The 473,801-nt window shown below is 39.5% G+C and overlaps 1 protein-coding gene, 2 long non-coding RNA genes and 1 pseudogene across 8 annotated transcripts; 1 reads left to right on the forward strand and 3 right to left on the reverse strand.

The window, feature by feature from the left end:
• Positions 1 to 48,501: 48,501 nt before the first annotated feature.
• On the reverse strand, positions 48,502 to 157,452 carry LOC114682934. Of its 4 annotated transcripts, none has more exons than XR_003733104.1 (7): positions 157,344 to 157,452; positions 153,438 to 154,453; positions 151,163 to 151,506; positions 147,866 to 147,969; positions 143,115 to 143,167; positions 142,763 to 142,895; positions 48,502 to 50,339 (listed from the first exon to the last, which is right to left on the reverse strand). It is a non-coding gene; the product is annotated as an uncharacterized LOC114682934 (long non-coding RNA). The 4 variants fall into 4 exon arrangements; XR_003733105.1 differs by lacking the exon at positions 157,344 to 157,452 and having other exon boundaries at positions 153,438 to 153,539; positions 154,341 to 154,964; XR_003733106.1 differs by lacking the exon at positions 157,344 to 157,452 and having other exon boundaries at positions 143,115 to 143,163; positions 153,438 to 154,964.
• A 24,518-nt stretch (positions 157,453 to 181,970) lies between these two features.
• On the reverse strand, positions 181,971 to 407,357 carry Pid1 (phosphotyrosine interaction domain containing 1). Of its 3 annotated transcripts, XM_028857057.2 has the most exons (4): positions 407,075 to 407,355; positions 403,734 to 403,832; positions 295,796 to 295,942; positions 181,971 to 184,524 (listed from the first exon to the last, which is right to left on the reverse strand). In XM_028857057.2, the coding sequence occupies exons 3-4, from the start codon at positions 295,928 to 295,930 to the stop codon at positions 184,048 to 184,050; spliced, it is 612 nt and encodes a 203-aa protein (XP_028712890.1). In that variant the 5' UTR covers positions 295,931 to 295,942; positions 403,734 to 403,832; positions 407,075 to 407,355; the 3' UTR covers positions 181,971 to 184,047. The 3 variants fall into 3 exon arrangements, with proteins under 3 accessions (XP_028712890.1, XP_028712888.1, XP_028712892.1); XM_028857055.2 differs by lacking the exon at positions 403,734 to 403,832; XM_028857059.2 differs by lacking the exons at positions 295,796 to 295,942; positions 403,734 to 403,832 and having other exon boundaries at positions 407,075 to 407,357.
• Positions 407,358 to 407,949: 592 nt separating this feature from the next.
• Positions 407,950 to 426,891, forward strand: LOC114682929 (annotated as a pseudogene).
• A 27,126-nt stretch (positions 426,892 to 454,017) lies between these two features.
• Positions 454,018 to 455,412, reverse strand: LOC114682935. The gene is made up of 2 exons (XR_003733109.1): positions 455,374 to 455,412; positions 454,018 to 454,175 (listed from the first exon to the last, which is right to left on the reverse strand). It is a non-coding gene; the product is annotated as an uncharacterized LOC114682935 (long non-coding RNA).
• Positions 455,413 to 473,801: the final 18,389 nt, after the last annotated feature.

Raw genomic sequence — 473,801 nt, forward strand, 5'->3', positions numbered from 1 at the left:
GAAATAATTTGCACAAGGAATAAACTATCAAGATGCTGTAATTGGCAGAATATCTCAAGCAGCACCAACCTGCCAGAGGCAGAGCTATTAGTGTGAAAGATTGTTAATATGCTTATCATTCCATTCATATTAGATGCACTTTAAAGCGTAACTGGCTTGAATAGCTTCTAGAACAAAGCTATTATGTTTGGGATTGGAAATGGCCCCCAGAGACTCATGCTTTGAACACTTTGTCCACAATTTGCAATGCTAAGGAACCTCTGAAAAGTGGGGTCTGCCTGGAGGAAATGAGTCACTTGAGGTGGGCCTTTATAGTTTATTCTTATCCCTGTTTCCATTCTAGCTCTTTCTTTCTGCTTGCTGGAACACTGCCATATGGATAATTTGCTATGTGCTCTTGCCACTACTGATCTTACCCTTCATGTTGCACTCCCTGCCATGATGGGCTATGTCCCTCTCAAATCATGACCCCAAATAACTCTTTCCTCCCATAAATAACTTTGGTCAATTATTTTGCCACATTGATAATAAAAGTAAATAATAGTATTTATGAGTCCACAGAGGTTAGCCTAGAGTTATTAAATTAAGAAACATTCAAAGCCACTATTCTTCCCTTTGAAATAATTTTACCCAATTTGCATTTTTCCAAAGCTGAACAGCCTTGCATCAAAAAATAGCTGAGCATTCATCCTCAAATTCTAAGAAGAAATTGTCACCTCCTGTTGTATTTTTCCACTATTGCTGTCATTGATTGTTAGTGAGCCCTGGCATAAAAAAGGACTAAGAATTGTTCTGCAGATGGGTTTGGAAACTCATCTGTCTACTGGATTCTAAATGAAAATGAGTCAGATGAGGTAAAGGAGGAGGAAAGAGAAAGAAGAAATCAACTGCTCCATTACCTGTTGTTTCTTTAACCCAAGTTGGTCAGTGCATTTGCATGCATTAGTGATTCAAATATTCCTGATCTTATTTTCATTACATAGCACATCAAGGTTATTGGGCATCCTATAGTACTGCTCTGTGCACTTATATAGAGAACTTGCCAATCCTATTTGACAAAGAAAGGCTACGTGTTTGTACAGCAGACAGATGTACACAAAGCCATTGTTCTTAAAACCTCTGATGGTCAGTCTTTATTGTCAACTTCACTAAATTTGATATCACCTAAGGAGACACACCTCTACTCATGTATTTGAAAGCATTTGCAGTGATAATTAACTGAGGAGAGAAGGCCCACTCTGAATGTGGATGCCACCATTCAATAGGTTGAGCTCCTGCAGTGAATGAAACTGATGATCTCCTTTCTTGGCATCCTCATTGCTGCCACAGGAGGAGTCACCCCCACTACCATGCATCCCTCACCATGATGGACTGCCTTCTTCTGTATTGTGAGCCTTTCTTCCCTTGAGTGGCTTTAAGTCAGGTATTTGATCACAAGTGATGAGAAAGCAATGCACATGCTGTTATAATCATCACAGGCTTTTATAAAAAAATCTTAGACTGGGTGGCTTAAACAATAAACATGGATTTTTTCCACAGTTCTGGGGATGGAGCTACAAGATTATAGTCAGTTTCTTGGTGGATACTTTCCTCCTGATTTACAGAAAACAAGTGTACAGATCTCTTCTCATACAGACAGTAGCTCTATTGCTCTATTAATTAAACCATTAATGAGGTCTACGTGCATGACTCAATTACCTGTCTTAGGCATCATCTACTAACAGTATTCTATTGAAGCTTAGAGCTTCAGCAGAAAAATTTTGGAACAGGAGAAACACAAGCATAATAAGGCCAATTTAAAAGACTAGCTTTCAAGCACTTTTGCCTCCCCCCAACTTCCATCACCAGATGGAAGGTTACCTCTGGACAACAAAAAGCTGACGAGATTTAGGAAGCTCATGAAATTTACAAGTGCTGCAAGGTTCCTCCCAAAGGGAATGAAAGAGTAAACAATTGCTAGGGGTTGGGAAAGGAAATGTTGGTAGAGTTGCTGCCTGTAAATTAGGCAGGTAACTAGAAGCTTTCATTTGTCCTTGACTATGCAAGAGGTGCTTTTTGGCAATGCAGCTGCCTGAATTATCCATGGTCCTTTAAGTAACTTTTCATATATTCTCTTGCAGAAGACTCAAATGCATTTCCTTGATACTCTAAACCCAGTGTACTAGTCATTGATCATTGCCAAAACTGTATGTGACCCATAAGGGGGAAGGATGTTTTAAATTTTATATATTTTAAAAGGTATAGAATTCTTAGCATTTCATATGATATATTTTAGCCAACAAAAAAATTATCATCATAGTTCAGACTATGTTTGGATTCCTTGTTTATGAAGTGATAAAGTGATCCACCAGAACAAGCAGTTCTCAACCTGTGGGTCAAAACCCCTTTGAGGGGTCGAAGGACCCTTTCACAGGAGTCACATATCAGATATTTACATTACAATTCATAACAGTAGCAAAATTACAGTTATGAAGAAGCAATGGAATAATCTTATGGTTGGGATCACCACAACATGAGGAACTGCACTAAAGGGTTATAGCATTAGGAAGGTTGAGAAGCGCTGACTGGAATGCACATCGCCCTAATGTTTACCAACAAAGATATCTGAGGGTCATATATTAAAGGGTTAAAAAGCCAAGAAACATTTGGAGATGTGATATAGTTTTCAAATATGGAGTAAATATGTGCCAGGATTTTAGTAAGGAAGTTTGAGAGAAGTAATAAGTATATTTTTTTTTCTAAATTTAAAATAGGAAAAGCTAAGGCTGAAAGATTTGTTTTTGACTCCTGAGTAAATTATAACAAATAAAACTTCTCTGATGAAAAATCTACTAATACTTTATCACATGTGTGATTTCTATTAAAGAAAACTTCAATCATGGCACCTATGAAGCGGCTGTCCATCAGAGCTTCTGAAGGACATTGCGCTCAGAGAGTCAGAGAGGGTAAAACTTCAATATCACACAAAAGGAATTGGCTGCTATTTTCACAAAACAACAGCTACCTGAAGCCTGAAGAGAGGGAAGTTGTTCTTTTCACAGAAATAGAGTTGACATTAGTCAGCTTATGTCCACATGTGGAGTGAAGATAGTATCATATTGAAGCCAGATGTGACCACTGACCTTGCGAAGAACAACAATGGGAGCTGGATGGGAGGGAGGCAAGTGTCTGGGAGATGTTCAAGACATGGCTGAAGGAGTTTAGCTCCCTGAACAACTTTTCAAGTCCCTGAATATTTGTCCCAAGAATAATCATTCAGTTCTTTGAATAGAAGAATTTGAAACAATACTAACAGGAGATGTGAATGATTAACCCTGATAAAGCAACTTTCCTTGAAAAAAGCCTTGGTGTCTTCATTAAAGGAATAGTTTCAATATTCTGAGAAAACAAGAATATGAAGGTCACATTAGGCTCAGGCCTAATGTCCAACTTCTTTAACCACTTGTATTATTACTAAACAAAAGTTTTTGGACACTTGTTATTATGGTTAAGGAAGACTTTATTTATGACTTTGTGTCAAGACTCCAGTGAGATTGGAAGAAGATTCTTCTCAACCCTGAACACAAAAACAAATGGAAACCCACAGCTGAGGAGGAAGTGGAGGCAAAATAAGGGCATTTTAGCTAGAAAGTCATGAAGGGGAAACATTAAGGGCTAAACAGATTTTTGCTAAGTTTACATCAACATTGTAAGATATCAATTATCAGGGGCATCCCCTCTATCTGACAGGCTTCTTGTCAAGCCTGGATCCTACAAGAGCTGATGCCAAAACTCATCATTAAGCTCTAGCTAAAAAGAGGCCCTAGGAGGCTGACTCACTGGCTCATGGAGAATCTTTGACATGATGCATCATGACACTATTTTGCCAGTCTCACAACACTGGAGTGGCAGATGCCATCTATGAGCGTAGCCTATAATCTGTTGAGTCCTATTCCCTCATGAATAGATTCTATGGTCAGATATTGCCCTTGAGGTCTAGTTCATGTTTTTTGAGAGCTCATTCTACATGGCTGGAATCCTAGGATATTATATAACACAGATTCCTTCAGAATGCATGGAGATGAAAACTTTTGGCTCCCAGTCAGAAGCTGAATGGAACAAGGCATGGTGCAAGCCACTCCCTACCCCATTTCTTAGCCCTCTGCTTTGTCTTGGGTGTCTACTACATTTATTATCCAAATTATCCAAAGACATTTCTGAAAATATCAATACTCTATCCCTGTTAGCACCTTGGATGTACTTCAGCAGATTCCAAAGCACAGAAATGAAATCAGCTTTAACAATTAAGATACTTTCGGGTTGGAGATTTAGCTCAGTGGTAGAGCACTTGCCTAGCAAGTGCAAGGCCCTGGGTTCAGTCCTCAGCTCTGAAAAAAAAGTCAAAATAACAGTTAAGATACTTTCTACCACTGACAGAAAGCAGGAGACAAATTATCTTAAGCAATAATGAAACTACTTAGGGTATATCAGATGAAGCGTGGTGGTTGTCTGTCTAGGCATACTCTAAAAGTTTGCAGAATTATGTGCTTTTAGTTGCTTTTCTCCTCCCTGAAGCCAAAACACCAGACAGGAGCAACCTCAGACAGAAAGCGTTTTGGTTAGGAAGTTCAGAGGATTCAATCTGCTTGTCATTATACACTTTGGAGGAACAAAATAGCTGTTGGAGATGTGTGGCTTAAGAGAGCTCTTATTTCATAGAAGTCATGAAGTGAGAAGAAAAAGGAATTCTGGGGGGTTGGTGGCTGGAGAGATCCTTTCTCCTTTTAATTCTGTCTAGAACCCCTGCTCACAGGATGGTGCTGACCATATGCAGGAAGAGTCTTCCTTCTAATCCTTTCTAGAAAGACCACACTGAAAGAAAGAAATATGGCCCCTCCTTTGCCAAAGTTATAAATTTAGTCAAGTTGGTATACATCATCTAAAAATAATATTTTGCCTGTATTGTTACTGTTTTTCTCTTAATGTTTACATCAGCCTGATCTCTTCATGGTTTCAAAGCAGATTCCAGTGAAAATGCAAGTTGTGTATTTCCATTCACACTGGGAATCAGAGACATCAAAATATGTGATCTATCCAGAAACTCTACAGCTATAAACTACATGTTTTAAATCACTATAACACTCACCGTCATTATTAGGATGTCATGACAACCAAGTCTACCTCTGACTGGAACAATGAATGGTGTAAGTAAACTGCAAAAGCTCTGGGTTTGGTGTCCCGGGTTTCAGCACCAAAATGTTAGTCAATTGATGGCTGAAACTGCAAGGAAACAGTTCAGCCCTAGAGGGCGAGGTATCCCGGACACCTCGAGCTACTTAGAACAAGAGCTCTGCTGTTTAGCACAGTTTTGATGGCTGGGACTGTAAAGAAACAGCCTAACCATGGAAAGGGAGGTTTCCTGACTTCTCGGGAGAGTCAGGCCTGGAACTGCTTCAGCAAGGAAGGGTATCCTGACTCTTCAGGAAAGTCAGGATATACCTGGTGTGATGGGGGATGGTCTCCCCTCAGGACATAGCAATCCTGCTCCTCTCCTGGAGAGCCACAATCTCTGGTTCAGTGTTACCAGCTCTTTTTCGTTCAGTCCACTATGGGACATCCCATCAAGATTCTTCTGTTCAGCTCCCCCTTGCTCAGTCCACTATGGGAGTCCCAGCAAGGTTCTTCTGTTTAACAGTAAATGAAGGACTTCACCCAATACTCTTGAGAAAGAGGTTTATTTGGGAAGGAGGAGTCCAGGAGAATAGCTGCATCTACCAGGGTGGAGAGAACAGCTCACAACTGACCCGGCAGGGCAGTTTATATAGGATGTCTAGGGGGCGGAGTCAACTGTCATTGGTTAGTGTATCTTCTGCCCAGGGATTGGCCAGTTTTGTGAGCAAGGGGCAGAGATGGCCCTAATTTCAGGGCCAAACTGTGTTTCTTTCACTGGCCTTTCTTGGCTTTTTGACACTACCTCTAAGGCCAGGGCACATTTCTTTCACTGACTCTGATTCTAGAGGCCAAAAGTGTTATTTTGGTACTAGTTTCAGAGTCAGGGCATATTTCCTGGGTTCTGGGCTTGGGGATAAAGTGTTCATTTCTCTGGCTCAGGTCCCAAACACAGGCTGTGTTTCTTTCCCTGGTCCTGGGCCCTAGGGCCTGGATTCTACTGTCCTGCTCTGTGATTGGTTGATTTCACAAGTCAGTTGGACAGGGGCAGAGATGCCTCTGATCTGAGCTAAACTGTGTTTCTCTCACTGGCTTTATCTGAGCCATCCTTCCCTAATTCTGGGCACCAGGGTCAGGGTGGGTTTCTCTAGCCAGCCCCTTTTCCCTACAAATGGGGTAGATTTTGATGACAGTTAGGGCTCGGTTGTGCAGGAAGGAATAAGATAACGCAAAAAAAAAAAAAAAAAAAAAAAAAAAAAAGATAGTAGGTAGAATCCTTGCCTCTCAAACTTCCCTCCAGAATCAAAAAGCCAAAACCATGTATTCACAGTTGCAGTTTTGAAGAATCACTTGCTAAGGATACTAGTACAAATTCTTTCAAAAGAATGATTATAGCGGTTTAACGCCCACGTTACCAATACCTGTTCACCATGTCCGAGCAAGGCGCTGCAGATTAAAAAATAGAGACAAGAGACAGCAAGTCATTTGCCACGGTTGAAATGCGGAATGCCAAATGCCGTTTATTGAAAGAGGGAGGAAACCTTAAATACAGGCTTACAGCACAATAGAGGATCCCTGGAGGGCAGAAGTTTGCTACCGAATGTTCTACATTCTTGCATCTAAGTTGTTTACACCAAATGCAGGATACAGGAACAAAGAACCTCTGGTGATCTCTCTGGTGATCTTAGGTGAGAAGGAAACCACCAGCAGGGAATCTGAATAGGGAAGACATCTGGTCAAGGTCGGCAAGCAAGGCAGCAGCCACTCACAGTCGGGGGCCGGGGCTCACAAATGATGATTCATCCACTATGGAAGACAAAAGAAAATAGAGGAATATAGACTGACATGACTGGCCAATTACAGTCATAAGAAGTTCAATGAGGGGTTAGGGGAGATGGCTTAGTCAGGAGAGTGTTTGCCATTCAAGCATGAGAACCTTCAGTTTATGCCAAGCACCCACACAGAAATTGCCCCAGCATGCCTGGGTTCTAGTATTCTCAGTGCTAGGGAGGCAGAGACAGACGGATCCTTGAAGTTTGCTGACTATCCAAGTCTAGCTGCATCAGTGAGTTCCAGGTTCATTGAGAAACCCTGTCTTGAAAAGTAAGATGGAGAGGAAGAAAAGAAAACACTTGCTGTTAACCTCTGGACTACACAGACACATGTACATCTATGTATGTGTACCTCCCATATACATGTGAACACCCCCAATTCTACCCACACACACATTGGTGCCTTCCACATACTCTGGGAATTATCTACATGAGCAGATAGCATAGTGACCATCACTTCCTAAATATTAAAGCTGATTTGCTTAAACTTTCCTTCCCAAACCCTTCCATTCATTCTCCAAACATCTCTTTTTAATGCTAAATTAACACACCATATGTGTATATGTGTGTGTACATATGTGTGTGTAGAATATTATCCATTTTCATGACCCCTAACTCAATACAAACTAAGCATGTACTATGCCCAGGACAATAAAGACACTAAGGCAAACAGTGCTAGGTGACTCCCAAGAAGGTCTTCCAGGAAGGAAAGTATTATTTCCAGGATGTTTTTTACCCTCTTTCAAAATCTCTTTCAGATCAGTTTTAGTGCATGGCTATTTTGTCAACATTCATTTATTAATCAAGGAGATACATCTGTATATACAACAGAAATCTTATATTTGATGGCTGAAAGTAATTCATCACAGGATATTTATATTTTGGAACATTATGAGAACCACACAAAGTCTATTTACTAAGATTCTTCACACATAAATGTTTAAGAGTAGAAAAAGAAAAATGTGTTTAAAAATGAAATATGATATTGTCTATGGAAATAAAGATAAAGTTAAATAATGTCCAACGACGTCCAAAGAAAAGTGAATGGGTCTACCTGATGGTTACTGATAGGCTTGGGAGTTAATCAGAACTATCAGATTTATTATTTGGCAAAATATAACAAGCATCTTAAAAATGTTTGTACTTTTTGACTCAGTAATTTGAATTCTGGGATCTATCCTCAGAAAATAAGTCCAATTTTAAGCAGCCATATGCTTTGGATATATCTAGCATGGTGTTTATTATCATACTCCAAAATTATAAAAACAAAATGTTCAGCTACAAACAACTTAAGTTAAAAAAATTTTTAACTGACTCTATCAACTCAATACTTGTTGAAACTATAGTTATAAATATTAGTAATCAGAATGTTTACCTTATTCTTATAAATACAAAATAGTCAATAAAATTTAAGTGCAGAATTTAATTATAGCCATATAAACTATTAGAGATTAGCAGATTCAGTTCACGGCATAAGTTAACTTCTTGAGTTGCTCATAAGTACCTGCTCGTGCACTCACAGACTAGAGAAACAGATCCCCTATGTCTTACTCTACTGATAAGGGCATACACCTTATCTGATTAAGGCACCTACATTACGATCCCATTAACTATCTGCTTATGGTTTTATCATTGACAAAGCCAATGACACATGTTTTACCTATGCACTGGAAGGCATTGCTGAGGAGTTCATAGCAACATTCATAGACCAAAACAGAGCATCCATCACCTCTTACCAATCCTTGTCCCTCCAGGATATCACTCTACCAGACTGCGTGTCTCTATCCAGACAATTTTAGTTATTCTTTATAACACCTGAAAAGCATTTAACATACAGCAACCTCTACAGAAAGAGGGACAGAGCTTAACATTTTCATTGCAAAAGGGGAAAATTTTCACTCACCTAGGAAATGAGAAGAATACATTTTAGCTGCTGCTTTCCACATTTTACTATTGGATTTCTAATTTATATATTTCCTTTGTATTTTTATTATTGAGCTACTTCCTGTAATCATAGAACATTACCTAGGTCCTGACACACATCTAGTTTTTACCCTATTAACTCATACTAATTAAGCAATAGATGTGCATTAGTGTAACTTCTAAAACCTTTTACTTCTCCAGACTCTCCAGACTCCAGAGAGATCTGACAATGTTGAGATGTTACTGTTAACTTATAATGCCAGACAAAAATGTGATTGTGCCCAAAACCCTAGAATATAACTGGATGATGCAATGAAAACTTAAGAGCTGAATGATGTTCAGTAAGTACATCTATAGCAAATAAATATCCACAGGAGGAGGGATATGGTATATATACTATATACAACGTTCAATTAAGTTATATTTAGACTTTTCAGATAATAATACACATAAAATATAATGCATTGATAAAAAACATATCTTTGTCACTTTGAATTGGGTGAAGATTCCTTAACCAGTAAATTAAAAATAAAATGATCACGTGGACTTCTCAAAGAGGGTTGCTTAGGTAAGAACTGGTTTTAGGGGCAAATGTCACTTCCACTCTTATTCCATTGAGCCAATTAAACCACTTGACCTGCGTTGAACTGAATGAGGTGGATTATTTGAATTTTCTGAAGACAGGATCACACATAGAAAGGATAGGGGGTATTTGCCAAGGGAAATATGATTTTCAAAGTGAACATCAGAGCAATAAGAGAGGATAGTGATACTGTTCTATAGCTCCTGTGAACTATTTACCTGAAACAAGATCTGCTGGGAAATAGAGCAAAGGAGTTTAGAAATAGAAAGAGCGCCTTTCTGATGAGATTATCCTCAGTGAAAAATCTGAGTAAACTGGAAAGCCAGCTGGGAGAATTTTCAGGAAATAAAAGTTGTTCTAAACCATTCCTTCAAGCTAAACACTGAAATCTAGGGAAGATGGGATTTGAAGAGAAAAGCATTCTTTGTGCTTTGTTTATTTGCTAGTTTGGAAACAAGCTCACCAAAATCATCTTCTCTTAGCAATAAAGGCTCCACACACAGAACAACTGGGTTCTCAGTTCATGTTGAAATGAGGACTTGGATGATCACAGAGCAGATGTCATTTCTCAAGACACAAGCATCCTGGGACAAGGATGTCCTTTTTTCGCATGCTCACCACCTTGTCATAATTTTCTTTCATTAAAACTAACTATGTAAAAACTGTATGATTTATAGGTAGGTGACTACTAAAAGCCTTGGATAATCTGCTCACTATTGTTCCTGTGGAGGACTGATCCTGGGTCATGTCATTCTTCCCTCATAATTATGCCTGCCAGCTGAACTGGGTTTGATACTGAATGACAGTATCAAGCATTATTTTAACTGTAAACTGATAAACGGCAACCATCACATCACTCACTGGCTGATACATCAATTGTTTTCTTAATCCATGCTGAAGGAAACTAATTTTATTTTCCTTTTCAGCCAACCTTACTATTTCTTTACATGTATTGTGATTTGTATGATATAGAAAAGTTGCTGTGCCTGGTCAGCAATAAAATGTTGGACCAAGGGGAATGAGCAGCTGCAGCAGTGGCTTCCCCCTCCCTGGGGAGCTGAATCTGGTAAGCCCACACTCCCTCAACACACTGCCTCTGGCTTCTAGGCTTAGGTGGGAGAATTCCATCTGATCACATAGGGTTCGTTTTGTTGACCTCCGTCTTCATGCACAAAACCAGATTCAGAAGTGGATATTGCAAGGGCAACCTGTTCTATAAATAGTAAGAGGAAAGAAAACGCTGCAAGGGAATTTTTAGTGGAAAACTTGGGTGGTGTGAACAGGCTTGTATAGAAAATATTTACTGTTTTCCTGGTAATGATCTGTGAGCAATTATGAAATCAAATATTTTATTTTCTTACATTTGAGTCCATATGCCATATTAATATTCATGAAATTGTTAATTACCCACTTATTTTAATTGAGTATTGAACTTCTGACAAGTTATATTAAAATAATGAGGTCTCACAAGAGTAGAGATTACGTAGGAACTATGGAAAAGACACATTCTTATAGACAAGGCTAAGTGTCAGTGCTAAGGTGATAAATGAGCACAGAGCCTGAACATAAATCAATAAACTGTTTCTCTGAGAGCATTCTTGTTAGCACACATTCCATATTTCTCTATCTAGTGGTGTTTCAGGAGTGGATGCTTATGTACAACATCACTTTGTATAAAACCACTCCCCTGCTCCAAACTCTCCTTTGCTTTTCCTTCTCTACTAATTGACTCAGCAACTCCATCAGCCATTGTTCCTCCCTTGCTTCTCTTCACAGTCACTCTGAGCTCTGCAATGTCCTTTAAACACACCCAGCTCATTCCTGATTAATGGCCTTTGAGCTTCTTTCTCCTGTCCTTGGAATGCATTTTACCATGGTAGCCAACTACTGACTAACTTCCCACAGTCCTATGAAGAAGTCCTATTTTATCTGAAAGCCGTCCTTGATGTTTGAGTATGCATGTGTGTACATGCTATGGCCTGGATTCCTGTGCTTCCTTAAAACCCACATGTTGAAATCCTAATCCCCACTGTTACTGTATTTGGAGGTGGAGCTTTCTTCAAGGTAATTAGGTTTTGATGAGTTCATGAGAATAGGACCTTGGTCAGTTGAGATTAACACCCTCACAGGAAGAGAACCTTCTGTGTGTCATAAGATGACACAGTGAGAAAGGCCATGAACATTCTGCCTTCATTAGAATCCAATCCTACTGGCACCCAGATCCCAAATTCTAGCCCCCAGATGTGGTAAATAAATGGATATTGTTCTCTCTGTGTGTCTCTGTGTCTGTCTGTCTCTGTCTCTGTGTTGTTAGTGTTTCCTTGATTGTTTTGTGTTTCCATTTTACATTTCTTTATGTCTCTCCTTACCATTATCCTTACAATATACACTAGGGTACACTTGCTAACTTGTTATTATGTCTTCTTTCTCTGTGGGATGTGAGCATCAGGAGAGGAAAGCTGTTTCCTCTTTATTGATATACATGGAACAGTAATGCCTGCCACTAACTAATTGCTGGAAAAATGTGTGTTAAGTAAAACAATCACTGATAAATTAGCTCCCCTGCTGAGCACAGGGCTTGGTGTATGGTGAGAGTCAATTTCATGGTCAATCATATCAAAACTTCACAATGCTTATACAATGCTATTCAAAGCTCCAAATTGGTTATAAGAAACATATATGTCTTACATGAGCAAAACCACATGCTTTTAACAGTGTCCTTGTGGCCTCATGGACTTATGGATGCTGCTCTCTCATTTCTTGGATAAACACACACAGACATACATACAAAAATGCTGGGCTCAGGAGGGCTGTGATCTCTCTAATGAAGTGGTACTGGTTATGCAACAACCCTGAACCTCAGTGTGTTCATTATATGTATCAGGAGGAGCAGGACTTAGCTAGTCTCAGTGGGTGGTCTCCATAACAGAGTAGTCTCCAACTGCAGTCTGCTCAGGTTATTTCTGCTTCAAAACTCATGGGCTCTGGACAAGCACAGGCATCCATCAAACACAGATTGTACTGGATGACACTGAAGCATTAGGTCCGAACTAAGTGTAACCTAAACCTTGGAACACAGGCTATGGAGTCTGTTGTTCCTGACAGGAACTGGATTTGAAAAGTTATGAGTAATAAAACCAAGAAGAAATGAAGTGGGAATCCCAGAGCTGTCCTTGCACGTAAGAACAAAGTAATAGTTCTTTCTTCTGGTGTTCGCTTCACATCTATTGTTGCTCTGCTGAGGAGATGCTCATGTGATCCAATTCTTAGTTTCAGTGAAGAGAAAACATCTGGTTATAAGACAAGGGGCCAGGACTCACATTTCCAACCATTCTTCTTTCATAAGATCTTTGTTATACAGACTATTGATTCAGTTCAGTGCTCCAGGGGAAGCAAAGGGCACTATTGAGCATGAGGCAAATGGGATTTGGTTAATATGTTTATAAACTGAATTGTAGTTGTGTCACCTCTCATTGGGAACTTGCCTGGACTTTTGATTGATTGGTTAATTAAACATTTTATTATCTTAGTTTGCTTTCTATTCCTGAGATAAAACACCACGACCAAAAGCAACGTGAAAATGAAAGGATTTATTTCACCTTACAATTTATAGTCTATCATGAAGGGAAGTCAGGGTAGGAACTTAAGGCAGTAACCTGGAAGCAGAAACTGAAGCAGAAGCCATGGAAGAATGCTACTTAAAGGCTTGCTCTCTATTGCTTGTTAAACTGCTTTCTTAATCATCCCAGGACCACCTACTCATGAGTGGCACCATCCACAGTGCACTGCTCTCTCCCATATCAATCATCAGTCAAGAAAAGGTCCCCACAGATTTGCCCACTGGCGAAGCTGAAGAAGACATTTTCTCAATTGATGTTCCCTCTTCATAGACGACTTCAGCTTGTGCTGAGTTGACAAAAAAAAAATTAACTAGCATATCATGTCACAGAAATAACCCAAGAGGTTGCCAGTTCCATCCCTGGATGACCTTGTACTACATAATTGAAAATGGCTGGTCTCCTGAGCACACAGTCTTCAGACTGTGCAAGCTTTGATTTTATTAACAACAACAAAAAAAATGGGCAAAAGATCCTGTGTTTTAAATCTTCTGGGAGAACTTATTTTATATATCATTCTATTCTGAGTGATTATTCACCCTGTACTGAGCTTCACTGAGTGATTAGAAAGTGTAGGCCATTGGAAATGTAAAAACTGGCATAGATAAAAGCATGTCAGCACTATGATTGCTCTACTAAGAGCATTGTCATGAATTCTCAATGAAACACTAGCAATGCTAGTCACATGAAAATACATTTGCATTCAAGTGCTGTTTCAAAACATGAGCACTCATTGCTGCACATTTCACTGCCTTCATCAAGTATTTTAACCTTATCATGCCTCAGTTTACCTATGTATGAAACAGGGACTAATGATCAGTATGAATGAATCCACACTTTCTGGAGCTGATGTGTGAGGCAAATGAAATAATAAAATAATTCTCAGAATCTTAATAACAGAGCTCATTTTGACTATGCAAGCCCACTAAAGAATAGACATTATCACAATAAAAGACGTAACTCATATGCTTCCCCCCCCCCAAAAAAAAAAAAAAAAAAAAAAAAACGATCAGGGCAGATGTGGCAACTGTGGGGAGCTGAAAAAGCCTTGGGGAATTTGTAAGGAAGTTCTGAATGAGTGTATGTTATTAAGAAGGACCAATGCATTGGACCAATGGGAACTGGCAAAGACTTCCTGTGGTCCAAGAATGAGTGTACAAAAGCTAGCTGCTAGAGTATTCTCTTTCTGGATGACTGCAACCCGAGACTTCTCCCCTACAGAGACCACTACTGAGACTAGCTAACCCCGCCTTCTCCTGATGTATATAATGAACACAGTGGGGTTGTGTAGGTGGTGCCACTCCATTAGAGAGATTGCACCCCATCCGATCCCAGCCTTTCTGTATACATGTGTGTGTGCCTGTCCTTTCATTCCCCATCCTAGTCAGGTTTCCAGGAGTAAGCCATGCAGGAAGAAGCAGATTAACATTGGTGACTTTTAAGCATATCATTGCTTGAATTCTGCAAAGAGGATCCAAACACCACATGAGGCATTTAACTGCTGACTTTGTAGATTTGATAAACCAATTATTTTTCACCTATTATTTATACTTCGTACCCTCTTCGGATGGTGTTTTGATTTCATTTTCTTCTGAGAATGAATACAATGTAGCAACCAACGTAACTTGAAATCTTTGCTCAAATGCTCTAGACTATGGACCAAACTCTTGTGATGTGCTCACACCTAGAACTGGGAAACACTTCTTTCCTGCCAACCTATATCAACTCACTTATAATTGACAGTTTTCTTTACATGTAAATACTCATATGTGAAGCCCTGTTTTCCTTTTTTTCACAGATCTAGAACTGAGTTTCTACTCTCACCAATTTCCATGTATGTTTGCTCACTTCCAGGCAAGAGTAGCTCAGGTAAGCAATGGCAACCATACTGCTTGTTCAACCAACTTACCCAGCAAAGGAGTACACATGATTTATCATGAACTCTAAAACTTCTTGCAATATAAAGCACAAAATAAAATCACACTCCTTGGGCACTAATTATACTTAGACATGAAAAAGGCCCTCATTTTAAAAATACAAAATGTTTATGCTTTTATTTAATTAAATTTGTATACCTTTGGAAAGAATTCACACATGCACGCGCGCGCGCGCGCGCACACACACACACACACACACACACACACACAGAGAGAGAGAGAGAGAGAGAGAGGGGGGACTAGAAATGTTTCGCTTCCAGTCCATGATGAGTTCCAGTTGTATGGACCTAGTTGGTGGTATGAGTATAGGTCTTTTCTCCCATAAATTTAATCCATAGAATTGAGAATTAGTGAACTTAATATTGTCACAAGAAATTTTGCTTAAGACAAAAGTAAATAGTCTGAATTAAATTAGTATATCCATCTGTTATTACATCACTAAGGGAGTCAAGAAATGAAGCTTGAAGGTTAAGGCTGAGGGGAAACCAATACCATGGGGTGTTTGGTTCAGCTGGAAGATGTTTAATTCAGCTGGAGAAATATCCTTCTTGAATTTGATTCAGCTAGATAAATTCTCTGATCTGGACTTGGATGTTTACTACAATTTATTTTCCTTAAGCAGCACTTGTCAAAAGTAATTCTAGATTTCTGTTATTCTGTTCTCTTCTACTTCTCTGTAACTCTACTTCCCCAGGCCCCTTGCTGCCCCTGCACTTTGGGAGTTAGGCTGTGTCTGCTATCTCGTTAGATGTCAGCAGATTTAAAGGCTGATTTTCCAATCAGCACTTGGAAAAGCCAGGGGCTGAAAAGACAGTGCTTTGGATACTAATCAAAGGAATGGATCATAGTTGTATCCCTGGCCTAGGATAAGAACATGAGCTCTAAATTTCCCCAAATTCTTAAGATTACTATCTAGCAGGAGGCCTTCTGGTAAAGAACAAAGACATGCCATGATCTCTTCCCTTAAGAGTTACACCAGATGAACCTGTCAATCAACTAGACAAGAAAATGCCCTCAGAAAAATGCTTCCAGTGACTTTAAGAGACAGTATAAAGCCTACCTAAAAATGTGAGCTGTCACAATGGTCTCTCTGGCTGTCGTCACCCTTATCCCTGAGAACATTTCTCCACAGTGGTCACTCTGTCATCCACTCTTACTCCTTCAGGGCACATCACTTTATTTTGTTTGTTTGTTTGTTTGTTTGTTTTTGTTTTTGTTTTTTGAGGCAGGGTTTCTCTGTGTAGCTTTGCGCCTTTCCTGGAACTCGCTTTGGAGACCAGGCTGGCCTCAAACTCACAGAGATCCACCTGCCTCTGCCTCCTGAGATTAAATGTGTGTGCCACCATTGCCCGGCTAGGGCACACCACTTTAAAATAAACCCTGTCTTCTACACTGCACTCTGTGTTCTCCTTTGGCTTCCCTGGATGTAATATGGAGGACTAAAGAGCCTAAATAAGGACTGAATGTGCTCTCCATGATAGCAGGATCATAGAATTGGTTAAGAAGCTTCTGTCCCTTCCAGAAAATATTGCTAGCGGCTCACATTCTAACTCCCTTCCCCAATGCATGCAACCCTGATGATTCATGTTGAGAACGTGGTGTAAAGAAACACACAGAGGAGCACCTCCAACTACTCCCAAAGAGCAGACAGACAACATGAATGAATAGATAAAAACTTTAGCCACTGAGAAATGGGTTTGTTTGTTACTTGTCTGTGCTGATTGATTCAGGGCTGTCAGTATAGCATAACCAAGTAAATAGATTATAGCAAGTGATGACCATCAGTGTGTGATTACACAATCAGGTACTTTACCAAACTTAAATATTCCAGGATTTTATTTCCTTGGAAACTTTGAAAAGTCAAAAACCTAGTGGATGAATCAAATATAAGTTTATGATGTGTTTCATTCTGTTATTTATTGTACTATATGAATTAAACTATGGATATTTTAAGGATAAAGAACAAAATATCTTTATTGGTATCTTAATGTTGACTATAGAACTTTAGAAGCAGCTGCTGCTAGTTTAACATGATAGCACAAGCCTTTAACCAGCACTTGAAAGACAAAAGCAAGCAGGCAGATCTCTGTGAGTTCATGACCACCCTTGTCTATATAATGAAACCCTGTCTCAAAATTAATTAATTGATTAATTAATTAAAAAGCAGTTACTGAACAATTATTGGATCAAAATTCTTCATTCAAGCTACTCCTTCAGATAGAAAATTCCATCTGTCAGTATAAATTTTACCTTAACTTGATACTTTTTTTGGTTTGATTCATAGACTTTTCAGCCAAGAACACTAGATTAGTCTGGCAATGCTGTTCTTCCCATAAGGAAGACTGGGCAATCTGTCTACTTTCTATGATCACATGTCAGTATCATCTAACCCAGTTGTTCCTCAGACCCCACTGACTCAGGACTGCTATACACTTAAAAAAAAAACTATTGAGAATCACTGTAATGCAAATGCATGTACACATATACAGCACCCTCAAAGAATAAATAGTATTATTCATTGAGGGACTAGAGAGATGGCTCAACAGTTAATAATGCTCACTGCTGTTGCAATGTCCCCAGCACCCATGTCAGGTAGTATGCTATGTCTGTACCTCCAGTTCAGGGATCTGGTGCCCTCTTATGGCTCTCCTGGGATACCCACAGGCATTTGAATATAAGCTCACACAAGCACACCTACATACACATAAATAAAAACAAATAAATTTTTTTAATTATTGAGACCCCAAAAGAAGTTTTTGTTTACATGGCTTGTAGCTATCTATTAAAATGATATTTTAAAGTAGTTACTAATTAATTTTAAACAGAAAAAATAAATACAATTAATGTAAGCAACAGACTTTTGTTTCAAACACTGTATTTTCCAAATGCAAAATACTTTTACTAAGAAAGCATTGCTTTACATTTCCATAAATCTTTTTTAAGGTTTGGCTTAAAGGAGCACAGCTGGACTCTCTTATCTGATTCTGCATTCAATTTGTTACAATATTCCACATTGCTGGTCTTCTGGAAACCCCTTCCTAATGTTTTGAAAGTGTAAGTGCAAAGACGATAACTAAGTGCTGTCCTTATTACTATGGAAAAAGTTTTGCATCTGTGTACTTCCTGCAGGGATCTTCAGGACTCCCAGGGTTTCTCTTTCTCCACTGAGACACTCTGGGGTCAGAAAACCCTATGACAGAGTTCACCACTTGACCATTCTCCAAACATCTTATGTATGCTAACAATGACCCTCAACCTATGGAAAATACTAAATAGGATGAGAGTAGTGACAGTGAATACTCACGAAGCACAGAGGAAGGTAAAGGTTGCAAGAAGGAGTGACCATGGAGACCTGACATAATTACAATCTTATTTTAACAATCAATACACACTTAGTCAACTATTGTGTACCTGCATGTGTATGTGTATACATGTGGAGGACAAAAGGTGACGTTGGGTGTTCTTCTCAACCACTTGCCACCTTAGTTTCTGAGACCGAGTCTCTCACAGAACCTGGAGTTCACTAATTTGGCTCACACGGCTGTCTAGTAAGCTCCAGGGATCTCCCTCACCTCAGCTTCCACAGTTATTGGTTTATAGTTACCAGACACTGCATCTGGCCTTTGGGTGGGTGTAGGAGTTCTGGGCTCTGATCTTCATGCTTTTGTGGCAATCCTTTTACTAGCAAAGCCATCTCCCCAGTCTCAGACTGTTCAATTTAACCTCATTTACTTACTTACTTCCTAGTGATGGACAATCACACTGTTGTCAAGTCATCATTATCTATAAATGATACTCCAATAGGTACCCTATTTGGGTGTCCTCAGTCATTGTTATAATAATGGCTCTACATTAAAAATTTTACATAGGTTATCTGAGACTCTATACATGTGTGGTTATCTGTTTTCACAGAGGCAGTCTCTAACCTTTTTGCACAAGTTAGTAATTCCACGATCAGAGCATGGAAGGGTTTTCTCCTGCTCACCGTATGAAGATATTGCTCTTGTTTTATTGTGTACTTCTGAGCCCAGCAGTGGTAAATACTTATCTGCAGTGACTGCTGCCTGAGCTTGTGCACATGGACTCACTTTGTGAGCATAAACACATTGCCTCTTTCCTAGTCTATGTGACATGAAGTAGAGCAGGCTTTCTCTCAAGGAGGCAGAGTATAATAAGATAAACCCGGAAGCTCCTTTTGGTTTGCTTCATTCCAAGAATCACATTGCATTCTGCATCCTTAAAGAACAGTAGCTCTACCTCATTTGATGGTCCACATCTTTTGCCTCCAAGACAGAAATCTCATCTTTGAGGTCATCATGACCATGGCACTGAAACAAGTGCAGCTGAAACGCTTCATCTTTGATAGAAACTGCCAGAAATCCCCTTGTGCACATTTTACTGTGGGATGCATAGCTATGCAGTGAGGGACTGATGCCTGCAATCAATTATGCTGCTGCGAGGCTGATGTAATTGCTTCAAGACCCTACAAATTACCAGATGTCCACAGCGTACTCAAATGTGTTTCCCTCTTCCTATAACATGAGGGGAAAATTTAAAGCTGGGAAGAGAGTAGTGGCTCTAAGAAAGTGTGAAGATAGTACTGTTTTAACTCAGCTGCTTTAAACACATAGGATAGACTGAGCTCACCAACAAACACACACACACACACACACACACACACACACACACACACACACTTGTTAAATGACATACACTAGGTATTTATTAGGTAAACATGGGCACATGTACATTTTAATGTCTTTGTTTAGGTAAGTTAAAGCTTAAATTTGCAATAAAACAATACAGGCCCATTAGAAAATGTTAGTACAATCACTTAACATGAATTTCATTATATCTGATGGAAGAACCTAGGTATGAACCATGGAAGTGGACAGTTCTGTGCACAGGCCAGAACCCACTGCACTGCCCTATTATAAGCCTTGAGTTTCTCCAATATCCATGATCATAGATTGTGTTGGTGCTTATTCCTCCCACATGCTAGCCATGTGCATCATTCCTGTACTTCTTGAGTGATCTTAACATTCACAGAACTGGTAAGCTGACTCAATGGTTTGCCTATGTCAGCAGTTTCTGATGCTGTTCAGGATCCCATCTCTACTTCCCCTACACATGCAGATACAAGTCCATAGATGCAAACCATCTCTATCCTTCAGTGATGCCTTAAGTCTCCCTTGACATTTGTTTCTTTCAAGTTTGATGTTTTTCTTTCCTCCATGCTAGAAGTGAGTGTTTACTCAACTGCCTTCTCTCTAGACTTACTGAAAAATCTACTAGGTTTTAAAAACCACAAAACACAATTTCTATCAAGAATGGCATCCCAAACCAGTGAGACAATAGTATAATTAAATAATTGACCATTCTTGCCCTAAAGATGATGTCTTTTCAGAAATAAGTAAGTCTGGGATGGCTCCACAGTTAAGTTTCTTACAATACACAAGAGTACTTTTGCATCACAGATGGATATTAGCAAAATGTTTTAAAATTAAATATTTTTCCTTTTGGAGCAGGAATAGGGAGGAGCCAAGCACTGTCTTCTGATCTACACAAGTTCTTGTTTTGTTGTAGGGATAGATAGCAATCTGCCTTTTTCCAGATACACAGCTCAAAGATAGATAATGTGAATCGATAACATAAAAACACTGGGAAGTTAGAGTACGTGCCTAAACTGGAGAACTTGTTCCTAGACAACAAATTAACTTCATTAAGCAAAAGAAAAGAAAAAGAAAAGAAAAGAAAAGAAAAGAAAAGAGAAGTGAAAGGCTTAAATATAACCTCAAGCTGGGAAAAATCATCTTGAGCTCCCAGATGTTTATTTGACATTATCTTTCCAAAAATAATGGAGCAAAACTCATCACATTCTTTTTCCTTCTCATCCTTCAGTTCAGACAAACCAGATGCAGAAAGCCTGTCTGACCCTGCCATTCCTGTTGAACAGCAAAGGGTTGTAGAATGAAAAGGAAAGGAACTATCAAATTATCAGAACTCTCTGAGTTCCTGGAGTTCTGAATTTCAGTCACTTTCAACTGTGTATCCTGAAAGCAGCCATGGCTTGTGAAGTCCCCTGTGCTCTTTGAAAGCTTCACACTGTGGTTCTGTGGCTGATGGACAGCAGAGCAGCCCTGTAAGGAAGGACATGCATCTGCCCTTTCTACTCACTTCAATGGAACATTTGTTTGAAATAGATTGTGCCTTTTCCAGGACCACTTCCCACTAAGAAGTGTTCACAGGTTGTGAAGTAGGTGTCCTCAAGTCCATCATAGTTGTAGTTAAAGTCATGAAGACATTGTCCAATTAGCCTTTCTTTACTCTGTGCTACAAACTGATCAGAAGCTCTAACCACATTTACTCTCTTCTTCTTTATAGTAATGTTTTGATGGAACTATGACTTTAATCTTCAATTTTAAAGGAAAGAAACTGTGGAGCTGGTGGAGAGATGGCTTAGTAGGTAAAGATGTTTGTCAAAAGCCTGAGGACCCATGTTCAAACCCCAGAACTGACATGGTGCAAGGAGAAAAATGATTTCAGCAAGTTATTCTCTGCCTTCCACTCATTCACTATAGCCACTATAACATGGTGCACGCGCGCGTGTGTGTGCACACACACAAATATAATTTAAGAAACTTAAAAATGAAAACAAGTCACAGAATTTAAGTAACTTCATATAAAATAAGAGGTTGTTTTATTTATGTGTGTGTGAGTGTGTGTGTGTGTGTGTGTGTGTGTGTGTGTGTGTGTGTGTGTGTGTGTGTGTATTTTAATCTCTGGGGACACTTTGCTCTAGATAGAATATGTTTAGCTAACTGTCCTGTTCTGTTTACTTTGATCTTGGCAAAGTGATTGTATTTGCCTCATGAGACATGAGTGGAAATTTAAATGCCATGTTCAAGTAGAGGCTTTAAATGGGGTCAAGCAGCGTGGCACTAGACTTCTGTGTCCTTCTTCACCCTACAGGAACAGAGAGTCTTACTCAGATAAGGGCTGCTGCTTTGTTCTAGCACCACAAGAGAAGGCACAGGGAGCCTAAACAAGCAGGTGCCATCAAGCAGAATAGCTGCTGACCCACACCCTCAAGCACTATGGCCAGGAAATAAACTCACATTGTGAGCCACTGAGTTAATGTGGTTGGTTGGTCCCAACAGCTAAAAGAGAGTCCAACAGAGGGGAAAATGCTGCAAAATCTAGCAAACAGAGCTAAAGACGGGCCATTTGAGGATAAGGAGAATAAAGAATTTCTGGAGGATGGAAAGTTTTGGAAAAGAGTTTACTGGAATAGTTTAAGACAGACAGGCTTGAAAAGCATGAGAGAAAACTACACTTGCCTTTCATGAGTTGACTGATTTATGAACTAGACTCACAGACATTAGGGAGCTCAAATACTACAAAGAAGTAATTAACTTCACCTTCCAGTTCTGACCTAAGCAAATCTCAGAGGTAAAGTGTTGCGGTAACGCCGCGTTACCGATAACCGTTCACCTTGCCCTGAGCGAAGGGCTGCGGATTTAAAAAATAGAACAAAAGACAGCGGGTCATCCGTACGATTGGATGTCGAATGCCGTTTATTGAAAGAGGGAAGAAACCTTAAATACATACAGGCTTACAGCACAAATGGAGGTAACCCCCGGAGGGCAGAATGTTCGCTGTCAATGGTCTACATTTCAGACCCAATGTTCTACATTCTTGCATCTAAGTAGTTAACGCCCAAAATGCAGGATACACAAACAAGGAACTTCCCTTAAGCATTCAGAAGGGTGGATACCGGCAGGGAATCTGAATAGGGAGGACACAAGGAACTTCCCTTAAGCATTAAGAAGGGTGGATACCGGTAGGGAATCTGAATAGGGAGGACACAAGGAACTTCCCTTAAGCATTCAGAAGGGTGGATACCGGTAGGGAATCTGAATAGGGAGGACATCTGATCAAGGTCAAGCAGAGCAGGCTGCAGCCACTCCCAGTGGGGCCAGGGCATGGCGCCCACAGTAAAGGAATCTTACTTAGACTAAAGGAACCTCGTGTAGACTATAGACTATAGTACTATGGTTTCCTACTTCCCCATTCTTGGCTACCAAGAGATGCTAGCCATTTAAGTAAAGCCTACACACACTCACATGCACACAACACACACAGACACACACACACAACCAGAACTTTCATAAATAACACACGTTTGTAAAGAAATGTTATTATTCACACAGAGGAAATTTAAAATAATTTTAATTATCATTTTAAAAGGTATTTGAGAAGATACTGTATTTATAAAGAACAAAAGAAAAACAAAATATTGAAGAGTTATCAGAAATGAGAAAAGATGCTTTCTTTGACATTTCAAGTATGAGTTGTGTATGATGCTAGCTTTAATGATCAGATGATGAGCATTATACATTGTTATTATTAAGAAGCTACGGCTTCTTGGAGGCAATTAAGAGTGAATTCATGAGCTGCTGCTTTGGGGCTATTACAATTCTCATCCCACAATCATTCAATCCATAGTACAAGCAGCCATGGAGAATCCTTGGATGAATTTAGTTATTATATTAAAAATAATAAATGATGTTTGCCAAGTCATCCCCGATTTTACTTCTCTGTTGGTCCTTTAACCATTCAGGTAACACAAATGACTCAAAGATGTATAGAGAAATGTATGAATTTTATTCAATATATTGTTATCATCATTATCAGTTTTGTTTAGAAAGTCTAATTATCCTAATTTTTGCTTTTGAAAGCCCCTGCAAGTTGGTCCCTTGAGTTGAAGAGAAATATAGCCAGAAAAATACCAAAGCCTGGGTATGGTATTGTGACACAAGGAACCTCCAAAGAAGAGAGTCAAGGAACTTCCAGATGAACAACAAAATCAGTGAACATGGTAAACACAAACACAAAACAACACACACACAACACACACACAAAATTATTTTTTATCAGTAATATGTGAAGAATTTTTTCAAGAGGAAATTATTTCCAATTATAAGTCTGTTTATATGAATGAAGGAAAAATAGAAATATATCCAAGGCACAGAGATGCCAAAATTTATCCTGAGAACACAGTTTTGTTGGGAGGCTTTATGAGATTGTGTCAGTGTGATTATATAGGAAATAGACAGAAGGCAGGACTTAGGAAGTGGGTGGTACTTATCCTTCAGGAGAGCAAACACTAATAACCATGGCATTTGTGTCACAGACTGAGAGAATGTGTTCAGCATGGAATTATGGGTTAGAGCCTTCGAGAGAAAGAGTCCACCCAGCTGCTCAGCCTGCCATCATAAAATACAACCAGGCCAGGAGGTCAAATGCTTGAAACTTACTCTTTCATGAGTCTAGAGACCAGAAGGCCATGATCAAGTGACAGTTCCATGATGAGTAGCTTCCATGTGGCCAAAATAATAATGAAAATATGGTATGAAATGTCAAGTTTTGAAATCAAGCTATCGATAACATAGAAAGTTTGGAAGATGCTCAAAGAAGAAGATGTAGCATTGATCTCCCTTACTTGTTTAAAAGTAAAATAGGGAAGACAGATTGTGTGGGGGAGAGGCTGTTAGACTTTAAGAGACAGGCGGGATGATGGCTGTCACAGTATGAAGTGAACCATTCAAAGAGGACATCTAACCTGGCCACATTACTGATTTCTTCCTGCTGTAATAAAACACAGATGCAATGTAGGATAGAAAGTGATTACTTGGGCTTAGGGTCACAGAGGGAGAGTCCATATGAGAGTAGATAGGGCTGCAGACAGCCTAAGCAGGAGACTTAGAGATCATATCTTCAATGGAAACAACTAAGCAATGAGTGTACTAGAAATGGGATAAGGCTATAAAATCTCAATGGTCATCCCTAGTGACCTGCTTCTTCCAACAAAGCTACACCCACACCCCAAAGGTTACACACACTCCCAAAGCACCATCAACTGGGGACTAAGTGTTCAAATGCCTGTGGGGAAAATCTCTTATTTAAACCACATAGTTAGTGTTATAGAAAATAAAAATATAATCACTATTTGAGTTTCAGTTGATCCCTAACCAAAATATATGTTGTAGTCCTAATTCTTAGAACCTCAAAGTGTAATAAGAAACACAGAGCCAAATACAGAGTTAACAGCCAAGAGGTCAGAGCAATAGCTAAGAGCTGAGACTAAAAACCTCCTTACCCTTCCTGCCGCTGCTGTCCTTCCCTCAGCCAGAGACCTACTTCCTGTGTGTCTGTCCTTTTTATTGACTTTCTCTTCTGCCTTCTCATTGGTTGTAAAGCCAACCACATGACCTCATCACTGCCTGTCTGTACATACCTCCAGGTTTTCTATGGTTGGTATTGAGATTAAAGGCGTGTGTCTCCATGCTGGCTGTATTCTTGAACACACGGAGATGCACCTAGCTCTGCCTCCTAAGTGCTGTGCCACCACTGCCCAGCTTCTGCTATGGCTTGCTATTAGCTCTGACCCCCCAGGCAACTTTATTTATTAACATACAAATAAAATCACATTTCAGTACAAATAAAATATCACTATTGGTAATTCTAGATAGTCTTTATAAAGATAACTAAGTTAAAAGGGGCCATTATGTTGGATCTTATTGAAATATAACTGGTATCTTTATAAAAAGTAGAGACTGGGAGGAGTTTGTCTATAGAGGCAAAGTGGTATGAAAAAGCCAAGGAGAAAGACAACTGTCTATATACCCAGCAAGAGGACCTGGGCAAAATTCCCATCTCACAGCCTTTAGAAGAAGCCAGCCTTTCTCACACCCTGGATCTTGGACTTTCAGTTCCAGAACTCTCAGGTAATACATACCTGCTGCTTAAACCACACAAGGTGTGACACCATACTCCAACAGCCCTAATGGAACTATGCAGCCTTGCTGCTCACAGTCACAGAACATGGAAATTGGTGACATTGCTATGTGGGGCAAAGGAACAACAACATTTGTGCTCTTCTCCTTTACCAAGACAAACAGCCAGCAGCTATCGCAACAACTAATAAAGCAGGACTTTTAACTTTTCATTGTTCTTTTCTTTCTCTTTGCAAGACAGGGTTTCTTTGTGTAGCCCTGGTTGTCCTAGAACTTGCCTCCAACTCAGAAATCTACCTGCCTCTGCTTCCCGTGTGCTGGGATTAAAGGTGTGTGTCACCGTGCCCAGCTAAAGCAGGACTTTTAAACCCATTCTTAGAGAAATGGAATTATTATTAACAAAATTGCTTTGGATACAAGAATGGAAGTGGAAAGAATGAGGTAGGGAATGGATTTTTTCTTACATTTCCTCTTATTAACAGTGTTTCTGTTTATTTTTCTGATAACAAATACTGAAATTTATTCTTTGGAAAATATCAATTTACCATTAACTAAAAAATGAAATTGTCAGTTTTTATATAAAGGATTAAATTTTGGTTGAGTACTGTAGAACAAAGCACTGTCAACATTTTCCAGAGCTGAATAGTACTTTTATAATTATCAGCACTGAGAATGCCGATTAGCATAAATGATAGTATAAAATGATAAAAAGAAGGGTTTAGAGCCATTTCAGAAATTTTTACATTTTGTCCCAATCCCAAGTAAAAATTCATTTTTGGTTTATTTTATGAAACATGAGCCAGCAACTTTAAATTTTTGTTTTGTTTAAATATATTTTAATTTAAAAATTAAAACATAATTATATAATTTTTCTCTTCTTTCCTCAAACTTCTTCATGTACTTCCCCTTGCTCCCTCTTAAAGTCATTACGTTAACCATTTATTTGTTATTATTACTATTTTCTTTAACTGTTATTGTTACATATATCTATAAATATGTAAATATTTACAACCTGCTGAGACTTCCAATGTTATTTCCTGTCCTTCTGTATTGACCTCTTTCTACCTTCCCCAGTTAAACCCTCCTCCATGTTTTTGCCATTTTTCCCTTTCATATCAAGCTGCATCCTGTTATTGTCCTCTCTCATGCTCTCCCAACACATCCCTTATAGTTCCCTTTTACTTTCCTGGTTTCTGAACATGCATGGCCTTCACCCTGTCATCTGGCTCTTACAGTTTTTTCAGCCCCATCTTCTATAATATTCCCTGAGCATTGGGGTGAAGAATTGTCACAGATATCCCGTCTACAGCTCAGCACTCACAATCACTTCTTCTCAGTAGTTTGAATAATTATGAGTATTGGTAAGAACAGGTCTTTAAATTATGATAATATATTATTTGGTCACCATTTAAAGTTGATTAAAAACAATAATCGGTAGACAGGCCTGGCGGCGGAGACAAGCAGACACAGGTAGGCCTGTGGCAGCGCCCACAGAGGTAGACGGGCCCAGCGGCGACAGCCGGCAGACATACAGGCCCAGAGGCGGCCCACAGAAGTAGACGGGCCCAGCGGCAGCCTGCAGAGGTAGAAGGGCCTGGCAGCGGCCGACAGAAAAATTCAGGCCTGGTGACAACCGGCAAAAACATACAGACCCAGCAGCAGCCCACAGAGGTAGACAGGCCCGGCAGCGGCGGCCAACAGGGACATTCAGGCCCGGCGGCAGCCAGCAGAGACATACAGTCCCGGTGGCTGCCGCAGAGGTAGACGGCGCCGTTGGCAGTGACAAGCAGAGGTAGGTATGCCCGCAGCGGCAGCCGGAGCGGCAGAGACATACAGGCCCAGCGGCAGCTGGCAGAGACATACAGGCCCTGCGGCGGACCGCAGAGGTAGACAGGCCCACGACGGAGACAAGCAGACAGCAGCATGGAACAGGGACGCCTCTAACCCCAACACCTGGGAAGAAGCTATCTCCGTGGGACGAACGAGAACGAATCTGAAACTCCTCTGAGGACAACCCAGGGCCCAGCTGCTGATCCTGTGAAACCCAACAACTTGGAGGTGTTGGTGAGACTACCGCTCAGCTGAAACCCATCTGGGAGAGATTCAGATGCCTACAGTTTGAAGTCTGAAGAAAAAGATCAGCTGAGGAGTTGACGAATGAACAAAACGTGACCTGGGAACACAGAAGAAGGCACTGCCCAGCCACCAAACCAGATCACCAGAATCATAAGTATATACTTCACCGACTGAGATCAGCTGCCCTGAAGAAATAGCCCAATAGCACCAATTTAACCAAGAACCCTACTAAACCAAGACTAAAAATTAGAACAAGAGAGGCACTCTCAGACACAGACACCACTGCACCACACAGAGGAAGAGATGAGTAGACGCCAGTGCAAAAATACAGGCAACAACATAAAGACCTATATGGCAACATCAGAACTAGTGATTCTACACCTGCAAGACCTGAACATACCAAGACAGAAGAAACAGAAGAAATCAACCCTAAAAATGACTTTAAGAAGATGATAGAGGCCTTAAAGAAGAAATAAAACATTCCCTTAAAGAGGAAATAAAAACTTCCTTAAAGAGGAAATGAAAAACTCCATTAAAGAGGAAATAAAAAACTCCCTTAAAGAAATGGAAGAAAAAACGAACAAAAAATGGGAAGAAATCAAATCAAGCCAAGAAAAAGCAATTAAACAGATGAAAGAAACATTCCAAGATCTGAAAAATGAATTTGAGACAATAAAGAAAACACATGCTGAGGGAATGCTGGAAATAGAAATCCTGACTAAACGAACAGGAACTACAGAAACAAGCATAACCAACCGATTGCAAGAGATGGAACAGAGAATCTCTGACACTGAAGACACATAGAGAAAACAGATTCGTCAGTCAAAGAAAACACTAAAGACAAAAAAGTCGTAACACAAAACGTCCAGGAAATTTGGGACACCATGAAAAGACCAAACCTAAGAATAATAGGGATAGAAGAAGGAGAAGAATACCAACTCAAAGGCACAGAAAATATATTCAACAAAATCATAGAAGAAAACTTTCCTAACCTAAAGAAAGAAATACCTATGAAGATACAAGAAGCTTACAGAACACCAATAGCTGGATCCAAAAAAAAAGTCCCTTGCCACATAATAATCAAAACACTAAACACACAGAACAAAGAAAAAATATTAAGAGCCGCAAAGGAAAAAGACCAGTAACATATAAAGGCAAACCCATCAGAATAACACCAGACTACTCAATAGAGACTATGAAAGCTAGAAGATCATGGACAAATCTATGCAGACACTAAGAGACCAGATAGCCAACGCCAGACTATAACTACCCAGCAAAACTCTCAATCACCATAGGCGAGTAAAACAAAATATTCCAGGAAAAACCAGATTTAATCAATTACCTGTCCACAACCCAGCCCTACAGAAAGCACTAGAAGGGAAAATCCAACCCAAAGAAGCTAAACACATCCATGAAAAATCAAGCAATAGATAATCCCACACCAACATACACCAAGAAGGACAACACAACACAACCACAAAAATAACAGAATTAACAATCACTGGTCATTAATATCCATCAATATCAATAGTCTCAACTCAACCTATAAAAAGACACAGGCTAACAGAATGATAAGAAAACAGGACCATCCATCTGCTGCATACAAGAAACACACCTTAACTTCAAAGACAGACACTACCTCCGAGTAAAGGCTGCGAGAAAAGGCTTCCAAGCAAAATGGACCTAAGAAACAAGCTGGTGTAGCTATCCTAATATCTAATAAAATAGACTTCAAACTAAAATCAATCAAAAGAGATCAGGATGGACATTACATATTTATCATGTAAAAATCACAAGATGAAGTCTCGATTCTAAACATTTATGCTCCAAATACAAAAGCACCCACATTCATAAAAGAAACACTACTAAAGTTTAAAACGCACATCAAACCCCACACATTAGTAGTGGGAGATTTTAACACACCACTCTCACCAAAAGACAGATCTACAGACTGAAACTTAACAAAGAAATAAAGGACCTAACAGATGTTATGACTCAAATGGACCTAATAGTATTCTACAGAACATTCCATCCTAACACAAAAGAATATACCTTCTTCTCAGCACCCATGAACCTTCTCAAAAATTGACCACATGCTTGGCACAAAACAAATCTCAACAGATACAAAAAAATTGAATAACTCCTTATCTATCAGACCACCATGCCTTAAGTTAGACCTCAACAACAACAAAAATATAGAAAACCCACAACTCATGGAAACTGAATAATGCCCACCTGAAACATCAATGGGTCAAGAAGAATAAAGAAAGAAATTAAAGATTTCCTAGAATTCAATGAAAATGAAAGTACAACATACCCAAACTTATGGGACACTATGAAGCAGTGCTAAGAGGAAAATTCATAGCTCTAAATGCACACATAAAGAAGATGGAGCAATCCCATACCAATGAATTAACAGCACAACTGAAAGCTCTAGAACAAAAAGAAACAAACTCACCCAGGAGAAATAGACGCCAGGAAATAATCAAATTGAGGGCTGAAATCAACGAAATAGAAAACAAGAGAACAATACAAAAAAATCAATGAAACAAAGAGTTGGTTCTTTGAAAAAATCAACAAGATAGACAAACCCCTAGCCAAATTAACCAAAAGGCAAAGAGAGAGCACCAAATTCACAAAAATCAGAAATGAAAAGGGAGACATAACAACAGACAATCGAGGAAATCCAGAGAATCATCAGATCATACTTCAAAAACTGTACTCCACAAAAATGGAAAACCAGGAAGAAATGGACAATTTTCGTGATAAATACCACATACCAAAATTAAATCAAGACCAGATAAACCATTTAAATAGACCAATAACCCTAAAGAAATAGAAACAGTCATCAAAAAGTCTCCCACCAAAAAAAGCCCAGGACCAGATGTTTCAGTGCAGAATTCTACAAGACTCTTCAAAAAGAACTAATACCAATACCTCTTCAAAGTGTTCCACACAATAGAAACAGAAGGAACACTACCAAACTTCTTTTTATGAGGCTACAATTACCCTGATACCCAAACCACACAAAGATGCAACAAAGAAAGAGAACTACAAACCATCTCCCTCATGAACATTGATGGAAAAATACTCAACAAAATATTGGCAAACCGAATCCAAGAATACATCAAAACAATCATCCATCACGACAAGTAGGATTCATCCAGGGATGCAAGGATGGTTCAACATACTGAAAATCAGTCAATGTAATACACATATAAACAAACTGAAAGAAAAAAAAACACATGATCATCTCCTTAGATGCTGAAAAAGCTTTGACAAAAATCCAACACCCTTCCATGAATAAAGGTCTTAGAAAGATCAGGAATACAAGGAACATTTCTAAACATAATAAAAGCAATTTATAGCAAGCCAACAGCAAACATCAAATTAAATGGAGAGAAACTCAAAGCGATACACTAAATTCAGGAACAAGACAAGGCTGTCCACTCTCCCCATATTTATTCAATATAGTAACTAGAAGTTCTAGCTAGAGCAATAAGACAACAAAAGGAGATCAAAGGGATACAAATTGGGCAAGGAAGAAGTCAAACTTTCACTATTTGCAGATGATATGATAGTAATACATAAGTGACCCCAAAAACTCTACCAGGGAACTCCTACAGCTGATAAACTCCTTCAGTAAAGTGGCAGGATACAAGATCAACTCAAAAAAATCAGTAGCCCTCCTATACACAAATGATAAAAGGGCTGAGAAAGAAGTCAGAGAAACATCACCCTTTACAATAGCCACAAATAATATAAAATACCTTGGGAATAACACTAACTAAAACAAGTGAAGGACTTTTTGGATAAGAACTTTAAATCTCTAAAGAAAGAAATTGGAAGAAGATATCAGAAAATGGAAGGATCTCCCATGCTCATGGATAGGTAGGATTAACATAGTAAAAATGGCAATACTTACCAAAAGCAATCTACAGATTCAATGCAATCCCCATCAAAATCCAACACAATTCTTCACAGACTTGGAAAGAAAAATACTCAACTTTATATGGAAAACAAAAGACCAGGATAGCTAAAAGAATCCTATACTGATAAAGCAACCTTGGAGGCATCACCATCCCTGACCTCAAACTCTACTATAGAGCTATAGTAATAAAAACAGCTTGGTACTGGTATAAAAACCGACATACGGACCAATGGAATCGAATTGAAGACCCTGACATTAATCCATGCACATATGAACACCTGGTTTTTGACAAAGGAGCCAAAACTATACAATGGAAAAAGAAAGTATCTTCAACAAATGGTGCTGGCATAACTGGATGTCAATATGTAAAAGATTACAAATAGATCCATATCTGTCACCATGCACAAAACTCAAGTCCAAGCCGGGCGGTGGTGGCGCAAGCCTTTAATCCCAGCACTCGGAGGCAGAGTCAGGCGGATCTCTATGAGTTCGAGGCCAGCCTGGGCTACCAAGTGAGTTCCAGGAAAGGCACAAAGCTACACAGAGAAACCCTGTCTCGAAAAAACCAAAAAAAAAAAAAAAAAAAACTCAAGTCCAAGTGGATCAAAGACCTAAACATAAATCCAGTTACACTAAACTTAATAGAAAGAAAGTAGGAAACACTCTTGAACGCATTGGCCCGGAGACCATTTCCTAAATAAAACACCAACAGCACAGACCCTGAGCACAACAATTAATAAATGGGACCTCTCGAAACTGAGAAGCTTTTGCAGAGCAAAAGACACAGTCAATAAGACAAAAAGACAGCCAACAGAATGGGAAAAGATCTTCACCAACCCCACATCTGACAGAGGATTGATCTCCACAGTATATAAAGAACTCAAGAAACTAGACATTGAAGCACTGAACAGTCCAACTAAAAAATGGCTAGAGCTAAACAGAGAATTCACAAAAAGAACTACAAATGGCTGAAAGACATTTAAAGAAATGCTCAACATCCTTAATCATCAGAGAAATGCAAATCAAAATGACTCTGAGATACCACTTACACCTGTTAGAATGGCTACAATCAAAAACACCAATGACAGCCAATGTTGGAGAGGATGTGGAGCAAAGGGAACACTCCTCCACTGTTGGTGGGAATATAAACTTGTACAACACTGTGGAAATCAGTATGGCAGTTTCTCAGAAAATTAGGAATCGAACTACCTCAAGACCCAGCCATCCCACTCTTGGGCATATACCCAAGGAATGCTGATTCATACCATAAAGATACATGCTCAGCTATGTTCATAGCAGCACTATTTGTAATAGCCAGAACCTGGAAACAACCTAGATGCCAATCAATGGAAGAATGGATGGAAAAAATGTGTTACATATACACAATGGTACTACTCAGCAGAGAAAAACAATGAAAGCATGAAATTTGCAGGCAAATGGATAGAACTAGAAAAATCATCCTGAGTGAGGTAACCCAAACCCAGAAAGACAGTCATGGTATGTACTCACTCATAGGTGGATTCTAGATATAAAATAAAGAACAATCAGACCACAACCCATAGAACCATAGAGGCTATATATATAGTATGGAGGTCCCTAGGACGACTGTGGCTTATAATAAATTTCAGTTTTACTCAATTATTGAAAAAAATAGCCAAATGAATGGAAACACATGAACTATGAACCAACGGCTGAGGGGCCCCAGCTGGATCAGGCCTCTGAATAGGTGAGACAGTTGATTGGCTTGCTCAGTTTGGAGGCAACTAGGCAGTGGGACCAAGTCCTGTGGCTCATTGCAGGAGTTGGCTGTTTGAAACATGGAGCTTATGCAGGGACACTTGGCTCATTCTGGAGGAAGGGCTGGACCTGCCTGGACTGAGTCTACCAGGTACCAGGTTGATTGCAGTCCTCGAAGGAGGATTTGCCCTGGAGGAGGTGGAAATGGGGGCTAGGCTGGGGGTAAGGGGAGGGTGTGGAGGGGGAGAATAGGGGAACCCGTGGCTGATATGTAGAACTGAATGGTATTGTAAAATAAAATAAAATAAAAATAAAATAAAAATAAAAATAAATAATAATAATAAATAAATATAATAAATCTGAAACTTTAAAAAAAAAGCAATAATCAAACTTCTGGTATGGAGCCAACATTTTTATTAAGTCTTGTGTAACCTAAGGTCAGCTCTATAAAATAGACTTGTGTACCATGTGTGAAAACAGATCATAGTTCCTAGTTTATCCAGCTGACGCTTCTCAAGAATATACTCATGCTTTCCCCAGGCAGGGTTCCTCCCACATACAAGAGAAGGGAGCTCTCATTATCTTAAAATTCTTTAAATGAATAGTTACTGATATCATTGTGTGTTCAGAATGTATTAGATCCTTGTAAATTCGGAAATAATACAGTACCAAGATAATCTGACATTACTCAGACATTAGAGAATCAAATTTTCTTAAATGGCCTGCACCAAATATTGTGTGAATTGTTATACATGTAGTGAAGGGGAACAGTTGCATTTTACTTCATTTTATAATTTAATTATATGCAATTCAGCTTCCCACCCATAATAGAAATTCATCAGAAGGATTTATAGGGCTCTGTTTAAAGATTAATGGAGTCGTGCCAAAAGGACACAGGAGCTGGCTTCCAGGGACTCCCACTGGCAAAGCAGGGGGCTATAACAGTATCAAGCAGAATGACAGTGATGTATTACAACACACAAAATTTTTAAAGCCCTGTGCATGCATTGCTATAATGAGGTAGGGGGTGGTAGAGAAAGGGAGAAAAGCATTATTTCCAGAATAATATGAGCTTTTTCTCTAGCTCTTAAATAGAAGACTAGAGAAAGGCTTGTCTAGCTGTCAGTAGAATTGTTGCATAGAGAAATGTCTGCTTTTCAAATAACCATTTATTGTGGTCTGTGAGGAGAAATGTCATTAAATAGACATAACTATGTGGTTTCATAAAGATTTAGCATTATGGCCCTAATTTTTATCTAGAAAGATAATCTGATAAGAAGAACATGATGAATTCTAAATGATGAGAGAGAAATATATAATTTTAACCCTTTTAAATGAGTTAGAAATCTCTATTAAAATTTGGATAAGTTTTGCAGGATTACCCTGATTGTAATAAACAGTGAGTATACCATACATGTTCTGTTGTGTTGGGGTATTCAATGAGGGATACTGGGAGAATACCTAGTACTTGGTGTTGCTAACAGGAATAAGAGGAGGCCGAATTTATCACATTTCTTACTTCCAAGTAAACTACAAATCACTCTAAACTTTAAACATTAGAAGTCAGGTCTACAAGCTTTAAAAAAATCAAGGGAGGAATATTCTAAAGAGTTTAGATAACCATACTGGTCAGGGCAGTTATTTGTCAATCAAAATGACAATGACAACGAAATAGAAACTGGCCACAAAGGCTTGGAAAACCACTGTAGCTGGAGTTTTCTCCAGTCCTGCCTAGTCCACGCTCAGGACAAAGCTCTCTCACCTGCAGTCCTGCAGCCTCTTAGAGCCAACTAAGTAAACACACAGAAACTTATATTGTTTACAAACTGTATGGCCGTGGCAGGCTTCTTGTTATCTAGTTCTTATATATATCTTAAATTAACCCATTTCTATTAATCTAAAAGTTGTCAACGTGGTTTGTGGCTTATAGGTATCTTTAACATCGTCTCATGACGGCAGCTGGCAGAGTCTCTCTGCCTCAGTCTTCCACCTCTCAGAACTCTACTCCTCCTTGTCCCACCTACTCTATCCTTCCTGTCTGGCTACTGGCCAATCATAGTTTTATTTATCAATCAATCATCTTCCTTTTTCTGTTTTTCAAAAGGAAATGTTTTAACTTTAACATAGTAAAATTACATATAACAAAACAATTATCAAGCAAGAATTACAGTTACAATATTAAAGAAGATATCATATCTATCCTACATTTGTGGGTCTAAGGTTTCATATCTAACTTATCTTTATCATAACTGAGGAAATATAAACTATCTAGTCTTCAACTACATCAAAAACCTCAGAAGGATATATATTACCTGAGAAATGGGAGAAGGATGCAAGCAACTTTCGGGAGTCTTGTGAGAGTAGACAGAAATGCTGCCAGCCTCCACCATGAGGAGATGTTAAGATACCGGTAAGCCATGAGCCACGAGGCAACTTTTAGATTAATAGAAATGGGTTAATTTAAGATACAAGAACTAGATAACAAGAAGCTGACACAGTCATACAGTTTGTAAGCAATATAAGTCTCTGTGTGTTTACTTGTTTGGGTCTGAGCAGCTATGGGACTGGTGAGTGAGAGAGATTTGTCCTGACCATGGGCCAGGCAGGACTGGAGGACACTCCAGCTACAAACCAGCAAGAAGAAAGGAAGGTGGGGCAAACTGTAGCTATGTTCACTCCACAAAGCCAGCCTGTGGGACCCTATGCTCCCAATAGGAGGGTGAGGAGTTTGTATCCTTTCTGCAAGGCCCGGGCTTGGATCTCCCAGGAGCATGTCACCGATGACCTCAGGCTAAGAATGCTGTTTCCCTGGTGTGTATGCTTCCTCCACTGGTGATGATGCTAAGTCTGCTGAAAGATGGGAGAGGCCAAACACAGGCTGTACAGCACCAGCCCTGTGCAAACTATAAAATCAAACCTTTCAACTTTCAGGTTAAAAAGACAGCTTGGAGCTCTACCTGCAGACATAATTTATGATCTGAAATTACCAATGTAAGTAAGCAGTTCAGAATCTGAGTAGCCTAGAGCATAAATACCAATATAAGATGTAAGTGCACAATAATAGCCATACCAAAAAAGAATATTTCAACATTATTTAAAGTTGCAGAGCTAAAGAAATAAAATTAAAACTTAAAAAGGGGTAGATACAAGAGAGCTAACACAAACATTAACATAATATTTATTTAGTGTAGTCCAAACAGAAGTCCTAAAACTATGTGTGTGTGTGTGTGTGTGTGTGTGTGTGTGTATATATATATATATATATATATATATATATACATTCAAATACTTGCCCCTAGCTAACAACTGGACAAACTATACAAAGATACAGTTCAGAAAAAAGTAGATGCAGATAAATGATTGAAATAAAAGAAAAAGGGCTGAGTCTTTCAATTCAAGAAATGGTGGTTAAAATTAAATTCATGTACAGTCTTTGGTTTTCATGTAGAAAAAGATTTTGATTTTGGATTTTTTTTAATTTTGTAAAGAAATGTAAATGAAATAAAACACAAGGAACTGTTTCTCTACCTAGCAATCACTTACAATAGATTTGCTTGTTCCATGGCTAGTTTATATTGCTGACCTGATACAATGTAAAATCATTTGAGAACAGTCTCAATAGGGATTGCATAGATAATGTTGGCCTTCCATAGTATCTGCAGTGATTATCTTGATTAGATTAATTAATGTGGGAAGATTTAACCCAGAAGTCAGCAAGACCATCCCTTGGGCTTAGGTCATAAGCTGTATAAAAATGGAGAAATCAAGCTGAGTAGAAGTACACATGCACTCCTCTCTCTCATTGTTCTTGTACATCTTGTAGACCTAACTAGCTGCTGAAAGTTCCTACCTTGACGTCCCTACAGTGATAAATTATAACCTAAAATTGTAAGCCAAATAAGCTCTTTCTCCCTTAAGTTAATGTTGTCATACAAACAGCAAGGAAACTAGGATAATGTGCTCTGTAAATAATCTCTCCGTGAAGTTATCCTTTGTAAACTTAATAAGTCTACATTCCTTTCTCATTTCACTCTTCAACCTACTCCTTCTCCAGGATCAATGATGTTCATAGAAAACTGGCTCCCTCCTAACCCTCCAATCTCATGCAAACTATTTTCTCTTTGATCAACTTAAATTCCTTCACACTTGTCCTTTCCTTCTACTGTAAATGCATGAGATTATTTCTGCACTTTGGTTTAGAATGTTTGTTAGCAATAAAATACAGGATGTTTTGCCAAAATTTGAACAGAATATGCATATGTCAGTAATGGTGATGGTAAGAATCCCTTCTGCTTCTGGTTAAACTATTGGTGATAAAGCTGGGTCACCCCTTTCTGAAACACTATTTGCTATATGCTTGCTATAAAACAAGAGTAGAGAGAAGATACTTAAGGAAGAGAAGTATGTTGGCTTTTGTGCAATCCTTGAAAGAAATTATCAAAATACCTTTCCCTCAAATTTCCTTGAAATCCAAGAAAGCTTCCTTTAAGAAATGGCAACATCAGAGCCAGCATTAAGGTTAATAGTCTCTTGACTCACTAATTCATGCATCTACTGAGACAGTGTCCCTGCTCTATTATAAAAGACATTCCAGCAGAGGATAACAGATGTAAAACTAGAAACATATAATGAGAGTGTAATGAAAATGCATGGTGAGAGCTACAAAGGTACAGAGGAGAGAGGGGGAATCATTAACTCTAGTGAAAAGGAGGGGCTGGTTAGGGTCAAGATGAGGTTTAATCTTCTCAATTAGAGAATACATTAATATGCTTGACCATAATGGGTAGTCATGCATAGTTCAAAGGAAAAGGTCATCCCATGCATATGAAATGCATGGGCAAAAATACGGTGTGCTGAAGAAAAAGGAAGAGATAAGAGCCATGGTAAGGGGAAATAAAAGAATAAGAGAATTGGCATGCCTCCAGAGATATGTAAAAAGTGATTTGAGTTGAGCTATAGCAGGGAATAACTCAGCCTCCAGAGAAGCTATTGCCAGTTACAGCATGCCTGAGGAACATGTGGCCACATTGTTAAATGCACTTTTATGGGGTCCTCTTATGAACCCAGAGAAATCTGGTGGCATCTGAGAAACTGAATTTCTCAAGAGAGGTTGATGTGGCTTATACACGACCATCGAGAACATTGATCTACATTCAAAGTTCTCTATAATATTTTTTTCTAGCTAGTGAGTAAGACTTTCTAGTGACAGGTTGGGTGAAGCATATAATTGCATAGTAAGTGATTAGTCTGAAAATTCTTGTCAATGATCCATATAAAAGATGGTTATGATATCTGTTTCATTCTATTTATTTCATTTGATTCAAACAGACCTGCATTGGACCCATGTAACAAGGACTATGTTTTTGATACATGTAGGAAGGTATAAAGAGGAATAAGCTGTAGTGATCATATGGACAGGAAAATGGAAGAAGGGGTAAAGATTATTTAAAGCATTAGAAATAGAAATTGAAAGATAGAAAGAAAATGATGGTGATAGGCAGATAATAGAAGTTAGATATATGATATATTAATTAGATATAAAAGAGATGACTACATAGGTAGGTAGATATATAGGTAATATACACAGAGATATGGATAGATAAACAGATAGATGGTAGTTTGTGAACTCTGAATAGGTGAACAATGAACAAACACTATATATAATGGAAATAAAAGTAAATAAAGAATGTAGTTGTATATAAGTTGAGTGGTTTGATTATGGAACCTGTAGATTAATCTTCATGTGACTATGAATCATGCCACTCCATCTATCTCGGATTTGGATATCAAATGACCAATTATGAATTATGTATGCTGTAAAAGTACAATGATCAATCTATAAAGTGCTGTCTGAGTTAGATAATTGGAATAATTCATATACTCATCTCTACTTTATTCATGGAATACAGTTTTCATCACCTCTGGTGAGCTAGAACACAGCCTTGAAATCTCCTCAAGTCTACCTCTCTGAAGCTTCCTTTGTTTAGAGCTGATAAATAAGTTAAAAATAATTTTCTATAGAAACAGTCATCAAAAGTCTCCCAAACAAAAAAGCCCAGGACCAGATGGTTTCAGTGCAGAATTCTACAAGACTTTCAAAGAAGAACCAATACTCTTCAAAGTGTTCCACACAATAGAAACAGAAGGAACACTACCAAACTCTTTTTATGAGGCTACAATTACCCTGATACCCAAACCACACAAAGATGCAACAAAGAAAGAGAACTACAGACCATTCTCCCTCATGAACATTGATGCAAAAATACTCAACAAAATATTGGCAAACCGAATCCAAGAATACATCAAAACAATCATCCATCACAACCAAGTAGGATTCATCCCAGGGATGCAAGGATGGTTCAACATACGAAAATCAGTCAATGTAATACACCATATAAACAAACTGAAAGAAAAAAACCACATGATCATCTCCTTAGATGCTGAAAAAGCCTTTGACAAAATCCAACACCCCTTCATGATAAGGTCTTAGAAAGATCAGGAACACAAGGAACATTTCTAAACATAATAAAAGCAATTTATAGCAAGCCAACAGCAAACATCAAATTAAGTGGAGAGAAACTCAAGCGTTACCACTAAACTCAGGAACAAGACAAGGCTGTCCACTCTCCCCATATTTATTCAATATAGTACTAGAAGTTCTAGCTAGAACAATAAGACAACAAAAGGACATCAAAGGGATACAAATTGGCAAGGAAGAAGTCAAACTTTCACTATTTGCAGATGATATGATAGTATACATAAGTGACCCCAAAAACTCTACCAGGGAGCTCCAACAGCTGATAAACTCCTTCAGTAAAGTGGCAGGATACAAGATCAACTCAAAAAAATCAGTAGCCCTCCTATACACAAATGATAAAAGGGCTGAAAAGGAAGTCAGAGAAACATCACCCTTTACAATAGCCACAAATAATGTAAAATACCTTGAGATAACACTAACTAAACAAGTGAAGGACCTTTTGGACAAGAACTTTAAATCTCTAAAGAAAGAAATTGAAGAAGATATCAGAAAATGGAAGGATCTCCCATGCTCATGGATAGGTAGGACTAACATAGTAAAAATGGCAATCTTACCAAAAGCAATCTACAGATTCAATGCAATCCCCATCAAAATCCCAACACAATTCTTCACAGACTTGGAAAGAAAAATACTCAACTTTATATGGAAAAACAAAAGACCCAGGATAGCTAAAAGAATCCTATATGATAAAGCAACCTTGGAGGCATCACCATCCCTGACCTCAAACTCTACTATAGAGCTATAGTAATAAAAAACAGCTTGGTACTGGTATAAAAACCGACATACAGACCAATAGAATAGAATTGAAGACCCTGACATTAATCCATGCACATATGAACACCTGGTTTTTGACAAAGGAGCCCAAACTATACAATGGAAAAAAGAAAGTATCTTCAACAAATGGTGCTGGCATAACTGGATGTCAGTATGTAAAAGATTACAAATAGATCCATATCTGTCACCATGCACAAAACTCAAGTCCAAGTGGATCAAAGACCTGAACATAAATCCAGTTACACTAAACTTAATAGAAAAGAAAGTAGGAAGCACTCTTGAACGCATTGGCACCGGAGACCATTTCCTAAATAAAACACCAACAGCACAGACCCTGAGCACAACAATTAATAAATGGGACCTCTCGAAATTGAGAAGCTTTTGCAGGGCAAAAGACACAGTCAATAAGACAAAAAGACAGTCAACAGAATGGGAAAAGATCTTCACCAACCCCACATCTGACAGAGGATTGATCTCCACAGTATATAAAGAACTCAAGAAACTAGACATTGAAGTACTGAACAGTCCAATTAAAAAATGGGCTAAAGAGCTAAACAGAGAATTCACAAAACAAGAACTACAAATGGCTGAAAGACATTTAAAGAAATGCTCAACATCCTTAATCATCAGAGAAATGCAAATCAAAACGACTCTGAGATACCACTTTACACCTGTTAGAATGGCTACGATCAAAAACACCAATGACAGCCAATGTTGGAGAGGATGTGGAGCAAAGGGAACACTCCTCCACTGTTGGTGGGAATGTAAACTTGTACAACCACTGTGGAAATCAGTATGGCAGTTTCTCAGAAAATTAGGAATCGAACTACCTCAAGACCCAGCCATACCACTCTTGGGCATATACCCAAGGAATGCTGATTCATACCATAAAGATACATGCTCAGCTATGTTCATAGCAGCACTATTTGTGAAAAAACCTGGATGCCCATCAACGGAAGAATGAATGAAAAAAATGTGGTACATATACACAATGGAGTACTACTAAGCAGAGAAAAACAATGAAAGCATGAAATTTGCAGGCAAATGGATGGAACTAGAAAAAATCATCCTGAGTGAGGTAACCCAAACCCAGAAAGACAGTCATGGTATGTACTCACTCATAGGTGGATTCTAGATATAAAATAAAGAACAATCAGACCACAACCCATAGAACCATAGAGGCTATATATATAGCATGGAGGTCCCTAGGACAACTGTGGCTTATAATAAATATCAGTTTTACTCAATTATTGAAAAATATAGCCAAATGAATGGAAACACATGAACTATGAACCAACGGCTGAGGGGCCCCCAGCTGGATCAGGCCCTCTGAATAGGTGAGACAGTTGATTGGCTTGCTCAGTTTGGGAGGCAACTAGGCAGTGGGACCAAGTCCTGTGCTCATTGCATGAGTTGGCTGTTTGAAACATGGAGCTTATGCAGGGACACTTGGCTCAGTCTGGGAGGAAGGGGCTGGATCTGCCTGGACTGAGTCTACCAGGTTGATCGCAGTCCTCTGGGGAGGACTTGTCCTGGAGGAGGGGAATGGGGGGTAAGGGGAGGGTGTGGGAGGGGGAGAATAGGGGAACCCGTGGGTGATATGTAGAACTGAATGGTATTGTAAAATAAAATATATATAAATAATAATAATAATAATAATAATAATAATAATAATTTTCTAGCTTTGACCTTCAGCTAAACTCCATTTTTTTCCGTGAAATTATCCTCTGAATAGAGTCTTCAAGTAATTTTGCTACCCAATTGAGGACATTATAAAAATGAAAAATTGACACTTAAGTGATATGGGATGTTCTGTATGGCAAATGTGTTGATCTGATTGGTCAATAAATAAAACACTGATTGGCCAGTGGCTAGGCAGGAAGTATAGGTGGGACTAACAGAGAGGAGAAAAGAAAGAACAGGAAGGCAGAAGGAGTCACTTCCAGCTCCCGCCAGGACAAGTAGAATGTGAAGATGCCGGTAAGCCACAAGCCACATGGCAAGGTATAGATATATGGAAATGGGTTAATTTAAGCTATAAGAACAGTTAGCAAGAAGCCTGCCATGGCCATACAGTTTGTAAGCCATATAAGTCTCTGTGTTTACTTGGTTGGGTCTGAGCAGCTGTGGGACTGGCGGGTGACAAAGATTTGTCCTGACTGTGGGCAAGACAGGAAAACTCTAGCTACACTTAAGAATTTACTGGAGCAAGAAGAATAAATTAGGTCTCTACCAGGATAATCATAACACAAGGGCACTAAAAATGATTACAGTTCAGGTGATTATGAGAAATGTCCAACTGTGAGGTCCCTTTTTTGAATCATGTATTACAGATTGGTCCTTTCCCTCCACCCTTCAATTTATCACCACACACAGCTCTACAATGATTGTGGCACATAACCTATACATACATAGATTGCTTTAAAAAATTAACAGTTATGAAAAAAGCACTATATTTAATAGAAACATGCCCACAAAGAATGAGTTCTCTTACTACTGACCATTTGCTCATAAAGCACTTCAAAAGACACCTAGGCAAATGAGTGAAAGAGGAGAGTCTCATACTTTTCCATGTTGGTAATAGGATTGTGGGGAGGCAACATAGGGGTATTCGCATCATCTTCTGGGTGACACTGGACATAAGAGACTTAAGATCACCTCAGGAATTAAGATGGCAGAGTATCTAGACATCTAACCACAGACAACTGATAATAAGTACAAACAAACAATGGAAACTTGTGTAGAAAGGAGAAAAGGGTGATCTGATCCCAGTTGCCAAAGAGCTAGGTCTGTCATGGTTCCTACAGACATCTGAACTGGTTGTGGGTAAAGGGTTCAGTTGGAAGTTGATTATAATCCTAGACCATTTCACAGCTATGCAGAAAACCTTGAGAAATCATCTTTTTAAGGGTGAGATGCAGGAGTGATTGGTCCTGTGAGGTATCACCCACAGGGGAGGCTAGTAGAAGTCTTGCTATATTCCAGAAGATCTGTATACCACACACATGTGAAAATCAAACTTTTCCTACATCAAGCCAGAACATCTAAAGTAGGCTGAGCTATGGCAGACTCTAGAGAACTTGGGATGGACATGAGAGTGAAAGAGATACACAGGGAAAAAAATCAGTACTTGTAATGTTTACCTGAGGTTATGCTCTAGAACACTTTCACATAGAGCAGTGGTTCTCAACCTTCCTAATGCTGTGAACCTTTAATACAGTTCTGCATGTTTTGGTGACCCCTAGCCATTTTCATTGCAACTCTAAACTGTAATTTTGCTACTGTAAACATAATGTAAATATCTTTTAGAGATAGAGATTTGTTGAGGGGACCGTGACCCGCAGATTGAGAACCACTGTCATAGAGTACTAACTAATTGTCCATAAAAGAACTGAGTCCTTAGAATCCTACCACATCTGACATCTGGCTCTGCAGTAGCATGACTTTCTGTCCTTCCCATTTGACCTTTTTGCTACTACTTCCTGCTGGAATCATTGTCACTTTTCCTCCTGAAAACATGACACTATACCTTTCTCATCTCTGGTACCCACTGCAAATGTCTTCCCTGTATGAAGTTTTATTCAGTACTGTGTATTGAACCCAGGGCCTTCCTTGCCTCAGGCTAGCAAAGCATGTACTTCAGCACTGAGTTACATTCTCAATGCCTTTAGTTTGTTCTTGACATATTAAACAAACCAAATGCATGAGAGGAAGATGAACAAGAGTAGAAAACCTCTGAAGCACATTTGTACATGAGTTGATTCCAACATCAGGATCCAGGCTCTATGCAGGCCAGGATTGATTTGACTGGTTGAGCTACATGGTGGATCTTTGTCTTTCTTCCTTGTTATATTCTTTATATATAAATGGGAGTGGGAAGAAAAGAAAGAAGAAAGGAGCAATGGAATCTTCCCAGCTGAAAATCATACCTCAGTTGGAGAAGTCATAAGTGGACTCATCTCATTGCTAGATCCTCTGAACACTACGACATCTTGAGAACAAATATAATTTGGAGTTAGGATGAATCTTCTACATAAAGTACAGTTAAATTGGAACCTACTCAGATATTACAAGTTTGATTCTTTAGGACTATTAAGAAATACCCAAAGTGCCTATTACAATGACCATAAATGAATGCCTTCTCTGTAATCTGTGAATGAATCAAAATCACATCTTCATGATTCCCCAGCCAGATGACTCTTGCTGCAAGCCAAATGGCCTTAATAAAAGATGATTATAATTTAGTAAAAACATCTGATAATCTAAACAATCTAAACAGCACCAGAAAGCACATGAGACCCAAGCACATGGTCCTTTTTCTTTTTCCAAAACATCAGATTGAAAAAATGATAAATATAAAAAAACACAACACAAAACACTTCCTCATGTAGCTCACAGATGTGTATCATACAACCCACATTTACTAATAGTCCACAGAAAACATTCTCTGCATTCTGGATTATTTAGAATGGTTTCAAAAAATAGATGAGAAAGGAATTCCAAACAGAGTCCAAATACCAATAGAATCCAGCTGTTCTCATTCTGATGGCTGGATCAGCAATGATGAATTTCAGAAGTTACATGTAGAGTTGTGAGTTTGTATTCGGGTTGTGGGTCAGGCCTTCCATGGACTTAGACCATCAATGGGGAGGAGTTAGTCTCTTATTGTGAATTTTCTTTTTTTAAACAAATTTATTTATTTTACATCATGGCTGCAGGTTCCCTCCCTCCTCTCCTCCCAGTCCCTCCCCCGAGTTCCCTTCTGCCAACCCCCCACCCACTCCTCCTCTATTTCTATTCAGGAAAGGCAGGCCTCCCATGGATATCAACACAACATGGCATATCAAGTTGCAGTAAAACTAAGCACCACCCCATGTATTAACTGGACAAGGCAACCCATTATGAAGATTAGGATCCCAAATGCAAGTAAAAGAGTCAGAGACAGCCCCCACTCTCACAGTTAAGAGTCCCACCAGAAGAGCAAGCTACACAACTGTCACATATATGCAGAGTGCCTTGATCAGTCATGCAGGATCCCTGGTTGTCGGTTCAGTCATTGTGAGCCCCTATGAGCCCAGGTTAGTTGATTCTGTGAGTTTTCTTGTGGTGTCCTATAATGGCTCCTATAATGTGAATTTTCTTATTATTTCAGTATTTTTATCAGCATCTTGTCAATATTGAGATTACAAGGTCGCCTTTGAAAGCCCTGGAGACAAACCTTTATTCCTGTCTTTTTATTGAGTCTTTCACATACAGCTTTCAGTGGACATTTGTATCTAATAAATCTTGGATTGTTATAACAGGAAGAATGTTGATAGATAAGAGAATGCAGGGCATGTGTGTCATAGATTGTATTTGTAATTCTCACACTCAAAGCAAGCAGGATATTGATCACATACTCCAGGGCCAGAGACTTTAGTGAGCTCATGGTTCAGGTCTTTAGTGATCTCAAAAGGCTCATGTGCTGAAGTCTTGATCTTGGTCAACAGCTTGTTACCCTGTTTGAGGCAGCAGAACTTTAGGAGGTGGAACTCAGTGGAAGGAAGTAGTGCCCTTGCCGAAGACAATAAAACCTTCAAGTTTTTTTCCCCCTATCAGTCTCTTTGCTTCCAGCTTCCATGAAATTAAGTACTTTCATTCCACAATGTGCTTTCTGCCTTGATGTTCCACAGGGTCAAAAGCAACATTGCCAAGCAACTGTTGCTGGACACTCTGAAACCATGAGCCAGAACGGATATTTATTCCTCCTGTAATGTGATTATTTCAGGTATTTTGCCATAGCAACAGAGAAATCAGGAATACAGACCCTAAATGGGAAACCTGGTTTCCCAACACTTAGGAACCCATTTTCTTTTAATAAATCCTATGCCTCTTTGGATTGTCAGAGGATATATCCGAACTAATATTGGGACTCTTTTTACATGTGTAGATGATGATGTTTATAAAGTCAGTTAGCGAATTAAGTCAAGATGAAACAAACACCTATTTTTTTATCATTTATTATGCTAGAATCTTAGGTAATTCAAGCTTACTTAACTTTGGTTTTTTTCCCTAAATACATCATATTTTTAGAAAGTAGCAATTAATATGTGTTTAGCATTGTGGAATTATGTATGTCAAAATAAAACATGAAATCAATATGACAGAAGGCTAATCAGTCTCTGTTTTTTATCCTATGCTACATTTGTTATTTTCTCTCCTTCTCTACACCATCATCTCTTCCCACCTCTGCTGTGGATATCGTTCTATATAAATAAAACACTGATGGCCAGTGACCAGGCAGGAAGTATAGGCGGGACAAAGAGAGAGGAGAATTGGGGAAACAGGAAGAAGGAGGGAGAGACACTGCAGCCACTGCCAGGAGAAGCAGCATGTAAAGATGCCGGTAAGCCACCAGCCACGTGGCAAGGTATAGATTTATAAAAATGGGTTAATTTAAGATATAAGAATAGTTAGCAAGAAGCCTGCCACAGCCATACAGTTTATAAGTGATATAAGTGTCTGAGTATAAGTGTCTGAGTGATTATTTTATATGTGGATTGTGGGACTGCAGGGTTTGGTGGGACCTGGAGAGAAGCCCTCCAGCAACACACCTCCATGACCGTATTACTCATTTTTTTTAATCATTACTGTAAACCTAAGAGAACAATTTAAAAGGTACATTACTACTCTGACTCTTAGTTTGGAATGTTCCCATCTACGGTGACAGTAGGGGTGAGTCACAGTCATCCATATCACAGTAGCAAATAAATCACAAGTAAAATGGAATACAGAAAGGGGCCAGGGAAAGTATAACTCTCTAGGACTTGCCCTCTAATGACTTACTTTCTTCATACAGGCCTTACTTTAATCTATCACTGCTTCCCAATGGTGTCATCATGTTTTGAACCTTTGACATTTACCATGTCAGCATCCTCATGACCTGTCTCTTGAAATGCTATGCACACAGCTAGAAGTATGTTCTAACATTCTCCTAGACAATTTTTGGTCAATCAAGTTGACAACCAAGATCAGCCCATCACAATGACTTGTCAACGTTTTTATTAAAATCTTTACCATCAATCAGACTCCACAGATGACACAAACGCTCACTTAATAGCTGGTTTCCCATCAAATATCTGCTACATCCTATAATTTGTACCCCAGAATTGTCTTTCATGACCATCCCATTAATTCAATATTAGTTACTTTTGAGTTAACAATCAGGTTCGGGGGGGGGGGCAAGAACTTGGATCAAGAGGTCCCATCGGAACAAACAGATGTGAATCAGCAGCCAGGGGGCAATCCAAGGAAGACTGTACAGGTAGAACAATGGACTCAAAGTGAAGGGATCAAGAAGACCCATGGGAATCCAGAGAGGGAGCTTAAAGTAAATGTAGATGGCCTCCATAATGAGGAAAAAGCCACAGCAGATCAAACTGAAAGATCTCTGAAGGTCAGAATGTAAGCACTACTTAATTTACTGCACTCATGAGCATGGTAGCCTTCCTCCTCCTAGTCTTTCACATGATTTAGGAAGCTCTAAAAATGATGGTGAAGAAGCATAAATCAGCAGACATCCTTTTTTTTGTAACTTTAATATATTTATTTAAGGCCTGCTGATAATCTCTTTATGCATGTCATGATTGTCAGAAAAGAGGATCCTGTCTGTGGACATGTCAAAAGTCCTGTCAATAGAGATGGGACTCCAGGTGGGGTGTGTGGTGAAAACTACTACAGAGAAACTTCTGAAGCCTACAACAATACAGACAAACCTAAGCAGACCTTTCCTATTTCGAGGATACAGCCCCTGCTCTGTTGATGTGAGAAATCTCTGTGCTTCTGTCCTTCTTTCTTTGTCATTAAGAACAAAGGGATAAAAACAAACAGAATGTTGAACTCTTTTTTTTGGAATGACTCTATGCCTGTGTTGTTAAAGTCTAGACACCCATGACTTCCTCTCTTATTAAAGACCATTTGTTTCACCAGACTGCATGGCATAGATCCCCTCCTAGCCCTAGATCCATGGGCCTTCCATCTCATAAAAAGCAGCTGACCCTCATATTACTGATAGTCTAAGAATACCTCATTTTGCAATGAGCTCATGCACATCCAAACATCTAAAGTGTTTGCTTCATTCTTTGTCTATCACTAGTTAATGCCTGCTCTCCAGAGTCGAGGTTGGCAGTCACAGCCTGCTTCACAGCCTCTCACCAGAAGAAAATTGCAGAAAAACTCAGCTAAGTTATAAACCAAGTACACCTCCTGCTGATAATACAGATAACTGCTGACCAGTTTGGAGATATTGTTTTACATTTATATATAATCAAGTCACAACTTTATGCATGCTACATTTAATTCTCCAAAGAAACTTAGCTTTGATTATTTCATATGATTGTTCTGATATGTTTTTCAATGAACAATGAAAAGTGGCACTTGCCAGTGTGTCCTATTTAAATAATTTCCAATAAGATGGCATCTATCTTCTTTTCGGAATAAATAAGTCTTGGACTCTCCTTGTTCTGACTTTCCCATTTGATCACTGGCTATATGGAAGAGGTAAAACTAAGGTTACATGAGGTAGTGAGGAGACAGGTGGAAATGGACCTTGCCCCTCCTGCTCTTCTCTGAATCTTCAATGGTGGGTGCTACAGAACAGCTGATGTAATTGGTTCTCTGGAACTTTGAGAAACTGATCATAGCTAGTCTTGTATAACTTTATGTGTGGGGGATCATGAGCACCCCATAGTATGTATGTCTCACCTTCTACCTTGAGGAAGACAGAGTCTCTCTTCCTGTTCCACACTGCACAGGCCAGGGCAGCTGGCCTATAAGCTTCTAAGATTCTCCTTTCTCTGCCTCCTTTCATATCCTGATGGGAGCTAGGATTCTAACTACAAGTGCTGCTGTGTTCAGCTTTTATGTGATTCTAGGGACCAGAATTCATGTCTTCATGCTTGCATGGCAAGTGCTTTACTCTATCAGCCATCTTGGTTAGCTATTGAGATTGTTTAGATACCCAATGGCAAATTCTGCAGTCCTGATCAACTTGTTTTCCATCTCTACCCACTGGGCTATTCTCTCTCTAACTCTGCATCTTCCCACTAGCACTTAGTAAATGTCAAGTCCACAATTTCCCTGAATAGAACATGGAGAAGTCAGTTGACTACCTCTTGACACTAATCATGAAATAGTGTTGATCCTAGGAGGTGTTTATACCCTGCTTCTGTCCCTCTTCATACAGTCCTCACCACCACCCTCTATTTAGCCTATCTCAATTTGTTTTCTGTCTGATGGGCATTTCTACAGTAGACAGCATACAGAGCAGAGAATCACATGTCGCTGGGGAGCATTTTAAGTATTTTAAGTTCAAATTGAAACCATACCACAGCACGTTTCTTCCCCAGGCCTCCTTTGACATCTGTTACAATGGACTCCACTTCTGAAATTCACTGAGCAGATGATCTGGACACACATTTTGAGACAATCAGTTAACAGTTCTGTTATAAGGAATACTGGTTTTTTTTGGGGGGGTTTTCAAGACAGGGTTTCTCTGTGTAGCTTTGTGCCTTTCCTGGAACTCGCTTTGGAGACCAGGCTGGCCTCAAACTCACAGAGATTCACCTGCCTCTGCCTCCCAAGTGCTGGGATTAAAGGCGTGCACCACCACCGCCCGGCATAAGGAATACTTTCTTATTTGCTTTAACTCAACCACAACAAGGATATATCAACAATGTTAATTCTAACTAAGACACAACATAGAAAGCATGCTTGATCACACATGTGTGATCCCAGCATTTAGGAAGCTGAATCAGGAGGATCTGAGACCAGCTTGGGCTTCATAGAGAAACATTGTATTAACTAGAACACAAAACCATCGAACTGATCATGATCTTTAAATGTCACCCTTAATTTAATGTAGAACATGATCTTGGGTAGCATAAAATACAAGAAAAGTTTAGGAAGAAAAGATCTGATTACCTATTTCCTTTCCAGAAAAAAAAGGAAGGAAGGAAGGAAGGAAGGAAGGAAGGAAGGAAGGAAGGAAGGAAGGAAGGAAGGAAGGAAAGGAAGGAAGGAAGGAAGGAAGGGAAGGAAGGAAGGAAGGAAGGAAGGAAGGAAGGAAGGAAGGAAGGAAGGAAGGAAGGAAGGAAGGAAGAAAAGGAAGGAAGGAAGGAAAGGATGGAAGGAAGGAAGGAAGGAAGGAAGGAAGGAAGGAAGGAAGGAAGGAAGGAAGGAAGGAAGGAAGGAAGGAATATAAAATGTCTAAAAGTGTGTCATAAGACAGCAAACCAGTATAATCGAAGATAAAAATGGTCACAGGTTAAACATCCATATTCCAAGACTTGTGATAGGAACTCGAACATCCCAATTGCTATGATTAAGGGCATTGCTGCAGCCAGTCACAGGCTAGGCATAAAAGTGTTTAAGCTGATATATACCATCTAACTACCATTAATTAGATGTATTCAATAATGAAGTTTCCAAGGAAAGTTCTGTGTCTGCAGCTCTATAGACAGTTCTAACTCTGCTAACCCAACTCTGAAAGACCTTTAATATACCCCCAGAGTTTTGATTATGTGTTAATTTCAAATACAACTGGCCCTCAAATAACTATCGACCTCCTGCTTTTAAACTCAGTTTGAGCCCCTGATACTGTATTTCTCTCCCCACACCCCCCATACACACAAAATTAATCTTTTAAAACATGTTTTTAAAGATTTTATTTTTTAACTATGTGTATATGTATGCCTGTATGTACATGAGTGCAGGTGCCTGTGGAGGCCAGAAGAGGTGTCGGGTCCTCTGGAGCTGGAATTACAGGCAGATGTTAGCTGCCCTAAGCAAGTGCTGGAACCAAACTCACATCTTCGAAAACAGCAAGCACTCTTCACCACTGAGCTATCTCTCTAGCCCAGAATTTATCTTTCTTAAGAACCGTACTTTAATCTTCTTTTTTTAGTTTTCTCTAATAACTCTTTTTATCATTCCTTATTGTCATATTTTTATTTTTTACATAGTTTAATTTGCTCTTCTTTATCTAGCTACATGTATTAGAAACTCAGCTAATTACGTTTATAATACATGCACCCAAAGTCATAACCTTCCATTAAGAATTGATGTAATTATAACTAAAGAAAGAGCTTTAATGCATTTTTGTTTTCATCTGCTTAGAATATTATCTAATTTCTCTAAACATTTTTCCTTCAACCCATAAATTATTTAGATTTGTTCAGTTCCTATCATTTTGGGTTTTTTCACTTACAGTTTTGTTACTGGTTTTTATTTTAATTAATGGTGTCCCAGAATGCAAACAGGTATGGTTTCAATTCTTTTTAAAAAAAATACTCTAATATTCTATCTTACTTTGATGAATGAAGATATTGTGTTTTTGAGTGTGAAGTATTCATTCATATCAATTAGATCCATTTACTTAAAGATATTGTTCCAAGAATGGAAGCACATACCTATAATCCCTGCCCAAAGTAAAAAGAGTCAAAAGGATCCCAAGTTTAAGACCACAATGGATTATGTACAGAGAACCAATACAAAACAGTGTTCAAGCCTGATCACTTGGTACTGGATAGCCAGTTAGGTCAATTCACCCTACGGAGGACTAATTTGATTAATTCTACCTCTCTTGGGTGTTGTTAGTTATCAATAATTCTGTGATTCTTTCTTTCTTTTTTTATTATTTTTCAATAATAAATGTTTCTCTGTGTAGCCCTGGCTGTCCTAGAACTCAGAAAACCACCTGCCTCAGCCTCCCAAGTGCTGGGACTAAAGGAGTGCACCACAGCTGCCACCATGCCCAGTGCCTGTTTTTCTTTGTCTAGACATTACAGTGGTCAGCCCTGAAATCATATGTAACGGTAAATGGACTCAACAGGCGCTCTCTCTCTCTCTCTCTCTCTCTCTCTCTCTCTCTCTCTCTCTCTCTCTCTCTCTCTCTCTCTCCCTCGCCCTCTCCCTCTCCCTCTCCTTCTCCCTCTCCCCCTCCTTCTCCCTGCCCCCCCCCACACACAGAAACAGGCTATAAATTTGTGAGGGAGTAAGAGGGTCATGGAAAGGGTTGAAGGGAGAAGTGAAAGTGGAAATGATGTAATTGTCTTTTTATTAAAACAAAAATGTGGGGGCTAGAGAGATGGCTCAGAAGTTAAGAGCACTGACTGCTCTTCCAGAGGTCTTGAGTTCAATTCCCAGCAACCGCATGGTGGCTCACAACCATCTGTAATGAGATCTGGTGCCCTCTTCTGGCCTGCAGTCATACATGCTGTATACATAATAAATAAATAAATAAATAAATAAATAAATAAATAAATAAATAAATAAATATTTTTTAAAAATGTATTAAGGAAATGTTTAAATTTTTAAGTGTCTTTTCCTATCAACTACTAGTGTAAAATTATTTCAAGCAGGTCTATGGATCTAAGCATTTCTCCTTCAGTTCGCTCAAGTATTGATTAACATTTTGTAAACATGTACTATTAGGGACATATGCATTAAAAATCTTATCACATGCCTAAGAGATGTCTCAGCAATTAAAACACTTGCTGCTCTTCCAGAGGACCTGAAGAACTCAGTTCCTAGCACCCATATGGCATCTAGCAACCATCTGTAACTCCAGTTCCAGAGCATTTGATGCCCTCTTTAGGCACCACACATACATGGTGGATAGACATGCATGAAGGTAAAACACCCATTTGCAATTGATGCCTGTTGGGAAATAGAAAATCAGTTTTCTCCGATGGAGTGTCACTGTGTATATCAGCCACACTTCAGAACAGGCCCCATACCCAGGAATAGTTGACCAATACAAAACATATTCTGTGTGTGTATGTGTGTGTGTGTGTGTGTGTGTGTGTGTGTGTGTGCGTGTGTGTGTGTGTGTGTGTGTGCGTGCACACTTACATTTTTTGTTTTGGTATGTTTTGTCATGTTTCTTTCCTTTTTATTGATTTACTTTGATAATTATTTTTAAGAAAGAGAAAGGGAGAATAACATGAAGTTGGGTGGGAGGGAGTCAGGGAGAGTCTTGGATTTGGAGGACAGGAAAAGATATGATCAAAATACATTGTATGTAAAAAAAATTTTAATAAAATGCATCAAAAAATTTAAAGAATCTTGGTACATTTTATTGAATTATTATGAAAATTATATATTGAATTTCTAGGAAGCTGAATGACCCAGTACCTGACAATTTAAATACTTCTGGGTATATTTGTTTCCTATAAACAAGGACATTCACTATCATCAAAATCAGGAAATTAATATCCAGAAATAATTTCATTCAAGTTAAACTAATGTTCTCAGCAAACCCTTTGACGGTGAATGAGCCTTGTCCAGAGTAAGACTTCTGCATATCACTGTCATGAATCTGTAATAGTCCCTGACTTTTTCCTTATTTTTATGTCCTTGACATATCCATTGACTTTGTACAATTTTCTACAGTGTCTTTTACTTTGAGTTCATCTGGTACTTTATTGATACTAGAGTCAGTTTACACATCTCAGGCAATAGTGTTCTTTGTAGAATAAAGCAGAAAAAAATGGTGTTCTTTTTTTTTTCTTGTTTCATCTTGTTCCTACTTCTACTGATGCTAATGCACATGAAAAAATATTTTCCCCTCTTGAAATTTCCATGAGAACTACATTTTTTAAACTATGAAGGCAAGACAAATGGATTAGAGAGATAAGCACAGCTTCAGCTAGAGCTGCGACCATGTTCGGTATCTGATTTTTTAGATCCATGTAAACCCAATTCCCAACCAGCAAGGGAAAGCTGAGGATAGGGCTGCTATACACAGATGCCCTCAGCCTATGAGCACATGAGCAGCACTAATTTGATTCAGTAGGTTATCAATAACAATAAAAGGAGGGCACAGAGTTGGGAGGGAGATGGGATGGGGCACTAGGGGATGTTGGAGAGAGGTAATGGTGGATGAATATGATTGATATACATTGTATAAGTGTATGGAACTTTCAAATAATGAGAATGCTATTCTTTTTTAAAAAGTTAATTTCATGTTTAAAGAGATAAAGGTGATATAAGGTGGGGTGATCCTTATTGCTGTAGATGATGGTTAATGTAGTTTTATAACCTTTCAAAGTTTTAAGAATAAATGACCATGAGTGCTTAGCCATAGAGAGGACAACTGTACCAACCCCCATCCCCAAGGCTCAGAAAACATTGCAGAAGAGGGGGTCAGAAAATTCGTAAGAACTAAAGGATGGGGAGGAGAGCTATGAAATGCTGTCTTCTAGGTAGGAAATGGGTGTTGCCCACATGAACTCACAGTAGCTGTAGTTACCAGCATAAGATTAAACCCATTTTAAAAATACCCAGCATAGATGGGAGAAGGGGTCCTGAGTCACCCCTAGCTGAGGAGTGACTGGCAGTTGATAGTTGCAGTGGGGAGAATCATTTTTCTTTAGGTGTAACTATTATTAAGTTGCCTATACCCTCCTGGGTAATTCCACACTAGTCAATATACTCATAGGCAGCACCATTTAGACTAAATGGCTTATAAATAAAAAAAAAATAAATAAATAAAACAAAATAAAAATAAAAAAGAGGGCATGAAATTTGGAGGGAAACGTGTTTAGTAGGGGTCCAAATGGAAGCTGAAGAGAAGAGTTAAGGGATGAATGTGATCAAGATATGTACATGTACAACATTTTCAAAGAAATTTTTTAAAGAATAGAATGAAATAAAACAGGACATTTAGAGAAGTTGAAATTAATCTTAGCAATTGAAAACATGATAGTGGAACATTTCAAAGCCATGGACAGACACATCTGAAAATAAAATCACCCAGAATACATACCAAAAGAGAAAAAGGGAAGAGAAAGAGAATATATAGGAAAAGGAGGGTGACATGATCAAAACATGTTGTAGTAAATTATCAAAGAATTAATAAGAAACTACTGGATTAAATAAGTAAATAAATAGGTAAACTCTGTGATATGTCCAGATAAATTTGCTTTTAATACAAATATAAATAAATAAACAAGAAGATTAAAGAAACAATCCAGGAGAGCCAGTACCAAAATAACAGATTTCTAAGTAGAAAGGAAGATGTATACAAGAAAATAAAGGTGATGCTATGACCAGGAGAAAGCATAAACATTTATGAAAATATACCATGCTAGGACTTGACATATCCAATGAAAATTATATAGAATGAAATTTATTCAACAGAGCATAAATGTGAAACTTGAGGTAGATAAATGTTGCAGTAGCGCCCACGCTACCGCCACCCACTCACCATGTCCGAGCGAGGGGCTGTAAATTAAAAAATAAGAGACAAAAGACAGCGAGTCATTTGCCACAGCAGAATGCCAAATGCCTTTTATTGAAAGAGGGAAGAAACCTTAAATCCAGGCTTACAGCACAATGGAGGATCCCTGGAGGGCAGAAGTTTGCTACCTAATGTTCTACATTCTTGCATCTAAGCTCTTTACACCAAATGCAGGATACACAAAGAACCTCTGGTGAGCATTCAGGAAGAAGGAAACCAGCAGGGAATCTGCATAGGGAGGACATCTGGTCAAGGTCAGCAAGCAGGCAACAGTTTACTCAATATTGGTAGGCCAGGGCCATACAGATAAAGACAAAGGGCTCTGAAGTCTTCTAGATGTCAACATAAGAAGTTTCTATAAAGAATCATAAATCTCTGGAAGTATGGGCTCCTTGGCAGTAACAATGGTTAAGAAAATAATGTAAATACATCTGCACAATTCAGAAGAGAAGTTCACTGCAACTTTTCTCTGGCTTCTAGGGATAAATTTTTCCGCAAAAACTTTCCCTTCCAATGCATTTTTTAGATAATGGCTTCTGCCTGAAAAGGGAAGTATCCAAGAAGGGATGATCAGTTTCAGACTGGAGGAGACTCCACACAGAAGGAATGTGATGATACTCTCTAAATTGATATGGATGGAGACCCCAGGCAGACACGCCTCAGACAGAAGCATTCCCAGGAGTCTGAGGCAGGAAGCAAGCATGGGAGAGCCAGTCAGCCACATGTGATCAAAGATGCACCACCCAAATCCAGATCAAGTTACTGAAGCATATGCTCCCATCAGAATAAATAGGAAAGTATGACATATAAACCAGGAAATCCAAGTTGAGATTTAAAAAAAAAACCAAGGGTGTTGTTCAGAAAGGTCCTTGGATGCCAGTGTGTCATAGACCTAGAGTGAAACCAGACCAAGAAAGAGCTGATAAGTGAGAAGAAATAAATCTTGACAAATGGACTAGCCTTACTGACCTCGTGGGAAACTGTCCTGGGAAAATCTTAGGAGGTGCAAGGAATTAAAGGACAGAACAAGAATAATGTCATAAAAGAGAAAAGAAGATGAGCTTGATTTCAAGAAAAACAAGAAACAAAGATGAAATCGCTATTTTCACTCACTAAAATAGTTAACTGCTCATAATATTTGTAAATGGGAAATGGAGGCACAAGTTTCTAGAGGCAGATGAAGGGGCCCCTCAATTCTCCCTAGGATATGGGGAGGTACTGTATGTTATTAAAATATGGTTAAAACTCTAAATGGGACTGAAGAGATGATCTCACAAAATTTAGATCACAGCTCAAAATGGGCTTGCATGTACTTACTCATAATGATCCAGGAGAATAAATCATTCACTGTAAAAACCCAATTTAAAATATCACACATTAGGTACACAAAAAAACGGATGCTCTTTAAAACATCCCAGAAATCAACCTTCTTACTAAAAACCCATCCACCTTTGAAACTGGTGCTAATGCTTTCTTTAATTATAGATTCTGATTCTGGAGGTAATTAGAATATCAAATATTTTTATATATCATTAAAACTTGCTTTAAATCACAGAGGAAAAATAGTCACCCATCAACATAATCACTACCTAAAAAATCCTGCTGCAGCACAGATGCCTGTGAATAAACAGAAAAACCACCATTTTAAAAATGGGCCAAGATGTTGTAAACACAGGCATTCATTTACAATAATGAGATCTGTAGAGAAAAATCTCCAGAGCTCCTCCTTTATGCGTAACTAATCATATAGCTTCTTCAGTAATTTTCATCATTTTGTCAAACCTGACTCATATATTCCCCCTCACCATACCAAACCTACAGCCCAGGAATATTTAGAAGAACAATGTTATCTTATTGTTCAATTGAAAATGTTCTAGAAGCTCTCTGTAAAAAGATAAAGAACATTAATGTGGTGTCATATTTTTCACCTAAAACTACTACATATAAGCTCATAACTTCCTCAAAAATCCCATCTGTTTCAAATACCTCACAAAAAGCCTATAAGTATTGTCTATACTCTCTCTCTTTCTTTTTAAATTTGGATCTGATTCAAAAGTGCCACCCATGGTATTTGGTTACTAAGTCTCAAAAGTCTCTTCAAACGTTCCATTCACTATTCTTTTTCCTATTTGTAATTTAGTTGCTAAGAAAATATGTGTTTCCTGTGTTTGTTTCTTCTGAGAAATCTATGTGATGGTATTTGACTATTTGATTCCATGTTGTATCTTTAAAAATGTATCTTCAGCCCTCATGTTACTCTGAGCCTGTAGTAGGATACTGTGCCCAAGCAAGTCAGATTGTATTTTCATATCTAGCCTTTTTCAGTATTAGGATTGACCCATGGATCAAGGTCGTATCATCTTGTTCGTCCATTATAAAAATTCCCGCCGCTTTTGCACCTAATGATTTTGGCAGCTACTGCTGATCCATTGCCCCAGTAGAGAGAACAAAATGAGGGCATCCTAATTCTGTTATTGCTTCTTCATTGGCTAGCTATGACTTTTCCTCATGATGGCTGTCCCAAAGACAGTTAATGGTAGAGCACAAATGTCTGATTCTCTAGTTTTCAGATTGAACATGATTTCTCTCTTCTTCCAGTGACTGTCCTGGAAAGCACTATGCTTTAACAGTGTGGTAAACTTATATATAGTTCAGGACAGTTATTGTGTTTCGAGCTTCTGCAGCTACCTGTATCTGTGACTCTACACTGTCCCATATTTTGTTAGGTATACCTGTTCTCAACTGTCTTGATAATGGTGTCCTCTTTTTCTGACATGAAGAGATATTCCATATTTTGCTAGGTATACCTGTTCTCAACTGTCTTGATAATGGTGCCCTCTTTTTCTGACATGAAGAGATATTCCTGGAGCATCTTGCTTGCTTCTTTTCACCAACCATTCCTGGAACCAACCATTTCTCCCAGGGGCTCTGACTTCAGAAGAAAATGATGCTTGCTGAGCACAAGTCTACCAGACACTTAATATTACAGATTCATGTTTACTTTTGTGCTTTTCAGTGGACAAAACTAAAACAATTCATAAAATATAGCTAAAACATAACCTGAGTTCATACTGCTATTTTCAATTCCTCTTTAGTACTAACTGCTATTAACTTGCTTTGTTGATCCTAGAGTACTTCTTGTTTGCATTGAATATTGTTCCAGATTGTTCTCTGTTTCTGTCATAAATCACAGACCAAAAGCAAATTGAGGAGGAAAGAGTTTGCTTAATTTTATGTTACAGTCCACCATCAAGGAGAGTCAAAGCAAGAACTCAAGGCAAGAGCTTAAAGCAGCAACTGTGGAGGAATTCTGCTTTTTAAGAGGCCAGCTCCCACCTTTTACAGGATTCCTACAAGGAAGAAAGAGGCATGAGGAATTTGTAGATAGAAAGATAGTGGAGATGAGACAGACAGAAACACAGGATAGCTTTGGGGGGACCTGGATCAAAATCCACTGGTCCCTTGTGTCTCTTCAAAGGGGCTTTTTACAATAATGCCAAGGGGTGGGGCAAAAGATCTCTCTTTTGTTAGAACAAAGCATACCACACAGCCAAGTGCAGACCCTTATAAACACCTGGCAACCACTCAGTCAATTCATGCCCTTATGTAGCCCTGTTGAGTAAAGTAAGCTCAGATCTCACCAGGAAACCTCTGTGGGCTCCCACATTGTTTACTGTCAGGCTGCTCAAGGAGGAACTTCTTAGCTCCCTTTCTTATGTAATCCAGGACCACTTGCCCAGGGGAGACACTAGGATAATGGGATAGGCCCTCCTACATCAACCATCAATCAAGAAAATGACCCATTGACATGGTTTTAGACCAATCTGAATGGAAGCAATTCCTTCATTGAGGTTCCTCTTCTCAGCTGACTATCAAGTTGGTATCAAGTTGGCAAAAACTAAAGAACGCAAATATCCTAGTTCCAAATACAATTAACACATTTACTTGCTTTATCTCATATGTGTGCTTCAAATTGTTTTCAGGGTAAATTTATGCAGAAAATTTCCATGTCTTACTTTATAGAGATTCCAGATAAGGGGCAGAAACTTCCCACAGAGAAGACACTTTATAGAAATCCTGTCAGTGCTATGAAAAAATGAAGAGCAGAATATTAAACCACATCAAAGAGTTAGGTCTGTCTATCCAGATTCCCAGCTAGATAATTAAGATGGTTGTTTCTAGATCAGAGAAAGAAGCAACATGATCATAGACTATGCTGAGAAGTTCTGAACTAGATGGAGTAACAGAATGTGAGAATCAAAAAGAGAAAAGCTGACATTCTCATATTTATTTGTAATATAACTTACAGGATTTTATCATTTCTGGTGGGGGATGGAGAAGCAAAAGGTGGCAGGAGAGAAGGAAACCAAGGAAGTGGAAATCTAGAGTTGTTGGCTGGTTTTACACAAGTGTCTTCAAAATAGGCTGTGACCATTTCAGGACTATATTGTAATGAGGAAGTAAATCATCACAGTTTTCATTGACGGCTATTAACATCCTTCAAGTATGCCTTTCCAGGCCATGTCTTACATTGTGTCATTGAGTAAAGTCAACATTCTTGGAAGGGATTGACTCAATAAATAAGCATTCTATTAAAGACTGGAATTGGCTGCTCCCTCCTCTCATCTTTACAGTGATTAAATCAGACTCCTGGGCACACCCATGGAACTCACATAGTTGGACCCTGCTCTTATGTAGAACATTAACTTGGTTCCAGTTTTTACAACTGTAAAAATGTTAATCACTCTCCTGTATTATTCTGGGTATTTAGTCTATTAGAATTAGTTCCTAGAAATGGTGGGTCAAAAGCTACACATTTCAAAAGCATAATAGCTAAATTGGGACATTTAATCTAGAATGCAATAGTTGTTGCCAAAATATCACCAGAAGTGCTAATTGGTTTTATTTTATTTTTTTGTCATCAAAGTTCTTACTGAATCATAAAGAAAAGTAATTAACACAGGAAGTACAGTGAAAGGAAGTTTGTTAGCACAAACACAGATGAGCCATGTTTAAGGAACCCTATAGTAATGTATTGTTTTCTTAGTTTTAATTTTTAGTGGAATCTATATTTTTCCAGTATTTTCTTTGACTTTGGAGGCTTAAACCAGTTTTAGTGGCTCTATTAAATGACTAGTTTGTTTCTCAAGAAGTCTGAGTCGGTAAGAGGCACACAAACTTTCCTTCCCAACCTTCCTTTCTAGGCTTTGTGGAGCAAAGAGGAGATAAGCAAAAAAACAAAAGAAAACAAAACAAACAAACAAAAAACACCAGGCAAAACTTGTCTAATTCAAAGAAAGGAATAAAAGTAACCCCAGTTACTTCAACTATTTTATTTAAACTATTTCACTATTTATTAATAGTACTGCTTGATCATAGTCTATGTAATTTGATTTCAATTTATTCCTTCACTTTCTATACTAGGAAAAATCCAGAAGAAAATTTAACTGAGGAATGAATAATCAATGACACTCAACTTTAACATCAAGATGCTTCCAACTAATCATTAGAGATGGTATTTCCATGGAGAAACTATTCCACTAGCCCATGTACCAGTGTAATGGTATGTTCCTGTTTCCATAGTTAATTGGCATGCTCTCTTCTTCCAGACTGACAGTAAGCAAAGGAAATGACAGAAAACTGATCACACAAATAACACTGCCATGATTGTTAAGGCATATTGACTACAACATGGAATTTCTGTGGTTAATATCATAAATGGTGCTGAGAAAAGATTGATAATTGGTGTTTTGACAGAATGGAGTCCTTCAGCTCTACATAGTGCCCCAATATTTTGTTCTGTTTTCGTTTTTTGTTTTGTTTTGTTTTGTTTTAATTATTAGTAGTTTCATTCCTTTTCTTGTAATCTCATGAGGTTCTCCCTTCTCCCATGGAATTATCTTGGCTGGTGTCTCATCAGATGACATTTCCTCTAATTAGATTTCTTGGCTGTTATAAGTGATTAGGCAAGAAAACCTAATAAAGGGTATTAGAGTCCAGCCTCTAATAGTCTTCTTCCCAGGGTTTCCAGAAGAGATGCTACCAATAGTGAGAATAATCTGAGGGAATGAATCTAAGTACACCAAGCTCTTTAGTCCATTCACTTTATGCTCCTAAGACAAAATTCTATCTACACAGCTTCAATTCTGTTCTCATACTTAGCTCCTCTCTGTCCCATCTCCTCCTGTCCTCTCATAGTTCTAGCTAAGTTCTTTCTATCTCATTCTCATCTTTGTCTTCATTCCCATCTCCATCTTTGTTCCTTCCTCTCCTCTTCCAGTGACCCATCTTCCTACACCTACAATCAGCCATACTCTGGCCCTGCCACTTTTTGGGCAGGTAGGGTCAGTCTGCTTGGAGCTAGGAAACCTGCCTCATACCTCAACTGCACCTGATATGTAAAAACCCTTTTGTACTTAGTTAACTGCTGGAGGGGAAAAGTGGGGGTGCTACGAAGGCTGTGTAAGAAAGGAAGGTCTGAGCTTAATTTGCACAGGAAACAAGGCCAGCCATGTACCTAACAGTTAATCTGGCCTAGGCAATGTCTCCATATGGTTATTTACTTTAATTCAAGAGACCAACAAGTGGTGAACTGGAATGCTCTTTCTGTCTGTCATTTGTCCTTGGATGTTGAAGGGTTCACAACGTGGTTCCATTTACTGGGCGGACACTTCCGCCTAGCCATTTCTGCATCAAAAGCATCCCGTAGCTAGGATACCACAACGCGGTTCCATTTACTGGGCGGACACTTCCGCCTAGCCATTTCCGCATCAAGAGCGTCTTTTCGTAGCTAGGATACCCGGTGGGCCCGGATATCTCCATCTAGCAAGTTCCGGGCCAAGGGGTCTCGCGTGATCAGAGTCCCGTGGCGTTGCATGGTGATGTAAGCGCGCAACATGACCATGTGTTCTACGCACACGCGTAGGGTAGTGACGTGACCTGGCCACACCCCCAGCCGGTTTTAAAAGTCCGGCGCGATATTCCCCTTCCCTTCTCCACGCACGTGTCTCTCCCACAGGCCTGCGCACTTTCTGTCCTTTGTTTCTAATAAACTCTATAAGCGGATTCTGTCGTGTTTCGTGACGTTCCTTGCAGGGTAAGAACACAACGCAGACAGAAAACTAACAGATGTAGCTAAGGGAAATATCTGATCCTAATGCTAAAAAAAGCCTAGAAGCAGGAAGCCTTGCCTGTGTGGCTGTTATCCAAATACCTTGATGATATGTGCCCAAAGAATGATCAATCCACACTGTTTAGTTCTTAGGAGAAGAATTAATTGGGAAAGCTGCCATAGTGCACAAGAAAATCATTGCAGGAACCACCTAATATTCAAAAGCTAATATCACCAAGACTCCTTGACCCTTGGGATTTACCTCTGGAAGACCCTTGGCTTCTTCCAGGTATTAGCTTATCATAATCAGCTGAATTCCTACTTCAATATTTCTGCAGCCTGCAGCGAAAACCCACAGTTCATCCTCCCAGCCCTCTTGTCTGTTACTTCTGGCCCATACCTGTGTTTTTATTTATGCAAAATGTGAGCCAGATGTTATATTATAAGTGAACTGATTTTCTTCAAGGAACCATTCACTGGGGCAGATGCAGACCCTCACAGTTTCTGGAAATTCCTGACATTCTTTTCTTATGCACTTCCCCTTCATTGTAAGTATTAAATTCTAGACGATTCGTTTGAAAGAAATAGTATTTAAAGTATATGATATCATCTATTTCACATGAATGCTAGTAGAGATTACAAATTTTCACAACTATATTTTCAATTTATGCCAAGAACTAGAAACAAAACATTTTGTTGTCATTTCTATTACTTGAGACCGTCTTTCTCTATGCAGCATAGTCTAGCCTTAAAATTACAATTCTCCTGCCTCCACTTGAAGAAACATATTTTTCATGTCTGTAGATAATACATTACAATTGACATGTATAAGCTTTTAACAAACAATTCAGGTAGAATAGAGATGCTTTATCAAAGTGTGTCTCCCAATAAAGTTGTTACTGGTTATTTGAGATACAATTAGATGACAATTAAAATCCATGATATTTAAACAAAGAAATATAATTTTAAAATACCACTTCAAACACATGCATTTCCTTCTTGGGGTGGGTGGCATGAGTAGAGCCCAGAGGCAGCTTGAGGTAGTCAGTTCTTGCCTTTTAACACGTGAATTCTATAGATTGAACTCAGGTCTTTAGGCTTAGAAGCAAACACCTTTACCTCCTATGCAAATTACCAGCTCAGCTTTATATATTTTTAGATTAATACTTCTATGGGGGAATAAAGATTTTTTTAATGTAGTGAAATTCATTTTTATTCTAAAAATAAGTTTCTAAATCAGGCATGAAAACCTTAAGCTATAAAACATCACTCAAAACTATTGGAAATACATGTTAAAAAATACCCAGAAAGCTTATTTCTCTGCCCTCCTTTCTCACTGGTTTGGTTCTGTAGCTTAAGTCAACTGATCACCTGGAAGAGGTCAACACAAGGAACCTTCAGTGCTGGGGGCCAAAGCAGTGTTCCTTCTTTTCAATGTCACCTTGACTTTCATTTATGTTGCTTGTGCCAGTCATTCTCAACTGTGACAACATAGTTGATGTATGCAGTTTAAGGCGGGATTTCTTCTGCCTCACAGAATATAGTCCACTAGGGCAGGGGAAGCATGGTGACAAAATCATGAGGCAGCCAATGACGTCGAGGCCAAAGTCAAGAAGTAGAGAAAGTTGAATGCTTGCATTTCTCTTTTTTTTAGTTAGTCCATGGTGCTGGTCCATGGAATGGTGCCAACCATATTTAGGGTGGGACTTTCCTGCCAGGGACCAGCCTCAGCAGTTTTGGGGTCTGAAGCATGGGATACCTGGAAGGTGCAATAATGACTCAGAAACAATGTTCGTGTAAGCTGACAGGTCACTTCAGGCTTCTGGAGTTGCTAAGTTTCTTTTTCTTCCCTGGCTTCTCTTAGCTTTAGCTTCTGCTTTTGACCTGGTAACCTCAGTCTTTTATTATTATAAGAAAAGGGGGAACAGAAAAAAAGGGAAATCACCCAATACAAAATGTTCTCATGATTCCAAAGGTTATTCTTAGAAAATCACCAATGTATTCTTCATCATCTTTTACTAAACTTAGGAACTATCCCAGACTTAACACCAAAGCAAACATAATCTATTTTTATTATTAATGATTATCCAATCTTTTGAGCACTTGACCCAAAGGGTAGCAACATGCAATTTCACAAAGAAAGGTAAAAATAAGAACAGTTGTCAGTGTACCAGACAGTCATTTCCCTCTCACACAGTCTGCTCCAACCTCAAGACCCCTGTGCCACCTAAGTTCTTCCTCAGCCCTCTGCAAACACTAAGCCCCATGACTGGTGGGCTACAATGACCTCAGACAAGAAATCTGTCCCTACTAGTCAGCAATTTCTGTCCTTCTATATCCAACAATTCCAAGGAAGACCTAATCTCCTTTTTTAGAGCTCCTATGAAAGGAAGCTAACCTTTTCTGGCAGCTCTTTTTAATCTAGGAACCCAATAAAGCTTGTAGCAATCACTCCATCAATTGTCACATTATCTCCACACTCCTTCAGGAGGAATAAAAAGTATCTGAATTAAAGTTGCCATCTCCCTTTCTTGTTTGAGGCCACTGTTTTCCTCCTATTCTAGGTACCCACACTTTTAGTTTGTCATCCCATCTATGTGTTACTCCATCTATAGTCTTCAGCCAATACCCCTTAGGATCTCAAGTTTTACACAATGTCCTTGGAATATCCTTAGAAACTGAATTATTCATTGTGGCCAATTTAAGTCCAGTGTGTTAATACACATCATACCATATGCTATAGTTGACCATACATTTGGTACATTTTATCCAAGCCTAAAAAGCTTCTCCAGGCTTCAGATTCTTTTCCATGAACTGCATAACTGCCTTAACCCCAGCCTGAGTGATCATCTCTGTATAATTTCCTGTGAAATTTACTTCACTCCTTTCCTGCATCACAAAAATCACCATTGGTCTAAGAACACAGAACATGAAGATCAGATAGAAGAAAAAGACTAGTATTACAAGAAATATTTATATGGAGGAGGACATGACGTGCATGCCATAAAGCATGACCTTGGGACCTGTAGACATTTCTGCCTTGGCCCTCTAGAGGCATGCTAAGCAGAAGATCCAGAGGGTCCACGATCTCAGGTCCCCTTTTCTCCACTCTCTGCTGGCAGCACGTCAGCCATCTTATATGCCTCAATTAACCCAGTCTAGAAACTCCCACGCAGACATACCCAGAGATTTGTTCTAGGTTATTCTAGGTCTTGTCATTTTGACAAGTAATACTTGTTGTTCAAATGAAAATGTACTGGCAGCCCTAGGTACCACTGTTCTTCCCTACTACACAATGACTGGAAGCTGATAAATCTCATCTTTGACTTCATTAAGCTAGTTCTAGTGGTAACCATTTGTCTGTGGCACCACAAAGTCCTCGACACAGAACAAGCACCCTATTTTAAGAATGATCTGAGCCTCAGACATAGGGTGTGATCCCCAAAGAAGTAACCAAAGACTCAGAGAGTCCTGTATGGCTGAATAATCTTAATAAACAGAAAAAGATGCTTGTGCTTGGAGCAACAATGATCACATGTAATAATAATAATTTATTCAATTTTAGTCATATGAAATGCAAAGAAATTTACAAATTGGTATATTGCTAAACACTTCACTATGTACTGGCAGGTATTTTCTAAACTGGGACATTTTAGAATGTACTTCTTTCAAGGAATGGACAACTGACAGTTTTTATAAAAAACAAAACTAAACTAAAAAACCAAGAGTTCAGCATCTTAAAAAAATATAAGAATTACATGAAACCTAGATGTTATTCAAGGAGTTAAAGATGCCATAGAGAACTCAGGATCACTTTCTTCCTCTGCACAATACTGCCAGCAAGGAATGCTCCCACCGGCTTTGGTGCATGCTGACTAGCCACCTAAAGTAGACTTCCATCAATATCTACATAACTTGCTTGTCACCACCATACATCCCTGCTTTATTTCCCCATCATCTTTGTCATCCTGTGACACATCAGATTATGTATTTATTCCATTTCTTTTTTCTTTACCACCAACCCAAACTATAACTCGAACTGTATAAAGGCAGAAAATACCATCTGAAGTGGTTACTTTTATATTTAAATCCCTTAAAACAGCACCTGACATGCATCCAATGAGCAAATGTTAAGTGAATATCAACTAGTCCCTCTACTCATCAACATTATGAGTCAATCTATTAGGAAACACACAATGAAAACTTGAGTTTGTGTTCAGTGTGTAGTGTTTAGTACATAGCAGGCAAAAATAAGAAAATTAGTCGGGCGGTGGTGGCGCACGCCTTTAATCCCAGCACTTGGGAGGCAGAGCCAGGCGGATTTCTGTGAGTTCGAGGCCAGCCTGGGCTACCAAGTGAGTTCCAGGAAAGGCGCAAAGCTACACAGAGAAACCCTGTCTCAAAAAACCAAAAAAAAAGAAAATTACATTTCAGTTGTAGAATTTAAGAAGTATTTAAAACACAAATAACTAAATACAACACAGAAGGGTGATAAATAAAATAGAAATCACATTTATATATGTCACTGCCTTATTTCTGAGACAAAATAGAAAAAAAAATTGCTTTGAAATCCATTTTTTAAGAAGTAAAATCCCAGGACTTCATTCTGTGGAAAATGCTATGGTAACAGACAGACTAAAATAAAAATAAATGTTCATTCAAATACTCGTTTAAAAATATGTATGATAGGCATCATAGCTTGGGCTACTAAAATAAAACACTACAGACTGGATTACTTATAAACAACAGAAGCTCATTTCTCACAGTGATGGAAACAGGAAGCATAAGATCAGGGTCCTAATATGACCAGGAAAGGATAAGGACCTTCCTCCTAACTGCAGAATGCTACCTTCTTGTTGTGTTCTTCTTAACCCCAATCATAAGGACTCATAAACAAACCACTTCCTAATGGTCTCACTGCCTGATGCCATAGGAGTTGGGATTTTAACAGACACTTGTGGGAGAACATAGTCATACATTATATGATAATTCACCTCTCCTATCCCTAGACCACCTCAAGGCTATAGAACCTGAATGTCCAGGTCTCTTGGGCTTAGAAATTCCATCATAGATTTTGATTTTGACTGAGAGGATGATAGAAATTGCAAGTTCTTAATTTGTGATTTTATACTGGAGAAACATGGTTTCTCTATTATCTGGAGTTACATTCAAAACATATGTTTTCAGACGTTTTAGTTCCATCAGAAAAAGGTCTGCAGGAATAGGAAAACCAGACAGCAGGCATTTGTGTGTTTTTTATGAGAGTAAATTATTAATTTAATTAAATTTTATGAAAATTAAATATGTATATCCCAAATAATCTAGAGAGTTCACATGAAAACAATCACACAATATCTTATGAGTGGTTGTTCATAGTAATTGTTAGTATACTCCAAACCCTAGAAGCAATCCAATACCTAGCAACAGTTCAATGGATAAACAACTTGACTGGATCTTAAAATTGTTAGGTTACATGGAAAAAATATAGACACAAAAATGAACTGTTGGGTACAAGGATGTAGTTGTATAGGAGAAATGCATTCCAAGGTTTCCCAGTGCCATTGAGCACTGACAACAAGAATTTGCATATTTCAGAGTAGTTAACAAAAGATTTATATGTATGATTAGTATATCAATTAAAATTACTTAAAGTTACTTAAGAAAGAAAATTAATTTTAGACTTTCAGCTATATAATTTCTAGAAAATATAAACCAGTTCCTTAGAAACGAACTGTAGCTGGGCAGTGGTGGCACATGTCTTTAATCCCAGCACTCGGAAAGAAGAAGCAGGTGAACCTCTGTGAGTTCAAGGCCAGCCTGGTCTACAGAACTAGTTCCAGGACAGCTAGGGCTGTTACACAGAGAAACCCTGTCTTAAAACAACAACAAACAAACAAGCAAAAAACAACCATAACCAGACTGTAGACCAGTCACTATAAAGAAACACCAGTGGGAAGAAAGGATAGATTTTAAAAGGAGGCCAAGGGAATCATTTTAGAGTGCTGGGTGTATTTCTTATGCTTGTTGTGATGATGTTTTATAGTAGTATAAAATATATAAATATATGAAATATAAAGTATAGTAATAATAAAATATAACTTTCATATGTAGTTTATTGTACAAAAGATTGTACTTCAATAAAGTTGTTTAAAAAAGAAGAGAAAATAAATGCTACATCTCACATTCATCAAAAGATAATTTTGAGGGGTTGGAGAGATGACTGAGCAGTTGAGAGTGCTTGCTGCTCCTCTAGAGGACACAATTCTCAGCCTTCACAGCAGGCAGCTCACAACTCCAACTGCAAGAGATCTGATACTCTATTTTGGCTTTTACAGGTCCCTGTATTGAAGCACGTGCGCGCGCGCACACACACACACACACACACACACACACACACACACACACACACACCATACACACAAATAAAATGAAAACAAATCTTTTAAAAAGAGAGAGAATTTTGATGCCTGACCTATCCTCATGAAAACTCACTGGCACAAGGGTTAGAATATATTAGGTACCAAATGTATCCATGCCATTTTATGTGTTCACTTATAAATAATAAGCACATACACAATGCTTGCCATAAACAAATGTCATATGTTAATTTATTTAGTTCATTTTTAAAACCCCGAGGGGGTCACATTTTATCAAACATTTAAAAAATAAGAAAACAAAGCCAGACAAATACCCTCTTCTCTAGGTTAAGATATTGAGGCATAGAGAAGCAAAGACTAAAGCTACTCATAGGATTGAAGTTTCTGTATAAGCATTGTGTCTGGGGAAAGAGCTCCAATACACAACCATATGGAAGGAGAGACTTTGGAAATTCAGAAAAGGCAGCCTGGGTTGTGTGCCTGGCAGTTAGAGATGTCTTTAGAAAAGAACAGGATGTTTGCTGAGCTTTGAAGGATAGAACACTTTGAAACTGAGGGAAGGTGCAGTGTTTCTCAGACAAAGATGACTGTCAGCATGACAAAGCCCAAGAAGGTATTACTCAGTCTTTGGTGAAATTCCTAAAAGGGTGAGTTAAACCAAAACCCACTGACACTTTGTCTAATAAATATTGCAGGCAGGATATAAATAGCTGATCCCTGGGGGGAAAGGATGAGGGAACTGTCTCCTCTGGCAGGCACCCATCTACAGGAAGTCCTTGTGGACCTAGAGCTGACTATTTAATGATTAATGAGGCAGTTCTTTTATTCAGTGTATCATACAACTGGGGAAACTGTTGGGACTTGGCAGCTTGAACTGATAGAGAAAAGGAAATACTGCTTTTACATGTGTCAGTGGCCAATGTTAAAACATAAAACCAGATCCCAGAATTACTAATTAGTACAACAAATACATTGCTTTCATGATTTTTCCTTGGTGGTGAAGGTGACATAACCAGACATCGAGGAGTCAAAACTAATACTTCCTAAACTCACATATAAAGGAAAGAAGACATTCTTCCTACTAAAGAGCGAAACAAAGAGAGGGCATTCAGAGCTTGGAGATTCATATGGGGATACAGGATGAAGTCCAAGAAGCATCACATGCCGATACAGGAAGCTTATAAAGCAACAGCAAAAATTCCCAGCTTGCAATATTGCAAATAGGAGGGCAGATTTGTGATGGAAGTCACCCTGAACCTCTGCTGACTCAAAGATAAAAGTAAAATGGGTAAGAGACAGGACATTGCTGGGCCAGCTGAAAGAAGCAGCCTGAAATAATGTGGAAGACTAGCACCTTGAATTACTTATGCAATTTTGCCACTGCAGATGTGGGAAATTGGGACGCACAGTAGTAGGATCCATTCATTCTTCATATATATAACTGAACATGAAAGAAAATATCTGTTTGCATAAAAGGAGATACCCTATAATAATTCTAGAGAGGAAATAAGTTATTCAAATACATACACTGTCTGAAAGGATGTCTTGCCCCCATTTTAAAAGTACAGATGTCTTCACTCAGATGAAAACAAGAAATAAAAACAAGTGGCACACTATATATATAATACGGAATCAAAGATGGGTTGAATCAAAATTGTGAAGCTGTAAAGATTTGATTAATGTCACAACCCAAAAGATGGCTTAAGTAAGAGTTTAGTGGGAAAAAAATCAGCTCAGAAATAAAGCCTACAAGAAGCAGCGGAAGAAAAATACCACAAAACACCCATGAAAAAAGTTCAGTAAGCAAAGTAGTGAGTAGAGTGAACACAGATGAAAGTGAAGGGGAAGATGATATGTGTGGAAACAGCACAACAATAGTCAGATAACTGTCATTACTAAAGAAAACTTGCCAGGTGGCCATGGCACACACTTTTGATTCCAGCACTTGGGAGGCAGAGCTAGGTGGATCTCTGTGAGTTCAAGTCCAGCCTGGTCTACAGAGTTAGATCCAGGACAGGTACCAAAACACACAGAGAAACCCTGTCTCAAAAAACCAAAAAAAAAAGAAAGAAAGAAAAAAGAAAAAGAAAACAACAACAAAAAGAGAGTATAGAAATTAAAAAAAAAAAACAATACCTCTATTAAACTTCAAAAACAAAAAAATTTGAGGAAATTAAGGCTAAATGACCAATAACTCTATGATTACATATAGTAGACACTGACTTAAATTTTTCCACAACAGTGTGAAGTCCAGTGAGGCACGAAGGATAGTCACAAAATCCTCCAAGACTTAGGACTGGCCAAGCCATGGGTCACGTGTGAAAACAAAACAAAACTGGTAATTTTAGACATAAAATAAGAAGTGTGGTTTGCAAAAGTCCTTAGAATGGTACTAAAGATGTATTTTTAAGTAACCAAACTGTAAATGGAATAACATCGAACCCATTTAGCTCTATGAGCTAAGAAATGTAAGGACTATAAATAACAATAAAGTAATAATTAGAAGCTAATATCCATTAGCTAGGTAGGTCAGCCACTATTATAAATCCATATAACATTACTATGAAATGTGTATTATTGTTCTCATTATCCACCATTCATCTATGTGTCTTTCATCTATCAACTAGCTACACTTAGAAGTTAATTAACAAATTACAAATCTTACCACCTGAAAATACAGAGATAAGATAACTGAAAGAAATGAGGATAAAAATCTAAGAGGTTGTTCATGTTCTCATCTTCTGTACTGAGAGGACTGGCATAGCAGCAACTTAATTAAAATGACTATGTCTGAATTAAAGGCATAAAAGTAATCACTAAGGTAAAGAACATAGTTCGATGACATGTATAAGTTGAGAGAGATGGAGATTAGAAATATAATTATTTGAATCACCAATTATAATAAAACATGACTTAGTTTCTCAAATTAAAATTTGAAAATTAAAAGATTAAATAAGCTAGAAAAATTACTGCATATTCAACAATAAAATGATCATAGATATATATTCAATACTATATCATTTGCAAGAAGCAAACTGACAGAAAATTACAACAAAATGATGAAGGTACTGAAAACAACTCCTGGAAATAAAGTGGAGGAGGCAGTTTCCAGTTCAGGGAAGATAAAATTTAGGAAAAAAGAAATTAATTCATTGAAGATGATACTCCATATTATGAATCTAATAATCTTGATTATTTGCCCCTCAAATAATATATAAGCAACATTAGAAAACAAAGATACTAAGAAATGCAAAAAGTAATTAGACTTTATAATCCATCCTTATTATTGCTTAAAAAAATTGTCAGTGAAGAAACATGAGGGCATAGCAGATGCAAATAAAAAGCAAATAATATACATCAAGCTAATTGTATATGTAACACACGCAAAAAATACAGTGCTTTCAAGAGAGTTAGAACATGCCAAATGTATTAGTCACAAAAAAAGTGACAAGTAGAAGTTATGTTAACAATAAACACATTAAATAGAAGAAAATATCAATCCAAGGAAGTAATGAGCGTCATAGGACTCCTTCCAAATTAAGTTAACTAGTCCTTATTCCAGTTAAATTATTCCACAGTAGGAGTCTGCAATTTTTTCTGCAAGGTTCAGACACTAAACACCTTTGACTTCACAGGCTTCCTGGTTTCTACTCAATCTATTTGACTCTGTCCATAGAATGCTAATGGCTGAAATGAGTAAACGAATAGTCATGGTTAACTGCATTCTATAAAATTTTATTTACAAAACTGAGCTGACAACACAACAGATTGCAAAGCATGTTTTAGAACACAGTTGTTAATCCTTTTTTATAAAATAGTAAAAACATTGATAATACATTCCCTACAGCATAACCATGATATTAGCTCTTACAAATAGCCATGCAAAATTGTTCAGCAAAATATCAGCAAGTAAAATTCAACAGCACACTGAGGGAATGCAAAATAATCTGGTGGACTCTATTCAGCAATGTAAATATGGTTCAGGATTCTAGTAGTTCAAAAATAAAATTTCTAATACCTGTTGCTCATGAGGAAAATACCTCTTACAACGGCTTTGGGAAGACAATTCCTTTCCAAGATAAGTTTTCACTAATCTAAAGGCCAGAAGCATACTCATGAGAGCGTGGAAGATTTCCCTTTGAACATTAAGATGACAGCTGGGTGTGATGGCTCACAGCTTTAGTCCCAGCATTTGGGAAGCAGAGGCAGGCTGATCTCTGTGAGTTTGAGTCCTGCCTGGTCTACAGAGTGAGTTCCAAGACAGTAAGAGCTACACAGTGATTTGTTGTCTAAAAGACTGGTGATGAGAAAGGGAAAATATAAAACTACAGAGGATTAGGAAGCAACCATTATTGATAGTTTCTATCATTTACCTAAACATCTCGAGACTCACTACAAATAATAATCAGAAAAGTGGCTCAGTATATGTATCCATCTTTTTGTGTCTGAATATGTATGTGCTTAAACATACAATAATAAATATAATAAAAATCAAATTTTAAAAACCACAAATTAATAAATCACTCATGTCAAATCTTATTCAAAAACAAATAAGCAAACAACCCCCAAAATTCCAGACTAAACCCCACCATGGAGAGGGGATCTGGGCACAGGATCTCACCTCTAGCCATGGAGCAAATGGGAATTGTTAGCTGTTGGGAGAAGGATAGACAGTTTGCTTTAAAAGTGTCACCCGTTAAGTCAGCCACATTCCAGTGGGAGACCACACATCCAAAAACACTTGGGCAACACAAGATGCTCTTGAAGGATTGAAAATGAAGGAGACAAAGTTGGGTGGGTAGGACAGACAGGCTGGACTTAGGAAGAGCTGGAGTAGTAAATATGATCACAATCTGTTGTGTGAAACTCTCGAAGAATTAATAACAAAAAAGAAAATTACAACAATAAAGATTATACATATGAACAGATACACATGTATACACTAAATTCAGAATGTTGTAGCTTGCTTCTCTGTTCCTGTGATAAAACTATGACAAAAAGCAACTTAGGCAAGGAAAGTCAAGGCAGGAGATCAAGGCATGAACCTGGAAAAAGGAACTGAAGCAGAGACCATGGAGGAACACTGGTTACCAAAGGTTCAGCTACCATTTTAATATAAACCAGGCCTTCCTGGCCAGGGATGGTACTGCCCACGGTGGGCTGGGCCCTCCTACATTAATTAGCAACTAAGAAAATGTCTCAGCCGGGTGGTGGTGGCGGCGGCGGCGGCAGCGCACGCCTTTAATCCCAGCACTTGGGAGGCAGAGCCAGGCGGATCTCTGTGAGTTCGAGGCCAGCCTGGGCTACCAAGTGAGCTCCAGGAAAGGCGCAAAGCTACACAGAGAAACCCTGTCTCAAAAAAACAAAAAAAAAAAAAAGAAAATGTCTCACAGGCTTGCCCACAGACCATGCTGATCCTGGCCATTCTTCAGGGGAGGTTTCCTCTTTCCAGGTGCCTCTAGATTTGTACTAACTTGACAGCTGAAGCTGGCTATGACGCATAGCAACAAACACTGGCAGTGCCAGGTCCTTCTCTATTCCTCTCTGGTTCCCTTGAGACAAGTTCTGTCACTGAACCTGGAGTTCACTGCTTTTCAGCTAGCTGCCTGGTTACCTAGTCCCAGCCCTCCCCCTTAGTGCTGGATTTCAGCCATGGTACTGGGCTTTTTATGTGGGTTCTGGGCATCCTAAATCAGATCATTGTGGTTTCTATGCTTACTCACTCAGACATCCCCCCAGACCCAGAAAAACTTTTAACATTCAAGCATTAGTAAGACACCCAAAAAAACCAGTTCTATAGAAAGCACATCTAATATCTAACGTACCTAATCTCAGCTAAGACTCAGTGTCATAAGTTATTAACTCTTCTTCCATTTCTCAAGACTCATGGCCTTCTAAAGAAAATAACTACAAATCTAAAGACAGCAGCAACCAACAAGCAAAACAGATCAGTGCTTGAGAGGAGGTTAGTGAGCTGAAACTAGTTCTATTATAAACCTAATTATTTTTTGCAGTGTCTCACTAAGCATGAATAGATAGATCAATGAGTAACTATGTAAATAGATCTATAAACATATGGGATTTTAGTTTAGTTATTCCTATCAATGGGAACAGTCTGGATTATTCAGTAAATGTTAATGAGGCAATTCGGTAGCCATTTCAAGAAAGCCACTCCATTACCTCGCCATACGTTCTACAGCAACATTCAGATGCAGCTTCAAACAACACCATGGAATTTCCAGGGTATGTTCAGTGCAGGGCAAGTCTTCTCGAATTGAACACAAAGTACAGAAGGGCTAAACACCATTACTATATAAACAACAAAATGTACTCAGGGACAAAAATTATCACAAATAAAGCCAAACGGTTTTTCAAAGACAAATTATGGACTTCAGTATTTAAAGGAAACCATCACAAATCAAAAAGGAACTGTAAAAATGTCTAAGTGATGGCTGGAGAGATGACCCAGTGGTTGAAAGTGCTTGCTGCACAAGGCTGATCTGGTTTCCAATTCCCAGAACCTCCCTAAAAGCCAGGTATAGCTGCATTACATCTGTAAACTCCAGCCTGCCTATGGGAAGATGGCAGGGGCAGGACTGGGAAGTGGGGGCAGACAATCTACAGAAGCTCCTGGGCCAGCTAGCCTGGCTTATGCAATGACTTGTCTCAAAACTAGGTGGAGAGGCCAAGACTGCCTCCTGAGGTTGTGTTCTAACCTACACACATGCCCTATGGTGCATGTTCACTTGCACCAATGTACATGAGCATGCACACTAACCCACCACACACACACACATACACACATACACACACACACACACACACACACACACACACACAGATACACACGCATCCCATATATATATATATATATATATATATATATATATTTAATTTTAACTTAAAGTTTGCCATTTCTTTTCCATTTCTTCAGTTATTGTGCTTGGGCTTCTTTTTTTCCTCTATGTTGAGCTCAGTTTTCTTCTGGCATCTAGAGGTAGATATTACCCTATTGATTTTGGACTTTTCTTACTGTCAAATGTAAACATTGAAATTGGCAAAGTTCCTTTTAGATATGTCTAGAAATCCTTTTACTTGCTATATTTCTATTATCTATCACCCAAAATATTTTAGCTATCTGTATAATATCTTATCTGACTCATGGGTTTTAAAGCTGTGTCTTACATAATTCTAAATATCTGGAGATGTCACATCTCTCACTGGTATTGCTTTCTACTATATAATATATCAATCTTTCACATTTTATTGATTTATGGCTCTGGAAAATAGTCACCTTGATAATGTAGTGTGTGCATCGAGATTTGTGTTATATAAATATCCCCAGGATTAAGTTGATTAGGAAGGCCATTAATATTGCTTGTGTACTTGTTGTTTGGCAAGGCTGCTTTATTATGTCACTTCTTAACAAGTTGCTGCAATCTTCAGCTATAGTGGCACATTTGAGCAAAGGTGCACAGGGTTTGTATTTTATCTGTATTAATTTTATATACCATAGATGCTGCAGACATTGAAACTCTTACTGGACACATTCATGATTGTCGTGTATTTCTGATGACCACATTTTAGCACAAAATATCCAATTTTGTTTCTTACTCAACTTTTCATTAGTAGTCTACTTTATTTATCATGAATATAGGCATTCTATTGTTCTTGTTATAAAGGTTTATAATCTAGATAACTATATTTACTAATAATTACAGTCTGTACATAACTACTTTTGCTTATGCACAAAGTATACTTGTAAGTATGTTTTCTGTTTTGAATGTTATGACATGTCATGTATTACCTCTTGAAAAAAATAAATTAAGTCCTTCTTCTAAAGTAATGCACATTTAAGCATTTTAATCCTATAAGAAGGATAATGAGTTTGAGGCCATCTTATACTGTATAGTAAGACCCTGCCTCTAAACAAAACAGAAAATTAAAATTAAAATACACAATTTAATATTTTGTGCAGTGTGGTTCAGTAAATTCTTTCTTTTGAATGGACATGTTTATAAAGAGTGAATTGGTCAGCTCTTTACAGGCAGAGAGAAATCTTCAGCCATAAGACTGTTAGCATCACCTTCTCTTCCCAAGCAATACAAGGTCATACAGAATTTGTCTATACTATGCATGAGCGCTGGTTTCTGAGTACCATGAAGCTTGGTGTCCAGTTGCAAGCTGGCCACATATGTGACTTAATCTTCAGTTACATATTGAGACTTTTCCCTTGATCTTCTCTGTCTGCCTCTGTAATATGCAGTTAATGCTAGTTATTAGCACCAAATCATACTGAAGAAGGAGATAGAATATTGCCACATTCAAGTATGTATATATCCCCATATACAAATACGTATTTCAAATGCTTCTATACCAAAGTACTGCCACAAAATGGAAAGAGATAATTTACTGCTCACAGAGCTCTACATTCAGACTAGCTATTCAAATTTGTGAAGTCGTTCTCATTGAGTAATTTGAAATTTGCATTTTTAACAATTCATTTTGTGTCCAGAATGTGTGAAATATTGGAACCTTCCTTTCCTTGCATGTGAATGCTCACCTAAATAGTCAACCAGTGTATTCCTTAAGGTTTCAGGGGGATATGGGAATTACTTTCTAAAAACATAACAAAACATACCAAGATCCTCTCTTCTACATGGGACTCCTACACATAGGCCTGAATGACATGCTATCTCAGACTACCAAATTATGTCTTTTGTCATGGAATCACACCTAACAAAGTAGGAGTTATAAGCCAGTTTGGGGGCTTTGATGTGAGTGAAACTAATGGTACTTGTTTATGGCCCTCAGAGACTGTTTCACTGAGGCTGAAATTTATCAAGTAATTACTTGGTGGAAGGGGGAGCCTGAGCCATGTTTTATGTTCTAATGTCTCCAGTCAATTATAACTTCTCTAAACTACTCCCATTAACCTCTGTTAATTGTAGCATATATCTCCATGACAGAAAGGAAGCTAGTCATCTATGTATACTGCAGTTTTTAATCTCAAACATAAAATATTCTGCTTTGACTAATAGTAAGTACCCCTCCATTCAGGATATGAATGAGAAAGCTGTGGATGTCACTTTGATCTTCTTGTATCTTAACCAGATAAATAGAATGAAAATAACAAACACAAATTATTGTTATAAGATTTACATTCAAGCTGCCCAACCAACTCTCTGAAATCATTCACTGATAATGGCCCCTGGTTTGAATTCTCACAAAAGAATGAGAAATGAAGTGTTACTACAGATTTAGCTGCTTCCTGAGTAGGACAGGAGTATTTCCATGAGAACAGACATCAACAACAAATAGATGTAATTTCTACTAATCTTTGCAATATCAGTCATCATCAGAAATTTACCTTCTTCCCACTGGAAAGGAGTTATTCCAAAAAACCAAACCTGTGTTTTCTAAAAATAAATTAGATTAAGGCCTGGGAGAGCCTAGCACTGTGCCTGACTTCTGGTGAGCCCTGGGGAAATAGAATCAATGTTAGCCAAAAGGTATGAATAAGAGAGAAAAACTATTATAATTTCTCTGTATGTTGGTTAATTGGGTTCTGTGCATTTTTTGATTGGTAAGTTGGTGTGTTTTGATGACAAAAAATGTTGATGAAAAATTAAGATTTATTTATTTCAGTCTCTGATACAGGTCTCTAGAATGGCAGCCTGGGCAGCAGTCCTGCATGAGCTGCCTCTAAAGTACACACACACACACACACACACACACACACACACACACACACACTCTTTCTACTCAAGAGTTGGCCATTTTGCATGGTTTCTCATCTGTACTTTTTTTTTGCCACCTTGTGAATCCATCAGAATATTCAGCCACACTTTCTCAGTAAAATCAGATGCTCTCCATTTCGCCATCATTCTCCACTCTGATAACTTTGTGATAACATTCATCAATCTGATCTGGAATTTTCTCTCTCCAAATCTACCTTCTTAATGGATCATATTCTTTCAGGGAACAAACTTGAGCAGTAACAAACATTTTGATCTTATTTATGGTTTTTATTGTTAATCCTTACCAGAGTGTCTGATACATAAGTATCCAAATGATTTAATGCACAAATGTATAAGTAAACCACACATTCACTAGCAACTTACACTAGAGCACCAGGGGAAATTTTGTTGGTATGCTGATGTCTATCTGCTTGAAAGGAAAAGCTGTATAATTTGCTCCTGAAAGTGTGTACCTAAACACTGAATATTTTGTATGTCTATTTTTTTTCTTAAAAATATCATGACCTTAGCCGGGCATTGGTGGCGTACGCCTTTAATCCCAGCACTCGGGAAGCAGAGCCAGGCGGATCTCTATGAGTTCGAGGCCAGCCTGGGCTACCAAGTGAGCTCCAGGAAAGGCGCAAAGCTACACAGAGAAACCCTGTCTCGAAAAACCAAAAAAAAAAAAAAAAAAAAAAAAAAAATATCATGACCTCTTCCTCAAATATAAAGATGAATACTTATTCCTTTTAAATCCGAGAAAGTGCACTTTAAGTAACACTTCCCTTTCAAATATAGTCAACTAAAACTAAACAAAAATCAGGTGCCCAACAATTTTCAAGAAAGATTAATTCTCCTCAACTCCAGAATTTATCTAATTGTCTAGATGGTCTATACATTTTCTAAAATCATAGCAATGATAAGCTTCTTGAATCTAAGACTATCTTTCATTGGATCTAAGAATTTCTCTTATATTCTAACTCTTATAGATACCGTAATTTATTCCTAAAGACTCCATTGCCATGTTTGATTCCATTTTTTTTTATCTGCACAACTCACTGTCTCATATATGAAATGGGGACAAAGGTCACAGAAGGGTAATGGCGTCTTATAGCCAGGCAGTGGTGATGTACACCTTTAATCCAAGCATGCAGGAGGCAGAGGCAGGTGGATCTCTGAGTTCGAGGCCAGCCTAGGCTACAGAGAGAGTTCAGGAAAGGCGTCAACGTTACATACAGAAACCCTGTCTTGAAAAACCAAAAAAAAAAAAAAAAAAAAAAAAATCACTTGTAAGTCAGCATGGTGGCATATATCTGTAATTCCAGTACTTAAGTGACTGAGGCAGATAGATCGTAAGTTCAGGTCAATCTTAACTATATCAAGTGACTGCATCTCAGAAAATCGAGAGGCAGAGAGACAGAGACAGTGACAGGGAGACAGAGAGGAAACCACTGTGATGGTCCATCTTCTCTTCATGGTGGGATTGATTGGAATACAAAATGCCTAGGACATTAGTGTGTCACATCTTAATCTGTGTCTGTGAGGACATTTCCACAGAGGATCAACTGGAGAGAGAAGAACCAGCTTGAAGGGGGTGGCACAGCCAATGCATTGAAGGCAATACTGAATAAAAGGGAAAGTAAAGAAAACCAGATGAGTGGTGGTGTTCCTATTATTCTGTCTCCCAGTGTGGAGATGTGAACATAAAGAACTGTAGCTTCTAGACCAGTGGTTCTCAACCTGTAGGTTTCAAATGACCCTTTCATAGGTGTTGCCTAAGACCATCAGAAAATACGGATATTTATATTGCGATTCACAGCAGTAGCAAAAGTACAGCTATAAAATAGCAATGAAAATAATTTTATGGTTGGGGGGGTCACCACAATATGAGGAATTGTATTAAAGGGTTGCAGCATTAGAAAGGTTGAGAACTATTGCTATAGACTAGTCAAAAGTTTCCTCCATCCTGTCTGGTCCTGCAGCCACTCATACTGTGTGACTGTGGGGCCAAGTGGGACAAAAGAAAATTTTTGACTACATTTGGCACTCACTATTGGGCATTGATCCACATAGACCTAAGAAAGCTTAAAAATTCTGAATGCACAGAAACGGAGCCACACTAGGCTTCCTAGTCTCACAATCTCATGCCAGTAGCAGTGCAGAGACTCATCAACCAACAGCTGCCTGTGAGATAGAGGTGGCCACCAACCACCATAATCTAAGCAGTAGTGTAAAAATGTACCAAGGCTTGGAAGAGAAAGGAAAAAGAGGATAGGTAGTTATATAAAGAAATGGTTTAAAAAAATAAAGTCTTTAAAGAGATAATAAAAGTAATATAAAAAAATAAGCCATGTAAAGATGGAAATCACACAGAGAGTCTGGATTATATTGTCTTTGGGATTTTTAACCGCAGAAAGACATTTGATTATAAAGACTGCTGAGTTATATATATATATATATATATATATATATATATATATATATATATTAAAGATATCTTGACTTCAAAGTTTGTATCTAAGGATATCTTTGGAAAAGAGGTTCTGCTTTTGTTTCCACAGAAGATGAGAACCTGTGGATTGCTTCTAGGCTAATATGGTTTGATCAGCCAAGACCCCCTGACAGGTCTCTGATGACACCATGGCCCAGATGATCCAACATCCAGAACAACTTCAAGGCAACTGGCTCACAAACGATTCCAGTTGGGACTTGACCATAAAATTCTTAATTTTCTCAGGATCCCCATAAGATTGCCAGCGCCTCATCCAGTAGGAAGTAGAATGAGAAGCTATGCCCAAATTTCCAAAACATTGTTTATAAGAGTTTATTTTTATTTAAAGGGGTTGCATATAATTGCAATCTCTTTCTAAAAAAGAAAGGGGGATACGATACAGAAATGATAGGATAAAAGGATAGCTTATTGAAGCTACTTTTAAAGAGCAACAACTTGTTTAAAACATTTTATATTGCTGTGGATTTTAGTTTATTGATACAATTTTAAAGTTAATTTTGTTATACTGTAAGTATATTTTTACTCTTGTTTAAGATATTGTGTTTATACAACTCATTTAATATTGTAGTGTATCATAAAGAAATACAGATTAGTAGTTGATCATTTATGATAATCAAACTTGTAGTCATATTAGGTAAGTTTTCTAGGTATACATAGATCTATTTCAATTAGGTGTAATCTTCAAACACTTCAAAGACCTACAGAATATGGTATTTAAAATGTTTTAAGAACTTTGACTTTCTGGACATTAAGACATGTCTGCTCCTGGCAGCACCAATCTACTTCAGAGAAGATAATGTGCATTGAAGAAACTCATTGTGGAGTTTGCTTTCTTTGTGGCAAAAGTTAGCCACTGGGGGGGGGGGGGGGGAGTGCCCTTGCATCGACTGCTTGACAGTATGTTGTATAAAATGGACATGCAGGACCCATAGGAAGATGATCACTGAACTTTGCAAGACAAGATGGTTCTTCAGGTTCCTGCTTCACAGAGGAGACTGCCAGATATTCTGCAGAACACAAGGAGAAATGACTGAAAATCTCTAGGCCTATAGGCTGAAGAAGGATGCCCTAGCATGGCAGAGGAACTCTGGGTGACTATACAGGCAGCCAGCTGTCTTTCATTCTAGATTTTTGGAAGTTGCTTATAATATACTTCCTGTTTACTTAGGTAATATTTAATAATAATAATAATATAATATATAATAATTATATAATAATAATAATAATAATATAATCTTATAATAATAAGATCCTTCTGGGGTCTTTGATATAGTTGAAGACTAGATAATTATAATTTTCCTGGGTTATGATAAAAGATAAATTAGATATGAGACCTTAGACTCACAAATATAGGATAGATAGAATATTTTCTTTAATTTTGCCAAATACAAATAGACTAGATGTTGTGACTATAATTCTTGCTTGATAACTGCTTTGTTGTATATAGTTTTATTATGTTAAAGTTAAAACCTTCTTTTTTGATTAGACAGAAAAGGGGAAGTACTGTGGGATGTCTTTCTATATGATGTGTGAATATGTGCTAATAAATAAAACTGTTTTGGCCTATGGCAAGGCAGCTTAGAGGCAGGTGGGAAATCCAAGGGGAGAGACAGGAAGAGAAAGGCAGAACGGAGGAGATGCCAGCCAGCCGCCCAAAGAACAAGATGCCAGCAGACTGGTAAAGCCATGGAACACATGGCAAAACATAGATTAATAGTGATGGGTTAATTTAAGTTAAAAGAGCTAGCTAGCAAGAAGCCTGAGCATTAGGCCATATGGTATATAAGTAATATAAGCCTCTGTGTGTTTACTTGGGTCTTAGCAGCTGCAGGGCCAGGTGGGACAGAGCAAAGCTTTTGACTACACTAGACCATAGCCCAAATCAACCTTTCTTTTTCTCATGAGGATAGAATGGTATAGTGGAGATCGAAGCTATGGAGATGAGGAGTTGACCAAATGTGTGTATGAAAATATCCTCAGTAAACCCACTACTTTGTGTTCTAATTTAAATAAATAAAAATTAAAGGATTAAAAAAAAAACCTGGATTTGTTTCTTTTTAGCTGTTTTGTCATAGAGATGAGAAAAGTGACTTTAAAAAGTAATGTTGACTGAAATGTTGACTAGTAATGTAGTACTAGACTTTAAAAAGTAATGTTGACTGAAAGTCTAGTACCATCATTCCCGTAGTGTCTCCTTTTGTCTTCTGTCACATTACTACCATACCTGGTTACTTAGAAGTCAAACCTCAAACAATCAGGACACAATGAAACGCTGTAGCCTGAACCCTTAACATGTTATTGCTCCATGGTATGCCCTCGCCATCTGCTCCTTCCTCATCTACCCACCTTTCCCTGTGCCCAGCTAAACTGATCCAATATCTCTATCTGCTACCTTGATAAAGAAGATTCAGAGCCTCATACCCAAATACAAAATTTGCTACACCATTCCTCAATCTCAGCAGGACTCTGCCTGTTCCCAAGTATTTCCCACCTTGAAATGAAAGATGAACTACATGCCTGCAGCACTCTTTTATAACTCTGCCATCATCCTGGAGAAAAGTGTAAATAGGGCAGAGAAAAAGCTTAAGGGGTGATGAGAATCCCATGTTCAGGCTCAGCATGCTGTCCATAAGGATGTAACTGTTTGGTTCAAAAATTATCTTTGTCCCCCCAGGAGAAAAAAGGACCCTCTGGTCTTCCAGGATAAAGAATTTTATTCTCAGGTATTTTCTCCATGTTATTATACTAGACCAGACATTTATTTTTTTTTATATGTATTTCTTGGCTTTTGTAGCAGACCTGGATGGTCTAGGATGACTACACATTCATCTATACAGTGTGAGGTTGAAATTAGCAGACAAGTGAAAATTGTTTTCCAGGGAAGCTGACCTTAAGAGAAAATGTCTCTTCACCTAAAATTTTCAGAGGTGACAGGTATCTACTTTACTCTCAAGACTTAAATCCTTTTTGAATCCATCACAACTGGCTATCGAGGATTTGTGCCACTCCATTTACAATGAAGTAACAGGGTCTCAGTGGAGGCAGTTTTCTCCAGACTGACCAAAACAGAGAAATGCACCAAGTGATCATAAAACAGAACTCTGTATATAGATGATATTGTATCTATAGGGTTGTAGTACACCACGAACAGCACTGAAGCAAGGATGCTGTGCCAGCTACCTTTCTGGTCACCATGACAAAATATTTGAAAGAAGCCACGTGAAGGAGAAGAGGTTTATTGTGGTTTAGAAGTGAGAGGAAATGACCCATCATTGTGGGGATGGCATGTAAGCTAAGGCAGCTGGCTGAGCTTGAAGCAGCAACTTGCTCACATATTGGCAGATCCTGAAGTAGAGAGCCAGACAGGAAGCAGAGCTGACCACACCATGCAAAATCTTTTTTTCCTCACATCTGTTAGGTCAGCCCTGTGTCCAAAAGTTCTATAACCACCCAAAATAGTGCAGCTAACCTAGAATCAAGTGTTCAAAAGCATAAGCATGTGAGGGTCATTTCACATTCAAAGTTTATCTCCACCCATCAAGAAAAGTGCTATTTCATATAGTTTTGCTACAATGTAGGAAAATGTTTCCCAGGGACATGCCTGTTGGTTACGTATAACATCATAGTTTCTCCTCAAAGAGTGATACACCTTGTCAACAATACTTTGCATACTTTCTTTCCTGGCTGCTTTTCTCACTCCTGTTACTACATGCACAAACAGTAATATTTCTGTTCAGCTCCGAAGAGAAAGAGGGAAGAAAGGACATCAGCACAAGTGTGCAAAAAAAAAAAAAAAAAAAAAAAAAAAAAAAAACAAGCATTGCTTCTGCATAGCATTCTACTCATTCATCAGACATGAGAGAGCCACCTAGCCATGAGTGATGATAGGTGTTGATTTACGGCAAAGAAAAAGATAGAAGTCCTGCTTCATAAAATACCCATGTATCAGCAAAGAGAAAACAGATAATAAACAAACCCAGACATTATAAGTTTTTATGACATGGTTTTTCATACAGTATACTAAAGCTGTGAGGGAAAAAGATGGAGTGGTGATTCAGGTGAGATGGAATGGGACTGGAGAGGCGTCCAGAGTTAGGATAAACTTTGAAATTCATACTGAAATACCATTTTAGCTAAGCCATGAAAGTGAAGGATCCAAATGTAAGAGCTCTAAGCACAGAGTGTCCTAGATGGAAGGGGCAGCAAGTGAAAAGCAGGCAAGAACTGCCTTGGCTATGGTGTCTGAACCAGAACAAGCTGGAAAGTAGAGAGTAGGGTGGTGGAGTTGAGTGTGCGAGTCAGCCAAACTACATAGCCCCAGGGAAGGACATGGCCATTCCTTTCCCTATGGTGAGGGGTAGGAGAGATAAGCATGTGTGAACAATAAACATCCAGAGGGTGAAGGGAGTCTGTGATTCCAAGGGAAAATGAGGTCATAGGACTTGGCTGCCATTTTGAGTCCATCTCAATGAATAGGGCATCGTTGCTTAGAGCAAAGCCATTTTTCAAATCTGAAGCCCTCTAACCTATGCAGATGACAGTCCCTCAGAGCACTGGGGTGATAGCAAGACAAGCTAATCAAATATAGCTGGTAAATAGTACATTCATTGGGGTTTTACTAAGTGAAAACACCCATGTAGAAAGTAAGGCACAGCTAAAATGAACAAAGGGAAATATTTCATTCCGGTGGTAAGAAGATGAAATGCTTAGTTTTCTTCTTTGATGATTTTTTTAAAATAATATTTTCATTGTAAAGAAAATTCATTTTAGGCCTTTAAGTTACACAAGCATACTTTTGCAAGCAGGCAGAAAAAAATTGTTTCCACCTTGAAAAGCTAAAGATTAACTTTGCATTTATTCAAAGTGTTGCATTCAATTTGAGAAATACAAAGCACCATGAGATATAATGCTCTCAAGTGGAATTAATAGGTATCATTTTACAGACATTGAAGGGATGCCAAGGGGAGCAGCAGTAAATGATGACCCAGCTGTTCAAGAGTTAATTGAGTTTCCTAAACTATTCAAGAAGAGTTTGATGCTGTTTAAAAGGCTCTCTGTATGGATGAGTCACAAGCAAATAACACAGGTCTATACACTGTGAACTGGAGCTCAGCATGTGTTCCAGCTGATTTTCAGTCCTTAGGGAATAAATTATTATTCAAATAATTAACAGTTACATCTTTTAATCTTTTCATGCAATCTAGACTAATGATAAGGCAAGGGGAATGGACAAAGTGTCCGATGGCCTGCAGATATGAACATTTCCCAAGTGACTTGCTGTCTTGCTATCAAGAGTGGTTTAAATTGTGCTTAACTTGTAAGTTTTGGTATATCTGTATCTGAATGAAGAGTTTAATTGTTTAAGTGTTTTAGTCAATAGTAGCTTGTTACAAGTTTACATCTTTGTATATATCACTTCAAAAGCATAAGCAACAAAAGAAAAAGAGAGACACATTAGACTTCATCAAAATCATTCATGTATCAAAGGACACCATCAAGGGCATGAGAAGAAAAATCTACAGTCTAGAAGAAATTCAAGTATTAGACATGATACAGACTTGCAGCTGGACTACATAAAGCACTTTTCCAATTTGATAACACAAAGACACACAACTTAATTTAAAATTGGGTGGAGAGTGTGACTAGATATGACTCTGATGAATATATGCAAATGACTAAAAACCAAAGGAGAACAAGCTCAACATCATCAGCCACCAAGGAAGTGCAAATCAGCACCACAAGACAGCACTTCATATTCATTGGAATGGCTATCTCCAAAACATTGGTCATAACAAGTGCTTATCAATATAACAGTATATTGAGAATTTTCAACTATCATAAGCTGCTAACTAGAAATTAAAATGGGAAGCTATTTTTTGGAAAACACCCCCAGCATCCTTAAAAAGTCAAACAAAGATATAATGAGTGTTGACAATTCATTCCTAGGTATTTACCTCAGAGAAATAAACATATGTATAAGCATGCCTCTGTATATCCACAGCAGGATGATTTATGATAGTCAACAACTGAACGAAATCCAATGTCCCTCCATGGACCAAAAGGATAAAGTAATATATATATATATATATATATATATATTATATATATTATTAATATATATATGAATGAATACTACGAATGTAATCTATAAATACCACAAATGTGATTAATATCCTGAGTGTAATTTAAAAAATAAATAAATAAATTTTAAAAAAGGATAAAGTAATAATATATACATATGATAGAATATTGCTTGGATATAAAAGGAATAAACTACAGGAAAAATGTTAAAACATCCCTAAACCTTAAAAGCATTAGAGAAAGTCAAAGAAGTCAGTCACTGCATGATTTCATGTATGTGAAATGTGTGGAATGGGCAAAACCATAATCTCAGGAAGTAGATACGTGGTTACCTAGAAGTTGGGAGAACTAAGGGGAGATGAGAAGTAATCTCATTGGTACAGGGTTTCTTTATGGGGATGATGGAATATTGCCAAATTCTTGTGAAGATTACGCAATCCTGTGAATACACTTGATGCTATTAAATGATTTACTTTACAAAGATAAATTGTAAAATTTAAGTAGTGTGTGGATTATATATCAATAGGGATGTTACTTTTAAAAAGTGTAAGTTCTTAGTAGAACCTAACTGATAATTACGTTCACATGTTTCTTCTCCAAATGGGAGGGTTCTAAAACTCTAGGGAATGGGAACATCTAACTTATCTTTCATTGGTTGGTACACACCTTCAGCATGAAGGTGGATATTAGAGGGACTGAAAAGGAAGGAGTTTCCTAATATATTCACAGAAGAAAAATAAAATTTACTCGTATCAACTTAATTGCTATGTTTATGAAGACTGCAGAATTTTGCCTAAGAAGGCAACTAAATAGCCACTTAGTCCAACATCTACATTGTAAAATAGGTTACTAGAGGGACAAAAGCCTAACCATCTTGTTCCTCACCTGTTCATAAAGTAAGTGATAGAGTAAACAAAGTACAAAAGTGGTGTTCAGGTTTCTACAGCCCCACATTGAAATGGCAAAATGTTGTTGGTTGTTTTTGCTCTTTTGCGAGGCCCACCACCCAGCTCCCAAATAAATCACACATGAAGTCTTACTACTTATGAATGCCCAGCCTTAGCTTGGCTTGTTGCTAACCAGCTTTTCTTAACTTTAAATTATCCTGTCTATCTTTTGCCTCTGGGCTTTTACCTTTCTCTCTTTTTGTATACATTTTTCTTTCCTTCTTACTCTGTGTCTGGCAGTGTAGCTGGGTGGTTTTCTTGCTCTTTCTCCCAGATTTTTCCTTCTATTTATTCTCTCTGCCTGCCAGCCCTGCCTATCCTTTCTCCTGCCTCACTAATGGCCATTCAGCTCTTTATTAGATTGTCAGGTGTTTTAGACAGGCAAGGTCTTCACAGAGGTAAACAAATGCAACATAAAAGAATACAACACATCTTTGCATCATTAAACAAATGTTCCACAGCTTAAACAAATGTAACATACCTTAAAATAATATTCTACAACACAAAAACCTGCATTTCTGTTGAGAAAAAAACTAAGTAGATAAATTTGTTTCTATAATGATCTATAAGTTTCTATAATTTGTTTATTTGAGGATATTAAACAACAGATTCGGCCATCTGTAACACCAATCTTAAAAGGTCTTTTTTTTTTTTCATTTTTCTTTATTAAGAAATTTTCTACTCACTATATATATATATCCACATATATATCCACAGATCCCCCCTAAAGGTCTTATTAATAAAAACAAACCTAGGGCCAGGTATTGAATGCTGAGAAATCAGAGAAACAGAATCAGCCACAGCTAACCTCACCTCACCAATTCCTCAGCTGATCTCCTTTCCTCAAACTGGAAGCCTCTGTGTCCTAGTCCGAATGGATCTCAGCTGAACTGCTGCTAAAAGCCAAAAGTTTAACAGGGCTCTGGTTCCTGGTCCTCACACCTTATATACCTTTCTGCTTCCTGCCATCACTTCCTGGGATTAAAGGCATGTGTCACCATGCCTGGCTGTTTCTAGTGTGGCTTTGAACTCATAGAGATCCAGATAGGTCTCTGCCTCCAGAATGCTAGGATTAAAGGTGTATGTGCCACCATTTTCTGGCCTCTATATCTAGTGGCTGTTCTGTTCTCTGACCCCAGATAAGTTTATTAGGGTGCACAATATATTGGGGAACACAATATCACCACAGCCATCAGTTTTATTTTTTTATTTTTACTCTGTTTTATGTGAATGAATGTTTTGAATGCATTTATGCCTTATGCAACACATGCTTGCAGTGCCCAAGGAGACTAGAGAAGGGCATTGGATCCCATGGCACTGGAATTACAGACAGTTGTGTGTCAGTATGTGTGTACCCAGGTCCTCTAGAAGAGAAACCAGTGCTCTGTACTGCTGAGCCATGGCTCCAGACCTTGGCCATTAGCTCTTATTAAAAGACATGACTCCTTTGGGGCCTTATATTAATGATAAATACTCAATTTAATCCAGCCCATATATTAATCTGTTTGATATTTGAGATTCAACCCGAAGACAAATCTTATGTCCCCAGATACATGTAAAAGGCACATTCTAGATTCTTTTTACTAAATAATAAACAAGCAGGCTCTGAGAATCCCCAGGAAGGTTTCTTTCAGATCTAGGACAAACACCACTTGTGATTTTCTTGTGCTACCCTGTCCCTCCATCCTAGATCCTCTTGAGACCTCAAAACAGTGCCAAGCATAAAAAAAGGGTCATAGAAAGGAAAGGCATAGAGGAAGGAAAGGGTTGATGAGCTATCTCTAGTGCCACATACCTGTAATCCTGGCACTTGGAAGATAGAGGCAAAAAGATCAGGAGTTCAATGTGAACTTTGACTATAATCATTAGTTCAAGCCCAAGCTACTTTAATTTGGGACAAGGCTAAGGAAGATGGTTACAGGTGAACTCAAGTTCTCCCCTCCCGTTCTTCTAGGTTGCTCTTCAAAGTAAAGGGGAGTGTTGTGGGATATATGTACACTGTGTAAAGGTGTAGTGCTGTAATTGGTGTAATAAAAAGCTGAAAGACCAATAGCTAGAAAGAGGTTAGGTGGGACTTCCAAGGACAACGAGGACTCTGGGAAGAAGAAGAGTGGAGACACCAGGAAACTCAGAATAAGCAGGATGTGTAGAAGGAGAGGTAACAGTCATGAGCCTTGTAGCAGAATGTAGATTAATATAAATGGGTTAATTTAACTCATAAGAACTAGTTAGAAATAAGTCTAAACTATACGCTCAGCTTTCAAAATTAATAAGTCTCCGTGTTGTTATTTGCGGGCTGGTAGTCCTGATGAAAATGTATGCTAATAGCTGAGTATTACGTTATTAGAAACACAGACTTCAGTTCCTCCTCACTCCAACACAAACAACATCTGCATCCAAAAGATGTCAAGTGATTACAACTTGAACTGTGCAGATATTTCCATCAGTTGTTTCTTCAAAGCAGCAATTGGTTGTCTGCTTCTTTGGAACCCAGAAACACAAGGAGGCTAAAACAATTAGCCAACACCACTATATCCATGAAGGACTCTTGTTTGAGAGGTATAGAAATGTTCATTTTGGTTCCTGTTAAAAGGACATTATGTTGGAAGTGTCAAAGCAGACGGCTGCATCATTAAACCATCTCCTAGCCCCAAATCTTTTTCAAGCACTTTCCCTCACTATAAGCTGGTTAGAAATTCCTAAATCTCTGCTCATGCCTTCATGGTACATGTCTGTGTTTTCAGCCATGCAAAATAAAGAATGAATATCTTATCTCCTGTCAAACTCTCTATTTCACAAGTTCAAACTAATTACGGCCGCAGATGGTACTATTAAATAGAGCTCTGTATTATGACACAAACCAAATCAGTATTCCCAATAGAGAGTCTGTCTGCTGCTAGAACCTCATTGCTGAAGATTAGCTGAGATTTTTAATTTATATTAAGAAATTCTTTAGCACAATTTTATTACAGAGAAGGACTGCTATGGAAACTCATATGTGGGCTTCAAAATATTGGTTTTCTTCATCTGAACAGTAGAAAAAAATCTTGTCATGTGAGCATTTAAATACTACCTGGCTTAGATAGAGGAGTAAAATCATAAGTGGACTGTTCCCACATGCACAGTCAGTTTCCCTATCCACAGATGATTTAGAACACTTTGCAAATACTGTCAGCAAAGGCCATCTTCACAAGAGGGTAAGGCGCTCAAGGCAGGGGAAGAAATCCCCCCTTGCCCCAGCCAGCGGGGTCTTCAATGGGGACCTAAAGGGAGGGCCGGCAAATGAGAGAGACAAGAGACACAAAGAATGAGAGCAAGACAGGACATCTGATCAAGCTCCTTTATTTTTCTCTCAAGGCTATATAAGTAGGCAAAGGGGGTTGCAAGCAGCAAGGGACTTAATTATGGGGGTTGCAAGTAGGAAGGGACTTAGTAATGGGGGTTGCAAGCAGGAAGGGACTTAATTATGGGCTGTTTGGCCAGCAGGAAATGTTGCTCTTAAGGTTATCTATCTACCCTTGTCTAACTGCCTAATTGCTTAACTGCAGCTCATTCACCTGATATTTGAGAAGGGGTTCTGGTATCTGTGAGAAGAGGTTCTGGTGCTATGGAGACTTAAGCAAGGCCTAGATCTAAGAGGAGAGAAACCCAAATATGTCAGTATGTGTGTTAAGGGTCACTTAGGCTTATGGCTCCCGTCACCCCCTTTTATTATTATTTCTATTTTTCAAAAAATAAATAGCTACGGTTCTGTGGTGGTTAATTTTGATTATAAAACTTAGAAGAATCACCATAGAAAATAAGCATCTGGACAGACCTGTGAGGGATTTTCTAGATTGGGTTAACTGAGATGGGGTAAATCACACTAATGTGCACTATACTGCTCTGTGGTCTGTGATCCCAGACTTTTAAAAAAAAATCAGGAGAAATTGAGCTAAGAACCAGCTTTGATCTCTCATCTTTCTCTGCTTTCTGACTGCAAATACCTGCTGACACCTTCCTCAAACAGCAGGAGCTGTATCCTCAAACTCTACATCCAAATCAACTCTCCTCTCCTTCAGTTGCTTCTCTTAGATATTTTATTGCAACAACAAGAAAATTAAATAAGGACTAAAATGTATCTTTGGGTGGGAAAACATTCCCAAATGATTTCTTGCTTCTTATTGTCACCTAATGTCATAAAGAATTTTTTTCTGTGACTCAAAAATACAATGTTATCCATGATCCCAAACTGAGTTACGTTACATAAGACAGTAGGGATTTTATTTTGGGTTTGGTTTTATATTTTAGTTGCATGTCAAGGGAAGGGAAACTCTGCCCCATCTGAGTTCTGCTGTTGCCCTATAATAGGGCTTTGCACATGTTCCCTAAATTCCCTGAAAACTAAGTTATCCTTACTTAAAGAGTTATTGACAGTATTAACTAATACTATTGTTAAAGAATAGACTTGTTTTCATCAAACTGATGTGGAAATTAATACAAGACAATGCATATCAAACCTCCTAAGCAAACTAGCTCCTCAGCAAACAAGATTGATTGGTCTTTAGAAGAAATAGAAAATAACTGTAGCGCTACAGAGAAGAGTTCCCCTTTTTTTTGGTCATCTGTTCGTGGAAATGACCTAGCAAAGATCAGGATTTTGAAGCACTAACTATCATTAGTACTTTGCATGAGGACATTTGCAGCCAAAAGAGATCCACCAATGATCCCCAGATGACATACAGTGCAAGCCTGAACAAAGGGTTCAGTCTTTCTCAGAATAAAAATAGCTCTATAGTCAACAGTGATATATACAGAAAAAGAATACTTTAAAACCAAAAGGAATAGGTCAGTATGCTGCCAACAAATGGGAATTTTAATATTCAAAATAAAGTATTAAATAACTACAAAAAATGCTTTCAGCTTTGACAGTGTATTTAGAGAGACAGAAAACCATGGCCAACTTTGATATTACCCAGGAAATTGTGAAAAAGGCTCATGAATATATTTTTAGCAAATTAATTTTTTAACATTTGAAAAATGAAATAGGACTGGTCCATTAAAACCTATTGTTAGAAAAAAACAGCTGCTGACAATTTGATAAATTATTCATCCAAGACTTTCAATAATCTAAAACAACTTCTCCCACATATGTTGACAGGAGGAGAACTATCTACCAAAAATGATGAAACAGAATAATTTTAGAATATTTCTAAAATGATTAGAAAACCCATTCTTCTTCTTGAGTCCTGTTAGCTCTTAATTTTCAACTAAAATTATTGGGTAGTTCTGATGAGATTGATATAGCTTTTTAAAAATAAAATTTGTTAGGCACACACACACAAAAATTCCATCTTAACAGAGCTGAAATTGACTTATATTAATGTGGCCTTTGTAACAAAAATAGAAAATCTGGACTAAATAACAATGTAATTATGGCATTACCTAAATTAAGATTTTGAAGAAAAAAAGAAAAGAGATGTGATGGACAGCACAGATCCTCTGCAGGGAAGGCTTCCTGTTGAAGCCCACAAAGAATCTCCACCAGAGAACCACTAAACCCAGGACATTATTTTTATATAATGGACCATCTCCAATGAATGGCTGATGGACAGTCTGAGATTTCAGCTAAACAGGAGAGGACCCTAACCATTTGGGATCCAGAGTTCTGTGCAGAGTTAACAGAGATGTTACTGGGCAGGGGGCAGGGGGTGGATAAAATACAGCTGAACAATTGCTAATCCTACCTCACATCCTCTTCCTATCTCCCAAAGACATCCTCACGCACACGTTGTGTACTTAAACCCTCATCTCCTATAACTTGTCCCAAGAAGTCAACACTAAGGAGCAAATGGCTAAAGTCATCCATCAACTTTGTTATCACTTTATCATTCAGGAGTTCAATGATCAATTGAGTAGCAGTCACATTGCAAGTTAGATTCCAATATTTCTCAAGGAAAGAGTGGAAACTTCATTTTTAAGAACTTCCCAATCTAATGGGGAAGAGGGTTCATTGAGATGAGACCCGTGAAGTGCCACAAAATAAGGTGAGCATTATAAAGTAGATATGAAAAGAACTCCAAAGAATTACAAAGAAGGAATCCAATGTTTTGGTCCAGAAGTCAGGCAAAAATGAAAACAAAATAGAGATATGGTGTCTGGTTCGTTAAGGGTTTAATCTTAAACTCAGGAAATGGTAGTCATCTCTATTCACATCCTGAAATGACCATGGAGTATTTGTGTAAGGATCTGGTTACCACCTCCCATCCATATGAAAGTGCATCCTGGGGATCCCTAGTGTATAGTGTGGGAAAGCATCTCCCTGACTTGCTATTGAAAGTTCAATCCTTTTAATTTCAGCAGAAGGTCTGGTACGTTGTGAGTTAGTACAGGACAGTGGTTGGACAGGGGATACTTCTACACAGAACAAAAGAATTTCTACATCTGGGTTTTGGCTCCTGGAAACAAGTCGTTGTGTGGCCAGTACAAATGAGCATAGTTTCATTTCTAGGTGTTTTAGTTGGATGCTACATTTCTTGGTTAGAAAACTGGAAGGCAGGCAAGTCTTCTGACATTTATTCAAGAAGGTCATGTGAAAAATCCGTCTGCTGAATCAATTTGCACAAAGGAATCCACAGTATAATGGAAGGAACAGAATCTACATTCCAAACATTTGCTATTAAGAACTGAGGATCAAACAATATGATGAAGCAAACAAAATTATTCCAACTAATACAACAGAACAAAGACAGGGCCCTTGCTGTCTCAGTAAGGAGAAGGAATAGTGAGGGTTTAGCCATCTGATCCAGGATATAAAAAGGATTGGAGATTGATGGGAGGGTAGTTTTGGAATAGCATGCTACTCATAACTCGATGCTCACTAGATGCAGGCCCTCAAACATCTCTCCATCATGCAAGAAGATACTGCACACCCAAGAGTGAAGTGAATAAAACAGAGTTCAGTTCAGAGATTGGCAGGGAAGGGATGAAATCATTTTCCCCTTAGAAACCACAACAGACACATCTCACAGCATGAGTCCAGACAAAACCATTCCTCATTGCTGCTATAATGAGAAAGAATCTCTTGGTCAGGTACTGAGCCAAAGCAAGGCCATGGCAGAGTGAAAGCACCACACCTCGGGATGCACTTCATTTGAATGTGGTGATTGGAATGGAATCCCATGCAGCCAGACACCCTGTGAAAGTAACTAAAAATGGAAGGGGCAGCTTGGATGGAAAATGCTGAACTGGATGAGTAAATATCATTTTGAAACGCAGCCCCAAAGCACAACAACCCAAATACCTACAAAAAGAAACTGTCTAGGCAATGGGATAATTCAATAATAAAAATTAACCAACTACAGGTAAAGGCAGGAAATGGATAAGCTAGTAAAACATTTTGCAAAGTAAAAGAGTCGTGGTACAAAATATCATACAGCATGTGATCTGCTCATTGGAAACACGTAGCAAAAATCTAAAGACAGAAAAAGTAAATCAGTGGTTGCTGAGGGCCAAAATAAGAACTGGGATTGATGTCAAATGGGATGTAGGGCAGGGTAGAGATGTTCCAGATTGTAGGGGTGTGTAGACGAATTTCTACCACAGGGGTGGGCACACCACTCTGAAAATTTGCTAAGACCCATTGCTGTTTCATGGTAAATTGGGCTAACTTCATGGTCTGTGAACTATATAAAGGTGCTAAAAATAAACTGTATTGTTGTTATTTTTTTCATTTAATGCCATGTTAGATAAGTTATTAATGATTTCAGTCCCTTCACTATAGTCCTCAATGTTAACAGATGAAAAAAATTATTTCTTTCAGAAAATGATATGATATAGTTATGGTCTGGGACATGTGACTAGAAAAGCAGCAAGAATTATTAATTAAATATAAAAAGATCCCTTACTGGGCTGGAGAGATGGCTCAGTGGTTAAGAACATTGACTGTTCTTCCAGAGGTCCTGAGTTCAATTCCCAGCAACCACATGGTGGCTCACAACCATCTGTAATGAGATCTGGTGCCCTCTTCTGGCCTGCAGGTATACATGAAGATAGAATACTGTATACATAATAAATAAATAAATCTTTAAAAAAAAAAAAAAGATTCCTTACCTTAAAACTGAGTGTGTCATTTATAGACAGATAATTCTTGATTAGCAGAAAAGACAGCCTTAATTTAGCCCTAGATATAAAATGGCCATGCTGTCTCCACAGATTAGTTCTTGAACAGAAACGATTATTTGCTCATTAATTTCATCTGCATTTCTCCCAGCATCTCATTTAAGACCTATCAATATGAAGGTGCTGTCCTCCCCATGAGAAGGCTTTAAAAGGGAAAACTAAACCTGAAGTATTAATTCACACCATTGGTGATTATTTAGGACTGCCTGTCTGCTTGTAATTTTAAATCCAATGTTAGCTCAATGACAAAACCTTCCTTTGCATTTAGTTATCAGTCATATTGTTATTAGACTTATAAATAACTTAAAGAAAATGATGAGGTATTTCATTATATCAGAATAGAAGCATTTAGCCCACCTCCAGTATTGTTTCCTCTGAGTCATTTTCTCTCTCTTTCTATTTCAAATATTACTAAAAAATTAGCATTCTGTAGGCATCATGGTTAGCTATAATTATCAACTTGACACAGTTTAGAGTCACCTGGGAGGAGACACTTCAATGAAAAGTAACCTAGATCAAGATGGTCTATGGGAATGTCAGTCTTGATTATTAATTAATGCAGCGGGCTTAGCCGACTATGGGTGGTACCATCCTTATGCAGGTGGTCCTAGGGCCTATATGAAAGCTAGTTAAGCATGAGGCCAGTGAGCCCATGAGTAGTATTCCTTTATGGTTTCTATTAAGCCCCTGCCTTGGGTTCCTGTCCTGACTTTCCTTGATGATAGATTATGGCCAGAAGTGTAAGTTAAATAAACTCTTTTTCCCCCAGTTGCATTTGGTCAGAAATTTATCATAACAACAGAAGAACAAATTAAAATGATAGACTAACATTGCTATATTAATTTATTTCAAAATGTACTTGAACTCCACTACTTAAAAGATATTGTCCCAGTATTTTAATACTGAAAATAAGATGTTACCTCTTACTTCCAGAAGTTCTCAACTTACGACTTTTTTGTCTTTAGTGTTTTCTTTGACTGATAAATCTATTTTCTCTATCGTCTTCAGTGTCAGAGATTCTCTGTTCCATCTCTTGCAATCGGTTGGTTATGCTTGTTTCTGTAGTTCCTATTCGTTTAGTCAGGATTTCTATTTCCAGCATTCCCTCAGCATGTGTTTTCTTTATTGTCTCAAATTCATTTTTCAGATCTTGGAATGTTTCTTTCATCTGTTTAATTGCTTTTTCTTGGCTTGATTTGATTTCTTCCCATTTTTTGTTCGTTTTTTCTTCCATTTCTTTAAGGGAGTTTTTTATTTCCTCTTTAATGGAGTTTTTCATTTCCTCTTTAAGGGAAGTTTTTATTTCCTCTTTAAGGGAGTTTTTCATTTCCTCTTTAAGGAAAGTTTTTATTTCCTCTTTAAGGTAGTTTTTCATTTCCTCTTTAAGGAAAGTTTTTATTTCCTCTTTGAGGAATGTTTTATTTCTTCTGTAAGGCCTCTATCATCTTCTTAAAGTCATTTTTAGGGTTGATTGTGTTCTGTTTCTTCTGTCATGGTATGTTAGGTCTTGCAGGTGTAGAATCACTAGGTTCTGATGTTGCCATATAGGTCTTTATGTTGTTGCCTGTATTTTTGCACTGGCGTCTACTCATCTCTTCCTCTATGCGGTGCAGGTGGTGTCTATGTCTGAGAGTGCCTCTCTTGTTCTAATTTTTAGTCTTGGTTTAGTAGGGGTTCTTGGTTAAATTGGTGCTATTGGGCTGTTTATTCAGGGGCAGCTGATTTCAGTCGGTGAATTATATACTTATGATTCTGGTGATCTGGTTTGGTGGCTGGGTAGCGCCTTCTTCTGTGTTCCCAGGTCACGTTGGTTTTGTTCATTTGTCAACTCCTCAGCTGATCTGTTTCTTCAGACTTCAAACTGTAGGCATCTGAATCCTCTCCCAGATGGGTTTTCAGCTGAGCGGGGTAGTCTCACCAACACCTCCAAGTTGTTGGGTTTCACAGGATCAGCAGTTGGGCCCTGGGTTTTCCTCAGACGGAGTGTTCAGACTCGCTCTGGCTCCGACCCACAGAGACAGCCTCCTCCCCAGGCGCTGGGGCTAGGAGCATCCCTGCTCCAAGCTGCGTCTGCCTGTCTCTGTCCCCGGGTCCGTCCACCTCTGTGGTCTGCTGCCACAGGCCTACCTGCGTCTGCTTGTCTCCACCGCCAGACCTGTATGTCCCTGTCAGCTACCGTCTGGGTCTGTTTGCCTTTGCGGGCCGCCAACCGGCCCGTATGTCTCCGCCGGCTGCCGCTGGGCCTGGATGTCCCCGTCGGCCGCCGCCACCGGGCCCGTCCACCTCTGCAGACCGCCGCCGCGGACCCACCTGCGTCTGCTTGTCTCTGCCAAGAAGTTCTCAACTTAGTGATTTAGTTCTGTTAAGATTTATTGTAATTATTTACCTGTGTCTTGTACATATGTGCATGCATGTACAAGTGCCCACAGAGGATTGCAGAGAGCTTTGGCCCTCTTAGAACTGGAGTTGCAGGTGTTTGTAAGCTTCCTGAAATGTTAGCTGGTTTCCAGATTCCTGTCCTCTGCAAGAATAGCAAGCACTCATAACCAGCAAGCCACATCTCCATTCCCTTAATGATTGGATTTTAAACCCAGCTTTTCTTATGTGAATACAAATATGTGAGATCAATTTAGAAAGCATTTCTATTGGAATGTTAGTGTGTGTGTGTGTGTGTGTGTGTTGTGTGTGTGTGTGAAATGAGGTCTCATGCATCCCAGACTAACATTAAACTTTCTATTAGCCAATAACAATGTTTATGGTGATATTTTATTTGTATTCAAATGTTATTTGTATGTTAATAAATAAAGTTGCCCGGGGGTCAGAGCTATTAGCAAGCCATAGGAAAGCAGGGCAGTGATGGCGTACGTTTGTAATCCCAGCACTTGGTAGGCAGAGCTAGGTAAGTCTCTGTGTGTTCAGGGATACAGCCAGTATTGGATACACATGCCTTTAATCTCAATACCAATCATAGAAAACCTGGAGGTCTATACAGACAGGCCGTGATGAGGCGGTCATGTGGTTAGGTTTACAACCAATGAGAAGGCACAACAGAAACACTATAAAAAGACAGACACACAGGAAGTAGCTCTGGTTCGGAGAGGTAGGACCACCACAAGAAGAAGGGTAAGGTTTTAGCTCTTAGCTCTGACCTCTTGGCTTCTTCTTTGCATTGGTTCTGTGTTTCTTATTTAATAAGACGGTTAGTTACATCTACAAATGTTGAACTTTTTTTATGTAGTGCTTGAGGTCAAATCCAGAGCTTTGTGCATGCTAGGCATGACTGAGCTACATCCTCAGTTCTATTAATATGTTATATAAAAGTATGTCTTCTTGTTAAATGGCTTTTAGGAAGAAAAAAATGTTATGCATACCCATGACTATCCTCTTTAGAAGGTATTTAGATTTTACTTTACACAGATTTTTACCATTAATGACATCTGACATCCCAACATTTTTATAATAGTTTTCAACTTGTAAGGGCATTTCCTATCAGTAATTTTGCACAAAGCATTATTATTTAACTGCATCTTCCAGATAACGAATTGAGGTACTAAAGATGGAATCTAAGCCTGTGCCCTCTAGCACCCGTCTTGCCTGCCTCTGTTACATATGTTCTCTCTGCCACCCTCACCCTCTGCTGATGACATGGAAAATATAAGCAATCACTTAAGCAATCTGGAAAGAATGTTAATAGATCCTACTTTGACATCTGCATAGTTTTCAGCATCCACACACATAAGCTCATTACTCTTCTGTTCTTGGTGGCATGCTATCTATCCCCCAACCTAAAGCATACCCTCCACATGTGCACTGAATTCCATTCATCTTGTCATCCCAAGGGCACTGTTCCCAAAATGCTCCATCACTTCTCTGCATGATCTTCTCAACCGAATTACTCCCATAAGAACACAAACATGCTACCATTACCAATTACCATCATTGAAAATATAACTCCCATCTGATATCTCCCATTGCCCCATCTCTCTGCTTCCTGCTGCAGCAAAAATTGCCTCCAAATTGCTATCCTGGAGTCTTTAACTTATTACTCAAATTTTGTCTTAAACTAACAAAAGGTGCTTCCTCCAGCATTCCACCAAAATCCATTTTTGTCAAAATGACCACTTACTTTATATTTCTAGAAAGTCCAACAGTTAATTCTTGGATCACATTCTAATTGATTTTCCCCACATTATGTGGTTGATAAACAGTTCTTTAAACCACTTCATTTACTGGGAAGTTGGGATTCTATCAGATTTCCCCTGTGTATCCTTCCTTTGTTCCTGTTCTCTCTCTCTTGACAGAGTGTGTCAGACTTTAGACATGACCCTCCTGCTTGTGAAAACACTCAGAGTGAAATCTTTGATGAAATCTAAGTCATTGCTGCTTTTTTAAGGACCCCACATTGGCTTTTTATTTATGTGGAAGACAAACATCAGACGTCCCGTTAGTCTACAGGCACGCTTCTGCCTCAGAGTCATTATGATGTAGTTACTCGATGTTTCTGCAGCATCTGTCTCAATTGTTTGATGGCTTTGTGAAATTCCACTGTTGTGAAATGAATTGGTACCCCCTCTATGCTCCAATTGCTAGAACCTTAGAATGTGACTTGAAAATAAGAGTTTTTAGGTAGGTAATTAAGTTAAAGTGAAGTCATTGGGATGGGTTTTAATCCAATATGACTAGTATAATTTTTTAAAAAGGAAAATGCAGATGGTGTGGTGGTATTGTGTTCCCCAAAATATTGTGTACTTTAATAAACTTATCTGGGGTCAGAGAACAGAAAAGCCACTAGTTAGGCAGTGATAGCACACGCCTTTAATCCTAGCATTCCAGAGGCAGAAATCCATCTGGATCTCTGTGAGTTCAAGCCACATTGGAAACAGCCAGGCATGATGACTCATGCCTTTAATCCCAGGAAGCAAGTCTTTAATCCTAGGGAGTGATGTAGAAAGCAGAAAGGTATATAAGGTGTGAGCATTTTGGCTGGTTAAGCATTTGGCTGGTTAAGCTTCAGGCTTTCGAGCAGCAGTTCAGCTGAGAGCCATTGGGATGAGGACACAGAAGCTTCCAGTCTGAGGAAACAAGACCAGCTGAGAAGTTGACCAGGTGAGGTTAGCTGTGGCTTGTTCTCTGATCTTCCAGTTCACCCCAATACCTGGCTCCGGGTTTGATTTTATCAATAAGAACTTTTAAGATTCCTGCTACAGATGGGATGCTGCATCCTGAGAGGACAATGAATAAACATAAAAATGGCTGTGTATAAATCAACAAGAGAAGCCTAGCTAGACCCTCCCTCACAAGAAGGAGCTGATCTGACTAATACTTGAGACAGGACTTTCAGCCTCCAGAACTATTAGGCAATTCACTGCCTTTTAACCATTAAATACACAGAAGGACTTTGCTACAGCAGCCCTGGTGAACTAATGCATCTGTTCACAAAGGTAAATGGGATCAGGTCATCAAATAAGCCTCTATCTAGTTCTTGGGTTCAGGAATGTACCAAGGACTATCAAGGGAAAAACAGAAGACACTCACATATATTAAAGTGAGAGACTTATGAAGACCAGTCTTGTTGACACTTTGCCCCTAGATCCCTAGACTTAGAATTTTGGGAAAAGTGATTTTGTTAAGCTCAACAGTCTGGATATTGGCTCTAGCAAGCTAACAAGGTTACCCTCTCCATGAGACTACTTCTTACTCTTTACATAAAATTTCCAGTGTACCCCAAGACTATCTACCATGCTCATTTTTGTTTGCCTGCTTATAACTAAAAACCTTATAGTCCTTCCCCTTCTTTAGTTCAGGAAATGCCATAGTACATAACACAGAAAGACAATACTAAGGAAAATACAAAATAATTTTATTGGCCCATATGAAATATTCCAAAGCAATGTTTCCAGCCCAAGGGCAGCTTTTCTTCACATAGTGATTCAGTGAGTGGCTTCTAAGGCTCTCTCGTCCCATAGGGCTCTATGATGCATTCTACTCAGCAGAACACAAGAAACAGGAAGACATGAAGATAGTACTGGCCAGGAAATGGCACCAACCACTTCCAATCACATCACCAAGGATTTGGTCCAATGGGCACATCGAATTCAAGGGAACCTGGAAATGTTTAAGCTTTCTGCCAAGAAATACAGGAATTGAATAGCTAGGAACTTCTGTTATAATAGCTTTCTAATCCTTATGTTGATTATTAAGTTGGTAATTAAATTCCAGTCTCTATGAGCACAGGAGATTTTATTAATTTTTTTTCTGTGAACTGAGAGTAGAGCCAGGAACACAGTAAACACTAAAAAAATACTCTTTTTCCTAAAAAGTGAATAGACACTACATGCTACATTCAGAAGTAACAAAATCAAAAGAAATATCAAGATGGCTCAATAGGTAAAGGTGTCTGCAGCCTGACTACAGGTTCCATCTGGGAGACACTTTGTAGAAGTAGAGAATTGACTCCCTGCAACTTGTCTGCTAACCTACATACATGTTAAGATTTTCCACTCTCAAAAGAAATTAATAAATTATACTTTCCCTTTTTTATTATTATTTTTCTTTTGTTTGCGTTTTTTTTTTTAAGATTTATTTATTTTGTATATAGCACGTATGACCAGAAGAGGGCACCACATCTCAATACAGATGGTTGTGAGCCACCATGTGGTTGCTGGAATTGAACGCAGGACCTCTGGAAGAGCAGTCAGTGCTCTTAACCTCTGAGCCATCTCTCCAGCCCCAATTTCCCCTTTTTTAAAGAAGGAAAAAAGAATTATTCAAATGTTTGGAAAATATATATAATGTATAATAAAAAGTGTAAAACCTTTTAATTGAGATGTGCATTCGAACACACTTTGTGCACAGTACTGAGAGACTCCATTGCAAAAGGAAAGAACCAGCTTTGATTTGGAGCTGAGAAGTATGTTGGATTTAAACTAGCTGAGACTTGCCGGGCGGTGGTGGCGCACGCCTTTAATCCCAGCACTCGGGAGGCAGAGGCAGGCGGATCTCTGTGAGTTCGAGGCCAGCCTGGGCTACCAAGTGAGTTCCAGGAAAGGCGCAAAGCTACACAGAGAAACCCTGTCTCGAAAAAACAAAAAAAAAAAAAAAAAACTAGCTGAGACTCACAAATACCATCCTGTGATTTAAAATTTGAAAAACTCCAGAGTTCCTAGGAAATATTTCAACAATTCTAAAAATAATGAAACATTTCCATAAAATCCTATTTTAAAAGCTTCTCCTTGAGTGCCAAGCAAGGAACAATGATTAATGGTTTATGTATAGTGCATCACTGAGTTCTTCCAGTTACCCTACAAAATAGGTCTGTTTGTTTTCCTTCTACCTAGAAATGTGAGGAGGTAGGACTTCTAGTCTAGCAATTAGATTCTATAATTTTTCCATGAATATTTCAAGAGACTTATTACTAACTACTTCACTGCTCTTATGAATTATATCTTTTATAATTTAGCTATATTTTTAAGTTCATAAACCCTTTAAGCCAGTTCATATATTATATGAATTTGATGATATATTTTTCTAAAGCTTCTATGAAAATAATCCACAAAAAAGTCTCTGGCAAATCTTGCATTTCACTTGAAGTTCTTTCCACGTCAAGGGATTTGGTAAAGACATCCATTTATATATAAGTAGAGAGAGTTGGTACCCTTGATTGGCTCTTGAATATAAAGAAATTACCTTAGGGTCTAGGGATAGAATCTTTATCAAACTAGTTTAATTTCAATTTCTTGTTACAAGGGATTTTCATTGTTGATTTTACTCAGCCCTAGAGTTTTCAATTGCTTTTGCTGTAACTATGTAAATGGTTTCATATTCTCCTTTTTAAAAATATTTATTTCATTTTAATTATATGTCTTTGGATGTTTTTGTCTCCATGTATTTATGGGCACCATTTGTGCAGTACTTATGAAGGCCAGAAAAGGGTGGGTGATGCCCTATGTCTTAGTGTTCTATTGATATGAAGAAACATCATGACCATAACAACTCTTACAAGAAAATATTTGATTGGGGCTGGCTTATAATTTCAGAGGTTTAGTCTGCTATCATTTATGGTGGAAGCATGGCAACACACAGGCAGACATGGTGCTGAAGAAAGAACTGAAAGTTCTACAGCCAGATCAGCAAGCAAAAGGAAAGAGAGACACTGGACCTGGATTAACTTATAAAACTTCAAAGCCCACCCACAGTGACACACTTCCTCCAACAAGGCCGTGCCTCCTGATAGTGCCACTCTCTGTGAGCCTATGGGAGCCATTTTCATCCAAACCACCACACCTTGGAACTGAAGTTAAAGGCAGTTGTGAGCTGGCATGTGGTTCCTGGAAAATGACCCTCAGTCCTCTGGAAAAGCAGGCAGTGCTTTTAACCACTGAGCCATCTCTCCAGCCCATATATTCTCTCTTTATATATGAATACTGCAGTTGTTTCCTGATCCATTATTTCAGATCTACCTCACTAGAAGAAAACAAGAAATTTTGTTCAGACATAGAGGTTATGTAGTTTGTGGAACCTGATTACTCCACAGTCCCAAAGATTATTTTGATTAGTTTGAATATACCATAGCAGTTCTATTATTTCTGTCAGTGACTTCTTTGAATATGGATAAGTGACATGACCTTAGCCAAGGAGGCATAAGTCATTTACTGCTTAGGGGTTCTGGAAAAAAGACATGGTAGGGAGGCATCTGAGTTTTTTCCTCCGGATGTATTAGGTATTTGCTATTAACATCTTGCAACTGTGCAAGGAACCATCCATAAGCTAAACACTACAGAGAGAAGATAAATGAAACTGCATCCTTGGTAATGGAGCTCTGAGCTTGAATTAACCCTGAATTGTCCAACTTCTTCTAAGTGCCTGTTTTCACAACATAGTACATGTTACTGTTAGTTTCCATCTCCCTTGAACATGAAGTGAATTAAGAAATGTTAAGCCATTTTCATGTTATGGAACAGACCCTACATGATCCTAACATACTACTTATTTTATATTGTCCAGGATTCACATTACTTGAGTTTTATTTAGACACTTATAGCCACATTCCACAGTGAAATACCTTGACAATGTCTCCTTTTATATTTGTAATAATTCAAAATCATAATATTGTTATAAAAATGAGATAAGACAATATCTTGCTTTTTAAGTTCTCTCAAGAATCTATATCAAATTTGCATATTTTTTGAACATCTGCTATAATTTGGCTTCCAATCTGCAGCTGGCTTTTCTTTTGTTTAGTCATGTGACTCTCTGTGAATGCTTGTAGATATATATTTATTAAAGGATACTTGATTCTAGTTACTAGTTTGAGACTTTGGGGGCTGATTCTGGGGAAAGGAACAAGTCAGGCACTCTACTGCTGAGCTACACTCCCATGTCTGATGTGATTTTAAATGGCTTTAGGCTATTAGACTTTTAGAGTTCTCTTGAGTCACTTATGAATACATTTGTCTTTACAAAGATACATAAAAGCTTCTGTATGGGGCTGGAGCGTGGCTCAGAGGTTAAGAGCACTGACTGCTCTTCCAGAGGTCCTGCGTTCAATTCCCAGCAACCACATGGTGGCTCACAACCATCTGTAATGAGATCTGGTGCCCTCTTCTGGCCTGCAGTCATACATCCTGTATACATAATAAATAAATAAATCTTTTAAAAAATTCTTGTTTTAAAAAAATGCATCTGTATATTAATCTACTTTGTCCAGATTCCAAATAGATCTGCAAAAAATTCCTTTTTACACATTCATAATATGTCTACATGGACCTTTAATATGCCCCTCACATTTCTCAATACTTCTTTTCTCCAGACACATCATGTATGAAATGCAAACTTGATTCATATTCTTAACACACTTTAAGCTTCGTTTTCTTCTCCATTGCTTCCTTGTTTCCATTGTATGAATTTTTACTTTTATCTATATTAATATCTTTTTCTTCTTTCCATAGTTTTATTCTGTTAATTTTTGCCTATATCTTGAGACCATTAATTTTAATATTTTCAGCATGCAAATTACAGACTAGACTTCATATTGAAGCATTTTAGTTATATGTCTATTTGATAAGTACTATGTATGTTTTTACTCGTTTATTCTTAAGTTCCAACTTCTTTTATAGCATCTACCTTTGCTGATTAATTATTAAGATGTTGAGTTTGCATTCATGCTTCTATTAATGTTGAAGTGAGTTGAGAAATACAGTCATCACCATTTGGATCCATGTTTCCAGACTGCATAGCTGCATTCCTGGTCACTAGCCTACATTTCCTCTTCATCTTCCTCAGTTTACCCTCCCTTTCCATCTATGGACTGTCAGAGTCTCCATTTATTTCCTTAAAATTAAACTTATATGCATTTTTGCTGTAATTTATCCATCATTTCTATAGGTGTATTTCAGGCAAATCTCCATGTACTGGTAAATATTTTCCAACTTAGACTTGCTATACTAGGTTTTCTATGGCTAACAATGGACTTAACTGCCAAAGACTGTTAAAATTCTCTGATGCTTTTGTTATAAGATAAATGAAAATGAGTCACACACCCAGTAGATTTTCTATAGAAATCTTAAAGTCCTAGAAGAGTAGAATGATTGATTCCAAGTGTTCTAAGCAAACACTGCCAATGAAAAATACTATATCTGAAAAAAAGATAGTATGAAAATAAAAATGCGATAAACACGTTCCTGTGTCAATAAAGGCTGGAGGCAGCATGACCCCTGGATTCACCTTAGAGGAAGGACTAGAGGGAATATTTCAAGTCAAGACCAATGGATGCTAAATGCAATACAGAAGAATGTGCACCCTATGCTCACTACAACCTTATTCACAGTGGCCAAGATCTGAAAGCAACCTAATTATATGTTCATGTCATTATTAATAAAATATATTCCATATATTATTTATAATATTTAATTAGTTGCTGCATGTGATATATAAATAATAATACATATGTATTTATTTTTCAGCTTTAAGAAATCAGGCAATCGTGCTATTTGTGACAACACTGACAAAAACAAAGAGCATTAAGCTAAGTGAGACAAGCCACAGAACAAGTGCTATGTGACACTGTTTATATGATGAATCTAAAAGATACAAGTTCATAATACACACAATGGTTGTCAGCAGCAGAGATGTGTAGAGGAAAATAGGAATGTGTTAATTAAAGGGTACAAAGTTTCAATGATATCAGATGAGTGAGTTCTGAGAATTAAGTGTGCATCCCAGAATCTGCAGTTAACAGTACAGTGCATATATAAAGTTACTGAGAGGAAATCTTATGTCAAGAGCCCTCATTACAGAATAACAATAACTATGGTGGATGAAAACTATGGTGGATGTCAGATTTAAAGTGTACATTTTTAATTCACAATTATATACTTATCTCCAGACTTCCAATATTTTATACATTAAACTCACACAGCTCTTGTACATTAATAAAAACTGTATAACTTGTTTTTTTTTTTTTAAGGAAAGCCTAGATACCTTTACATAAACTGCACACCAGCTCTGCAGGTCCAATAGAATTCACTAGTTCTTCTATATTTTGAAAATATTTATAGAATTGATTTCAGGCAAACATTCCTTTTCAGTAGGAAGTGAAAATCACATGCACAGACCATCTCTTTTCCCTTACATGTTATTCTGTAAGGAGTCACTGTAAGGCACTTTCCTTGCTGTGTTTTTAGGCATACTGAAATCTACTCTGAGGCCAAATCATTGAAGAACAATCCAAGATGCTCTGGAAAACACAGCTCAATGAACAAGAACTATCCCTTAAATGTTGAAATGTACTTAAGCAGCTGAAATATTTCTGGAGCAAAATTTGCTCTGCTTGCTCTGAACACGTAGATCAGTGGTAAGCAGTCACAGAGCATGTGCAAAACTCTGGGTTTGATCATAGGACTGCAAACAACAAAACAACTTTTATTGCCTTCTTTCTTTAAGATTATATTAGGGCAGAGCTAGGAAAGTATATGATCTTTTCCATCCTTGTCTGATCCATGGATTTATGTGATAGTTTTTAAATAGCACTACTGGTGGTATCACAGATAGAACCTGGAATATTGGAAACATATGTGTGTATGCATGCATGCATACATACATACATGCATATGTATATAATATGTGTGCATGTAGTTACTTGATGTTTTTGCTGTAAGAATAATACATTGCTCAGAAATAAGGTGGAGAACAATTTCATAACTTAGACAAGAAACAGAAGAAAGGCTAAAAACCATTTTGAAGAAATTTGATTAAAACTTTGATAAATAAGAAAGTTCACCCTGCTATTTCTTCCTTCCTATAGACCAGAAAAAAATTATGGATAGCTTTAAGATACTATATACATGTATAATTGTATGGAAAATGCCCTAGTTTGCTTCTCTGGTGCACAGTTATAAAACACTGATCAAAAGCAACTTGCAGGAGAGGGGAGTTTGTTTGAGTTATGGGCTACAGTCATCCTCTAGGGAAGTCAAGGCAGGAAGTCAAGGCAGGAACTGAAATAATGACCATTGAGGAGTGCTGCTTACTGGGTTGTCCCCTCTAGCTTTTTCAATTACCTTTTTTATGTTGCCAAGGCCCATCTGCCTAGGGATGGTACTGTCCACAGTGGGCTAGGCACACCTACATCAATTACCAATCAAGAATATGCTGCACAGACATGGCAACAGGCCAATCTGATCTGGGTAATTTCTCAATTGAGGTTCTCAGCAATATACATGCTAATTATGCATAGTTCTTTTCCCCTTAACAAAATATATTAGTTTATTTTTAGATTTACTTTATCTGATTTTTTTATATGACCATTTTGCCTGCATGGGTATTTATGTGCATTACGTTTATTTCCTGTGCCCTCAGAGGTCAACAGAGGGAATTGGTTCCCTTATAACTAGAATGGCTGGTGGTTGGAAATATATACATGCATGCATGTGTGTGCTGGGAAACAAACCTGGGTCTCCTGCAAGAACAAGTGCTCTAGCTGTCGAGCCATCTCTCTGGCTCATGTATTCTTTCATAACCATGAGAATTTGAATCTATCTATCTAGAAGTAAATACTTCTCAGTGCTTTGTTGTCTTATGATTGTAAACTGGTTGCAAGCTCATAAGTGAATAGTTTTAATCGACATTCTTACTTAAAAGCCACCCAGTTCTTTAAGGAAATCAGCACTTGCTAATTTCTTTTTGTAACTAAACAACTCATTATGAGAACACCGAGGAAAATTAGGGCATTACCCTCCTTTAGCTTGCTCACTATCCATTTTGCAGAGTTCAGAATCAATACCTAATTAGATCCAGTCAAGCTGGTGAAAGAGCAAGTGCCATTTTCTTCCTACCTGTACCAGACTGTCTGAATCCTCAGAAGGAAAAGAGGCATTATTTTCTCCGTTAAATTAAGGATGGGGTCCCTAAAAATCAAAGGTATATTGCTAAATACTTTATACCATTTATCTAGAATGTGTAAATACACTTAAAATGAGATCTAAATGTTTGCACTATGCATGTGTCTGCTAAATTTCTCATTACTTCTCTCTCACAGATATCTGAGTTTTCAAAAGAACTACTTATAAAGAATGATTTGAAAAATATGAACCATGAGTGCTTTTTGGAGAATTCTATGAACCACATGTCTGCTAGGAATGAATGGTGATATTTTATGAGATGGGAAAAATCACAGAGCCTTTTGTGTTAGTATAGTGTATGGATGTATATGGGTCAGGCTAGGTGATGAAGGATAAAATGAGTATGATTGTTACCTGAGGAATGATCCTTATAATTTAAATTTTCTCTGAGAATTACTATATTACAATGTGGTAGAATTAGGCTATTCACTATTAGTAATATGCATGTATTAGTCAAAAACAATAATATTTTATACCTTTAGACTCTCCTTCAGGAATCAGAGAAGAATTAGAGGGCAAATTTATTGCTCTGTTTAGCACACTTACTAGGAGGCCATATATGAGATGATGGAAGGAAAAACCCAAAGGTTGTTGGGTATATCACTTTGTGTTCTAATCAGTTGTTTGACTATTATACTTGCCCTAACATTTTTTTAATGAGATGATTGTACTCTTAGTAAATTTCCCTCCTTTCAAATTATTCTTCTTATTAACCCCGTTTGTATTGGGTGTGTAACCCCATTGCTGTGAAGGAAGCCTGTAACTGTGTACCATCCACAGATGGCATTGCAAAATGAGGGGGTGGAAAGAATCAAAATTAAATCTCTCATCTTGCTGAACTGAAGACTGCAATTTTCTGAAAAATGCATATGCCATTGTGCAGTTGGGGTGATCTGACATTTTTGGCATGGTGATTGTCTTGGGTAGGTTAAGTTATATAACAGTGTGAAGGAGAGGAATGAGAGAACAAAGATTATTTTTTATTCCATGTATCAAAACCCAGAAGTTGCTACATTTCATGTTTGTTCTCAGAATTGGCAGAATCAGCTCTGAATTATGACATGAACTACTGTGTGCACAACATGACAGAATGGAGGGAAAGTGTGTGCTTTAGAACCTAGTGACTCACGCACTGGGGGAAAAATAGAAATGGAAAAATCTAGAACAATACATTAGCCCATGACTTTCAGTCTCAGCAACAGCATGCGTGGTGTTTTGCATCATAAAAATGGAAACAGAAATTGTGAAGAAATTACATAAAGCAATGTCAAAGAGGAGATTAAGAGACATGGAAGTAAATTCAGTGTTTTTGATTGACTACTTCAGGGTGAAAGCTGCCTGAGCCTGCAAGGACAAGAAATCATTAATATCAAGGAGTGGCCATCACTGAGCATTTATGATGATAGGGAAGATAATGCCTCTTTTCCTTCTGAGGATTCAGACAGTCTGGTACAGGTAGAAAATGGCATTTGCTCTTTCACCAGCTTGACTGGATCTAATTAGGTATTGATTCTGAACTCTGCAAAATGGATAGTGAGCAAGCTAAAGGAGGGTAATGCCCTAATTTTCCTCGGTGTTCTCATAATGAGTTGTTTAGTTACAAAAAGAAATTAGCAAGTGCTGATTTCTTTAAAGAACTGGGTGGCTTTTAAGTAAGAATGTCGATTAAAACTATTCACTTATGAGCTTGCAGCCAGTTTACAACCATAAGACAATAAAGCACTGAGAAGTATTTACTTCTAGATAGAACCATCAATTAGATCCAGATTCCCATGGTTCTGAAAGAATATATAAGCTGGAGAGATGGCTCAACAGCTAAGAGCATTTGCTCTTGCAGAGGACCCAGGTTTGTTTCCCAGTGGCTCACAACCATCGACCACTCCAGTTCCAAGGGAGCCAATGCCCTTTTCTGACCTCTGAGGGCACCATCAATAGTGTGCAGGAGCTAAAGACCTTAAGCACATGAGGTAGATGCAGAACCTAGATATGAGCAATGGAGTGATTCCAGACATAAACTGTGGGGCAGATCCCAGACACATGCAGCTGGACAGAGCTTAAACAAGTGCAGTGGGGCAGACCCCAAACATGTGTACTGGGGAGGACCCCAGATATGTGCAACAGGACAGATCTGAGATATGTGCAGTGATAAGGCCCAAGACATGTGCATTGGAGTAGACCCCAGATGTATTCAGTGGACTCAGATGACCTGTAATCCTAGCATTTCAGAAGCAGAGACAAGATATTATCTAGGGCAGGCTAATTAGCTAGACTAACCAGAACTGACCCGTTCTTATTCAGTGAGAGTCCCTGCTTTAATCAGTAAAATGGAATAAAGAAATCCAATATCAAGTAGAGGCCTCCACCCAGGTGGATGCACATGTATGCACACCTACATACACACATGCCCATACACATGTGATCATGCAGTCAGGGAAATATTGTCACTTTTGTTCTCTTGACTAAGAACCCACCAGGTTAATTGTAACAATTTTAAGATATGGACCACATATATGCCAAACTCTATGGTAGGTATTTGATTTGGGAACATAACCCTTGTAATGACTGTTTAAGTATTTTCATTGTTCTATATTATAAATGAGGAAACTGATGGTCATAGAATGTCAATGATAATTTTCCATAGTCAGTTTCAATGTGTCAGAGCCAGGCCTGAAGGCAAGCAGATGTATCTAAACACCAGCACTCTACAGTCCTCTATGCTGCTCACGTCTCTGAGCAAGGAAAACACTAGAAAAGTTGAAGAAAATGTCTGTTCCACCCGTATGAAGAGAGGTAGGCTGGATTCAAGCTCAAGTACCCAACCCCAGAACTCACAGTGCCTCCTGACTATTGTTCTTTCTAGTTCTCAATCATCACTTTGATATCCTATCAACCCTTCCGTGCTTCAGCACAGCTATGAATGCACTACCTTTTGGAGCTGGACAATGTGAGATGATACCTACAGATGAAGTTTGCAAAAGCCTGGGACTAGGAAGGTTATGGACAAACATTTAATTCAAACGATCTGGTAAGATTTCAAGGTTTTACTCATACTCACACAATGTCATGTCTGAATAGTCATTTGCAAGTAACTGTATCTTACAAGCACCCATTATTAGTTTTTTTGTAAATGGAATTTATGCCTTGAATATGACATGGTAATCAACTCACAGCATTTTCTTCTCAAACAGGGCTAATGGAGCACAAAAGAGGATGAGAAAAATATCAGTCCAGGGAGATAAAAATCTATTCATTCAAGTAGTTATTTTAGTCCTGGATTAAGAACACAGGAACTTTAAGTAGATGTATTTAGTGAGCTACAGAAAAACAGCATTTCTGACTTTTAAGGATCTGGGACAGGATGTTCATTTGGAATGATCTGCTAAAGAGCAGGGAAGAGCAGGGGTACAGTTTCTTCAAGAAATTGCTTAATGTGAGAATTGGCTCAAAAGCATGAAAACTGTGGCTCTTTTTTTTTAAGCCAGCAAATACAGCTCATAATCTCAGTATCAGCTTCTCAAACACATGTGGTTTCATCTTGCTTTACCAGACACCATCTGGTCCTTATTGGTATAAGGTATGTCAAGATGCTACTGTTAACTATTCTAGCATTATAAAAGTGGAGGAATACAAGCCTAACAAGAAAGGATTCTGCTCAAATTTTAAAAAGTGATACACTAATTCCTGGGACATCACCAAGCCAAGCCAAAAGCTTTAGAATGCTTCCCAACCAGATGTTAACAACTTAAAGTGGCTCCCCATGGCAGACAACTATCATTACTTCATCTTGTCCAAGTTAGATGATGTCTCTTCCTTTGATAAGCTGTAGTGTCAAGTATCGAAGTCCAGCAGATCAAATTTCATTATTAATCCATCAATTGAGATAAAGATGAACAAGACTATGATTCAGATTTATAAAGCTTTGATGTATGTGAGCACTACTGAAGCATACAGTCGAGATGTCACATTATATATGGTAAGCCAAGACAAGCTTGCAGCTAGTGAATATGACCTCTTGTCAAGAATAATCCACCTTTCAATGTGGAACTTACCCCAGTTACTCCTATAATGCTGTGGGAAGCTGGCAGCAGCAGAAAGGGGGGAAGTACATGCTGCTCACACACATTCTATATAAGTTATACTTTGTACAAACAGATCCTTCCACATTCCAAGACGGGGTATATAAACTGGCTTCAATTTTCTCATTTTGGAAAAATACAAAATCTGGTTCTACATTAAGGATTAATATTCCATCATTCCTAATTACTGTTGGATAGAATTCTATTGTAACTAGTTGATAATTCAAAACAGAATTTCTCTTCAGACCACGTCAGGAGTTGGCATCAATAAGAAAGAATTCAGTTATTATCTATGTGATGGTGATCCGCCCAAATTGGATAGGTTAGGAAAATTGACTGCTTTCCATGTCAGAGTCCAGGGCCATATGTGTCAAATGTCATTAGCATCAAGGCATCATCATTCACCTCTCTCCCATCTTATGGAGATTTAGGCAGCACTAAGTCCCAGAAATACATTGAGATAAAGATTAGACACCAGTTTTTCTTCTTGTGTGGTCCTATCTTTAAGACAATCTCAAATCTAAGAGAACAAATGTTAACAATTGCCATGGATATATCATTCTCAAGGCTAGGCCTTCCCTTATCCAGTGTGTTGACACATGCAGGGTCCAATCTGGATCACTGGAGGGTGAAAAAACTGGAAATACTGCAATGCTACCCACCCCATCAATTGTAATATAGCCAGATAGAACTATAAGCAAGACCTATGAGCAAAATCCAGAATTCTTAAAAACATACCTGTACCTACTTCTGCAATAGTGGCACTATTATTATAGAGATAACCAACTATTCTCTGATTCTATTTGAGACCTGTTTCACAGGAGAGGAAGGCAAAGAGAAAAAATAGCCTATTTTACAGAATTTCTATACAGATTTCTCATTTAAGGGAGACTCCCTTTGCTAATACCCTCACTTTGTATGTAGGCTTTATACTGGTTACAAGAAAAGTTTGTAGATTCAGCATGATGGAAAATTCTTAACATTTAGTTTAAAGACTTGTTCTCAAGGTTTAACCAGTAGGTCAGGAATAGGGTCCTTGGACAAACCTACAAATCTCACTTTGCTTCCATTTGCCATCCTTCAATGGCAAATGAAGTTCAGGACATCCTGGGATCCAGAGTGGGACACTGACTCAAAAGACAATGCAACAAAGAGAAAGAGAGGAGGATGAAAGGGGGGAAGGATGAAGAGTAAGGATGAGAAGAAGCTAGAAAGTATGTTGAGGCAGACACAACAGGACCTCAAAGACTGTGTGCAGCACTCTCTACCACCAAGGAACAATGGGAAGCCACTATGATGCCTTATGCTGCTGAGAGATGAATCAAGATATGTTTTACATGTATTGAAACCTAATTTTGTAGGCAGAGGAGACAAATAAATGAATATCATAAGAAAGAAGAGAACATGCAGGAGAAATAGAATTTCCTGTACCAAGATGGCAGTGAAAGAGGCAGCACGAACTGGCTGAAATGAGAGAGAGTTTAGCTATATGACTGGCAGGACTTGGCAGGAGTGAGAACAAAGATGGTGACTTAAGAGTTTTCTAACTTCTGGGTTTTATTAAAGTAGATTTGTCAGTTCTTAAAAGTATCAAATTGTATTAGAACTATACATGCTCATTTGAATATCTTGAGGTCAAGAAATGTATACTATTGGTGTATTTTTTTAAAAACAACTTTAAAATCAAATGAGTTGATATACACTCCTTAAATTATTAAAATAAACTCCTCTCCATTTTTTATTAGCCATGTAGACTCTATACTTATAGAGCACAAAATTTTTATCTGGAGAAGTTGTCTGTTGAAGTGGAATTTAATAAATACTGATGCCATTTGTGACATATGCAAATGACTCTCCTGAAGCCATCATCATTCACCAGAACAGGAGAGTATTTGGAAATTCTCTGCTCTCAAGCCATTGGTTACTACTTCTGCCAGAGCCATAGAGCAGATTTTATTCCTGAGATTAGAGAGAGAGAAAGAAAGGGGAAGGACAGATGTTAATTTCAGTAAATCAGTCTCAATTTGTCAAGTCAAACCAACAACATACTCAACAGCTGGCTCTTTCTAGCCCTTTTTGCTGGTTATAGATTACTCAGTGAATAGAAAAATGTTCTAATATAAGAGCAGTCATCAGATAATTTCTGTGAAAGATCAGGTAACAAACACTTTGTGTCTTTGAAGCCAAATGGCCCTGGCCACAAATCAACTATATTATTGTAGAGGAAAACATCCATAGGCAGAACCTAGATAGAGATAGCTATTTTATAATTGAATGTTACTTACAAAATCAAGCAGAGGGTCAGATTTATTACAATTTGCGAATGACTAACATGGAGCATTTGTGTGTGATGCACTCAGATACTTCCACAAGTACTTCATACATATACATACATATAGAAGAGCTAGTCTGCTAAGGACCTAGCCTGTCATTGCAAGATGAAGCTCATTCACATGGTTATGTGGTGGTTTGTTGCTGTGGGACAGTCTGTATGTCAAATTGCTCTGATTGGTCAATAAATAAAACACTGGTTGGCCAGTGGCCAGGCAGGAAGTAGGTGGGACAAGGAGAGAGGAGAATTCTGGGAAGTGGAAGGCTGACGCAGAGAGACTCTGCAGCCGCCACCATGACCAGCAGCTTGTGAAGACGCCGGTAAGCCACCAGCCACGTGGCAAGGTATAGATTTATGGAAATGGATTAATTTAAGCTATAAGAACAGTTAGCAAGAAGCCTGCCACAGCCATACAGTTTGTATGCCATATAAGTCTCTGTGTTTACTTGGTTGGGTCTGAGCAGCTGTGGGGCTGGCGGGTGAGAGAGATTTGTCCTGACTGTGGGCAAAGCAGGAAAACTCTAGCTACAGTTTGTTTCTGTCATTATGTGGAGAAAGTCTCTGAGTTTGTGTTTGAGAAACCACTCTCACTCATTATGTGTACCCTACTGTGGCTCTTTCTCATCCTTTCCCTGAAATGACATCAGTGTGACCCACACAAGCCAGACACAAACAAAATAGCTCATGGATGGAACAGAGTGACAGAGATCTGATTATGCATATTGAGAGAGATAAGCCTGTCCTGAACTGCCAGGCCACAAAGATGATGTAACCTGGGACTCTTTAAAGTCATCTTCTGAGGACATATGGAATGAAGTCATCTGCCACATCGGTAAATGAAACTGATGAAATGAGATCAAAGAAAGAACCAAAAGAACTTTGTGATAGCAGAATGTGAGAGCAGGGATCAAGATTCCATTTATAAAAGTGAAAATGAACTCCCCTTTACATATCTCCTTCAGGTGAAGAGAATTTTCAATGCTTGCAACCAAACAGGTTTGGAAAAATAAAATTTCTCTATAAATACAACCAAATACCAATATAAGTAAATAATTTCAAACATGACAAGATGCCACCATTATAGTAGCCTCAGACTTGTTTAAGATGGGAGGAATAAGTCATTAAAAACACAGTCATTAAAAAAGTCATTAAAAATGTCAATGTGTCATGATATGGCATCTGAGTTCATATGTTAAAACTGGACTGCTTTGTAGACAGTTTCCCCAGTGGAGTGTAATGGCATGGTGTGTATGTGGGGGGAGATCTCAAGATATTTTGGAAGTACATAATTTTATTTATTTATTTATTTATTTATTTATTTATTTATTTATTTACCTCTTTAGTGTGTGTGTGTGTGTGTGTGTGTGTGTGTGTGTGTATGTGTCCACATGCACACATGTATAGAGGTATGGATATATACAGATATGTACCATGATATCTTGGGGACAAAGGAGAAACAAAAGATTCTAGTTGAATAGTCATGTATTTGTGTGTCACAGTAACAAAGAGGAAATTTTGTTACTATTTGGGGCCAACTCGACCCAGCACACAGTAATCTAGGAAGAGGAAGTTCATGAAAATGCTTCCAACAGATTGACCTGAAGGCAAGTCTGTAGGACATTTTCTTGATTAATGATTGATAGGGGCAGGCCTAGCTCACAATGGCAGTGCCACTCTTGAGTAGGTGGTCCTGAACTGTATAAGAAAGCAGACTGAGCAAGTCATAATAAGCATGCCCATAAGCAGTGCTCCTCTATGGCTTCTGCTTCAGTTCATGCCTCCAGGTTCCTGCCCTCCTTGAGTTCCTACCCTGACTTCCCTCAGTGATGGACTGTTGCCTTTAAGTGTAAGATAAAATAAACCCTTTTCTTTCTAAATTGCTTTGGTCAAGGTGTCCTATCATACATAGTAATAGAAACCTTTACACCCTACATATAATAGACATCAGTGGAACCTGGTTGACTTCAATGACATGTCTAAAAGAAGTTTTCTTGTTCAGGGGAAGATTTTGAGCCATAAAAGCAAAACAAATAGGAGTCACAGGAGTGGCGGTGGTGTGGGCTAGAAAAGTGTTAACAGTAATAGTAATAGAAACACCCAAAATGAAAAGTGTAAACATATAGAATTTTGCACTAAGCATTACCTAAAGAGACTTTCTCTGGCATTTTGGAAAGCCAAAATATGTAGACACAGTGGAAAGACAAGAAATCCCCAAATCTAAACAAGTTTGTCTATATTTGCCTTTTATAAATGTTGTTCCCAGATTGTTACCCCCAGAGAGACCACCGAGGATGAGCGTACCAGAATGCAAAAGCAAGGTTTATTTCTGCTACAAGTCACAACAGGGAACTCATCTCAAGCACTCACTGGCTGCAGCACAGTGAGGCAAGGAGGAGTTACTCTTTCTTGGGGAAGTTAGTTTTTATAGGCAAAACCCATAAAATTTCTTAGAGGGGAGGGGGTTAGTACGGGTCCATCCTTAATTGGTCCAGTTTTTCCCGGGCCTGGACTTTGTCTTATTTTAGCTTATCTGTTTGCCCTGTCAGGAGTTTTACGACCCATCTCCCGGGTCCGGTCATGTTATCTCCCAAGAGGGGCATCTCATGGTTAATGAACACCATCAGACATCCTGACTTTGTTCTTTTGAAAACACCTTGACTTTACCCTCTCGAGGAAGGGGGAACTGACTCAGTTCTGTTTATTTTAAGATATCTCTTTCCTCAGCTCTTCTGGGTTTTGGGAGGAACTGTGTCTGGGCCTTTTGTTGGGGGCCTTTCAGTAAACACAGTATTTACTATATTATCATCTGCTTACTCATTATTTCCCAACTTAGTGTTTTCATTGAACATGCAAGATGAGTCCTGAGTTAAAGTGCTGAGGTCTGATGGTTCTCTTAAACCTAGAGTTCCAGCATATCTAAAGGGGAAGAATTGATCCAAACCTCCAGTCTCAGCTCCACCCTCTGAGGAATAACATCTGACTTCCAATTCTCTTTCCTGGGTCCCTTGGTCCAAGTGCCTACCTGTGAGTATTCTCTGTTAGCTCTCCTACAGAATCAGCCTGCTCCATTCCTCATGCTGAGAAGGTGATGATGTAGATTAGAATGAAACCACAGTCAAAGGGGAATTTGGCTACTAAAACTCAAAACTGCTTGTTTCTCTCAGATATTTACTTCTGGAACTAGAATTCCAAATACCCTTGCCATAACACTCCATTGGAGTTATCCCACTCCCCAACCCAACCCAACCCCTGCTGAGCACTGCAAGCCTGAGATTACAAAAGGATTTTTGTTTTATCCCCCTGCCAAAACTGAAGTACTTACAAACAAGCCTAACAAGGGATTCTAGACAAACATCCTAGCTGTTTGTAAGTGCAAAGAGCATTTCAGCACTAACATACCAGAAAGAGATGCTTAAGGATACATTACAATCCAAACAACCATCTAATATTCTTCCTTATAAATGCATGTTGTAGATCAAAATCAGTCTTACCAATAAGCCAACTTAAATGATCTGTTTTCTGCTAGGAAACTAGGAAATGTTTCTATCCTAGAAGTATCATTGCATATTTTCTTAAGAAAATGATCTTTGTGTTCCTAAGATGCTTTTTGTCATTTTTATGATGTGAGTGTCCTTGTAGGAGTACTATTGCTCGCTGGAGTAGATATTATTGGAAAGAAAAGGTAGTAAAGAATATACTAAAATCCATAGCACAGTAGGAGAGCCAGACCACCTGATGCTGCATGCTTAAAGCCATATAGATATAAAGACTGTATGAGCAATATTTTTTTCACAGCTAATTTAGGAGTACTGTGTTCCCAGCTCCATTTCTATTTTAGCATTTATTAGAAAATAGTTCTGAATGTATATTTTCATTGTATCCATAAAAGTCCTTACCTACAAGTTAGAAATAATATCACATGCCCATTAGTCCTGGCATAGTAACAATGGAAATAAAACGTGCTTGTCAATCTAAAAGACTTCTTATGAAGGCAAGGATTTTTTTAAAAATTGAGCCTTGAGATAGATACCAGGAACTCTTTAAAAATGGATCTTTTGAAAGGCCAGGGTAAATTAATGAATTAGTAAACTACTTGCAAATGAACTACTAAGACAGTTTAACAGGTTTAGACACCACTTCAAAGACTTCTTGCCTCCTCTGTGCCCATCTTGCCATCCAACTGGGAATAGAGAGCAGCTCTGCCATCATGCTGTCTACCCCTGAATGGGAGAGTATTCAGTACAGAGGCCCATATGCTTCATGTCAACTGTCCTTTTCAGGGGAAATAGAGCCAATGGCAGCCCAGCACACTGACTTGGTAAGCCTGATTCCTGGCGCTATTATCTGTTGTGCTGTTTATCCTTCAAGGATACCATTGTATCCTTCTGCAAAGAAACAATAGGAACTGGCCCAAGGACTATCAATTCGACCAATACAGGTCCCTGGGAATTATTTTATGGAAATCTAAGAGTCTATCTGTGTGTTTGGGCTTTTGTTTGTTTGTTTGGGTTTTTGTTTTTGCTTGTTTTTTTTGTTTTTTTTTTTAATCTTTGAGTATAGTTAATCCCAGGCAGTTACATTTTGAAATGCACAATACTGTGTTGTTTATAAACTAGGTAATAAGTAGAATTTGGCATTTAAATCCTTGAAATTTTGTTTGTCTATAAGTGGTAATGTAATACATTATTTTAAGTCACAACAGTAAAAGAAACTTCAAAATACATTTAAAAATGGGAAGCTTGTGATTGCAGTTAGTTGGTCACTAGGTGACCAGATGGTCTTTGTAGTTTGCCTAAATGAACAGGGCATCATGACCTCATCAGCTGCAAATCACCAGATCAGCCATACACATCCTCATGCAAAAGCAAGTGCAAGCATGTCTGTCAAAGACGGGCATCAACCAACACCATCCCTAGAAAACTGTTAATCAGGTTGCTGGCCCCAGACCTTGCATTGCCTCTGTGCATCTATGGTAAGTCTGCCACAACTAGGGGCTGTGGTCACAGGGTGAGATGAAAGCAGACAAGTTCATCAGCTGCCTGTGAAATCTTGTTTAATATCATGATCAGTCTTTTCTCCCATCTAGACTTCCATCTGCCCTGCAGGAGTTTGTCCCTCCACCACTGCCCCCCACTCACCGCTGTGAGATCACATTCCACCAAGACCAACCCAAGTTGTCTTTCCTACTCTCATACTCTGATACCACAGAGGAGCCTGTGGTTGTGTGGTAAGTTTAATGGTGTCTTCACCTATATATTTTGGTGATACATACATACATACACACACACACACACACACACACACACACACACACACACACACACATATATATATATGTTTTGACTCTCACAAGTCAAAATTTGATGGGAGCAATAAGCCTAAGCGACCCTTGACACACATACAGACATATTTAGGTTTCTCCCCTCTTTTCTTAGATCTAGGCCTTGCTTAAGTCTCCATAGCACCAGAACCTCTTCTTACAAATACCAGAACCTCTTCTCAGATATCAGGTGAACGAACTGCAGTTAAGCAATTAGGCAGTCAGACAAGAGTAGATAGATAACCCTCAGAGCAACATTTCCTGCTGGCCAAACGGTCCATAATTAAGTCCCTTCTTGCCTGCAACCCCCATAATTAAGTCCCTTCCTGCTTGCAACCCCCATAATTAAGTCCCTTCCTGTTTGCAACCCCCTTTGCCTACTTATGTATGCCTTGAGAGAAAAATAAAATTTTGGAGCTTGATCAGACGTCCTGTCTTGCTCTCATTCTTTTTGTCTCTTGTCCCTCTCATTTGCTGGCCCTCCCTTTAGGTCCCCATTGAAGACTCCACTGGCTGGGGCAAAAATTCTTGTCTTCATGTCTTTCCTTCTTCTTTTGCCAGCATGTGCTTACTAAAATACAAATTTTACTTTATCATTTATTGTAAATCTTTTAAGTGCTCCCCATGGCTGCAGGATGAAATCTTGATATGTTAGTTTGGCCAGATTCTGTCTACCTCTTTGGAATAACCTTTCCTGGTATAAGATTTGAAAGGGGGGAGATTTTGAAAACTGACAGTTTTCTGTCATCTAGAACATTCTGAATTCAAGAGTCAACAGGAAATGACATTTTGTCATAAAACTAGCTGTGCTATCTCTGCTGGGAGACCTTATGAACACCCCTAAGCTATTGTTGTACAGTTGAGTACTCCTCTCTCCGACCATCCAATGGTAGCTGCCCTGGCAAGTCAGAGATTTGTGATCCATTTTGTGTTCCAGAGGATGTTTATATATAATGAAATACCTAAAAGAAAGGCACTAAGGAAAGAAGAAGCAGAGTCATCTAATGGACCTGTCCCATGTGAACTGAAATAGTAATCCAACTCTTGGATTGCTATGAGGTGGTGGTTCCAAATGTCACTTTAAGGAACATGTGCTTGTAGCTGAGGTCTAGGTATTGTTGGTCAGGTGAGATTCTCATTATATTATATTGACTGTGCTCAGAATTGGCTTGTGTTGTGTGTGAATAGGAGCCTTGGGTTATTGGAATTGCTTGACAAAAACATGTTGGCTATTGACTGATCAAATCAAGTAACTGGGAAATGCTTTATCCTCAAATTTTTTCATGTTGGGTAACATATAAAGAACATCTGAAGACATTTATCACATATTGAGTACTAAATCCAGTTACAAAAAATAAAAACCTGTTGGTGAGAGGCTCTCTCTTGTGTGTTATAGACGCCAGCTACCTGATTCTAATGTACTAGCTTCATCTAGCTGCAGTCCTCACTTTGAGGGTTTCCTTTTCACTGTCCCTGTGGTGGTACTACCCAACAAGCAGCATATCACCAGCCTTCTTCGTTAGAATGATAGTTCTAGAACTCACATCAGTTCTTTTCTGAAGACCTTCTGCTAGGGCAACTGGAAAATGCCTGGTCATTTATACCTGGGGCCATATGTAGAAAGTCTGCCTAAGACTAATGGAGAGTAAGTAGATGGAGAAAGATGCTGGTAGCTTGAGCTAATCCCTAGCCTCAAGCCTTATCTGAAACTTGAGCAACATTTTTATTTCCCTTAAACAAGCTTGAATACAACATGAATCACTTGCAATCCTCAGTAGATATACCATAAAAAATATTCACTTTAAACCATATTCATTGTCATTCTTTATACTCTGTTGTGACATAAAATGGCTTGATGTAGAACAGGTATGAACTTAAGTATTTAATGTATCAACTAGTCATTAAAATATGGAGTGTATACAACTATGGCTGTCATCATTTCCTCACACAGTGAGATTTACTGAGCTGTGCAATCTCACACAATTAGCCATTCTCAGAGCTAGAATCCCTTCTTGCTCTTCCACCATTATGCAAATTTTCCTTGTAGAGACCCCTCCAAATACTGGGCTCTTTCCAGAAGTTCACAGCCAGAGATCAGTAGTAAGAACTTAAATTTTCTCACACACAAATTCCATAAAGCTTTCCTATGGTGTTTGTAGGAATGTAAGAGAATGGACATGCTAACTGTAGCCTTTCTTAGGGACAGGTTGGGATCCAGACTTTATCCTTTGTAAACTGCATTACCTGAAAGCACAACACACTTTTCTTTTTTGAAAAAAAAAATTTGTTGTAAGATTACTGTGCAGCTCAAAGGGCGGTTGAGGGCCAGGTGAGGTAATGCACATGAAGCATAGACGGGAACACATTACAGCAAGTATCAGCCAGTGCTGCGGTCAACCCCACCATTGTTTTCAGTGCCTGTTCAGATCACTGCTCCAGAGGAGTCCATGGATCCTGGTCCTACCTCCCAGGGGCTGCCAACAATTATTGGAGACAAGTACAAGATCAGCCCTACTGAATCCCTCCTTCTGATCCATCTTTCTCATCCCCATTTCCAGTCACTGTGTGCTGGAAAAATGGCACAGATGACAGGATATCATACTCCCCATTGCCAGTAAGGAAATTCTCAGAGATGTTAATCCACCTTCAAGTAATTAATGTGATTCCTCATCTCATTATCAATTTCTTTTCTGTCTGTTTGTTGTTGCTGTAACTGACAACAGGCTTGCTAATTTCCGAAGAAAATAAATTTATTTTGCTCATGGTTCTGCTTGTCACCTAATGAGGGCCTCCCTTCTGAGTCATGACTGGATGGAGCAAGAGATCAAGGTCTATTTTAAAACAAAGTCACTCCTGAGAAAAGCCATTAATTTACCACAACATGAATTTCTGCATGAAGTAATTAACCCATGAGGGCAGAATCTTCATCTCCCAAAGGTCCTGACTCGTCCCACCTCCTCATACAAGGGGATCAAATTCAACATGAATCTTAATGGGAACATTTAAACTTTAATATCATTCAAGTTTTTGCTTCTGTTTCCATTTTTCCAAACCCTTCACTCTGTAGGCCATGCAATCTTTCCAGTGATACACAGGCTACACAGTCTCTGAAATCTGCTTTTAAGCACAGGACATTAATGAAAGCATAAAGTTACAGAATAAATTGATGTAACCCCAGATTGAAATACAAGGAAGGGATAGCACATGTCAGTCATCTTCTGTAACTATTTTCATCCCTCATGACATACAAGATGGCTCTTCTGCTTCTACAGGAGTTATTTACAGTTTAGTCATTAGCCATTTAGTTATGCCTTTTGATTAATCTTTTTCTGAGAACTTAAGACCTGAGTGCTTTTATAGTGAATACCCTCTGGGACTGTGTTGTACAAATCTCATTCTATCCTGCACTAGAAAATTCTGGAATTGATTACCCACTTCTCTTGGCTTTTATTTGGTTGCTAAAGACCACCCTGCTTCTGTGTTGAGTGAGGCTCAGCAGAGACCATGTCATTTCTTTCTGTGTGTTCCAGTATACAGTAATGCCCTGTGGGCTTGAAGAATCTAATTTGTATTAAATCTGGGTGGATTTGGACTAAGAGTAAAAGGTCTGGGTTTACAAACATATAACATTCATTTTGTTATATTAAAATTATTGACTACTATGTAGTTATATATTTATATAATAATGGTATATAATTATGAATGAATGAGTAAATTTATGCTGCTGGGATAAGCAAATGCACTGAGACAGTATCATCTCTATAGCATCCTATGCTCTATGCCACATTTTCAATAGATACTATGTCAATGTTCCTTACATTTTTCTCTATGGAAATTGAACCCATTTCAGGTTACTTGTAGGATGCCATTTGGCTAGAAAATGAGGTTTGCCCAAAATACTTATTTGAATAAAAAAAAAAAACCAAAAAAACCAAAAAACTCCTCTTCTACCAATCAAATGACAGGCCCATTTACACCAACATAAAGTGAATGTGTGTTCCTAGAGGCACCAGAAAAAGAGCCCAAGGCAGCAATGATTGGGCAAGTTCACTGAAAATCTTCTATCTTACTTAAAAGTCCATGACATTTTTGCTTTGTAGGATTCCAAAATATAATTACATTTTTATGGTTGTGTATCATGTGGCTCTGTGGTTGTGACTTTTCTCCCCTCTAGATATTCTGATAAAGTCTAGTAAGAAGAGCCATATTTACTCTGTGGCTTCAGCCTATCTCCATCATAAACTCAAGGCACATTCCAGGTCAGGAAGCATTTGCTGCATTTGACATTTTCATTGTGGGTCATAGAACAGAGGCATTTCCTAGGAGTCAACAGCCCCAGTGTGATAGTGCATTTAAGATCCCTGGATCTCCAAGACAGCCCAAGAAAGTAAATATCCTTAAAAAGAAAAGAAAAGAAAAGTGGTCTCATATATAGGTAAAAAGAGCTGCTATAAAATACAGACTGTAGAACATTTCTATTTCATTGATTTTGTTTGTTTGTTTGTTCTTTGGGGAGTTAATGGAAGTGGCTGGCAGGGATCTCTTCCTCCAAATGCCTGAGAGTATTACCACGCAGATGGGACTCTGCTGTAGACCAAGCCCATCTTATTCCTTCCCCAGATTGGGAAAACTTACAGGAGGAGGATAAGAGGAAAACCTCTTTTTTTTCAGTGTGTTCCTCAGAGCTACCTGTGCAGAAGCAGGAGTGCTCCACCTTACTCTGAAACATTATCCTGACATCAACCATGACTCCCAGTTCTCCCATGCCCAGGTACTTCTGCTTCTTTGATTCCACTTGAGAAACAACCAAGCTTGTGTCACATTCTCCAAAATCAGCATAACTGGAAATTAAGATGGCATTTGGTCTCTCATACAGTTCAGAGACCAGGTGAAAAGAAAGAGCTCTTGGTTGGATCTCTCTCAAATCTGACCTTTTACATCCAGAGCAGAGCCTTGATGTGGAAGTGGAATTTGGACCAAAACAATACTTGGAGACATGTAGGGAAACATGAGATTCATGATTTTCAGTAATTCTGAACCTGCTGTATTTGAACAAACCCTGGACTTTTCAGGGACCCATGATGTCAGAGGAAACCTGAGTTGTTAACTGACCTCTGACACCTAGTAAGGTGAGTTAGATTGATTTGTATGTCACTGGGAATTCTTGGGTTGTAAAGTTACTGCAATTGGTGGTGTCTGTGTCCACAGACAAATGACTGCTTCAAGAGTTAGGGTAGGGCTTACATGCATTCGACCAGGCAGCCTCTAAAGTAGAGTACAGGATTTGTAAGAGCTATATGCAGCTTGTATTTGTAGTTTGTTAAAGTCAGTAGAGGCACAGGCCTCGGTAGTCTGGGCTACAAAGATTAGCTTTTGCAAAGACTAGCCTAAGGACTGATTGAAAGATACACAATTCTTCTTTTAAGCTTTTCCCAGGATGACACACCTTAGACAGAAACTATTACCAGGCAAGGGATACTTTTTCATATACTTAATTTATTCATTGGTGAACAGAAAAATACACACACCCTTCAGAAGGGAAGGTCATCAACTTCATAATCTGTGAAGCGTTATCATGGCTCAAGCTCATATTTATAGCTCTGGGCCTAAGAAGTTAGTGTTCTATCATGTTCTCCAAATCCCATTCTGCTTTTAGAGCCAGAGAAAAAGTTATTACATTACCAACTTTAGATTTATGGTGCTTCTGCACAGACCCAGGAGTTGAAAAAGAACTCCAATCAAAGAAAAGATTTAAGAGGAGAAATGGTCACTCCAGCTAAGAACACCTGTGCTGGAGAAGATGGAAGTCTGCTCTGGCACACAAGCTTAGCTGTTGTCATTTCATCTGGGCATTTAAAGACAATGTGGAAAGGTAGGCTTTAAAGGGGCACAGCCCACTTCTGCTCAAGAAGCACATGAAAAGGCACATGTGGGCTCTTAGGAAGCATAGGTCCCATTGGGCTTAGAGCCTCAGAAACATCAAGAGCAGTTTGCATTTAAAAATCAGGAAACAACTACAGATTACAAAGACAAGCAGAACCAAGTGCCTTGTCCCTCAAATAACCCTTCCTATTCTCACTATACTTGCCAAATAAAGGGGACAATGAAAATGATTGAGACCAGTGGCACCTTTCCTTGTATATAGGGAAGGCTACTGTTGTCTAGAGAACCTGGCTATGGTGATATTTTATTTGTACTGAAATGTGATTTTATTTGTATGTTAATAAATAAAGTTGCCTGGGGGTCAGAGCTAATAGCAGGCTATAGCAGAGCCAGGTGTTAGTGGTGCACGCCTTTAATCCCAGCTCTTGGGAGGCAGAACTAGGTGGATCTCTGTGTGTTCAAGGATACAGCCAGCATGGAGACAAATACCTTTAATCTCAATACCAACCATAGAAGACCTGGAGGTCTGTACAGACAGGCAGTGACAAGGAGGTCATGTGGTTGAGTTTACAACCAATGAGAAGGCAGAATAGAAAGTCAATTAAAAGCACAAACACACACAAAGTAGGTCTCTTTTGGAGAGGTAGGACAACAGCGACAGTGAAGGATAAGGTTTTTAGCTCTTAGCTATTGCTCTAACTTCTTGGCTTTCATCTCTGTATTGGCTCTGTGTTTCTTATTTAATAAGACGGTTACATCTACACCTGGCCACAAGCAAGGTCAGCTACTCCTTGGAATGTTGGTCATAAAAGGACAAAGGAAAAAAGCAAAAGATGGTACTCCTTATATAGTATAAGCCTTAAGATATATCTCCCAGTGGGAAACATAATCATAATGGAGCCAAGTAGAGAGGCCAAGGACTCCACCACCATCCTACCCACTCTACCTGAACCCTTCTTGTTATTGATGCCGCCACTGGCTATTTGACTGTCATTACATTTGTGTCACCTGTTAACTTATTCTCTATTGATAAGTTTCAATAAGCCTTATGTCGCCTGGGCTGCCTTTGAGTGGTTTCCTTCTATTTCTGAGCAACTCATTTTCACTGCCTTGGTGCAGCAGATCAGGCTAGGGTATCTGACCATTCCCATTGGAAGCATTTGTAGATGTGAGAACTTTTTCTGGGAGATGCTCTCTTTCATACATCACACGAGAACCTAAAATGAAAGCTGCTAACTGCATTTAGGCTGAATTCTATCCTTCCCTGGAATTCACTGGCTGAGACTCTAAGGTCCAGCACCTCAGAACATGACTTTATTTGAAGATAAGATTCTTAAGGTGCTGATAGTCTTTGGACGGGCTTTATCCCAATATGACTGGTACCATAGCAAATGGAGGAATTTGGAGACTGGAAAGCATACAGGAAAGGATCAAAGAGTGTGAGTATTGTTATTCAGAAGCCAAAGGAAAATGCCTGGAACCGATTCTCCCTTTACCTTCTTCAGAAATAATTAGCCTTGTCAATACTGTTTTAGAACTTGCAACTTTCAGGACAATACAATCCTTTTCTGTTGTCACAACACCCAAGTAGAGATAGTTGTTAAGCATCCCAGAGAATTAATGAGACCCCCAACAATGGGGTTGGGGTCTTTAGGCTGCTGGATTGAGTTCATTCTCTGTACAGTCCTTGGGGACATGGAGTAGTCAACTTTTTATAGCAATGTTATCAAAGGTTGGGATTAAGAAAACATTCCAAATACCCCTCATGTCTGAGTTCTTTCCATTGCAAAATTCAGCTTTTAAGAAAAGGTGACAGTTTCCAATGTTGCCCTTAGGGTGTTACATAGGCAGATTTCCACTTATATGCAGTGAATGCAGAGTTCTCAGAGTCACCTCTGCTGGAAAATTCTCTCAATTCCATTCAATGTCACAGGTAAAATATCCTGTCTGGTCCTCGGCTGCGACTAAACAATACCACTAAAAAGCAAAAACGAAGAAATTAAAGGTTTTCTACTTCTCTTTTGTACATTACCCAGTATTATTATTCCTAACTTTACCAGTAATGTAAGTTATGATTTGCAGGGAAAATTAATAACAGACAGGTATTTATAATTCAAGTTTTGGACACCTAATGTTGATATTTTGATGTTAGAAAATTCTCACATCCCATGGTAATCTTGGAAAGGCTAATTTATAGGTGACTAGATGTGATTTGGGATCACAAGTATTACAGAGAGTTACGTTTTAGCCTTAGGTAAGAAGTACCCACCCAGAGCTTGGCAGAGTGGTGCACACCTGTAGTCCCAGCACTTGGAAAGTGGAGACAAGAGGATCAGGAGTTCGAGGTCATCTTCAGCTGCATGAGAGCCTGTCTGAAGAAGGGGGAGTGGGAGGGCGGGAGAAGAGAAGAGGACATGGAATTTGGTTTTAATAATGTACCATTCTGACCTACTCCCAAATATTCTGTAGCAATGTACACACCCTCTAGCATCCCACAGGGAAACAATGGAAGGTCCTGAAAAGTGAATGCCCAGAATACTATCACTATTTAGACATCACAGCAACATGACAAGCCACTCTCTAGATTACCCAGAGGGCACCATTTAAAAATCCAAGAAGGAATCTGCTAGCTAGCCTATTTGAAGTGACTATGTTACTGGGAGAAAATTAGATTATACATGCTTCTCTAATCTTCTCCATGAACAGTGATAACACTCTTCCCGGAAGCCAAATTGACTCTGTCACCCTCCTGCACATGCGGCAGCTGTTGAAATTCACAGCCAATCTTTGAGAAAGAGTTATAAGTCATTCAGAATTGCCTGTGATCAATAAAAGTGGAGATGTACCCCATCTCTGGAATTGCTGTGTCCAAATTGAAGTACATCTTAGGAAACATCCATGACCTCATTTTCTGCAAGTCAAGTGCTGCTCCTATCAACTGGACACATTTTATTCTGGTTGCAAATGTTCCCCTCAAGGACCCAGATGGAGGTCTGCAGGAGTTGGCTGGCTAAAGGTGAAGAGTTCTCTTTCTGCACCAGCTGACAAAAAAAACCATCCACCTGAAGTAAATTAGCAAGTGACACAGAACTGTCCCCATATGGAGGTTTGCCCTGTGCTGCCCAGCTGAGCTGTCAAGTACCTGGTTGAAACGCTCATAAAACCTGGCTCTCCCTGGAAGGAAATGGCCAAAGCTGAACAGCCATGAACTTCACCCCCATCATTTCCCAGAGCAGGTCAGAAATAGAAGCCAACCCATGTTTGAGAAACACCCATCAGGCCCTCTGGATAAATGAGACAGTTGATTTGCTTGAACTATCTAGGAGGCCCCCAGGCAGTGGGACAGGGACCTGTCCTTAGTGCATGAGCTGGCTTCTTGGAACCTAGGGCCTGTGCTGAGATATTTTTCTCAGCCTTGGTGTAGGGAGGAAGGGACTGGACTTGCCTCAACTGAATCTACCAGACTGAGCTGCATCCCCAGGGGAGATCTTGTCTTGGAAGAGGTGGGAATGGGGGATAGATTGGGAGGGGGAAGGCTGGGAGGTGGGAGGAGGGAGGAAAGGGGAATCCGTGGCAGATAGGTAAAATTAAATTAATTATAAAATTAAATAATAAAAAAGGAGAAATACCCAGTGTGAAAGCTTTGTGTCTGAACATTCAAGAACATTCAGCAGGATTGAATGCAAATGTAAAGAAAGGGAATGATACAGAGTATGGCTTCTATCTTCCAGTGTGGCCAGTGCAAACTCTTCTAAGAATGAAGGCAAAAATCATATGAGAATAAGAAAATGGAGAAAACATACTTTTAAAATGATTCAATGGCTGTGTGGTGACACACATCTGTAACCCTAGCATCTGAGGCCTAAGGCTGTAGAGTGGAGAGTTCCAGATGATCTTAGACTACCAGGTATGGAGGCAGACGCTTGTAATCCTAACACTTGAGAGGTTAAAGCAAGAGGATTGCCAGTGTAAGGTCAGATCTGGTATGCGCTGGGACAGCCTTGAACTCCTCACAAAGCTGAGGATGATTTTGAATTATCGCACCTTGTTATTCTGATGATCTTGTAGATTTGTGCTGGGTCTCAAAACTGGGCTTCACAAGTGCTAGGCAAGCACTCCACTAGCTGAGTTATAGCTCTTATTTTAATCCCAGAAACACTGAAATAATGTGTTTTGTGAGCACATAATTCCTTTAAAATGTCAGTATTTTAAATTTCGTCTTTGATATTAAATTTCTCCTTATTTGTTAGAACCTTTTCTGAAGTTTTCAGGACTAGTGGAAATTATTGAATATTAGCTAACTAGGTCCTTTTGGAGTTTTATAGCTTAATAAACAAATTTTACAAAGATTGCTTAGATACTGGTGTGTCTGTGTGTTTATGTACCAATCCAATAAATTAATCAGAAAAACTCCAAATGATGTCATTTATATTTAATCAACTACATTTTCAACTATTTTATGTGACATAATAAAAATTTACCTTGCTGGGCAGTGGTGGCACACACCTTTAATCCTCAGCATTCAGGAAGCAGAGTCAGGTGGAGCTCTGTGAGTTTGAGGCCGGCCTGGTCTACAAAGTGAGTTCCAGGACAGCCAGGACTACACAGAGAAACCCTGAATCAAAAAGTCAAAAAAAACAAAAAAAATAAAACTTGAAAAAGGAGATAGAGACTGCAGAAATGTTTTCTATGACCCCTGTGATCTTTATATTTTCTTATAAATCTTTGGTAAGTAACTTCCTACTTAATTTTAATATTCAGTTAAAATTAAATTTTAATGTCCACTCTCAAAAAAATTAAATTTGGAAAACATTCTACTTCATATGTAATATCATAGATGATAGTAAGATAATAAGGTATTTTTATTTTGTTTGGGGTGTTGTTTGGTATTTTCTAGAAATGGGATCTTATGTAGCCCAGATGGCCTTGAATTCCTATGTAACCACATATGTCCTTACACTGTCAATCCACCTTCATCTCTCTCCCAAGTACTGTGATGGCAGGCATGAGCCACCACACTCAGTTTAAAACATTAAGTTTTGGCATCCATCCATTCATAACTACAGCATTTGATATTTGTGACAGCTGTTTATATAATTTTATATCTTTTGAAATAAATAGTTTCTAGCAAATGTGAAAGCTTCTGATTTTACTTTTAGCTGCTGTGGTGTGATCATCCTATGATGCTCATGCTTGCCTAAAAGTTCTTACGTTTTTACACATGTACTTTAAATACTTCCTAATGAAAATACATTGACCTAGTATGGGGCAGGGGTTGGCCTTCAAATGAAACCAACTTGAACATGGGATTATAATTGTAGGAGCTAAGGGAGGAACATGAGGAAATCCAGTGTAGAGTTTTGAAATTATCACTTTAACAACATTTTAAGCATAAATGCATATGGAATAGTTTAATAAGCAGTTCCTGTCTGATAGGACTTCCACATTTCTTCAAGTCAGAGAATGGACAAGTGCCCATCTTTACATAGTCTTTATCAGGAGCTGCTCTGGGGAGAATAATTTTCAGAGAAGCTGAATATAAAGCTCATGAAAGCTGGTCGTGAAAATGTGACTATCATCCTCATTTGCCTGGGTGTTCCTGAATTCAGGGAATTTTTATACAGATATGTGGCTTAGCTGGATGAAATCCTTGGAATGTCATAGAAATCATTTCTGACTTACAGAGAATCAAGCCCATTTCAGCTCTACTGACAGCTATTCTAAACTATGCAGAACAGTGTGGGACTTACTGAGTCAAGTCCTTTGTCTGAGTATCACTGAAGGAGTTGTAAGAGGGCATTTATTTCTGTTACTATCATATGCTACTGCGGTTGCTATACTGAAGCTGCTTGATATATCCCCTTTCATCTAACTGACTTTCTTCCGTAGCCCAATAGGCCTCAGTTTTTCAGTTGACTGAACCCATACACGGTGCACAGTGCTATGAGAAACAAGGGCAGAAGATATTTCTTCATTATCTCACCCAAAAAAATCTTAAATTTATAGTTCTGTTTTTCTCACAGTCCTACTATTAATTTTGATTTTAAGAAATATTACAAGCATTTCTTAACAGAAAATAGTAAAATTTTGTGTGTATATTGTTAATGTGATCAGTAAGAATGTAATTACAAAACTTGTTGAGTTGCACTACATTGCAGCCTTCATCAAGCCACTTAATGCCAATAAGTTTCAGTGCATTGCACAGTCTGGGCAATGTCCTGAGACTACAAATTCTTGCAGGTTGCAAGATTATATTATAGAGATTCAGCTGTGTATTAAAGCTATACTTTGACTGGCCAAGTGTCTGTCAAAAGGCAAGCCATTTATTATGGAATATTTAGTGTTATCCAGCTTTTAATATTTCAGCTGTCTTCTGCTATGAAATTCTTGCGAGCCTAAATACTACAGACCTTTTGGCAAACAGCTAAGCTTCTCAAATGCTGAATCTCTAGGTAATTAACTCCCCTGCTGAGCCTAGGTGACAAGCAGGCTGGAGATGCATAGCTTTGCTTCTTGTGCAAATGAAGCCCTTCCTCCATGCCTAGCGGCAAAGCAGAGAGTTTGACTGAGGACAATAGGGCTTTTTGTCCAGAGGAGACACAGAACCTTTTGGCCAGAGAGAAGAGAGGAAGATAGAGGTTCTGTAGAGGGTAAAGCAGATCTCTTGCAGGGGTAAGGAAGTATATAGATGGGGGACAAAGGAACAGAGGACCGTGACTATCAGGTCAAAAGCATAAGAGCTTATTAAGACTATGAGGACAGGAAAACTGGGCACAGAGAGGAGCTGAATGTAAGGACAAAACTGAAACTGTGTACATAAAATTGACTTAGAAGAATAAAGTGAATGGAGTAAAGAACTCAGTGTGTTTAGATTCATTTTATATCCCTCAGATTAGTATCCTTAGCTGCTTGTAGAATCTGTTCTGGACTCTGGTAGAGATATCCCAAGGCAGGCACTTGGAGGGAATTCATTAACAAATAACCTCGATCTCTACCTGGCAGTGTAAACGGATAAACCCCTGAATCTCTCACACATGCACATGTGACATAACTTTAACTCAGAGGGTAATTCAGGCCACTTCAGCTCAGACAAACTCAGCCCTCTCTGCAGCTCCCTGCTTATATAAGTAAATTCCAGACTTCTTAAGTACTTTAGCAAGAGTTTGTGTGCCCACTTGATGCTTTATACTCTCTTGTTGGGGGCCCATGTATAGATTTCTTCAAAGTTTAGCCACAGAGTTCTAATAGTCCATGCTATTCAAAGAGTTGAGGATCATTGTCTTGCTAGTCTGTGAATAAAGATGACTCACAAATGTTGACATTTCAATTCATCTTAGTCATTTCATGGGGGAATTCCCTAGGACTTTTGATGTCTTATAGTAACTAAACACAAGATCCATCTAGAATGAAAGTTTGAAGAAAGAGCTTTACAATCAGTACTTTCTTGACTTGGCTCATTTTCCTCTGAGATCTACAATTACTTTTTATAACTATTGATACCCACAGAATGGGTAAGAAATTATGCCTCTGAACTTTTTATTTGATATGATCACAGTCTAGATTTAGTGTTATAGTCCAGTAAGACAAGTTACAGGCATTTCATTTTTCTTTTTATGCTTAATGCACATGTTTGTTTAATATTTATTGAACTTAAAACCTTCAGATAAGGTTGGCATTGTCCAATTCCTTTGTTCCCAAATATTTAACAGAAACAAATGTCTCCTTAAAATGATTACTAAATATATGTCTCAAACATTAAATTGTGTATGATTCCTTCTGAGGATCTTGGTTTTGGGCAGGTTAATTTTTAAGAATTATGAATTTAACGTAAACTTTAGAACTGAAGAGATGGCTCAAGCCTGTGCATGTGTGAGGACCAAATAAAAGCTATGTATACTGTCATGCTCATGTGGGGGAAAAGGATCCCCAGCCATAGCCGGGTGGATAGACTAACTGAACTGGCCAGCTCCAGCTTCAGTGAGAGATTCTGTTTATAAAATAGAGAATGATCCAGAAAGATCATACCCTGTTTCAGTAGCTGGTCTTCATATGCATGTACCAACAAATATGTGCACCACTCACATGCAATACACACACACACACATACACACACACACACACACACACACACACACACACACACACACACGTACACGACCTGCATTTTGTGCTCTTCTGCACCACATTTGGTGTGTCTGTTACTTGCTACTCTTCAGCTTGTGCCAATCCTTGAGCTTGCCCTGTTTTTTACTTTTTCTCCTTGCCTACTTGGGATTCTCTCACTTACTCTCAGGAACACTCCTGAGTAAATATCTATACTTTTATACATAAAAAGCTGTATAGTCTCAATACTACAAAATATGTAAGCTATAGTATACAAATATAGAAATGTTGATACATAAACAAGATGCTTTGTCAACAACACCTTTCTGATATGAAATGTACACATTAGTTCAGAAATCCTGGCTTTGAGCCCTAAAGGCATCTTTTAGACAGTGTTATATTTATATAAATGAAATTCACAGTGCATAATTAAGAAAAAATTAATTATCATCTGCTCAATATTGGGTTACCCCCAAAGCATAAAATAATATCCACATATCTATACAAATGTATAATAAATGGTGGCATATGAGAAGATGAGATAAGTCTATATGTGATTCCAAATAATTTATATAAATAGTGGATCCTCAGGAAGGTGAAGTTAAGCGTGTGTTCTGCATTGTGACTTCCTTCCAAAAAGGACAGTGTGGGAAGGGGAGGGAGTATGAACATTGTGTTACAATGGAGAAGCCTAAGGACCACTCCCTTAGATGGATGATTGAAGTCAGCATCAACAGTGATTGGTCATGCATCCTTGTTATGATGTGAAAAGGTGGCATTTTCTTATGAGAGTGGTTAAGAGTGTTCACTGATCTCCGAAAGCACCCAAGTTCAGTTCTCTGCATCCACATCTAGTGGCTCACAACTGTGTGTAACTCCAGATACAGGAGATCTGATGCCCTTTTTAGTCTCCATACATGCTTCCACTGATGTATGTATATCTACACACAAACATAAACACAAAAATAAAATTTTGAGACCCCCCCCTTTTAATTCTCATAACCCTAGCCTAAACATGATAAAGGCATCAAACTGCAGCTGAAATTATTTTTGTAAGTACCCAATGAATATTGATCATAACTATAGAAGTCACCAAAATTAATCAACTCTCACATCAAAGAGAAACCCAAGAATGTGTGCTGTGTAAATACTGTGAGATCCTGGATGGGAATCTAGAAAAGAAAGGGGACAAAAATGTCCTTAGGTAAAAACCAAGTAAATTAGAAACAAGCATAGACTTTAGTTGATAGTAATCCATCAATATGACTGAACTCATCAACTATGATGTGTGCATCATACCACTATAAAAGGAGTTGTTAATAGCAAATTCCTTATGCTAACCAAGAATCGTTCTTACAAAGAGAAACTAAGTTAAAGACACAGGAGATCCCTTTGTACTAAAGTTGAAATATTTCTTTAAAACTAGGGTGATTCCAAAATATAAGGATTATTTTTCAAGATATCATCTTCCAAAATAGTTTTTATTTGTTTATTTTTGTGGTTGTATTTTTTTTAAAGATTTATTCATTTATTTTATGAATGAGTGCTCAATCTGCATGTACACCTTTATGCCAGAAGAGGGCATCAGATCCCACTAGAGATGGTTGTGAGCCACCATGTGGTTACTAGGAATTGAACTCAGGACCTCTAGAAGAACAGCCTGTGCTCTTAATTGATGAGCCATCTCTCCAGCCCCTTGAGGTTGTATTTTAATTACATTTCTCCCTTCATTTTCTCCTTCTGAACCCTCTTCCCCACTCTTCTTCAAATTCATAGCCTCTTTTTTACACTGATTTTTATTGCATGCATATATGTATTTGTATATACACATTTATACCCAAATATAACCTGTTGAGTCCATAGTAAATAGTCTTGATAAACATAGTATAAAGCAGGGATTTGGCTCACATACAGTCAGAACTCCTTTCAACCTCTTGATCTCATCAATATCCTTCTACATGAATCACCAAGGCTTTAAACTTGCCATTAGTATCACCTTTCTATACTACTTCTTCTTCAGTATCAAGTCATTGCTTATTTTGTCTTTTTAATTGTAGACAAAAATTATTATAATGCTTATAGCATACTTCACTTTGTATGCAGTTCTAACATCTTTCCAAGTAGAAGGCCACACAGCAAATTCATGACCATGCTTATCAACCCTAAGTTAGGTACTGTTGCCCATTCATCCAACTCTGTGTGAATCTACCCATCATCTCCTTACCCCAGCACTGTTGGAAGTTTCTGTCGTGTCCGTGATTTGTCAATTGTGTTCATAGTCATGAAACAAGGACACTCATGGAACAGCAAGAAAGCCCTCAGGTATCAGCAATACTGGCATTTATGCAAATTACATGATCTCTAAATAATTTTTCCAGAAGGGATAGAGCAGGTGATCATCAAAAGAAGCCTCATGAGGAAGCATTAAGAGATTACAATTGAATGTGACAGCCAGAATTTCCTAGTGGGACTTTCTCCATGCTTCCTTAGAAAGATTTTTTTTTATTTATAATAAGAATATTATCTTATAAAGAGCTACATGATTGTAGAGAAAGCAATGCTGAAAGGCAACTGCACAGCAAGTTAGCTTACTAGTATTTTATATTACTTATCAAATTATATAAGTAACCTTAAACATAGTACTAAAGCCTCCATAGTCTATGACCAGATCCCATGGAAAACAAAGGTTTGGGTTTGGGGTTTTCACCCCTTATTCTAGAGATAACACATTCTGGTTTTGTTTGTTTGTTTTTGTTCATTGTATTTTGTTTTAAGATAGGGTCTCTGGTATCCCAGGCTAGCCCCAAACATGCTATGTAGCAGAGGATTGCTGTGGAACAATCTTTGTATACTATGTATTACCTTCATTGGTTAATAAAGAACTGACTGGCCTATAACTGGGCAGGAAGAGATTGGGCTGGAGAGCCAGACTAGGACTCTAGGAAGAAGGGTGGATTCTGGGCAAGGAAGTGAGTGTGGAAAGAGTGGGTGTGGGTGGAATTATAAGAGGAAGGTAAATATGATCAATATCTATTATGTGGAATTATCAAAGAATAATTAAACTATTATTAAAAATTAAAGTGAAGGGTGATTGAGAAAGACACCTAGTGTCAACCTCTGGCCTCTACAAACAGGAACACACAGCTGCACATGTGTTTTCATACATAAAGAACACATAAAGATACAATTAGTTTGGGAATTTAGAGAATTTGACCAGATAATACAAAATTGAGCTGGAAATTAGATTAAACACAAATCACATCAAGTCTTATAGCTTTCCTTTATTCAATATTTCTAAAATGAGTTTGGCCAAAAGTCCACCTTTATCAAATTATCAAAGTCTATAAAGCTAAATAATAAGAACAAGTGAGAGTTTATAGATGACAAGTTGTAAGAATCGAAAATTCTAAGCTCTTCATAGCACTCCTTATGAATATAAACATGAATAGTTTTGCAAGAATAACAATTCTTTGACTATTCTTGGCAAACTTCAAGTATGCAGCTATCTACCCTAGGAGAACATTTCTATTTTATTAGTCATTCAAAGAAAAGTAAGTGCATCCATGCTTCTTCACCCTTGTTTGCTTTTTTGAAAACCTAATACCATGCTGTATTGGGCAGACTTCCATTTTTTTAAATTTTCATTTATTCTTTGAGATTTTTTTTACATGTACAGTGTGCTTCAATTACTTGCAGGCTTTCCAGTCACTCCAACTCCTCCCAGCTTCTCCTCCAAATTCCTCCTCCCTCCTAAAGATCATGCTCTCCTTAAAAACACACACACACACACACACACACAGCCTTACCCTTTGAGCATCTGAACATATCTCTATGATTAGCTGTGAGTAGGCTTAGTGTAGACCACTGTACTCATTTGCATTATTCTTCTTTGGCCTCAAGTTCTGATTATATGATTCTCTGTTCTGTCCTCAATGCCATTCCTTCATCAAATTCATCTTGCATTTTTCTCTTCTGGGGAAAATTGCTTTTGGCTTTAATATAACTATGTTGTTTGTTTGTTTGTTTGCTTGCTTGCTTGTTTTATTAATTTTGAGCCACTTCAAGCCCTTTGAGCGAAAATAGCTTAAGTGAACCTCCTTTGTATATAAGTAAACTGCTGCAAGCAGTGAAGAAGAAAGATTATTTGGAGTTTATAACAATCTTTCATGTAAGCAAGTCTAGCCTCTCCTTTAATTTATTATAGACTCTAGTAACTCCGTGTGAAGTGCAAATTCGTTGTTATATAATTTAATATGAGAAAACCAAACTTTTAAAAATGGAACTATCATTCAAATGTATTAGGGACACTGAAAAGTTGAAGGAGGAGGTAGGAGAGACTTACATATTAATCATCCCTCCCTTAAAACACAGCCTGTGGTTTCAGATATTTGCAGAGGATAAGATGAAGCTAACAAAGCTCTCATCAGGGATTTGAGTTCCTGGGGATAGAAGGCAATTCTCTCCAAATGGGGCACAACAAACTGGTTATCCCAAGATCCCCTAGTCCCTTCTTTCTCTAGCAAATAGAATCTCCTGACTTAGACAAAGGCACAAATTATCCCAAAGGAAACTCTGCTTCCCACCCTTTCTCATGGCTAAATGTGGCTGTATATCTATATTTCCAAAAATCAAATGCAAGAAATAGCTACTTTGAAAAAAAAAAAAAAAAGTCCCTTGCCCTATCTCACCATCTTGCACTTTCCAGAGAGGGGAACGGATCTAGCTTCAGATGTGAAGACAGGAAAACTAACCTGAGAATGGAAAACAGCAGCATACAAGAATCTATCTGCTCTATGCCTGAGGTTGCAGTACAGAATTGCCAATGACTCTGAATTATTAAAAAATCTCAACCATTCATAGCAGAAATGCAATGAATTTGTGAGATTCTTTTTCCTTCAGAATCTTAGTGTGCACTTTACACATTTTAATAATTACAAATATGATAAGTTGTTTGGAATGATACTAGTGGTTCAGCAAATGATTAGTAACATTCAAAACTACTCCTGTTATAGGAGGCAGAGGGGTCAAGGACACTACAAGAAAACCCACAGAATAACTAACCTAGACTCATAGGGGCTCACAGAGACTGAACTAACAACCAGGGAGCGTGCATGGGACTGACCTAGACCCTCTGCATATATGTGACCATTGTGTAGGTTGGTCTTTGTCTTAGAGTTTCTATTGCTTTAAAGAGACATCATGGTCATGGCAAATCTTATAAAGGAAAACATTTAATTGGGGTGACTTACAGTTTTAGAGGCTCAGGCCATTATCATTATGGCAGGGAGCATGGCAGTGTGCAAGCAGACAAGGTGTTGGTTATATCTTGATCAGAAGGCAACAGGAAATGATTTCTGACCCGAGGCGAGGAGTAGCTTGAGCATAGGAGATCTCCAAACCCATGCCAACAATGACATACTTTCTCCAACAAGGCCACACCTACTTCAACAATGCCACACTCCTAATAGTGCTGCTCCCTTTGGGAACAATTTTCTTTAAACCCATCACAGTTGTTTTGTGGGACTCCTAAAAGTGGGAGCAGGGGCTGTCTCTGACTCTGTTGCCTTCTTTTGCGACCCTTTCCTCCTACCAGGTTGCCTCACGCAACCTCAATAGGAGAGGAGGTGCCTAGTCTCACTGCAAGTTAATACACCATGACTGGTTGATATGCATGGCTATCCTGCCCTTTTCTGAAGAGAAATGGAAGAGAAGTAGTGGATGGGGGGAGGGCCTAGGAAGAGAGGACGGATGGAAAACTGTTGTCAGGATATAAAAACAAACGGATAGATAGATAGATAGATAGATAGATAGATAGATAGATAGATAGATAGATAGATATGGAGGGATGGATAGATAGATAGATAGATAGATAGATAGATAGATAGATAGATATGGAGGGATGGATAGACAGACAGACAGACAGACAGATAGATAGAGGTAGGGGGGTAGGGGTCGAGAGAGACAGAGAGAGAGAGAGAGAGAGAGAGAGAGAGAGAGAGAGAGAGAGAGAGAGAGAGAGAGAACTACTTCTGGAAAATAATTAGTAGTCATAATCCCACAGCCTTCCATGACTATGCCTCTGAATGCTGGATTGTGCAGTGGCCAACATCAAACATTCCTTCAGTATTACATGCATTGACATCCTTCTGCATTTCAAAGCTTAGGAGATGGGTAGGAAAATGACAAATTCTGTCACAAACTACCTTCAAACATGGACTAAACCTATTCATTCTTCCTTTCATCCATTCTTTATTACACACACACACACACACACACACACACACACACACACACACACATATATATATGAGAGAGAGAGAGAGGAGATACATATATAAAATGGTAGGTGGTTTGAGAAGGGATCTCATAATGTAGCTCTAGCTGACTTCAAGCTGTGATCCTCCTACCTCAGCCTTCTAAGTGCTAATACCTGACACCACTCTACTTGGCTTCCCATTCTTAAATTTTAGAAAATAATACCCCCACCCCACTCCCCACACAGTAAATTTCAGACATAGCACTTCTAAATGGAAATACAATCATCTCACCTGGCCCAGGGTGGATGCTTATCACGTTTTGAGTTACTGTAAGCCATGCAAAGTGTAGCATCTTCTGCTTCTGAATCATGCCTATGCTTATGTCAGGCACTTGGAACAAAGCACCAGTGTTGTTCAATGCATCCTGTAGTTAACAGTTAGGCAGGAATAGAGACAAAAGGGAAACCAATTAAAATACATATGTGCATACCTGACATAGGTAATTCAGGAGATACAGGTAGATGCTAAGAACACAGTCAATTATAACAATACTAATTTCCAATACCCCGTCCACATTCCCATGGACTTAAAACAACATTCCTACTGGTTCAGATGTTAGAACAGGACAAAGCACATGGCTTACACAACTTAAAGGAAAGGCAGCCATTCATATTGCTCCCCTGGGATCTCTTCTTCCTCAAAGAGAAAAACAATTACCAATCAGTAGCTATATGACAGGTCGCAGGGCTCCACTGATCTTTCCTTTTAAGTATGAACGACATATATGTAACAACAGTTTTAATTAACACCATCCCTGATTAAACTTTCAGTTATCCATGGGTTATGCAAAGCCAATTTATCTTCTCTGGTGGCAAAAGTGGTAAGTGAATGGACTGGGTTGTAATTACCACCCAGGAACATTTCAGGACTTGTATTGTGTGGATTCCTTTGTCATTACAAGCTATTTTTCCCTACAGCAGTAATTTGGAGGGTCTCTATTTTAACACTTCTTTAAACTCACATAGAAGTTGAAATAATAGTGCAAAAGCATTGATACCCTTCAGTCAGAGACCTTTTAGCCTTCTCTTTTTCCACTTCCTCCTCTACTTCCCCATCCCTCCTCTCTCTCTTCCTCTCCTTCTTCCTCTTTCTCTCTTTCCCTAATCACTTGAGAGCAAGTTATATGTTTCTTTACCCTAAATGTAGTATTTCTTCAGAGATAGAATTTATAGTAAAATTATAATATCAGAGAATTAATATGATTGATACATATTCTAATTCCACAGAGCTCATTCAGATATAGTGAGCTTTAGAACATCAACCAAAAAGCCCAACATAATTTGTTGCATCCACTTATTTTATCTTTTTAATCATATTTGATTTGCAATGGTTCAAGAGGGGTTTTGTTTTCTTTGTATTTTCATAGCATTAAATATTAAAAAATTCAGATGAGCAATTTTATAGCCTGTCTGTCACTCTGTGTTTACAGGATGGTTCCTTGTGGTTAAATTCCAGTCAGATCTGGTTGGCAAAAACAAAAATGGGACCAGATTTCCAGGACATAGTGTCCAGAGGCCACTGTTAAATGACCATTTGAGAAAAAAAAAGAAAAGAAAAAACTTTTTTCTCTCCACCATTCCTTTATTTTGTATTTTAAGGTTTTATTGTTCACTTTGTTTTTTGAAATATGCCATGTTATTATTACCCAGGCTAGTCTGAATCTCCTAGACCCCAATAATTCACTTGCCTCACCCTATGAAGCAGAGGAAGCTATGAGTATTTATCACCTGTTGTAACTAAGGAAGTTTGCTTTTTCATACAAATAATAATTTGTACCTATCACTTTTTATTATTCTTACTCTCGTTCCTTTTCTCAATGTTCATATTCTCCTTTGTTAGCTGTTAATGGTACTCATAATGGGTTACTTATAAAACAGTAGTTTTATTAAATTCACTTTTCCTCTAGATTTTTCCTCTCCATTTCTGTATCTTCGTTCCTTTATGCAACGCAACATAAAATATGAAGCATGTGAAGAAGCATGTATCATGTAGTGTGTGCTTGTCTTCACTTTGAGTCTCTTTTCAGTAGCTCTTTGACTGTGGCTGTTTTCAAAGCCTTCTCTTGTGCAATTGAAATACATCCTACAGTAGATTCTTAAAGATGGAATCATGAGTATAAAATGCCTTGATCTCTGAATGTTCAGAACCACTTTTCTACAGAGCTGATGCTTGAAAGATGACATCACCAAATTTGCCATTCTTGGTTCCATTTTCAACTCTTGAAGTCCTGGGAACTGCTCTGCTGTTATCAGCTAGACTGGATGTTGTTTTTGAGACACCTGATAAGAATCTCGGTTTTTCACTTTGAAGTTATTTTGCAGTTTCTCCATAGGGGTCTTAAAGCATTTTCTTTATTCTTTATAATCTTTAATCATTCCTCCAAGAAATGGCTTCAAATTGATCATTTTGTTTGGTTTTCCTAGTAATAAGTAGACACCTTTGAAATATACATTCTGGTCTTCTTTTCTGAAAGTAATATTGGATAATAGTTCTCTCTCAGCACATAAAAGATGCTTCTCTTTCCAGCTCCATCATTGCTGAGACGTCACCTTTTATTTGATCTATCATGTAATTTTATGTAATTTGTTCTTTTTCTTGATAGGGCTAGGTTCCTTCTTTGTGTTGGCCTGTCTGAGAGCTGGTATTTCAAACCCATAAGTACATATCTTTCATCATAATCCTGAAAGTTCTAACCCTTATAATCTATTTGTTATTTATATTATTTTGCTTCTATTGTGTTCAAATGTATTCCTTTTGTTCATTTATCTTATCACAGGGCTTCTCTTCTGTTCCCTCCATTCTGTTGTCTTGGAAACTATTTGTTTCAGTGAGTTTCTTATGAGTTTTATTCAGATCCACTGCCATTCCTCTCCAACCAAGTTCACCTCTTCCCTCCTCCACACTGCTTTTCCATCCCAACTTCATGTGCTCTTTTTATTAAACCTATTGAGTGCTCTTAAGTGCAACTTGTTCATGTGGGTATTAAATGACCTACTGGTATATAGGTTGCCTATCACTAGCTGTATCCACAAAACAGACTCTCTATCCAAGAAAACATCTTTTTCCAACATCCCCTACAGTGGAGAGACTGTGGGCCTCTCCTCCACATATGCTGGAACTTTGGCCAACCTGCTCCTGTGCAGGCCTTTGTACATGCAGTCACACCTCCTGTGAGCAAAGGTGTACAGTGGCCCTGTCTGCTTGGAAAAAGCTGTTTTGATACAGATAAGTCACTACCTCTGGCTTTTAGAATCTTCTGTCCCTTCTTCTTCTTAAATCAATCTGGAACTTCATGGAAAAGGGTTATATTTTGATCGTACAGTTATTCTAGGCTCTTGTCTGCTAGTTTTACCAGGCACTTACCTTGCTTGGTTAGACTGGTTCTACTCAGTTCAAATTTCAAATGAGAATAGTTTATGGGCTAATCTGTGCTGATAAGACTACAGCCACTTGTGGGTAAAATGCCACTTGGAAATGTCAGTCAACAGTCTTTCTCTGGCTTTTTACTTACCTAGGAAGATTATTTCCCTAGTAATGATCATTCTCCCAACCATAACTCCCTGGTTGTTCTAACCAAAACCACTGCCATTTTCCCACCAATATGTCTACACATGAGGCTTTCTCAGGCTGAAAGAACAAAGCAGGTAGTTTATATTAAACACTCTTGCTTCCAAACCTGAACTCCATTACAACCAGTGTGCTTCTGCCATCACTATAGTAATTGCTTCGTGTGTGTGTGTGTGTGTGTGTGTGTGTGTGTTTAGAGTTGTGGTTGTTAGCTGCTTAACACTTTATCTGATTGGACCATCCTTAGACATTTCCAAAGGCAGAAATGACACATTATGCTTTTAAATACTGTTTCTGTTTCATTGGGAATTTTTTAAAATATGACTTGGGACTCAAATTATACACATAAATATACTTTTGACTTGTCTTTAATTTCAACCACTTCTTTCAGATACTTTTTACTGTTTTATTCATATTTTATTTTTGCATTATTTTCTAAATTTTCTCTTTTCCTCAAACTTTATTTTCTCAGTTACACTTACTATTCTTTAGGTAAATTATAATTCAGTCTTTATTTCTAACATTATTTGGTCTTCTTCAGTTTCTTAATGCAGTCAACTGTATTTCATTTGAAGAATAATTCTTAACTGAAATTGTTTGAGTTTGAATTCTATAGGATTTTAAAGTTCTTATATGAAAATAGACAGAGAAATGGTAATTTTGGCATCTGTATTCCATAGAAAATGCTAGCAATTTAGGGTAGTTCTATTGCTTCTACTACTCATAATTGTATATTTACTAACTGACAAACAGATACCCCTAAAGACTTGCACATTCGTGCTTAGTTGCTATAGAAATAGCTGTAGAGTGGTGTTAGAGATGAGTCTATTGTGAAGTCAACTCAGGTCAAATTTTCAATTTTCTTGGATCATTTGTCCTTTAAACATAAGTAAAGTTTATTTCCTGATGCTCTCTGAGACTGGATTACCCAACCTCTAAAGCTGTCAGCATGACCTTATTCAATAGCTGCAAGTCATGTAAAAGAAGACCCAGTGAGGAGTCATATTTACACCATGTGTAGTTGCCAGTAGGCTCTGCCTTATGAGCACCCATGCCTCCACTTTACCCTACCTAGCATTAGATCTGTGAGCTGACTCACACTTGGGAATTTGATAAAGAGCTGTTCCAGGCAAGAAGACCTAAGTCACTCCCCACTACACACACACAAACACACACACACACACACACACACACACACACACACACACACACACATATATATTAAGTTGTACAAACCTAACAACTATTTTAGTAACCTTCTGTCTGCTTTTGTTCCTGGTACCCTGTGATAAACAAATCACAGTCACAGTCATTCTGTGTCAGGATGGTTGCTTTCCCATCTTGATCCTAAAATATGGTTACCTTTCTACTACATTTCTGGGATCACAGGATCTTTGTGGATGTCTAACACCATACATACTTCAATAGCCTCAAAATCAGAAAGTCCACTTAAACTTCATCTATTTCAGGCAACAGCAGTCCTCAACATTCAGAAGACACCATGGAAATACTGTTTAGACTAATGGTTTCACCACAGCAGGTTTCTAAGACCTTACAAAGAACATGTTTCTGTCTAGTCATACAATCTATAGGAGAATGAAGAATTAATTACACACCATAAATTCACCCTTCCCCTCTCTTTGTTATATAAAAGAATATATCCATCCAAAATTCATTTAGCATGTACCATTAAACAGACTAAGCAAACAATGAAAACCACCCCTGCTGCTGTGGAATACTGAATCTAGATTCTCTCACATTTCTTACCTTTTAAAATAAATTACTTTGATCAATGTTTATATTCTTCCACATTTGTTCTAGCATTCTTGGAATCTATTCCCACACATAGTGCTCTGGTCTTTATTTTGTCTCTGAAAATAAAAATGAAGAACTCTGTGTTCTTTGTGAGGGAGATTAATTTTTAGACACTTTAGCCACTCTGCAGTCTTCCTTCACCTATGGGTCTTGTTCTAGTTTTGTGTCTGCTGCCATGTTAAAACACTGACCAAAAGCTACTTGGGAAGGAGGGTTTATATTTCCACATCACAGCCTAAGGGAAATCAGAGAAGATACTCAAGAAGGCAACTGGAGGTAAGAAATGAAGCAGAAATCATAGAGGGCTACTGCTTATTGGCTTGCTCCCAGGCTCTTATTCAACTACCTTTCCTATACAGCATAGGCACAACTTCCCAGGAAGGTTATTACCCACAGAGCATTGGGTACCCTTGCATCAGCTGACAATCAGGAAAATGTCCCACAGGCATGCCCTAGGTGAATCTGATTGAGGCAATTCTTTAATTGAGGTTCCCTCTTTCTGGGTATGTCAAGTTGATAACAAATTAACCAGGACATTTCATATCTTGTCTAATTTGACACAGAAATACATTGCCTTAAATCATAATCATAACCTATCATTTCTTGTTTGTTTCCAATATGCCATATTAATAACACAATATAAAAATACAGTACAACTTTTCAAAACCCCCAGTCTTTACAACATTCCAAAGACTTAAAACACAAAGTTCTACTTTAAAACACAAAATATCTTAACTGTGGGTCCCTGTAAATTGAAAAATACATTAAATACTTTCTTACTCCAAAGGGGAAGAATCTGGACATGAAACAATCACACTTAAGCAAAACCAAAGAATGGAGGTTTAACTCAATGCTTGACATCTGGGACTCACTTGTGATCTTCTGAGTTTCAAAGGGCTTAGACAGTTCTACTTCTGGCTCTACCACACACAGCACACATCCTATCAGGCCTATTTCATTCCATATTTGCTGCTGTTATTAGTAGGTGTCACATGGTTCTAGAACCTCAATATCCTGTCACCTCTACTGCTACTAAGGCTGCACTTTCACCAGTGTCCTCTTCCAGGGTCTCACAGTACCAAGTCTCAGGTGTTCACATGGCCCTTTCAATCATGCAGCTTCATGATACCAAACCGGGACTATGTGGGGATTGGAGGCCTTATGCATGATCAAGTCTGGCTGCCAGCTTGAGGTGCAGACTTGGTTCCCACTGTATCACAGCTTCAGTGTGCAAACCCAGATTTTACCTCATGATATTGATCTCTTGTTAATCACAGTGGATTCTTCAGACCCAGCTAATCAACGTCAGTTGTCCCAGTAAAGCAAGGTTTCACTTTCACAGATTCCAATCCAAAATTTGCCATGAACAGACCTCACAGTCTTTAGTTCCTTCTGTAACTTCGTACTCCAGGCCTCCATTGTCTGTACCTCTCTCAATATTTCTAGTTGCTATATTCTCATCCTTTACACTAGAAAATACTATATTTTTTATTGTAGTTCTTTAATTTTGAACCAGGTGGCAATCTAAGATTCCCCCTAACTCCAGAAGAAAAGATAATTCTCTGTCTTAAAAATCTCATAACCATAAATTGAAGATCTCTGTTAGAATAAATAGGAGAAACACTGACTTGAATACCAAAAAATCCTTTAATAGAAAAGACACTGAAAAACCCATGTGTGATCAATCCATTGTTCTGGTCTCTTCTATTCATCTCTTCTGATGAATGTGAACATAGTTATTATAGTATCCACTTGCTGTGTCTTTACAGTTCCTTCTTTAGAGGCAGTTGAGTTAGCCGTGTGGTTTTCATAGGCCAAGCAGATGTCATAAAGTGTGTACAGGCCAAAATGAGACAGTTGCTCAGCTTGGCTTGCCTTCATGCATCCTCATTATTTACCACCAGAATTACCTGCTTCCAAACAGTTTCAGGTCAAGGAAGAGAATATCTAGAGTTTGTGGAACCTCAGCTCAACCATAATTGGAAGCCAAGCCTTGTCAGGTCTAGCCTAGAAAAACTGATTACCTGTCAACTGTTTTCATTGGCATTTGAAATATGCTTCAGCTGAACACCATTGAGCTTTGTTTATATTGTGAAAGGATTGCCATGTAAGATTTTCATAGGTAAAATATTTGGAGAACCAAGTTTTCAAATGCACACACACACACACACACACACTGGCTACTGTCCTACCATGCTCTATGCATAACTCCCAAATCTACACATAGCCCACTATGGCTCCCTTCCTGTCACAGTCCCAGGAAACAATCTCTAGAGGCTTCTGCCGTCATTTACCCAAACTCATTTAATCAGTTTGAATTTCCCAATTTCCACTTCAACTGCCAAAAAGTTGGGGGAAAGAATATCTTTGTTCATGTGTCTTGTGTAACTCGTATGATTCCTGCCAAACACAGAACATGTTTAAATTATGGGTAGCCACAAAATGACAAATGTCTGTTATGCATCCTTTTTTCCTGATGAGTAGCTATGATACAATGACATATAAAGTCCTGTTGTCAAGCTAGACCACAGATAAACAATACAGCAGTAAGAGTGATAGATGACATGTAGTAACTATGTGCTAAACAGTGGGCATTAGTTATTTTCCTCATTGCTACAACAGGATGTATTATGAAAGCAATTTAGAGAACTCATAGTTTGAAGGTATTGTCCAACTTTTCTGGACACACCTTCACAGGCACACTCAGAGTCCTGTCTCCTAGATGATTCTCAATCCATTCCTATTGACTAGGGCATAATAGATCCCTTTATGTGACTATTATGGTCCCTGAGCAGAAATGCTTAAAGTGTGCCTTGGCAAGGTTGGGTAAGCTGATCCTATTTATGAGGTCCCATGAATGTGGCAAAGCCAGGAGACAAACCAGGGCATATTTGTAGAGTAGATGTTACTGATGCAATGCACTCTTCCTGAAGCATAAAGGACATTTCCAAGAAGTAATGAGTCCAACATTTTAGTGTGAGGATTTGTGACTTCATAAGTACCATGTCTAATCTACCATAGGTCTTAGTTCCACAAACAGTTTTTAAAAAAGACTTTTTAAATTTATTCTTTAACAATTTCAGGCATGTATACAATGTCTTCTAACCATATTCACCTCCATTTCCTTCTCTCATCTCCCTCTCATTCCTTCTGGAAGTCCCCTTCTTCTCAACACCTCCTCCTATTTTCATGTCTGCTTATACTCCCGGAAAAAAAAAATGACTCCCCTCCTCCAGCATTCAATAATACCTCAGCTAGGAGTGGGGCTTCGTGTGTCCTTTTCCTTCCATCCTGGAATGCTGGTGGGCTCAGTTTTGGACAGTTCTTGTGCTTATAACTTCAGCTCTAGTGAGTTCATGAGTGCAACATCCAGATTATGTGTAGATGACACCATCTCACAGCAATCATCCTCAACTTCAGGTTCTTACAGTTGTCCCCTGAGCTTTATAATAGAGGAGTATATAGATGTCCCATGTAGGGCTGAGCACTCAGCAGTCACCTATTTTTACATGTTGATCAATTGTGAGTCTCTGCATAAACCACTGCCCACTTCAAACAAAGTTTCTCTGGTCAAGGTTGAGAGCAACACTAATCTAAGAGAATAAACACAAATATTTAGAAGGTATTTTGACAGCATATTTGTTCAGCAAAGCAGCAGTAACAGATTCCCTGTAGGACCTACAACTTCCTAAGCCATAGGCATATTTATGGTACCATTTGTGAATTCCCTCCTGAGGAATGGGCCTCAAAACCAATCAGAAATATGGTGATTATCCTTATAAAAGTCATACTACTTTTGTACCCATGGGTACCTCAAGCTTGGAAGGCTGGCACTGTAGCATGCAGGGTCTACTTCTGGATAAGACCTTGACGTCTTTTGTCCTCCAGCAACCCACACTACACTTCCAGTGCTGTGAAAGCTGGCCAGCAGAGAAGAAATTTCCAGTTTGACTCTAGCTTGATTTCTCTACATCTACAATCAAAGCATGCTGTGTCTTCTGCAATAGTGTCTTACCATCTAGTTCTCATGGGCAGCCAAGAGCAGAGGAAACAGCCTACATTGTTTAGTGGAACTCTGGAGACTCCACAACCAACAATCCTTAGGGTTGTATTTTTGACACTGGTATTTTTGTGTAATAGCTCATAACTCACATCTTGTGGAAGCACCATTGCCCACCTATGAAGGTTACTATTTAAACTCCTTTTTAAATTATAGTCTTTATTATCTTAACAAGTAGTAGATTGTCACAAGACTTTCCATGCATCTTTAGTTTGGGCGAACATTTCCTGCTTTCCACCACTCTCCTTACCCTATCACTTCTTATACCTTTCCATCCCTAGCATTTCTGCCCTCTATCTTCATATAATGCATACTCTACTATTGCCATATATTATTAAATCCTACTTGTCAATCATTGACTTTACTTCCTGAGTATTCAGACTCCTATTCAAAAAATTTTTACCTATGTTTATGTCTTTTAAAATTTCTTTTTAATTAATTAATTATATGCATAAGTATTTTTTCTGCATATACATATGTATACCACATATATCCTACAGAGATATAAGAGGTTGTCAGATCCCCTGGAACTGGAGTTACAAATGGATTGTGAGTCTCCCCATAGGTACTGGGAACTGAACCCATATCCTCTGGAAGAGTGTCTAGCCCAGCACTCCTAACCACTGAGACATCTCTCCAGGCTCTGTGCCTCTATCTTGAAATAGACTCCTTACTTTTTCCTCTAGCAATTTCAAGGTACCAGGTCTTACATTGAGGTCATTGATCCATTTGGAATTGATATTTGTGAAGGGTAAGAGATTAGGATCAAGTTCCATCCTTTTCATGCAGTTGAGCTGCTGCTGAAGAACAATTTTCCTGAATCATTAAAGCATTGTTTAGTGAAATCATTGCCATGGTGGCCATAACAATTAGCTTAGTAATGTGTGTATTGCATAACTTGTTCATTATGTAATGATTCTTGCATAATCAATAAATAATTGAGTTATTTAAAACCATTAGCACCCCACCTAGTACTTACTGAAAGCCAACTATAGAAATAAACTGTTTCTTGTCATATTCTAGCTACCTATCTTCCTTCTTTTTCCTATGCTTACAAAAGAACTTTGTTTTGAGGAATTCTTTACAATGTAAACACTGAGCCCTAACTCAGCCTTAACTCAGAGAAACTAGAAATGAGTGTAAAATGCTTGGGCTAGAGATGTTGAGAGGAACCCAGGTATGAACATGTTGGCTGGAACCATTTTCATAAATATTAATTTTTTTTTTTGTTCAGCATCTAAAGCCTAAAACATATGGCATCTCCAGGGCTTGAAGTCAGGGTATTTCTAGCAACCTTATAAATGATCTTTCAAACAACTCATCTTATTAAATAATGGAAATACTGAGTGTGTAAGGAGACAGCTGGCTTAAAGCACTTCAGAGTTGGAGAACATCATGCCACATCATAGCAGTACAGGAAGTTAACTTCATGCAAGGTTGCATTTTCTCTCTTCCACATATTACCTTACACCTCGACTGCCAATTCTCAAAGAGGCAGGGAATTACTGATGTCAGTACGGAGAACTGGAAACTGATTTTCCTTTGAATTGTGTGACTCCTTCTCAGCTGTGAAAGCAGGAAGTGAGATCATTCACATTTATTGGAGATAGACAAGAGAACATGTCATAGACAGGAAGAAACATATCATGGCCTGCTTAAACTCAGAAAGGTTACTTGCCACCTTAAGCCTTCTTAGAAGTGCAAAAGATAGTATTCTTAATATTATCAGAAATGGAGAATATGAGGTGCCAGAGATAGTAATAAGTAAATAACATCAAAGTATTACATGAGGAATGGCATAAAGACAAAAAGAAAAGTTGAATTTATATTAAAATAAACTAATGAGTTGAAAGACTCTAGAGATTACCTAGGGTCAACCAGATGGCTCAGTGAGTAAAGCTCTACCCATGTATGCTCACATGAGTCAAGGTAGAAAGAGAGAGTTATCCTTTTACCTGTACATATACCTGTGTCCCTCACATACAACTATTACTAATAAACATTCATTTTAAAAAAGATGATCCAGATTAATCTGCTTAGAACCCCAAATAAACAAAGACAGAACTGACAGTAAACAATGCTAATTTTTTCTTAAATAGCATTTTCACTTTGACTGTATTTTTATTTTTACTTTTTATTTAATATAATAGATAGCAGAAGAGATACTCTCAGACCCCATTTGTTTATTTTCTTTTATACTATAAGTACAAAGCTAAATGTATGTACCAAACAAAAGTGTTTTTTTTTTTTCTCCAACATACATTCTTTCTATTCAGCAGCTGGGAAACATTTGCAGTCACATTTCATGATCCCCTGATGAATGAATTGATATGATGGTAAAAGAAAAGTTTTAAAATGCGTTCTTACCTTCTTTCCTGGGAGGCTGCTTCTATAATCGGTCAAATACTTCAAAATACTTCAAAAGAGCATTCTTGGTTTTTATTCAGTGCATTTACTTCCATTTCTTTGGTACCAACTTCCTAGAAAGCAATATAAATACTTCAACCAGCAGCTAAACTGTATTCCCATCTCTTGATAACTTAACCCATTCTACTATGACCATAAAAACTCAAGTGTACCATTAAATACAAAACAAGGAAGTCTCTATAGAAGTCCCCATACTTGTTCATCATGGGACAGTTTCAACAGGATGGTCTTCAACCATTAGTCATCCTTGGTTATAATCATATCAGTATTGTTGGAGAAAAATATTGACAACTTTTTGGTAAAATTCTGTCTGAAATCTAGTAAGCCTCTCTATTTTTTTCTTTTCATCCTAAAATACTATTCCTGACCTGGTGGTGGTAGCTCATGCCTTAATCCCAGCACTTGGAGCCAGAGGCAAGAGGATCTCCGTGAGTTTGAGGCCAGCCTGGTATACAGAGAGAGTTCCATAACAGTCAGGGGCTGTTGTTACACGAAGAAATCCTGTCTCCAAAAACAAACAAAAACAAAATGCTATTCTAGGAATTCAGAAAAAAAGGGGCACTAATTATTCCCCATTATTTCATATTTTTATTTTATTTATACTTTAAAAAAACTGTATTATTTATACCAAGAAACCCATCCAGGAATGATCTCACATATCTCATATTCTCTAGGACAATCAGAACTCCAAAGCTTCAAAGTTGCTTTCTCTTTGGGGATCTCTGATGGACAGGCTCTTGTTTAGCTTATGCTGTGGAATGATCTTTCATTAAACTCAATCTGAATATTGATCAACAGAAGATTGTGTATAGGATTTATAATACAAAAGAAGGAAAAGCACATTGAAGACATTGCTACTAGAATCACACCTAGCTGAAGTATTCTGTGAAAAGAATTCTGCTGAGTACACGCCTCCTGATATTTCTATACCTAGGTTGCACAATAATCTCTACTCAAAATGTGATCATGTAGAAGGATGTATTTTAAATGTAATTCACAAAACATACTACCATGTATTCTGAGACAGGTCAATAGAAGTCCCTAGCTTGCCAAAAAAAAAAAAAAAAGTCTGGATAATGAAAGAAGATGGAGAACCTCTACTTTGAAGCTACAGGAAATGCTATGATGTGCAATTCTCCTTGGGAAGAAAATGGAAGAGCCATTGGTATCAAAGATATATCAAGAGCAGTCACTGTGATCCCCCAAATTTCTTTGTTCAAAAGCAAGGTATCTTATTTTTGATATTAATGTTCTCAATTCACCATCTTAAAATTTGTCACAATTTCATCTTAGAATTTTAGTTTTATAGATGAAATCTACTAAATAAAGATCAAAGTGTGTTTGATCTCTTTCCTTTCATTCATACTTGGACTCATTTCTTTTATTCATGTTTAGTTTTTTTTCCTTTCATTCACCATTTGGTCTGTTTTTTCTCATTCATGTTTAGTTTCTTTCCTCTTATTCCTGTTTAGTCACTTTTCTCTCATTCATCATTTGGTCTCTTTCCTCTCATTCATGTTTGGTATCTTTCCTCTCATTCATGTTTTATCTCATTCCTCTCATTCATGTTTAGTCTCTTTCCTCTCATTCATGTTTGGACTCTTTCCTATCACCTTATACAGCTTCCTGCCTGCCTGAGACAGGCCTGTAGCCATCAACCTTGCACAAAAGTTCTTCCTCCATTCCATAGTTAGGGCTTAAGTGTGTATTCAGGGGTGAGGTGGACATGGGTACATGATAAAGGGTGATTATGGTCCTCTGATACTTCAAAAAGATGCCAAGCTCAAAAAAGAAGAATATTGAAATAGCAAATAAAATATCAACAAGCTAAGAAAGAGGAGAGAGAGAAAGAGAGTCTGCAGACTGCAATATAAAGTGTTTTCTTGCTTCTTAAGCAAGGAAAACTGCAATTCTAAAATAATTTTATATTAGCAGAAAAAGTGTGAAGATAGTACAAAGGCTTCACACACCCAACACCTATTAAATTAGTGGTAGAATTGGGATTTTCACCCAGATTTATAGGATCATAGATGTTGATGGAACTACCATTACATTTCTGGGGTAGGGGTATTACAAAAGCAAACTTCATGACATCAAAATCCTTATCAAGGTGTCCACCTAATGTCTTTTAGTATCACTGCCCTTTCTTTCTCTGTCTCCTGCTTTTGGAACTTTTCTGTCCCTGCCCTAGCACCTTTATGGCATCACAAGAATGTGACACATGCAGTAGCCAAGCTGCTAAATATTAGCAGATCTTAAATTTAAGGACTGTGCTGGGAAAGTACCTCCATGGTACAGGACTTACCTAGCATTCGTGAGGCCCTTGGTTCAATCCCCAGCACCACAAAATAAATAGATAAAGAGGAAAATATAAAAGCAAAAGACTAACCTTCCTGTTTTGATTATGCAAAGGTTCATTCTTCTACCTGTAGCAAGGGCATGCACTTGCCATTCTAGTTTCTTTGCTATGCAGGAGGCTGAGTCAAGCGGACCTTAAGTTCAAGACCATTTTGGCCAAAATGGCCAGATTCAACTCATTTTTAAAAGACTTTTCAAAATAATAAAATAACTCAGCTTTGCCTAGCACCCCATCAGAGAAAGAGTGTGCCTTTGAAGCAGGGAAAACAAATGTTCTAGCTCTGGATGGGTCCTTAGAGAGCAATAACCTAGAAGGTTCCTTCCAGCCTCTAAATTGATTTTCTGTAGCCAAAAACTATTTTTTGTCCATCTCTCATCAATGTCGTCACTATTGTTTGAACACCTTCAGCCACAGACTTGATCATCTTCAATCTGTGTGCATTTATCTGTTCAAGTTTAATAAACCAAATCCAGATTCATCTTAGTGGAAAACTCCATCTTCATTTCTACCAGTCATTAGAATCAAGTATTGTGAACAAAGATGATCATAGAAGTCCACAGCTGGAACTACCCCCCTCCTCACACCTGAAAGCTCTCTCCAAAGTGTTGATGTCACATGAGGGAGGCAGTGATTCCATGGCAGGATAGAAAGACAGCTCAGCACGCACTCTCAATGCAGTCCAGAAGAATCTAAAATCACAGTGCTCCAGCTCTAAATTTCTTGAAAGGGAAAAGGAAATCCACCTGAAACCCAACAGTGGACAGCGCTCAATTCCGCTGACTCTCTAGTTCACACCTGTTTCCTGATTGATCTCTCTCATGGTTAGATAAACAGCCAAGATGTGAAATGGAGTGTTTCCTTGTGGGGGGAGAGAGGACAGGGGGGGGGTGTTGCTTTGAAGTTTTCCTCACATTTCATTACCTTCCTGGGCTCTATATCTTGTGTTTCTTGAGGATGTACTGAATCTGAATGTGGAATCCATTACCTTTATTTTTTATGGAAAATCATTTTAAAACAGGTAGTATTCAAAATTAAAACCATGTTTGCTCAGGCTGAGGCAGCAGAGCAAAGCTGAGTCATATAGACTCAAGGGAAAGTATTCTGCTTAAGTAGCCTTGAAAACTCATCCATTTTTTCCTTTCACTTTTAAATGTTTCCAAGACATTTCTTCTCCTTCATACATATCTTGTGGTGTGTGTGTGTGTGTGTGTGTGTGTGTGTGTGTGTGTGTGTGTGTGTCATTGAGATGTGGCGGCTGAGGTCAGGTGAAAGGTTTGATTCCTGGGAAAGAAAAGGAGACATATAATATGGGACTCACATTTGGTGATATTGGAATTGAGGAGCAGGAAAACTTCCTCAAAGCAAATTCTTTGAAGGAAATGTTTGCTATGCCTTTCTGTTTCCACAGCATATGTATGACCATACTGGGGCACAGTGAGTTAAGCTAAAAACAATTGAGGTCTTCCAGAACCCTCATGTTATTGAGAGCACAGCATCAAGCCACAAACGTAATTTAACAATAAAGGAAAAAATGTCAAACACTATTCTGTTTTCTTTTGGCAACTTGAAAGCAGATAATTCTAACATGAAAATGACATATTGGCTGAGGAGAAAGCCTTAATGGTAGAATGTTGCTTAGCAATTGTAAGATGCAAGGTTCAACCCTTAGTACAAAAAAAAGGCACACAGATTTTGTCAATGTTATAATAGATATCTTATGTGTGGATTAATGGTTCATTTTCTTCCTGAAATTGTCTCCAACAGAAAAGCAATACGGTCAATACTAAGGTGAAATTCAAAAAATCTGTCACCAGTAAAATTAGATAGAATGGGTCATTCTAAAACATAAGGGCTTTTAGGCTCAGAACTCTTTTATTATCTAATTATTGAGAATGACCCAAGGCTTTTGCTTCTATGCGTTGTATCTATTGATATTTAACAAACAAATCACACAAAAGGTTATAAAAAGTTTATTAATACAGTTAAAAATCAATAATAATCTTACTAAATTTAATGAATAGTGTGGTGGTTTGAATGAAAATGGCCCTCATAGGCTCAAAGAGAATGGCACTATTAGGAGGTGAGGTCTTGTTGGAAGAAATGTGCCACTGAGGCAGGGAGGTGGTAGTGGTGCAGGGGGCACACAGCTTGAGGTTTCAAATGCTCAAGCCAGGCCCTCTGTTTCACTTTCTTCCTGCTGTCTGCTGATTCTGATGTAGAACACTCAGCTGCCTCCCCAGCACCCTGTCTGTCTGCATGCCACCATGCTCCGTGCCATGATGATGATGGACTAAACCTCTGACACTGTAAGTCAGCCCCCAATTAAATGTTTTCCTTTATAAGAGTTACAATGGTCATAGTGTCTCTTCACAACAATAGAAATCCTGACTAAGATAAACAGTAAAATGGGAATATTTTATATTTTACTGTTTTGCAAACAAAAAATGCAGTGATAAGAATGGCTCTGTTATATGTCTTCTAAATCTTTTTATGCTCATGTGACATGAAAAAAATGTTGGACTTATGATGTGTTCCTGCATTTAATCAGCTGAGACACGTTGTTTTGCCTGAAGTATATGAAGGGACTTTGGTGTCATCAGCCCTCAGTTTGTAGGTTTCAAATGGACGAAAGGTTTGGAGAACAAAGTAGTTGTGTTTGTATGACACGAATGGTCATTTCTTCCTAAACGTCATTATGTTGGGTATTACAAGTAATCTGGAGATAAGTATTATATGATACAGGGAAATACCTGTGGTCATGTGTAAATACTACAACCACTTTATATTTAACACTAGGATAACAGTGATATGGACTGTGAGTCTTAGAACCAATCTCTGTCAAATACCAAAGGAGCACTATAGATCTTTCCAAAAAATTATCCATATTCTTCTTAATCTTATAAAACTGCAAGAAAAACTGTTGTTTCCTTCAGGTTGGTTGTAGTGTGGAATATGAAAACACAGAAATGAACTTTGTACCTCTGGTGCACTAAAATCCATCAGCCTAACATACTGTGCCTGATTCTTCTCCATGTGTGACTCTGTAGCATCTTGCATCGGTCATCTGGTTCACTGACTGATGAAGATCTTTCAAATACTAACATATTGTGTTGTGTGATACTGAGAAATCATATTATTTACATAACACTTAACTCATCAGACATGACAATAGGTATTGGAATGGTGTTATGCTCACAATAGTGAATAAATTTTTCCAAAATTATCATTTGTATTAATTATTTCAATATTATCTTTGACAACAAATATCATGAAATATCTTTCTTGATATGGCAGGCTCAAAATTCATTTCTAAGAAACCATTTCTCAGATGTTGAAACCTCAATAACCCCTTTCTTCTGTCAACTATTTTCCCATGCAAAGATACTTTATAAATATGAAGTTCACATCTGTATATTCATCAAAAGTGCTTCACATTTTCTTCTTATTTCTTTGATAGGGTATTAAAAGGATATATACTCAAAGAACACACAAAAGTTAATACTAACTAGCCATGATTTCTTCTTTATTATGAATATTCTCACTAACAAGGAGAGATCTTTGTGAATCTATGACAGTGAAGACTACAGTGTATTGCTCTCATTCAGACTACAATGCCAGTAGTTTCACCCAGCATTGCTTTTTTTATTTTCAGTACAAATGTCAAACAGTTAAATACAGATGTTTTAGCAATTTTTACCTTGTAGATTTCCTATAATATTTTCAAGAAATACTAGGATTCTTCAAGTTATACCTTACAAGTTACAGAAACACATAATATTACTTACAGTGTTAAAAATAAGCAGGCATATATATGTATACACAAACACATTACAAAAGGAGGAAACTGAACATCATGGATGGAGTGTTTGTGCCTTTTCTGGATCCATACACTGAAGGTCTAAGCCACATAGCATTTGGATATGGGCCTTTTGGAGGCAATTTACCTTAGGAGAGATTCTAAGGAGGAGAAACTCATAATGGAATTTGTATCTTACAGGCAGAGACATTAGGAAGCTTTTCCTTATCTTCATTTATACTCATCCCTCTTCTTTCCCCCTCACATAATTTACTCCTTCCCTTTATTGACCTTCTCTTCAACATGCACAGTAAGAAGGCAATGATATACAAAATAAGAGATAAAGCCCTCATTTGAACCTGACCATGCAGACACCTTCATTCAAGACCTCCAACCTTCAAACTTGTGACACTGTGACAAAATGCATTTCTGTCATTGAAGCCATCCTCTCATGTCACTCAAGACATAATTCATTCAGAGCAACTTTCCTTCCATTGTAAATCTTCTATAGCAGATTTCCAAAATAAATAAGTTGCTATGACAGGCACAGACTAGATAATCATATTCCAGACTGGAACAATCAGAAGACACGAACAGGTAATGGATGTCAAGCAAACCTAAATGCTAAAGACAAACTCCATTAGATCTTAACTTGAGAATAATGCTCTGTGACCTTTTGGTTCCACCAGAAGATCTTCTGGTACCAAACACTGCTCTAGTTAGCTCAAATGCCTCAACTAAATATTCTGAACTAAGTAAATTTTATAGCACTCAAAAAATTCATGGTTCTGGGAACTAGGAAGTCCCAAGAAAGTTACCAGCCAACTTGATTCCTAGTGTGGGATCTCTTTCTGGCTTCAAAGAGCTTTCTTCTTGTAGCCTCATCTGACAGAAAGAAAAGAGAACCAAGATCTCCACTGTCTGTTTATGATGCTAATCCCACAAGAAGGGCTCTATCCTCACAAGCTCCAAAACTTAAATATCTCCCAAGACTCCATCCTTGCAGACTTTTTATTTAGTATGTGGAGTCTTACATGTCAGAACTGGTCCAAGAATGGGTCACACAAGGGGGATTCTGAATGCTTGTGAGAAAACACCAAGAAAACCAGACAAGGTGTACTGGATAGGAGCGAGTTTACTTCAGACTATGAATTATAATTAGCTATTGTTATTTGTTTATATGCCTTTATGGAAAAATATGGTTTGCCACATGCAACTTCCCCACCACATCAGAGTTGCCTCCTGCATGCAGCTTATCCTTGTGATTGGACACTTTACTTACATGACTCTTAACCCTCATAGTATAAACTGTCTGATGCTCTGAATAAAGTTGGCTATTGCATAAGACTTTAGTCTGCCTCATTTTAGGCTCTAGTCTCCCAAGTTCACACCATCAGCTAGAGTGGTAAACAATCCTGGAATAGGATTGGCCTCTCATTCAACATGACTGGTATACTTATACAAAAAAGAAATGTGGACAAGTCACACACACACAGGATAAACTTTCCTAGAATCTCAGATTCACAGTCAGTTGTGGCTACAGTAGCGTTCACATGTATAGCTAGCCTTCTCATTCCAGTGTTACTCCAATCAGGCCCCAGGCCCTTGGATGTCATCTGCATTCAGGGTGGGTCTTTTTCAGTTACTGTTCCACATGACAGCTATCTCTGCAAACACCTTGACAACCATGCACAGAAGCATGCTTTACTAATGTCCTAAGTGTGTCTTAATCCAATCAACTTCACAATCAGCATTGATCATCTTTGAACTTACCAAAACATGCTATACATTTAATTATGAGATTATTTAGTTAATCTATCAGGTCCCATGAGGAAATAGTAAAATTTTGTTTATGACATTACCAGTCACTGAGTTGGATAGAAGAAGGGATCTTTATACTCTTGGTTAATATAGAAAGGAATGTTTAACTGTAGGGATGAGCATGAGGACAGTTGCCCTTGGGGAGCATATGCATCCTGCATGTGGATTGGAAAGGTTGTGTGATACTGAACTCCAGGAGATTTCACACCAGAGAGAGTGACCTTGACCATGACCATGACTATGGCCGTGACCATGTTAGGCTGCAGATTCAAATAACTTGTAGTTTATTCTTAAGGATAAGGACGGGGGTAGCATGAAGTGACATAATCAGAAGTGATGCTCTGACTTCAGAGGAGTTTGTGAGGGCACATGGGCACTTCTGAAAATTTGCAGATAAGATACTTGCATTATGAATGTCAGGCATGTCCCAAAAATTGAAAATGCACTACAGATAGCTTCAGAGAGTCAACTGTCTTGCCAAGGACAAAAGAAGGCTGAGATCATAACTGGCCACGTTCCCTAGTATGTGGTCATGTTCCCCAATATGGCTGAATACTTGTGATTACAAAGAAGAATAGAAAGAGAAGATGCTGTAGAAGACCATGTGATCTTGTGAAATTACTGAAATAATATTTTAATAGTAAGAATAAAATTGAGTTCTGTGTCTTAAAGTTTAGAGGAATACCTATTGTGACTAATCATTTTTGTCTTATTTCTTTTAACTTCTTAGTACAGCAAAAGTCATTCTTCTATCTTAGAGAATAATTTCTGCAGAGCACACAAAATGTTTTATTTTCTTAATTTTGTATCAGATGGATGAGGTTTCTAGGTGGTTTGATTCTTTCCCCTTCTTCCTTCTTTTTCTCTTCCAACTCCTTCCCTCATTTTCTCCCTCCCTCTTTCTCATATCTCCTCCTTTCCTTCCTCCTTTTATTTACTTACTTACTTACTTATTCCTTTCTATCATTCTATATTTCTGTTTAATCTCCCCCACCTTTTTCATCCTCCTTCCCTCCAATATCTCCATTCACTATCGGAGCACTCAGAACATCTTAAGTGCATCTTTAGTAAAATAATTAATTTAGTAAAATAAAATTAAGTGCATCTTTAGTAAAATAGTCATGAGAATTTCCATATTGACGTTATCCAGTTATATACCCCCCTTTATTACTTTTATACTTCATACATTTTGTAAATGATATAGTGATTTTATTAGTGAGGCATTTCAAATCTCTTTTGGAAAAGAAACAACTTATTAACAAATAAACAAAAAACCCAAGTTCACCTGGTGTAGAAAATTGTCTCTAAACCAAGTTAGCATGAACTCTGACAGGATGTCTAGGTTCAAATCCTGACCAGCTCACTTAGTTTCTAGGAGATTTGGGGCACATTTTCTAAGTGTCAGACTTCCCATATGTGAAAAGAAATTAATAACAATGCCACACCTAAAGTCTTTGGGATTAAATTTCTTGCTGTCTCTAATTCAGAACTTTGACTAACATGTAATAAGATATCTATCAGTACCACCCATTATTAATGCTGATTTTTCCATATCAAACTATGTATTGGAAGGTTTGGACTTAGAAATGATGTCCAGGAAATCACATAGGCTGGGAATTATAAAGGATTACTTGTGAATATGAATAATTCAGGATCCAAAGGAAATTTAAACATTATCCAGGATAGCCTTACTTTACAAATAGGAAAGAAAATCCTGAGGTCCTGAAAGGTTGGGAGGTTAGCTTGGGTCACCTGCTCCTCAGTCATCTATTCCTAGGAAGTGGCAATCATTTTTCTAAGAAGCAGGGGCCAAACCCAAAGACTATAGGTTAAAAAAAAAAAAAAACACCAAGCTATTTTCCAAGGCCTTTTCTACTTCCCACAATTTGTAATTCTGATCATTATAATTCTCTTTGGGCATAGGGTTGGTGCTAAATTAGAACCATATGTGATGTTGTAGATAGATAGCTAAATTCAGAACAACTTGTACACTGTTTCCTACATCCAGGCTTTGACTCTTGTCAATGCTCCTTTCTAACCTTTGCAAGGTAGAAATATCTTTGAAGGCACTCTGATGCTATTGGCTAAAGAATCAGTCATGCTATCTTTGATCCCCAACACAGTTCAGGACACATTCAGGCAAATACAATCTCTATTCTACAGTCACCATTTGTGCTTGAATCCAGCCAGAAAACAATGACACACACTAGCAAAGTCACTGCCAGTTTATGGAAGCCAGCAATAAACAAAGGATGATGGTCCAAGACCAGTTATCACCATTCCAAATCCAAGTCATTAATTCACCCAGAAGAGCTGAATGGGTCTCCCCTAATAACAAACATGGGGTAGGTAATCAAGGAATTCAGGCTAGGTATTTCTCATTGTGGTGGTTTGAGTGAAAATGGAACCCACAGGCTCATATGTTTGACTACTCGGTGCCCAATTGGTGGACTGTTTGGGTAGAATTAAGAGGTGTGGCCTTCACCATTCCCAGTTATCTCTATCCCTCTACCTCCAACCTGTGAATAAGATGTGAGCTCCCAGCTACTGCTGAGAGCTGCCATTCTTCCCATCATGATAATCATGAACTCACCCTGAAACTATAAGCCCCCATTAAATGTTGTCTTGTATAAGTTACCTTCGTCATTGTGTTTTATCATAGCAGTAGATAATCATGAAGCAGTTACTCATAGTCATGCCCCCAAAACACAATGACAGCTATGGTAAGTGCAGAAACAAAAATTTGTTGTACATTCAAGCTGGGTGTAATATAAGATTTTTGTCACCTCAAAAGGCTGAAGAATCATTACTTATGGCATTGGGTTGAGTGTAAGACTGAGAAACTGGAGCCAGAGAGTTGGGACTGCTCAGGCTCAGAAGACAACATGTGAAACTTAGATGTGTGTGAGTTCAAAATAGATGGGAGATGACCTGGATAGTGAGACACAGAGCACTACAGAACTTGGATAGAACTCATCACAGCTCTGTGTATAGCAAACATAAGGAGCAGATTTTTGAGTCATATCAACATGCAAGCTCCACACACACACCCCAACTCACTGCATTTCCTGCATATTCTCTAGCACATGGGGAAAACTCCACAGGCTTGGTTTAGTCCCTCTTAGTTTCAAATACACAAATCTTAACCTGAAGCTATCAATAATGTCTCTTCCCAAATGATGCTCCATTTCCTATTAGAAAACAACTTAGACAATGCAGTTACCATTATTATTAACCTCAGATAACACAGTCACAATGATACATATTCCCACAAACTGTTTCTTGCCAGATGGCATATTTTTTAATAGAAATGGCTTCATAGATTTCCTGCTGTTAGTATGTACCTCATAGCATATTGTGTCTTCTGAAGATAATTTTCACTAGGGAAGCTAACAATGTGATTCTTTTTCTTTTCTTCTTTTTTTTTTTCCAAAAGTGAAAGAGCAACTGAAGTAACTTTTTAAGTGTGCATACATAAATATAGGCAGATAAGTATAGAAGCAGATAACCTCAGCTGTCCTTCCTTTGGATGCCATCTACCTTCTTTGAGAAGTGGTCGCTCACTGGCCTGGATGCTGCCCAATAGGTTAGGCTGGCTGACTGTCCAGCAAGCTACGGGATCTGCCTGTCTCTGCCTGTTTCTGCCTCCCCACCCAGCTTTGGGGTTGCGAGCCATCTACCACCAACTCTATTTTTTGATTGTTCGTTTCGTTTAGTTGTTAATGTGGATTTGGGGCATGGAACTCAGATCCTCATGCTTACAAGGAGAGCCCTTCATTAACTGAATCCTCTCTGCAACACCCGGAAGGAAGTAACTTTTAAATGAATTCTAGATATTCATACATGCACTTTAAATAATTTTCATTTATAATCTCATAAGGTATAATAACATACTCATTAGCAAATGGGGAAATTTTTGGAACACACAACACTCATTTCTTAGTCACACCAGCACTGGAAGAGTGACCCTAACAAAAGCCCTGGGCCTACCCCTTTCTTTCCTCTATTCTGAACAATTCCCATAGACTTTGAAATAAAACTGCAGAAGAGAATACCACACAACAGAGCTGTCAGGTTTCTCCCTGGAGTAACAATTGGATTGTAAATTTTAACATCTGTTCTTAAAGTTAAGAAGGCATAGTTAAACACATGGAAAGGAGACGATCCAAACAAACAAGAGTACATTCTCTGGGTGACTTGCACAAAAGAATTGATGACAGCTATTAGAGATCCTGGAAATCACAAAGTTTAACTGATCAGTAAATTACAGCCAACATCTTACTAACATTATAAAAGTTATCACAATGCCATTCAAAGTTAGTTGGAGTAGATGCAACATTTGATTAGGTGGCATTATGTGAAACAGCATAATTTGTTGCAATAAAGGGGTCTCAAAAACAAAGATTCATGAGTTCAGATTCAGCTATATGTTTTATACCTTCAGTATTTTTTCTGTGTTCTAAATCTATAGACAGCAGTAGTATGCCAAACATCTCCCTACCCCTACAGTCCTTAATTCCCAATGTAGTCTGCATTTTTACCACTGAATACACAAGCTGAAAAAAATAACAAAAACTAAAAGAATAGTGTTATGAGATGCTCACATTCCAAGTAATGAAAAGATAACCCTGCCCTGGCTTCCAGGACCCACCATACTAAAAATGAGTACTGTCTGAATCTCAGTCTTGCTTTGCATAAAGTGAAAGAAATCAATCACTCTGCCTTCAATATTTTTATCTGATAAACATTTCTATTACCATGTTATTAAAATTAAAATACATAAAGAAGCCTGAGATATTATTTAGTTTTCTGGTTCTTTCCTCTCCTCTCCACCCACCCCCTGCCCCGGAATAGCTTCCTTCCTGTCACCATGATCAAACGTTCTGACCAAAAGCAACTCAGGGGAGGAAAGGGTTAACTTGACTTACACTTTTAGGTCACAATCCATTGTTGAGGAAATTCAGGGCAGGAACCTGGATGCATGAACACTGCTTATCAGATCACTCCAGCTAACTCACTGGCTCATGCTCAGATGGCTTTCTTATATCATCCAAGACCTAGAAATGGTACCACTCACGGTGGGCTGGGCACTCCCATATCAATCACCAATCAAGATAATCACTCACGGGGTGGACACAGGCCAATCTAATTTTGCAATCCCTCCATTGAGACTCCATCAGATAAATCTACAACTGTGTCAAGGTGACAGGTAAAGCTAATTAGGATACTCTCCTTCTTTCAATAATGAAGGCTTTGGTGTGGACTCCAAGTTGTAATTTAACCAAGAAGAAAGGTACTGCTGGGATGGGTATGCTCTAGAAGAGAGCCAGATCAGAAACATCTTCCTCACAACTCTAGACTAGTGTGCACTATGTGCCCTATGCAATGGCTTTTCCTAGCAGCTAGATACAATGTCAGGGTTTTTCCTTAACCTAGCAGTTAGATATAATGTCAGGCTTGGAGGTCAGACCAACTCTGAAGGATGACCTTTTAGTAAAGTGTCACCTAGCTCTCCCTCAATACAAATAAAGATAAGGATAATTGCTCTGCATCTGACTTTTGTGAGGCATAGAATTAGAACATGACATAAGAAAGCATAGTCTGGGGCTGGAGAGATGGCTCAGAGGTTAAGAGCACTGGCTGCTCTTCCAGAGGTCCTGAGTTCAATTCCCAGCAACCACATGGTGGTTTACAACCATCCATAATGAGATCTGCTGCCCTCTTCTGACCTGCAGGTGTATATGCAGACAGAACACTGTATACATAATAAATAAATAAATCTTTAAAAAAAGAAAGAAAGAAAGAACGAAAGAACGAAAGAAAGAAAGAAAGAAAGAAAGAAAGAAAGAAAGAAAGAAAGAAAGAAAGAAAGAAAGAAAGAAAGAAAGAAAGAAAGAAGTCATAGTCTGGTGTGGTGGCGCATGCCTTTAATCCTAGCATAGGGGAGGCAGAAGCAGGCAGATCTCCATGAGTTCGAGGCGAGCTTTTTTTTTTTTGGTTTTTCGGGACAGAGTTTCTCTGTGTAGCTTTGCGCCTTTCCTGGGACTCACTTGGTAGCCCAGGTGACCTCGAACTCACAGAATTGCCTGCCTCTGCTCCGAGTCTGATAAAAGCCGCACAAGCAAATAAAAAAGCAAGTTTAATGTTGGGTATATGATATGCTTTCAGTTATTCATTTCTATTTTTATCTTATTTAAATATTAACATAATCCCGATTTAACACTTAGATTTCTGATTGATGTAATGGAGAAGTTTAGAAACTAAGTTCTAAGAAATGGTCCAGAGGACACATCGTTGACATTCTGAAGAATTCAAATGAGAATGGACCACTCTGGGTTGTCATTCCAGCTCAAAAGTTAAGACTGGCAGTGGTCACAACAGTTAGTACAGCAATAGCTGGCCTGATGATGAGTTCTGTATTCTCTAATTTGAGCTGAAACCTAATCTGCTGGAAAATGGAAGTGTCACCTAGGAGAAACCAAGAGGGCAAACTGGAAGATGCCAGAGTCTTTGTGAAGCTTGTAAATGAATGTCATGCTGTGGATCAGAGTGTCCTAGTCTCAGTTACATTTATCCTCTGGTCTTTGTAGATGATGTTGCGTTTCCTTAAACTTTGCAGCACCAACTTTTCATCCATAGTAACCGAATGATAGCTTACCAACAGGGTTCTCCCTGGATTCAGTGACGTCACGCTTGTATTATTTTGACTCTGATAGGAAGATGGATGCAACTGGAGAACATTCTATTAAGCAAATTAGCCAAACTCCAAAAGACAAATACCACAGTTTATTTCATTTGTGGATCCAAGTTTATATATAGGTATGGAGAACCATGTATGTACTATAGAATGTGAAAGTAGAAATGAAGCTGTCTGGAGGAAGGAATGGAAATAACAGGAGAAAGCGCCAGTAAGGGGAGGGTGGGGTCTCAATATGGACAAAGTACATGGTATACTTGCATGAGATTGCCTTTATGAAATCTACCAATTCATATAATGAATATATGCCAATAGAAATATATATTGAATAAAGCCAACCTTCTCTGATTGATCATTAGCCCAGCTATTGCCTCTGGTCTATAGTGTCCCATAGCCCAGAGAGGTCACTGCATCGAGTATTAATGAAATGACCTATCCATCACCATCTTGCTCCTAACTCTGCCATAGGAATATATCCAGAGAGGGCCCACAGAAATGGCCTTTTGAGGTCTTATTCTTTAGCCTTTAAACAAAAGCTTTAGGAAGCCCTTAAAGGAAGGCAGGCTACCTCAAGTCCCATATCTTTAAACCCTCCTCTTAAACATCCACCTCTAGAGACGCTACAACTCAGCATCACTTGGGTTCCTCTAAGAGAGACCAGCATTAGCATGTCCAAAATTATTAAGCTGAAATGAATTGCAAGGCTCATTAAATTTTCAGAGGGGAAAAAAGAAAACTGTTCCCAAGTCTCTGACAGGAGCCCATATTAGGAAGGAAAGAGTGCAACTCATTAAAAAATGGAAACTTTAGTCTGATCTTTAACAGAAGGAATTAAATAACCAGCCTGGAAAAGCAGTCTACAGGAATAAATTTTCCCAGCTCCGCAGCAGCTAATGGTGCTGGCTAATTCAGTGCTGGTCTGAGTTTATCAGAACAGAGTGCCGTTGGAGCAAATACTGGCAAAAGACTCTCTTCCTTGTGAGGCAAAGGAATCTAATTCTTCAGTGTGGTGAAGAATAGGCCTACCCATGTGACCTCAGGCTGCAGATGCAGCAATGTCATACAACCCCAACATCATTGGCAAATCCCAAGTTCTGGCCTTCAAAAGATTCTTCCCTGTGTGATGTGGGGATTTTAGTTGGATCATATGGAGATGCTTGGAAATACCAGTTCCCTCTAAAATAACAAGGATCACCACAAGGGAATTTTCTGGGCATTGGCTTAGAGTAGGGTTGGCTTTGGCCTGGGAAACATGGCTTTAAAAAGTTGGCTAGTGGAGAGATAGCTCAGCGGTTAAGAGCACTGGCTGTTCTTCCAGAGGTCCTGAGTTCAATTCCCAGCAACCACATGGTGGCTCACAACCATCTGTAATGAGATCTGGTGCCCTTTTCTGTGTACAACATAAATAAATAAATCTTTATTTAAAAAAAAAAAGTTGGCTAATGTTGTCACATAGAAAGGGGCCATTGAATTGTATATCTGAAATCCTCCAACTACTTTCCCTTCAATGTTACATTTCCATCAACCAACAATTGAAAACAACAATGGCTAAACAGACAAAAAAAAAAAAAAAAAGAAAGAAAGAAATTCAGATTGGCTAGAACTCTCTATGTAGCCTAGGCTAGCCTCAAATTCATAAAGCCTACCATATACTGGGATTATCAGAGTATGCCACTATAACTATGTCACAGAAATACTTGTTTTATTCATTTTATTCATTTCTGTGGGTGTGAGAGTGATATATGTTTATGTGGGTATGTGAAGGTGTCATGCGTGCACATAGTGTAGATACCAAAGATCTATATCACATGTCTCCCACAGTTACTTTCCACATTAATTTTGGAGACAGTTTCTCATTAAACCTGGAGCTTATAGATTGGCCAAGCTGTCTGGCCATTAAACTCCAGGAATCTACCTTACTGGATCCTGCCATGCCCAGCTTTTATGTGGGTGCTAGGGATCTGAACTCAGGTTCTTAGCTATGCAGCAGATACTTGACACCTAGAACCATGCCCTCAGCCCTGGGAGTCATTTAACTAAAGTATGCTACAAAGGCATCTTTAGTTGTTCTTAACAATTCAAGCTCTTGATGGCCAGGATGAATAAGCCCAGACAATGAAAAGTCCCTGAAAGGCAGCAAAGGAAAATATGTCAAATTTGGAATTAAAAGGTCTGAAATGGAGCCCTGTCTCTCTAAGACATAATCCCAGGGACAAGAGTCAACATTAATAGTAAGTTTATCATAGGCTGACTTGGGTTTCCCCCTTCTCATTAATCCACAGTATCTGAGAATTGGTCTCAGTTCCAAAAAGAATCTTATAAATCCTATAGAGATATGAAAAGTATATTTACCCCAGATGGGGCACCAATGACAGGTCAAAGAAAGGATTCTACCTACATCTAACTTGGCAAATCATATGAGTTTATTGTCATTGCTTACAGGAGCAAGAATGGCTCAATCTTTATCACCACAAAGCCCATCCTGCCACAGCAATGACTCATGGAAGCTACATTCCTGGAGCATTTACACATATCTACATTCAGCATCCCACCCTCTGCTAGATTGTAAGCCATTCCACTGAAGAGAAAGTCTTCCCCTGCCAGCTTAGTTCACTGCCTTTGTAACTATGGGGAGGGACCTTGAAGAGCTTGTAATGTTCTTTTCCTCACTTCCTGAGCTTCCTAAAACCTATGAGCTTCCAGAACCTAGTAAATTCCCTCAGCTTCCTGAATCTTACAATCCTCCCTCCTCTCTACAGAAGTATTTCCTACTCAGTTGAGAGGAAATAATTACACAGCAAGACTCTAATCTGATGGCTAATGTCCTTATAAAAGGATGAAATTGGATACATAATACACACACACACACACACACACACACACACACACACACACACACACCAAGGCAGGAAACTCTAGAATGGTACAACGGAAGCTAAGTACTCCCTGCTTGCCAACATGAGACAAGAAGCCAGGAGAGAGGCGGGAAGCAGAGGCTTCCTCAAAGTCTTAGAAGAAATTAACCTTGAGACTATGTGATCTCAATCATCCAGTCTCCAGATTTATGAGGCAATACATTTCTCTGTGTTATGCCACCATATCTGTGCTACTTCATCATGTAGTCCCAGACAATGAGCCCATGGCCATACCTGCAGTGGTTTCTCATGATCAATATTACTCACTGACAAGATATAAGTTCCTTCTTCTGGTCAGCCACTAGGATGGGTTCTGTGTATGGAAGACCAAGCTGTGTTCTCACCCTCGTGATCTGTGCAATAAAGCATGGTGACTACTAATCACACAACCAATGCAAAACAAAATGTAATACATGTGCAAGATTTTAAAGGCCACATAAGAATCAAACATCTATTTAATAGATGTTATATTTTATGTTGAGATTACGATACTGTTGATATATTGAGGTAGAGTGTGTAACTAAAAAAATGGACTTCACTTATTTCTTTTTGAAGTGTTTAATTTGCCTGTTGGAAATTTTTAAATTATATGGGAAGCAGATAACATGGGTTTCCTGGACAGCATTGCCTGGAAGCTCACAAGCCAGGAGTGGAGTTGATTTCGAAGTATTAACAGTGTTAAGCAAACACAACTGTGGAAGTATCTTCTCCTATTTTTTGGAGTTTAAAAGCAACCATAAGCACAGAGGGTGGTGGTGGCATGAAATGACATCAAATGAGGGGTGTGCCAAAGCCAAGCTAGACCCTCCTGAGAATTTCAAAGAGTTGTTTATATTATCTAACATTTCTCTACAAAGAAGAGGAAAATAGGAAACCACCAAAAAAAAAAAAAATGCTTTGTAAGTGAACATCTGAAATACATGGATCCCAGGCTGCATTCTTGCTGCATGGCTGCTCACTGCATCTCAATCAAGCATCCATCATTCCCACATTACAAATGAAAAAGCTGAGACCAGAGACAATAAGTTCTTCACTCAGAACAATACTGACTCAGGGTTTGAACATAACCGTGGTGTGCTAAGTGAGCACCAGCTTGAAAGGGAGCTTAGATATTACACTAAAATGTAAAATTAAGGAAGGAGGGCAGGAAGGCAGACGTGAAGGTGCTGACTAGCAGTGTCTCCTGAAGACACTGACGGGGCATGAAGGATTTTAAATAAAAGTCTGGGCAAATCAAATTTCAGCTAGGGATCTACAGAAGCTCTGTGGGGCAAGGAGTGGTGGGGTTGGGAGCATGTTCAGAGTCCCACCCTGAGGAGCTTCCTGTATGTCCTTTGGCATTCCAAAATTAAATGATCAGTATCTGGTGTCCAGAAGTGATTAGGGCTGGTTCTATTGATAAAGCATGGCTTTCTGCTTTCTCCTTCACAACTTTCGATGCCTCTCATGAGATGAGCCCCTCCCTACTGCAGTCCTACAGGACTGGTGACAAGGGCAAGATTAACGTAGAATAAGGAAAATAGAGAATTGTGCCTTAGAGTTTAGACTCCTGGAGGAAGAGTGCTGACGGGTTTTTATCTCCTGGTTCTAGCTCATTCTGTCATAGGCCTTACAAACTTCATTCCTGGGGTCCTGGGAATGAATTAATTCTTCCTAAATTTTGTGTTATTTCTAACATATGGGCTGTATCACACCTTTTTCTCTAGAGTGACAGGGAAGAAATATCACTAAGGAAACAATGATTCTATTCTTAAAAAACATGTTTTCATACCATGGCTCCTAAGATGCTAAGGTGGCTCTCATCCAGACAGATGATCTCAGTCACTGGTGGTCCTTCCCTTGGCTGTCAAAGCTTGTGGTGGAGTAAAGTGTCCTGTGTTTGACATTCAGTGCATCTGATCTTGAATCCTGATTGAACTTTTTTCAACCAGAGGAGGCATATTCCTACATAAATGTCCCTTGAGGTAGTGCCTGTAGGCACAGCTTGTGTGTTTAAAATGTCACCTTCATTTCTTTCCCCAACTCTTTAAGAAGTGGTTGTGGGGGTTAATGATAGGCAATAAGAAGAAGAAAAATCAAGTGATTGCTCTCAAGGAGAATAGCTCCCTCCATTATCCCTCCTCGCGCTCAATTTACTCATGTAGATCTGATCTAGTTCTCCTTTTCTTGGCTATCCATGCACCCTTCCTAGGGTCCCCCTGCTGGCTAGCCTCCCTGGAGCTGCAGGTTGCAGTATGGTTATCCTTTGCTTTACATCTAGTATCCACTTATGAGTGAGTAGATACCATGTTTGTCCTTTTGAGTCTGGATTACCTCACTCAGGATGATATTTTCTAGTTCCATCCATTTGCCTGCAAATTTCATGATGTCATTGTTCTTCTCTGCTGAACAGTACTCCATTGTGTATATGTACCACATTTTCTTAATCTATTCTTCAGTTGAGGGGCATCTAGGGTTGTTTCCAGGTTCTGGCTATTATGAATAATGCTGCGATGAACATAGTTGAGCCTGTGTCCTTGTGGCATGATTGACCATTCCTTGGGTATATGCCCAAGAATGGTATAGCTGGGTCTTGAGGAAGATTGATCCCCACTTTTCTGAGAAACTGCCATACTGATTTCCTGGGGGATGATAACATAGGGAAATGGGAGGTTCGAGCTAGAACAGAGACAGAGTGGGAGAGCAAGGAAAGAGATAGCATGATAAATGAAGACATCATGGAAATAGGGGAAACAGAGTGCTAGGGAAGTTCCCAGGAATCCACAAGGATAATCCCACCTTAGACTACTGGCAATAGTTGAGAGGGTGCCTGAACTGGCCTATTCCAGTGATCAGATGGGTGAATATCCTAACTGTTATCATAGAGCCCTCATCCAGTGACTGATGGAAGCAGATGCAGAGATTCATGGCTGGGCGCCAGGCCAAGCTCCAGGAGACCAATTGATGAGAGAGAGGAAGGATTCTATGAGCAAGGGACATTGAGATCATGATGGGGAAATGTAGAGAGACAGCCAGCCAAACTAGTGGAAACACATGAACTATGGACCAATAGCTGAGGAGCCCCCATGGTACTGGACTAGGCCCTTTGGATAGGTGAGAAAGTTGTGTTTAGGGGTCCCCCAGGCAGTGGGATCAGGACCTGTCTATAGGCGGGACAAGGAGAGAGGAGAACTGAGGAAGAAGGAAGGAAGAAGGGACTGCCTGGAGCCCCCGCCAGGACAAGGAAGATGTAAAGTACCGGTAAGCCACGAGCCACGTGCAAAGTAAAGACTAATAGAAATGGGCTGAATATAAGAGTAAGAGCTAGACAATGGTAGGCCTGAGCTAATGGCCAAGCAGTTTAAATAATGTAAGAGTCTGTGTGTTTATTTTATAAGTGGGCTCCAGGACTGGTGGAAGCTGGAGAGAAATTCTCCAGCAACAAATGGCGCCCAATGTAGGGCAAGAGTTTCCACCTAAAACCTGAGAAAAGATTCTAAAACGGAGCTAAAAACAGCTTCCTAATTGTCTCTCTCAAATGAGCAGCAGTTTGCCGGTTTGAGCTATTGGTGCGTTCCTAGCATATGCGCTCAACCTGCAGAGTGCAGTGGATAGGGAAGCAGCCCTTCATTGACAACACACGTCCCTGATGCATGAGCCAGCTTTTTGGAGCCCAGTGTCTATGGTGGGACACTTTGCACAACCTTGATGCAGGGAGGAGGGGCTTGGACCTGCCTCAACTGAATGTACCAGGCTCTGCTGACTCCCCATGGGAGACCTTGCCTTGGAGGAGGTGGGTTCAGGGGAAAGGCTGGGGGACAGGGGGAGGGAGGAGAGGGGAATCTATGGTTGATATGTAAAATTAATAGAAATCTCTTAATAATAATAATAATAATAATAATAATAATAATAAGAAATATATAAAAGCCCTATTATAAACAAACAAATAAACAAATAAATAATGTATATAAAAAAAAAAGAATAGCCCCACTATCAACCACCTCCCCTCCCCAGAACCAGGATACAGGTAGCATTCAAAGGTGCTATTTTAAAGACGAATTGTGAAAAAGTGCACCCAATGGGTAGAAGGCACCCTTTCCATGCTAGTGAATGAAAAATGGCTCCCCCATCTCTAAACTGCCACCTCCTCTAGCACCATCCCTGGATACTTCAGCCGTTTTAACGTACCTACTTGGCTCCATTTACTAAAGACTCCTACACAGGACACAGGCTAGGTGGAGTCAACGCTAGAATGCCGGTGCCATTGAAATAGAGCTGATTGTTTAAATTGACATTGGGCTGATGTAACCACAGCTCATACTAACTTGAAAAAGTCCACAATATTGATCTTGAAATATGAACCACACCACTGATGATGATTGTCACATCTACTACACATATGTTGTCAATAAGTTGTCGACATAAAATTCTATACATTGACTTAGTGTCTTGATAGTTGAAGGGGAAAATAGCCTATTAGCAAAGAAAAGACTTCAAAGATTATTGAGCAGAAAAAAATAGGTATTCGTTATTTCGACAGCTGCCTTTATATCTGTGAGAAATGGGGTGGGGGCTATTTTTAGTGTTTGTTTTGTGTTTTGCAAACAGATTTTCTGAATTCCATTTTCTGAGCATATGAGTAGCTTCTAATAGTATCCTCCAAGTAAAGCCAGGGAAGATTTAGGCAGAATATGAGAATGTTTGAAAACCAAAATTTCAAGCAAAATTTGTTCATATTCTTGTTGAAGACTCAGTCTTGATGAAGTATACAAAATCCCAGATGATTTTGTTGGGAAACTCCAAAATAAACAGCCCCAAATCTCTTTGTAAACATCAGCTTTGCTCAAAAGGTCCAAGACCAGGTCTTGAATTCATTTTCAACAAATATGTTTTATTTTTAACTGTCCATATTGAGATGGTTTAGATTTTTGTCCCTGGGCCGTTGGCTTGTGTCCTTTCAATTGTTTTTATTATTAAGGCTGGTATTCTACACCACACAAATCCTCTTGGGAGACTATTATCACTTGACAACTCTCAATAAAAGAAAAGAATACTTGTTTTTACTGAACGATATATTCCATGAAGTTGTTCTAAGAGTCAAACCTTGGTATCTCACAGAAATTGTTGAAGAATAATAAGAATTTTGGAGTTGCCTCATGGCTACAGGTTCTTCATCTTCACTGAAAATTAGTTTAGGGTCTTCAGGGAGATGGGAAAAGCACACTTTGGGAATCCTTAAGAAATATTAAGTTGTGCATGATGAAAGCACCATCATGTCCCATCTGACTACAACCTTAAATAAGAGAAACTAGAGATCATCTGCAATGTTGTGGTTTGAATGAGAAATGTCCTCCATAGACTTGTGTATTTAAATGCTTGGTCCCTGGTTGGCGAAACTGATTAGGGAAGTAATGAAACCTTGAGGAGGTGGAGCCTTCCTGGGACGGGGGTGTATTTCACTTGGAGTTTCTTGCCCCACCCTGCTCTTTCACTCTGCTTCTTGAGTGTTGCCTTCTCTTACCCCCATGTTCCTCCTGCCATGCCTTCCCTGACACGATGGACTCTATCCATCTGGAACCATAGGAAAAATAAACTATTTTTCTTGCCCAAGTTGCTTTTGTTGGAGTGTTTATCACAGTATATTAGTTTGCCTTGTTTTGGCTGTGATAAAATATTCTTCCCAAGAGAACTTGATAAGGAAAGGGTTTATTTAGCTATGTTTCCATCTCATAGCCCATCTTTGAGGGAAGTCAGAGCAAGAAGTCAAGGCAGAAACTGAAGCAGAAGCCATGGAAGAACACTGCTTACTGGTTTAATTTCTATGGCTTGCTCAGTCTGCTTCCTTCTACAACTCATTCCCACCTGCTCAGGGATGTACAGCTCATTGTGGGCTTGGCGAACCCATATTAACCATTAATCAAGAAAATGTCCCCCACAGAATTGCATACAGGCCAATCTGATGGAGGCATTTGCTCAATTGAGGTTGTCTGTTCCCAGATAATCCTAGTGAACTTGTGTCAGGGTGACAAAAAGCTCACGGGTGCACACCACAACAGAAAGTAACTAATGCATGTGGTTTCCTACAATAGTGTCAAACTTTGCATTACTGGATCATGAACTACAGCATGTGTGGTCTCAGATTCGGAGTGCATATCTCTTCCCTCTTAAAATATGAAGAAGCCCGAGATGTAAAATATAGACAGTTAAGGCAGAAAGGAAGAAGATGGGAAGAAGGGGGTAAAGATGACAGAAGAAGGAAATAAAAGAGAAAAAATAAGGGATAGAAGGAAATAAAATGTTTCTATATGTTCTTGTGAGCCACCTGAATCTTTATGTGTCATACTGTGAGAATGAAAACATGTCCTCCTTCAACATCCCAATTATAAAAACAACAGAAATAAGCAGAAACCACTACATGACCAGTGTTCTGTAATCTGCTAAGCACAAGTACCATGCTTGTGTGTTTCCTTAGTCATGCACATTATATTTCAGCTGTATGGTTCATCTAACTTTGTTTTTCTCCCCATCAATACATACATTCCCAATTTATTTTTGTAAGTAGGTAAGGGCCAATGCTTAACTTCAGTAAAAAGCTATTTGCACATCTTTGAGGAAAGTGGGAAACCTCTGGGAGCCTTCCATAATTCCAGGATTTTATCCTCAAACCTATGAATCCAAGACATAGTGATTCTTCCCTCCACCTATGCATCCTTCCATCCATTCAGTAGCACTCTAACAGAAACTTAATTAGTTCCTCCTGGTACCTGCCACAGAAGCTGGAGACAAAACATGAACAATAACAACAGCAAAGACAATTTCTACTATTTTAAAGACAACTTAACACCCAAGAGATTTAAATAGACATTGCTTAATTATATAAATAAAAAATGTAGTTGGAAACCATGGGGAAATAACATAAAACTAGAGAATCCTGAAGCAAAAAGTCTTGATTTAGAGAGTTTGGGGTTTTGTTGTTATTGTTCAGGTTTTTAAATTATTTTATGTGCATTTAGTGCCTGTAGAAGCCACAACAGGGCATCAGATCTCATGCAACTTCACTTACATGTGTTTGTGACCCAGCTGATGTGGGGGCTAGGAAGGAAACCTGGTCCTTTGCAAGATCAATAATCATTCTTAACTGCTGAGTCATCTCCTTAGTTTTTCATTTAGTTTTAGCATGTCCAGAAAACAGACTCAAAGGGACATCTTGATTTAGGATAACCAGGGGATTTTGTCCATTGCCCATAGCCAGGAAAAGAACTTGATCAAAACTTTGTTATTTGTGATCCACCAAAATCTCTTGGAAACTTGGCTTTTAAAATTCTGTCCTGTCAAACACTTAAAAAACAAATATTTTTTTAAAGTCTATTTAGAATGTTTTAGTATTTTAATGTAAAATAAGCTAGGTTTGGAGAGGAAATGAAAATCTAAAAAAAATGAATCTTTTTTTTTCCTTTTATTTTATTTTACAATACCATTCAGTTCTACATATCAGCCACAGATATCCTTGTTCTCCCCACTCCTGCCCCCTCCCCTTCCCCCAGCCCACCCCCTATTCTCACTTCCTTCAGGGCAAAGCCTCCCCCGAGGACTGAGATCAACCTGGTAGACTCAGTCTAGGCAGGTCCAGTCCCCTCCTCCCAGGTTGAGCCAAGCATCCCTGCATAAATTCCAGGTTTCAAAACAGCCAACTCATGCAATGGGCACAGGACCAGGTAACACTGCCTAGATGCCTCCCAACAGATCAAGCCAATCAACTGTCTCACCTATTCAGAAGGCCTGATCCAGTTGGGGGCCCCTCAGCCTTTGGTTCATAGTTCATGTGTTTCCATTCGTTTGGCTATTTGTCCCTGTGCTTTATCCAACCTTGGTTTCAACAATTCTTGCTCATATAAACCCTCCTCTTTCTCACTAATTAGACTGCTGGCGCTCCACCCGGGGCCTAGCCGTGGATCTCTGCATCCAGATTCCTCAGTCCTTGGATGGGGTTTCTGGCATGACTATTAGGGTGTTTGGCCATCCCATTATCAGAGTAGGTCAGTTCAGGTTGTCTCTCAACCATTGCCAGCAGTCTATTGTGAGGGTATCTTTGTGGATTTCTGTGGGCCTCTTTAGCACTTTGTTTCTTCCTTTTCTCATGTGGTCTTCATTTACCATGGTCTCCTATTCCTTGTTTCCCTCTCTGTTCTTGATCCAGCTGGGATCTCCCACTCCCACAGGCTCTCTTTCCCTCGACCCTCAGCCTTCATTACTCCCAATCATGTCCAGGTTGTTCATGTAGATCACTTCCTAAATATAACACCAGTAGCACAGACACTGAGAGAAACAATCAATCAATGGGACCTTTTGAAACTGAGAAGCTTTTGTAGAGCAAAGGATACGGTCAACAAGGCAAAGCAACAGCCTACAGAATGGGAAAAGGTCTTCACCAACCCCACATCTGACAGAGGACTGATATCCAGAATATATAAGAAACTCAAGAAAATTAGACATCAAAACGACCAACAGTCCAATTAAGAAATGGGCTATAGAACTAAACAGAGAATTCTCAACAGAGGAAACTCAAATGGCTGAAAGACATTTAAGGAATTGCTCAATATCCCTAATCATCAGGGAAATGCAAATCAAAACAACTCTGAGATACCACCTTACGCCTGTCAGAATGGCTAAGATCAAAAACACTGAAGACACCTTATGCTGGAGAGGATGTGGAACTAGGGGAACTCTCCTCCACTGCTGGTAGGAATGCAAGCTTGTACAACCACTTTGGAAATCAATATGGCACTTCCTTAGAAAATTGGGAATCAATCTCCCCCAAGATCCAGCTATACCACTCCTGGGCATATACCCAAGAAATACTCAATCATACCACAAGAGCACTTGCTCAGCTATGTTCATATCAGCATTGTTTGTAATAGCCAAAACCTGGAAACAACCTAGATGCCCTTCAACTGAAGAATGGATAAATAAATTGTGGCACATATACACAATGGAATACTACTTAGCAGAGAAAAACAATGAGGTTTGCAGGCAAATGGATGGATCTAGAAAAAATCATCTTGAGTGAGGTAACCCAGACTCAGAAAGACAAATATGGTATGTACTCACTCATAGGAAGGATACTAGAGGTGGAACAAGGATGACTGGACTGCTACTCACATCACCAGGGAGGCTACCTAGAAAACAGGACCCAAGAAAGACACAAGGATCACCCAATGATGGAGAAATGGCTAAGAAAATGGATCTTGCCTTAACACAGCAACAATCTTGCAACACCCTCAGAGGGATCTCAGTACAAGGCCTGGCTGAGCCCTGGGTGAGTCCCTCAATTCTAAAGTAATCCCCATATTACCAGTGGGTCTGTTTGACTTGCGTTGGAGTTAATGATCACAAAAGCAGAGCCTGTGGCCACTAACAGAGACTGTAGTACAGAAGGACACTGGACACACTTAAAACAGGATGAAAGGCAGGTCCTCCCTTTTAGAGGAGTGACAACTGGCTGTCTAGAAGACTTCCAAAGTTTATTCAAAGAAAACATTACAAATTTATCTTTCAATTACTTACACATTACTTACACAACTAGAATCCTCAAGCTGATATTAGCCAAGCTAGTCACAGAGCATGCCATTCTTTGTCCTCAAAACAGATTTCTAGCAAAAATCTTTTGTATAAATAACCTGGTACACATCCGAGCGAGGAAGGCGACATCATTCTGAGATGTGATGGCTCGGTTCTTTCCTTCCTATTCTTACTCTCCTGCCCACTTTACTTCCTTTTTCCTTTCACCCTTTCTCTACTGTCTCCCCTTCCTCCCCTTCTTCATTCTTTTGTTTCTTTTAAATTCAAGGACAAGAGTGTGAACCTGAAATCGGGAGAACTTCAACTCCAGAGAAGTGTCATTTCAGTCAGAATTAGGGAGTAACCAACACTTGAGTCTGTCTGTTCAGCAGGCACCCACATTATCTCCTTCAAAGCCTTTCTGTTCATTACTGATTCCAAGAAGGACAGTTTATTTATTATTTATTTATTTCTTCACAGCCAGTTTATTAATATGTGGCCATTCTAAGAGATCATGGCCTGGAGAGACATTTTTATCTATTCTCCAAAGGAATCATTCTAGGCTTACCTTTCAGGATTTCAGGATGGGCTCTACAAAAGATGAACAGAGGGTTTTAAACAGCAATTATTTGCAAAATGTTTGGAAACATTCTTCTCTGAAATAAGTCCATCACATTAAGCAAGGTCAACACAATATTAGTAACATTATTGTCTCAATTAAGGGGCAGTCATCTATGAAAAACAAATTGAAAAAGATCTCAAAACACAAGGAATGTCCTATGTATGATCAATTAAAAAACAAGATAAAATTGCCCTGTTTACCAAGTTTTATTTATTTTACATGTCAAATTTCCATTCCTTAAAAAAGGGAAATTCATATAAAGTATGAAACATCCTGGCTTCATTAACACAAACATATTTTTATTAAAGAGTGAATGCATTTATCTAAAGAATAGTTTACAATTGTCATAAAGCAACAAGCATATCTTCAGGAGGTGAGTCCTCACCAAACGACTCCATGCTTATTGTACATGCCTTGAAACTGGACCCACACAGGGGACATACACACACACAAACACATACATGGACACATGGGTACACAGACTAAAATACCAACACCATTGCTGTCTGGATTATATTAGCTTTCACTTAAGGCTTCTAAGGTGCCCTGTTGCCCTTAGCATCACCTGAAATAAAACACACCCTTTAAAAGAGCAATATCACTTGAAAAGGTGGCTCATGTGCCCTCTTAATGTGTCTATTCATCTTAAATGTGTATATTTTAACAAATACTTTCCATGATTATGATATGCAAAGATCTTGAAATTGAGAGATCTCAAGCTATCAATGATAATTTCTCTTCAGAACTGATAGTCAAAGGGGTTATTCTGACTCTAAGATATTACTGACTTCAGGACAACAAGGTCACATTTCCCTTTAGGTTTCCAGATAGACATGGGCAAACTGATTTGATTTCACTCATTCCCTACATGAGTTCAAGGTTGAAGGATGGAGCAAGACTTCCCAGGCAATGTCATGTCAGAGTTTAAACTTCCCATGAAGGAGTCATCCAATGGGACTTAACCAAGTAAGTTACTATATATCAGGACTTAATAAGGACAACCTCTATAGACTTGGGCCACCCATTCTCCTTTTGTTCTAGGGTTTCTGATGTCTGAGACTTCCGGTAGGTCTGCTGACGGTTTATTGAATTAATTTGTTATTTTTCTTCCCTGTTGGAGTCCTGCAATGTGTTGAGCTTCCATCCCTTTTGGGGAGGCTGGAAGAAGAAAGAACATGGTGGGGCAGAAGGAGGAGCATGATCGTTAGTTGCAAGGATTCTAAGAAAATAGATGAAGTAAATACAATAGGAGGTTACTACTTGATATGCTCACGTAAATCAAAGCATTAGCTTTAACTGCAAATTAACTGCCATCTAGCGTGCTGTTAGTTGTAAAGCTCAATCCAAGCTCTGCTGATTCACCAGTACTGAGGAGAGTGTCTGCAAACATGCCAAGAGAGAGGAGCAATCAGTCAGTCACCTGGGCTGGACATGTCCCTTCCATCCTGCGACCTCCACACCAGCATCACCTCCTCATACCACCCACCAGCCTAGGGATCACAGATATGCCTCTAACATTCCTGTTGGATTTCATAAGGCAGATTAGAACAGTCCATCAGACTATAGCCCGAGAGCATTTGCCTGAGAATGGTGAAAATAGTCGTGGAGATCTCCCACCAGGAAGTGTTGGAATAGGAGAAAAAAACCGAGCAGACAGTCTGGAACCTTCCTCCCCACCCATACACCCACTCTCCTCATGGTCACAGCAGCAGCAGATTTCAATGTCACATAATTAATGATACATTTCTTTAGATTTAGAATTGCTCTTCTGAATTTAAAAAGCATGGTCAGCCAATAGTTTTGGCAGTCTTTTCATACCAAATTTGAATCATTGCAAATGCATCTATCTTCTGAAATTCCTTGCCCATTTGCTGCCTTCCCTGGAACATCTTAAATTCCTTCAGCCATCATCAGATTCTAATTCCTGGGAAGCCTCTTCAGAGGAGCTGCTCCTATGGATCCGCCCATCACTCTTCATACTGTGGAAAGTCTTCCTGAAGGCCTCCATCATGGCATGTGCCAGCTTCTTGGCCTCCAGCTTGCTCTCACATTGCACAGCGTGGCAGTCCATCTGGTAAGACAGGTCATCATTGATCTCTCTGTACACCCAGGCGAAGATGTTGGGGCTCACGTTGTGGTCAGCTGTGCAGTAGGCAATGCGAGCTACCTGGAAGGTATCCATGTGCACCGTTGCCTCGCCCTTGTGGTCAAGGTGATGAAGCCACACTTGGAATGGACGGATCTCTAGGAGGGCGTTGGCTGGAAAAACGTCTTCTCGGGCCAGTGTGTGTTTCTTCCAGAGCTCAATGACTGGCTTTTCGGTGCAGCCAGATAAAAACTGCATGCCTGTGGTGGAGACTTTCCCCAGATAGGTGACCTGCAGATGAGAGATAGGAAGCAAAGGGGGAGGTCAGAACGGCACTCATTCTGATAGGCTGAGAGACAAGAGCCATGATACACACTAAAGTGGCAGGGCACCAGGGAGGTGTGCATACTCCTTGACCCAGAGAAGCAGGATTTCTTCCTTTCCTTCCTAGTAAGTTTCCTCTGGGGCAAATGCATCAAAACTCTTTAAACAGAGTTGGATTTTTAAAATCTAATACCAGGAGAACTCCTTCATTCTTTCAAACCCCTTTTAAATTAAAAGTGACCAATGATGATGATCTTTAATTTGGCATTTCTTTGAAATCATAGGTCACTAGAAGTTTACTTTCAATCAAATTGGAAATGTGAGTGCTCAAGGACAACAGGAAATCAGGAAGCCAGTACATCAGCAAAACAAAACCTTTATGAAGCTTATCTCTCCACTGGATCCTTTCCCCAAATCCTTCCATTTCTGATTTCCCTTATGCTGCTTGCTTCCAGCAAATACCAAAGAGACAAAAGAGTGTTCTGTCCAAATTACAGCCTGAAGCATCATTTCCCCCTTCCAATGAGAAGTTTTGAAAGTAAGATAATGCCTAGCTATTTTTCAACCTAAATAGTTTGTGAAATGATAGGCATCTGGTTATGAGACTGTAGCTGAGAGATTAGGGGAGACTAATGCAAGGTTATCAAATAGCTAGATAGGCATTATTAAAAGGAGGAAAAATAATTCCAAAGGATTCAGATACTGTCTTTTTTAAAAACCTTGGGGAAGGCAAAGGGTTTTAGCTCATAAAGGCACTTTCGACCAAGCCTGAAGACTAGTTCAGTCCCTGAACCTACATGATGGCAGGAGAGAACTGACTTCCCCTAGTTGTCCTCTGATCTCATGTGCCTTTGTTCATAATCTCCCAAGAGGTATATAGTATGGTTTTTCTCATCAGAATGGGTAGAACTGTTGCCACTGCAATGTAGACATTAAAAGAATGAAACTAAGTGGTTTGTTGTGGAATAGTAAAGATGTTTTATATTCCTTTATGCTGTGGAATATTTGTTTAATGATGCAAAGATGTGTTGTATTCTTCTATGTTACATTTGTTTAACTCTGTGAAGCTGTGTTGCTTTGCCTATCTAAAACACATGATTGGTCTAATAAAGAGCTGAACGGCCAATAACTAGGCAGGAGAGAGAAACAGGTAGGGCTGGCAGGCAGAGAGAATAAAGAGGCAGAGAGAAGAGGAAGAAAAGAGAGAAAGGGAAGAAGAGAGGAGGACACCAGGGATGAGCCACCAAGCCATGCAACCAGTCCCAGAGTAAGAAGGAAAGAGAGGTATATAGAATAGAGAAAGATAAAAGCCCAGAGGCAAAAGGTAGATGGGATAATTTAAGTTAAGAAAAGCTGGCTGGAAATAAGCCAAGCTAAGGCAGGCATTCATAAGTAAGAATAAAGTCTCCGTGTATTTATTTGGAAGCTGAGTGGCAGGCCCCCAAAGAGTTAACACACACACACACACACATACACACACACACACACAAAACTACAGTGGTTAGTTAACAGTGCAAAATTGTGTGAAATTGGATTTAAATTTAGACATGGAGATCTAAACATGATGAATGTGAGAAAGGGGATCCTAGAAAAAGATTCATTGAAAGGGGATAGAACTGAGAGCTGACATTTGGCACAACAGCTCCAAGTCAATGGCTATGCTAGTGGGACCACAGGGACTATATACAAAAACTTTAGAACACAAAAATGGGATTCTAGTGCAACCTTTTGTGTACTGGTTCTCTCTGAAACAAGCATTTGCCTTTTAAAAAGTAGTCTTGCTGGGCCTGGCAGTGCACATCTTCAATCCCAGCACTTAGGAGACTAAGACACAGAACTTTCACAAACTTTTGAATGCAGAAGATGGACACATGTCCACTAGCATGTGAAAAGATGTTCAGCATTGCTAACTGTTGGTTTTTCATCAACTTGACACAAGCTATAGTCTAAGAAAAGTGAACCTCATTTGAGAAATTAATGCCCCTATTAAATTAGCTTGCTGGGCATTTTTTGACTGATAATACATGTGGAAGCTCCCAGCCCTTTGTCTCACTCCCAGACAAATGGTCCAAGAGGGTATAAGAAAACAAAACCAGCAAGCCAGGAAGAGCAAGCTAGTAAGTAGCATTCCTCCATGGCCTCAACTTCAGTTCTTGCCTCAAGGTTTTTGCCCTGAGTTCTCACCTTGAGTTCCTTACATGTCCTTAGGATATGTAAGCCAAATAAATTCTTTCATTCTCGTTACTTTTGGTCATGGACTTCTATTACAGCAATTGAAACTTAACTTGGACACTAATTATTTGAGAAATATAATCAGAATTGCAAGGAGATACTATTAATACTTCAAATACATTACTATGACTGTCACCAAAGGAATGGATGACTACAGGTGTTGGCAAGAAAAGAAATAGTCCTTATGCCATTTTGGAGGATTTAAAACAGTACTGAAACTAATGCCTTTGGCAGTTTTTCATCAGGAAGTAAAATACCTGTGTCAACTTGACACAGTCCAGAGTCACCTGAGAGAGGTCTCAATTGGTGGATTGCCTGAATTAGTTTGGCTTATGGGCATGTTTGGGGGTTATTTTGATTATTAATTGATATAGAAGGGCCCAGGTCACTCTGGGCTGAGTCTGTTCCCTGAACAGGCAGTCCCAAGTCTATAGATATCTGTATAAGCATAAGCCAGCAAATGAACCAGCAAACAGAATTCCTCCATGGCTTCTGCTTTAAATTGTTGCTTGAGCTCCTGCCTTGATGTTCCTCAATGATGCACTGTGACCTGGAATTGTAAGCCAATAAATCTTTTCCTACCCTAAGTTGTTTTTGGTCAGAGTGTTTCATCCCATCAGAAAGGAAACAAGGGAGGATGGGCCCAGCCTACTTACGCATAAAGGAGGTTGCCCTAGCCCAAAGTTTGGGAGTTTAAAGTACAAAATGTTGATACAGGGTGGGGATAGGGGCAGGGGAGCATTGATTGGCCTCTGGTAAGGGCAACTGATAGGCATATCTGGGCAGAGTATCATATAAAAAAGGAAGTGTTGTGGAATATTTCTCTATACACTGTGAAGATGTGTCATCCTGATTGGTTTAATAAAAGGTTGAATGGCCAATAGCTAGGCAGGATTTTCAGGAACATAGGATGCCGGGAAGAAGAAGGCAAGGAGTCACCAGCCAGACACAGAAAAAGCAACATGGGCAGTATATAGATGAGGTAAATGAGCCTTGGGGCAGCACATAGATTAATAGAAATGGCTTAATTTAAGTTATAAGAGCTAACTAAAGACAAGCTCAAGTTATCAACTGAGATTTTATAATTAATAATAATTCTCCATGTCATTACTGGGGAGCCAGCAGTCCCAACGAAAAAGTCCAACTACAATGAAGAGGTCAGATGCTGATCAGGAGCAGAAAAGACAAGGGGGGTAGAAACAGTTAAGGTTGAGCCTTTTACAACCTTCTCTCAAGAACTATAAAAATGCTCACATGAGAAATATCTCACGTCCCTACTAATTCCCACCTTCTCCAAAGTACAGTCATGTCCAACAGAGCCAACCAGAGGACTGGCCTTTAATCATTAATATATTCAACCTCTATCAAACACTATGGAGGTTCATCAAAAAGTTAACACATATTTTGATTCATATGACTCATTCATTCTTCTTTTCAAAAAAGCAAATAGGATTTTAATGAGATTATTTGTATGCTCATGATCAAAGAACCCATTCTGCCTTAGAGATAAAATATGGAAAGAGCCATTCAAGTGAATACATACACACAACGGAATAGTATTTAGTCCCAAGGAAAGAAGTTCTTACATACGCTACCACATGGATAAACTCTGAGAATGTTAGTGTTCAATAGAACAAACCAGTCTTAAAATAGATAAACACTGTGATTTATCTTATATTAAAACAGTGAAAATCACAGAGATAGAACGAAAGTGGTGGGAGACGGGGTTGTGCAACACAGCAATGGGCTGCTCTTGCTTGAGAGGTCCTGAGCTTTTTGTCTGACAAGCCTGGGGAGTTACATTGCTCAGTGGCGGTGAAGGTGCTAGAACATTTGCCTGAATTAATACTACTGACGTGTGTACTCACAACATGCTTAAGATCCATCGAAGGGAACTCTTAAAAATTGTGATAAGGATGCTGAAGTCGAGCTCTCCACAACTGATGGTTTCTTGTGGGGATGGGGATCAGGAAGGACTCAGTTTTCTTTAAGAGACTAGCCACTGAGAGTTTGACTTCCATGAATATATGGACAATACAAATCAGACTTGGCTTTTTGTTGTTTTATTTGTTTTTTGTTTCTTCTTCTTCCTTTTATGGGGGAGTGTAGCGGGTGTTATTTATTCCTCAGCACTGCCCCTAGTGGCTGGTCGCCACCGGCAGCGACCATGACCATGCCAGCGGAGCAGCTTGCTGATTAAAAGAATTATAGCCATGGTTACCTTTTTTAGAGCTTTACTGGGGGGGGGGGAGAGGGAGAGAGGGAGAGAGAGAGAGAGAGAGAGAGAGAAGAGAGAGAGAGAGAGAGAGAGAGAGAGAACAGAGACAGAGAGACACAAAAGAGGGGAGGGAGGGGAGGAAGGAGCGGAGAGGAGAGGGACAGAGAGCCCACAAAGGGCTCACCCTCTTTTTAGGCTGGGAAGCCAGCGAAGGTTGATGACGTAATTAAGGATCAAATCCTTACAGCGGGGTGGGTGTGTGTGTGTGTGTGTGTGTGTGTGTGTGTGTGTGTGTGTGTCCGTGTCCAAAAAGGTAGGAGCAGACCTGGAGGACTGGGAAGTGAGTGTGTTTGAGGTGCATGATGTGAAATTCCCAAATAATCGATAAAAATATTATAAAACAATGGTTTAAGATGGTCATTTTCATGTTGTATGTATTTTAAAAAAAACAATTAGTTTGGGTGCCTAAAGAGAAAATACATTCATCCTATTCACTGAAACTAGAAATAATCATTTTACATTTGATGAAAGAAAGATAGTCTGGAGGAAGGAGAATTCTTTTGATCTGCTTTCAGTTTGCTATCATTTATACACACACACACACACACACACACACACACACACACCTTTCTAAAAGTTATACAGAGAATCCAACTGCGAGAAAATTAAAAGGTACATTTTCAAAAACTTCATTAAAAGCTGTAGATGACTCACTGAAATCAAAAGCAGTTTCCTAGTAGTAAAATTCTGACAGCCAGCTAAGAAAAAATGCAACTCTCCTTATGTTTATTATTCATAAGGTAAAGATTTTTAAGGAAAATACTTTATTTTAGAAGTGTATTTAGAGAAGAATGAATCAGAGATTAGAAACTCAAAGGTTTTGATGAGATAATATAAAAGCTACTTGGGGCTAGAGAGATGGCTCAGGGGTTAAAAGCACTAGCTGCTCTTCCAGAGGTCCTGAGTTCAATTCCCAGCAATCACATGGTGGCTGATGATCATCTATAATAGGATCTGAGGCCTTCTTTTGGCATACAGAGCATGTATACATGCAGAGCACTCATACATAGAATATAAATAAGTAAAATAAAAAAACTTCACCTAATAAAAGCTACTTAATTATCTATAGATAAAAGGGAATTTTAAAGCATTGAGATGACATATAGGTAGAATCTATTCAGGTTAAACTATTGTCTACTCTCACCAGTGACAAAAAAGGAGCCACTAAATAGTATGTGTTAAAGGTCTTAAGTCATCACTTACATATATATCCACAGCAAAATCAAAACCCAAGTGAACTAAAGAGTTACAAAGGATGTTTGTATCACATGTAACGGTAAAAGCAACAAATTTATCAAATTCATTGACAACTCCGTGGGCTAGGATGGGATTTTTCTTTTCAACAGGGTCTCAATATGTAGTTCCAGAGTGCCTTGAACTTGCTAGGTAGACCAGACTGGCCTTGAATTCAAAGAGACGTACCTACCTCTACATTCCCAGTGCTGGGATTGAGGATGTGCCATCACACCTGCTTTTGGATGTTGATTTGGGATATTATTATTACTAACTCTGTTTAACGTGCAGAACTTAGATACAGACAGGAGATGTACCCAGAATAATTCAGATAGTAGTCCTAGGAACACACATTGTACATAAAATCTGTGGGGTGTGAGCAACATCTTAGTGATCCGTGAAGAACTGGACATAGAAGAGTCTGATTTTCCATTGATCATTTTACTATCAGATGACTGACATCCCCATTTGTTGGTGCTGTCCCTCCATGTTTTCATTATCTCTGTCCTGAAATGGTCACTGGCATCTAAGATGACATCAGCCTTTCCAAATGACTAACAGGATTCAATTGTCAGGCACTTTTGTAAAGGAACTCTTGTCTAGATTCATATACATCCAGGCATTTTAAAAATAAAGATGGTATTCTTATTTTTGCAACTCTCATAAACGGCAAGAATGTAGAATCTTAAAAGGCCAAAATTACAGAAATAGAGAGCAGGATAATCACAAGCAGAAGCTTGGAGAATTGCAGGGGCCTGGTTAAAGTGTCCAAAGTGACAGCCAGATAGAATAAATTAAATATTCCATATACTACTATATAGAGGAGTGACTGCAGTCAAATGCATTGTATCAGATAGCCCAAAATAGCTAAAAGATAAGATTTTGAATATTCTTATTATGAAGAAATGATAAATGTTAAATAGCTAGAATATTTATAAATATCTGATAGTTACTCAATGTAGAAATGTACAAAACATTCCTCCTGGACCCTGTGAAGATGTACAGTCTGTTAATTTAAAGAATTAAAAAATAAACTCATTTTCTCAAAGTGGCCAAAATTCAATGACACTGTGAGGAACCTGCTTGACACCATTTTAAAGCAGGGCCATTATGTGTATTATAAAAAAGTAAGTTTTGATTTACTGTAAGGCTGAGTTCTCTGTTTCCTGGAACCTGGCCTTTCCCAAACCATGACCTTGACCTGTTTTTGAGAATACCCTGGCCCTCCCTGACCCTCCCAGACCCTCTCTGAACCCTTCTTAATCACATGTTGACTTGTCTTTTGAGATTTTTTTTTCTGCATTTCCTTATTGCCCCATTGTCTGTCTTCTGTAAACCTGCTTTGCAACTACTAGTGATTTTACTCCTTAAAGGGAGCCAAAGAGATGGATTTTGGGCTGCTCTCGCTTTTTATTGGGGGGGGGGCGAACCCAGGCCTTGTGCTTGCTAGGCAAGCACTCTACACTGAGCTAAATCTCCAACCCCAGAGCTGCTCTCTTTAACCTGACTTAGGAGACAGTCACTAGCCAGCTCTTGGGTGCACCCTAACAAAAACCAAACTTGTTTCAAATTTGGCTCCAATTGTGGTAGTGGTCTTATTCTCTCCACTGGGGCTAACAAGTGTGTATATAGCCACATGCCCTGTGTATACTGGGTCAAGAAGTAGCTAGGTATTGGCAAACAGAAACCCTAGAGCATGGAGTATTGCAGGTGTATACATCTACATCAGCAGTGTCACAGGGGCTTGCTCTAAATCTATAGAGAGAGAACATTCCATGCCCTAGATACCTTCCATGGGAGGCTTTCCATTCTCTCTGCTACATGGCATTGAGAACACAAAGCTTAGTGTGCTACTGCACGATTTCTACCACCAACACAGCTGTAAACAGTGTCGGATGCAGGTGATGAGAGAGAGGTGATGTATGAAAGAGATGAATGTTTCCTTGATGAATGGGTTCCTTCTCAGCCCTGTCAATGAGACAATCTTCTGGGGCCATTGAGTTACAAAAAATTCCAACTTTCAAAACTGGTCACTAAATCTGTCCAAACTTGTATACAGACTTTTTCTTTTTAGTTCTTTACCTTCCAGGGGAGATAAATAAAGAGACTTGTAAGATGACAAGAACAGCAGCCTTCCTGAGGATTAAAAGCTAGCCTCAGTCCATAAACACTGGAATCTCTTCTGTGGTCACAGAGACAGGCATAGGGTAAAAAACCAAGTGTAAATGAATCATTCTAAGAGCAATAAACAAATGGCAGCGAAAGGAAAACTTGTCCTCATGTGTCACTTAATGGCATAAACTCACACCTCAAATGGTATCTGCAGAGAGTGTCAGCAAGCTTTGTACAACCCAACTGAAAAGACTATCTGAGGACATTCACAACACGTGACAGTACACAGGCACTGTGTGTGAGGGACCCAAAGAGTGTCTGTAGTGCTGACAGCGTCTCCACAGAGCCCTTGTCCTTGAAACCTCTCCTTCCCAAGAATGAGCTGTCCAACCCGCCCACCAGCTCTCCATTCATGAATAACCATTCTTGCTCAGCTATGGTTAAACAAGCCCTGGTTCCTGAGGTCTGTCCTCATTTCAGCCAACACCATTCCTCCTTCCTGGAGGCCAGTCCATACCTCATGCTGCTGAGAACCTGTCCCACTTCTCTCTAGAAGGGACAAGCTATGAACAGTAGTGACCTTAGCCCCTAACAAGGATGCAAGATGGATGGATAACACTGTTAGAATTCACACAGCCTGGCAACCAAGGAATTTTCAGCCTTCCAAACTGTATGAGTCCTATACATGAATATTATAACGTGGGCATAAGTCCAGTGTACTTCTGGAGTTCTTAAAAAAGAAATGGCCCATCAAGAACAAAAGCTCCCTAGAAGCTTCCCTTGGGATATGAAAGATCTTGCTCTTCTTTTGTGCTCTATAGGAGACTGCCTTTCTCTGGCTAATATAAAATAGCTATAAAATAGCATGGTAGGAACAGAAGGCAGAGAAAACATAGCTGGATAGCCTCATTGCCTTTGGGTTACAAGACAGAAGATAAGAAAAACAAGAGCCACTGTTAACCGTGGGTCAAAGGCCACAGTGAAACTCCTTTGCTCTCACATTGATTTCCACTAGCATACTTCAGAGAATGGAGAATGAGAAAACATAGGGATTATTTATGAACTCAGCTTGAATCTTCTCTTTTTTTGCTGGTCAAAGAGGAGCAGAACTCCACTGTACGCTGTGAGGATTGTCATCCTCAAGCCAATCATTTTACAGCCCAAACGGCAAACAGATCTGCTAGTGATGGACATGTATCATGTGCTCTAATTTATAAAGGCAGAATTAAATGATAATGACATTCATAGTGAAAACTATGAAATTTTTGTCTACAAAATAACAAGTATGGAAGATTCTAGAAGAATGATGAGTGAAGACCATTCTTGTAATTCCTGAATCCTGAGACCCCAAAGTAGCCACAGCAATTGGAATTGGAGTAGTGACAGTTACCCAGGGCTTCCTTTATACAAGGTGCTTGGTGAAATGTTCATACAGATCATGACTCTGCATTATGTAAGGAATATTATGACATTGTTTTTATAGACTAGGGGACTTCAGAGAAATGAAGCAATTTGTCCAAACTTGATGGGGGCCAGGAGTTAAGTTTAGACAGTAAGATTCAAAACTCTTGCCGCTATCAGCTGCATTCCATCTGTCCTCACAAGGATGATCCCTTCAGACAGCAGGTCAACCTACCAATAGGCACCCACCCAGCAGGCTCCCAGCAACCCTCTCTGGAGTGCCTTGACTGGTTTAGGAATCTAACCCTCCTAAGAGTTGAGGAACTTCCATTTAGTCTTTCTGAATCCCAGAGTAACTCGGCAAAATAGTGAAGGGAATAATCAACCTCTTAATTATTTTTAATGTTCCAAAAAGTCTTTTAAAAAGTGCTTGCTGACAGTATCTTTCCTGTGACATGCCTATATATAATTTAGCAAATAATAAATTTCATTTACATGTTGAGGCTTGAGGGGCAAGGAAACAGTTCAAAGCATAGGATATATGGTAGAAAATGTATATCTGTCAGTGAATATGGTGAAAACTACTGATCTAAACTAAATCACCCATTTCCAATGAGAAGTCAACAGATGCTTCAGGGTCCACCAGTGAACAGAAGTAGCACTTGGGTCTGTCTCCCAACTTGCAGAAGAATGTCCCCTGTAACTCAGCATGTGATCTAATTTCTATGAGTCATTCTGAAATGGTGGAGAGTCTATATATAGAGTTTGACTGCACTATAGTGGCCAGTTATTTAGTTAAGCATTAGGTTGCTGTGTGGGTATTTTTTGATTGTGACTAGCATCTAAGTCAGTAATGCTTAAGTGAAGCAAAACAATATTCATAAGAAAGGTAGGCCTGGTACTATTCCTTAAGGTAGCTGTCTACTTAGTCAGGAAACTGTTTTTAAAAGTACCAACAATGCTAACAGCAATAAATTTTCTCAAGTGCATATTTATCTATAGCATATTTATGATCAAGCCCTTGTTAAGTAATATTTCAGTAATTTTTCCAAAGGTCACTCACAAATTTTGAGCAATATTTTATAGCTTCAACATTTCCATGGGTTCCACTGACAAAAACCTAAAAACAGATTCATGGGATCTTTACTGAGAGATATAGTATCTTTGCAAAATGTATACTATAGGGGCAGCAAATAAATAAATGAGACTTGATATCCAGGAATAATTAAGTTCTATTTTAACTACAATGAAGTGTGTGTGTGTGTGTGTGTGTGTGTGTGTGTGTGTGTGTGTGTGTGTGTGAAGTTCTTCTGTTAACCACAGCATGTGCCTCACAATTACATGTTTAAGTGACAAATTTGCTTATTCTATCTATATCCTATTAACTTGTTTCAGTAAGGCAGATAGATGAGATTTTTACATCCTATCTTGCACTTACCACGCAATTCTAATGTGCAATTTGTCCTGTCATTTGGATCTTGGATATGTGAAGCTTGGAAATATTGTCACTGTCACTGTCAAAGACAGAAGCAATTTATCTAAAAGGCACTGAAGTATGCCCCTGAAGACAAAGACACTTAATAAAAATGACACCACACTGAAACCCACATTCCCTCATCGGGTCCCATCTAGAGAGCTGACCTCAGGTTGGTCAGAACCAGAGCTGATCCACCCAGTGGTACCAGAAGGATTTATCTCATGACAAGGCTGTTATCTCTCCCTCTGCTTCCTCATCAGTGGGGTATATTGAAAGTGGGACAGAAGTTCAGAAGCCTGCTGTAGGCCCTCAAAGGGACATATTTTCTTAATGATAAATCAATTATCAAGCACACTGCTTGAGAGTCACCCTGAGGAATGGTTTCAGGGGACAGGCTCTGTGATAGGGGGAAAATGTTCCCAGTATCAGACCTTGGAATATTTTCTATTCATTTCCCTTGGCATACAGCTTATCAGAAAGAGACCACATAAGGCACTCAATTCTTGAAAAGACATTGGTACAATATTGGGTAAGAAGTGATAAATACACAAAGCAATCGGCTATAAGGTCCATAGCTCTTAATTGTTGTCCTGTGGAGGTAGACATCAAAAAGGAGAGGTACCGATAGTAAACAATCATGAATTGCCATGTATTCCAGAGCAGTAAAGGCAAGTTCAAATGAAAACTTGACAAAAAATTTCACTGAAGTTTTGTTAAAACTTGATTTTTTTTTTATTCACTTTTTTCCAAGCTAGGTCTGTTCCTGAGAGGAGAAGCTACTACTGTCACTATCCTAAATCAACATAATTTTGCAATGCTTATCTTTATGCCCACAGATAAGTACGTATAGCTCCCAATCCTTCTCTCCAAGAAGCCCCCATTTTCAATGATAAAGACTATTAGAGAGATCCACATTTATCAAAAGAATAAGGAACTGTGGGGTCCCCAACCTCAACAGATAGATCTACAATATAACTCTTATATGTAAACCTCACAGAAAATCACAGAAGATGGAGCAGAAATATTGTAAAAGCCACACTTGGTTTGGTCTTCTGTTTTTTACTACCTTTCTTGTTTTAATCTTTCAAAGAATTGTTTTTTGTTTTTTTTTAATTTTGGGGGTATAGTTCCATCATGTTTCCTCTCCCTTTTCTCCTTTCAAATCCTCCAATATACTGCTCCTTGCTCGCTTTCTTGATGTCAAGAATAGGAGGAAGAGGTCACTCTCATTTTTGGGTGATTGGATTGCAAATGATTGATGATTGGCATGACACTTTAGAATGGAATTGTTCATGTGCAATTCCCTTCTGCCTTCTTCCTTAGCAATGCTACAGCTAGGGATTTGCCAGAGACAAAGGAATGCGCCGTCATGACTTTATCCATTACATCATCACTTATGATTATAAAACACATAAAAACCTTCATGCTCATATAAAACAAAGCTTTTCGATAAATTACACTACATTCATCTAAGATGCTATTACAAAAAATATATTATATGTACTATAGTATACTATGAGAAGGAATTTATTCATAGAGAATGACTTATGGGCTATATTATAATGTTAATCAAAGCAAACCAAAAAGTTACTGCTCTGTATAAACAAGAAGAGAAGTAAAGGCACATATTTTTATGAATTTGCTCAGTTAGAAAGAAGGAAACCCAAAAAGAACCGGACTGGTTTCCAACAGGGGGTGGCTGGCAATGGATTTAAATCTCACAGTGATGTGAAAACAGAGCAAACACTTAGGGAAATGCCAGCTTTTAGAATCAGGGGAAACTGAAATTAATATAGGCAACAGGAATGGGGAGAAAGAGTTCAAAGTGGGATAAAAATAAGCAGAGATCTGCAGCTGGCACCAGGCAAGCTCCAGGAGTCCAATTGATGAGAGAGAGGAGGGATTCTGTAAGCAAGGGACATCAAGATCATGATGGAAAAAAGTACAGAGACAGCCAGCCAAACTAGTGGAAACCCATGAACTGTGGACCAATAGCTAAGGAACCCCCATGATACTGGACTAGGCCCTCTAAATAGGTTTAGCTTGAACTGTTTGGGGATCATCATCAAAAGCATGAGCCAGCTTTTTGGAGCCCAGTGCCTTAGGTGTGACACCTTGCGCAACCTTTGTGCAGCGGGCAGGGCTTGGACCTGCCTCACCTGAATGTACCAGGTTCTGCTGACTCTCCATGGGGGACCTTGACTTGAAGGAGGGTTGGGGGTAAGGCTGGGAGACAGGAAGAGGGAGGAGGGGAGTATCTGTGGTTGGTATGTAAAATGAATAGAAAATTTCTTAATAAGAAAAACAAAAACAAAACCGGGAGAGTCTCACTGATTGCAAAAGAAACAAGAAACCAAAGTGAAGGGGCCAAAAAAACAAAACAACAACAACAAAAAAAAAAACAATGTTTCACTCAGATATCCTGTCCTCAGGCTTATGCAAGAAAAACTACAGGGCAGAGGAAATTTTATTTGCTGTTTTCTTTTTAAAGCGGTGAAGACATGAGGTCCTGTACCTACTTTGTGCTTGCTTAGAGCGGCAAGTTAAAATAGCAAATGAAGAGCTAAGTTTCTCCCTGTTGGAAGCCAATGTGGAAGGCAAAATCCTGGAGGGTCTGAGGAATTAAAATAAATCCATGGCTTTCAATGTATGTAGACAGATGGATACTGGTATCAACACACAGGTAGGCTTTGTGCACATGGGTGCACCACACACACATGTACACATGTTTCTTAGCTGTGTCCAGTACCCTGTGAACAGTGGCATGCCTGCAGCAAAAAGGCCTGCCTGGTTCCAGGACTAACAGTAAAAACTGAGACCATTCCAGAACATTGCACTGTGCCAGAAAGTAGGAAGATAGAATGACTATGGTGTGTCTAAAGGACAGCGGCAGCATGAAGGATCTCTTGACCAAACAAGGGCTGTCTGGCTACCAATATTTATGATGATGACGGCAATTACACACAATGAGAATCAAGGTCAGTTCTTATTTTCATAAATGAGTGAACAACTGGAAGGAAAAGTGAAGTTCTCATGATATTAAGAAAGGTAATAGAGGTGATGAAACTACAAAGTCGCAAGGCGGCAGCCACCTTTCAGTTAAAAAAAATCAATAGATGTTAAAACTAGGGATGGCTGCTTGATGAGGAGATAAATATTCACAAAGGCACAAGGCACTTTGTCAAGAGATTCTTAGTAATTTAGTAATTATGAATGGAGAGATACATTTACAGGGGACAATCTGACACCAACCAAATGGTACAGTAACAGATGCCGCAAAGATGTGCTAGCTGCCTGTCAGTCACCCAAACTTTATCAAGGAAAAGCAGGACAAACTCAAATGGGGATGGTGAGTGTGCTATACTTTGAAGCTGCAATGTCCCCCAAAGGCTCAGGTTTTGAATGTTAGTTCCCGAGCTCATGGCACTATTTTGAAGACTGCGGAGACTTTAGATCAGAACTTTGAAATACACCCCTAAATTCAGGTCTAGCTGTCTATACTCCCTGTCTCCTGCCTGATCAAGAGCCATCAAAGCACTCCTGGCACCATAAACCAAACTGTGCCACAACACTATGCTCTTCCTGATACAAAGGGCTGAAACAAGGGAGACAAAACAGACATTTTATTCATCAAGTTGTCCCATCGGTATTCTGTCTCAACAATGAGAAAGTAGTTACCCCAAGGGCATTGCTTAAACTTTAAAAATATAAAGGAAAGGAAAGAATGAAGATCTTCAGGTTAAAGACATCCATGAGACTCATCCCACTGTAGACTGGATCCTGACAATCATTTTTCCTTTTCTATCGGTATGAGGTATGTTAGTGTGTGGTTACATATACCTTGCTTACAATTAAGAGGCAGAGGTAGCAAGACCAGGAGTTTAAGATCACAAACTACATAAGAGTTCCCCGCTATCCTGGACTACTTAAGCTACCTGTCTCAACATTTTTAAAGTAAATAAATTTTTTAAAAAAGGAATACAATACATTTGGACAGAATTTTACTTATGGAATCTATTAAATATGGAGTTACACAGATTTGAGCTTTATGGATCTCTTCCAATTGTCACAGTAATTCACGTGCTATGAGTAATTACCATTTTGCTGGAGTTTGCCAATCCCTATACAGTGTAAGAGATTAAATGCAGATTTGGTTGCATCACATGCTTATATCTTTCCAAGAGAGGATTCAGTGGTTTCATTAGATTTTCAAAGTGTTTAGCAATGCAAAGAGAGACGCCTATGGCAAATTCCTAGGAGCAGTTTTGCTGTAGCAACCGACATGAAAATGTTTAAGAATTTGATATGTATATTTAATTGCCCTTCTGGGATATCTAATCCATGCCATATCCCATAATTACATATGACAGTCTTTCCAGGTATCAGATACTTTTCAAGAAGGGCAGTTGTCATTGTTACCACCTTCACTAAATTGACAAATGAAAAGTGTTGTCCTATTAGTGTTTTAGTTGCCTATAAGATGGTGTACTTTTGTGTGCTTTTTGGTGACCCATATGGCTTCCTTCACAAATGACCCATTTAATTTCTCTGACTCTTGTTTCCATGAAGACTGTTTATATGTTCTTTCCAATGTTTGTATTTCATTTTGTTTTACATCTCTCTTGATTGCCCAGAATGTCCAGAATGATGATGAATAAAACCGATGATAATGGCAGTCCTGGTCAGAAGCCTGAATTTATTTGAATTGCAAGGCAAAACTAGCAAAAGAACAGAAACACGCCATAAAAGAATCATTCTCCCAAATGGATTCTGACAACCTAGTAGCTGAGTGTTAGGGGACCAGGTAGCCAGGAATTTACTATTGTGTGCAAGACATATTGTAATTTCTTTTATAAGTTTAACCGATTGGAAGTCTTGGGCCTGGTTTCACTTCATTCAGATCACAAAAGCCTTTTACCATCTTTATACTATTTTTAATTCAGAGGGGGAAATCACACAAAGCCATATACACAGAACACATATAACTCTGAAAACATTTGCTGCACCACCACAGGGGCATGGTGTTAAACCATGTTTTCCTGGAAGCACCAAGTATCCTAAGAACTACTTTACTTCATTATCACCTTGGGGTCATCTATCATCTATCTATCTATCTATCTATCTATCTAGATATAGATATATAGATAAACACACATATACTGTATTTAGATTAACATTTATATCTGCATGCATCTCATATGTATAATGAACTCCATGGAGTCAAAGCCCTATACATATTGATTGCAGAAAGAAACTATGGAAACATGCCCAAACAGTAAAGCCATTTGTCTATAAAACTTCCTCTGATGTAAGAGATCCCAGTTTTCAGGTTATCTGCTATTGTGTCTCTTCACAGAAGTGTGGTCCCTGAAGCATTATCAGAAGAGGCTGTAAGACTCCAGGCAGACAAACAACAGTGCATCATCCCTGTCGGTGAATTCCCCATTAGAACACACATCTCCCTCCCACATCACAATGCTGAACAAGGGCTATGACAGAAGAAAGCCCTGGAGAATTCTCTGGTTGCCAAAATGGATAGATAGGCTTCTCCAGCAGGGATCTGATGCTATCCTGGTCCTATGATGCATGCAGAAGGTTCAAGATTGCTGTCCCTGCAAGATCCTTATTAGGAGTTCATATAGATTGTACGTATTCAGAGATGTTCTTGGGTTCTGCTGAACTGCATTATGGATCCTTATCAACATTGCCTTTTTGTAGCTGCCAAATAGTGGTGTATTCGGAAAGCTCCTATGAAGCTATGGTCCCTATACATAAACACTGCACCTGAACATAGTGTGTACATGTGTTCATGTATGCTGGCATAGCTACACAGTATACCTATACACAGGTCACCACAGAGACAAAAAAAAAAAATGTGCCCATTAGGAATCTTAGAATAGAATGTCCCATCTCAAGACTCTATGGACTTTACTCTCAGTGACTATTTAGGTGTGAAACTCTTTGCTTTTCTTCTTCCTACTGCATTAGGAAGTAAGATCTCCCTAAATTTTGATGAAGACAAAAGTAACAAAAAGTTAATAGAACAAATTTAGCTCATTAAAACTGAAAAACATGCAGAATAAAGAGAGCTGATAACAGTACCTTTAGGGCACTGAAGTTTCTGACTGCTTGTTATTATCTGAATCATAGAATATATGTATGTGTGCATGTATGTATGTATGTATGTACACATGTACATGTGAGGGTCTATGTGTGGATCCTAGTGGTTGATGTCAAGTATCTTCCTCAATTACTCTTCTTTGAGAAGCTTCTCTTGCTTTATCTGTAGTTACTGATTAGGCTAGGCTGGCTGGCTGGCTAGCAGACCCCAGGGACCCTCTCATCTCTTCCTCACCAATACTGAGACTACATACAGGTTTAATGAAATCATTTATAAAAGAGTTCATGTCATATATACATACACAATTTTACCTGTCTGTGTGAAATTTAGCAACTACAAATGGTAGGAAAATGAGATGTTGGTCTTTCCTAGACTGGATTATTTTACTTAACAGAATTCTCCAGTTGCATCTATTTTCCTGCAAACATTAGTCAGTTCTTTATGGACAAAAAAGTTCTATTGTATGCATGTGAGTATGTGTGTGCATACATGTGTGTGTGTGTGTGTGTGTGTGTGTGTGTGTGCTCATGTGCATGTGTGTGTGTTTGTGTGTGTATGATGGATATGTATATACATAGATATGGATATGCATATATACACCACATTTTCCTCATCTTTCCTCTGTCACAAACTGGTGTAGGCCAGACTTATAGACCAATGTAGATTTTTCAGGAGTCCTCAATTCTCTTCCTTTCTACCATGTATTGCATTTAACAATGTTTTTGCAATCCTTTTGCAACATGACCTCAGTTGATTTACTCACTATCTAAGACCGTGTCTTGACCAGGGATCTTCCTTCAGAAAAGTCCTAGTTGCCTAGTTGGCTAGAACATACTTTATTACTCAAGTTCAGCTGAGAGACAGGGCACCAAGGGCTCAGAGTCCCACAAGTTTTTACTTCTCTTTGTCATCCTATCCAAGGACATTGGGAAGTGCCCACCCTCCTCATCCTTCCTCCAAATGTTGCTGATGTGTTTAAACAACATCATAATGCCCAATTAATTCCTCAACAAAAGGAGTAAACACAGTTCATGCATTTAGTGATTGTACATATATGTGGACTAAGAATAACAACTTCTCAGAGGGGTGTTCAAAATCAGCTTCTTGTGGGTCCTAGAAAAATGCACATAGATATATGAATGAATTAATTAATATAATATATTAACAAATTAATAATATATATTAATCAAAAAATTTCAGATCTTTATAGAAATGGATATAGAAGAAAACTCTTCAATTAAGTATTCTATTTTGAAGAGTCCCCTTTTAGCCAATTAGCTAGCAGTAAGATCTTGTAACAGATCCTGCTTCTCCCAGGAGCTGATTGACCAGCTATTCTGCTACCAGGGACCTTCCCATCTAATTGCTGTCAGACGGACCTTAGCTTGGAGAGAAAAAAAACAAATGGAGATGGATAAAGCCCATGTTGCTTTTAAAGCAGATTTTCATGTTAGTCCATTTTCTCCCCCGAAGCCTTCATCCATGAATTAAATTTACTTGGTAATTTATCGTCTAATTTTACCTGGAAGTAGAGCTCATTTTCGGGAGGGAGATAAACCTGGTCTGAGAATTACCTAGAGGCTCCCTGGTTTTGAGTTAATGTGAAAAGAAATGGTGTTCAATTAAAATTGCAGCAGTTGGCTCCCTGCAAATGTTGATAGTGGGCTCAGAATAACGAAAGCAACCCAAACTTTAGTGTGGAGCCATTTGAGAGTTTTCTTTATAAGTAACAATAGTGTTCAATAGATGGTTGTAGTGCTAAAACATAGCTTTGTTTTTATGCTGTCCAGTATTCCAAATATAACTGCTGTGAAACAGAATAAATTATTTAAAGTGGTGCTTTAGTTATCAATGGCTTCTAGCAGCAGAAGCCTGTGCCACACGAATCTAGCAGAGTATTTGTAAACCTAAAGGTATAGAACTACATATGGATGGAAGGCAGATTTCTGTCAATTAAAACAAGGCAGGAAAAACACATATATAAATTTATAATATGCATACAAGTAAGACTGAAATTATATTAAGTTCTCTTGTTTCCTGAGTGGATCTTTCTCAGATAGCTTCATTTCTTGCCTGAGATTTTACATCTATTAGGAGAAGTAGTTGACTTTGAATTCTATAAAATGACAGTCTCAAAATCTGTGAATTCCGAAAACATAAATATACCAGGTGGTCACAGAAAGCAAAATAAGCCTTTGCCCATCTGAAAGCAAACACTTGGCGGGCACTGAAACCACAGCAGACTGTTGTTTGCATATTGGAGACAGTTCTCTGCCTTCATGAGAAAAACATCCCATCTCCTTTACTATAGTTACAAACCAGAGCCAAGAGCTCCTGGAAGCTTGTGTTGTCTTATCAGCCTTCCAGGTTATCTCTACAGGAGGGATGACCAGCCTCAGGAACACCCCCTGTCCAACAGAAGTTCACACTTACTTTCCAAATAAGAATGCTGCTTGTAGCTCTATATTATATGCTATATATAATTTATCTTGACTAGTGCTATGACCACAACTATAAATGAATGCCAAAATGAAAGAAAACTACAGACTGGGGGCTGAGCTCAGTAGTAGAGCATATGCTTAGACAAACAAGGTTCTTGGTTCAAGCCCTGCCCTCCTCCAAACAAGAAAATTTGATAAAGGCATTCTTTAAATTATTTATATGTATATAGGTTGATATACAAAATATATCATTTGATAAATTGATGATGATCCTGCCCTTAACTGAGAAAAATTATAAATATATCACCTGATTCTGTTCTAAACAGTCTGAGAATATAGCCACAGACTTGGATTTTGAACTTTCACAGCCACACAGCCTCATTGTTTTAAAAAGTTAGCCAACATTTCCATGTTTGGCATTCAACTAGGACCTAATCTTATAAGTCATGTGTCTGTTGTTCATGTTAGAAGCAAGGCTCTGAGACTGGGCCACTTTTCTAATTGGAAACTACTGGTTGGGTAGAGCTAGACTGCAAACCCAGAAAACCTAGAATTTCAGCTAAAAATTAATCCATCAAAGGCAGTGATAGCTGTATACAATCATGTTGAGTGACCTACTTTGTCTTTTCACAGACACTTTTCTTCTGTGGCTAATATCAGTAATCTTATTCAAAGTATCGTAAGCCAAACTAGTTAAACAATGAGAGTGCTGTGAGACAGCCTTGAAGGTCTAACTCTGGAACGACTAACTGACCCATGCACCCAGATAATCTCCAAATACCTTATCATTTATATACATAATAGCAATACATAGCAAGCTAGTGAGATTGGGGTGATTTGTTATACAGCAGTATCATGGCCATAGATGACAGATATATACTACCTCTTAATGGACACACTACCTACCTATCATCTGAACATATTTCTCTTCAAAGAACAATCTATATGACTAAGTGGTCTATCTTTAGGAAATGCAAAATCTAGCAAACACATCAATAAAGCCTCAATATAATATAGCATAAATGAGTCTCCTCTTAAAAAAAATGAAAGCAATTTCTCTGATTATAGCCAAGAACCAAATTAATCTTTCTGCCTGATGTGCCTCTCTTTTGCCTCTTCCCAATATAGCTAGCAAGCAATCAGGTAATCGAGGTGTTCACACATTTCTTGCTAAAATCAATTTCCGGTTTGACAAAGTGTCCAGCCAGTGTGATTAAAATAATTTTACCTCAATATCTCTAATGGTCTATACTCTGATATACTTTAATATTAGAGATCTGTTTTCCTGATATTTCATTCCCAAAGGTAAAGAAAAGAGATGCAGAATTATCTGCTCTTTGTATGCCTTGAGGAAGCAAAGTTATTTATTTCAAGATGGAATTATCAACTTTTTTCTAACAGCATTTATCTAAGTTTTTTCCAAGTATAAAGCAATAGACACCACTTTATCAAAACACAGAAATGATTATATTTTTGCTGACCTTGAGATAAGCTGAATGATGCTGTAGCAACACCAGAAACAGACAAAATCTTCAATCCAGCACAATGCAAAAGTTAATAAAAGCATTCATTTTTCATCTTTGCTCTGTCCAGTGCATCTTCCCTTATAAACAAGCCTTTGTCTTTTTGCTTCATTGAATTACAGGTGCACAATGAAAACACCATTCAATCACACAGAGGGAATGCCCTGTTCTGTGGTGGCTACAATTATCTAGGAAAAAGTCAATCTTGCAAGTAAAACACCTAAAGATTATATTAGAAATAACACTAGAAAATTGAAATCTAGCTCAAATGATATTGTAGATTCTACCCAATGGTAAAATTCTCTCCCTCTGCTTCCCCCACCTCCAAGTTTTTGTTTCAATTCTCCAGAGAGATGTTGAAAAGGTATTTGAGATCACACACATAAGAAAAAATGCTCTAAATTGTGGCAGTACAGAGAATGCACTGAATTTTCCACTCCCTCTCACAGAAAGCCAAAGAGGAGAAGAGGAAAGTTAAGATCGGTATGCAATAAGCCACAGAAATGGGACAAAGATTTCCTGCAAAGAATCTTTCTTCACAAAGATTTTTTTGTGTTTACAAAAGAATTCAAGGGCAATTAGCAATGCAAAGTTCTATCTTCCTCTGAATTAAGGTACAATTAGCAAGGCCAACTGTGCTGAGGTGGATGGTTGTGGGTCCCTTAGTAGGAGAGTGACCAGAATACTCACAATTCCCCTGGCTTGCAAAAAGCTGTCTATGAAGACCCAAAATACTAGAGAACTGGTTTCCAGTAGTACTTTGTATGGCATCACCTCAGGGTGCATATATAATGGAATATTGTTGGAAATCAGCTTAGAAAATTTAAAAAAAGCATAATCTAAAATCAAAATCTAAACTGAACAGTTTTCATAAGTTCTGTTTCTTTAATAGAAAATACCATATTCTCAAAAGGAGAGATGAGGTCATGACAGCAGTTCTTTGATGGTGTCTCTTCTGCTGTTTGGGAAGCCTTGCGACAGCTATGTTCCTCAGCATTAGCAACCTATGGTCCATTACTGGATACAACTCAGGTAAGTGTCAATGTAGAGAAGATGATGCTCTCACACTAAACAGACATTCAGAGCAAGCTGGCTGTATTTCAAAGATGCCCATATGACAGACACCTCTCAGGTGACTCTCCTGGTGTCTCACTCAATTTTAGTGCTATGGATTTTTCTGTCCTGGAGCCTGTAGGGACACCTGATAAGGATGCCAGGTCAGTGGAGAAGCCTTAACTGCATTCAGTAGGCCACTCACATGGGGAGATAAAAGCTGAAGAATAAAAAGTGGGCTGCTTGAAGAAGGAAATGGAGTTTTCCTGCCACTGATTATTATATTGTGTTCATAAGATCCATTTGTTGACCAGAAAGTATGTCTACAAAGGGGAAAAAAAACCTCCAAACCCTCCATAACCACAGCTTACAGTCTGAAAGCCTTAGAAATCCATGAAAAGTAACACAGCCAAGGGGGAAACTTGCTAGCACTTCAAATGGAAGACAGCTGTAAAATTACGTGTTATAAATATAATTCAAAACTATTTCAAGATCCTTTAATGCAAAACAACACAAAAACCAGACAAACAACAAGGATAGCAGCAACTAACCATAAAAATAAAAACTACCTTGGAGTCAGACTTACCCATTTCCTTGACCATTTTCAGTAGGATAAGATACAAAAGGAAGTGGCAAAGAAAAGGCAGGAGGATAGGAGAGGTACTGGGGTGGTGGTGAGTTGATTGAACCCAACCATATTATATATCTTTGTATTAATGTTAAATTAAATATCTTTAAAGATACAAAAGGAGGAACAGGTGAGAAATTAGGAAGTGGATAAGAAACAGTAGAACTGATAGAAGTAAGTGAACACATGTGGGTGTGGGTGGGGGAAGAGGGAGGGAGAGAGAGGATGAAACAGGGAAGGAAGGGGAGGGGAAAGGGGAAAAGGGATGCTGATGATGAAAAAACAGAGGGAGGGATGCCAAGTCATTCTGGTTGTGGTTAGTTTTCAGAGAAGAATGAAGACACTAAGATGAATTGTTCAATCATATCCCCTACAATGGCTTGAATTTTTGAAAAAGATAATTGAAAAGCCTTGAGCAAGATTAAATGCCAGTTTTTACAACTCTCATGCATTGTCATCCAGAAAATCAAACACCTACTATGTTCTATGCACTATGGTAGGTAGTTTCACATACAACTTCCTGTATACATTTCAAGGTCATTATCACTCTGTTGATCGATGGCAGATTCTGAGTCTCAGAGAGGCAACTCAATTTGACTAGCTCCAAAGTCCAAAGGACACTGCATAGGCTTACACTCCAGTTTCCTTTTTCCCCATCCACGATAAAGCACTTAGGAACTGAGGACTCCATCAACCAGTGCCAGCTAAGAAGTTAGCCCAGGGACCATGTCTCCGCTTCATATGAGGTTCCAGGAAGTATCATTTGAAACCAACTCTAAAGTCTATTAAAGACTTCTCCTGTCTCTTCATTATGTTCTTCCAAAGTAAATTTTTCTTCAGAGGACACATATTTACTGAGAATAATGAGCTAGCATTATTCAAGGCATAGGAATATAACAAGGAACAGGTTTTATGTAGCTGATATGGAGCGAACAAGACAGTGACACAAGTATCATATACAACCCATGTGTCAGGTCCAATGTTGGGGAGTCATGGGTACCATGGGCTCAGAGCAGGATTCCAAAGCCAGGTTCAGGATTAGGTTAACATCTCCTAGGAAAGGATTCAAGATTGGGTCCTGAAGAACCAAGGTATAGGAAGAAATGCTGAGGCTGGAGAAGAAATGAGTGTGTCGGTGATGTGTAGAACTGTGTGACTGATCTAAAACTCACTTTGAAAACCACTGCAGAGCTTCTGGTCAGCAGAGAACATGCTGTCTAACTGCAGAAGGATCTTTCTGTTTGTATCAAGCAAATGGACTGGGGCATTGAGGCAGGAGGGGGACGAGGCTGCCACAAGAGTGAAAGGATGCCTTGTTCACAATCAATAAGACACAAAGCCTGACCCCTCACCAACCAGATATATATGATCACGGGGGGGGGGGGGGATGACAAGACTAGGTCAGATGTCCTCTAGGAAGCTTGACACTTGACACTTGACATAGGGAGTGGATAGTAACTCATAGCAGAAAAAAATATGAGAATAATAATGAGTTGAATTATGGAGAAGCTGAATTCGACTAGCCTGAGCTACATGTAAACTATAGCTTTCAAGGAACTTTCTTTAAAAGAAGAGTTGAACTTTCCACTTCACTAGAATGTGAGTATTCTCAAGATTAAGTCTTTACATTGAAATTCTCCAATTTTTGACGAAATTGTTATGTTGTGAAGGTTTCCAGGATGGGAAGTTTGTTATATGTGAGGAGTCACATCCTAACTGCCAGCTACCATGGATGACCTAAAATGATTTAGAGTATGGCTGCTCTCTTTTTTTGTGAGCAGGAATATTGGAAGGCTGTTGAACAGGACCATACTAGAATCTTCTAAATGAAGGCTTTGGAGTAAAAACACAATTAAAGAATAATAAAATTGACTTTCCTGTACGCTAATTCTGAGGAGAGCCTGTATAATGTAGAATTTATAAAGTGCTTAGTGGAAAATGTGCTAGAGTCCTGGAATGGTATGGTAATTCCTTGTAATGAACAGATGGTGGCTATGAAAACTGTGAAATTTAATGGGCCTAGAGTAGCCTTGTGAAGCATGAAGGCCCAAGAGAGTGATAACTAGGTACCAGTCATCGGCCCATATTGATAGTTTGATTTTCAGTATAACAACTTGCAAGATGAGCATGAACAGTCTCTGGGAGCTTAGCAAGAAGGACCTTGGCTGAGGGGCAACTACTAGGGCTGTCAGACTTTGCTTTTAACTTAACTACTCATTTGTATACCTGACCAGGACACTTCTTTGGATCAGCATCAAGAATCCAGGATTCTAGAGTTGCCTTTCTATGATTAACAAGTCATGTGACTAGCCCAGTTCTTAGATGGGGAAGGAAACACCATTCTCACTGAGCAAAGCTGGTGTCTAAGCTTCTTGTTGTGATCAATTAGATTCTGCATGAAAATATGATAAAAAGTAGAACCTGCTGGGTGTATAGCATGTGAAAGTATCGATTAGGCAGAATACTAATTCTAGTGGATTACATCTCCTTAAATCTTTGTTTTATACCCATGTCCAAGTAGCATAAATATACAAACACACACAGACATATATGTGCATACATATATGAATGAAAAGAAGCTGGTGGCTGAATAATCAGAGACTGAGTCAGGAGAATGCAAGTCAAATGCAGGCCCCTGTCCTCCAGTTCTACCTGCTATCTTCCTCTTCATCTAAACCTGAGCCTGCATGCCAGGCCTCCTTCATACATGCACAGTGGCACACAGACACATGATGGCTGTGGCCCCTTTTACATCTATAATTTATTGTCACATGGACAGATTACTTTCACCACAGCTGAGATATATCGTGTGTAAAGAAATTGTGTATTTTATTTACACTTGTAACCCAAGTCAATCCCCATGATTCACAATCTTACTGCCTCTAATACCATTGCAGTTGAGTGAAAACAATCACCTAACCAAAGCTGTAAACCACACAAATAATTGAAAAATAAACCAATCAACTAAACAGAACTATAGGAGCTGGCATATGGTAGAACCCAAGACTCTATGTATTCATCTACTGTCAAATGCCCAACCTTAGACTGTTTCAGGTGGTGGAATTACAAAAACAAACAAACAACAGTTTCTGATTTCAAAGATGGGGGTGTGAGTTGAGGATTACCACACAACTGGCCAGGAAACACACAGAAAGCATTCAGTGGGGTTTGAGGGGTCCAAAGAAGCTGGTCAGAATAGCTACATCTGCAGGATGTGCAGGAGACAGCCAAGAACTTAAAGCCATTCGCATTTTTATGTATATGAAAACAGCCTAAATCATTCACAAAGTAATAGTGGCTTTAGTAACCCCACTGAAGTCTGAAGAACCAAGATCTACTTTGTTAAGCTGCACCATTTTACCAAGCATGGTGCTATTAGAAGTGGACTTGAACAACCTGATCCCCTGGCTTCTCAGACACAGATATCTGAAAAAGAACAAGTTTACACTTAGGGGAGCTAGCACAGCAGCCAAGCCTAAGACTCCTTTCTGAGTGTCACTTTGTAACCCTTCCCCATCAGAACACTAGATGCCAGAGGTCTCATCACAGCAAGCCAGCAGAACAATCACTAGCAACACCAAGTATGGGTTTGGTCAATCCATTAGTATTAGACTCATTAAGACCTACAAATATCTTTATAGGTTTCCTTTTAGCTCTCTTTCAGTAGTTCTCAACCTGTGGGTCATGACCCCTTAGCGATAAAATGACACTTTTACAGGGTCAACAGAGCAGATATCCTGCATATCACAATTCATAACAGCAGCAAAATTATAGCTCTGTAGCAACAAAAATAATCTTATGGTTGGGAATCACCACAACATAAGGAGTTGTATTAAGGATCACAGCATTAGGGAGGATGAGAACCACTGCTCTATATGATCTGATTCTACTCAACTTATTAAGTATATGCCATGATTACCTTTCAACAATTCTTTCTTTGGTTTAAAGTTATTACAGGCTTGGTGATCATTAATCAGATAAATTTATAATAAACACAGTTGAAAACTTTTTTTAAAATCTTTTCAAGAGAGAAATATGCTTTAGGGTTGATTTGAACTTAGTGAGGCAGAGAGCTGCAGGTATCAATATGATGTCTATGGCCAAGGACTTGTTACAGTTTTAGAACTTACTACTGGTGAGAGCTGAAATATCTATGAGTTCAAGTTTTAGCCATGGGGATCCAGGATGATTATCTCTGAACTGACCTTGGGAGAGTCACAATTTCCACATACCACAATGCCTCTTACTACCTTCTGATCCCCAATGCAACAGGAGTTTAAGTGGCTCTACATTACACCTGTTTCATGTGCTGGCATTGTGAAGGTGATGTAATAGCTTCAGCTTGTTGAGCACATTCGTGAGGCACCAGGCCCTCTGCTAAGGATTCTATGTATTACATCAACAATAGTCATGTAATCCAGGTCCTGAGATCAGCCCATTTACTGATAAAGAAGCAGGACAAATGGAGTCCAGTTGGCCATTCTATAGCATTTTCTAGATACATATGTTTTGACTTTATCATCTTTCTATGCATAAACTTATAGGCATGTAAAGTTCTATTTGAGGCTACTAAACCTCAGGAGGAAATTGTAACTGCAAGATTGAAACAGAATGTCTGGAAAATAAGAGTCTATTGAAGAGGAGAAAACTCTTCGGCATTTCCTATTTTATAATCATAACCAACTTGGTAACTGTAGGATGAGGATACGGGGAAGAATAAAGAACAGCCTATTGCATCTGCTCTGACTCCTACCAAATAGGAGTCTCTGCTTAGCTTTGAAAGATCTCTACACTGAGAGAAAACATTTTTCACATCATCCTTCTAAAAGTAATTTAATGTCTGTCACTGCCATAATACTGACGTTTTCTTATTTGACACTCTCATAAGGACTCAATATGACTCTTTACAATTTTAGATACCCAGAGAATCATACATGAATCCACAAAAATAATAAATTCATTCACCTCTTGTCAATAGAACCTACATTTTCAAAACATAATAGGGGTGTGTGCATCCTATTGGAAATCAAATAACACAACTCATCAGTGCATTGTGAACAAAATGTCCTTGATTTTACAGGTTCATAAACAATAATAGGTCAACAAAGAACAAAAATGCTATATATCTTCTACTGAAATGGAGCTCATTAAAAAAATCTCAACATTTTAACAATTGTAATTCTAATGTGTAGATGTCTACTAACTCCATAAGGCTATGAATAGTTTCCCCAAGCCCAGTTAAAGAATTTAGCTGCACTGGAAGTCTTGGCTATAGTTTCCATTAAGGGCGATCTATCAATATGAGGTTTTCTAAATTACTCAGAAAACCCTAATCTTTTCTTTTCTTTGGACCTCTTTCCTAAGAATGTTTTCTAACATGGTGGGCTTCACACTTTCTCTAAAGCTTCCTTTCCTGTCCCATGGCTGCCTGGGACCATGTGGCTCGACTCTATGATGGTTTAACTCAATGGCATAGCATTTTTTTTCCTGTTCTTTTCTGGCCTCCTCCAGGCAGCTGATAGGATTTACAGCTTGCTAGACCTGAGATTTTTCTTTTAAACTCCAATAAAATTGTTCTAGAGGTTAAGGAAGAGAGGGAAGGAGGGAGGGAAGGAGGGAGGGAGGGAAGTATTTTTACAGATGTAGCAGTTTTGTGTCTACTATTCTCAAAGCCAAGGTGTTCATCAAACTTGATACATGCTTTACACATAATTGTTAACAGATATGTGAGCAGTTTAATCAGGGAAAAAGGCTCATAATCAGGTGCAAAAAGAACGTCTGGGATGCAAGGAGCTACCACAGTATCACAGTACACAAACTGGAATTGAAGCTTAAAAGATCGATCCATTATCTCTGTGGTATAGACATAACTACTCAACAATGTAGATTAAACTGAATTACAGGGCCTACAATGCAGTTATCTTTACAAACTGGGCAATTGCTGCCATCTTTAAGCTATAATCTGGGCAAAGAGCCATAGGTCATGACTTTAAAAAGACAATTTATTGCCAAAACTAAGCTTCATTAAAAGGCAGCTGATTCTGTTGTGGCCCATGCATCATGCTAGCGATATTTAGAATGGACAAGTCTCTCACAGATCATTCCTCTCCAGTCCTGAGTACAGCTACCACTGCCTACCCAGAGGGAAGAGAAGATGTATGCTGTCCTAACATAAATATTCAGTGAACAGCCTAGATATCATGAAGTCCAACACAGCTGGAACCGCCCTTTCTCAACATCAGCATGCAAATCCAAAATTCATTACTAATATCAAACCTTTGGATTTAACCAAAATAGGAATGAAATCAACTCACCTGAGTTGATAAACATTTGTCATATGAAATAATTTTGTAAGAAGCTAGAATATTTCAGAATCTATTAAAGTCATTGGCTCTTGTTTTCTGAGAGAAAACAAGCTTTTAACAAGATAAACCTTACTTTTTTAGGGGCTAGAAAATGATCCATGGAAGTAGAATATGTACAAATACACACACACACACACACACACACACACACACACACACACACACACATACGCACAATCATTCCCACACTACTGGGAGAAATTCATGCATGTTCTCCAATCCTATGGCCGTACTTAGCACCCCACATCATCTAAATTAAATGTAGAGCTGTTAAGTCTCCTTCAAAAGAGAAATGATTGAAGCATGAATCAATGGCTTGCAGACTGACAAACTGTCAGATTTACAGCTTGGTTTTATAGGGCCTATAAAACAGCAAGTCAGATGGTAAAACCTGCATATAATGATGGCAAAAGAATCTTCCAGAGCATTACAATCTGTTCGGGTAACAGTGTTTAAGATATCTGATTTCTCCTTTAGGTTTTCTCAGAAAAGGACCCATATCTGAAAAAACCAAAGCAAAACATCCCTCAATGGAAGAAAGAGTCGTTAGAAGACAAATCACAAAGATGTGACAGTTAAAATGCAGATTCATGAAAATGGGGTTAAAAGAAGAAAAGAGAGGGAAAGAGAATGAGAAGTGAACCTAAGAAATCCAAATTCCATGGGAGCTTTTAATAATATTTTAGAAACACACTTTGGCTCACTGGTAAAATCTAATATACATTTATGCATTGAAATACTTAGGAGATGACAATAGCTTTTTCTTCCTTAACTGTCATCTCATGATTCTCCATAAACTCTTCATGTAGGTATGCCTATAAAGATGCCAAGTGTGGGAAGACATTTACCTGTTATAGAAATGGAGAAAAAAACAAGTGACATCTCTTTTTCCTTTAAGAGGTCAAAAGCTTGTTAGAAGATGCCAAAATATACACTGAGATTTCAGTCTTTTACACTTATTGATGGAAAAACTCTTAAAAATAATGTTTGACAAACTAGTTCAAACATTAATATGTTTTTTTCTGTTCATGTAGCTAAATGTGTAAAATTTATAGTTAAATAAGATATATACATTGTAATATTTGTCTACATCGGTATTTTAGGAAAATGTATCACTATGATTTTTCATTGCTTTCACATTTTTCATCAAAGTTTGTATATATATATATATATATTTTTTTATATATTATATATATATATATATAGGTAAATATGGACTGGCTGCTTTCAGTGAACAACTCCATAATCTTAAATATATGAATTTTGATATTTAATCCCATAAATCCAAGGAAACTCTAAAAAAAAGTAACTAGACTCGTGCTGTATTGATGATAGTCACATAAGTATGCAATATGCAACAAAGGAAGCCTGTTATATAAAGAATAAATTCAGAAAGACACCACTTGCTGAACATTTCATTAGTCTCTGCCACTCACTGTCACTCACAGAAAACCAACGCAACTCCTAAGTTCTTTTCTCTTGAGAAGTGTTTTAAGGGTACAGGATTGCACATGTCTCTGTCTTCCTGGTAATAATTTGGGTTAACTCAGAACCACTCCCTGATAGATAGCTAGATTTCCACTCCTACCCTTTATATACCCTTCTACCTCCAGAAGTTTTAGGATACACCAGCTGTTTCTGGCATAGCATTTCTCAACAAGAGGTCTTCAGATCACCCACTATTCAGTATCAGGCAAAGTGAATTCCATAGATGGCTCTCCTCACATACATTAGACCTTCTCAATCAGTTTCTTTGTAGGACACAGTAGCCCATATGTTTAAAAAGACGAGTTCTGAGTAGATTTTTGAGAATCACAGCTCTCTTTCTCCAACACCCAATACCTTCTTAATTGCCTAGGGGTAACTTCTGTTCTGAAAATCCCCAACTATTCTCCCTGATCTCCAATAACATGCCCATTGTTGATTCCAAGTCTTAGTTCTTCATTCCCTCTCTTGAATCAACCTCTGTCTTTCATGAGTTTTCTCACACTCTTGGTTCCACAGATGGTACCACCTCATTTCCCCAGCTTGCCACACTTTTGCCTCCTGCCTCACCTTGCCTCACAGGTATTCTCTCTCAAGTAATTCATTCTTGGACTTCTACGGTCTTCACGTTGACAGTCCACAAATATGTATCTTCCAGTCTTCTCCCATACTTCATAGATATGGATGCCAAAGGTTATATCTGATTTTTTTTGTTCCCACCTATTATGCCAAAAATACATTGTGATCCTGGGGTAGTAATTTTGGTGTGTCAACTTTTCTAAATAAAACAAACACACAGAACAAGGTCTTTGAAGTGATCTATATTTAGAAGGTTGTGGGAGAAAGGGTCAGTTTTCTTTGAGAATGTAGTCTCTGAGATCTATCAGTGCTCCAGTAGACAGCCTCACACACAAGCACATGCTAGCAGCATTAAGTGAACTTGGGGGTAGAGGTGGAGACAGAGAAATATAGAGACAGAGAGAATTTATGAAATTGTGAGGGAATAAGAGGTATTCTGTGAACCACAAAGGTATTATCTTTAGAGGAAAAACAGATATCTAATCTAAGAGTTCATAGTCTTGTTGCATAAGAGTAAATATTGTAGTATTAAATCTATATATTCCAGTGGGTCTTAAAAAATGTTTTTTCAGAAAGTCAAAACTTTAAAAAATTCATCTTATTTTCTGGTTAGCAGATTAAACGTGCACTGCTTCCAGATTATTAATTAATTATTTTGGTTTTTTGAGACAGGGTTTCTCTGTGTAGCTTTGTGCCTTTCCTGGAACTCACTTTGTAGACCAGGCTGGTCTTGAACTCACAGAGATCTGCCTGCCTCTGCCTCCCAAGTGCTGAGATTAAAGGTATGCACCACCACCACCTGGCATAATTTAATTTTTTTTAAGACAGGGTCTCACTACATAATCCAGTTCAGCCCAGAACTCACTATGTAGAGTCATACTGAACTCACAGAGCTGTTCTTGCCTCTGCCTCCCATTGCTAGATTAATGATGTATGTTACTATGCACAGTGATTATAATTAGTTTTTATTCTTGTTCTTCAATATCATTATAGAGTAGAAAAGTTGATTTTCAGAGAATAATTAGAAAAACAGACAAAAATAATGAAGTGTAGTTTAAGTAAAATCATTTTATAATATTTGTTTAAACAAAACAAGCCACGTTACTTTCCAAGACTTGTTTAACAATATCAAGAGCCTGTGAGAATACTAATTTAAATTATAAAAAGGAATAAAGTAAGCTGAAAATGTTTAAAATGTTTGTTTGAGAATTTCACACATGTATATAATGTGTTTTGATCAAGTCCACCCTCAGTCCTTCACACTATTCCCTCTCAATTCCATGTGTACATTTATTTATTGGTTTGTTTGTTTATTTTTCCTCACTGAGTTCAGTTAGTGCTGCCAGCATGTGCCTGGGTGTGAGTCCATCTGCTGGAGCTTGGGGATAGACTCAAAGAAATCTCTCTCTCTCTCTCTCTCTCTCTCTCTCTCTCTCTCTCTCTCTCTCTCTCCACCTTTCCCTCTCTCTCATCTTCATCTCATATCCCCACACTCCCTCTCAGCAGCCATTATTCAAAAGACCTTGTTCCATTTGTTTTTCAAGTCATTGTTTATCCAAACCCAGATTAAATTTATAAATCACATCCTAGGATGAGCATAAACCTAAATAGATGGGCAAAGGGTTAGTCTCTGGATTACAGTTTAATCCCAGAAAAGCCTTTTTGAGACATAGACATAGCTTATTCATACACTTGTTTTACACAAAGCGTTCCCTCAGCGACTCAATCTCTAACACTCAGAACTCTTCCAACGAAGTAAAGGCATTTCCCTAATAAAAACAAATATCCCTATTAAATAATTTTTTAACTTTGGACTTTTCCTAAGGAACAAAAAAGGACAGTTCTGAAAAGTCTCATAAAAAAATCCCTCTATGGATTCCCTTTCCTTCTGTGCGCTCCATCTTTTGGTTTAAATTAGCCCTGCTTGGTTTCTTTGGTGCATTTCCCTAGTGTTTCACTCAGGCACAGGTCTTTACTGAGTGTTGAGCCTAGAGACAATCTAGCCAAGGTTAAGTAATGGATACTTCTAGCCTTCTAAGAACAAGATTTTCAGTATCTTACATCATTTCATTTGAGAAGATTAATAAAAGCATGGAGAGAAATACAATGAGTCAAAATTTTATGAGCTTTTAAAAATCAATATATCCAAAGTTAAAAGAACATTGGGCTTTTAACTTGGGTTCATTGACCAGGTATATTCAGTATCTATTGTATAGTAGGGACTGAACTGTGTGTGGGGGGGGGTGGGGGGGTCAGACACAAACATTCATGAATATTCCAGAGTAAGTTTGAAGCTACAGGAAGCAAAAAAGGAAAGTGTTGGATGAGAATCCTTGACATGGAAGATATGATGTAGATCCAGGGACATGAGCCAGGATTGTGCTGGCCAGAGGAGGTATCTGTGCAGCCCTTCAAAAAGGAAGGCACAGGACAAAGTTAGGGTCTTTCTTTCCTACCCTTCCTCCAGTCTGCCCTCTACAACTTAGGAACACCAGAGACATGAATTAGGAACACCACAGAGCTCATGGCTACACCATTCACCTGACCAAGAGCAGACTCAAGCAAATTCTCAGCTTTCAGGGCTCATGTGAAAGAACAAATAAAAGCAAGATCTGGAATCTTATCTTGTTCCTTCCTTAAATTCCTGCAATACTTGTTCACTGTCTCCTGGAAGAAGTTCAAGGCACTTGAGGTTTTTATTACATAATTTCTCCCTCTCTTTGCAGCTGCATTTGTGTCCTGGTCTTTAGGGTCAAATAAATTCAATGCATTGCCCTGAGCACTTCCCTTATATACTTCTGTGCTTGTATACATCGTGTCTGCTCTTCCCCCCTGGAGTGGCAGCCCAGCCCCATCCTAGCTGCTGGACTCATTGTGTGAATGCAGTGTTTTCTGCATTCAAAAGCAACACAAACATCATCTCTAAGGTACCAGATGAAATCAAGCCGTCTGTGTACAATTCTTCATCCTCATCAACACTAAAATTAGAGATATTACAGGATTATCCAATGCATGTCCTCTTCTAAGAGCCCAGGATCATCTCTATGGCAGGTGCCACTATCTAGTCTTGCTTCTTGTAGCTATTAGCAAAGCACAAGAAGAAAATAAGGATGTAATAAACACTGAATGAATGAATGCATGAATATTGAAAAGTTGACAGATTCATTCAAATTGACTTAAACACTATTTCCTTAGTGCTTACTAGATAGCAAACTTTTGTAAGACACTGAAGAAATGAAGGGAGTTGAGACATATTAGTATGCTTAAGAAGTTTCATGCCATGCAGGGAAAGCCAAATACAAAAAGATGCAATTATAATGCCACACAAAATGTGCAGTGCTAAGGTGTGTAAATGGCTCAGAAGTAAGACTTGAGAGAAAATATTGAGACAGAATCTGGCTATAGCAAAGGCTTTAATCTAGGGAGCAAGGGAAAATAAATTTGGTCAGGAGGCTTCAGACTGATTTAGCAGCCACTGGAGAGCCACTGACAAGCTTAGGAGAGGAATGGCCTATTGATGCAAGTGACATTTTAGAGCACTATTTGGCAGCCTGTTGAATTCACTAGGGCATTGAGACGGTGTCATGTATGAGATGACCTGAACTTCCTTGTCCTGAATTATAAAATGAGGCTTTCTGCCTTATAAAAATATGTTGTTACATAGCACTAATGGTATTTATCTCATTAAGAGAAGGTAAGAAACCATGCTGCCAAAAGTTAAGCCTTGGACAAAAAAAGGTGATGTTATGTGCAGGAGAGAGTTTATGTGCATGTGCCTGTTTTCATCTACTGCATGGTGCAGCTGAGAGAGAATTGCTCACGACCTTGGGAAAATATCTCAGAGTACTCAACATCAAGGGAGTCTGGGAAAAGCAAAGAGCATCAAGGGGCATTTTCTGTCTAGTAGGTCCAGCTGGCTTCTCAAAGTATTTAATCTGTCAAATGATGGCAATATAGAATTATAGGTTTAACCCAACAGAAAAATGTGAATGAAATTTCAATAGTCTCTGTGCTGGATAGTTTATGGTAACTTGACACAGGCTAAAGTCATCTGAGAGAATGGGACTTCAATTAAGAAAATACCTCCATAAGATCAGCTTGTAGGCCAGCCTGTAGGGCATTGTCTTAATTAGTAATTGATGTGGGAGGGCCCAGTCCATTGTGGGTAGCTGGTTCTGGGTTCTATAAGAAAGCAGGCTGAGAAAATCATAGGGAGCAAGCCAGTAAGCAGCACCCCTTCATAGCCTCTGCATCAGATCCTGCCTCCAGGTTCCTGCCTTGATCGAGTTCCAGTCCTGGCTTCCTTTGGTGATGGACTACAATGTGGAAATGTAAGCCAAACAAACTGTTTCCCCCCCAACTTTCTTTTTGGTCATAGTGTTTCATTGTAGCAATAGAAACCTTAATTTGGCAGTCTCCAAATGATATTTCTACATCTGGAGCTGCCATGGAATCCATCAAGACAAGGGATGTCTTGGGCAGTCCCAACACTCAGAACTGCTTTTGTAGAACAGAAGGGGTGTGATTGTGGTGGGATGCATTCCTTCCCCAACTGGTCACAAGCAAGTATACAGGCATTACTTTCTCCAGCGTCCTCTGCTCTGAGCACTCTGAATCCTGAGATGGATCACCTGACCATCACTTGTGTTACCCTAGTAAGCTCATTAGATGTCTTGGCAGAAGAGTGGCATCAAGAGACTCATCACAGACTTTAAGAAAGGTACACTGTCCACATTGCACACAAGGGTCTAATCACATTAGCAAACCTATTAGGCAAAGAACTTTATGGCAGAGGGGTAGGAGGGCTGGAGAGTCTCCAGCAGCACTATTAATTCAAAGGTGGTGCAGGGCATGTGACAAGGAATGTAGGTAGTCTCCTGGAGTGGAGCGACACCGTGGCTGACAGCCACTCAGGAAATAAGTAGTCAGTCCTACACCCAAAGGAGCTGGACTCTGCCCACAGTGTGAACATCCTTAAACTGGACTCTTCATATCTACAATTTGGAACCCAGTTCACCTGTCATTAATTTCAGGTTTTGAGGACCATAGCAATGCACTTGACCCAGACCATTATAACTCCTGACTCACAAAAGCTGTGAGATAATAATTGGGATCCCTCTAAGCTGCCAAACTTGCAGTAACTTGTAATAGCAGCAAAAGCCACTGGGTTCACCTTGGAATTTATTAAATAATACATATCAATTGCTATCCATGCAAGATGTTAAACAAAATATATATTCCATTCTATGTGATTTCACAAAGCAAGTGAGTAGATCAGACAATGAAAACTATGGGTTATAAAAGAGTATCCAAGAGTAACAGGTTTTGAAAAGGTACCCTGGAGGAAAGGCGACCCTGTAGGTATAATCTTGACCCACTGTTCAGAAAAACCTACCTGGTCCAATGAATGTCTTACTTTGTAAGAGCAAATATTGTGAATCTATCTATTCAAACAAACTTTCAATCAATCAAACGATTGATCAACCCAGTGCTCACTAGAGTGGCTGAGCATACTTAGCAATGGATTGCCTATCACACCCACACCAAAGGAACAAGGTCAGGATGACCAGTTAGCTATGCTACAATTTTACTGCTGGCCATCTGAAGGAAAGAGAAGATGGACCCAATATTACCAATAAAAAGGAAATGAAATTAGACCTGGAAAACAGCTTATGGCCAAAAATCAAACTAATGTCAGCCAGAAACGTTACTGTTAGGCCAAAGAGCTTGAGGTGAATGTCATTGAGGAACATATATCAATTATTTAGAAGGTAAGAAAAAGTATGATTATACAGGACAAATATTTGATTCAGACCATCTCTTCACTAAGATAGTCAAAATCTGTGTGTATTATCCTTTGCAATTATTACAAGCTATTCTATGATTTAGCTTTTTTGTGGTTCCATGAGAATGAAGCTGACCCAAGGGTACTCATGGGGACTCACCTGTCTAGAAGTGGAATGTTTATCCTAAGTAGAGTATCTGCTTTTAATCCCAGACAAACCATCAAACCATTTCAATTAGATCATTCATAGTCACACGTGTTAGCTAGATATAGTGGTTTAAACAAGAATATCCCCCACAGGCTCAGATAATGTTTGACTACTAGGTCCCAAGTTGGTGATGCTGTTTGGGTAGGTTTGGCAGGTATGGCCTTGCTGCAGGACGTATGTCACTAAGGAGGAAGACTTTGAGAGCCTAAAGCTTCACCCTACTCCCAGTTTGCTCTCTCTATTTTGTGCTGTGATTCAAGGTGTACACCCTCAGCTTCCTGTTCCAGCTGCCCTGCCTGCCCCCGTGTCTGCCATTTCTCTGTTCAAGCTGGCTTTATATCAACTTGACAAAAGCTATTGTCATCAGAGAGTCATCACTGAGAAAAATTCCTCTATAACTTTGTTTCACAACCTGAGGGTCACAACCCCTTTGGGGAGTCAAATGACCCTTTCACAGCAGTCGCCTAAGACCATCCAGAAAATACAGATATTTACGTGACAGTTCATAACAGGATCAAAATTACAGTTATGAAGTAGCAATGAAAATAATTTTATGATTGGGGGTCACCAACAACATAATGAATGTATTAAAGGGTCAGAACATTAAGAAGGTGGAGAAACAATGCTCTATAAGACCAGGATATAGACAAGCCTGTAGAGCATTTTCTTAATTAGTGATTGATGGGTGGAGAGCCCAACCCATTGTTGTTGGTGGCATCCTAGGCTGGTGGTCCTGGGTTCTATAAGAAAGCAGGCTGAGCAAGCCATGGAGAGCAAGCCAGTAAACAGTACCCCTCCAAGGCCTCTGCACCAGCTCCTGCCTCCAGATTCCTGCCCTGTTTGAGTTCTTGCCTTGAATTCATTCCGTGGTGAAGAGAGATGTGGAAGTGTAAGCCAAATAAACCCTTAACTCCCCAAGTTGCCTCTGGTCATGGTGTTTCATCGCAGCAATAACCCTAAGATATCTTCCATAATGGATTGTTATCACTTTGGAATCATAAACCCAAATGAACGCTTCTTTCTATAAGCTGCTTTGGCTACAGTGTTTAATCATAGCAACAGAAAGCTAACGATTTCACTAAAATTGTCAGTGTCACAAGGGACCTGTCATTGTAACAAACTTTACAGCAGAGTGATGGGAAGGGTTAACTGGACAGTGACATAGTAGCCAGGGAGCTCAACAGATGTCGGCTGTTTACATTATTCACACCATTCTACCCAGGCAGAGATGTTGAGAAACCTACCACATGAAGTCTGCAAGTGAGGAAACATTTACTTTACTGAATGGTTTGAGAAAGGAGGCTTTTGAAATAACTCACTGGTCAGTCTATTGACTGACCAGACAGTGTTTATTACTGTCAGTGTAGAATCTTAAGTCCAAAAATAGAACTATACACAAGGAGGTTTCCCTGATCTTCCTTGTCCAAGCCACTAGCCCTAACAAAGAGAAAAAAAAATATGACAAGGACAGAATGTAGGCCAAAGAATACACATGTTCCTGCTAACAGCTGTCTCCTCATTATTCATTGTTCTAAGCATCATCTAGCCAATACTTTTGTGGCTACTGTAGCGTGCAAAGTGAAAAGTCTCTTGGCGAATCTTAGGACATGTTAATTGTTTCCAATACCAGTAAATGGGTGGGGGATCCCTCTTTTTTGTAGCTGGAAATGGTGTTGACATTTCTCAGTGTCTCCAGGTTAACCTAACATGATGAAGCCTGCAGTAATGATTTGACTCAGCTGGTTGGCTTACAGGCATGCAAACTGGTCCTATCTCATCCCAACCTGCCATGAGAAATTTTATCTTTTCCTTGCTCCACATAGAATCATGTTCCTGATTAACAACAAATGTGGACACTCAGACCATGAAGCAAAAATAAGCCAACCAATCTTCAACCACCACAGCAATTTTATGACTATTTTAGAAAAGAACTCTCCAAACACAGAGCCAAGATAGGAAAACTTCCAAAAGCAAAGGGAGAACAGGGTCTTCTCAGCACACTCTTAACTGAATGTTAAGTCAGGCAGGAAACAGTATTAACCCTCGAGTCATTGGAGCAAAGCATGCTTTGTCTCATATATTAAAATGACACCATTCACAATGAGCAAGCAGCTCGGTTTTCCAGTAGGATATGGCCCAAGACAAATATTACTTTATTTTCCTTAGTAGTTCAAAGGAGATGGTTTGTGTTAGTAGGAAATAGAATCACTTATTTTTAAAAGATGTTTTCTTCTCATTTCTTTATGCATTTTCATTTCTAGAATAGATACAAAAGAAACTTAAATCAAAACTTCCCAAAGCTTAAGTTTCAAAGCTGAACTACAAAATCTCCCAAGCAGTGACCTGAAATACGACACACTATGTTTTCTCTATAAACTCTGAAAATGGCAGTGCCTATTGCAATTATGTTAACAGCACAGACAGCTTTAAGAGCACAGCTGCATACATCTCTGCTACCCTCCTCCACTACAAATCCTTGTGAGACTAAGAGAGAACAAGTGTTATCTTCATGAGGGAAACTTAATGACACAATTTGATATAACTTTGTGGTTCTTCAGGAAGTTCATGAAGAAAACTTAGGGAATGAGTCCAGATTCCTGTCTCCATGGGAGAATCAATCTTCAAAAATATCTCATCTGTCCTTCATTCTCACAAATTCTATACCAGATATTTAAATGGTATTCAACAGATGTTTATTGTACTGAACTGGATAATAAGAGAGCTAGCCAGTCACAGTGCTCAGGTTCACATGGTGGCTACAGATCCATAAAAGCATGGCTTACGTACACCTGATCTGCATTTGTAACAAATAAGGACATAAGTAACCTATGACAGATGGAAAAGAAGCTCTTATCAGTTGCATATGTCCCCTTGTCCTTCCTCTGTTCAACTGGCCCATCAGACTACAGAACTAAATTCACTTGCATAAATTGGACAACCCTGAAATTATTTAGTGCATGAGGAAACAGTTTCTAGAAAATAAATTTAGAAGAAATTTGTCTTTTATTTAAAATACATACATAAATTTTTAAATTAACAACATTGAAAATGGCAATGGATTTCCTTACATGTGAACATTTTGGAGATCTGATAATCCATATCCTGTTTTATACTATTTACTTATATTACATTCTGGACTAGTCAAAACTATGATGGGCATATATCAAATAATATATTTCCAGCTTTAAACGTTTAGTTTTGGACGGTTTCTCCTTTGAATTTCCAATTGCATTTATTTATTTATCTTTAAGAAGTTTCTGTACCCCAGGCTAGCCTCAGACTCACAGCATCACTGTGTCTCACTTCACCCCCACTCCCACTGCAAGATCTGTGATTACAGACACAAATCACATCCATCCAGAAAATTTCTGTTGTTTGGAAAGTTTTGTACAAGTAAAATGAAAAGAATTTTACATTGTACAAATAAAATGCCAACAGCCTGCAGCTATGACTTGAATGAACTCCCAATGCGCAATATTTAATGTTGTCTGAAAATACAAACTTTGAAAAAGCACTGGATATGGAATGTCTTGTTCCTGAGAGTTACATGTTGTCCTCAGTCACATAGATCTCTTGGGTTTGTTTGATCTCTTCTGAGATGCTGTATCAGCCTTGTGTAGACTGGGCTCCTTTAGAGGCAAAAGGTAATAAGCCAGGCTTTGGAATAACCTTCATCTCTAGTTCCAGTGTTTCCCTGGTGAGGGATTCTTATTGTCACACTAATTAAGTGAAAACATAAAAAGCTTCCCCAGCGCTTTACACGAAGAAACTCTTCTTGCTAATTTCATTGTATGAAATCTTCGAAATGCTAGGAGGCATATTAATTAACAGCGGAAACAAGGCTGAATATCTATGGAATGCTTAATTAATTATACCAAGGCGATACACTTAATGCTTGACTACTAAAGTGCTAACTCTTGGTGATTTGTTGAGGAAAGGTTCCTTTGTTTCTAAGGTTTGAGACTGCAGTGGTGAGTTCTGTTTTGCCAGCTGAAATAGTTATCAGGTCACAGAAGGTATATTTCTGTGTATATAACAGTGAAGTGTCCCACAGCAAGTAGATGAAAGCAGAGGGTAGAAAGGAGAATGAATGAGTGAGAAGATCAAAATTGTGATGGGTTGTGGCCCCTGGTTCTCTAAGTAAGTAAAGAACCTCACTGACTGAAAGAATTTTGCACACCAAATAAAAAACATATGTGAGCAGTTTTCATTGCTATTTCCTGGTCAAAAGCTGCTCATTTATCTCCGCCAGATCTGATCACAAAGGTAATTACTGTGCAGGGCCTGAGTGCAATTCAGACCCTACTTTCAGATCTCCCACAATAAAGATCTCAAACTTTAGCTGGTGCTGAATGTCAGTCACTTCATAGGATGGCAATCTGCCCCGTTATGTCATGTCTAATCAAGTAAGTTAATCAACTTAGAAATAACTGAACAGACTCTATACAACACAGTACAAGGAGGAGGAAGCTGCAGTCGGTCAAGTAATAGGTTGATCTGATTAAATTCACTTTAATTGCCTTATTCATTTAATATTTGAATTTGAGATTTAGGTCCTGCTACTTGTTATTCTCTCCGACATGGGGGAAGGAGTTGGATGTCAGTTCTGGCTGCTTTGGCTGTATCTCCCTGCCAATTCATGAAGGCAGGCAGCTGCTGCAGTACAGGTGTAAAGCTGGTGGCTTGCAGCTTTCCTGACCCCAAGACCAGAGCATTCTCATGCAGTACAAAAAAGTCCCACCTTTTCAACTCCTCTAGTAACCTTAAACTATCCACCTTCCTGCCTAATACACTTAGCACTTTTGGTTTTCTGCAGCTAATTCTCCTGGGTGCTCTAAATCAGAAAGCCAGAGCTTAAGCAAAGAAATGAGAGATGAGTCAGCTGATGAGCTAACATCATTCATTCATGGATGCATAGATGCAATATATTCATTACATAACTTACCCATGGAAGTACTTATTGAGCAAGTACTGTGTGGCAGACACAGTAGAACTGCTAAATAATTTTGACCTTTAAGAGAGCAGGATAGTGAGAGTGAAATAGAGAACTATTTTTAGTCCCTCTGGATCACACCCTTCTAAATTGAACCACATTTGAACTCTCTCACTGGACAGCCTGCCTACATGTCTTTTACCCATTCTCTCTGTTGTCTAGTACAAGATTTCCTACATGGGGGCAAGTTCAAAGAGGTAATTCTCTCCCAAGCTATCTGTAAATACTAGTGCTATAATATGAAAATAAACACAAAACAGTTTACAAACAATGAACATAACACTGTTGTTCATTGGATTAAAATAGTTTCTGTCATCCTGGAGAATGGGGATTAAATTGCCTTCCAGAAGCAAGTGTACTAAAGTTCATAGGGTTAAAACACAGAAGCCAGGTGGTCATGGAACTTGCCTTTAATCCCAGCACTTGGGAGATAAAGGCAGGCAGATCTCTGCAGGTTTGAGAGGAGCCTAATCTACAGAGTGAGTTCCAGGACAGCCAGGGCTACACAGAGAAACCCTGTCTCAGGAAAAAAAAAAAAAAAAAAAAAAAAAAAAACAGAAGAATTTGTAAAAGAAGAACCACAAAGGAATGTGGGAATGTGCACTGAAATTCCCTCTAGGGGAGAAAAAAACAAACAACAACAACAAAAAAAAAAAAAAAAAAAACGATGAGTAGCTCCATTTTTAGAAAACACCATCAAACCTGGATGCCGATGGTCCTCCCAAATCCCTATGTTGAAATGTGACCTCCCAAAATGGTGGTTTTATAAGGTGCTGCCATTGAGAGAAGATTAGGTCATGATGGTGAAGCCTTCACAAACAGGATCAGTGCCCTTATAAAAGAGGCCATAGAGAGATGCTTAACACCTCTGCCTTGTGAGATTATAGGGGGGTAAAGATGGCCTTCTGGGAAGCAGTCCCTCGTTGGCACTTGGATCTTCAAATTCCCAGCTCCATTATGGTAAGAAATAAATCCCCATGTTTTTAAGCTGAAATGTCTAAGGTTAAGCGGCCCCAATTTTTTTAGTTGTATTTATCAGGTGATATAAGAATCAGCCATATTACACAGTAAACTGCAGTGGGAGCCTTCACCTTGACTGACAGCATGACTGATTGAGAAGGGTCAGGGAGATTAGTAAAATACTTCTCTGGGTGTGCCAGTGAGGAAAATTCCAGAAAGGACTGAGGAGAAAAGACCAGCACTGAGTGTGGGTGTGGGTAGTACTGTAGTAAAAAGAAGAAAAGGAAGAGTCCAAAAGGCACAGACATATTCACATATTCATTCATTCATTCATTCATTCATTCAATCAATCATTCATTTATTTTCTCTCTTTCTCTGTTCTTTCTGTCTCTCTGTCTCTGTCTCTGTCTCTCCCTCTCTCCCTCCTTCCTTCCTGTCTACCATGCTAGGACTGTTTTTCTTTATCATACCACCCCACCATGATGGGCTGAAACTATGAACAAAAATAATTTTTTTCCCTTAAGTTGTTTAGCTCCGGCATCTCGTCACATAGCCAAGAAGTCTGATGAACACAGCACCTATTAGTATCAGGTTCCTGTCTCACAGGAATTATTTGTATCCTCAGATTAACATGCTACTCTCACTGCAGACATATACTGAGGATATATCATATCTCACTGCACATTCAGCTAAGTTATTTGAAAGCCCATTAGCTCTTTTTGAAGTTGATGCCAACTGCCCTGGCCTGTGTATAGGTCCTGTCTTGACAAATGCCTATTGCATCCACAGACAGGACTAACAAGTTCAAGCAGTAAAGTATTTCTTAACTTACCTCAAATATGGATTTATAACCCTCAAGCTAACACTTTAGTTCAGCTCAGTATTTAAGCAGCTGTTTAGTGCCATGGTATTGAAGGGTCTCTTCTTTAAGGGCAGAAGACATAACTATGATTCTAAGAAATGTGCAGTCAGATGAGGGTTTCAGATGGTCCAACACAGAGGGAAAAAATTGAAATTAGTGAGGGAGAGCTTTTGGCAATTCTACTAATTAAACTGACTACCTGATCTTTGTATCCATCTTGCAAAGGAGAATACAGCAATGCTGGGAAACCAGCCCAAGGGATCCCCAGTGGCTGATGGGCCCTCTTGAGGAATATTTCTTACATTTTCTCTCTGGTTTCTGAGAGAAGGTGTCCACCTCAAAAATCATTCCAATAAAGAAGTAACAGGTATAGTTTCCCACTCAGCTAAACAATAAGGGCTATGAGGCGTGGGTAGGATCTAAGAGTCCCATTAATAGTCAATAGTCTTTCAGCTCTCCCCTCAGGGCTCACTAGGAAGGCTCCTGAAGGTTCCTGTACTCACCTCACTGTCTGGAACTCACACAGATCTCAAGGGCACAACTAAATATGTGCAGAAAGTCAAATCATTTAGACTCAGTCTTAAATATGTTCTCTCACAAAATAAAAAATGAATACATTAGCTGGGCGGTGGTGGTGCATGCCTTTAATCCCCACTTGGGAGGCAGAGCCAGGCGGATCTCTGTGAGTTCGAGGCCAGCCTGGGATACCAAGTGAGTTCCAGGAAAGGTGCAAAGCTACGCAGAGAAACCCTGTCTGGAAAAACAAAACAAAAAAAAAATTGAATACATTACATGTGAAAATTATTTTACTAACAGACCTTTGCATACCTTTCTCAATCCATTTCTTCCTTCCAAAAGGGGTGAGCACAGTCTATAAATCTAGATGAAAGTTCAGGATGTGCTCACTCTCATCTAACTTGACATCTATTCACATGAGCACTCAACTCTGCTCTCCATTTCCTATCAAGGCTAAAAGTGATGTTGGGGTAACACACTGTGGGGCCTCTCTTCACCATCAACACACCTACCCTGCAGCAGTTTGTGCTATTTTCTCTCTTCCTAGTTCTCCTTTAAAAATCTCGATTCTATCTCTCCTTCTCTGGTTTTTCTTATCTAGCTACCCTTCTTCAGCTAATTGTTGCTGTGTAACAAAAATGTCAGTGGTCCACAGAAACATTCATTTCTCAGGTACCTGCAGAATTCAGCTGGGCAGGTGGGGTCCCAGTCAGACTTGCGTCAGGCTCTGATATTTGTGGAGTTTGACAGGCAAACCTCCCCTAGGCAGCTTGTGTTTTATGTCTCTCCTCCTAGACTAGAGAGTTAGCTTTCTATATCTCATTAGCTGCAATGGTAATGAAGAGTAAAGAGAGATACAAGCAGCCACTTTTAGACCTAGGATCTGTCATCAACTCCACCACACAGATGGAAATGAGAAAGTGATAGGATGAACTTAGAATCATATATGAGTAGTCAACTTTGGTTCTTTATAAAAAAGAAAAATTGTAGACTACATCATATAGTTCCTCCTTTCCTGGTGTAGGAAGGTGCTCTGCAGGATGCCGGGAGAAGCAAGGACATTAGTGGTCTGACCCTGTGATGGAGCCTTCATATTATATATAATACCAATCTGCCAGGTAGGCGTGCCCGCTGGTGCAGTAATGTTACGACCATGATGGGTATAACCAACTGCGTTCCAGAGAGGAAGGGATTGTCTGGATTACTTTAATACAGGTAGGAGAGGACCTGCTTGCTGTGGGTGGCACCATCCCCTGGCTGGGATCCTGGGTTGTGTAAGCAGAGAGAGGGCTGAGAAGCAGCAATGCACTCATTGCTCCTCTCCTTTTGACTGTACACTTAGCATCACCAGCTAGCTGCTTTAGCTCTTGCTTCTTTGATTTCCCCACCACAATGTACCGTGAACTGTGGGCTAAAATAAACCCTTTCTTCCTTAAACTGCTTTATCAACAGCAGCAGGGAACCTCAGATGCTGTCTGATGACATTCTCAACCTCTGTATTGGTGGAAGCTCGAGGCCTGTTAGTTAGTTATTCTGGAAGGATTAACCTAATAGTCACAAGGATATTATGTCACACACAGAGGTAGGCAGTAAACAGTTACTTTAGGGTGCTAACAGTAGCCTTAGATAATGTGTCTCTGGACCTGTGACTCCTCTTGGGAATCTGGTGTTCTGATCATCAGCCAGCCTTGTAGAATGTACATGGTTTATCCTCATGATTCTGGTGATGGAAAACATGATTCTCTCCCACCCCAAAGTGCAGCAAAGCTGCACTTCCTGGTCTTCTCTATTCACTTAAACCCTGGAAAACACTGGTTTCTTTGCTGAGAGACACAAAACTCAGCAATCAGCATTTAGAATGATTAACCTAGCAAAAGTTTGGCCCTTTGTTTCATACTTGGGCTTCTGCATCTCAAAGTCCAAAGAAAAGAAAAAAGTGCCCCACAAAATGGGGTTGTATTCTCCAATGGGAGAACTTAAAGCACCCCTGAGATTTACATGTCACAATAAATAAGCCTCCTTCAAGTGATATTTAGGTGGAAATAGTCATTTTGCATTTGGGGACAAAAGTACCATAGCCTCTTTTTTTTTTTTTTTTTTTTTAACTGTACAAATTTGAAGTCATTTTTGATTAACAAGTTACTTTAAAATTACTTTCTATGCTTGTTCCTTTAGATGCCCAATTACATTTCATTTGGGGGAGGCATGAATTAGAAAGTGAAAAGACGTTTACATAAAATTAGCATCCCAATGGCTTTCCTTGCATTGATAAGCAAATTTCTTTTCATATCAGAAACCATTCATACAGAGATGTTCATTATAGACACTGGGACCTGTCAGCTCATTGTGCACAACACACCCTAGTCATGCTGCACCCAACTCCCCCAACTTCAAATAGACTCATCAGCCCTTGCTGGATGGCCACAGACTAAAAACACTTATAGATAAAGGCAGGGTCCTAAAACATCTTTGATTTGTAGCCATAAAGCTACTGTTCACTCTTAGGTGTGTGATAATGACTCATTTCTCTGGTCATTCCTTCCTGGATTTGGCTCTATCCAATTTGCTTTGCACATTTTCAGGTAAGGAAAACAAACCCATGTTTGCAACAAGCCAATGTAAGATAAAGTAAACCATAATAGCTTCTTGCATTTCACTCTGAATTCTCTGGAAACATCTAGAAGCCTGTCAGATAATTCTGAAGAATAGTCCCAGAAGTAACTCAGAGAGAAACATCTGCATATAAATCAGCCAATTCAAAGATCAAAACTGTCCAATTGCCTATAAGCAAAACCTGTGTAATAGAATTACAGTTGGAGGGGCTGAAGAGATGGCTCTGCAGTTAAGAGCACTGGCTGCTCTTCCAGAGGTCCTGATTTCAATTCCCAGAAACCACATGGTGGCTCACAACCATCGATAGTGGGATCTGATGCCCTCTTCTGGCATAAAGGAATGATACAGATAGAGCACTCATACATAAAATAAATATATCTTTTAAAAAAAAGAATTTATACAGACATTTGCTTCAAGATTGGAGCTAAGGAAATGGCAGCCATTCACCTCTTTTACTTTGGAAAACATAAATTAAGGAAGGGAATTATAATGTCAGCATTTGCAAATATTCTCATTTTACTAAGTAAAAGGGTATGCCGCTTTGTGGACAGTGTCAGCACTGATCTAAATAATTTGTTTAGGAGGCAATATTCTTGCTAAATAAAGTGAAGATAATTTCCAGTCTCCATACAGAAGGCTCTCTATTCAGCAATTTTCTCTTAATGTGTCATCAGTAAAGATGGCTTAATCTCCAACAGTTGACATCTAAGTCCTGGAGCGATCACTAAGTGTGCCACCGAGTACAGAGAAGACAATGTGAGGAGTTCAGCCCTGATTGAAGCTTCACCTTCTTTATCTTTCCCACCTAGTAGTTCAGCTGAAGATGATCAAGTAAGGCTTTCCAGGGATGATCACACGGGTCATACTGAAAGCACCAGAACCCTAAATACTCAAAGCTCTCAGAGATTCAGGTCTGGATTATATTGCCATGGAAGAAAAAACATCATGCCTCTGCTTATCAGAAAAGAAAACAATTTCTGTTGTGTCTCTTTACCCCTGGCATGTGTCCTTATCCTAACAACTCCACAGTTGGATCTCAAGACAAGGGTCTTGCTTAGAAGGCATTTGGATGTGTTAGGAAAGCTAAATAAGTCAGAAGAAAAGACCAAAGTAGGAACATATGAAAGACACCATAAATCCCTGGCAATAAGATCTCAGCTGTGAAAATAGCCTGTCCAAGTCACCCTGAGTTTGATTAAAAAAGAAAACATTTCTACCCAAACAGCCATGTTTGAAGTTCACCACTGTAGCAAGACAAAATGAAGGCTTCAAGGATTTTGCAATGGGAAAAAGCATGGAGTGTAAGTGAAAATGCAGTTCATTTGACCTCTTTGAGGAGACTCACATTACACTGGTATGTGGCTGCCTTCTTGGAAACCTCCCTTGGAGAAGTCTGACTTGGTGTGACTGGGCCTCAGAAGAAACAGATACCTTGTGCTTACCCATCATCTGTTGTCTCTGTCACAAAAGAGAATGCTACACTTAGAACACTCTGAGGGAACATACTCCATCTAACTCAAGGTCTGAAACTATTGGATTAAAAGCTTGAGCATATGGGTTGCTGTAGCTAAGAGAACTGTCTTGGGTTGTATGTCTGTGAGGTTTCTTGGCTTAATTTATGGGTGCTGTAATAAAATACACTGACAGGCTGGGCGGTGGTGGCGCATGCCTTTAATCCCAGCACTCGGGAGGCAGAGGCAGGCGGATCTCTGTGAGTTCGAGGCCAGCCTGGGCTACCAAGTGAGTTCCAGGAAAGGCGCAAAGCTACACAAGAGAAACCCTGTCTTGGAAAAAAATAAAATAAAATAAAATAAAATAACAAAATAAAATACACTGACAATAGCAACAGAAAGGATAATGACTTTATTTTAGCTCATAGTTCCAGGTTAAAGCCTATCATAGCAGCTGGGCAGTGGTGGCGCACACCTTTAATCCTAGCACTCAGGAGGCAGAGCCAGGGGGATCTCTGTGAGTTCGAGGCCAGCCTGGGCTACAGAGTGAGTTCCAGGAAAGGCTCCAAAGCTACAGAGAGAAACACTGGCTCAAAAAAACCAAAAATAAAAAATAAATTTAAAAAAGTCTATCACAGCAGGAAAATCATAGCTGCAGGTCCCTGAGGGAATTGGTCATATCACATCTATAATAATGAATCCATCCATGCTGGCGCTCAGCTTGCTATCTCCAATCATACACAGTTCAGAATCCCTTTCCTAGGAAATGTTACCACCCACAGTGGCAGTTTTCCCACCTATAATAACAATATCAATAGATAATCCCTCATAGACATGGCCTCAAGTCAATCTTGTAACCTAGAAGATCCCCCGTTGAAACACCCTTCTCAGGTGATACTAGATTGTGTCAAGGTGAAAACTAAACTAGTCATCACACCAGAGAAACTCATACCTTAAATTAGATGTGGCTCCTCCAAAACAATAAGCATCAGATATTGTGAAACCTATAGTGTTTATGTGTAAAAGAACTCATTTAATTGACAATGTCAAACAGAAAAAGTGTATAATTTACAGTGAAGTGTCACTGAACATATGGCAAGGAATGGCTCCTATATTCCTTAGGTTAATTGTAATATCTAAAACTGACCACCATTTTCTTTGGTAAACAACATTTATAAATTCTTCTTTCATTTATTAACATGATTAAAGATTCTTTTTTGAGCTTTACCAAAGATGTAAAGGACAGGACTGCTTTGAGATATCATCTGTCTGATTCCACTGAGAAGATGGGTAAAAGGAAGGAAGCCCTTGGAAACCTTGCTCTCAATAGTCAAACTTGGAGGTAAGTGAGATGGAGTAGAGAGTTTATCTGAATCAATCAGAGACAAAATTCTGGAAGGTCAGGCTTATATTGTCAAGGTTTTTCTTAGAACATGCAATGGTGTGAATCCAAGAAGTCTTGTTCAGTGCAGAGTCATCATTGAGCCACCATAGCCTGAGTCTGCTACGTAGTGGTAAAGGGCTGGGCCTCTAAGACAGTGATTCTCAACCTGTAGGTCACAACCCCTTGGCTGGAAAAACAACCCTTTCACAGGGGTTGCCTAAGACAATCAGAAAACACAGATATTTACATCACAGTTCATAAAAGTAGCAAAATTACAGTTATGAAGTAGCAACAAAAATACTTTTATTGTTGGGATCACCACAACACGAGGAACTTTATTAAAGGGTTGCAGCATTAGGAAGGTTGAGAACCACTGGTCTAAGAGGCTAACAGCTGACAGCAGGTGTGGGGTGTGTGCAAAACACAGGTTCTAGTCTCAGTCTAAAATCCCAAAAGGAAGGCTCTTTGACATTGTTTTTGGCTCCTTTCCCCAACTGTAAACTGAATGAGATAGACAATTCCTTCAGAATTCTTTTCACTAATGAGTACCTACCTGTATAACATGAAAGAGAATAGCAGCAGACAGGAGTATCCTATATTTTAATAAACATTAAAACTCTTGTGAAAGAGAATAGTCTCTTTATAACAAGACTTCTCAGGACCTAGGAATAAAGCCCCTTTGTCCAATGTTCAGATATTGAAAGCATGTGAAAATATTCCTCAATAGCTGTAAAGTAAGTGACCACTAAGTGCCTATAACTTTCTATTTGTCTCTGAAGAAACTTATTTCTTGTGGTTCAAATAGTAGTTACTCTTTTGTGGAGTTTGGGAAAATATTTTATTCCAACAGACATTTATGGTGCACTTACATAAACTTACAATTTTGTCTACAAGCCAAATGGTCCAATCATCTATATATGAGGTAGCCATATATTACATTCCAATTACCCTTCTGGACTTAAGCAGATGGTTGTTTCAAAACCAGAGAGAAGGATACACCTTGCCCTTTTCTTATTCTACTTTAGAAAAAAATGTGATTAATTTGAACTGAGGAAGCACGATTATGCCAGCATTTATTCATTTATTTATTTTATTTGCAGATTACTCAGTAAAGTGGAACTTGCTTTTGGTACACTTTACTCCCTAAGCAAAACCCTTTCTCAATCTGCTGCCTATTCCTGTGGCTACCTCCAGAACTACATACAAACCTCTCCTCTTCTTGATCTCTTTCACTTTCTGGAAACTTGCTCCCACATTCCTTCTGAGCATCTCTCCCCCACAGTGTACCATGAGTTCACATTTGGAGCTAGTAAGGTAATAATGGGCTCTGTGCTTTGGCAGTACAGAGTGATTTGCCCTACCAAATCCATTCTTTTTCCAGACTGCTTTCTTCTTTTCCTGAATGACACTCCATCATTATTCTTTGACTTTATGCACCACCACATTTCTCTGATGCTAAAGAGATTCTAAAGACTTTTCTGTTCTTCTGCCTGTAAGCTTGGTCAGACAGGCCTCAACCAACACCCTGGGGCCTCACTACGGGAACTGGCTTGTACCTGAAAACATCCAAGAACCAGAATTCTTATTCCTTTCCAATAATGCTTTGCATCTTTGTACCATTGACATTTGAAGTGGAAACATTTAATTTAATATTTTTGTTTGGTTGGGGTTCTTTTTGGAGAAGGTATCTTATGTAACTTAGGCTGACCTTGACCAGGCTATACAGACAAGGGTAATATTGAACTTCTGATCCTCCCACCTCTGGGATTACAGGCATGCACCACCGGTAACTCAGTTTATACAGCACTGGAGACTGAACAGAGGGCTTTGCCCATGCTAGATGACTACTTTACCAACTAGTTAAATTAGTGCTGCCTAGTTTTTATGTCAACTTGATACAAACTAGGGTCATCTAGAAAGAAGATGTCTTAACCATTAGCTTTAACCATTAGCTTAAAACACGTTTCAGATTCCTTGTTCCCAATCATGAACTCTTGAATCAGTAAGTTAGTGATCATAGAAAATGTTTCTAGAAAATGTGTTTATAAAAGAAGAAAAAAATGTGATTTTAAATGCAAAAGGGAAAAAAAGATAGAATCTGCAGAAGAGCAGCAAAAATAAAGAGTAGAAATAACACAACCACCACAGCTTGTGAAGATAGCAGATTTGGGGGCAGCACATATGGGTTTATTAACAACTTGCACAGGAAAATTTTCACTTACTGTCTCTGACAGAGGCCATTTTGAGGAAGGAAACAACACCAAAAAACATGGCACTAATGTAAGCTTTGCTTATTGCTGAAGAAAGTATAGGAGGGTGGGCCACAAGATGGCTAAGTGGACAGAGGCACTGGAAACCAAACCTAAGGTCAAGCACTAGAACCTACATAATAGAAAGAGAGAAGTGACTCCCACACGTTGTTTCCGACCACATATGTTATGACAGGCATGGTACACACACACACACACACACACACACACACACACAAATAAATAAATAATGTTAAGCTGTATTAGAAATGTATAAAAGAAATTGTACCTATTTAGTTGTAAACATGGAGCAGACACAATGGAGAGTTTAAGCCCACTGTTAAGTGGTACTGTGAGTTGAAATTCAACAAGAGAAGAGACTCCTAGAAGCACTTAAAAGTTCAGATTCCTGCCTGGTAGACTTGCCACATAGTTTAAAAAAAAAAAAAAAAAAAAAAAAAAAAAAAAAACTTCTCCTGACTACAAGGATCAAACTGAAAAAGAAAAAAGGATTAAAACCGACTCCTTCAACACTTAAGAGTAGAGATTATCCCTTCGGCTTTTCATAGAAGTTTCTCTCCTTATAACGTTAAGGCGAGACACCTTACTCTGGTCTACAGGGAAGGTTTCCCTTCTCCAAAATTCATTATGTAACTCGAATGTGATGACATCAGGGTGAGACTTTCAGAGGCAAAGAGGTCATGAGGGATGAGCCCTCACAATGGGGTTAGTGCCCTTCTAAGTATAGCACTAGGTAGGCAGCGTGCTTCTCCTCATTCTCTGATCCATGCTATTCGAGGACACAAGACACTTAGCCACCCACAAACAAGGAAGAGGCCCTCGACAGACAAGAGAATCTGTAGCACCCTGATCTCAGACACCCCAACTTTCAAACTAGGAGAAGTAAGTTCTGGTGTTGAAACCACAAATCTGTAGAATTTGTTACAGCAGCTCCAGATGACTAACACTTTCTTATATTTATTTTATGCTCCAAAATAAAAAGTATAATAAGTCATAGTAAGATCATATAGGTTAACATTTTTTAACTCCACATGCTTACTTACAATTTTTAATTAAATTAATTTGGGGTGCATGTGGGGAGGGTACACATGTATCACAGCAAACATAAAAAGATCAGATGACAACTTTTCAGGATTCCATCCTTTGCTTCAATCTTGTGTCAAGGCAAGATGTCTCCCACGGTTTCTGTTGCCAACTTGCATTATTGTCGGCAAGCTTGCTCTTCAGGGTAATTCTCCTGCCTCTGTCTCCCATCTCCCTGTAGAAGTGCTGGGATTACAGATGTAAACAACTGCCCCCAGCTTTTTAAGGGTGTTGTGAGGATCCAACTCAGGTCATCAGGCTTGTGTGGCAAGCACCTTTATCTCATGAGTCATCTCCCTCTCCCAGTGCTGACAATCTAGAGTCAGTCAGTTCTTTAAAAAAAAATCAAATCAAATATATTTCCAAAAAAATCAAAATAGAAAATGCACAAAGGAAGTAATGATTTCTAAAGGACCACATGCATGTGTTCACAGAGGTTAAAGCCCCTCAGGCTACTCACATACAACAAGAGTATAGGTGTATAATATGAACAATGTAGAATTGGTTTGTTCTTGCTTCTGATACAGGCAATAAATAAATAATATGTAAAAATACATGCATCCCAGATTCTCTTGTCTTCCACCTGCTTGTACAGAATGTACAGAACCCAACCCCCAACCTCACTCATATAGATGCAGATCTGAGATTATCTAGATTTCTAAATGTTTCTTCCATTAAAAGGCTCAGTGCACAGATGGAATTCATCCTAGGTCTGCTTTGGTAATAGAGATACATTGAAATTGAAGCAGATTCTGGTTTGTCTGCTATCAATGATTGATAGTAAAAGAGTCCAAGGCAGAAACTCTTCCCCATGCTTACCTGCTCCTTGGCAACCCAGGTGTTCAGGAAGCCTGGCATCACAGCATCAGGTCTGGCAAACTAGACAGCTCTTGTTCATTTAAATAGCACCGTCCACATCTCAGAAATAGAGCTGCTCTGTCCACACTCAATAAATCCTCAGTGATCTCTTACCCAAAACATACACTGTGCTTTGCAGAGTCCCAAGTAATTGATAAAATTGACCAGCAAGGGCTTCCTCTCCACAGAGAACTTGAGGAGGATGGAAGAGAGCTCTCGCCTTGAAGCAGACACAGTATCCCTGGGTATTCATCATGGAAACACTGACATTCAGGCTCATCACAGGATGGAAAATGTAAATAAGGACGTACTAATGCTTCTAAATATCTTATAAGCAACTAACAAACAACTCTACCTGCACCTAGACAATGCCAAACCCAACACAGGCACATGCAGAAAATGATCTGTATAGCACACCACTATGTCCTGGGTGTTCAGCAACAATAATCCAGTAAATATCAACAGCTGACTATGCCAAATAGTATGTGAAAGGGGTGTGTATGTACCATGTAATTTAAATTAAGCATCATTTATGAGCAGTCTCACAATTATGTCTATTACATAATGCAAAGGACAGCTGCCCAAGGTCACAAAAGTATTTGAGATGCCATTTGATTTATGATAGTACTATATCCCAGCAAACACATTGTATGGATCCTTCAGTCAAAAATGCAATCAATATGCCTAACCTACTAAGCAATACAGCTTAACAACAGAGTACTTGTGGAGTGTCAGTTGTCTAGCCTCCTGGCTGTGTGCTGGCTGAAAGCGGCAGCTTGCTGACGCCCGTGCAACACTGCAAGAGAGTATCAAGTATCATACCACATGCTTCTAAGCTCCATAAGTGGCCACATACCAGGGGGATATATGTGGCCTCTAGAAGCTGGAAAAGGCAAACACGTGTCTTCTCTTTCAATCCCTCAGGAAGGATTGTAAGTGTGCTGACCCCTGAATCTGAGCTAATGTGAGAGCCACAGCAGATGTCAGATCTGAAGAAATTCACACTATTCAGTTTGTGATTTATATATGATGCCATATACAAATATTCTAAAGTTAAATTTAAAAAATAAATAAAATTTGTGGATTTATAAAAAAGAAATGCATAAATAAGATTGTGTTTTAAGCTATTTACTTTGTTTTGATTTGTGACATAGCCAGAGGAAATTAAAAGTACAATGTTTTGGGTTGTGGTGCACAAAGGAGGAAGGAGCAGGTGGGGCCAGAGGTGAGGAGCAAGGGTGAGGAGCAAGGGAGCCGGCTGCAGAGCTGCTGCCTCCCAAACCAGTTTAGACCAGACAGCTTTCTTCTGCAAAATAAGCCAAACTGTTCCATGAGAAGTGCCAGGCATGGTTTCTGGTGCTTTGCAATGTGCTGCTCTCACCATGGTGTGGGGAAACTTTCATGTTCAGAAAACTCAACTGTTTGTCATCTTAATGGAATCCACAGGAAAAGACCTCCCCACCTCTAGGTCCTGTTCTATACGGTATTTGTTCCAGAAGGCCTCAGTTTAGCAGAAAGACTCAAAAGTAGGCAAAAATATCACATACAGGGGACCTGGAGAGATCCAGGCCGGTAAACTTATTTCCATCCACACAGTACACTGTCCAAGGCAGCATTCCTTGAGGCTTTGGGGAAAAAATATACCACCTCTGAGAGACAGGAGGTCTTCCAGGCAGAGAGAATCAACATTGCCTAGCAGATACCAAATTTCAAAGGAACTAAGTCTCTCCAGTGCTATAATTTCTTTTTTCACATTTATTTATTTGTGGGGTGTGTGTGTGTGTGTGTGATTGCGTGATTGCCTGTGTCCATGTCAGTCAATATATTTATATGTAGGTCAAAGGAGAACCAGTGGGAATAGATAGTTCTCTCTTTGCAACATAAGAATTACACGAATCAAGTTCATGTTGTGAGGCTTGGCTGCAAATGCCTTTATTCACAGAGCCAGATACCCAGCGTGATAATACTTCTTAAAGTGATGCTTGCGGAACATTGATCCCAAGCAATAGCACTTGCTCTCTAGATCACAGGTTTTGATAATATTAAGTCTCTAGGTGTGAAAGATATGTCCAGTATCCATTAACATCTGAGGCTGGGATAGTCTGCTATAGGATAGTCCTCAGTCCCTGCAGTAACATGGATCACATGACAGTCACATGTCAATGCAACAACAGAAGCACTGATATGAGCCACTTGTAGTGAAGGGACTTGATCTCTTCTGTCTCTCTTCCACTATCGCCAAGTGCAAATGATTCAGGGGAAGAAGCCAGAGTTCTGAGTCACACCAAATCACTGCCTGGATGGCAGGAGCTGGGGCCCTGTACCCTGGAGAAGAACTCTCCATTGACAGCTACACTAGCCTTGGCTGCATGTAGGAAATGGCCCACATTCTGAACCAGGCGTGTTTGGCCACTAGTTATGAAAACAAGCCCAGAACAAATATGCTGAAGTTACATATGGACTTTGCCAAGAATGATGGTGATTTGGCAAGCAACTCCCAGAACCTGTCATTACCTCACCAGGAACAAGATGATCTCTAACACTAGCCAGCTTCTTACTGGGCATTTTAATTCTGTGTACAAGCAACTGCACCTGAATTGGTTACTTATCTTTTCTATGAGAGCCTAGGTTTCTGGAAGCAAGTAGCTAATTCCTCCACTACCTCCTCAGAAATAAAGTTATCAAATGTGTTGTCCTTAATCATAAATGAATGAATGACGGAGATTTGAGTCACCTGCCACAGATGACCTTCTGTTCCAGACAACCACAACCAGTCTACTAAATTACCTGGGAAGTGCTGCACAGCCCCCTGTGGAGTAGTCTTTGATTAGCTTCACAAAAGAATAATGTGAATGTAAAGACTTCTCAGAAATGTCCAATGAAGACAGCATGCAAGACACAAGTAAGATACAAACACAAGCAAGAATGTTAACACTGAGTCATGGAATATTACAGTGTTCGGCTAGTCTTGAATAACCAACCAGATATGTTTTAATTTTCAACATCCAAATTTATTGGACACAAGTTTATCCCAAGACAGTGTAGAAACTATTGACTGTGTGGTTCTTTAGGAATGGACCACATACCTATCATCCTATCTATGTTTCCATTTTCTCTGAACTCCTGGGCCATTGCTAAAGGTTACAGTAAGCTTGCAACTTGTAGACTCACTAGCAGGGGTCATTCAGGAATGCCCATAGAGGTTTTCAGGTTCTCATGCTGTCCTTTTCCCCCCTTAATTGCTAGTATACTTTTTTCATGTTCCTTATTTTTAATTAATTGCTTTTAGATTTATTTTCTTATTTTTATGTGTGTGTGTGTGTGTGTGTGTGTGTGTGTGTGTGTGTGTGTGTGTATGTGCACTTGCCATGTGTGTGCAGGTTCCCTCAGAAGCCAGAAGAGGGTATCAGATGTCCTGAAGCTAGAGTTATAGGCAACAGTGAGCTATGTGATACAGATGCAACACCATAATGTTCATGTTATATCTCTGTTGGGTAGGGCAGCTTCAGGGCAAGTCTGGGTTCATAACTCGACACATATTTCCTACTTAGCCACCCAACTAACCCAATGACATGGAAACTCTAATTGGTCCTATTTCGTGGATGAGAACATTGAAGCACAAAGAAAAGAGTGCTTTTTCCAAATTCACATACTAGTGAGAAGCAGAGGCCAGATCCGCTCTAAACACAGATATCATTTTACTTCTACCATACTATATCCACCATTTTCTGTGCACTATAATGCACATAAGTAAAAATATGTAGAGAAATATCTGAAGAAAGAAGTCTTCCTAAATTATTCCTGCTAAAGGATTTGCTACTTACCCGTAAATTCAAGTTCAGATGCCAGGACCAAATAGTTGGAAAAATCAAAGTAGAATGTTTTCCCGTAGTGATGTTATATTTCATTATTAATAAGTCTGGCATAAGATACATAGTCTCATCTTTAAAGGGGGCAGTTTGGAGTCAGTGGATTCTGGTTTAGCTTTCAATGTCCACCAAGGAGTAAATTGAATATGCCTTTCTGGGGATACAGTTACAGTGTGGGAAGCTTGCCTATGCAATGACTTTTATCTTTGGAAAAAGTGGTTTCAACCTATACCAGAGCCCAAAAACAAAGCCCCAAATAAAGATCAATGCTGTGGAATGGCTCAGGGTGGGCTGTGGAACCAGATTTGTAAAGAAATACTGTCACCCCCAGAACTCCATGCATTTCCCAGTAGCTGCTTGTGCTAACCAGACAGTACTGTGGACAGTAAGAACAGAGTCTCCAGCTAGAGGCAAACAACATCAGAACACTCAGGCAAAGTGGTACAATGAAGAGGGTTTGGTTTTTTATTTGTTTTGGTTTTTTGTTTGTTTGTTCATTTGTTTTGCCATTTGCTATCTTGTTCTCTGCAAATAACCTAGCCAAGGAAGCAGGTGTGTTAAAAATGGAACTTGAGGCTGGCAACATGGCTCAGCAGTTAAGAGTACTGGTTGTTCTTCCAAGGGACTCAGATTCAGTTCCCAGCACCCATATGGTGGCTTATAATTGGCTGTAACTCTAGGTCTAGTTGATCTTACATGCTCTTTTGACCCCCAAGGACATCAGGCATGCATGTGGTACATAGTGTAGGCAAAATACCCCTACACATAAAAATAACATGTAAAATTTTAAATGGAACTTAATTTGTGCCTTCTGCTACCAAGTAACCACTGATAAGTGGATTTCAGATCCATAAAGTGACTTTTTCCAGTTTACCTCCACATGGGAAGAGGCAATCATCTGAATTCTTCCACATCTAAGTAGCACATGAACAATAAAACAAGGCTTTCCATGTACTATAATCCATATTCTTGAAAAACCTTTAGAACTTTCTAGAATGAGATGAAGTACAAAGGTGTATATAGCACAATGGCATGGACATTTGGAAGCTAGAAAAGTGGGGGAGGTAGAAAAACATATATAAAGCCAGCTATAGACTTAAAGGAATAGATTAAAAGAGGAATAGGAAGAATTGAATGAATAAACAAAGAAAAAATAAACTCTGTAGGAAATGTCTCACACACAAGAGTCAGTCACCAGTGACAGTGTCAGGCATCTCATAGCAGAAAGATTAAACAACAGCTTCAAGGAAGTCTTTTGTGTGGACTCTGTTTGATCCAGTGACTGAAGGGCTGGGATAGACCTCGGTTGTATGATGCTGAATAGTTACTTAGCACATGGACATGAAATTCTCAGCATTACAAAAAGAAAATGCAGCAACAGTTCACTGTTGTTCCCTTGTGCCAATTCCCTCATGAGGAGCAAGGACTATGACACAGGTTCCTGCCTCATCTCATCTCCTTAGATACACAGGCATGAAAACATCTGAGCTCTGCATAGAACAGAATGCACAAATTACTCTCACACCCATTGCTATAATCTGAGTGGTAGGTCTCCTCAATATTCAAGTGTTGGAATGTAGTCACCAATATAATAGTAACAAAAGGTGGGGCATCTTGGAGATGATTAGGTCATGAGGCCCTCCCATGTCACTGTGCTTGTCACTGTGACAAAGTATCTGCCAAAATCAATATAGAGAAAGAAGGATTCATTTCAGATCACAGCTTGAGGATACAGACTATCATGACAGCAACAGTTCGCAGCTATGGTGGAAGCAGAGGAAGGCTTCTTGCTCACATCTTCATAGAGTAGAAACAGAGAAGGGACAGAAAGCAAGTCCAGACTATAACTCTCAAAGTGCACATACCAGGGTCCCATTTCCTCCAACTGTGCCCTGCCTTCTAAAGATTACACAGACTCACCATAGAGTACCACCATGTGGAAATTAAAGTTAAACACATGAGTCTGTAGGGCAGGGATGGGGTACACCTCACACTCAAACCATAGTGATCTCCCTCAAGAAAAAGTCCCAAGGAGTTTACTTGTCCTTTCTATGTGAGAGGACACAGACAGTGCCTTCCATGAGGCAAAGAACAAGTCTTCAGAGACACTGAATCTGCTGCCCCCTTAGGCTTGGATTTCTCAGCCCCTAGAACTGTCTAATTGAATTTCTGTATATGGGATTTTTGTTACAGCAGCACATACTTAATGGGACACCAATCTTGATATTCTGCATCCATGATAGCTTCAGAGATCTAGAGTATAGCAGATTAAATATCCAAAGTGATGTTTGTTAAATCCAAACCCCTAGGACATATGCATGAGTACTTATTTGAAAATTGGGTCTTTGAAGATGTAATTGAGTTCAAGATAAAGATTTAAGATCATTCTAGATTTTAGATGGCATCCCAATCCACTGACTGGTACCCTAATTAGAGACCGAAGGAGATTCAAAAGTCAAGGACATACAAGGAGGAAGAATACTTAGGGACCGAGCTACAGATGCTACCACAAGCTAAAGACACCTGAACACACCACAAGCTAGAAGAAAGGAGTCTTCTTCAGAGCCCTCATCAAGAACATGGCACATGGTCCTGCCAATGCCTTGATCCTAGTTTCTGACTTCCAGAACCGTTAGAGTATACATATCTACAGTGTAGATGTAACAGTCTTTTTTTAAAGATTTATTTATTTATTTATTTATTTATTTATTTATTTATTTATTTATTTATTTATTTATTTATTTTGTATACAGCATGTATGACTACAGGTCAGAAGAGGACACCAGATCTCAGTACAGGTGGTTGTGAGCCACCATGTGGTTGCTGGGAATTGAACTCAGGACCTCTGGAAGAATAGTCAGTGCTCTTAACCTCTGAGCCATCTCTCCAGCCCCAACAGTCTTATTTAATAAGAAACACAGAACCAAAAGCAGAGTTAAAAGTCCAGGAGGTCAGAGCAGTAGCTAAGAGCTAATACTAAAAAACCTTTCTTACCCTTCACTCCTGCAGTTGTCCTTCCCCTCAGAAAGAGACCTGTGTTTCTGTCTTTTTATTGACTTTCTGTTCTGCCCTCTCATTGGTTGTAAACCCAACCACATGACCTCCTCATCACTGCCTGTCTATACAGACCTCCAGGTCTTCTATGATTGGTATTGAGATTAAAGGCATGTGTCTCCATGCTGGCTGTATCCTTGAACACACAGAGATCTGCCTGTCATCTGATTGGGATTAAAGGTGTACACCACCACCACCCGGCTTCTGCTATGGCTTGCTATTAGCTCTGACCCCCTTGGCAACTTTATTTATTAACATACAAATAAAATCACATTTCAGTACAAATGAAATATCACCATACTACAGTGTTAAACCATCAAATAAGATGCACTTCACTGCAGTAGACCTATGCATTGATCAGACTTTCCAACACTGGGACAAACACCTGAGAAAAGAACTTAAAGCAAGAAGGATTTGTTTCAGAACTCAGCTTCAAGGGTTCCAGCCCATGGTGGGCTAGATTCATCACTGTGATGCTGAGATGAAGCAGAAAGCATGGCAACAGAAGCATGTAGCAAAATCTGCTACGTTGTGGTATCCAGGAGCCAGAGGAGAATACCTGCCAGCACTGTGGGCTCTCTCATCTCTCCTGTTTGCTGTTTCACCAGGACTCCAAACCTATGGCCACCCACATATACAGTGTATCTTTCTGGGTTGGATTTCCTAATTCTCTGAGGCATTCGTTGATACAATCAAATTGACAACCAACATTAACCCAACATGTTAATTCATAGAAGGTGGTTTTTGGAATCACTGAGATTTCCTAGCCTCTGGATACAATGATAGATATTCCCCTAAAAGGGTATTCTCTTTCTCTTCTTCACCAAGTCGAAGGAAGGTAATATAATATATATATATATATATATATATATATCATAAATTCATTATAATATATATATCATAAATTCAAACAGACCCCAAAAAATGTTCTGCATGAGATGAGACGATGACTATCCATTTGACACTAGTTTCCCATAGTCAAGTTGAGTAGTTCCTTTATGTTAGCATTTGAAGCAGAAGAAAACAGGTTTGCACTTAAGTCTCATCTATTGGAAATAATGAGACACACCACATGACTGCTAATGCTGCCTAGTCTCGGTGTGCTCTATGGCCTGTAGCACTGACTTCCCCTGGAAGCTGGTAAGAAAATGCAGACTCGCAGGACACTTGCCAGAGCAACTAAGCTAGAATCTACATTTTGACAGAAGTCCCAGGTGTCTTGTGGAAACATTAAAGTTGAAAAGCTCTCCTCTCAAGCATTTACTATTTGACTATTTCAGCAGACGTACAGTTATATCATCTTAAAAGAAAATGTCCAGAAATCCACAAACTACACACACACACACACACACACACACACACTCACAGCCTCACATACTCACACATCCATAAACACACTTCCTGCCCCCCCACTCTAACATGTCACACAAATGCTTTACCCTGCTTAACTTTCTTTACCTTAACAAGGAAGAACTATACATTTTCTTGAAATTAAAATAGAAAGGCAAGTGATAACAAAGACTGTTTTATGTCTCACTATAGTAACTGAATAGAAACTTTCCTAAGTGGACTATACTCCCATGTAGTATTAGTGTTTAATCTCAGAAATCCAAAGGACCAGAGGCAGAGCTTTGTAGAGTGCCTTTTCCAGCTGTGGCTTTGCTGTATCATTAACTGTTTACTAGTGCTCCCATATAACTCATCAGGTGGCCACCACACACCCTGCTACCTTGGTGCACACGACACTGAGAGACAGATGACATCAGTGCACTGGTTAGCAAATGGGAGCCCACCACTGCTTGCATAGTTTGCAAACAGCACAGCATGTTTTGGCATAGCAAGGAAAGATCTGGAATAGAGGGAGTCCCTGGTTCCAAGAGAGCCAGTTTAGCTCTACTTTGAAAGAGTAGGCCATGCTTCCTGAGGAAATGGGTCTTTCCAGAGACCTGAAGGATGATGTCCATGAGACTTGGTAAAAAAGGATCCACACAAGCGAAAGTGTGGAGGTGAAGGGACACTGGAGTTCTAAGGACTGTGAAATGTGCAATGAGAATGAAGGATGATAAAATGGAAGCTGGAGGGGCAGTAGCAGGTGTTAACACTGTCCATGCTAAAAGTTCTGGACACTGTTGTGCGAGTGATAAGCAGGCTATTGTCCTTCTGGCAGTAGGAAGAAAGACAACCTTGAATTCTCCAGAGTATGCCACGCATTGGGCTCAATATTAAAAAAAGGAAACTGTATTTTTAATATAATATTAGCAAAATCTGGACATTCCTGTGATGGTTAACCTTGTCAGCTTAATTGGATCAAGAGAAATCTAAGAGCCTTGTAAAACAGAGGACCAGAATGCCAATAGGAATGCAGAGACAGGGCTGTGTTCCTTAGTTTCAGTTGTGAATAAAGACCGAGCAAATTGTTTCTAGGATTGGTGTCACTATGTTCCCTTGCGAGAACCCAGTTACTTGTGGAGCTTGTGGCAGACTTTGGTGTCATCCACAATGTACTGGTGTGGCAGGAACGCTGGAAGCAAGGATTATGCAGTCATGGAGCTATCTACCCAGATTTCTTATGAAAATCCAGGAAGCCATGTAGTATATAACAAGGTCAGAATCCCAGTGAGGTCAATGTGTGAAACAGCAAATAACACCAATGATGTTACTTAGGAAGTTTGAAGGTCATGGTTCATTGACCAAGGAAGCTGAAGGCAGTGAAGAAAGCTGCCCAAGGAGAATTGTGTGGGCCTCAGCTGTCAAAGCCATTGGGTAGGAGTTGTTAAAGCCCTTAGGAACCTGTGTTATACCACCATTGGACCTAGATACTGGACACGATGCTTCAGGATTTAGTGTTTGTTTTGCTAGGTTTCATCTTGCTTTGGTTCAAACCTTCCCTTGTTCTTCTTCTAGTCCTTCCTTTTGGAGTGGAAATATTTAATCTGTGGCACGGTGTATTGGAAGAATATAACTTTTATTTCTTTTCATACTTTCTTATTATTTTTTTTAACACAAAGACAGAGCTAAGAGTTTTCCTGAAGGAGACTTTGGAAACTGGTTAAACTTTCAACCACTACTAGAACCATTGAGACTTCAAGGACGCAATTTAGAATGTGTAAAATACTTCAGACAGTTACATCTTATTAGATGGGATCAGGATCTTTTGTTTTCTTTATTTGAAGATTAATCATGGTTTAGAAATTGTTTGGTAGGAAGTTGTAGACAGAATGGTCTCATGATAGTTAATTTTCATTGACAATTTGCCTAGACTGAGAGATGCCTAGCAGATCACATAGCCCTCCTCCAGGTGTGTCTTTTGGAGAGGACATTAACCTATGAAGGCTCTGACAAAACCAATGACTTGATCCAGCCACGGATTCTAATTTTTAATAAATGACGGAGAGGCAGTGGAATGTGCAAGAAGGGCATATGTGAGTTGCTATGGGTGTATGTCCTTGAAGGATAAATCTTGGCTTTGGACACTTCTTGTTATTACTTTCTTCTTCTTGGCTTCTGTTGGGGGTGGGTATCTTGCCTCTACTGTGTCTTCTTATCTTGTTCTGCCTTATCACAGGCCCAGAAACACATAATCAGCTGACCTCAAATCAAAACCTCTAAGCCTACAAGCTAAAACAAATAAAAGTCCTCCTTTTATGTTGTGTTCCTGGTGTGATAGTTAGTTTTTAATTGTCAACTTCCTACAACCTAGAACTACCTGAGAACAGAGTCTCAACTGAAGAATTATTCAGACCAGGTTGACCCATGGGCATGTCTATGTAGAATTATCTTGTTAATTGAGGTGGGAAGACACAATGCAGTATAGGCAGCAGTATTCCCTAGGCACAGAGGACCAAACTATGTAAGATGGGAGAAGGCTAGATGAAAGCAAGTAAGCACAGACCTCTGTGTCTATTTTCTCTCTCCCTCTGCTCTTAACTGTGGATGCAAGGCTTTGACTGCTCCACAACACTGAACTGGAATCTGGAATTGTAAACTAAAATAAATCCTTTCTTGTCAAAGCTGTTTGTTTCAGGCTGTTTGTCACAGCAACAGATATGAAACTAGAGCAACTGACTAGCTTTGCAGTAATAAAAACTGACTAACATGTTTTTTAAAAAGCAAAATATAGCTTATCAATTAGATGCTATGACGCTATAGTAGAAACTGTAAGAAATGTTTAGGGTACATCACATGGTCATGGCAGTGCAGTGACAGCTCTGGTAATGAAATGTCACAAGGATGTTTAGTTTAGGTAGTTACTAATACCTAAACTTGTCGGTCTTAGTAACTGTACAGTGATAAAAACAGACAACAGACTTAAGTCTTTAAACTTTTTTGGTTAAAACATTAAAATAAAAGTCTGCCAAGTGGGTTTGACTAATGTCTGTGATCCAGAACTTGGGAAGTTGAGGCAAATAGAATGTTATGGTTTGAGCCAGCCTTGTCTGTATTGGGAATTACAGGCCACTCTGGATGGACTACAGAGTGAGACTCTGCCTCAAAAAACAAAATAGTGAAAAAGAACAGAGGTAAACATTACAGTGAAAGCCATCATGTCAATTTGACAGCCAAATCATCTACTTGAGCAAATCCTTTGAAATATCGCAGGATATTTGAGATATGTGTGAACTCAGATCTTTAGGCTACAGAAGTTCCTGAGTTCTTTCTCATACACTGTGTATTTATGTGTTCATGGCATGGAATCAGAAAAACAACATGAAATTTTCCAGGCAATTAGAGAAGAAAAAAAGCCCTTGTGTGTCAGCAGCACACTTGTGAATGCAGTGAAGGATATGGTACTGATTCCGATGTGGGCCAGTCCTAGACACAAGCTGCATCATTACCTCCCACCCACTTGCCTGCTGGTGTGTACCTGCTGTCACAGAAGGTACTGGGTGAGAAGAGATGGATGGCTCAGAACCACTCTCAATAGCAACCCTAAATCACTGAGTATGGAGAGGCATAGTAGAAACATACTTCAACAGAAAGCTGATGACTTGATATCTGTTTTCCATTTTTTTGCCATAATTGTATTTTATATCTTTAATTAGAGCACATACATTCAAAAGAAACAGATGTGACTCCTGGAGTGGACTCCTCTTTGGCCAGGCCTGGCCTCCTGGGTTGGTGGAGGGCAGGAAAAGCCAACCCAGCAGATCTGAATATGCTGAACAAACAGCAGCTGCAGGGCTGGTCTGGCCAGGGTTGTTGGCCTCAGCATGGTGTAGACCCAGCCATCATCGCAGCTGTCTGCATTACAAACCACACATCTCCCTTTCAATAAGCCTCCTGTTTGAGCTTTTCCTGCAGAATGTGCAAAGGAGCCCTTTCATTAGTTGCTTGGTAACCTAAGGTATCACCTCTAGTTGTTTTATTGCTGGGATAGAGAGGGTCTTTGAGAGTGCACTCCTCATCCATTGGGCAATGGCCTGGCCTTTCACTCTACAAGGCAACCTCAGACCCCAATCAGTGCCTCTGAATTTGGCAGCACTCTTAGGCTGAAAAGGCTTAGTTAACCCATCAGGAAGGCCCTGAAGTCTTACACACATTTTCCTAGTCTTATCATATGCACCACAGTATTTATGACCTGCAAACCTTCCTGGCCATTGATGCTGAATCAAGCCAAACCAGACAGATTTGGGAATATTTGCATATGCAGTTGGGAATATTTGCATATGCATAATGATTTATCTTGAAGGAGAAGGGCCCCAGTCTAAAGACGGAATTTATTTATATTCCACATAATTATATTCACTTATCATAAAGGTAATGTGATGTAAAACCTTTAGTTCATCTACATTTTAACTATGACCCATTACAGGATATCCTGTGTAGACTTTTTCACATGAGGCATTATAAGGACACTCAGAAAGTACTGGATTCTAGGGCATTTCAGATTGTCATTTTTCCATTAAGAAGTACTCAGCCTGTAGTGATTTGTTCTGGCCAAGAAATTTGAAGTTAAAATGTTGCATGTTTGTTTAAAATCTTTTTTGCAGAAAACACAAGCATGGGAGAAAGAAATCAATACAGACAAAGGAATTCAAACAATACCACTTTTTGCTCTATGCTGGTTGGTTTCTCATCAACTTGATGCAATCTAGTCATTTGGGAAGAGGGAGCCTCAACTGAGAAAATGCCTGTAGGCAAGACTCTGGAGTGTTTTTTGATTAATGATGAAGGTGGAAGGTCCAGTAGATTGTGTCACCCCTGGGCAGGTGGTCCTGGGGTGTACAAAAAAGCAGCAAGCCAGGGAAAGCAAAATCCTGCCTTCAGTTTCTACCTCTAGATTCCTCCTTGAGTTCCCGCACTGATTTCTCTCAATGGTAGATTGTGACCTGGATGTGTAAGCCAAACCCTTTCCTCCCCAAGCTGTTTTTGATCATGGTGTTTATCATTACAATAAAAAGCAAACTACAACAGACTCCCCATACTTCAATTTAACTCACAGGAAATGAGTGTCTTTCTAGTCTTTCTTTATCTGTACAAATTGAATATTTCATGTTGCTGAAACAATGAAAACAACCTTCTAAAATGAGAAGTCAGAATTTTAATGGATGTACTTTAAATCCCTTTTAAGTCTTCTAATAAAAATATATTGATTAAGAAGTAAAGTAGACTTAAAGCCTCAGTCCAAGGGCAGCAGTGAGCCCTTCTGTCCTAATCATATGAATAGTTAAATGACATCAAATGTCAATGAAAGTGATTTAAACTAATTTGGAAATAATCTTGAAAATTGGCTCAAAATGTCAGAGACTAAAATTCTAGTGGAACTCTGCAAAAAAAAGGAGTAAAAAGCTGACCAAATTCACCTTAGATGAATATCACATTTCAACTGCTGTGATTGCAGTAAAAGATGAGTATCTGATGTCATAAAATGCCTAAAACTGTCTGCAGTAGATCAGAAAGTTATAATGGATGCAGGAATCTCTACTGGCTGTAGCAGGAACTTCTTGGATCTCAATGCTAGAACTATTTCACCTGCAGAAAGCTCTTGGTTTTCATTGACTCACATATACCCATTATCATCACCACTGCAGTTACTTCATCTTATGCAAAACAAAAACTAAGTGAAGCCCTGCTCCAGGCAGACAGGACATTTTAACAAATAAGTTTAGATTTTTTGGCCGTTGCTCCCCAGTTAACAGGAAAATGTCTCAAGGGACTGGAGACATGGGTAGAAGACAAGTCGGTAGAGGACTTGTCACAAAAGCATGGTGACATGAATTTGGTTCTCAGCACTTGAATGAAAAGTCAGAGGGTAGGAAAGAACATTCACATGTCACACCAGCCTAGAGAAGCCAGGGGTAGGATCCCTAGGGCTCACTAGCCAGCCAGTCTAGCTTAATCACTAAACTGCAGCTTCAATGAGAGACCCTGCCTCAAAAAATAAAGTGGAGAGGGGATTGAGAAAAACACTGATGTCAGCATCTGGGCTCTACATACAGATGGACACGGACACACACACACACACACACACACACACACACACACACACACACACACACGCCAGCATCCCTCCAAAAAAGAAAGAAAAGAAAATGCTTCTGATGACTTGCAAAGTAATTTCCCCTCATGTTCCAGTTCATGATGAAAACATCTGACCTTTGTTAGCAATATACTCAACTGGATCAATACTCTTCACATCTAAAAATGCTTCTGTTAAGTGGAAGGGATAAAGTGTTTCTAAAGTGGAATTTCTTGGAGAAAAAAAATGAGCCTTCTGTCTTCTGCTTATCTCACACCTGAAGGGGAAATATGAACCCCTATACTCAGCCATAGATGTTAGTATGTCTCAAAAACTGTCCTTCTACATAATCCACCAATCCAGCCTTGTACCACAAGCAATATGTTATAAAGGAGCAATTTTATAGCATGAGAAATACTTCAAAGTATGAAACAATATGACCCCCTTCACCAGTCTCTGTATAGGTGAACTACATACCCAAAACTGAGCTGCATGTGCTAAGATCTGATTTCACATCAGGCCCCACATAAGATTTCTTTCCAGGCATTTTAAGTCAAAATATGACATAAGTTATGAGAAATAATTTAGTGCATTGAAGAAATGTGCCTGTTGCATAGTGTTGTATCCTGACACAAGAATGATACAATCTGATTGTGTGACTTGAATCAGTCACCCAAACTTAACCTTCTGCATATCCTATGACTGTACTGGGTTAACAAAGATATCCCATAGATTCAAATTTTAGATTCTTAAATTATGCAGTATTTTCTTAACTCTTTTTCAATGGGAGAATAAGTGTATCCTGGCTCTGAACTGGAACAGACCCATGTTCCATAGTCTAGTATCATCATTCCATCCACAAAGAAACCAGGAGGGACTCAGGTATTAACAATACACTGTGTTAGGTCACTTAGGACTTTAACCATAAACACACACACACACACACACACACACATACACACACACACACGCACACGCACACGCACACGCATGCATGCACACACACACATACACCACACACATCATTTTACAAATGAGGAGAGCAAAACACAGAAAGACTATTGTTATTTGTGTAAAATACATGGGCAATGGGAGGCTAGGATTCAAATCCAACCACTGGAGAGAGCCTCAGAGTTTGAAGTCTGATTTCTAGTCAGCTCATACAAGCCAACCAAACATAAACAAGTAAAGGTGATGGCTAATTTTATGGATAAATTTGGCTACGCCATAGCACTTAGCTATATTGTTTAGTATTACTCTAGACACTCATGTGAAGGTATTTTTCCGGGTGGTATTATCATTTACGTCAGTAGATTGACAGTAGAGCACATGATTCTCCCTAATATGAGTGGGCCTTACTCCATAAGTTGGAAGCTTGAAGAGCCCATAACTGACTGTCTCAAGAAGATGGGAGAATTCTGCTAATAGGTAAGCTTTGAACTGAAACAGCAACCAGCACCCATTCCCTGGGTAATCCTGCTGCAGCCCCAACCCCATTAATTTGGGACTCCACAACCACAAAACACAGTTCATTTAAATCTCTTCTCAGAATAAGCATACAGAAAGGAAGAGGGAGAGAGGAAGGGGGGAGGATAGGAGAGGAGAAGTGGAAACTGGGGGAGGGGTAGAGAAAGGAGATGGAGGGAGCCACACACATACACACATGCTATTGGTTCAGTTTCTCTGAACCCGGGGATTTTCTCATTCTTCACAGGTGGTTCTGTTTGGAGGGTGCAACTATATTTCCACCAGTTAATTTCTCATCTACCTCCTCTGGACCATTCTCCTAGTCTCTCTGCCTACAGCCCTGCTTCCCACACTCATTAGAGCCAGAGATCTCCCAAGATGCATAACTACCGGGAGGGGGGTCCTTCCATAGCCCCTTGGTTTGCAGCACAGTCTCCACCAATTTTACAAATCAATTCATGACACTTTACAATCTTCACTTTCATGTGAGTGCCAGATGACCCCTCCCTATACCACTAATGTAACAGCTGGCATGACTTAGTTCACACCATCATATCCTCTCCCCTAAAAGCCTCTATCCCATGCCTGAGCTTCTAGAACACATGCATCTTGCTAACAGAGACAGAAATCACCTTGTTTGTAGTTACCTGTCTTGTCTTCCTGTTCTCACTGTGAACCCTCTGATGCAAGGTCTGCATCTCAGCAATCTCTAGAAGAGTACACACTGGTCTTTCCACACCTTTTAGTGAGATCTACGTAGTCTGCCACTCTCAGTCAATCAGGGATAGACCTAATTTAACTTTGGTGGTAGAGATGTTCTTGCACCTGTTATTTTTCATTATGATAGTATGAGAGAAAGCTTAAATTTGTAAACTTCTTTTTTTTTCACATAATAGCCTATGTAGTGCTCACACCCGACTGAGACTTCAGTTTTCTTGTCGTCCTGCTCCTTTGTGTGACCAGTTCTACCAATTCAGCAAAGCCCGCAGCTGCTTTCCTCGGTAGGAATCCTAAACAATAATTACCAGGTTCCATAGGTTTGTCTTAAATTACAGGTTTCAGTGAAGAACTTAAAGAGAGGAAATGCATGGTTTTGGATCCTTCAATGGTATTATTTCCCAATCTGCGTCTCTGAAATCTTTCACCTAAGTCTTATTCTTTAGATATTGCCCTATTCATACCTAAGACTCAAAAAGTCTGTCAGGAAACTATGGGAACACTGGTTACAGCAGCAGGACACCAGACATACCCTGTTTCACCTAGATGTGCTGGAAAAAAATCTATTTTGAATATTTTATTTCATTAACTCCCTAAACTCAGCAAGCTGGAAGCAGCCTTTCCTTTACCATATTTTGCCCCGCCTGCAGAGTTACAACGGGTTCTCAACCACCCTAAGGAGGGAATGTAGGGACAGGAGATACAAAGGAAAATACACCAAGTCTAGATTCTGATCAAGGTGCAACTTTATTTCCTTCCACAAGGGTTTATATAGTTCCTACAGGGTGGGGGGAGCAAGAAGCTGTCATCTGCATAAGGTGGGGAAAGCTAACAGGATGTTTGTATAGGATGTTTACAGGGTGAGAGGGTCAAGGGCTCTGACTCAATGTCCTGTTGCTAGACAACCTGACTGTAAGCTGATCTAGTTCCCTGTCTTATTGGGGGTCTGTATTTTTCCACTAACTAGAGATTCTGTCCTTGTCCCTGACAATATTTGATGGGCTTTCTATTGGTCCCAAATCCAGATGAGAATTTTCCATGCTCAATATTTCATCATTTCTCCTTTGCAACTAGCTTTCCAGTGACTTTTTTAAAAGTCATTTTAACACCTGAAAATATTCAGTAGAGGAATTCTATACAGTTTAATAATGAGCCATCAGATGAACAAAATCCAATCCCCACACTTTGGCTGTGGTGTTTTTCCAGGGTTGAGCTGGGGAATCTATTATTTTGATGGCACCAACCCCTGTCCCTGCCTTCAAAGGCATCCATAAACATTTGACTTTGCATTCCTCCATTACACCCTCTTGGCTTTTGACTTTTGCCCTGTTGCCCTTTTCCAGTGTGTGATGGGAGGTGTTCCTTCTGAATCCTAGGCATTACCTTCTTTCAGCCTTGTTGCCCCCACTGTGATCCTTCCCAGATGTGTTTTCCCATAATTCACATCCCAATGGGTTAGTCAACTAAGTCCAGCTCTCTTCTCAATTGCATTACCCCTAGATGACATCATCTACCTGCTTGACTACAACCTATGTTATGTTAGGGTGTATGTTTGGGTAAAAAGTACCCAAAGACTCATGTATTGTAGTGCTCTGTCACTTTGGTTACAATTTGTAGAAGGTGTGGGACATTTATGCAAGTATGGTTTAGTTATCTGTGGTGAGTCACTAGGGCCATGCCTCAAGGCAATATTCATTTCTGCTTCTGGCCTTAGCTCTCTGCTTCCTGATCCACCAAGACATGAGGAGCCTCTAGCATGAGCTGTAGCTAGCCACTCTGAACTGTACTGGGCCTTCCCAACTACAGGACTGATACAGTGGGCAAAATCAACCTGCCCTCCCTAAGTTGCTTCTGTCAGGTATTTAGTCAGAGTGATAAGAAGAGTCTAAAGCTCCCCTAAGTGGATAGCTCTGATGTGTACACACGGGTTTCCTGGTATACTCCTGCTTCCCTTCCATTGGCCTGTTTGTCAATTTCAGGCAAGCCCTTCATTCCGAGCTCTGAATCAACACAGTAAAGACTTACTGATTTTCACAGGACACATACAAACTCAGCAAGCAAAGGATTGCTCTTCCACTATTGTTCTCTCTGTCACAAATGAACAAAGCTTTGTTTCCTCTAGTTATCAAGTCACTCGCCAATCCCTCACACCAAAATTTGGACAGTTTTATAGTCTTCTTTTCCTTCAATCCCATGCCCACTTAGGTCTGTCTTCATAGTCCAGCTGAAACATTTCATGTCCCTCTTGCCAGCTCTCTCCACATCAAAGGCAACATTACCATCGGCCTTGATTATCATCATGATCTCCTAATGGGTCTCTGATATAGCCCTGCCTGTCTCTATCTTTCATTTTTCTGTAGATAACTTGATGTTACTGCCATCTGCTTAGAACTTTTAATAACTTCCATGTTAGATGACATGTTAGATGACATGTTTTAATAACTTCCATGTTAGATGATAAAAATCTTCTGTATGATCTCCAAAGTCAACTATACAGATTATCAATGATAACTGCCAATCATCACTGTGTCCTAGCACTCACACTGTCTTATTTTATATATTTGTTTCTCAAACATGTCTAGACCTTTTCTGACTTTGGATCTTTGCACATCCTCTTCCTTGGCCTAGGTTATTTCCTTGTTCCCTACCACCAAGCTTCCAGAACCTTCCATGCTTGCATATTTCTGGTCTTAGCTAAAAGGTTTATTTCCAGGAACCTCCTAGAGATCCATGCCTTAAAGTGATGTCCTGCCACCCAGTCTTTTCTTCAAGCATTTATTCTCCTTGCAATTATAGTAATCTGTGGTTTCTTCTATACCACTCCATTCTTTTTTTCCATTGGAAGCTTCATAAGCCAGAATAATTCCTACTTTCTTTGTATCTGTATCTTCAAAGACTAAATAAGAACATAGCATAGAGTAAGTAGCCTATATATACTAGATGAGATAAATCTGTAAATAGATGAACTAATAGATGAAAAGAAGATGTGGTTTGTTCATTTATCATTATTTAGGGCCTTCTTCATGCAAATCATTTATCACTTTAATTTTCCCTGTGTACACACAGAGAAAGCAACATGGTAATATCTTTTTCGGGATGTCTCTCTTACTAAGGATTGGCAAGAATAAATAATATTATTTGAAAGCAGCACTAGATTGGTGTTCTTTGCTCTCTATGCTTAACAAAGGAGTCTCCTTTCCATATCTACATGATTAGACATCAGAGGAATGACAAGGCCATACCCTTAGCACTATGAGGGATAAAAGATCTTGATTCTGTCACTAACTGGCTCTGAAACTAAGACTATGGCATTTAATAACATGTTGTCCCAATATTTCTTTAACGAAGGTGACAAGCAACCCTCTGCATCCTGTGTTTTGAGATTCAACAGTTTTTATAAGAACAAAAGGAATGGTTAATATCTTCAACAGAGAATTTGTTAACCACACAGCACACATGAAAGCAGAATCAAAAACTACATGTGTGCCCACTAGCCATTCAAATAATTCTACCATGTTGTTCTTGGGACAAAGTCTTCAATATAAAAGGATATGCAGACAGGAAATTACCTCAATCCTGCAGAGAAGGGCGTGATCTTTTCTAAGGAAGTGCTATCTTTTTGAATAAGAAAGAAAAAAAAAAAGAGCTCCCAAGATTTTGAGTAATGAAATGATTGAAAGAAATCAGGTCTATATCAGGAGCAAGAGTCCTCAACACACATATCTTCAGCCAATGTTATGAAACAACCTTTACCTGCTCAAATCAGTTCCAGCTGGGCAAACTACTTTTCAGGCTGTCTTCAAAGTCATTACACATAATTTATCTTCTTTACCTGAACTGTTTTTTTGAAATACCAGAGTGAATATTATTTTCAGGGCTTTACCTACCCAAGAACACCACTGGATATGAAGCTGGGAGAGGTCATGCAGCTAGTTTCTAAGGAAACAAATTCACTCTCAAAATGAGTGCTGTGGCCATAGTGATTTTATTTGCATGTAGCCTTCTATAACAAAGCTCTCTTACATGTACCATTTCGTTTACCATCTTGATACCTGCAAGACACTGGGTTTTCTCTTTTATAGCAATAATATAAGAAAAAGATGATTCGGAGGGTGGAGGCAGGAGGATAGTGAATTCAGAACAGCTTGGACTGCAACTTAAGACCCTGGAGTGGGGGTGGGAAGATCTATGGTTTAAATAAATCAACTTACTTGTCTGAACTTGCATCATCAGTATGGTGTCAAGGCAGAGTGTCTCCTACTGCTCTGCCTTCTTCCGAACAGGAGCAATAACCAAAGAGTTTAAATAAATTAAGTTAGTTCGCAGTCAGTGGGTAAGATAACATCAGTGCTTATGCTCACAATATCCATTCCTTATTTAAAGCCATCACAGATGACAGCCACTCTTGCTGTCTAAGGAATGGTGGAAGTTCTCTTTAAGCTGAATGAAATCTTCCCATGAGACCACTTGAAAATGGCAAGGTGGCAAAGGAACTGCACAAAGAGAGTCAATGATCTTGAGCTTATTGGGAAAAAGTAGAATTTGACAGTTCATTTTTCTACATCCACTTAACTGACACTTGATTGAAGATAGTTGTGTGTGAGAGAGAGAAATTAGCTCATGGATGGGTGGATGGAGTGATTCCCTCCCCTGTATGGGTAGACCACAGTCAGTCTCTTGGGAAACTTAATACAACAAAAAGTGGGAAGAAACCTACATTCTGATCCCCTGTGCATGAGTCTTGGGCTGAGATAGGAGCAGTTCTCTGTTTTCAGCTCTTCAGAATCTCAGGTTTTCAGACTTACAGTGACAGCTACACCTTCATCAACTTTCCAGCCTGCACATTATAAGCTACATCACCAATTTCTTTCCTTTCCACCTTTCAGACAGCAGGCCCTAGGACTCTCAACAGCCAAACTTCTCTCATTTAACATAATATTTTCAAGGTTCATGAGTTCTATAACAAGGACTCGTCTTCCATGTCTTCCAATTGCCAAACAGTATTCCATTTGATGGTTATACCACTTTTTACCTACTTATCAATGATGGCTATCTATAAAGACCAAATAGGGGCTGGAGAGATGGCTCAGCAGTTAAGAGCACTGACTACTCTTCCAGAGGCCTGAGTTCAGTTCTCAGAACACACATGGCAGCTAACAACGGTCTGTAACTCTACCTTCAGGGGATCTAACACACCTTCTCACAGACAGTCATGTAGATAAAATGCCAATGCACATTAAACAAAAATAAATAAAATATTATAAAGACAAAATAAAAGTAGATTTGCCAAAAACTTTAACATGGAATACTACATGAATAATCATATTTGGTATGCACATTATGTGGGCATTTTTCCACATGTGTGGCATGCCATGGGAGTTGGGTTCCACAAAGCTAGTGGGTTGACCACTAAAAGCCTTCTCTGAGGGAAAATCACAAGCAGACTGTACCCAGGGGAAAAGCCTCTGCTTGGATTCTGCAGTAGCTATGGTTCCACAATCCTTGGTGCAACTGAGGGAGCAACAGAGGATAAACCACTGGAAATGTGTTTACCAGCTTGATTCTCTGCATAGTTATAAGGCCTAATTTCTCCCTACAACTTTCCACAATGACCTTAAAACATGACCATAGCATGCGTTTGAACTGCACAGAGAGAACCACATTCACCAGAGGTGACAGAACAGGTTTCAAAAAACACTTTACAAAATGAAAACCTCTAAGATGTTCCAGCCCCAAATTCCTATGAAATAAGAATGATACAGCCTCAAAAGGAGGTAGGCTTTGGGGCAGGAGAAATGAAAGAGGAACGTATTCAAAGCTAAAGCTCTGGGGTTTTCCCATTGTGCTACAAGAGAAAGATGGGTCTGGAGGCAATTTAACAAGTTAAATTACAACCAGGAAAGTAATAAGCATTGCCTCCTGAGATGCCCAACTAATTGGGAATAGTCTAAAATCCTATGTATTCCACTTTTTTCACCCAACTAAATCCCTTGTAGCACTTAACATTTAGGCAATAATATGTGGATTCATGAATCTTCAAGCAAGGCGACGGAACCTGAAATTACTAAAATGACAGTCTGAGCTGTAAAAGCATTCCTCTATCATGTTTATCACTGATGAAAGGGTTCAATGTATACTTCAATCTTTCAACAGGATTCAGATGAAAGGGTGTGCAAATAAGATGTGAGCATATTCAAAGACACCAATTTTGTAAAGGTATTGACTGTTGCACACTTGATTGAGTGGATTTCTGCGCATAGCCAAAGACATCCACAAGCCATACCCCTAGTGCCTGTCTTAGTAGTCAGGGTGAGAAAGCTTCTTTAGCCATTACCTGACAATTTAGTATCTTAATACAAGGAATTTTTAATTTTCATTTCTTCATTCCACATACAGAGCTAAGCTTACTGGCAGCATTCCCTTATCAACTCAGAATTGGGGATGCTCTTAGCTTATGGCTCCATCCTCTACCAGAGCCCTTCTTATTAGGATGTCATGGGGGAAAAAGAATGCAAAACAGCCCACACATTTAATAGGCCATGTGGACAAGGAATGCACCACCTCTGCCCACATTTCATTGGTTGTGTGCAGATTTATAGAACACTCTACTACCCAGGACTAGGAAATGCTACCTAGCTCAGAGTTGGGAGAGGGTGGGAAAGGATTTTGTTACTTTTCACTTTGACTACTAGGATCTGACATTTCTGCTTTTTGCTCTGTAGAATGAACACAGGAATTGTAACTAAGCGTTATTACTCCTACTCCATGTTTCCCAAACCCCAAAGCTGAGCAATGCACAGGTTGCTGAAAATCACAGAGGTTCCTAGTTTATGTCCAAAGAATGAAATAGAACATCCACCAGCATACAAAACATTCTTTGCTTGATATAGTCAAAAATACTAACAAAATCATCAGAAGACAGTATTGGTATTATGAGTACAGTGGTCAGGGAGAAAAGATATGGCACAGCCTGAAGGTTACTTTTTCCTATCCCAGTGACTGGAGCTTCTCAGCCATGGCACTGTAGACATCTGGGGCCAAATCATCCCTTCTTGCAGCATTCCTGGGCTCTACCCACCAGATGTCTTTAGTACTTCCTCAAGTGAAAGAACCAACAATGTCTTCCGAAAGTGTCAAATGTCCCCTGGTGGACTAACAAGCACCCCCAACTCTATATCCTGAGAACCATTGCTCTACATCATGAAAAAGTATAACACACTGTTACAGCCCACAATTTGGTTGGGGAAAACCTACGTGCCAGAAACAATGTCTGCCTCTAGGTCAATCTATCTTCATCTCTACCTAAGTCAGTCTACCTATCTTTCTATCTGTCTGCCTTTCTCTTCCATCTCTCCCTTTGCCTCTGTCTCTTCTGTTTCTCAGAAAGCGCTGGCAAGACCCACCAGCCTTATTCTTTGGTTCCGTCATCCAGCCTCCTTGATGCTCCTATGGCAGCATGCAAACTTCCCTCAGGTGTGCTGATCTGTTCAGGTAGTTTTACATCTTTCATAGACAGTGACATGTAGGGCTTGGTCTGCATCCCTGCTTCCCCCAGGATGTCATTATTATAGAATGTTTATAGCAGATAAGTTTCTAAACAATCTCTTAACAAAAGGCACATAGATTGGGAGTTCTACTTCAAAGTCCCCCAAATTTAAAATCCTCTTCACAGTTGAAGGTGAAGACAGTAAGAAGATCTGACCTTTGCAGCCTCATTCCACAATACTGCCGCCAAATGTAACTTCCCTTTAAAATCCATTGGCTAGAAAATATTTCTCAGCCTTGATCCAAATACTAGTCTCCCTTTAAATAGCTGTTGCATTTTAGTCATATAATTACACCAGATTACAAGTGTTTCAAGCTGAGATGCACAGAAGGATTTATTTATTACTCTCATTGTTAAATGGGGAGTTTTCAACAAGAAAACTGTTCAAAATCCAACAGTTTTTTTGTATGAATAGAGTGAATTTACCCCTAGAGAGCAGCACCTAGATCACCCAAGCCTCAGAAGGGCATCAAACAAACAACACAGTGAGGGCTGAAAGGCTTCTTCTGATATAAGTTTAATCTAAAGTTTTAGTAAACCTAGAAAATAAATGAGAATAAAACTACATATCTGCTATTGTGCCTTGGGCCATTAATGTTAGTGATAGCTAATTTTTGCAAACATCCTGCAAAATGGGTGTTTATGTCATAATTATAAGGATGAAGCCCCTGGGGTTGAGGGTAATGAGTGATTTTTGCAATACAGTTTTATGGCTATAGAGCCAGATTTGAATCGGAACCCTCTTTATTCTGAAGCCCAGCAGCTTTTGCTGTCTTCCCTCCAGGCTATACATGGCTCTATAGAAAATTCATTGACTTCAAATTCAATCTTGGCAATCACAGGTACTTCTCCACACCCAAACTGAAAGGTCACTATGGTAATAAGAACTTTAATTTCATTTCACTGCCTGGCAGCTCTCCTCAACTTCATAACATATTGGGTTCTAGGTAATAAAACTGAACCAAACTCTTAGCTATTTAGTGGGCTTTTATTTATTAGTATTTTGGTGTAGTGAATATCTATAGGAAAGTATTATTTACAAAACACATTCTTAACAATAACATTACTGGTCTCTGTTCATCAGTTAGTTGGTGCCTTCACTTAAAAAGAGTAGAACTAACCAAATGAAAGGTTTCTCTTGTGAGGTGGGTGACTGCCTGGGCTAATGAGGAAGGCAGCTGCCTTGAAGAGCAGCACACCCATGGCTGCTGCTGTGGTGTTCATTTTCATTACAATGAAAATCTACCCTGTTGCCCAGCGAGTTCAGGGAACCATGGCAACCTGCCAGCAACATCGCTGGCACAAATTAGAGCAAAGGAGCTCTAACTGGTTCCAACCACAACCTGAAGAAAAGGAAACCTTTCTCAAGGACATTTTGTTTTGATCCTAAGTAGCCTCTGCTAGTGCTGTATCTATTCGGGGTCATTGACAGACTCAAGCAGTTTTCTTACTGATGGCTTTTAAAAGGAGTTAAAGGTAATATGTTTGAGCCTTAGTTACAACTAAACTGGAGAGTCACAGCTCTAAGTGATTCTGAGAGTCACACAAGTCTTGATAAGGAGTCATTTGGATGACTCCTTGCTGGCCACTCAGCCTAGCTGCATCAGTGAGTGAATGGCCTGCCCTAAAATTGAAGTGGACAGTTCCTAAGGAACAACATGGTGGGATGATCTCGGACCTCCACACTCACATGCATGCTCAAACACGTATACATACATAACACATACACAAAAGAGTCATTGTGGTATATGTCTGGGCAAGAAACCTGTGTGTCCTACAGGCAATTTCATGGGTTTATTTGAAGTTGGTGACTAGGAAGTTGGAAGGACATTGCATTGGTTATGTCTTACATTGTTGTGGCAAAAGGACCTGACAAAAGCAACTGTGGTTCACAGTTTGAGGAGATGCTGTCCACCAGAACCAAGAAGGTAGGGCAGCAGGAGCATGAGGTGACTGGTCACATTGCATCTACAACCAGGAGGAGAGTCTTATGTTCAGTTCACTTTCTCCTTTTTATTCAATTTTAAACCCCAGCCCATGGGATGGTGCCATCCACAGTCAGTGTTGGTTTTCTCACTTCAATTAACCCAATCGAAACACTCCCTCACAGACAACCTCACAGGTTATCTCCTAGGCAACCCGAGATCCTGTAAAGTTGATAAGATCAATCATCTCAGACATCAAGCTTCCTAACCCATGTCTGTCCTACTAGACTGTTTCTGGGAGATTGAACTTGCTTTGTGTCATTGGCACCTAGACCAGCTTCTAGGTGCCTCATGGTGTTAGCAGAACTCAACCAGAAATACAAGTCCATTGTAGCTGATGAAGGTAACACTTCTTAAGTGTGACAAAATGAATCATATTATGATCTCATAATTCAAGAGGCTAGATATCCATATATCTAAGTCCAAGGTGTTCTCAAGCCAGACAGTGGAAAATTAGACTCAGGCCTAGATTCTAGCAGTCCTCGGTGTAATTCTATCCCATGTGTGCATGTCTGTCCAACACCTGGCCTCCTCCCTATATTTGTGTGCCCAACTCTTTTTTTTTTTTTTTTTTTCCGAGACAGGGTTTCTCTGTATAGCTTTGCGCCTTTCCTGGAGCTCACTTGGTAGCCCAGGCTGGCCTCGAACTCACAGAGATCCGCCTGGCTCTGCCTCCCGAGTGCTGGGATTAAAGGCGTGCGCCACCAACGCCCAGCCCAACTCTTTTTTTATACAGACTAATCTTATTTAATAAGGGGCTCTTTCCACTACAAAATGACCCCTGTTACTCATGACAATGGCTACAACCTTACCTCTAAATAAGGCTACAATTCTGAGGCAATGGAAGTTGGTACTTCAACACGCTAATTTTGAGACATCACAATTCAGCCCATAACATCTGAACACAGTGCTTTAATTTAAATACTGATTTTTTTAAGGTAAAATCATGTAAAATGAGTATCTTCACACATGATAAAGTTATCATTCTAGCTAGACTTTGGAATAATTTAATATACCAGGCAAAATGTCCATTCTCTCAAAAGTCACTATAAAAATGTTCTTATCTGACTTAGATTTCACTAATCAACCTTTCTTAGTGATTAAAAGCCATGATCTCAAGAACTGATATAGTTTTAAGTTTGACATATGACAAAGTTTTAACCAGGCAACATGCTATTATTAAAAGAGTTTAGTGGGGCTAGAGAGATGGCTCAGTGGTTAAGAACACTTGCTGCTCTTGTAGGAAACCTGGGTTTGGTTTCCAGCACCCACACGATGGCTCTGAACCAACTATGACTTCAGTTCCAATGCCCTCTTCTGGCTCCACCTGGTACACACACACACACACACACACACACACACACACACACACACACACACACCACACTACACACATACACATAAAATTAAAATTTATGTTTTAAAAGGAAATAATATTTTCTTTTTTAAAAAAGGAGGATGGTGTTTTACTCAAGGAGCAAATAAATACTAATGTTTATCTGTCTCAAAATTATTCGTTGTTAAGGTACACTGACAAGAAGGCTAGTTCTCTAAGGTACAGCAGGAGCATCCTCACATCCAGGAACACATACCCTCCAATGGAGTCTCAAGCCATCTTATAAGAAGGCCAGAAGACCCTGATCATCTTTCTAATCCTAGGACCCAATTTCCTTTATATTTAGCTTCTTTCTTTTTGGAGACATGGTGACCTGATTCATTTATTTAATAGCTCTTGGTGGGACCAATTCCTTTTGAAGGCATACTGAGGGTCAGATGGCTCAAAATCAATTAGAAGAATGCAAGGCTATGTAAGGACATATTCTTAATCCAAGGGCAAAGAGCTAAGACACAGATATGGCAGTTTCTGTTTTCTAAACATCATAACCATAATGAACTTCAAAGACCCCAGTTCTCTCTTCTCCAGGTGTGACAGCAGGAAAGCCAATCATCTTAAAAATATGGCCCACTTGGGATTAGTCCTGGTTTCATTGCCAGGGGACCCACAAACACATTAAGCCATGCAACTTTCACCCACATTCAGAGGGCCTAGTTTGGTCCCATGTGGGCTCCCTAGCTGTCAGTCCAGAATCCATGAGCTCCCATTAGCTTGGGTCAGCTATTTCTGTGGTTTTTTTCCCACCATGATTCTGACCCCCCTTGTTCTTACAATCCTTCCTCCCTCTCTTCAACTGAACTCCAGGATCTTGACCAAGTGCTTAGCTGTGGGTTTCTGCATCTGCTTCCATTAGCCACTGGATGTAGGTTCTGTGATGACAATTAGGTTAGACACCAATCTGACTGCAGGGGAAGGCTAGTTCTAGACACCCTCTCCATCATTGTTATGAGTCTTAGCTGGGGACAATTTTGTGAATTCCTGGAGTTTTCCCTAGCTGCAGATTTCTCCCCATCCCCTTAATGGTATACTGTCAAGACATCTCTTTCATTGCTCTCCCTCCAAATCTCTCTCCATGTTCCCACCTCCCCCCCCACTGGCTTTTTAGACCCCCATTCCCTAAGGTGCAATGCCTTACTCCGCCTTGATGCAGGAGGGAGGGCTAGGTCTGACCCCAACATGGTATAACAGCTTGTGTTGACTACCCAAGGGAGGCCTTACTCTCTATGAGGAGGGGATGGGGGTGGGATGGGATATGGGGGAGCAGGAGAAGAGGAGTGAGAGGGAACAAGGGTTGGTATGTAAAAGGAAAAAATCTTTTTTTAATGGAAAACTATATTAAAAATAAATAAATAAATAAATAAATAAATAAATAAATAAAGTTCATGTGACAGGGAAAATAAAGTGAATGGTTCACATTACAAAACTGTCCTTTGAGTTGTACAATTCATTACAAATAAATAAATATGGAAAAAAAAAACCAGTATTTGCTTTTGCTGTGTGTTCTTGGGTCCCTTGTCTGAGAACTCACGAGTGCTAAGGTTCAGATCCCCCCACCTCATGCGGAGGATTGAACCCAGGGCTTCACGCATATGAACACTGTATCACTGAGCTACAACCCAAGCCCATCGTGTTTATTAATACACAGAGTAACAAAACTTTAAAAAAGTTTCCAATTAGAAATTCTTAATTTGACTCTAATATATACTATTCTGAATTTATGTGAATTAGATTTTGGATTCAGGTTAGAAATTAATCGAGGCCTCATTATGTAATTAAATGTTTAATTGGAAGCATGAATTAACATATTAAATAGAGGCATATAATTTTGAGACAAACCCTTTAATCTCAATAAGGAATTTCACCATGGCAACAAATTGTCTGACCCATCTAATTAAGTAAGTAGTTGAAAATGATTTTTTTAAATTACTGAAAACCACAACCATAATTTATGTATTGCACAGCTGAAATTTTTGAAAAGGACTAAAGCCCCCCCCTCAAAAAAAGCCTACACATAAAGGGAATATAAAATGTCTTTTTAAAAACACAGAGGAGAAAGATCAAAGCTGATATCTCAAAGGATAAAGTGTGAATGCTTTTATTGTAGCCCAGGCTATCTATGTGCTTTAATATTTTTGTCCTTGGTAACACCAGGAAATGATACAGTGAATTTTTAACTGTTTCTGGGAGTTGTGGTAAAATGGGTCTGTTTCACAGCATTCTACTCAAAAGAAACCTCCAGGTACCATCTGTATAAATAAGTATCTTTAGGGTCTGTCCAGCTAGTGACCTCAGAAGCTAGACTGGTGTGGAATTCTTCATAGCTGTTTCTAATTGCACATGTCACTGATAACAAGTACTCTTTACTACTAAGTTTTCTTTAAAGTTCTAGGAGGAACACCTAATGGTAACTCTCGATGTCCCAGTTCAATAACCGGAAATTAACACTTCAAGCATAAGCCAGCATAAATTAGAACCAGAGAAAGCACAAGCATGATTCAGTAGGTGGCACTCTTCCCTAGGCCAATATGCTACCAGTTCTGTGAGACTTGAATGCTCTCTATCTGGCAATTACCTGTATTAATTTCTTCCATAGAATGCTGTGAGCTAATTTACCATCAACTGCCCAACCTCAAATAAATCACCTGGCTTCTTTCTGAGCTACACATTGCAGGTTGAACATCAGTGTTCAAGGTGATGTGTAAGAGCACACAGCAATTTGACTTCACTCCGGATTCATACAGATTTAGGTAAAGGTAGTATTTCAGGTGATGTGAAGGGAAATTAATTCTCCATACCTGTTAAAGATGATCCAATTGATTTGCCCTCTTCCATGGCTGTCGACATTATTCAATGAACTAATTTAAAATACTTTTAAGTAGCAAATTAGTGGGATCCTCATCCTTGGCACTTTTCATATTGAAGACTGTGGGGAAGCATGGTATATGAATTCAACATGTTTAGCATTATCTCTGGCCTCCACCTACTCAATGACAGTAACACCTACCTAGTGTGACAAGCGAAAATACATCCAGACACTACCAGACATCACAAGGAAGTGGATAAGCAAAACATCACACTGAGGACATAGTACACAAGTGATCTTTCTATATAACAAAGATTCCTGCTTTTGTTATTGAGGACTGAGCTATGCTATTAGTGTACTTTCAATAACAGAGTTACTTCCTATCAGAATCTTGAAGTCAGTGCATGCACATTACAGAAAAGTTTGAAGCTAATGAAAGCACAATAAAAAATAAAATTAGGACCCAAGAAAGACACGGGGATCACCCAAAGACAGAGAAATGGATGAGATCTACATGAACAGCCTGGACATGAGTAGGGGTAATGAAGGGCAAGGGTTGAGGGAAAGAGAGCTTGGGGAGCAGGAGATTCCAGCTGGATCAAGAACAGAAAGGGAGAACAAGGAATAGGAGACCATGGTAAATGAAGACCACATGAGAATAGGAAGAAGCAAAGTGCTAGAGAGGCCCACAGAAATCCACAAAGATACCCCACAATAGACTGCTGGCAATAGTTGAGAGACAGCCCAAACTGACCTACTCTGGTGATGGGATGGCCAAACACCCTAATTGTCGTGCTAGAAACCCCATCCAATGACTGAGGGATCTGAATGCAGAGATCCATGGCTAGGCCCCGAGTGGAGCTCCGGGAGTCTAATTAGCGAGAAAGAGGACGGTTTATATGAGCGAGAATTGTTGAAACCAAGGTTGGATAAAGCACAGGGACAAATAGCCAAACAAATGGAAACACATGAACTATGAACCAATGGCTGAGGGCCCCCAACTGAATCAGGCCCTCTGAATGGGTGAGACAGTTGATTGGCTTGATCTATATAGGAAGCATCCAGGCAGTGGGACCGGGTCCTGTGCTCATTGCATGAGTTGGCTGTTTGAAACCTGGGGCTTATGCAGGGTCGCTTGGCTCGGCCTGGGAGGAGGGGACTGGACCTGCCTAGACTGAGTCTACCAGGTTGATCTCAGTCCTCCTCGGGGGAGGCTTTGCTCTGGAGAAGGTGGGAATGGGGAGTGGGCTGGGAGGAAGGGGAGGGGGGCGGGAGGGGGAAGAACAAGGAAATCCGTGGCTGATATGTAGAACTGAATTGTATTGTAAAATAAAATAAAATAAAAAACAAACAAAAAACAAAAAAATTAAAAAAAAAATAAAAATAAACAAGCAATAAAAAAAATGAAATAAAATTAACCCACCGTAATTTTTATTGTACCACCTTAAATTTTTTTTCTGCATAAGAATGTGTCTAGGGTTTTGTAATACTATCTGACTTATTAACATCTTAGACATGGAGTACTAGCTTGTGAAAGGATCCTTTCAGTTCTAAATATATCCTGTGTTATTACTTTATCAAGCATAATTTAATGATTTTATAGTATTCTTTCAAGTGACACATCATGCATTTTAAAAACCAATTTCTTATGTCAAGATTTTTAATGCACGTGACTTTTACTCTGCTGTTGGAATAAACCCCCACAAGAGGGAATTTCAAGCACTAAACCATTTTGTATGTGCTTCTCTACAAAGGGCACAGAGAGAAAGGAAGAAACAAAGGAGAAAGACAAAGGAAGAATGAAGAAAGGGGAGGAGAACACAGAGGCAGAAACTAGAAGCTGGAAAAAGAAGAGAGAGAGGAGGGAAGGAGGGAGATGGAGGGGAGGGAAGGGGAGGGCTTTGCTCAGTGGAAGCTGGCCTTGACTGGCACCTCCCTGGTTTCCTTTCCTCGAAGGCTTTGTTGGCTCCTGTGTCTCCTCTTCCCACAAAGATAATCTTGCCCTTACCCACCATTCTGAGAGCATGCACTTCAAATTATTTTCTCCTGTTCAATTCTTCCTGTGACTAACACACATTAGTGAAACGGTTACATAAAACAAAAACAATCAAGACACCTTGAAAGCATTATGCTCAGAGAAAGAAACCAAACACAAAAGACCATGTATTTGCACAATTCTTTTTTATGGAACATCCAGAATAGGCAAATTCATGGAGACAGAAAGTAGATTAGTGGTTGCCAGGGGCTGGGGGCAGAGTAGATGGAAAAAGACTGCTCGGTTGCAATGAGGTTTCCTTGTAAGGTGATGATTAGGATGAGGAGAGGGTGGTGAAAGTGTGGCACAGTGATGAGTGTACTAAATGCCACTGGGCAGTATTCTCTACACTGGTTAAAGTGGTGAATTTTATAGAATGTATGAAAGAGTTCAGGAGTGAAAAACAGTAACACAAACATGTGGTGATATTTTGTGTGTACTCTTAACAAATAAAGTTTGCCTGAAGAACAGAGGACAAAGAGAGCCACTAGATTAAACATACAGCTCAGGCAGTGGTGTCACACACCTTTAATCCCAGCACTAGAGAGGTTGAGACAGGAAATGTTATGACTGTGTAGAGAAAGGAATATAAGGCGGCAGGAGACAGGAGTTCGTCCTTTCGGCTGAGGACTCAGGGGCATTCAGTCTCAGGATTTGTGGCAACAGGATCTTCCCTTTTCAGCTGAGGAATCGGAGAGGTGAGAAGTGGCTGTGGTTTGTTTCCTCTGATCTTTCAGCATTTACCCCAATATCTGGCTCTGGGTTTTTACTGTAAGATGAATTAGGATTCATGCTACAGAAACATTTTAGTATTTGAGTTGAAAGAATTTAAAGCAAATCAAAATAAGAGTGGGAAACATAGAGCCACTACTTTACTGAATAGTCACTATCTTGTCAGGTGACTATTCCTCCCACTCTCCAGATGTTGTGAGACAGACCCAGGTGGTGAGGTTCAAGGATAGGCAACTCCTGAAAGCTAGAAATAGAATTTGCTTCTGGTTCCAAAAGTCTGGATTGGGGATGGACTCCAGGTTAACTAGATGGATGGACCCTGTGATTGTTGCCTCGGGATATATTAGCCTCCTATGTTATCAAGACAGGCAGTCTACAGAGGTATAAAGAAGAGAAAAGTCCCTATATTACCTGCCTAGAGGAGATTTCTCATCTCAACAAAGGCTAAATTATTTAGAAAATACATCCTCCAGTCCCGATGATGATGATAATGATTGCTCTACTTACAGAAAGACCAAGGTAAAGTATCACTAGAAAGTAAAAGCTATGTGAGATACAAATTTATACCCAAAGAGACTGCCTTCTTTCAAAGGTGTCAGCCCTTTCAAAGTGCTACCTGAAGCAAAGCACTATACAAAATTGCTGGCAGGTAAGCTTTCATTTGTGATCCCTGTCCAGCCAACAGCTAACAGCTAACACAAGAGACCCTGGAGCAGAGGCTGGCAGCTAAACACTATACTCATTACAGCAATCCCAGGGCTATAGTGAGATCAATCTCCAGTATTTCCAGAAATCCAAAGCAATGTTGACTTGGAGGTACAGGTGTGTATAGGGGGGACTGTTGTGATGTGTGGATTCATCTCACTAAGTCAGGAAGGATGCTCAAAAGAGTGTGTAAGGCCTGAAGCAGAATGGACTATGTTTCAAGAAAGAAGGGTAGGTGAGTGAAATGCAGAACTAAAAATTATTAGCAACAGGTTTGCTTTCTTCTTGTTGCTTGGTGAATAGACTGCCATCACAAAGACTAGTCAGTATTGTAGCATGCAGTTTCTAAGGTAGCACTCAATAGCTTCACCTCCCAAAACCTTTGGTCTATAGTCTCCCCTCGAGTATGGGCTGAACATGGCTGTGACTTGCTTTCAGTAGCTTACTCCCAAGTTCTAGTTCCACACAAAGAGTCTCTTTTCTGTCAGTCTGTTCCTCTATTGTTTTTTCACTCAATTGCTAGAATGGAAGCCAGTTATAATGCTGTGCCAAACCTCAGGAAGACACTCCTGTAGCAAGGAACCGAGAACAGCCCTGGCTCATGGCCAACAAGAAACAGAAATTATCAGGCCACCAACCTCGAGAAAAGCCAATCCTGCCAATAATCCTTAGTGTACTTGGCAGGAGACTTGCTGTCAGGTGAACTTGCAGTAGAGACCACTCTCCCGTCAACAGCTCTTGGCAACTTCAAGAACAACCCTGAGGAAGAGACTGCCAGCTTGGCCACACCAGATTTCTGAACCTCAGAAGCTATGGCAGCCTGTTTGTTTGCTCTTTGATGTCACTGACTCTAGTATAACTTTTCATAACAATAGGCAACATATGACACTTTACCTTGGTCTATACAGCTATGTTTGTTGATACCTTGTTGGTTATTAAATAAAAATAAAGAGAAGAATTGTAGAATTGCAATACTCTTCCCTCCTAGACTTAGCCACATAATCATGCCCCCAAGTAAATCATCCACTTATGAAAACAGCTTCTTCAGTCTTTCTATGTGAGTTTAGGACAATAGATAATGGACTGTTTACCCCCCATTAAAAAAATCTATTAAAGACTGGCACTTTCTCCCTTTGATTTAGATCTACTGGCTGGTTATCCAGAGCCTCGGGGACACACATTAACAAAAGAAGCTATTAGGGCTATTTGATTTCCTGAGGAAACTCAGCAAATAATTCCCTCAAAATTCTTCACTCTCCTTTAACCCAAAACTCTATGCAGCAGCAATGGAGAAAAGCAGTGATGGGCATGGAGGAAATGGGGAAACAACAGTAAGGGGACCATTAAGCTGCAGGTTCATATGCCTCACAGCAACATCCATTACACACCCTCATAGTAAACAGTAGACATGTTTCTAGTGAAGAAATGAAGCATGGACTAGAGCCTATGCAGCAGGAATCTTCAGCTCCCTCAAAACAAATGGGGATTTTCTACATTGCTTTACTTCACCCATTACAGAGAGGAGAATACAAGAAAAGGGCAAGTCCCTTTTTTACATTTTTATGCATTTAAGAGCTTTATTAAATTAAGTTCATGATCCTTTCCCTTCCATCACAAAATCTCTGTGTAAGTCATCAATTTCAAGGAAAATAAGATGTGCAAGGCGATGCCCTTTTCTGATTCATCCTAAGTAACTGCTCCATTTAATACATTTGAGAGAATGCCAGGAACAAAGGAGCAGAGGGAATAGAGCGATCGCTATCAAATACGCTATGCATATTTGTGTGACTAAATAGCTTAATTGGGACTAGTGTGCTTCAATAAAAAGAACCTGAGGTCCTGTCTTGGAAAACAAAGTGTCTTCACTTATGCTTTTATCATCCCTTGCCATAAAAACATAGCTAATTCCTTGCAATAAAGATGACATTTACCTCTTACCAGAGGACTAATATTTAATACCAACTAGATTTCAAATCAAGGACACCAAGTCCTGCCCGATGTTTCCAATGAATTATTGATGGTTTAAACAAAATATTTCCTGAATCAAGACAGAGAAATGAACAAATAATAGGACGTATACAATATCCCAGAAAAGAAATCTATCCTGTCACACTGACAGTCTCAATAATAATAATAATAATAATAATAATAATAATAATAATAATAAACAACTAAGTAACATTAAAGGTAGTCTGGCTGCACTATGTAGGAGCAGACAGGGTAAGTGGACTTAGGGCAAATGTATCTGCCTTAATTATGCAGGTAATTTAAGCTCCATAAACCAATGCCAAGAGTTATGTTTTCCGTAGCAAAGCACTTTTTTTGGCTGATTAACAAATATAGACACATCAAGATGATTGAAAGATGTACTAGATGAACTTCCCATTGTTCAGCTTGAGAAACTAGAAGAGATTTTTCTGGGACCCGAGTATCCCCATCAACTTCTCTACCTAGAACAGACAAAGCCTCTGCCTTCTACAGGTGTGTGAAGAGGGTTAGACAAAAGCAGAGGGTGTAGTTTCTCCATACACTGAGAAAAGGAGAAAAAGACGACAGGGGGACTCCCGAGACTAAATGACAGTAAAAGGTCCCTGTTTCATCTCAGAACTCTGAAGAAGGAGGGGAGAAACAGTGACATGTGCCAGGTGGAAAGGCTAGGGGAGTGCCCTGGGTGTGTTCTAAAATCCCCGCGTTTATCCACTCAAACAGCCTGAACTTTAGTTCACGGAATTTGTCTCCTCTATCTGCTTATCACTAAGAGATGACTGAGACCCTTTGTTCTTCAACACAGATCCCAAGAACTGCTTGCAGAATTCTCCACACAGCCTCTTAGCACTCACTAGAGCAGTCAGATGACTCAGGTCAGCATTCAACCAAGACTGCAAGAGACACCAGACACAGTGCTGCTGCTGATCTGATGGTCTCATGGTCACTGAGTGTGACATATATGCAGACTTCATTCTCATCTGTTATTTGAGCAGACAATGTCACTGTTTCCCAGGGTCTACTCTCTCCCGCTGCTTCCTTAGAATATCTGATTACCTTTCAATTTTGGGGTGACTAGCAGCCCTGATGCTAGGCCCAGCTTCACCACATCTCAGTTGAGACTGTTCCTCCCTCCAGGCCAAAATGATTCACTCTGATCTAGGTGAGGGGTATGATTGGATAGTAGGACCCAACATTGGGTGCTTTTGTTGGACATTTGAGAGACAGAATACAGGAAGAAGTAAGAAAGGGGCAAAGGAAGGTGTTGGAAATGGTAAAAAAAAAAAAAAAAAAAAAAAAAAAAAAAAAAAAAAGTAAGAGAAGAAAGACACCAAAGAAGAAAAATAAGTTTAAACTAGAAAGGAGGGGCAACAGAAAAGAAAAAAAGCTTTCTTCAACCAAGCATTCTGACTGACTGAGTGCATGATAGACAGATTTTTATCTATATGTATGTGAGACATTCTCTCTCTCTCTCTCTCTCTCTCTCTCTCTCTCTCGTGTGTGTGTGTGTGTGTGTGTGTGTGTGTGTGTGTGTGTAGGTGTGTGTGTCTGTGTGTAGGTGTATAGGTGTGCCTGTGTGTAGGTGTGTGTGTGTCTGTGTGTAGGTGTGTGTATCTGTGTGTAGGTGTATAGGTGTGTCTGTGTGTTTAGGGATGAGTGCTCATGAAGGAACCACAGGTTAACACTTTAGTTTTATTCTACACTGTCTCTACCTTGGTCTTTGAGGCCCAGTCTCTTATTGAAGCTAGAGATGACAAATTCAGCTAGACTGGCTAGCCAGCAAGCTCCCAGGACCCCGTTGTCTCTACCTTCCCAGCACAGAGATTACAGCCCGACACCACCATGATCCCCAGCTTTTACACAGGTGCTGGGAATGCAAACTCCGGTTTTCACGTTTTATTCCCCAGAACTTCACCCACTCAGTCATCTCCCCAACCTTGATACATGTATTCTTTATCTTGCATTATTATCACTGTCAAAGCACTCAGCCATGTTTATAAAAAGGAGAAAAGAAACAGTGTCCCCAATGACACTTTCTTTACAATGATGCCAGAATCTTTAGTGAATCTAATGCTAATGGTAAAAATAAATGCTACAGATTAATTAACTAAATGAATAATCTAGTCTATAACTACAGTGAAAATGCATTTTCTTACTTAAACACAATCTATAGATTTCCATATTTTAGAGATGACACAATTTAGCATCTTTCTCTTTCAGGAACATATATTATTTTATAAATAACTATAAAAATTTTTTGTTTTAAGCTCCCCACACCATGAGAAGATTGTTCCTAAAAAAAAAAAAAAACCAAGGATCTTATCTTCAAATATAGAATTGATGACCCATCGTGGCTACAGAAACTGGTTCCCACTTGCCAATGAATCTTAGAGTGTAGCTAAAGCTACACAAGCCACATTTCCTTTTAAGTCCTCCATATCCATACAATTCATTCTGATACAGTAGAGAGGACGAGTGTCACTGAAGCATTAGTCCAGACACCAAGAGGGCTCAATGCCAGTGCTGCTTTAACACCCATTTGTTAATGTCATTGAGTCTCACCCACGATCTGGGATTCAGGAGAGGTCTTTGTTCTAGATCCAACTATCTGACATGGCATGTTACTATTTCCTAAAGCAACAGCAGGTAATTATGAATGAGCTTAGCATGTTCTTGTACAAAAACAAAAGGCATCTTTCCTCTTCCTCAGCCAGAACTCTTGGGCTATCATCTCCAAGATACACACCATATACTCAGTAGGTGCATAACAAAATCACGTGTTTGAGAAGAAAACATGCATTTCTATCAGTAGTTATGTTATCTTCAGACATATAATACAAGCTCGGTGTTTCTAATGTTTACTATACAGGTAGACACAACTGCCTTGGCCAATCCACCTGCTAGATGGACATCGTCACACACAAATGGTTAAAGGTGCCCTAAGATCTACAGTGGAGTAGAGGGGTCACCTAAGCCACATGACCACTCAGTTCACATCTGCCTACAGCAAAATCTACTATTTTCTGATAGAAGAAATCCATATTTCTGTATGATACAGTCTACTTTTAACAAATCCCAGATGAGATTCCTGCAACTGAATGATAAATTTGAGATTATTTTTATGTGTATGAGTGGTTTGCCTGCAGGTACATATGTGTACCCTTTGCATGCCTGGTACCTGTGGAGACAAGAAGAGGGTATCAGATCCCCTGGAACTAGAGCTAAAAGGATTATGATCTGCCATGTGAATGTTGAGAAGTGAATCCAGGTCCTCTGGAAGAGTAATAAGGGTTATTCCAATGCCAAGCCATTTCTCTATCTTCATAATCTATAAAAATGTATACAAACACAAACAATAACAAAATAGTGATGTGAATACTTTCTGCTGACATCTAATCAGTTTTCTTCTTTGTTATGGGATGGCAAATGGTGACCCAAGGGTACCTGAAAAGAAATCAGTGGAACAGTAGTGAAGCTATCAATCTCATGAGAAACCTGGTTCTATGTAAACTATCATTCAGGAAAGGTCTTACCTCATCCTTGATATGACCCCACTACAACCAACAATATACATACACAATATTCTTTGCTCCTGACTTAACCATTTGAAAATATACATAATACCTAATAATCAGCACACAGGCTTAGCCTGTGTGCTAATATATTTGTAATTAGAAGCAGTGCTTTATTTTAAGGAAGCATATCATTTAAAAAGAAAAACCATGTACAGAATCCAGAGTAGGGAACTGTAGTGGCCAAACTCAATAAACTAAATTCTTAGTGTTCTACTAGGTCTTCATTTCAATCCTGTGATTCTGTGTCAAAGCAACCCCAGTAGATATGTGGCAGGTTACCTGTTTGCTCTAACTCTTCTGGGAGGTCACACTTCATGAAAAGAAACACAGAATCTCATTCTCTCTCTTTTTTCCCTATTGCTAATAGATTTTTTTCTCACATAATACATTCTGAGTAGAGTTTCCCCTCATTCTAATCTTCCATGGTTTCTGTTTCCTCTCTGGTTCATAAGGGAGTGTGGATGGTAGCTCTGTGTTGCCTAGTAAAAAGATTCTTCTAGGGTCCTGACAGGTATAGGCTCTAGGGGTTCCTAGCAAAAACTGTTCCTGCTTCCTTGACTGAAATGCCAGAATCTCTTTATGTAGTGACTGTGAATACACCAAGTTTTTCCTATAGAAAGGAGGTTACTGAAGTCATCATGATAGGAATTTGTTTGTTTTCTAAGAAAGGGTTTCTCTGTGTAACAGCCCTGACCATCCTGAAACTCAGTCTGTAGACCAGGCTGGCCTTGAACTACAAAGATCTGCCTACCTCTGCTTCTGGAGTGCCGGGATTAAAGGCATGCACCACCACTGCCCTAGCAATAAGAGTTTGTTTTAGAGAACATGTATGCCTAGAGTCCTGAAGAGCCTTTCCTGTGGTGTTCCTAACCTGGGCATGTAGGGGATGGGGCTGGAGAGATCAGATTTGAAAACGAGAGAAGGAGGGTAACAAAATGGGAGACAAGGAGGTAAACCTTGAATGACCTGGTGCTCTCTCTACTGGGAAAGCGTGCATCCGTAAACACTGTAGTAGGAAAATGCCTTTGTGATAATAAATGACACCTCCAAGCCTTAGCAGACAATGCAGATGTAGCAGGTGGTGACAAAAGATTTTTAGCACTGCTCCCGAGTGTCACAGAAACAATTTTTCAGGAGGATGCATAATCCATCAATGTGGAACCCCCACACATAGAAAAAATAATAATAAAAAAAAAAGCCTCTAGCTTTGGTGAGGTCATTAGCTCAGAAGGTAACTTTCCTGGCTCCCAGAATGATAAATTTCCTTTATCCCATTACTTCCTGAGTAAATGACTTTATAATCCCTGGATTTGGCTTATGAAGATGCCTGGTGACTCATGAATGCCAATCTGACTAATGTCTCATTTACAGAACCCAGTATGCACGGGAGCCCAGACATCATTTTGCCTGCCAAATAAATGAATGTAAACTATTTCCAGTAACAACAAAGGAATGAGCATCCAGTACACCAAGGAGAAACACATCTGCACCCACTGTCACAGCTGCATTTATCTCCTGCTTGCTGGGTTGTCAGAAGCTGAAACACCCACAGATATAATAAGAAATAACTCCTCACATTTAAAAAGCATTTTATCACCTCTTTAGGACCAGTGGTTATTCACTGAGACTTGAACATCTGTATCTTCCTCACCACCATGTTGGCTTAAACTCCATTAGCTTTTACATCTGGATTTCCATAGTAACCTTTATTTATTTATATAGGTCTGGTTATAGCAAAAGTTCCAGGTGCTTTATAAAAATATATTCAAGTGTGAGATTAAACCTCATTGTTTCCATCACCAATAAAAATATTTTTAAAAGAAAGGTTCAAATAGCTTAAATTAATTTTAGGGAGGTTTTAATAGTTCAGACAGGGATTGTGAGCACAGATGGCAAGGACTTTAAATATTTATCTTCCCTCTCTCACAAACTCTACCAAATTGATCATAATGAAAAATTTGAAGTTCTATAAAGAAAGAATAAAATGAAAGGGAAGGAACACAGTCACATGGCAGAGGTTGTGGCAGAGATTCAGAAGTTGTAGACAGCCGGCTGAATCTATACCTAGGAGCCACATCATCTATGCAGGTTTGGTAAACTGAGGAATAGCTTCTCCATCTGTATCCCATGTCCATATTTCTCAAAATGTTTCTGGACTTAGGAAACAGGGCCAGGATTTTACTTCAGTTTGCTTAAACTAACAAGGACTTGAATTCTCCAAATTAGAGAGACAACTGCCAGACCAGATGAACTGAAGGAAAGTACATGTGCATCATCATGATACTTCAAAGTACCAAAACCAAAACAGGAGATTCAAAAATCTTGCAGTGTATGGAATGAAAGCATCAAATGCAAAGGAATAATAGTATCTAAGTCAAACGATTTTCTTAAAAGATACCTGAGAAGGCAGGTAGATGTCAAGGATTAGTCTCTTCATAAAAGCAGGAAACATTTTTACTTTTCCATTTCTATAATGAATATCTAAAAATATTAACTTATGAAAAGTAAAGGCTCATTTTGGTTCACAATAGTGGAATTTCTTTCTACCTCATTGCCCTTATTACATTTGGGCCTACGAGGCAACATATTGCTAATGTTTGTGGAGAAACAAAACTGTAAAACTCATTGCCAGGGAGCATGAGGCAAAAAAAAACAAACCAACAAAATCCCAGGATCTACAATTCCTTACAAGAGCACCCCACACTGTCCTAAAGCTCTGCCACTATGACCCCCTTCTTAAAGTTACTATTATTTCCAATTAGCACGAGGGTAGAAAGCAAGACTCCATCACATAAACCTTTGGGGGACACTTAAGACACAAATGACAGGACAATCAATATTCTTATACTCAGCTGAATTTTCCAAAAGATCAAAGAAGTGTTAGTATATGTTCAAAGAATGAGACTTATTTCTTGGTAATGTACTCTAGCATAGTGAAGTTATAAAGAGAAAATGAGAATAACCAACAACGTAGACAGTTGCAGAGAGTCCCCAAGTCACAGCATTAAACTGGCCTAGAGACAAAATATTTACTCAGGAGGATGACAAAGGTTAATGAAGGAGGGGTGTCTGTTGGATGACAGAGAACACAGTCCTATGATGGAATTGTTAAGTTGGTAGCATACTGATGGGTATATGCCAAACATGCCAGGGCCTTGTAGGAAAATCAAATAAAAGTTTGATACAAAAATACAAAACTGTCAATTCTAAAAATAATACACATTGTTTTAAACTATGTAAGATAGCAAATAAAATCACAGTGCATTGATGGGCACTGTAGTTACTTCACAGATAATGGCTTAACTGAACTTGCAGAAATAATTACATAAGAAAGCTATCAGAAAGAGAATGGGTAGGGTTGTTACAGACCCAAATCTACCTACCAAAATAGAGAGCCAGGAGGTATTATGTAACATGAGGGGGTGGGGAGACCATTTGGAAATACAAAAATAAATATGAGGAAAAATACCTAAAATAACTATGTTTATGAGGAGCAAAACTAAAAATATTCTATAATTAGTTTTTCACATTATTAGATATTTTTATCTGTGACTATAACTTTGCTATGATTACAACCGAAGGAATAAAAACAATTGGAAACCAAATCAGAGCTTACATGAGGCTACTTCAGCAGTCTGCTGTTACCTAATGTAATGCTTCGCTAACACTTTTCCACTAAGCAAACAATAAATTCAACTACCCTTAAAATAGCAAGCAGACATTGCTCACAGACCGTTTCCTCTACACAGATACCTCTCACACAACAAGTGAATGGAACACTGGGAAAAAGAAATAGCATTAAGAGCGTTAACTCAGAAATGTATAAACAAGAAAATCTTCAAAAATTCTAGTTGACTAAACTAGATTTTAGTTTTGAAGTTGTTAACCTTCAAAGAGTCTCTAAGAACTTACATTATTCACATTTCTACAGAAGCCTAAATGTACAATATTAATGAGTTTACGGCACTTTAATTGATTTTCTATGTGGTGTTGCTGCGAGCTGCCTAGCCACTGGAATATACCATACAGGAACTATATTATATACATAGAATAAATACAGGAAGCAAGCAGAACCATTAACAAACTTTCTAGGGAAATAAATTAAAAATTCAGATATTAAACTAAAATATTCAGAGCTAAGCCAACAAACTGAAAAGCTGAACTGTCCAAACAAGGAATCTCTGGAGGGTAGGGGGGTAACTTCCTAACAGGGGGCTGGCTACTCTGGGCTTTCCATCACGTGCATATTTTCCATGCTGCTTTCCAAAATGATGCTTCAAGATTTCCTGGGAATGGGAAGGAAAACACCAAGTCACATCCCTGTGGTAGAACTGTGAGGTTAATTTTTTTGCCAATGTTTAACATATTCATAACACTGATCCATGACCTGTAATGCTCACAACGCAGGATATGAAACCCATGTTCCATATAGATTTTTGTGTTAATTTTTAAAGATTTTGTTTAATTTTTATTTTATATATGAGTGCCTGCATGTGTGTATATGCACCATATGTGTGTCTGTGGAGGCCAGAAAGGGGCATTAGATTCCCTGGAACTAGAGTTACATGTAGTTGTAAGCCACCATGTGATTCCTGGAAACCAAACCAGGGACCTTAATAAGAGCAGTGTATGCTGTTAACCCCTGAGGCATCTCTCTAGCTCCTACATACACCATATAGAATTTTAAAGAATGTCTATTTCAGAAAGGAAATAAATAAGACAAAGCAATCTCAACCAATATAAAGACAAAATGTTTCTTCCACAGAAGAATCTTCCTTACTTTTCTAGTTCTAATAGCCTTGTGAATCCCAATGGAAGAATTTTTTTAGGCTCAAGAAATGGCAAACAATCTAAAAAATGAACTATTTATAAACATTATTTATATTTATTATATACCATGCATATTTATATATTTAATGGATACTATATGGTTTACCCTCGACATTCATAGGTTCTGCATACATAGATCCACTCAATTGCTGATCAAAATATCTTTTAAAAGCAATAAACCTAACACCTCAGTTCTGACAATGTCATTATTCCATAGCCAACACAGAAAAAAAACAACTTGGGTAGCACTGGAACTATATGAGATATCATAAGAAATCCAAAGAAAATTTTAAGTATTTAGAAAACTCTGCATAGTTCATATGAAGATACTGTCTGATCTCATACAAGGTACCTGAACATCCTGGAATTCTGGTGTCCTTGAGGGATCAGGAGACAATACATAGGTATTGCGACACAATCATGAAACTGCCTGAATCTCTAAAATTTCCCCATTACATGGTCATCTTTGACGGGCTCAATAATGCCACTCAAAGACATTAGATTCCAACCCTTCAACCTCTAAATGTTATTTTATAAAAAGGATCATTGCAGATTTGATTAAATTAATGACTTTGAGGGGGTGAATTATCCTGGATTACTTACTGGGCACTAAACCCAGCTACACATATCCTTGTAAGAGAGGGGATAGGAAGAAGGCATTGAAGGAAAAGAGGCAGTGTGGCCACACAGGCAAAGGTTGGAGTGATGGGACCACAAGCCAAGAACATCTGCAGCCTCCACAAGCTGAAAAGGGTGATGGATTTTCCCCTGGAGCCTTCAGCAGGGCACAGCTCTGCTAATACCTTAATGACATCTGCCCAGTAAAGCTGATTTTTGACTTCTGGTTCCCAGAATGTTGAGAGAATACACTTCTGTTGTTTGAAGCCACAAAACAGCCTTCAGAAACCCAGAACAGAAGCCTTTCATGTGCACTTGAGTAAGCCTGCAATTATTATGCTAAGCATACCAGCAAGTCTGACACAAGACAAGCCACAAATTAGACAGAAAAGGTCAATTGCCTTGAAACTATGGAAATTCTGATCTGGGCAGAAAAAAGAGACAAATGTCCAAGTCACCCGGCTTAGAGGTAGCTGTCTTCAAAAAATGCTACTTAGGATAGAGTTTCTTGCATATAACATTCTAGAAAAACTTCTCAAGTACCAAGAATTTTTTCCTTATCAACTTTTAGAACCTATTTCAAAAGGTATGTTGATTTAATATTAAAACTTAGGAAAAATGAAAGTAAGCAAAAAAATTTTTAAAAAATCACACCAAAAGTTTTACCCACACCTTGTTACCAGGGAATACTTATAACTCAGAGTGCATTTTTTCTAATATTCTAAACAGAAGCTCGGAGTTGTTATTTTATTTTTTAAGGGGGTAAGAATTTTTTTGGCTCGTGATTCTAGGGTACTGTTCATCACAGCAAGGATGTCAAGGCAGTGAGAACGCATATAGTTCCTCACATTGTACCCACAGTCAAGTCAAGAGAGCCATGAGTCGTCTTCTTCTTCTTCTTCTTCTTCTTCTTCTTCTTCTTCTTCTTCTTCTTCTTCTTCTTCTTCTTCTTCTCTTCTTCTTCTTTTTATAGTTTTACAGAAATAATAAGTATCCCTGAGCTGGCAAGATATCTTAGTCAGTAAAGGTCTTGACTTGTAAGCTCAAGAACTTGAGTTCAATAGCCAGAACCCAAGTTTTAAAAAGTACTCTTTAAAAGGTTAGGCACACCCTTTCTGAGGAGTGGATGGGGGGTGTAGAGGGAAAGTGTTGTAGGGAGCAGGAGAAGGGGAGGGAGGGGGAACTGTGGTCAGTATGTACAGTGAAAGAAAAAAAAAGTTTGGGCACGGTGGCACATCTTCCCACAGTACATATTTTCCCCTTTCTAACACACCTGACTCCCTTGTCCAGGGAAACTGGATCCCCTCCCAGCTCCAGAGCAGAACACTTCAATGGTGCACAAGCATCAAGAGCACTCTGTGCTCTAAACATAACACTGCTCTCAGGGTGGACATGTAACACATCCAATACAATCAGAGTACGTACGAAAGCAATTGCTTAGAATGATGGGATCATTCTAAGACTGCCTTCTGCAGTGCTCTGTTGTTGGGCAGACTTGGAGCCTAGAACTCTGAAGCCAATTTGTGTTAACATAAGAAAATCTAGCCTAAGAAGAACTCTAGACATGAGGACAAGCAGAAGTCTGATTATATAAAGCAAGACCTCCAGGGGAAGGCCTGGAATACATCACAGTCGACCCTCCTGTTAGAATTTACAGATGAGAATCCAAATAAGTTTTAGTAGGTTAAGATAGTTTGATTTTTCTGTTATTTTAGCCCATAGCATCCATGATTCTTATTTATCTTTGTTTTTCATTAGTGTCCAGACCACTCGGGAGTCTGTGATATAAACGAGGAAAGAAAACTAGAAAAGGAGGTAAGAAGGAGAGAGGAAGTGAGGAAAAGGGAGCAGAATCAAGGAAGGAAAACCTCAAGAAATTCACAAGTCTCCACATGGAGTAAAGAGTGCAAGAAAAAAAAAGAATAAAAGTTTTAGGGTCCATAAGATGGGTCAGTTAAAAACTTGGGGAGTTTTTACTGAGTAAAAAGTGCAGTACAAACTTGGGGGCTGAGTTCAATTTCTAGAACCCATATAAAACTGGAAAGAGAAAGAAAAATCAAATTTACAAATTGTCCTCTGACATCTGTGTGGCCCCTGACAATAATAATTTAAAAATTAAAAAAATTAAAGCTTATCCATTAGACAATAGCTTCTGGGCACTGTCAGCTTTTCCTCCCTTCTTAAATTTAAAGAGACAAGAAGCTGAAGTGCTTAGACTTGCTTACAAGGGAATCTTAGAAAGAAGAAAGGAAACATGGGTTAGCTACCACACACTCTGACTTAAAGGAACAATAACAATAAGGAGCATGGGCCTAAGTGTACTCTGCACATAGTTGTTTGTGACCGATGCTGTCCATTGTTAACTCCATCAGATTGAGTAATGTCTAGAAGATCCATAAAGCACATCTCGGGGTGTGTCTATGATGGCGTTTCCAGAAAATGTTAGATCACAAAGGTTCTGATAGGGTGGATTGATAAGTCCCTTGATGGACTCATAATATGACAGTAGTATTTGGGGAGTCGTGAAAGATAGAATGTAAGTTTGAGATGAAGGAAGTAGTTCACTGGAAAGACATCCCACATGTTGGTTGTTTCTTTATTCCTTCTTTCTACTTCCTGTATCCCATGATGTGAGTGTCCCAACACAGGGTTCTGCTGCCAAGAGTTTTGTCCATTTGCACAGGAGCCAAGCAGGCACAGATACAACCCCATGCAGTCATGAACAAAATAAAGCTTTCTTCCTCGTAAGTTGTTTATGTCAGTTATTTGGTGACAGTGACACAAAAGTGACTAACATGACTTTTTCGTTTTACTTGAATTCTGTCTTGATATTCAAATAAGAATCTTATTTTGAAAAGGAAAATCCACATAATCACTGGATTCTTGTGTGTGAATGGGTGTTAATGGGTAAAAAAAAAAATGAGCTTTTGTTTAAAATGAGAAAAATGTGCCACAGCATGACTATACTTCTAATTAAATACACACCCGGCCACATAGACACAAAAGCTCAAATGTAGGAAACAGACACACGTGGTGCTGATTTCAAGTTTGTTAAAGTTCAAGTCAGGAGCCTTTATCACAAGTTCGTTTGCTGAACTTCACCTCTTAGACTGGCCATTTTACATGACTACTGCACGGTAAGGTTTGGGAATTGCTAGTAAAACCTCCAGCTCAGAAATGTCTCTGTTCAGTCCCATGAAATAATAAATGAACCACATTGTGCTGCCTGGTTTTATGTCAAGTTGACATAAGCTAGAGTCATTTTAGAAGAGGGAATCTCAATTAAGAAAATGTCTTGGTGAGATGAGGTTATAGGCAAGTCTATAGGGCATTTTCTTAATTAGTCAGCCAGGTCATCCTGGATGGTATAAGAAAGCAGGCTGAACAAGCCATGAGGAACAAGCAACTAAACAGCACCCCTCCATGGTCCATGCTTGAGTTCCTGCCTCCAGGTATCTGTCCTGCTTGAGTTCCTGCCCTCATTTCCCTCAGTGATGTATTGTTACCTGGAAGCGTAAAATAGATAAACCCTTTCCTTCCCAAGTTGCTTTTGGCCATGGTGTTTTTATCACAGCTATAGAAATTCTATCAAAGACACACACATCAGCTGTGGAATAATCCTCTTGTACACTGCAAAGACTTGTCACTTGAAGTGGTTTAATAAAACACTGATTGGTTAGTAGCTGGGTAGGAAGTTAGGCAGGAAAGCCAAACTGAGAATGCTGGGAAGAAGGAAGTAGAGTCAGGGAGTCACTAGTCAGATGCAGAGGAAGCAAGATGAGAATGCTGTATTGAGAAAAGGTACTAAGCCACATGGCTAAACATAGATAAGAATTATGGGTTAATTTAAGTGTAAGAGCTACATAGTAATAAGCCTGAGCTACCAGCTGAGCATTTATAAGCAATATTAAGCCTCAGAGTGAATTATTTGAGAAGCAACTGCTGAGTATTTGGGAACAGGCAGACAGGAGAGAAACTTCTGCCTACACACATCCTTCCTGAAAACTAGGGGAGTATTGCTATTGCACTTGAATTCAAAGAATCTCAAGAAAAGTGACATACACATTTTGATGGCTTATGAAGAATTAATTGTTGAAAACCAGTTTGCTGGATAGTTTCTGACCTTACAGTGAGAAGAGGACATCAAAGTCAGCAGATAGGGCTTTCTGCAGTGTCAGGTCAGTGCCCTCAGGGAAAGGGAGAATAGGGTATATCAGAATTTCAGTGAGACAGCAGGCTGAAGTGACTTGCTGATGTGGTTTTCCATTAAAGATGAAGGGACAAAGGATGTTGGACACTCCTCAAGCTTCAGAGAGAAGACAGGGTCACTCCCTGTGTGAATAGTAGGGAAGAGAATGGGGAAAAAGTCACCGTTTCCTCATATATCACCAGTGTTCAAAGCAGGGAACAGAGCCCAGGAGACCATCCACCCCTCATAACTTCCAGATGCACTGAGAAGTTGTAGGGTGAAGACAAAGTCAATCCAGAGGCAGGTCAGACAAACGCAGCTTCAAATAGGGCTTCTGCGGCACTGCCTGCCTGTGACCCACCTTCCTGCACTTTGACCTGCATTCTTCCACTGAGATGCTGCCTTGCATCATGCTCCTTTACTTTATAGAAATCCTTGTACTCTGAAATGACCACCAACCATGAGCTTTATAAAATGCTTTAAATAAGAGACATATGATGTAGGAAATGCTTCAATCCCGCACCACCAAACTGCTGATATTTTAGCTCAAACTTGTAAGTGCTAGGAACCAGCAGAGGAGCTCCGTGGAATGGGTTTTGCAGAGCAAGCATCCACAAGGCTGTATGGGCGTGCTATGTATATACGTATATAAATTTCCCTAGTAAATTTTATGTCACACATATAGTATTTCATGTTATATATAATGTACTTTGTAATAAGGTATATTGCTTTGTAGTATAGACTATGCCTTTTTTTTTTAGAAAACTGAATTTGAGAACCTGAATTCCTGGTATGCTTTGAGTAAAGCCAGATGATACACAGCACACTGCCGTCTTGATTTTTGCTTTTTTTTCTTTAATTTTTAAATTTATTTTTATTTCATGTGCATTGGTGTTTTGCCTGCATGTATGTTCTTGTGAGGGTGTTGGGTCCCTGGAACTGGAGCCAGACAGCTTTGAGCTGCCATGTGATTTTTGTAAGAAAAGATAAAATGCTACGCCAATTAAATAAGATAAGTTCCTGAGTTCTGCACCCTTAGATAAGCATGGCGATCAGATAACATACTCTTTCTACTTGCTTTTCTTCCTGTGTCTTTGGTCTCTTACTTAGCACAGCACAGAAAACAAACAGTAGAGAGACAACCTACAGAACAAGAAAAAAAATGTTTCAAAACTTTCATCTTGCAAAGGGTTGGTATACCGAACTTAAAAATGCAATTAACAAACAAACCCAAATAATCCAACTTTAAAATGGGACAGGGATATAAATAAATACTTCTCCATGGAAGAAAGTGTCAATTTCACAACTCTAACCAACTGTATTAGCTGCTGAGAAACATAAGCCCAAACTGCATTGAGATGGACCCTCACCTCAGCTAGAATGATTTTGATCTAAAAATGAAAGATGGTGGCAAGGATGTGGAAGAAAAACAAGGCTCTACACTGTGAGCAGAATGTGAAATAGTAAAGCTGTTATGGAGAACCGTATGGATGGTCCTCAAGGAACAAAAACTCACCTGCTATTATGAGGCAGCCATGCCATTTCGGAATATGGATACAAAGGAAAGGATATCAACAGCTTAGTGAGAGATCTGCACACTCACATTGTTGCTTCACCTGTCCCAAGAACAACTAAGATAAGGATTCAACCTAGTTGACCAACAGTGAGTAAATCAGTAAAATAAATATGGCAGATATAGAAAGTGGAATGTTTTTCAACCATAAAATAATAAAACGCTATCTTTTAAAGCAAAATGTATGCAACTGGGGGATGTTATATTAAGTAAAATAAGAAACAGATGAAAATACACGTTCTCTCTTATTATAGTTTGGATTTTATAATTGTTTCTGTGTGGTATGTGTATGTGGTGGTAGTTGTCTTGTGGGTTCACTACTTAGTGTGTGCTAATGTGTGTGAGTATGAATGTGTTTATGCAGGTACACATATGTACACATAGATATGAAGTGGTCAAAATCAAGTGTCTTTCCTCAATTGTTTTTTATCTTTTTTTTTTTTTTGAGACAAGGTCTCTCACTGAACCTGAAAGTCAATGATTCAGGCAGGCTGGATGGTCAATGAGCTTCAGAGATCCATCTTTCTCTGAAGCTGTCTTCACACGCTTAGTGCTGGGCTTACAGGTAAGCACAAACATGCTAGCCTTTGCATGTGTTACTGAGTACCAAATTCACACTTGCTCAGCATGTACTTTACCAATGAGGTTAAGATTTTAAATGGTACCTGGTGATCACATGTAAGGTGTGGTCCCAGGTGAGGACATTACCAGAGAGGTAGGTAAAAGGTTTATATGTAAGCCATAGTTGGAAGAGGTAGGAGAAGAGGGCATGCATGCTCTTGGGGAGTGCTGGAAACATGGCCCCTTCTCTTCTCTCCTTCCTCTCTCATCTCTCACTCCACCATGTTTTTTCCTGTCATGATGTTCAGCTTTGTTACTACCCCAAAGCAGCACGGACAAGCAATTACAGTCTGAAACCAATGAACCAAAACCATTCTTCTCCTTTCCACATTGTCAATATCAAATATTTTGTCAGAGCAATGGAGAACTAACACATACATTTATGTGACTGTTGAAACATAATGAATCCATGGCAATGTACAGTGGTCATTTGCAGAGGAGGGGGTTGCAGGGCGCGGTGAGATGGGATAATGAATGTTTGAAAGCAGTTACCCAGACAGAAGTAATAAACTCTGATGTTCAGAGAACAGTGGGATGGCTACAGTTCATAGTCACCTATTAAATACTTCACAGAATAAATATTAGAGAGGACTTACAAGGCTCTAAACACACAGCAATGATAAAAAGTTGAAAGCATTAATTAGCATGATTTTGATCAGTACATATCATATATAATTACTGAAGTATACATAGTACTGCATATGTTTGAGCAATTCATGTGTTATAACTTTTTATATTTATATGGATGGAAATGTTAAATGCTATGATTTGATCATTGCATATAGTAACCAATTAAATTTTATAATTAAATTATAATTCGTAAAAATAGAGAATGGTAAAAGTATCCATAATAGACATTCACCCTGGCTCTGACCCTAAGCAGTGTAGAAACTTAGCTATGTATTAAAAAAAAAAAAGTGACTTCAAATTTGATGGTACAAATAATCAAGAAGTTTCAAAAGAGACCCATGGGGGTGTGGCCACAAGTTGGTGGTAAAGAAGCACCAGAGTCCATTACTACGAGACTGGGACAAAGCTGGATTCTGTCAGTAATTCACTGGGTGCCAAAGACAGGATAAGGAATGCCTGCTTGCCTCAACTAGCTCATCTGTGATATGGGGGTGCACATGGTCCTTAACCCACTGAGTTGTCGAAAGAGAATGAACTCATTCTATACAAGGAAAGTCTCATAGACACAGTAAACACACTGGATGTGTTGACAAACAGCTGCTCTCCAGAATCACAATTCTTGCATTAGTATTTTTTGTCATGCTCATCATCACCATTATCATAACAACATAATCTCTATTTTATTCTGGTTTTCAGAACTGAGGGGAGTGGAACTGGAAGTGAGTCTGTGCAAAGTAGGACAGCACCCCTTGAGGATAAGCCACACCGAGGCAGAGCACACAAGTCTGTCCAGAAACTCCAGAACCTGACTCAACCCTTAGAGGTCTTGGCCTGCTTTGTCAAATCCATTCAGACCATAATGTGCCAGTCAGTCAGTGCCCAGGTTACTTACATTTATATTACTCCATCACACCCATCTGTGGGTAAAGTTCTCAAGCACCAAATAGTCTGCCTTCAGTTAAATTTTAGGGTATATTTTTAGAGTGCAGGCTCCTGCTCCATCACTAAAGCTTGGTTCCTAGGAAGAAGAACTCAGGAATTCTAATATACATACATGTTTTATAAGTCCTTGTGATTGGGTTATCAATATGGCTTAGCAGATAATGATACCTGGTGCCAAGACAGATACAACCTGGGTTCCATCCTCAGGACCCATGTGGTGGAAGGAGAGAACTAACTCCCAAGAAGTTGTCCTCTGACATCTGCATGCTAGGCATTGCACACACATTTGTGCACACATTCTCTCTAAGTAAATAAACAGTAACCCACCGTGAGGATAGAGAAGACCTTTTACAAAAAATGAAACAGAAAAAAGTACTTGAGATTAACTGACTTGAGCACTCCTATTCCCTCTGTTTGTACACTGCATTTTTGATCCTTTCTCCATGACTCCCACATACAGTGAACTTTCAAGTTGTGCTGACTCAATAATATGTAAGAAGGCAAAGACATCCAGAATCCATGATGTAGGAGAGAGGAACAACAAGTAGTCACCAGGCTGCAAAATCCATATGTCCTATGATGCTCAAAGACGCTCCAGTGAGAGTCCTGGGGTGGGGGTGCAAGGGGCTATCCGGTTAAAAACAAAAAGGAAAGGAAAAGAAAAAAAGAAAGAAAAAACTCCACTAAAGAAAAAGAAAGTGGCGGGGCAATAGAGAACACACAAAGACCCAGCTGCCTGAAACATGAATAGCCTGGCAGGGCAATCTCTCCAGGACCACTGAGAATACAGATCAGAGGAATCAGGATATCTGGATGAGCAAGGGTCTCAATGATGCTAACCTTCACCCATTCTCAACTCCCCTCCCTTTTGATTCTTCCTGCCTCTTTTCCTTCTCAAAGTAAAAGTTATGCAAGTATATCTCGGGAGCTATTAGGAAAAAAGAACAGTTCTGTGTAAAGACAGAGGGTCCCAAACCCTGGTCCTGCAGCTGCCCAGTGCTACATTACACTTATTATTCCTAGGACTCAGGAGTCGGAGAGAGAGTTCCTTCTGCAGCTGGCATCTTGTGAGCTGAGTTACTCACTGGCAAGAAGCAGAGAGGAAACACAGGACTTTGTTCTTGAAGATGACTGAGGGGGGAAAAGGGGGAGGTTTGGGGATTTTTAAATAGAAATGTCAGAATTTCCAAGATCTATCCTTTGAAAAATAAACAAAGGAATATGACTTTGAAAACAAGGATGGTATTGTCCTTGAAAATTAAAAAAAAAAAAGGCAGTTCCAGTATATTGACAGTAAAAATGTAGGGGTATTAAGTCAATAGCATTCAGCTGGAGAATCACATGTTGAGGGCTTTCTTCCTTAAGATAGAATGGTCAGATAAAATGGAAATGCTCAGAGACCTGAAGAGCTGTTGGACCCGACTCCTGATTCTAGGAGTACCAGTATCTAGGCCTGGAATCTCCACCATTTCTAAGGATGCAGAGTTCATATGTTTCTTTGATGGTCTAATGGGATGTTTTCCACCTTGGCTACAGAAACTCTTCCCTGGATTCAGCTCAGATCAGATGACTTACCTTTGTCACACTGGCCACGCACACTGCTAGCCTCCCTGAAATATCCTTACCTGAAATCTTCTTCTTCCCAATTTCTTTTTTATAAAATTAGTTATATGTATATGTGTATGAGCATTGCATTTGTGAGTGAAGGTAACTGTGGATGACCTAAGAGGGCATCAGATCCCTAGAGCAGTGATCCTCAGCCTTCTTAATGTTGCAACCCTTTACTACAGTTCCTCAAGTTGGGGTATTGCCCCAAACATAAAGTTATTTTCGTTGCTACTTCACAACTATAATTTGCTACTGTTATGAATTGAAATGTAAATATCTGCTATACAGGATATCTGATATGCTGTGTGACCCCTGTGAAAGAATCAATCAACCTCCCCCTAGAAGGGACACAACCTAGAGGTTGAGAACCACTGCCCTAGAGCTAGAGTTACAAGTGGTTGTAGGCCGCCTGAAATGGGTGCTGAAAACCAAATTCTGGTCTCTACAAAAACAATAAGTGCTCTTTAACTACTGAACCATTTCCCCAGATTCCCATCTCCCCAGATCCTCAAGCCCTCAATATCCTTCTAGAAGTGAAATAAATGAGCACAGCTTAAGGGCAGTACATGTACATGGAAAAAAAAGATGAATACCGAACTCTATACACTCTCCAGAAAAATGAAAGTTTTACAGTCTTATTTCTTTATACCCCTAGAAAATGCCCCCATCTCTACTCCCCTCTGTTCCTCAGTCCCTCCCTCCCTTCCCCTCTCTGTCTCTGTCTCTCTCTTTCTACTCTCTTCCCCTTCTTTCTATCACCCCTTTCTCCCTGTCTCTGTTTCTCTCTGTCTCTCTCTGTCTCTGACAGACACACACATACACACACACACACACACACACACACACACACACACACACACACACACTTTCATGTGTGGTTGAAGTTTCTATGACATCTTTTGTTTTGTTTTCAAGCCAGGGTCTCACTATATAGCTCTGGCTGTCCTGGAACTCACCATTTAGACTAGGCTGGCATCAAACTCTCAGAGATCCACCTGTCTCTGCCTCCCATGTGAAAGGATTAAATGAGTGTGCCAGTACACCATTTTCATTCTGTAACATTTATCTAACTCTCCCTTGCATTTTAAGTGCACACTGTAGACTCCATCATACCAAGCTGTCCTCCTATCTGTTCCTACTTGCTTCATCTTGCTTCAAGTCATCATCTTCTCTAACAGGAACAGAATTCACAATGACATGAGCACATCTCCTAAAGGGTGTACACGAATTTGATTTCCAGTCACTTTCCAAATGTCATCAATACTTTTCTAGTTCTGGCTCTTCACCAATAGTGTTACACATGGTGGACCCAAGGCCATTGTATCCATTCTCCCCATCCAATCAACTGCTCTCACATGGTGGACCCAAGGCCATTGCATACATTCTCCCCACCCAGTCAACTGCTCTTGGAAGGGAGAGTTACCTCATCAAATTTACTTTTTTAGAAATGGAGTCTTAACTTACTTGCCTAAATCTCACTATAATTTGAACAATATCGAAACTCCTTGGCATGACCATGAAACTCTGTCTAGTTTGACCCCACCACTCAAATATTCCTCAGTCTCCCAAGTACACTGGCCCATTTCCTTCCCTTCAAAATGACAGCAATCCCACATTCACTTTGAAGATTCAGCATTCCTTGTTCTGCCTCTCTTTACAAATTGGCTCTCACCAGTCAATGGCTTGTACATGCATTTTCTCCTCCCCTGACTTGAAACTAGCAGTTAAGTTTCCATAAAAATGTTGTGGGTCTTGTCCACATTCTGCCCCTGAGTCTAGCAGGCACTGAGCATACAGTAAGTATGTGTGGAATGAAAGGATGTATGTGAGGGTTTGTGTGACTACCATCACTCCAGAGTGCTGCAGGTTCCAACCTGACCACAGCTATGCAGGATCTGCTTCTCGAACAACAAGAAATGAGGAGAGGGATGGGTCCAAGAGGTTTTAAAAAGATCATAACAAATATGCATTTTCCCCTCTCCTTATTATATTTTCTCCACCCTAAACAAGCTCCTGATGGCAAATATGCACAAAACATATTTTTCTTATCTCTAAACTTATTTCTATTTTCACTAACTGAAGCAAAAAAAGAATATAAGAAAAAAATCTAAAAACTTACCAAAATTGGACATTTTGTCTCTAGTTTTGTTCCCATGTCAGCACTGTAGTTTGAATGAATGAAAAAAGTGCTTTTGTTTTTTACAGATTCTGAGGCATGAATATTACTATAAAATTTGAGAGCAGAAGCAAAGAAAAAATGCAAATAACCCCCAAAGAGACTTGGAATTTTCAAGTATTGGAGAAGTATTTTGTTTTGCTTTGGTTTGGTATTGGATATTTTCATTCTTTAAGATATGTTTTATTCAGATTGTAAATACAAGAGGAGGACCTACCATGAAAGACACAGCTCCCTGTGGACAAGGGAAATGGTTTAATGATCAAGAGCACTTGTTGCTCTTGCAGAAGCCTGGTGTTTGGATCCCAGCACTCATATCCAGCAGTTCATAACTGCCTGAAACTCCAGCTCCAAGGGATCTGTCAATGCTCATCTAGTCTCCACGAGCACCTGCATGCATATACACAGAGACACACAGACAGACAGACAGACAGACAGACAGACACACACACACACACACACACACACACACACACACACACCAATGCATGGAAAATCATTCTTATAAAATAAGACTTCTTTTATGAAATTTAAAGTTCCATATAGCCACTGAAAGAACAATAAGAATACTATTCTATTCATACACACTAAAACCTATATGATTAATGTATGACCCCTAAATTATGAGGAATGTTGTATTATTGAGAGAAAATAATCAGGATGTGAGTTCAAACTAATATCATTCATTAATTGCTAATCATGTAATATTTGCCTTCTTGAAACATGAATGCCACTTAAGAACAAGACCTTCATGTCACAAATGTTTGTGTCTGGCCCACAAGAGAAGCTCTGTTGGCCCTGTGTCCTGTACCTTGCAGCCACTATGAGTCCTTGTCTTCATCAGTGGTGTGGTGGTACATAGTTCAATGGCTTCTGGCTCATGGAAGATGACTGCTGGTATAGGTTCCTTTTTCAGTGTTAGGACATTCAATTTAGACTTCAACATGGTCTGGAAGTGCTAAAAACACAGAGAAATAAGACAAGAGCATTAAATCACTTAGAAGTGTATCTTGATTCAATTGCACATCAAACTTAGTAGCAAATTTTTTATCTTAATAACTCTGTTATAGTAAGTGAGGCTAAAAGATATTTACTCAATGAAGAGGCAAAATCCTATCAAGACTCAACTAAAATGAAGCTGTGGGGAGCAGCTAGTCTCCAGCAGAGACAAGAAGACCCAAGTTCATGGTGGTGTCATCTCACCCAGAACTTGATCATCTGAAAAGCTTTTCCAAGACATCATGTGTATGGATTTTTAGAGACATAATCTGTGCAGACTCAGCATTCCAGGAATGGTGATCAGGAAAGGACAAAAGAGGTGCTCAATGGAGGAAAGCCCAAAAGGCTTCTGTTCTCTGCCCTACCAAGCTCTTTCCTGAACTGGCCTTGGGAAATTTTCTACTGAGTGGACTGTTCTTCTCTGCTGTCTCCAGCCAGGATTCTAGGGACATATCTTCTGCACAGGCAGTCCAATGCATCATTTTGAAAACTGTTCCAAATGTGGCTGTGTTTAACCATTGCTATCTGGGTGTTCTTTCTGTTACTGTGATAAAATGCTCTGGCCAAAAGCAACTTCGGGAGGAAAAGGTTTACTTCAGCCTATACTTCCAGGTCACAGTCTGTCACTCAGGAAAGTCAGGACAGGAACCTAGAACAGGAATCTGGAGGCAGTAAACATGCAGGAATATTGCTTACTGACTCACTCACTGCCTTGTTTAAGTCCAGTTACCTGGGGATAGTGCTGCCCACAGTAGGCAGGGCCTCCTACATCAGTCATTAATCAAGACCATTTCTCATAGACATGGCCACAGATCAGTATGGTTGAGGTACTTCTTCAGCTAAGGTTTCCTCTTCCCAGGTGACTTTAGATCCTGTCACATTGTCAATAGAAACTAACCAGGGAAAGAAGATGTCAGAAAATGGAAAGATCTCCCATGCTCATGGATAGGCAGGATTAACATAGTAAGGCAATCTTACAAAAGCAATTTACAGATTCAATGCAATCCCCATCAAAATACCAACACAATTCTTCACAGACCTGGAAAGAATAATACTCAACTTCATATGGAAAAACAAAAAACCCAGGATAGCCAAAAGAATCCTGTACAATAAAACAACCTCTGGAGGCATCACATCCCTGACTTCAAGCTCTACTATAGAGCTACAGTAATAAAAACAGCTTGGTATTGGCATAAAAACCGACATGTGGACCAATGGAATCGAATTGAAGACCCTGACATTAATCCGCACACCTATGAACATATAATTTTTGACAAAGAAGCCAAAAGTGTACAATGGAAAAAAGAAAGCATCTTCAACAAATGGTGCTGGCATAACTGGATATCAACATGTAGAAGGCTGCAAATAGATCCATATCTGTCACCGTGCACAAAACTTAAGTCCAAGTGGATCAAAGACCTCAACATAAATCCAGCTACTCTGAACCTGCTAGAAGAGAAAGTAGGAAGTAGTCTTGAATGCATTGGCATAGGAGATCACTTCCTAAATATAACACCAGTAGCACAGACACTGAGAGAAAAATCAATCAATGGGACCTCTTGAAACTGAGAAGCTTTTGTAGAGCAAAGGATATGGTCAACAAGGCAAAGCGACAGCCTACAGAATGGGAAAAGGTCTTCACCAACCCCACATCTGACAGAGGACTGATATCCAGAATATATAAGAACTCAAGAAATTAGACATCAAAATGCCAACAGTCCAATTAAGAAATGGGCTATAGAACTAAACAGAGAATTCTCAACAGAGGAAACTCAATGCTGAAAGACATTTAAGAATTGCTCAACATCCCTAATTATCAGGGAAATCAAATCAAACAACTCTGAGATACCACCTTACCCTGTCAGAATGGCTAAGATCAAAAACACTGAAGACACCTTATGCTGGAGAGGATGTGGAGCTAGGGAACTCTCCTCCACTGCTGGTGGGAATGCAAGCTTGTACAACCACTTTGGAAATCAATATGGCACTTTCTTAGAAAATTGGGAATCAATCTCCCCAAGATCCAGCTATACCACTCTTGGCATATACCCAAGGAATGCTCAATCATACCACAAGGGCACTTGCTCAGCTATGTTTCATATCAGCATTGTTTGTAATAGCCAGAACCTGGAAACAACCTAGATGCCCTTCAACTGAAGAATGGATAAATAAAATGTGGTACATATACACAATGGAATACTACTCAGCAGAGAAAAACAATGACATCATGAGGTTTGCAGGCAAATGGATAGATCTAGAAAAAAATCATCCTGAGTGAGGTAACCCAGACTCAGAAAGACAAACATGTATGTACTCACTCATAGGAGGATACTAGATTGTAAAACAAAGAATGACTAGACTGCTACTCACAACTCCAGGGAGGCTACCTAGAAAAACAGGACCCAAGAAAGACACAGGATGCCCAATGACAGAGAAATGGATGAGATCTACATGAACAACATGGATGTGAGTGGGGTAATGAAGGGCAAGGGTCGAGGGAAAGAGAGCTTAGGGAGCAGGAGATCCAGCTGATCAAGAACAGAGAGGAGAACAAGGAATAAAAGACCATGATAAATGAAGACCACAATGAGAATAAGGAAGAAGCAAAGTGCTAGAGAGGTCCACAGAAATCCACAAAGATACCTCCACAATAGACTACTGGCAATGGTTGAGAGAAAGCCTGAACTGACCTACCTCTGGTGATAGGATGGCCAAACACCCTAATTGTCGTGCTAGAAACCCATCCAATGACTGAGGGAACTGGATGCAGAGATCCATGGCCAGGCCCCAGGTGGAGCTCCAGGAGTCCAATTGGTGAGAAAGAGGAGGGTTTGTATGAGCAGAATTGTTGAGACCAAGGTTGGAAAAAGCACAGGGACAAATAGCCAAACGAATGGAAACACATGAACTATGAACAATAGCTGAGGAGCCCCCAACTGGATCAGGCCCTCTGGATAAGTGAGACAGTTGATTAGCTTGATCTGTTTGGGAGCATCCAGGCAGTGGGACCGGTCCTGTACTCAGTGCATGAGCTGGCTGTTTGGAACCTGGGCTTATGCAGAGGACACTTGGCTCAGCCTGGAGGAGGGACTGGACCTGCCTGGACTGAATCTACCAGTTGAACTCAATCCTCAGGGAGTCTTTGCCCTGGAGGAGATGGAATGGGGTGGCTGGGGGAATGGGGGTGGTGGGAGGGGAGAACAAGGAATCCGTGGCTGATATGTAAAATTAAAATTAAATTATAAAATAAAATTTAAAAAACAAAATAAAAAAAGAAACTAACCAGGACATTATACCACCCAGCCCTAGGTTTTATCTCTATTTAGACTATTGTAACAGCATCCAAACTGTTTCCTTTACTTCCAACTTTCTCCCTACATGAAGTATCACTACACTGAAGCCAAAGGGATTCTTCTAAACTCCAGCTATGGTATGGTATGCCATACCTTTACTAAAACTCTCCCAAGTATCCTCATCTCATCATAGAAAAACCTACATTCTTACTTTAGCTGCTAGGGCTAACCATAACTCAGAGTTTCACTGTCCCACAGGTTTAAGTCTCAACCCCATGCTTTCAATTATGGATCCAGCCACTGTGGCCTCCTTGGTGTTTGAGAATACACCAAAGACACATGTGTCCTGTAACTTCTAAACATGCTGCCTCTACCCAAGGTGTCTGGAAGGCTGGCTTCCTTACTTTCATAAAAACCTTTGTCATATATCCCTACCATCGGTACTATCTGAAAGTGTGTATATGCATGTACACATACACATACACACCTCTAATTTCATGAGCATGCAACCTGCAAAGCACACAGAACCTCATGCTCAAGAGAGCCAAACCCTCACAGGATTTCTTGCTTGGCTTAGTACTCTTGTTTCAAAATTCTTAACAACTGGATCGTTGGATTGGTGTTTTGCAAGTGATACTGCATGGCAGGGTAGAGCATGGCCATTCAGGAGACAGTAACAACAAGGACTTCCTCAATCCCCATTTCATTTCCCTCTTGTATCAGTGATGGCCTATGACTGAGAATTCTGATGGGACCAGATATGTAGAATGCATCAAGAGTCGAGGTGAGTATAAGATAAGAGATCAAACATACGACTGAGGAAGCAGGGATACAGACAACCCAAGAGGCCACCCTTAGGAGCAAAAATTTTCTTCAAGTGCAAAGTCTGCTGTGTTCTAGAAACACAAGGGATCATCAGTCCTCTCCTATGCTTTCCCTGGTATCCCTTCACTGTGCTGAGCAACAGCCTTCACTGAAATAACAGCCCAGGAAGAAAGGGAGAGGTGGAGGAACACAGTTACTGGCCCTGCAGTCCTTTCCTGATCATCACCTGGCCCAAAGTGAAGCACAGTCCACATATATCAAGAAATAAAATTCAAATGGGCAGGGCAGTGTCATGCAGCACCTTCATTCTTTGAATCAACGCGAACCACAGACCTCGACTAAGAAATGCCAACTGCACAGGCTGTTACACTACCCTACCTTTGCACTGAAGGTGAGCATTGCACTGTAGAAGCTCATCAGTCATCTAGAGCTTCCGCTTTCTTTCTTCGAGCAGAATTAATAGTAAATAATGATAAGAAACCACGAGGACGTTCCAGAAAGAGATTCATGAGCCAAGCAGAAAGCTTTATGTGTTTTTCCTATGCTCTGATTAGAAGACACTGAATTTGCATTTTGCACTGTAGCCTGCAAAATATTATGTAGATAGCTCTGCACACATACACTCAGCACTGTCTCTCCCATCCCCTTATTATTCTATCATTCACCACACCTTATCACCTCTATATAATCTTGTAGTTGATTTTGTTTTCTGTGTGTCTTTCTCAAGAACATAAAAACTGCAGATGCACAAGCTGTTTAATTCCATGAACTATCAGAGGGGCCTAAAATGGTGCCTCAATAACCACAGAGATCCAAGGAACATTATGGAAGGTAGGGAAACTAATTTATTGAAAGAAAAATTGAAAGGAAAAAACCCACAGATTTAAAGTGATGACCTCTAAATCGAAGTTCATAGACTTATCTTCTTTGCTACCTTATCCAAGTTGTCCTTCCTGGACCTCCTATTGTTTTTCAATAATGTATGTGTGTAAGTATATTTATTTAAGAATAAACAATAAACTGTCCCAAACAGTTCTTTTTGTTTGGTTGTTTGGTTGGTTGATTGGCTTTTTTTTGTTGTTGTTTTTGTTGTTGTTTTTTGTTTTTGTTTTGAGACTGGATTTCTCTGTGTAGTTTTGGTACCTGTCCCAGATCTCACTCTGTAGACCAGGCTGGCCTAGAACTCACAGAGATCCGCCTGCCTCTGCCTCCAAGTGCTGGGATTAAAGGCGTGCACCACTACTGCCTGGCCCCAAACAGTTCTTTAACTACTTTATGTAACTCATGTAAAGGTGCAGAGGTTTGGAATTCATAGCATGTCAAAGTACATATTTTAGGAATCTTCAAATGAGGACTTTGGTGGGCAGACACCACAGTGCCCAGTTATTGAATCTGACATTCACACAGCTGTGGCTGTGAGGGTGTTTTGCAGACAAGACTGGAGGTTTGTAGTGAGACTGTATTAGATAATCCTGCTGGGATTATCTACTAAAAGACTTTTAAGAGTTGAACTCAGGCTTCCCCAGTGAGGAAGAATACATCTACTGTGTACTAGCCCCAAGTCCTGGAGTCCTAGCCCATTCTTCCTGACAGCCTGCCTTACAGTCTCCACTTCTGGCTTACCTAGCCAGCTCCCAAGACTGTAAACATGAATTCCTCTGTGGAGGATCTTTATATCCTACTAGTTCTGTGTCTCTGGTTGAAACTTGATGGACGCAGCCACCTTTTAGGAAACAAAATGACCAACTCTGATATGGAAGAGAGATTTGTCCTTACATTTCCTAGAATGTTAGACAGATGAGAGGGAACAGGACAGGAGGGGAGGGACAGGAAAGGAGGGGAAGGGAGAGGAGGACTCAAGTTTTCATGTTAGGCTGAAAGCCTCCGTGTGACTCCTATAGATGGTTTCTGTCCACTGGGAGTGTAGAGTTTGGGAATGCAGTGTGGTGTAGGTTCTCTGAAGAAGAGCATGGGGTCACTGAGCATGAGAATAAAGTCAGAGAAAGAAACTGCCTCTGAAAAAGAAACTAGAGCAGAAAGATGAGTAAGATAAATAGAAGAGACACTCAGAAGATCAACTATCAAGTAGGGGCCTATTGCCACCAATCTCTTCTACCATAGTGCAGTGAGACCCCGGGGGCTTCAAGAAGCCATTGATCCACATTGTCGCATTCTGACTTCTGACACACAGGGAGTTCCTAAAATGACACTAACTGTGGGTTCCTTTTCAGGAAGGTGAGATAGTCACACTACCTAGAAGTTTGGAGATTGTCTTCATGGCACTACTGCCATTATCATAGGAGATTAGAAGTTGCCAACAGGTCCCTTTGCTAACCTGTGATTAACCAGCAAGGGAGTAAAATAAAAAACAAAACAAAAAAAAAAAACCCCGAACAGTTAAAAAGAAAACCCAAGGGCTGGAGAGGTGGCTTTATGATTTAGAGTACTTGCAAATGCTCCACCTAAGCAGAGAATTCACACACACACACACACACACACACACACACACACACACACCACCCAAGTCTTATTATCATTATTTTGTAGAGCTGGAGACTGAACCCAGTGTTTGAGCTTGCTGCTCTTCCAGAGCACCCAAATTCAGCACTTTGCATACACATCATGTTCACAAACTAAGCCCCAGACAGTCTGAGGCCTCAGCAGCCTCCATGGCACCTGCACTCATAGGAATATACATACATAAATAAAAATTTTAAAACATATTTTAGGGTAGGAAAGACAAAATTAGGAGTAGGAAATAACTTCAGCATGCTAGGTTGTATTACCTCAGCCACCTAACTCTTCAGAGCCTGGGTGTCCATAGCCAGCCAGGTTCTGGTCAAACTGTCACTCACTGATTCATGCCACACACCCCTCCTGAATAACTGTGCTCAGATGAATATGGGGTCAGTACAACAGGAGAAGAAATAAAATTTCAATCTCTGTTTGGAGACTCATGCCAGTTTGTAGAGACTCAAATCACATGACAAATACCAGGCCTGGGTGATCTCTTTAAGACAGATCAAAAAAGCTAAGATAAGAAAATGATTCTTTAAATAGAAATTCTGTCTGTTAATAGTTTTTTCCTCTTTGCCTCCTATGGAAAAAGATGAAGATAAAGAGGGGAAATCCTGTAGATACTTGATGAGCTGTTGTGTCTGCAGTGATTCATCTTTTATGGCAAATTAATATTAAATCTGACTTTGACCTTGCTATTATAAGTCTTGGGTACAATTGTAAGTATAGGAGCTATTTCTGCTAAGAGCACTTGGCTGCTCCTTCCTAGGGAAAACTTCACCAATATTTATATCCTGGGCTTTGGAAAATACACATGTCATAGGCTGACTGAGTACCATTTCTAAAAGCATTGGTTTATAGGAAACTCAAAATTGGCTGAAAAGACTCTTCTAGGAGAGAAACACATTGACTGTTAGATAGGTAATGAAACCTTCTTATCCTTCAAGGTCAGTCTTAGACGGAAAACCCATAGAGAACAGAAATCTGTGATGTGGAGAGAGTCCCTTGGTATCTTTCAGCTCCTTGTTCAGATGTATCTGATGCTCTTACAATATGAATCAGTACATTCTTTTTCCTGCTTTAATGGGCTTAATCCAGATACCTGTTCCTTGTAAATAAAAATAACACAAATTATTTTGTAATGAAATAAATATATCCACAAAATAAAATGCAGCCCTAACAAAATTGATATGAGATTACATTTTTAAATCATCAAAACAGAAACATACTATTTTTGTTAAAACACTGCTTCATAAATTGGCTTGCAACCTTATATATAGTCAAGTAACTGAATATGGGGTTCACAAAATTGGCAATAGAAAAAGCTTATGAGTGTGCAATGATCAAACCTAATTTAAAATCAAAGATGTAATGAAATGCAGGTGTTGCTGACAGCAGTCTACCATGTGTAGCATGATCTCATTACACCTTGGTTCTAAACATACAACATGTACACTTTGCCCTGCACATACCTTCACACTGTGTAACACCAATAGACTGCCTAAAACCACCTTGGCTCACACTAGAGATTCTCATATGTAATGGATTGTAGTGTTTGTAATGTACATTCAAAGTTTTCTGTTCTCATACAAATATGATAGTCTGCACAACTTCCTATATTCTCCTACCTAGTCATTCCTCAACATTTATCACAGTAGTATTAGAATATTTGATTTTAAAAATGAATACTGGGCCTGGTGGTGGTGGCACATGCCTTTAATCCCAGCACTCGGGAGGAAGAGCCAGGCAGATCTTTGTGAGTTCAAGCCAGCCTGGTCTACAGAGCGAGATCCAGGACAGGCACCAAAACTACACAGGGAAACCCTGACTCAAAAACAAAACAAACAAACAAACAAAAAAAAGAATGCTTGGGTGTTGACTTGTAATAAGGACAGAATTTCGGCAGTTCTAAATGCCTTAAGTGCATTTCTGCCATTTTGTACTATGTGTTTGTACAAAACAAACAGCATTTTCAACATTGGCAATTTAAGATTAAAATGCAATCAACACTGAAAAATGTGAAGCTATCTATGTCTCAGTATCACACATTAGTCAAGATATATCTACTTTGTAAAAATAAATAAGCATGTCTACCTCATTATTAGGTGAAATTGTTTTCATCTTTAATAAATAATAAAATATGTGTCTGCAGGGAATATTTCAAAATAATCTTTATGGTTTACCAGTAACACTTGACTTCTATGCTATTTTACATACAGATATCCATAGAGGTCACAAAAAATTTCTTGGTAAAAATATTTCACAAGTACAAAGTGTATAAGAAGCTATGATATAAAATAGGTCATGTATCCACAGTTGTGTCTCAGATGAAGTTCTCAGAACTATGCACAGCAAGATAATTTCCAGGTCTCAAGAGATAGCAATATTGTACCAGCAAAGACAAGGAATTGATGACAATGGCTTTTACTACATTAGGAAGACCTAAGTGTGATTCCCAATTCTGTCAGAACTCCATGGCCTTGTCCTCACCTGATACTTAGTCTCCTCAAGTCATCAACTTCCCAGTGCTGACTCGGACATGTCAACAAAGGCTACCACTGACTTGTCACGCAGCTAAACAGGTGCAGTGAAGATAATGCAACTTTAAAGCACACAATCCAGTAGCATTATTTAGAAGCAACAAAGGAGGAACAGCATAGTGGAGCCTGGAAAGGCTGCTGCCTCTAAACTGAAGCTGCACAGAGCTCCATAAAGAAAATGTGTCATTCATTCATAAGGGGAAGTGAATAATGGGGAAAATTAGGGCACTGCCTAGACAAATGAGACAAAGCTCAGCTTCTGCATTTGTGATTTATGTGTGATCCCAAAATAGAGCTCTAAATCAAACCCCATATGTGGATGGGTAATCACCATGCCTGTATAATTTTACAATTGGCATCACTTTCTACTCCTATTCAGACATTAATCTCTCAGAGTTTAGCTGGCAAGGATTTACATATTTTACCAATTCAAATTGGGTGTATCTCACCTTTGTGTTGATTCAGTATCCAAAACATAAAGCATCTCTGGAAGGCAAGTCCTATTCCCCTTTTCATGAGATTCCAGAAACTCTATTCTCAAACTAGGATGGATTCACAATTTTAATCTTTCACTCACCTTACCTCTAAAGCCAATCCAGTGGTCAGTTGTAACTTCTGCATTACCAGTTCAGCGGTGCCCTAATGAAGCTTCAAAAATGCTAATGTTCTGAGAGGACAGAATAAGTGGGGGATGAGAGTAATGGAATCTCAGTATTCTGAGCAATTCTAATTTGTACAAGTACTCGAAATCCACAGACAGGCCTTGGAACTGCAGCCAAAAGCATCCATATGAAGAATGATGTTCCCAGGGGGTTTACTCTTGTTCCACTTTAAATAAAGTATATTCTGACACCAAATATGAGAAAAGAAATCATAGTGGTGCTTTTTGGTCACTTTTATAAGACATTTTGTCTATTTTTACATTTCCAAATATTTTGTTCATTCAGTTCACAGAAAAAGCCTAAAATCAAAATAGCTTTTAAAATAAATAGCAAATAATCTATACATAATTAGAAGTAATCAAGAGTGAATAAAGGAATTTTTACCTAACTAAATTGTACTTTTATTCAAATATTTTTAATGTAAAGGTTCTGTCTGTCTATTTAATTTGTCCTTTTTTAAAATAAATCCATATTTTAAATCTCCCCTAATCTAGGAAACAAATATAAAATTGGACCATTGACTTCAAGAATTAGCTTTTTAATAGACTTTGTTAGACTATTGTTTCAAGAAAAGAAAGACCTATGGATATTGACATTTGCTTTCATGTTCCAAGTCAATTATTCCCACTGAACATCTTACTCAAAACAATTCATTTCATTTCAAGAGCCTGTACCTAAACACCCGTACATTGAAAAGCCTGCCTATCTTTATTAAACTAACTGAAAATAGTTGTGTTTACTATTCACAATTTGACTGTAGAAGCATTTTTATTTTTTCATCACCACAGAATTACTCAGGAAAGTACATGCGAGGAACACATAAATATCTACATGCCCAGTCAGCAAGCCCATGTAAAAACCTCTAGGCAAGGAGAGGCTCCTCATTCAGAATTGATGGTTGTATGTGCCTATGTCAAGTGTGTGCATATAAATATATGTGTGTATACAAATAAACATACACCCACACATGTACATATATGTATATGTGCATATATATTAATTAAATTATGTTTTGAATTCTTGGCCTATCCTCCCTTATTCACAGGAGGGCATACATTCCAAGATTCCCAGTGGATGAATGAAGCTATAGGTGGATTTGAATCCTGGAGAAAACGGTTTTTCTTACACATGCATACCTATCATGAAGTTAATCTGTAAACTGGCACAGTAAGAGATTAAGAATCATAATTAATACAAGGGAATGATTATAACAAGATGTTACAATCTCAAAGCACTCTACTTTCCTCTTTCTACTAAATGGAAACATTCTTGCATCTCTCCTCAGTGGTCTGAATTGCCAACATCACTCTTGTTAGAATGTAGGACGGTGGCTGATAAACACAGAGTACTGTAACACCTTCCCACAGTCAAACTGAAGATCAAGGGGGCCACAAAACTATTAACAGCTGGGTAGTGTATACTGCATAATACAAAAGCCAGTACACATTCATGCATATACTAAGAGTCTACCATGACTCTTAGAATAAAACACGATTGGAAATTTATCTTTTCTTTACTTATGAAATTTCCCAGTTAATATGTTTGATCTGTTGTTGACTGTTTGTGGTAGTATTAATTATTAACCTGACAGGTTCTGGAATCATCTAGAACAGTGGTTTCAACCTTCCCAATGCTGTGACCCTTAAATATAGTTCCTTGTGTTGTGGTGACCTCCAGCCATAAAATTATTTTCATTGCTACTTCAAAACTGTAATTTGCTACTGTTATGAGTCATGATGTAAATATCTGTGTTTTCCAATGGTCTTTTGGGTCATGACCCACAGGTTGAGAACCACTAATTTAGAGGCTTTTTTTTTTTTCTAGGCTACGTTGTGAGAAATTAACTAGTCCCTGAGTGTGTCTGAAAAAATATGTTAATTAGTTTAATGGCTATGTAAAGACCCACCCTAACAGTGAGTGCACCATTTCCTGGAATGAGGTCCTAGGCTACAGAAAAAGGGCAGGGAGGCCTGGGCATAATTACTGTTCTCTGAATTCAGACTGAAGACTTAATGTGACCCTACTTCAAGCTCCTATTGACATGACAGACTGTCCTTCAACTGTGATCCAAGATTGAACCCTTTCTTCCATCAGTTGCTTCGGTTAGATATTTTGTCACGGCAATTTATGTGAATGACCAAAACAACAAAGAGTGACATCAGAGATAAGGAGAGTCTACTGTGTGTATATGTAGAGTATGGGTGTCTCTGTCCGTATGGATCTCTCAGATCAGTAACACAAAAGGCATGCTCCATTCATAAGTCATTTCTGTTACCTTCTAACTATTTTCTCTGAGTAAAAGTTAGTTTTCTAGTCTTTTAATTGTAAGCAGTTCTTCTATTGCTAGCATGGGTTGCAAGCTATTATTCCAGAGGCATATTTGGCCTGAAGGTTATATGCTAGTTGATTCAAAGATTGCATTGTGATTAAAATTTGAAGCTATTAAAAACTGTTAGATAGATAGATAGATAGATATAATTAAAACATGCTTTCTACTTCTCTTAAAAATCAACAGGTCTGCAAAATAACATGCATTCCTCAAGGCAATAATTAGCTCTTGCTGGCTATTGCCTTTGTCTCTACTGACCCTGGGCTTTTCTCTGTAATTGACCACAGTCTCCCCTTACCCCAGGGCAAGATTTCTTTTCCTGAATAAGTACCAGTGGCTTTTTAATAGTCATTTTATATCTTCCTCAATTCACTCCTATCCATTACTTGGTTGACCCTTAAAAGCATTTGGATTTGCAATTTCGGGTGTAAAAATGACAAACACCAGAACACAGAATAAAAACTTTTACCCTCTCATAAAAGAAATTTCAAGCATGGCTGAATTAATTGTTGTGTTTAAATTATAAAAATTTAATAGAGAGTATCTGAGTGGAAGATATAAAGAAGCAATAAAACAAACAGGCCAATATTGCTGCCTATCATTCCACTCAATACAAGTGGCAGGAATATACACTTCACCTCTCTAAGCAAGTAACTCTTTTTCACTACTGTGGTATATTTTGTTTGACTGAATAGAATTTAACTAGTTTGGTAGTTTAAATGCTCATAGGGCATGCATTACTAGGAGGTGTGGCTTTGTCAGAGTAGGTTCAGCCTTGTTGGAGAAGAGTGTCACTGTGGGGGCAGGCTTTGAGGTCTCATATATGCTCAAGCCACACCCAGTGAGTCAGTTCACTTCCTCTCACCTGTGGATCAAGATGTAGCTTCTCCACTCTCAGCTCCTTCTCCAGCACCATGTCTGCCTTCATGCCACTATGTAACACCATGATGATAATGGACTGAACCTCCAAAAATATAACTACCCCAATTAAATGTTTTTCTTTTACAAGAGTTGCTGTGGGTCATGGTGTCTCTTCACAGCAACAGAAACCTGAAACAACTAGGTAAACTCTGTGTTTTTACTTCTGCTTTCAAGTAGCGTGGATTAACAGGAATGAGAGCAATCTCCACTTAAAGTAATAAGACAACTTTAAAAAACTATGAAACAACAATCTGTGAGGCAATGGCCCTCTGTCAACAAAGTAGGTGATCCCTCAGAGAAATGACCCAGTGAGAGGTAGGTTTACACTACTGACCAGCTTACCACCTTGCAGACCTTACTGTCAATGAGGAGGCGAGCCTAAGAGATGCAACCAGTGACACAGGTCACTCTACTGACTAGCTTACTGCCTTGAAGACCTTTATAGGCCACAGTGCAGAGAGGACAAAACAGAGTCCAGCACTCACTATTCTCCAGCTGAGGGAACAGAGGTAAACTGGGGAAACAAAGAGGAGAAATGCACAAGAGAAATCATTCTGTAAGGCTTGCAAGGACTCTCTTAAATATTCATCTGAGAGGGGATCAGCATATGCATGAAGGAAACAAACCAGGCTGGAAAAGAACTGCTAGAAAGGATTAGAGATTGTACTTTCTATGTGCACACAGAGCCTGTACAAGCTATTCATCCAGTGAAGGTGGAACTCAGGAGTCACAGGGCTGTGGGTACAGCATTCAAGGAAGGTGGGTAATAATTATGACTCAGACTACATGCAATCCTGTTGTTCCCTGCAAATCTTCAAAACAAGATTCCAAAAGATCAGCTTATCTTCAGGTAATTCATGAAATAAACAATGAGAGTGGAAGAATCAGAACACACAAGGAAAAACTCTCTATCCAGCATCCAACAAAGTCATTCAAAATGTCTTATAGCTAGTGAAACCTCACTGGGCATGCAAAATGCAAGGAATTAAAACTCACCATGAGGAGATAAATCAGTGACCAAAATTTATGCAGAACCGACATGATATGATAAGCCGGTAGTAGCATGAGTGACATTTCCATATACTCAAGTACCACAGGCTTTAGCCAGTGCAATAAAACAAGCAAAAGGAATTAATAGGTTCCACATTAGAAAAGTAAAAGCAAAACAGTCTGCATTTCCAATGAGTCACCTAAGACAAGCCCACATTAATCAAAGACTATTTAAATCAATGACTGAGTCTACCAAGGTTGAACGACATAAGATCATTGTACAAATCTTGTACAGTTTAGAAACAAACAATTTGATAACTAGGATATATGCACATAAAACAAGTTATATTTTTAAAAGTCAAATCTAGGCCCTCTGAATATGGGTCAAGTTGTGTGGCTTGATGTGTTTGTGGGTCCCTGGCAATGGGACCAGGATTACCCTGGGTACACGAACTGGCTTTTTAGACCCATTCCTATGGTGCAATGCTTACTCAGTCTTGATGCAGGAGGGAGGGCTAGGTCTATCTCTAACATGGTATAACACCAAGGGAGGCCTTACTCTCTATGAGGAGGGGATGGAGGTGGGAGGGGGTAGGTGGGGAAGCGGGAAAAGAAGAGGGAGGGAGAATAGATTGGTATGTAAAAATTATATATAAAAAAATCACGTTCTACACTATGGAATTCTGTAGTAGGAAAAGATATTTAATATAGCAGAGCAGACATTTAACAGCATAATGATCCAATTAAATAAAAATTAAATACTTAAAAGCAGTAAAAAAAAAAAGTAAAATCTAAAAACAGCCAAGTTTTCCTTATTAGATGGAAGATTTAAAAATAGGTTTAAAAGATTTTTTTAAGTGCATCAGAAAAATGAAAGGGAATAAAAATATTGATATTCACTGTAATTACTGACCCATTAAACAGTTAATCTGAGAAGAGTGTATCCTATTCTAGAAATATATGTTAATGTGTAGGAAGAAAATGATAGCGGATCAGTGAAAGGGTGGAAAAGTGGGAAGGATGAGGAGAGTGGGGAGCAGAGTTACCCTATAATAGGGTTACAAAATCCCACTGGATGCCACAGGCTAACAAATAGAAATTGCAGAACTAAGAATGTATTAGTTTTTTGCAGTTGTTCATCAGGGTTATCAAGTTGACCTTTAATATTACAGGCTATTTTCAATGTTTTTGGTCACCCTATGGAACTTGACAGAAAGACCAAATGGCTGAATATATCACATGCTTAAGACACATAACATGAAAATATCAAGTTAGTAATCACCTGTTGCTGGAGGGCTTCTCTCCAGGTTCTACCAAGCACACAGTCCCACAATCCACTTATAAAATAATCACTCAGATGCTTATATTACTTATAAACTGTATGGCTGTGACAGACTTCTTGCTAACTGTTCTTATATCTTAAATTAACCCATTTCTATAAATCTATACCTTGACACGTCGCTTGTGGCTTACCAGCGTCTTTACATGTTGCTTGTCCTGGCCGTGGCTGCAGTGTCTCTCCTCTTCTTCCTGTTTCCCAATTCTCTTCTCTCCTTGTCCGCCAATACTTCCTGTCTGGTTACTGGCTATCAGTTTTTATTTATATAGAGCGATATCACAGTAATCACCTGAAAGCTTCACCCCTACTGACTAGCTTCTATACTGCAGGAAGGTGCTATGTATACTATTGAAGAAGAAAAGTAATCATCTGTTAACTCTATGAGTAACAATAGTGACTGACAAGATGTGCCTGCTGGTGTAACAGTGGCATAAAGTCATGGAAGTAACTAATAACTTCCTGATTGGATTTTAGGCCTGCTCTGTAAGTTGATACTCTTATCTGTCACCATTATTAGGTCCAAGAACCTTAGCCATGACATGGTGATAGGTAACAACCTATTACTATTACTCTGCTAAAGGGACATGGTATTAAACTGGTTCCTAATAACTATTGTTATAACCATACACTAGTATAACTTCAACCCTCATCAGAGAAACTTTTTTATGGAGTAGATGGTGATGAGTACTTCTATGTGTCTAAGAGAAGGTATGTTTTCATTAATTCTATGATTTTTTTTTCTTGTCAATAAGATAAAGGCAATGCTTTCTCCAGCTTTCTACATCCTAGACAGAAGCCAGTAGTAAAACTCTTATTTTTAGTAAGTTAAAAAACAAAACACATCAAAGAATGTTTGGAACACATGCATTAAGAGTCCTAAAGCACACATCAGCACTATCTGCCAGTCCTCTAAATCCTGACTTTTTCCTACTAGATGCTTTTACCCCCTGGATGCCAACCCAGATCTAGTATGGCCAGCAACCTCCCTCCTCCACCACTTGTTCTCACAGACATCAACACTACCTCCTTCATAAGTCAGTGTTGAGAATAGACCTGCAACCTCTTGAGGAATCATACAGGACTGAGAAGTACCTTCCAGGTGACTCCTGTCACTGTCCATAGAGCTGATGGCTGCCTCCATTTTTAATCAACATGCCCATGCCCTCATAGGTCTCTTCTGCTACTTCTGTCTAAAGAAGAAAAAGAAGCTATCACTCCACCCTTTAGAACTGGCTAACATAACTCATTTTTATAGTGCTAATGTAATCAGACTATGAATTAGAAGGCATTAGAACTCCCAAAATACTAGCTCTACTACATATCAAAATATTAGATTATGGTTAGGTTGTATATACTTCTCTGAGCCTTTCCTGCCTTTTCATAAAACATCTTGCCTGGTATATTAAGGTGCGTGTGTGTGTGTGTGTGTGTGTGTGTGTGTGTGTGTGTGTGTGTGTGTGTGAGAGAGAGAGAGAGAGAGAGAGAGAGAGAGAGAGGTCTTGTATCAACTATCAGATACAATGTAAAGATTATTTACATTTACATTTCTAATAATACTTTAACAAAAGCAGAGCAAATAAATTTTTATTCCTCGTGGTGTTCATTTTATAGCTAGAGTAGTAACTGACACACACACATACAGATACACACATGCACACACTTACACAAACACACATTTATACACATGCACACACAGAGAGACACACATGTAGACACACACATACACACAGAGACAGACATATTCAGACACACAAATAGACATAGCATGCCCTTACACATATACACATGTACACAGACACAGACACACAAACACACAGACACACACACACACACACACACACACACACACATGTCTTTTTCATTTCCCTTCTAGACAACTACTTACAAATGTCTGGAAGCACAGATGCAAACATATGAATATGAGCTATTCCTGGGCTATTGGACTGCTTGTATTTTTTTTCTTACTTCTCTTTGTTAATTTGTATTTCTATCATTTAAAAAGCCAGTGCACATGGATTTTATGCAAAGTGTCATGTAAGTTATTTGTAACAATAGCAGCAGAGGCACAGATGAAGTAGATCCCATCTATGTCCTTCTTTGAAAGAGGAGAGCTTCATAAAACAATAGGCCTCCTTTGAAAACCCAATCAAAACAAGGGTGCAGGAAAAAGGACATAGTGTGCTTATCTTCCTCTGAAAGAGCAAGAGCTCAGGCAGAGACTCAGGACAAATCTGAGCAAACATATTTTTTAATGAAAAGGATAAAAAAGACAATGAGAGCTTCAGAAATCAGACCAAATATTATGAGCTTAAGATTCCAAACACCTTCTCACATTTTCCCCAGAAGACTTCATTTCAGTTCCCAGGAACAGGCTCAAGGTCACCTTCACATCCTGATTGGAAAGGCTTTGCCTCCTGGTGACTGTGAACCTCTTGTTCATCAGAACTCAACACATGCCCACAAGTGCTATAAACACAATTACATTTCTGTTCATACACATTTGGTTTTTCTTCCACTTGGTTTGTGCTACACGGAGACTCATGTACAAGGCTATGCAGAATGAGCATCATTCTGGCAGTTTGGAAGGAAACTAAAATAATTTTGTCCTTGGGCTTCAAGTGGTCAGAAAGGTGACATGCCAGAGCTTTGGCAATCCAGAGTTCACTCTGATAAGGACTCAGTGGAGGTCATCGTGCTGCAAAGTCATCTATAGAGGAGGATTTAATTGCTAGACATGATGCCTGGAGGGAGTTTCCTTTATTTAAAGTAAAAGTTGCACACATTTCCAGATACAGCACCTCTACTTTTTCGCTGACACTCCTCTCAATTGTCATCACATTAATTAGACTTCTCTGCATTCTCTCACCTTGTGGCCCAGGCAGAACCAGCTTCCCTCCTTTGCCATGTGGCTAGACAATAATTAGTATTTCCGTGGCTAGACACCCACAGCTCTGTTTACACATTGGCTCCTTTTCATCTCAACAGTCCCAAACAAAATAGCTCATGATCATCACCAAATGAATGTTTAATAAGTAAGGGGATAAACACGTGAGTCAGGCAGAGTGCAATCAGAATGTTAAAGCAATGTCTCCAGGCAAACAACACCCAAGTCATGCAATTCTCCTCCCACTTGATCCCCTTCCATCTCTATGTTGCCCTAATTCATCTTAGAAACCACCTTGACAATGCATTTGGTCCAAATTTACAACCAAGTACACAGACTCACTGCAATGATGCTGAATGCTCTGTGCCATGGGGACTCTGAGCGATGGATACAATACACTCAAGTCCAATGAAATCTCACAAATTCCCTCTGACAAGGCAGACTCTGTAGTAGTATACAGAAGCACACAGAAGGTGCAGGCGCCCCGTAGCTAGTCTTTCTTAGCTGCAGCAACAGGAACAGCTCCCATTATGTCAGCAAAGAGCTCAAACCACAGCAATGAGAAAATGAGGAAGTTTGTACCATCCAAGGCGAAGCTTTAGAGCCTTCCTCTAAATGGAGTGAGTGTAGCATGTTCAGAGAGAACTCAGAGTACACATAAAATGTTGACAGGTACAGCATGCAAAAGGAAGGGTACAAAAAGTCAGAAGAGGGAGGAAAACTATTTGAAAAAGATTTTGGCAAAAAGGAGTGGGGGTGGGGTGGAAAGATCTTGTGTATTGGAATACCAGAAACTGGTTGGCTTAAATAATGACTTTGTCATATTTTCGATCTAGGGTTAAAAGTAGGAGAGCAGGTGTCAACAGGATCATACATAATCACTGACAGCTCTAGTGAACAAGCCTCCCTTGCCTCTTCCAGCTATGAGAAATCCTAGCAAAACTGGGCTTGTAGCTTTATTGATCCAAATATGTGGTCCTTTTTTTTCTTCTATGTGTTTGCACATTATCTTCCTCTGTTCTGGCTCTGTATCCAAATTTCTTTTTGTGAAGGGATTAGTCATGCTGGATTAGGACCCTTGTGAATGACCTCACAGTAATTTCATTCCCTCTTTTTCAGCCTTTTCTCCAAATACAGTGACATTCTGATGTAATAGCATGTGGTATTTGAAAACATATGTCAAAAGCAGTGGCACAGTTCATCTCATAGGAAGGAAGGGAAGACAGACCCACCAAGGTTGCATGCTCACCTAAGCAAAGACATTTCATTGCTCATCATTCATCAGTATGCTTGTTTTTACATCTCTCGAATCTAACTAAGCCTAAATACCCAAGACTAGACACCAGTGGAATTAGGATGGCCTGAAAGTGTGAACTCAGTGGGCATGAATTCTAGGCTGCATATCACAAAAAATAAAAGTGGTTCAATAAGCAGCTCAAGCTGTCAATAACAACAGATTTACTTTGTAGTTAGTTGGTTTATTTCTATGAGGTTATGAAAGCCAAGGCACCTACACACCTGCCAGGGTTCATTACCAACCCCCATGTCTGTAGCTAAGCTTTCTTTGACTGCCAGCCTCCAAATCATGACACAGAGACATTATTAATGATGAATGCTTGGCCTTAGCTTAGGCTTGTTTCTAGCTAGCTTTTTAAACTTAAATTAATCCATGTGCTGTCTCAAGGCTTGTTTACCTCATTTATGTACTGTCCATCCTGCTTTTCCTGCTTCTTCCATGTTTAGCTGACTGGTCCCCTTTCTCTCTGCCTACCAGCCCATCTAGCCCTCCTCTGCATAGCTATCGCCATTCAGCTTTTTATTAGATCAATAAGGTACCTTAGGCAGGCAAGGTGAAACAGCAACACATCTTTACATAGTTAAACAAATGCAGCATAAACAAAAGCAACATACCTTTACATAATTAAACACAGCATAAACAAAAGCAATACATCTTTACATAGTTAAACAATTATTTTTGCAACTCATCTTTACATAGTTAAACAAATATTCTATTCCACAACTCAATTTTCCCTTGAATTGACACAATAAAAAACACACATCTTAAATTCCCTTGCAGGGTTATAAAACCAAATTCATTAATCCTCTTATTTACTGAGTCAGCCACCCTTTGAGGCACACAAAGTTAAACAGGACAGCTGTGCTTCCTGTTTTCACAAAGCAGAACTTCAACCAGGGATATTGCCATTGAGAGTCACCCATTTCCAAACAGAGGTCATTCATCCTCATTGTTTTAATAATAAAGCACAAAGACAGAATAGAGCCAACACTAAGAATGCCCTTGCCTGTGCACCTAAGACTCCTTCCAAAGCCATAGAAAAAGGTACAATTTAATTCACATCCCTGGAGTCCTCAACCAATGGATGAGAAAATGAGAGTATAGATTCCCACCCCACCTGCCAGGCACTTCAGTTGGGTTAACTCTGAGTTAGGGATGGTGAAGTTTTGTTTGTTTATTGTTTTATCTTTCATATTTCTGAATCTTTTTCTAAGGATCACACTCCCCTCACGTCCCTACTATGGCTAGCTTTACAGCACCCCTTTAATTAGTATCTTCCCCATCCACTTCCTTCATCTGCACCAGTGCTTCCTATACTGAAGAAGCATCATTTTGTACTCAATCCTTTATCTCAGGGACTACTTCAGGAAGACCCCCAAACTAAGACAAAGCCACTGCCCTTCTTCCATTCTAATTCAGGCTACTGAATGTTGATTGTGGGCCATTTTGTAAGTGTGTGACATACAGCCCCAGTATCTCAGTGTTAGGTAAGGGAGGAAGAAAAGTAGGCCTCTTACAATCGGCTGAAAGATGCTGTGGAAGAAGGGTAAATGAAAGAGCCTGAGTATAAAAAGATGGGTGATGACATTTGACTCCTGGGATTGAGCTGGAATCTGCTCTATGAAAGAGAGGACAAATGAATCTATCTTGGAATTAATTCACTGTTCCTCAAACTCTTCTTCTTTAATTTGTCCCTTCAGTTGAGCCTTCATGACACTTTTCTCGCCCAGAGACCTCCCCACCACTTATGAAACTGAAACACTACATTTATGCTTTATGTATTCTTTTGTTCTGTTACAAACATTTCCATTATAAATCCTAAAATGCCTCTCATCCTTGACCAAGAACTAAAATTTATACCCATTGAAAGTACATTAAATAAGAACAAAAGAGCAGTACAAGTTAAGGAACACTGTAAGAAATACCAATGGGTACTAAAATAAACAACTTATATAGGCAAGGGAAAAGATGTCAAATTAGTTATGACTTATTTGATATACCTACAATCAGAAAAGATGTCTAGGTCCCTGCCAGTGCAAGCAGTAAACTGGAAATCCAGCTGTCATGCTATGATGAATCACAAACAGCCCCAGGGGGCAGGCATACATAGGGATTAAGCAGGATAGCCCAACTTAGGTCCTCACTAACATCACAGTACCAATTCACAGCCATTGAAAATCCTCCAAAACACCACAAGCTCTTGAAGCTGCCATCTTGAAGCAGACCATAGATTCCAAGTGAACTGCTCCAGCTGCCTCCTGGAGTCCTGTCCAAATTGAAGGATTCTGGCACAATAAATTATTGTTTGCTGACTTAACTAACCAACTTTGAAATTAATTTGAAACACACCAAAAACAAAAAACAAACAAAAACCAGAACATGCCTGTAGACATTACTCAAAGTTAACCAATGCACATAGTGGGTCCACTACATATTTACCTCCCAGTATGAAGAAAACTTTGTTCACTGATTTTCACATGTCCCACAGCCTAAAGCTTGAGCAGACATTTGTTGGGGGATATTTGATCACATTATAAACCCTGAGTTTGCATCTGTGTTAAATAAAATTAACCTTGAGTTAGGAGGCTGAGTTAGCAGCCAGTTGATGGAAAGTAATCATAGTGCATCAGAGGGCACCTGGAAGAGATAGAAAGATGGACTGGAAAAAGTAAAGAGGGTTGTGGAGTAACACAGGTGTTTGTTTGTTTGTTTGTTTGGTGGAACAAAAGGACACTCTCTTTAGGAGACGCCAACATGGAGAGAAAATTAGCTAGGTTCTATTCAACCCCTCTCAGCTAGCAGGTTTTCACCTCAGCCTTTGAATCTCAATTCTTATTTATAAATAGAATGATAGAGATTTAGTTAAAGCTACCTTCAGTGGAAGAGGCAGATCCAGTGCCTGCAGGAACAGAATTTCCACCAGGCTGTGGCCTGAGTGGCCAGGCCACTGCCAGAGAAGCAGGCCAGTAACTGTGGAGTCACAACTGCTGGCCAAAATAGCAGTAGATTAAGGTGCAGCTGCTGTGCCGGAGTTAAAACAACCGACACTGGGTAAACAAGGAGTTGGTTCTTAAGTGGCCAAGTCACTACTAATGAGGAGAAAAAGGTCCTTTTTTTTCTTGTCAAAAACAATGTTTTAAACAAGGTTACTCTTGTTAATAATCCAATTAGTTTGTAAATAAAACCATCCCAGGTCTCCATAAACAAGGATGCCGTATTTCTAAGAAACAGGGAAAAACTGATAAATACATCTACATAATTAGCAACTTTTAAAAAGTGGGCCAAAAAGAGTATTTTACAACATAAGTGAGTGAAAATATTGGGTGAGCAAACAGGTTCAGCTCTATCTGGAGATACAGCATCATGACATGAGAAAAAGCAATAAGTGATTCTCACACACACCCATCCTTGGCCACACAGATCCTTCTTAAGCTACACTGGTTTTAAACATTAAATTTTGCTCTAAAACATATAATACTCTTGTTCATCATGGCTTCCATCCTCCACATGCTGACCTGGAACATGACCCATGCATCTATGATTCAGAATCATTACAAGGAATTATTTTTATGGTACTGTTGGAATTTACTCTATTTGCAGCTCCATAGGTGGATGTAGGAAATTTGGGTACCACATCTCCCATAGAATCCCCTATTGATTGCAACAGAGAGAGTGAGAGCCAGGGAAATTCTGTGACTTGTTAAGATGGATTTCAGCATCCCAGTGCTTCCTCCCATCTTCTGCTTCAAATACAACTCTGGCTCCCTGAACTTATTCCAAAAAGTAACATCTTTCAAGGCAACAAATTGAAAACAGGTGCCTAGTTAGCATGTAAATTTAAAACAACTTTTACATTTCCTTAGTTGCATCCAACATGCTCATAAAATCTGGATTTCTACAGCTTAACCCAAAGTTCCCACAAACTTTAAAAAGCCAATTAGCAAATTAAATTACAAACAAGAAAGATAAAGAAACTTGACTTCCCACCAGCGAATGGACTTGGTAAACAAACCTTAAGTCCCCAACCAAGTCAACATTAATTGGTTCCATTTGGCTCAGCTCAGTCACACACCCAGCTGACTTTGCCCTGGAGGCATATAATTTTCAATTCCTGAATCCAGCATGCATTGCCAGTGCAGCCTTCACTATACGCTATTTCAATTAGCTATCCAAGTCCCCACATTCAAAAGCTCACATTCTAGAAAGTCTCATAAACTCTTGCTGACACTGATAATGCCAATGATACTTAATAGTACAAGATCTTCCCGCATAATGCTGTCTGTAGATTAGTCAGACTTCATTTCAACCATCCTGGGTAAATGTCTGAAGCTCTTATATCATCCATTGCTGCTTCTGCTTTAGTCAATCTTACCATGATGAAGAGAAAGACACTACATAAGCCTTATAAACCAAATATTTAATTTATAAGGTATTTACATGGTTTTTATTTCTCTTTGATCAGGCAATTAACAAAAGACAGGAAAACTATCTACTATGGGCCAGAAAAAAAAAAAAAAACCATAGGTAAGCTTGTTTATGAGTAGCTTTACTTCTGATGAGATATCCCTACTTCAGGTTAGCCGATCTTAAATCCCTGTCCCACTTTTTATTAAATGCACAAGCTTGGGAGCCTACTTAATTAACCCTTCAAACTTCAGTTCGCCATCTATAGACAGAGATGACCATAGTATCAGGCCATCACAGGGCTATATAAGCATGAAGCAGGTAAGATCCAGCAATCACATAGCCTGTCTTCAACTTATCCATAATTGTAAACCAAGCCATCAGCACTATAGGATTAATCATACTCATTGCCTGACTGTTCAGTATTAGTTCCTCATGACATCCTTCGGTTTGTTTTTGTTGAGGGGAAGATTGTCTTTTATTTTTTGCTATTTCCATTTCCTCACTTCTTCATTGTGTATTTTTTCTTCCTTTCTTTATTGCATTGATATTTTAAAACATTTTTTTAATCTTCTATCTCACCAGTGACCTATTGTTTGTTTAATAGTGGGTGAGATTTATAGATTATTCTTACTGGCTTCAATAAGGCAAGGATTGATCTGTAAAGTGTTGGTCAAACAAGCTAGGGAAAGGATCTACTAAAACCTCAGAGAACTTTCATCACCGCCCTCCTCCACATCGTCATCATCATCATTGTCATCATCATCATCTTCATCTTCATCCTGGTTGTCACCCAAATACTTGTATCTCCATGGATATTTTAGCTGTCATGATTCAGAAAATATCCACTACAATCCTCTGAGGTGGGTACTACAATAAAACAACTTTACAGAGGTCAAACTGGAGAACAAAAAGATTAAATAACTTAGCCCCCATGCAAGCCACTCAACTTCAACAGGTCTTAAATCTGCCATCCTTCCCCCACAAATTTCCATATAGAGTACCTGTCAACCCTGACATGAACTGAAGCCCAGGCTACATTCTCTCCTGGCTTTCTTTATAAACTTTTTTTTTTCAGTGATGGAGATATATAACCCAGGGCCTATGGCTACATCTCTGACAGTTACCTTTCCTTCCTTGGAAATTGTTTTGTGATTGACTTCCCTAACTCCATCTTGAGAGTGTATATCTATTCAATCAAAATGGTTAACCAATTATTAAACTCTTCCTTATTACTATGTTTTAATTTCTATCAGAAGCTAATGAATAAATAAGTAAGTAAGCAAATAAATAAATAAATAAATAAATAAATAAATAGAATTTTTTCAAGAAGAAGAAACTTGCTCAGGACCTTGTATTAATCACGGGAGGGGCCACAATGGGACCTCATCTGAGTAGAGACGCCAGTCCTGTGAGTTGCACGCACTGAGCTGTCTGCTGCTGGTACCCTTTCTGGTAGTCATTAGCACTCTCTAGAACAAACCAGTGAGCAGATGACCTCAAAAAGTACTGCAATTAAAGAGTTCTATATACAAGTATTTCTTCAGTGATTATTTTTAAAGGAAAAATATTTGGGTAATAATTTTTTTGTTAGTGGTGATTATCTTGTTTCCTCACCTTTAATCATTATTGGAGACCTTTGTGAGTTATTCGAGCCCTCCTCAAATTCTATGTCCTAAATTCTATGGCTCATTTTATTTAATAAGACACTATAAATATTTCTTTTGAAAGACCAGGTTGTTCATGTATGTATTTCTTAATTGGGTTAAGAAATTTTTTTGGATTAAGAAATTTTAAAAAACATATGTATGTATATTTCTTAGTTGGACTCAGTAAACTATATTTTATTATTTATAAAGGCATTTAATCTTTTCAAATCAAGACTCATTTTTACCATTTCAGTGTCAAATGCTAGAGACAGACTGTGGGTAAGACTGTTCACTCTCAAGGAGTTCAGAGGAAAGGATCTTATATGATCTAAAAGACAAGAAAGAGGTATGAGGGAAGGTGCAGAACCAACCATGTTCAGTAAGCATGAGTCAAGGGAGAGCAAAAAGAACACACAAGTAATCAGGAGAGGAGCCAAGCTGACCTCAGAGTGACCCTCTGTCTGAGTTCACAGAGACAACCCAACCAGACACTCTCAGAAAAGGTCAGATATGAAAATGTGGTCCAAAGACATTGTGTATGTACCCTTTGACCACTGACTCGCTCTCCACACATCCCTCCGTGTTGGGTGTGTCTGGGAATGGAAGGTGAGATTCTCAGTCACTCTCTGGGTCCCAAGTCACAGCAAATCTTGCCACTTAGTATCCAGTGCTGTCTCTCCTCAGACTGAGGTGCTGTGCCACACTTATATTCACACAGTGAAAGTGTGTGTGTCCTGGGTTCCCTAAGCCAGGCAGAAAGGAAAAACAACAAACAAACAAAACTGGACAATGAATAGCATGGTCCTTTTGGAAAAAGCCTACAAACCAGGAGCTAAAATGGTTCTTATCCACCCTACTGGGTGATCAGGAAACAGCCCAACCACTCTGTCCCTGCTCAGACATTAACAGATGCCCATAGCTGCTGATGTTCATCACAATCGAGAATGCTCAAAATTAAGTAATGAAGAGAAATACCATCCAGAAAGAGAGAAGCCATTGGGGCTGCAGGACACTCAAGTGGAAGTTTAGATGAAAGACATGCTGAAGTTTTTATACCATTTATAAAGACATGATAACATCTTTTAGAAACTATGGAATGCTTGTCATTAATAACCTCAGCATTTGTATTTTTCCCTTTAATGCAACCTTGTAAAACTCAATCACACAAGATTCCAAGTTCTCAATTTTGTTTTTTGTAAACTCTCCCAAAGCAAAGGTATCTAGCTAGCTACAAGGTAAATGGCAGGTTTTATCTCACTCTGTTAGAACACATCCTGCTGGGTTGATTTACAAGGCAGCTACAGGCATGCCTGTCATTTGTTTGTCCTGGATTTGGCCCCAATTGAAGCAATATGGGAGGCTGGATTCTCCTTGGTCACAAGGTCCTTTGCTGAGAAACAGCTCAATCTGACCAGTCTCACTTTGTCCCTTTTCTGCTCAGCAGAGTCTCTCAAGAGTTCTACTCTCAGGCAGCATAAACCAAAATCTGGGCCAAACACACACACCCCATTAAAGAGCCTGGCTGATTTTCCAGTGCTAACAAACTCGATTGCTACAACCACATGCACTTTATGGACAGATTCCAAATCAGACACCCTCTTCCTCTTTTAAACTTCTGCTTCCTCAGTTGTTGCAAAATCTGCAAATGGCTCATTGTGTTCTAGACAGTCAACATGACTGATGTGTATAAGGACATAGCTTAGAGTCCAGTAGATTTCAAGTGTTATGGACATTAAAGTTTGTTAGAAATTCATAAGCCATGTGAAGTGTGCAATCCATGAGCATACAGATGGCATTGGGTAGATAATTACTGCTTCCTAAGTTTGTGCTAGCAATATGCTTACAATATGACAGAAGAAAGCTTTCAGAAAAGGGATCTCAAATACATGGCAGAAATAAATATGTATTTGAGAAGCAGTGGTGGGCAGTCTAGTTTGGATGAAATAGACAATACAAAAAGGTGACTACAAAAATTAATATTTAAAACAATAGATATGGATTAGGTCAAAAGAGAATATTCCATAGAGTCTTAGAAGCCAATAACTATTTGAGGTAAGGATGTGACAAGATTAACCTATCTATTATCAATATACTTTTGAAATCAGCTCTTCTTCTTTTAAATAGCAAGATGAGAGTGAAGACAGGAAGTTACCTTGGTGTCATTTCTCTAGATATTTCTCCAAGACATCACCAGTGAGCATGAAGAGATTCAAAACCCTTCTGTATCCTTGGCATGCAAATTATGCATTTAAAGTCATGGACCACCGAACTACAAAGGAACAGCTAAGAAATGACACTCTGCTTTATTTCCCTCTGTAGACATTACCATAAATGTCTGACACTCAAGTGATGAAGACCTAAGAACTAGAGTGAGGCTTGCTGACATGCACCCATTACATTTTGCAAGGAAAGTTAATCACCCCTTGACTTCACCGGCAGAAAGAAGATTGAATGGCGTAGTTAGAGAAGGAAAGGAAAACTCACATGCATATGGCTAAGTGAAGCTAAGGAGCTTATCTGAGTGAGCTGCCTACTGTAAAGATTCCAACTCTGTGACATTCTGGAAAACTGAAAGCTATAGAAACAAAATAGATCAGTGGTTATCAGACACTATGAGGGGGAGAGGCATGAATGAGTGAAGTGTAGAGGCTCTTTAGAGAAGTGGGACTATCTGGGGTGGCAGTTATGTGTCATTACAAATGTGTTCAAATTCAGAGGCATGCAAAAGAATGAAGCCTGGTGTAAACTATGACCTCTGGGTGACTGTGATGTGTCAAAAGAGATCCATCAATTGTGGTAGATGAAGTACTCTTGGGGAAGGAGTCGATAATGGGAAGAGCTGTGCATTTGGAGAAGAAAGACAGATAGAGGAGGTGTGTGCTCATGTATGCATGAGTGCATGTGTGCACACAGGCATGTGGGTATATGTTCTCTATATCTTCTAAGTTCTGCTTAGAAACAAATTCTCTAAAACATATGGAATATGTGTTTTTAAGTTATAAAAGATGCCTCCCAGAACTGTGCCAGAGTAATTTGGAGAAACACATTTGAACTTTGAGCAATTAGAGAACCCTGGCCACAGCTCCGAATTAGGCACCCAACACTGTCCACCGTCTCCTGTTTTTTCAGCTGACTCTCAGGAATGCCATGTACTCCCGCCATCTTCAAACACTTAGTGACCTCAATTTATTCTTCTACCATCTGTCCCTGTAAACTCACCCTCATATCCCTAGTCTTTCTTACCCAGCTTACTTTCCAAGATCAGTAATCATAGCAAGACCCTTCCATATATGTTTAATGATGACTGCATCAAATTCCCTTATATGTTCCACATGTTTAGTGATGACTGCATCAAATTCCCTTATATGTTCCCCATATGTTTAATGATGACTACATCAAATTCCCTTGGAGAAGAACACTAGCAAAACAACTTTCTGCTTAAGTCATGGATGCAAGCACACAGCTGCCCCTGGCTGGATAAATACAAACAAGCCAAATGACTCTTGTGTGCAATTCACGACCACAAAGTCAAGTGAGCAGTCCCCACTGTTGGCCAATCTCACTGCACTCCTTCAGTCAATTGTTCCCTTGCTCTCTGCATGGCTGCTTTATATGTGACATTATTTGGACAGAGGGCAGTCATAGAAATAATCAAGTAAAAGCAAGGCTATCCTAGATTAAGATGGACTCTATTGTAAACACATCATGTAAGGACTACAATGATGTGTCTAAAAGCCAAGGAATGTTAAAGATCACCAGCAACCACCAGAAGCAGAGCAAAAGGCATGGAATAAATTCTTCAGCAGAGGAAATGAACTCTGTTGACACTTGAATTTCTCGCCTCCTTCACTGGGAGAAAAAATCCATTTCTGCTGCTTGTAAGCCATTGTGATAGTTAATGTCATGTGTTATGGTGCACAGATATTTCATCAAGCACTATTTTGGGTGTTGTTAAAGGTACTTTGAGGCAAGATTAGCAAACTTTCCTATTAGGTTTTGCATGTAGGTTCTAAGATATCAAATATCAAATACAAGCTTGCACGGCAAGCACTTTACCTGCTGATATATCCCCCCAGCCATGATCCTGGCTTTTAAACCCAGGTACCTCATCCATTCTGACATATGACATAAATTACATAGTACTGAATATAAGTCACCACAACCACCCAGGTGGGGTAACTGAAGTCTAAACCATTCATTTGTTCTAGAGTCCTCATCTTAAGAACCACCCCTCCTTTAGCTTTGTAGGACTGGCTTCCATTCATTCTCATGGGCAGCTGTGCTCCACCAGCACCAGGACCCATAAAGGAAACGAGTGCATGATTGGAGACTTTGGAATGCATTTATCTTTCCCCTGGTGAACAAAGGAAAGGGAGAGCTAAAGAAAATAAAGAGAAAGAAAGGGAGGGCCAGAGAAACAGAGGGTAAGGGGAGGTGAGGAAAGGGCTAGGCAGAAGGCTAGAAGAAAAGCATATACCCAAAGGATGTTCAATCATACCACATGGACACTTGCTCCACTATGTTCGTAGGAACTTTATTTATATTAACTTTATTTAAATAGCCAGAACATGGACATAACCTAGATGCCCCTCAACTGAAGAATGGATAAAGAAAATGTGGTACATTTATACAATGGAGTATTACTTAGCTGTTAAAAACAATGACATCAAGAAATATGAAGGCAAATGGATGGAACTAGAAAAAAATCTTCCTGAGTGAGATAACTCAGACCCAGAAATACAAACATGGTATGTACTCACTCATAAGTGGATATTAACTATAAAGTAAGGGAAAACCATGCTGTAATCCACAGACGCAGAGAGGCTCCGTAATGAGGGACCAATAGGAGATGCATGAATCTTCCTGGGAAGGGGAATAGAGGAGATCTCCTGGGTGGACTAGAGGCAGGAGTGGATGGGAATATGAGGGATGGTGTCAGGGGGTAGATGAAGGGAGAGAGTACTGAAAGAAATGACTGGAAAGTGGGGGGCATTTCAGGGTCAAGTAGAAACCTGATGCGAGGGCAACTCCACAAATCTACAAGGGTGACCAGTAGCTAAGACTCCTAAAAATGTTGGGTATGTAGTTTGAACTGGCCATTTCCTGTGATCAGAGTAGTGACTACTCACTCCAATTGTCATCAGAGATCCTTCATCCAGTAACTAATGGAAACAGATGCAGAGACTCACAGCTAAACATTAGGCTGAGCACAGTGAATCTTGCTGAAGAGAAGGAGGAAGGACTGTAGAAGCCAGAGGGGTCAAGAACATCACAGGAAAACCTATAGAAATAACTAACCTGGCTCATAGGAACTCATGGAGTCTAGACCAACAACCAGGAAGCCAGCATGGGAACAACCTAGGCTCTCTACATGTGTGTGAAAGTTGTGTAGCTTGGTCTACTTGTGGGACTCCTAACAATGAGATAAAGGGCTGTCCCTAATGTTTTGGCTAGTTCTTGGGAACCTGTTTATTAAACTGGATTGTCTTGCCCAGCCCTAATACAAGGGAAGGTGCTTAGTCTTACTACAGCTTGATATGCCATACTTTGTTGATCCCCATAGGAGGCCTGCCCTTTTCTGAACAGAAACAGAGGAAAAGTTGATTGGGGTGGGGGTGGGGAGGTGGAGAGAGGTAATGAGAGGAGAGAAGGGAGGGGAAAATGTTTTTATGTAAAATAAATAAATTAATTAAAAATATTTATGTGAAGTATATTCTTTCCTATTAATTTTTTCCCAGTGACAATTACTAGTCTGTCTAAGTTTGATGATTGTTAATGTGAAGAGAAACTAAACTGATTCTCTTGTACAGAGTGAGGTAGGCATATAGCCAAATGCAGGTGAGAGATCCTAAGTTACTAGCAGGTTGCTAGGTACATTGTACAGAAAGCAGTATGTGCACATAGTATGTATACAAAAGGGTTTCACAGTGGCAAGGGCATTATTAGAAGAGGGACATGTGCATGGCCCAAGCCAAGTAGAGTCCCAGGTTGGTAAACTATTCCCCATACTTGTCTGCCTCAAGATCATCTCTAAGCCATAAAGAAATGCACAAGTTCCTGCATATCTCTTCACATACATATCTCGCCACAACACAGAGCGATGAGGTGAGCTTTGTAAGTTGCTCCTACATAAGAATGTCCCTCAGCCAAAGATATGTGGCAGCTAAGTACAATGTTCTTCTTGCCCAATGTGTATTCCCAGGATTATATCAAGAACTGTCCTTATAAGCACTGCCTATGGACCCCATAAGTTCAAGTGTGAAAAATGAAGACACTTCATTCACTCATGCAAATGGTCTGTGTCAGGCTTAATGCTTGGCATTAAAGTACAGGAAAAAAAAATGCAGAGCCTCAAGTGGTGGTGGTTGTCTACTGATGTTGAGGCCAGATAAGAAAAGAATATTCAATGAACCAGGCTTAGACTGACCAATGATTCTAAAATGTGGGTGAGACCCTGTGCCACAGGAGCTGACTCTAGGGAGTGAGCAGATGTGGTTTTGTATGTGTTTATCTTGCCTAATAGTGAAAAGTATATTTTTACTTGAAATTCCTTTCCATGATGGTATCAGACAGAATGTGGTCAATAGTATGCCAATATTCTGTGAATATTTTACATGCTGATCCTCCTTTTAGTATACTGACTCCATGTTCATGGACCTCAGAAATAATAATTTAAGAACTTTCCTCCACCATTTTTATTTGTATTTTTTGTTTCATTTATGGCAAGTGACATTAGTGTCCTATGGAAGTCAAGGGCATAAATATTTCCTTTCAAATAAATGTGCTACCTAATGAGGTATAAAAACTTAATAACAAGAGAGAGCAAATACTTTAGTTAGCATAGGCTATAAAACGTGGGAGAGGTATTCAGTATCTAAACACTGGTGGTTGCATTATACAAGTGACAGAACTAGACCAGCACTGGACTACCTCGTAGACTGCAGGAGGGGAAAGACATGCCTATCTATCCTAGGAGCATGCCAGCACTGGATATGACAGAACATAACATGTCTCACTGAATGCTATGAAAATGAACTAAGGCACAAAGCTAGTCTGTCACTGAGTAGCCATAAGGGACATGACACATGATCACCAACTTCTTATCTCCTAGTCTTATCTCCTAGTGTTTTAGTAAACAGAGAATTCTGGGGGAAGAGGTTTATCTGTCAAGAGGAGGAGTGTGATCTGTTGTATTCAAATGTCTACAGCTGACTATTGTTAGCACAGCCCACAGAATTCTTGCTTACAAGCTTTCCCATTAATTTCCAAAGCCCATTACTGCTTTTGGCTTTGGAGGTTTTGTGATTGCTGTGGTAGCTTTTTTTTCAGTATCATTCAATGATATGATGGAGCTAGGTTACTTATAAAATTTTCACTTTATGAAATGATCCAGTGAACAGCGGCCACATCTTCTCCCAATGGGCTAAAAACTGTCCTTGGTGATTTAAAATTCTTACTTTTGCAGTAAAGTAAAATAATAATAAAGTCTTGTTATACAGCTATGGTATTTAACCCAGGATACAGCATAACATATTAAAATGTCATTATATGAGAGAAAAGTATAAAATAACCCTGGAGCGGAGCTATAAGGGAAAAAAGTGAGATTGAAGAATCAGAAGTTGTTCCTTGGGTTTTTCTGGCATGACTGACATATGGAAGCTTCCCTGACCTTGATCCATTCAAGGACATCTGAATCTCCCAGGTGTCTCCATTATCAAATATTTCCTGGGAGGAATAAGGTAGTTGTTTCCCAATAGAAACAAAACAACTTGGCTAGAGGAAATGCCTAACACATAGCTAGGGAGTCCACACCTCAGCCACAGGGCACAGCCGTTCTAAGCTTGCCAATATGTTCCCCTGAGGAAGTGGATTGACATTCTTCCACAACCTAGTTCCGCTCTCAGGGATACTACAGCATAGAGCCCAGCTCTGCATGCAAAGGTTTCTCAAGAAAGAACATGAAATGTTGCATCCCTAAGCAGCTCATCAGGCCTTAAATGAATAAATTGAGCTCAACAGCTCACACACACCCTGCAACTAAGACTTAAAAATGCTTAGTGGTATTTTTTCAATCCATTCAACAAGTTTATTCATGAGCTTATGTTCACCCTTAATACTTCAACCAAAATTAATAGGTTCAAGTGCCAGGGAATGCTATGCATACACGAAGCAACACTTCTAAACTGGATTAAGATTTTTGAAAGACTTTTTGAGTCAAATTGAAGTCATATAAATCCTGTCAACTGAAGAGAGGGTCATGTGAGTTTGAGAGGCACATTGAGTATCAGACAATTAGAACATGGAGTCACCATCCAGGTCCACCTCTCACTAGCCATACTAGCCAAATCATTGTAGTGTTTATCTTACATGGAGACACATTAGCACAAACCAAATTAAAACACTCCAGGTAACCAAGGATGGCTTGAATTTCTCTTCTTCCTGCCTCCACCTCATGAGTACTACGATAACAAGTGTATCCCACCACACTTGGTTTTATGATATGCTGGGAATCAAACCAGAGCACCATACATGCCAAGCAAGGAGTCTACCACCAGGCCTATGTCATCAGTCCCTGACCCAAATCATTCTAAGCAGATAAGTATTATATGTTTAGAATTTTGAACCTCAAAACTCCCAGAAGACCGTGTTCAAGTGAGACCCTGGCCAGATTACGTGCCCTTGACTTCTCTGATATGTTATCAGGTTGATCAAACTTCACCGGTTACTCAGAGCTCCAGGGAACACATTCCACAAGAAGGGCACAGACAGCTGCTGCCAGGTTTCTTCCTCCTCGGTTCCTGAAGTCGCAGCAAGTCATTCCTGTCACATTCTCTTGTCAAGTCTCAAAAGCCAACCCAAGTTCAAGGAGGGAAGGGGAATTAGCTTTGGTCTCCCAATGAGAAACATAGCAACATATCCCTAGTCCTTGTTCTAACCACAAAGACCACGTGTAAACAAGCATGATAATATCACTGCCCCGTGAGTCAAGTCCAGGGGGATTTTGGAAGAGGACTATGTTTGTTGTTGCTGTGTGCTCCATGAGTGTGCATGAAGAATTTAATTGGCACATAATAAATAGTATGCACTTAATAAAATTATTTGTAGCTGTATTGGAAAATGACCTTTCAAAGGAGATCTTCCTGAAAGAAAAACAAGTAAAATTGATGTCAAGTACAATTTGCTCCCAGCCAAACTAAACACTCTTTTCACAAATCGAACAGGGAAGCCATATGTTATTTTCCAAGTGACTCCCCAAGAGGGCAAGAAATATTAAGAAGGGACATTCAAGTTGCAAAATGGAAAGATGCTGTCAAAGAGGACTTCCTGCCCCCATGTATAACAAAAATAATCTTTAGTCCCTCGGTACCAAGTTACAGCTCAGAAAGTCTAACGAAAACACTAGGAGGGGATTAAATTTGATTTGTTGTTCTAAGTTGAGAGCTGACCCATGGCTTTTCCAAGGGTTTGGAGTTCCTTCTGACTTTTTGAAAACTAATTTCAAGATGGCTAATCTTATGTTCAGAAGTTAAAAAGAAAATGAAATGACACAGAACCCTCACTCTAATTGGATTAAAGAAACATAAGCCGTAAGATCTATGGCTACAATGTAGTCATAAAGTGAAAATCTTATGAGTTTAGCTATTTTTTTTTTTTTAAAAACTGGGAAAAGAGCAGCACAGAGCATTTGAAAAGTACAAACTGCCATGAGGGAAAAAAGACATCTCCGGAAAGACAAATGTGAAAGCAGGCTTTCATGTCCATACCACTTCCTACAGGAGGAAGTGAAGGGAGTTTTAGACTAATTTTATAAAGTTGATAGTGAATATGATGACATCTTCTCTAAGAAACTATTCAAAAAAATCAGCAGAATGTCCAACAATGAGGATTATAGTACATGCTGAGGGATTTCCCACTCAAGTTTATGATTGCAAGGCTTACATTTTATCCTAGGCTCCATATCTACTAAAACTGAGGGTCACTGATGACATTAAAATGATGGTGAGTTCGCTTTTAACTTTATAATGTTTATCAAATAAACAGATTATAATACATATTGTTCTAAGTATTTGTTCATGGATGTAAGCATATGTACAAGCCAGAACAACTGAGTAGCAAGAGAAAGGACATGGTATACAGAATTTGAGAAGATCCAAAATGTATTATTTGTATATATGTTGAATGTATTTGTGTTCATCATGCCTATATAGTGTATGCACAAAATTAGCTCAGAATGTCAATAGCTTCTACACTGTAAAATATTACCTGAAGTCAGTGATTACTAAAAACAGCAAAGATATCCTATCAGATTTCCTTCACTTTTAGAAATTGTATTATGTCTTGCCTATGTGAATACTCACATGATTCTGAAGTTCTTACATATATATTCAATGTTTTCCATTCATAATTTGATAGTTTTCCTTAAGTGATAAAGTACTATATACAATCTTCCCTATTTGATTTCTTTTAGCTTAGTAATATATATTAGAGATAATTTTTAACTTTTAAAATAACTACATAGGGCTTAGAGCATGTCAGTTCCTTATATCATTAAATTGGCATCTGCCTTTTTTGTTTGTTTGTTTTTTGTTTTTCAAGACAGGGTTTCTCTGTGTAGCTTTGTGCCTTTCCTGGAACTCACTTTGTAGACCAGGCTGGCCTCAAACTCACAGAGATTTGCCTGCCTCTGCCTCTGGAGTGCTGGGATTAAAGGCGTGTGCCACCACCGCCTGGCGGCATCTGCTTTATAGCGTGACATTGTCCCAGTCTTTTTAATCCAACTTAATGATCTTAATGATCCAGAATGATATTGATCATAAATTGGATCCATTTATATGCATTATTTATAACTGGTGTGCTTAAAAAAAATCTTTCAATTTTTGTGGAACTCTTTGTATTTTTGTCATAATTCCTCTTAAAGGGTTTTAAACACATCAGTTATAGTAATACATGTAAATGCACCTAGTTTACAATCAATATCATGCTGTTTCTAAGAGTTGTATAAAATTAGATCATTAAAAAATCAAATAATTAAAAATAGATCACTTATATTGATTGCAATATTTATCACCCACATTTCTTTTCACATAGATGTACTAAAAGTGTAGATTAAGAGAAGTAGTAATATTCAAACCCAAGCATTATAAAATTGTAATATAAGAAAACTGATCTGCAAAGCAGTTAGCTATCAAAGTGAATCTAAAAAGTTAAAACTGTGTCTTGAAAGCAAATACACATAATCTAAAAACAATAACTTAATAATAGCCTGAATATATAACCCTTAAATGATTTAAAGTCTGGAAAATAGAGAAAGAAAAGAAAACTGACTTGTGCTTGGAATAAATCACCATTTATTTGTAAATTTTGATAAGAAAAATGTAGAATATGCCTAAAAAACCATGCCTCAAAGCTAATTACATAATCCTTATTTTCAGAGAAAAAATTATAATTTCTGAATCACTGAAGAGGATAAACTTCATTAAAGCATGTAGTAGGAAGAATGAAAACTTTAGAATGCTCAAAATAATATGATGAGAATAGTTTAAGTATATCAGTTATAAGATATACAGAAATGGTTTGAATTAATTCACTAAAGTTTCTCAATCTGGGCTGCATACAATCAATGTCATATGCTACTTACAAAACTTGTGAAGAGACCATGCAGGACATGCTGACACAGGCAGTTACCTGAGTACAGGCAACTTTTTTTTCTTTGACCTATAAAACCTATGAGACTGTGTGTGACAAATAAAATACAATCAAAAGAGAACATGAAATGCATCAGAATGCAAATCAGGAAGAACAAATAATATTAGAGAGTATATGCACGCCACTTTAAGAGCTAGATGAGGGGTGTAGGAAGAAAAAGTGTAAGAAGAATTGAATTATATAAATATCAATGCCATTTAAATTGATAAAAATCAAAGCTGGTAACTCTTGGTGGCTCAAAGAATGTTTGCAAAAAAGTCAGTAAAATTACTAAGTAAAAGAAAAGGCTCCTTAGGTTTTATTTTGTTTTTGTTTGAAAGCACACACTGAAAAATCACCTCTTCTCTCCAGTGAAAAATTGTTAGGCATTGATGTCATAAGACTCCAACGCATAAAAAAAAAAACCAAAAAAAACAAATAACAGGAAAAAATGTTCACTGCTTAGGAACCATGTATCATGTAGAAAACAAGAACTACTAACTGCTGGGCTCATTGTTTGCTGCTATCCCTTAGACCAGTGCCCTTGCCTAGAGTTTGAGGCTCAACACCATAGTTCCATAGAGGGTCCACTCATTCTGCAGTAGTGATGGGCAGCCCACGAAGCTGACTTTAAGAATTAAATATCTTCTCCTTTTAAAAATTGCATATTTATTTGGATAAATAAATAAGTAGCCTAGTGTACCATGGAGCTCCTGTATAGGTCATAGAACAACCTGTGGGAGTCAGTTCTCTTCTCCCACCATGTGTATCTTAAGAACGGAACCCTGGTTAACAGGCTTGGTGGCAAGTTCATTTACCCACCCAACCACCTCACCAGCACTGGACATATTGGATCCTCTTACCAAAAGTAACAACCGTGTCATGGTTTGTTTGTATAATATATCTTTGTGCCCATGGTTTGTATATTGCATCTTTGTTTATTCTTAATAACTGTAAGGTTAGACTTAAAAAAAAATAAGAACTCTCAATAGGAATCTTAAAGGGGACAATTCATTATATAAATTTGTCAGTGGCACTATACTGTACTACTTGGTGATTATTATTTGGTTATGGTTGTAGACTGTAAGTTGTAAACTTCCTTTTTAATATGTAGGTAAAATAAAAGTTTCATCTTACATTTTAAATGCAGCCCAATTAAAGTGATGAGAAGACAACATATTTAGCACTAACCATGTTGTACTGGATGGTAAAAGAAGGCAAATGGTGGGTCCCATCGTGAAACAAAGGTATCTTCTAAAACCACAACAGAGGACAGTCAACACAGCCCACCTGCTTTTCATTGTAGGTTCACAATGTGGGTGGACAAGAATGCCAATGCCTTGCCTAAGATGTAGAATTTTATTTTTTAGTTCCTCAAATTACAATGTTGATATTTATTGGATCATCATGTTATTCCTATTATGATTATGTTATAAGTGTTTCAAAGGCATTTCACTTTTTTTAAAAAAAAAAAGACAATACTCTGAACAGCTAAAGCAATTTAACATCAAGTGTTCTGACTCAAACCCAGGACTATAAACTGGTGGTAACAAGAAACAACAGAAATGAAAGTTTTCTTCCTGGAAAATTTTCCAGGAGCTCTTCCTGGAAATCCAGCCATTTCCTAATAAAAAGCACTTTCAGGTTTAAAGTAATGAGGTTATAAAATATTGTCACGTTGACAGAGCTGTCTTAGGTTTTCAAACAAATATTTTTGGGAAATCGAGTGTTCCCAGAGTTTATCATATTTCCCATTGCACTACAAAGGAAATGAAGCACAAGAGGATCTTTGTATGAAGATTTCATACTGTTGCATTCACATGTTATGACGGGCAATTTACAAAACACTCAGAGAATTCAATAATTTGATTCAGCATCTGTCCTCAGCAACAGTTGATACAGTAACACAGCATTACAAGGTCAAATGCAGGAAGACCCATCAAAGGACCTCTTCTCTGGCCTGAACCATCACATTTGGCTCCTTGCTTTGAACCCTCAGCTGTATTTCAAATACATCTGTCTAGGTAAGACCTCTGCCCTAATATATATATGCCTTCTGTTCTAAGTGCCTGAGTTAGAATCTCAAAAGCAATGGCCAAAGAATACATCACTCTTTTAAAAATGAAAATAAACACCATCTGCCATCATGTCTTCCCTGGAGTCCTTGCTTTCTCCATGAATGGTACCAACATTCACTGATTTGTTAAGGCTAAAATCCTAAGGGACAGTTTCTTTCTCTGAGAGTCTGTACCCTATCTACTGATAATTCCTACTGGTTCTCTAATCAAAGCAATCCCCCGAACCAATTATCATTCATTGACTCCATTCTCGTGGCCATCATCTCTTAGCTAGAGTTAGTATAGCAATCTCACAATTGGTCCCCTTTCTTGTTCACTACAACCTATCCTCCAAGCAACAGTCAGACATTCTCTTTCTATGAGAATTAATCCTATGTCAACTCTTTAAGACCCACCATGAGCTACCTGTAACTCATAAGGTAAAATTCTAAACTCCCTATCATGGTGATGCACTGCTGGTAAGAGATGAGCAGAGCTTCCAAACTCCCAGCTATGGCTTGGCAAGATCTAACTCTTTACCACTTTCTCAACTCCATTTTCCTCCTGAGTTTTGTTCTCTCCCTGTGATCTAAACACCATGACCAAGCTTGTTTTCAACATAAGGCCGTTGAGATGTTGTTACTTCTGCCTGCAACATATGTCCCACAGGCGCATGGGACAGCCTCCTTATGAATATTCATGTTTCAATGAGAACCTTCTCAGATAGCCAACCTTCTCTGAATTAAAACAACCACCTCCCCAGAATCACATTGCCTCGTTTTACCTCCTGTACAGCACATCACTGCCTGATTCTGCACTATTCTACTATGGTAGTTTGTTATAACAGTTGGGATGCTTGCTATTTCTTCCCAGTATGAGAATGACAGCCCCTGGAAAGTAAGAGTTGAGTCATTTGTCACCACAGTCATATTGGTTCTACTGTTGACTACCTAGCATAGCACCCAGGGGTTCATTGGGATATACTTACTTTTTAGGCATATGGATGTGTGTGTGTGTGTGTGTGTGTGTGTGTGTGTGCCTGCATATGCATGCACATGATCACATGGGTACATGCATATGGTGGCCTTGATGCTGAATGTCTTCCTCGATCACTCTCCACCTTATTATTGAGGTTGGGTCTCTCACCACAGCTATCTATTTTAGCTAGGCCAACTAATTAGCTTGTTGTAGTAGAACACCTGTCCTTCACATCCTGCCTCCTGGGATTATAGGGATTTACATGGTTTCTGGGGATCTGAACTCAGAGCCTCAAAACGGAGTGGCAGGTGCTTCATCTGCTGAGCCACCTCCCCACCCCTAAGGGTGTGCTTCCATAAGCATAAAAATTTTGAATTTGTGTAATCTGTAAATTATCTCATGGTTGAGTTTAAAAGTGCCTTTACATTCCATATAAAATGCATCTTTGACGTAAATGTGAAATTCCTAATTAAATAGCTATATGAACATAGGGGTATTTTTCTATCAAGGCCAATTTCAACATTCCGATCAACTTTGCAGAATGTTGAAGTCAAAATCTGTCTGCATAATGAAACACATATCATACATCAAAAACTTTAATTCAAACAGCAAAATATGTAATCAAATAGTAAAATATTCCTATATATATTTTATATATACAGATACTTTAGTACTTCTAATGCTTCAATATTTGTACTTCACATCAACATCTTTAGAAGGTGGACTTGAAGCTCACACTACTCTGATGTAAGCTGTAGCCCTACAACTTGGAGAAGGAATATTGTTCACATGGGCAGCTATTTGGTTTGGTCAGAATTCAGCTCTTTTATTCACCCAACATATCCAAGTCCCAATGGAAAGAGAGGCTTTGGCAGATGTCTATGTGGCTATTAAAATTCTTTCTCATGAAAGCACATCAGAATGCTCCCTCTTCTCTACTGCAACCAAGTAATCACAGGGGTCTTCTTGGGGAAGTAGTTTAGGAAAGCATATCTTTTTCCTCCTTTTTACTAAAATATCATAGAACAAAATTATAGATGGCTGAAATAGCCTGACTATGGACACCATACAATATAGATTTGATAAAGAACTCACCCCTGCCTAGGGTCTATATCTGTTGCCAGTTGTTACAATGCTGGGCTAAGTCTCTACACATTATGTACCCCATAGTATAACTGGGAACAGATACATCTGCTGCTGGGGAGACTTTCCAGTTCCACTGCTGAGTTCCCATGGTGCTGCCTGTATAGCCAGTCTCTCAATTGCCTGCACTTGTGAGCCATCAACAACATTGCTTCTTTCTTTGACTTAATTACCTCCGCCACTAGGATGACATTATTTTCCCTGAACCATTTAACAGTCTTTTAAATGTATTCTCTGCCATTAAAAATGCAACTAGAGAAACCACCGTATTAGTTGTAGAATTCCATTAAATGGTCTATAGTAGTCACAAAGTGAAGACATGTGGCTGTCTATATCTGAAGGTCTAGGGACAGTGCAGATGCCTAAGTGTTAATACTTAGTCTTCACAGGTTTCATTTCTTCTTCATGCCATTCTATATCATGAGGTCCATTACTATGAAGTTATTACCATGCACTAAAACAAACAACAAAAATTACCCATATCTATCTCTGATTTTTTAAAAAAGTTGAGCTTGGAACCTCAACCTGGTAGAACTATCAGGTTCAAAGATGAAAAGAAACAGGCCCGATTTTGAACTCTATTCCAGTCCCCACACTTAACCTGACAGCCTGATTGGAGAGAATGGAACAATCATTTGCTAATGAAATTGAAGATGGAACTGACGATGGAACTGACTGCTCACTAAAGCATCCTCACTGATTCTCTTGAGCCTGCAGCATCATTTATAGAGTTTCAAGGCCACTACATCCAGAGAACAGGAGAGAGAGAGAGAGAGAGAGAGAGAGAGAGAGAGAGAGAGAGAGAGAGAGAGAGAGAAAGAGAGAGAGAGAAAAAAATCTAATGTGTGAGTGGGCATCCCACTGTGGTTTTGATTTGTATTTCCCTAATGAAAAATCACATTCACTTTGGTTTCTATGGCATTTTATTTTCTGATAATCAATATCAAAATGTTTATTAATTCAGCTCCAGTCACATGACTATAGTTTACACAATATCAGTATTTTGGGGGGCTGGGAGGGACTGGCTTTGCTCTCTGCTACCTAGTATTATGTAAAGAGAAATAAAAATGAAGCTGGTACTTAGAAAGCTTCTTTGGTCACAGGAAATCTGGAAAATAATCATTTAGGATTTCAAAAAGAGACAAGATCACTTAAACCCAAAAGAAAATCTAGCTCCTCGTTTAGCTGTCCAAAACCATTAAAAAAAAAGAATAGGAAAATTTTCATCACCGGTTCTGAGCTAAAAGGCTACATTCCAAAATGTATTGGAGAATGAAGAAGCTCAAAATTCAGGGTAGATATCCATTTGCCTTTTATTCAATTCTCTCTTTGAACCATGAAGAAAATTTTTTCTTGGAATTCAAGCCAGTTTCTTTGATAGTATCATTATTTAATCTATGCCATGACTATGTCTGCCCTGAGTTATGAATGTCATTCCTGTGCAAATGAAAAACAGACAAGGGATTGGGCATGAGCTTAAAATTTCCAGAAGTATTGAGCTGAGGCAGTAACTGAAAGAGTATTCCCGGGGGGCTATTGATTGATTCAGAAAGTATCTGCAAATGCCCAAATCCTGGCTCAGGTGAGATGTAAATAATAAAATAATATTGGGCTGGAGAATTATCAGTGCTGCTCTTGCAGAGTGCCTCAGTTTGGTTCCCAGTACAAAAATCCAGCAGCTTGCAACCATTTATAACTCAGCTCCAGAGCCATCTGATGCCTCTTGCTTCCGCAGGCACCTGCACATACATGAGCATATCCACACACAGACACATACACACATATAACTAAAAATAAATACAAATCTTTTAAGTACTATTAAAGCACTGTTATGTATTTTGTCACTACTACCTAAGAGTGATAAGAATTGAAGGCTAAAGCTTGCTCTCTGAAGAATTGGATGAAATCCAAGAAGATATGATCTCATGTAAGATTTCCACACCATGTTGAGGAGTTCTATACTCCTTATCCGAGCCCATGATTTTTTTTAACTTCATCCAACAAGCCCCTCTACCTGCCTGGGAACCACAATGTAGTCAAGAAGAGAGGAACTTAATGGGAGAGACCACACAGGCTTTGGCCTGTGGTTTCTTGCACAGCAGACTATGCTTACAGTTAGGAACTCGCACTACTTATTCAAGACTCCATACAGCGGCTTTATAATTAGGAGACTGCTCTAAGGACCAAGGGAATGGAATCAGCATGGTCTCTGGCTATGCAGGCAGCATTATTGCTGAATAGACAGTAGCCATTGCTTCTGCTTATAGAGAAGCCTGGGTGTGAGGATTCTCCATGTCAGCCAGTGTGAAACTTCTTAGATCACATGGTAGAACTTTACTCAAAATGGCTTTGAGGATTTATTAAAGAGCCTTCCAGTAACCTTCAACAAAAACTTTACTTACATTAATTCTTTTTGAAATGTATGGGGAGGGGGTGTCATGTACATGTGTGAGTATCTGTGCAGAAGCCCAAGGACAACCTCAGGTGACATTGTCAGGAATGTTGTCCACCTCTTTGAAACAGGGTCTCTCATTAGCCTGGAGCTCATCAACTAGGCTAGACTGGCTAGTCCCTGAGGCTTGGGTCTCTTGTCTCCACCTCCCCAGTGCTCAGGTTACAACCATGAGTCTCACCCACCATGCCACAGTTTTATACAGCTCTGGGTTCAAACTCAGGTGTTCATAGTTGCAAGGCAAGCATCTGACAGACTACTGAGATGTATTCCCAGGCAAACACACACTAATTCCATTCCAAAGAGAAAAGCAAAATTAATCTTTTCACATAAATAGAATAGCATTTTACTTTAAATTGCTTCTTAACAGAAAGCCTTTCTCTTTTTTCAATTCTTAAAAAATATTTTTATTAATTAAATTTATTCATTTATTTTTATATCCTACTAGTTTCCCCCCTCCTCTCCTCACATCCCCTCCCCCACCCCTCCACCTCCCTAATCCACTTCTCTGTTTCTGTTCAGGCCTTCCATGGGTGTCAACAAAGCATTGACATATCAAGTTGAGGATGGACTAAGCCCCTCGCCTCATACTAAGCTTCATAAAGCAACCCAGTGTGAGGAATAGGTTCCCAAAAGCCTGTCAAAGCATCAGAGACAGTTCCCTCTCCCACTACCAGGAATCTCACAAGTAGACCAAGCTATACAACTGTCAAATCTAAGTAGAAGGCATAGATAGGTCCCACGTGCGCTCCTTAGCTGTTGGTCCAGGGTCTGTGAGCTCCTATGACCTTTGGTTAGTTGTCTCTGTGAAAGCCTTTCTCTTATGCATGGTTCCTTAAGAGACAAATGTTTAAAAAGTAGCTAAAATACATATCATTAAACTTCATCCTAAACATTCATGCAAGTTATACATGCATACATACACACAGAATCACACAAACTGGAGTTTTTTTCAATCTGCGTGTTTATTATATATTAACCATTACATAATCTTGATCATCTATTCCTCAGCTGCCAGACTCCATTTGGCAATAACTAACTTGCACCTAACAAAAACCTACTACAAATTCATACTTCAGAAAATCCTGGTGAGGTGGGGGAGGGGGCTTTAATTAATGAGAGATTAAACTGACTTTTTTCTCACAAATTTAAATTAGAAAAAAATAACAGAATCATATTCAGTCTTCTAAAGATTAGTTTCTCCATTCTCAGTGAACAAAATTTCAAGTTTTGAGAGCAACAGCAGCAAGAACAGGACTTGGTGAGGTAAATGCCACCTTTCAGATCCACACAGTAGCTACTTTAGAGAGTCACAGGGGCTGGCAAGAGGATTTATTTCCTGCAAGAATCCTGTGCAAGCAAACTGTCCATTCAGCAATTCTGCAGGCTACTGTTTCACCATGCGACAGGCCCACTTATTCACAAACAAATCATTAACATTCTTGACATAAATCCATAGTGGACCATTAATCCCAGCTATGATAATGTTTTAGTGCATTTGCTGTGCCCATCATGAATGGAAGTGTTGTCTTGCAGAACCCATCCCTGACAAATAAGAGACAAATTATGCCCCGTGAGAAAACTTGAAGAATGAACGGCTTACACACCAATTACCGTCTCATTTGCTGGCTGATGCCGAAATAGATCCTGTGTGCTTTGGGGGAAATGTAGATTTCCCTTAAATAAGAACAACAACAACAACAACAACAAATTTAAATATATACAAAACCACTTGCCAAGCTGAATTTTGTTACTCAAATTTATTTCCAGCTGGACTCTTGAGAGTCTTTCTAAAAGCAAATCAGAAAGTCTTGCTTGGGGGATGGGAGGGGGATCCCATGTTTTTAAAAAAAAGAGATCAAGGAACTAAAAGAAGAGATCAAGGAACTAAAAGAGATCAAGCAACTAAAGAACCAATTGTTAATATATTTGTTACATTTCAACATTCATTATAATCTACCTCAAGGTTGTTAGGAAGGGCATGTGAGTGATGAACAATATAGCCAGGGCATAAAAACTTATTTGAGTTAAACAGACTGACTCTATGATCTTTTAAATTTTAAATTCAATTTATAAATTGCCACACATACCTCAGAGATTTTGAAAGATAAATTTCTTCATGATCAAAAAGTGTTGGATAAGATTTCATCCATAAGAAATATTCTACTGCGTTTTTATGATTTAGGCTAAGTAGATTCTTTTGTAGTTCTTCAACCCCAACATCCTAAGTGAAATTACTATTGATAGCTTTACAAAAGCAACAATGCCAAGATTCTATTTGATGGACACCACTAGTTCTGCCTACAGCCCTTCTGCTCACCTGAGCCCCAGGTTTGTGCTCTGCTAGGCAGCACTCCATCCATTTGTGTTTACAGAAACACAACTCTGAGCCTATTTATCTCTCTAAAAAAAAAAATCTGGCTTCAAGAGTAGATAAGGAAGACAGTGACCCTCAGACTTTACCCACACATGAATCACTTAGGGGATACTGCTGAAACACATTCTGGGTCAGTAGACTGAAGCTGGTACATGAGCTCTACATGTCTATCAAGCTTTCAGGTCTGGTGGATGCGCTTCCCAAGACCATACTTCTGAAAGCAAGGTGGAGAGGACCATGTTGTGATGGTGGCTTGATGGAACAATGGTTTGGGTCTCTTTAAGCATGACACCAAAGCCTCTTCTGATGAGTTTTGCTTTCCCTATGAAGCTATTTATCAGCTATTCATCTGTGGACTAATGTCTCAGCCCAGAGGTTCTCAGATGACATTATTAAATGTGCTGCAAGCTGTGTTTGTAAGGTAAGATGCCTTTGCTGAAAGTTCAGATGTCACTGCCTGCCTAGCAGGAATTCTCACACAGTAGGCTTAGCTACAACCTCAGCACCTACGTCTTTAGATCCTTCTGTAGCAAGGATTAAAAAGTATCACACTCACCTTTATAGCCTCAGATACCTCTCAAGGAATGGTGCCTTGACAGTGCGATTCCTAGCCACCTGCCCTCATGGGGCTATAACAATGTGTTTAATAAACGGCAAATTTGTGATAACTATCATCTCTGCTCCCATACATAAACTGAGACATCCTCAGCTAGACATGCTGTCTACCACTCTAGGCAAACACTGCAATTTCCACTTCCTGGGATGAGGGTTCTCTCTGGCTCCATCTCCTTCCCTCCCCCACTCTCTCCTCCTCTGTATCTCCCTCTCCATCTTTCTCTCTTCCTCCAAAATTTCTAATCATTTTGTGCAACTTCTACAGTGGAAGAGAGATAGTTTCATTCAATTTTCCTGCCTATAAGTTCAGTGCTAGGTCCATTCAAAGAAGCCCCCAGAGATTCTTACATTCTCTTATACTCCTTTGTACTGTTCAAGAACAAGTGCCAGACACACACAGAGGCAGGGGAACGGGGGTCACTCATGGCATGATTAATACAGCAGCTTCCTGAGCTACAAGAAACAGACGTCTGAACCAGAAGGGAAGAGTGCTTTTCAGTTCACCTCCATAGCATGCTTCTTTTACCACTTCCCATCTGGAAACCTTCAAAGTTTACCTTACATGTAAAGAAAACCCAAGTAACAACTTCTACAAAAAGAAACATAAATCCTTGCCCTCTGATTCTAGATGACAAAGATCCCATTTGCAATTGCAATATAATAGAGCTTATAAAACATATGCATACAGAAGGCAGCCAGGATTTTAATCGGAGACTTGGAAGTTTCACACCGTAAGAACAGCATGCATTTTCTTCCTCTCTGCCTCACCTTGTCTTCCTTCCTTCTAATATGTATTTACAATTTATGAACTAACTGAAATATATCCTAACCAATAAGGATGTTATTATTTCTTGACCATCTCTGTCAAAGTAAATGTGCCTTGTGGTTCCTATGATGTCATAAGAGGGACAAGAAAAGAAGAGAGAGGTAGCAATGGGCTGTGAACACACACTCTGGTTTTCAATCCTCAAGTTAGATCACACAGTAATAAAGATGAGAGGAAATAATCTAGTGTAAGTAGGATTACTTAGTAAATGAAAATTACACCTGGCTTTCAAGGCTATAAGTGAGAGGTAAAATGAGGCTAGAATAATAGTTTCTAGGTGTGATGAAAGAATACACGACCCCTCTAAATAAGAGGTTCTTACTCAATTATATCAATAGTGGCAAGCAAGAATATGGAATTGATGCTGTCACTCTCAAGATTCGAAGATCACATCTGAGAAAATGACATATACTATGCAATCTACTGTCTGTAGGAGCTTGCTGACACTGAAAAAATTCTACAAGCACTGTTCTGGCCAAATGAAATGCATGTCAAGGCAAGTGTGGCCTTCTGGCAAGCCAGTGTGTACCCTACCTGAGAAGTGTCTATGAAAGGAATGTTGGCTGGTCCCCAAAATCATTGCCTTCCTTTCTGGCACTAAGCTGAATTATCCCCCACCCATCTGAAATTCAGTATGAACCAATGACTGAGTTCTAGACAAAGGAATGCAAACATAAAAACATGCTCCAGACATGGTAGTACATACTTACAATCCCAGAACTTGGGAGGTAAAGGCAGAGAATCAGAAGTTCAGGGCTAGCTTCAGCTACACAGTTTTGAGGCCAGTGTGGGACCCCATGTCAAAAGAACAATAGCAAGAATGGCATGTCTATTGGGAGCAGAGACTTTAAAATGTTAAGGAATGGCAGTACATCTCTTCATGATGTCTTTCTGCTTGTGCAGGGCTGGTAGACTGGGTCACCCAATCACCATATGGAGAGAGTCATTGCCTGTCTGGAATCTGGCTTTGGATGGTTCTTGAAAAATCAACATCTAAAGGACTTAAAATGTTATATTTTATATTTTATGTTATATTTTAGAGCTATTAACCACTGCAACCTAGACTGGCCTGTTAATACATTTTCTAGAGTCAATAGTCTGGGGTTTTGAGATAGCATCTTCATCACCTTTGTGCTGCCTTCCAATGAAAGTAGAAAGGCTCCTACATTGGCTATTCACATCAACCCTCTTGGGCGGCAAGAGGCCCTGCCATGCTCTCATACTCTTGTAACCCAGCCCCTGACTGCCAGCTCTAGACTACTCTGGCTGGCAGCAAGGAACCCTGAGCTGGCCTGACTCCTTGAGGCACAGAGCAGCCAGGCTCCACCTGAGGAGCTCACTGGTCGGCCCACCGCCTAGACTTCGCTAAGGCCCTAAGCTGTCATTCCCAGCCCTCCAGATGAGACAGTGGCAGATCCAACCCTACAGGAAAAATCCTACCAATCTCTGAGGCTGCCCAAGATCAGGCCACATAATCCCTCCAATCCTAGGCCACTCTGGAAAGTTCTGCCCCCACCCTGGCCAAGAAACCCTGTGTTGTGCTTCGTTCTCTGCTGCTTCTCACCCAAGCAGAGGCAGCCACCCTCCTGGACTTTTCTCTCCCAATAAATCTCTTGTGTGGTAATATATTGTGTACCCTAATAAATTTGCCTGAAGATCTGAGAACAGAACAGCCACTAGATTAAACAGAGGACAGGCAGTGGTGACACACACCTTTAATCCCAGTACTCAGGAGGCGGAGATCCATCTGGATCTCTGTGAGTTCAAAGCCACCTGGACTATATGAGATTGATTCAGACTAGAAGAGAAACAGTCAGACAGTGGTGGCACACACTTTAATCCCAGCACTTGAGATCTCATGCCTTTGCTTAGGAAGCACACAAGCCTTTAATCCAGCACTAAGAAGGAAGTGATATGGCTGGGCAGAAAAAGGTATATAAAATGGGAGGAGACAGAAACTAAAGGCTTTTCAGCTGAGGACTCAGAGGCATTCAACAGAGGATTCATGGAGTTGGCGAGGTGAGACGTGACAGTGGCTTGTTCTTTGTCTCTCTGATCTTTCAGAATTTACCCCAATATCTAGCTCTGGGGTTTTTTTATTATTATTATTATTATTATTATTATTATTATTATTATAAGACCCATTTAAGATTCATATAACACTCTTGTGTGAGGTTTGCTGTGCAGTGTGACTTTGTGGTATTCCTTGGCTCCCAACTGCCAGAATACCTTTCCACCTGAGCTGTAACACTTATAACTCCCTTTTTTCTCCTAGATAAATGTATCAATTTTTTAACCATTTATTCTTCTCTCATACAATACATCCCAACTGCAGCCTCCACTCCTCCCAGTTCCCCACATACACTTCCCTCTCCCCCAGATCTATTGCTCCTCCATTTCCCTTCAGAAAAGGGTAGGCCTCCAGGGATATCAACTGAACACAGCATAATAAGATGCAGTAAGACTAAGCACAAATCCTAATATCAAGGCTGGATAAGGCAACTCAGTAGGAGGAAAACGGTCCAAGACAGGCAAAAGAGTCAGAGATGCTCCCAACTACCTCTGTTAGGAGTCCCACAAAAACCCCAAGCTAAACAACCACAAAGAATATTCAGAGGACCTAATGCAGACCATGCAGGCTCCATAACTGCCTCTTCAGTCTCTTTGAGCCCTACAAAGGGCTGATTCTGTGGGCCAGGAGTGTAGGAGCCAGAAGGGTCAAGATATGTATCTTTAATACTGACTGGAAGTAGTTCCCCATGCTGCTCAATTATGTTGACTTTTTATTTGCTGATTACTTAGCAGTAGAAATAATGAACACCTAGAACATTCATAAAGATGCCAATGATTAGACTGGTAAAAAGGTACCAGAAAGGAAGAACCAATGTGAAAGCACCCTACATAACTATTCATTAAAACCCCAAGATATCTCCCCAAAATGGTGACTATATTTTATATTGGCATGAACCCTAAAGTTTTACTTCTTTCCCTTTTTCTCTATTTCAAATGACCTCCAAAAATGTTTGGTATAAGAAAGGAAATGTTTGAACTTAGAAAAATGGTGAGACTATGGAAATGTGTATAAGAGAGTCATCCTAATTTAGAGAATCAGCGGAGAAGAGGAGGAGACTTCAGGACACTTTGCTCTATATCTTTTACTACATGAGTAAATATAAAGTTCAATAATAGAGCTTTTTTTTTTTTTTAGGCCAATGTTTTATTGGGAAATGACTGAATCCTATGTTCGATACGATGTAGAACCACCAGTGAACTTTGAAATCAGGGAACAGATTCATCCCTCCAGACAGATGTGGGTATCTGCTACCAACAGCAGTCCCTTCCAGGGGAGACACCTAAAGGCTGAGCAGAGGATTGGTGGAAACAGTTAAGGAGGGTTAATCACTTTTTCCATTTGCTTCACCCAATCGGATTTAATTAAGTCTTCTTTAATTAAAATTTAATCAAGCTTTCTGTGGCTATAGACAGCCATTGCTGAAAAATCACATTAACTAGTATTTTCTAAAATCCCTTTAAAAATAAAATGGTCTTATAATGAAAAAAAACCCTATTTATTGTGGCAGTATATTTTATAATCCCTAAGAGTGTGAGAAGGAGATTGAAGCAGAATGAAATGATCACATAAAAGACAGTGTACAAAGAAATGTGTCACAAAATATGGGAGACTGAGAAAAAGAAGTCACCCACAAATCAGAAAGCTGAGCAACAAAGAATTGCTAAAAATGACAGTAATGTTTCCAGCAAGCTGCTGAGAAATGTGTGTCATCCACTGTCAATCTTCTTCTACTAGTGGCCATTTGTGGACATTGTGCCAGAGACATTGGTCATCCTACACAGGTGATCGTTCCGAATGCTAAATCTTCAGTTGTCTGTGATATATGAAAAATAATTACTTATGGATTAGTGATTTTCTTAAACAGTGTATATAAGTAATATCCAGCAGTCAGTTGATCATGTCTATTACTTGTGTGAACATAAATTTTACAAGGCCTAGAAATGTTCTCAAAAGCTACTGGGTAATCCATGAGTCTCTGTCCCAAAACCAGAGTATTTTCATATGCAGTGGGCAACTCTCATATCTCCTGCACTAAACTATGATTCCTGGGCTTTGTGGAACCTTTTGGGTGACAGATAATCTCATCTGCTTCTGGACCCACCTTGATGGTGTTCTGCATAAAGGAAGTTATCAAAACAGCAACTTTTCAAGCAAAAAGCACCATAATACAGATATATATAATATATATCTGCCAGTGCAGCTTGGAGAAAAATGTTGAATACTATCAGCAAAATTTCCCCCAGTGCCAGGGTTTTGTGCATGATGAGCAAGCGCTATACCACCTAACTGTGTCTCCATCCTTTTAGTGAATTTTGATTATTAAGAATTTTCAAGTAAATCATATGTTCTAATCGGTGAGTTTCTTCCCGACACAATCCTGCAGACTTCTCTAATGAATAAGAATGTTAATGGGTCTCAAACTCACTCTTCTGGAATCAATTTTAATTTTACGATTTCACAAATAAAGAATGCATTAGACTGGTTTAATATGTAATAAATCCAGACCCACCCAGTTTGTTTTTTAAGCTGAGTCTTTATTATGGTCTCTTTTCTTTGAAATTTGGGCTTTCAGGGGCAGAGAGCAGAAAATGAAGAAATGTCCAGTTGAGACTGATTCCTATTTGGTTTCTTTTTATGCTACAATACTGTGCTCCTGAGTTGTGTTTAAGATAGAATTGCCTCCTTGCCCTTAGGTTAAGTATCTAAAAGTTCCTTCAAGAGAAATTTATAATTCCCTTTCAAAGTACAACTTTTTGAAGTTCACCTGAAGATGAAGCAGTAATCCATCACAGACAGAGGTTATAGCTTTCATACGCTGTAAGATTTCTTTCTTTCTCACCTTCCATCAAAATAAAAGTATCCCAGAATCTTGTGCAGTAGAAAGAGTAAAATCTGTAAGAATTTCACACACAAAAAAAGAGAGAACAGAGCCCAAGGTGGTTTTTTGTGCTCTACTTGGGGATGAAGAGTGGGTCTAAGTTTGGACAGAGGCTTTCTCTGACGTTCTGTGTTACATTGTTATTTCCACACAGCAGTATCTATATAAAATTGCACAAAGACATCCTGAAGCTCCCTTCTCACCCCAGTGTCCTAAAAGGTTTTGTTGTAAGAATTGGACCTAGGAGTCACTACTGCCTTCTAAATGTCTGCACCACAGGGCGGGAAAGAGGTAACCAGGCAGAAACTATACCAAGCACTTCACAGGTTTCCTCTTTCACTCACCACATAATCCTATGAGAGATACTATTACTCTATTATCTAAAAAGTGAGGACACTAAGAGTTCGTCATTACACAGCACAGCAAGGTAAGTGAAGAAGAGAACCAGAAGGCAGGATTTCTACCCATATCCCTTTTTTTGTGTGTCACCCCTCCTCACAACAAAATCCACATTCACCTAATCCCATCCCTGGACCTGGAGCTCCTAAACTTTTTCTTGAAACTCACTGCTCAAATATGATCGCCTTTGTAGCCAGCAATAAAGAGTAATGACGCCAAGAGACAGGAATACATATACGCAGGGGGTCATTAAATACCACAAAATGAACAAAGAAGACCAAAGGAAGAGAGAAAACACCTGAGTTAGGGAGTAAGTTATTCTGATCTAGGCTCCATGACCTACTAACCTGAAAACAGTGGGCAAGTAAATTAACCCCCACTGAGCCTTTATACTTCACAGATCCAAGGCAAACTTCCAAAGTGTTTGAGAAGAGACTGGGAGATCATGGGGCCAACATACTGGGGCAATCTAAACCTTCCTTCTGTGCCTGGTCAACCACACACCCAACAGGATCTCTGGTTATTCTGAGTGACATTTCTCTCAAGGAATACGTCTGTCTGCACCATCCATCCGATTTAAGCACTGGCTTTTTTCAATTAGGGAAATTAAATACAGAGTATCTGAGCCAAATACAGAGGCAAAACACGGAGCCCAGAAAGGCAGAGGAAGTGTTGAGTCAGCCTCCAGGCCCTTTGCAAGAATAACATTCTGCTCACAATTCCTCCCCAGCCAGCTTCTCAGTAACATGCTGACCACATAGTCTATTCTACTGGCAGCTCCTTCTTCAAACTTCCACCCACCACACACTCTCTCTCCAGGGTAAACATTACATCGTCATGCCAGTCCTCCACATAACAAATATATATATTTGGTTCAGATATATATGAACTTAGTCAATTAAAAACTTAATATATTATCATGCAATTTGTTGTTTTCTTTAGGCTAGCTAGCCAAGGACTGCTGATCAAAAAAAATCATGTCAGTAAATTAATTGTCAAATACCACAATTATATTGACAATTTTAAACTCTCTTTATCACTTAACTATCTACATGGTCACTGTGAAAAAGGAGACAAGGCTGGGGAAATGGCTTAGTGGATAAAGCACTTGCCTCCCGAGTATGAGGACTAGTGATTGGAACCACTCACATAAAAGCTAGGCTGGTGTTGGGCCATCCCAGGACTTGGAGGTAGACATACAAAGTTGAATTGGCAGTAGGAGGATGAGAGGATCAAGATTTCACTATTGTTCTATTTTACAATTTGTTCTTGTTTAATTTCTGTTGCTATGACAAACACCCTAACCAAAAGTGACTCAAGGAGGGAAAGAGTTTATTTTGCTTTCAATTCCAGGTTACTGCCATCATTTTAAGGAAGTCAAGGCAGGAACTCCAGCAGATAGTCATATAGCATCCACAGTCCAAAGCAGAGAGCAAAGGCAGCCATGCTGCCTGCGTGCTATTCCCAGAGTATTTTCTGTGATCCAGGAGCTTACTTCACACCCAAGAAGTGAGGCAAGAATCACAGAGGATGCCACTTGCTGGGTGATGAGCAGGCTATATCGAATGTTCTGGACCACTTGCCTAAGGAGTAGTGCCAACCACAGTGGGCTGGGTTCCCTTCTAACAATTAATAATCAAGACATTTCTATATTAAGATGCCCACAGGTCAATTTGATCAAGGCATTTCTTCAGCTGAAGTTCTCTTCTCATGGAATTCTAGGTTGTAGCAAGCTGGGGTTTAAAGGTAACTAGAACATAGTTCTTAAGTCAAATGAAGCAAAACATCTTTCAGCATGTTTACTACAAACTTACACTTTCTCTCTGTGACTGTTTATTTGGGCCTTGCTTGTCTTTTTCACAGAGGCTATAAAATCATATATTAATAAAATAGACTGTGAGCTTGTCAAATGTTTTGCAATATATTTTCCCTATTATGTCATTTGTCTTTCAGTGGTGTATAGTATAATTCTGTAAAAAAATTAAGTGCTTATTCAATTAACTATAGTAAAGCACAGAGGCTTCAGTTTTCTGTTGTGGGTTTTGTTGTTGCTCCCTTCTTTTTTTGAGAAGAGTCTGACTATTTAGTCCCAGTAGTTCTTGAAATTATTATACAGTTCAGGCTGTTCTTGAACTTATGATCTTACTATTCCAACTACCCAGTTCTGAGATTATAAGCAAGTACCACCTGGCTATAGCATGAAAAACAAAAACAAAAACAAATAAACAAAAGAGAACATGACCGTGAGCAAAGTCAGGGCCTCACAGGCACTTTTGAACCTTCTTGTAGCTCTCCCAACCCCGCCCCCCGCCCCGCCAAGTCTCAGTGGGGTATTACCAGGAAAATGCTCTGTGTATAGACAGGGCCGGGCTTGAACCCAGCGCCTCCCTGTGCAGGGCTAAGCTCTGATGAGGCACACATTATATCATAGCCCAAATGTGTGCACAGACATGACAGTAGAAACTGTATTATGAAGCCAGAAAACAATAGATGTAAGCACACACATAGGTCTCCTTCAATGTACTGCCCCACCCTAAGGAGGGAATGTAGGGACAAGAGATACAAAGGAAAACACACCAAGTCTAGATTCTGATCAAGGTGCAACTTTATTTCTCTTCCAGAAAGATTTATATAGTTCCTGCAGGGTGAGGGGAGCAAGAAGCTGTCATCTGCATAAGGTGGGGCAAGCTAACAGGATGTTTGTATAGGATGTTTACAGGGTGAGAGGGTCAAGGACTCTGACTCAATGTCCTGTTGCTAGGCAACCTGACTGTAAGATGATCTAGTTCCCTGTCTTATTGGGGGTCTGTATTTTTCCACTAACTAGAGATTCTGTCCTTGTCCCTGACAATTGACAAATGCACTAAAACTCCATTGCTGACATGGTCAACCATCTCTAACACCACTCTGTTATGTTTTCTAAATAATGCAAAGACCTTTTACCATCAAAGCACATGTGGGGCACCTGAATTATCTCTGCCGGACCTGGCTTGAAAATCACTGATCATCAGGAAGAGGACAACATTCTCCTATGGAAGAGGATGGCTTCCTCAGTGAGCCACCCCATTCATCTGGGCACGTGGCTGTAAGAAAGGCCTTCATAAGGTGGAGTCTTTGAAGTTTGGCCTTGTGGCCCTCATCACAGCTCCTAAGCAGCAGCAAAACAAACTAGAAAGATAGCTTTTAACAATGGTTGGTAGCAAATATGATCCCTGCCTGTAGTCTTTCAACAGGTCTAACAATGGTGTTGTTGATGGATACATGGAAGGAACAGACACTTGCCCAAGGCTTTTCCTCTGAGACCATGTAGACACTGTCAATCTATGTTTGTACCTAGCACCATGTCATTAGCCAAACTGCTGGACATCATGAGTTCTTATGTCTTTGCCTCTTGAAATGATGGTGTGAGGAGCAACAGAAATCATTACCAATGAAAAGTTAATATACTACACAATGATAGCCAGCATCTGGATGACTGCAGGTATCGGAGAGAAGATCAAAAAGTTGATGGAGGAGCTGGCAATATGGCTAAATGTGTCAAAGCATTTGCCATACAACATGAGGACCATAGTTTGGATCCCAGTACCTCAGGTAAAAAGCAATGTATGGCCACATGTGTCTTTAACCTCAGTGCTGAGGGAGGGGGCAGGACTGTGGACAGTAAGATCATTGGGTTTATGACCACCAACCTAGCTCCAGATTCATGGAGAAACCTTGTCTCGAATAAATAAGGTAGAGAGTCATAGAGTGGGACAACCAGTGTCCTCCTCCAGTCTCTATACGGTGAACAAAGGCATGTGCATCCACACTCGTGTGTGCATACACAACACTCACACACACACCATCATACATCTTCACACACCTTCACATATGTGCATACACACAGCATCACACATCTTCACAAACATACACACACACACCATCACATACCTTCACACACACACACACACACACACACACACACACACTATCACACATAAACAAAAGCAAAATAGCAGAATGCAATGAATTCAAGTCAGTATATTAAATACTTAGATTTCAATCTTTAAAAAAAATTTACAGACAATCCTCTCAAAGTGCCAAATTCTCATAAAATTAATAAAACTATATTTCCTGCTGTTGCTGACATCTTGTGCGTCTGTGAGTGTATATGTGTGCGATACGAGTGTACGTGTAATTGTGTGTCCATCCTGAAGAGGTCAGAGGACAACCCTGGGTGTCGGTTTTGCTTCCAAGCTTGTTTAAGACAGGATCGCTTCACTGCTGCATAATCCAGGCTACTGGCCCACAGCCTCCCGCGAGTCTCCTGTTTCAGCCTCCTGTCTCTCAGCAGGACACTTGCAGTACTGTATCAGGCTTTCACAAGGATTTGGGGACCCACACTCAAGTCTTCAGGCTCGTGTGGCAAAAGCTTGACCCGCTGAGACATCTGTCCCATTCCACTGTGGTTCCTCCCACCGCGTCCTCACAGAACCTGGCATGCCTGCTTCTCAGACGAGGGAACTGCTGCCAGAAGGGAAGCACGGAACTCTGAGCCACAAATGGCGTTTTTGCTGCCATTATCCCTTTAATTTTCTCCTGAAAGGGGAACCTTCAAGCTCCCATTCAAAACAAAAACATTTTAAAGGAAAGAAGATTTTTCAAAATGCACAAAACTGGTATATTTTGTCTTTGTTGTTTGTTTGTTTTTACTTAGAACCCTCTATTAGGATGTAACATCAGTGGAATCTACAGATCTCAAGAATAGATTCACTTTTTTCTTTTTCTTTTCTGCTTTTCATATATAAATATATATATATATATATACATATGTACATGTACACAAACATATATATATATATATGTATATATTATTATATATAATCTCATAGGCCACTCAGGAGTATTTATCCCAGGCTAGTCTCAAACTCATGGCAATCCTCCTATCTCAGGTGTGAACCACCACACTAACCCAGATTCAGCTTTGGAATAGATAAATGAGAGGGGCTTGGACTGTAACTAGGTAGGAGACTGCGTGTTTAGGAATTTGGCAGTCAAAGGGTCCTGCATTCAATCGCTAGTGCTGAAAAAGCAGAAAAGGCTAAGACCAACATTATACAGCCCTGGCCTCTATGTTCCAAGCTGTGGAGAAAGACTGGCCACATGTACCCTTTACTTTCCATCAGTCTCTTGGATGAAGCAGCCAAGTGAGGATGGAACTCGCTTCTTCCAGACCCCCAAGGCTCTTCAGATCCATCAGAGCTGGACGACAACTCTGCAGGCCGAGATACAGACAGTACTGCGGCATGAGGAAAGACCTATCAGAATGAATGTGTGTGCTAGGTAAGCTCCAAATTTATTTTATGCAGATGAGGTTTATGAGTCTTTGAAAATAGGAAGCTCAGATGTTGAGGATTTGCTTTGTTTGTTTTTCTGTAATTAATGATAGCGCCTTCCTGGAGAGGGAGCAGCATCAAGTAAATACACTCAGAAATAATCCATTCTTTGGCCCTGGCTCTGAAGTGAATGAGATTTGTCAATGTCACTGGGGTTAGAGATTAGAGGGTAGGGGGTGGGGGAGCAGATAGCTCCGTCTGGAGATAGGGAGGAAGTCCCCTCTCAAGAAGCTCATGGTGAGTATATGGTTGGCAGCTTTTGAGAGGAGCCAGGATGCCTTGTATTAACAAACAAGACCTCCCAAAGCGGCACAGAATTCAGAGACACCCAACATGAAACTCCTAAGAGTTCTCACCAAGCCTCGAACATACTGACTCATTCATTTAAAGTTCACTTTTTCAGATGTTTGCAATAACTTCCTTTCGCCATCAGAAAGGAAGCTCAGCATAGGAGATGGCAGAGATCTCCACTATAGAGGACCAGAGCTCAATTCCCAGACCCCACAGGCAGAGGCCCACAACTGCATATATTCCAGGTCCATTGGATCTGACTCCCCAGACTTTGGCAGGGACCTGCACTCATGTGCATACACCCCCACACAGACACACATTGAGAAACACGTAATTAAAAATAAAATCAAGGGGTTTTTTGTTTTGTTTTGTTTTGTGTTGTGTTGTGTTGTGTTGTTTTAAGGAAAGCCTGCTCATCACAGCATTGAAAGGTAGTTGTGAGCACAGTCCCTGTTCTCACTTGAGGGCTTCATCTGCTCTCCTCATGTACCTCCCAGTACCCTGAAACCAGCCCATTCTTTAAGCATGTCTTCCTCTCCTCAAAGCCCTTACCTATCCTCTTTGCTCTACTAAGTATGCCCTAGAAGATCTGGTCTCGCTGTAAACAACTGTAGGTTACCACTACCATGTACTCCCAAATCTGTCATGTCTACAACAGCCCTTTGTTTTCAGTGAATGGTGATAAATGAGAGGGGCTTGGACTGTAACTAGGTAGGAGACTGTGTGTTTAGGAATTTGGCAGTCAAAGGGTCCTGCATTCAATCGCTAGTGCTGAAAAAGCAGAAAGGCTAAGACCAGTCCTCCAATGACATACTAACTCATTTTCAGTGGCCAAGACAGGAGGTCGGAAACAGTGCCTAGAATATAGCAGGTGATGGGAAAGTAAACAGCTCAATATGAATGAATACGTGACACATGATATAGATTTTTATAGCTGATTTTATGAAATTCTTGTCACTGGAACAAAAATTCTCCACAATTCTGTTTCCTAGGTAAATAAGTACATAGATAGATAAATGGATATAAAGAGAGATAGATAAATGGATAAAGAGGGGGAGAAGGAGAGAGAGGAGAAAGAGAGAGGGGGAAGAGATGATAAGTGATAGATGATAGACAGACTGACAGACAGGTAGATACACAGTAGATACTTAGGTCAATAGGCACAGAGATAGAGGTATAGATGAATACATCAATGATAAAGACATGTAGATTTATGGGTAGTTAGGTAGGTAGGTAGATGATAGATAGATAGATAGATAGATAGGTAGATAGACAGATAGATAGGTGATGGATGGATAGATAGATCACTAGACAGAGATGAGCAACATAACTAATAAGCATCTGATGGAGGACAATAATAATAATAAACATGTGGGATATATGCAGTGCTCAGCAATCTATACACAACTGTCATTAAATTCTGTGATGCCAATAAACCATTTTATATAGAGAAACTATGGCGCAGGACTGGATGGTTTGTGTAGAACTAGCAATTAGCCAGGAGAGAGTCCCAGACATAAGAACCCTTAGAGACTCCTTAACTCACAAGCACAGTTTTCCATCCTTACAGAAGAGCAAGTTACAGAGAGCTGGAGGTTGGCCCCAACTCCACACAGGTTGGCTGCCAGAACACCAACAGACCCTGCTCTCCAGAGGACCAAAAGCAATCCAGTGGGAAGGCAGTGCCAAGGAACAGTCAGTGGTGAGAGTCCTACCAGGAGGTGGTAGCACTCAGGGCCCAGCTGGGAAAACAAGAAGTAACTTCAAAGTTCAGTGGGCTCCATCCCATTGACTTGGTATTTTCTAAGACCACAGATGTATTAGCATTGTGTGTGTCTAAATAGCATGCTCTCACATACCAATCAGCACTCCACCTCCCCATTAGTGCAAATTAATGAGGTGTTGTTATAGGTTTGTATTCCCCTCGGCATAAAATTAAAACCAAATAAATAAAACAGTAATTGGAAAACTCAATAAGGAAGCCATTTAGATTAAAAGTGTCAATGTTTTCACCAGGAGTTTATTTGCTATGATTTGAATGTGTAACTGTCTTGATTTTTTTTTTTTTAGCTAAAGAAAATTAAGAAAACAAAAATTTCAGCTTCTCTCCCCACCCTCCAGAATGTCACTTGATTGTTTCTACTACAAAATATTTCCAAACGATATTCCAGACTCTGTCCCACTGAATCAGCTGTTCAGCTTGGACTTGCTTCTTGTGTTGCTATGAAACTGTACCATATGCATCTAGCTGGCATCTTCACTCATCTTTCAATTCTCTTAGAGAACATACATTTCAGTTTGCATATGTTAGGGTAAGCAACTTACTAGGGTAAGCAACTCATTGAGGGAGGTAAACTGAGTAAAACTAATTTTTCTCCCCCCATAGGTGAGACTCATCTAGTATGTTGAAAGTTTTGCTACAATGCAAGCTTGGTGAGAAATAATTGTTCCTTGAACCTAACATCTTCAAGCAAGCACATCCTCTTTTATGACCTCAGATCAGGACTCACTGGAACCCACTGTATCATCTGTCCTGGGTCTATAGGTCTCCTGCATTATCACATCAACCAATTCCATTCAGTCCGCCTCCTTGCCCTTTTCTCTCTGCCTCTCATTCCCCTCTCCATGTACAGCCGCATCCGCACACACCAGGTATGTTCCTTTCTCCTCAGGTACATAACCCCATAGTTTGTGTCACTTCTCTGAGGGCCTTCAAATGGCTTCCAGTTTCTTGCCACTGTAACTATTGCCACAGTGAACCTTTTCTTACACATGAATTTTGTTGTCCTTTTCATAATGGCCCCAGGATAAATTCCCATGAGTGGAATTGCTGGGTCTAAGTGTGTGGAAATTCTATGATACCTTATAACTGTTGCCAAATTGCTTTTCTGAAGAGAATACACGTATTCCATAGTCACTACACCAAGGGTCTTATTATTTCCCAGCATTGGCCTAAGGAATCTTTTAAACTATTCATTTTGGAGCATGTAAAATGACAGTTAATATCTTAATTTGCATATTTTATTATCGATTAGCTCACTTTTTGAAGAAAGCATACTCAGGCATCATATCTTAATATTTATTATGTCCCTTGTCGATTTAGCAACATGGTGTTACATGTGTGTCAACCAAATTATGTTATAAAATTAAATAAACCTTTTGACCATCATGCCACATGTAAATCTATTCCCTGGTCTGTTCTACTGTTTGCTTCACGCTACATTATTGTTCATCTGATAACATTCTAATAAGTCTTCTGTATAGAAACTTCTCATTTCTTCCTTTATGTTGTTTTAATAGTCAAGATAAAAAGAAAATCACAAAACCTCAGGGTGGGACAGCTGTGGAATCTGGAGTCAGAAATCTAAAGGTCCTCCCTGGGCTGGATCATCCTCTGCTAAGGAGCCACTAGAAGACGTGGGGGCTTCAACTATCTCACCTGTAACTTCTAGCAATGGGCTATTATGAAACTGAATGAGAAAGTACATCCTAAACTCAACAGGGCAACTGCTTCTTGGAGTACAAGAGTCTAGGGTGGCAGTCATTCTTCCATTCAGCTCAGCTCCTGCTTTTCTCCATAAATTTAAAAAAAAAAAAAGATTTATCATGTAACTATGTGACTTACTTGGAATTAATTTTAGAATTTGATATTTCATATGATTTTTTCTGGAAATTACTACCCACTTGGCTTAAAGATTTTCTTTTTGGTTTTGGTTCATGCATTATTTGTTTGAACCTTTTTATTTTGTTTTGTTTTGTTTGAGACAGGGTTTCTCTGTGTAGTCTTGGCCGTCCTGCAACTCACTCTGTAGACCAGGCTGGCCTCAGACTCAGAGATCCCCTGTCTCTGCCTCCTGAGTGCTGGTATTAAAGGCGTGCACTACTACTCCCTGGCTACTTGAACCTTTTTAAACTTTCTATTTTTAAAAGGTTTATTTTTTATTTCATGTGCATGGGTGTTTTGCCTACTTGTATCTCTGAATCACATGCATGTAATGCCTATAGAACCCAGAAGAGGGAGTCAGATGCCTGGGAACTGTAGTTAGCAACGAGTTACCACATGGTAATAGGACTCAAACCTGGGTCCTCTGTAAGAGCAACAAGTGCTCTTAACCACTGAGCCGCTTCTCCAGCGCTCCCACAAATACAGACTATCATTATCTGTAAGCTCTTCAAATGGGCAAAATGAAAAATCACCATGTTATATAAAGTAAGAGATTAACAATAGATATTATAGACTAGCTGACATAATTTTGATTTTTCTATGTTGCTTCAGGTTTGGGCTTAACTTAGTAAAACTGTTTCTACTGCCAACATTTTCTAATGAGCAATGTAGTACAGTTTACTGACCAATGGATTCAGAATTAAAAACCCTAAGTTCAAATGTTAAGCCTGAGATTGTTTGGAAGTTAGTCATTTGCCCAAAACTAATACTTTGTCTCCTCAAGGAATATTATAAGACTCTAGTGGGATACTACGTGTAATGTTCCTCCTCTTGTTACAATCATGATTCTTATACAAGGCTTAGTGGCCTTTAACCACAGATACATCTCTACAAGCACAGTAGTTAACCTTGGATATGGGAGTCTGGAGAGGGGCCAGGCCACTGGAACCTATTATGGGTCTTCCTTGAGCTCCAACCTTCTCATTAGTAATCAGAGCCTTTGAGAAGATGAAATTACCAAGTGTGAGGAGGAGTTCAGCAGCCTTGACACACAATGGTACCGTACACAGGATAGCACCATGCTAGTCACTTTGCTTGACCCTCAAGAGTCATCCTTCACTTTGAATACTGCACTCTTGACTTGACCACAGACTTGTAAAAAGAGCCAGGAAATGGATGAGAAACTTCTGGAAAAAAGCTACTACAAGAATACTACTGAATCTCTTGCCCTTCTACCTGGGACAGGGTTCTTTCCAAGGGTATTCTCCTATACCCAGGAACATAACTTCTATCCAGGAGCCTCCCCTCCAAGACCAGAGATCTCCTGGGCCCTTTTAAAGATTAGAGACAACAAGTGCTTCCCACTGGCACATATCTCTGCTATTTCATTATCTCTCATTTGTTCCCTCAACCTTACCCATCCTCCTGTGGATGGTGTCTTAAGTCACTCCAGCATTAACCCTTTGAGCATGTCTCTTTTTACAGTCAGAGTGCTGTTATGAATCTTAGTATTATTATTTTAACTGATAAGCCAGCCACTCTTCATAGTATTCTATGTAGCTCTACATACTCTTAGGTTCTGAATCCTTGGATTCAGCCAACCATAGATGAAAGTGCTTTTTTTTTTTCTCTCAATCTAGAAAATTCCAAAGAAGCAAACCTTGAATCTGCTACATGCCATGTCCTATGCTGAATCCACATTAATGAAGAAATGTGGGCACACCCTGCTGTGACCTCCTGCCATTTCACCTATCATTAGCATTCATCTCTCTTCAGCACTCAGTTCAGGTGATGTATTGTTCATATACTGCACAATTAGACCTGTGACAGTTGAATACAGACATTTTCCTGCTGTGTTTCCAAAAACAGTAAAACTGACATATCATTTAGATTGTATTTACAATTATAAGTAATCTAGAGATGATTAAGCATACAGAAGAATATGTCTATGTAATAAGTAAATAATTGCAAATAGTACACCATTTTATGTAAAGAACAATTTGCCTATGAGTACCCACTGGGGGTTCTGGTACCAATTCCCACTGTACATCAGCTACTATCATCTTGGCACTTAAACAGCAATGTTTTCTTCCCATTTAAGTCTGTGGCCTGGTCAAAGTTAAGGATTTTCTATGTTCTTTCTTTTCCTTTCTTTCTTTCTTTCTTTCTTTCTTTCTTTCTTTCTTTCTTTCTTTTTTAAAGAATTAGTTTAACAGTTTCTTTTAAAAATATAGAATTCCCCCTCAGTTTTATTACTTATTTCTGAATTATCATGCATAAATCAAGGGATATATGGTTGGACCTAAAAGTCACTGAAACAGTCTAATTTGGATGGCCAAAATGACTTGTTGTCATATATCCCGGCAAAACTCAACCCAGCATGATGCCTCCCAAACACATGTGACACCACTCAAGTCGTTAGACCTCTGAGGGCCTGTGATGTTTCCTATTAACACATCTGAGGTCTGTACCCTTCCAGCTTGGCCATGTTCACTTCATCGGAGCTCTGTCCAAAGAGCACTGGCAGGCTGCTCACCAACACCCAAGTGTCTGAAGAAACCGGAGCTGGGAAGGTCTCTCAACACTCCAAGCTCCCCAGGCTCCTCAAATATTTCTTTCTCATGAAACTTGCCAAGAATAAAATTAAATCCAAAATAAACTCACATGTTTCTGAGGTTGGGACCATTTCATGATGTGGGGTGTGGGGGTGTATTGGTAGTTCATATAACAGTAGGACTCAAGGAGGCCAGTGGTCCTATAAGAATCATTTTGCTCCATTGTCATTGCAATGGCATTAAAATAGTGCCACAGAAGGAAATGGACTGTTGGTACATTTTTTTTCTTATAATTGTGCTAAATTTTCCTAACTATAAGAGCAGTGTCCAGCTTGAGCAAAGAAATATAAAGCAATTACAGATAAATGCAAAATAAAAACATATATAGAATGAAAGACTGTTTGGAAATGTTCATGCTTTCTAAGAACCAACGGCTCTATCCAGTTATGATGCCCATGAATAACAACAACCAGCATAGCACAGTCAACCTATCAGTGCAGTGGAGGCACTCATACTTAGGCAGTAACCGACAACTCTCTAATTGGACTTAAGAGCCACTCAACAAGAGAAAGACCGTGCCTGTTACTGGAAACCTAGCTAACTACTCCAAGCTAGTAAAATGATGGTTATTGTAGGAGACTCTATGATCACTAATTTACTAAACCAGCATAATCCTTAACACCACCATATAAATATTTCTTCTTATACTCACAGATAAGCATAGTCCTTACGCCTCACCAAGGAAGCTTCTCTTCTAACACATGGAGAGCACTACAGAAAACCACAGCCAATCAAAATGCAGACTTGTGGCATCCAGTAATGGATACATCTACAAAACACTCCCACACCTAAAACTCTGGGAACATTGCAGAAGAGGTTCAGAAAGATTGTAAGACCCAGAGGATCAGAGAGGTTTGCTGTGAGATTGTGTCTCCTTCTAATATCAGAAACTATACCCATAAAGTCTCACCAACATGACTGCCCAAACATGGACTGAACAAGGAGGATGCCAGTGAACATGCTGGAGTTTTATGAGGCTACAACCCTACACAAAGAACTACAGACAACTGAGGAAAATGGGGAGCAGTAGAGGTGGTCCTCCCCATGGAAGAGAACACCAGCTGGGTGTCTACCGCCAAACGGCCAGCCATGTAAACATATATACTACTAACATTATATAGATTGAACAGATTCTATTTAGGAACATATATACATATATGCATGCAATAACAACTAGTGAAAAAAGAGGTCATGGGTTTGAAGAAGAATAGGAGAGCATATATGTGAGGGTTTGGAGGGAGAGAAAAGTACTGTAATTAAATTGTAATTTTAAAAAAATCACACATAATTACCAAAGGTTTCATCTCCAAATGTCATTCTCATGTTCCAAAATAATTAAGATGAGTTGTGTAATTTGTGTGGTCCAAACTGGTAGCCACATATGACTTAAAGTTAAATATAATTTTAAAAACCGGTTCTTTAGTCACAATAGCCATATTCCAAGGACTTAAGAGCTGCCTGTAGTCAGCAGTTGCCATCATGAACAGTGATAAGGGAAAGTTATTGAATGCTCTCACCCTCACAGCACCAAATTAAGGCATTTCAACCTGCACATATGCACATCCCCCAATAGCACGTCAGTTGTAACAAACTGTACTCCACTAACCTTGCAGATCTCATCACTGGCCGCAATTATCTATTCCCACTTTTCTTGGTCTTCCCCCTCGGAGATTAGCGGTGCTATGAAAGCTTGGTAGGGTTGGGATATCATTTTAGCCAATAGGATGCCAAGAGACAAAAGAATGCAGGGCTGGGGAGATAGCTCAGCAGCTATAATACATGGCATGCCAGCAAGAGCCCAGAATTCTAATCCCCAGAACCCACATAAATGCTGGGTGGGTATAATAGCTAGCCTGTAATTCCAGCCCCAGAAGACAGAGGTGGGGGAAGCCTGAGCAAGCTGACTAGACAGACTAGACACATCTGAAAGCTCTGGGACTGTCTAAAAGAATAGTGGAAGAGTTAAGACTCCTGACACCAACTTCAGGCTTACACACACACACACACACACACACACACACACACACACACACACACACACATCCATGAACCTGTGAACACACCACACATGCACACCACACATACATATAAATGAAGGGAAGGAGGGGGAAACATGTTAACAGAAATGCACTAGAAAGACCAGGGAAATCACTAACTTCTCTCATAAAAATATCATATTTTGTTCCTTCTTCATTGAATATAAATGTTCTTCCTGGAAATGCTGCAGCTGCCTCATGTAAGCACACGAGAATGAAGATCAACACACCAAACGTGGCAGTGTGAAAACGTACAGCATGTCTTCCGTTCTAATGACATGTACAAGGAGCTAACGGACCTGGACCTGCAACTGCTCATCTCTATAATTCTCTTTTAATTTTTTTCATTTTAATTTACTGATTTACTAAGGAGTTTGTATATTTTAAAATGGGTACTATTCACCATTATATTTTTTCAGGTATCACCTATATGTGTCCTTGACTTATTTAAAAATTGGCATGTTTACTTTGTTAATTTTCAAAATACTAAGCTAGAGAGGTGGCTCAGCAGGTGAGGTGAGGTACTTACTGCTGAGCCTGACAACCTGAGTTCAGTCTCCAGGCCCCCCACAGTGGAAGGAGAAAACAGACTCCTGCAAGTTGTCCTCTGTCCTCCACATATGTGCAGTAGCAATCTAGTGCTCACACACACACACACACACACACACACACACACACACACACACATAAATAAATAAATAAATAGGTGTGTTTTGGGATTTTATTGCTGTGATAAAACACCATGACTGAAAGCATCTTAGAGAGGAAAGAGCATTTCATCTTATACATTCTAGGTAATACTCCATCACTGAGGGAGCAGGGCAGAAACTTGGAGGTAGGAATTCAAGCAGAGGCCATGGAAGAGTGCTGTTTCCTGGCTTGCTCCTCATAGCTTACTCAGCTGTACTCTTATACAACTCAGGACAGCCTGCCTAGGGTTGGCACCACCCACAGTGAGCAGAGTGCTCCCACACCTTTCATTAATCAAGAAAATGCCTGACACACTTGCCCAGAGGCCAGTCTTATGAAGGCATTTTCTCAGTTGAGTCCCTCTTTCCAAATGACTTGAGCTTGTGCCAAGCTGACAGAAAACTAACCAACACAGGTGTAATAAAAAAAAAATGAATAATGTAGAGGTTTGAATCCTTATTTGTTTAAACCACTGCATGAAGGGTTTCTATGAGGTTTACACACATTTATTCCAGCATTGTTAATTCATAATGGGAAGGACCTGCAGCCAATCACCCTAACACCACAAGTCACACAGGGTCATTTGAATTAGTAGATCTAGAACAATCCAACAGTTAGCAACAATTCATACTTACCTTTACTTTCTTATCAAGAGGCACATATATTTAAACTGAAAACATAATCACAAAAGAATTTGATTAAATTTTCCTTTACTATTTATATATGTATGTATATACAGATATACATACATATAGATATTGAAAATAGGTATATTTCTATTTTTAAAGCATGTTGAAAAACTACAGACTAAATGACAATATACTAAAGAGTCTATAAAGATCTTTGGGTATATCTGGGTGTGTCTTCTGCTCTAAAACTGTTTCTCAGTGGACACATTCTTTATTGTAAAGGTATGGAAAATCTATAAGCATCTGAAACACATCTAGATAGATAATTTCACACTCTTTATGGTTAAACAAAATATGTCTATTAAAGCAATAATGTAATTGCTTAAGCAAAGATTTATCTGTTAAAACTATGTTGTAGTTGCTTTCCCAAAATTATCTTAGAGACTCACAGGAGGATCTCTCTACCCACAGGAAGGTCATTAGTGAGTGAATGCCAACCATAAGAGCTACTGTTAGTATAAGCAAAACAGGAGTTTAAAAGCCTGTAAAACATTCAGTTCTCCATGGGGAGAGACCATATCCCTTGACACTTTTTAGCATTACTTAATGTGAGAAATAATCCTTATTTCAAAAACACAACAGCCCCTGTAGTGCAATGGTGTGGAGTCTCTTCAAAACGCAAAGGAAGGTATAGTCTCTTGAATTTGCCTCAGTGACATTCAGGGAAGCCTAAGTCACAATTTGTAAGAAAATGAATGAATCCATGAATAACCAGCAATGAAATCCATGCTTTACTCTGGAGCCATGTGGTTTCTTCTATAGTAGCACATCTTACATGGACGTCTACCTTGAAGCCACATGGCTCTCACAGCTTCATTCTGTACTGCAGTTTTTCAAGCTGTCCATCAGTTATATTCAGACCCTAACTTAAAAAGTGATTAGATGTGTTACATTGTCTCAAACAACAGGAGTCACCTGATGATGATCAATGAGTTCTTATTTAATTTCTACTCAATAAAAAATCAAGACAACTCATATGTGGACTATCCATGGGCTTTCAAGTAGATATGTCTTACATACCACTTGGCTCCTCCCATATATGCCACTTACAGGTGGAGCAACATTTCATCTTCCAATTTTCAAAGGTGAGATTCCCATCTCATGCACCCTACAATGTGATGTTCAGATTCTGCAATCTGAACTTGGAATAAAGCAAAAAGTTTTAGTCAATAACTTGACTCAGGTGATCCATTAAATTTTATTTAGCTCTTTTATTTACACATATGGTACGTATTAGGACTTTTATGAAAACACGAAGCATGCTGGGAGAAAGCTCTGCCTTAGCCTTTGTAAAGCAAAACAACAGTTCCAGTTGATATTTTTCTGACGTTTGAGTTCATTGTGTATACACTGCTTTAACAGTGATGTTTAACCTTGACCTGGGAATGAACGACAATCTAAAACAAAATAATCATTTCCAATAAACTGCCAGGGAGAGTTTAGATGTATCCACGGATAATTTAAAGGTATTTGGAACTGTGAGTTGGTGCCAAAAGCATGTCCCATAATGTACTATGCTATTGAAAGGGTTAGGGAGGAAGAGAGAGGAGAGGGAGAGAGGGGAGGGAAGGGGCAGAAAATGAGGGATAAAAGAAGGAAAAGAGGGGCAAGGGGAAGGGAATAGGAGAGAGGGTAAGGGGAAAGGGAAGAGAGAGGAAAGAAAGAGGGCAGAAGGGAGGGAGCTAGAGCAATAAGCTTTGGCCAGTGATGGAGATAGCTCGAGGGTTTGAAAGTACAGGAACTCCTCAGTAAGTCCTGTGCTTTGCAATATGAACCCTCCCTGGCCTTCACTGTACATTCAGATTAAACACCACTCAGATCCAAACGTGTTTATCTCTTTTTACAATTGGAAGTTTTCCTGTGGATAACTTCTATAAGCTCCTTTGGGATAAAGTGCCCTTCCTTCACTTATCCAGTTTGTCAGCGCAATGATTCCACCATTTCTTTCAAGAGTCTGGGCCCTAATGGAATCTAAATCAACAAGAGAAATTTATTGCTGCCTTTGGGGCTTTTGTAATATTTGCTTGTGATGTTTTTTCTGAGTTACTGGAATTAAATTAAAAAGTTTTTTTTTTATTTTTTATATCAGATCAGAACCTGTTTTTCAAAACCAGCACAATTAAATTTATAAAGAAACATGCTTTTTACATACACATCATTTTTATGGAGTATATGTATTTGTGTATTGAGTATTGGTATAAACACATATATATTTAAACTATATAAAATATAGTATATAGGTATATAAAATACATGCTATTTTTCTCTTAATTTGTTTCTATTTCTTTCATGGAACAATAGTATTTATTATACTGAAAAGTGTCCTAGTGCTTTCTCATAATACAAACATGCAAGTCACTAGATTTTTCCTAGCTTCTGTCATAGTTAATATTGTCAACTAGACAGGATCTAGGATCACCTAGGAGAAAAGACCCTGGGCATGCACTTGAGGGATTATGCAGTTTTAATTTATGTAGGAAGACCCACCTAAAGTATGGGTAGACCACACCACAGGCTGAGGTCCTGGACTCAAATAGGAAAAAGCAAGTTGAACACAATATTTACTGCCTCAAGCTCCTGCCACCATATCTTCCCTTTCGTGATGGACTGTATATACCTTCCAAGAGTGAGCCAAAGTAAATCCATCCTCCTCAAGTTACACACACACACACACACACACACACACACACACACACAAGCATGTATGTGCGTACACACACACACACACACACACACACACACACACACACGAAAGCCAAAAGTCAGCCTCAGTGTCATTGCTCAGTATTCACCTACCTTTGATCTTGAGACTGTCTTTCATTGGCGTGTGTAGTGGGTAGCCATTTCAGCTTTGATCTGGAAGTTCCAACCCCCACTGAGGCTTCAACAACTGTCACGCCTACAAGGCGGGGCCAAGGGAGGTGCCTGGAGACCTGAGATCTGGATGGGCCAGCTCGCTCTCTGTTCCTGGACCCTAGATGGTGGAGGTTGACCAAGCAGAGCTCCAGAGAACACTGCTGGACTGGGATACACCTTCCTCAGACCCCACGACCTACCTATCTCTTCATTTGTAAGTTACCCACTAAATAAATCTTCCTTTTAACTACGTGGAGTGAGTGGCCAAAATAATTTCACCAATAGGCTTGGATATGTAGGCTAAGTTGGCTGGTCAGTGATCCCCAAGAATCTACCAGTCCTGGGATGGAGTGTCACCAACATGTGTCACTGTGCCAGACTTTCTTACTTGGGTTCTGGGGCTCCAACTCAAAACAATGCTTGCATGATAAGCATCTTACTGACTGACACATCTACCAAGCACCGTTTAACCTTCTTAACAACCATGAAAGCCTTACATAGAGAGAATCAGCCATGTCAGGTAGTCTTACCCAGAGCAAAAGCCAAAACAGGAACAAGGTACAAAATGCATGCACCTTTCCACCTCTTTCCACATGGAAACTGGATGAGAAGGCTCCAGAGTAAACTTCCACTGGCAGCCAATATAACCAACAAGGCCACCCATGAATATAGGCAAGGTCTGTTTCAAGTAAGGCACCTCAGACCCTAGCCCTCCCTTTGGTTTATGGGAGAATCACTCAAGCCCCAAATTGGCCTTCTATTGTAATTTCATTCCTTTGTGTGGAATATATTCACCCTGCAAATAAGTCATCATATGGGTATGTCTTATCTCCCATCACATTGATTATTTCACATAGAATCCATTTGCTGAATACCTGCCAGGTAACTCACTTTTAACTTATATGCTTTCTAGCCCTTCAAGGAAAAAGTAAAGGAGAATTCTTGCAACTACACTGGAATTCCCAAACTTTGATAAAAGTCCCTGGTTATGTTTCTTAATGTAGTTGCAAGAATTCTCCTTTACCATTAAAATCCAAGTGGCCCAAAGCCACACAACTTTGGGATTATTTCTTGCTCTACTATTTAGTCAGGGATGTAGCCCTAGGTAGGTGTCCCAGAGTGCCTGATCTCCATTGTGTTTATCTGTAAAATTGGATCAATACTTTCTTCTACCACTGCATCTTTATATTCTAGACATAGAATACCATTTACAGAATCCACCTCCCACTTCTCTTTTCCCTCTTTGTCTTAGTGCATTTATGCTGCTATAAAAATGCCACAGTCTAGTTAATTAAAAAAAAGAACAGGAGGGGCTGGACAGATGGCTCAGTGGTTAAGAACACTAGTTGCTCTTCCAGAGGACCTGGGCTCAATTCCCAGCACCCGTATGATGATTCACAACTGTTTGTAACTCCAGTTCCAGAGCATATGATGTTCTCTTCTGGCTGCTGTGGGCACAGGGAATACACATGGCACACAGACATATATACAGACAAAACATCCATGTACATAAAATAAATAAATACGGTTGGCTTCTCATCTGGTGACCACAGAAAATGTCCAGTGTTCCATTTCTTTATGAAGCAGAATTGAACCAATTCAACTGAGAAGTGCCAAGGCCCCTACTGTCAGAGAGGCACGAGGGGAAGGCAATGGGTTTCTTCATAAACCACCAGCCCTTAGCTTGATTTTATTACAAAATTTAAAAAAAATAAGAGCAAATGGTTAATTGTCTGTATTACTACTCAAATTATTGAAACAGGAATGTCTGTTAACTAATCTATTTAATAATATTTTATTTCATAATATAATTTGAATTATTCTGACCAGATTAGTTGTTAGTTGTTCAAAGCAGAATGAGAGATTTTACATGTACAAAGAGATTGCAAGGATGAGAATTATATAAAGTGTTCTAATATCGAACTTTCAGGGATTCAAGAATGATTGGCATGTGACATGGTCTTGGAATCACTGAGTAACTCCAGATATCTGCACATGAGCATGGCTTAGGAGGTGAGTGGGGGGTTGATAGAACTGAAAATCAAGTTGAAAAGATGAAGTATAGAAATAGAGGATTTTCAAGTCCAAGTACCTAAAAGTGACCAGTGCACTGAATCTGAGGACAAAATTATACAACAAGGAAATACCTATAAAACTTGCTTTCTTATAAGAACCCTTTTTGTTACTCAGTTAGTTACAGGTATTGATGGTTACAGCGAAACTTGTTGTGTGGTTGACAAAAACACCCCAAGAGGCACCCCCGCCCCCAAAAGGCAATGACTTACAAGTCACTGCAAGGAAATGATCACAAAATAATGGTAAATGTCTAATACTTAAGATGACATTTGGCCAAAGATTACAGATGCTACAGGGTTTATCTGCCCAGAAGCCAGAGCAGTCAGAGTTTTGAAGACTCAAAAGTAACTTTGAAAGATGAAGAGGGAAAAGAGATCCTGGGACAGAACATGAGTCAAAGCAGAGCATACAGAACCAAAGCCTTGGAGACACTGAAACAAGCCACTGAAACTGGTTGGACTTCAGAAGGGAGGTCCACAGAGGGAAAAAAAATGAGTATCTGGCTGCTAGAGTGTAAAGTTGGGCCTTGGGCTCGAAACAGGATGAAAAGAAAGCCAAGTCCTTCTGTAAATGCTAGACAGACAGATTGGGAATACAAACAAATTCAGTTAGCAGCAGTGCACAAGCTGACTCAGAAGCTGTGTGTCATTAGTCACCTTCCCTCCACCACATCTCTGACTCCAGGCAGAGAAAGTTCTCTTCTTGGAAGAGTTTATGTGATTCCAATGGTTTGGGTGATCCAGGATAATCTTATTTCAAGCATCATGATCTTAATTGTATGTACAAAGTTCCTTTGGCCTTGTGACATATCAGAATGGGCAGAATCATATACTGCCCCCTCGAAGACACCCACATCCCAAGCCCTGAAGCCTACTTATAAGTTGTATGGTGATACAAGGGTGGGAATGGGTTTGGGTATCAAATTGAGATTGCTGACCATATGATTTTAAAATTGAGCAGGCATCTCACTATGGTGGTATTTTATTTGTACTGAAATGTGATTTTAATTGTATGTTAATAAATAAAGTTGCCCAGGGATCAGAGCTAATAGCAAGCCATAGCAGAGCTGGGCTTAATGGCGAACGCCTTTAATCCCAGCACTTGGTAGAAGAGCTAGGTAGATCTCTGTGTGGTCAAGGATACAGCCAGAATTGGAGACACATGCCTTTAATCTCAATACCATAGAAGACCTGGAGGGCTGTACATACAGGCAGTGACAAGGCAGTCATTTGTTTGGGTTTACAACCAATGAGAAGGCAGAACAGAAAGACTATATAAAGACAAACAACAGGAAGTAGCTCTCTTTCGGAGAGGTAGGACCACCGCAGGAGGAAGAGTAAGGTTTTAGCTCTGAGCTCTGACCTCTTTGCTTTCTTCTTTACATTGGTTCTGTGTTTCTTATTTAATAAGATGGTTGGTTACATCTACATCCCACCACTTCTGAGAGGGCCTGTGTTAGCTAGTTTTTGCATAGCTGTGACCAAAATACCTAAGAAAAATTATTCTGAGAAGGAGGGCTCCAGCTTGGCTCACAGTTTCAGGGAGCTCAGTCCATGGTCATCTGGTCTATGCACTTGAGCAGAAGAACAGGGGGAAATGAAGGAAGGAGAAGCAGACAGGAAGGAGAAAGAAAGGGAGGAGGGAGTAAAGAAGGAGAAGAGAAACTAAGAAGGGAAGGAGAAACAAGAGAGGGGGAGAATGAGAGAGAAAAGGAAGAGAGGAAGGGGAGAGATCACTTCATCAAAAACAAACTATCCCCCAGAACTTACCTCCAACTAGATCCCATCTCTCAAAGTTTCCAGAACCCCCAAAATAACATCATGAGCTAGGAGCCAAGTTCTAAACCTGATACTCTGGGGTACATTTCATACTGAATTATACCAGAGCCCTGAGTAAGCACAGGAGTCTTCTATATATGGAAACAGGAAGTGTAGCACTCAGCACAGACTGATGCCATGTTTGAAAAACCTGGCTGTGGTTGAATACAGAAAGGCACTCCAAGCTTCTAGAAGCTGGAAAAGGCAAAGAAACCCATCCTCCTCATGAGCCTCCAGAAGAAACTCCAAGATACAAGCATTTAAGTCTAGTGAGACCCATTTTAGATTTCTGACTACCTGACCATCTACATAACACCTCTGTATTATTTTAAGCCACTGTATTTTCAATACTTTACTATATCAGCACCAAAAAATACACACAACATTCTCAAGTTTCAGGGATTTGGGAGATGAGAAGACAATGAGGAAATTTGGATGACTACAGACAAATGTTGATTGAATAAAACGCCAAGAGAACCACATCAGCAAGCCTGGAGTTTCTGGTAGTCATGCCACATCAAGGGCTCTAGCCTAAAAAGACTCTTGTTAGTGTAACAGGTGAAATATTTGGGGCACCTAGCATGGGTGTGACATACCAAACCCTCAACAAATATTAACCATTACTCCTACATCGCTGATGACCACAAGTCCAATTTCCTACATCCTGGAAGTCCAGCTCATCAAGCCCGTTACATCAGTGGGAACACTGTCATCTCTCACTCTGACTCTCAGCTTCCTTTGCCCCCTCTAGACCTCTCCAGTCTCTTTCTCTCCCTTCACCCTCCACACTCTGGTGGAAATTCTGTTCTTCCTCTCTGCCTGTCCTCTCCTACAAGTGTAGTTTTTCCTGAAGCCCTCCTGACCCAAGCCTCAGTATATAGCTAGACACAGAAAAGGGAAGGAGCTCTCAGAAAGAGTGACTGCCTCCCCTAAGAAGGGAACTAAAATCAAGATTGGAGAAATCAATGCATGCTGTTTCTACTGCAGGAGATACTTCAGACAGAGCAGGGGAGCTGCCCAGAAGCTCTGGTTCTGTAACTTCCACTCAGGGAAACAAAACTGAGGGACCACTCCTATGTCAGATAACTGAGACATCAGGAGGCAGCTTCCTGGACAACATGGGCAAGAGAAGGATGTAAAGGAGACAATAGCAGCAAACAGATGTTTCCTATATGTGCATGGTTTTCCTTTCCTTTTTTTTTTTCTTTTTTCTTTTTTGAGACAGTGTTTCTCTATGTAGCTTTGTGCCTTTCCTGGATCTCACTCTGTAGACCAGGCTGGCCTTGAACTCAAAGATCCGCCTGCCTCTGCCTTCCAGGTGCTGGGATTAAAGGCATGTGCCACCACCGCCAGGTGGTTTTCCATTTTTAATTTGGAGGTTTATCATCACTAGTTTTGTTTTTGTTTTTGTTTTGTTTTTGACACACACACATCTTCTACAAAGGCTGGCATGAAACAATGAGGTAACCACAAGAACACAGGTGGTGTTACTTTCCTCCATTGCCACAGGATCTGATCCGTGCTGTCACAGCCCTTGCTTAGGGGTACATTCATTGTGGTCTATCAGCTAGAGAGATAAGAGATTATATCATGTGAGGAAACTCACTAATAAGCAGTCCAGTTTGGAGCAAGAGGGCACAGGTGAAAAGGACATTAGTAGAAAGACGCAACAGGAAGGCTTCTAGGCATTTTGAGGGGAGAAGAACAAGGGACCTATGCATTATTGGACACAGGAGGTGGACTGTAGTAAAAATAGCAAAATAAATGAAGATTTGTCTCCTTAATATTTTTAAAGGAGTAAAATCTTTCAGAGCTGTATTTTTTAGTGTGGGGGAATTGAACCCAGGGCTTTTCACATGCTAGAAAGTATTCTACCACTGAGCCTTAGCCAAGTCCTTGTTTCTTTGACACAGAGTCTCACTGTATAGCTCAAGCTGGCAATGAGCTCATTGTGTACCCCACTGCGGTTTCAAACTTACAACCTTCCTGTGATTTGGGGTAAAAAAATAAAAACTGTCATGGGACCACCTTTACTTATTCTTACATTCCTTTAAGTGTGACCTTTAAAAGCACTGTCTCATCAAACTGCCCTGAGACACATTGTTCTGGAGACAGTACACAGGTTTTATGTGAAAAGGGGGGGGGGGGCGACAGCAATCTATAGTAACACTCTTCATGCAATAGAAAACAATATTTGAAAAAGTCAAGGACAAAGCTATTCCTGTGTTTTTGACCACATGTGGTATGAGAAACAAGGGTGGAGGACACGGGTCACGGGAAAGGAACGAAAGGGAAACTATGCCTCTTCTATGGGGAGTCTGCTTAAAATTGAAACCTACCCTAGCAGAAGAGGGTACTGACTGACATTTCTGAAGTAACTACATACTTTCCTGTCCCCTCTCCATAACTACACACATGCACGCGCGCACACACACACACACACACACACACACACACACACACACACACTTTTCTTAATTTTAGGAATGCCTGACAAACATTCAATTATTGAAGTGGACTGTGGGAAGGAAGTCTGTGGAATTACTAATACTGGAGTTAATTTATATTGACACTGTAATTCATTTATACTGACGTACAACAGAGTGAAATCAATTGTTCCCTTTTAAATCAATGTCCTTCTTTTATTCTCCTCTGCTAAATTGAATCTGCATGATGGGAATGACGGGGCTTACGTAAAACTAACTTGTAACTTTGAAGGTTACTTTCAATTTTTTAGTTTCCTATTGCCATATGGTCACATTAAAATATAATTTAGGGAACCTCTTCCTCTCTACTTAGTATACCATGTCTTGTTTAAAACAACATGTCCTCCTTTTTAATTGCAGTAGTTAAGAAAACAAAATGCCTTAGAGGTAAAGTAGAGTCCTCAATTCTCATGAATGAAACCTTAAAAGCTATCTTTCATCATCCAATAAAGCTTTAAAAGTAGGGAAAGAGTGCTTCAATCAGGAGGAATGGGTCTCCATTCAAGTGGTAACTTCTTTTAAAATCATCCAACTGCATAGATACTGCCTCTGCTATTCAAAATGCCAAATCACGCCGCTGCTCAGTTGATCTTGGAAAGCTTCAAAACCACAAACCAGAGCCTGAAGATCAGTTGAATTTATTACTTCCACAATGAAATATACTTTTCAAAGAAAAGAATCTGTAAATATTTGTTTACAAAAGCAATAAATTTAATGTTTATGCTCCATGATCAAGGTAGTTTTAGATATTCATCTAAAGGGGAGGTGCCATAAGCCACAAATAAATGGGTAAGACAGGAGTTTATCTACATGCACATGAAATTTGGCTCCACTTCTTGCATAACTTTAAAAGAAACAAACAAGTCTGTGGCCTTATAGGGGCTACATAGACAGGGATAGGAAATGACAGGCCAGTTGGAAGTCTTAAGTAGTACTACTTGGGGCTTATGGCATCAAAGTTAGTACTAACTGACCAGCATCAAAATCCTAGAGCCATTACTAAACTTGACAATGGCCAGATTCTTCTTCCTTGTTGCAAAACAATAGTGATGATGGTACAGATCTAACTAAAGATGATACAGACCTGAGTGATGATGGTACAGACCTGAGTGGTGATGGTACAGACCTGAGAGATGACAATACAGACCTGTGTGATAATGGTACAGACCTGAGTGATGATGGTACAGACCTGAGTGGTGATGGTACAGACCTGAGTAAAGATGGCACAGACCTGAGTAAAGATGATACAGACCTGAGGGATGACAATACAGACCTGTGTGATAATGGTACAGACCTCAGTAAAGATGGTACAGACCTGAGTAAAGATGATACAGACCTGAGGGGTGACAATACAGACCTGTGTGATAATGGTACAAACCTCAGTAAAGATGGTACAGACCTGAGTAAAGATGATACAGACCTGAGGGGTGACAATACAGACCTGTGTGATAATGGTACAGACCTGAGTGATGATGGTACAGTCCTGAGTAAAGATGATAAAGACCTGAATAAAGATGATACAGACCTGAGGGATGACAATACAGACCTGTGTGATAATGGTACAGACCTGAGTGATGATGGTACAGACCTGAGTAAAGATGGTACAGACCTGAGTAAAGATGGCACAGACCTGAGGGATGATGGTACAGACCTGAGTAAAGATGGTACAGACCTGATGGATGACAATACAGACCTGTGTGATGATGGTATAGACCTGAGTGATGATGGTACAGACCTGAGTAAAGATGGCACAGACCTGAGGGATGATGGTACAGACCTGAGGAACACTATCAAGCATGAAAGGAGCTAAAGACTCCAGAAGGCTTGATCCACAGAAAAACATTCAGTAAATACGAGTCACTCCCAACTCTTGTTAAATGGCCTAATACTCTCCACTAACCTGAAACATGGTTCTCATCCTAATCTATTCCCAACCCAGCTAGAACCCCTGGATTCCACTTCACTCCCATTGCTGAGTGGTCAACAGAATAGAAATGGCCATTCAGAAAGTTTTTCCTATCTCCTGCACAGTGATTCTCAACCTTCTTGGGGCTGCAGACTTCCATGATAGGTAGCTTCTCTAGGACTGATTGGAAACCCCACCTGCAAGTCTCAGATTTAATACACTGGCAGAAGGATCTGGAATATGCATTTCTAACATGATTTCAAAGGATTGACACTGAAGATTGCTCCAGGAATTGTCAAGTAGACAGCCACTGCTGGAGGTATCTTAGGAGACTTCGGCTCAGAAGGAAAAGAGACTGGGACTTGCAAATTCCTTGAGGGAATAAGAAAGAGAAAAATACAAATACATGAATGTCCACTATGATTTTTTTCTGGAGGGGTAGAATTTTTCTTTGAGAGGTTCTCATGTATCCTCAGTTGACCTTGAACTTGCTATGAAAGCAAGAACAGCCTTGAATTTCTGATCTTTCTAAGTGCAAGGGTTAGAGGCATGCACTATCATTCCCAGGTTATGTAGTGCTAGGGATTGAACCCAGGGCTCCAAAGATGCTAGGCAAGAGTTCCACCAGCTGAGCTACATGCTCAGGTCCCCATTATATTTTTTAATTACCCTTGTAACACTAAATGACCACCCAGGTCAATCAGTGCTGAAGCATAGGAGTCTGGGAGGAACTCAAACTCAGTCATGGGAGGAAACACATTAGACTTTTAGGATTTAGGAATAAGAGATAGGAACAGCAAACAAATACAAAACAAAATAAGTTACTTCTTAAGCTCTTTGTCCCTGGCACCCTCCAAGACAAGCTCATCATTCAGTCACAGAGAAGGACTAAGCACTTAATCCCTCACTGAATTAAAGTTGAAACACTGAAGTTCTTCTTTAATTAGATGCTCAAGTCATTTGCAATTTGTTCTGAACTACTTTCCTGACTCACTTTTTGTTGCGTTTACTTTGCAATACCTTGTATATAGCTACACATAAGAGTACACATAAATACTGATGAAATAGAGACCCAAAAGGTAACGATTTTATTGTAATGCAATTCAATCTATATTCCTGGCACTGTTACTCTCATAAAATATGCATTGAAAACTCTAGGTGGGAATTCTATTTTCATGTATATCTAAATAGCCTAACAAAGCAGCACTGAAGAGTTTAGCCCTGCTAAAAAATGTTTCACCTGGCAATAATCCAAAACTGTTCAGCTCTGAAAGTGTGTTATTAGAGGAAAGAAAAGGCAATATAGATAAAACTACATGTTTCCATGATTATAGACTCAAAAGGCTATACTGCTAATTATTTCCCAAAATCACTTCAACTAGAATATCATAAAAATAAACATAAGGAATAAATGTAGTCAAATTCCATTCCTGATGTTGAACATTCCCAGAAGTATTTCACAAAATCCCTTGAGACAATCTATGAATAAGTATTTTGTGGTCTATTTCAAAAACAAAAACACCCAAACACTTGGAAGTTGATGGATGAGAGGGAACACTTTTTAGAAATTTTCAATGACTGAGAAATCAAACAACAGTGAATATTATTTTCTTTAACTCACTAGTTCCCAAATGTTTTGGACATAGTGGGCCTCCAAAGTTATATGTATAAAGGCTGGCCCTGAGAGTGTCAGTATTAATAAGATATTATGAAGTTTTTTGAGGTGGGGCATAATGAGAGGTCCATAGACACAGGGAATGATTTTGATAGAAATTGTGGGACATCACTGTAGTAAAAGTTTTCCTGTGTCCTGGCCAGCCAATGGTCAGAACAAATCTCTCCTACTTACCCCCTCCAAGTAAACACACAAAGGCTTATATTAATTTTAACTGCTTGGCCATTAGCTCAGGCTTATTACTGACTAGCTCTTACATTTAAATTAACCCATAATTCTTATCTATGTTTAGCCAAATAGCTTGGTACCTTTTCTCAGTTCTGCCTTGTTATCTTGCCTTCTCTGTTTCTGGCTGGTGACTCCCGACTCTGCTCTTCTTCTTCCAAGCATTCCTTTAATCTGCTCACCCCACCTATACTTCCTGCCTGGCTACTGGTACATCACCCCAACTTCTCCTACTGTTTGAGATATAGCTGTTGCCCCTCAATGAGCTCCCACAAGAACAAGCTTCTATGCCTGCCCTAATCAAGATACAAGTTAAGGACCCACCTGATCTTGGACTTTGAGCCTCCAACACTGTAAGCTAAATAAACCTTTACTTTTTATACATTCTCTGCCTCAGTTATTAGGCTGCAGTGATGCAAAGCTGACTAACACACCAAACAAAGAAGGAGAAAATCCTATTTTCATATATGTATCGGATCTCCCCAGACAGGTGTGAGCTAACAGAATGTTGTTCTCCTTCAACACACACACCAAGGTACTGCTGCTGGCTTCTATATGTGGTCATCTCTATCACCACTCTTTGACATAGAGTACATTGTTTACCAGAACTGCTTTCCAGATTTCCTCCCTCATCATTGTGATTCTGGGAATTTTAACTCTACTTTATCTACATGTGGTTTTGTTGGATTTTTTTTTCTCTTATTGGGTTTTGGGGGGGAGAGTCTTAGCTCTGAAAATTAATATTTTCTAGCAAATCTGGGAAAGTTTTATACATTATTCATTAAAATATTGTTCTTTGTATCTGTGATGGTTAAAATCAATTGTCAACTTGCCAAGGTCTAGAGTTACCTAGGAAACAAGTCTCTGGCTATGTGGTGAAAGATGATTTTGGTTGAGTTAACCCAGGTAGGAAGGACCCATCCTTAAGGTGGATGGCACCATTTCCTAGGCTAGAAAGGAGAGAACTGAAGCCTTCATTTCTCTCTACTTCCTGACTGCAGATGCAAGGTGACCAGCTGCTTCAAGCTCCTGCTGCCAACTTCTTTGTGTCAAACTTGGAACCAAAACAAGCCCTTTCTTCTCTAAGTTACTTTTGTTTGGTATTTTATTGCAGCAGCAGAAATGCAACTCCTGTTCCTTGGGAATGTTCATTAATAGCTAATTTGTCAACACTGTTCCAACTTTGTCATCTTAGGGTCTGCTTTTATCAACTCCTTTTTTTCTTGTCTCAGTGTTTCATTTTCCTGCCATATTTTTAATTTGTGCTAATTGTACAGGATGGTATAGGGGGAAGCTCTGCTGTTGTCATGTAGTAACAGAACTGTGAATTTACAGCCAAAGTAGCAGCTACCATCACTTAACAATCACCTTGTACCCGACTTGTGGAGCTTGCATTTTATTGTTTTATAGGATGAATCTCACTTTCATCTTCAGTCAAAATGAAAAATTCCCCTTCCTAGAAAAGCCACAAAATTCTGTTTACCTAGGTATAGTAAGTATAAATATTGCACATGACATACAAAATTAATATGGAAAAGTATTCTTTATGTAAGCACAAGTTTTCAATATGTCTGGTTCCTCCATTATAACTCTGGAAGAGACAATCTATTTTTTTTCCTAAAAATTCAGTAAAGTTTTTAGGCAACACATACATATGTACACACATACACACATGCACACACACATAAACAAGCACATATATACACACATAGCACTATGTGTAAATCAAGTTTAAATTATTTCTATACAGAGAAAGTCTTAAAGGCCAAATAAGAACCAAAATACTTCACAACTGATCCGCTGATGTTAGAATGTGTTTTTAATTTTTTCAGCTCTTAACTTATCAAAGTTGTCTTCTTCCAAGAATCAAACATAACCATATAATATTGATCTGATTTGCCTCAGTTTTCAGCACTTTTAGCAAACTCATTAACCTTCATTAGTGTCAGTTTTCTTCACTTGTAACAACAGGCAACTGAAGCACAAACCAAGTATAGAGCTATCATTGGGGAGACAGAGCCTTTGGATCATGAGGTATAAAGGGGTATTTAACCCAGCAATTGAAATACAGTTTTTCCTTTTCTGTCTGATGAGAAGCTGCCTGAAACCAGGACTCACAAGTGTGCCATGAGTTACCTTATATCATTTAACATGTCCTATATGCCCCCAAACTAAAGCAGTCATGGGTTTGCACCCAGACTATCTCACAGTCACTACAACCTTCTCCCTCTCCTCAGGAATCTGTTTGCTTCTACTAATAGTCTCACACACCACTCTTTTGTCCAATCCCTAATCCCTACCACCCTCCTCAGTATGCCCTTGCCTTCTCACATGCTGTCATTGCATCTTGTTCTTCTAGCTTCTGCCATACCTGCCACCTCACTTGGGTCACTGCTCATAATGATGGCTTCATCCTTTTCAGCCTGCTACATTTGCAATGGCCTCCTAAGTATTTGCTCTGCTTTTTTAATGCATTTTTCTATACTACTATAAAAATTATCTTCCTAAAATTAATATCTATAAAATTTTTGTCTCCTTTAAGCTTACTGCTTTCTCTTGTGCCTAAAAGATAAAGTCCATGATCAGAAACATCCCACAGAAGAATCACTCCAATTGTTCCTTCTATCTGAGATTCTATGTCCTTCTACTCCATCATCCTCATGCTATCCAGTCCACTATAATCTGGACAAGGCTGAGTTCAGAGACAGGCCTAGGCTCTTTCCTGTGGCTACAAAATGTCTCACACCTCTTCCTCTGTGGAGGTTCCCCTCTTCTGTGGATGGTTAGACTACTCTTTGAAGAGTCTGTGCTCTCTGTGGAGATTTCCCCTATTCTGTGGTGGTCTATCCTCTGTGAAGGGTTCACTTACTCAATGGCAGGTCCCCTTCTCTGTTGAGGGTTCCCATGTTCTGTGGAGGATCCTCTCCTCTGTATGAGTTTTCTTGCTCTGTGGAGAGTTTCTGCACAGGACAGGGCTCATAACTCTCCTTCTCTGGTTTATGGCAGCACTAATGTCATTGCACTATGGTCACTCATTCGCAGGTCTAATGCACCCCAAGGCTGTGAGCTCCCAGAGAACAAAGACAACGCCCAGGATAGAGTGTGGCTCAGAAATCAAGCTCAGGAAAAAATAGTCACACTGGTCTAATAAATAAATATTGCCTTTTCTTCACTTTTGTACCTTACATATTATAGATATATATCATTTAAATATTAAAGCTCTGAGATGAAAGAGCAATAATGGAAAATGGATAATCTCACCACACAAGGGAAACTATCAAAGAGAATGAGAAACAGGAAGACATAGCATTAATCTCAATCATCTTTAGCTGCATTCCTTCCATACCAAAAGGAATAAAAATCTGTTTTCACAAGATCAAGGTCACATCTACACTGGTCAGAGCCCAACAGAGCAACTCTCTTTCCTTCCTAGCTCATGCATTTTAGTTCTAATGTCTTTCTTTTTGATTAGCTAAATGTTAATAAGAACAACAAAACCATCCTCACTAGGTTTTTGTCAAGCAAAGATTAATATTGCATACTTTAATCACAAAATTTATGTTTGGCGCTAAGCCTTGGCACAGAGCTTCACATGTACTTTTTTTACATCTAAATCACTCATTTATAATACAAACATGGGAATAAAGAGAAAGCAGTACTGGGTAAACAAAATATGTTACTTTTCAGTTCTCAAGAGCATGAGTGAAATTTTACATAACCACAGTTTTAGGAACATCTGGAGTCCCCACGCCAAGCACCAAAGGCACGGTCCTTAGCTAGAGGGCAGCAGAGGCCAAGAGGACCCCACCCTCCATGGCTTTTTTATGGTAAAACCTTTAAGTAGTCTAGCATTGCTTTGTTTTGTTTTTTCAAATAGAGAAAACAATGGCAACAACAACAATAATAATGTATCCCTGATTCTTATCATCATACAAACAACTGCAGGCAGCTGTGAAAACTGGGGGTGGGGTGGAAGCTGCAGGGAGTCCCTTGAAGCCACCAAGTGCAACTGCATTTATCCAAAATTACTCATGATCCTCTTTCCTGAAATTCCTACCTTACAGACAGTATCATTAGACAAAAGAGGATCAATCCTTCAAAATGCTCCACTTTTTCTCCATCTTGACTCAACTAAATTAGGCAGTTTTTATGACTGATGATGAACTTTTGATTACATTTTACATTCGCCAAGTAATGTATTTGCTGCAAAATGCAAAATTTCTCTTTTATCTCCACAATCAGTGCATATTATCTAATTCACAAAAGCCATGACCTTGGTTTTGTTTTTGTTTTTTAAATATATGAGGGGGTATATTCTGAGAGCATGTGTGTGTACAAGTATATGAATAATCCTTAAGAGGACCTTAGGCGTATATTTCTCCTTTCTCACTTTCTCATGAGAGCTACAGATCTTAAACTTTGACCTCTGAATGACTCTCAGAAGATTCCTATGACAACCATAACAGTGTATGTTTACTTCTGACTGTGTTAACTGAGGGGCCTGTCATGGTATTAGTGACTTTGGAACTCAAAAAAAATAGGAATCATCCTGAAAAACTCCAAAATGACAAGGGCAGAGAAGCCTCATGCAATAAACAGGAATGGTTAATTTGTTTCTCAGTTGTCTAATACCAAAATCTGACATGTAGACCTGCTTATCTCAACCAGGAAACAAATTTTTCTTTATACTTAACAACTATCTAAATTAATTAAGGTATTGGCATAGTCTCTTGAATAATGTTCTACAAAATCTACTTGTGCAAAATTCTACCCATGACTAAGTCTCTTACACTTGCTTTCTATGGGTTGGTTCCCAGCAGAGGACCTTGTCATGTTTATTCCTTAAACACGGGCCCCAGGGCTGGACAGGTGGTGATTAAGAGTGCTTGCTGCTCTTCCAGAGGACCTAAGTTCATTTTCTAGCACACATATAGAGTAGCTCACGAACACTCTTAACTTCGGGAGGTCTAATTCCCTTCTAGTATCTCTGGGCACTGCACACATGTGGCAGACATACCCAGAAACATTCACATATACACATAAATTTAAAATAAAATAAATCTTAAGTACAAGCTGTTCACTATTCCAGGCAGGGCTGACATGGAAACAATGCTTTAATTGTCATGGACTTTTTAAGCACTTCTTACCTCTCATTTGCAAGTTCAAAAAGGAAAAAGGCACTGTGTGTCTCCTTTGTCTTCCTTCCTTCTCATGAGTTTCTAGCAACAACAGCAAAAAATCTGGACTGTATGAGAAAGGATCTCATATTTATCAGAATAGATCTTTGTACATTGGGCCAAAACATCTGATACATCCTTATAAACATCCCTGTTATCTTGAATGTAAATTTGTAGGAGCTACTTACAAGGAAAACTAGGCTGGAAGTGTGGGGAGTACGCGTCACTCCTTTAATTAGTTTACTGCTAATAAACACTTAAGTGTATTTTACAAAATATTTGTACTTGTGTGATCTCATCTCATACTCAAAACTGTGTGAGTTTTTATTATTCTGTTTATTTTAATGACTGTGGAAGCCAGGGCTCATAGGTTTTATAAATTGCCCAAAGTCATAAAGAGAACAGCTAATGGGGTTGAGGATTCATGACAATTTATTGATGTATCATCTCTCTTTTTCCTATCATATAGGCCCATGGCCAAGAGGAATACTTCCATGCTTTATAATGCACTCCTCCACATTTTGGTTTTGGTTTAGATGGTTGTAAGCTATCTTTGGTGTAGCATTTGTTTGTTTTGTTTGGCTGACCAGATTGTGACAAGGGCTTCTATTGTGACTGGACTGAAAAAAATTAAAATTAAAATAAAAAAACCAAGGTTGTTAGTTCTCCTTTTCTGTAAGAATAAAAATAAAATCTGCACATAATAGTCATCAACAATTCCTGTCTGGACAGTCTGGAGTTTAAGGAGTGGGAAGGCTTCACTCGGGGCAGCTCCAAATAAATCCTTTTCATTTAAGTAATTACCAGCTATCTTTCAAATTCATATTCGTCAGGAAGCCAATTCAGCCAGCCCATCCAAAGAAATCATGTTTCAAAACTCCATAGCTGTCAGCACTTAGGCCATGAAATAACATTACAGTGGAAATTATGCAAATTAATGCAATCTTCATTCATGTAACATCTGAAGAAAAAAATGCTTACAGGAAAATGAGGGAACACCAAGTCCATTTTCAAATTCCCGTATTCTGCATTCCCACTCCCCAGAAAGACACATACATGTAATTGAGGAGTGAAGCCCCACTGCTTGCATACCAACCTAACAATAAACAAGCTGAAGTCAGTTACTCTATTTATGCTGTGCTGTGGGCACACACACCCATTTATTATCTGTAGGACTGGCTGTGCCGCAAACCTTAGCAGCAATAAATAGTTTCAAAGCAAGAACCATCCACCAAACAAGCACAAACATGAGTGGATTCCAAAAAGTACAAAGATAGATACACACACACACACACACACACACACACACACACACACACACACCTGTACCAGGCATGGGGAGTGCTTTTCAAATCTGCCCTAAGTTCTTCAGCTCAAGGAATCTTTAACATAGTCTAAATTTTTGCTGTTTTCTGATTATTCCAAGTTCTATCACTTCACATCCGGTCTCCATTGGGTCAGATGGGATGAGAAATCTCCTAAGAAAGCCAGTTCTCACATTTTCTTCAGAAGGAATTTAGTAACTTATACATGGAGAAAGTTTGCTGGGATGGAGGAGAAAAGAAAGTGGTGGGAGTTCTCAACATGAAGAAATCCCAAACCACAGATACTGTGAACCATCAGCTCATGGATAGGAGAAAGTCCACATCACAGTGGGAAGTTCTACTCAGAAAAAAAGAGACGTCCCTCCCCCTCAAAAATAAAACAAAAACAGAGGCTGTTTTTTCATAGTGACTTTCATAGTCACCATGTCTACAACACAGATGGAACATGAAATTCAAGGATGGCCTGTAGAAAGTGTACTGAATCACTGGAGGTAGTTTCAGATGCAAAAGTAGAAGGAAATAACGGTTGAAAAAAATGGATGCTGTTGCCCCAATCATATAAATGAAGTTTGAGGTTAGTGTGCTGTGGCAGCAGGGACCTGCTGGACTACTATATTCTTTTTTTTCCCTTGTCTGCCTCTCTATTGTTTTGTGTTACTCTATTGTTTAAGAATTTTAAATCTGCATATGATATATTTTTAAATACTTTTGTTGATTCTTGGAGAATTTTATACAATGCATTTTAATTATGCTCACCCACATATACATTGCTCCCTTTAACTGCTCCCAGATCCATTCCTACTCCCCTCCATGCCCCCTCAATTTCATGTACTCTTTTTTTCCCACCTTTGTTTACTCAGCAACTCATTGATTCCAATTTGTGTTGTCTATATACTTGGGGGTGCGGGGTCATGCACTGGCATGTGATAGAGCTACAAGGAGCCACATCCTTAGGGAAAACTGACTCTCCTTTCCACTGAATCTGTCAACTGTCTATGGCTGCTTAGTTGGAGGTAGGGCTCATTGACTCCTTCTCATTCCATGCTAGAATGTTGACGGGTTTGATCTTGCATAGGTCATGTCCAGGCAACAGGTACAGGGTATGAATGCTCTATTATGTCTAGCAGACATTCTCCCACACTGATCTAAAAGGGCCACTCAAACATCAGCCATCATATTCATATTCCTCACAGAACAGAGGAAAACACCTAGAGCTCCCTTTCATATCCCTCTGCTTATAAATCCATGGGCCATAATTATTTTCTTGCAGGACTTGGATAAAGCAAAATGTTTCTTTACAATTGGCACTTGAATCTATGTGGGGACTTAGATAGTCAATAAAAATTCAACATTCAATAAAAAATTGCATCTGAGTGCTTAGATGAAATATAGAAAGAAGTTTAGAATTTTTGTTTTAAGTTTTAAAAAAATCAAAATGTTGCTGACCCGTACTTGGAATTTTGATACTCAATGAATGAAAATATTCAGGAAATCTAGCAGCCACTATGAATACATAAGGATATCCTTTTTAGTGAAGCTAGATGATTTGAAAAGTAACTGGCACATCACAAGGTCTATTTTCTCAGCTCATAAGAAATGTAAAATACACTAAAATGAGGCAGGCAAGCAAAGGGGGTGGTTTAGAACCTGGGACTCTACTTGGTTTGGACTGTGCATGTATCCTTCTCTGAACAATGTACCTAGCAACTTGTTACAAAACCACATAGGACCTCATATCTGCATCAAGCTGCACCTATACCTGCTTTAAACAATGGAAATAAATTACTCCCCTTAGAAATATAATGCTGTTTCTATTCAAGCACATCTGGCACACAATCTGGGAACTATAAGAAAATCCTAAAATGGTTTGGGGATGCATGTACAGTGAGGCAAACTATGGTCTCAAAGTGAACTTTTAGGGAGAACCTCTAATATGTCCATGCATAATTGGGTATGTATATGATTAAAATAGGATGCATTATGGGGAGTGATGTGTGCAGCGGTGAGTAAATATATCTGATTGACAGTATCTATATTTGTCAATCAAAATAGAGAATCACCCAAACTATTCCCCCAGTAAGCAAACTTGGCCCTCTCCTGAACTCTATAAGCCCAATTATCCAGGTCCTTGAGTGCCCTCATTCATATGGCATTCCTGACTGTGTGTTTCCTTCTCATTTGTTCTATCACTTTGCTTTAAATAAAATTTCCTCATTACTTTCCAATCACTAAAGGGCTTTTATTTCATTCTTAAATAAGAGACCAAGAACCTGGAAATACACAGCCTAGCTCCTGACTACCTATAAGAGAAGGTTAATGTAACTCCACGAGACCTAGAGTTCTAAGATCCATTGTATAAGAATTACTAGTGAACAACAAGAATGCTTTGATGGAGTCTATTCTACTGAGTCCCCAGAATATGAGCTTTCATAGAGCCATGAATTTGCTTTCTACTGTGGCTAAATTTAATCTTATTTTAATTTCCTAATCTGGATTCTGCTCATATTTACAATGTGATATTTTTCCAGTGCTAACAATTATGAAATTGTTATGTCACATAAAAATCCCTCCTAGTCTAAGATACACAAAGAAATGAAAGAGATAAAAAAATTACCATTCTATCATGCCTTCTCTTATTGATCACAAACATTAAGAGTTTAGATCAAATCCCCTTAGCCCCATGCCCCTTGCCCTTCACCCCTCACCCCTCACCACCTGCAACAGATGATGAGGGAGCTGATCCTCCCCCTTACCAATTGCAGCACTTGGGAAAGTGGACCCTGCACCTTGCCTCAGCAGCACAGTAGAGCTGACCCTATTGACAGGATTGTGGGTGAATCATCCCAAGAACATGAGCATGGAAGATCTGGCCCCACCCCTCATCTGCCATATGGTGGTGTGGATGGGCAAGAGATCTCCTCACCCCCTCCCACCTCCCCACCCCCGCCTGTAGCAGGTGGGAGAGCTGGCCCTAAGATCATAAGAGCAGGAGAGCTGTTCCTACCCCTTACCAGCTGCAGCACTTGGGAGAGTGGATCCTGCACCTGCGAACACAGCAGAGCTGGTCCTGTAGGTATAGTGCGGGACAGCTGACCCTGAAGATGTGAAAGCAGGAGAACTGGCCCTGCCCCTTGCTCATCACTGCAAGGGGTGAACTAGCCAGGGCAATGCTGGAGAGCTCACCCTTGTGGTGAAAAACAGGGGAGAGCTGTCAGGCTGACCAATCCTGACACTACCCAGGATCCATCCACCTCATCTATGATCTGCTGAAGCATGTGAAGGGGCCGGTCCTGCAGACCCAAAGCTGCAGCATCTCCACAACACAGGGCAACAATAGGATGTCCAAGAGGAGTCCCAGTGAGGGCCCAGTATCGATAGTGTAGCAGAAACCAGAGACCTCAAACAAGAGCTATGACTCTTTACAACGAACATTTGCACATAAAGATATATGGATAAAAGGGTTTACTTCATGACTTATTGTGTCACACTACAGCTTCCATGATGAGATCTTTTTCTTTTTGTGTTTTGTTGTGTTTTGTTTTCTCTTAAATTTTATTTTATTTTATTTTATTTTGGGAAGATGTTGCCAGGCAGAGGGTGTTACAAAGGGATAGGGAAATGAATGGGATCAAGATGCATGATGTGAAAGATACAAAAAAAATAAAAAGAAAGTTTAAAAAAACAAAACAAAAATAATAAATACATTTTTTAAAAATATTTCAGATCAAATTAAACTTCCTAATTCAGAGGCAAATTGTTGAAAGTAAAGGATTAAAAAGTACCAGTTTGTAAAGGAAAACAAGCACCCACTAAGTTACCAGATAGATTTAGGTGCATTTTACATGAAATCAACAGCACCTCTCAGTCCCGCCCCTCCCCCTACACATACACACCACTTTTGGTTCTTCCTGTTATTGCAAGACTGGGGATGGAACCCCAAAGTCTCAGACATGATAGTCAAACACTCTACCATTAAGTCACATTCCAGCATTTTCCCTTCTGCTATAGCCCAAGAAATAAGTTTTGATGGCCATCTAATACAAACATAATACCCTCCTAACTAAAAGCCAAAAGAAAAAAATGGCAAAAGAAAGAAAAATAACAAAGCAATAGCTTTGAAACAACAGCAAATTTGGTTTCATTCAATGTAATTGTGACTTCTAGCCCACCACGAGCCCACAGCTGCTGAAAAAGCAAGAGGAGAGAAAGAAGAGGTGGTGATCGCCCCTTGGGATTAAAAAAATACCCAAAAGGCTCAGCATTTCTCTAGAGAATGCAAAGCAATTTAGGGATAAACTGAACTTCATTAAAAGTGAGGAGAAAGGAGAGAAGCATGAGGACAGAAGTGGACCCAAACTTCAGAGCAATTCCACTCCTTTATAAAACCGGGAGGGACCCTTGTAAATGCAAATTAACTTTTATTTCCAAAGGACTCCTTCCAAGTTTTTATTGGATGTTGTTCCTACTTCTGAGCCCTCTGTTCAGAGCAAACATGGAGCTCAAGGGTCAACCTCTGTTCAGCAAAGGCATTCAATTATGTTATGAGGAAAAATGCCAGGTCTCTGGGCCAAGCAGCAGATAGATCGGCATTATGCTATTTACCATGAACACAGCAGAGACACAGAAACACAAATCAGTAGGTGTTTTCAAACATCGGACTCTTCATTCTCCAGACTGCATTTCTTCCAGAAAATGTACTGAACTGTAACACTCATATCAACAGATCCAGGCCAGATTCTACACCTGAATATTTAAATGTAATTCCTCCCAGGATACCCCTCTAAGGGAATACTAATTTGAATCTGCTTTGCTTGTATACTTCCTCAAAGTCATACTTTTCTGCAGCACCATTCAGTTTCTATGAAACATCTTGCTCCTAGACAGTAGACAGAGGGTGAGTGGGAAGCAGGGTGGAGGACCCGCCAAACTAACTTATGCAGATGAACTTTCCTGGATCCAGAGAGCTTTGTTTTGAAGATTTCCGCCTTGCATTAAATCAAAGTAGAAATGTGGGTCTTGAAGACTAGGGAATATCATAGTCTCTTTCCAGAAGGTCAGGACTGCCAAAGACGGAGGTATTTAACTTTCTGGCCTAAAGAATCTACATCGTCCTCAGACGAACTTACAGAGCCACTCACATTGTTAACCAGTGACCACAAATGTTCCTCGAGAAATGGAACCCAAACAGCCTGAGATGGTGTCTTTTTGACAATTTTGGCCCAAGCAGCTGTTTGCATGCTTAATACCGTTCCTATTACAGACTCAGAAACTAGAGGAGGTTCCCTGTGTGATGCACACCAAGACTGCTTGATTTTGTTTTGGATCCAGTAAAAGCACCATTACTTACAGTGGTGACACTCACTTTTTCAGCACAGAGACTTGGCAAGAAGGTGGGAGAAACATCCAAGTTATAAAAACCTTAAGATTTATAGCAAATGCCAAGAATAGGCCCACACCCTGATAAACGTGGATGGAAATCTTCTCCAGGATGTGCCAGATCAGGGAAGCCATGGGCCAGGAATATGGCTGACTTAGGATTATGTTTCTTCAGTTATTTAATAAAATAAGGACACGTACATAGGAAGAATGTGTCACCCCTTTTCTCTTCCCCACAGGAACACTCAGCTCTAGGAAAGGAAACAAAAACTAAAAAACACTGATCTTCAAGGGAAAGATCTACCCGTGTGTTCATCAGAACTCTGTGGTCGCAAATCCTGACACTAGCTGTAGCTCAATTACCAAGGTCCCTGGCCTCAGAGTGAGCTCGGGGCTCCTTTCAACTCCTGTGTCACTGCACTAAGGACTCCAGCTTCAGGGGCCAATCTAGTGTGGGGCTCCCACTGCCCACAGCCAAAGGACCACATGTTAATGGGCAGGAAACTGCACCCCCACCCCCTGTGCCTCAACACACACACACACACACACACACACACACACACACACACACACACACACACACAGTCTCCAGACTGGAGTAGGAGAAAAATAGAAAGCTTTTCAATCAGGGTGCTGTTAACGGAAGATGGGGAATGAAACTGAGCGGAAGCAAACAAAGAAACAAAAGCCAGATGTCACTTCTACTTCCACATAAGCATTCAGTGTTTCTATTGAATTATTTTTAATCCCTAGGCACAACTTTGGTGAAAACTACACGCGACACCATCGTCCAAGTCTGAGGGACAGCATCTCCTACAAAGAACCAAATGACACACTGGGGATCTAGAGTCACGTGTAGAAGGCTCTAAATTCAATCCCAGTATGAGACATACACACACTACACAGAGAGAAGGAAAAAAAGAACCCTATGATGCAGTCCATTCAAAATGGGGCTTGGGGCGAGCTGATCGGCGCTCTAATACTATGTAGTAAGACTAAGTAACCCTTGTTGTTTATCTTACTTGAGCTGAAAGCCTTTGTCCCCTCCGTAATTTTAATTACAACTTTAAGTTTTCAAATGTGACTATATCCCTCCTTTTGTTACGTGACTGGTGCTTGAGGAATTCAATTCTGGTCTTGTTTTAATGACATTTTTTGTCTTTTACTAAAAATTATTTCAAAAAATGATTTTCCCTGTTTTAATCCAAAGCTAACCTTTGCAGAACTATATAAGGATGTAATGCAAATGTGTGGTTTGGATTTGTGCCTTGGCTAGGGCTTTTTATTCTCTGGACAACCTCACCCTTTTGCTTTTGTTCTTGTAACAAGAAGCTTTTGCATAAAATATTTCAGAAGATTTTCCAACTTTTAAAGCCACTATGGGAAAATAGATTCAATAATGTAGATAGATGGTGTTTTGAATGAAAAATGTCACCCACAGGCTCATGGATTTGAATACTCCATCCCCAGCTGGTGGCACTGTTTAGAAGGTTATGAAATTGTTAGGCTATGGAGCCATGTTAGAGGAAGTATGCCACTAGAGAGAGACTCTGACAGCTTATAGCCTTGCCCAGCTGCCTGCTCTCTCTTTCTCTGCTCCCTGTGTGTAGTTGAGATGTTACCTCTCAGCTTCCTGCTTCTGCCACCATGCCTTTCCCACCATTGTGGGCACTTAACTCTCTGGAACCGTAAGCCAAAGTAAGCTCTTAAACTGCCTTTGTTCATGGCATTTTATCACAGCAACAAAAAAAAAAGTATCTAAATCAGAAGTATAGATAGGCAAATACATAGAAAGAAGATAGATTTGAGTGTAACTATAATGTGCAATAATTTACAAAGTTAGTGAAGTGTATATTTTAATGGAAAGGAGGAACAGATAACTGTTTTACACTTGATCTTAGCCAAAAGGCCGAGAAGCGATCAGATAACTGTTTTAAAGGTACAATTAGATAACTTTATCCATCTCAAACAGATAACGGAAACTTCCAGAACTAAGAAAGGTATTTCTACAGGGCAAGAAGATGATTGAGGGCAAGAGATTATCATTGCTACAGAACTCAAGTCACTATGTGACTTAATTCTAGGGACTTTGCTTGCTGAAAATAGAATTTAAACTGTCACAGCCATGGGTGGCAGTGAGGGTAAGTCAAAATGGAAGCCAGGAGGCTCCCAGGATGACCAGAAAATGTCTGGTCTTTTTTGCTAATCAGCATCTTTCCAATGAAAAGAGGGGTTCTCTAAGTATGAAGGGGTTGCCAACTTGAGGATGTCTTCCAATTGGGGTTTTCTGAATGGTTCTGCACAGGCTGATAATATACATGTTGAAATCCACCACATTAAAAACTATCCACTCACCTTCAGATTTCCCCTCTTTGAGAATACCTCTATTCCACTGTTTTTAGCATCTGTCAAAATAGGCCAGTATCATGACTGTAAGAAGTTCAGTTGCCTGGAGTGGTAAATAGAAGAGAAGTGGCCTTCCTCTAATTCAAAGAAGCCACTTGCTTCTGCCTACAAAGCCCTCTCTAGACTTTGGCTTAGGAAATCTGATGAGCAGCCACACTTCCAGCCCTGTGCCAGTGCTTGCCCAGGAAAAGAGGGCTTGGGGTGGGGGGTGTACCCATTCCAGTCACACGAACTCTAGAACACACATCCCCAGAGAAGAGGGGACTACCAGGATAGTACTTAAGAGCAATGGATGATGGCAAACAAGCTATCTTAATTCACACTATCTAAACTCAGGAAAGCAAGCAAGCAATCTGTCCTGACTTCAATATTAAGTGAATCAAATCCGAAGTTCATTTTTCATGTCATCATGTGAAAGAGTTTAACTAGATCAGGATGCCTAGCTCAGGAGCCTACAAGGATCACCAGCCTATGTAATCTAATGAAACACACCAATGCAGCCTGGGACAAACTGGAGACTCCATGCATTCTGCCAAAGGAAAATACAAGCTTTGCCTCTGACCCTCCAATTTTCAAGAGGATCAGAAATCCAACTTGCCTTATAAATTCCTGTAATTTTTCAACCCGAGAAACTAATTTGTAAAATTTTTATATGAACTGAAAGAGCCAAAGGCAGTATTTCTGAAGCTGGAGCCAAACCTCAGGTCCATGTGGTGTCAAGTTAAGGAGTCTATGCTCTGTACTGAGGCTCCATGGGCTGTGGAAGTTCCCACAGTTGAGGATCTGGGGCTGTCATCTCTCTCTTGGAAACACATGGAGCTCTGGCCTCTAAGACTATGAGAAGTCCTGTCTTACATGACCAGACTCGCTTTGTTTCATCTATGGCTTCCCAAACTTGTTCAAATTCTGAACTATTTGTAGCAAGATCCACGTGAGCAACTTGCTGAACTTATACCCGATGGGAAGCACCAAATCTCTACTCTCTACTCAATTCTAAAGTTGTATATTTCTGTTCTGTGTTTTCCTTGGAGCTAAATTAATATATACTGACCCCAGTGGTATAGTAGAGACCATGCAAAGCTCTTTATAGACCATATACTTCAGTTAACATCCATGACAGCTAAGAGCTAAGTGTTATTATCCCCATTTTCAGGTTGATAAAATATACACACAAACACAAAACAGAGTCCTGAGGCAATCCCCAGTGAGTAAGCAGCAAGGTGTGCCTGCATGAGTTACCCTACTTAAAACCTCGCCATCTTTCCCCAGCCAACAGCCTGTGACACAAGCAGTTCTTACCATTTCACATTTGTCTCCAACTGTGGCTTTGAGAATGAGTGTGTGTGTGTGTGTGTGTGTGTGTGTGTGTGTGTGTGTGTGTGTGTTGCAGCCAGTCTCTAGAATTATTATGTGCAGATCGATGTTAGTCTAAAACAACCAGGTGATCTATAAGCTTTTAGCCCCTGAGCAGATGAGTGCTAGAATGTCTGTGCTCGACATATAAACACACAAGACTTGCATTTAACACATGACTTCTCACTCTGAGTCATATGTGTTTCAGATTCGATGCCAGCTAAGTGTGTGGTCCCCATCACCCTTCTTCTCTTCCTGTCAGTGGGTGCACAGGCTTTAGCTCCTCAACTCGACTTTGTTCCCTCTTCCTGACCTTCTTCCCTCTCTTCCCTCTTTCTTCTCAGTCTATTCTCATAAAAAGACTTTGACCTGCCTGGGCCAGAGAAATGGCTCAGCAGGTTAAAAAAATAAAAGGTGTTTGCACCCAAGCCTGACAACCTGAAGTAGCGTCTGCAGCCCATATGTGGAAGGCGAGGACTGACTCTTGCCTGCACTCTAAAGGGAACACAGTTAAGAGCAAACACTTACCATGCCATGCTCTACCTGGGACACCTAGCTTTATTCTTCTTCAGTTAATTACACGTAGTGTCTCTGGCATGTCACTATCACCCCAGATTGGAGAATCAGCCACATGGCCTCTTTACATACTTCTCAGAGTCATATTGCTCTGGTGTAAGGAGGTGAGTGCAATGCCTCGACTCTTAACACTTTTAAACATTAGTTTAAAGCCATTTGTGTGACTGCTTCACTGTGGGTCAGTGGTCGATGATCCAGCTGCTCCATCCTGTCTACGTGCTTCAGTTGTCGTGCTCCTGATTATTTCTCGAGGAATCCAGCCTTCCCTCTGCTGGGCACATTACGTGAGTCACACGTTAACATCCAGAGCCACTACTGATTTCATTGATGCATTCTCTATGTGCTTCCTATCTGGGAGAAAAAACAGGAGATGACCTAGAGAGCCACGGGGCAAAAGCAGTGTATGTACCCTTTCACCAGCAATACTTTCTGTATCTACAGACAACAGGAATGGATCTGAGCACTGGGATACTGAGCTTTAAAATGCCCCTGAGAACTGAGCCAGCTGAGAAAAACCAGTACATTAGGAAAAGTGCCAAACACATGAGCATGGAGCTTGAACGAAAGCAGGGCCATGAAGAATGGACTATTAGTAAGACTACAGATCTAACTTTCCACTTTGATTTGGATTTATTGTCCAACCACAGGTTTTACCATAAGATCTTTAGGTAAACAAGAATGGATCTGGAGATGTCATTTCATCCCAGTGTGGTGGCACATGCCTGTAATCCCAGCCCTTGGCATGGAAAGGGAGGGTGGGTGCAGGGGGCTACAGCACCAAAAGTTTTGACCATCTTGGGCTACAGAGTAAGACTTTGACAAAAAAGAGAGAGAGAGAGAGAGAGAGAGAGAGAGAGAGAGAGAGAGAGAGAGAACTAAAAAAGTCATTTCAATAACTGAGACATTTCCAATGTAAAGAACTATATAAAAAAGAAAAAAGAGTTCATTATTTATATTCTAGTCTAAACAGAGTCTACATTTCAACTGGGGGGAAAATGGAAGTCACAGAGAATTCTCAGGATTTGGGATTGATAGCAAAATAAAGAATGCATTTCTATCCCCTTCAATAGCTAGTACAAGACTTTGCATACAATCTTATACACATGCATGCACACTTACACACACACTCTTATATACTTATATGCACACACATTTTTAAAAGGGTTTTGTAGGGATAGTTAACATAAAAGAAACCACACTATTAGGTACAGCATGAGTCATGCATAAACCCTGGAAAACCACCGCTATAATCAAGACATGGACACACTGTTACTCCTAAACTTCCCCAATCCCCTTCCCTTCTTCTCAGTCCATTCTCAGACAACATCTCTCTCTTGACTTTCCCACCATAGTGCTAGAAGTTCTGATTCCTCCATACCCTCGCCCACACTTGGCCTGGTTTCAGCCTTATGTGTCTGTTTTAGATTTTATTTACTTACTTTGTGGGATGTAGAGAGAGTACATACCACAAGATACATGTGGAGGACAGAAGATAACTTGCAGGTGTCTGTCTTCACCTTCTACCATGTGGGTTCTGGAGATGTAACTCAAGTTGTCAGGCTTGGAGGAATCCACCTTTACCTACTGAGCCATCTTTTGGCCCAGTAAGCCTTCATAATTTTAGCTTTTCCAGTGTTATATAGTGATACTTCCTGTGGCTTTAATTTTCATTTTTCCAATGATTAATGTTATTGAACATCTTTTCATGTGTTTTTCTGCAAACCATATGACTTTTTATGCAAACAATATGCCTATTTTAATGGAGTTATTTATCCTATTATTAAGTTCTGATAATTTATTTTCTTATATATCCAATTCCAAGTCCTTTATTGTACACATGACATGCAAATGTTTTATCTCTTATCTTTTCCATTCTCTCATCAGTCTCTTGTAAAAAGCACGAGTTTTTAAAAGTTGGATATAGTCCAATTTGCTATTGATTGGGGTTTTGTCATTACTCTGTAAAATCCCTTTCTAACTCAAAGATGTTGGATGTGATGCAATGTCCTGATTGCAGTAACATTTCCATTTATGCAACTTTACAATGGCCCTTACAGTACTGGAGACTGAACACAGCATTCCATCTATGCTAGCCAAGCTTCCACACCTGAGCTACCTCCCCAGCACAATATGGAGAAATTCTTAAAACAGTGATTTACATAAAAGCACAAAAGAATGTGGACATACCCTAAGCACTCCCTCACAAAGGAATGACTAGACAAATTACAGCCCCACCACAGAATTCTGTATAGGTACTAAAGGAGTGAACTGGAACTTATATGTACTGACCAAAAAAGTAAACCACTCCCCCCAAAAGGAGGGACTGGGATAAAATGCATGTGAAAAACTTACATATGTCTGGAAAAAGTAAGCCAGGAGACAACAACTAAGCCAGAACACACAGAGACCACAAAGGACTCCTTCATGAGTAGCATTGGGAATGGTGTACAGCACAAGATTATTAACTTCTATACATGCCTTTAAATTTCCTGTTACCTTAAGCAGATATTTTTACACAATTGTAAATCCAATCAAGTATAAAATAGTAGCCATAGCATGTAGCAGATATAACCCACATCTCCTATTTGTACTTCCACTTTGAAACATTTTTTGTTCTTATTTGTTTTAGTGGTTGACTAAGGAGGAAGAAATACATTAGTGGATGGGAGAAGTCCAGAGTAAGCATCTTAGTAAGTGTTGCGGATTGAGGAAAGGAAAACACAGGGAACACAGGGGAAGAGTAATCTTACACTGAAACCAGTATCTCATAAAGTGACTTTGTTTGGATATTGGGAGATCTTGCCTGTAATTAGTTAATAGGACACCATCCTAGAGTAAGGTAGTTCTCTGATCTAACGAGGTTGATGTCATTATGTAAAGGGAAATTTGGACATCTCATTTATGCTCAGGACAGGAAGAAGGTAGAAAAGGGAAAGGTTATTCCCTCAAGAAACTTCATTTGTTATTCCTAAAGGTAAGCCATCTGGAGGAGATTTTCTTCTACATTATAGTGGCTCCAACTTGATCTCTGAAAAGCCTTAGACCATGTGTGATGAAATGGGTGTGTCCAGACCATCCTTCCCGACCAAGTCATGGCTGTGTTAACAAAAGGTAATATTGCAGGACTGAGGATAATTAATGAACTAACATCATCAGTGGCATCCATTCTATCACCATTAAAGGAGGAAAATCCTCTGTCTCTTGGGATTTTCTCAGGGGTTCAACATACTTTCCATACATAGCAAAATACTTTCTACATGACACAAAAGCACAAAACATAGGTTGCAGGCCTTGAAACCAGAAAGCCAGATACACACTCCAACTCTTCCTCCAAGGAATACCGAGATGGTAAGGAAGTTCTGGAAAGTCAGTGGTTTGGTCAGTGTTTTTAAATGAGAATGTCCCCACAAGCTCAGATATTTGAATATTTGGTGCCCAGATGGTGGTGCTGTCTGGGAAGGTGTACCCTGTTTGGTGAAGTAAAGGCCACTGGGAGTGTATAGCCTAACCCATTTCCAGTTCACTTTCTGCTTCCTGTTTGCAGTTGAAGATGTGATCTCTCAGCTTCCTGCTCTAGTAATCTGTTGCCATGTCTCCCAACCATTATGTGCTCTCTCTCTCGCTCTCTCTCTCTCTCTCTCTCTCTTCTCTCTCTCTCTCTCTCTCTCTCTCTCTGGGGGGTGAAGGGGGTGGGTGGATGTCTGGAACCATAAGCCAAAATAAATTCTTTCTTCTGTAAGTTGCTTCTGGTCATGACATTTTATCACAGCAACACAAAGGAACTAACATGCTTAGTGTTATGTAAAACAAACAAACAAACAAACAAACCTGGCTACTGTTACCACCATCATTACTAATAATAACCATTGTCTATGAATATAACTATGAATATAAGCCTGCAACAAATGGATATAATATTTTTGTTGTCTCCCTGCATTAATTGAAACTGGCAGGAAATGTAAAAGTCACTAATAAATCTCCTGGCAAATGACAGCTCATGAGTGAGCATCACTAGGATGTAAGAAAGCATGGCCATAGCTCTTGACCACAATGCCATTTACTTATTGCTCTTTTGGGCACCAATATCTCTGAGAACACCTAAATGCTTTATTCTTCCAGCTGTTAATATCTGAGAGTGACTACAGATAACTGAGAGCAAGTGTGGACTTGGAAACTTTTAGAATTCCGTAAGAGCTAAAAATTTCCCCTGGACACATGGCTCCTGACCCCAATTTACACAGGACTTTCTAAGAATCATCTCTTATATGATGTCCCTGGAGATGTTTGTGACATGGCAGAAACCAAGGATATAGCAATACCTCAACAAAGGCTTATTTCCACAACACTCACAGCTAGGTCTCTTCAAAACAGAGAGCCCAGTGGTCAGGGCCAAAGAATGTGTGACAGCCCACCCCCCTCAAGACACAGTCCAACTCCCAGCCTCACCCTCACTCTCCAAAGTGCATGAGAGAGGGGCAGAGCTGAGCGCTGGACCATGTTCTCAACTCCCAACTGTGAGGATAACTCTGTGCAATAGCTCACACTTTCTCATTAGACAAGACTAAAAGAGCTTTCCCAAGTGAGACTCTACCACCAAGAAGTTTACACCATCTACATAGCCTCTGGCTTACGAAGCCAGAACCATCAGAAACAGTGAAAGCTGCAACACACCAGGGGACAGAATAATACTAAGTCCAACTTGGAGATTAAAAAAAAAAAGAGTCCTCCAAAGTATACAACGATATCCTTCCTTTCTAGAAGCTCCCTCTACTCACCTTCCCCCTGCAGGAGGCTTGGGATCTAGATGTGCAATAATGACGAATGGGAGAGAGCACAAAACCTCAGACACGGATACAGTGACAGTACTATCTAACATTATCAGTCTCAAGAAACATGTTTCTGTCCAATGGGGTACCTTGTGTTCTGAAACCCTGGCAAAGAAGCTACTTCTGTGGCATAGATGGGGAAAGCAAAACTAGAGAAGTTATAAAACTAAACAATAGGGCTGGAAAGACAGTCCAGGCAGGAAAGTTCCTGCCACTTAAGCAGGATCCAAGTCTGCCCTCCAAAATGGCATGTGCTTTTAATCACAATACTGGGAAAGTAGAGACAGGAGGAGCCATGGAGCTCACTGGTCAGCCAGCTTTATAGACTCAATGAGAGACTCTGTCTCAAAGAAGAACTCAAGGTGATAGTTGCTGAGGAACAGCTTCCAAGGTTGTCCTGTGGCCTCCATGTTCAAGTGCACATACATAGACCTATACACACATGAATAAGCACAAATATGTACAAAAACATACAAAGTCTAAACTATAGCCTTGTTGATAAACAACTTAATCAAATTTACTTATGAAGAGACAGGTTCACTTTCTTTGGTTACTTTTTAGCCAAATGATGCCTGATTTCTGGGACAGTCTGTTCAATATCATTATTACCAGAAGGCCCTTATCAATGTGAGATCACAGAGCAAACAGAAGGTTATAGAGGGTGTCTGTTCATCAGCCATGGAAAAGGAGACCTTGCTAAGACACTGGAGATACTGAAAAGTGCCACACGTATGAAGTAACTCTGTCCCTCTTCTATGACACCTTCCCTTCTCAGTTCTCAGGCCCACCCAGAGGTCAGATCTGGTCAACACACTATGGTGGTGTATCAGTAATTAGCTGCTAAACTGGGATCAGAACTTGGTTTTTAGTTAATGTAAGGTGATGGTGAGATAATTACATTGGACTGTGAGGAAGGCTGTGAACAAACACCTCAACTATTTTTTCCTGTTCTCCTTCTACAGAGCCTCTGTTTAGATCTGAGCCCCTGGGGATCAGAGGCACACTGTAGCCATTGAGCACCTCTGAACTAGTTTTATTTGCTGGCCAATAAGGTGGCCTACTGCTATTCAGGGAGTCACAAAGCAGTCCTGCAAAAGACAGCCCAATTTCTAGTAGCTTCAGGGCTGCAGGCTGACTCCACCAGTGTCTCCTCCAGGGCTAGGGACAGGGCAGAATGGAGTCAATGTGCAGGGAAGGGAGGGGAGAAATAATCTAGAACATCAAACAAAATACAGAGGTTGCCCAATACTGGAAGATAAACCAGAACAGTCAATAAGAAACAGCCATTGAGCAATGAGGAGCCAGAGGGCTGGAAATCTTCCAATGCCAGTGTTTCACAAATCATTTAGTGGGGATTTTGCTGACTGGCTTGAAGGAAGTCAATGATATAAAACAGCGAATGTCTAAGAGAGGGGAACTCATGTCTGATTAACCACTGGCCACTCTAAGTTCTCTTCATGGAGGAGAAGGCATAGTGCTTTGTGCTTTGCTATAAAAGATGCAAAAGTGCAAACTTTAGGATGAACTTGGTGGGAGGGGAGGGTCTCTGAGGAGAAGGGATTTGTTCTTTGAAGCACAAGTTCTGGATCTTTCCAGCCTCTTTTCCTCAGCATATCTTACCTGAACTCAGGCAAACTATCCAAATAAATACCATGAGCTCCACTAGGAACGCATCTCAAAGAACACTTGGGAATTCCAACCATCATGTGACCGAGTAGCTTATTTCTCTCAAAAACCTAAATCATCAAACCTTAAGGAGCCCTGGGTTAACATAGCCAACCATATTGCTGTAATAAGAAGTGTGAGAGCCAGCCTGGGACGGAAGTACAGACTGACACCACAGGTACCCAGAAGGCAGAAGCAGGAGGCTCACAAACCTCAGCCTGGGCTACAGAGTGAGTTCAGAGTCAGCCCAGACTACTGGATGAGACCATGGCCCAAAATAAAAAATATAAGTAATGGCTGGGGATATAGCCCAGTTGGTAAAGTATTTGTGTAACATGCATTAAGCTCCCCAGGCTTGATGCCCAGCACCACATAAAATGGATGTAGTGGCATAAGCCTGCAATCCTAGAGCTGACAAAGTATAGCAGGAAGACCAGCAGTTCAAGGCTACAGTGAGTTTGACAACAGCCTGGGATACATAAATCTCACACTGAACGAACAAATGAATCAATGAATGAATGAATGAATAAGGGCCAAGGATGCAGCTTAGCAGTAGAACGTTTACCTAATGTGTGTGTGAGAGGCCCTAAATTCAATCCCTTGTACCAGAGAAGGGGGTAGAGAGCTCTCTGAGCAAAAGGCAACCATCGTTCTCCTCTTATGTATTTGCAGCATCAGCACCAACATGTCCATCATACCCTTCCTTGTCTCACACTCCCACAAATTAGTGAATTGGGTAGGAAGTGAGGCTTGCACCAAACCTCTTGGGTCAAACTCTAGCTCTGTCCATTTCTAGCTACCTGACCCTGGCCAAATCATTTCAACTCTCTGGCCTCCCATCTCTTTATAAAATGGGAATAAAACCAGCCATGGGAAATAAATGATCCGGATAATTCGTATAAAGCTCATTGTAGTGCCACCCAGAGAGAATAGGTGCTGGGCAAGTCAGCTGCTATCACCTCCTCACCCTGGTCTGTTGTTCCTGCTGTGAGTTTGGTTCTGCCTGGCAAAGCATCCAACTGCCCAAGTTCTCAGTGCACCTGATGAGCCAGGTCTAATGGTCTCCAGCTGCTGTGATAGCTGGTTCGTCACTGTCACTTCTCAGGGGACAAGCAAAACTGCCATAACAACGGAGACATCAATCTGGAACAATCCACTCAGCATCAGGAAAAGATACACCAGGCATGACGCAGCAGGACAAGCGAAAGGCAGTTCTGGGGAACAATATACTCTTCCCTATAACACGAATCTTAAAAGACCTTATTAATAAAAACAAACCCAGAGCCAGGTATTGGGGTGAATGGGGAAAGATCAGAGAAACAGAACAAACCACATCCAACCTCACCTTGCCAAGTTCTCAGATGATCCTGTTTCCTCAGACTGAAAGCCTCTGAGTCCTCATCTGAACAGATCTCAGCTGAACTGCCTAAAAGCCTAAAAGCTTAAAAAAAATTCTAGTTCCTGGTCTTCATGCCTTATATACTTTTCTGCTTCCTGCCATCATTTCCTGGGACTAAAGGTATGTGTCACCATGCCTGGTGGCTGTTTCCAGTGTGGCTTTGAACTCAGAGATCTGGATGGATCTCTGCCTCCTGAATGCTAGGATCAAAGGTGTGTGTGTCACCACTTTTCTGGCCTCTATATCTATCTAGTGACTGTTCGGTTCTCTGACCCCAGATAAGTTTATTAGGGTACACAATATATTAGGAGACACAATATCAACACCCCCACCGCCCGCCGCTGAAACCCTCAAGAAACATTTTAATGGAAACTTTGGTAATGGTTTAGATGGGAAATGCCCCCATAGGTTTATGTGCTTGGCTGCTTGGTCCCCAGCTAGTGGGTCCATTGTGAGAAGTGGGGCCGAGCTAGAGGAAGCAGGCCACTGAGTAGGGAGCTGGAACCCCACCTCTCATCCTCTCTCTGCTTACCATCTCTCTTGAGATGTGAAAGGTGGAGAATCCTAGCAGCACATGCCCCTACCATGGAGTCAGCTGTGCCAACACGTCTTCTCCAACACAGTGGGCTGTATTCCCTCAAACCATGATCCAAGAGAAATCCCCCTTTAAAGTCACTCTGTCACCTATACTGTCACAGCACCAGCAAAGGTCAACCTTTTTTATTATTATTATTAACAAATTTTTTTCTTCATTTTACATATGAATCACAGATCGCCCTCTTCCCTCCTCTCGCCCCTCTAGCCTCCCCCCCCCCCCCCAACCCACCTCCCATTCCCTCCTGCAAGAAGGCAAGGCCTCCCATAGGGAGTCAGCAGAGCCTGGTACATTCAGTAGAAGCAGGTCCCTCCCCCTGCCTCAAGACTGTGTTAGGTGTCCCACTATAGGTAGTAGGCTCCAAAAAGCCTGTTCATGCACCAGGGATGGATCCTGATCCTACTGCCAGGGGGCCCCTTAAGCAGAGGGCCTAGTCCAGTACTATGGAGGCTCCACAGGTATTGGTATAAATTTCATGAGTTCCCACTAGTTTGGTTTGGCTGTCTTTGTAGGTCTCCCCATCATGATCTCAATGCCCCTTGCTCACAGAATCCCTCTTCCCTCTCTTCAACTGGACCCCTGGAGCTCAGCCTGGTGTTTGGCTGTAGATCTCTGCATCTGCTTCCATCAGTTACTAGAGAAAGGTTCTATGATGACAGTTAGGATATTCACTAATCTGATTACTGGGGTAAGCCAGTTCAGGCACCCTCTCCACTATTGCTGGTAGTCTAAGCTGGGTTCATCTTGGTGGATTCCTGGGAACTTCCTTAGCACCCAGTTTCTCCCCATCCCCATGATGTCTCCCTCTATCATGGCATCTCTTTCATTGCTCTCCCACTCCATCCCTGTTCCAGCTCGACCACCCCGTTTCCTTATGTACTGATTCCCCATACCCTACCCTTCATTGCCCCCACCACCACCAGTTTATTCATGGAGATTTCATTCACTTCCATGTGAAGCAAGAGATTGCCAGACTAAAACCACAGCTCCAGAGAAGCTGCCTAACAAGGAGGACCTAAAGAGGGATGCATGGATCTCCCTGGGAAAGGTAAGTAGAAAAGGTCAACCTCTTTATCAGCCAGAAGTTTAACAGGAAACCAAAAGTAAGGCCAGGCAAGGATGGTTTTCTGAGTAGCCCTGGTTTTCTTTCTACACTTCCTCATTTTGTCCAAGGCACAGGCACTGGCTAAATGAGAGTGAAGAGACTAAGAGGGTTCCAGTCTTGAGAAAACAAAACCCAGATGTAGGGATAAAAATGGAAAAGGTGTGATCTCCCAGAAATGACTCAATTGGAACCTTTACGGAGTATCTTATGAGAAGGTGCTTTATACACGGTCATAGAATTTGCTAGAACTTATCTGCTAGGCATTGTTAAGATGGAGTTCCACTCCATCTTCACAATGTCCCCACCCCTAAGGATGTGTTGGCCTCCTTTGTTTTGACAGTCTTTCAATCACGATCCTTCTTCTCCTCTGGGAGCTTATGTGTCAATTATAACACATAACTAACACCCTTACCTGGTTAGGTTTGGTCTTTCTAAAGACCAATGGAAGCAATCATCAAATCCATTGGAAAACCCAGGCAGATTTTGGAGTATCGAAGCTGAAGTAATATCTCTATTTGAAAGAAAAAAAAAAGACTTAGCCTTTTCTACTGAAAGCCCCCTTCACTTGTCTGAAAAGATCCTGCCTCAAACAGCCTCTTTAAAAATCTGTAACTCTTGTGAGTCTCTACAGGAAAAAAAAAAAGTCAACTTTGCATAGGAGAACATGAAAAAGGAGGAGTTCATATTTACATTTTTAAAAAATTGGGATGATGATTTAAGTCTTCATGTCCCTTTTGATCCTATTATATGTTCAATGGCAGAAGCACCCAGGAAAGAACTTGAGTGCAACACAGCAGTTTAACATTCAAGGGAGCAGATGAAGTGGCCACAGTTCTTGTGACTGAATGAGAAATTACCCAGCTCAGCCCTGCCCAGGGCAACAGGTCCATTCGTCTGGACTGGATTTGGGTCAAAGAACTAAATTTCAAATCAGAAAAGAGAAGCAGCATTTTTGTTGTTGTTAGCAAGTAGATAATGATGACAATAATAATTCAGTCTGATGGAAGATTCTCCAAGCTCCTGATCCCTCACTGTATTCACTGAAAAGACGGGTCAGTCAGAGGGTGAATGTCTGGGCTCGGGAAAGTTGGGCCACATTCCCAGATCCTCTGAGCTTTCCAATGGGAACTGATAAAAATCAATTAAGAAAGGACACTGTTCTTTGCTCTTGGACCTCTTCTGTGTCTAGGTGTTTATACAACTGATGGATGGCCTGGTCCTATTGGGAAGTTCATGGAATGCTTCCTTGAAGTATTTCCTGTGCTCTGGATCCTCTCAAAATGTTTGTATTGAAAATCAGTGAGGGAAAAAAAAATAAGTGAGTATGTAGGACTGAAGATATCTGAAAGCAGAGAGCAGGGCTTAAGATCTGCTGAAAAGCATGCTCGAGGGCAATTTCCCTACCCAATACCATCCCCACTGCCATATCCATGCCTTTTGTATCTAGGCATGGAAACATCAGAACCAGAAACCACTATGTCTGTATGATTGTATCTTGAGGACTAAAAGAGGCTGAAAATCATCTGAGACAGCAGAGACATGATAGAGGTAACCACTTGACAGAGAGACCCAGGCAAGCAGCATAAGTAACTTATTACAAGCAGCTGTCTCACCAACTCAGTCTCCAGAACTCCCTCTCAAAGATGCAAAAACCACAAACCTATAAACTATGTCTTTAAGAAGAATCTAGGAGCAATTTGGGAAGAAGCTATGAGCATGAAGAACATGCTCCCCATTTGGCTAACTTTTACAGATCTTCAGATCTGAGATAAGATTTTTAAATTTGGAGCCATGTAGTGGTACTGGCTGTAGGTAAATGCCTCCAACAGTGACTGGCTGTTGTACAGTGTTTACTACAGTTTCCAGAAACCTAAAATCCAGGCTCTTTCAGCATGGCACCTTAAATAAAAGCAGATTCATAGCATACCCAAACTACAAAATGCTCACACCAAAATACATGTGCGTGTTTCCCATAAGTACAAGGAAACATGTCAATCAAGGAGAAATATCCACAGAGAGATTAAAGGCAGACCACTTGCAAGCTAAGGGTCATTTGCTACAGAGCTGAGAGGAATGAAATAGGCCAGTAAGAATAACTTCAATAAATAAAAATGGTTCAGAGGCACAGAGTGCCAGGTAATACACAGCACCTTGAGGGCCTGTGACCACATCTCTGAACAGATTTCCAAGACCTATTCTCAGTATTTGGATGGCAACCACCACCTCCACTCACCCATTCTGATTCTCTGGAATTGAATTCAGGCCTAGAACCAGAGGAAGAATTCGAATGCATCACTGACATCTGATACCACTTATAAAATATACTTAGATTACCTTGTGACAGTTGCCCCAAGGGCACTCTGATGTTCTCTTAATAAACTAGAGAGGGGGTCGGGAGACTGGGCACCACCTCTTCATCTCCAAAGTTAGCCAAAGGTTTTGATTTAATCTGTTTGAGACCTGAAAGAATTGGCCTGGAATCTAGGGCTCTATAAGTGAGAACATGCTCCCTCCAAGTTGAAGTCCTGAGGAACATTGGAAAAGGGTTTTTTTTTTGTGGGGTGAGGGTAATCTGGTTCTGCGAAATGCAATGCCCCCTACAGGCTAAGGCTGAGTATAATATACGGGCTGGGAGGCGGAGTTGGCTTTGCTGAGCATCTGACAGTCTGTGTTTGGAGCTTAAGATGTTGTTTAAGAAATGTCCCAAGTCAGCTAGTATCCTGGCCTCTCCAACTTAAGTTTCCTGGCGATACTCAACCTCCAACCATGCTGTACTTTTACTGCTTAAACACTTCTTCAAAGTTTACTACGCAACAGTGTGGCCCTGAGTCTGCCAAAAGTCTAGCTGTAGGATTTAGAGACTAGCTGCTGCTGTTCCCCTGGAGAGCATCTGTGAGCAAATGGCAGTCATCAAACCTTCCAGCCAGGGCCATCCCAAGGACCAAAGTGTCACTGGATGAGTCAGAGCTGGGAAAACTCCCTTCTTCCCTGTGTTATCTCTCCTCTTCCAGCTCCCTAGCTTTAGAACTTGAATCAAAGACCCTGTGACAATTCAGGGACAGCAATGAAAAACTTTTGGTGGGATGACCTGGGACATCATCATTCCTGGTAGAAATTAACTTTTGTCTTTCAAATATCTATAGGAGATTAGATTCAGGGGACATGAAGGAGGAGAGTGCCAATCAATAAGGGGAAAAGAAAATACGTCTCATACCACAACCAAGCCAAAACAAGCTTGACATTTCCAAACTATATTGGCAAATTCATGCTTTCACAAATGATTTGTTCTGTCTTTTCCTAGAGGAGAGAGAGAGAGAGACAGGGAGAGAGAGAGAGAGAGAGAGAGAGAGAGAGAGAGAGAGAGAGAGAGAGAGAGAGAGAGAGAGAGAGAGAGATTCAAATATCCTAACCTCAGAGCAGTAAATTGTGTCAGTGGGATGCAATCTTAAATGCTGTTCAGAAAGTCTAACGCTATTTATTATCACCACGCGCATCAACACCTCCAAGCCAAAAGTTGTAAGGCTGGAGGCAGCCCCTTGATCAGTTTCACCAACCCTTGACCCTGGATGGGTGCAGGGCTCTGGTTGATCCCACAGCATCCAGTTCCCGTAGATGCATCTTACAGGATTGGGGGGTCGGGGAGAGGTAGGGGTTTAAATCTCTGGAAATGGGCCAAAGCATCACTGTGGATATGTCAGCCCAGCCAGCACCTCCTCCTCCAGGCTGGCCCCAAGCCTCTCGGGTGCCCCTTACCTGCAGGCGCTCAGTAGCCGGCTGCCACATCTTCCAGCCTTAGGGTTTGGGCAGCGGAGAAGCAGGCGAGACTCTGTGGATCGTGCTGGGAAGGAGAAGGGGCCGCGATCCCGCTGTCACATCTGGGATCAGCGTCTGAGGGCTGAGCGTCCTGGCGCCGGCCGTAGCCGGTGGGCGCAGGGGCTGCGAACGGGACGAGGTGGCGCTCCGCTGCCTGCAACTTGTGGGCTCAGCTCCCGCCGCCAGTCGGTGCGCAGCTCAGACGATTGCGCAGCTCCGCCCGGGGCCCAGCGCCGTGGCCGCTCCCTCCTCCCCCCGCCACCACCCGGACCTGCGCGCTCTGAGCATGCCCGGGCAGGCGTCTGCAGGGGGGAACCGGCGCCCTGGGCTGTGGGGTCTGCACCATGCAGCCCCCCGGCAGCCGGCAAACACTGGAGAGGGACCAGCACAGAGGCAAGAAGCTGGTCAAGACCCCACGTTGGGATCTGGGAAATGGCACAAAGTGGCTGGGGAAAAGGGGCCTGGTGGCAAGAGAGTGAGGCCCCACCGGGTTCCATTCAGTAGGAGTCTCGAAATCACTTGGGACACCACGTGGCATGATGCTGGGATACACTTCCGTCCCTTGTTAACTAAGCGCCTGTTATGCTCCACCTGCTTCTGTAAGTTCTTGAGATATGGTGGTGCTCAGAAAACAAAGCATACCCTTCTCCTGACTTACATTACGTGAGGGAGATGGTGGTGATGGAGGAAAGACCCACTGGAAGTGTTGGGAAGAAAAGTAAAAGGGTTGGTGTATGGAAAAACGCAGAGGAGAGTGTCCTCAATAGGGCCTTTGGAAATGCCTATAGAAAGACTTGAAGACAAGAGGCAGTAGTATGATTGTGGGACTCTGCTGGATAAAGGACCTGGGAGCCTTAAGAGAGAAGTCACATTCTAGCTCACCAACAAGCATCCCCAGATCTGCCAGGTGCCAAAGGACCTCTCAGTACCCATGCAGCCACCACACTGGCCTCCCAGGCTGGAGGCCCCCAGTCCAGCCCTTCTCTTCAGAAAGCACCCATACAGTTCCTGCTCTCCCATCCTCTGGGCACTTCTGCAAGATGAGTGTGACTACCCCCAGAGCATCAGTGGAACTAATGAGGCATGTGAAGTTTGGGTCACCTATCCAGGTCACAAGACCAAAGAGGGGCTTGAACAATGCACTCAGATGGCATGGAGGTGGGAGTTCCTGGCCATTGATACACCTTGGGATGCAAACCCATCTGAGATAGGGGTTCTGGGGAGGTTGACAGAGTTAGAATGGGTACCTGGGCCTGTAGCGCTGAGAAACAATGTGGGAACAAGATGTGTGCAGTAGTTTCCAAAGCAGAACAAATAGAGAGAGGAGAAGGGAGAACATAGCCCCAAACTACTGCAAGGGAAAGTCCAGAGGTCAGCAGGGCTAGTATGAAAGCATTATAAGACCTCACACAGCCTAATTACCCTTATGAAGTCAACATCAGTTCCTGGACAGGGAAGAACTGGTCTTGTCCCTCATCCTGCATGGGGAAAGTACTTTCCACAGAAGTATTTCAGAGTCTACTCCTCAGTTCGATAGATGCCCCATTTCCCAAGGTGCACAGGGCCATGTGAAGAACTCCTCAGACCCAAGGCTCCAGACTTTTGGATCTTGAAGTTACTATATGATATACATCCCAGGTAAATCTAGGACCTCAGGTGTTCCACTGAGCCAATGGCAAAGCCACAGTGTTGCCACAAGCTGATCTTTATCTCACCAGACATCCACATGGCTCTCCTGCTAACTTGGACCTTCCTGTCACTTCCAGAGTTCCATATCCTTGCTCTGAACCTGTCTTAAAAAAAAAAAAAAAAACCTGCTCACCCTGTGTAGGTAGGTGCCTAAGCCCTGTGTGTAAATGTACCTTCCAGCTTTGCTGATATGGTTGGTCCCTGTCATTTTCAGATGAGAATTTTTTTCCCTTTTCTAGTAACTAGTTCCCTGGCATACTCATAACACCTAGAAAATTCCTGATAAAATACATCCTTCTGATCTCCTACTTCTCCTTAATCACGTCACCAAATTGAAAGAGATTCACTTCATTTAATAAAATAATAAAATCTAGCAATTCCAAACATACACATGAAACCCCTCAGGCAGCTAAAATAGGAATCTCCAGTTGCCAGGGATGTCTTCAGATGAGCTTTGAAACCATCTTTGGTTGCAGATACTTCCATAGGGGAAAATGATTTTGTTTTAAATAGCAGCAGGATGAGATAACAGCCTAAATTCAAATCGCATTAGAGCGTTAAATCCAGTCTTCTCACCTCCGAATGTAATTAATTGTTATGACTCAGGAATGCAGCCTCTAGTTGTGAGCATGGTGCTATTTAAAGAAAAAGAGGTATCGGCTTCAGCTCAGGGGAGAGTGCTTTCAGTCACCACCAGTTCCTACTTTGTGAAACTGAGCATGTATTTATACCCAAATCACTTGTTCCAGCTTCTCCTAGGCAGTGAATCAGGAAACTAGGTGACTGGAGGGAAGAGGGTCAGGAATGGGACGGTAGGGTGGGACAAAAGAGCTGACTCCCACTCTTAGGTTTTCCAAGTGTTCCCATTCAGGAGGAACCTGCAGAGGAGGGTGAATGAAACAGAGCCATCTACTGGCCAGAGTGGGGATGTGCCTATAGCCTCACAGCAAGATACTGGTACTTCTATCATCTACATGATTCTGCCCATCATGATCTTTCAAAAAGTGCTCTTTAAAGGGGCAAACAGGTTTGTTCTTGGCAAGGAACCATTCTTGAAGTATGCAAAAGGTGCTTGGTTTCTGTGAGTGAAAACATGAGATACAGAAATACGTGTCTAATTTCACGTATTTAATCGCTGCCAATGATCTAAGCAGGTTTAAACATGTTAATAAAAATACGCTCAAGGAAAATGACAAAGGGGGGAAAAAGACATGCGAGCCACAAAATCATTACAAACACCTTCAGCAATTTTACTAAACCCATTTGATCTAATTTGATCTAATTCAGAATTCTAAGCCCTAATCTAAGCAACCTAGATATTCATATCAGGATAATGATGATACAAATTTTGGTCCAACATTCCAAAAATGTGTTAAAATACCATGCTGCCACTAAGACGATGACTGTGAAGTGCGGGAGCTAAGAAGTATTTGGGATACAATTATGTTTTTAAAGTAAGCTAAATAAAATGCATAATTTTAATACATATATAAAATATATGTGAATCAGAATAAACATTGGAAATAAGCTAGGAAAAGGGGAAGATGTAAAGGGAATCCTGGCCTTCTAACTACTCATCCCTAGTAAGTCATTTGCCTTGCAGAAACTCAGATGGATAGTCTGCAAAAGAGTGATAATATCCCCCATACTTAGGATTATAATATACAACATGCCCTGCCATGGTAGGTATACAGAAAACATCAGTTTGTGTCCCTATTATATTTCTTTCCCTTTTTGTTACTGGAGTAATAAGATTCTCATGAAGTAGCCCATGCTTCCTGAGGTTAAGTCATTCCCACTTGAAATATTTGTAAGATTTCATTATTCTATTTAGTTTCTCAAATAAAAATGACAGCCCCTATGAAAGCTAACTTACAGTTCTAATTTAAATAGATGGCCAGGGGAAATTATTATGGTTGCATATTTAGCAAGAGTGAGCATAAGAAAGTCTTTCTTGGGGCTTTATTGACCTTATTTCCAAGTTACTAAAACAGTTGTAGATATGAATTTTAAAAAAATCAGAAAATTCGGGGGCTAGAGAGATGTTTCAGAAGTTAAGAGCATTTGCTGCTCTCCCAGAAGAGCTGTGTTTAGTTCCCATGATCTACATCTGATAGCTCACAACTACCTGTAAACTTCAGCTCCAGGGAACTTGACTCCTTCTTTTGGCCTCCTTAGGTACTTGCATATAGATGGCATATACTCACACAGATGCACACATATACACACACCTAAAAATAAATCTTAAAGAAATTAATAAGATGTATTAAACCATTAAAAACTTCCTGTAGTGACAGAGCCACTGGCTTTTGTGCCCACATTAATGGCAGGTGTTGATTAGAATATTAAGATGGTCCGTTCTTCCTTTAAAAGGAAACATTCATTGTTCATCTTTTCAAACTTGGTAAAAATTAAAGACTAGTTAATGTGTATGCTGAAACACAACTACTTGTGACTCCCTCATTTTCAGGTCAGTTTTAATCATACAACAGGTAATTTCCAAAGATGGTCACAGGTCTCTCTACAGAGAGAGCCATGCCCCTGTGCATTGCAACTTGCCTGTTTCTCCCATCAAGAGGTTTTGTGTGTGTGTGTGTGTGTGTGTGTGTGTGTGTGTGTGTGTGTGTTGTGTATGTGGTATGTGTGCATGTGAGTGGAGGCATGTGTGTGCCACAACATACATGTAAAAGAGTCAGAGGGAAACCTCAAGTGTTGGTCTTCATTTTTCACTATTTTTGAGATATGGTCTATCCTGTTTGCTGCTGTGGAAACCACACTAGCTGGCCCCCAGAAGTTCTGGGGACTTTTCTGTCTCAGCCCCTCCTCCATCTCCTTATAAGTGTAGACTGGGTTTACAGACCCATGAGCTATTGTGTTCAACTTTTCATGAGTTTGGAGGATCCATACTCAGATCATCATGCTTTCTCTCTTCACGAGGTAGAATCTACACACTCCCCTTCATTCTGAGCTGCACATGTGATTTAGTTGGCCAGCTTAAATGCTGTATGCATGGAATGTCCAAACATAGGGCCCCAAAGACCTGGCAGCTCCGCTCTCACCTTCTTGGAACCCGCAACTGTATTGTAAGCCAAGACAAGCCGTTTAATGATAGGAACCACAGAGAGAAGTCAGGCCAAAAGGGAATACTCGGGGATAAGTTCAACTTAGAATACACAGCTCCAGCTATTAGAAGAGAACAGCTCAAGAGTAATCTCAGGCATGGCAGCACAAGAACTGCTGAGCTGAGACCATGCTGAGTCATGGCTCAAAATTCAGAGACTCTCAATCGACTGGTGTTCAGGTGGTATGTCAGGTGGGGAAAGACAGCTAATGGGGAAAGCATCACCAACAACAGGCTTTCCCATCAATCTTCACACCCATCTCAACACTTCCTAGAAACCAACAGAAATAAAAGAATTGTCAACAATTGAAGTCCACCAGAAAGACCCTCTTCCTTTCTTGGCTCAGTTCTGCTCTGCCAAGCATCCTGCATCCACACTTCTATCCTAGTCTCTTATCTGGAGGGTCAGGCTTCCAGGTCCCACCAGTTTCTCTAGCAAATGACTCTTAAGAAAGATGGTAAGTGGGTTGAGTCTTGGCCAAAGAATGGTCAAGAAGAATTTTGTTTCTGGCATGATTTGCAGTCCATGTGGTATTATCTGCTCTTTTATCTGTTGCCACTGCTTGTGGACAAGGCCCTGTCTGTGTCAGCTAGCCTTCCATCATGCAACAAAGATACCTGAGAACTTAAAGGAACAAAGACTTGGTTTAGCTCATGGTTTCCAAGCTTTTAGTCTGTGGTCCCTGGCTCTATCATTTTTGGCCAGAGGTAAGGCAAAACATCGTGGTAATAGGAGCGAGTGTGAGGTCCAAGCTCTGATGCCAAGAAAAACAGAGAGGTATGGGAGGCCAGGGAGATGAAAGTAAAATCAGAAAGCCTTAGTTAATGCATACTTTATTCACTCAAGATGAAGGCTGCTGGAATCCTCTCTTTCCTCTTCAATTAATTGTATTGACCATTCCGTAATCCTACTATATATCTGAGTGTGTGTATATGGGGGAAAGGGGTTCTTTAAAATTTCTGTGGTTTGTGGTTTTTTTCTTCCATAAATTAGTTCCCACCACCACATGCCCAGGGGATCACTGCCTGGCATTATCGAATGCTGGGATCATTGGAGGAGGGTAGTGTGAAATTTACCACTGTCCTTTGTTTTGGAGAGTCTTTTTTTTTTAGTAAGTAATCCATCCTATACAAATAGCTAATTAACTCTGTGTGTTCCCCTGCCCATATGGCTGTTGGTGTAAATTGCATTTTCCCATTGCTTAAACAGTAATAATAAAATTTTAAAAATCTTAAAAAAAAAAAAAAAAGATGAAGGCTGCTGGACAGGCAGTTGCCATCAAGCACCCAGGCAAATACTAGCACACATAGGCTACCCACAGTTGGGCACAGATGCATACAGACTGGCACACAGGCCACACAGGCCTATAAATAAACATATACAGACAGGCCTGCAAAGGTGAAGACACTTAGACCTCAAAGCCTGGTCTATTTGAAGTTACACAAAAATGGTGCTCTGCAAAAAATAGTTATGTAACATTTCATTGCTGTTTATTTTGGGGTTCCTTGGACATCCTGTGTCAGCCATGTTTTAGTAGACTCATTATTAGATATTTTATCAGAGCCACATTTTCTAAACATAAACTGGCCCCTGCATTCTTCTGTTCTATACAATGCTGCAAGCCACAGGAAAACATAATGGAATTCAGCTACTATCACAAAAGCTACTACTTGGAAAAGTCAAGGACTTCTCCAAAGGTCAAGCCATGGCTTAAGAAGTCTTGGTGATATTATAGCTTTTGTATATATATTAGCTGGTTCCTACAGTGATTTTATTGTAATGTTATGCATGTTTCCAAGAACTCCTAACAGTATATTTATCTACAATACCTATCAAGCATCCAAGGCCAAATGAAACAACTATTTCCTAGGTCAGGAGGATAGCTTTATTTCTTGTGCAAATTTAGGGTGAGGCCTTCCTTCCTTACAGCCTTACTAATTGACCCCTAATTTCTTACCTAACCACTTCTAGGAATGTAGATTGAGCACATAAATTCCCTTCTTGACTAACTGACCATTAGCACTCATTTGGGTTGTAAAAGAAAGCCTGATGGCCACTGCCTGAGGAAAATTCTTATCTGCCTTTATGACCCTGTAAGAATTCAAGTCTGGTGACCTTGCTCTGCCAGAGGATCACTATGGCTTAGGTTTATAACTGAACACCTCAGAGACTGGAGGGAACTGAGGTATAAAGAGAACAAAGAAAGGATATTGAGGATTTTGGCTGGAGAGGATTTTGACTAGAGAACTGGAGGTCAGGATGGAAGATGAGGAAGAGCCAGAGGGGAAAGTTCTAAATGGGTAAGAATGAGATGAGAAGGACTTAGATGAGGCAGAATTAAGATAGAACTTAGAGGGGACAACAGATAAAGGAAGAGACAAATCAGGTAAGAAAGGAGCTAGGCTTGAGTACAGAACTGTAGCTGTGTAGATAGGATTCTATCACAGAGGAATAAAGTAGATGGACAAAGAGCTTGGTGTACTTAGATGCATTTCCCGAAAATAGTTCTTGCCATTCGTAGTCTCTCTTCTGAGCCCCTGGGAAGTATATTATTAAGGCTGGTCCTTTAACAATAAACAAGACTACAAACAGGCAGCTCACCTCATGCAACCAGCAAGCAAAGCAAGAGACAGAAATGGACAGGAAATAAGATATACCCTTAAAGGCAAGCATGCAGCAACCTATTTCCTCTAATCAGACCCAAGCAACTACTGAGCCAATTCCTTATCAAATGGATTCATCCACAAAGGAAGTTAGCCCCTTTGAATAATCTAATTACTTCTCAATAGCACCACCATCTGGGGACCAAAGGGAGCCTTTGGGTTCATTTTATACCTAAACCTTAACACCTTTCTACTAGGTAGATAAATAGGACTTCTGCAGTTGGAGAAAGGCAAGTTAGGAGAGAACTGGAGAGCAATGCTTTGGTCTGCAGTAACCACACCTAAATCAGAAAGGGTCAGCTCTGGACACCTATGTTCCTCACAGACGACTTTTTCTCTCTCTACCATGTCCTGACCAACTGACCCTAAATACATTCCCACAGACACTTGAGGGATGACACATTTTAGACTTTCCCCTACCTCATCCATTCTCCATCTAAACTGATTCCACACAGCTTCTATTTTTTTCTCTTTCTTCTCACTTCCACCACCAAAGCCAAAAATTACTTATTCCAAAACCTGTAAGAAATGTGTTGAGTATGACTTGTAGAAATGAGGCTGTCTAGAAAAAACATCTCCATAATAAGAAGGATCCTTCCTGACTCTTATCCTTTGCTGAGCTCAGAACCTCTGGACTCAGCCCTGTTGTGAACTGGGGCTGGCAAACATGGCATGCCTGGCTAGATGGTTAGTCCCTGTTCTTCCCCCTGAGACTCAGGAGGATATTCCAATACAAAAAGTAGAAGATGAGACTAGGAATGTAGCTCAGTGGTCGAGCCCCTGCCTAGCACTTGCAAGGCCCTAGGTTCAATCCCCAGCTGTGAAAACAAACAAACAAACATACAAACAAACAAAACTTTTAGGAGATACTTCAGTGGTCAAAGAACAGACCCAAGAACAAGAGTGAAGATGCCCAGTGCTTGTATGAAAGTCAAGTGGGCATGGAGGCATCAGCTGCCTTCTCTGGAGGCAAAGGCAGGATTTCTGCAGCTGACTGTGAGAGATGCTGCCTCGATAAATGTATAATATGAAGAACCATCAAAAAAGACACCAGATGCCTTTGGTCTTCACGTGCATATGTCGAGAGAGAGAGAGAGAGAGAGAGAGAGAGAGAGAGAGAGAGAGAGAGAGCACAAACAGCACACATACATATATTTATATATCAGAAGGGCCTTGTGGATGACAGATAACATTCATCTTTAACACATTCTACATCTGGGTGTGGTGCTCAGGCACCAAAAAGAGAGGGAAAGTGGTGGCTATGTGGACTGTGGAATCAAGTGCCACTGCTGGATGTGTTGGAGAAAGACAGGAAAATGTTGCTGGTGACTAAGGTGAGGCACAAAAGACAGACAGCATGGAATGGAGATGCACACATGTAATCCTAGAACTTGACAAGCTGAGGCAGGAGGATCAAAAGTTTGAGGCCAGCCTGGGCTGCATAGGAAGTCCTAGGAAGAATAATAAGACCCTGCCTCAAAAACAAAAACAAGCCAACGAAACAAAACAGAGTGTAGAGACAGTCTCTCATCTGTGCAAACCCCGAGGGTCCACCCCAGACTTCACTATGAAGAGAGTGGGGTCCCAGGGGAGTATGAAGCCACCACTCTCAAATGGTGGGGGAGTGACACCCTAGGAATTGGGGACACAATCGGATCTTGAGTTCTCAGAAGAGCCAGCATTCTCTCAGCCCCCACAAAACAAGTCTACCCCTTACAAGAAAACGACCTGAAACCCAGTGTGTTTCCCAGAGTGCTGTGTGCAGCAGCAGTGCCCAGTCTTCACAGGCACACACCCACACAGACTCTCCAACTCCCCGCTACTGGGAGAACCAAAATTATGCTGAAAACAACTCACCTGAGTGGCCTGGAGAGCTAAGGACCAATCCAATATTTGACTCTGAAGAGAGTGGCTCTCTGACCACATAAAACTGACTCACAAGTCTGTAACAGAGGGTGCCTTCTAATCTAATGTTTGGTGATATTTAGAAATTGAACAACACACTCTTAAATAACAGGTGGATCAAAGACAAAAAAAATCACAAGGTAAAATTTAAACATTTTTAACATTAAAAATGAACACTAGCCTATCACCAATGTTGTATGCAACAATCATAGTAGGAATATATGTGACATCCTCAGAAAAGATGTCTCAATTCCTTTCCCTAAGCCTCCCTCTTGAGAATCTAAGAAGGAAAAAAAAAAAAGAAAAAAGGAGTGGGCTGCCTGGGACTCTTTCATGTTACCATTTAGAATATAAAATGTCACAACTATTTCAGAAAATAGCTTAGCAGTTTTCCATAACACTGAGCATATGCTTATCATATGACCCAGCAATCCCACTTCTAGGTATTTACTCAAGAAAAATATGAGAACATATGTCTACAAAAGCCACAAGTATTTATAGTAGCTTTATTCATCACTGGCCAAATTGGAAACCACCCAAGTATGAGAGTAACCAAGAGATAAATGTCTTACTATGTCATGGTATATCCCTACAGTGGAATAGTTCTTGGCAGTGAAAAAGGAGAAACCACTAGCCTATGAAGCAACATAGGTGAACTTTAAAATACTGTACTGAGCAAAAAAGAAGCTAGACACAAGCTTAATAAAGGGACCCTAGCCAGTCTGAGCATGGCAAACATGACTCTGGCAGGCCTTGCCCTTCCCCCATTCCCTCTTCCTTGCTAAAAACTGTTAGTTTACATTCCTAAAGCTAGCCACCAAGATCTATTTCTTTATTTGGCCACTTCCTCCCCCTGAGACTGACTACTAAGATCCAGCTATTAAATTATTGAAGTTCAGCAATCAAAAGCCCCCTTGTGGCTCCTCTAATTAACCTGTTTAATCAAAATTAAACACCTTACCCTAACATGGGATTTCTTCCTTTACATCTATAAACTGCCAATTTCCTATGGGCACATCTGTCTCCTCTCTATCCAGAGGCAGTCCTTTATCCCTCCAGGACAAATACCCCTTCCCCTTCCCCCTTGCCTTCTGTCTTCCTGTGTTTGTCTCTTATTTACTGCCTTCTGTTCCTCTGGCACCAATACATCTCCTTTGTGTTGAGGACTTAGTCTTGGGTATCTTGTACCAAATACCAGTCCCTTCAATTATGTCATCCCATTAATAGTAAATTCTTTAAAAGGCAAAGCTTATGAATGTACATAGAGGAAGAAGTTAGTTGTTTCTGAGGGTTGGTGGGTGTTGCCAGCAGGCTAAGAATACAAATGGAGATTAGGAAGGCTTCTGGTATGATGGGAATGGTCTGTTTCTTTTCTAAGGTTCATTTTTTAATTTTTATTATTAATGAGTTGTGTCTGTATGAGTATATGCTTACATCATGTCTGTGTATGTGGGGTTTTTTTTGGGGGGGGGGTGCCTGCAGAGACTGGAAAAGTGCATTAGATCCCTTGGAACAAAGTTTATGGGTGTTTGTAAGCCACTTGATGTGGGTGCCTGGATCCAAACTCCAGTCCTCATGATAGAGCACCAATCAAGTGTTTTTAAGCAATCAAGTGTTTTTAAGACACTGAGCCATCTGTCCAGCCCAGAAATGGCCTGTCATTTGACTATGGTAGTAATGAGTCAAAACTCATTAAAATATACACTTAAGACATTTCTTTAGATGTCATGTCAATCATGCCTTAGTATGGTACATTTTCTAAAAGCTTTGAAAGTGTGACATCTCTGTCCAGTTTCTTTGGATCCTACTGCCAAGAGATCAGCAATCGAGGAGAGTACATACCCTGCTGCAGAGATCTCCCTGCTGCAGAGATCTCCCTGCTACAGAGATCTCCCTGCTGCAGAGATCTCCCTGCACCACCCAGAAGATGTAAGGCTACTCTACACAGAGTCGGGGAAGGAAACACTTGAACATCCGTGTGGGACGCTGGAGTGTCATGTACACATCAGCTGCAGAGCTGTAAAGGTAAATAGATGAAAGCAGTTAAGTACTGCTTCCACACACTGTTACTGGCATATATGCAGTCCATTACTGACCCAAACTTCATTATGTGGATTGTCTAGACATTCAGTTTTGAGTCCTGACCATCACTATCTCCTGGACACCTTTGTTCATGGAGAAATCCAGTTCCAGGAGTTAAGTGGTATTTCCAGTACCCTAGGTAAAAAACGGATTAAAAATAATTGGCATGTCATATATTCCCCATGAAAGTCAGAATTGCAGGTTGATTCTGCTTGGTTAGAAGTGTGTTGGGGGCAGGTTCTATGGGTCAATAATAAAATACAAAATGAAGATGTTCACTTCAACCAGCCTCTTTCCATAGACCATTGGTTTTTCTGCTTCCTCAAACTCAAAGTTTTCTATCCATTATAAAAGGTTATGAAATCAGTTTAGCAAATCATGATTGGTCAGCACTGTAAAAATAATCATTACCTCAGGTTTAAAAAAATAAAACTGAAGATATCAAGGGGTTCCACACACACAAAGTAAAACTTTTTAAAGTATTTGTTTTGTCAATGTGTGTACATGTGTGTAACATGTCACAATGAAAAATGTATCTGTGTGTCATAAAAGCTGCTTCCTTCCCCATTGTCAAATGCCATTGAAAGAGTGCTTTCAAGGTCAGATACAGTGGTATCTGCCTATAAGGCAGAGAAAGGCAGATCTTTGTGAGTTTCAGGCTAGCCTGGACTATAAGTGTCAGGCAAGCCTGGGCTATATAGTGAGACCCAGTGAAAGAAAGAAAAGAAGGAGGAAGGAAGGGAGGAAAGGAGGGAGGGAGGAGGAGGGAGGGAGCAAGAGAGGGGAGGGAGGGAAGGAGGAAGGAAGGAAGACATTGTTCAAAACACTATTCAGGCAGCCAAAAATTTCCATTGTCTGTCTGCAAATACCCTACTTCTTCCCACATACTCACATGTGTGCACCCACAGGCCTGCACGCACGCATGGGCGCACACACACACACCTTGGTTTCCATCTTTTCTATAGTTTTGAAAAGAATTACATCAGTAATAAGAATAAAAGCCTAAGAATGAGAATAATGATAAAGGAAGAAATAATAAAAGTAATTTTATAGTCAAAGAAAGAAATAACAAAAGGAAAGAATCTATCAAACTCTCATGATGGCTCTCTCTGAAGGAGGTTCATGGGTGGTTTTTAATTGTGCTTTGATTGTCTATAATCTGGAGCTCGGACTCCAAATTCAGACAGATATGTTCTCAGTTATGATCCCCCAGACTCTCCAGAAACCAAATCCTCACAAGCAGTCCCACTGTGTCTGAAAATAAACAAAATGTTCTGTACTTTTTAAATTTTTAAAAATATTTTTATGTAAAATTTCATTCTCTTCCACTAACAATACATTACAAGATTAAGCAGTGGGTTCTCCATGTTCCCACTGAGACAGTTGCAGTCACATTTGAGAGTCCCTCTGGCTTTTCCCAGAGGGACTTTATACACAGCTAGACATCTCTTCTTGCTATGTGATTTTTTTTTTCAGCATATCTGAAAATCAGATTTTAGAACTCTATGCTGAATTAAAGGCTATAGTGGCAAAGTTTCTATGGTTTTACTCTCTGGTGAATTATTGACTTTAAGAATGAAGCTGTCATGTCACAGTTTTGAAGTCCCAATCTCGCCCCCACAAAGGCTCATTATTAAGGACAGGAGCACATAAGCAGGGCCCTTGCTTTCTTCCCTACAATGTGTTTCACACAAGCTTATAAACCTCTTAAGTGTTTGGTGTTCCCCAAACAATCAGTGTCCTGTGATGTCATCATGAAAGTGAGGAAGATTAAGAACTTCAGCCTGGGATGATAATGCATTGATGTGTTCAGAGTCCAGGACTGGGTATCAACCCCAGCCTACTCTGTTATCAAGTGACTTTGACCAAGCCACTTAACCCCTCTCAGGCTCAATTTCATCATCTTTGAAATAAATGATCTGGGTTCATTTACTGCCAAGCTTTGTTCTAGCTTTAATTTTTTATTATTCTATCCTTCAGCTAATGATCCTATTAAAAGAATATAATGTGGCACATCAATAATGCTAATGGAATTAATTCCTTAAGTCCTGTGACTCTTTTGAGTTTTTCACCATCATTTAAATCTATTTTTAGACTAAGAGTAGCTAATGTGGGATTTGCCCCTTGGGGCTTTCCAAGTACAGTGTGTGGAAGAAAGGGTGGAAAAGGGTAAAAGTGTGGGGGTAAAAATTGTGTTATTTTAGATCATAACCTGTTAGCATAAATATATTCATATATATCACCAGCATATGTGTGCACCACTATCATAGATAGCTGATAGATTATAGATGGATAAATGATAGAAGATAGATAAATGATAGGTGACAGGCAGATGTATGGAAGATAGGTAGTAGATAGATAGATAGATAGATAGATAGATAGATAGATAGATAGTATAGATAAACAAACAGACAGCTGATACATTGGTATAAGACAAACAAACCATTTAAAAAGGAATTACCATTCCATCACATGAGACACTGAATCTTCAATTGCTTGAAAGCCTGGATGGCTAATAGTGGTACCATTCATTGGTCCTGAAACTGACCAATTCCAAACAAATGATCACACTTTGACAGAATTCCACCTGGTTTTTCCTTAGTGACTTGGTTTCTATCTACTCTGTGGCATTTCCAAGTGATTCTCTAACCTTTGACCCTCACTGCTGCCCAATACCTACTTACTCCTCCTCTGGCCATGACTTCAATGTATAAAGAATAGGCTCTAAGATTTTTTGTGGCAAAAAAAAAATCTTATTAGGATTCTTCAAAATTCTAAACCTATCTAGTAGCAAAAAAAAAATCCTACAAAAATATTTGAATTCCCAGCATAAATTATAGATAGTATGTGTGGACAATAAAAATTAGAGTAACATCCCTGTTACTGGAAAGAAAGAAAGAAGAAAATCTAAAACAGTGTGGTTCTACCTATGTTAGGATCCTGCCAACAATGGCAGCCTTCTACTGAACTCTACCCTTGCCACGGCTCTGCTAGCACATTATACAGCTATCCTCTCCTAGAATCTTTGTAAAAGATCTTTATCAGTGCCATTCTGTCAGTGAAGAAATGAAGAGAGGTAAATAATATGCCTGATTGCATTGTTATAAATTTGTGTAGGATTTACAGATAGGTATGTCTGGCTTCAGTCCTTTTAGATCTTGGCATTAGACTAAACAAAATTGTCTCAGTAAATTTCTAGCAGGCTTAGCTCATCTAATCCCTCCCAACTCCCTGAGAGATTAACAGTTGTGTCCAAACTCACCTGGCAAGCTCATGGTTAGCTAGGGATAGACCTTTAGAGTCCCCAGCAGATGTATTATAACAAATAGCAGACAAGGTTTAATAGCAGAATGTTCCAGATACTGAGATACACATAATGGGTATATGTACTATCTCATTAGTCCCATCAATAACCTCAGATATTTTGTGTATGTTCATGTGTGTGTGCACATGTGTGTGTGGTTATGTGTGTGTGGTTATGTGTATATGCATGTGTGTGCTCATGTGTATGGAGGACAGAGATATTTTTTATCAGTTGTTCTTCACCTTATCTTTTGAGATAGGGTCCCTCACTAACCCTGGAGCTCACCTCTTTGGCTAGGCTTGCTGGCTAATGAGCTCTAGGAATCTTTCCCTAGCCCCCGCATTACACACCCTAGAATTCAGAAGCATGTGATCATACCCAGATTTACGGGTGCTGAAGATTTTAACTCAGGTTCTCATGCCCATGGGGCAGGCACTATACTGACTGAGCCATCTCCCCAAACTCTCCAGGACTCCCTATTTTTATCTCTATGGAAGGTGAAGTAGAAACAAAGGACTCTACAGTCACACAGCCAGTGACCCAAACTTTAAACTGCTCTGCCATCCCAAAAGCATACACACAAGACAGGTAAAGGATGAGGCAAGGAAACTGGCCTGGCAGAGCAGTTCTGGAGTTCTTCTGCTCTTGGACCTGCCCACCACATCCCAGGCCTGTGTCCTGACACTGGTGTTCCGTTGTCGTCATCGTGAGTTCACTCCCTCTGCGACTTGGCAAGGCCCACAGAACTTGGCACTGCCCACAGAACTGATCCACTTCCTGAGTGGATGTCCAGAGTGCTTCACCACTGAAGCAGTCCCACAAACTTTCCTAACACAAATGCAACAGTGTCAAGTCAAATTTCCCAATTTTTCCAATGTGTCTCTCAAGGATTGTGTAATGTTCTGAATGTTTTCGTGACTCATTGGCAAAGTGTCTGCAAGGATTTTGAAAATAGCAGAATTAGCAATAAAGTATGGAATGTCACATGATCATCATAATCACATAGCCTTACTAGATTCTGTTAGAAACCTTTTCTCAAAAGCTTTACTCTTGTAATCATAGGTAAAATTAAATGTTAGTGTTGAATGTCAAAACCTTTAAGGCCATTATTTTTCTGATTGTATTTTTATAGATACTATACATTTTTCTTAGAATTATCTATAAATGCATATTTATTTAGAAAGCATCTTTGATACACCGGTTGTCAACTTCATATTATGTATTTCTGTTTGTGCTACATTATGATTTTCCAATACTCTACTACAAAGAATTATAATTTACTATTTTGTTTATGTGTTAAAGAATCTACTTTAAGAATATTTCAAAAGTACTTGAAGTAAAATATATTTTATTTCTGAAACTACAAAGCATAATAAATCTTTTAATCTTTGTAGTTATTTACATTCTCTGTGTCTTTATTTTCCAAAATTAATTCCAGGGTCAAAATGTCACATACAAACACACACACACACACACACACACACACACACACACAATTTTGCTCCTTATATTTCAAACAATACATGATATATGACTTTGTGGCCATGTTATTGGGATAACATGACCCCTCTTCCAGTTACTTACTAGTTCTCTTAATGTTATCTACATAGAATGATTTTCTATTGAATTCAGCCATTTTGTTAATTTCTCTATAATGACATTGATGTGTTGGCCTTATCTCATTTTCAACACACTGACACACTGCACACTTTAATCAGTAATATTTCAATACATTTTCATCTCTTGTTTTCTCAAATGCAGCATCAATTTTTATCATACACTCATTCCTAAATTAATGCGCACTACTGTAGTCATATTTCTAGACTCCTTTACTCTTGGATTTTACTTTTTCTCACTATTGATTTTTCTTTCAATAACTTGTTATGGATATTTATCTACTTCAGTTTTTAACTGCTTGGTTTCTAAAGTATAGAGTTGTTGCCTTAAAATTCCACTTGTAATTTCATAAAAATATTTTGGGGATATGTTTTCATCCTATATTTGTGTCACTTTAAAAGAAAACCTATTTTTTTATTCCATTCACAGTGAACTAGAACTTTGTGTTTATTGTTTCATCCTTTCATTCATTAGATAGTAACTTACACTGATGACAAAACTGCTTAAGAGATGGTTTTTCCACTGCTGGTTGCATAGGGCACAGTCTGTCAACACAGGGAAGCGTGGTGAATGGCTCTGCTCAGTCTGTGGTGGAGGGAGTTTGTGTTTACAACAACTTGTTCATATTTTGGCAGACCAGAAAGCAGACAAGCAGTTTGGATTGGCTGAACTCAACTTTCCTAAATTCTATAGTGGTCATTTTTTTTTTTAACATGTGAACAACCACAAGAACTCAAGTAGGAAGAGAAAACACATCTCTCGCTGACCACACACGACAGGGCTTGAATGCAAGGACATGTTGTATGAGTATTTTATGAACCAATTAGAGAGGAGTATTTCCTTATACATTAGCAGTATCCAAGAAGAGAGACTGATAAGACATGGTCCTCTTAAAATCTGGCCTTAGAAAACTTCTCCCGGTGGGTTCTGAGGTAACACCACCACGCACATCCTGTCTTTTGAAATGGGACTGCTTTGAGTACTGCTTTGAGTTTTCATTATTTCCCTCAGCTTTCCCCAAATTCTTATTTCATGATACAGACTTTGAGCTTGTTTCAGCAAAAATAGAAGCAAGAGACTGGGAAAACATACTCTCAACATTTTTACCTCTTCTATTTCACCATGCAGAAGGTTCGTGTTCTCCGTGTGTTGTTCTCTCACTCTAGACACAGTCATGTGTCCTCTACGTTCCAGTTTTCAAGAATGAGCTGTGATTGACATGAGACTGCCCTGTTCCTTGCTCTGATTCCAGTAACAGCAATTTCTTTCCTTTCATAAGGATATTGTTTTTAGTTTTCACTGTTTTCTTTCATTACACTGGAGAAAATACTGGATAAAAGTACATTTAAAAGTGAGCTGCAGTGACTCCACCCAGGCAAACTGGCTGCGCACTTTCTGTTCAGGTCTCCTCCATGCTTGAGGGTCCTAAATTCTCAGGAGGAATAGTGGGGCTCAGATACATCAGTGTCATAAAGACGGCATGCCAGAAACAAAAATGAGGCAGGAAATGCAGAAAATTGTGTTCTGATGAAGCCCTGATGATGAGTCCTGAAAGGACATGCTGGCAGGCTCCTAGCAAACGCCATGGGCTTCCCTTTGCTGTCTCTGTAACTACCTCAATCAGGGTTCTTTGCAATCAAGCATCCTTTGATCACCTGCTCTGATGTGCCAAAAGCAAAGAGGCCTCATTGTGTTTTGATTCACCGGCAGGCATTCTCTGCGTTAAACAGAAGTTTCGGGGAGATGTATTCTCAGTCAGTGGCATAAACAACAGCAGCAGGGAGAAGGCTTAGGCAAGTATTGCAGTGAGAGAGACCCAAGGCTTGGTCTTGAAATCACCTTAACTATCATATTCAAATGTTCCCTTCTATAAAAGTTTGGGGAACGCATGCCTCTTCTCAGAAGTTCTCCCGAATGACAGGTTGAAACAAGTGTTTCTCTAAGAGTATTGTTTGAAAATATTTTCACCACTCAACTGCCAGCACAACAAGTCAGGCTTCCGGTAGACCCCCGGCTTGGGGTGCCCACCCTCCCCAAGTCTTCTGGCTTCAGACTTTGCCTTCTCACCCCCACCAGGTAGGGGTGATGGGTCAGGAGGGCTGGAGCTGGCTGGGTGAACCCTTGGACCTGTGTAAGCTTTCAAGGGCCTCCAGGTGAGCCTGGAATCATGCCAGAGATGTTAGGCTCAGAGATGTTAGGGTTATCTCCTTGTCTCCTGTCACAAGAGTTCTGTGGAGATATGGCATACTGTGGACCTCAGGTTGGACTAGGTCTAATGCTACAAGTTGACCTGGATACTCTGCAGCCGAGGGCCAGGCAGGAACAGGATTGGAGAGCAACTCAGAGGGACCTTTCCTGGGCCCTGTACTGTCAGCTCCAGTGACATGAAGTTGGAGGTGAAACCAAGTCCCCAGGAGTCCCAGGACATGACAGCCACACAAAGGAACTAGAACAGTTTGCAAAGCTGTTGAAGCAGAAGAGGACCACCTAAGGGTATGCTCAAGCCGACGTGGGTCTCACCCTGGGTGGTTCTCTTTGGAAAGGTGTTCAGCCAGACCACCATTTGCCGTTTTGAGGTCCTGCAGCTCAGCTTCTAGAACATGTGTAAGCTGCGGCCTCTGCTGGAGAACTGGGTAGAGGAAGCAGACAACGATGAGAAACTTCAGGAGATATGCAAAGCAGAGATCCTGGTTCAGGCCAGCAAGAGAAAGTGGATGAGCATTGAGGATATGTGAGGGGAACCAAGAGACGTGTTTCTGCAGTACCAGATGCCAACCTGTGGCAGATCAGCATCATTGCAAACCAGCTGATGATGTGGAGAAGCATGTGGTCTGAATGTGGTTCTGTAATGGGTGCCAGAAGGGCAAACCATCAAGCATCAACCATTCCCAATGAGAAGAGTATGAGGCAGCTGTGTCTCCTTCCCCAGGGGTGGGGGGGGGCTGTATCCTTTCCTTGAGCTTCCAGGACCCCATTTTGGTACCCCAGGCTATGGGTGAGGCAAAGGAAAGAAGGTAGATGAAGAGAACCTGGAGTCACCACAGCTTCGGGATTGTAAGGAACATGTAAGGCCTAGGGTGAACAGCCCTGGTCAAGAGTGATAAGCAATAGAATGATGTAAGTAAACCACAAATGGAAGAGTGATAAGCTATAAGCTATGTGTGGAAGTAGGGATAAGACTTGAAACCTAGCCAGAAAAGAATATAAAAGATGAAGCCTCAGACCCAACCAACAGAGCTCGTTAGGCCCTTGTGTGAGACGACTCTCCTCCGCCAGAGACATGAGATCCTGTCCCCAGTGCAGACATGGCTGACCTGAGGAAGGCTGACCCAAGATCCAGAGGAACAGATGTGGTGAGTCCAGACCTGTATACCTGGAGAGGTACTCCTGCTTCCATTTGGAAGACAGGATGAATAGTGCTTGTAATCTTACTGTGTGAATAAATGAGTGTTATACCAAGTCTGAATCAAGAGTGATTATTCCTCCCCCATAAACGGGGTATGTGCTCGCTACAGGGATGAAGAGAACCTGGAGCCACCACAGCTTCGGGGTTAAGTTCATTTACTGAGGAGGGATGGAAGCCCAAAAGCGTTGGGGTGACAGGGAGATGAAGTTCAGTGATGCTGTTGATCTTGAGCCCATCACTCGTCATTTTGTTCTTAAATAAAGAAATCTGGGACACATTTTTTTAAAAAAAAATAATAATAAATTTAGTTATTTTATTTCCTTTTTTCTGAGACATGTATAACTGTATAACTGTTCCTTGGAGCTGTCAATAAGAGATGAACATAATTAACACATTAAGCTAATAAAATACTTGCCAAAGGCAAATAAGCTACTTTGGTTTGCTCAGATGATCTTATCACAGGAAAATGCATGGTTTCTGTTAAGTTCTCAGAAAAACTGAAATTGGTTTTGAACTCTTAGTACTCTATGAAAGTGAGGGAGGGTTTTGAGAGTTGGGGTATCACATATCTCCTTAGCTGATGATTTCTGAGGTACTACAATGCTAGCCCTGCCAACTTAGATAAAATAAATAAACAGACTAGAAGAAAGTATCACAGTAGAGAAAGGATTAGGGAACTATGCAAGGCCTACCTCAGAAGCACAAAATCATAACAAATTGTGTTTGTAAGTTTAAATGTAAAAAATAGCAGTTTGCCTCAGAGTTTAATAAGCCTTGCTGCATACATCTTCTTCAGTAAAAGATAGTTCCAAGAGAAACTTTAGCTTTTAGATTCTCATGCTAGAGTGATCCTTGGTATCATAACCAGACCATCAAAATAATATGTCAGCCACACATTCATGCAAGACACCATATTAGCTGTAACTTAGCTGCTGGAGGCTTACCACTTACCTCAACAGAATGTATTTCTTTGACTCAAAAATCTTACATTTCTTTAGCCTGCCTTATCCTTTCTCCAGCCACCTCAATGATTAAAAATGAGATCCAAACTTGTCATTCAAGGCTCTACAACCTAGCTTAGACCTATAACTTCAACCACATTCCTTCCTCAATTCAGTCCAACTAAACAAATATCCATAGGTGCTTTCTATCTGGCACATTCATTTTGGAAAAAAATCTAAGTAAGTGTCCTCTGGATGTGAGACCAATGTACAGCAGTGGTGGTTATTTATAGAAGACCTGCTTAGGATGGGACCCTTTGTTGGGGTTTTTACTCTTTTGTTCATTTGAGGAACTCACTACCCAGCTCCCAAAGAAATTCACACACGGAGGCTTATTACTTATGAACACCCGGCCTTATCTTGGCTTAGTTTCTAGCCAGCTTTTCTTAACTTTAAATTATCCCATCTGCCTTTTGCCTCTGGCTTTCCTTTTCTATTTCTGTATACCCTTCTTTGTTTCTTATTCCATGGCTTGCTGTGTAGCTGGGTGGTTGGCCCCTGGAGTTCTCCTCCTTCTCCAGCTCCTAGATCTCCTTTTTGCAGATTTCTCCCACTATATATTCTCTCTGCCTGCCAGCCCCACCTATCCTTTCTCCTGCCTTGCTATTGACTGTTCAGTTCTTTATTAGACCATCAGGTGTTTTAGACAGGCACAGTAACACAGATTCACAGAGTTAAACAAATGCAACATAAACAAAAGTAACACACCTTAAAATCATATTCTACAGCAATCCTTCATCATTCCATCATGGGTAGGGAGGGGCTTGTTAGGCCCCACCTCCCTGGGGAGCCAAAGGCAATTAATGGCTACTGGGGAATGAGAATTATTTTCTCCCATGGTATAACCACTGTTGAGTTGCCCATGTTCCAGTAAACAGCCATTCACTTATGCTCATGTGGGCAACCTTAATTAAATTCAGTGGATCACACATGAAGAAAGACATTATTATAGCAAGAGAGGAATCATTGGACAGCAGAAGGAGGGGATAATGGAAGGGTGAAAATGATCAAAAAACATTTTATACATATATGAAATTGTCAGGGGATGATTTTTAAATTTAAAGAAAATATAGGTTAAAGTGATCAAATAAAATGCTATCTTAACCTAAAAGATGCAAAGAGCCTCTTATCCAAGGAAGGAGATCTCAGACACATATTCAACAGAAAACATACCAGGCTCTGCCTTGCTGGACCTTTGTAAGGATTAAATGAAAATACATATGAGTCAATCTACATGGGGCTAGATATAGGGTGACATCTGGCTAAAATGGCATGACCAGACAAGACATATCTACTCTGAGTTATTTTGACTTCCTTACTCTTTCTCATACTACTTTGAGACCAGTGGCTTATTGCTCCAGGTTCCAAAGAGATCCAACCACAATGTCACAAAGTATGTTTGCAAGTCACTTAGATCCTACAAAATTTTTTTGCAAAGAAACGGGGAAGGACAATTAGAAGGAAATTGTAATAAAAAAAAATTCTCCATTAAGCATTTCTGGGCTTCCCCAGAATACTTCAATTTCTGTCATTAACCTCTCTACTCACTACCACTTCCCACCTTCATTCTAGACAAAATCCACTCCCTTTTTCTAAGCTCTAACCCTGTCCATATTAGAGGGAAAAGTGTCCTAAATACTTTAAAGACTATGGCCCCAAAGAAATTACCCAGCATTTACATTTTGTATATGCATTCTTGGCTTATTGTTCTGGGGCAGTAGGGAGATCAGGTGTGCTGTGGAATAATCCTTCTTTATGCTGTGACAATGTATTACTCTTGTTGGTTAATAAAAAAGCTGATTGACCTATAGCAAGACAGGATAAGGCTAGGCAGGAAAGACAAACTGAAAATGCTGAGGGGAAGAAGGGCAGAGTCAGAGAGACTCAAGCCAGCTACGTAGGAAGCAAGACATGCTAGAGGACATGCACAAACCATGTTGCAATACATAGATTAATAGAAGTGGATTAATTTAAATGTAAGACCTAGTTAGTAACAAACCTAAGCTATTGGCTGAGTATTTGTAATTAATATAATCCTCTGTGTGTTTATTTGGGACCAGGAAATTTGGTTCAGGAAACCAGGAAAACTCCATTAATACAGGTGAATGGCTTTTATCCACTCAAACTTTTATCTAATGAAAATCAGAGCCACTGAATTAAATAGGGACTGATATTGTTCTCCCAAGAAAATAATATATTCTGCATGATTTGGGACTCAGGAAGAATTAATGATCAAACTTGTTTAGACTTCAAAATGTCACCAGATGATCTCTGCCACTAAATGTCAGTCAAACTCAGGAGCAGAGTAAGGGAATTTCCTTTCATGAAGTTCACTCCTGACCTTGTCCTTGAGATTGCTTTCAGGTCAAGGCTCAGCCTTTCTAGTCCACCCCCAGATTTGTCTCTCTGTGCTATGTGTACCTCAGGTACTCACTGGTACAGCTATACAGTCCTCAGGCCCCACCCAACCCTCTATGGCTTGACAGCATAGAATCACATTTCTGAAAGCCGAAAAGGCATAGTCTGTTTAAGGACACTGTTATTTCTTGCTACTGGCTCTGCATCCTTTCCCATTCTATTTCATGGAACCACAAAGTAATATCAGTGCTGCATTAAACTCCAGCAGCATCTCCATCCTCCAAACCTCATGATGCAGCTACAGAGTTCTTTCTTTTACATACAACTTCCTCAGAAGAGAGGTCAAAGCACCACACATGCCACACTGAGTGGTGGAGCTGTGTTCTGTGTCTTTTATATACAACTAACTTCATTTCTCCTTTGCATGTTGGCACCTCTAGATATCATGCAGAAAAACATTAAACAATGAGACATCATATTAAATTTGGCTAGATTTTGTGATTGGTATGTTCATCACAGGAAAAATAACTTTGCTGTGACCTTGGAAGATTCTTGGCACCTGCTGTCCAGTCTGGTTTTATGTCAACTTGACAAAAGCTATAGTCATCTGAGAGTAGGAACCTCAACTGAGAAAATGTCTCCATAAAATTGGAGGCAAGCCTGTAGAGCATTTTCTTAATTAGTAATTGACTGATGTGAGAGAGATCAGTCTAATGTGGGTGATACCACCCTAGACTAGTGGTCCTGGGTGCTGTAAGAAAGCAAAACTAAACAAGTGATAAGGAGCAAGTCAGTAAGCAGCACCCTTCATGGCTTCTGCATCCAACCCTGCCTCCAGGTTGCTGCCCTGTTTGAGTTCCTGCCCTGACTGCCTTTGATGACAGGCTGTCATTGGTGATACGTAAGCCAAATAAACCTTTCCTCCCCAAGTTACTTTTGGTCATGGTGTTTCATTATAACAATAGACACTGGTGAACCTCTTTCTGGTCAGATCTCCATTCCATAGACCTTTGGGATACCAGAAGAAAGAAGTTCAAGTGAACTCTTTTCCCTAGACCCAAGGGAAGCTTAGATATTCTACCACAGAATCAATCTCATGTGGAAGTCTCAATAGGAAGATGGAATGCAATCAACATTTTCCCTAGGAGTTCTGTTAGTCAGTTTCCCATTGTTTTGACAAAAAAGTATCTGAGCAAAACTACTCCAGGAAGGAATATTTACCGGAGCTCCTGATTTCAGAGGTTTCTAAACATCTTGATGAGGAAGGTGTTTGTAGAGCAGAAAACTGGGAAGCCAGAGGACATGCACCATCATCTTTCTCCTTGGTCCTTTAGCCATATAATGATGCCATCCATATTCCTAGTGGGTCTTTCCAGCTAGTTCATCTTCCACAGAAATGGCCTCAAGATATATAGTTCAGCCTTGCTAATCTTAACCTATCTCAACCCAATCAATCTGAAAATCAAATTTATCATCACAGATGTCTTTGCAGAGTTAACACTACTTTGTTATAAAGTAAGTGAATCCACATCCCACCACCTCGAACCTCCCTGCAGCTCACCATCTTACCTGCTGGGAAAGTCTACTAAAACCAACGTGAAGAACATTTCCCTAGCTTGTCTAGAGGCTCAGAATTCCATTACCGCTTCATGCAGCTGCTTCCCTTGCATCCAAGCTAAGCTGGCTCTCTTTTTATGCTATCAAGATGTTCCTTGTTTCTGATAATGACTAGTAATAATAATATTTACATGAACAAGCCTTCATTGTGCCAAAAGATCTTCATGTGCTTCAGCAGCAGTTTGTGACTAAATTCAAGGCCAGGTCCAGGAGTATCCAGGATGGTCTTTAAAGAGCGACCAGTTGATACCTGGCTGAGAAAGCACAGCAAAGGGGACACTTCCTGCCCAATGGAAGTGTTACTGCCCCAACTGCCAGGTTGGAAGGGAGCACTGTAGTGATGTGCACTGGTTAAGCTGACAAAACAAAACTGTGCTACTTAAATATGATTTCTACGCTAAGAAATTTGAAGTCCCATCTGTTGCCTTTGGCTACCTCTTCCGCCTTCTGAAAACTCACATTCTTCATTTCTCTGGAGAAATGGGCTCAACTGAATGAAATGGTTTCTCTACAAGAAGGACCTTGTACTTCTAGCCATGAAATGGGCAGTGACCCAATAGAGGTGGCTAATTAATCCCTTCCTAGTACATATAAGAATGTGGAGATGTGAATCTGGAAGAGAGAGATTGTACTTCTACAATAAAGCTTTCATTACTCAAGTAATTCCTGCACCTGCCAGGAGCTGCCTATTTCTCTGCCCCTCTATTGAGTAGTTTTTTGATTCTTGCTCTGTCTCTGCTTTGGTGCTTTTGTTGTGGTTATTGTTTAAGCTTGTCATTTTCTGTAATTGAACATGTATGTACACATGCACACAAACAAGTATTCATGCTTTATTTAGCCAACTTGCATCAAAAAAACTATGCAACAGGCCCGGCGGCAGCCTGCAGAGGTAGACAGGCCACAGCAGCAGGCGACAAGCAGAGGTAGGTAGGCCCGCGGCAGCGGCTGGCAGAGGTAGACTGGCCTGGCAAAGGCAGGCAGGACCGGTGCGGAGGCAGGCAGGCCCAGCAGGCAGCAGCCGAAACACAGTCCAATAAAGACCAGAAACAGAGCTATTACCCGCAGAAGAGTTAGTGAAAACAAGCTCTTAATCAAGAGCTTCGAACAGGGACGCCTCTAACCCCAACACCCGGGAGAAAGCTGTCTCCGTGGGATAGAACCAGAACGAATCTGAACACTCCATCTGAGGCCAACCTAGGGCCCAGCTGCTGATCCTGAAACCCAACAACTTGGAGGTGTTGGTGAGACTACCCCTCAGCTGAAATCCATCGGGAGAGGATTCAGATCCCTACAGTTTGAAGTCTGAAGAAACAAGATCAGCTGAGGAGTTGACGAATGAACAAAACGTGACCTGGGAACACAGAAGAAGGCGCTACCCAGCCACCAAACCAGATCACCAGAATCATAAGTATATACTTCACCGACTGAGATCAGCTGCCCTGAAGAAACAGCCCAATAGCACCAATTTAACCAAGAACTCCTACTAAACCAAGACTAAAAATTAGAACAAGAGAGGCACTCTCAGACACAGACACCACCTGCACCGCAGAGGAAGAGATGAGTAGACGCCAGTGCAAAAATACAGGCAACAACATAAAGACCTATATGGCAACATCAGAAATAGTGATTCTACACCTGCAAGACCTGAACATACCAAGACAGAAGAAACAGAAGAAATCAACCCTAAAAATGACTTTAAGAGATGATAGAGGCCCTTAAAGAAGAAATAAAACATTCCCTTAAAGAGGAAATAAACACTTGCCTTAAAGAGGAAATGAAAAACTCCATTAAAGAGGAATAAAAACTTCCCTTAAAGAGGAAATGAAAAACTCCATTAAAGAAGAAATAAAAAACTCCCTTAAAGAAATGGAAGAAAAAATGAACAAAAATTGGAAGAAATCAAATCAAGCCAAGAAAAAGCAATTAAACAAATGAAAGAAACATTCCAAGATCTGAAAAATGAATTTGAGACAATAAAGAAAACACATGCTGAAGGAATGTTGGAAATAGGAATCCTAACTAAACAAACAAGAACTACAGAAACAAGCATAACCAACCGATTGCAAGAGATGGAACAGAGAATCTCTGACACTGGAGACACAATAGAGAAAATAGATTCATCAGTCAAAAAAAAAAAACACTAGAGACAAAAAAGTCGTAACACAAAATGTGCAAGAAATTTGGGACACCATGAAAAGACCAAACCTAAGAATAATAGGGATAGAAGAAGGAGAAGAATACCAACTCAAAGGCACAGAAATATATTCAACAAAATCATAGAAGAAAACTTTCCTAACCTAAAGGAAGAATACCTATGAAGATACAAGAAGCTTACAGAACACCGAATAGGCTGGATCCAAAAAAAAATCCGCTCGTCACATAATAATCAAAACACTAAACACACAGAACAAAGAAAAAATATTAAGAGCCTCAAAGGAAAAAGAACAAGTAACATATAAAGGGCAAACCCATCAGAATAACACCAGACTTCTCAATAGAGACTATGAAAGCTAGAAGATCATGGACAAATCTCATGCAGACACTAAGAGACCATGAATGCCAACCCAGACTATTACGCCCAGCAAAACTCTCAATCACCATAGGCGGAGTAAACAAAATATTCCAGGATAAAACCAGATTTAATCAATACCTGTCCACAAACCCAGCCCTACAGAAAGCACTAGAAGGGAAAATCCAACCCAAAGAAGCTAAACACATTCATGAAAAATCAAGCAATAGATAATCCCACACCAACATACACCAAAGAAGGACAACACAACACAACCACAAAAAATAACAGGAATTAACAATCACTGGTCATTAATATCCATCAATATCAATGGTCTCAACTCACCTATAAAAAGACACAGGCTAACAGAATGGATAAGAAAACAGGAGCCATCCATCTGCTGCATACAAGAAACACACCTTAACTTCAAAGACAGACACTACCTCTGAGTAAAGGGCTGGGAAAAGGCTTTCCAAGCAAGTGGACCTAAGAAACAAGCTGGTGTAGCTATCCTAATATCTAATAAAATAGACTTCAAACTAAAATCAATCAAAAGAGATCAGGATGGACATTACATATTTATCACAGGAAAAATCCACCAAGATGAAGTCTCGATTCTAAACATTTATGCTCCAAATACAAAAGCACCCACATTCATAAAAGAAACACTACTAAAGTTTAAAATGCACATCAAACCCCAGAATGGGTACAGAGGATGTGCTCTACATCTTAAAGTGAAAGCTTTCACTACTGAGTGTGATGATAGCAGTGGTCTGGGACCAAACCAAGGGCGTCATATACACTAGGCAAGCACTCAGTCACTGAGCATACTCCAGTTTGTTGTGGGGAGGAATGTTCCTTTTCTGCTAAGTTATTAATAACACACACTTTCCACAAAAAGATTATCAGTTCTGTTAAATGTTTCTCTTTTGAAATATCTCAAATATCCATTGAGATAATGCAATTCTAATGCATATATGATAATGCAATTCTATATGGTACATCATATCAATTTATTTGCTATGGCAGACAGTTCTGCATTCTATGGATAATTCCACTTGGTCATGGTGTTGGATCATTTTAATGTGCTGGAAGTGTAGGTTGCTAAAATTTTCTTGAGGATTTTTGTATCTATGTTCATTATCTTACTAGAATGTACCTTTTTCTTATAAAATGTTTGGTCAATATTAGGATAATGCTGGCCTCATAAAAATACTAGAAATGTTCTATCTTCTACTTTAAAAAATTAGAAAATGTTGGCATTAATTCTCCTTTAGATGCTTGGTAGAATTCACCTAGAGAGTCATTTAGTCCTGGGATTTACTTTGTTAAAAGGGTTATGGACACTAGTTTAACATGCTTGTTTATTGTTGGTAGAAATGTAAATAATTGAAACTATTATGGGAAAGAATATAGATATTCTTCAGAAAACTCTGGAAGCTAGGGGCTGGAGAGATTGCTCAGTGGTTAAACGTGTATACTGCTCTTGTAGAGGACCCAATTTCAGTTTCCAGCACCCACATCCGGTGGCTCACAGCCACCTACAACTCCACCACTAAGCGTTTCAATGCCCTCTTCTGACTTCTGTGGGCCTATACTCTTGTGCATTTACCTACACACACATATATATATATATAGAGAGAGAGAGAGAGATAATTAAAAAATAGACAAATAAAAACCCTGAAAACAGAAACTACTGTCTGATGTAGACATTGTGGGTATATTCTGACATATACCACAGGTATTGAAATCAGATCTCAAAGAAACATTGTTCACTATAGAGTATATTGTAAAAGCCGAGACACAGAAGCAACATTAATATTCATGAATGTTTGAATGAATGTTTAAAAAGTGACACCTGTAAAAGAATATTTTTCAGTCTTACAAAATAAGGAAATTTAATCATTCGAGATAGGACTGTTATGCTAAGTGAAATGAAGCAGACAAATACTACACGGTACCAGGTATGATGAATCTCAAATAGTTAATGTCACAGAAGGGAGTGGAAAGGTAGTTATTCAGGACTTGGAAGCAATGAGTTGAGAGATATTAATCAAAGGGTATATGGTTTTGTTCTCACAAGATTAAAAAGTCAAAGAGATCTGCCATACAAAACTACCTATACATGAAAATACTGTACTACAAACTTAAACTTTTGCCCAGAGGTAGATTTATGCTAATCATTCTAATGATAATAATGGAAGATAAGAGAGTGAAAAGCAGTCTTTGGTGAAGATAGTTAAGTCTACAGTATAAATTTTGATGAAATTTCATAAGATAAGATGTACACATGTCACCCAAATTATTACATTATATATTAATTATGCAGTGTTTTTCAAGTGAAAACATTAAAATTTTTTGTCAGTAGTATGGTATTAAACAAGTCAAAAATAATAATTTGAGACAGAGAAATGGATGAATAATTCAACAATTATCCAACAAATAAATACCTTGAGTATTAATACTGGAAACTAAAAAAAATATTATTTTAAGAAATTTAAAAGGAAGAGATTAGGACAGGCAGATGGACATTGGACCCTGTGAAAGGTGGACACCTGCAAGCCAAGACTGGAGGCTTTGGAAGAAGCCACATCTACTGAAAGCAGAAAAATTCACCCTCTGTGGTTTTAACCATATAGTCTATAGTATTTTGTTATCGTAGCATTATATAACCTAACACGTCAGTTTTTGTTTATTCTTCTTCGTAGATCAGGGTTCTCTGAGTTATGCCTACTTTGTGACAAATATAGACCAGACCCAAAGTAAACTTTAAATTTCAGGCTATGTATATATAGTACTTATTTGTTTATTTATTTTTCTTTTACAATCTGAACAAAGTTTCCCTCCCTCCTCTCCTCTCAGTCCCTCTCCCCCACCTCCCCTCTCCTCCTACCCCATTCACTCCTCCTCCTCCTCCTCCATTTCTCTTCAGAGAAGGGCAGGCCATCCATGGATATTAACCAGCCACGGTATATTAAGTTGAAGTGAGACTAGGCACCTCGTCTATATTAAGGCTGGTTGAGGCAACCCAGTAGGAGGAAAGGGTCCCAAAAGCAGGCAACAGAGTCAGAGACAGCCCTGCTCCACTGTTAGGAGCCCCACTAGAAGAGCAAGCTACACAACTGTCACATATACACAGAGGGCCTAGGTCAGTCCCATGCAGGCTCTCTGGTTGTTGTTTCAGTCTCTGTGAGTTCCTAGGAGCCCAGGTTAGTTGATTCTGTGAGGTTTTGTTTTGTTTTGTTTTGTTTTTTTTGTATCCTTGACCCTTCTGGCTTCTACAATCCTTCCCCTGCCCCATCCTACATAATGTTTGGCTGTGGGTTTCTCAGGCTCAACATTTTATATCTTCTAAGAGATCAATATAAAAGATTATCCAGTCATGGAAGCAGTTAAGATGTTTTATTTCCAATGAAACAAACGTCTTATTCCAATACTGACTTCCTCTCAAGAAGAAACAAAATTCCTAATTTGAAATAGTATACAATTGTTCATAGCACTAGTGTGTCTTGTGTTGTGGGGAGTTAACTGTGAGGATACATGGAACTGGTCAGTTTTCTATTGTATTTGTTTTTTAGCATGGCATCTGTTGTTGGGATTATGTGGTCCATGGTGGATGACAACTGCAGCATATACAGTCAATGAAGGGACATTCTGTGTCATGTGAGCATGGCTAGGATGTGAAGGAGCACCCAACATTCAAGGGCCTCAGTGCATCCCAACCCCACTTCAGCTCTCTGTCTCTGCAGTCCTAAGCCAGAGTAACACAGTACTGGGTCACAGTTCACCTATACTCCAAGTAAACTTCAAAATTATTAGTCTGATATTTTCTCTTGATTTATTCATATGTCTAAAGGAGACAGTATTTCAAAGAGGGTTTTCCCATAACTAAAATATCTGCAAGTTGAAAATCACTCACCATAACTAACCATCCAATGCTGGCAGTACTTCTGATACTGCTGTGGCTCAGCTTGTGTCGTCTGTGAGCCCGTATTCACCCAAATTCTACCTGCATGCTGGATTGTATAAGCATAATCCAAACTGTATAAGACTAAACTACTTCCCAAGGCTATTTCACAAGACACTATGCCCCCTTATTGCAGAGTTTTTTTTCAATAATTGAGTAAAACCAAAATTTATTATAAGCCACAGTCATCCTCGGGACCTCCATGCTATATATATAGCCTCCATGGTTCTATGGGTTGTGGTCTGATTGTTCTTTATTTTATATCTAGAATCCACTTATGAGTGAGTACATACCATGACTGTCTTTCTGGGTTTGGGTTACCTCACTCAGGATGATTTTTTTCTAGTTCCATCCATTTGCCTGCAAATTTCATGCTTTCATTGTTTTTCTCTGCTGAGTAGTACTCCATTGTGTATATGTACCACATTTTTTTCATCCATTCTTCCATTGACGGGCATCTAGGTTGTTTCCAGGTTCTGGCTATTACAAATAGTGCTGCTATGAACATAGCTGAGCATGTATCTTATGGTATGAATCAGCATTCCTTGGGTATATGCCAAGAGTGGATGGCTGGGTCTTGAGGTAGTTCGATTCCTAATTTTCTGAGAAACTGCCATACTGATTTCCACAGTGGTTGTACAAGTTTACATTCCTACCAACAGTGGTGGAGTGTTTCCTTTTGCTCCACATCCTCTCCAACATTGACTGTCATTGGTGTTTTTGATCGTAGCCATCCTGACAGTGTGCACTGGTTCTAGGGGCCATTAATCAAGGCCTGTCCCAAGCATTGCTAGGCTCCAGGATGGTTGCCTTCTTCCTATTTTTTTAACAAGGTTTTTCACACACACATATCTCTGTATCTGCAATCTGAATCCACTGTGACCTAATCTTCAATAATTATATTTTCAATGACCCTACTTCTAAATAAGGTCACATTCTGAAGTACTAGACTATACAAATTCACTATACACATTCTAGGAACAGCATAGTTCAACTCTTACCACCATCTGAGATAACTGATTGTGATAGACTAAAACCAAGGAAAGTCCAACTTAAGCAGAATTTCACCTGCTCATTACCCAGTCACACCAAAAACAAAAACAAAGAAAATTATCACTCATGAGTAAAGAAAACCAAAGCCCTTAGTCAAAATTACTATACATTTGAAGTTTAAATAACACCATAACTAGAGAATCCCCAGTAGTTAGTGAAAACCTCCTTCTTGCTGCATTCCTTTACTGTAATGAGCAGTATTTGGTTCATCTGAGATAGTCTGTGAATTTTTGTCATCTATTACTGACAATCTATTGCCTTCTACCAGGTCTGGAGAATCTTCAGCCATTACAGAAATCAAATTAAATTCAATTGAGTTTTTTTTTCCAGTGAACCTAGAATGTGGTCTTGTTAAAACATAGCCTTTATGAACACATATGAGGTATTTGGATTTCTATCCCCTATTTGAATATTCTGAAAGGCAGAAAAATATGTTTGAATTAGTTCCTATTTGGATGGAATTTCCTCTCTTATTTTAAGAAAAAAAATAATAACCATATTTTTTAATGTCATCAATGGCTCTTTGTAATCGCTTTTTATGAAGGATGTTATAAACCATAGCTTTGTCATTATTTTTAAAGTCACCCTCCCCCAATGAATCCTTCAACTTTGCCTTCTACAATCAACCTAGTGCATTGCCTAAAAATCTATGCTACGAAAAAAAAAAGCATATAAGCAAACAGCAAGACCCTAAAAAGGAGTAGAAAATAGAGAAAATAGTAGAAAAAATCTACTAGTCAGAGGTAGTCAGAGATGCTTCCACAGTAGACAGAAACAGAGTTGGAAGGAGACCAACACAAAGGCAGCGAGAGCAACTTTCAAGGTGGGACTATAATTCACTCACCCTTCATAGAAGTTAAGGAACAAAGAAGGCAATATAAATTACCAGAAATAGAACAAAGATCCCAAAGTGCCTATTTTAAAAATGCATGGGAACCTGGGGTGATACCTCAGTTAGTAAAGTGCTTGTGTTATAGGTCTGAAAAATTAAATTCAATCTTCCAGAATCCACATAAAAAAATAAGAGCTAAGATATGGTGTATGTGCTTGAAAACACAGCACTGGAGACTAGATGGCCTATTTGTTGAGCTCCCAAGTAAGGAGAGGTTCCATCTCAAAATTTGAAGTGGATGGTGCTTAGAACCACATGTCCTACAGACATATATAAACACACACACACACACTCACCTGCACAGATACACACAATAACTTTGTAAAGAGCATAATATATCAACTTTGAAAATTACATCCTACATATTTAACTTTTAATCTGTATTTAAGCAGAGATACATGTATATTCATAGTATTTGTAAATATAATGCACAAATGTAGGGAACTAATGCTGGCTGGTGATAAACCTTAGCCAGGGCCTCTAATGCCTGTGTGAGAGAGAATATCCAGATTAAATGCTACACAGGAAGAGCATAAATGTAATTGTGACTCACATGTCACAAAGATTTGATGAACTTTGTCTTATGATAAATCAGAAACAGCTTCCTAGACCCAGATGACAGCCAGAGAAGAGGTAACATTATAGTGATGGCTCATATTGCTTGTCATCTTGGCATGACCTAGAGCCACCTAGACAAACATAAGAGAATATCTGTGAGGGGTTTTCTAGACTAGGTTACATGAGTAGAAGACCCATATTAAATGTGGGCAGCACTGCTGCGTGGACTGGATCCTGGGCTGCATACAAAGGGGGAAGTGGGCAGGGAAGGCACCAGGATTCATCTCTTCCTGCTTCCAGGCTGCAGATGCAATGTCACCAGTCACCTCAGGCCCCTTCTGCCATGGCTTCCCTACCATGATTGACACCTCACACTGTAAGCTAGAATAAACTCTTCTCCCTTAGGCAGCCTTTGTTGGGCATTTTGCAACTGTAACAGAGAGTAACCAGTGCAGTAACTCAACTCATTGGCCTTCCAGTATTCACCAGTGTAGCAAAACTCAGACAATTCTCACTCAACCTTGCCTCTGCACACTTATTTTCATGACCCACATAACCTATAGGGTGACAGTGGGAAGGGCTGAAGCAATCAAATCCAAGACATCATTTAATGAGAAGTCCCTTCTTAGGATGGAGTATTAGACCTTTCTACTTTTATCTAAATTTAATTTGGCTTCCATCAGGCTTACTACATGTCTTTCCTTTTATCTACAAAGTTTTTACATCATGTCTTGATGCTAAGATTGTGGTAGCACTCACTCATTTTCTTGGATAGACATGAAATGATTCTCTCTTGGTGATGTCAACTTTTAAAGGACAAAATGAGTTGATGCTATGGGGATGGTGTCTTCATTTTCAGTCCAGTACCACAACATGCCTGGTGCTAGTCTCAGATTCTTTTCTTAAATGTGCTTTTGCTGAAACCAATTTCAATGAAATGATGCTTTGAAAATGTATAATTTATGATCACTGGAGTGCATCAGAGTAAAATAAGATCAAACAAAAAATTCTCAATCAATTTTATGATGGTAACAAGAAACAAAACAAAACCAACAGATAGTCTTTATGTAGAAAAGACATGAAAATAGTAATTGAGCCACAGAAAATACTTCATTTTAATGATTTTTCTCACATGCACACTCATTCACGGAGTCTAGCCCACTAGAGAAGAGCTTTCCTTATTGCAGAGAAAAACAAGAGGTGGTAAGTCCTTCAAGTGCAAAAACTGCAGAACTTAGAAACTATTTTTGCAGCATTTACCCCCAAGAATGATGAGAATGGCAGAGCTATGAATGCCAATTTGGGAAGTGAATTGGAGAACTGGTTTCTTCCCCTACCAAAGAGAAGGGGGCAGATTACTCACATTATAATCAGCTTGTACCTTCCAAATAGTTCATCAATTCCAACTGGCCCCTCCCCGCAGGATCTGACCAAAAGTTCACTGGCCAAAGTACAGAGGATCAACAGGTACCAGGTAAAAGATGCAACAGAGTGCCAATAAACTTAAGTCAAGTGCTCCTGTAGGCTGAGCCTCTGTGCACCTAACATGTAGAGATCCCATGGTTAATTGCACTATTAAGTAACAGAAGGGTTGGCACAAAGTCCAAAGGTAACAGCTATAAAAGTTCTTGGGTCTCCTACCCTTTATGCCATCACCCGTTGATGAAAACCGTATGTGACTCCCTTCCTGATAGATGTATGGAAGCAGATTAATGCAGAGGGAATAGAGCCTGCTCTGCCTTCCCTAATAATGCCTTATTTATAGAGCAAAGACTCAGTAAGTATGTGCTGAATAAATAAAGCAGGGTTGTAACTGATCACTGGGTAACAGACCAGTTAGATTTAAAAAAAAAAAAAGTCAAAATAACACCCAGCTGGACTGTTAAAAAGGCACAGATTTCATAAAGCCATACTAACAAAAATACCTCATTTCTTTCTCAAAAGAACTTTTGGACCAGGGAGGGGTGGGGAAGAGTGGGATAATTAGCAAATGTGAGTACCTTCTTCCCTACCCTTAGCCACACCAACACTAAATTACCTTGCCTCATTGTACAGGCAGTTTAGAATTCCAAGACATACAAGGAGCAAATAGATGAACTACAAGAGAAGCAGGGAAATGTTTAAAAAATAGAGACAGAAAGTTAAAAAGGAAGGAAGAGATGTCAACTGAACATGGCATAACATGATGCAATAAGACTAGGCACAAACCCTCATATCAGGGCTTCACAGAGGCTGCTCTTTTCTGAGGGGAGCAGTGGATTTGGAGGAGAGGGGAAGTGACTGGGAAAGAAGGAGTGGAGGGGAGAGAAATTTTATCAGCCAGTGTTTATGAGAGCAACATTGAAAGTGCTTAAAATTCTCAAAGACTGTGTTTATCATATAGGTCTCTAAAGACTTGCAGGATTTAATCTTTGTTTTGAGCCCTTAGGAGGAGTGTTCCTTCAGAATTGGTACAGTATACAAAAGATTCGTAGCATACACTCGGTTTGCAGGTTGCCATTCGAGGTCCATTTCTCCATCCCTCCTCTAAAGCCGCTCACTGACTCCAGGCTCCCTATGGTGTGAGTAAAGCCAACACGAGGGTAGGAACATGGGGTCCAGAACTAGATCCACTTCGTTTTATTTCTACTTCAATAATGAACAGTTGAGAAGACCACCAGTAACAATATTAGCAAGTATTTGTCTGAATTTTAAGGCCATTTTAAAGCTACATTGAGACTCAGAGGAATCATCACTCCCTGATGCTGTAATACTTGACTTCTATTTCCAGCAGTAAGCAAGTGACAATTCAGAGAATAAGCATGGCTACTCCTCGTAAACACCAACCTCAATTCAGTTTCATTTAGGTCTGTTGTTGGTTGTTTCTAGCTCTTTTGCTCTTTAGGGGAGTCCACCACCCAGCTCCCAACTAAATCACACATGGAGGCTTATTCTTAATTACAAATGCCTGGCCTTAGCTTGGCTTATTTCTAGCCAGTTTTTATTAAATTATCCCAACTACCTTTTGCCTTTGGGCTTTTCCCATTCTTTTATGTCTGTTAATCTTACTCTTACGCCATGGTTTGCTGTGTAGCTGGGTGGCTGGCCCCTGGAATGCTCCTCCTCCTCTCCTTGCTAATCTCTCTTCTCTTTTCACTCCTCTAACTCTTTTTTTCTCTATACATTCTCTCTGCCTGCCAGCCCTGCCCATCCTTTCTCCTGCCTTGCTATTGACCATTCAGTTCTTTTTTTGTTTTGTTTTGTTTTGTTTTGTTTGTTTTTCGAGACAGGGTTTCTCTGTGTAGCTTTGCGCCTTTCCTGGAACTCACTCTATAGTCCAGTCACAGAGATCCGCCTGCCTCTGCCTCCCGAGTGCTGGGATTAAAGGCGTGCACCACCACCGCCCGGCCATTCAGTTCTTCATTAGACCATCAGGTGTTTTACACAGGCACAGTAACACAACTTCACAGAGTTAAACAAGTGCAACATAAACAAAAGTAACAAGCCTTAAAATAATATTCTACAACATAGGTCCAACAGGGATATCTCAGAGACCATAGCACAAGTCTGGTCTGATTTCCTCACTCAGTCTGTTGTTCTCTTTTGAAGAGAAAGTCCCAGTCTGTAATAGTTATCTTTAACTATCAACTTGAAGTAGCCTAAAATTAGCTCAGAAGAGTCTCAGTGAAGGACTGTCAATATTAGGTTGTTCTGTAGGGGATTGTCGTAATATGTTATTTGATGAGAAAAGACCCAACCCACTGTGGGCAGCATCATTCCTTAGGAATGGGTTCCTGAGCTGTGTAAGATTTGGGGAAAGAGAGCTGAGTATAAGCAAGCAAGCAAGAGAACATGTCTGCTTTCATTTCTCTTTGTTCTTGACTGAGGATATGATGTGACTAGCTTCTTGAAGTCCCTGTCTTGACTTCCTCAAATGATGGACTGAAACCTGGAACTGTATGCTGCAATAAACCCCTTTCTTCCTTGAGTTGCTTTTAGCCAGGGCATTTTATCACAACAGAAATGCATGTAACATATATGAAGCTTGAGCATCGTCTGAAGTTCCCACATGTAGTATGCCTTGCAGAGCCCTCATCCATCTGTCTGGATACTATCACTGCTTCGAGTACATCTTGGGCAGCACATGTTTAACTTGAACTGTTTCTGTAAGTGTCTCATACAGAGCAGAGTGATTATGTCACTGTAATTCTGTTACTAATATTCATTTTGAGCAGTTTCTACTCAACACTGGTTTATACCTTAATCCAGCCATAACATCACACTGAAAATACTCATCCCTACTGTAATTACTTTGATTACACATATAGAACAGTATAAATTATGGGTTCTGACTCCAGAGAAAAGAAGGGTGGAAAAGGGATGGAACAGTGAAAGTAAGGAAAAAGAAGAGAGAGAAGAGAGGCAGTGTTGATGATGTGTACAGGCTTGTTTCCAGACAAATATGCTTTCTATTTGAACCTCTAATTCTCCATCTAGTGGCATTTTCACTGCCACAGATATAAGCAGCATGTGGTTTCATCCAGCCCTTCATCATTTTCTAGTGACTCCTCTAAACACTCTCCTGGTATTCAAATGTATAGGCAATCCCACCACCTTCTTATCTCAAACCTCTGTCCTTGAGCTGTGGCAATCAGATTTTTCCTCTATTTCCACAGAGGCTTTAGTGACCAGTATCATTTGTGATGTGGCTGTTGAAAAGTCCACTTGAAATGTTTTAGGCCTTTGATCCTGTGTGACTTCATGGCAGTGCTAAGCATTGTGGATCAATTCCTTCTGAAAATTGCCCACCACATTTTCTTCTGTGATGCTGACTGCCCTGGCTCATGTCTTGGCATCCTATCTAGACTTCCCATAGGTCTATATTCACCAGCTCTCATCTTCATTTACTTCACACATATTTCTATGGAAATCATAGTCAAGTTTCAATTTCAGCCTAGCTGAGCACTTTTATGAGTTGGCCCTAAATGTACATCTACATCCAGCCTGGGGGGGGGGGGGCGTCAAGTGCATTATAATATTTTACCTGACTTCTCAACCACATACTACAAAGTTCACCAAAGAACCCAAGTTCAAGATCAATCATTAAAGCAGTGCTGATATATAGGGATTCTGTCTATCAGGCTGTCAAACAACATGCAAATAAAATAGACAATGTTGAGCATCACACTCAGAGAGACACAGTGTATCAGACTAGAGACCAGGGCCATGGGATCCAAGATAAGGTGGAATGCTCAGTTATTGTAGACTTCTAGTAGGAGCAAGGACTGCAGTCATGACTTTAACATCAGTCTAAAAGCATGGCTGGAAGTGCTGACTGAAGATTTTTTGGATTCCTACCTAAAGCCAGGGAAATATGAGACCCATGCCTCAGCTATAAAACAGCTGGAGTCTACAACTGCTGTTAAAAGGGTAAGGGCTCAGAAATTTGGACAGATCATTAATATTCTGCTCCTCTGAGGTTCTAAGTATAGAATTTTACATTTACCTTCATTAAATTTTATCTTTATGGTGTCTGCCTACTGTCCTGGATGTCAAAATAATTTTGAGTCTCAATTCTTGCATCTGTCATATTCATTCTTTTTGTTGTTCAGCTTATTTCATCTGCAAATGATGTTGCCTCGTTAATGTTCTTAGCCAAGCAATTGGTAAAATGTTGATGTGAGCCAAGGACCGAGCCACACATCTCTCTTCAGTATTTCCTCCAGTTAACATCAGCCTATTAATCAACATTTTCTTTGGAAGTATTAAACCAGCCACAATTTCACCTAAATATCCCCAAACTCAACTAATGTTGCATTACTCTGTCTGCCAGGCATCATTTGTATTTGGAAAATCTCTGTTGAAATCAAAACAGGCTGTTCTAAAGATTTCCCCCAATGTTCCCCGCTCCACTGATGTAGGAGCATTAAGAAATAAAAAAGGATGATTCTGATTCTGGCGTGACTTCTCCTAATGACTCAGTGCTTCCTCTTCTTGGAGCTCACAGCCATCTGTTTAATATTCTATTTTAGAAGTGTTCCCTAGACTGAAACCTGATTTCTCAATGTGTAATTTGCAGAATTCCTTTTTGAAAACTGGGAATGTGTTTGCTCGTCACCAGTCTCCTGGCCATGCTTTCATCTCTCTGGGGTCAGATGGGCCAAGCATTCTTGAAGGGGAACTCTGAACTCCAAGGGTTTATTCTCCTTACTTCTTATAGAATAAAGCCATCAGAATTTTCCAAATGTCTTTATTACTTCATTTCTATCCTTTCCCCCTCTTTTGATGGAGAAACTATAGAAAAAAAATCAACTTCATTACTATTCTTCTTGCTGGAGACAATGTATATAATTTTTTTTCTCCGCTGTCACCAGTTACAATCTCATTGTCTGCCCCAAGCAATTGGACTCTATCCAACCCTCTCACTCAACACATCAAATATACACCCTCCATCCTTATTTAGCCACTCAAACCTTAGCAGATTCTGAGCTTTCATCTCCTAATAGTGCTCCAGATGGTCCATTTGCTCTATCAACATGTAATAGACATTCTTTTAACTATGATTTTTATCTAAGGATTTCTATGAAGTCCTATCAATCTACAGTTATCAGCTCTTCAGGGTGTCATATTTCCTCTTTCAGAGACCATCTTACTCCTAACAGCAGCAATATACTATCACAGACCTAATATCCAGGACCTTGCTCAATCCCCTTGGTCTCCCATCATCCAAAGGCAGTGGCAGTCATGTCAGGAAACATCCCAGTCTCATACCATGCCAAAGATGTTCTACCATAGTAAGAGGCAACTCTTTGATTTCAGTTCAGTCCCTTCCCCACGGTCTCCCTCAAACTCTTTTTGAATTTCAACTAAGTCCCACTTCCTAACTGCTCTGTTTGTTGGTGGTTCTGCTCATTACAAGCCATTAGTCTGAGGATAGAGAACCACTTCTGAGGCAAGAAGAAACTACTATGTCTGATTTTGAATTAAGACCTGTGCCCACTTATTCTGACTTAAACTTAGTTTTTGGGTCACTGGTGTATTGTTATCTCAAGAAAAACTCCTTTAGAATCTCTTTATCAAGCCTCCATATTTGTCCAATTCCCTTATCCATGCATGTTCTTCTAAGCAATCTAAAGGAAATCCCCAAGTCCATATAAAAATATTACTTTAGCCATATATTCCCTCCAACCATATCTTAAACATTTTCATATCTTAAACATTGCTTACATCTCCCATTCTCCATTAGTTAGATTTTTCTGTCACTGTTATATTTCATATCAAGTTTGAGCCATATTTGGGGACCTAAGAGAATATATTTTCCAGAATATTTTCTTAGCAAGGTACTATTTTCCCCCAACAGGTTCTCTGATATCTGATTGTAAGTAGTTGCCCTTGGGTACACTTCCCAGAAGCTACCCTATGGAATGTGGAAGGATGAATGTATTTTATCTGAGTTATCAACAGGCTCTGCTATACATATGGCCTCCCTACAGATTTGGGGCTTGTTCTTAAGCCCTCACAACCATATAATCTCATGAGTCAATTCTTTAAAGGAGAGAGACAGAGATGGAGATAGAGTTGGAGATGAGAGGAATAGGAAGAGAGAAGAAAGAGGAGAGAGGGAGGAAGAGAGAGAAAGATATAGAAAACAAATGAACAGTCCTTGAGTTTTTCTGGAAAATCCTGACTATACAGCTTTTGACACTGGCATAGTTCTAGATCCTTGATGAAAAGATGGTCCTCTTATTTTATTATTAAAAAATTTTCTATTCACTTTACATACCAACCACAGATCCCCCCTCTTGCCACTCTCCAGCCTTCCCCCCAACCCACCCCCCATCCCCACATTTTCCAAGTCAAGGTCTCCCATGGGGAGTCACCAGAGCCTGGCACACTCAGCTGAGGCAGGTCCAAGCCCCTCCCCTCTGCACCAAGGCTGTGAAAGGTATCACACCCTAGGCACTAGGCTCCAAAAAGCTGGCCTATGCACCAGGGATGGATCCCGATCCCCCTGCCTGGGGGCCCCCCAAACAGTTCAAGCTAAACAACTGTCTCCCATACCCAGAGGCCCTAGTCTAGTCCTATGGGGGCTCCACAGCTATTAGTCCACAGTTCATGGGCTTCCACTAGCATGCCTGGTCAGAAAAGATGGTTCTCTTATGATGTCTTTGAAAAAGTTTCAATTTCCAGAAAATTAAAGTAAATCTGACTTGCTGTTAGAGGATGGTCCAAAATTGTGCTGGTAAATAGCCTGCTGGGTACTCTAGAAATGATGTAGAGAGAGCTGTAACAGGCCACCAGGAGAGAAAGGTCAGTCACTCAAGAGAAATCTACTTTGAGCTGGGTTGCCATCCATTTGAAGGAGTGGATGGCAGAGGCAGGAGAGCAGAACTTTCAAGAAGAATCAGTAGAATCCATACAGGTCAGGCTCAGAGGTGCAAATGGAACCTATTCATCAGAAATGTCACACAGAGCCAGCTAAAGAGACAGCTGCTAGAAAAGTTCTTGTCTGCAGGCATAAGAACGTGAGTTTGGTCCCCAGAACCCATATTTAAGAAGCCAGGCTTTCTGCTCTGCTTGTAATCCCAGCATGGGTAGATGCACATAGCTCTCTGGTCACGCTGCCTAGCCTACTCAGCAAGTAATGGGCCAAATAGAGACCCTGTCTGAAGAGCTGTATGAAAACCAACTACTGTAGAAGCTTCCTAAAATATATACATACATAAAATGGGTCTAAAAGAAATGACCATATAATGGGAGAGACAATATCCCACTCGACAGCATATGTGGCCAAATAATACCCCAGTACCAGAAATAGATTACATCTCAGACCCTGCAAACATTACAGGCTACTTATTGCCAAAGATATTGGCTACCCTCCACAACTTGACAGCCAAGACCCTATTGCTGAGCATATAACATGCTAATATCATAGAGCAAGAAGAAATCTAGCTGATACTGGAAGCTTCACCACTGCTGACCAGCATTCACATGCTAGAAGGTGCTATATACTCTACCAGAGGAGAAAAGTAATCACCAATCTCACCCTATGTGTGTTAAAATAATAGCTTGCCTGTAGCATACCCACTGGTGCACAGTTATATAAATATTATGGGAGTAATCAAATATCTTTTTATTGGATTTAAGACCTGTTCCATGAAATGCAATTCATATCTGATACTGTTAACCAAGACTAGTGAGACTAGATAGGCTATGAACCCTAGAGGGACACCTACTATTATTCTGCTAAGGAACCTAGCAATAAAATGATACCTAATGCTGCATTTCAATACCTGTAGATCAGTACACCACTCAGCCTTCATCAGAGGAGCTTGTTCCTGCAGTAGATGGTGGTTAACAGAGATGCACAATTGGATGGTCAGAGAGAGAGAGAAACAAGAAACTTTAGAGTTTCTCAACCCTAAATGTGATGTCTTTATCGTTACCTCTCCCTTCAAAGCTCAGGAACTTATGGAAAGGAGAAGTAGAAAGATTCTAAGAGCCAGAGGTAGTAGATGCTTCAAGAAAATAGCATTTTCTTTTCTTTTTTTCTTTCTTTCTTTATTATTTTATTATTATTTGGTTTTTCAAGACAGGGTTTCTCTGTGTAGCAGAGGGGGGATTCTTTTGTTTTGTTTTTGTTTTTAAGAGAGAAAGAATATGAAGTTAAATGAGTTAGGAGGTGGAGAAGGATCTAGAAGGGAAAAGAATATGATCAAAATATAATGTATAAAATTCTCAAAGAATAAGTAAAAGCATAAAAAAGTGGACAGAGAAATTACTCAAGAAACTTAATAAATTTCTCTCCTCCATATACACACATGTACCACATGATCATACATACACATACACTTAAAAACTAAGGTGAAATAAAGTAATGACTCATAGGGGGGATTAGAGGAGATAATGCAAGGATATGGTCAGAGCTACAAGAGAATGGGACCCAATCCCCGGAGAGATGGAAGGAGCAACCTTAGACATATTGGTCTCCACAGTCAGGGACCAAAAAAAGGCAGGCAAGTTAGAGTTGGTACAGCCATCATGACCCAGGAACAGAGGCGATTTGCAAAATTCCAGACACTGTCCCTGAACTGTGTCACTAACTTACTATAAGAAGAAGAAGAAAAAAAAAAACCTAATATCCTGTGAGTCAAATTCTCAATCATTCAGTATTTCAAGACTGCGTCTCTATGAGTGCAGGGTGAGGCTCAGTGCTGCACGGCAGGAGCTGACGACTCCCGGATCCTACGTGTTTAGTGCAGCACTTTAACTTAGACACAGAACCCGAAACCCTTTAAGAATGTCTGCTTTGAGCCTGGTGGTAATGGCGCAGTCTTTAATCCCAGCACTCAGGAGGAAGAGGCAGGCAGATGTCTGTGAGTTCGAGGCCAGCCTGGTCTACAGAGTGAGTTCCAGGATACACTCCAAAGCTACACAGAGAAACCCTGTCTCAAAAAAAAAAAGAATGTCTGTTTTGAGGAATATCTTCAAATTCAAAGTAATAGAAAAAGAAAGGTGTCTGGCTCAACTTTTGGTTTCAACTAACTCACCTCGGTGTTTTTCTTTACTGAATAATTATGCTGATCATTCTATGTACCCAAACTGTTCTGTTTTCACTTTTTAAAATATATATATATAAACATACTTTAAATTTTAATTCACTTCCCCTGTGGATTTTTTTTAACAAAAGTTATACCTGTTGAATTGTGTTTCTCTGCACAAACATGATATACCTGACATTCAAATATGTATTAATTTGCGCAGACATTTATGAACCACCTACTTACTGGTCTATGACACGGAATCAAGTATTGAGGGTGACAGTATGAAATTACAAATAGTATTTTCTAGCAGATTAAATATCTGCTATTTATCATCCTTCAACTAGGAGATTATTGGAATGTATTTTAAGCATTGTTCTAAACAAAAAATATCTTCAATCCTTGGGGGATGTGGATATCAGCTGCTTTGAATCAGATTATTCCTTATGTTGTAAAAACATTTTCTTAACTTTTAGTGAGTCTGTTCTTTGATAATTTCAAACATGTATATACTGCATCCTGGCTACTCTCACCTTGCTCCACACTGTTATCTCCCCCTCACCCTTCTTTCCCTACAGCTCTTCCTCACATCCACACCTTTGTGAGTCTATGAGCTTAAACGGGACCATCTATGTGACCATTGACACAGAACCTCCCAGTGGAGACTAGTGGACTCACCAGTGCATACTCGACTACAGACAAAGGCTGCCCTCCCACAGAATGCACAAAAATCAATAGTTTAGCAAGGAGGAATAGGAACCTACTGTGTCCTTCCCTGATCCATGTTTGACAGTTGACAGTCATGGTGTATGTGCAGAGCAGGCAACCCCAGCTACAGTAAGACCATGATTGCACTCTTACCTTTTGGCTCTAACATTCCAACAAAGGCACCACAGACCCTCTCAGCATCAGGCCCATGAATTGAGAACTCTCTGCTCTGCTTAGTCTTTGCAAACTTCTGTTCCTCCCTTCTTGCCTTTATCTAGTTTATTGAGTTTGGTGTTAGTATTTCTATGAGCTTCCTTACATCTTCATGTCATCCAGCTCTAAATCATTCCTCCGTCGGTTACTCTGAGTGGAACTGGACTGATTGTGACTCTGTTGCTCTTGGAGGCAGAACTGCAGCTTGCTTTTCTTAGCCTTTATATGTGACCATCCACATCACTGGACACCTAACAACTGCCTCTGCCAAGTGATTGCAACCATACTATAGATTTAGCCTTCAACTAGGCTGACTCCAATTTCCTCTCTTAAAACACTAAACTTAAAGGCAAGCACAGACATATACTGATCTCCTTCACTGTGGTTCCTGCCATCCCTGGGGATGGACTTCTTCAGCCAACTGGATGAACCCTGGGCAGCTCTTTCCCAATTCTCCAGAGCAGGTCTCCAAGCAGCTGGGCCTCCCCCATTCATTTATTGCTCCACTGAGCCTGTGTCTCATTCAGCCAGCTAGCTAGCCTTCTTGGTTTGGGAACAATAAGTGCTTGCAAAAATTTTACATTTTAAGACCAACATGGTAAAAAGGCCTATAGGGGTTTTTATTTAAATAACCTAGGCAATATTCATTTCACAACAGACTGTGCTGTTATCCCCTCTCTCCAAATTTCATCAAAAGCCTTTAACAACAGCTGGTTTTCCCTCCAGGGAACCTTCACAGCAGCTGGCAATGAGCCCATAGGATCTAGGAGATAAGCTGTTCGCAGTAGCTCCCAGCCCCTCAGATGATTCTTGGTACCAGTGAGTCCTCAATTTGTTTTCTTACCAGAACATTTTAAGGAACCTCATGACTTTTCTTATGCCTTTTTATTATTTTCCATTTTATGCTCTTTACGTGACATCATGTTTTTACACTTAACTGTTTAATCGTATCTTGTGCCCTCTGCTTCCTGATGTTTACAGGGTGTGTGTGTGTGCACGCGCGCTGCCTTCAGGTAAATCTTGAGTGAGTGATGATATCAGAGCACTCACAGGACATAAAATTTGGGTCAAAATCTAGTTTACAGTGCCATCATAATTATTTGGATTCTCTGAAACTTGCATAGCTTCCTGTTAGCCAAAGATAGTTTATGTGAATAATTTTCTTTGTAGCTTAACTATTGTTGGTTGTTTTTCACTCTTTGGGCTCTTTTGGCTTTTTGGGAGGTCTGTCATCCAGTTCCCAGATAAATCACACACACGGTGACTTATTCTTAATTATAAATGCCCCTTCTTAGCTTGGCTTGTTTCTTGCCAGCTTTTCTTAACTTTAATTAACCTGTCTGTCTTTTGCCTCTGGACTTTTTACCTTTCTCTATTTTTGTGTACCTTTCTTTCTCACTCCATTGATGGTTGTGTAGCTGGGTGGCTGGCCCCTGATGTCTTTCCCCTTCTCACTGCTGGATCTCTCCTCTCCCAAATTTCTCCTTTCATTAATTATTTCTGCCTGCCTGCCAGCCATGCCTATCCCTTCTCCCACCTTGCTAATGGCTACTCAGATCTTTATTCCATCAGCTCTTCTAGACAGGCACAGTAACACAGCTTCACAGTGTTAAACAAACGCAACATAAACAGAAGTAACACACCTTAAAATAATATTCCCCAGGACTTAACTTCACTCTTGCCTTGATAGCCTCCTTGCTTCTGCTCTTCTTTGTTGGAGTGTTCAGGTTCCTGTGGCTACATGCATGTGTTTGAATCTCAGCTCTTACTTTTACCAGGTGATGACCTCAGGACCTCTGAGCTTCAGTTCCCCATCTATGAATTGGAGTGATGATAGTCTCTACCTTAGGCAGAACTCTGGAGAAGATGAAATGAATTCATCTATCAAAACACTGATAATTGGCACTGGATGTATCCAATCATATTAGTTATTATTATTTTCTATATTATTAAAACCATTTTTAGATTTATTTATGTGTATGATTGTTTTTGCTTGTGTGTGTGTGTGTTGTGTGTGTGTGTGTGTGTGTGTAAGTCAGCTCAAGAAGGCATTAGAGGCCCTGGAAATGAGAGGTATAGATAATCATGAGCCACCATATGAGTGTTGGGAACTAAAACCCAGGTCCTCTGCAAGCGCAACAAGCACTCTTAATCACTATGCCATCTTCCAGCCCTTACTTTCCATATCTTGTAAAAGTCCAATGTGTTTGAAATCTAATCATAATTTATACTTAGCTCCTTTAAATTATTTTGTAGTAGGATATGATCTCTATTTTTTTTTAACTCACAACCTATGGGGGCAGTGCACAGATCTCCCTGGGAAGGGGAAGTAGATTTTATGGGTGGACAAGGAGAGGTAAGCTACTTGCTATTCAGCCTCTCTGAAGAGCAGAATTCCACCTTAACCTTTGAATCTTGAGTTCTTTAGAGGACAGAGGTTTAGTTAAGTTCCCTTCATAGGTCTGCAAGAGTTGGAGCTGGAGGGAACAGAATTCCCTCTGGCTATGGCCCTAGTGGCCTAATTGCTACTGGTAGTGCCAGAGTTGCAGTTGCCGATTCAGAGAGCTGTGACTTAAAGGCAGCAATGATTTAAAAAAAGGACAACAACATGGAACAGATACAGAAACCCCACCAGCCAGAATATTATGTGGAGAGGGGATCTAAATTGGAAGTTTTCCATCAAATCCCTCCCTCAGAGCTCAGGGAATCCCATGGAAGAGGAGCCAGAAAGATTTTAAGAGCCAGAGGGGATGGAGGACACCAAGAGAACAAGGTCCTCTGAATCAACTAAGAAAAGGCACATGTGAGCTCACAGAGACTGAAGCAGCAAGCCCAGGGCCTACACGGGTCTGCAGCAGGTCCTCTGTGTATATATTATAGCAGTTAGCTTAGTATTTTTATGGAACTCCTGCTATAAGAACAAGTGAGTTTCTGACTCTTGCCTGTTCTTGGGACTCTTTTCCTGTAGTTGGGTTGCCATGTTCAACTTTGATATAAAAGTTTTTGCTTCATCTAATTATATAAAAAATTAAGAGTCGGTAGTGGTGGCACATACCTTCAATCTCAGCATTCAGGAGGCAGACATAGGTGGATCTCTGGAGTTCAAAAGCCAGCCTACTCTACAAAGTGGGTTCTTCCAGGACAGCCAGGACTGTTACACAGAGAAAACCTGTCTCAAAACAAAACAAAAGATGTTGGGTTTTTTTAAAACTTAACAGGTATAGGAATCAACTTCAGACCTTGTTAATACAGGTTCTTGGTCCTACAAGCAGCTTAGGAAGCTGCTGTTTGACAATGAATCTGCTCAGGGCTGCATGCTTTCACAAACCTATGTTGGGAAAACAGTGTCATCTGTTGGAAAACTTGCTGGTATTATTTTGAATTATAATAACCCATCTATCTTTCAAAATTCCATATTCATCTCTCTCCACAGCCAGCTTACACACTGCATTTGGAACTGGACTCCATAACTCTCTCCTCACATGGATTCTTCCAGACTCTCCAGCTCTGCTGGTGTCCATGACCATCAGCTCCATCATCCAAGCTGGGAATTCCCCTGCATAGATAGCATCATCTCAGTCAGTCTCCTCCAACAGCCTGCATCTACCAACTTTAACTCTCAAATTCACCTTTGATGTTCTCTGTATCTCCATAGAGATTATATCACTGTAGGTCCAGTTTCACTCATTCTAACTTCATGAAATAGCATGTGGTTTTCAACTGCACTCAAGCTCTTCCAATACATGTTTCCACCAATTTCAGCATGGCCTTTCTTATATAGACACATCCATCCGTCATTCTACCTGCAAAGCTGAGGGCAAAGTCAGATGACTGACACTGAAGGCCATCTAGGGTCTGGCTACTCTAAACCTCATTATCCTAATTTCTCCTACCACTCTGCCCAAAGACCTACAGCTACAACCATTGCTTTTGGATGCACATGCCAACCTGCCATTTTAATTTTTCTTTCTTGGGCCAAAAGTCCTTTCCAACTTTCTTAGACTAGAAAATTCCCCATCTCATTCAGAACCACATCCAAATGTCTTTGAAAAACCTTTGATGAAAATTAAAAGACAGATTAAAAGTGAATTTGGCTTCCTTAGAGGTGAAAGAGCAGAGAAGACATAGTGAGAGTGAAAACTATGAGAAATGTTATTTTTAAAAAAGAGAGAAAGAGAGGGATAGTCATGCTATTTCTTTGTTGCTAAAGCCAGGGATAACTGTTTGTTTTCAATCAAAGAGAGCAAGGTATGCAAAGATGATCTCTAAGTACATTAGTCACTTTTCTATTGCTGTGATAAAACACCAAGACCAAGGCAGCTTATAGGAGAAAGGTTTATTTGGGCTTACAGTTCCCGAGGAATAAGAGTCTGTCACAGTGGGGAAGCTGAAGCTGAGAGCTTTTATCTTGAACCACAAGCAGAAAGCAGCGAGACTGAACTAGAAATGGTACCAGTCTTTAAAACTCTCAAAGCCCCCTCCAGTGGCACAACTTTTCCAGTGAGGCCACACCTCCTAAGCCTCCCCAAACAGTACCAGCAACTGGGGACCAATTCAAATGCCAGAAATTATGGGAGACATCTCTTCTAGACCATGACACTAAGCAGCATGGAAAGTAAATTTCTCTAAAAGGCACGAGCTTCTACTTGTACCTACTATGCAGTGATTGGGATTAAACTCAAGACTTCATTTGTAAACAGCTAGAAAACTGGGCAAAATATATGAAACAGCTATGTTTCAGATATCAGACAACTGGCATTGCCCTGTTTTTCTGTCTAGAGAAACCTTGGCTTCTATGAAAGGAATATCAATTCCAAGCAGAACACAGGGTTCTGATGAGTAAAGGAGACATCAATTAGAGTGTGGGGAAGCAGCTGGAACTTGTGGAGGAGAGAGGGAGAAAGAGGAAGGGGAAAGAGGAGAAAGGAGGGAAGGAGGGACTGTGAGCCAAATGTCTTCATTAAACAACCCTTGGACCCACTGATCATACCAAGTGGTTTACCAGTTGGGTTGTTTCCCAGCGATGAACAACCATTACAGAACCATAATCCCAGCCATTTCCAGAGCAGACAAGGGCAGTGAGACATCTGCATTCTGACTAGCCATAGGGGGCACTGTGTTAACCATCACAATCATTTGATATAAAAAATACAGATTAAGAGTAGGACAACTAATCATATGGTAAGTATCCTAAAGCTGACCCAATATATCATAAACTGTCTTTAAAGATTTATTTGTAAGCCAGGCAGTGGTGGCGCACGCCTTTAATCCCAGCACTCGGGAGGCAGAGGCAGGTGGATCTCTGTGAGTTCGAGGCCAGCCTGGTCTCCAAAGCGAGTTCCAGGAAAGGCACAAAGCTACACAGAGAAACCCTGTCTCGAAAAACCAAAAAAAAAAAAAAAAAAAAAAAAGATTTGTAATCATGTGTATATGTGTGTGTCCATGTGTGAGTGTCTTTGCAAGTGAGTACACACAGAGTAGGTGGGTACCCACAGAGAGGGTATCAGTTCCCCTGGAACTGGAGCTATAGTCATTGTTGCCACCACTCCCGGCCAAATTTTTTTTATTTCATTTTATGCAGCATAGTGATAGATGCCTGTAATCCCCAGCTATGCAGGAGGCTGAGGCAAGATTATCTGCGCTCAATAGTTCAGAGCCAGCCTGACTAACATAGTAGGGCTCTATCTCTAACTGATGAATAAATTAAAATATATACTTTGATGTATAATCTTATTATAAGCAATATAACCACAAGCTGTGCCAGGGGTAATACTATAAAGGCGATAACAAGCCCCAGACACACAATACTGTAAAAGTACTAGTACCACATTGAAACAAGAAAATTTGACTAACAAGTTCAACTATTTTTTCAATAACTAAACACATGAACATATAATTGTCTAAGATAAACATGGTTTCCCTTCTGCCCTCACTCCACAGTAATCAACATTGAAAATTTCCAGGATCCATCTAGTTGTGGGGAATTCTCCCCATCATCAAGTAGCCAGCGATTAATAATATTAATTTCATGAGCCACCTCTTTAAAAGGACAGAGATAGAAGTAAAGACAGAGACAGACATGGTGGAGACAAAGGAGAGAAACAGACAGACAGACAGATGGGGAGGGGGAGGGGGAGGAATCTCTAATTGACTGTTTTTTTTGTTTTGTTTTGTTTTGTTTTTTTGGTTTTTTTGAGACAGGGTTTCTCTGTGTAGCTTTGCGCCTTTCCTGGAGCTCACTTGGTAGCCCAGGCTGGCCTCGAACTCACAGAGATCCGCCTGGCTCTGCCTCCCGAGTGCTGGGATTAAAGGCGTGCGCCACCAACGCCCGGCTCTCTAATTGACTGTTTTTCTGGGAAACCCTGATGAATATAGTTTTGATACAGACATGGCTGTAGACCCTTGGTGAAAATATGTTCCTCTTAGGGTGTCTTAGTAAAAATGCTCCAGTTTTTAGAGCAATAAAATAAGTCTTAGCTGTGCTAGCCTTCTTAGTTTTCTTTAGGAAACACCTAGAAATGGAATTATTGTACGTGATATGATTTAATCTTGGAAGAAACTGCTTAACTTTTTTCCAGAGAAGTTGGATAAGGAGATGTTTAAGAAACTTGCCCGAGTCTGTTTGCATACATTTGGCCAAAAATGGAGTATGTCCTGACTTTTAAATTGTGGCCTTTTTATTTGGTTGTCCAACTACGGCACGCTATTATTTTAATGTGAAGATTGTTTGAGAATCTTTCCTGTGGTTTCTTGGCTATTTACTGGTATTCTTTTTTTGAAGTGTCTAAGCTTTTGCCTTTGGTAAAATTAAGTTATCTTTTTATTGTTAATTCATAGGAGTTATTTATCTTACCCATGTTTTTAACATGCTGCCTACAAATCAAGGTTCTCATCACCCCTGCTTAGGCTTAAAGAAACATGTCTCTAATTTTAGATAAAGGATGTTACAATGGATAGAGGTGAATAGGTGCTTGGGATGAGGTATGAGGGAGGGACATGGGGCTTCTGTGTGTGAACCCCTTTTCTTCAATCTACACATGTTCAGCTACCCTGTAGCTCCCTGAGCCTTGACTTTTTGGGGTTTATCAAGATACTATATTATATTTTATAGCTACAACTTATGGAGATCTTATATTATATAGCTCATTGTTAGCAGACTAAGTGGAGTAACCTGACAAGATTGTCTATTTACAGTAACCAACTACAGTCCATCATTGCAAAGAAGTCACAAAGGCAGAAGCTAGAGACAACTTATCATGTCACATCTACAGTCAAGAGCAGAGAGAAACAAATGAGCTCATGTTGTCTGCTGGCTTATTCTCAGCCAGCTCCCTCCACTCTTATACAGCCAAGACCCCATGCCCAGGGAATGGCACTACCCACAGTGGGCTGGGTCAGTTAACAATTAAGGCACTCTCTCACAGACATACCTATGGGCCAGACTGATCTGGGCAATCTCTCAATTAAGACTCCCTTCTCCAGTGATTCTAGTGTTAGGTTGACAGTTAAAACTAACCTTCCCAGTTTCTCTGTGCCGTGCTCCTTCCTCTGGGGCAAGGGACAGGAGCACTTCTGAAATGGGGTTCTTATTATCAAAGAATGTCTTTACAGCCAGGTCTAAGCTAGAAAAGGGGCTAGGGGTGATTAGAGTGCATTTAGTTTCTCTGACCCACTTTGGAGTCTCCATGGCCTGCCTTGGTAAGTAAAATGAACAGAAGGAAGAAGGAAAGGAGAAAGGAGGAGAGGGGAGGGGAGAGGAGGAGAGGGAGAGAAGAAAACAGGAACAGGGAGAAAAAGAAAGAGCAAGAGAGAAACACACACACACAGGGGACTGAGGGGGATTGATTTACTTTCTGAGACCTCCTTCTGAGGTCAAAAGCATCCAAACTGCATCCTCTAGTCACGAGGGCTATGGGTGTGATGAGCTGAAAGCCATGAATGAGAACCAAAGCAAAGCAAACAAAGCAGAGGAAAATATGTATCACAAGAAAAAAGAAGAGATAATTAAATGAATTGCTTCACATAAAAAAAGTCTGAAATAAGAAATACACTGGACACATAAGCGAAATATTAGACACTTCAAATGATCAAATATGAACCGGAAGGCCTAACAAACACCCAAAATTAAGCCCCAGAAGAAAAGCAAACACATGAAAGAAGACTTAGTGACCTATGAGAGCCACACTGTAATTGAAGCCACACAAAGAAGGAAGACAGTGAAATATGGACAGAAGGAATTTTTGTTTGTTTGTTTTTTGTTCTTGTTTTGTTTTTTTGAGACAGGGTTTCTCTGTGTAGTTTTGGTGCCTGTCCTGGATCTCACTCTGTAGACCAGGCGGGCCTCAAACTCACAGAGATCCACCTGGCTCTGACTCCTGGGTAAAGCAATTTTTAAATGGCTAACTCTTCAGAATTTCTTGAATTATAAACCCACAGGTTCAAGAAGCTGAAACAAACCCAAGCAGGATTAGCATGAGGAAAATAATGTAGAGGATGCATAATCAAAGGAACCCAGTGGAAGAAAGGGAGAACGTTAATGTTTGTGAAAGAAAAAAGACAAACTACATTGTTGTCCTCTTTTTAAACTGATGCTGCCTTTTTAGCCATGGCTGCCCTAATCAGCAGCTGCAACTCCACCCGCTACCAGCATAGTTTGGGCTGCAAGACACACACAGCCTGGGGGAATTCTGTTCCCTCGGGCACTGACTCTTTCAAAGCTACAAGGGAACTTATCTAAATCTCTGTCCCGCTAAAGAACTCAAGACTCAAAAGATGAGGTGAAATTCGGCTCCTCAGAGAGGCTAAATAGCAAGGTGCTCACCTCCCCTCCTTGCTCATGTCTCCCTGGAAAAGCCCTCCTGCTTCTGCTTCTCCTCGCCCCCACTTAAAAGCCCTTCTCCTCCTGGCTTCTCCTACCACTTCCTGTCAGCTAGTTGCTGACTCAGCCTCCTGACCACAGGTAAATTTTATTTAATCAAACAAATATAAGACATCTTTGCATCATTGAACAAATGTTTCAGAGCATAAACAAAAGTAGTAATATTCCACAACAAGAGCCTGGGTGACTGACTAGGCTAATAAAAGAGCCTTGAGCCGGGCGGTGGTGGCACATGCCTTTAATCCCAGCACTCGGGAGGCAGAGGCAGGCGGATCTCTGTGAGTTCGAGGCCAGCCTGGGCTACCAAGTGAGTTCCAGGAAAGGCGCAAAGCTACATAGAGAAACCCTGTCTCGAAAAACCAAAAAAAAAAAAAAAAAAAAAAAAAAAAAAAAAAAAAAAAAAAAAGAGCCTTGAAGGTTGTAACTCAGCCTTGTTTTGGTTTCCCTCTGATTCTTGACCTGCCAAGATGAGAGCTCCTCTTCCACGGACTCTCACAACTATTCCCACACCTCTCACTGGTCATACCTTCCTGACCACGATACACTGAAACACAAGCCGAAACAAAGCCTCACTCTCACTCCTTGTCTAGTTCTCATATTTGGTTGCAGTGGTGAGAAAAGTAACTAGCATGATAGTGAGGTGATGAGCATTAAGAATCTTGTGCTAATCCTGAAGCAGCTCGAGACCAATTCTGCCTCTTTCACAAAAGTCACTCTTGGGGAGTTTAGTTTGATTGATACTCAAGTACATTCAAAACAAGAGATAGTCCTTTTTATTCTCTGATTTATTTTTCCCCCACCAGTGTATGATCAAAGGTTTGCTTTTCCTTTGTACTGCAGTTTCTATGAAAATAACTTTCAGGAAAAAAAGATCAGGAAAATATTTTTTAAATAATTTAATTCCCTGAATTAGATTTCAAAAAGACAGACTTTCTTTAAGTTTGGGTCCAGATCAGCCTTATATGACATTTCTAATATCCTTTGTACTTTGAGGAATTTAGACATACAGACTTTTACAATTTCTTGATGTAATTTAAACCACTTAAGACCAAGTTTTTAACTTTATGATTCAGAAGTTTCCCTGTAGAAAATGATGTTCACATATAAATTATATCAGATATTTGCATCTATTGATAGTTATTAAACATAACCACATGGAGTTATATTGGAAGCAGGTTTATAAACGTGCATGCTTTCTTTCAATGTTTTTTTTTTTTTTTCTTCACTGTATGACACTCCTTTGAATAATGCATATCTTCTCTTTCAAAGACTATTTGGAAAAGTAAAGTGTTGGAATTGTCCCCAGGGAAACAGAAGTGGAATTCAGCCTGGATCTATTACAATATCAGAATAATTAATCATTTTAGAAAAAAACCATGTTTTAAATTTCAAAACGACATTTGTCAAGTAATGTAATGTGATCTTGGAAAATTTTAAAAGAAAAATAATCCTACTTTTTTATAATTGTTTTCAGAAAAAAAGTTTACAGTCTTAAGGAAAATATTCAGGTCTATCATATGGTTTGACAGATTTTTTAAAAGTTATTTTTGGTAAGGTCTTCTTTTAGAAAAAAAATCTCAAGGGTTTTTTTGTACCACTATAATCTCTAATACTCAGAATTACTGTGTATTTACTTAATTTCTTATGTGCCTTATTATGTGCTTAAGATATAATAGATTAGAGTTTTATCTAAATATCTAGAAAGATAAATTGTGGGCTTGGTGAGCATTCTGTTATTTCTTTCCTTGTCTTGGATTTTAAGGTTTTTTTTTTTCCCTTTTTCATTGGAATTTTAAGTGGTTTTCAGTAAGTAATAGTTTTTATTCAAACTTTTGGTGCTTTGGTGTAGTGATGGGATAGGGAGGGGAGTGGTTTGGAAATCACTTGCTGTGCACCTGTAGGCCTCTGACTGCTGGTAGTCTCCAGCCTTTATGTCCAGTCAGAACTGCAGAACTGGATCTCAGTTCACATCTGTCTGACCTTTCCGCCCCTTAGGATTTGTCTCAGGATTACTTGGTTCTTTCTCAGCACTCAAGTAAGAACTTGATTTTCTTTGTTAATGGAATTTCATTACTGAATACCCACATATTTGGAGTATGAGAAAGTGGGTTATTTTTTATACTCTGACCCTCTTTTTTGGTTGAATGTAAAAGTACATGTTAATGTTGCTTCAGTGATTGTATCATGTAAAATTGTTTCTTTTTAATATAAAACTGCTTTTGTTAATTATTCCTTCAATGTTTAGTCGGTTTTTAAAATACAGAATTTGTCAAAGGGATCAATTTTGTCCACCCCTTTTTCACTTCACTATTCTCAGAGTTGATCATCTCATCTTTTAAAGAGTATCTCAGTCTTCTATTTTCAGCCATTAATTTGAACGTACATTTTTCTCTTTTTAAAAACAAAGGAAGAAAAGTTTTATAGAAACTAGAAGCGGAAAGAGATAATTATAGATTGTTTAAAATCAAATCAAAATTCCCTCAATATGAAGCAACAGTTGGTAGAACAGGCAGAGAGATGCTAGGTTGAGACATTTCAGATGGGTCACCTTAGTATTGGCTGAATAGATAGGCATGACAATTGTCTAGTTGAGTGTTTTCCCACTTATCTTTGAGGTTTATTTTCACCTGAATACTGAATAAAGGAGGGGAGAAAGTTGAAACAGTCTCCCCAAATTTGCTTTTTTCTTTCCACACAGACACTATGTTAATCTTCAGTGACATTTTAAATCGGATTGTTTCCTTTATTTTGAGTTGAGAACTACAATGTAATTTATTAATTCATAATACATAACATCCAGCATAAGTGTAGCAAAAATTATTGATAGCAGAAGGGAAGTCATAATAGTGTTGAATGTAATTCTGAAATAGGGATGGCCTTTAAATCTGAGAGAACATTGAAATCCTTTTCAGGGATTTGTGTAGATATGTGTGCGTTTGTGTGTGTGTGTATAAATAAGTGTATATACATACATATACTCTTTTAATGTTATATATACATATGCACATTACGTACATTTTAATTTATTGACAAAATTAACAAAATTAAGATTTGGGAACGTAGGATATGCTTACTTTAAAAGCATGTTTGAAGTCATCAGATTGTGTCTAAAATTAGCTGTAGCATATGGATCCTGTCCATATTGAGCTCTTTATTGTTTAAATTATAGAGGTCTACAGTATTTGTGTTGGCATAGTTTTAAATATGAGGTGGTGGAAAAATTAGATCTGTGTATTTTTATTTTGGCATGCATTTATTCAGTATCTTTTAGCAGTGGTTTATTTTCACTGTTGATCTTTGAGAATACCTTGCTGAGTTAATTTACTTTATTTTGAAGAGTGTTGTCATACCACTTTTCAAGGTATCCTAACTTACAAAGCATATGTAAATTCAGGACTTAAAGAAATAGCAGTACACATTTATTAATGGCACTGTATATCAAGATGCTTTACTTTGGGGTTTGGATAACTCATATACTGGTGAAATGTGTTTTGTGACATCTGAGAATAGATAAATCATGCGTTCTCTTAATTGACAATTAGCTAAGGGTTTCAGGAATACCCTGTATCCCCATAAAGTGACATGAGATCTTTGGGACTCAATACTAGAAGCAATTCTTTGTAGCAGTGTGTGAACTGAATGTTCTGGAGTCACAGTTGCTGTCTTTTTAATTTCTTCTTTGTCTTTACCTGCTGTGGTAAGTAAGGGTCCTGTTGAAGTTTAGGAATTAGCCTTTTGAGCCAGGCATGGTAGCAACAGAGCTATAATCACAGTATTGGAGGAGGCTGAAGGTTGTGATTTTAAACCCAGCCTGGACTGCAGAACAAGTTCCATGCCAGCCTTGCTTCATAAGACTTTGTGTCCCATCTCCCCCAATTAAAAACAAAAAACTCTTAGGAATCTACAAAAGAAATCTACAAAGTGTCATGTTATCCAGCATTTATGTTTGAATATATTATCATGTAGTTTCTCTTCTAGTTTCATTAAATATTCTTGGACAGAAAATGGCAAACTCAGAAATAATGACCTTTTGTGCCTCAGTGAATCCACTTGGAAACCCCAAACTTATCTCTTAGAAAACCCAGTGTGTACTGCTATTTTTAAAACCAAAAAGCATGACTGTGATTAGAACATTTTTCTCAGCTTTTCCTTTGTCTTGATCTACTGTCAATGAAAATAAAACTGCCAGACTTAAAAATACTCACTGTTGTGCTAAAACAAACACAATTTAGATTGTACATAACTTTAAAGTATAACTCAGCTGTCTTTTTAAGGGTTGTTTTAGGTAGAAGACTGTTTGCAGTCCTTTTCAGAGCAAATCCTAACAGGTACTTGTGAATTTTTTTTTTTTTTTTAAATAGAAAATTGCAGAAATGTTAATTGAGGGGGGTGTAAAGGAGAAAAACAAAACAGGACCAAAGTTTATGTGCCTTCTTCAGTAGTCTTAATTGACCTTTCTTCCTATTTGAGCTTAAGGTAGCATTGGTATTTTGATTTTTTCAGGAAATATGTACTATACAGTTTAAGAGAATGTTGTCCCACAAACTAGTCATACAAGCAAATAGTTCTAACTGAATAAACAAAATCTCAGTGACTCTCTGGCCTTCAGGACATAATGCAGAGCCTTGTACTGGTCCAAGAGCAGGGCTGCTCTCAGTCTTTATGGTCGTCAGCTTAGCTCTTGTGGGCTGAGGCACATGCTCCAGAGGACAGAGACCTTGGTGATAACAGCCATGCCTGAAAGCTGCTCATGGCAAACTTCACTTAACACTGTCAGCAGAGTTTTGTTATGTTTGTAGTAGTTTAAGAACAGGTATTTTAAGTAGTTTGTTTTTGGTGTCATTAATAATAATATCATACTGTATTCTTTTTTTTTCTCCCCTTACCACTTTGTTGTTACCCAGATCTTTCAAAAAATACATCCCATATCCAGGAAGTACTAATTACAAAGATTTGCTGACCACACCAAGTTTTACATTGAAATTTCACCTCATTGCTCTGACCAAAGACTGCCTGTTCTGGTTTATTTAAACTCGTCTGTGAAGCATTTTCCCTGAGCTCTTTTCTGAAAGATCCCATGCAGAGCGGCCTTGACTTTCCATTTCCTATTGATGAATATACTGCTTAGAGAAAATGGGAATTTTACTGTGAACAGAATGGAGTGGGACAAGAAAGATGGATGATCTTTTTCAGTACTGTATCTGAAATGGAAAACAGCACAGCTAGAAGCCTCTAACATTGTCTGGTGATTTACATGATCTGTTCATAAAAATTCCCTTTTTCTGTTTGTAAGAATGTTCATCTAACAGAAGAAAATGCTGTAAATATTTGTAACAACTTTTTTTAAAACCAGGCCAAAAAGAAAAAAAAAAAAAGGTTTTTGGGAACAAGTTAACATATAAAGTGGTTTTATAGAAAACAGCGATTGTCTTGTATATTTTGATAAGCAGCAGTACCAGATTTCATTTGTAATACAGTTTGTGGTATTGGAAGAAAAGGATTCTGTGATTGTCTAAGTGAATTATGTTATAAATGCAAAGAGGAGAAAATATTAAAAACCATATTTTCTAACTGTGTAGTGCATGGTTAATTCAAGCTTCTGTACACTACAATATTGATTCCGTTCCTTCAGTTTGTATATTTGATACCTGTTACTTGGAATCTCAGTCTCTTTTCCTAACAATTATAGCATTGTAGCATGCCTTTTAATAAATGTCATGGCATCTGTACTCTCTTAAAAAAAAAAAAAAAAAAAAAAAAAAAAAAGAATCTTGTGCTAATAAATAAATAAATTTTTTAAGGGGGGTGCTGAAGAGATGTGGTTCAGTGGTTAAGAGCACTGGTTGCTCTTCCAGAGGATCTGGGTTCAATTGCCAGCAACCACATAGTGGCTCACAAATATCTATAGTGGGACCTCTTCTGGCAGAAGGTTGTACATGCAAATAGAGCACTCATACACATAAAATAAATAAATGTCTTTAAGAAAAAGAATCTTGTGTTAGATATTTCAACATTTCTATGGCAGTGGTCTATTCCTTAGAAGACATATGTACAACACATGCCAAAAGACAAAGCCAGCCTGAGAGGCTTACAGCTACTGAATTCAAACAAACTAAATTTATAATTTTTAAATTGTCCACAGAGAAAAAATAAAAAGTACAGGAAGGAAAACTTCTCAGTTCATTAGAGGATGCTAGCATCCCCTGGCACCAAAGCCGGAGAAATACATTATAAGAAAACAGCAAGGGCCCGGGCAGTGGTGGTGCAGGCCTTTAATCCCAGTACTTGGGAGGCAGAGCCAGGAGAATCTCTGTGAGTTCAAGGTCAGCCTGGTCTACAGAGCAAGATCCAGGACAGGTTCCAAATCTACACAGAGAAACCCTGTCTAAAAAAAAAAAAAAAAAAAAAAAAAAAAAAAAAAAAAAAAAAAAAAAAAAATTATGGTTTTCTTTATTTCTTGACTATGAAAATAAGAAAACAGTTTTATGATGGAAGACACCAAAAAATTAACATAATCACTTTATGACATTGCAAAGTAAAAAAAAACAGAAAAAGACAGAAAGATGACTCATTAGTTAAAAGCATGTACTGCTGTTCATGAGAACCAGGGTTTGATTCTCAGCACCCACATCAGGTGGCTCATAAAAACAATAAAAACAAAAATTTTTTAAAGAAAAAAAATGAACAAACTGATATCTCTCATAAATGTAAACCCTCAAATCTTTAATCTAAAAATATAAACACCAATAAAGAATAGTATCTCATGATCAAGTATAGTTGATCCTCTGAAATGTAACTTTAACTCAGCTTCAGGAAAGTCCATCAATAAACAATGTGAAGAATCACTTCCCTATGTAAGAGAGAAATTTTGGTTAAATTGAACACATATTTATGAAAAAAATATTGATAACTCTTATAAATAAGAAATAGAAAGAACTTTTCAAAATCTGATCAAAGTATTATGTGGAATAAGCACAGTTAAGGTCATGGTTAATGGTAAAGTTTTGCATGTTTTTTTTTTTTTTTTTTTTTTTTTTTTTTTGGTTTTTCGAGACAGGGTTTCTCTGTGTAGCTTTGCGCCTTTCCTGGAACTCACTTGGTAGCCCAGGCTGGCCTCGAACTCACAGAGATCCGCCTGGCTCTGCCTCCCGAGTGCTGGGATGCATGTTTTTTTCTTTATGACCAGAAATGTGACAAGGATAAACACTTAGACTGTGTCTATGTAACACTGTCCTGGAGGCCATAAGCAATTTATCAGGAAGCAAAAGGCAGGACGAATGAAAAGGAAAGAGAAAATATCCTTCATTGGTAGGTGCCATGAGGCTGCTTATGAAAAATTCTTAAAGTTTGGACAAACTACTGGACCAATGAACAAATCTGTCAAGAATGCAACAAGCAAAATTAATTTAAAAATCAATTATCTTTCTACATAATCACTGCTGAGTTTGTCACTGAAATTTCAAGCATTGGCTTTTATAAAAGTATAGAATAATTACCCAAAGATTTAATAAAACACATGGAAGTATTATAATTGTAAAACTGTATACTGTTGCCAAGAAAAATTGAGTGTATTGAAAGCCTTAATATTGGTGAAATATCATTTCTATCCAAATTTATCTGTAGATGGAAGACAACCCCATGCAAAATCCCAGAAGGTTTGTCTTTTGACTTTCATTGGCTGGTTCTGAAATGCACATGGAAATAAAAGGACCCAGGATTGCCAAAACAGTTATGAAAGAAAGGGGCAGGATTGGCTACCTGAGTTCAAAGTGAATACAAGATTTCTTAATGACACAGTGGCCTTAGGATAAGAAAAGGGGCTGGAGGGATGGCTCAGCACTAAAGAGCTAAGAGCTTTTACTCTTCTTATAGAGGACCAAGTTCAGTTCTTAGCACCTATGTCAGGCCACTCACAACCATCTGTAACTCCAGCTCCAAGGAACCTAACACACAATCTTCAAAGGTACCACTCCTACCACACACATACAGTTAAGTAAAGATAAAATAAAATGTATTAGCTGATTTTTGGCAAAGATACTACACTATTTAAAATTATTTTCTAGCCAAAAGTTCATTTGAGAGAGAAAAAAAGTTGAACTTGGGCTCTGGCCACATCACTTCTGCAACCATTAGCCCAGCTACAGTGCTCTAGACCTACATGCAAAGGCCTGTCTGAAAGAACATCTAAGGAAGACCAAAAAAGATCTTCATTATTTGCAAGAAGGAAGAGATTTCTTAGAGGTAAAACTTCTAAATCACAACATGGAAATTTTAATTTAGAATATATGAAAAAATAGGAATGTAACACTCTTCAATAGAACATCAAAAAAAAAACCGTGCTGCTGAAAATGTTTCTAAAACAGGCAAAGGATAATAAGCTAATGTCTAGAATACTCAAAGAACTCCTACAAATTAATAATAAAAAGATAGCTCAAGTTTAAGAAAGGCAAAAGCTTTGATTAGACCCTTCACAAAAGAATATCGACAAATGGCCATGCTCAAATCATTCTTCAAGTTAAAATAATATGTGGTATTTGCACATCCAAACAGAATAGCTACAGTTTAAAAGCCAAAACACACTCCATTTTGGTGTAGATGTATACCAAATGATCTCTGAATGGATGATAAATGGCGCTGGTGGAGGTGTGGAAAGGTCATGGTCACAACAGAACCCAGTATTAGTATTCAGAGCTTTATTAGGAGGGAAAGGAGGGAGGAGAAAGAGGAGAGCCAGGCCTGGAGAGAGAGAGAAAGATGGTGGCAGGGGGGGGGGAGCAGAGCAGAGCAGGGAACAGAGAGAGAGCAGAGAGAGAGCATGGGGTCTGCATCCCGCTTTTTAAGGTGCTTATGTAGTCACCAGTGCCCCCTGATGATGTAAGACTCAAGACACCGAGCTGCACATGTGCAGGAGTGAGGGCAGGATCCTAACAACTTCCTCTTAGTCTCTTGTTCAGTCTTTTGTCCAACATCTTTGGACAATAGTTTAGTAGCTTTGTATAAGGTTAATCCTACCATATCCAGCAGTTATTCCTCTTTTAATTGTTTCTTAAAGTGAGAACATGTTTTTTCATAAAAAGTCTATATACATCTGTTTATAACTTTTTATGGAACAGTTCAGAAAGTGAAAGTCTAAATGTTCATAAGCTTATCCAGTAAACATGGTATGTTTGTTCAGTGCATTATTATATATTAAGTAGGTTAAGGGAGCAAACAATGGCATCATTAAATCTCATAAAGAGATTCATAACCACACAGAAAAGAGTCATCCTGTATTATCCCATGTGTGTATCATAAAATCAGCTGTATCTAAGCTAGAGTGGCAGACAAGTCCTTGAAGGCCTGGAGAGAGGGGAGGATACTGATCACAGGGTGTCATGAGGAAGCCTTTTGCAGGATGAGGGCTGTGTTCTCTATCCTGATTGTCATGCTCAAATGAACTCAAACTCTTGTCAGTCTCACCAAGGTGTACTCTTAAAATGAGTGCATCTTGTCATGTGTCAGCTGTGCTGCTAACATTGAGCCTGATGAGCAATGGGCCTGACTTGGGAAAGAAGCCCTTAAGGAAAGATGACTGGCAACATGGAGGAAGGTAGGGATCTCCTGAGAAGGGCACCAGTGAGGACCACCAGGATACTTACGATGATAAGACTTCAAGGACTCAGTGATAGTATATCTTGAGTCATTTAAATATAAAGCTTGTGCCCTCACCTCTTCATTAAGTTCCAGTGTACCCTCAGGTACACTGAGTGGATCACTGGTTTTCATTTGATTAAGTAGCCATGTGAGATTTTTTTCTAGCCAGGGCCAATTCTACTGGAGATGCTTCACTTTTGTTTTTCAGAGACTCACTCCAAACCATTATCTATTAATATAATTCCTGCTTGTGTGGGAGGTTTTGTACAAAATAAATGAGCTCAATTTCAGGGGCAGAGCAGAGCAGAGAAAAAGAAGCAAAGCACATAGACTTCAGGTCACACATCTGTTAGGTTTCCAGAGTTAAAAGTAACTGTGAACCCATGAGACACTGGAAATCAGCAGAAGCTCTGAACATGGTAGGAGCTCTTGCATCTCATGAACTAAGAGGCTGGAGTCAATTCTATCTACATTTCAAAGACTATCTGGGAATATGTGATGTATCTTCACTGACCCCACAAGCTATGGAGTCACTTTCTTCCTAATGGCACCTGTGCCTTGTACAGAGGCCTGTGGTGATTCTACAGCTAAAAGTCTCATAACTGTGATGTGAGTTGAGATCTAATTAACTTTTATACCCCAGCACCTACCCATTGCTTGACCCAGCAGTCTCCTTCATCCAGTGCTTATAGAAATAACCTTTGGTTCTTCATAAGGCTGAGACTCTCATAATTCACCGAGTCTTGGCCTCATGTGTGGTTAGAGGGTTCATTTGTTTCCCCCTCCTGGGTTCCCCATTTCTTTATTTGTTCACTCACATCTGGTTTGGTGGTTTCACTTCCTCTTTGGTTTTGGCATTCTCGGAGCACCAGACTTAGAGACAGCATCCTCTTATATTAGCTTTCTTAATGTTAGTGGTGTTGATGTGACCAATGCAAAAAGTTGCACAGTTGTATGGATATGTGGCAACTTCTCTGCTGAGCCTCACTGGGAGCCACTGTACTGTTGGATTGATCTGGCTAGTGAGGGACTAGGAGGCCAGTGGCCCACATTAGAAGTGTCTATGAGTGCCTGGGACCTACCTGTCTCTTATTGATTAAGAGGCTTTGGGCAGTCACCTGTCTCCCTGGTCCTCTATCTTCTGGCGGACTTAATAGTTCACTCTTAAAACTCCAGACTCTTCCTTGGAAGACTAAGACTAAATCAAACTAGATTGGATTCAGTAAAATACAGATGCCTTTTTGTAACTAAATATAGAGAAGGAAACCACTCCTGTTATATCTGAGTCCTTGAGAATGACGGTCACTGTCTCTTAAGGAGACTGCTTTTCCTATTTGCAATGAGCATCCTCAGCAAGATGGTCCTTCTGAAGTTGACTTGACCTCTTAGAGGATATGGCCTAGGTCCATGATTTATCTTCATATGGGATCTCTCCCATTATCTAAAGCTTCTTGACATGGAAGTACTAGGTAGAAGCCACCTGTCCACCAACCATAGCCACCAGTATTTACAGCTCCTCCATCCTCCAGCACTGCCTTCTCCCCACATTAAGATGTGTGGAGGCAGAGGCAGAAGGCAAGATCTCCATAAAAGGTGTAGATAGTTCCTGTGCATGTCTGTGCATTATATCCTTACTGAAAGCTTTATTTCTTACTACTTGGGTTCCAAGGAGGCTTCCCTTTTCTTCCAGCTCTAGTCTTTTTAAGAGGAAAAAATAACTCAGAGATGGGGATTTGCCTATATACAGAATTGGAAAACCTACACACACAGCCTCCAAGGCATAATAAAGAAAACAAAATGCCTATCTAATCTATGAATTTTGTTGCTGGTGATTGGTTTGTTAATTTTAAATTAGATTCATTGTAAGATATAAATGGGAAATGACCCCAAGTTGTTACAGGCACTGAGCCAAGTATTTCAAATACTTATGAATATCATTAGATAATTATACTTACTGTCATTAACAGTCATTAATCTCATGTGCAGGGAGAGGAGCCTTTTGGAGCAAGTTGCTAAAGCGGAAGCAATCTCACATGATCTGCCCATAGGGCTGACTGTTCTGCCTGGACACCATATTCTGTATCCTCCTCAAATGCTAACACCTCTGACTTCCTCTAAGCAATGAAAGGTCCCATTCAGTCCCATGTAACTAACTGAATGGAGCTCTTCCTGTGTACCGAAGCCTGTGGCTACCAAGATAGACATTCTACTTCATCAAAGGAATCCACAGTGTGGTGTGGGAGGCTGGAAAACAACCAACCATGCTGACGTCAGTGGCATCTGCACTGGGAGAAAGATGGCAAAGGGCCAGTGAGATGGCTTACTGGTTAAGGGTACTGGCTGTTCTTCCAGAAGATGAAGCTTGATTCCAAGTCCCACATGAAGGCTCATAATCATCTGTAACTACAGGTCCAGAAGACTGATACCCTCTTCTGGCCTCTAGGGTATCAGGCATGTACATGGTACACAGACATATATAAGAAGACAAAACACCCACACACACAAAATAAAAATAAGTGAGTCTTTTAACAAGAAAGAAAGGTAGATGAGCATGAGCTGGAGAGCATGCCAGTAAGCAGCTTTCTTCCGTGGCTTGCCCTTCACTTCCTGCCCTGTCTCCCTTCAATGACAGACTGGTGGTACCTGAGAGTATAAGCCAAATGAACCATTTTCTCACCAAGTTGCTCTTGGTCAGAGTGTCTATCACAGCCACAGACAAGAACTACAACAGCCTCTTTGTGCCTCTTTCCACTCCTTTCCCTCAATCCACAGTCTCCATATTGTCTCCTGCACTTTCCTCTTGTACTGTAGTATGTGGCTCATTCCTGAGCAATGATCCACAGTATGGTTTTACTTCTGTGATGGGGAAGATATGAGCTTAAAGAGTATTTGATTTTAATTGAATGGCATTCACATCAGATACTGTGAGTTAAAAATAAGCACCACAGAGTCTGAGAGAAGGGTTTCTTTCT

The sequence above is a fragment of the Peromyscus leucopus genome, chromosome 13 (genome assembly GCF_004664715.2).
Source record: "Peromyscus leucopus breed LL Stock chromosome 13, UCI_PerLeu_2.1, whole genome shotgun sequence".
In the NCBI taxonomy this organism is placed as follows: domain Eukaryota; kingdom Metazoa; phylum Chordata; class Mammalia; order Rodentia; family Cricetidae; genus Peromyscus; species Peromyscus leucopus.

Bases quoted from the DNA above. Each gene is read 5' to 3' on its own strand.
- Pid1 (XM_028857055.2), bottom strand. From the start codon at position 407,104: ATGTGGCAGCCGGCTACTGAGCGCCTGCAG. The intron at 295,943-407,074 runs GTAAGGGGCACC...CTGTGTTTTTAG, and splicing joins CGGCTACTGAGCGCCTGCAG to CACTTCCAGACCATGTTGAA. The intron at 184,525-295,795 runs GTACAGGACACA...TCTCATCTGCAG, and splicing joins GGACTCATAGTGGCTGCAAG to GTCACCTATCTGGGGAAAGT.